The sequence below is a fragment of the Culex quinquefasciatus genome, chromosome 3 (genome assembly GCF_015732765.1).
Source record: "Culex quinquefasciatus strain JHB chromosome 3, VPISU_Cqui_1.0_pri_paternal, whole genome shotgun sequence".
Classification (NCBI taxonomy): Eukaryota; Metazoa; Arthropoda; class Insecta; order Diptera; family Culicidae; genus Culex; species Culex quinquefasciatus.
In genome coordinates this window covers 186,254,046-186,682,696 of record NC_051863.1, presented here as the reverse complement: position 1 = coordinate 186,682,696, position 428,651 = coordinate 186,254,046, and the positions used below count along the sequence as shown (strand labels likewise).

The following is a 428,651-nucleotide window of genomic DNA, read 5'->3' as shown; positions in this document are numbered from 1 at the left end:
TGCTCGACCCAGAATCCCCGGATGTCCCAAGAACCGGTAAATTATGGACCTTCATATCTAGATTGTGAATCCAGACCAGATCCGATACTACAATAATTGAAATTAAAAAGTTATGTATTAAGGATCAAACAAATCTGTGTTTGTTGTGGAATTGTGGTCAGAGACATCAAAAACATACATTTTGATCCATTTTGAGGATTGTCAGGTTAAAATTCACTAGATTATAACGAAAATTTAGTGTTTCTAAATATACGTCAGAACTTGCAGAAAACACTACATTCGCCCCTTGTGATTGAATGAAAACACAAGGGCGGAAACTCAATTTGGTTTGTTTTGATTGATGTTGTTGATTAGCCCTTTTGTTTTTTGCTTGTAAAACTACGTATTTTCGGAATTTTGTGATTATGGAGAGTGTTTTAGAATCAGTTTTGTTCACTTTATATGATTCTGACAAAAACTCAGTTTGTTTACATCTGAGGGTTTCGCCCTATTGAAAAGTTGTTACAGAACTTATACGAACTGAACCGGCGGTCTATCCTAAATGTCAGCGTGTCTTTCGATAAATGATTCTATAGAAATATTTTTCAACGTGCAAATTCAATACATTATTTAGATTGTATCAATTTACTGGTACAGTTGACAAACTAACGAAACGACAACAAAATGATCAAGAACGCGTATACATAATTATTTAATAATGACCCTATAACAATTATTTTCAATGAGATATGATTTGGATTTATCGACCGATTCTGTAGATTTTACGCGGTTTTAAATATTTATTTTGCTGAAAAAAAAGAACAAATACACTCATTCACACTCTCATACACGCATAAACTAATTTCATTTGCGAGAAATCTGAGAGTCATAAAGCCATAAAACTAATTTGGAATTATAGATAACAAAAAAAGCAAAAACCCGAAACTAATTGAAATTCATACTACTTATAGAAAAGTTATTTAAAACCGTACACATAACCGCGCGTGATCAAATGTGACTAACTGCAACCTTTAGCATTTTTAAAACACATTTCTGTTTAATTCTAAAAAGTCTGCAGCCGGGTTGCATTTTCGCCATATGGCAACACTTCTGTGGAACGTTTAGGATCCACATGATCCACAAATGTCAAACACTGCCGAAGCTTCTTCCGTTCATTCCAATCTCACTCACACAGTCCCACTCACTAAACAAACAACATGAAACGAACTCACCAAGTTCAGCTTCGGTTTATTCCGATGGATGCTGGCCTCCTCGTTGGAATCGGCCAACAAGCAGGAAAACAAATCCAGCCCTCCTGATTTCCAGTGACATCTAAATCACTTCCGCACTACTCCCAGTCCACACATGAAAGCTCTCTGAAGCACGCGGTAGCAGGATTACAGATAAAGTGATCTCCACGATGTTGGCAGCCGGTTTTCTCAAAATTATGCTTAACTCCAAAAATCATGCGCGCGAAACCCGTTTATTTTCACAGTTACTGATTTTTCCTTTTCACAAGCCAAAAAGATGGCTCAAACTAGTTTTTTTCTACTGGCAAACCTTGAGCAGAGCAAGTCGTGCACTCAATCTTTTTTTCTTCAAAACTATGCCCCTACAAAATTCACTACTAATCAAATTTTGCAAACAAAAACAAAAACAAAAACAAAAACAAAAACAAAAACAAAAACAAAAACAAAAACAAAAACAAAAACAAAAACAAAAACAAAAACAAAAACAAAAACAAAAACAAAAACAAAAACAAAAACAAAAACAAAAACAAAAACAAAAACAAAACAAAAACAAAACAAAAACAAAAACAAAAACAAAAACAAAAACAAAAACAAAAACAAAAACAAAAACAAAAACAAAAACAAAAACAAAAACAAAAACAAAAACAAAAACAAAAACAAAAACAAAAACAAAAACAAAAACAAAAACAAAAACAAAAACAAAAACAAAAACAAAAACAAAAACAAAACAAAAACAAAAACAAAAACAAAAACAAAAACAAAAACAAAAACAAAAACAAAAACAAAACAAAAACAAAAACAAAAACAAAAACAAAAACAAAAACAAAAACAAAAACAAAAACAAAAACAAAAACAAAAACAAAACAAAAACAAAAACAAAAACAAAAACAAAAACAAAAACAAAAACAAAAACAAAAACAAAACAAAAACAAAAACAAAAACAAAAACAAAAACAAAAACAAAAACAAAAACAAAAACAAAAACAAAAACAAAAACAAAAACAAAAACAAAAACAAAAACAAAAACAAAAACAAAAACAAAAACAAAAACAAAAACAAAAACAAAAACAAAAACAAAAACAAAAACAAAAACAAAAACAAAAACAAAAACAAAAACAAAACAAAAACAAAAACAAAAACAAAAACAAAAACAAAAACAAAACAAAAACAAAAACAAAAACAAAAACAAAAACAAAAACAAAAACAAAAACAAAAACAAAAACAAAAACAAAAACAAAAACAAAACAAAAACAAAAACAAAAACAAAAACAAAACAAAAACAAAAACAAAAACAAAAACAAAAACAAAACAAAAACAAAACAAAAACAAAAACAAAAACAAAAACAAAAACAAAAACAAAAACAAAAACAAAAACAAAAACAAAAACAAAAACAAAAACAAAAACAAAAACAAAAACAAAAACAAAAACAAAAACAAAAACAAAAACAAAAACAAAAACAAAAACAAAAACAAAAACAAAAACAAAACAAAAACAAAAACCCAAACCCAAACCCAAACCCAAACCCAAACCCAAACCCAAACCCAAACCCAAACCCAAACCCAAACCCAAACCCAAACCCAAACCCAAACCCAAACCCAAACCCAAACCCAAACCCAAACCCAAACCCAAACCCAAACCCAAACCCAAACCCAAACCCAAACCCAAACCCAAACCCAAACCCAAACCCAAACCCAAACCCAAACCCAAACCCAAACCCAAACCCAAACCCAAACCCAAACCCAAACCCAAACCCAAACCCAAACCCAAACCCAAACCCAAACCCAAACCCAAACCCAAACCCAAACCCAAACCCAAACCCAAACCCAAACCCAAACCCAAACCCAAACCCAAACCCAAACCCAAACCCAAACCCAAACCCAAACCCAAACCCAAACCCAAACCCAAACCCAAACCCAAACCCAAACCCAAACCCAAACCCAAACCCAAACCCAAACCCAAACCCAAACCCAAACCCAAACCCAAACCCAAACCCAAACCCAAACCCAAACCCAAACCCAAACCCAAACCCAAACCCAAACCCAAACCCAAACCCAAACCCAAACCCAAACCCAAACCCAAACCCAAACCCAAACCCAAACCCAAACCCAAACCCAAACCCAAACCCAAACCCAAACCCAAACCCAAACCCAAACCCAAACCCAAACCCAAACCCAAACCCAAACCCAAACCCAAACCCAAACCCAAACCCAAACCCAAACCCAAACCCAAACCCAAACCCAAACCCAAACCCAAACCCAAACCCAAACCCAAACCCAAACCCAAACCCAAACCCAAACCCAAACCCAAACCCAAACCCAAACCCAAACCCAAACCCAAACCCAAACCCAAACCCAAACCCAAACCCAAACCCAAACCCAAACCCAAACCCAAACCCAAACCCAAACCCAAACCCAAACCCAAACCCAAACCCAAACCCAAACCCAAACCCAAACCCAAACCCAAACCCAAACCCAAACCCAAACCCAAACCCAAACCCAAACCCAAACCCAAACCCAAACCCAAACCCAAACCCAAACCCAAACCCAAACCCAAACCCAAACCCAAACCCAAACCCAAACCCAAACCCAAACCCAAACCCAAACCCAAACCCAAACCCAAACCCAAACCCAAACCCAAACCCAAACCCAAACCCAAACCCAAACCCAAACCCAAACCCAAACCCAAACCCAAACCCAAACCCAAACCCAAACCCAAACCCAAACCCAAACCCAAACCCAAACCCAAACCCAAACCCAAACCCAAACCCAAACCCAAACCCAAACCCAAACCCAAACCCAAACCCAAACCCAAACCCAAACCCAAACCCAAACCCAAACCCAAACCCAAACCCAAACCCAAACCCAAACCCAAACCCAAACCCAAACCCAAACCCAAACCCAAACCCAAACCCAAACCCAAACCCAAACCCAAACCCAAACCCAAACCCAAACCCAAACCCAAACCCAAACCCAAACCCAAACCCAAACCCAAACCCAAACCCAAACCCAAACCCAAACCCAAACCCAAACCCAAACCCAAACCCAAACCCAAACCCAAACCACAATTTTGGACGCCATCTTGGATACAAAGTTTTTAGTCGCTCTAGTGGGTCGTAGTGAAGCTCAACAATCAAAATTTAGACAATGATTTTTTTAACTTGATTACAGTACTAGTCCGGTACCTGGGCTGTAGCCCAGTTGAAAAGCAGACAGACGTCAAAAAACAAAAACAATACAAAATAATCGAGGGGTCAGTGGATTTAAAAATCAAAAACAACAAAAAAAACATTTTTAAGCTTTCCTTATACATTTCTACAAACGATAAAACGCGACCCTTAACCCTTAACCGATTTGGCTCAAAATTTGCACAGTTTAGTGATTTTTCCTGAAAAGTTACTTCATGCGATGTGAAATTTTTCCAAGCTATCCGAACAATCGAGTCTGGACTGTGCTTCAAAAACGCAGATGCGGGACAGGATTTCTTCATAACAATTGAAAGACAGAGACTTTTTTTTTCAATTTTCCTTTATTCGTTTTCATTTTGTATTTTAAATACATTAATTAAAAATAAGATGATGTTATCTGCAATTTTATACAAGTATTCTCCATCGTTCTCAAATATATATTTAAAATATATACGCGTGTGTTTTATCCATCCTATACGATTTTTGTTGTGTTTTTCATCTTCTTCTGTATGTGTTTTTTTGTTGTGTATTTGTATAGACTACGATCATGATTCTACCATTTTGTTTTCACTTTTGTTATCATTTCTCCGATTTGTGTGTGTGTGTGTGTTTTTTTGTGTGGGTGTGAGTGTGTGCTTGTAATTATTTTCAACTTGTTTGCTCTTTTATTTCATCTTCTTTCGAATCTGCTACCAAAGGAGAACTTATCACTAAACTTAGGCAATATAAAAAAATGTACATTAATAACGGTTTTTTTCTGTTTACTCTCTTATATTTTAACTCTGCATTCACACAATTTCACGTTTTCTCTCTCTCTCTCTCTTTCGCTCTCTCTTACGCTGTGCCCTGTGGTAAAATTAGCCATAACAAGTTGCGATTAAAATTTTTAGTTAAACCTCTCTGGAAACGCAAAAAAATATATTTATAAATTTTCAACAGCTGATTTAATCCTGATACTTTCTCTCTTTATCTCTCTCTCTATCTCTGTCTGTGACTCACTTTTTTGTTATCTCCTCTTAACATGTGTGCATGTTTCTGTTTTGTTTTTCTGTGTTTAAATAACTTATAGCGCACGTCGATTATTCTTACAACTGTTTCTTTTATTTTTCGCTGCTCGTTTTTTTTTTATTTGTTAAAGCAGCTTTATAACACATCGAGTTCCGCTTCCGTTCCTGCGTACCGCACTTAGACCTAGTGATACTTTTTGAAAGTATTGGTAATTTTACAGCTTGTGTTGGGTTGTGGGTTGTTTTGTGTGTGTGTCGTCGTCACTTTTTTGTTAAACACTAAACGATTTAGTTTTCTTTTTTACTTTTCTTTTCGTTCCAAGGAATATGCTAAAGCTTTGCTTGTTTTGTTTTTAGTGGTAGATTTTTCGTTTGATTTTGCTTTTTTTTAAGAAAGAAAAAAAAGTTAAGTAATATCCTAAGCGAACGTTGATTTCTCGTTTACATGGTCGGGCCAAACAAACTTCTAACAAATTTCGACGCAATATAACTAAACAGACAGCTATACTCACTAAGACGAACAACTTAAACGCGTAAAAAGGTTTTGAAAACACATTAAGGTAAGGTACCCCATTTTTTTGTTTTGTTTTTTTACTTCTGTTTTTTTATGTTTCTTTAATATCATTTACATATTTTGCTTAGTTGTGTGTGATGCATCTTTTTCTTCTTAATCTGGAGAAGGTGTGTTGTGTGTGTGTGTGTGTGATTTGGAAACCAGTGGCGAGTTTTTCTCATTTTGTAAGGTTTTATTACATCGTATTTTTTTTTCTTCTATAACTATGGAAAAGCTTGTTTTGTTTTCGCTCTCTTTCTCTCTCGATTTTTTGCTGGTTAGGAAATTATGGCATGTGGAGAGGCGTGACGCGAACCTGTCGTGCCGATCGCAGCAGGCGTGTCACGGCTACAGTTGGCTGAATGGCAAAGAGGTTCGTGTCCATGGTGGAAAGAAAAACAAAACGTACTAGAATCGTACACGGAAAGAAAGTGGTTGGTAATTCTGGCGAAAATGAACAAAACAGCACCTTGTTTGTTCGAAATAAGATTGCATTTTTTTGGGACAGGGAGAATCAAGCCAAAACTGTTTTGCTTTGAACACCATCACCATTGTAAAATTTCCATCCTTGCTAACTAATCCTAACCCTTAACGTTGCTGATCACTCGATTTCCTGGTGATTCTTTTTTGCTGCTTGCTTGCCTTTTTGTTACTAAGCTTCTACGGACATTGCTACCAACCGATCAATACTTTATAAATTAAGTTTGTTTTGCTTCATTAAATCTATATCACTGTGGCAAATTATTTCGCTTAATATTTCCACATTATAGTGTTTTCTTTGTTGTTGTTGTATTTCGATGCAGCTTTCGCTAGTGTTTTTACTTTTCTGTGAGTTTGATAAATCTTTTAAATCTGCCCTCCTCTGGAATGTTTCTTTTTCTCTATCTCTCTGTCGCAAACATACAACAACAAACAACTTTGCCTCGTTCTCGAGTGCGCTCCCGAGTTCCGTTCATTCTCGGTGGGAAACGAGCGATTGCTCCTAACTTTTCCGCTTCCCTTCCTATTTGCCCCTAGCTAAACATGCCCACACACCACGCTTGAACACTTTCTGCAGTTTTTAATTTTTTGAGTGTGTGCCGTTTAAAAAATTAATTACACCTCTAACTACACTACGGAAACAAACAAACAACCTAAAGCTAGCGTTTCTTTCTTGTTTTGTGTGTGGTTTTCCCATTTTTTTTTTCATTTGTTAAAAAATATTCATGTCACAGCATTTGGTTACACTTATTTCGCTCCCATTCGAATACCCTCTCCCCCCACACTCTTTTTGCTTGCCTACCTAAAACGCGTTGTTGTTGTTGCTGCGATGCCCATTTGCGAATCCCAACCCCACAAAAAAAAAATTAAACCGTCCTGATGTTCTGAGGTTCTGCGAGGGGCTTCCGGAAGTCAGAACTTGGATGGAACACTCGCGCTTGCGCGCGACCGACTAAAAGCACAAGTTTTTGCGTCTTTTAAAACGATATTTACAGATTCTTTTTTTCCCTCCTAGCTGGTGGCGCTCTCTATCGGGGTGCAACACTACCTTTGGGAGTCGTAAAAATCTACACAAGTGTACATAACGTTGCTTTCTCTCTCTCTGTTTTAAATTGTGTGTTTGTGTGGACATGTGTGTAAGTGTCTAACGTGTAAGTGTGTAACTTTCTTGTTTGTACTTTTGAAAAGGCATTGAATTGCTACATCTCCCTTTTTTCGGTGAAGGTTTACGGGTCGCTCTAAATACCTCCGGATTCCGGCTCGATTTGAGATTTTGGTATGTGTTGGACGAAACCCCAACTCGGTGCGACCTCAGCAGAACACTTGCGCGGGCGCCCAAACGAGCAATTGTCGAGAAATGGTTTTTTCATGTACGGAAAGGAGTTTCGTTGAAAAATTTGCAAATCCAAATAAGCTGTCTTTAATGCTGTGAAACTACCAATGTTTTTGTTTGATTAAATAAAATTTTGACAGAATTTATCACTTTGAAAGCATTTAAATTGATTCTTTGTTCATCTGATTTTTTGGTCTTCTTTGCCAGATCCGAAGCAACAAGAAAATAAATTTCTACTTTGCAGCAGTTATTAAATTCGCTAAATTGTAATAAATTGTCCTAAATTGAGGGATTTCGTGGTAAGAAAAAAATAACACATTTTGAACATGTGAGCTTTGTGGCCTACGTTAGTATAACCGGAAAATTAGTTATAATTAAAAAAATGTTTACAAAAATTTAAAACTAATAATGTAAACAGGAAACTAGCAAGTCCAATCATAACTATCAGAAGTGTTGTCGTTTTACGATTATTACATTGGCGAGATTGCATTTTTCAACAGAAAATTTAAAAAAATAGCAAAAACAATTAGAAAATTTGCCAGACTTTACATTAAGCTTTGAAACAATTATGAAATAACAAGAATTAAGCAGAAAAAAACTAAAACAACGAAAACAAATTAACACTTAAAAAATTAAAAACTGTTTGTTATCAAATCCTTAAAGTATAATCGGTGCTCACATAGCTCCAAAAAAGTTATGACATGAGATTTTTTTTGTATTTTCAAATCTCTTACAAATCCAGAAACATACGGATTTTCTGTCAAAAAAATTGAAGCTTGAAAAAAGCAAATTTTCTCAGGATTTTCAAGCTGTTTTGTTGCCAATTTTGAGGTTATGTTATTCTTCCATGTGGCTTCTGTAATCTTTATTTATGTTTTCAAGTAAAAAGCTCAAAAACTTTATCATTTGACTTTGCAAAAATCGTTCAAAGAACTTCTTTCCGTGCAAATTTTGACAACCAACCCAGTGAGAAAAATCGAGTAGCTTACTGAAAAGGGCCAAACGTTGGCCTCCTTTCCGGCAAAAACCTGTCACCTGTTTTTCACAACTTCACGTTTGGGTGCAGTGCGGAGTTGGGCAAAATTGGAAAATCCTGGAGAGTATTGCAGACGATCTTTACGCCTTCGCCTTCTACTAAGATAAAAGTGGCATCAAAAAATATATATTTATGTCCTCTCTCTTTTTTGTGTGTGTATGTTTTGTGTGTGTGTGTGTCTGTTGCTAGAGCCTTTCTTTGACATCTTTTGTTTGGTTGTTTTATAAGAGTCTCTCTCTGTACTACAAGTTTCCGCTATTTACACAATCACTTTTGCGTGTTTTTTTTTTCAACTTGATTTTTTTTCTACACCGAGGCTGGCGCTCAATTTCGATCCTTACTAGGTAATAAAAATAAATAAAACTATTCGATAATACTTTCATTTTCCCTTCCTGCTTCCGCTTTCCGCAACAGACGGTTCGACGGTTCGATTTCCTGCGGGGACCGGAAATTGTTACAAATATACAGCGTTTTTCCTCCGCTTCCCCTTCTCCCAACGACGACTATTTCCTTTCTATCAACTTTGTATCTTGTTTCCTCGTATAGAACACATTGTTAGCATCACATTGGTTTGTTTTTAGGTGTCAACAGGTGGCGCGCGGAGCGCGAGGGTTCCTCCGTCCGACGTTTCGGCCCACTTCAAAAACCAATCAACTCACCTCACCCCACAAACTCAACACTTCCTCCCCAGAGGTCACAAACAGAACTCACCCCACTAGCGCCGCGGCCAAACCCGCTCCACAGTTCACCACCGATTACCGTGCCCGGTCAGCGTTGCGTCTTACAGACTAATCCTCCCCTTGTGTCATCGCAAAACGGGGCGCCACAGCGCCGCCTGTCGGTTCGATCGTGCCAGATTGGACCTCTCCTTGGGAGCACAAGATTCCAAAAAAGGTTATTTTTTGGAGTCGAAATTCCTCACGGGGGCGTCAACTGACACTGTCGTAAGCCGCGCGCGAGCGCGGGCACCCCCCTAGAAGGACCCTTTAGGGGGCGCAACTGGAAAGTTGCGCCCTTCCCTGGTCCAGCATCACTAAGAGTTCCCCCACTTGCACGATTTCATCATTTTTCGTTTTTTTTTGGTTCATTTCACTTATTCGCTAGAGATAGAGATAGAGCAGTCCTTGGAAGGGTGTGTTTGTTTTTCTTTGTTCGAAAACGGGATAGAGTGTGATTTTCGCTGCGTGTGTTTTTGGTTTTATATATATTTACAGAGTTGCACGCTATGGGACTCGCGGGAAGATCTCCGGTGGAGGTGGAACGGTAGCCGGTTCTGCCCAGGGGGGTGAGTTTGCACCCGATTCTGGTGCGAAGGAAGCGTGAGGTTCGCTGGGGAAGGGGGGTTCGACTGGTCGTTTTTGGGGCCTTGTTGACAGGTTGATTTGGATTGAACGTGTTGATTTGAACCAGTGTGTTGGAAATTGAAGGATTAAATCAGTGTTTTCGAAGATTTCAAGAAAGGTAAGACATAAGTCGATAGAAGAAATTAACGAAACAGAATCGTTAAGTTATATTTATAGAAAGCATGAAGAAATTTAAACCAGTGTATAGTGAAAAGATTGAAGGTTTTGGAAATAGAAAAAAGATTTTTTTAGAAAGATGGATAAATATTGGGAGTCAGATTAGAGAAAAAGGATTAAATTTATGTAAGAAGTTGAGGTTATTGAGGCCACACTGAAACAAATCAACATGTGCAATCCACGATAAAAATACAGTGAAATATTCTGACCCACTTTCCTCCGGAAGCCCCTCGTTTTCGACACTCCCTCTGCTTCTAGTTTTCCCCACCTCCTGCAAACAACAAATTGCCGCTAAACTAAAACAACAACAAGCACTACAATTTGCGATTTCTGTTTTTTTTTTGCTCGAGTCGGTGAAATCTAGCTCTGACACATCGATTTTTAAACGTTCGCTGGTTTTGTTGATTTTTTTCTTCTTCTGTTTGTGTAAACTGTGTGAGTGGCTTTAATCGGTAACATTTAGTATACAGCTTTGTGTGGTATTTTGTTTTTTTGTAAGTTTGCTTCAACAAGTAAGAGCTTTTAAACAACTTTGATTTGAGTTATTTCCCTTATTTTTATCGGTAATATTTCCGTCAAGAGTGCCGTTTTTTGTGGGTTTCTATATATATTTTTTTCTGTTGTATAAGTAGAGCTGGTGTGTTTGGACAAAAAGGAATATTTCTTACTTGGGGGGTGCGGCGATCAAAAATGGGTTTCTGCTGCTGCTGCAATTTTGTTGATGAGGGATGAGAAATGCCATTCGTTTGCTGCATCTACGGTTGCTTAATATTGAGGACACATTGAGAAATGAGTTTCGTGTGGGTTTTTTGTTGTTTTTGTTGTGGTTGGTTTTATATTTGTATTGCACTAACGTTTCCGAAACAAATGAAGATAACAAAATAAGTTTGACAAATTACTAATAAGAGTTATTGTTTTAAGGAGAATTCGTTAACAGCTTGATTTAACATTTATTGAACACTTAGTTTTAGATCCTTTGTATTACGTTTGTTTTTGTTTTGTTTTGTGTGTTTGCGGTTTTGGATTTATCTGGTATAACTTCCGTTTCTGCTCCACGATCACGGACTGTCCTTCAGTTTTTTCTCTTTCTTGGATGGGTTTTGGATGTGGCTGTCGCGATCCGGAATTGTTGCATCTGTTTCAAACCTAACAAGCTAGATTCTCTCGGCAATTTGGCGGCAGCATCTCTGTTTGTTTCACTTCCTTCTTTTCAAGAAATCCCGTTACACAACTAAAGTTTACTTCGCTGAGATGAGAAAAAAATGGTAACCTCTTAATCTGGGGTTTCCCCCCGCTCTCTTTTCCGGTTTCGCCTTCTTAAACTTAATCCTGGGTGGGTGGTGGTGGGGCAGGCAACGCAAAGTACATAGAATCCACGTGGAACGAAAATGCCGCCTCCTTCCGCCGCCGCGAGCTGCCACCGTTACTGTGCCGGCGGACTCATTTCCGCTTGGCGTGCAGCATCTCCATCAGCAGCGTCTGGCTGGGGGCGCTGCCGGCGCAGTGCTTGATGTACAGGTGCTCCTCGCCCCGGGACGCGATCACGTGAATCTCCGGAATAATACTGAGCAACTTGGCGAACTTGTCCTGAGAATGTTGAGAGGGGCAGGTTGAACATTGTTATTTACTGAGTAATTTCTATCCAAACAAAGTGTCATTCATTTTAATACTTCGAAAAAAAAAAATAATAATAATAAATTTCAAGATTGTTTTTTAAAAAACATTAAAATTTCTAAAAATTAACTAAAATTTTCTTTTCCGTGCATGCTCAATCTTAGCCAAGACACCAACCAACTTTGATTGGCTCTAATAAAATGTAGTACTAGAATAGAGATGGACACTCAAAATAATTAACATGCTTAGTTCTTTACACACAGTTGTTATTTAGCAAGATAAAATATTTAAAAAATATATATATTTGGACACATTGATACTTACGGGCACCGACGGATAACAGGTGAGGGTGTAATCCAGCAGCGCCGCTTGCACGTTTTCATAGCCTTCGATGACCGTCTTTCGGTTGGTGATCCCCCGAACATCTGCTAAAAAAAATAGTTTTTTTTCAACACAAAATTCTTCAAATCAAAGCCCTCCCCTCCAACTCACCACCCTTGCCGGGGTTGAGCAGCAGCAGGAACTTCATGCAGATGTAGTCGCCGACGTCGAACTTGAGCTCCTGCAGCTTGTTCTGCAGCTCGTTGAAGTGCTCGGCCAAGCTCGGGACGCCCAGCAGCCCTAACCCTAAGAGATCAAACTTTTGCCCGTTGTGGAGCGTCGTGTCGTCCGGCAGCGCGTTGTGCAACCGCTGGTGGATGTGGTCGAGCACCAGCATGTCCGACCAGCTGTTCTGCAGCAGCTTCATCTGGTCGTCCACCTGTGTTTTGCAAGGAATGGAATGGAGATAGGAGACACTTTGTTAGTTCTGAACGTAAAGTTGTATCATAATGTCTGTGATGGTAAGTATTTGACAAGTTATAAAAATATGCTTTTTTAATAGAAATATTTGGAAAAAATATTTCTACTTAATATAAAAAAATATTGGAGTTGCGATTGAAAAAAAAACCGCTTTAATAAATGTATCAGCATCAATGTAATTAACTTTGTTAGGTCAGAGCGGGCTTTATGAAAGAAATAACGTCATGATTCGAATTCCCGGACGCTTCGAAATCCGGACACTTCAACTTGTTTTATCAATAATTTGGATATAAGTTCGCATTATGAATGTCAAAACTGTGTTATTTGATGAATTCTAACATCAACTTTCATTTCAAGTTTGTTTGAACGCTGTAGTTAATGTCAAAACAATAAAATAAAATAAAATTATAAGATTACCAAAAATGCGAAACATTTCACGTGAAATATTTCATAGGCGTCCGAAGCCACGGGAAGGCAAAGCAGACATTTATGGTTTTGATTTCCTTAAATTCAAGCAATTTTTTTTTAAATATCGATTGTTTTGATGTTAACAGCTTATTTGAGACCTAAAGAATGCCATTCACTAACATTTCAGTTCAAATTTGTGCGATTCATAAGGGTAATTCTCTACCAACTCACACGAAATCGGGAAAAGTTGCCCCGACCCCTCTTCGATTTGCGTGAAACTTTGTCCTAAGGGGTAACTTTTGTCCCTGATCACGAATCCGAGGTCCGTTTTTTGATATCTCGTGACGGAGGGCGGTACGACCCTTCCATTTTGAACATGCGAAAAAGAGTGTTTTTCAATAATTTGCAGCCTGAAACGGTGATGAGATAGAAATTTGGCATCAAAGGGACTTTTATGTAAAATTAGACGCCCGATTTGATGACGTACTCAGAATTCCGAAAAAACGTATTTTCATCGAAAAACAATAAAAAGTTTTAAAATTCTCCCATTTTCCGTTACTCGACTGTAAAAATTTTGGAACATGTCATTTTATGGGAAATTTAATGTACTTTTCGAATCTACATTGTCCCAGAAGGGTCATTTTTCATTTAGAACAAAATTTTTCATTTTAAAATTTCGTGTTTTTCTAACTTTGCAGGGTTATTTTTAGAGTGTAACAATGTTCTACAAAGTTGTAGAGCAGACAATTACAAAAATTTTGATATATAGACATTAGGGTTTGCTTATAAACATCACAAGTTATCGCGATTTTACGAAAAAAGTTTTGAAAAAGTTACTTTTTGCGTTTCTCTTTGTTTCGTCGTCCGTGTCTGTCGCGGGTGACCATGAACGGCCATGATCGATGACGACCAACTTTTTTAAAACTTTTTTTCGTAAAATCGTGATAACTTGTGATGTTTATAAGCAAACCCCTTATGTATATATATCAAAATTTTTGTAATTGTCTGCTCTACAACTTTGTAGAACATTGTTACACTCTAAAAATAACCCTGCAAAGTTAGAAAAACACGAAATTTTAAAATGAAAAATTTTGTTCAAATGAAAAATGACCCTTCTGGGACAATGTAGATTCGAAAAGTACATTAAATTTCCCATAAAATGACATGTTCCAAAATTTTTACAGTCGAGTAACGGAAAATGGGAGAATTTTAAAACTTTTAGTGTTTTTTCGATGAAAATACGTTTTTCGGAATTCTGATTACGCCATCAAATCGGGCGTCTAATTTTACATAAAAGTCCCTTTGACACCAAATTTCTATCTCATCACCGTTTCAGGCTGCAAATTGTTGAAAAACACCTCTTTTTCGCATGTTCAAAATGGAAGGTCGTACCGCCCTCCGTCACGAGATATCAAAAAACGGACCTCGGATTCGTGATCAGGGACAAAAGTTACCCCTTAGGACAAAGTTTCACGCAAATCGAAGAGGGGTCGGGGCAACTGCTGTGTGAGTTGGCGGAGAATTACCCATAAGCAAAATCGAGTGTCCGGAATTCGAAGCAAAAGTGTCCGGATTTCGAATCAACTTTTATCAGTGTCCGGGATTCGAAGCACAACAAGTCATTTTGATTTTCAAATTCTGATGAAAAATTGTTAGAAAAGACATATTTTGCATGCATTATCTTAAAACTGACTGTTTATACTACGTCCTGATGATATTTCTACATTTCCAACGTATTATATGATATTTTGCCAGCTATAACAAAAATGATATGCTACTAAGTGTCCGGATTAGCTATATTTTAACTAATGTCTTACTAATGTCTTACTTACTGACTGTCAATATGATATTTCTTCATTTCCATTTTATTACATGTTTTTTTGTCAGCTATAACTAAGGCTACCAACTCTTTCTGAGCAAAAATCCGTATACTTTACCGACATGACACCATGGTATAACAAAAAATGTCAAGGAATTATTTAGATAATTTTGGAATTTGGGAATTAGACATATTTTTGTTAAACGTTTAAAAGTTAACGAAATATCAAGTTTTTTCTAGAGTTTTTATTGGAAAGGTCCTATAAATACAAGCACATCACAAGGTTTTTACAAGCTTTAGAAAGCCTTTTGATCTTTTATTTGATAAATATGTTTAGTAAGGAATTTGAAAAGAACAATTATTGACAATCAAGTTTGAACTGAGGAAAACCGCAAACTGACAGTTAAATAAAAATATCTAATTAGCAAAAGCTTTGACCCAATCAAAAAAGCAATGGAAGTTGTTAAAATTCCGTACAAATCCGTACTATGCGAAAAATTCCGTACAAAAATTCCGGCCTGTTTAAAATCCGCGGAGAGGGTCGAAAATCCGTACGGTAAGGAAAAAATCCGTACAGTTGGTAGCCTTAGCTATAACAAAAATTCTATGCTACTAATTGTCAGGATTTCGAATCATAGAGGTTTATGCAAAAAAATGCAAACTGATGATTTTTTCAGCACAGGTCGTACATTTTTCCAATGAGGTCCTGCTGAAATGTTTAACAGAAAAAGTACGTATTTCAAAAACGAAATTTCAAATAAAAATATCCTAATTCATTCTGAGAATACTTTTAACAAGAAAACAGTTCAGAGAATTCTCATAGAATTGCAACAATATTTTTTTTGTGCTAAGACAGAAATTTCATTGAAAAAAACTTGTACAACCGTTTGTCAGCTAGGAAAAATCATTTTTTGATTTTCGCTTTTCAACAACATATTTGGCAAAACTCTTGAGAGAAATTAAATTATGTATTTTAGAACCACCGATCGGAAAATTAAGAAAAACCTGACAAAAAAAAGGTCATGCTCCTTAAAGCTTTGTATATTTTTGACGGTAACTAACTGCAAAAATGTTTTTTTTTAAATATTTTTATAGTGCTTTAAGATTTTGAATATTTTGCAAAACTTTGTAATTCAAAATTTGTAATAATCTTAGTTGTTGTTGAATAACCCTAGTTTGTACTAATAAAAAATTTCTGAAAAAAAATTGGATTAAAAATGTTGTTACATTTTCACATTGCAAAAAATAAATAGCAAGCCATAGCCTCAACAATTGAATGCAAAAAGTGTTTTAAAATACATTTTACACTAGTTAAGTTGTTTTGAAATCATTAGTTTTCAAAAAAAGGAAGATTTGACGAAAACAAAAAAAAAATGCAAAACAAAAACTTTTTGCGATACTAAACATCGAAAATCTTCAAAAATTCAAAAGATGTTTAAACCAACCCAAACATGCTAAAAATAATTTAAAACGCAGGAGAATGCATTTAAAATTAATATCATCTGATTACACTTAAATTTCAATTGAAATTTTGAAATTTATTGATTTTTTTTGTCCCCTGATTTTTGGGCCAACTTTGAAGGGGGTACTTAGATTAGGAGGGTACCAGCCTTAACCATTTATTTTAGACATAGAGGAATTCGATAAAAAATAATCATAAAACTTGATGAAACTTTTTCAAATCTGCTTGAAAATAAACAAAAATTTGGGACTTTTTTCATCCTTTTTCATTTTGAATAAACCCTACAAAGTTACAAAAAAAAAGATATTTTGCATTATGCTTGATGAAAAAATAAGCATTCTGGATTATACAATAACATTTCATTTAAAATGTTGTGTTTTTTGTAACTTTGCACGGTTTATTTGATATGAAAAAAGGATGAAAAAAGTAATAATTTACAATTTTGTTATTCGAAATGTAGAAATTAAGAATCGAAATGTAGAATTAGAAATTAAGTAACGAAAAATGACATAGGTTTTGAGTTATTCTTATATTTTTTCGATGAAAAAAAAGTTTCTGCATTCATTTTTTTTCGAATTTTCATATACAAACTTCAACGATCAGCGACTCCTTAACCTTAACCGAATTGGTTCAAAATTGGTTCAGTTTATGCCTAAGGAATCAAATCAGGGGGTACCGTAAACCGCGGTGACTTTGATAGGATTTCAATTTGCTTTTGGAATATTTTCCAACAGGTTAGGTTATTCTCAAGATTATTATTTTTAAAACATGTACTGGGGTTCGCCACACCAAGTCCATGCACTCTTTTGGAAAAAAAAGTTTTTTCAATAGTGTTTAGAAAAATAGTTACGTTAAAAATTCTTAGTTTGAATTCCGGGGTGACTTTGATAGTCATAGTTTTTCTTGTTAAAATCATATTTAAGATGTTCAAACTTTATTTGTACGTTGAATGTACCATCGCTGAAGTAACTGATATAGTATTTTAAAAAAAAATTATGTTTTTGTTTAGTTATTTAACAAAATACTTATAAATTTTAGATAAAAAGTCGGAATTTTGCCTGAAATTTGTGATTGTGTTTCAAAAACACATATTATTTATTATTTACAAACTTATTCAACCTGCTCCTAGTGGAAAATTGTTCAAAGAATCCGAAAATGCATTCCGTTTTCCGATTCAAAATCATGTTCTTTGAGTAAATCATGAAACTTTGAGATGTTTAAAATAATGCAATTTTATGAAAAGTTCTTTCTGAGGTACTTTGAACACTTCTCTACCACGGTCAGTATGATTCTAAACCATTCCGTACGTATTTTAATTGCACTCTTCATTTTGCGGAAAAATCGCAAACCTATCAAAGTCACCCCGTTTTATGGTATCCCTGTCTATTTTTTATAGTCACCCTAGTGATCAGGGACCAAAATTGCCTTGTAAGACAAAGTTACACGCAAATTGAAGAGGGGCCAGGGCAACTTTTTGACCCTCATACACTATTCATTATCACTATAATGTTATTATTATCACATCCCTATAATGTTAAATCACCTGCACTAGATTGTATAGTAAAACAAATCTATTCAAAATTAAACCGGGATAAAATTATTTAGATTTTTAATAAACGAAAGAAAAAATAATAAATTTGAGTAAAATATCAGCTGAGTGAAATTTCCACAAGAGCACTCACAATCATTTTAACACATTAAAAACAATTTGGCAGAATTTGTTCTGAAGGATGATATTTAAGAATTGGTTTAATATGTTCTAGTTAACTGCAAACGAGAACATTTAATATTTCAGAACATGTTGATTAAATTAAAATCAATTTACTGTTACATTTCCATGTTTTTTTTTCAAGAAATTTTGTTTGAAAAATGTAATATCAGCCAAATTTGTTTCAAGTTTGCTTCACATATTAATATTTATACGCTCGTCATAATTTCCAAATCTGTTCTGCAATTCAAAAAAGGTTCACACAACCGGCAGAGGTTTGAAGCCAGGCAGCAGCTCAGGTCATTAGGCACATTTTATTCTCTACCAACGAAAACAAATAGTAAACAATAACTGTCACACACGCACTCACATTTTTTTGTTGTTGTTGTACCCTGGCGCTTCAAATTACCATAACCCTCCTCGAGCAGCTGGACTACTAGCGAGGTGCAGTCAGTTAGTCAGTCACTAAGTTAGTAAGTCGCAGGCTTTGGCTGGCTGAACCAACTGTCTGAGTTTGTGTAAACGCCAAATGCAACACGATTTCCGAATGCACCCCCCCGTGCAGACACACACGAAAAAAAAAAACTGCCGGCTCAAGTTGTACACGCATTTTAAGTTCTTTTTTTGCCTTCTATTAAGCCGTTTAGTTTAAGTACACAAACATGGAAATAAAGGCCAATTAAACCTTCTACTTGCGGTTTTCTGGTGTGCCCTGAACCACATTAAATTGTTTCAAGTTGTGCGAAATAGTTTATGATTGCAAATCATGAATCAAGCAAAACACACAGGTTATTGTTTCAAAATCCGGCTTGCAGTTTTTCTCGTGTTGAAATTATTCTTATCACGCACTTTAAAGGAGTTTGTTGCGTAGAGTCAGTTTTTTTTAATTTGTTGCGATTTTTTTTTTGCGTAACCCACTTCCGGTGCCTCAACACAAGTCTGCACTTGGCAATTGGTCCACAACGCACAAACACACACACATTTACAGTTGGCATCAGCCGGTGTTCCCATTATGTAATTGGATCGATTGCGAGAGAATGTGTGTGTGCGGGATGTGTTTGTGTGTCTGTTTAACCTAATTCTTTTTGGTTCGTTATTTAATCGGCTTTTTGATGGTGATGATTTATGGCAGGACTTCTTTTTTCTCGAATTATTCAGCCAATCAACGTGTTTGAATTTGAATCTTTATAATGCAAACAATTATCAAAATTTGTTTTTTTTTGTTTTGATAAAAAATATTAATTTGTACGAAAATTTGTAGCAAATTTAATTAGGAGTCTGAATAATTTTTAAACCAGAGTAAATTAAAATTGTCTCTTAAAAGTTGTCACGATTGGAATGAAGAACATCATATAACGATGAGTGAGTAATATTTAGCTGTAAATCATAATTAAAATTTGTGTCAATCAACTCAAGTGCTTATTTCCCACACTGAAAATTTATTTCACAGTCTGTACATATGTATAAAGTATCAAACAAATTTGAAATAAATTGCAATTAATAAACCAAACATTGTATTAAACAAAAACATGAAAGATTAGATAGATGATATTAGGCTTAGTGATTTTTCACGCTCGAAAATTGCAAATTTCACGGGAACCTCAATTAAAAAAAAAAACAAATTTCACGCAAAATTCGCGGAACGTGAACAATGTTAAAATAACTCTGAAAATATTATGTTTAAATCACAGAAACAACTTAGGCTGGTACAAATATTTTTTAAAAGTTTTTGTCACTCCCCCCCCCTCTTCAAAATTTGCCCGAAAAATCAGGGGGCAAAAAAAATATTTTTACAATAAACTTCAAAATTTCAATGAAAATTCAAGTGCAACCAGCTAAAATCAAATTAAAATACATTCTTCTGCGTTTAAAATCATTTTTAGCATGTTTGGGTTTTTTAAAAAATCTTAAGATTTTTTGAAAATTTTCGAAGCAAAATCTTTTTTTTCGATACAATTTTTGTTTTTGTCAGATCTTAGATTTTTTGAAAACTAATGATTGCAAAACAACTGAACTAGTGTAAAATGCATTTTAAAACACTTTTTTCATTTAAATGTGAAGGCAATGCCCCCCCCCCCTTGACCACGGCCAGGGCCGAGGGACAAACACTTTTTTAAATATTTGCATCGGCCTTATTATGCTTCACTATATATTATTCTTCAATAAACTTCAATAAATCTCACTAAATTTGAACCTGACACAAACAAATTTCTTCTGATTTTCAAAACAGTTTCCACCTAGTTTATGAGCGCGCCTGAAACAAAAAGTGGGGCATGAGTACTCTCATTTATTGAACTGCCTTTTTTTACTACTCGACTAATAAACCTGAAAAGTTTTCGCTGATTTGCTTCTGCTTTATCATTTCACATTTTATAGAATTTCATGTCAAAGCAAGATTGAACAACTTTGTCCAGCAATGAGTAAATTATTTAAATTTTCTGCGTCATTTACCACATTAATTTTTTAAGGTTTTCATCTCCCTTTCAAAATTTAAATTAAAAATCAATATGCAAAAATAATATAATTTGAAATTTTTATTCAAAATGAGAACAGAAAACAAAAAAATGTAGTACATTTTTTTTTACTTTCACGGGAATAATCCACCCAAAAAAAATCAAATAACGTTAAAATTAAACAGGACTCAAAATCTAAAATGTTTTAAAAAGTTGATTTCAAAGAAAAAGAATACTCTTTATTTTATTTTTATAAAACAAAGCTTGATTCTTTTGATTTCTTTTGAAACTATACCTTTCAAAAAAAAAAAAAAATACCAGTAAAATCAAATGAAAATTTTACTGAATTTAGTCAGTTTATAAAAATTGAAAAATCTGATCAAATCTACAAATGGTTCATGCTTTTCAATTGATAACTAATAAAATTTACTTAAATATTCTCTATGGATGGAATATTTATTATGTTGTTATTTAAAAACAAAATAATTTGAGAAATTGATAAAATTCACGAATTTTGCGCCATCTACGAAACCGTCCAAAATTACTAACCCTATATTAGCAATTAAATAAAGGTATTTACTCGCTTAATTCTACAGTAGTTCATAACATTATTTTTATTTTGATTTGATAAATTATTTTGAAAAAAATTGTTACAGTTTCACACAAACATAAATTTCCAAAATTCGCGGAATTCGCGCTGTCCGCGAAATCGTGAAATTTCACAAACCCTAATGACATTGCATGTTTTTCAAAAAAAATATGGCTGTTGCGAATATTTTTCAAAGTTTTTGTCTTCCCCTTTAAATTCGAGCCAGAGTTCAGGGGTCATATTTTTCAAAATACTTTGAATTTCAACAAAATGTTGAGCGCAATCAGATTAAAACAATTTAAAATGCCTTTCCCTACGTTTATGATTATTGTTAACACTTCTAAGTTCGTTTTAAAATGTTTTCAATTTTAGTGATTTTTCGATGTACTGCAAAAAGCGTATTTTTTTGCCATTAAAAATTTTCGTCGAAACATAGATTTTTTGAAACTTAATGATTCCAAATGAACTGTAATATAATGTGTAATGTATTCACCAACTACTTTTTCATTGAAATGTTGAAATCCTGGCATTTTATTTAATTTTTTACGTTTTCAATTTTTTTTAAATATTTTCTCTTCCTTGAACATTTTTATTATCAGCAGTAATAAACAAAAACTTCAATTAAAATTTGAATTGGTCTCGTACCCAAACAAATTGTTTAATGTTTCTAGCCCATATTTTTTTAAAGAAATTAAAATATAAAGTAAAATTTACTAAGCAAGCGAATCCAATAGAGAAAAAAATCGCAAATTTGTGTTGGGTTGGAAGCATGATAATTTAATTATAAAAACCTAAATTGTTCAACGTTTATTTTTCCATTGTCGGTCAAATAGATTTTTTAGACATTTTTGAAATTTCGAACATTTAGATCGGACAAAGTCAAAATGCAAGCCAATTTTTCACATTTTCAAAGTTATGTCCATTTTTTTACCGAATATGTATAAACCCTCTACAACCATCAAATTTTGGAAACAAAGTCTTAATATTCAATTGAAAATATTTGGTTTGATGATTTGACTGACTTTACCAATGTCTGGAAAATGTATTTTTTAAGGATTGTAGAGGGTTACAATTTTGATATAATATTTGCCTCGGTGTTTCGGATATTCGGCTCGATTTTATTTTATTTGTCGCAAACAATTGTAAAATCTTTTAGAGACGCAACCTTGAATAGATTAAACACTAGAAAAAGATATGTCTAGCAATCATCTCTGTACTTGATTCTTGAGTTGTTAATTAATTTTATCAATTGTGTTAATTTTTTCTTGCTTTTAAAAAAGTAAATGAAGAATCACCGGCATCCGACAGCAGTAATGTAACCTTGACATGTTTGTCTGAGCCAAGATTTATGCGATCTTGCGCCGCCTGGAAATGTGTGGTGAGTGCAAATCTGGGACTTATGATGATGACATTATTGGCCCCATTAGTTGCAAAGAATGATGTTCTTTCTGCTTTTTTATTTATAAACCAGGACAACAAGCGACGAGACCGGGACATCCGATTGCAGATCTGGTCGATATGGGTGGCAATTAGAAGAGTTTTATTTTCTTTATGAAATGTTCAACAAACATAGGTAAAATTTAAAAGATATGTAAAATTAATCGTCGTGTAAATGCCAAAAGTGTCGTAGTGCATTATCATGCTCAATCTGTTTAAATCAAAATGAGACACAAAATACCTCAGTCAACGATTTTAATGAGGCAAAAATAACATAACCATTGTCTAAACATGTCAAAGAAATCATACTATTTATGTACTGGCACGCAACTCCAAGCCCTAAAATTAAGCCAAATTTCAACCAGCATATGACAACAACAAAAAGTGCCACAAGCGTTACCATATTGGATCATTGAAACAAAAAACAATATTTTGTTCCATCACAATTCGTAGTATTTCTCGCTGGAAAGGCCTAAAGAGCGTGTTCATTAACGCGTGTGCACAAATATAGCTTCAACCGAGGAGGCAAAAAAAATACCAACCCGATGACGAACACGAATGAAAGACAACTCTAGCAAACAGCAACAACAACAACAACCAAGATCTGGTCCAAATCTGGGCCATGGTCAAGTGATTGATGTAAATTAAGCATGATTTGTTCGCACGCCGCCGCCGCCGCCGCCGCCACGCCGAACCAACCCCAACAACGACACGAGAGTGTGAGAAGAAAAAGAAGATGGAAAAGAGGGAGAAGCAGAAAAACAACCCCCTTTCAGTCAGACGTCAGACAGCTTCTTCTTTGTGAGACTAAAGGTAAGAAGAGGGTGGCAGATAACCCTTGAGTAACTTTTAATAAAAGTGAAAAAAAACAAACCCTCACAAAAATAAGAGAAAATTTCAAAATTTCAAGATTAAATAAAAAAAGTTAATAAAAGGTTGATAGAAGTAATTTTAAGGGCGAAAACGCGATCAAAATAAGCTGATTTTGTTTGTTCGACGATGTTCTTTGTTGGTGCCCGTCTCTTTATTCCATTCCATGGATCCACCCTCCCTCAACTTACCACCCCTTCCCCGCTTTTTATGACTGAAGTGTGAATTAGTGTTTCAAGTACGCATCATTCTACTGTATGTGTTTGTGATCGAATTCGTTTTCTTTTCTCATTATTGTTGCTTGTTCTTCTTTGGGCTCGCCATCATCGTCAGTGCACATCATAGTAGGCACCTCCTCTCTCGAAGGACTTTTCCAGTTCGGTCTCGAACGAAACGTGACTGAAGGGCTTTTTTTGCGTTGCAGCCTCTCTGTTGTTTGTGATTCTTGAAAGCTTTGCTAGAAAAGAATCGATTGCAATTGAACTACTGAGATTTTGATATAGGGTTTCTCTGCTTTAATTTTTTTTTCATTTAAAAACAATTACATTTTTAATGAATATCGTTTTGAAATAAACATACAAACCAAAATATTTTTAAATAAATTTACTTATAAATGTCAAATATGCTAAACAAGTCAGTTTTAAAATCAAAATTTATTCAGCAAGATTTAAATTAAAAAAATAGATTAGAAAGATAAAAATAATTTTGATAACTGATATCTACTCCACAAGTTTTGATTTATTTCAATGTTAACCCACTGCTACTCAATGTGAATGTGCGTGTGCTGCTATTTTGTATCATTGGTTCACCCATACAAGTCTCCATACAATTTTGGCTGCTGTCCATACAAAAATGGTACGTAAATATTCAAACAGCTGCAACTTTTGAGTGAATTTGCTGATCAATTTGGTGTCTTGGGCAAAGTTGTAGGTATTGTTGAGGATTATTGAGAAAAAATAGGTATACGGAACAAAAATGGCGGATTTTTTTTATCAACTTTTTTTTTACAAAAACTCAATTTCCCAAAATACATATTTTTTTGATTTTCGAGATTTTTTTATATGTTTTAGGGGAAAAAATCCGCAACTTTTGAGCCAAAGAGAAACTTGGTCAAAAAATCAGCTGCCGAGCTATATTTTTTTTTTGAAAAAATAGTGATTTTTGGAAAAAAATGAAATTTCATGCAAAAACAAATTTGACGTTATTTTTTAATGTCAAATTGAATTTCCAATCGAAAAGAACTTATCAGATTTTTTGATAAAGGGCTCTGTTTTCATGATATAGCCACCGAAAGTTTGATTTTAGAGCAATATTTGCAGTTTTTTGATTGTTCAAAATAGTGACCATGAGTTACTCTGATTGCTTTCTAAATTTTTTTTTTGAAAGGTTCAGAAAATTTTCTATGAAATTGTCTAAAAGACATTGAAGATTGGACCTCTGATTGCTGAGATAAAGCGGCTTTAAGAAAAAGAAACATGAAAATTGAAGTTTTCTAAGCCTCACCCAAACAACCCACCATTTTCTAATGTCGATTTTCAATGTTAAAATATAAAACATTTGTGAAATTTTCCGATCTTATCGCAAAAAATATCTTGAAAAAAAAAAATAATCAATACTAGCATTTTAAATGGGCGTAATATTCAATGTTTGGCCCATCGAAAAATGAAGAAAAATTAATGAAAAATTTTTACGACCAATATTTCGATTTTTTGAAAAAATCTGTATTGTTACAAAAAATCATAATTCCGTCAAAGATTTTTTGCCCATTTTGGAAATTTCTGAAAAGTTGGCATTTGATGTCCCCTAAAACATATCAGAAAATTAAAAAAAAATAAAAATAATGTTTTTTGCAAATCTAGTTTGTCACTACAAAAAGTGAAATTAAAAATTACCATTTTTTTAAACTTGTATCATTTTTTTCAGTGTATTCCATATCAACTTTGCCGAAGACACCAAATCGATCAAAAAATGCCTTCAAAAGATACAGATTTTTGAATTTTCACATATCATTTTTGTATGGACAGCTGCCAAATTTGTATGGAAAATTATATGAACGAACTAATGATACAAAATTGCTTCTTTGGGCATACCAAAGGCACTAAAGAAGTTTCAGCCGAATCAAAGCATAAACAAATCGAAATTAAAGAAAAAATACCGATTCCGTAGAGAACTGCTCAATACCTTTTCAATGCACTTTTTTTAATGTCGATTTTTGCGTTTGTTACATGCAGGAACAGTTTGAAAAGATAATTGAATATTGAATAAAATAACATTAAATATGCTAATGAAAAATGATTGAACATATGCTATAAGTATTTGTATTGTTGCGAGCAAATATAAAAAATACGTTGCTTAAAATGTAATCATTCTACCATCATTAAACATTAATGAGGAGGAATGAAGTTCGTGGATATCAGCCAAGGAGAGAATGTTTCGAAAAAGATTGTGAAGTACTGCTCAATAATTAACTTGCATCTTTTTTTATTATTTTATTTTTGTTTACTTTTGGCGATACAAAATAAGAATATTTACCTTACACACCTGGATTTTTACCGAATTCGATGGTTGAATAATTTTTATAGTTTAAACCATCTGTCAAAATGAACAAAATTTTACCGAATTTTGGAAGTACGATGAGCAATAATGAATTGCATTACCAAATTTCGGTTATTTTTATTACCGAATTTGATAATTTTCATTTTACCAAACTGTTCAGCAGTTCAAAATTCGGTGAACTTAACCGATTTCGGTAAAAAAAAGTCTAAGTGTGTATGTATTGAAAATCTGGCTTGATCCCAAATAAATTTATATTTTGAAAAATTTTAAACATAAAAAAGTACTCTGAGGAGTGTACATTTCACCATGTTTCTTATGTTTTAAAATTATTTTTTAATATTTTATAAATTCTGTAAGATATTAGATTCCATTAAAAAACTTAAAGTAAGATATGAAACTGAAAATTGAGCAAAAAAGCAGCTTCAAAAATGTTCAATAGTTTAGAAAGAGTCCATGACACATTATAAGAGCATGTCTGCTTAGATTTGCAGAATGTTTTTTTTTGCTGTTTTCTGGTCAATCGCTATAATTAAATTCTTTTCGATCACAGCATCAATAATATATTTGCCAAAAATTGATGAAATCTGAAGTTTTTATTGGCCTTATCAAGCTTAACAAGAATTAAATTTAAACGATTGTTTTTTTTTTAATTTTAAAAGCAAAATATCTATAAATCAGAATGCTATAAACTTTATTTTATTTTTTCAAGAGAAAAAAAAAATTGTCCCATTTGTTGCCACAGTAATTTTTATTAGAATCGATAAGATTCGAATAAGATCAATATGCAACCTTCCATCGGATGAGGAAGTAAAATGTCGGTCCCGGCCTTGGTTGTTAGGCCGTTAAGTCATTCCAGGTGTAGGAGTTGTCCCCATGCCATAAGTACAAACAACACACCAAACCAAGCCTACTCCGGTGGAATCGCTGGCGGCGGTTGGACTCGCAATCCAAAGGTCGTCAGTTCAAACACTGGGGTGGAAGGTTCCTTGGAGTAAAAAGAGGTTTGGGTGTTCTCCCCATTCAAGCCTTCGGACTCCTAGGTTCGAGCAGAAACTTGCAAAAGAGACCACAAAAGACCCGGGGTCGTTAATGTGGATGGTTTGATTTTTGAATGTTTTCAGTAAAACTTATTATTTTTAGTGATAATGTATTAGCATTTCCCCCTATGATTAAATGACACTAATTAAAGGGAGGGGATGAGACAAAAATATTGAAAAAATGTGTGGGCCACAAATCTATTTAATCTTCTGTAATGAACATAACACACACATTTAAATATCATTGTAATATTTCAACAGGGATTGTAAACAGAGTTTATGTCATTTTTAACATATGTAAATTTTATTTTTTTCGTGTCTAATTTTTACATGTTCAGATTTACATCGGCAAAAAGGTATTCAACCTATGATTTTTTCATCCTTGCAGAATAACACTTTCTTTAACTGTGCACTCCTTAATAGTTTACAGTTGATTGTGCAAGTTTATTCCTTGTAAAATAATATTTTTAGCAGTATTTTTTTGCCTTCAGATTTTCTCAGATTTTTAAAGAAGAGGGAGTTGCCACAACTTCAAATAAAATTTGCATTGACATTTCATCATCGCCATTTTGGCTACCAACTTTGATCTAAAAATTCTATATCATTTTCGTAGTTTAAGGGTAATACTCAAACTCGACAATCAAAAATAAGACAACGAAGATCTTCGGAAAGTTGAGTCTGGACTGTATTCATGCACATATTTTCTCAGAACATTTTATAGTTCGGTTGAATGCTATGTGGAGAATTTATACTCTGGTTTAATCCAGGCTCGGTTCAGTCTTGTGACACCTAACCTCATAATTCCTGCCGTTTTCCATTATCTTAACACGTGTTCATTCATTCATTCGCAACATTGCGCGCCCCACCGCCGTCATGGCGCAAAACATTACAGAGAAAAAAATAAAACAAAGTGCAACACTCATAAACTTTATAAACTTTATTTTTCTCCCATACACGGCGAACCAAACCCTACAACACTTCAAAGAGGTTTTGGATGTGGGTGCGCGCGCTCGCAAACCCCAAAACTGACCACACCAAAACATTCCAATCGCGTTTAAATTACAAATTGCATTGCGCTGACCACCAACACACAGAGATGGCAGCAAATTACAAACTTCCACTTGAAAAGTTCTCAGCGTCACTCAGCGTGCGCTAGAATGAATGAATGTCGGGTGAAAAAAAAAAGATTCAAACTCCAAACAGAAACAAGAACAAAAAAAAAAGTGTAAACTGAACAACAACAACAACAACACACACACACACACACTGACCAGCGCCAGAGGCCGGCCACTCTCGATTTCAATTGCTGACCTACTTGCCAAGTTGAGCCGAACCGAGCGCGCAGCCGGGCTGAGTCGAAGTTTTTGAGTCGGCAGTGCAATCTGGCCGCACACTCATTGGCAGTGAATAACGAACGAAAAAAATGACGCGATTTGAGCCGAAAGTGGAAATAATATACACTCAAACTCATACACGGTCAGGGCCTGCAATTTATGCGATGTTGGGAAGTGGATTGGAAAAAAAGGGTGCAAGTAACTACACGTCTACACCACACGTCATAATGTTTTGCGGGGTGTCGAAGGAAATTTGCAATTTGTTTTGAGTATAAGTTTGATTTGTTTATGATAATTAGGGCTAGTGAATTTTCACGATTTCGCGGACAGCGTGAAATTCGTGAAATTTAAAGATTTACGTGAAATCCCGTGAAATTTATCAATTTTCTCAAATTAACTCTTTAAAATAACAACATAATGAATATTACATTCACAAATACTTTTAAAGCAAATTTTATTAGTTTTCAATTGGAAAGCGTGATATGAATCATTTCAAGGATTGTTAGCAAAACATACAAAACTTAAATGATGTTAACAAAAAAATCAATCAAGGAAAAGCAATATTCTCGGGATATATTTTTAATAATTTTTTTTTCAATAAAAAATTGTAAAAATTGACTATATTGTGATATTTTTTTAAAGATTGCACAGATTTTTTTCTGGATGCTCTAGATAATAGTTTGTGAATTATTCTTAGGAAACTAACTAAATTTAGCAATATTTTCATTCGCTGTAATAACAATTAAAATATTATTTAATTTGAAATTTGAAATTTGAAAGGTATAACTTTTAAAGAAATTAAAAGATAAACCCCTAATAGTGTTCAGATATATAACACCATTTGACCAGAGTTTAAATGTCCGTGTGTTTAGCTAATTCAGCGTTTAATTTATTGAAAATTATTAATTTTCGATACAACTGCTAAAAAGTTCATCTTTTAAGCACCCATTTCTGTGCTGAAAAGCTTAACTTTTAGCTTTTCGTCAAATATTATTTTTTTAGCTATCCGTCAAATATCAATTGTCTAATTTTCTACAAATTTTGAATTTGAACATAAATCTCGTGTTACTTGATTTTACTTATTTTTAAATAAAGGATATTCAGGGGTCAACTTTGGCAATATTTTAAGCAAATATGCCTTACATTTTATGTCGAAACGACTTAAATGCTAGTGATTGAAATATTTATTTGAAAATTAACAATTTTTAAGTTTAACAATTTTGAATGACAGCATAACAAATTAATAATTTTGAAAAAATAGCTTGTATGCAAAAGACACCGATTTGAGAAAATAGAATAAGCCTGAAACTACGAATAGAAAACAATAACTAAACATATTAAAAGAACACATTAAAAATATTTAATTTAAAATACGAAACAGGTGAATTTGATATCACTTTCTGTAGATTTTAACATTCAAACACATTTTTAAAGATAAAATTACTCAAAAATGAAATAATATTCAAATGCAATAAAAATTTTAACCGTCCAAAATTCAACTTTTTTTATACTGTGAAGTTTAGCTTAGCTACACTAAAAAGAACACTTAAAACAAGAGAACTAAAGTTTTTCGTCGGAAAAAAATACCTCCTCAACACAGGAAAAACAAGAAATTTAAAAAAAGTTACCCATTTTTTATGTATATGGGATTACAGTCATGCTCCGGTTTAGCACCGCATATGGGAGGTGGAAAACCGAGGCGTGTATAACTGAGACACAGAGCTTATGGGATTTTGGCTATATGGAAGACATTGCCTATAATCCTATGGAAAATCACCCAAACTTTTAAAAAATTATAGTATTTTGGAATCGGGATGATGTCAGGTCACCATTTCAATTATAATTACATGATTTCATTTCGAAAGAAAAATCACAAAATTATTGTTTTTGTTGTATGGGTATCAAATGATCGGGATTTTTTCATACATTTATAATAAACATTTTTGAAAATATTTAAAATTTTCACAAAACTACCTATTTTTGGAAAAAAATAGTTATTTACAATATGGGCATCAAATAATTGGGATTTTTTCATGCATTCGAAAGTAAAACCCTAGTGCTTTTGTCCTACCAGAAAAAAAAATAAATACTGCAGAAAAAAATATAGCTGCAAAAAAAGAAAAGAACTATCGAGCCTAACCTCAATACCTTGAGGTAGGTGAAAAATTCCAGTATAGTAAGCTGTGAAATTGCGTAATTCGATCTTTTCAAAAAAAAAAAAAAAACACAAATTTTTGAAAATACTAAAAATTTTCACAAAACTACGTATTTTCGAAAAAAATAAAAAAAATTTAAGTATTTTACAACATGGGTATCAAATGATCGGAAATTTTCAAACATTTCGATAGCATTAATTTTTTTTAAATGCTTATTTTGTTTTACAAAACTAAGTATTTTCGAAATTGAAATACTCAAAATTTAAATAATTTACAATATGGCCACAAATGATCGGAAATTTCTTTAACATTTGGATGGTAACAATATTTTCTCGTGGAATTCTTTTTTTTTACAAAACTACGTATTTTCAAAAAAACAAAATACGCAAAACTTCAGAACTTTACAATATGGGTATCAAAGTTACAAAACACCGTCTTTTCGAAAAAATACTTAAATTGTGTTTCCTTTTCGAAAGCAGTACAAAAAACTCATTTTTTTACAGAACTACGTTCTTTAAAAAAATACTAAAAATTTCAGTATTAATCATTTTGTAAAAAAAACTTAAATTATTATTTTTTAAATACATAGTTTTGTGAAAATTTCGAGTGTTTTCAATTATGTGTGATTTTTTTTCAAATATTTTAGATTTTGAAAAAAAAACTGAATCTTTAGTTTTTGTTTCAAAAATACGTAGTTTTGTGACTTTTTTTTAGGTTTTCAAACATTTGTGTTGTTGCTTTCGAAATGTTTGAAAAAACCCGATCGTTTGATACCCATATTGTAAAAAACTTAAATTTGTAGTGTTTCTTCGAAAATAAATATTTCTGTGAAAATTTTGAATATTGTACAAAAAATATTTTTAACAATCGAAATTTATGAAAAAATCTCGATTATTTGATACCCATATTGCAAAAAAAACTTAAATTTATAGTATTTTTTTCGAAAACACGTAGTTTTGGGAAATATTGAGTATTTTCAAAAATATGAGTAATGGGTAATTCTCTACCAACTCACACGAAATCGGGAAAAGTCCCCGACCCCTCTTCAATTTGAGTGAAACTTTTGGGGTAACTTTTGTACTTGATCACGAATCCGAGGTACGTTTTTTGATATCTCATGACGGAGGGGCAGGACGACCCCTTCAATTTTTGAACATGCGAAATAAGAGGTGTTTTTAATAATTTGCAGCCTGAAACGGTGTTGACATAGAAATTTGGTATCTGAGGGACTTTTATGTAAAATTAGACGCCCGATTTGATGGCGTTCTCAGAATTCCGAAAAATACGTATTTTTTTATCGAAAAAAAAACACTAAAAAATTATTAAAAGCTCTGCCATTTTCCGTTACTCGATTGTAAAAAATTTTGGAACATGTAATTTAAAGGGAAATATTATGTATTTTTCGAATCTACATTGACCCAGAAGGGTCATTTTTCATTTAGAACAAAATTTTTCATTTTAAAATTTCGTGTTTTTTTCTAACTTTTCAGGGTTATTTTTTAGAGTGTAACAATGTTCTATATAGTTGTAGAGCAGACAATAAAATAAATGTTGATATATAAACATAAGGGGTTTGCTTATAGACATCACGAGTTATTGCGATTTTACGAAAAAAAATATAAGCATAAGGGATCGGGGCATTTTTGGATAGAATTTGATCACATTTTGAAGAACCTTTTAATACCAATGTTTTGAAAATTTCCTGAAAGAATTGTATTTTAATGAACATAGTAAAACTTTTCAAGACCAAATTTAGCGTAAGATAGGTAATTTATAATTATTTCGTGAGTAACCCTAGGACCAACCGGCTATGAAATTAAGAAAAAAAAATCAGTCGAATGAGTAAAAAAGTGTACCAAATGTTTTTAAATAACTTGTTGATGATAAGTTCCATTGAACACTGTTTTTCGGATTAAACAAAATGCCAAAAGAATACAAAACGCGTTTTCAATATTTTAGTTCAAAAATTAAAAAAAAGCAATCCAAATCATTTTTTGTCAAACACCCATTTTTTCTATAAAACCCCCCCAACCTACCTTCAAATCCTTGAAGAATATCGTGTTCCGCGCCCAGTCGACCTGCGAGAACAGATTCTGGTCCAGCACCTTGCACATCAGCTCGAACAGGTCGACCTCGCACTGGTTGTACGACTGGTTCTGCAACAGCGAAAACAGGGACGCCGTCCACTCCCGGTCGTCCCCGTCGATGGACTGCACAAAGTCGCGTATCATCGGCGAGACCCTAGATATGACAGAACCCACGGAACCGGAACGCGGACGCGCGATAAATTTTGCAGGGATGGAGAGTTTTGCCAAATGTGCGACGATTTTGGGGGAGGGGGAGGAAAGGTTGGGATGAAAGTAAAGAGAAAAAAAGAGAAAGAACAGAGAAAAATTATTAAAAGAAGTTCGTTGCGGGTCAGGGGAGATCGGTTGGTCATGGTTCGGAAGACTAGCCTTAACGTGTCCGCTGGGTTGTCGGCGGTGCTGGTGGGGTTGGTGCCGCTGTCGAAGCTGAACGTTTTGGGACTTAGCGAGTGTGGTGAGGCGGTCGTCGAGTTGGCGCTCATCCATAGCTTCGACTCGGACAGTTGGCTCTGGATGGCGGCGGACGTCGAGTTGGAGCCGCCGTTGGTGCCCGCACCGCCGGAACCTGCCCCACCATTGCCCGCACCGCCGCCCGTTCCTCCTCCACCGCCGACGCCGCCACTGCTGCCACCTCCGCCGCTGCTCCCGTTGCCACCGACGCCACTGCTCAACGAGATCGTCGTCTGCGGGTTGACCTGGCCAAGCGCGATCGCGATCGGACTCGGCGAACTGTCCGGCGAGGACGTCAACGAGGACACCTGCAACGGGGAAGGATCAAGAAAACAGAACACGCGAACACAGACGGTGTGACGAAAAATTTATGTTTTGAGGTTAGGATCACGCGTCGTGTCACGTTGTTTGTTCCCGCGGCCAGTAACACCGGAAGGACGTCAAAAGTGACAGGTGTGCGTGAGTGTGTGTTTGGGTTTGTGTAATATTTTGATGGTTGGTGAGAGGAACGGACACAAGAAGTAAAAAGAGAAAAGAAAGTGCGATTAAATGTAAACTTTCGGTCCGAAAGTCGGGCACCGAAATCGACGGAGTCATGGTCACCGGGGAACGAACCTGCGGTATTTGGATTTCCTGCTTGATGTGCATACTCGAGTACGGCGACTGGTGGTAGTCGAGACCCTGGAGACCTGCCGCGGCCGCTGCCGCCGCCGCCGCCGGTGACGATCCGTCTGCTGCCGTGCCGAGCTGGCCGATGCCGACGCCGCCACCTATCGACCCCCGAAGTGCCTGGATGGCGAGCTGCCGCTGGCGCATGATTTGAAGCTTCCGCGCCCGGTCGCGCTTGTACATGGGGCCGAACTTGTTCCGGCCGCCGCGCATCCGGTCGGCGCGGACCGCTATGTTTTTGAGAGGGGAGAGAAAGAAGAGAAAAATACAAATAAATAAATTTTACAACGATTCTTTACCCGAATATCACACACACTTGCCCAAATTTCTGGATTTTAAAATCTATGGCGCCCAAAAAAGTCAAATATTTGTTTTTTATCAAAATTCCGAAATTTTAAAAAGTTGACGTGTTATCAACTGAAAAAAAAATAAAAATAATTTTCCAGTTGTGATAAACATTTTTACCAAATATTACAATTTTGTCGGTATCTCCATTCATTCATTTTATTCGTATATGCTTTGATTTTGAAAATTAATAATTGTTAAACAACTGTACCAGTAGATAATTCATATAACAACCTTTTATTCATTGATTCGTTGAAAGCATGGTCAAGAAATAAAAATTTGATGGCAAATGAAATTTTGTGTAAAATTACGCGCCCGACTCAAAATTCAAAAAAAAAAATGTATTTTCATCCAAAAAGTAAAAAATGTTTTTTAAACCGCTGCCATTTCTCGTTACTCAACTGTCAAAAATCAAGAAATATGTCATTTAATGGGGAATTTAATGAGCTTTTCAAATATGCAATAACAAAGCAGGAGGAATTTTCGTTCTAATTTACTTGTTTAATACTTTTATACTTTCAAGAGTGTAACTATGTTTAAGAGTGTACCAATGTTCTACAAAGTTGTGGATCAGACAAAAACCAAAATTTTGATGTATAAACATAACTTTTTTGCTTGTAATATTCACTAATTCTCAGAATTTCGCGAAAAAAGTTTTTTGAAAAATAAATTATTGTCCATGATGCATGAAAATTCAAAAATTTATATCTTTTGAAGGAATTTTTTGATCGATTTGGTGTCTCGGGTAAAATTGTAGGTATGGAGGATATGGACTATACAGAAAAAAATGATATACTGTAAAATTTTTTTGGTGATGTTTAATTTCACTTTTTGTCACTAAAACTTGATTTGTAAAAAAAACACATTATTTTTATTTATTTTTGTTGATGACATCAAATGCCAACTTTTCAGAAATTTCCAGAATGGGCCCAAAATTTTTGGCCGAGTTATGATTTTTGATTCAATACTATTTTTTTTCAAAAAATCTAAATATTGGTCGCAAAAAAATTTCAACTTCAAAAAAAATTTCAACTTCAAAAAAAATTTCAACTTTTAAAAAATATGTAAAATCAAATTTGCAATTAAAAAGTACTTTAGTGAAATTTTGGTAAAGTGCACCGGTTTAATGTTATAGCCATTTTTGGTAACTTTGTTGAAAATAGTCGCAGTTATTCATTTTTGCCTTCCTCACCTCACTGAGGCAAGGCTATAAAATCACTCAAAAATTGAACTTTTTAAATAAGCCTCCCAGATATACCTTTACGTATACATATCGACTCAGAATCAAATTCTGAGCAAATGTCTGTGCGTGTGGATGGACGTAGAATTTTTTTTCTCACTCACTTTTCTCGGAACTGGCTCGACCGATTTTGTCCGGATCTATGTTTTTGGATTTGCCTTCAGGTTCTTTAAGTCTTTTTAAATATCATCCGGCTTGGTGCAGTACTTTAAAAGATATGTTCGAAAAACTGTTTTGGTTGATACTAAAAGGGTCATTATTTACATAATTTGAAAGCTCCGGCGGATAGCTGTCGGAACTTTACGCTCAGTGCACGCACACAAACACTGCAGTGCTTTCAAATGGTTCATTAAATTTATCATACCTAGATGGCAGCACTCAGATGTATAGTGTCTTTACTAAGTAAGCGTTAGCCAAAGCTTTCGTAGTGTGTGGTTGCAAGGCTTTTAAGAGGAAGGCAGCAACCACCTTCCGGTGGATTAAGTAACGTTTTTTAAATAAGTGCCCATGTTTGCCCACCTTGGAAAAAAAAAAATTAAAGGGCTGAGAAAATTCTTTATATTTTGCTTTTTTGAACTTTGTTAATTGTTAATGCCATGTAAAGATTAAAAACAGGAAAATTGATGTTTTCTAAGTCTCACCCAAACAACCCACCATTTACTAATGACGATATCTCAGCAACTTATGGTCCGATTTTCAATGTAAAAATATGAAACATTCGTGTAATTTTACGATCTTGTCGAAAACAAAATTTTATTTTTTTAATCAAGACTAGCATTTTAGATGGGCGTAGTATTGCATGTTTGGCCCTTTTGAAATTTTATTATAGAGCAATTCTCTACGAAATCGGTCTTTTTTCTTCAATTTTAATTTTTGTATTTTTTAATCCGGCTGAAACTTTTTTGGTGCCTTCGGTATGCCCAAAGAAGCCATTTTGCATCATTAGTTTGTCCATATAATTTTCCATACAAATTCGGCAGCTGTCCATACAAAAATGATGTATGAAAATTCAAAAATCTGTATCTTTTGAAGGAATTTTTGATCGATTTGGTGTCTTCGGCAAAGTTGTAGGTATGGATACGGACTACACTGGAAAAATAATACACGGTAAAAAAATTTGGTGATTTTTTATTTAACTTTATCACTAAAACTTGATTTACAAAAAACACTATTTTTAATTTTTTTATTTTTGATATGTTTTAGAAGACATAAAATGCCAACTTTTCAGAAATTTCCAGGTTGTGCAAAAATCACTGACCGAGTTATGAATTTTTAATCAATACTGATTTTTCAAAAATCGAAATTTTGGTCGTAAAATTTTCAACTTCATTTTCGATGTAAAATCAAATTTGCAATCAAAAGTACTTTACTAAAATTTTGATAAAGTGCACCGTTTTCAAGTTATAGCCATATTTAAGTGACTTTTTGAAAATAGTCGCAGTTTTCATTTTTAAATTAGTGCACATGTTTGCCCAGTTTTGAAAAAATATTTTTGAAAAGCTGAGAAAATTCTCTATATTTTGCTTATTCGGACTATGTTGATACGACCTTTAGTTGCTGAGATATTGCAATGCAAAGGTTTAAAAACAGGAAAATTGATGTTTTCTAAGTTTCACCCAAACAACCCACCATTTTCTATCGTCAATATCTCAGCAACTAATGGTCCGATTTTCAATGTTAATATATGAAACAATTGTGAAATTTTCCGATCTCTTCGAAAAAATATTTTGGAATTTTCAAATCAAGACAAACATTTTAAAAGGGCGTAATATTGAATGTTTGGCCTTTGTGAAATGTTAGTCTTGATTTGAAAATTCCAAAAATATTTTTTCGAAGAGATCGGAAAATTTCACAAATGTTTCATATATTAACATTGAAAATCGGACCATTAGTTGCTGAGATATTGACGATAGAAAATGGTGGGTTGTTTGGGTGAAACTTAGAAAACATCAATTTTCCTGTTTTTAAACCTTTGCATTGCAATATCTCAGCAACTAAAGGTCGTATCAACAAAGTCCAAATAAGCAAAATATAGAGAATTTTCTCAGCTTTTCAAAAATATTTTTTTCAAAACTGGGCAAACATGTGCACTAATTTAAAAAAATGAAAAACTGCGACTATTTTCAAAAAGTCACTTAAATATGGCTATAACTTGAAAACGGTGCACTTTATCAAAATTTCAGTAAAGTACTTTTTGATTGCAAATTTGATTTTACATCGAAAATGAAGTTGAAAAATTTTACGACCAAAATTTCGATTTTTGAAAAATCAGTATTGATTAAAAATTCATAACTCGGTCAGTGATTTTTTGCACAACCTGGAAATTTCTGAAAAGTTGGCATTTTATGCCTTCTAAAACAAATCAAAAAATAAAAAAAATTAAAAATAGTGTTTTTTTGTAAATCAAGTTTTAGTGATAAAAAGTGAAATAAAAAATCACCAAATTTTTTTTACCGTATATTATTTTTTTCCAGTGTAGTCCGTATCCATACCTACAACTTTGCCGAAGACACCAAATCGATCAAAAAATTCCTTCAAAAGATACAGATTTTTGAATTTTCATACATCATTTTTGTATGGACAGCTGCCGAATTTGTATGGAAAATTATATGGACAAACTAATGATGCAAAATGGCTTCTTTGGGCATACCGAAGGCACCAAAAAAGTTTCAGTCGGATTAAAAAATACAAAAAAAATCGAATGACCGAAATCCTAGAGAACTGCTCTATAGTTTAAAAAAAAATTCAAAAATGAATAACTGCTACTGTTTTTAAAAAGTTACCTAAACATGAAAACGGTGCACTTTATCAAAATTTCACGAAAGTTTTTTTTGATTGCTTGAAAAATTTTAGCGTCCAATATTTCGGTTTTTTTGAAAAAATATGTATTAATTCAAAAAATCATAACTCAGTCAATGATTTTTTGACCGTTCTGGTTTTTTTTGAAAAGTTGTTATTTGATGTCCCCTAAAATATATATAAAAAAATACAAACATAAATAAAAAGATTTTTTACAGTGTATCATTGTAACCAAAAAAGTTTCAGCCGGATCAAAAAATACAAAAATTAAAATTTGTAAAAATAGACCGATTTCGTAGAGAATTGCTCATATTGCATGTCCTAAAGTATGTTATAATCCTACGTACTTTGATTCTAAATTTCATCATTTCGTTCTTGTGTGCTATCTTGTGACGCGTCTGCAGATAAAAAAATCGACGTGTTCAAACGGATAGAAACAAGAGAATTCATGTTTAAATCATGCTAAGACATAACAGAACTCATAGTTTTTGCTGATACGCGTCGAATTAAGTCAATTTTATGAATGATTTTAGAAATAATAAAAATACAATTTTTTATACATTTTTACCCAAAATGCTCCAACTTCATTAGCTTGTTACTTTTGAACCCCGGGGTCTAGAGAGTTGGTCATGTCTCGGCGAGATCTTTCGAAAAAAGTTGGTCTCGTTCGTGTACATCCTTGGACCAAATTCGCCCATTCTTCTTTAAAATTAAGTTTATTATTTAGTTCAAAAATCATTTGAGGCATTTGTAAAAGGGTAAACACTTAAATATAAAAACTGATCGTAATAACGACAAGCCTGTTTTTTTGTATGCACTTTTTAAATTTTGATTCTCTTTTCAGTTTATGTAAGGACATTTTTGAAACAATAAAAAATGATTATAGTTTTTGCTTAAGCACAACTTACGCAACACAGTATTTTAAATTCAAAAGACATTTAATTCTTATAAGTTAAAAGTTGAATCTACTATTAAAAAGCACTTTAAAGAAAAATAACAAAAGTAACTAAAGTTACGCGTGATAAATACTTTTAAAGAAGTTTTGCATGATCTGTAGTCCCGGATACATACATGTAAATCGACAAAATTGTAAGAGGTTGGTTTGAGCACACACTAAAACTTTTTTTAAATCTGTTTTAAGGGCATTGAAATATATTTTTTCAACTATTATCAAAATAAATTTGAAGATATTTGGTTGATTCATTGCCGAGATATGGCCATTTTAAGTTAGCAGTTTCAAAAAACGGGTGCCACGATATCTCAACACTGCGTTGACCAAATCGGCTCAAAATTTTGGTGAAGACTCGTTAAACCGGTTCCGTGTGCATGACGAAGCCCGATTTACAAAACCTAAAAAAAAGATAAAAATATTTTTCTGTTTTTCATATAAAAAATCGTCAGTTTTTGATTTTTGTATTTTTTGAAAATTAAAAATTTAAAAATCGGGCTTCGTCATGCACACGGGATATGTCTTAGGAGTCTTCACCCAAAATTTCAGCCAATTTGATCCGTCCCATCTCGAGATATCGTGGCACCCGTAAATCAACTCGGTGTTTGGAGAAAAACGCTCACAAAGTTTGACACTTCGCTTTACGCATGGCAAAACTTTTAGCGTAAATAGTCTCTTACTCAGTTTAATCATGAAATATCATCATGAAACTTTCAGGAGTGATTGAAAATCATGTTTTAAGTGAATTTATTAAATTTTCTGAAATATGAAATTTTTGATTTTCTACATGTATGTAACCCCTTAAGTGAAATTGGTTTCACCCAACTCTTCTTTGATGGCTCTTACAAAAAAGTGAATTTTCCCCATCTACCGGAAATTCCGCGCCAAAAAGGAAAGCTGACGTCCTGTCTATGGCACATCTTGCCAACGACAATTATCCTCCCTGCTCGATATGCATCGTTCATCTTTTTCTTATAATTATGTCCAGACCAACTTACTGACCGACTAACTGACAATTCGATCCCTTTTCCAGCTGCCCTGAAGGCAACCTGTTGATTGCACAACTATTTCATCTCCCTCTCTTTCTCGTCACCCCTTATTGCGTGAGACATTACTCTTATGCTTCGAAAGCAGCATAAAGAACACGCAACATTGCAACAAGTGAAATTGGTGGCTACCGGTGTTTCGAGATAGTTCTTCTCAGTGTTTTTTTTTCTCAGAACATGACATGACCTCCGTCTTTCACTTATTGATGGCTCACGATACGTCAGATAGTGTGAAGCCAAAAGGTGGACAGGTGGGTTTATTGAGGAAAAAAGAAACGGGTGAAATACCGGGACACGTGCGCCGGTAATGAAGAGTAAGCAAGTAGCATAATTGGACATAATTTGAGCATCGTCGAGGACGAGTTGCCTCTTTGGTGCCGCCCAGAATAAGGAGAAAAATAATGTTTTTCTGTTTCTGAAGCTACAGAAATTAATGTTGAAGTCAACGAATTAAGCTTTCGATTTAAACATTCAATCTACTTTTAATACTTTAGACAGAAGAAAAAAAGAAAAAAAAAAACAAAACCCGATATCGAAAATTTACAAAAAAAAAAACAAAGATACAAATTTTCCCTAATCACTGAACAATCCACCAAGCCGCACCACTTCAGCGAACGCACGCAGTTGTACGACTTCTGGTACGGGCCGTGATATCCCACCCGTGTTGAAATTAGGTCATTTCGGGCCCTTTTTCGGTGGCCACAATCGAGCCGAAATCCGACACTTGGGCAAACCGCCGTGATTTCACTTTCGATTCAAGCGCTACCACACCTCCTGTCTTTACTTTTTTTTTTGCGTATTTTTCCTCTTCTTTAATCGATATTAGATGAAACCATTTTTTTCAGCGGAAGCAAATCTGAAATCTGAGCAAGAACCTTCTTGGAAGCGAGCTTTTTTTCTGGCATCCTGAGTTAGAATCAAGCTTTGTTTTTTTTGCTGCTGCTGATGTTGATGATGATGGCTCAAATTAGGTCGTTTGGTCACCGAAAACGGTCAAAAGTCATCCGGGTTGGATTCTGTGAAGGGCTTTAGGTGGCGTTTGGTGAAGACGATGTTCGAATTGATTATTTGAAATTTGAATTTTTTTGTTAGCTTCGAAAAAGCTTTAAGAGAATATTTTAAATTATGAATTACAAATGTGATATAAAATATCAAGTGTTCCATAAATTTAATTCAAAATAAATTTGTAATATTTTTTTAAATTATGGTTTGTATTTTTGTAAAGAAAGAGACATTTTTGAAAAAAAAAATATTATTTTTTCTCATATTAGTAGCCCGGTCTTAAACAATAAAAAATCTTTTTTTTATTTTTAATCATTTTTTTAGCTATGTGATATAAGCCAAGCTTATTTTAAAATTTGGCATTTAAAACATAACTCTCTTAGACCCAACCTAGTCTCTAAACATCTAAAATTTATCTAAAATTCGCCTAAAATCAATTTCTAAACACATTTTGAATCTTCAAAAAAAAAATAGTTTAAATCTTTAACACCTGAACTCCCAAGCTCGGGAAAAAGGGGAAATTTTCATTTAAATTCCCCCTTGTTCTTGAGCATGGGAGTTTAGGTGCTAAGTTAATGTTTTTTCATGGAAAAAATAATTTAGAGGCAACTTTGACCATGTTTAAAATAAATTTAACTTATACTTTTTATGTCAAAATAAGTTTTTAGTATGTCCCAAATTATTTTTTAACGATATTTGTTGTTAGGTACTTAAAACCTATTCATTTTATTTAATGGGAAAATATGAGAACAAAGCTAACAAAAATAATGAAAAATGTGATTCGAAAAATATGAACAGACCTGAAACCAGAAAAAAAGTAAAACTTATAAGCTAAATGCACATAACATATAACATATAACAAATGAATGTTTTTCTTCATTCAAACGTGAAAGTACACATTTTCGAAACACAAACTGACATCCAGAACACGAAAAAAAAAATCTAGACTAAAGTGGGCAGAAGAGGGTAAATCGTCTCTAACCTGCCCTAAGTAACCAAGTTGCTCCATTTATCTTTTTATTTTTTTTTTGAAAATCAGACAAATAATTTACTTAGTTAGATACATTCCTAGATAAAAAAATGAAAAAAAAATCGAATAATTTTCCCATTGAAAATGAATGAAAACTTTTTACTCAAATTTATGTTGGAAAAATTTCTTTAGAATATGACATGATGCTTACACAAATGTTTAAAATTATGTTTAATCCTTCAATTTTTTTTTTTTTTAGAATAATTTTTCGTTTGGGGTATAATTATGAATATTTTTATTTTTTGCTTACGAAATTTCATAAAAATAATTTGACAACTATGCAAAAATACAAAAATTGAAGAAAAATCAATCGATTTGCTCGTGTTTTTCGAGACCCAAAATTTCCTGCTTACCTTCGAATTGAGTATTCGCAGAAATTTTGCTGATCAATGTTATGAATTTAAAATGTGCTAAATCCAAAAATAAACAATTTTACCTGAAAATCAAAAAAAATCGTAATTTTGTGCTACAAAATCGACAAATTTGCAAAGATTTAGAGAATTTTTCACAATGCCTACTTTGATTGAAAATTTAAAACTCGATCAAAAATTATCCAAAAAAAATGAGAATGGCACACAAATATTAAAAGATTTTTTTTTCTCTCGGTTGCCTAAAAATTCCCTTTGTCAAATATGCCAATTAAGCAGTAAAAGGCCCCTCACTCTCTTTTGTCGTACAGTGAAATTTACTTTTAACATCTTTGGCTTTTTTAAATACAAATTACAAAAATGTTTACTGCTGAACAGTTTTGAAATTATAGGAAATTTCAATATAGTACAACAGATCCTTAAAAAACACACATTTTCGTTATTTTTTAAGGTTTTAGAGCTCAAATATAACTGAATGATTGTGATATGGAAATAGTTAATCCAAAATGGCGGCCAATATGGCGGAGATGGAGTATTGAGATCATTTAATTTGGCAATCAACCACTCGCATTCGACTAATTTTGGAGCTCTGAACTCAAATTTAACTTTAAAGCATGAAATTTTCAAACACGAATTAAAAACTTTATATCAGTTTAAATAAATTAAATACATATGTATAAAATCAATATGATACCAAATATAGTGTGTCGTTCAGTTACATACGATTTTTGGAGCAACTATGTCACAATTACCTGGAAAGAGAAAAAAAAGTTAGTTGTTGAATCAATAAGCTAATTCTAAGAAATTTAAAAAGATTCGAGCATATAATTTCATCCTGTTCTTTATGTTAATAAATTTAGCGTCCATCCATTAGTTTTTTTTTTCATAAATTTCATTGTTTCACCGTCATTTCATTTTAACATTAGCCCACAAATTCAACAAGTCAATTAGTGACCATTGTGTGTGAGTGCCCAAAACGGTAAGACAAAACCGCCTTAACCAGTGGCGAACAAAGGGTCCACTTTATCTATGTTGTTCATAGACAAACTGCATTCGCAACATCAAACGGTGGTGCAATGAGAACAAAAAAAAGGAGCGGGAGGAAATTCTGCTACAATCACAGCGTGATGAAAGAGCCATGGGAGATTTTGCCGTTCTTTTCCTTTGTCAAGTACGGGGGTTGGTTGCGTAAGTTGCTTCCGGCTGTAAATTTGATCTTGTTTAAATTTAGTTTAATTTGTATGAATTTGCATGATTATGATTTTATTGCTGAATTTAGTAAAGAAAACAATCTATAAGTAGAACAATTTTACAACTGCTAATTTTCTGTTCTGCTTCTTGAGCAGCAAACATCAGCCAACAAAAAAAAAAACTCAAAAAGCGCATGAACCAGGATGGATACCGCAACTGGAGCGTTAATTCCGTGTAAATTTCTCAGAACAAACTCGGGAGGGAAGACAGCGAAAAAAAAAACCCGAGAGAAACTTTCTTTTTTTCGGTTCGCTTCCTTGCACTTTACCCTCTCTCCTCTCCCCTGCTGAAATTCGCTCTGGCTGACGGATCTGCGACTTCCTGTCTGAAGCGAAGGCAGACAGACAATGGTGGGCCCAAAATTGGAGCATATTCTTGCAGCGCCCGACCGTGGTGATCGTGGAAATTGAGAAGAAGTTAAAAAATCATGCAATAAAAGGAAGAAGAACAAAGAACTGAGCCGACCTGCGAAAGTTTCCGAGCGCGTGCAGCAACATTTGGCAGACAGTTTAGAAAAATATAAGTATTGAAATCTGACTTTAAAAACTCTGAAATAAATTAGGCAGACAGTTTAGAAAAATATAAGTATTGAAATCTGACTTTAAAAACTCTGAAATAAATTCTGGAGTTTTTTTTGAAAATGTCCAATAAACCAAATTTTCAGTTTTTGCTTTTTGGGTGTTTTTTAATACCCATGACTCAAGGCGGATTGAAAAAAACCCAAAAAGCAAAAACTGGAAATTTGGTTTATTGGACCTTTTTTTTAAAAAAAACTCCAGAATTGTGCTTTAAGTGTATTATTGTTAATATATTTTACAATAAATTTTACAATATTTTTTAAATAATTTTTAACGCAATGCTCTTTTGATTTTTTTTGGAATGAATGATTATAAATTAATTCCAAATCAGAAAATAAATCCACAAATAACAAATAATTCGATTAGAAAATCTTCAATGGGACAAATAGCCAAATTAAACAACTGTAAATGTATGCTGTGAAAATATCTAGATTTCGAAATATCATTATTTGATCATTTTTTATACAATTTTTGAAGGATTTTTATGAAACAACAACATTTTGGATTGTGTTCAAATTAAAAAAAAATTACTTTGGTTGTTTCAAATAATGAATTATTTATTAATAATAATTATAATTATGTTCAAGTAAGGCCGTTGCAACTATTTTTCAAAGTTTATGTCGCCCCCCCTTCAAAATTGGTCCGAAAAATCAGGGGGCAAAAAAATATCAAAATTTCAATGGAAATAGAAGTCTAATCAACTGAGAACAATCTTAAATGTCTTTTTCTGAATTGATAATCATATTTAATATGTTTGGACTCATTTAAAAATATTTTGAACTTTTATTAAATTAGAATTTACAGCACCGCAAAAACTTTTTTTTTATCGCAAAAATAAAATTTTCGTCAGTATTTAGAAATCTTGGAAATCAAACTTTTTTTCATGTTGACTCCGTGGCCTGAAATTTAAATTTTTAGCTTTTTTTTGCCCCCTCCTCTCGATTTAGATCAGAGTCGAGGGACATAATCCGGCTCTGTGCTTACTTGAAATTTCAATCCAAACCTTATCATAAAAAAAAAAATTTTGAAAATTAAAGAAAATTGTAAGAGGTTAGATTTATAAATTAAGGTTCAGTGTTGAGAATTCTCCAATCTAAGAAATTATGACATTACTGAAATTCAACAATTAACTTGTAGCCGGAATTTTTTTCTTAAATAGAATATTATAATTTGTGCCAATTAATTTATTTGTCATTATTTAAAAATTAAAAAATATATTTTTATAGATTAAAAAAGGAATTTGCCGAATTTTCTGGAAAACTAATTTACAGACAAGTATTTCACTTAAATTTCGCATGATTTAAAAGATTTTTAATTTGGATGAAACATTCCTCTGTTAATAGATGCCATTTTGCAGCAACAGTTCTTTCATACAAGTCTCATTACAATTTTGAAGGCGGTGAATATTCGTAATTCCGTATTTTGAGAAACGAAATTCTGAACGATTTGGTATCTAATGCAAACTGGTTTGATTAGTAATTTTCAGAAAAAAAAAGTTAATGAAACGGAAAAAGGATTTCACTATTTTTTATTATCCAAAGTAAAAAACTCCCAAAGTGCAAACATTTTTAAATTTCTGATTGTTTTACGATTTAGGAGACCAAAATTACCTCTTTATGCTTGATTTGAGAATAGATTAACCTGGCCATGGTCTTCGTTTTCTACATACACGAATGGTATTCCGGGTCTATAGGACCCAGAAATGTTTTCAGCTGCCAAAATTCGAGATTGTAACCGATTTTGGATGTCTTGACCGCAAATGAAAGGCTAGGATGTCTACTTTCTGAACCCAACCGGCAGAACCGGTTTTGGACACCGTGGCCACCGGGAACCTGCTACAACCGAAAAAGTTCTTTTGAGGCCCCTACTTTGAGGACCTGTATCTCCGAAACGATTGCACATAGCAGGTTGCTTCCGGTTGCATTCGACAGATAATAACCTGAATTTTAAGCCCCAGAAAAATAATTGGTCCATAGTGGCCACCGGTTCCGGTAACCCGGAACTTCCGGACAACTTGATTTTTGCAGTTTTTGACATAAAACCGTCACACAGACCAGTATTTTGAAACGGATTATTTTCCAAATCATTGCAGAAGGATACTACATACTACCCCTGACTGTTTGGTATCGGTTCTGGCCAACTCTGGCCAATCCGGAACCGGTTCCAGGGTACCACTAAAACGGTTCCAATAATTGTCACGCTAGAAACCCGTCATGTTGCATATAAAACTTCATGAAATTGCATGTTATGACCATCTGAGGTCATGCCGATGTCCTCTGACCCATCCTGGTCACTCCGGAACCGGTTACCGGTGGCCACTGGGGACACTATCGGAATATGCAATGAACCCTATCATCCGACGTATCAAACTTCATGAAATTCAAAGTTATGACCATCTGAGGCCATGCCGATGTCCTCTGACCCATCCTGGTCACTCCGGAACCGGTTACCGGTGGCCACTGGGGACACTATCGGAATATGCAATGAACCCTATCATCCGACGTATCAAACTTCATGAAATTGAAAGTTATGACCATTTGAGGCCATGCCGATGTCCTCTGACCCATCCTGGTCACTCCGGAACCGGTTACCGGTGGCCACTGGGGACACTATCGGAATATGCAATGAACCCTATCATCCGACGTATCAAACTTCATGAAATTGAAAGTTATGACCATCTGATGTCATGCCGATGTCCCCTGACCCAACCTGGTCACTCCGGAATCGGTTACCGGAGGCCACTGGGGACACTATCGGAATATCCAATGAACCCTATCATCCGACGTATCAAATTTCCAGAAATTGAAAGTTATGACCATCTGAGGTCATGCCGATGTCCTCTGACCCATCCTGGTCACTCCGGAACCGGTTACCGGTGGCCACTGGGGACACTATCGGAATATGCAATGAACCCTATCATCCGACGTATCAAACTTCATGAAATTGAAAGTTATGACCATCTGAGATCCTGCCGATGTCTTCTGACCTAACCTGGCCCGGAACCGGTTTTCGATGGAACTGGTTACCGGTGGCCACTTGGGGACACTATCGGAATATGCAATGAACCCTATCATCCGACGTGTCAAACTTCATGAAATTGAAAGTTATGATCATCTGGGATCAAGACGATGTCCTCTGACCCAACCTGATCACTCCGGAACCGGTTACCTGTGGCCACTTGGTGACACTCTCTGATTATGTAATAAACCCTATCATCCGACGTATCAAACTTCATGAAATTGAACATTATTACCATCTGAGGTCATGCTAACGTCCTTTGAACTTATCTGGTCACTTCGGAATCGGTTTACGATGGCCACTGCGATTGTCCTCAATTCGTCACTTGTGTTATCTTGTAACACGTCTGCTGTAAAAAGATAGGAGATAGATAGCACACAAGCGACGAATTAGTAATTTCTCGCTTCACGGCACGTTTTGAGATTCCAAGGAACGGCTCGGGATCCACGAATATGTTTGATAGGCCTAGTCTGGCAAGTTCATCAGCCATTTCAATGCCTTCAATACCGCAGTATCCTGGTACCCAAAACAACATGCCGAGTAGCAAGTTCCAAACATGTTTGGATTCGCATTTAGAGGATTTTAACGCCAATAGTGCAGCTTAGCTATCCGAGAAAATACCGATTTTTGCGTGTCTATAATTTCTAAAATATCAAAATCAAAGGTTAGATGAAAGAGTTTCTGCACCCAAATCTCGGCAACACTCGGTTTGAGAGAAAGACGGCCTCATGAAGTTTGATATGTGGGACGATAGGGTTTCTATTCCGCATATTCCACAAGTGTACACCAGTTGCCACCGGTAACCGATTCCAAAAGCCAGATAGAGTTAGGGGATGTTAGCGTAATTACCTTAGATATAATATTGTTCAATTTCATGTTGTTCGATATGCCGTCATTGCATATTACGATAATGTTCCCAAAGCCACTGGTAACCGGTCCCGGAGTGGCCCTCAGTGGCCATAGGTAACCGGTTCCAGATTGATCAGGTAAGGTTAGTTTAGGTCGGCATAACCTTGGATAGAAATAATTTTTCAATTCTATGAAGTTTGATATTTCGGATGATAGGGTTTCTAGCATATTCCACAAGTTTCCCCAAGTGGCCATTGGAAACCGACTCCGAAGTGACCAGATAAGTTCAAAGAACGTTAGCATGACCTCAGATGGTCATAACTTTCAATTTCATGAAGTTTGATACGTCGGATGATAGGGTTTACTACATACTCAGAGAGTGTCACCAAGTGGCCAACGGTAACCGATTCTGGAGTGACCAGATAAGTTCAAAGGACGTTAGCATGACCTCAGATGGTAAGAATGTTCAATTTCATGAAGTTTGATACGTCGGATGATAGGGTTCATTGCATATTTCGATAGTGCCCCATAGTGGCCACCGGCGACCGGTTCCGGAGTGATCAGGTTAGGTAATAAGACATCGGCATGACCTCAGATGGTCATAACTTGCAATTTCATGAAGTTTGATACGTCGGATGATAGGGTTCATTGCATATTTCGATAGTGTCCCTCAGTGGCCAGCGGTAACCGGTTCCGGAGTAACCAGGTTGTGTCATGGGACATCGGCATGACCTCAGATGGTCATAACTTTCAATTTCATGACGTTTGATACGTCGGATGATAGGGTTTATGCATATTCCGATAGTGTCCCCCAGTGGCCACCGGTAACCGGTTCCGGAGTGACCAGGATGGGTCAGAGGACATCGGCATGACCTCAGATGGTCATAACTTTCAATTTCTGGAAATTTGATACGTCGGATGATAGGGTTCATTGCATATTCCGATAGTGTCCCTCAGTGGCCACCGGTAACCGGTTCCGGAGTAACCAGGTTGGGTCAGGGGACATCGGCATGACCTCAGATGGTCATAACTTCAATTTCATGAAGTTTGATACGTCGGATGATAGGGTTCATTGCATATTCCGATAGTGTCCCTCAGTGGCCACCGGTAACCGGTTCCGGAGTGACCAGGATGGGTCAGAGGACATCGGCATGACCTCAGATGGTCATAACTTTCAATTTCATGAAGTTTGATATGTCGGATGATAGGGTTCATTGCATATTCCGATAATGTCCCCCAGTGGCCACCGGTAACTGGTTCCGGAGTGACCAGGATGGGTCAGAGGACATCGGCATGACCTCAGATGGTCATAACTTTCAATTTCATGAAGTTTGATACGTCGGATGATAGGGTTCATTGCATATTCCGATAGTGTCCCCCAGTGGCCACCGGTAACCGGTTCCGGAGTGACCAGGATGGGTCAGAGGACATCGGCATGACCTCAGATGGTCATAACATGCAATTTCATGAAGTTTTATATGCAACATGACGGGTTTCTAGCGTGACAATTATTGGAACCGTTTTAGTGGTACCCTGGAACCGGTTCCGGATTGGCCAGAGTTGGCCAGAACCGATACCAAACAGTCAGGGGTAGTATGTAGTATCCTTCTGCAATGATTTGGAAAATAATCCGTTTCAAAATACTGGTCTGTGTGACGGTTTTATGTCAAAAACTGCAAAAATCAAGTTGTCCGGAAGTTCCGGGTTACCGGAACCGGTGGCCACTATGGACCAATTATTTTTTCTGGGGCTTAAAATTCAGGTTATTATCTGTCGAATGCAACCGGAAGCAACCTGCTATGTGCAATCGTTTCGGAGATACAGGTCCTCAAAGTAGGGGCCTCAAAAAGAACTTTTTCGGTTGTAGCAGGTTCCCGGTGGCCACGGTGTCCAAAACCGGTTCTGCCGGTTGGGTTCAGAAAGTAGACATCCTAGCCTTTCATTTGCGGTCAAGACATCCAAAATCGGTTACAATCTCGAATTTTGGCAGCTGAAAACATTTCTGGGTCCTATAGACCCGGAATACCATTGGTGTCAGTTTTTTTTTGGTGGGCACTTCCGGTGGCCACCGGAAGTTCATTTTTGGCCAGAATGTGTGTCTTAGTAAGATACACAAAGTCACAAAATTTCAGATCTCTAGGTGTTTTTGGTCAAAAGTTACAATTACTTTTATAGTGCTACTGGGTCCTATAGACCCGAAGACCATGCCCGGGTTAAAATTGAATTAAAACTTATTTCGACATATTATTTTAAATTTACAATCGAAAATTATTATAAAGTTATTTTGTTAAACAAAGCATCGATTTCTATTTATATGTATTTTCAAGCTGAAATTTCAAAATGATTACTTTGTTTTCTATTTAAAAATGGCCATGGAGGTAAAAGAATCATGTGAGCAATTCTCTACGAAATCGGAATTTTTTCTTTAATTTTAATTTTTGTATTTTTCAACCAGGCTGAAATTTTTTTGGTGCCTTCAGTATGCCCAAAGAAGCCATTTCGCATCATTAGTTTGTACAAATAATTTTCCATACAAATTTGGCAGCTGTCCGTTAGCGTGGTTCACGTTTCTATGAAAAAGACAAAAGTTGTTATTTTGTCTTGCATCAACCGGAATTTCGTTCTTTTATGTCCCCAGAAGCACTCCTGAAAATTTGAGCCCAGAGCTCCAGTTTTAATTTGAAATTTATATGGGATTTTGATTTATTTTCCATGGGAAACTATTTTTTTACATTGTATTAGATTTTTTATAAATCGATAAAATGACTTGATTCTTATAGTAGGAGATAGGTTTTGAACTGGGAACAACTTTGTAGAACATACCAACATGCTAGGATGTGACCCTTTAAAAATACAGATACTTTTAGATGGTGGCTTTTGAAGGGCTTTACTTCAAAAGCCACCATCTAAAAGTATCTGTATCTTTAAAGGGTCACTTCCTAGCATGTTGGTATGTTCTACAAAGTTGTTCCCCAGTTCAAAACCTAACTCCTACTATAAGAATCAAGTCATTTCATCGATTTATAAAATCCTAATACAATGTAAAAAAAGATAGTTTTCCATGGAAAATAAATCAAAATCCCATATAAATTTCAAATTAAAACTGGAGCTCCAATACCTTACCAAATGGGCTCAAATTTTCAGGAGTGCTTCTGGAGACATAAAAGAACGAAATTCCGGTTGATGCAAGACAAAATAACAACTTTTGTCTTTTTTATAGAAACGTGAACCACGCTACTGTCCATACAAAAATAATAAATGAAAATTCAAAAATCTGTATCTTATGAAGGAATTTTTTGATCGATTTGCTGTCTTCGGCAAAGTTGTAGGTATGGATATGGACTACACTGAAAAAAAATGATACACGGTAAAAAAAAATTTGAGATTTTTTATTTCACTTTTTGTCAACAAATTTTGATTTGAAAAAAAAAAACACTATTTTTATTTTTTTTCCTGATATGTACATCAAATGCCAACTTTTCAGAAATTTCCAGAATGTGCGAAAAATCTTAGACCGAGGCATGAATTTTTGAATCAATACTGATTTAAAAAAACCGAAATAATGGTCCCAACAAATTTTCAACTTCATTTTTCGATGTAAAATCAAATTTGCAATCAAAAAGTACTTTAGTGAAATTTTGATAAAGTGCGCCGTTTTCAAGATAAAGGTTTTTTTTTTGAAAATTGTTGTAGTTATTCCTTTTTCAAAAATAAGTGCCCATGTTTGCCCACTCCTGAAAAAAATATTTTTGAAAAGCTGAAAATTTTTTCTATATTTTTAACTTTTATGTAAAAAAAAAACTTTTATGAAATTTTCTGAGCAAAACACTGAATGAATATAAATTGAAAAAAATAAAACTCCAGACTCAAGGAAAAAGTACTTTTTGATCGTATTTTAATCGATTTTTTATTATAAAATGTGTTTTTTTTTTCAAAAAACAGAAAAAAACATTTTTTATGTGTTGGCATCAGTTTTCAGTTTCGTCAAAATTGAACAGAAATTCGGTTGTAATGTAGTGATATTTTACAAAAAAATGTGTAAAAAATAAAAGCCATTCCATTTTTTCAAGAAATTAAATTGCTCAATGAAAAAATACACATTTTAAAGCAAACCAACCTTTTTTTTCCAAAAACATGAAAATATAAATTCAAAACCAATGGAGAGATGCAAAATATTCAATGCTTTTTTTAAGGATGCACCAAGGAAGTTGATGTATTTTTATTCCAAAATTAATAAATTTACGCATTGACTGAAAATTTAGGCTAAACTACGCTGTAAATAATTTTGCAGACAGTATTTTAGGGGGTTAATAAAAAATTATATAGATAGTTTCAGAAATTTTGAAGAAATTACATTTTATTCAATTAAAATCTTAGGTTATTAAAGGCTTGAAATTTTTGAAAAATGTGAAAAACTGTAAATTAGAACGCTAGATTTGAGTTCATGAAAAAAAAATCATCGTCATTTTCCATTGTTCAGTTTCAAAGTCCTTATTTTTCATTTTTTTCGCATTCTTCAAAGATATTCAAGACTGTATCAAATTGAGGAGCATTAAATTTAATGAATTGACGCCGCCGTTCCACACCGCTCCACAAGTGGGACGACCAAAATGTGGCTTTACTTCTTCTCATTCCATGTATAAAAACCTCAAGAAGACGAGCAGAAACAACCCAGAATGCAATTTGATGTGTGCAAAAAATCGAGTTAAAAATGCACGAAAGCGAAAGTGGAAGGGATTTTCTTCCCTTCAACCGGATCGAAAATGGTTCCAACAGGAAATAATGACCTCCTACTTCGTTTCTTTGACTTAAGTCGGGCATAATTATTGCCGAGCCAGAATTTCTTTCCGCTTTCACGGTGGGATGCACTTTCGAGCGAGCACAAAATGCAGTCTAGTGATTATAAATTTATTTTTTTCCCCTCTCTTCCACACCGTGGAAGTGAAATTTCACTGTAATTGCTCTGCAAATTCTGGGCCCGAGTGGGTGTTTGCGGTCGCATTTCCAGAAGGCAGCACCGTTAGTTGCTGAATGAAAGGCAAATATTTAGAATTGAGCAGTGACGAGAAGGGCTTCATTTTTTTGGGCACAGCGCCAAGGTCTGGATTGTTAAAATCGAGGTTCGTGGTACAGTTCTAAGGGGTGGGAATAAAAACTATCGAATAATTTAGTGCAGTGGGATTTCAGGTTCTTTTTTGCATAATTTAGCTGAGAAGAGGTGCTGGCGTAAATTACTGGCGATTGCATTTTTAATTATGGTGGAACGTTTGGCATATTTAAGGAATTTATATGCGATTTCGTTCTGAGTTAAATTTAATTGCTGTAGAGTTTTCACAGATCAACAGTTAAAAAAACCACAAACTGGATCAAATCAAGACCTAAAAGCATTAGCTCATTTCCGGAACTAATCACCTTCCGGCATGCATTGAAAACAATTTGCACAAATGTTAAAAAAACATTACCTCACTCCACCTGACCAAATCCCAACGATTTCGTGTTAAACTGTTCTAAATCGTAAACCACCCCACTAATCTAATCTGCATAATTTGATACCATTCATCGCGGTGCTGGCCGCCCCTCAATTAGCATATTACCATAACAAACAACCGGCAGCAGCAGCAGCTATTTTCACTTTCTTTCGCGCCGAGCGTGCTGCTAGTGGCGGTGGAAAACTGGCTCTCTTGGCCATGGTCAGTAGCTTAACTGTGTAGTAATAGTTGGAGTAGACTTAATGGTGAAGAAGGAAGGGGACGAAATCTGAAACCCATTGCACAACTGAATAAAAATGTTGAAGTAAAAACAGAATTTGTTTTTTTTTAATGAGAATTTTCGAACTAAGAAATTCCACATTTCCACATTTCCACATTTTTGTTTCAAAACAACCGTGTATTCTTATAAATTAGAAAATTTGGCTGGGTACACCCGAGTCAACAATTACTCCTACTACCACCTCTGACCAAGGGGACCAATTAGAAGCTCTTAATGGAGTTTTTAATTTTGAAAATATTTTTTGAATTTCAAACCAAATATAAAAAGCAAAAATACCAGATGCTCTAGATTATAACTATAGTTAGTGAATTTCCACGATTTCGCAGGCAGCGTAAAATTCGGGAAATTTGAAGATTTCCGTGAAATTTGGCAAAATTTATCAATTGAATTCCATTAGAGAAGAGAAATGCAATTTAGAGTATCAATAATAGCTTGAGCAGTTTTTCTTCTTCTCTTTCTGAATTTAGTATTTTCTTTAGCTGTAATAACGATTTGACTACTACTTGTTTTTAGAGGGTATTATTTTAAAAGAAATTGAAAGATTAAAGCTTGATTCATTCAATAATAAATGAATAGTATTTTTGATCTTTAGAATCATTTTTTAAAGAAAATTTCAGATTTTCTTCTGGGTCTTAAAAAATTTTCATGATATTTGATTATTTGGGTGAATGGTTTCCGTGGAAGTTAAAAAAATAGCACTTTTTAATGTTTACGTTCTCATTTTGATAAAGATTTCGTTACAGATCAAATAATTTTTGCCAACGCATTTGTGATTTTGTTTTTGAAAAGTGAGACGCAGCGATGGAATGATCATCATCAAAAGAAAATCATTGGATGTTCATCAAGAGAAAAAATCCGAAGGGAGCATGCTCTCCTCTCTCGCGCACGAAAGATCGCTAAAAAGAATCTAAAAAAATCATCATCTTGATTATTCGGCGGAACATCTCTTTCACTACTACACTTGCAAATGTAACGTTACACGTCGGAAATTGGCCTGTAACATTTTGTAGATGGGCAATGTGTGTAAACAAAGTGAAAAAATTATTTTGAGTGGTGCTGACAAGGAAATTCACAAAAAATCATCAGCAGATTGATTTTCTGAGAGAATTTCGGGAGCGATTTTCTTTTGCGTGATTTGCCTCCTCTCTCTTTCGCGGGTGAAAAAAGTTCGCAAGCGAAATTGATTTTTTCGCGATTATTCCATCCCTGGTGAGACGTAAACATTAAACACTCTTTACTGGGCAAAATGTCGCAGAAAATTCAAGTTATTTTAAACATTTTGGCTAGCTAAGATTGTTAAATCTTGCTATGCTAAAAATAAATTTCATAAAATTACATAGAAGCAAATCAGCAAAAACTTTTTAGTCATATTAGTCGAATATTAAAATAAGCAGTTCAATAAATTAGCATGCCCTACAGTTTGTATATAGAGCTAATCAATAAACTGCGTAGAAACTTTTTTGGAAATTAGTAGAGGAACAGCATCTAATTCCAGCGTGCCTCTTATGTTGCCATATCAGCATTTTGACATTCGAGTACAGCTCATTAAAAGCGTTTTCAACTGAAATCGAGTGATACATGACTCAATAAGAAGTGAGCAGGCAAGTTTCTATCAAAAGGTGTGCAAAATTAGTTGTTTTAATAGTGAAAATCAGCAAATTGGGTGGAGTTTGGAGAGAGTGCTTAACCTGCCAAACATATGAGAATTTCCCCTAATTTTTTGTTTATTGTCACGTTCAAATTAAGAAAAGATTTAATGACAGTTGATTTGAAGAAAATATATAATGGAGCATAAAAAGTATTTTTTTTTATTATTTCACCATTTTTCATGTTCCTCCATAGTTAAAATTTGGGATTATTTTGACGCTTCGAAATTGTCATGATTTTTCAATGAAAATAAGTTAGAATTGAAAAACGAACTGTATTATCGGATTTTCTTAACAATTTTTCACTGAGAACAAATCTAGAGTTTTGTTTTAAAAAGGTTCATTTTACAAAAGTCTATTTTTTTCCTTTTTGAGTATTTTCGAACAATTTTGACTCAAGGCGGTTAAAAAAACCAATAAGCAACAAAAATAAGTTTTGTTAATTGGACCTTTTTATAAAATAAAAATCAGAAATACTATTAGTTTTAAGATTCAAAATCAGTTTAGATGGCAATAAAAATTGATATTTCAGTGAATATTTCTTTTTTCATTTATTTTTTATCACATGTTTGAATTCCTGTTAAACTTAACCTCAAATTTATATGGATTTAATTAGAAGGTAATAAACAAATGAAACATTTGAAACAACCATACTGATTAACCAATTGATATAATCAAAATAATCCTTATTTTTTTAAGAATTATAATTGCAGCACATGAACTTTGTGTGGCCTATATGCTTTAAAAATATAAAATTTGAGACAAGCCTTATCATAGAACTTGGGACAAGCATTTTAAGGCTTAAAATATCTGAAAAATGATTTAAAATAATTTTTTTTTAAATTTATATTTATTCAGATTTTCTCTCCCATGTACATTCCTTTAGTTAAAATATTATTGAGTGTCCAATCACAATCGATGACTTTTCACCTCAATTTTAAATGCTAGCAACTTTCATTTATTCATGAAATATTGTAGCTTTTGCTATTCAGTGATTTCAAATGTAGGAGGTCCTACATGTACAAAAGGGAAAAGGGATTAAAAAATAAATTAGATAATGGTGCCGTAACTTATTTGTATTTGTTGCTTATTCTTTTCAATGATTTGCGATTTCACTAGTTCGGAAGGAATCTACTGCCTGTAAATAGATGTTTCAATTACAATAACTTCTATCACTTTTATAACTTATTGCATTCTTTGTTTTACTGTTAACTCCTTAATTTTTTTTTTTCAAAAATCCAGAAACAAACATGTTGTTATATCATAGCTTAGATAACGGTAAATTGTTTGAATAAAATTTCTAATATAAATATTTCAAATGATTGCAAAAAAAAATGTGATAGAACACTCATATTTCTTTTATTTTATGACACTTTTCATTTACCTAATCCTCAAATTTGGTTTGTAGAGAGATTCTTATTTTTTAGTCCTCCATCTCGTAAATAAATCATAATTTGTATGATCAGGACTGATATTTAAAACTTTAATTTAAATTTCCCGCACTCAAATTTGATTAAATGAGATTCATTTGATGTCTGCATCTGATGTATGTTTAAGTGTTTTAATGGACCTGTAATTGGAAGTATCATGCATTAAAAAAATTTTTTTTGGAAGGTTGAAAATTTTGATGGTTGAATATTATCTCTTTTTTTAATATTACCTAATTTATTCTATAACTTTGAAAATATGTGAAAAATTTCACATAAAAAGATTAAAATTCTATTTTCTGAGTTCTTTTCTGCACATTTATTGTGACACAAATTATTTTGTGCAAAAAGTAAAAAAAAGAAATGTTTGGATTTAAGACGGCTCGAACATTAAATTCAAAATTTAGTAGAGATGATCTTGTTTGATCCTGCCATTTTATGCTTTAAATTTCTCCGTCAAACATTCAATAATTCACAAGAAACAGGATACCATTAAAAATAAAACTGTTATTTATTGTTTACTTTTTATTTTCAAAAACAAGGTAAATCTGTTAACAGGTAAGATACAGACATGAAAATTGATTTTTTTTCAGGAGGACAGTTTAGTTTAACGTTTTGAAAAGTTGGCTTATTGTCTGCTCACTGCTGAGGCAGTTTTGTTTATTTTCGAATCTATAAAATTTGTAGCAAGCAAATAATACAAATAACAGAATTCTATCTAATTTGATCAAGTAACTACGAAAATTAACAGAATTCTGTCCAATTTGGTCAAGTAACCACAAAAAAAAAAACAAACAAATGAAATTAAAAAGCTTGCTCTGTGAAGGAAATTGATGCAAATGATTTAAGTCGTACAAAACTATTAAATTTCGAATGTTGAAATCCACGACAACAAATTTTGTTTTGATAATAAAAAATCAATCAATCGGGAATCCTCTCAAACCAAAACAAAAAAAAAACATAGAAAAAGTGTTTCGTCTCCCCAGCGCCTTAATTGGAGAAAAGAAAGAGAAAAAAAACAACAACAAACAACCAGCTAGAGCCAATTAATAGTCACGACGATACCATGCTGGTGTTAGGCAATCTCGGTGAAGCAATCGAGGCGCCCGTTTCGTTGCGAGAGGGGGCTTCCCCCCCATGTTAAATCTGGGTCAATGTCAAGGCTTTGGCGGCTCAACACTATTACTTTTTTTTTGCTCTTTCCCTTCTTCGTCTAATGCTTCGTGGCGGACGCGCGCGAGCGCAACTCGTTTGAATTGCGCACTCTCTCTTTCTTTCTCTTTCTCTCTTTCTCTGTTTGAGGCAGTCGGTTGGAGTCGGTGCAGCATAAATACTTTTCACCCGACTAGTTTTGTTGCTTTTGGGGGGTGCGGGAAGAGAGCGAGAGAGGGTGGATTAACGGGGAGGGAGCCCAGACTGTTACCACATCGCGCGGGCTTGCTGAGCCGGTTGTGTTACCGAAGAGATGATGATGATGGTGGTGGTGTTGCATGCAGCAATTGAAGGCCAGTGGCGTGAGAAAAAATAGATAGAGAGATGCAGTTTGTGTCGTTCGATTTGATGCTGTAAATTTATTTTATATTTTTTTCAACAAAATACTCACAAAATATGTTGAATTTACAGACTTTTCCAAGTAAATTTACAAATTTTAACGCAAAAGCAGTTTTTTAACACAAAATCAAGTTTTTGCCCCAAGAAGACAGAAGAAATTGACTAAATTTAATTTTCATTGAAAAAACTTTCATGTTTTTCTTTCTCCTCATTAGTGCCTTAGTTAAAGAAATAGTTGTCCCAAAATGGATTATGATGCAACACTCAGCCGAAAGGAACTCAAAAACTCTGTAGTGTACTGCGAAGGAACTCATAGCATCTAGATTTTTCACTAGAGCAACTCTCTACGAAATCAGCCGATTTCGGCCATTTTTATTTTTTGTATTTTTTGATTTGGCTCAAACTGGGTGGGAGCCTTTCCTATAACCAAATAAGCTATTTTGTGTCATTTGTTCACCCATAAAAGTCTCCATACAATTTTGGCTGCTGTGCATACAAAAATGGAACGTAACAGCTGTAACTTTTGAGTGAATTTGAAAGAAGAAGAAAAAATAGGTACACGGAAAAAAATTGAAGATTTTTTATAAACCTTTTTCCACAAAAACTCAATTTCCCTAAATACGTATTTTTTGATTTTCGAGATTTTTTGATATGTTTTAGGGGACAAACACGCAAGTTTTGAGCCACGCAAGCTTAGAAACATGGTCAAAAAATCTGCCGCCGAGTTATGTATTTTTGAAAAAATAGTGATTTTTGTAAAAAAAATCGAAATTTCATGCAAAAACAAATTTGACGTTTTTGTTATGTAAAATTGAATTTCCAATCGAAAAGTACTTTACAGATTTTTCGATAAAGGGCTCTGTTTTCAAGATATAGCCACCGAAAGTTTGATTTAAGCGAAACATTTCCCCACTAAGTTTGAGCCAAATCAAAAAATTCAAATAAAACCCATTTCCGGTTTTGGTAGAGAATTGCTCACCCACAAAACCGAATTGAATTGAATTAAATTGCAGTTTAAATAAAATAAAATCTCTTTAATCTTCTCTTCAATTTTGAGTTTTGGTACCACAGAACGATACAATACGTAATAGTTCAGATTTTTTTTTCATAAGTTCATTGATAATTTTATAATATTCCATTTTTTTTATTTAAAATTAGAGGACAATGATAAAATAATTGCCAAAAAAATGTTATAAAAATTTAACAAAATTTTTGCAATCGATTAATTTTTTTTGAATGGTTAAAGTTTTTTTTAAATTTATTATCGAAAAGGTTTTTTTCTGTAAAAAAATGGTCTGAATTCAGGATCTGAAAAACACGGTAAACCATTAAAATTTAAGTTTCCATAATTTCATAAACCATTTAGAAAAAAAAGTTCACACAGCTGAAATAATGTATAGAAAATTTATATTATTTTTTGTTTATTATTCTTTTTTAATGTTGTACACAGTAGAATAACAGTGACAATGTTTGTTTGAAAATTTTAAAAATATACATGAGACTTCTAAAAAGAATAGTTTCAAAGTTTGCTTGTTGAATGTTAAATAAAATATGAAATTTTCTCGAAAATATTTTTATTAAAGTCCCAACTGTGTTTACAAAAAAATTAAACTCTTTTTATCTTTAAAAATACGTAACTAAGCATTGTTCAATGTATTCTGAATAGTTTACAATCGATTTTTAAAGTTTTTTCAATAAAAATTTTAATTCATGTTTTGCCTCCTGATTTTTAAGGGAAATTTTTGAAAAAAATATAATGTTCAATGGTCTACAGAATCTGATCATTCGATGATGCTTTGTTATTATTATTCTAAGTTTTAAAATTTTGAAAAAAAATTTTGTATAAAGAATTTGATGCAGATGATAAATTAAAAGCTTTTTGAAGTTAATACATCTATTATTTTTTAAATTTTATTTACCCTTTATCGAACATAATCATGAATGAAAAATGAGTTTATTTTCACAAAACTCCAACAGTTCCAGCTGATTGTCATAAATCAACAACTGTGATCTCTTGAAGATATTGTTGGAAACTACCTTTTTCCAAGTGAATATGACAGAAAGCTTGCGCTATTGATTTTGTAAGGTATCGATTTATTTTTTTATTTTTCATAGTACTCTGCAATTTTAAAATATTGATTGAATAAAGCACCCACGCATGACTTCACCGACAGTCGTCTGAATGTCGCTTTTCCCTTCCAAAGAATTCGCTCACGTCCGCCAAACTAATCCACCCGGAATCCCCCATTTGCACATCGTAACTGCAGAAAAATGCAATTTTCCCAGCCACCATTACCATTGGAAATGGCGCTAAACTTTCTTAGATAACTTCACATACTGATGCAGTTGCACTGTCTCGTATGATGCCACACGACACTGAACTTCTGTCTGCAATGCCAATACCATCACCACTAGTTGCTGCACGTTTGCACGCCGACATGGGAATTACCCACGTGGAGGGGGAACCGGCTCTGCCATTTTTCTTCTATCAACTACTCTGCTAAGCCGACAGAGTTGAGGAGGTTCAGTTTATAGTGCAGACTCCCTCGTTTGAACACGGAAAAGAAAATCGTTTTTCAGAAATTTAAATTTGGTGTTTCTGAAGCTTTGTTACGTTTAACAAAGTTCCACAAAGTTCAGGTTGTTCTGAATTGCGGAATTAAAAAAAATACGAAACGTCATTTTTCCGTGTACGAGCATAGATTTGCTCTTTCACTTTCCAACTATCGCCTGAACTCCACAGAAAGGATAGAGAAAGAAGACAGTTTAGTCGACTGTTGAACGTAAGCGCTACGTTGGGACAATACACGCTTATTTAAATTAACATACTTCTTGAAAATTTCTACTTATTTTTTTTTAAATGTAAAAACATTCTCCAATAAATTAAGTAAATTGCAAAGAAAAAATAACAATACAAAAGAACTCGAAGAGTTGAGTTAACTTGAAAAAAAATCTACTTAGTTCAAAATAAGTGTGAACAGTGCATTTAACCGTAACATAACCTCAGTACAGTGTAGTATCGTATTGCATGGCCTGAGTGGGGAAAGAGTAAGTGAGCCAACCAGCGCAGAGGTTGAGTCAAGGGCACTACCACCATCATCAGACCAGACCAGACCAGACCGACAAACCAGTTATGCTGGCCGTGTTGACTGGATGAGGTTGGACGATTATGTTGGCTTGCAGTATGAAGTAATAATTGAGGGAAATTGAATTGGCAAGAAACTGTATCGTAATTTTTTGATAAAATTTACCTAACTAATTATCAAAAAGATTAAAAAAGTTTTATTAGGTAAAATTTAAAAGTTTAAAATTCTTAGTTCAATTTCAAATCAAATTTAAAGAAACATTAAAGTTTAACAATTCTATTAAAAGACACGAAAGTAACCAAAAAGAAGAAAAAACTTGCATAAATGAGATTATGCAACACAAAACAATCGCACTCACACGCACAATCCACCTGGATGAGTCACACCGACTGCTCTGTCTGTGCTTTCCCTATCCATCCACCCACTTTTCACTCTCCCAACCACCTCGCACCCGTCGATCCGTCGTTCGCGTGCCAAGTTCAACGGTGGTGGTTGGTGCTTTAATAGTTTGTTTGTCTAGGTCAGAGTCTCTCTATCGTGGTTGCCTGCTATTGCTAGTAGTGTGCATGCAGCTACAGAGGCAACAAATGGGCCCAAGGCTCTTTCTCTCTCTCTCTCGCTCGGCGCTGCGCTAGCGAGGCGAAAGCAGTGAAATGAAGGACGGTGCAAAAATAGAAAAAAAAAATGAGTGAGAGAAAAATGTTGGGTTAGACTTTTGCCGGGGAAAAAGCTTTGGGCAAGTGCTTGATTATTGCTACATAGTAAGATATTTTTTAATTTCTGAATTCTAGCGTTATTTTTTTGAAAAGGTACAATAAACCAAATTTCCAGTTTTTGCTTTTTGCGGTGTTTTTGAATCCGCCTTGAGTCAGCGGTATTAAAAAACTCCAAAAAAGAAATAACTGAAATTTTGGTTTATTGGCCCCAAAAAAAAAAAAAAAAAGAAAAAAAACTCCAGAATTGAAACATTTAGAAATTTGTTATTTGGCAATTTTGGAATATTTTCCAAATTTCTTGATTCTTAATAAAATATCATGTTTTCTTTGCGGCATGATCATTGAGCAAAATGAAATTTAATAGTTCTTTTTAGTTTGATTGAATTTTTCATCATTTTTTTTAAACTGCACGACTTTTGTTAAGATTTTTCTTAAAATATAAGGATCTATTCATTTCTCTTACATGTTTTAAAATTGTGTTAGAAGTAAAACCCCTGACAAATCTGTAAATCTGTACTTTTGCCTGAATTCTGTAATTTGTTATCGTTTTTTTAAGTTGAGCTTCAACATTTTAAATAGTTTGTCAAGTTTAGGCAAAAAAAAACGACAAGAACAACTTGAAATGAGGTATTGCTAAGAAGCTATAATAACATAAATATATATTGTAATATTTTATATTTCTCAAATAGAATCCAGTTTGTACTGAATAAAATGCAATGCCTATAAACAAGTAAGTTAAATCTTCTGCTTTTCACATTTTTTCCTGTCAGAAATACAAATAAAAATATGAGAGGATAAAATTTCAAAATTGATGAAATTTTTTGAAATCAGTAAATTTTGAATGAATTTTCAAGTCGTTTGGTTGGGTTGAACAGTTTTCTAACAAATTTATATTATCCTATTCCTAAACTTGTTGTTTTCCTTAACTATTCAAAACGGATTTCTCTTTTTAAACTAAATTGATTCTGAATAAATTTCTAATGACCAAATATTTGTAATATTTGTTCTCATAATGAGGTGCTTAAATGAAGTATTTTTGTATTGAGCAATTCACTAGGTTTTCGCATATTTTTACGCGAATTCAAATTTAGCTTTTCAAAGTGGATGAAACATTGTAAATCGAATCCATGTGTCCAAATAGGGCATTCTTCATCATTGGTTTTCCTTTACAAGTCTCTTACAAATATAAAAGTATTATGAGAATATTAGAAAACCCATAGTTTGAGGTGGGATTTTCTGATCGATTTTTTTCTTCCAAAATATAATAAAGTATAAACACAACATTATAAATAGGATTATGAAAAAAAAAAATTTTTTTCGGCAAGATTTTTTTTTTTGATAATTTAGCAAATTTTAATTATGAAAACATTAGTTTTTTTATGATTTACTCCATGCTATACAACTTTCTATATGAGTATTTAACAACGTGGTAATGAGAATCGATTTTCACCGTTTCACAATTTAAAGTGTTTTAATCACATTTTTTACTTATTGCGTAATTTTATAATATTCATGTTCCAAAATATTCAATGTGAGTATAAACGACGCGATATTTTTTTACTTAAATACAATTTTAAGAGTTCAAAAGTCATCATTCTATATACAAAATACCGTGTTTTATAAAAATACTCAATATGACTGGTCCTCTTGATATTTGTAATGATTTCATTAAATTACAGTTTTTGAAATTCAATGCTAAAATTTTTACAAAATGCATTTTTCTTTGAAAATACTCAAATAAAAAGCGTCCAATTTCCCGTCCCGGAAAAAAAATTCCCGGGATTTCCCGAAGAAAAAAAAGTTCCCGTTTCCGGGGAAACATGTAAATTTCCCGGGAATTCCAGAAATTTAAGCGGAAGTATATATTTTTAATTTTTTTGAATCATTTTTTTAAATGCTTTGAAAATAATAATAAACTATAATAAATGAAGAAACTTACCATAATTTTGTTGAATTCAAAGGGTCCTACCGAAGCAAAATTTAGATGAAGAAACTTACCATAATTTTGTTGAATTCAAAGGGTCCTACCGAAGCAAAATTTAGATTTTTTACGTTTTAACGTTTGGAATAAAAGAATTATTGTACATGTATTGGTGCTAGAGGGTTAAATAAGAAAAATAAAATAAAATAAACACTAATTGTGGAATAATGTTCTATGATTTCAATCATGTTTATGAACTGCCGGGACCCGTGGTGCAGGGGTAAGCGTGGTTGCCTCTCACCCAGTCGACCTGGGTTTGATCCCAGAAGGTCCCGGTGGCATTTTTCGAGACGTGATTTGTCTGATCACGCCTTCCGTCGGACGGGAAGTAAATGTTGGCCCCGGACTAACCTAAAAAAGGTTAGGTCGTTAGCTCAGTCCAGGTGCAGGAGTCGTCTCCCTGGGTCCTGTCTCGGTGGAGTCGCTGATAAGCAGTTGGACTAACAATCCAAAGGTCGTCAGTTCGAATCCCGGGGTGGATGGAAGCTAAGGTGTAAAAAGAGGTTTGCAATTGCCTCAACAATCAAGCCTTCGAACACTTAGTTTCGAGTAGGAATCTCTCAATCGAGAACGCCAAGGCAACCCGAGCAGACGGAAATAACTTGGGAATAACGTTTTTTGATATTTGAAAATACTAGGCCAATAACATTTTATGTTATTTATAACAGGGTTTGTTATTCGTCGTTATGATTTTTTTGTTATTGGATTGTTATTGCAATAACAGACTAATAACATTTCTAGTTATTCTTCGAACAAATCTTTGTTGTTATTTTTTGTTATTTTAACAACTAATCCGATCATCCCAATAACAGTTGGAGGTATTCGTCCATAACAAAAAACGTTATTCCAAAGTTGTTTTGGCTTTAAACCAATATCAGACCAATAACAAATTTTGTTATGATAACATAAACTGTTATTCAACTCTTATGCAAAAATTGATTTTGCAAGAATTTTCCATAACACTTTTTGTTATTTTAACAGTATTTGTTATTGAAATGGCATGAATTTAGTTATTAGCGTCTGTTCGGGAATGCTGTAGAGCGAATAATTTGATTTTTTTTTATTTTTTTATGAACTGTTTAAACCAAGTGGCATAATGAAATTGTTGAATTGAATTGTTTTAGAAAAAAATATTTGTCATGAAAAACATAAAGCATTTTTTTATTCATTTCAACTTTATGTGTCAAACCACAATTTAGCAAACTGGTCACAGAGGCAAATTTAAAAAAAAAGTTTTATGATATCTAAACAATATGGTACAAAAATCTCAACAAAAAATACCAAAGATTTTCTGTTGATTTAAAGTACGATTTGAGCTTCACATGCAGTCAAGCTGTTTATTGATATTCACCCTTATTTCAACCATTAAAATTTCTCTTTACTTGCATAATATATATCAGAACCAAGATTAGAACATTTTACTATAAATTTGAAATTTCTCGGAATTTGCCGGGAATTTGGCTGAAAATTTTTCGTTTCGCGGGAAATTTGTAACCCTTGGAAATTGGACGCTCTGATTTTCATAGATTTTCACTGAATTTAATTTTTTTACAAAATACCGTGGTTTTTTACAAATACACAAATTTTCATAATTTGGAAAAGAGGACACGAAACATAATAATTTGTTAATTTAATAATTTACCATGCTTCTTGAAAATCAGTCAGCATAAAATTTATTAAAACAAACAAATACATTTTTAACAGACATAAGATTTGATTGAAGAGCCTACTTCCAAAATACGAACTTTCAAAAAGTTTAAGTTATTTTAGTTGTTTTAAGGGAAAAAAGCAGTGTAAATTTCATAAAACTCTTTAAATATGAAATATTCGAGTTCAGAGAAACATTCCTTCCATCAATGTTTGCATTTTGTTCAAGTTTCGCATTCCAGTTTTCAATTTCTACTCACGGTTACGACCAGATAATTTTGCAATTGACCAAAGACATACCTGCAACGAGATAAAAAAAGAAGACAAACATTAGTCAAGAGATTGTGATAATCATAAAACAACAAACAGAGCAGCGCAAAAAACACCCAACCGAGGATTGATTTGACATTAAGGGGCGCACGATCTTCATATTTGTCGTGTCATTTTACTAAAGAGGGTCTCTCAGCTTAGTAGCTATGCAACTTGCAACACCATCGAACCGTGCACCACACTCTTGGTGGTAGCGTAGATGATTACTAAACTTCCCCAGCCGTCAATTAGCACCTCTCTAACTTACACCATCTTTCTGACTTGCAAATGACATCTCTTAGCGCGTGGTGGTTTCATGAAGAAGAAGTCAACGCTTCGCGCGTTATGATTTATTTGCCTCAGTTTGGCGGCAGTGTGTTGTGACAAGTGGTTGACAAACTCGCACACAAACTTGAGCACTAAATGTGCAAATCTCCTCCGGTGACAAAAAAAAAGTGTTGAGCGAAATTGCATAACGCGATCGACGAGAAGACACCGCCAAGACACGACACACACACACTGCTGTGTGGAGTATTTTGGAGGGAGTTTAAACAAATTGTAAATAAACAATGATTCGTAACGTGGATTTCCGAACGTGACGAGAGTGCTAATTGGTTTGCGGTAACCAATGTTGGCGGAGACTGCCAGGGCGAATGAGTCGAGAAGGGTAATATGAGCATTGAAGGGAGATGCTAAGAGAGAAGGAAAAGTTAAGCAAATTTAACATTATTAAGGTATCTGTTTTGCTATACCTTTGAATTTAAACATCACTTTTAAAGTAGAAAAAATAGCAATTTTTAAGTTTTTCTAATCTATAGCAATCACTTTTTATTTAAAATCATTGCTTCGAAGTTAAAAAAAAACTACAATTTTTTTAAAGGTTTTTTGGAAGTTACAAATTTATTTTTTTTTCAATAAAAACACATTTTTAATATGAATTTGAAATTATCTGCAAATACTGTTTTAAGATAATGTCTTTTGCTTCTGTATAAGATAAAAAAAACATAAATTAAATGTCAATTGATATTGTTATTTGAAGGTGAGGCCGTTGCATATGTTTTAAATTTTATCTCCCTCGACTCTTACCAAAGTCGACCCATCCCTCTTGTAAAAATTGAAACTGGCCACAATTTAAATATTTGAATCGGTCTATTGGGAAAAGTACACGAAAATTGTACACGTAAAATTAGCTCCTTTCTTTACATCCCATTATTTTTGAAAAAGTAGTGGAAAATATATTTTTTTATATGACAAAAAAGCTTATATGCAAAGTAAATTAAATAAGTTTGTTGAATGTTAAATAAAAAAGTTATTTTGAATGATGCAAGAAATCTACAAGTTTTTTTTGCATGAAATTGAAGTTTTCAATATTATCTCCTCTTCAAACTCGAAAAGAGTAGAAGAACATTAATTTTAAATTGCCCAATTTAAATTTCAAAAGATGTCATTTTTCTAAAATTTAAAGCAAAAGTTTGTATGAAATTTGATCACATTTGTAAAAAAATATTTAAGAAATCGAGAAAATGTTTATTGAATCAAAATCTATGTAAGTTTAATATAATATAGCTATAAATAAGCTATAATACAACCTCTTAAAAAGAAAAAATATGGAATAATAAAATGTTCTGTATGTAAACATAATAACGGCAATGCATGATAAGTTTTGAGCAACTTTTTCCTACATGTTTGCTACGAAAATAGTTTTTTTTTTATAAAATATTCCTTGCAAAATATTTTGTCAAATATTTCCAAATAAACACATCTTTCGTTCTGAGAATGTCATAAGAAAAAAGTTCTTCCATTCAAAGGAGTTTAGGAGCTTTTTTTACAAATCAAAATATGTCTAAAACATTTTTTTAAATCATTGATTGAAGAAATTTTAATGTCTAAATCGTTATTAAAAATTAAGCAAAAATTATTCTCTATTTGAAAAAATATATTTTTTTTTCATTTAAATTTATCTGTATTTAAGACAATAACAAACAATTTTATAAAGAAATCAAGTTTAATATAAACCATTCTTTTAAAGTAGGAGTGCCAAACCTTTTGGGCCTGCGGACCGGGTAAAAGTTTTTAAAAAATCATTAAATGTATTTTATAATTTTGTTTTAAGTTAAAAATATAAATAAACTGATGTTGCAAATAATACTCATAATTCTTGTTTTAAAGAAGAAAGACAATGATAACTTTCAAAGATGTATTTATATGAATTAAATTTATTTTGCTTTGGTTAAAATTGTATTGTAATTATACCTTGATATCATTAACTAAAAAACATTCCAATTTCGTCGCAGCATTTTTTTTAAATTGAAAAATCTACGAGACAAGATCAAATTCATTGAAACGAAATTTGGATTCAAATTTTCTTTAAGGAAATCCGTTTTTGCGTTGTTGTGCATCTTTTTTCAAATATTTTACAAAACATTTCAAAATGATTTTAAACACACGAAATAAAAAAAATCGTATAATATAGATCTGATAGTTTTTAATTCGTCATTCTTAAAATTTCTTAGAACTATTGAAATTAAAAAAGTACATTGTTTTTTTTTTATTTTTACTCATTGTGAAACATTTTTTAATATTTTAGAAATATTTTCAGCTATCTTTATTTTCAATATGATTAATTTGATTTTTAAGTTTTTTTTTTCCAGCAAAATGTATCATTGAAAAGTTGTTCATTTTTGCTAACTAATTTATGAAAAATCTATTCCAGTTAAAATCTTCAAAAAATAAACATTTCAAATAGAAGTAAATATAGCAAAAACTTGAAGAAAAAAAATATATTTTTTTCTTTGCAATCTTTTTGCAGATTTTACATTATGAATATATCAATACAGAAATGATAAAAAAGAACATAAAGAATGTTTAAATGTGAAATAAAATCATTTAAAAAATACAAAGGCAAAATTTAAACAATTAGAAACATTTTATGTCAAAAGTAAAAAAAAAACAAATTAATGTGTTGCTATAATACCTGAAAATTTGATCTCAAAATATTTTTTTTTTCAATTTTTACACTCTATTTATTGAGTATTTCATGAACAGCCTTTAGGGCCGGTCACAGAACTTTTTTGAAAAGTTTTCGCGGGCCGGATAAAATGGCCCACGGGCCGGACGTTGGGCAGGCCTGATTTCAAGTTTAAAGGAAATTTTAAAGTGCTTTCTAAAATGTAAGTAATGAACAAAAATATTATAATGAATTCTACAAAATTTTCAGAAACGAAAACATCGTTTTAAGGTTTAACTTCTTTCCATGCACAAAAAATTACTCGATTTTCGAATTGATTTCAATTTACAAAAATTTCTCGGATTTCTTAATAATGAACTTTTTTCGATGATACCGTCAGTGGGGATGACTATGGGTCAAAAAACGATACACCTCTCGTAATTTCTTAATAACAAAAACAATTTAAACAACATCGAAAATCTTTCAACGTAGATTTGTTCTTAGATAGTTTACTGACATTTTCCCAAAATATGGTGGATTTTGATGAACACTACCTTGAATGCCAATAGTTTGAAAATTGACCCAATCTCACCCCTTAGAAGGGGTGACATTAGGTCAAATGAAACTTAAATGATGCTCAAATACAACGATATGGTAAAAACAAGTCATCCAACAGTGTTTCTTGTTCGAGGGAATCTTATTGACATGCTACAATGTTTGAAGTGGAGATTTTCAAACATTTGGGTAGTTTTCGAGCAATTCTAACAAAAGTATTAGAAAAATGATTTTTCGAGAGGTCATTTTTGGCCAAAAACGTACCTCAACTTTAGACAGCTGCCAAAATAACAGGATTTGTTTTAGGAACGAGATTTTTTCAGCGAAGTCATCTTAAGATGTCCCCTACACAACCCTTTTAACAGAATTCAGTTTCAATAAGAAGAACCTGAGAAATAGTAAAATCCGTAAAAAATCACTTTGACCCAGAGGCGACTCGTCCACCTGTTCAACCTGTTCATTGAACAGTTAGCCGATTTCAAGCGAATAATTTTTATTTAAATATCGCAGAGCTTCTTGTTTGAATAAAAACTCACGTTAACAAAATTAACGCCCTATGTTCAGCAGCGCTACATGCACCGAAAAAGCTTTGGCCCGCCACCCTTTACTCTTTTCAACCCACCAAAACTAAAGCAAAAAACGCGAGCAGCCCTGCGGGCCACGCGCAAATGCTCGTCGCGTTCAACACCGACCCTCTGAACGTCGGGGAAAAATCTCCATACAAAAAAACTTCAACACATGTAAAGAGCTTCCTATTCATACGCAGCGGCGGTATCGATGTGTTGGTAAATCTGGTTCAACCTGAGAGCGTGAACTGACAGCATTTTTTGGGAGAGAGCGAAATGCCACCCCCAGACCCCTCCCGACTCAGCTGACTCAGCTCAGCAGGGAGTTGCTTGCAAAAGGTAAACAAGCCAGCGCGGTGACAGCACATTGAGAGCGTGAATAAATGAGAGAGCGCGAGAGCACGACAGATATTGCTCTATATTTGGCGCACTTTTAGGCATCAGGCTGTTTTGCGCAGACTGGCGATGGCTCGTTTAAAACTGGAATGTTCAACTGTGCGCGTTGCACGTCTTCGTTCTTCTTGGTTACTAGTAGATTCCTGCTCTACTGGAAAGTGATGTAATGTTAAGTTTAGATAGTGTGATTGATAGATTAAATTGAAACAATTGAAACAAAAACGTTGGATGCTTTTTCCAACATTACTGTCATCTGGGGAGAATCGGGACACATGTGAAGAATTATGGCTGTAGAGTGTAGATTCAAACATGATTTTGATCGTTCTTTTTTTATGGTTTTATTTAAAGTGGATGCAGACCTGAAAAAATGTGTAAATTCGTTTATGATTTGGTGCTATTCAATGCTTCAAAAACGACTGTGTTTATCCAGACTGTAGTCCCGGTTCACTCTAGTTGAATATATATTGTAGCATGAATTTGCTCTGAAATCATTTTTTTCACTGATGCTAAAAACATTATCTCGAATTCAGATCAATATAATTTTATTTTTCACGTCAAAAGCCCTTCTTTTTATTCGGAAATTGAATTCCGAAAACATGAGGAAATTACAGGCAGTGGAAATTCTCTTTGGCAGGATAGTGAGTAAATTCAATTCTTTAATAAATTGACAAAGGACCAAAAGCGATACGACCTGGTTCTAAAAAGTAAAAAGTAAAATGAGATTAAAAAATCATTTCCGAATGCAAATTAAATTTTTAAATATCTTTACCCTCATGTTACCAAGTTAACTCAAAATTATTTGGGCTTAAAAAAGCCCAACAAACACATTTCTTTTCTGAAGGATGTGGAATTCAATAAATTCCCTTGAATTGAAGGAAGCAATCCCCACGCTAATGATTATGTCTTATAAATACATTTTAACGAGAAAAAAAGTTTTATTCTTAATTTTAATATATTATTTGCATAAACAGAAAATTATAATAATATAAAAATATTAAAACGTGAAAATAAAAGCAATAGGAAAAAACAAACTTTAAAAATATTTTTCAACATTGAACCTGTGCTTCATTCGGGCACGAGTCGCCTCTGCTTTGACCCAATCTCACCCCCCAGACCCAATGTCACCCTCACTGACGGTACTTGATTTTCATGAAAAAATACATTTTGTAAATTGAAAACAATTCGAAAGTTGTTTATTTAAGCACGGAAAAAAGGTTTATTTTTAAACGAAATTAAAAAAAGTATATTTTTTCCTGTTTTATTATAAATTAAATTGCTAATGAAATTCCCTTGTCAATGAGGTAAATAAATAATTTTTATTTTCGAGTTCAAATTATTACTTTGATCAGTTGAATAAATATTTTTTTTATTTTTGAGCTCGAACTATTATTTTAAAGGGATCGGAACAAAAAAAACTGATTAGAAGTTGGAAATGTTTTTATTTTTTTTTTTAATTGGTAACAAGATGTTGAAGGGTTACGTCAAACAAACTCTAACTCGACAACGCATTCAAAAATACAGTTGTGTTAACTACAATAAAAGTTGCATCGTTTGTTTTTTAATTCAATCAAAGAGAGAGATAAAATGAAATAATACCCATTGTTTCCTAATTTTGAGGCAAAAACTGTTCCAAAATGCTTGTTACATTTTTGTTATAATCTACTGTGAAACATTTGCAAAATATCATCTTATCAAAATGTGCATTGGACTATTTGAGCTCTGTTGAAATTTTCAAAATGACCTAGACGTGTTTTTTTTTATTTTATTGTCTTTTTGTAACTGATAGATAGGTAAAATATAATCAATCCTAACAACAATTACAACAATTACCCATGATGCAAACAAAAACTACAATAAAATCAAAGCCAACCTTTTAACTTCATTGTCAAACCCCCTCTTATTTTCGACTCATCATCCTGCACAATTCATTCAAGTGCAATTGCACCATCAACCTTGCCGGGCTTCGGCTTAATTTAATGACGCTCTCTTTCCCAACTCCCCCCAAAGAGCAGAGAGCCCATTAATGGTCAGGCCGTTAATGGCAGTGCAAAACTGCAACATTTTATTAGTCTCTTTTTTGTTTAGTTTTTTGTTTCGGTCCCATCTCCAACCATGTTGAATTTCGACAACCCCACACTGTTAGAGCAAATGTCGCTGAGTTTTTTTTCTCGCGCGGGTTGACCTCCAAATTTCGGCTCGGTGTGTGTCGAAATCGAGCAGTCATTAAAACATTTTCTTGCCGCAGCGAGAGTGACCACACCAAGGTTGCCCACAGAGCTGAGCTGAAGTTTTTTTTTTTCGGTGAAACTCTAATTTGGTGTTGCAACCCTACTGGCTGTGGCTGTGGCATTGGTTTTTGTGTGGTTTGGCTATTCAACGAGCGGGAGAGGGAAAGAGACGGACGATAGAAGAGAGCTCTATGCTAGCGCAGATGACGAGAGTCTAGGGGCCGATTTCGAGAGGGAAATTTCGTAAGATTTTCTCGCGTCATCGTGTGACATTGAAATTTGTGGTGTGGTGTGGTGATTTTTGTTTTTGTGCGTGTGAATGTTTGTTTTTGTTGGTAGAACAATAAAGTTGCGAAATTTACTCAACTTGATTTTTGTAAGATGTGTTTAGTTGTAATCAATTTTTTTTTGCGAAGAATTGTACAAAGATTAAAAAAAATTACAACAAATCGTTGTTTTTAATATTTTTCTCGAGAAAATTGGACAACAAATTCTGGCATTTTTTTTATCATGCATTTTTCTTGTCATAGCGATTGTAATTTGATGCCTTGTTTATTTTTTCATTTTTATTCTCTTAAGTACCGACTAGAGCTTGGAGCTTGGCATTTCATGTTTTGCATAAAAATTGTGTGTTTTATATTAATCGACAAAAAATATTTCTTTCTAATCTTTTTTATTGAAATTCACCCAATAAACGAAAACTATTCTCAATTTATTTGACACTGCCAATATACAATTTTGCCTGGCTCTGGTAATGTTCGACATTTTTTTAGGTTACTGTTAAACTAGCAAAATTATATAATATCTTTCGCTTTACTTGAAATGCATTGGAAAATGTGAGAATTTTTTTAAATTTTGTATGGAAATAACAAACGAATGCAAATATTTCACACATTATCAGGCTGATCAAAACTTCCACTATACAGTCCATGAAGAAATATCAAATTTCTCGAAACAAAAATATCACAAAGGCTTTATACATCATTACAGATATTCTTTAAAAAATATATCAACGAAATTATGTGAATATTTGTCCCCAAAGATTTTATGTCTTATTCAATCGATGGTCCCAAAATTCAAATATAAAAGTTAGATAAGTCCATATTATCATTGAATTGATGCAAAATTAACGTTACGCAATGTTTTCAAAATATTTTACAATGAATTTAGTATTTGCAATAGCCTAATCAAAAAAAGGGTTTTTTTCTTATTTTTGAAGTCAATTTCGAATTCAGTAACCCTGACTCAGTCAAATTTGAGTAGATACAGTCATGCCTCGGTTTAGCACCACATATGATGGATGCAAAACCGAGGTGTGCATAACCGAGGCACAGAGCTTATGGGAGACATTGGTTATAATCGAATGAAAAATCATGCAAACATCAAAAAATTATACCGTTTTGGAATCGAGGTGATGATCAATCCATTGTTATTATAGTTACATGAAAATTTTCACAAAATTTTGTGTTTTTGTCATACATTTCAAATGTCATGCATTTTTTTGAGAATGCTGAAAATTTTCCCACAACTACGTATTTTCGAAAAAAAAAAAATACTCAAAATTTTAGTTTTTTTTTTTTTGCAATATTGGTATCGAATGATTGGAATTTTTTCATACTTTTCGAATGTAATAACAACAGGAAATTCTCAAAAATTTTACAAAACTACTTTTTTTTTAAATACTCAAAATATCAGTTTTTTTGCAATATTTGTATCAAATGAGTGGCAGTGCGTGGCCGAATGGTTACGCTGTCCGCTTTGTAAGCGGATGATTCTGGGTTCGATTCCCATCTGCTGCTACCTTCCATCGGATGAGGAAGTAAAATGTCGGTCCCGGCCTTGTTAGGCCGTTAAGTCATTCCAGGTGCAGGAGTCGTCTCCATGCCATAAGTACAAACAACACACCAAACCAAGCCTACTCCGGTGGAATCGCTGGCGGCGGTTGGACTCGCAATCCAAAGGTCGTCAGTTCAAACACTGGAGTGGAAGGTTCCTTGGAGTAAAAAGAGGTTTGGGTGTTCTCCCCATTCAAGCCTTCGGACTCCTAGGTTCGAGCAGAAACTTGCAATAGAGACCACAAAAGACCCGGGGGTCGTTAATGTGGATGGTTTGATTTTTTTTTGATTTTTGATCGGGGCATTTCCATACATTTGGAATGTTATAACAACCGGTTTTGAAAGTACTCAAAATTTAAACAAAACAACGTATTTTCGAAAAAAGAAAAACACTAAAAATTTCAATTGGGTAACAAATGATCGGGATTTTTTTAAATATTTCGAATGTAATAAATTTGAAAACTTTGAAATTTAGAGTATTTTTTTGAAAATACGAAGTTTTGTGAAAATTTTGAATATTAAAAAAAATGTTATAGCTTTCGAAATTTATTGAAATATCTTAATTATTTGATAACTGAAATTTCGAGCATGTGTTACAATTTTCGAAATGCATGAAAAAAACCCGATAGTTTGATATCCCCATTGTAAAAAACTGAAATTTTTAGTACTTTTTACGAAAATATGTAGTTTTGTGAAAAATTTGAGTATTTTCAAAAAAATATACTATATTCGAATTGTATGAAAAAATCCAAATCATTTGATACCCGTTTTGTGGAAAAATGAAATTTGCAGTTTTTTTTAAATACGTAGTTTTGTGAAAAATTTAAGTATTTTCAAAAAATTGTGTTATAACTTCAGAAATGTATGAAAAAATCTTGATCGTTTGATATTTGGCAACAAACTAGAATTTTGAGTATTTTTTTTTCAAAAATACGTAGTTTTGTGATATTACAATTATCACATTCGAAATGTATCAAAAAAATCCGATCACCATGTTGCAATAACAATAATATTGAGTATTTTTTCGAGAAACATTGCATTTTCAAAATACAGCAAAATTAGGTTATTTTGTGATTTTTTTTATGTAATTCTAATTGTAATCGATAGTTGCCATCATCCCGATTCCAAAACACCATATTTTTTTTAATGTTAGTATGATCTCTCATAGTATTATAGCCAATGTCTCCACTTTTGCCAAAATCTCTGTGCTCTGTGCTTCAGTTAAGCACTTGGCCGGGCTTAAGGGTCTACTTACATGTAAATCGGTATTAATTTCAGAGGTTGGTTTGAGCACACGCTTAAACTTTTTTTTTCAAATCTGTTTTCCGGGCATTAAAATATACATTTTCATCTATCTATGAAATATATTTGAACACATTTGGTTGTGTCTTCGCCGAGATATAGCTATTTGAAAATTTCAGTTTATAAAAACGGGCGCCACGATATCTCAACACTGCTTTGACCAAATCGACTCAAAATTTTGGTGAAGACTCGTTAAACTGGTTCCGTGTGCATGACGAAGGCCGATTTTCAAAAAGTTTATTTTTAAACAGATAAAAATATTTTTATGTTTTTCATATAAAAAATCGTTAGTTTTTGATTTCTGTATTTAAAAAAAAAGCAAAATTTCAATATCGGGCTTCGTCATGCACATGGGATATATCTTGAGGGTCTTCACCCGAAATTTCAGCCAATTTTGTTCATCTCATCTCGAGATATCGTGGCACCCATAAATCAACTCGGTGTTTGGAGAAAAACGCTCACAAAGTTTGACACTTCGCTTTACGCATGGCAAAACTTTGAGCGTAAATCGTCTCTTACTCAGTTTAATCATGAAATATCATCATGAAACTTTCAGGAGTGTTTGGAATCATTATTTAAGTGGATTTAATAAATTTTCTGTAATATGACATTTTGTGATTTTCTACATGTATGTAGCCCCTTAACTGAGGCAGCTGAACGCATCGGGGCAGTGCAAAACCGGGACATGTCTGTAATTGCTTGCTTTATTTTCAAATTAATATCGTTTATAGTCCAGTGCTGCCATATTGGAAGCTTATTTTGTTACAAGTTTTCGAACCATTTTTCATAATTTTTAGAGTCATACCCAAAATAAGACAACGATAAAACTGTTTTATTCGTGATTCGATTATCCGAAGTAAAACTTTTGCGAGGACTCCAAATAATGGAATCTGGACTGTATTTATAAAAATTTGAACTAATTCAAAAAATTTCTAAATTTGAATAAAAAAATCAAAGCTGAGATTTGAAAAATAGTAATAAAATTATTGTGAAATAACAGTTGTTTTTAAAGGGAATTTTAAAAATGTTGGTTGATTTTCACTTTTCTCATTTTGTGTTTTAACATTAATATTTTTATTTCATCGTAATAGACCAATTTTAGGGTTGCATCCAATGCTCCAGATTTCCATTTCCCAGGTCATTCCCAACTCCCCAGAAGATATCAATCTTTGAAATATTTATTTTAAATTTTCAAGTTTATGGAAAAGCAGACTAGATCTTCATAAAAAATTTCATTAAATGATAGTAAAACCGCAAAATTTTTTGGGAAAACATTATTGGAAATTGTGAATTTTTGGGTATGATCTTTCTTGCTGTTTTTTGCCACATTTTTCACAAAAAAATGCTTAAAATTGAAAAAAAAATCTTTCAATTTAAAACATCATGCTTAGTTTAATATCATGAAGTTTCTCTGAATGATCTGCAAATAAGAAGTAATAAAATTAATACAAAAGTTACATTATCTGAAAAATATCTGTAGCATTATTTTATAGGCTTAGAACATATAATTTTTAATCCATTTTATAAAATTTTATTATTTGTTCTGTAACACACGTTTTTGCAATAATTAAAAATTTTATTAGATAAAAGTTTTTAATCAATAAGATCCCGCCATAAATTTAAATCAAAGTTTCTGGTAAACATATTTTTTTAATTTGAACTGAATTTGAAAAAAAATACCCAAAACCACCCTCCGCAAGGTGTATCAGTTTTCATTTTCATTCAGTGCCGATGACGAGCGCATTTCGTCGTGGTCGCTCGATTGCTCGCCGACACCACCACCACCAGTGTGACGAAGCCATTCGGTGGTGAAGCAAGTGGCACGAAGCGGTGGGCAGGGAGGGGAAGCTGACACGCGAGTCGCACCGAATTTGGGTCAAGGTGGACCGAATCAATAAATTCGTGCATGCAACCACGACGACGACAACGATGACGACGATGAGTTGGTATTAAAATATACTGGTGAGGTGCTGGTGACGATGCTGGCTGGTGGGTTGTGTTTGTGGTGAAGAAACAACATTCAAAAAAAAAAAAAAACCAAGTAGCGGCTCCACGGGAGATGGAACTTGGTGATGAATAAAAAATATGTAATTAACGAATTAAACTTGTTTTGTTTTTTTTTTCTGTGTTTGAGGCGAGACTGCGCTGGAAGGGACGTTTATTTAACCATTGCCAGCATAATTCTTGAGCATGAGGATGGGTTGATTGAAAAAAAAAATCAAATTGATGATGAATTTGATCGGCTTTGATTTCTGCTTATAAATTTAATCAAAAAGTGCTTTCCAAATTTTGAAAATAGTGTTAATAGTGTTAATTGATGTCCATTTCTTAAACACTTTTTAGAAAGGCTTACAAAATTCTCTATGATTCTATTTTGAGATGCTAAAAACCTTTGATAGATTTAAATAAACAGAGGTAATCATGATTAACATTTTAACAGAACTGATTGAATTTTTATAAAATCTATTTCAATATTTAGCTGGATTTTTCAAAAACTAAGTTTTTGCTAATGATGAATGTCCGTTGATTGTTTATAATATGACAATTAAAAATTGTATTTCAAGTTGTTGTTCGTTGATACTGGCCTGAATGTCAAATTTCCAGCTAAATTAGGCCGTTGAAAATATTTTTAAAAGTTTATGTGCCCCCCCCCCCCTCTCCCCCCCATCAAAAATCGGTCCGAAAAATCTTTTAAATTTTAATGGAAAAAAATATTGAACTGAAATTGTTTTAAACAAACTTTTAATGAAAAAATCAAATGGAAAATAATTTGAAATGCATTTTCCTGCGTTTGAAATTATATTAAGCATGTGTGAGATCGATCGAAAATATTTATTTTTTTTTGTGAAATTCCGCTGTACAAAAAGCAAAGCGTTATTTTTCTGCGAAAAAAAATATTTCGTCAATACTTAGATATTTTGAAAACTAAACATCCGGGCAGGTTTAAAATTCAGTTTAAAACAGCCCGCATCGACTTTGATCAGAGTCGAGGGACATAAACATCAAAAAAAAAATTGTTACGGCCTCATTTATGAGCAAAAACGATTCTCAGAGTTTACAAAATATCTAATAATTTATGATTGTATTTCCCATAATATGTCCGCAATCCAAAATTATACAAAAAGGTCTTTAATTGTCTTTATTTACTAAACAAAATAAAAACATAACTTTTGGAAATTAATTTTAAAAAGTTATCAATTGGGTAGTTAAGGGTTTCTAATTGGTTCTTCAATTGCATTTAAAAAAAAAGATACTTCGTGGCCTTCCTTAACATAAAGTATCTTACTTGACAGCTCGTAACAAGTTCTTGACAATATTGTTTTGCATTGAAATCAATAAATGTGATCAGAAATGGGTTTTAAGACCCCGTTGAAAGAAAAATTAAAAAAAAAATCCTTATTAAGTAAATTTTTGGATATTTTGTTTGATTTGAAAAGGATGGAGACAAAACATGTTTGAATATTTGAAATAATGTTATTTCAGTTCGTTTATTTTGATTTCATTCAACTCATTTAATTTATTTAGTTAAAAACACCTTTTTCTTTTTTTTATAAAAAAACTGAAGAAGAAAAGAATAGCTTAAATAATAATAATTTATTCAAAATACCATACAAGAATAACACTTAAAATAATAACCCTCTTCATCATTCATTTTTAGTAATAAAATAATAAAAACAAATATTTCCGAAATGTAATATTTTGAAGAGTCTGCTATTGATTGCAAACCAAATAAAACTATTTTCTCAACATTTCTATATCAATTTGCAAACAAATTATTTATCGGTTTGAAAATATTGCAAATTTGAATTTGAGATCTAAAAGTAAAATGAAACCAATTTTTAATAATATATTTTAAGAAAACCTAAAATATTTTTGATTTTTTTGCAGTAGTAAACAGTTGAAATTAAATCAAAACTTCATACCAAATTTATAATAGACTTTACATAAGCCAAAATAAGAAAAAGTCCATGACGAATGGATATTGGACATTCTTCCAACAATAACTATGAAGAACCTAAAATAAGCAATGTGACCAGAGATTTCCTGCGCAAAAAAAAACAATTTCTAAGGAAACCAAAATTAAAAAACGTCTTTCAATTACAAAATATTTGATACCCAAGCATCTATAGGTCATCGCTGAAATTTTAAAGTTATCGCAGTTTTAGTGAAAAAAGTGGATTTTTTGCCGATTTCGTCATTTTCCCGTTTTTGATCGTGGCGCGTCGAAAAACTCAGTTTTTATTTTCAAAATATCATACTCCGAAAACAGTTCGACATCACCAATTTTTTGATATGTCATGTGAAATTTTCCGAGGAATCCGATAATAATATTTTCAGACATAGGCTCTTTGGTCCAGACACGGTCAAAACGCCATTTTAAGTTTTCATGCGACTTATTCAAATGGTAAGCTAGATTTTTGAAACTTCTTACTATTTTTCCCAAATAGCCAAACTCATCACCTTTCTTTTGCGTCAAAGACAGCTAAAATCGGATGAAATGGCGCGGAGATATGATTTTACGAAAAAAGAGGTTTGACGAAAATTGCCATTTTTCAGACCACCCTAACACGGCGTAGGTCACCCTAATGGCCAAACAAAAAAATACGGGTCTAATTATTTTGGCCAAGGAACCTCCAGAAAAATTTTGAGCCCGATCGGAGAACTTTTTTTTTGGTTTAGGCTCTTTCCAAATGGAATTGCTGTATACGTATATATTCGGAACATGAAAATGTCAAAATATTCTTGAAGAAAATTGTCTTCATTCAACTTTTAAACATTTTTTAACAAGAAACTAATCCAAAGTCAAGCATGATTTTAAAAATTTAAGATCAGATAATTTTAAAAAAATGAGTTAGAGCAAGGACTTAGAAAAAATGGTGTAGCTTTAGTCTTGTTGAATGAAAATTTTAAAGCATAAATCTAAACAGTTACAGTTTACAGCATTTTCACCAAAATTCTGCCTCTTTAGCTTAAAGTTTTTTTTACAGTCGACTCTCTGGTTGTCAATATCCAAGTCCAATAACCGTCGAGGGAGAGAATCATCAGTTTACAGAACGATGCAAAATGAAGACTCGATTGATTTTTTTTTTCTTGATACCCAGCTATGGGAGAGAATCATGGCAACGTCCATCAAACAAAAACAAATTTAAGTCAAACACCCTTCAAAGCTTCGTTTCGCCAAGAAAAATGTCTATGCAAGCCATGAGGAATTGAAATTATTGACAACCGGAAGGGATTTTTAAAGCAAACAGAATCCAAGGGACCGTCGAGGAAGAGATCCTTTAAGCAAGGGAAAATATCGACGAATGAAGATAATTGAAGGGAAGGGACTGAAGAATTCATCGATGGATTGAGAATTATTTATATCGTGAAGATCGACAGCCAGAGAGTCGACATAAACATAAATAAAATCTTGAAAATTTCATGAGCAAACCTTCTACAAAAGCTTTTAAACTTGAAACAGATGTTGACATTTTTAATTTTTTTTTTATTTTAGCAGAGATCGAAACAACACAAAATATTTGACAGAATTTCACCGATTAAATGAAAATAAATAAATAACAAAAAGTTTATGCGAACTTTTTGTTTTCAATATTTTTACATTAATTTTGTGATATAATAGATAAAGTTTTGAGATCCCTTTCCTTCATTCAACAAAAAAAAAATCCCTCCACTCTCATCAAATTGAGTGTTGGAAGCAAAGAAAAAAGTGCGTAAATAACACTCACAATTTGTACACCACACCACCGTATCTACACCCCACACTGCAGCCAACTGTCACCCGCACAGACACAGTGCACAGTGGGGCCAAACCCGGTGCTAATCCCATGAAATTGATTACGAGAAAGGCCGCAGGTTTTTTGACCTCAAAAATAGTGTTCTATACGTAAAAAAGCCTGATAAATCGAATGGTGATGACCCCATCCACCGGAGACCACGGGAACAGGTCCATTTTGCCCCTTTTTCCCCTAAAAATCAATTTTCTCAAACTATTTGACCTGTACAGAAATTGGCCGCAGGTTTTTTGACCTCAAAAATAGTGTTCTTTACGTAAAAAAGCCTGATAAATCGAATGGTGACGACCCCATCCACCGGAGACCACGGGAACAGGTCCATTTTGCCCCTTTTCCCCTAAAAATCAATTTTCTCAAACTATTTGACCTGTACAGAAAAAGGCCGCAGGTTTTTTGACCTCAAAAATAGTGTTCTATACGTAAAAAAGTCCGATAAATCGAATGGTGATGACCCCATCCACCAGAGACCACGGGAACAGGTCCATTTTGCCCCTTTTCCCCTAAAAATCAATTTTCTCAAACTATTTGACCTGTACAGAAAAAGGCCGCAGGTTTTTTGACCTCAAAAATAGTGTTCTATACGTAAAGAAGTCCGATAAATCGAATGGTGATGACCCCATCCACCGGAGACCACGGGAACAGGTCCATTTTGCCCCTTTTCCCCTAAAAATAATGTTTCTTATACTATTTGATCTGTTCAGAAAAAGGCCGCAAGTTTTTTGGCCTCAAAAATAGTGTTCTATACGTAAAAAAGCCTGATGAATCGAATGGTGATGACCCCATCCACCGGAGACCACGGGAACAGGTCCATTTTGCCCCTTTTCCCCTAAAAATCAATTTTCTCAAACTATTTGACCTGTACAGAAAAAGGCCGCAGGTTTTTTGACCTCAAAAATAGTGTTCTATACGTAAAGAAGTCCGATAAATCGAATGGTGATGACCCCATCCACCGGAGACCACGGGAACAGGTCCATTTTGCCCCTTTTCCCCTAAAAATAATGTTTCTTATACTATTTGATCTGTTCAGAAAAAGGCCGCAAGTTTTTTGGCCTCAAAAATAGTGTTCTATACGTAAAAAAGCCTGATGAATCGAATGGTGATAAACCCATCCACCGGAGACCACGGGAACAGGTCCATTTTTCCCCTTTTCCCCTAAAAATCAATTTTCTCAAACTATTTGACCTGTACAGAAAAAGGCCGCAGGTTTTTTGACCTCAAAAATAGTGTTCTATACGTAAAAAAGTCCGATAAATCGAATGGTGATGACCCCATCCACCGGAGACCACGGGAACAGGTCCATTTTGCCCCTTTTTCCCCTAAAAATCAATTTTCTCAAACTATTTGATCTGTTCAGAAAAAGGCCGCAAGTTTTTTGGCCTCAAAAATAGTGTTCTATACGTAAAAAAGCCTGATGAATCGAATGGTGATGACCCCATCCACCGGAGACCACGGGAACAGGTACATTTTGCCCCTTTTTCCCCTAAAAATCAATTTTCTCAAACTATTTGACCTGTACAGAAAAAGGCCGCAGGTTTTTTGACCTAAAAAATAGTGTTCTATACGTAAAAAAGTCCGATAAATCGAATGGTGATGACCCCATCCACCGGAGACCACGGGAACAGGTCCATTTTGCCCCTTTTTCCCCTAAAAATCAATTTTCTCAAACTATTTGACCTGTACAGAAAAAGGCCGCAGGTTTTTTGACCTCAAAAATAGTGTTCTATACGTAAAAAAGTCCGATAAATCGAATGGTGATGACCCCATCCACCAGAGACCACGGGAACAGGTCCATTTTGCCCCTTTTCCCCCTAAAAATCAATTTTCTCAAACTATTTGACCTGTACAGAAAAAGGCCGCAGGTTTTTTGACCTCAAAAATAGTGTTCTATACGTAAAAAAGCCTGATAAATCGAATGGTGATGACCCCATCCACCGGAGACCACGGGAACAGGTCCATTTTGCCCCTTTTCCCCTAAAAATAATGTTTCTTATACTATTTGATCTGTTCAGAAAAAGGCCGCAAGTTTTTTGGCCTCAAAAATAGTGTTCTATACGTAAAAAAGCCTGATGAATCGAATGGTGATAAACCCATCCACCGGAGACCACGGGAACAGGTCCATTTTCCCCTTTTCCCTAAAAATCAATTTTCTCAAACTATTTGACCTGTACAGAAACAGGCCGCAGGTTTTTGACCTCAAAATAGTGTTCTATACGTAAAAAGTCCGATAAATCGAATGGTGATGACCCCATCCACCGGAGACCACGGGAACAGGTCCATTTTGCCCCTTTTCCCTAAAAATCAATTTTCTCAAACTATTTGACCTGTACAGAAAAAGGCCGCAGGTTTTTGACCTCAAAAATAGTGTTCTATACGTAAAGAAGTCCGATAAATCGAATGGTGATGACCCCATCCACCGGAGACCACGGGAACAGGTCCATTTTGCCCCTTTTCCCTAAAAATAATGTTTCTTATACTATTTGATCTGTTCAGAAAAAGGCCGCAAGTTTTTTGGCCTCAAAAATAGTGTTCTATACGTAAAAAAGCCTGATGAATCGAATGGTGATGAACCCATCCACCGGAGACCACGGGAACAGGTCCATTTTGCCCCTTTTCCCCTAAAAATCAATTTTCTCAAACTATTTGACCTGTACAGAAAAAGGCCGCAGGTTTTTTGACCTCAAAAATAGTGTTCTATACGTAAAAAAGTCCGATAAATCGAATGGTGAGGACTCCATCCACCGGAGACCACGGGAACAGGTCCATTTTGCCCCTTTTCCCCTAAAAATCAATTTTCTCAAACTATTTGACCTGTACAGAAAAAGGCCGCAGGGTTCTTGACCTCAAAAATACGAAAAATAAGAATTTAGGAATTTAAAAACTTAAGAATTCAAAAATTTAAGAATTTAAGAATTTAAGAATTTAAGAATTTAAGAATTTAAGAATTTAAGAATTTAAGAATTTAAGAATTTAAGAATTTAAGAATTTAAGAATTTAAGAATTTAAGAATTTAAGAATTTAAGAATTTAAGAATTTAAGAATTTAAGAATTTAAGAATTTAAGAATTTAAGAATTTAAGAATTTAAGAATTTAAGAATTTAAGAATTTAAGAATTTAAGAATTTAAGAATTTAAGAATTTAAGAATTTAAGAATTTAAGAATTTAAGAATTTAAGAATTTAAGAATTTAAGAATTTAAGAATTTAAGAATTTAAGAATTTAAGAATTTAAGAATTTAAGAATTTAAGAATTTAAGAATTTAAGAATTTAAGAATTTAAGAATTTAAGAATTTAAGAATTTAAGAATTTAAGAATTTAAGAATTTAAGAATTTAATTTAAGAATTTAAGAATTTAAGAATTTAAGAATTTAAGAATTTAAGAATTTAAGAATTTAAGAATTTAAGAATTTAAGAATTTAAGAATTTAAGAATTTAAGAATTTAAGAATTTAAGAATTTAAGAATTTAAGAATTTAAGAATTTAAGAATTTAAGAATTTAAGAATTTAAGAATTTAAGAATTTAAGAATTTAAGAATTTAAGAATTTAAGAATTTAAGAATTTAAGAATTTAAGAATTTAAGAATTTAAGAATTTAAGAATTTAAGAATTTAAGAATTTAAGAATTTAAGAATTTAAGAATTTAAGAATTTAAGAATTTAAGAATTTAAGAATTTAAGAATTTAAGAATTTAAGAATTTAAGAATTTAAGAATTTAAGAATTTAAGAATTTAAGAATTTAAGAATTTAAGAATTTAAGAATTTAAGAATTTAAGAATTTAAGAATTTAAGAATTTAAGAATTTAAGAATTTAAGAATTTAAGAATTTAAGAATTTAAGAATTTAAGAATTTAAGAATTTAAGAATTTAAGAATTTAAGAATTTAAGAATTTAAGAATTTAAGAATTTAAGAATTTAAGAATTTAAGAATTTAAGAATTTAAGAATTTAAGAATTTAAGAATTTAAGAATTTAAGAATTTAAGAATTTAAGAATTTAAGAATTTAAGAATTTAAGAATTTAAGAATTTAAGAATTTAAGAATTTAAGAATTTAAGAATTTAAGAATTTAAGAATTTAAGAATTTAAGAATTTAAGAATTTAAGAATTTAAGAATTTAAGAATTTAAGAATTTAAGAATTTAAGAATTTAAGAATTTAAGAATTTAAGAATTTAAGAATTTAAGAATTTAAGAATTTAAGAATTTAAGAATTTAAGAATTTAAGAATTTAAGAATTTAAGAATTTAAGAATTTAAGAATTTAAGAATTTAAGAATTTAAGAATTTAAGAATTTAAGAATTTAAGAATTTAAGAATTTAAGAATTTAAGAATTTAAGAATTTAAGAATTTAAGAATTTAAGAATTTAAGAATTTAAGAATTTAAGAATTTAAGAATTTAAGAATTTAAGAATTTAAGAATTTAAGAATTTAAGAATTTAAGAATTTAAGAATTTAAGAATTTAAGAATTTAAGAATTTAAGAATTTAAAATTTAAGAATTTAAGAATTTAAGAATTTAAGAATTTAAGAATTTAAGAATTTAAGAATTTAAGAATTTAAGAATTTAAGAATTTAAGAATTTAAGAATTTAAAATTTAAGAATTTAAGAATTTAAGAATTTAAGAATTTAAGAATTTAAGAATTTAAGAATTTAAATTTAAGAATTTAAGAATTTAAGAATTTAAGAATTTAAGAATTTAAGAATTTAAGAATTTAAGAATTTAAGAATTTAAGAATTTAAGAATTTAAGAATTTAAGAATTTAAGAATTTAAGAATTTAAGAATTTAAGAATTTAAGAATTTAAGAATTTAAGAATTTAAGAATTTAAGAATTTAAGAATTTAAGAATTTAAGAATTTAAGAATTTAAGAATTTAAGAATTTAAGAATTTAAGAATTTAAATTTAAGAATTTAAGAATTTAAGAATTTAAGAATTTAAGAATTTAAGAATTTAAGAATTTAAGAATTTAAGAATTTAAGAATTTAAGAATTTAAGAATTTAAGAATTTAAGAATTTAAAATTTAAGAATTTAAGAATTTAAGAATTTAAAATTTAAGAATTTAAATTTAAGAATTTAAGAATTTAAGAATTTAAGAATTTAAGAATTTAAGAATTTAAGAATTTAAGAATTTAAGAATTTAAGAATTTAAGAATTTAAGAATTTAAGAATTTAAGAATTTAAGAATTTAAGAATTTAAGAATTTAAGAATTTAAGAATTTAGAATTTAAGAATTTAAGAATTTAAGAATTTAAGAATTTAAGAATTTAAGAATTTAAGAATTTAAGAATTTAAGAATTTAAGAATTTAAGAATTTAAGAATTTTAGAATTTTAGAATTTTGAGGCCTTTTTCTGTACAGGTCAAATAGTTTGAGAAAATTGATTTAAAAGGGGCAAAATGGACCTGTTCCCGTGGTCTCCGGTGGATGGGGTCATCACCATTCGATTTATCGGACTTTTTACGTATAGAACACTATTTTTAGGTCAAAAACCTGCGGCCTTTTTCTGTACAGGTCAAATAGTTTGAGAAAATTGATTTTTAGGGGAAAAAGGGGCAAAATGGACCTGTTCCCGTGATCTCCGGTGGATGGGGTCATCACCATTCGATTTATCAGGCTTTTTTACGTATAGAACACTATTTTTGAGGTCAAAAAACCTGCGGCCTTTTTCTGTACAGGTCAAATAGTTTGAGAAAATTGATTTTTAGGGGAAAAGGGGCAAAATGGACCTGTTCCCGTGGTCTCCGGTGGATGGGGTCATCACCATTCGATTTATCGGACTTTTTTACGTATAGAACACTATTTTTTAGGTCAAAAAACCTGCGGCCTTTTTCTGTACAGGTCAAATAGTTTGAGAAAATTGATTTTTAGGGGAAAAAGGGGCAAAATGGACCTGTTCCCGTGATCTCCGGTGGATGGGGTCATCACCATTCGATTTATCAGGCTTTTTTACGTATAGAACACTATTTTTGAGGTCAAAAAACCTGCGGCCTTTTTCTGTACAGGTCAAATAGTTTGAGAAAATTGATTTTTAGGGGAAAAAGGGGCAAAATGGACCTGTTCCCGTGGTCTCCGGTGGATGGGGTCATCACCATTCGATTTATCAGGCTTTTTTACGTATAGAACACTATTTTTGAGGTCAAAAAACCTGCGGCCTTTCTCGTAATCAATTTCATGGGATTAGCACCGGGTTTGGCCCCACTGTGCAGTGGCAGACTTGAAGAAGCCGGCAATGATAAGATTATCAGCGCGTCGTATTCTGCTGTTATTCTGATTGCGTGTGTGCGTGGCGTGACCTACTTTCCGACCGCGGGATGCCGGCTCCAAAAGACAGACAATTTCTACGCGTTTGCGTGAGTGTGCGTGTAATTGATTGATGTTATTTTTAAGCATTGTTGTTTTTTTTGTTGCCATGCGTGCCAATGCGTAATAGTTTTATTTTCATGGAATATTAATTAGTAAATTAAAAAACGCATCCAAGGTTTACGACAAACTATATGTCAGATTTTTATCACTCGCTTAGCACCCAATTTCGAAACAGAAGCAAAAAGCAGTAAAAAAGTGATAAATGGTAACGAAGCAAAAAAAAAGAGTTGCTCAATTCACCTGCCGAACAACAGCAGCGACAACAACGAAAAAAAAAACTAAAATAAAATAAAAATAAAACTCTCGAAGACCTTCACGCGTGCCCAACTATTATGAAATCGTCGAGAGTCGAGAGAGTCCACACTATTTGGAAATCACAACAGCTGAGAAAAAAATAAACACAAAAACAAAAACAAGAAAAACAACCAATCAGCGAAAATGAAACCGGCTTTGGCGGGTTATTACTTTTATCAACTTTGAGCTTCGCTTTTTTCGGGCTGTTGGTGAAAGGAATACGAAAAAAGACGTTAATCACACAATTGGAACACACACACGTGGTGGTTAAGGTGATAAAAGAAGTAACAGTTTGTGTTGTCTCTCTTTTTTTCTGTACCAGTAGGTCAAGGTCGGCAGTCCCGCAGGAGAAGGAGGAGCGGGAGGAAGAGCATTTGAAGCACACATAAAGTGCGATTTATTGCGGTGTTGTAGATGATTAAGACGTTATAGGGACGGCTATGACGTAGTTTGTTGGCCGTGAAAGAGTTGCAACACAGCCACACACAGGGAGGGAGCGCTGCGTGCGTGTGTTGGCGAAATAAGATGGTAACAGGATCTCTGTTTGCTTGTTGCCGAGATGCTGTGTGATGTGTTGCCTGGAAGTGTGGTGAAATTCTTTTGGGAAATTAAGTGGGACACGGATCGGGGGTATTTTCTGAGCAATGATTAAGGTGACCCAGATTAGGTCCGGTGCGAGTCAGCTGAATAGGAAGTATTGTTTCCCAATTAAGAAAAAGAAATAACATTTGAAGACAAATTTAGAAAAATAAATCAATCTTAAGATTAACCAAGTTACTTACAAATTCGTAGAGAGTAGTTTATTCTCATGTAAAGTAAAGATCTTTGGTGAAACGTACCTGAAAGCAGAGAGAAGAAAAGGTAAACATTAGTTTTGATGCAAAAGTTTGGTTATCGAAAAGATTTAGAGTGTTTAGACTCGATTATTCGAAGTAATCGCCAAAAAATCATTTCGCATCAGAGGCGCCGACTAGTCCAAAAAGTTTGGTGGGGCACAGTTGTTTTCCGAAATAGATAGGTAAGAGTGACGATGATTTATTAAAACGTGATTGAGAATGTTAATTGGGGAGACTTTTATATATGTTTGAAAGGCGAATTCCTTCTAGTTGGCATATTCTCATTTATTTTTAGAAGTAACAGTCAATAATTAAAATAATCAGATATTTAGAAATACGCCAATACAAATATTCTAAAAATAAAAACAAAAGTAAAAAACAAACATTTAGAACTTCAGAAATTTAAAAATATACATACACATTTAAAAAAATATAAATCAGCAATTTTTCAAAAAAATAAAAACTCACAGGTTGATAATTTTAAGAAATCAAAATTAGAAATTCAGCAATAAAGAAATTACAATAAAGGTAGAGAGTATAACGTCATGATTCGAATTCCCGGACGCTTCGAAACCCGGACACTTTAACTTGTTTTATCAATTATTTTGATATAAGTTCGCATTATGAATGTCAAAAGTGTGTTATTTGATGAATTCTAACATCAACTTTCATTTAAAGTTTGTTTGAACGCTGTAGTTAATGCCAAAACAATTAAATAAAATAAAATTATAAGTTTACCAAAAATGCGAAACATTTCAACGGAAATATTTCATAAGCGTCCGAAGCACCGGGAAGGCAAAGCAGAAATTTATGTTTTTGATTTTCTTAAATTCTAGCCATTTTTTATATAAACTATCGATTGTTTTGATGTTAACAGCTTATTTGAGACCTAAAGAATGCCATTCACTAACATTTCAGTCCAAATTTGTGCGATTTATAAGCAAAATCGAGTGTCCGGATTTCGAATCGGCTTTTAACAATGTCCGGGATTCGAAGCACAACAAGTCATTTTAATTTTCAAATTCTGATGAAAAACTGTTAGAAAAAACATATTTTGCATGCATTCTCTTAAAACTGACTGTTTATACTAAATCCTGATGATATTTCTACATTTCCAACTTATTACGTGATTTTTTGCCAGCTATAACAAAAATAATATGGTACTAAGTGTCCGGATTTCGAATCATGACGTTATCTCAGCAACTTTTGGTCCGATTTACAATGTTAAAATATGAAACATTCGTGAAATTTTGAAAATATTTTTCTCGAGAGATCGGAAAATTTTACGTATGTTTCATATTTTAACATTGGAAATCGGATCAATAGTTGCTGAGATATTGAGAAAATGGTGGGTTGTTTGGGTGAGACTTGCAAAACATAAATTTTCATGTTTTTGAACCTTTGCATGGCAATATCTCAGCAACTTAGGGTCGTATCAACAAAGTTCAAAAAAGCAAAATATAGAGAATTTTCTCAGCTCTTCAAAAATATTTTTTTCAAAAGTGAGCAAACATGTGCACTAATTTAAAAAAAATGGAAAACTGCGACTATTTTCAAAAAAGTTACTTAAAAATTAAAATGGCGACCAATCTTTCGATTTTTTGAACAAAAAATCAGTATTGATTCAAAAATTCATAACTCGAACGATGATTTTTTGCACAACCTGGAAATTTTTGAAAAGTTGGCATTTGATGTCTCCTAAAACATATCAGAAAATGAAAAAAAAAAAATAAAAATAGTGGTTTTTTTTTGCAAATCAAGTTTTAGTGACAAAAAGTTAAATAAAAAATGACCAACTTTTTTTGCCGTGTATCATTTTTTTGCAGTGTAGTTCGTATCCATACCTACAACTTTGCCCAAGACACCAAATCGATCGAAAAATTCCTTCCAAAGATACAGATTTTTGAATTTTCATACATCATTTTTGTATGGACAGCTGCCAAATTTGTATGGAAAATTATATGGACAATTTAATTTATACAATATGGCTTCTTTGGGCATACCGAAGGCACCAAAAAAGTTTCAGTCGGATTAAAAAATACAAAAAAATCGAATGACCGACATTTCAGAGAACTGCTCAATAGCACCTCTTGTCGGTATAATTTTACCTCTTTTTTGTAGAAAATGTGCAGGTAAAAATTATGTAAATTTACAAAAAAATTAAGGCAGATTACAAAATTTTTGGCAAAAATTGAACTTGGGTCTGATTAGATTAGATTAGATTATATTAGAAAATTGGCTGAAATGTACGAAAAAATACTTTCAAAAAAACACGAATAAATTTAAGGGATGAAAAATGTAAAACCCGATCAAAAATTGTTAAAAACATCACCTTTAAAAAAAATCGTAAAATTCTGATAACTTGTGAGGAGTATATCCAAATCACTAATGTTTATGTATCAAAATTTATCTTTTTGTATGCTCTACAACTTTGTTTATTATTCTTACACTCTGAAAAGTAGCCCCCCCGCAAGGTTACAAAATAGATTTAATTCAAAAATGAAAATGTTATCACAAATTCGAAAAGTATATTGAATTTCCCAGTAAATGACATGTCCCTCAATTTTTGACAATTGAGTAACGGGAAATGGCGATTTTGAAACTTTTTTTTTCATGAAATTTTCGGAATTTAGAGTACGCCATCAAATTGAGCATGACTACCAAAAAAAATCTAAGAATTTAAGAAAATATTTGGATCCAAAAGGTATACGTCAATTTCTGATCTGGGGTCCAAAAGTTTAATATATCCTAAATTCGACAAAGTGTTTTAAAAAATAGAAGAAATTTAATTTTAAAATGCAATCTGTACCGTTAAAAATTGTTTGTATGAAATTTTTCAATGAAAGTTTAAGCGATATTTTTTTTCTGATCTTGAAAAAAATATGTTTCAAATTAAATTATCAATTATTTTCAAAGAGAAAAACCACCACCTGAATTGAAATTTAACTTGAAAGTAATTCTAACAAGAATGAGGAAAATTTTTGGAACTTTAATTTTTATATTTTTTTTTTATTTTGATGAAATTTTGTGTGCATTTTTTTATGACCAGAGAAGTCAAAGAAGTTGATAATTATTTTGTTCATACAAATCTCCATACAGTTTTGGCAGCCGGTAAAATATGCGTAAATCTGTATCTTGAAAATGGATTTTCTGTCTTCGTAAAAGTTGAAGGTATAGCTTAGGACATCTAAGAAAAAAAAAACCGCTACAATTAAACAAAAAATACAATTTTTTGTAACACGGAATTGAACACAAAAAACAGCTTGTTTTTAAAAATCTTTCAGATTACATAAAAATGAAAAATTTGAGCTTTAGTTTTTGAGTAGATAAAATTTCGGAAATGTCATAGCTTCGATATTTTCAAACATTATTTGTAAGTCATAATTAAAATTAGCAATCGAAAAAAAAAAAACGAAAAAAATATCAATTTCAATACTTTTTCAAATTTGCGGGTGCTTATGTTTGTTCAATTTTTTTTTTTCAAATTTTAAAGCCGCTGAAAAACGTTTTTTTTTATAACGTGACTTTTTTACTCTCTACACATATTTTTTTTAGAAAAGATCAGAAAATTTCATGGAAATTCGCTCTTTCAATAATGACATCACGAACATAAATGTTTTGAAGCCTTTTCAAATGTTGGGGTTGATTTAAAAATTTTGAAGAAAAAAATATGAACATTTCACGATGCTTTGAAGTTTTTGACATTGAAAATCAGACGTCCCATCAATATTATCTCTGAAGCAAATTTATATTTTTTTTTACAGATGGCTTGGTAACAAAAAGTCACGTTATCAACAAAAAAAACTTGATAGCTATAACTTCAAACCTGTGCGTTACCGTTATCAAAATTTATGTAAAGTTGCGATTGCAAATTTGACTTTACATCTAAAAATAATGTTTGAATTTTTTTTTAGCTTTTTCCCGTTAAAAAAAATAAATGTTTTTTTTTAATTGGCAACATTGCCAAATGAATGTTGACCAACTTGTGCCATAACTCTAAAGATGTCATTTTTGTTATCTTAAACATATCCAAGAATGAAAATGTTTTAAAATGGTTATTTTGCAATCCAATTTTTTGTGTGAGATGTCAAACAAAAAAATTGGTACATTTCAGTGTATTTTTTATTCTTAATATTTTATTTGTTTTAGTCAATAGAAATTATCAGCAAAAGCGGGCCCACAATTTGGAACATAACGATTATTTTGATACCACTTATGGTATTGACATTTTTCGTTAAATTAAATAGAATATTAAAATTATCGTATAGCTAGACCAAAAAAAGCCTAAATGATTATCAACGCAGAAAGCGGAATTTCAATGTTTTTTAGTTGATTGCAGTGTTCTGTCTTAGTTTTATTAAAAACCAACCTCTAACTAACCATCAAACTTAAAGATTGCTATTGTAAATTGCAAATAAACTCCACAAAATCCGCAACCAAGTTTGCACTATTCCGAACAGGTTCGTTCTAAATACCTTCGATTTCAAACCGGTGAAAATTTATTTCCCCTTCTGTGTAAAAATGGCTTCTGGCGTGGCGGCGCAGTACCTATTACCGGTGTGAGTATGTGTGTCTGTTCGCAGCCAAGCCAAAGTGGTTTGACTCACCCCAAGTTATAGAGCTGCTCCGTGTCAAAAGGTGGTATGTTCTCCAAAGATTTCACTTCTTCACATGCCACACAGCCAACTCCACACCATCGTCGTCGGCTAATGCACTTGCAAGCCCAGAACCGGTACTCGCATGTAGTGCCGGAGGGGGCAGGGTTTCCCCTTAAGCAGAACGCCGCCGCCGCGTGTTGAGAGCTGGAAGCCTAGTGGAAGTACTGCTTAGTAGTTCCAAGCGGAGCTACCAGCTGAAGCAACGTTCTTGTGTTTGTGTGTGGAAGTTAGCTCGATTGAGCAACTTCTTCCTCAGCTCAGTAACCGGTACTAAAGATAGCTTAACCGACCAACTTGCGAGCCTTAAGAGAAGAGGTTTTGAACTTTTGGTTCTGCGTTCTGCGAACCGGCTTCCATTATGTGTGTGCGCGGCACAAGTTGAGAATTCGTTAGGGGGTTATGAAATGCTGCTGTGGTGCAGCAATTCTTGGGGTGCACCTGTGCTGGTGCCTTAAGTCGGAAGGGTTCTTGGCGGGTTGCTGCAAGAACTGGTTCATCTAGATTGGATGCGGTTGGAAGTTGCTGACTACCAGAGATAGATCGCGGTGATCTAGATTGGAAGTGCGCATGATGGTGGCTTAGAACTTGATAGTATCATTTGGGAGAATCGTCAAAGATTTTTTTTCATGTTTTTTTTAATTATATAAAGGAAAAACAGAAATTCAATTTTATCGTTGTATGTTGCTAAGTTCAAAAATAGTTTTGTTTTTTAATTGAAAAAGATTAAATCTTAATATAGTAAGTAATTTAAAAACAAAATGTGTTAAATTTGTGAAAGAGGTTGATGCTTTAAAGGTTTATACTATTTTCAAATAAATTTTCATATAGAAGTATTTTAGGGTAAAAAGCAGGGTAAAGAGCGGCTATTTCTCGAAATTTTGAGAGGTGATTTGTCAAATTTCGTTTGGAGATCTACTGCAACTTTTTTAAATACATTGAAAGACTCTAAAAACGAAAAAAAAAGTCTGTAGGGCCGATGCAAATATTTTTCAAAGTTTTTGTCCCTCGGCTCTGGCAGGGATCGGGACAACAGAATAAAAAAAATATAAATATGGAAATAACAAGCCATAGTTTCAATATTTGCAAAAAAAATGAATTCAGCTGATTGCAAATTTTCAATTTTTTTTCGAAAGGGATGGGGGGGAGGGGAGGTTGGCAAAAACTTTAAAAAATATTTGTACCAGCCTAAATAGAAAATATAAAATCTTTAAAAATATCGCAACATTTTTCAAAATAGCCGTTTCTTCAAAATTCTGCAAAAGAGCAAAAGAGCCATTAAATTTAATGAGCTAGCGAAAATGAACGGCTCCTAAAAAAGAGCGATTTTGCTCACCTCTGCTCTGAAACCACATTAAAAATGAGGATCCTAATATCTTTCTAGGAACTAGAAATTATTGTATAAATATAAAAAAAATAAAAAAATATAAAAATTTAAATAACAAGCCATAGTCTTCACAATTAAATGAAAAAAAGTGTTTTAAAATGCATTTTACACTAGTTCAGTTGTTTTGCAATCATTAGTTTTCAAAAAATCTAAGACCTGACAAAAACAAAAATTGTATCGAAAAAAAAGATTTTGCATCGAAAATTTTCAAAAAATCTTAAGATTTTTTAATAAACCCAAACATGCTAAAAATGATTTTAAATGCAGAAGAATGTATTTTAATTTGATTTTAGTTGGTTGCACTTCAATTTTCATTGAAATTTTGAAGTTTATTGTAAAATATTTTTGCCCCCTGATTTTTCGGGCCAATTTTGAAGGGGGGTGACAAAAACTTTTAAAAATATTTGTACCAGCCTAATAGAAATTAGAAGAAAAAAACAACATTTATTTTTACTTTTATTTGCCCACATTTCATCAAATATTGACATTTTCAGACAGTTTTTTTTAATTAAAGCTTCAGACTAAGATGTGAAAAGGACTTCAAGATACTGAATAAATTTCTCTGACTTTTGACAGAAACATAACTGTGATTATTTCTGAAGCCTTTTTACAATAGTTTTTACATTAAAAATTGTAATAATGGGCTGGAAATTTTATTTTTTTGTGAATGTAACACATTTTAAAAATATCTTCCTTTGAATCAAACACGTTGAAACCATATTTGTTAAAAAAAACTTAAAACAGAATTGATCACAAAAATTGTTCTTAGAAAATCAAGGTAGCTATAAAATAAATTTCCTGAATTCAATCAATTTATGTAAGAAAATTTTGCACTTTGTCAGAGTAAATTTATTATTTTGCTTTTAATATTTTTTACAGTTTATTTCTTCAGAACTTAAAAAATTGCATTGGTACAATTTTGTTGCTTTTTTTATATTAATACAAAGGTAAACATCAAAATTCAGAATTTATATTTCAACATCGATGCATAAACATAACCTAAAATAAGAAATAATTTTGTGCATTGAAAAAATGAAAATTGCTGAAAACTGAATGCTCAAAACATCAACTACATCAACACAATCAACAACTTATCAGTTTTGTAGAAACCTATGGTGCTTTATTTTTTCTGAAATTTCTTAATATCTGAAAAAGTAGGTTATTTGCGGAAAATTAACGAGAAGATTTTGATTTTGCAAATTGTGATTTTTTCAATGAAAATTGTTGAAAAACGCCTTCTTTTGGCATAGTCCATCTTTAATTTCAATAAAAAAAGATTTTTTTTTTCAGAAGAAACTTGGAAAAAAAAGAAGTTTTGGTTTCGATCATGCTATTATTCTGAAGAAATGCATTCATAACTTTTTGTGAAAATAATAAAGGGTTTTTTTTCTAAAAGTTTTCGCAAATTTTTAAGTAAGAAATTGATATTTACAAAAAATCCTGACTTTGAAGATCATTCAAGAAAAAATCAAGAGATTTATGGTTCTAAATAAATCCGCTATTTCACGTTGAGAAAAAATAGCTTGAAAATATTTTGAGAAAAATGTTTGCTAGTATTCAAAAAGTTGAGGTTTCCAGAAAATAAAGTTTTAAATTAAGTATCAACTGGCTGGAAAAAAACATTTGTAACAAACTCCTTTCCGAATTCCCACAGCATCCCCACCCAAAGCCCATTTGCCCCAACCATAATTTATTCCGTCTTTTGGTTTCTCAAGATCTCAAATCTTGTAATGCATTTTTCGAGATTATTTTACCCTTACCAACGACCGCATGGACTGACCTGACTGAAACGCGAATGCTAATCTTGAAAATCTTACTTCCACAACGAAAAAAAAAAAAAACAGACAAAACCGGTTTTCGGTCTAGAACGCGAAAGTGTCCAATGACCGAGTGTGGTAACCTAACCTCAAAAGATTGAATGGAGATTTGCACAGTTGAAAATTTGAAGAAAATATTGAAACTCATTTGACAGTCCAAGATTTTCATTGGATTCAAACATTACAATTTGATTCAATTTAAAAAAAAAAAAACAAGAAATTTCTAAAAACAAATTTTTAATTGTGACTCTCTTAGAACACAACCTCCGGCCAAATCGAGTTAGTCTCGCAACACTTTCAGAACCTCCCCACCCCTCCTCACCCTGTTCTAACAGTGAGTCTCACCAGCTGAGCATAGAACTCTGCTGCGAGTGAAGCAATGTTTAGAAACTCTAAACATGAAGAAAATTGCAAGACCCCCCCCCCCTCCTTCCCTACGTTCTTGCTTGGTTCAGAACTTGCGCGCGCGCGCGGAAGAATTGGTAATTGCAGTTTGCAAACCAGTTTTGCGATAGATTTTTTTTTTTTTTGCTGTTGTTGTTTTGGTTTCCTTTTCTAGGTGCACACACACACACACGTATTCGTACTTGTTCCGTCTCGTTTCCGCAAACTGACGAAATGTGTTGGTTTGATTGGTCTGAAAATGTTGCATGTAACCGCAACGACGAACGGAACAGTTTAAAAGCCTACCGTACTGCCCGGTTTGGTTTTGAACGAATAGGGTGGTACTTTTCAAGTTTAGTAAAGTTGTTATTAAAAGGCAGACCTTTCAAATGCATCTAAGAGAGTTGGAATTGATGAAATGCGAGCAGTTTTAAGATTTTTGTATTTTTTTTGGACCTTAAACTTCAATGCCCGTTTTACCCCACTTCCCTTTGTCGTACAGGGCTCATATTTGGCATGATTTCATCTCATGTATAGACAAACAAACGCTGAAAGCTTCGTCCAAATCGGAGCACCTCGATACGATCTGTTACACATATTGGTGAAAAACTCGCTCTTAAAATTGAAGAATTTATAAAAAGAAAATTTATTTTTTTATCATACAACAAAAATTGTAAAAAAAAAACTTATCTTAACGTGAAAAACTTAATAGTAGTTTATGCAACAAGTTGCAGAAAGAGGATTTTTTCAGCACGAGTCGTACATTTATCCAACGAGGTTAAAAAAAATCAAGTTTTGCAACGAGTTCCATACAACATTTTTTGCAATTCCAAAAAACACACACTGAGTGAAATTTTAAGTCAAATTTTCATGTATTTTGTCAATAAATCGTTTAAATCAAAAAATGTTGAAAACTGTTACTTTTCGAAACAAGTGTTGAAAAGTTCAACTTTTCAGCACCCATTTGAGTGCTGGAAAGTAGAGCTTTTCAGCATTTATTTTGAAAAGTGTTGCTATTCGATTCTGTTATTTTTGGTACAGAAAAGTAGGCTATTTCGTCGTTCAAGAATGACAGGAAAAGTAAGTAGTTTCACGACGGAATTGCAAAAAGTATATTTAACAAACTACCCTAGCGAACCATCTCCTTCAGATGTACTAGTGTGTTAGAAACACATATTTTAGAACCCTGGTCGCGATATGTGATGTTAAAAGTGGTGCTGAGGGTTAGCGGAGTGTGGAAATGGAGCGTTTAACATTCTCAACTATGCTGTTTGAGAGACTTTTTTTCCTTAGAAATTCTTTTTACAATGTTCTTTCGTGGTGAAATACCGGTTAAAAATTAAATGACTGTTCGTTTGTGATAGTTTAACTTTTTAATCAATCTTTTTAGAGATATGAAAGCATGACTTTAAACTTGATGAAATTGATTTTGAAACATGTTTTGCCTTTTTTACTTTTTTCTAATCAGTGTTTACAAACATAACCTTAAAAAATAGAAATGGTTTACACAATTATTTTTTAATCAATTGAAAAATAATGCAAAATATAAATTATTAGAATATTCAGTCATTTTATGAAAGTAATGTTAAAATTGGTTTATTCATTATTCAATACAAGTATGATTAATATATACTTTTGAGAATATTCAACTTTATTTTGGCCCTTCTGTTGTTAGGTGAATGAAAATTTAATTTATTTCCCCCTCTCTTGAAAATTTCCTCAAAAAATTTGGGTGCAGAAAATGCTAGAAGTATCAATGTTTATTAAAAAAAACTTGGTCAATCGATTATTCAGGATCCATTATTTATTTTTTAATAAATTTTCAATTAAATAAAGACTATGATTTTTTTACATTTTTTTAATTTGGGAAAACAGATCGAAAAAAAGCAAAACTAAGTGACTATTCAGCACTTTTTTTAAGTTATCATGAAAAGTTGCAATATGAATAAGAACGATTTGCTTTAAAAGTAAGATAAGAAAAATCAATTTTTCAATTCCAGATAAACATTTTTCTGATTTTTTTCTTTATTTTTATTTCGAAACACAGCAGAAGAAAATAATTAGAAGATAGTTGAAAATTACATCTTATCTTTGTAATTTTACATGAATTTCTGTGGAAAAATAAACACATAAAAATGAAACAATTTTAGAGATATCACACACTTTTATGACACCAAATCTGTTAACAATCTCCAATTTAATGTTATCATTATGTTTTTTACTTTGTTGGAAACTAGTTTTATTTTCTAATCGAAAACATTATTTATAGGTGTTCTTATTTTTTGTTTAACAGAAGTAAGAGATTTTTTTAAGAAGGTCTTATAAACTATTGTCTTTCATATGTTTATAGGACTTATTAATAAAATAACTCTAGATTTCTTTTCTATGCACAGTCGAATTTTTTTTTATTTGAGTACACCTTTCAAATAAAAAAACCGACTGTGTATAAATCATTAATCAACTGATTTTACTTCAATTTAGACTGGCCATTCCAATAGTAATTTTACCATGCTTTTTTTACTGTGTATGTAAATTCTTTTCTTATGCACAGTAAAAAAATCATGGTAATAATACATCAAAATTTACATTATGATGTGTAATTTAACCTGTGAATATATGTAGTGTTATTTCTTTTCTGGTGTAATGTCAACTTTTCATTCTAAATTGAGATAAAATTATATCATAAACAAGGTAATATTCAACCTTTCAAAATTAGGCCTTTCCAATTTAGACATATTTTCCAATTTTTGTTTGTTTAATAACTAAAATTTTGTTTGCAACGTCTAAAGATACATGATGATTCGATTTATTAAAAACTAAACTATTATATTTAAATTTGTTTATCAGTCACCTTCCCTCAACGTTAATTAGTACCTTAGATATAGAGTTTGATTGTGATTTGTGATAAAAAATAAGCACATTTTTATCTTTTATCTTTAGCGGAAATGAACTGTAAAATGAATTGCATAATTACAATGCAACTGTTTAAATGTTTACGCAGCAAAAAATCATGAAAAAAAATCATATCACATCAGGAGAATTACCTTTAAAAATGTGTAAATGTACATCTTTGTATGTGTACTTTCACTTATTCACAAAATGTGAGGTAAATAAATGTATAGAAAAAGAGTTACCTTTCAACCATCAAACTATCAACCTTCAAAAATCTTACTTTGTTTACTGTGTAGCTGAAAATTTGTAAAATGAAGAATTTTCACTGAAGGTAGACACTATATTATATCGTTAAAATAGACTTAACGAAAAAGTTGAATAGTTGGAAGGTTGACAAATTTAATGATTGAATATTACCTCTTCTAAGGTGTAATTTAACTTCAATATTTGTAGAATAAGTAAAACTATACATAAGTAGGTGTAAATTTACACATACAGTCCAGGCTCGATTATCCGAAGGCCTTGAAAAAAATTCACTTGGGATAGTCCAATCTACGAATAATCGAATCATGAAAAACAAAATTTCGATGTCTTTGTTTGTCGAGCTTTGAAGCAAACAAAAAAAATATGACCTCTAAACTATTCTGGTGCGATTAAGAATTTAAATCAAAGTTGGCGCTCAATATGACGAATTTTACTAAAATGGTTTCGCAGATATCGAATTTGATGTTTGAAGTAAGTTATCGAGCCGAATGCTAGCAAAAATGATTATTTATTTTGCAGGTTTTGAAAAAATAATTAAAAAGATCTAAGGCCGTTGTAGATGTTTTTCAAAGTTTATGTCACCCCCCCCCCCCCCCCCTTCAAAATTTACCTGAATAAACAGGGGGCGAAAATTTTTTTTTCGAGAAACTTCAAAATTTTAATGAAAATTGAAGTTTAATCAACTGAAAACCAGTTAAAATGCATTTTCTTATTCAGCTTTTTGAACTCCTTTGAAAATATTTCAAATTTTCATGAAATACCAATGTAAAGTCCCACGAAAGTTTTTTTTTGCGAAAAAAAATTCCGTCAATACTTTGATATTTTTCAAAACTAATGATTGGAAAGCAACTGTACGCCTGTTAAATGCATCTTAAAACACTTTTTTCATCCAAATGTTGAAACCTAGGCCTGTAATTTCAATTTTTGCAACGGCCTAACTCAAAAATAAAATCATTTGATTTCAATTATGTGAAGTATCTTTGAAATGAGTTTCACTATAGTCATTTCTGGCATTTTTCTTCTCGTTTTTTTGTGAAATACTTACAACTTAATAATGAAAAAATAGTCTTGTCTTACCTGGAATAAATGAAAAGATAATATAAATTATTAGTTGATTGCATCAATAAGTCTAGGGTATATTTTATTTCTAAAATGAAATGATCTCTGAGTGCTAATTCAATTTCAGCAAAAACATAAAATCACGTCCACGATACCAAGCAATTGCGACGATATAATTTCAGTTCAATTCCAAACCCCTCAATCTAATACTCCGTGCAGTTGCAATCGCCGAGAACTTTGAGTAAATTATGGTTCGCGCTCAATCAAATCGAAAATTACAAACAAATTCTTTGCATCAGAGCACCAAGCCGCCACACGGGGTGATAAAAATAAGTTCTGCAAATTTCCCAAACAATGCCTCCCTCCTGCCGCACCGTGAAGTTCTACGCGAAAATAACAAAAATCGGCAACAAAAACAAAGTCACGTCAGAGCGCTACCACCAAGAACTCCCTCTCGAGAACACACTCGCCAAAACATTCGCGAAATGCGCGCCGCTCCTCACCTCACAGCTCACTCACCGCAAAACCCCTCGCGATGGCTCACGCGCTCTCTCTCTCTCTTGCTTCCTTCCGTTCGACCGTGGTGCCGTCTCTTGCGCTCATGACCTACTTGCGCGCCGTGCCGTGCCGAGCGCGTTCAAGCACAAACACGACTCTTTAATCAATGCAATGAATTTGACGTTTTTTTTTTCCTTCTCTCCGTACTTCTTCTGCTGAGAGAGTTCCTCGCGGTCACTCAAACAAAAAAAAAAGCCATTCCTATGGTGAGGCATTACTTCATCGCGCGCGATTCGTCCGCGATTGAGAGTGAGAGTGATGTTACAACATAAACACAAACATGTGCGCGCGCGATCGTCGGCTGGCCACGTGAGTTGGGGGGTGCTCGCGCTCTCGCCGGCAATCGCCGCGTGAGTGAGCGGGCGGCTTTAAATCCGGTCACTCTCGCGAGCGCGAGCGTCTTGTGTTGTTTGCTATTATGTAAACAAAGGTAAACATCGAACGGGTGCACCCCCGCGCGCAGTTTAAACGCGTTTCTTTTATTTTTGTTGAAAAATTACAAAATTATTGACAAATTTAATTTGAAATTTTTGACCACGGTTTTTCACCGCTTCTCAAGAATAAAAAAATATCATAAAAAAAAAACAAAAAATTGGGCAGCATCTCACTTTTCTAACCCGCACCAACACAGGTGAAAAAAGGGCCGCTTTGATTGTGTTAGTACACTTTTTTTATGTTACCATGACCGGTTTTTCGCCGCTTTGCATTGTCTGTGACAGCGGCGGCGTTGTCGTTGACGACTCTTTGCCAGCTCAGCAGTGATGGCCATGGGCCCAAAATAGGGTCGGCCCCCTATAATAAACGCGTAAATAATTTGGGCAAACACGCCGTGAAAAGAATTGGGCCGCCACCGTGAGGAGTGTGTGTTTGTGTGTTTGAGTTGGTGAGAAAAGAAGGGCAGCATAATAGGTATTTATGCACGAGGTTGTAAATTATTGGTATGTGGGAATGGAAGAATTTCCTGACAGTTTTGGGGTGTTAAAACATCCAGATTAAAAAAAAATTTTCAAACTCTTTTTGTATTTTCAAGAGCAAAAGATTTCAGCAGTTAAAAAGTGGAACATGCAAAAAAACAAAAGGATTTTGTTGAAAAAAAGAAAAAAAAGATTATTTGCTAAAGGGATTAAAAAATTTTGAAATCCAAAATGGCTGCCAATATGGCGGTGATGAAATAAAAGCTATTTAAATTTGACTAAAATGGGGTCGGAGAACTCGAATTTAATGTAAAAAAAAAACAAGAAAAAGAAAAAATTAAAAAAATGTTCTTGATTCGAAGTTCTATTTAAACCTTTGGATAATCGAACTTCGGATAATCGAAACTTCAGATAATCGAGGCTTCAACTAATCGAGTCTGGACTGTATTCATAAACATTTCTGGATTTTTTGAAAATGTCCAATAAACCAATTCACAGTTTTTGCTTTTTAAGTGTTTTTGAAACCGCCTTTAGTCAGGGGTATTAAAAATCACCCAAAATGCAAAAACTTAAAATTTGGTACAAAAATCCAGATTGGAATAGTTGAACTCTTGAACAAAAACAAATTCAAATGTTGGCTAAAATACAATTTAGGGTTAACTTTTTTTTCATTTAAAATTACAATACTATTTGTTCCAAGATATGTTCAGTTAAATCTATTCATAATCTGGAATGGATTGGTTTAGCAAAAAGTATCGTACAATACTTGAACATTATTTTTTATGAAAGTTAGGTCGTTGCAAATATTTTTCAAAGTTTAAGTCGCAATCCATTAAAAAATGCAAGCAGATTAAAAAGTTTTTCTTTGATTGAAATTGCATAAATGAACGATAAACAATGTTTTCTAAATATGTAGTTTACAATCGATTAAAAAAGTTGATGCAATGAAAATTTAAATTATTAACAAATACTATTTTGACTGCCCCCTGATTTTTTGAGGAAAATTTGAAGGGAGATGAAATTTTTAATTAAACTTGAATTGAACTAAACTAAAGATTTTATTAAAAAAAACACGACTTTCTGAGGGGTGAGATTGGGTCATACAAAAATGGTGAAATTTGTATGACCCAATCTCACCCCAGACCTATTGTCACCCCTGTTGATTATAATAGAATTAAAATGAAAAATGTATTTACTAAATAACTTTGAAATTTAGGTAATTTTGAAAAAAAAATACAAAAAGACGGAATAACCAACCATAAATTTGTATCTTCAAGGATATTTAGTTTTTACGTACAATTTTATATTTTCGATATTTGTTGTGAATTTTCTAAAGTGTTATCTCTGATTTTTTTTCTATTCTTCAAAAATAGTATTTGTAATATTTTGAAATAGCAATTCTTAATTCTTAATTTTGTAAGTTTCTTTTAGAGGATTTTCCTTTTTTAAGCAACTTTTAATTTTTTTGTCTGATTGTTTTTACATTCTTTCAGATATTAAATCTTTGAATGGTTTAATGAGAAAAAGTGGGACGCCAAACAAATTTGAACTTTTTTATTTTTCTAGAATTGAGCAGACTGTTTTTGTATTGAGATAAAATCTAATTGTCTACAACTTTTTTAAAGTTTTCTTCTTTTAAGATATGTTATCATTTGTGGAAGTTTTTTAACCTTCAATTTAACCTCAAACAATTTTCGTTGATATTTTATTCTTTCAAACATGATCAGTTTTTAATGAGAAAAAAATTGGATTTTACACATATTTAAGCGTTTTTCTTTCTAAGAAATCTATTCTATTTCCTGGATTTTGTTTTTTCGAGATTTTCTTTTTTCTTAAAATAAAGCTTCAAAAAGTTTGATTTTTTAAATACAATTGTTAGTTTAAGATTCTTTGAACTAAATAAAATTAACAAAAAATCTGTAATATGTTGGTGAGTTCTCTTTGTTTTAAAACAAACAGATATGTTTGTGAGCGGTTCCATTCTTTTAAACAAACCGCATAATTTTGGGGAAAAAACCCTGCTGTCAAACATTCCTGTTCTTTTATTTGAAATATTTTTTGTATGTTCTTCCATTCATTTCAACATGATCAAATTATTAGATTTTTTAAAGGAATATTTGACTTCTTGATTTGTGATTTTTCAATTTTTTTATTTTTTTTTTGAATAAATGTGCAATTTAAAAATCATGTTTTTTTAAAGGTTTTAGTAGAAAATATTTAACTTTATCCATAATTCTGCGATTTTTTTTACTTCAAATTGGTTTGTTTGATTTTTGTGAGTTTGTCACTTCCACACCAATCGCTACTGAGCACTCTCTCTCTCTTTGCTCTCCTTCTCACTCGAATCGGATAGTACAGCGAATGGTTCAGAGAGACCAATTTCGTTTAGTCGCTCAAAGCTGACTGAAAATAGTTTGCGATTGGCTTTGATCATTTGAGAAAATGCTTAAAATCAATGATATCAATAATATTTTGCAGTTTTGTTGTTTACACAACATCAAAGACACATCTGGCTGCAATTTGCACCATACCAAATTCTATTTGACGGCAAACTGCGGTAGTGCAGGCAAAATGAGCACCGCGCTAGTATTTTTTTGGCTCTCTCCTCTCTGCGATTATTCGTGTACGACTCGGGTTGACGGACGGAGCAGGAAAAGAAATTCCAGAAGTATTTGTTTCGCTAGGTGAAGCGATTGACCAAGACGCTGGCTGTCGTGTTCGCTCGCGAATGGTTGCGAATGGTCCAGTCGGCAAAGATTCGTTCGGTAGAGTGTAGGTGATTTCTGATAAGGCTGGTACAAATATTTTTAAAAGTTTTTGTCACCCCCCCCCCCCCCTTCAAAATTGGCCCGAAAAATCAGGGGGCAAAAAAAAAATTTTTACAATAAACTTCAAAATTTCAATGAAAATTCAAGTGCAACCAGCTGAAATCAAATTAAAATACATTCTTCTGCGTTTAAAATCATTTTTAGCATGTTTGGGTTTATTAAAAAATCTTAAGATTTTTTGAAAATTTTCGATGCAAAATCTTTTTTTTCGATGCAATTTTTGTTTTTGTCAGATCTTGGATTTTTTGAAAACTAATGATTGCAAAACAACTGAACTAGTGTAAAATGGCTTTTAAAACACTTTTTTCATTTAAATGTGAAGACTATGGCTTGTTATTTAAATTTTTATATTTTTTTATTTTTTTGCCCCCCCCCCCCTTGACCTCGGCCAGGGCCGAGGGACAAAAACTTTTTTAAATATTTGCATCGGCCTAATTGAACTGAAAATCAGGACCCTTGATACTAGCTACATCTGAATAATGGAAGTAATACACTTTTTTGTCAAATTTATGTGAGTTTTTCCATTTTTCCAAAGCGACATATGCGGAAGAAAAACTCAAAATAAATTTTATAAAAAACAATTCTTAAAAAAATGTTGAATACGAAAACATACAACATATTTTTCGATGATTATGCGATCTTCTTCTTTTTTTCAAAGAATTAAGCAAAATGGAGTTTTAAAGGTTATTTTATTATTTAATAAAAAAAAGTATAAATAAATAAATGATAAAGCAATCAACACTTTGACAACTCCCTCACCTTAATTTCCCACCCAAAAATGTTTAAGGCCACTCAGTCACTGGGGCCGAGATGCGGTTATAAATTTGAAACGTGCGCTCTGGCTCTGGCTTGGCCGAGTTTCACTTTCGTTTTCATGTCGCGACGCGTCGTGTCGCGCCCATTCGCGACGCGCGAAATTAATTTCAAACAAAACGACACGAGGGAGGGGGTTGGTGTGAGTGCGGTTATGGTGTAATAGAAGAAGGTGGTGGTGAAGGACGGTGATGGAGGTGGGGGACTCTGTTTGTTCAATTTAAGAGTGTTTGCCTTTGTTTTTATTGGCAGCCAAACAACAAACACAGCAGGTCTGGCGGTCCTCGGTTCGGCTGTGGGAGGTGGTAAATTTAGGAGGTTTATTAGAAATTATGAGACGGTTTTTTTGCCTTGATGATTTAGGAAAAAGTGTTGTCATTAAATGAATTTGGTTTTATTTTTAGAACCTGTTTTCATTTTTTTAAAGAAAATCTAATAAAATTAATCTTATTTTTTACAACTAAAAAATCATTACGCGATAAAATAATCAATGAATAACTAAATTTAATAAGAAACTCAAATGCCCCTCGTTGCCAGTAAACACTTTCAAACGTGACATAAATACGTTCCATTCAGGTGAATTACGACTTCAACCGGCGGTGAGCAAATGATTACAAAGAATTTCAAATGAGATTTCCTTCCCAAACTCAAAACAGGACTCATCCCGCATCTAACGGTATACCTGTTGCCCTCTTGTTTTGGAGAGTCCCCCCGCTTTTTTTCATGCTGGATGACACATTTCATCGTTTGTTCCCAAAAAGAAACCAACACCACCAAACGCGACTTTAACCGTGTCAAGAACGGAAATCTCACTCGTGAGAGTGAATGAAAAAAAAAAATCAGAATCTAGGTCACTCAAACAGACGCGCGCGCGCGCGCTCTTAGGGAAACACAACTTTGTCTAGATGTGTTGGTGAGTTCCCGCATATCCTTTTCAATCGCAAAACTGGTGAGTGATTCGCGTGACATACTTTGACTCAGTCGCGAGTTGTTTCTTCAGATTGCATTCGAGTGTGGAAAATTAAAAAAAAAATGAAAAGTCATAAAATTCATGCTTTGAGAAATAAAACTGAGGGGGAGCTCTCACTGGGCACTCACCCAAGCGAGTGCGCTCACGTGTTAGAACGGCAAGGATGAGAGAACGAAGTGGAGGAAGGAACAGAATGCGGGAGAAGGGGGGAGAAATGGCGACGCTTGGTGGAATGTGTTGTCTCTTTATTCGTTGCGCGATTCGCGTTAGGGAAGAGCATAGTTTGAATAACAACACAGGCAGAAGAGAGAGAAGAAAAAAAAGTAGAAAAAAAAAACATTGAGAATACAACAAGAAACGGAAGAATCGAGCACGGATGTTCGGGTTCTCTACAACCGGTACCGTATTCTTTGAATTTGCTTGTTTTATTCCTTTTGTTCGCTCGGTATTTTGCTCTTTTTGTTTGGCGATTTTTTTCTGCTTGTAGTAGTTGAAGAGTTTTTGCAGCTCATTTCGAGAGGGACTTGTCATTGTAAGAAGTTCTTAATAAGGTGGGAAAGGATTTCGCGCCACAGATAAACCGACAAGAACAGCGAAAATTCCGATGGAATTCGAGAACCCGCGAAGAGGACTGCGCCCTAGCCCGCACGGCTATCAGACCGGTTTTTGATAAACGTCAATATGAGCTCGGAATCTTTGTCAAATAAGTTTTATTTTGCATCAAATTCTATAAAAAAAAATTTCTTCGACAATATTACATTTACAGCAGTCGACATGTTACAAATTTTTTCAACTGATTTTTTTTTAAACATGCTGAATTGATGGTCAAATGTTATGAAGGCTTGCTCAATATGATTTAATACTTTTTCTAAGCATAGTTGAACACGTAAAACACTTTGTGACTAGCTTAAGTCCATTGGCTGATGTAAAACTTATCTTTGAAATTTAGAGAAACTCGAAATTAGTTTTAAAAACGTGTATTTACATTAAAATAATTCTATTGGCAACTTTTAAACATGAGTTCAAACATAGAAATGAGATTATTCTGCAACAACAATAAATCTCAACTTTAAAATGATTTATATCTCCCGTGAAAGCTGGAGCCTTGAAGCCAACAGACTGTCTCCACCCAACAATCCACAACGGTCCAGCAAACGGCCATCGCAGTTTTCCCTATAGTTTTGCCCCCTCGCAAGAGGATTCGATCCTTTGTTTCAACTAATTACACCCTCCCACTAGTTGATAATTTTATTACCTTCCTGTTTCCTCGGTCCAATCGGCGTCCCTTGTCCCAAGTCACCCAAATTTATCGCAATCCCCGGCGGAGAAACTCCGGCATTCGCACTTGAAAAATATCCCAATAAATTTAACCCCCCCCCCCCCCCTCCTCCCAAAATCCCAAAAGCGCCCCCAAATGTATGCTCTCCAGACATGGAGGCGCTCGGTCGGCCAGCAACAAACTTCCGGCTGACCTTGTCCCAGTTTTGGCCGGGGCGTGTGTTTTCGGTTTGGCACGAGCCAGTAATTTGGGCACCCTGCCGCGCGCCGCCTGGCCACACTGCTACCCGCCGAAAAAGCCCTGCTTCGCTTGGCAGCAATCTAGGCGCTTTCCGGTATTGATTTTTGCGATGCGTCCCCGTCGCTTGCCCCGGTTGCAAGTTGACGTCACGCGGAAAATGGGGAAAAGAATTGGAAAACTTCCTCTTTTTTTTTCGTCAGACTTGTTTGCGAACATTGTGCAAAATAACAGAAAATGTTGATCCTCACGGGGCCCGGAGGGTCGTTTTTTTTGCTTCAAACCTGGTAAACCCTTGAAATTGCAAATGATGATGGCATAACCCACTAACGATGACGATGACGGCGGTGCTAATGATGGCAAGAACGCCGATTGTGCTTCGAGCGGAGCGTCACAGTAAATAAGCTTAAAAAAATTAAAGTTCCAAAAGCAGACGTTCAAACGAATCAAGTACGAAGAGCGACACAAAAGAGAATGACAAAAAATAACGAAACAACAAACTTGGCAAGCGTTCGCGCCGACTTTCCCGTTTGACTTGGCGACTTTTCGACTCATTTTTCAAAAATGGTTGCTTAACGTAATATTCACCGCGAAAAGAAACTAAACATTCCACGCTCATTTTCGCCGTGTCCTCTCCACCATTTTTATTGCATTTTTCAAGCAAGCAAACTGCATCCATCGACCAACTCCGGCCCCTCCCGCCTTCCGGCGAGTGCATACCGGCGACCTAGTTTCGCTCCGTCCAAACAGTGTTTCTTTCGTGGTGGAGGTTGCCAATGTTCTTGGCTGTGCACACCGACCGACACGTTCGCAGTGTATTCTTGCTCACAGATACACTTTCAAAATGTGAGTTTTTTTTTCTAACTTCTAGAGTGGATTTAATGAGAAGAGGGGTGGGCGACAAACAAAAACACTGGAAAAAGTGACGGAAAAGCGACTCTTTTGACTTTGGAGAGAGAGAGAGAGAGTTGCATCCTTTTTAATACCTTTTTTTTGCTCTAATGTCCACGCTTAGTTAAGGGGGAAAGGAGAACATGGTCGATTTAGTCGTGGAGTGGTATTTTGTGTGGCGATTATGGGTTTGTTTATTCTGGGACACGACACACATAAAGACTGGCACAAACAAACATTGCGAATTGGGGCTGGTCGAGCTTTCAGTGATGCTGTGGTCACTTGTGCAACGAAAAAAAAAACGTAATTTTGCCGAAATGTAGACGTTTTAAAACTTTTTTAATGTTTTTTTTCAGATTTCAAAAATAATTAAGTGTTTAATTATCCGAAGAAAAGGTGTTAAAATCATTTTGAGTAATATTGAGCAACGTCTAATGAAAAATAGACTATCGATTCCGATTTTTTTTATTTTCAATTTCAAAGATAAGTTTCAGATCAGTCTTTGAACTTTTGCAAGTCTCAAAACGCTTAACGTGTTCAATTATGCTTAAAATAGGTATTGAAATCATGTTGATGAATATTGAGCAATGTGTAAATAAAATTAGACAATCAATCATGTTTGTTTTTAATTTATTTTAAAGATAAGTTTCAGATCAGCCTTTGAGCTTTGGCAAGTCTAAACGAGTTTTACGTGTTTAACTATCCGAAGAAAAGGTATTAATCCGAAGAAAAGGTATTAATCCGAAGAAAAGGTATGAAAAATAGACAATCAATTCAGATTTTTTTTTATTTAAATTTGAAAGATAAGTTTTACATTAGTCTTTGAACTTCCACAAGTCCAAAATCATTCCAGGTCTACTGAGTACACATTTAGACTCGACCTTCACCGATTTGGACCAAACTTGGAGGGACGTTCATCTATCGATAGTTAACAGAAATCCCAAGTTTGGTGCTGATTAGACCATCCCTCTATTTTTGGCACCGCTCTAATTTTTGACGATTTTCTATTTTTTTTCTTTTAATCATAACTTTGCAAATACTCAAGCAAAAGGCTTTCTACAGGTTGAATTTTATAAAAAAAATGTCCAAGAAATTCGATAAAAATAAAATTTAAACCCTTAATTGCCCACGAATATTATATTTAAACGTTGTAAGTATTAAAAATCTGTTTTGACCAATTCCTTATATTTTTATTTGTTTTATTTTATCACCATCGTGTTTTCCGGACAATTTTACATAATAATCAATGTAGACCTCAAACTAAAATGAACGATTGACGAGATACAGCGATTTTACTGAAACAAGTTTGATTGAACGCAGCACTCGGAAGTACATGGTGTACTTTTCAACACAAAGGGATGAATCCCGCATAGTTCGGTTTTTATATGTGAGAAACTTATTTCGGATTTGAATTCATAGGGCAGAGTGCAGCGCAAAATCAAACTTTTTTTTAGTAAAATCGCTGTATCTCACCAATCGTTCATTTTAGTTTGAGGTCTACATTGATTATTATGTAAAATTGTCCGGTGAACACGATGGTGAAAAAATAAAACAAATAAAAATATAAGGAATTGGTCAAAACTGAATTTTAATACTAAAAACGTTAAAATATAATTTTAAAGGGCAGTTAAGGGTTAAAATTTTATTTTTATCGAATTCCTTGGACAATTTTCTACAAGATGCGACCTGTAGAAAGTTATGATTAAAAGAAAAAAAGTTTTTCAGAAAATCGTCAAAAAAGAGGGCAGTGCCAAAAAAGAGGGATGGTCAGTTCAGCACCAAACTTGGGATTTCTGTTATTTATCGATAGAGTTTGGTCCAAATCGGTGAAGGTCGAGTCCAAAAGTGTACTCAGTTGAGATGGAATGACCCATAGGTATTAAAATTATTTTGATAAATATTGAGCAATATCCAAATAAGGTTAGACAATGAAATCAGTTTTTTTTCAATTTCAAAGATAAGTTTCAGATCCGCATTCAAACTTTTGCAAGTCAAAAAATATTTTACGTGTTTAATTATGCGTCAAACTGGTATTGAAAACATGTAGAATAACATTGAGCAATGCTTAAATAAAATTGATCTATATATTCAGTATTGAAAAAAATCAATTGATGAAGTCGGAACATGCTATGCGCTGCAAATAAAATTTAAAATAAATTAAATAATCGCAAGATACAATTCAAGATCAACTCTCTCATAAGCATAACTGATCGCAAAGAACATGCCAACAGTCTGTGTGGGAAAAATGAAAATTTATTCCTGCTCGCAAGAGACAATAATTTATTCTCAAGTATCCTGCGTCCCCAGCCCAAAGTTTCCCACCACCCAGTATTACTCATCGCGTTTGGCTCTCGCAACAGAAGAAATTTTCCTCTTTTTTTCTGTTTTGCTCGACTCATAAGAGAAATGCCATCCGGAAAAGCGGGAAAAATTGCATTAGCTCAGCCAGTATGTCCCGGAAATGCCATGCATGAAAAATTCTCAAATGACGACGACGACGACGCCGATTGTCTCCACGATGGCGCCAGCAGAATTTAACTGGGAAAAGTGTTGAACCTTTTTTTTTTGCGAGCAAATCGTAAAATCACCAGAACTTTCCCTGACCTACCTTTAGCCCCTAATTGAAAGACGACTCTCTGCCTTTTTTTTTCTTCTTAAATTAATTCACGTTTCAATTTCGCAAATGGTGCCAATTGAGAGGGAAATTTAAATTCTGCAATGCACTTCGTCGTCATTCACATTCGTCGTCGTTTTGCGTTCAGTTACACAAATTTGAGCCGCGTTCGTCCTGGCTTGTTTCGAGTCGGTTAATAATGACCCAATTTCGAGCGCGGTCTCCTTTCCCGTAGTGGGCCGTATGTGATTTTTATTTCTTGTACATGTGTGTGGTACATAACGTCGTCATCACCATCATCATCGCCATCATTATTTCGTTGAGAAGTGAAACACAAAAAAAAACTAAATCTCAGAATGAGAGCACCCTTTGAAAAAAGGAAGAAAAAAAAGTTGGCAAGAAGTACATCATTTTGATGCAACTTTTACATGCATTCATGTGTGTGTCACCTCGTTTTGCGTTTTTTTTTTTTTTTTGAGAATATGATGAGGTGTCAAGCTTGATGTGCTACTCCCGGAGGAGGTTAGGCAGGGATTGATGGTGTCCTCTGTGAGAGGGGAGAGAAATTGGAACAAATTTGAAATGTTTATTTTGCACTAAGGAGGTGACGGAAATAATTCAAAAGAGAAGTTTTTGATTGTGTAATGTAGGTCACATTACGTTTTTTTTCGAAGATTGATTTTCTGAAAAAGAGTAAAAAAGTCGACAAAACAGTTATGTTAAGAGTTAAGAGTAATTCTCTTATGAAATCCACTCCGTAACACCTGATACAAATCTACTCCAAAACAGTGAAAACTTAATCACCTTAAAGCTCACTCAAATCGCATGTAATAATAATCGCAATTTAATCTCCAACTGTCACATTTCAACTTTCAAAAATGCATACAACCTGTAAGAAGTGCGTCGCGTTGTTGGTTGACATCCGCCGAAAAACTGTTTTTGGGGCCCCCAGAAAAGGGAAAGGGACAACAGACGGTGCGTGATTACAAAACAAACCTGTTCGCGGTCAACATTCGGCGCGGGCCAGCTGGACTGGAAACCGCATTTTAACTGTAATGATAAGGGCATGCACAGACCTCTTAAAAAGGGTCCATCCGAAATTTGAGGAAAATTTGGTCAAAAGTCGATTTGGTCGACTTTGTCGACGAAGCGCCACCCACCCCAAATTTGGGTCGCTGCTGGTTAATGTGGGTGTTAATTGACGAGGGTGCAAGACTGTGTGTGTGTGCCTTCAGTATAAGGTTTCACTTTCGATTTCGTTCGTCCAACGCAAGTCAACGCGACGCGCGTGATCAGACAGCTTGAAAGACAGGTTTTTCGGCACATTTTTTCGGTAGGTCGGTCGGTCAGTTTGGACTGTCTGTTGGTTTGTGTGAGTGTGTTGGGGTCCGAAAAGTGACCATATGATGGACCAGGGGGCGACTGTGCGTGGTGGTTACTTTGGGCATCGAAGCTTAAGCATATGATCCTGAATTTTCAGAATATTGTATGAATATTTATTTCTACACAGTAAAAAAAAACTTTTTGATAACACATCTGGAACAGGGTACATCTTTTATGTCAGAAAAAAAAATGTAATTTTACAACAGAAAATGTTTAATTTTACCACTTTTCATGTGTAATACCACTAATTTAGTCTAGATTGAAGTAAAATTACATCATAATCGAGGTAAAACTCAACCTTCCAAATTTACACAATTTTTTGCTATGATAACCATATTACACAGCTAAAAAAGTAGTAATCCAGCTGCGTGTAAAAGGCCTGGGTGCAAAATAAATATTGCATTATTTTATGCAATTTTATGTGATTTTACGCTCTGAAATATGTAGCCCATCAGTACGGGGGAAACCTACTTGACCGAAATGTCGCATATATGAGCGTTTATCCTTCCAGATTTTCATCGGTCTGATGGCCGATGGGCTAAGGCGCCAGTCCTTACTGTTGGTGCTAGGTTTGAATCCCGTCGGTTGCAACTTTTTTTTTGTGTGTTGCAAAAATTATACATGCAGTGTGTAATATTAAGTGTTTATTTTAACGAAGGTGATGTGCATGCTTTTGCATGCAATTTTACCATCGGATTTTTTGCTGTGTAGAAAAATCAGATATATTCCCTTAAATTAGCATATTAAATTCAACTTAAAAAAAGTTCAATTTTGGAACGTTGAAAATTTGGTAGGTTAAATATTACCTCTTTTTATAAGTAATTTTACATAAAAATGTAAACCTGATGAAAATTCGCCAAAATCTGATAAAAATTCACCATTCCCTGATGCATTTTTTCGACACAAAATTTGATAAATATTAGCATCATTTTATTTTTTCTCTGTAATTTACCAAAATTGTAAATACTTAAATTGCATATTCTATCTTTGAATGCAATTAAGGCCATTACAATTTCTTTTCATATTGTTTGTCCTATATTTACAATTCAATACAAAAAAAAAATACTTTACATTTCCTGTAAGGTGTTTTGTTTTTTTGCAATCTAGAGTCTAATTATTCAAGATTTTTGAAAAATGCCTTTAATTGTTGAAGAATGGAAAAATTAACATTATAAAATGATTTCTGAATAGTGAACAATCCTTCAATATTTTAGTTTATTTCTCTTCATATTTTTGTAGTTTTTTTTCCAAGGAAAGGGTAACAATAACTTTAAATAAAATTTGTTTTTGCCGAGTTTCTGTTTTTATCCACCCTTTGCTTAATTTTCGTGATAATACAAATAATTATTGCCAAAAATAAATCTATAATGAAAAAACTTTTACATATTTTTGTACACTATTAAAAATACAGTGAATAATGTGTTTATTTAGCATTTTTAGCCGCTCATCAAATTCTTAATTTTGGGACCCCGCATCAAAAGTTCACGCAAACTTTAAAATCAATATTTTCATAAATTTATAAACATTTTTTGTTTCTTTTTGTGTGAAAAAAATCTTCTTTTTCGACGTAAGAAGAATTTAAATAAAAATAAATCCTGGAGAATGTTGACAGAATCTGCGTCAAAAAATAAAAATGTAAGTTTACAGCTTATTGTGTGTAACTTTAAATATTACACATAAATTGAGGTAGGATTTCAAAACATTTTTTTTATTTGTATGAAAAAATCTAGATTTCCAAGGTAGGTTCTTCAAACGCTTATAAATATTAAATTTTATTTTATTTGAATTATGCTTCAACTTTCAAATATTTTTTGGGGCAACCAAGTTATTATTTCGTCAGACTGGGGTTTTGCCTTAAAATATTGGTGCATTTTTTTGAAATTGGTAAAGCAACTGCTTTTTTTCAACAAATAGTTTTACTTTTGGCTAAAAATAATAAATTGATTTTTAATCGTGAAATCTTCAAACCTCAAATTAAATTAAAAGCATAATTTCTGCAGATAATGTTTGAACGTTTAAATATAAGGTTACACACCCATTGACAGCACACTACACAGCGAAAAAAGTTAAATTTTTAAAATGTTGGAAAATTTGATGGTTGATGACCCCTTTTTCAATGTAATTTTACCTCAATTCGTGTAAAAAAGTTGACGTTTTACACTAAAAGAATGAGTGCAATATTACACATTTTTTCTGACACAAAGTTCCGATAAAATTTCTGGCAATTCTGGCAAGCAAAACAGATTTAAGGTGAGCAGTGCAAGGTGACAATTTAGCTTAAATTTTTTTTTAACATATTTTTTTTCTCGTTTTGTATAACTTAGTTTACCATTTAAAAATATTGAACATTTTAAAAATTATAACCTTTAAAAAAGAATTTTGTTGGCACGTTAATTTTGTCAACATAAAAATAAAATGGAACGGAAACTAAATATTATGAATTTTGTCGAAATTTGAAGTTGAACATGACCTTTGGGAACTTGACAAACCTGGCTTTTCCAAATTTACGTGGCAACCTGGCAACCCTGTTCCCAGATTTAGATAATATTTCCATGAGTTTTTTATTGGATAGACGAGCCACAGTTCAAATCACTTTTACAGATTTCTACAAATTAAAAACAACTGTTTCGATGAATTTACAAGAGAATTTTGACTTTGCAAACTTTTGTTCGGAATATTTATTATTTAGACAATTTTGGAATGCTGTAATTTAAAGTTTAGTGGCTTAGAGGCCAAATTAGAATTATGATGCTTCAAAAAAATATTTCCAGAAATTGTCAAACAGGGTGTTAATTATATCCATTGAATTATTAAATCATCAATTAGATGAATTTGGGTTGAAAACTTAGAACGTTTTCAAAAAAACTCACCATTTTTTTAAATAAAATTCTTACTTTCATCTAAGGACGATTTAAGTCTCAAACCACCCCCATTGAACGGTTCTCTTCCCTCCTCCTCCACCTCCCCAAAAGATATCGCGTCCGCGATCGCCCGATGAAGTAAGCGATTGAGTAAGTCGCCGGAGTCGACTCGTCGAAATAAAGAAAAATTCGGGTGAATGGAGCAGCGCAGAAAGAAATTCTGCGACTGGAGAGTTGGCGAAAAACGGGTCTCGCCCTGGTTCGTTACTTTTTGGCAATCTGTCTCTGTTTCGGGAGAACCGAAGTCGACGACGTCGGCCCACATGTGGGCCCGCGCTTTTCGGCCAACCTTTCTCTTTCGTGGAGCGCTGGAGATTGCAAGCGTTTTTTTTTTTTGGAGGTCTTCGGCGGGGTCTTTCGACAGAGACAGACTATTTCGGCGCGGTGCGTTTTGTCTGGTCTGTTTTGTTATGTGTAGAGACACGCTGGAATGCTTTTTTTGGGCAGGGATGATGATGGGGAGGTTGGTTAGGTTAGGTTAGAGGCGCGCGCGATGGTTGCACAGATGTTGCAATATGCTGCTGCTGCCTAGTTTCGGTCGGTTTTGGGACGGCGAGCCGAGGAGATACTAGGAATTTTTGGGGCCAACTGACGGTGCTGCTAGTTTTTTTTATGCTGGATGGAGTTTAAAATTAGCAGATTCGACGAATCATTTGATAATTTATTGCACTAAAGTCGAGTTAAGCTCTTCAAAAGAACTGAAGCTCAAAAGAAGACTGCTTTTTTCTATTTTATTTTTAGTTTGTAATCACTTTATAATATACCAAATATTTTATAGCCATTATCAAGAAAATAAGTGTTAGATCTAATTTTACATTTCTGTGCAATACAATAATTTTTTTTTTTGGCAAAATACCTTCTTTTCATTTATTATTTAAATTTTAAAATCGAGGATGCTGAGAGGGAACTCTACGGAAATTGTTTCTTCTAGGTTTCGTATCGACGCTATTATTCAATTAGGCTGGTACACATTTATTTAAAGTTTTTGTCACCTCCCTTCAACGTCGGCCTGAAAAATCAAGGGGTATTTTTTTTTCCAAAAAAGTTTACCCTTTTAATGCACTTTTAAGTGCAACCAACTCAAATAGATTCAAAATGCATTTCCTTTTTTTTCAAAAATTATGATTGCAGTTCTAGTAATTTCCTTCCACCACGACCTCTACCAGAGACGAGGACAAAAACTTTCAAAAATATTAGCATCGGCTTTGTTATTTATATAAAACTTTGACATTTTTTAAAAAGTGTATGACCGCCAATTGTGAATTTTTTAACAATAAGACTGGTGTGAAATGCATGTTGAAACTCCTTTATTCGTTCAAATTTAGCCCTATTGTAGTCCCAATTTTTGTTTTAATTCAAGACTCTTAACGTTTATGAGAATTTGCCAATTATTGTTCTAGTTTGACATCTATAAATCTACATGGAAATATTGGGCAACTCAAATTTTAGTATTAAACGACCCTTCAAAATTTTCTCATGAAATTAGAAGATGAAAATATTATTGCTGAAAATAATATTTCACCTTATAAAGACTTAAACAATCCGTTGTTACCAATTTAGAATAACTCTGTAGATTCTTATTTTATTTTATTTTTGGGCCACAGGTCGACAAAAAATATTAAACCTTAGAAAAAAAATCATAAATTAATTAATATATTGCAAATTATTGACTGCAGTTTAACTGAACCAATGATTGAAATAATGTTTTGATTCAATTTAGTTTTATTAGTGTATAATAAATTTACAATTTGTAAGTTTTTCGTTAATAATGTAGTTTTGGCAGTCCTTTCAGCTATGTTTTGATTAAAATTTACATTCAATTTTTACATCTAATAGATTTTTTTAAATGGTGTAAAAAAGAAAAAAAAATATTTTAAACATTTCAAACTAATTTCTGCTTTAAATTTCCGTGAGGAAAAAGGGTCAAACTTTGAGTTTCTACAATTTCCAAAAATATAAACATAAAATCTGCACTTTTATGAAAAAGTTTAAAAGTGATCTTAAATTTTCAAATATGAAGGTTCAGACCAGTTTCAAACATGTTCTGAAAAGTAGACTATTATTTTACACGAAAAAATAAAAATTAGCTAAACTAGTTAAAAATGGTTAAGTTACACATAAAAAAAAATCATGGTAATATTACGTCTGGGAAGGGGTACATCTAGAGCGTCCAATTTCCCGGGGTTACATAATTCCCGGGAAACGGGAAATTTTCAACAAATTTCCCGGGAAATCCCGGGAATTCCCGGGGAATTTGAAATTTAACGAAAATTATTCAGATCCTGTTTCTGTTTCTGCAACAAAATTGTATAGAACAGTAACTTTAATGGTCAAAATGAGTGTGAGGGTCATTTAATGGCTTGATTGCTTGTAAAAAATCAAGCAACTTTGAGAAAATATATAAAAATTATAATTGTTAATGCTGCCTTTCAAATCGTATCAAGTAAAAAAAAATTTTAAAAGTATTTTTTAAATCAAAGTGGACAGTGAAAATCTATGCTCTACAACCATAAAATTGCTTTTAAATTTGTCTCAGTGACCATAAAGCTGAAAAGAAAAAAAAAACAATCACAACTCAAAATTTACAGATATTTGAAGCGAGTTCTTGAAATTTGGTTGCATTCTTTGATATATTTCATTTTCGTTTTTTTATGATTTTTCATGGTTTCATTTATTGTATGATTTTAGGTAAATGGTTGTATGGCCTAATAAATTAATTAGAGTAAAATAATTTACAAAGTGTAAAAGTGGTTGACATTAAACGACATTTTTTTTTTCATAATAAACCCTCTAACGTCCTTGGACGATCACGTGCATCATTAATTTATAACTTCAAATTATAATTTCTCGAAATATTTTAAACAAATTCTTCTAGCATAACCCTTTTTGAAAAATTGTATTATATCAATTCAGCTTTCATCCAATTTGGTCAAGGTAAACAAAAATGCTGAACAAATTTCAATTTTGATCTTGGCCGGAAGAGGTAAATATCTTATTTTCAAATGATATAACAAAAAAAATCGTTTAAATAGGTTGGGCGTCATCCATACTATTCATACTTTATAGATGAAACCTTGTCAAAATAATAGCGAAATTGTTGTTGCCCAACGGCCAACATATAAGCAAACAATATTCCTAGTTATGAATGCTTCAAAAATAAATACTATCTGCATTCAACCTTGATATGAAATTAACAGACAAACTGATTAGTTCAATATGAACAGCAGATTGAAGTGAATAAAATCAAATCAGGTTATGTAATTATAATTTTTTATATGAACTTTCAAAACATTGGTGCCAAAAAAGGCAGGAAAATGTATACTTCCGCATGTATTTCGGGAATTCCCGGGAAATTTACATATTTCCCGGGAAACGGGAAATATTTTTATCCGGGAAATCCCGGGAATTCCCGGGAATCTTTTTCCCGGGACGGGAAATTGGACGCTCTAGGTACATCTTTTATGTCAGAAAAAAGGTGTAATTTTACCTCTGGAAATGTGTAATTTTTCCACTTTTCTGGTGTAATGTCACTTTTTCAGTCTAAATTGAGGTAAAATTACGTCATAAAAGAGGTAATATTCAACCTTCCAAAATTAAAGCTTCCAAATTTACATTTTTTTTTTCTGTGTATCTCAAAGGTGAAAGGATTAATTTCACCAATTATGTAGTTTATTTAAGATTTTTGGGCTTCGAAGCAAGTAAGTATAAAAAAATGTCCCATAAACAAAGTTTGTTCTGTAAAAAAAAAAAACATAACAAAGATCCTTCAACAATTTCATTGCGTAGGGAAGTTGTTCCTCACAACTTTGTAGAAAATATGTTGGGTCTTCTCACCCTTCAATAATAAGTTTAAAAAGTAAAGCAAATCTTTCAGTGTCGAAATTATTTTTTTGGTTTACAACGAGTTGTAAATTTAAAGAATATGGTTTAAATAAAACTTGAAAATTATTTATTCAAAAAATAAAAACTATTTAATTGCCATTTTTAAAAATCAATTGCATGTATTCAATCAGAATTATTTTATTTACTTTACTTTGAAATAATTTCACCCGAAAAGTTCAACAATTTTGGGATAGTTTAAACTTGAGATTTTAAACACCAAACAAATCTAATATACAACAAGTTCTTGTGAACCCGGAATTCTGTCCCTTTGATTGATCTTAAAATTGAAAAATTATTTTGATGTTTTGTAAGAATTAAAAAGAAAAGAATTTTAATTTTTTATCGATAATTCTTTAAAATGTACATTGAACATTAATCTACTGTACATAAGCCAGTTTTAGTAACAATCATCTTTTTTTCTGTAACAGTTTAAATCATGAATAATACCTAAAATAACTTAAGTAAGAAAAATTAAATCTATTTTTTTAAAATCGTTAATAAGTTTCTAAAACTCTTTGTAATTTTTTACAAACAAACACGTTGATAACCTTGATATATTTGCATGAAATATATCTTAATATTTCAAATCAAATTTGTTTCGATTTATGAAGGTGGTAATATTGGACGGGCTCTCAGACAAGATTCTTCACAGAAAAAAAAATCATGGTAATATTACATCTGGGAAGGGGTACATCTTTTATGTCAGAAAAAAGGTGTAATTTTACCTCTAGAAATGTGTAATTTTACCACTTTTCTGGTGTAATGCAACTTTTTCAGTCTAAATTGAGGTAAAATTACATCATAAAAGAGGTAATATTCAACCTACCCAAATTACAGCTTCCAAATTTTCATTATTTTTTACTGTGTTGGTAAAGAAAAAACCGAAAACCATTTGTTTCAACTCCGTCGTAAAACCACTGACCTTTGTCATTTTCATGTCATTTTCGAATATAAAAGAGCCTATTTTTCGGTACCAAAAATATCAGAATCATATAGTAACTCTTTTCATAATAAATGCTGAAAAGTTCTACTTTTCAGCATTGAAATGGATGCTGGAAAGTTGAACTGGTACTTGTTTAGAAAAGTAATACGAGTCATTCCAGGTCAACTGAGTACACTTTTGGACTCGATCTTCACCGATCTGGACCAAACTTGGAGGGAACGTTCATCTATTGATAGTTAACAGAAATCCCAAGTTTGGTGCTAATTTGACCCTCCCTCTATTTTTGACGATTTTCTGAAAAACTTTTTTTTCTTTAAATCATAACTTTGCAACTATTTGAGCAAAAGACTTTCTACAGGTTGCATTTTATAGAAAATTGTCCAAGGAATTCGATAAAAATAAAATTTTAACCCTTAAAGGCTCATTAATATTAAATTTTAACGATTTAAGTATTAAAATTCAGTTTTGACCTGTTTCTTATATTTTTATTTGTTTTATTTTATCACCATCGTGTTCCCCGGACAATTTTACATAATAATCAATGTAGACCTCAAACTAAAATGAACTATTGGCAAGATATAGCGATTTTACTGAAAAAAGTATGATTTTACGCAGCAAATCTGAAATAAGTTTCTCACATATAAAAACCGAACTATGTGGGATTCATCCCTTTTCGATGAAAAGTACACCATGTACTTCCGAGTGCTGCGCAAAATCATACTTTGGTGTGGAAATTTCAGAGAAACAAAGTTTGAGAACATTTAAATTAGGTACATGCTTGAAATTATCAGTTTTAGCTCAAAATAAAACTGAGAAATGTAACGATAGCAAGTTTAGAGGGAAAAAAAACGAAAATTCCAGCGTTTCGACTCACATTGGTTCGCCCTTCGTCAGGGTTAGTAAACTAAATTTAAGTAATAAATTAATCGTTTTGGAAGTCCTGCAGACGTTTCGGCCCACTTCGGATTCGCCTTCCTCGAGGCACCCAGAGATCATTTCCTCTAACCAAAAAAAAAAGTTTACATCTACCCATGGGCCACCTACCTTCTAGCTTCATGCCGACCTCGAGACACTTCTGGAAGCGGCAGTACGGGCACCGCTTGCGCTGCGTCTTGTCGATGTGGCACTGCCGCTCGGCGACGCACGTGTACACCTTCTTGTTCTGGACGGTACGCTTGAAGAAGCCCTTGCACGACTCGCACGTCAGCAGTCCGTAGTGGTAGCCTGAAACTTTGTCACCGCACACGGGGCACAGTTCTTCAATAAAATATTTAAAATCAGTTTGGTGGCGAGGGTGGTGGTCCTGGTGGCCGCCGACGGCTTGTCGGATCGCGTGGTGGACGTTGAGCCCGAACGCGTCAATGCCGACGCCGCCGCCGCCGCCGCCGCTCGAGCTGGAGTTGCTCGAGCTGTGGTTGGAGGACTGAGAGGAGGTATGAAGGTGGTGGGTTGTACCTGACGGGGGGATCGCCGCTAGATAGTTGGACTGCGTCTGGGAGATGTTCTCGTGGTAGCCACCTGCGGAAAACATGTAAGGAGAGTCGAAGTTGTACAGCGAGTAGTTGTTGGCGGCGGCCTGCTGGAGGCTTTGCTGTTGTTGTTGTTGCTGCTGCTGTTGCTGGGTTGTCCCGAGCAGGTTGAGGGACACGCCGGAACCGCTGTTTTGGTTCTGGTGGTGATGATTGTTGTTGTTGTTGGTTGTGTTGTTGTTGTTGTTGTGCGACGGAATTGGCGATTGCGACGTTAGGCTGTTGGCCGTGTTGTTGTTGATGCTGGAGCTGTTGTTGTTGTTGTTGTTGTTGAGGTGTCCGGCGATCGCGCCGAGCGATCCGGATACGCCGGTGGTGGTCATGTTGTATCCGGTGTACTGGGGCGGTGGCATTGCGTTCGCGCCGGATAGCCCGTTGCTGCCGTTGCTGTTCTGGCTGGTGAGCGAGAGCAGCTGGGTGGCCGTGTTGCCGGCGACTCCGCCGACGCCCCCACCGTGCGGCGGTGGACTCGTCGAGTCGTTCATCATCGAGTACTGGCTCATGTTGAGCGACATAAACACTGCCGAATTCTGGTGATCCATGTCTAATAACATTTCTTCCGCGGTTTTCAAGTTTGCACACAGGAGAGAGATAGAGAGGTACTTGCGCTTGCGCTAGGACGGATTCTTGCCGGGTTTGTGTCTTCACTGCACACACTTTGCTTCTGCTTTGTTTTGTTTACTTAAACCACTAGGCTTCTCTTAACATAGATTCTTCACTTAAACCCCTGCTAAATGACCATACACCCTTAACGATACTATAGATATAAACTCTAGATAGAATAACAACTCTTTCCTTCTCTTCTAGGGATTCTTCCGCTGTTTCTCCAGCTAAACTCTTGTATCTGTCGCACTGACACCAGGCTCTTCCGCCGCTTCAGACACCGGTCGTCGAAGTCGTCGATTTCAGTGTGTGAGTTGCTGTGCCACTTGTCTTCGCAACCTCGTGTTTCAAGTCGTGTTTTGCGGATCTCTTCAGGCTACACTAGAGCACTAAGCTTCACTACACTTGTCTTCTATGTTGACGTTGTTCTTCTAGCTGCTACTGAATCGACGACTCCAGTGATGATCACGTGCCGTTGCGGTCAGCTTGACGAAGAGGTTGATGCTGCTGCTGCTGTTGGTTCTGCTTCCACCGATCCATCGATGGGACATTTTTCCTAACACTTAATTTCACACAATTTGTTTTGTTGTATCCTTTTTGCACTAATTGTATTGTAAGATTTAATCACGTAACACACACAGTTGCTGAAGTTGTTTCTTCAGCGAACTCCACAAAATTTGGGTTAATCCGTTTGCGCAGGATCCTGGATCACTTAGCACCGTTTGCCGTTACGACGGGGGTATTCCACACTCAGGTAGAGTTCTCCTAGAACTCTAGCTTCTTCCGATTCAGTACACTATCACAATTTTTTTTGAGGGGGGTTATGTATTTGTTTTGAACAAGTTTGGATAACTTCAGCACTGTTGGTAACTTTTGGGTTGTTTGATTTGCGTTGCTTCGACAGCTCCTGTCAGAACCTGGTAACTTAAGGTTTGTTGTATAGAACACTCCCCGAACCGTAAAATCCAGATCGTTCCGAAGGAAAGACACTTGGTGAGCAAAAACTTGAAAATTGAAAACCGAAACCGAACCGAAAAACTACGTATCTCCGGAACTCCGGCAGGCAGGCAGAACTTGGCGCTAGAACCTGTGCTGCCGATTCCTTCCTCCTGCCTAGTCCACTCTACGGCTGGTGACTCGAAGAAGCTCGCGGGTATGCTGGCGCGCGCACGATCGACCGAGAATTACGACTTACGGCAAACATGGGCTACGGTATACTAACTCCAACTACTTGACAAAATAATAATATAAAATCCGCCGCTTTGGCCCGAGAATCCGTCCGAAAACATCGGCGACTGTTTTTCGTGTGGCCGCACTCCGACCGCCTTGCCTTCTTGCACCGAAACGAGCAGCACCCTACGACACTCTCCGCTCTCTTGCTCTCAATCAGCACTCACTCTCTCGCGCGAGTGCCATCGGCCGCCGCATGGAGTTGCATTCGCGCGACGTGACACAGAAACGCCGCCGCACACACTCTCGCTCTCGTTGGCCCACTTTTCGAGGGGGGCCACGCACACACTCACACCGCGGTGGCGTAGCCTGAATTCCACGCGCGGGGAACTCAGCGCGATTTGTGGGGTGACTTTGGAAAAGTCTCAATCGACTGAGGAAAGACTCGCAATTCTGAAACTCGAAGAAATTTTCGAAAACGTCAAAATCCCGACCCCAAAAAACGCCACATTCGAAGCTAGCGCTAAGCCCCCTCTCTCCAGCGGCCGCGTCAGGAGTGACCCACTTTGGCCAATCAATCAATCGCGAGCACACCGAGAATCAAACATGAAAAAAAAGTCCGAAACGCGCTCAGCCGCACTTGATTAAATGTTGAGGCAGGGAAGGAGCGCGTGAGCGGCCAACCTCACTTTCGGTTTCGTTTCGTGAGAGCCCTCCCCCCTTCGAAAGCAACATAAACTCGCTCGCGATCGGCTTATGTTCGGCGTGAGTGACTCGCGAGAGAGCGAACGAACGAAGCAACAGAAGAAGCTAAAAAATCGAGAGTGGTTGGTCGGGGCATTAAAAGCGAAGGTATGAGGTAATACTAACAAGATTGCTGTAATTTACCACTACTACGGTGTGTGGTGGAGCGCCGTGGATGGTGGAACAGAGAAGAAAGAAAGAAAAAAAAATAACGAAGAGAGAACTGTTCTCTCTCGCGTCGGTATCCATAGGAAGGTGAGAAAAAGGGCACAAGGCAAGAGGAGCGTTGGTGATCAACGAATACGAGCGCGAGCATGAATGATGGAGAAGCGGTGGAGGCTGGAGAAGAGGATGAAGAAGAGTGGGATAGGAGGAAGATAAATTAAAATTAACTGATGGAAAGGATGAGTGCGAGATAATGATGGTAGAACGGAACGGAAGGGATTGATAGGGTTATTTCTAAATTTAGGAAGCTTGGAGTCAGATTAGTACTAAGACTATTACAGTCCAGACTTGATTATCCAAAGTCCTCAGTAAATTTCACTTCGGATAATCGAATCTTCAATTATTCGAAGAAGCAAAAATGCTCTCTACTTGATTCGGGTGTAATTAGTTACGTCTCCTTTCTGAAGCATATATTTTTCATATCATTGTAAATTTTGTCTTGAAACAAAATATTCAACCTTCCATAAACCAACGATTCAATAATTGATGTTTCACCAACAAATCCTAACTCTCCGCAATAAAACCCACAGTCGAAGGCAAAAGTTATAAAAACTATCCGTACAATCTCCAATTCTTCCATTATTGTGTACTTCTCCGTTAGAAAATGATCTGTTGCAGGGTTTGTGTATTTGTGTGTGAGTTAAATATTCAAAAGTCAGATTTAGCCCCAAAACCGAAACCCAAGAAGGTGATACGGCAACATTTTCCTACTGTGGGATCCTGGCTGTGGACCGCCGAAAACCCGTAAAAACCAAACTCCTGACCCGAGAGGATCCACGGAAGAATGACACGGCAATAAAGCCGATCCGAAATTACAGACCGGAGAGAGCATAGCTATGCAAGATTCATTCCTTCCACTCGCTCGTGTATATGTTTTATGCTCTCCGTTCCATGTTCTAGCTGGCATCATTAGCTATGCTGACGAAGAAAAGAAAGCCAACTCACGCCGAGAGCGAAGAGATAAATTCATCAATAAACACACTTTTATTGGTTTATTACCGAGGCTGCTTCGAACTGTTGGTTGGTAATCCTTCGTAAACCTTCGGGAGATTCTTCCGAAAAGAAGGGATTCCACCGGTTGTGGATCTGGTTTTCTACCTCAACATAATTATCCTTTCTCCTCTTTGCATACCTCAACACAATCAAACGCGATCGCTCTCACGATCTCCGCTGTGTGGATCAATTAGTGAGTTCTAGAATTATGTAAATATGCAGACTAGGAGTTCCAGGACAGCACTTCTGACACTTGGTAAAGTCAGGTACACCAAAGGCACAACTTTGCCAGGCAGAATCTGAAGTCCGGTGGCGGTGAGTGGGTAAATATTTTGGGTGTCACTGTTTTTGTTTTTGTTTTGCTTGTTTTCGGAAGCTCAACAACGGAAAACAAACACCGGGGAGTGTGATTGAGTTAACAGGATTTTCGGCAACATTGTGGTAGGAGGATAAGGCAAGTATGACGCGTTGTGAATGTCATAATGAGTTCTAGAGTCGATTTTCACTTCAACCTATCTGCATAGTAAACACGTTGCAGATAGGTCCTTGAGCTGTCAAACATACAAGCTTATTGGAGTCGGATAGCTCGGATAGACCATCAATATCTTCTTCTTCTTGATTTTGGTACAACTATTTTGGCTCTCTTTTTCTTTATTTTTATATTTTTCTTGGTTTTCTTTCGGTCCAGCTGTGTTAATAATAAAGCATGTACCATATTAAACACATTCTGGAATAGAAAGTAAAAGATATATAATGCAAATCAAAAATATAAATTATTCTGTTGAACAAATAAGGATTGGTCTTCAGAAGAAAGTATAGCCAGTTTTTGAAATCATACAGTCCAGACTCGATTATCCGAAGGCCTCGGAAAACAATCACTTCGGATAATCGAATTACGATTTTTTCAGTTGCCTTGTTTTTGATTTTCGAGCTTAAGCATGACCTCTAAACTACGCTGAAGTGATTTATAATGTTTAAATTCAAGATGGCGGCTAACATGGCGGCGACAAAATATGGAAAAATGCATTTTATTATTTAATAGGATATCAATTTTTGAAATTTGACTCAGATTGGGCCGTAGAACTCGAATTTGGTATTTAAAACAAGAAAAAGAAATAAAGCAAAAGTCCATACAAACTTTCGGATAATCGAACTTCGGATAAGCGAGGTTTCGGATAATCGAGTCTGGCCTGTTTTTATTTTTGAAGTGTTATGTTGAAATAGCATAAAGAATATTGATTTGGTTGTAATCACCGTGGAATTTTTAATTCGTTAAATTCGCTTGGTTTTGTTCGGTGACAAGGAAAACACTATTTTCTTTTCTTGCGACGTTTCGACTTACTATTCTTCGGTCATCTTCAGACGCAAAATGCAACACAGCTTTCTTCTGTTGCTGCTTGCTCACGACAGCAAGCAGCAACAGAAGAAAGCTGCGTTGCATTTTGCGTCTGAAGATGACCGAAGAATAGTAGGTCGAAACGTCGCAAGAAAAGAAAATAGTGTTTTCCTTGTCACCGAACAAAACCAAGCGAATTTAAACAATTAGCAAAAAGAATATTTTTAACAAACATTACCAAAAAAAAAATATAAAAAAAATGTATAAAATTGAAATTACGAGCCATGGTTTCAACATCTTAATGAAAAAAGTGTTTTAAAATGCATTATACACCTATCCAGATGTTTTGCCATCATTAGTTTCCAAAATATCTAATCATTGACGAAATTTTTTTTTGCGAAAAATAAAATTTTTGCGCTGCTGTACATTGGAATTTCATAAAAAATCAAAACATTTTTAAACAAGCCCAAACATGCTGAATATGATTATCAGCGCAGAAAAATGCATTTTAGGTTGTTTTGAGTTGATTAGACTTCTATTTTCATGGGAATTCTGAATTTTCTTGGAAAACATTTTCCCCCCTGATTTTTCAGACCAATTTTGAAGGGGGAGGGGTGACATAAACTTTGAAAAATATTTGCAACGGCCTAAAGTTTTTTTTCTTAAAAAATAGCGAAAACGCATTATTTTTTATTAATCATGTTGGACTTACTTATAAACTTAACTTCATTTTAAAATTTCAGAATTTTTTTTCTTTTGAAAATAAAAAAAAACGTTTTAATAATTGAAAATTGGATCAATAGTTACCGATAGTCTAAAAATTAACACTCACATTATATTCCGATTATAAATTTGTCCGATTTTTAATTATAATTTCACAAATTCAAAAATATCATTTTTACCTGAAATTATTTTTCAAATAGCTTAAAAAGAGGAATTTTACAGGACCAATTTTTTTATTTTTTTTTATCTCAAATTTGACTAAACTTTTTTTGCCCCCTGATTTTTCGGGCCAACTTTGAAGGGTGGTGGGAGACAACAAATTTAAACAAAGTTTGGACCAGCCTTATTAGAACATATTAAAAATGAAAAAAAAAATGCGTGGAAGATGTTGATGATTTTTTGTAAAAAAAAAATGATATAGAACTCTTATTTATTTAAAACAAAAAAAAACTAAAATTGATATTTGTTTAATTTAAATGATTAAGTTGCTGGAGAAAATCAAAACAATACATTTTCAATAATGACAGTGTAAATAATTTTGTCACGTTTTCACCTGTCTTACACCATTGCCGTCCAAAATTACTGTAAGAACTTGATAATGAAATCCACCACCGCCACAAGATTACCGCAGCTAAATTTCCCAACACTGCCGAAAATTACCACCCGATTCCTCAAAGCCTCCCCCCTCTAATTATCACACTTGCCATTGACAATGCCCCAAAACACAATCACACACAAGCACAGCAAAAATGTGTGCCCGAGTGCGTGTGTTGCAATTTTTCAATTTTCTTTTCAATTTTCAAGACTCTCAGTCGGCGGCGTCTTTTTCACCCTTTTGTTCCTCCCCTTCTTCTTCTCCTTCGGCTCCAATTCATTTGTTTGCCGATCGTCGTCGTCGTCGTCGCCAACTGCGCGATCGTCGTCGTTTGTCCACACACGCGTGAATCCGCGCGTGGTCTTCGTCGTCGAATTCTTTTTTTTTTCTTTTCGTGTGTATGTTTTGTTTTATTTCGTCGCTCATGTAATAAGTGAAAGTGTGGCGGCGACCTACTTTTTCGGCGATTTTTTTTTTGCGCCGGGCTCACCACCACCACGATTTGGCGTCGTTTTGATTGTGTGATGTTTTTTTCGGCGCTGCAGCGCGCGTTCTCTCTGGCATTGTATATTGTGAGTTTCTTCGAAACTGATTTTGAACGAGCGCGTCGGGACAATGCCTACTGTGGAGGTTTGTGTGCGCGGGAATTGAGCGATCTTTCGCGATCGTGAGTGTTTTTTTTAAGAGTTTGGCTAAGGATTTTTAAATGTATGATTTTTTTAAGGATTCATTTTCTTTATTTTTAATGAAATATTCAGTATCGACCACCTTAAACGATCGATTGTCCTGGGTTCCAACCGAAAAGAAGGTGATGTCTGCCGCCGTCGGGTCGCGAAACGCTCGCGTCGCCGCCTGCTTCGCGTCGCGATCCGATCTGATTGAATTTGATTGTCATTGTGAAGGGGTGAGGGAGGGTGATTAAGCCGAGGGAAGGGGGGTTTCACAAAGAAATGCATTGTCTTGAGAGCGGTTTATGTGAGTGAGCGCGATCGAGCTGGCCTGCGCGCGATTGTGTGTGTGTGTGAGTGTGAGAGATGGCGAATTGTCTTGTCGCGGTGGATAAGCAACCGAAATTGGCCGCACCGCGTCGTGACGTGAATGATGATGAGTCTGGCGGCTGAACTTTTATTGCCGCTGTTGCGTTGCGTCTGTCCGTCTGGCTGACTTCATCATCGTCGTCGTTGGTCAGCATCGTGCGATTCGTTGTACTGGGGAGGGTACTGTAACTGACCAGACGCAATGTTTAATTTTTTGATCGCGAAGGAATTGCATCAAGGTGGGATTTTTGGAGCAGCGCTACGATCTGGTTAAAATTTGATAAGGCTGTTGAGAATATTTTCAAAAAAATATAATCTGAAGTCCTCGCAAAAATGTCACTTCAGATAATGATATATTGGTTTTTTAGGGGTTTTTTTAAGTTCTATAAACTATTGTTCTTCAAATGTTTGTAGGACCTTTTCAAAAAAAAAAAACCTCAAGATATACAGTAGATACTCGATTATCTGAACTTTTGGAAAAGGACTTCCGATAATCAAATCTTGAACAAAAAGATTTTTTTTTGTATTTTTTTTATTTCGTTCCTTCTAACATCAAATCCAAGTTCTGCGACCCAATTTTAATAAAATTGAATAGTTGATTGCCTGTGAAATACCAAAATGCATTGATTAAATATTTTGTTGACGCCATTTCGGCCGCCATTTTGGATTTAATATTTTGAATCACATTAGAGTAGTTTTGGGGTCATACCCAATAAGGCAAAAAAAAAAAATTTTTCGGAGTTTCGGATAATCAAGTCTAAACTGTTTAATCAAAAAGTACTTTCAATTTTTTTTTGTATTAGACAAATGCAAAATGTTTATTCAAGTTTATGTCTCCCTCCCCCTTTAAAAATGGCTCAAAAAATCAGGGGAAATTTTTTTTTTCTGGAAATATAAATACCTTTTATAATATTTTACACAATTGATTGAAAACTATAGTGGACTCTCTCTGTGTCGATATTGAAGGGACTGACCGGAACGGGAGGTATGCAATTATTGAACCATAGAACGTTAATTTTTTGTATTCACAAATCGAAAAGACATAACTTTAGGAATACAATAGTTTCCTCATGTTATTGATATTTTGCAAATTTTCGGTAGAAGTATAACTGTAATCATGTATAAAGCATTCTGTGAAACTTTTTGTTTAAAATCTGAATATTGGACTTTTTAGTTCTACTAAGTCGGTAATTTTCATACTTTTTATATGGTTTAACTTTAATTGGCATTTTTTTTTTGCAAAACACAAGGCATGGATGGGAAAATTAGCTTTCACCAATCTTGATAATTAAATTAAATCAGCTTTGAAATCTAGGATACAAAATGCTAGTGCGTCCAATCGGGAATTCCCGCGACAAAATTCCCGAGATTTTTCGAAAACCGGGACTTTTCATGTTTTATTCCGGGAATTCCCGTAATTGAGAAAAAAATATTTTGGTCTGGAATTTCTGATTGGGATGTAGAAATAGATGAACATTTGAATACTTAATAATCGATAATAATTATAAAGCATTTGAAATTTGTACTCGACATATATCAGCATTTATTTGGCATATTATGGAATTTTTTAAAGCTTTTTCAAGTTATGTCAAATAAATAAAAATAAATAAAATATATTTAAAGCGACTTATTTAATTGAAATCACATTGGTTAATTTTAAAAGTTTAATTTAACATTCAAGGCATAACAAAGAACGAATATAAAATCAATTATTAATTTCTTTTTGCCATCTAAAACTGCTGTCCTAGTTAAGATTGATGGTAGATTTTCACCAACTAATAGTTATGAGTTAATTCTTTGATTTTAAGCATAAAAACAACAACATATTAAACAAAAACATTGATTTTGGGACACTTTAAAAAATCCCGGGATCCCTGGAATTCCCGGGATTCAAAAAATAAGTTTCCCGTTTCCCGAGAAATTCAAAACCTGGGAAAATTAGACGCCCTACAAAATTGCAATAAGATTTAAAAGTTTAAAAAAAATTATGAGTGTAAAAAAAATTCAAAAGGTTTCAAGTTACACCACTTTTTTTCGCTCTAAAATCTTTCTTTGCGAAATAACATTTATTTTGTAAAGTCGTATTTATGTGATAAACATTTTTGCATCCGAATTATGAATTTTATATGACATTAACCAAATAATTCTTATTAACTCGAAATAGTCCAAAACAATTTTAAAATCCTATACGTCCTCTTTCTTCCTTTCATTTTTTCCCAATTCAAACTCAATTGCTCCCACACTTCTAAAACTGTTGTTACTTTCCGTTTCGTTTTCGCACCGAGTGCACTTCGATCAAACGAATCGCTGTGGGATGTTAAAAATCGGAAGCCCCCGTTCGGCTAGCGAGGAAGTGAGAGAGGGTGAGGAGAGGTGGTGGATTAGTGTATTGGTTCGCATTGCTGCTATTACAACATCGACGGCTAACGAAGGAAGGCAGAGATAGTTTGGACAGAGAGCCGATATGAGTGTGGAGACGCGTGGTCAAGAGAATTGCAGAGTGAGAGAGAATGAGAGGGTGTCTGGAGACGCATGGTTGCTGGTGCACTCAAAGCCTACTACATATCTGAGAGAGTACTAAACGAAGAAGGTGGGGGAGGGCTGACCAGCGAGTGAGCACTAACGAACGCGTGTGAGAGACACAAAAGAGCAAGAGCAAAATGTGAGTCGGGCCTAACCTAGGCTAGAAGAGGTGTACTACGAGTGTCCTACTAACCTACTTTCGGCTTCCACTACCGAGGCGGCTGTACTCAGAAAAGAAGTACACAAGACGAGGGAGAAATAAAAAAAAATGTGAAAAAAGGCAAAACGCTTGTCGGCTCGTTGCCGTGTGCCCATCAAATTGACGCACACACAGAAAGTCACATTTTTTGATTTCATTTTCGACATAGGACACACACACACACTAAATGATTGAGATTCCCGCGATATTTGGTGTGACGATGATGATGATGATTGTCGGATAGAATCTCCGCACAGTTTGTAAAGGTGTCAAGTAGCTTGGGAAGTATGCAAGAACTACCACCAACTTGGGGCGCATAGAATGATGACGCCGTGATTGGCTCTGCCAAGATTAAGTGGCGTTCTATTTTTGAAACCTCTTGGGGGCACGTGATACCGAGAAAAGGAGAATTTCTCTTTTTTTTTGTTTGCGTGTAATTAGAACGTTGTGATAGGGCAGGGACAACACGTCGATGACGATGAGTTAAATTTGAAATATATCTTTAGGTTAAAAATAGTTTCGACAGTTTTTAAAGTGTTACGTCCACAGAAAATATGTATGTATCAAATTAATTCAGAGTATTTTTTGTGTGTATTCTGGAATAGTAAGTTTAAAGAAACAAAAATAAAATAAAAAATATCAATCATTTTTGATAAAACAATTTGAATTGGTTTTCAGAATATATTCCATCCATTGTTTGAAAATTAAAGGTTATAATTATTTAAAATAACATTTTAGTAAGGTATCAGATACTTGAGGGATTAAAACGTTTTTTAATAACAATATTTTAACAAAGATTGCATTTATTACCATCGATCAACGTAAATTTTTTCAAGTTTTTATTCCCCTCGCCCTCAAACTTTTGTTGTGAAGCTGAGTGGGCAAAAATATAATTGAAAAAGGCAATTAAAATTTTTTTTTTGTAAGTTTTATCATCCTTCTGACAAATAATAATTTGACCTAGACTGTAAAGCACTTTTAACGGACAGCTCCCAAACTTTGTTTGGAGACTTGTATGGAGAGATTAATAAAAATACACCGTATCAAAAAAAAAAAAAAAAAAAACAACATATGGACAAATTTATACCAAATTAAATTATTCAAAAAATATTTACGAGCATCTTAGAACTGCCCAATATAGGTTAATTGTGCACCCAATATAAGTGGATATGTGAAATTTTTTAAATTTTTATTTATTAATTTTATTGCTTCACAAAAAGTGAGGAAAATAAATTAAAAATTCTAGAATTTCATGCAATTTAATACAGTGAGACGAAGGACATTTTGAGAAAGATACAAAAATCAATGATAAAATTAAAAACCTAAGCCATGCAGATTAACATTTAAGAAAAATTTCAGCCTCAAATGAAAAAAAAAAAAAAAAAAAAAACAAAAAACTGAATAAATCCGATAAAGTCACGAAAGAAAATAAATACTACTTGATAAGCTTCACATGAAAAAAGCTAAAAAACCGTATGGTTTGACATTACCTCTTTTTCCATGCAATTTTGCCTCGATGGATGTGGATAAGTAAGATTAAATAGAAAAAGATTTAATATTACACATCCACAAAATCTTTCAACAATTACCGTACACAATAAAAATAGTGTAAATTTCACGGTTTTGTATGACATATTTTATGATGCAATTGTACTTAACTCCTCTACTGCCCAAATATTTTTTTCGATTTGTTTTGTTTTTCCCGTGTTCAGGAGGTAGAGCGTCCAATTTCCCGCCCCGGTTATTCCCGGAAATAATATTTCCCATTTCCCGGGAAATTTGTAAATTTCGCGGAAATTTCCAAAACTCGAGCTGAAGTATACATTTTCCTAACTTGTTGGCACATTTTTTTAAGTTTATGTTATTCAATTTAATTTACTGTTCTTATAACATTTCAGTTCGTCTGAAAATGTCATATCAAAGTATATTTTCTCTCAAACTGTTTACAAAGCCATATTTAATAGCAATTTTACAGTTTTGAAGCATGGATTCATTTTACTCGCAGTTCAATACAATTAATACAGCAATTCCCCACGAAAACAGCATGGAAAAAAACAAAAGTCCTCGGATCGGGCTCAAAATTTTTCTGGGGGTTCCCTGGCCGAAATAATTAAACCCGTATTTTTTTGTTTGGCCATTAGGGTGACCTACGCCGTGTTAGGGTGGTCTGAAAATGGCCATTTTCGTCGATTTTCGCAAAAACCACTTTTTTCGAAAAATCATAACTCCTCGCCATTTTAACCGATTTTAATTGTCTTATACGCAAATGAAAGGTGATAAGTTGACCTTTCAAAGAAAAATAGTAAGAAGTTTCAAAAATCTAGTCTAACATATGAAAAGGGCTTATGAAACTTTAAAATGCCGTTTTGACGGTGTCTGGACCAAAGAGCCTATATCTGGAAATATTTTTATCAGATTCCCCGGACATTTTTACATAACATATTAAAAAATGGGAGGAGTTCATTAACAGGATTCCGGGATATGATTTTTTGAAAATAAAATCCGTGTTTTTTGACGCGCCGCGCGCAAAAACCGGAGAATGACGAAATTGGCAAAAAATCAACATTTTTCACTAAAACTGCGATAACTTCAAATTTTTAGCGATGACCTATACATGTCTGGGTACCAAAAGTTGCGTCTCTTAATTACGAAAATTTTGGCACCCAAACATCTATAGGTCATCGCTGAAATTTTAAAGTTATCGCAGTTTTAGTGAAAAATGTTGATTTTTTGCCAATTTCGTCGTTCTCCGGTTTTTGCGCGCGGCGCGTCAAAAAACACGGATTTTATTTTCAAAAAATTATATCTCTGAATCCTTTTAAAGAACTCCTCCAATTTTGTAGTATGTTATGTAAAAATGTCCGGGGAATCCGATAAAAATATTTCCAGATATAGGCTCTTTGGTTCAGACACAGTCAAAACGGCATTTTAAAGTTTCATAAGCCCTTTTCATATGTTAGACTAGATTTATGAAACTTCTTACTATTTTTCTTTGAAAGGTCAACTTATCACCTTTCATTTGCGTATAAGACAATTGAAATCGGTTAAAATGGCGAGGAGTTATGATTTTTCGAAAAAAGTTGTTTTTTGCGAAAATCAACGAAAATGGCCATTTTTTAGACCACCCTAACACGGCGTAGATCACCCTAATGGCCAAACAAAAAAATACGAGTTTAATTATTTCGGCCAGGGAACCCCCAGAAAAATTTTGAGCCCGATCCGAGCACTTTAGTTTTTTTCCATGCTGTTTTCGTGGGGAATTGCTGAATATATTTTCTTGAAAATGTTAAATTGACCCTCGCGCTTATTTTGATCATTGAAGTTGCTATTTTATACAATTTTGTTTTGAAGCATGGATTCATTTTACTCGCTGTTCAAACACTATGATTAGAAAAATAATACTGCAAAAAATACTAATAAATTTAGAAATAGCCTATACATTTGGAATATTATAATATTTTTTTGAAAATGTTAAATTGACCCCCGCGCTTATTTTGATCATTAAAGTTACTATTTTATACAATTTTGTTGATGAATATTATTTGGAACCAATATCAGAAATTTTTTGGATAAATTTAATATTTCCTGGGATTTCCCGGGATATTTGTTGAAAATTTCCCGTTTCCCGGGAATTTTGTAAACTCTAGAAATTTGATGCTCTATTAGGAGGTCATTTTGAGCAACTTTTGTTCTACGACAAAATTAACTTCTCTTATTTTATGTTTTTCTTGTTTTATTTTTAGAACTTTAAATTTTCATTTATTTTGTGAATGTTATCATTATTTTTGATATTATTTGGCCTATTCTATCACTTCCTTTCATTACATTCTGGCGATCTAATGTTTCATGTTTTTTCAGTCACTTTTTCAATTTTTGCATTTTTTCACATTTTTTTCCTTTAGAATGGCATTATTATTATTTAAATTCTAAAAAAGTGTAGAGGCATAGTCTGGAACAGTACAAAAATAACAGCATACTTCTTTTACTTCAAATATTGGAAATGTTAGTAAAAACACAGCCAAAGTTGACCCCTCAAAAAATAAATTTTTAAATCATTGGCAAAGTCACATAAAAGAAGTTTAACTTCTTACCCTAACATTTTCTAAAATTTCAAGATTTTTTCTTTCCAATGCTTTTTAAAGATTAAAAATTGATTCAAAATGGATTTTTGGCGATTTTTTAGTTCGACGCCCGGGTTGGGTTGTAGAAGGCTAAATAAAGGTTCAAAAAGTGGCATTACATCGGTAATTTTGCAATTTTTCGCAATTTTTAATGAAAAAAATCTTTAGGGACCTCGCAAAAAAGGGTAAGCATAATCGCACCGTCTGTTGTTGTGTCAATTACGTGCACACCGTTCCGCTGGGGTCTGAAATTAAATCACAGGTCACTTTCCTCAAGCTGCTGCGGGAAACTGCCAATTACGGACCCTTAAGGGAATTGAAGTCCTGAAAGTGAGTGGAACAACCGCTTCGTCCCCGCCAGTAACGACCACTTTTACCATCAGCTGAGTCTGCAAGTCCTGTTTGTTTTTTTTTTCGGGGGGTCTTACGAAAAGTTATGCAATTTTTTTGATATTTTAGGCCGAGTTGTGTGTGCTTCGAACCGGTTTCGGTTTCTCCCGCATGGTCTGTCAATTTTTCCAGTTCAGAGGTCTTGCAGCTCATTTCAAAATATCACCGTCGGGTGATCTTGTTCGGTGCAAGCCTCAAGAATTTTCTGCGAAATGTTTTTCCCACGACAGCTCTAGAATGCGCCAATTCCCATAAGGCGACGCGGATCAGAAGAAGATTCTGGCCCAGAATCATTTCCTCACGACCTCACGACCACGGTGTCTGCGATCTTTTCGGACCGTATTGGGAAATTTGGTGCCGCACTGGAAAAAAAAGATCGACAATCAATCGTAGATTGACGAAAGCGGCGATTTGAAACTTCTAATAATTGTTGCAAAATTGGCTCCGACCACTCATTATGATTTCATCGCGGCGGATGAGTCAATCGAAAAGTGCAGAAAAGAACTGCTGCTGCGGCTATAATGGAGGGTGGTTTCGGCAAATTCAATTAGATCGATGCTCGAAATCGATAATGGGATGTGAATGTAGAAATTTTTAGATTGGATGGCTTGGTTCAGCAATGGACTTGTGGGAAATTTACATTAAAATTGGGAACAGTTTTTCACTTTATGTTTTTTGGACTTAAACTTTAATGTAAATGAATTTAATAATAAAAAATGAAAATTAAATTTTTATAACTAGTTATTTCATTTATGGTTATACTGAAAAGCTCCTTTCAAGGCAACTTAATCACTTTGGAGCAATTCTCTACGAAATCGGTCTTTTTTTTTTTAATTTTAATTTTGTATTTTTTAATCCGACTGAAACTTTTTTGGTGCCTTCGGTATGCCCAAAGAAGCCATTTTGCATCATTAGTGTATGGAGATTGACTACACTGAAAAAAATGTTGCACGGTAAAAATTTTTTTTTGTGATTTTTTATTTAACTTTTTGTCATTAAAACTTGATTTGCAAAAAACACTATTTTTAATTTTTTTTATTTTTGATATGTTTTAGAAGACATCAAATGCCAACTTTTCAGAAATTTCCAGGTTGTGCAAAAAATCTTTGAGCGAGTTATGAATTTTTGAATCAATACTGATTTTTTCAAATAATCGAAAAAATGGTCGCAAAAATTTTTCAACTTCATTTTTCGATGTAAAATCAAATTTGCAATCAAAAAGTACTTCAGTAAATTTTGATAAAGTGCACCGTTTTCAAGTTAAATCCATTTTTAAGTGATTTTTTTTTATATAGTCGCATTTTTTTTAATTTTTTAAAATAAGTGCACGTTTGCCCACTTTTGAAAAAAATATTTTTTAAAAAGCTGAGAAAATTGTCTATATTTTGCATTTTTGAACTTTGTTGATACGACCCTTTAACTAAGTTAGTTGCTGAGATATTGTCATGCAAAGGTTTAAACAGAAAAATTGATGTTTTCTAAGTCCCACCCAAACAGCACACCATTTTCCAATTTCGATATCTCAGCAACTAATGGTCCGATTTTCTATGTTAAAATATGAAAAAGTCTTGAAATTTTCCGATCTTTTCGAAAAAAATATTTTCAAAATTTTTCAACCAAGACTAACATTTTTAAAGGGCGTAATATTAAATGTTTGGCCCTTTTGAAATGTTAATCTAGGTTTAAATTTTTTTTATAAAATATTTTTTTTGAAGAGATCGGAAAATTTCACGTATGTTTCATATTTCAACATTGTAAATCGGACCATTAGTTGCTGAGATATCGACATTAGTAAATGGTGTGTTGTTTGGGTGAGACTTAGAAAACATAAATTTTCCTGTTTTTAAACCTTTGCATGGCAATATCTCAGCAACTAAGGGTCGTATCAACAAAATTCAAAAAATGCAAAATATAGAGAATTTTCTCAGCTTTTCAATTTTTTTTTCAAAAGTGGGCAAACATGTGCACTAATTTTAAAAATGAAAAACAGCGATTTTTTTCAAAAAAAAAGTCACCTAAAAATGGATTTAACTTGAAAACGGTGCACTTTATCAAAATTTTACCAAAGTACTGTTGGATTGCAAATTTGATTTTACATCGAAAAATGAAGTTGAAAAATTGTTGCGACCATTTCTTCGATTTTTTGAAAAAAATCAGTATTGATTCAAAAATTCATAACTCGCTCAAAGAACTTTGCACAACTTGGAAATATCTGAAAAGTTGGCCTTTAATGTCTTCTAAAACATAAAAAATAGTTTTTTTTGAAAATCAATTTTTAGTGACAAAAAGATAAATAAAAAATCACCAAATTTTTTTTTACCTTGCATCATTTTTTTTCAGTGTAGTCCATATCCATACCTACAACTTTGCCGAAGACACCAAATCGATCAGAAAATTCCTTCAAAAGATACAGATTTTTGAATTTTCATACATCATTTTTGTATGGCCAGCTGCCAAATTTGTATGGAAAATTATATGGACAAACTAATGATGCAAAATGGCTTCTTTGGGCATACCGAAGGCACCAAAAAAGTTTCAGACGGATTAAAAAATACAAAAAAAAAATCGAATGACCGAAATCTGAGAGAATTGCTCTTTGGGTAAAAAAGGGATATACCTCAGTTAAGGCTTTCTTTGTCCCACGAAACCTTTCGCGATGTCTTACCTCCTGAACTGTCGCCGTCACGCGGTTGCACAATATAGTCCTTGCTCGAAAAAAAAAAAACCAGTCAGACTGAGGAATGAGGCTGAGGATTCTTGAGATATTTGTACATTTTAAAGTGGAATTAAATAAGGATTTTACGAATTACATGTAAAAATTAAAAAAATATAGAAATAAGCATGAATTTCAAGCTTTTTTAGTCGAAACGACCCCAATCTTCGCTACAACTCTCAGCCCAGCGATTAACACAGATATCCACCGCCAGAAAAAAAGAGAGTGAAACTCAAGATCCCGGGTCTGAAAAAGATCATCCATGGTTCCCAGACCCTCGAATCCGTAAGGGACGATCCCACTGTTTAGCACAAAAAAAACACTTCATCGATTGCGAAACTCGGGGTCCCTTTTTCCCAACCCACAACACAGGAGCAAAACGGTGCCCAAAATCCACGTAAAACAAAGTGGTTCAGACGGGCGGAGGACGTTGCTGCCGACTTTGGTCTTTTTCTGATTTTTTTTTTCGTGGTGGGACCAACTGTTGAAGGTATTATTCGATTTAGCTTGAAAAATCGTGCAAAGAGAAAGTGGGTCTTGTGTAATCATACGGATTCGGGATCAACCCCACGGACGGAGATCGATTTGTGCTGGGCTGGGGTCTGTTTTTTTTCGAAAGGGGTCCTTTTACTAAAGTTTTTTTTGTGCTCTCGATAGGTTGCTTTCCGCGAAAGGATCTGTGCGGAGTCTAGCCAAAAGAGGTAGTCGTGGGAAGTGTTTGAGATCAAGCAGCAAAGAAAGCTAAAATTACATAAAAAAACATTTTTAAAAATCATACCATTAGTTTTATTTAAAATTCGAAATGATTTTAAAGTGTTTTTAATTGATATAAAATATCACCTTCGCATCGTAAAGTTGACCCAATCAAATCGGTAATTGCATTACACAATCCATATCTCTCAGTTTAAAACAAAATCCGAAAAAATAAAAATATGACGCATCCAGTTTATTTTGTTGGTCCTCGTTTTGGGGTCTGCCTGTGACCAGTGTCCGTGGCTGCCCATTTGGAGGGTATGCTGCTCCTTTCCTCAGCTATGTTTTTGGGTCAGCCCAGTAATTGAATGTTGACTTCACAACAAAACTCCCGCGCGAGTGCACCACAATATGCATCGAATCGAATTATGTACCGGTTTTCTTCTTCCTTTATTTTTAGTTTCTTCATTTCCCTTCAACCCTTTAATGGTCTTTCAATCATTTTTGCTTTAAAATTAATGTTCAATTTTAGTTGTTCATTGCATCGGGGTAATTCTCTACCAACTCACACGAAATCGGGAAATGTTGCCCCGATCCCTCTTCGATTTGCGTGAAACTTTGTCCCTAGGGGTAACTTTTGTCCCTGATCACGAAACCGAGGTCCGTTTTTTGATATCTCGTGACGGAGGGGCGGTACGACCCCTTCCATTTTTGAACATGCGAAAAAAGAGGTGTTTTTCAACAATTTGCAGCCTGAAACGGTGATGAGATAGAAATTTGGTGTCAAAGGGACTTTTATGTAAAATTAGACGCCCGATTTGATAGCGTACTTAGAATTCCGAAAAGACGTATTTTTCATCAAAAAAAACTAAAAAAGTTTTAAAAATTCTCCCATTTTCCGTTACTTGACTGTAAAAAAATTTGGAACATGTCATTTTATGGGAAATTTAATGTACTTTTTGAATCTTTTTCATTTAGAACAAAAAGTTTCATTTTAAAATTTCATGTTTTTTTCTAACTTTGCAGGGTTATTTTTTAGAGTGTAACAATGTTCTACAAAGTTGTAGAGCTGACAATTATAAAAATTTTGACATGTAAACATAAGGGGTTTTCTAATAAACATCACGAGTTATCGTGTTTTTACGAAAGAAAAGTTTTGAAAAAGTTGGTCGTCGTCGATCATGGCTGATCATCGTCATCCGTGATAGACACGAACGACGAAACAAAGAGAAACGCAAAAAGTAACTTTTTCAAAACTTTTTTTTTCGTAATACCGCGATAACTCATGATGTTTATTAGCAAACCCCTTATGTCTGTATATCAAAATTTTTGTGATTGTCTGCTCTACAACTTTATAGAACATTATTACACTATAAAAAATAACCCTGCAAAGTTAGAAAAATCACGAAATTTTAAAATGAAAATTTTTGTTCTAAATGAAATAAAGACCAATGTAGATTCGAAAAGGACATTAAATTTCCCATAAAATGACATGTTCCAAATTTTTGTACAGTCAAGTAACGGAAAATGGGAGAATTTTTAAAACTTTTTTAGTGTTTTTTTCAATGAAAAATACGTTTTTTCGGAATTCTGAGTACGCCATCAAATCGGGCGTCTAATTTTACATAAAAGTCCCTTTGACACCAAATTTCTATCTCATCACCGTTTCAGGCTGCAAATTATTGAAAAACACCTCTTTTTTTGCATGCTCAAAAATGAAAGGGGTCGTACCGCCCCTCCGTCACGAGATATCAAAAAACGGACCTCGGATTCGTGATCAGGGACAAAAGTTAACCCTAAGGACAATGTTTCACGCAAATTGAAGAGGGGTTGGGGCAACTGCTGTGTGTTTTTTTCGCAAATAATACATCTTCTTCAATACTTAGATATTACAGATAGATATAACAATTTCATCATTGCTTGTTATAGTAGGTTTTTTTAAAAAAAAAAATTTATTGTTTGCCCCTCCTCGAGATTTGGCCATAGTCGAGGGACCTAAACTTTAAAAAAATATTTGGCCTTAAAAAAGGTTTGCTTAACGTTCAACAAATCAGATAAAAGGAACTTCACTCGTTTTTATAACTATGGATCAAGAGGATTTGCGACAAAAAGAATAAATATGGTTTAAATTGAACAAAAGGTCGAATAGCATAGCATAGCATTGGTGTCTACCCGTAGCTGCTACTTCGTTATTGACCAGGACCCCCAAACATTGCTCCGTGGACCACAGATGAAAAGTAGGAACCAATCATCACCCCTTCGCAATTTTCAAAGGTCCCTATCATGCTGATCAATACCGACGCCGGCCACGACCAGAGGTAAGACACGGGGAAGTGAATGGGAATGTTAGTCCGATACTTGAGTGATGAGACCGCCAAATCGACTGCGTCTCCGACAAAGTATCACATGAGTTTTGAGGGGTTAGTAAGATGGGTATGAGGTCAGGATTCACTGTGGTAGGTGATGCGACCATAAGCAATTTGTTTATCGGTTGAAATTTTAAAAATCTTAGGTAGCCGGCTGCGGAAAGATAGCTATCTAGGGATTTAAATATAGTATTAATTCGATCGCGATTCTCCAGAAATTCTCCGTCGGCGTGCCTTCCGATCAACGGTGATGTAGGAAGGGCTTCATTTATTGAAATGATTTTCTATCATAAACCTTAAAAATATTCGACGGCGTGCCTTCCAATCATCAATGATATAGAAAGAGCTTAATCCAGCAATACGACTTGCTAGTCTCATAAAAACAGGTACGTTTTTATAGAAAACTATAAATAGAAAACAACACAAAAAAACTCATCGGCCAACGAACGCGAGTGAAAAAAAACAATGAAAAAAAGAAGGTAAAAAAACAGAACTGCGCGTCCCGAAAAGCCACACTACTGATGCCATTATTTAATTATAATAGCCAATCACACCATCGTTTAAATTGAACAAAAGGTCGAATAAATAAAAAGTCGAAAGGAAACAATGTCGAAAATTGAATCTTGTTTTGATTTTTTATTCGAGCAGTCCTTTAGTTAGTTTAAACCAATTGAAACAGAAAGTGAACATAGAGGCTTCAAGCATATTATCCTGAATTTCTACTCCAACAAAAATAGCTTTCAACTGGCTCAGTTTTATTTCCTAAAAATGTACACGAAAAAAATGCTTATTTTTTGAATAATGTTATTTAACATTATTTTTAATCTCAACTTTTGCCTAAAAGACATTGAAGATTGGACCTCTGGTTGCTTAAATGCAGTACCTTTCGATTTCAAATTTTATTTTACATTCAAAACTGAAATCAACAAATAGTTTCGAGCAAAATTTCTATTAAATAAAAATAATAGAAAACTCTTATAACAGCTGCCTGAGTTTTCAATGGATAAAAAGTCGTGGTTTATTATCCCATAAGGCCATTGCAAATATTTTTCAAAGTTTAGGTCGAGGAAAAAAACATTCCGTCAATACCTCGATATTTTCAATACTAATGTTTGAAAAGCAACTGTACGCCTGTGAAAAGCAATTTAAAACACTTTTTTCATCCAAATGTTGAAATCGAGGCTTGTAATTTCAATTTTTATTTTTTTTTAATTTTTTTGTCCCCCCCCCCTCGACTTTGGACAGAGCCGAGGGACAAAAACTTTGAAAAATATTTGCAACGGCCTAAAACAAATAAAAAATGTAAAATTCAAAAATATGGATTTCGGGAAATTGTACAGTTACGCAGAACAATTTTCCTGAACTGTCCTTATTAATACAACCTACAACTTTGCCGAAGATACAAACCGATCAGAAAATGTCTTAAAAAGATATAGATTTTCGAAAATTTACGTTTCATTTTTGTATTGGTGAAGCTATAACTCAAAATGGTTTTTTTGCTAAAAGGGAAATTAAAAAAGAGCGAGTTGTGGCGCTATAACCACGGCAAATAGTGTCCAGGGCATTCGTGGAAATACAATGTCCCATCCCAGAGGGTCCCGGAGTATCAAACCTTCTTAGCATGGTGCTCCCAACGAATACAACCAAATCTCGGAGCGTATGGTGGTATGTCCCCACGCTTCTTCCTCCCCTGTCGATTCAGAATTGTGTTGTTGTTCGAACACTCAGTGCTCAAACTCAACCCAATTACGAGTCATCTCTGCGATACGGCTTTACGCAGTAGGCCTGGCCGCTTTAACGCTTGTGATGTTTCAATGCATTTCAATGCAATGGCGCACTACAAATGTTAATAAATGACAAGAAGAGTGCTAGGCGTCATCTAACCTAAGGCACTCTCCAGGATCCTTTCGAAAGATTGGCTGCGCTAGGGTCTGATTAGATTAGATTAGATTAGAAAAGGGAGCCAAATTTAAAAAAAATACATAAATTAAAAATGCACGGAATCGGTCGAAACATGGATGCCATTCCTAAGTTTTGCGATATCTTGAAAAAGGATCTCAGGTAAGATAAGCTTGAATTTTAAATTGTTAGAAATGCTTAAAATTTTGTGATTAAAGTCTTGAATAAACAAACGTTGTGATATCAGAATCCTGATTTAATGAAATATACAATATGATTTCAGTTATATTAAATTTCATTTCCGATTTTTTATAATTTGATCTCTATCAGACTTTAAAACTAAACTTTTTTTTGAAGTGGGCCAAAACATGCGAAGTTTAAAAATAAATATTCTTTTTTTAAATGAGCAATTAATTTTACGGTTGTTTTTTTTCGACACCCAAAAAAAATGTATATCTATTTTAATCTATTTTAGTTAAGTTTCCTATGTTTAATTAGTTAAGAACTGTGTCTTTATTATTTATTATGTTAAGAATTGTGTGTCATAATCTATTCTATTATGCTTTTTTGAAAATCATAACCTTTACAAAAAACTTAAATGCCTATTTTGAAAGCTTTGTTTAGCAATGTTTAAAAAAAATCTTAAAATTAGGTTTGATCCCATTTTATTTTTAATGTTTTTTAAATTATTATTTGAAATTTATTAATGATAGTTATCATTAAACAATATTCTTTTTGAGCTAGTTTACTTAAAAAGCAATAAGTTTTTTTTCGTTTTTATTTTCATTTCTCATTTCTTCACTTTTATTTTGACACGACAGTCACAGGGTCACAGTCCTTATTTCCCAGAACGAGTGTGGCGGTGAACCTTACGAGCTGTCTGGGGGTCTTCTGCACGGTTCCCCTCCAACTCGTGATGGAGAAGAAGACCACAGCCAAAAACAGAAACAGAAGAAGCAAGAACCATCTTAAGCCAGCGCGAAATGAAACTGAAAGTTGCTGCCGCAGGGCTTGATTAAAATTTCGCCCTTTTCCCTCAAATGCACCCACTGCACTGGCAAAAGGGACTCTTGCAGGAGTCCGCGAAGCCGATTGCATAACCGAAACGTCTCGTTTTCTTTGTTTGGTCCGGCTTCAAGACAAGAGCCTAGGTTCTCTCGGTGGATTGGAAAGTTGTGGGGCCGAGATGTCCTTGGAGGTGGCTCCTTTTCACGATGGTTTTCTTCGTTTTATTTTTTTCGCTCTCAAGTCAGACTGGTAACTGGTTTCGCACGCGAAGAGGCATATGCTTCAGCTTGTCGATGAAATAGTGGTGTGTTCTGTAGTTTCCACAGTCTTTCGATCATATTTTTGGAGTTGTGGCCCGGGACGTTAATTACAGACTGACTTGGCCAATACTCGTTTTGGCTGCCGTAATTGAAACCGAACCAGCCTACCCCCGAAAATACTACACTTGTGCATTAGGGTGTAATATGAAAATCGATTTTCCAGCACAGCAATTTTTCAGTTCCTTTTGGGGTCCTAAACAACTCCCCAAAGTTTGAGAACGATTGGTTCAGTCCTCACATTGCGCAAAGCGATTCAATTTTCCATATAAATTTGTATGGGAAAACCCATTTTTTTGGATTTTGATATTTATAAAATCCACCTTTCACGCTGTACTAAAACCGGATTCATATTCGGATGCTCTGAAATGTGCTCTACAACTTTCCCGAAGAGAGTATGGTGCTAGCTTGTCGCTGAAAGAAGATACAGCGTCCTCAAAACTCGTCTAAAACGTGATTTTCGATCAAAAAACACGTTTTAGACGAGTTTTGAGGACGCTGTATCTTCTTTCAGCGACAAGCTAGCACTCTCTTCGGGAAAGTAGAGCACATTTCAGAGCATCCGAATATGAATCCGGTTTTAGTACAGCGTGAAACGTGGATTTTATAAATATCAAAATCCAAAAAAATTGTTTTTCCCATACAAATTTATATGGAAAATTGAATCGCTTTGCGCAATGTGAGGACTAAACCAATCGTTCCCAAACTTTGGGGAGTTGTTTAGGACCCCAAAAGGAACTGAAAAATTGCTGTGCTCGCTAAATTTGGACAACTTTATTTTTTTCCATACAACCATATTACACCCTATTGTGCATGCATTTACTAGTATAGTAGGACATGTGGAATGGAGGCAGGTTTCAGCTCGATCGAGATCGCTGGCTGGCTGGAGATCGCAAGCTGCCCATTTTTGGCAGTTGTCACGAAATGTGCGACGTAATAGGTTGTACTTTTGGCGATCGCATCACTGGGTATGATGAAAAGAGATGGTGGTGGTTAAGGAGGTTTGGAAATGTTGAATATTTATACTTTATTAAGATGTTTTTTGGCCCCGAGCGATTAATTTTAGTGACTGGAAAAAAAAAACAATTTGTACATTTTTCAATTAAATATTGTTCATTTGGACCAAGAAAACAACTGTATTTGAGCAACTCTCTACGAAATCGGCCGATTTCGACCATTTTTTTGTTTTTGTTGATTTGACTTAAACTTTGTGGGGGCCTTCCCTATGACCAAATAAGCTATTTTGCGTCATTGGTTCACCCATACAAGTCTCCATACAATTTTGGCTGCTGTCCATACAAAAATGGTATGTAAATATTCAAACAGCTGTAACTTTTGAGTGAATTTTCTGATCAATTTGGTGTCTTCGGCAAAGTTGTAGGTATTGATGAGGACTTTTGAGAAAAAAATAGGTACACGAAAAAATTTTTTGCAGATTTCTTATCAACATTTTTTTTCACTAAAACTCAATTTCCCAAAATACGTTTTTTTTTTATTTTCGAGATTTTTTGATATGTTTTAGGGGACAAAAATCCGCAACTTTTGAGCCATAACATGGTAAAAAAATCTGCCGCCGAGTTATGCATTTTTGAAAAAAAAACTGTGATTTTTGGAAAAAATCGAAGTTTCATGCTAAAACAAGTTTGACATTATTTTTTAATGCAAAATTGAATTTGCAATCGAAAAGTACTTTACAGATTTTTTGATTAAGGGCTCCGTTTTCAAGATATAGCCACCGAAAGTTTGATTTTAGCGAAATATTTGCAGTTTTTCAATTTTTAAAAATAGTGACCATAAGTGACCATTTCTAAAAATATTTTTTTTTAGAAGTTCAAAAATTTTGCTATAAAATTGTTTATGAGACATTGAAGATTGGACATCGGGTTGCTGAGATAGAGCCACTTTAAGAAAAGAAACTCGAAAATTGAAGTTTTCTTAATCTCACCAAAACAACCTCATCTCAGAAACTAATGGTCCGATTATCAATGTTAATATATGAAACATTCGTGAAATTTTTCGATCTATTCGAAAAAAATATTTTGAAAATTTTTAAATCAAGACAAACTTTTTAAAAGGGCCAAACATTGAATATTACGCCTAAAGTAGCTGAAAAACATATTTTTCATACAAAAATGGCTTTTTTTAAATCAGTAATGACTTTTCAGGACCAAGTTTTACGGCTTTGGTATGTTCTACAAAGTTGTAGATCATTAAATTTCCAATGGAAACCTCACTTTTGGGAATATTTTGATGGAAGTAGCGCACCCTGCAGACCAAACCGTAAGAAAATGGAATTTTCCATACATTTTTTCGATTTTTCCCATACAAACTTCACCTTCGAGTATCAATGCCCAAGTAACATTTTTTTCCAGGAGCTCTACAAGAGCTCTTCAAGATAGCTACAGCTAGGGCGTTCAATTTTCCCGGGTTTTGAATTTCCCGGGAAACGGGAAAAATATTTTTGGAATCCCGGAAATTCCCGGGATCCCGGGAAATTTTTGAATCAGTAATAAAATCTATGTTTCATTATATTTGTTATGTTTTCAAGCTTAAAATCATTGAATTAGCTTAATAATATCAAATGGTTATAATCCTCACTTCAATCTAAACAAAGACGACAGTTTTAAAATAGCCTAAAAGATTTCTTTTTGTCTTTGTGGTGTTTAGGATTTTATATCAACTACTATTTTTAATTCCAGTATGATTAATCATTTTTTTATTTGCGAATCAAATTACATAATTCTTTTTTTTAAAGGTCCAATAAGCTTTTGTTTTCCATATGTTTATAGGACCTATTCAAAAAAACTTTGGAATTCTTTCATATTTTTTTTTCTTTTATATATATTTTATATGACATGACTAAAACAGCTAGAAAACAAACAACGACAATAAATAAAATGATACCAGTCAATGTAAAATTTTAGATAAGTTTTGAATTCATTGTTTTATATAAAACATATTTTACAAATTATCTTCAAGTTACTACCGCCAACCGAGGGAAAATCAGAACTACATTCTAAATAGGTACAGGAGATTTTAGAGCAATACATTTGGAAGTACAAATTGTTTTGTTCTGTTACTGTTTCAACCGAAGTAATCCAAAACGTCATGCAAATATTTTTTGCTTTAATAGCTGTATTTATTCGATACATTTGTACGTATTTGCCCTTGATGCCGGTGTTTGATTATTAATAATTTGATATGAGATTGTTTTTTTTTTATTTAAAATCGAAAATATACGTAAATATATCCAGTTTTTCAAAAAAATAAAATAATAGAGAAAAAAATGTAAAGCACTAGACATTTTGCGGACCTGGTAATTCAAATTATAATATTTTTTCCTTAAATGCCAATTTAATGCTGAGATTTGCTGAATACAAATTTTAATTAATTTTATTGTTCTACTATTTTCACAACCAAATCTGAATTTCCAGACCAAAATATGATTTTTTTTTCAATTTCGAGAATTCCCGGGACAAATTATAGAAAATCCCGGGATTCGGGAATTCCCGGTTTAGGAAAAATCCCGGGATTTTTGTCCCGGGAATTCCCGGGATGGACGCACTAGCTACAGCATAGCAGTTTGGACCGCGGTAGGATAAAACTCTCTTCAAGTACTCTTCCAAACTCTTAAAGAAGTTTTGAAGAAAATTGTATCCTACCGCGGTCCAAACTGCTATGCTGTAGCTATCTTGAAGAGCTCTTGTAGAGCTCCTGGAAAAAAATGTAACTTGGGCATTGATACTCAAAGGTGAAGTTTGTATGGGAAAAATCGAAAAAATGTATGGAAAATTCAAAAAAAAAAAAACATTCGTGAAATTTTCCGATCATTTCGAAAAAAATATTTTGAAAAAAAAATCAAGACTGACATTTTAAATGGGCGTAATATTCATTGTTTGGCCCTTTTAAAATGTTTGTCTTGATTTATTTATTTTCAAAATATTTTTTTCGAAAAGATCGGAAAATTTTACGAATGTTTCATGTATTAACATTGAAAATCGGACCATTAGTTGCTGAGATATCGACATTAGAAAATGTTGGGTTGTTTTGGTGAGACTTAGAAAACTTCAATTTTCGTGTTTCTTTTTCTTAAAGCGGCTGTATCTCAGCAACCCGAGGTCCAATCTTTAATGTCTCTTAGACAATTTTATAGCAAATTTTCTGAACTTTTCAAAAAAAATATTTCAAGAAATGGTCGCTCATGGTCACTATTTTTCAAAATCGAAAAACTGCACATATTTTGCTAAAATCAAACTTTCGGTGGCTATATCTTGAAAACGAAGCCCTTTATCAAAAAAATTATAGAGTAGTTTTCGATTGCAAATTCAATTTTGCATTAAAAAATAACTTCAAATTTTGCTTCAAATTTTGTTTTTGCATGAAATTTGGATTTTTTTCCAAAAATCACTATTTTTCAAAAATTCATAACTTGGCGGCAGGTTTTTTGACCATGTTTCTCGATAGCTCAAAAGTTGCGGATTTTAGTCCCCTAAAACATATCAAAAAATCTCGAAAATCAAAAAATACGTATTTTGGGAAATTGAGTTTTAGTGAAAAAAAAGTTGATAAAAAAATCTGCAATTTTTTTTCCGTGTACCTATTTTTTTCTCAATTGTCCTCAATAATACCTACAACTTTGCCGAAGACACCAAATTGATCAGAAAATTCACTCAAAAGTTACAGCTGTTTGAATATTTACATACCATTTTTGTATGGACAGCAGCCAAAATTGTATGGAGACTTGTATGGGTGAACCAATGACACAAAATAGCTGTTCAGGAGGTCATTATGAACAACTTTTATTCTTCAAAAATCTGTATTCTCTCAATTTCGATTTTATATCATAAATTTTTAGATTTTTTTATTCATTTGTCGTGCAGTTATCAAAATATATCATAAATTCGATACCAAAAGTAATTTAGTTTTAAAATGCTATTTTTTTTCTCAAAAGTACGTTTTTTCGATGAAATCCTAAAATTTCAATGTTTTGCAATATGGGTATCAAATGATCGGGAATAACATGTCGGTGGTAATTTTTTTTTGAATTCTCGAAAATTTTCAACAAACTACGCATTTTCAAAATAGGGAAATCAAATGATCGGGAATATTTCTAAGATTATGGAAGGAACAGAATTTCATTTTTGAAAATGTTTATAATTTTCATAAAACTACGCATCATCGAAAAAAAAAAATTGGTGATATCTCCTAGATATCCGTAAAACTTAAAAAAATAATCTGAAATTTTCGATCATTTGTGTGATGAAAAGTGATGAATCTTTCTTTATTGATTAGCATAACTACCATCTGAATCGAAATTCACTGCCATCAACCGTTTTAAAATCCTAAAATTTGACAAACTGGCGCTACGTGTCACTTCTCCACACAAACCAAACAAAAAACCCACCTCAACAAAAATAGTCACGCGGGACGCCAAGTCAAACATTGCAAAATAATTGATGAAATAGAGAGGATAGAAAGAAAAACGCGCTCTCCTCTATTTCTAGTTTTGAATGTCAAGAGAAACGCGACCGTCGATTTCCTCTCCCTCCTCCGCCCTCTCTTTCTAAAACTTTGACTTTGAGAGTGTGTGGGCAGATTTATGCACACACGCACACAGGCTGTAGATTGCAGCATCGCCACCAGACGACGACGACGACGACGACAACGCATATTAACAACCATTTAGAAATAATAAAAAACGCACCAGTTTTTTTCCAGCCAGACAAATTAAAGAGGAGAAACACACAGCTCGAAACTTACGCACTTTCGGGTGTAGGGTAAACATTGACTTAAATTAGCAAGTTTTTAAAAAAATATGATTTTTTAGTTTTTTTAATTCTTGAAAAGTTGAAGAATTTTTATGAAATTTTTCAATTGAGATATTGAAAAACCCTGATTTTATTATTTTAAAATAACTGTCCCACAAGTCAGACTTCAAATAAACCATAGTAATAAAACTAAACGAGTGCGAAACAGTGAAATACCTGTCGTCGTCGTGCTAATCAGCGCATAAAGTCAACTCTTTTAAGTCGCAGCAGTGAACTTCCCACCAATCAACCCCCAAACCCCACCACCGCTTATAAACACGTGTCAATCCGTCACTCTCGTCGTCAGGGTCCAAAGTCAGGTCCAGCAGAAAGACTGGTTTTGTCGCGCTTTTTTAAAGCTGCTCTTGGTCGGTTGGACGGTCGATCTTACATAATCGACGACTTGGGCTGATGGTTGACGAGATTCATAAAATAACGCAATCCCCGACGACGACGACGACGGTGAGTTTTGGGTATAGTGGCGCAGAGGTCTGCGCGAGGTTTGGTCAGACCCTCATCGAGCTAAAGGTGGACAGTTGGTACCGGTCGGGAGAGGGGATGTAGGTGAGGGAGAATTCAATAATTCTATTTTTTTTAACAAAAAAAAAACTATGAAGTCGATTAGTTTAACAAATGACAAAAATAATTTAAAAATTGCAAAAAAATAAAGCAAAAGTGACTTGAAAATTAAAACAACAAATAAATAATAATAATAAAAAAAAAGTAATTTATGAAATTACACGGTGATTATTATCACCAATAAATTGTAATAATTTTAAAATTTTGAATAACAAGCATGTTATTTGAGTACACAAATGACATATGACTCACAGTTCTATATCAAACGATTCACAGGATTGTTTTTTTACAGAAAATTTAGGCCAATGCAAATTTTATTTATAGTTTTTGCCAAAACGAAATTTTTACAAAAAATCATCATGCTAAAAAAAAACTAATGCCAATAATTTAAATTTTCATTGACACCAACTAGTAAAATCGATTGTAAACTTTTTTTATGCATTTTTTAATCAAACTAAGGCTTTATTTTTTTTTAAATTGATATTGTTTTGGTTATCAATGTTTAAAAAAATTACTATTAAGAAATTTGAATTTTGTTCAGTAAGGTCAATGCAACTTTCATAACTCTGAAAAATCAGAGGGCAAAACATAATTATTGCCTGAAATTTACACTTTCATTTAAAAACATGAAAAAAACCGAAAGAAAACTATTTAGGATAAATTGCATAATGCCTATGTATTTTGCCTTCCTCACTGAGGTAAGGCTATAATCCTGCTCTAAAAATGAACTTCGAATAAAACCGTCGTAGACCCACCTTCATGTATACATATCGACTCAGAATCGAAAACTGAACAAATGTCTGTGTGTATGTGTGTGTGTATGTGTGTGTGTATGTATGGATGTGACCAACAAACTAGCTCATGTTTCTCGGCACTGGCTGAACCGATTTGACCCGAACCTGTTGCATTTGACTTGGTTTAGGGTCCCATAGATCGAGTTTTATACAGATTGAAGTTTCGATAAGTTGTTCAAAAGTTATGTATAAAAATGTGTTTTCACATATATTTGGATCTCACTTAACTGTATGTAAACTATTTCCGGGTCCATCATCCGACCCATTGTTGGTTAGGTTATCAAAAGACCTTTCCAACGAGTCCAAAACATTGAAGATCTGGCAACCCTGTCTCGAGATATGGCCACTTAAGTGATATTGATATACTTTTTTGAAGCCGGATCTCACTTAAATGTATGTAAACTATGTCCGGGTCCATCATCCGACCCATTGTTGGTTAGGTTATCAAAAGACCTTTCCAACGAGTCCAAAACATTGAAGATCTGGCAACCCTGTCTCATGTTATGACCACTTAAGTGATATTTATGTACTTTTTTGAAGCCGGATCTCACTTAAATGTATGTAAACTATATCCGGATCCATCATCCGACCCATCGTTGGTTAGGTTATCAAAAGACCTTTCCAATGAGCCCAAAACATTGAGGATCTGGCAACCCTGTCTCGAGATATGACCACTTAAGTTATATTTATGTACTTGTTTAAAGCTGGATCTCACTTAAATGTATGTAAACTATGTCCGGATCCATCATCAAACCCATCGTTGGTTAGGTTATTAAAAAACCTTTCCAATGAGTCCAAAACATTGAAGATCTGGCAACCCTGTCTCAAATTATGACCACTTAAGTGATATTTATGTACTTTTTTGAAGCCGGATCTCACTTAAATGTTTGTAAACTATGTCCGGATCCATCATCCGACCCATCGTTGGTTAGGTTTGAAGATCTGGCAACACTCAGTCTCAAGTTATGACCGCTTAAGTGACATTTGTGTATTTCTTTATTGAGAAATAGATGGAATTGGTGTCCAAACCCATCGTATCACCAAATGTTGGTAAAAAGTGAGGAAGGCGCCAACCACATATGTGGATTAAGTTAGTTTTTAATCAAATAAAGACATTTAAATCTTTTTTTTACAAATGTCGATTTCGATTTTAAAAAATATGTTTATAAATTCCTTGAAATTTTGTAAATTTTTGATAGTAGCTGTGATGATTTAAAAAACCTTTTTGTGATACTTTTCGTAATTATTTTCTGAAAATCATTTCAAAATTTCAAATTCAGTATTTAGCTTCTCCGTTGGATTTTTTCGGCTGAGGGCGAGGAGAAAAACTTTAAATAAAATTTCAACAATTCAAAACATCATTATTTCCTGATTATTACCCAATGTTCTAAATCACCAATTAATTATGGAAATATTTGAACTCAAAAGAAGACAAGTATTTTAGATTTTAACATTTAAAAATCAAACCAAACCAAGACTAGTTAAAAAACACAATTATTTTTTAAGTGGCTGTTCATCAACTAGATGTCTGATACACAAAGTTAAAAAAGATATTTAAAGGTAATTCGTCCAGCTTTCTGAATACGTTTTATTTTTCTTTCAAAATTATTTTAAAATTATACGAAAATTTTAACTCAATTTTTCACCATCCAAATCTCTGACTTATAAAATGCTATTTTAAATCCTCTAAGCAATATAAAAAAATCAAATATCAAACATCTTTTAACTGTGCAATAAAAAGAAGCAAATTTCAAAAACATTTTAATTTAGGAGTACTTTTCCTTATTATTTTTTAAAATTGCTTTTCCGTGATATTAAAAAAATTTACCTTAAAGGTCTTTAAATTTTGTAATATTGCTGAAATAATTGATAAAACAATTCAATTTCTTGCAAAAAAAAGTGATTTTCTGAATAAAAATTTGTATGCTCAAAAATATTTGTTTTGCTACTTTTAATTCTTAACATTTTCCATCAATAAAACATTACAAGTAATTGCTAGGAATTTTGAGGAATTGGAAAAAAATACCTCAAGATTTTATTTAATAGGACCTATTAAAAAAAAACTCAAGAATTTTATTATTACTATTTCCTTGAAAAATTGAGAAAAAAATCCTTAGGTATCGCTATACTTTGCACCTAATAAATATTTTTATATTTTGTCAACTTTTGGAAATTGATATCTGAACATTTGTGAACATTTTGCCTTGAATTCTTAAAAAATGGTGGAGTACTTGAAAAATACTATTTTTGCCTTTCTTTGGAAAAATGTGATATTCTTAATGTTTTGTACTGATATTTTTTGTACTAAAATAAACAAGAATGCTTCCCAACTTTTGGAAATTGATTCCATGAAATTCAATGCATTTTTTTTTTTGGAAAATGTGATTTTTCCATTTTTTTGCACTGCATAAATATTTGTATGCACCAAAACTTTTTTAAACATTTCCCATTGAAAAAAAAAAATAAAAAGTTGGATTCCCTTGAAAAACTTGATTTTTCCAATATTTAGCACTGAATAAGTATATTGGATTAAGGCCGTTGCAAATATTTATCAAAGTTTATGTCACCCCCCCTTCAAAATTAATCCAAAAAATCAGGGGGCAAAACAATATTTCATCAAAAAATTTCAAAATTTTAATGAAAATAGAAGTTAAATCAACTGAAAACATTTTATAATTATATTTAGCATGTTTGGGCTGGATTAAAAATATTTTAAATTTTCATAAAATTCCAATGCACAGCACCGCAATTTTTTTTTTTTCGCAAAAAATACAATTTTCGTCAATACTTAGATATTTTGAACAGGTGTATAATACATTTTAAAACACTTTTGTCATTCAAATGTTTAAAACATGGCTCGGAAATTCAATTTTTATTTTTTTTTTATTTTTTGCCCCCGAATGACCTTTCGTTTACAAGAGAAACAACATCGCTTTAATTTTTTTTGAAATTCGTAGTTTTGTGATTTTTGAATTTGATTTATGTTCCTTTCAAGAAAAAAATTGCTTTTGCTATTTAACTGGAAGTGAAATTTCCGTTCATTTGATACCCATATTAACAAAACATAAAATTCTAATATATTTTTCGAAAACACATAGTTTTGTGAAAACTAAGAGTTATGAGGATCCGAGCATTCTTGTTTTGGTTTGTGCTCTTTTGAAATGGAACTGCTGATAAATATCTTTCAAATGTGATAAAAATTGTGGTATTACTAAAATATGCTAAAATATGATAATTATAACATTTCAATTGTGTGACACACTGAAGTATTTTAGTCTGACTGATTTTGGTAGTATCCTGAATGATTTACAAAGTACAACTTTTTACAAACTTTTTATTCTATATTTTATTTACTTTAAATATAAATCTAGAGTTTTTTAAATGATCAATAAAGAAAATTTTAAATTTTAGCTTTTCTGGTGTTCTAAAATTTGCCTTGAGCATTGGGTCAGGGTTATTAAAAACACTAAAAATGCATTTTTTTGTTTGCTTGACCTTTTTAAAAAACTACTCCAGAATGGATCATTTGATTTCCCTTGTACACTTTTTTATCTTTTAAAATAAATCTTGGAATTTCATTGACTTTTGAATCCCTTGTACATTTCAATAAAAATAAACCTTCCAACATCCCTGCACCATTCCCCAACCATCAACCTAAAACCATCTCCAAAATAAGCTCGTCAGCAACTTCAGCAGCATCAGCAGCGCTGCTGCTTCTGATTGCATGCCTTCCAAGATCCATCGGGGGGGCAGGCAAACTCGAACTTTGTCTCGACGAGGGTCTGACACTGACTCTTGATACAGTCACCAGCACCATGTGATCACCCCACGATCACGAGTGTGCTTAACCGGGCTCTTGAAAGGTATCTCTCTAGCTAGTTTAAGGGTAGGTTGGACTTGGACTTGTGATTTTTTATTCTTTTTTTTCTGTTTTTTTTCCCAACACATGGCCACGATGATCGACGAGCGGATCGAGATTTGCCTCTGATTTTGGGCCTAACCGATCGGCTAATGGATTGGATTAGTGCACAACTCGCGTGACCTAGATTTGCGGCGAGCATGGTTGATGTGGCGCGTTGAGGGCTTGTTCCGATGGTCTGGTAGAGTTCTAGTTTGATTCTAATTTGATGAGTACTAGTCCTGTTCAAATCTGTGTGTGTGTGTGTGTGCAACCAACCAAACGGGACCACGCGGTCGCTTCTTACAAATTGAGTTGTTTCCATGTATTTTTTTTAGCTCTCATTCTATACATGCAAATAACTCGCATAGGCATTTGGAAGGTGTTAGCTCTGCCGAGCTTCGGTGACCCATTTCTACGCTGGCTAGCCGAGCGCGAGGTACTTCAGCTTTTGTCGACAAGCCCCGCCCTGAAGAACGTTTGGACCAATCGGATTCAAACGTTATTTAGAACTTCCGAACCCTTGTCAAATGGACAAGGACCCAGCGCGTATATAGTAGATGGTGATAACAGTATTCCTAATTCCAGTCATAGCTCACCAAGTCGCGATGGCCTAGTGGTTAGCATTTTTGCTTACCAATCCAAAGGACGGGGGATCGAACCCCGACTCGAGCGACTTTGATTTTTCGTACATGTTCAGAGTTTCAAGATTTATATTTCCTATACTTTCTCGTTGGGAGCAGATGGGAATCGAACCCAGGACCATTCGCTTACAAAGCGAACATCGTAACCAGTCAGCCACGGCCGCTCCCTAAGTACTAGTCCTGTTCAAATCTGATCCAAAAATTGTGTTTACTGTTGAGCGTCATAACTTTTGGAGATTGCATCACATCGACCTAACTGAATTACCTACGAAAATTCAACCATCGCGATTATCTCGTCTCGAAAATCGATAAACCATTTTCTGAAAAAAGCACATCATTAATCAGCACCCAACCATCATCACTCTGCATCAGTCCAAAGTACACGCGCCATTATAGACTGGCAGACACTTTTTTTTGATGGATTTGAGTGGCGAGTTGCAGCACCAGCAGCTTCAATACACAAATCCGAGCCCATAAATGCAAAATAAGCAACTGAACTGGCTTTGGCCAGACGGAGCGCCCCCCGAAAAAGTAGGTTAATTACACCTGTGCAGAGCAGTTCAGAAGCGCAGTTCAGCGTGGTTCAGCAGAAGCGATGCCATCTGAATGGTGACGAGTCCCTTAGCTAAGGTTGAATCGTCATTTTCGATACAAGTGCTGAAAAGTTTAACTTTTCAGTACTATTTCGGGGTTTTTCTTTAGTATTACTTATGACCCCTTTCGGGGTTTTCAAAAATTGCCGTAGCGGACGGTATTTCACGTCCCCATGGCGGGGTATTGGTATTAGTTTTCAACTAGCAATAATCGCACCTCGGATGTACCTCATTGGTTACGATATCGCCACTGCGCAAAGCTGACTTGACCGGGGCCCCGGCCAACGGCATCATCCCGGAACGACTCGATACGCTAGCGATGCTTAATACCAAGTTTATAGGAGGTAGATGATTCTGGTAGTCAAAGGATGCTGGAAACCGGATTCTTGTCCTGCCTGCCATGTTAGAAGGGTTAATAAACTGCATCCCTTTTTTCGAAGGGGGATTTTTGCAAATAGCAGCTGACCGGCCGTTTGCTACCTCCTTTTTGGCGAGATAATTTGCAAACACGAGGGGACATTTAAATTAACTGGTTTCAGAAATAGAAAAGGGAGCCACGTCTAAATCGTTAGGGATTGCAGATTCTATCTGGTTGTGTTTTCAAGAAGGGTTGAGCTAATTTGCAAAACAGGTTTCTGCAATTTCCCCCATGTTGCAGATTTTAAAAATTCATCCCTTCAAGGTAGAAACGGTAGAAACATTTGTAAGGTTCATCATAGTCTAACAGGAAAGTGGAAAAGCATTTCAATATTTGTGGTTGAAAAATAGTCAATTATGTAGCTAAATATTCTGAGTAAAAGTCTAAATCCAATATTTTTAAGTATAATTTTTATGCTTTCCTGTATTCGTGTATTTGGCTTGCAAATTAAACGAACTTTTTAGAATAATCTATAAATACTGAACTATGTATTCTAACTATTTCACACTGCTATACTCTTGTAAACCTCTTTCCAATTTGTTCATAAAGTTTAATAGAGACAAATTCGCATATGAAATTTGTTCCTTATTAGATTTTAAAAAGTAAGGAATCCAAATTATCCAGTTAGTAAAAGAGCCATTCTCTTTTGCTTCGGACCACGATTTTTGTTTTTTTGTATTTGAATGAAACTTTGTGTTAGTACCTTTTCTATGACCAAAGAAGATATTTTGCATCATTCATCCTTCCATACAATTTTGTGGGCTGTCCTTACAAAAAGATAGTAAAATATTTAAAAATCAGAATCTTGAGAACGGATTTTTTAATCAATTTTATGACTTGGTGAAGTTGTACATTTTGCTTGAGACTTCTTAGAAAAATATAGTTACACCCTATTAAAACATCCCCTTTTTTAATTTAAATTCTAATACCACAAAGAATCATCGCACAAAATAACCATTTTTGAAAATCTCATTTTATAATGCATTTTAGATGATCTTCTGAGCCATGGTAAAAGTTGGTCAAAATTCATTTGGCAGTGTTCCCAGTTTTTCTATAAAATCATGATTGTTGAAAAACGCGGATCGAAAGTTTAAAAAATATTTCAGCTTTATTTTATGATAATGACGAATTAGTAGTGACGATAACTTAACATAAAGAAAATTTCCCAAATAAAAAATATAATTAACCCAAAAACAGTTATTTTCAACCATTTGAAATGTTAGCTATAATTTGGAAATTTTAAAAATATTTTTATACGAATACTCATAAATTGACCGAAAATCGATCGAAAAACGGGACAAAAAGGTCGAAAGCCATGAAAATATTTTTCAAAGTTTTCAAAGTACAGAAGGTCAAAACGACAAAAAGTTGAATGTGTGAAAAAAAATGATGTCACAATTCAAATATATTGAAGAGAAATTCATCCGTTTTTCTATGCAATTTTTGTAAGTATAAAAATGAGCAGATATTTTAAAAGTTTTCTTAAAGCTCTTAAGGGGTTATATACATGTATACCGACAAAAAAGTCAGAGGTTAGTATGAGCACACACATCAACTTATTTTTATTTATTTTTTTCATGGCATTAAAATATACATTTTCACCTACTTTCAAAACAAATTTGAAGATATTTGGTTGCATCTTTGCATGATATAGCAATTTCAAGTGAGAAGTTTCAGAAAGCGGGTGCCACGATATCTCAACATTATCTTGACCAAACGGCTAAAAATATTGGTGAAGACTCGTTGAACCGACTCCGTGTGCATGACGAATTTTCAAAAAGTTTATCTTAAAAAAAGATAAAAATATTTTTGTGTTTTTCATATAAAAAACCGATTTAATCCCACCAGGGGTGAGATAGAGCCTTTCTTACTAAAGAATATAACTTCTCTCAATTCATAACATCGACTTGATACAAAAAATCTTATGATGAAAACAAGGTATTATTAATGATGTGTTTTCTAAAAGAAATTGAAAACGCAATTTTCACCTATCGAATATTTTTAATCGTACAAATTCTTAGCTTCCAATGCGCAAGTGACGACACACACCGCGGTTTTGGTTTTCTAGTTTTGGTACGAGCCCAAAAACCGAACAAAGCAGGCGCAAAGCAAAACCGAGTTAACCGCACAGTGGGAAGCTTGCCATTCAGCGTCTACGAAAGTGAGAGAGTCAGAGATAGATATTTTTACAACCGTACCACTACACACTCAATCGCATTACCTTAGGTAGATAGCCATTGGCGTCGCGAGCATTGAAAACTTTGAAAACGATATAAAGCTTATAAGCTTCGAAAGCTCCTATTGGAATCCAATAAACTCTGTTAAACACGCAGAAAAAAGTTTTGTAGAATCAGCCTGTACGAGGTTTGAATCAACAAAATTTTTGTTGAATATAATCAACGCCGATTTTGCGTTGAAACAAACCTTGATTTTCTTGATTCCACAAAAGTCTTTTGTTGTTTTGAAAAAGCTGCTTTGACGTTTAGCGTTGATTCGACAAAAAATATGATTTTCAAATCAACAAAACGTTTTGTTGATTCAAATATGCCTTATTTTTCTGCGTGAATAAAACGACACGACAAATGAAGCCTACTTAAAGGCGATTTTAGGAGCACACGGGAAACAAATTGATTGTACCCGGATGAATGTCCTATGTCAAAAAAGTTTTTGCATTAACATTGGACAGTTATGCAAAAACGAACAGAGCAAAAGAAACCGAAAAGCTACGATATCTTACATGTTGAAGGAAACATCGGTAGACAAGCTACTACGAACGAGTATAAGTCGAACCAACACATATGTGCGCCAGCATTCTAGCGCCAGTATTCGAAGCTCAACTTGACGTCGAAGCGTCGAAAATCAATGCAGTGTGATTTTTTGACGATTTTTCGGATTAAAATTCATGCTGAATCGACATATTAACGAAGCTGGAAATGACGTCCTGGCTTAAAGTAAAACCTATACCTTTCTTTAGTAAGAAAGGCAAAAAGTAAATCGTTCTAAAAATTGATCGGGATTGCCGATCGATGTCGAATTTGTTTCAGATGCTCACTCATGGTCTGTACTATGAATGTAGCAAGAAATTTCGAATAAAATCAGAAAAGAAAAATGTTGGCGAAGGTCACCAGGTGGGCTTTTACCTTTTTTTAGGGATTTTGTTTCTTATGGTAGGTCAATCAAACGGCTCTAACTCCAGAACCATATTATGAATCTGGATGAAAATTTGGGAGGTTGTAGGGCTCAAAAAATGCAATTTTTGAGATAAATAAAAGGTATGAAAATGAAAAATTTTGACCATATTTTCATTTGAAAACTGTGTATTTTCTGGAAAAGTCTAGACACATCCGAAAACAGATGGGTATTTCGAAATTTGCGCGGCAACTCGCCCAGGTTCAGCACACTAGCTTTCATCTGCATTTAGGAGAATTGAAATCGGATTTATGGGAGCTGAGAACGGCGCGACACAAAATTTTGCAAAATTTTACCACATACGAACATCACTCGACCTCCACGGAATTTATTTTCTCAAAATTCGAGGGTTCGAGATAGACGAGTTCTATCAAGGTGAATCGATAGAGCGTCGAAAATCGATGCAGTGTGATTTTTTAGCGATTTTTCGGTTTAAAATTCATGCTGAATCGACATATTTACGAAGCTGGAAATGACGTCCTGGCTTAAAGTAAAACCTATACCTTTCTTTAGTAAGAAAGGCAAAAACCGTCAGTTTTTGATTTTTGTATTTTTTAAAAAAGCTAATTTAAAAAATTGGGCTTCGTCATGCACACGGAATACATCTTGAGAGTCTTCACCTCAAATTTCAGCCAATTTGTTCCATCCCATCTCGAGATATCGTGGCACCCGTAAATCAAATCGTTCCCAAAGTTTGACAGTCCGCTTTGCGCATGGCAAAATTTTGAACTTAAATCGTCACTTACTTAGTTTAATCATGAAATATCTTCTTAAAACTTTCAGGAATGATAAATAATTATCTTCTGAGTGGATTTATCAAATATTCTGTAATATAAAATTTTGTGATATTCTACATGTATGTAACCCCTTATCGATAACATCTTCGTTTTTAATAGTTTGAACATGTTTCAGTAATCTTTATTCTGTGCGTTTTTTTTTATCTTTCAAACATGATCAATTCTTTAACAACTATAAATGCTCAGTTAAAACATATTTTAAAGAATTTATTATTTTAAATACAGTTCAGACTCAATTATTTAAAGTAACGATTCTCCGAAATTCGATTATCCGAAGATTGAATGACATTTCAAATAATCAAATTATGAACAAAAACATTTTTTTAACGTGTATTATTTTTTTTTACTTTTAACATGAAATTTAAGTTCTGTTTCCCCATTTCAGTCAACTATGAACAAAAAACGTAAAATGCAAAAAAATGAAAATAAAAAAAATCATGTGCATTTTTTTGTCAAGGTTGTTAACGATAAAAATGTCGAGGTTCGATAACGATAACGATATTTCTTTCGTTGATTACTGGTTTTTTTTTTCGATTATACCCAAATTTATATAAGGCTGGTGCAAATTTTATACAAAGTTTTTGTCTTTTCAAAGTTGGCCCGAAAAAACAGGGGGCAAAAATCATACTTATCAAAAAACTACAAATTTCAATGGAAATTTGAGTGCAATTGATTTTAAAATCATGTTTAACATGTTTGGCTTGATCTTTTGATTTTTTGAAAATTATAGATGTTTAGAATCGCAAAAAGTTTTTTTTCGCTAATTTGTTTGTTTTCGATAATCTTACTTTCTTTGAAAACATATAATTGCAAAACAACTTAACTAGTGTAAAATGCAAATAAAACACTTTTTGCATTCAAATGTTGAGAATTTGGCTTGCTATTTCAGTTTTTGATTTTTCGAAATTTTCGGGATTTTGTTGAACTAAAATAATCGTGAACACCGCTCTTTTGAAAATACTCCTATTCAATAATTCGTTGTATGGGTTTGATACCCAAACTTTGAATGCATTTCCACTTCATCAGAGTATTTATTTTGTGAAATAGTAAAATTTTCACAAAATATCTGATTTTTACGAAAATTCTTAAAAAAACATAATCTGCAATATGAGTATCAAACTAAAAAACTTTATAAGGGTTTTTTTGTAAAATAGTAAAATTTTCACCAAATATTGCATTTTTTCGAAAATACTGTTGCATTATGTGTATTGCATCAACAAACCTTTTTTTCATTTAATTTAATTAAAAATACAAACGATTTCATAATTTACCGTATAATTTCGAATATACTCGAATTTACATAATTTGCAACATGGGTTTCAACCAAACGAAGTAATGTTTTATATGATTTTTTCCTATATTAGAAATAAGTTTGTAAATACTCATATTTTTTCCAAATAACTTTGAATTTTAAAAAATATAGTTTTTCGTGCAAATTTAAGAAATTAACTTAAAAAACTTGAATTATTTGAAAATTTTCATTTAGAACACAATTTTTCATTTTAAAATTACGTGTTTTTCTAACTTTGCAAGGTTACATTTTAGAGTGTTACAATGTTCTACAAAGTTGAAGAGCAGACAAAAACAAAAAAAAATGATGCATAGACATAAGGGGTTTGCATGTATTCTTCACGAGTTATCAGAATTTTACAAAAAAGTTTTTTGGAAAAGTTATGATTTTAATCATTTTTGACCAGTTTTTAGAATTTTTAGCCCCATAAAACTCAATCGTGTGCTTTTGAAAGTATTTTTTTTGGAAAGCTCAGCTTATTTTGCATAAGAATTATAACATTGTTGCACTCTATAATGTAACCCTACAAAGTTAGAAAAAACACGTAATTTTAAAAAGGTAAAATTTTGTTCTAAATGAAAAAATGACCCTTCTGGATTATTTCAGATTCAAAAATTACATAAAATGACATGTCTCACGATTTTTGACACTTGATTAACGGGAAATGGCAGCAATTTTAAAACTATTTTTTTACTTTTTTTTATGAAAAATACGTTTTTTCGGAATTTTGAGTTCGCCATCATATCGGGCGTCTTATTTTTCTTTTCAAATTTCTATCTCTTAGCGGTTGCGAGCTACAAATCACTGAAAAACGTGTCTTAGTAAAAAACCAGAAAAATGAATGGGGTCGTACCGCCCCACCGTTATGAGATATCGAAAAATGGACCTCGGATTCGTTTTAGGGACCAAATTTACCCCTAAGAGCAAAGTTTCACGAAAATCGAAGAGTGGTCGGGGCAACTTTTTCCGATTTCGTGTGAGTTGGTGGAGAATTACCCAAATACATGATTTTGTTTTGCTTCATTTGATACCCACATTGCAAATTATAAAAGTTGTAATGTTTTCGAAAACATGCGATTTTTTGTAAAAAAATGAGTATTGAAATAGTAGTTTATGCAATAAGTTGCAAAAAGAGGATTTTTTCAGCACGAGTCGTACATTTAAAGTAGAACTTTTCAGAATTTATTTTGAAAAGTGTTGCTATTCGATTCTGTTATTTTTGGTACAGAAAAGTAGCCTTTTTCATCGTCCAAGAATGACAGGAAAAGTAAGTAGTTTCACGACAAAATTGCAAAAAAATATATTATTATTTGAGTAGTGTTTTCGGAAAAAAACGGTTTGGAGTATTTATATTTTGAAACTTGTCCAGCCTTAATTTTTTTCGAATTTTCATCACCGCCATTTTGGATTTAAAAGTTCTAAATTACTGTCAAGTAGTTAAGTTAAGTCATAAACTTGACAATCAAAAATAAGGCAATAAAAAAAAAAAAAACAAAAAATAAATATTCGATTATCTAAAGTGAACATTTTTCAACCAAGTTTGGTAAAAACTTATTGAAATTCGGTAGTGAAGTTCATTTTTTGTTCATCGATCCGCCAATATTCGGTCAAATTTTGTTCGTTTTGAAAGATGGTTTTCCGATCTAAACTTTAGCGATTTTCAAACTACCAAATTCAGAAAAAAAATATCTAAGGGTTAATTTTTGTTAGTATGGCAATTTTTTTAAAACAAAAAAAGTTCTTTTAGTTAGGTAATTTGAAATAAGTTTGTATTGAAACATATTTCAAAGACTTGATTTTTTTTAGATTAATTTATTCTCATTGGTCGTCTTTAATTTTCAACAACGATAATCCTTTGTCCAAACCTGAGACCCCCAACCGATCTCCTATTCGATCGCTCTGCTTCTAGAACCTTCCTCTCATTCTGTTTGTTGTAAAGCTTGCAATTATTTTCGCCAATTCGTTCTCTTCATCGGTTGGAGAATAAACGGCTGCGTCCGTTTTACCTATTCCGCTTGCCGACGACCACCGTCCGATAATGATGAAGCCAGCAGAGTTTCCGCTCCCTTCTCACTCTCTCCTACCTCCTCGATCAACAACCACTCTCATAGTCCAACTTCACAGACTCACAGCTACAGCAACACACACTCTATGCTGCTGCTGCTGCTGCGTTCGCTTGGTCCTCGTCGGTGGTGTGCGACCCACTTTCGACTCTACCCTCAAGCCCCAACTCGACTGTGTGATGGTAGTGGCGGCGGCGGCGGATGGTGGTCTGGCGGCTGCTCGCTGTCCTACTGCACTTGGCCAATTTTCACTCTCTATAGAGATTGCGCAATCGCCGTGTTGCCGCCGCCGCCGTCACTTCTTCACTCTACCGCCGTCTGCCCAGTTCAGCTCAGCTCTACTGCTATTTCAGGTTGCGTTTCTCACACACCGAACCGAGCAGAAGTAGTGTGTGCTGTGTGTGGTAGAGTGGAGCTACCTCTGCTCTAGTAGACTTGGGCCAGATAGACCGAAAATAGACAAAGCGGCGATTTGGTAGGGTAGGCCGGTTGAGTGTTGAACTTGTTTTGAAACTTGAGTGTACTCTTTTGTATTTCTAGAGTATTCTTTTATAAAAGGTCCTACGAATGTAAGAATACTCGTAGATTATAAGCCATTTAAAAATAACTATAGATTTTTTTAATGACTTAAAAATACATATTCTGCAAATTGTTCGTTTTTTGTTGTTGTGGAACAATCCAGACTGAATTGTTTAGTATGGGATAACATATCATTCAAGCTAACAATACTTAAAACTTTATGTGCGTTTTTCAAAGAATTTTAACACTTTTTAGGTTAGTTTGAAACTCCCAAGCTCGAAAAATGGGGGAATTTTCATATAAATTCCCCATATTTTCGAGCTTGTAAAATTACGTGTTCATAAAATTAACAAGTCTTTAATAATTGAATAATTGACACTAAATTGATTTTTTAATTACTCTACCTGAAAATAAATTATAACAAAGCCGAATCCTGAAAAACAGAACAGAATTCAAAATGCAATAACTCACAGATTAAAATAGTAGTTTTTGCAACAAGTTGCAAAAAGAGGATTTTTTCAGCACGAGTCGTACATCCAACGAGATTTACCGAGTTGGATAAATACGAAGAGTGCTGAAAAAATCAAGTTTTGCAACGAGTTCCATACAACATTTTTTGCAATTCCAAAAAACACACACTGAGTGAAATTTTAAGTCAACTTTTCATGTATTTTGTCAATAAATCGTTTAAATCAAAAAAATGTTGAAAAGTGTTACTTTTCGAAACAAGTGCTGAAAAGTAGAACTTTTCAGCATTTATTTTGAAAAGTGTTGCTATTCGATTATGTTATTTTTGGTACAGAAAAGTAGGCTATTTCGTCGTTCAAGAATGACAGGAAAAGGAAGTAATTTCACAACGGAATTGCAAAAAAAATCTTTTTGCAATTCCACTGTGAAACTGTCAACTTTTCCTGCCCTTTTGGAGAAACGAAACGGCCTATTTTTCCCTACCAAAAATAACAGAATGGAAAATTAATACCTAAAGCAGGGTTGTTACGGAAAAGTCGAAAAAAAATCCGCGCCAGATCCGCGCCGACCCCAAGACCCAATCCGCGCGAAATCCGCGCCATATAAAAATCGCGACAAACATAGAAGAGAGTAACATAATGAATAAAATTTTAAACGAAAAAAGAATAATACAGAAAGCATTACTGATCCGTTGATCAGTTGTGGATTCATATCCCACCTGCACCAAGTGGAACCTTTTCTGCCATTTCTGAAACAATATTAGCATTTTTGCAACACTTTAAATATCTTTGCTTTAAAAACAAACTCAGGAAAAAAATTTAATTCAAAAATTTAAAAAATATAAAACCCTAAAATAAATCACCAAATTCTAAAATCTAGGGATTAATAATTTAATAATTTATTGATTTAATAATTTATAAAATTAATAATTTAATAATTTAATAATTTAATAATTTAAAAATTTAATAATTTAATAATTTAATAATTTAATAATTTAATAATTTAATAATTTAATAACTTAATAATTTAATAATTTAATAATTTAATAATTTAATAATTTAATAATTTAATAATTTAATAATTTAATAATTTAATAATTTAATAATTTAATAATTTAATAATTTAATAATTTAATAATTTAATAATTTAATAATTTAATAATTTAATAATTTAATAATTTAATAATTTAATAATTTAATAATTTAATAATTTAATAATTTAATAATTTAATAATTTAATAATTTAATAATTTAATAATTTAATAATTTAATAATTTAATAATTTAATAATTTAATAATTTAATAATTTAATAATTTAATAATTTAATAATTTAATAATTTAATAATTTAATAATTTAATAATTTAAAAATTTAATAATTTAATAATTTAATAATTTAATAATTTAATGATTTAATAATTTAATAATTTAATAATTTAATAATTTAATAATTTAATAATTTAATAATTTAATAATTTAATAATTTAATAATTTAATAATTTAATAATTTAATAATTTAATAATTTAATAATTTAATAATTTAATAATTTAATAATTTAATAATTTAATAATTTAATAATTTAATAATTTAATAATTAAAAAATTTAATAATTTAATAATTTAATAATTCAATAATTTAATAATTTAATAATTTAATAATTTAATAATTTAATAATTTAATAATTTAATAATTTAATAATTTAATAATTTAATAATTTAATAATTTAATAATTTAATAATTTAATAATTTAATAATTTAATAATTTAATAATTTAATAATTTAATAATTTAATAATTTAATAATTTAATAATTTAATAATTTAATAATTTAATAAATTAATAATTTAATAATTTAATAATTTAATAATTTAATAATATAATAATTTAATAATTTAATAATTTAATAATTTAACAATTTAATTATTTAATAATTTAATAATTTCATAATTTAATAGTTTCATAATTTAATAATTTTATAATTCAATAACTTAAGAACTTTCTTAAAAAATTAAAATTTATGAATTAAAAAAATCTATGTTAATTTTTCTTGTAATTTTGAATGTGAGAATTCATATTTCTCTTTGCGTTTTTGAGTCTGCAAGTTTTGGCAATTTAAATTTATGAATTCTATTTATTTATTTTTTTGTTTAATTGAATATGTAATTTCTGAAATTTTCAATTTTAGACGGAGATTTTAGCAGATTGCTAAGTGGATTTCGTCATGTTTTGATAATTGGGAGTAGAACCAATTCTACTTAAATCAGAGTGGCAACAGAATCTTTCAATTTTTAATAAACCACAAATTTCAAAATTTAAATTTAAGAATGAAAAAACTTAAAAAATCTAAAAAGATCTGAAGCTTTTTGAAATTCTGTAATTAATATGCTCGCTCAATATTTATTGTTTCCTATATTAAAAAATGCCTTGGAAACTTTGGAACCCTGTACCGATCTTAAAAAAAATCTAAGGGTTCCAATCCGGAACATACCCTAAGAATCATTTATGTACATCCTTATGTTTAAATCTTTGGAAAATGTTTAAAATATGAGTCAGAAGATAAAAATTAAATGTATCATGTGAATAATTATAGAAAAATATTTAAACCAGGTAAGCAAATGTTAACAAAAATAATGAGTTTTAATGTTATGTAAAACGATGTCGACATAAGAAATCTCAATACATTTTTAAAAATAAACGCTCCTTGAAGATTATTTTTAAGATTCGTATTAAGAAAAAAAACAATGAATAATTTTCAGAAGAAAATTTTCTTCATTAACAACTTCTTAGAAATAGATATTTTTGCACGCATAGAAAAAGATTGAATTTATTTAATTGCTTATAATATTTTCCTTCGTAACTTGAAAGAAATTCTATCGTTCTCAATTATTTTATTTATGAAAATTGCTATCCGCGCGAAATCCGCGCCTGAACAAAATTAGCCAGCAAATCCGCGCCAGATCCGCGCGATACGCGCCATCCGCGCCATCCGCGCGATCCGCGCCGTCCGTAACAACCCTGCTAAAGTTGAACTTTTCAGCACTAGTACGAAAAGAAACATTTTTCAATATTGTTTTGTTTTGAACGATGAATTTACTAAACACATGAATGTTTGACATAAAATTCCATTAAATAAGCGTTTTTTGGAATTGCAAAAAATATTGTAAGCAACTCGTTGCAAAACTTGATTTTTTCAGCACTCGTCGTATTTATCCAACACGGTAAACCTCGTTGGATAAATGTACAACTCGTGCTAAAAAAATCTTTTTTTTTTTGCAACTTGTTGCATAAACTACTATTTCGAATTGTCTTCAGCCAAAGCTCCACTGAATCTTTACTTTAATTTTATATTTCTCGAAAACTTTCAAAAGAAACGATCTAATTCTAATGGTTTTCTCTGCTGGAATGCAGTTTTTTTTTTTGTTTTTTCACACTCCTGTGCTAAAAAAGGCCAAGTTTAAAATCGCATTATTCTCAGGTTGGGAGTAAAATCACTCACATTTTTTTTTTACATTTACTGTAGAATTCACATTTTTAAAAGTGTTCAAAATTCATCGAAATAAATGAAAAAGAGAGTTTGGAACCAATTACGATTAAAAAAATAAAAAAACACTTCACATTTTTTTTACACATTTCTAATGTTTTAATGAATGTAAAACTCACTTATAATTTTTGAATAATTTTCATTTGTAAGAGAGCAAAACTTTAAAGAAATATGAATAAACAATTCAAATAAAGGCTTTTTATTCTTCTCATTAATTTGAATTTTTGAATCAACGATAGATATAAAAAACACGAGGATTTTGTTTCATTAAATAATTGATATTTTGCGAATTTGTGTCTGAAAAAATGCTTCAACTCCCAGACAACTTGTTCTGATATTTTTTTTTATTTACTTAAAATGTTCAACAAATGTAATATCTCTAAATTCATATTCAAAAAGTTTTCGCTACACGCTTGTCCAGAACTATTGATATTTTTTTTTTATTTTTATTTGCAAAATTAATATTTAAAAGGGAATTTTACTTTATACTTCAATGAGCTGCGTTTAATTGAATGAATTATCTTAGAAAAAAACTTTTTGTTTTTCGAATGTTTATTTTGGAAATAACGTAAGTAACAAGTAGTAGTAAGTCAGTTCGCCTACAAAGCATTGCTTTTGTTTAAAATTAAAACTCAAAGAAATCCATTCCAAAATTTAAACTTCAAATACTATAATTATGCTAGAACTTTTCAAGAAACAGCTCATAATTTGAGCAAAGCCAATAAACTTTCAAAATTTAAAGAAAAAAATTGCTCTTGATAATCTTCCAAAGAGCAGCTCTCACACCACCTACAGAAAATATGTTTTGATCAAAGATGTTCTTATTTTGTTTTCAGAGAACATCTTATTCATGCCTGTGAAATTTTGTTTGAGTAATTTTAATTTTTTTTTCTAAAATTCATTCCATTTTTAATAAAAAAAATTATTAAATTTTTCAACATCAGACAGAAAGAAGTTTGTTAATTTTATTTTAAAACGTTTTTCAGACTGATTTAGGATTTCTCAAAATTTTGTAATTTAATTTAATTGAAATTAAGCTTGATTACACCAAAAAACACACACTGAACTATCACAACGCAATTAAATATTTTTATAAATTTCATTAAAATTTAGGCCTTTATATAAAATTCTACGAAAATAATTTAAAATCTGTATTTTAAGGAAGGATTTTCAGATTGATTTGATTGGTAACTTGGTCAAAGTTGAAGGTTATTATCAAGACTTAGAAAAAAAAAGATTACAGAATAAAAAAATACCACTTTTTAACAAATTTTTCGTCATTGACAAACTTTTTTCCTATTTTTCTTATTTTATTTAATTTATATACATTTTTTGGGCAAAAATATATTTTTGGTCAAATTTTGCATTTAAAAAAGTGATTTTTGGGAAGTATCCAAAAATACTCTCAAATTAATTTCCTAGTTTTTTTAGTTTTAAAGTTTATATAGCAATCGATTTACTTTGTAAAATATTGATAAAATATAATGCAATTTGTAAAATTATTTAAAAACAATGTTTTTTCTCCCCATTTAATATGAAAGAGAGTTTTGCCTCTTCCATTATTTAAAAAGGTTCAAACATTTGAAAAAAGCTTTCTATAATTTTAATTTTAAAACTCTTGTTCCGACCTATGGCGACCTGAGGCGATATTTAGAAATTATCAATGTAATTCTAAATGTCGAACAAATTAACCCCTGCGAAAATATTTTTTTGCAATTTCGTCTTGAAACTCCTTACTTTTCTTGTCATTCTAGAACGACGGAACAGCCTACTTTTCTCATCTAAAAATAACATTATCGAATAGAAACACTTTTAAAAATAAATGCTGAAAAGGGTTACTTTTCATCACTGAAATGGATGCTGAAAAGTTGATAAATTACTATTTTGCAATTCCGTTTTGCATTTTTTTTTCTTGCCATTCAATAGTGTCGCCAAAGTGTGGCCAAAAACCAAAAATAAAAGTGCTGAAAAGTTCATTATGAAACTCAGTGATGAAAAGTTTTACATTTAAGTATTGTTTTGGTTTTTGAATAGACATAAACACATTGACGACAAACTAAACAGAAAAAAAAAATGTTTCTCTTAAAAAATCAATTTTATTTTTTTTCTGGAATTGCGAATCGTTTCAAAACTCGACTTTATTCAAAATTTCAAAGTGAAAGAAATATTCCAAGAGTATTATACAATGGGATTTTCACCCTTTTATAAATAAACCAAATTCCAGTTTTTTGCTTTTAGGGTGTTTTGGAACCCGCCTTGAGTCAGGGTTATTAAAAAACACCCAAAAATGCAAAAAAAAAAAAATTGGCTTATTGGACCTTTAAAAAAAAACTCCAGATTTTAAAATTCCGTTTTTTATTTGCAAAGGATTCCATTCTGAATTTGAATATGGATTACAACTTTCTTTTATTTTTGTAGAAGTTTCGTGAATAATCGTGGAAAAAAACCTACTGGAACAATAAAATGGTCTACCCTACCCATAAAGCCAGCTATGGAAGTACCTCCAACTCACTTTGGGAGTGTTTCCTAAGGTCTCTGCAAAGCGCATCGTCACTCAACTCGGCCCGCTGAGACCTCGCTTGCTCAACTTCCAGCTGTTCCACCACCACCTTCGTGTCGTCGTCTTGGTCGAGAGCAACTCTCCGTGGGACACTCATTACGATCGGTGGGGCACCAAACCAGACCCATGTCGCGACCCAGGTCCGGATCCGTTTTTTCTTACTTGCTGGTTGGCACTTCTTTGTGGTTTTTTCAGACCCCACCAAGACCAAGAGACTTAAACCAAGACGAGCGCGCGCGCTCGCGATGACGTGAGCCACGTAATAGCGTGTGTAATAGGTTTTAGCTTAGTCGGTTGTACTAGGTGGAAATCAAGAGTGAAATCCGCTTGGCTGGTTGGTGGTGATGCGGTTTGGTTTTTTTTTCCTTCTTTCAAAAGTAGCACAATTCCGTTTTGGAAGAGCCAAGGCAGTTGCGCAGTTGTGCTGTGTGGAGTTGGTGGTTGGTTTGAGGTTTACTGACTAAAACGGATGCACATTTGTCGGATGGTTCGGAATTGGTGGGCTAGAATAATGCTAGGGAATTGAAACAAATAGCTATTTATCCAAACACTTGATGGAGAGTAAAATACTAAAAAAACGTTTATTTTTTATTCTTTAAAAACATTTATTTTTATTTTTTTAAATGATTTTGTAAATTCTTTAAAATAAAACTAAAAACAAATCAGTAAATGTAAGGAAGTCTAATTAAACATACGTTTTTGAAACCCCCCAAAAAGCACCCAAATTACATAACCACCCATCGCCCAACAACGTAAAAAACGTTCAGATAAGCCCTTTTTTCGAAGCTCCACGATGCGACGGATGCTCAACAAAAATGTTTTCGTTCCGACCTCAGACAAAAAGCACCCAAAAATTTACATCATGATGATGATGGTGGGCTTTAACGATTGTGGAAGGGGGCGACATAAAATTATTTAAATCTCCCGCCGAAATGTTAATTTGGAGACAAAGGCTAAATATGCCCTATCGCAACATTACTACGTTACACTGTTGGTGGCATCAATTTGGGATTACTATGTGAATATAGGTATGTTTTTTACCTGAATTTTATAAAAAAAAATACTTGAGAATTACATGCTTCATCCCTGAAAGGTAAAATGTTTGCCCTTTTCTCAGCAAACACACAAGCCAACCACTTATCAAACAATTTGCCCACTTTCTGAAAGCTTGGCAAAAACAACCCTTGTTCCTTGCTCCTCCACCAAACCAACCCACCCACCCATTGAATCAAAGTGCGTTTCGCTAGCTGACTCACGCCGTGCGCTCGTATCGCCGCCGATCTAGGCCCTAACCTCGGGCTCAAATTCTAAGTAGGTCTAGTGTACGAGGGCAGCCGCTTAAGCCGGGTTAGGGGCCCCTGCCGCGAAGCTTGCATACTTGCACTCGATTTGCAAACAACACCACCCTTTTGATAGTGTGTGTGTGTGTGTGTATTCTCGAAGGAAACTACCCCCTCACTCTGCTTAGTACTGGCTCAAATTGAGACACGCCAGAATCGTAAATACTATGCCCATTTGCCTTCAATTGGTTGCTATTTATTTTGCTGCTCTGCTGTCACGACGACGAAGACGATGAGTGCATGTGCATTTTGCACGATCGCAGCTGCTCAGTACATCGTTTGGGCCTTAGAATGCCACTGCTACGCACTGCGAGCAGCGACAAGGCACGGAAAAATAGTAGTTTTCACATATGTTTTTTTTCAATTTTGTTTAATTATTATTTCTGATTGTCTTTTGTTTACACCACCTGTTATTTTCTGTTTAACGGTGTAAGTTGAAAATGATCAGCAACGGTAATTATTGATTTTAAGCATGTTTTTTATAGATTTAAAATTAGCCAGTTTTTAATGCACTGGGTTGTTTTTACAGCAAGTGTGGTGATTTTAGACCACCCCCGCACCCGTAACGCCCCTCTCTTTTTTTATTTTTGAAATCCTCATTTTCTTAAATCTTAATTTCTTAAAGAAATCAACAAAAAGTCAACTTCTGGGTAAGAAAATTTGAAGAATGTTTGACGTTGAATCCAATGGCGTATTTGTTTGTTGTTTTGTTCAACAACTGTTTTATTTACTAATACATCAATTTTTTCCACTATATTGCGTTAGAGCACAGTAGGCCTTGAAATTTAAAGAAATCATTTATTTTAATTTCGAAAAAAAATACGTAAAAATAAAAAAATGACAAAAAAAATTTACATATTTTTTTATATGGACTACTAAACGAAGACTGTGATAGAAAACAATTATGAGCAGTTCTCTAGGATTTCGGTCATTCGATTTTTTTGTATTTTTTAATCCGACTGAAACTTTTTTGGTGCCTTCGGTATGCCCAAAGAAGCCATTTGGTATCATTAGTTTGTCCATATAATTTTCCATACAAATTTGGCAGCTGTCCATACAAAAATATGAAAATTCTAAAATCTGTATCTTTTGAAGGAATTTTTTAATCGATTTAGTGTCTTCGGCAAAGGTGTAGCTATTAATACGGACTACACTGGAAAAAATGATACACGGTAAAAAAATTTGGTGATTTTTTATTTAACTTTTTATCACTAAAACTTGATTTGCAAAAAAACACTATTTTTATTTTTTTTAAATTTTTGATATGTTTAGAGGACATAAAATGCCAACTTTTCAGAAATTTCCAGGTTGTGCAAAAATCTTTGACCGAGTTATGCATTTTTTAATCAATACTGATTTTTTTCCCGACGCACCACCTATTCATCGATTTCAAAGCCGCGTACGACTCGGTCGATCGCGAAGAGCTATGGAAGATCATGTACGAGAACGGCTTTCCCGGGAAGCTGATCAGACTGGTGAAATCGACGATGGACGGGGCGCGGTGCAGCGTGAAGATTTCGGGAGCGATGTCCGACCCGATCGAATCGCGCAAGGGACTGCGACAAGGCGACGGTATCTCCGGCCTCTGTTTCAACATTGGGCTTGAAGGTGTTATGAGGCGGGCGGGCTTCAACATGCGGGGCACGATTATCAACCGATCCAGCCAGTTCATCTGCTATGCCGACGACATGGACATTGTCGGCAGAACGTTCGAGGAGGTGGCCAGGCGGTACACCGAATTGAAGCGGGAAGCGGATAAGGTTGGATTGAAGGTGAACGTTGCGAAGACGAAGTATCTGCTGGCAGGAGGAACCGAGTCCCTTAGGACTCGCATAGGACCGAGCGTGACGATCGACGGCGACGAGTTCGAGGTTGTGGAGGAGTTTGTGTACCTCGGATCGTTGGTTACGTCGGACAACAACTGCAGCAGAGAAATTCGGAGGCGCATCATCACCGGTAGTCGTGCCTACTACGGACTCCACAAGACCTTACGGTCTGGTCACCTTTCCCGGCGTACAAAGTGTACCATGTACGAAACGCTGATAAGACCCGTCGTCCTCTACGGGCACGAGACGTGGACGATGCTCGAGGAGGACCTGCAAGCGCTTGAAGTTTTCGAGCGACGAGTGCTTAGGACGATCTTTGGCGGCGTGCGTGAGAACACTGTATGGAGGAGAAGGATGAACCACGAGCTGGCGCAACTCTACGGCAAGCCAAGTATTCGGAAGGTCGCCAAGGCTGGCCGAATCCGGTGGGCCGGACACGTCGCAAGAATGCCGGACGCGCTGGATGCGCGCCAACCGAACCAGACTATCAATCCGGTGAAGTTGGTGTTTAATTCGGAGCCGGCTGGAACGCGGCGGAGGGGGGCGCAACGTGCACGGTGGTTGAACCAAGTGGAGGAAGATCTGGAAAGTGTGGGAGTTCCGCAGCGGAATTGGAGAGTAGCAGCCCAGGACCGAGTCCAGTGGCAGCGCATCTGGAGACAGCTCATGACCCGGAGGTTGTACGAGCAGTAAAAGTAAAGTAAGTGATTTTTTCAAAAAATCGAAATATAAAATCAAATTTGCAATCAAAAAGTATTTTAGTGAAATTTTCATAAAGTGCACCGTTTTCATGTTAAATCCATGTTTAGGTGACTTTTTGAAAATAGTCGCAGTTTTTTTAATTAGTGCACATGTTTGCACACTTTTGTAAAAATATTTTTGAAAAGCTGAGAAAATTCTCTATATTTTGCTTCTTCGGAATTTGTTGATACGACCATTAGTTACTGAGATATTGCAATGCAAAGGTTTAAAAACAGGAAAATTGATGTTTTCTAAGTCTCACCCAAACAGCCCACTATTTTTTAATGTCGATATCTCAGCAACTTATGGTCCGATTTTCAATGTTAAAATATGAAACATTTGTGAAATTCTCGGATCTTTTCGAAAAAAATATTTTCAAAATTATTAAACCAAGACTAACATTTAAAAAGGGCGAAACATTGAATGTATAAGGCTACCAACTCTTGCTGAGCAAAAATCTGTATACTTTTGGTTTAACAAAAACTGTCAAGGAATTATTTAGATAAATTTGGAATTTGGGAATTAAAAATATTTTTGTTAAACGTTTAAAAGTTTACGAAATGTCAAGTTTGCTTTTACATACACAACACAAGGTTTTCACAAGCTTTAGAAAGCCTTTTTATGTTTTATTTGATAAATGTGTTTTGTAAGGAATTTGAAAAGAATAATTCTGGAGTATTTTTGAATAGGTCTAATAAACCAAATGTTCAGTTTTTGCTTTTTTGGTGTTTTTTAATTATCACATATATTCTTTATATTTCCGTACCTCCTGCATTGAATACGCTCGTGCGTACTCGTTTAAATTTAAACTCCTTGCAAGTGCAGGCAAAAGTCCGTGTTTACATGAAACTGCACGACTTGCAAGCTCTTGGCCCTGATGGCAAACCCCTTTGCACTATGGGCCAACTCCATACAAACAGGCGCCCAAATTATTTTTTTGCTTTTTAAATGTTTTTTCATACAAATTTGGGTAATTGTATGGTATTGAAATGATATACGTCGATTTTTATGACTTTTCATGTTTTTCAATAGTGGATTGTTTATAATAAATAGTCTTTTTAAACATTTGCAAGTGCAAAAGAATTGCGTATATATTTTATTGCAAGTTTATATTATTAAATTATGGATAAGCTAATACATCCCCACTTTAAGGACACAACCCCTCACTCCACTTTTTTCACCCCCTCCTCCTCCCCACCAACAAAATTTTGTTAAGCGTAATAAATCCATTTTAAGTCAAATATTTATTATTTACTGCTGTGTGTTTCTTTTTGTGAGTCCATGCCATATAACTTGAGACCCACCGCCCCCACCCTTACGGGCATAATTGCGAAAATTTTAATTGTTAAATCAAATAACAGAAAAATTAATTTTATTCAAAATATTAATTATGAATTAAAACGATAAAATACGAAACATATTCTTACTAATCCTAATGTTCTTGTTCATGAAAATTCATTTGATTATAGAGTTTCTGACGGCTTCAGGATATGTTAAAGGTACTTTTATGATGTTTTGTACTAACCAACATAGAACTTAAATGTGGATCAGTTTCATGGATTGATCGCAGAAATTCATCATGCTAAGTGAATATTTTGCTGAATACATTTTTCGGTATCAAACTGAGATTCTCCAGTTTCGCTTGAGGTACCTTATTTTGACTAAAGTACTCAATTTTAAATGTAGGCAACAGAAAATTCTAATAAAGTCATTTCGAACTTCTTGAAACCAGGTATTGATTTTTGAAGCGACGATGCCCACGAAGTAGGTAGCAAAGCAAGTGAAATAAACGGGCGCATATGTAGATTGCAGCAAATTTTGATAAAACGTAAATGTTCAAAATGGCATATCTCCGAAAACGCAAAAAATCGCAGGCTGGAAATTTCAGCAATGTTAGATTATGATCCAATCTTTCAAGTGATCTTAGTTTCATGTTTACCATCGGTTAGCAAAAAAAGTACTTGATTAACAAACACAAAAAAATAAGTTTTGTCAAAAAAATGCTCCAGTTATTCGATGAAAACTTCAGTTCTTGGTTTGGAAACAACATTTTATCTATTAATAGTTTCAAAGCTTATCTCATTACCTTTCCAACGATGTATAATTGTCCTAATAAAATATTTAAAATGGCTGAGCTATGTTAAAATTAAACAATCAGCCTTTTTTACGAAAAACGCTAGTTTTTTACTCCATTTTTGACTTTCAGCTTGCGTATCTCCGTAATGAACAAACTTAGAGCTTTGAAAATTTGGATTTTTCTTAGTTAGAATGTTTACTTTCGAGAAAAAATACCAAAAATATTTGGAGAAGGTCACTTTTTGAAACTTGGCCACCTAATATACCATAGTGCTTTGCAGGCAGCAGTTTAGATTAATTTAATATAATAAACGATTCTTTTTCACGCGCAAACACACACACACACATCATTTGAAGATACTTGACCTAAAAATCACTGCCATTTACCCCTTCTCCACTCCCCCTCCCCCTTCGCATCACTACACCTTCCCATGCACAATTTTACGTTGAATTTAATGCACTAAAGTTTGTTTACGTGCGCGCGCGCTGGTTGCTGGTTCAATTGCATGCTCTTGTCGGTGATGCACTGATATCCGCAGCAAAACACACACACACACACAGTTTAACACACACGTCATTTGCACATCCATTTGGTGATGTTGCCATTGCACAATACGACAAGTCAGTGTGTGTGTATGTGCACTAGTGTACTCAACCCTTAAAAATGTCTGAATTGCTGTTCTAATTATCTTGTATTTTGTTTTATTTAATTTTTTCTCAGTTTTTTTGCATTTTTTTTTTTAGAAAATTTATCATCAAGGGTTAAAAAACCCTCTTCTCCCCTTTCCTCACCATTACACTTTTCCTTTCAAAGCAGTTGGTGTTGTTTTTTGCCTTCTTTTCTTTTCTCTAATCGTGCTGCTGCACTTTGAGGTTGCAGTTTGCAGTTGCAGCAGCAGAAGGAGGAGAAGGAGGAGGCAAAGTGCTGACATTGACCGGTTTTCCAAACTGACTTTGAGCTAGAAACTATTTTGCTATTCGTGCTGTGCGAGGGGGGTGGTGGTGGTTGGTGAGGAGGGAGGGAGGGAGAGAGAGAAAAAAGTTGCAACTCGGTCAATGTTGACCGTCAAATTGTCGAGGGAAGGGTTGGGGAGGGGTGGTGAGTAATGGTGGTGAATTAAGTGGAAATTGCACGATGAAGTAATCTGTCTGCATTGAGTGTGGAAAATTGTTGGCGAAACACGAGAAGAGAAAGAGGCGAAAGAAGAAAAGGCAAATAAGTGCTTGCAAATTTTCACGGACGTTGCGATTGCGTTAGAAGTTGCATAAATCGGACCTTTTAAGCGAATTTGATAATGAGCGTGAGATATTATCAACATTTCATTCATGGAATGACACATTTATAAAAAGCTTAAAAAAATTATTGAAGTTTTAAATTTTTACATTCTTTAAATGAAATGAAAAAAAAAAAAAAACACATTCACCAAAATTTGCATCGCTTTTAACCATACTGCACGCATTCACCCCGACAATTAACTTCCCCCACCCACCAATCAAAGATTCGGTTTGAACCGTGTATGTCGAAAATGCCACGCCGCCGCCGGGGGCTTCCAAGGCCTCGTGGGCTTTTGTGTGGTGAGCTTCAACATAATAAAACACCCGAAAACCCATAATAAACCACTTCTCTTCGGCCAGACTGCCAAAAAAAAAAAAAACGCAGCAAAAATAATGAGTCGATTTTTCGGTTTTACTGAATATTCATGTAAAAACTCTTTTTTTTTTGCTGGTTGGTTGAAGCCCGCGTGGTCGAGTGGGTGCACCAGCAACAAACGACGACGACGACGACTGTCAGTGTGACAGCCAAAGGGGGTGGTGGTAGGCCCCCAAAATCGTGCAAAAGTAGGTCAGCGGTATAAATTTTATAGCCACACTCGTGGTGAAGCTGCTGCTGGTCCGACGGTATTGTTATGGTTCTTGGGCTGACTTTTGGTAAACCACCGCAGGACCAACCAGCTCCAGCTTTTGTCGAATGTCGATGGTGCTGGGTTTGGGTAGAATGTATGCAAAAAGAGGTGATTTTTTTGTGATCTGAATTATTGAATTCATGTTCGTGGAGATTTATGTAGTATTCTTTCAAGCTATGTTATGGCCTAACAATTGCAAAAATCGAAACGGAATTTTTTCAATTATATTTCGTTAGTTTCACCTGCGGAATGTTTCAAATGTTATACATTTTTTTAATTATTTTTAAGAATCGCTTTAATTTTTAAGCTTATTTTTACCAAATAGAAGTATATGAATTTCATTCTTCATATTATTATTAACAGATATTATAAATCTCTATCACTTTGAACCATTAATTGTTGATAATAAACTGCATTGAGCAACTCTCTACCAAGACCAGAAATGGGTTTATTTAATTTTTTTTATTTGGCTCAAACTTTGTGGGGGCCTTCTCAAAGACTAAAGAAGCTATTTTGTGTCATTGGTTCACCCATACAAATCTCCATACAATTTTTGCTGCTGTCCATACAAAAACGGTACGTAAATTTTTAAACAGCTCGACGCTGTCGCGCTATCTTGTCGCACCCGCCATTTCGACGTTCCGAGAAAAACGTGTTTTAATGTTTGACCTTGAATAAACAAAAACGAGAGCATGCAATGTAAACAATAACAAACACGTTTTGTTTGGCTGACCATTCTGTGCATTGTCCCGAAGTTTGGTTGAAGTTCGTTGCTGGAGTCCCGGGTTATAATTACAAATGTTTACGGTAGTCTAACTTGTACGTGCGTCAAACGCATCCTGACCTGAAATCCCTTTGGCCAGTTGTCGCACTTACATCAATTTTCAGGGAGTGACAAGATAGCACGACAAGATTGAAACTACTTTCATATGAAAAGTGACAAAAAATTTCGAAGCATTTTTGGTTTTCATTGAATATCTTAGGATTGAAATCAAATTTTGGGGCCCTGTGAAGGTCAAAAGATGTGGCATTGTGAGATGCACAAAATGGCGTTCTTAACTCAATTTGGTCCAAAATTCACGTACGACAAGTTAGCACGACGGCGACGAGCTGTAACTTTTGACTAAACTTTCTGATCAATTTGGTGTCTTCGGCAAAGTTGTAGGTATTGTTGAGGACTATTAAGAGAAAAATAGGTACATGGATTTTTGCCGATTTTTTCATTATCATTTTTCACAAAAACTCAATTTCCGTAAAATAAATATTTTTTAATTTCAAGATTTATTGATATGTTTTAGGGCACAAAAACCAGCAACTTTTGTGCTATAGAGAGGAATTGTAAAAAAAATTTGCCACCTGGTTATGAATTTTTGAAAAAAAATGATTTTTGGAAAAAAAAACTTTGATTACTGATTATTGATTACTCTTTTAAAAAAATTTAAAAGTTCGAAAATTTCCTATGAAAAATTATCTAAGAAACATTGAAGATTGGAACTCTAACTGCTGAGATACAGCTGCTTAAAGAAAAAAAAATGAAAATTAAAGTATTCTAAGTTTCACCCAAACAACCCACTATTTTCTAATGTCGAAATCTCAGTAACTTATGGTCCGATTTTCAATGTTTAAAAAATGAAACATTCGTGAAATTTCCCGATCTTTTCGAAAACAACATTTTGATTTTTTTCGAATCAAGACTAACATTTGAAAAGGGCTTAGCATTCAATTTTACGCCCTTTTGAAATGTTAGTTTTCAAATAACTTTATTTGAATAAATTTTTTATTAACAAAAATGAACTTGTTAATGATAAAAACCCTTGTAGTAACTAAAAATTAAAATAGTTTAGCAACGTTCTAGAAAAAATAGAACCAAAAATTATTAATAAGCTTAGCTTAGTTTGATTGACCGCACTCTAGCCGAGCATAAAGCTCGCAAAAGCTAGGTTGGTGAATAGAACCAAAAATTATCAATTGTCATTAAATTCTCGTCAAATTTCCTAGATCCCACAATAAAGTGGAAGATTTCTGGGTCCTCTGCCCTATAAAAATGAAGTGTTTGCGTGTGTTACTCACGAGTTATTATAATAGACCATTTTTGACGAGTTTTTCAAAGTTTTAACCCCTAAATTTAAACGGGAGCTTTGTGTTGGCCCTTTAGACGTTTGTTTTTTTTTGTGGATTTTTGCATTCAAAATTCATAAAATTAAGTTTAATTTTATAACTCCTATTTATGCATTTTTAAACAAGTATAAACGTTTCAACATTTTTAAAAATTTTGAATTTCGGGACTCAAATCGGTAAAAGACGTAAGACGTAATATGCACCCCTAAGGGAAAACTGTGATTTCTCAACCATAACAGCATTTCTGTGAAAGAATTTCGTTAGATGTTCATAAATAACTATTATTCAACGTCATCCAAGTGAAAAAAGTCTTTAAAAACCTCAAAATTGTTTAAAAATAATAGAATTCTAAAAATATTTTTGATTCATTTCAAACAACAACGCGGGGCAATATGCACCGCAACATTGGGGCAAAATGCACCGGCTAAAAGCAGTTTTCACTAGTCACCACTAGATGACACCGCTGTTTTTCCGAAGGAGCTTCACAGCGGTGCATTTTGCCCCGACCACGCTTTTTGCAGAAAATTTAATTAAAAATGCATTTTTTTATGTTTTTGGACTCATCTATCTAAACAATAATGAAAATTATGGCAAAACTATATACCTCAACACTTACAATAACAATAATTGCTTTTTATATTGTCCAAAAATTATAACGAAAGTTCAATGAAAATTAGATTAAAAACAACATTTTAAAGTTTTGCAAATAACTTAAGCTGTTTTTATGCCACGAAGCTCATTTTTTCCAGCATTGTTTAGCAGTATTAAGCCTCCAATTTCTATGATTTTTCCCCCGGAAAATTCTTCCAAATATCGAGAAAAGCAGGGGATGCATTTTGTCCCGGGGGTGCATATTACCCCTTCTCCCCCTAATGAATATTTTCACAAATATATTGATATTCTGCAAACATTTCGACGTCGTCGTGCTATCTTGTCGCACCCACCATTTCGACGTTCCGAGAAAAACGCGTTTTAATGTTTAACCATGAATAAAGGTAGCATGACAAGATTGAAACTACTTTCTAATCTAATCAGACCCTAGCGTAGCCAATCTTTAGAAGGGATCCTGGAGAGTGCCTTAGGTTAGATGACGCCTAGCACTCTTCTTGTCATTTATTAACATTTGTAGTGCGCCATTGCATCGGAATGCATTGAAACATCACAAGCTTCAAAGCGGCCAGGCCTACTGCGTAAAGCCGTATCGCAGAGACATGATTCGTTTGAAGTGGGTTGAGTTTGAGCACAACAACACAATTCTGAATCGACAGGGGAGGAAGAAGCGTGGGGACACACCACCATACGCTCCGAGATTTTGTTTGTATTCGTTGGGAGCACCATGCTATGAAGGTTTGGTACTCCGGGACCTTCTGGGATGGGACATAGGGACGTGGCGTTACATCGTGCTGCCATCTGGTTTTTTTTAAGTGCAAGAGTGGAAAAGTGCTGAGTCATCGTCTAAAAATAGATGGTAGTCGGTTTCGATGGAGAAAAAGTGGAAAACGTGGTCTAAAAATAGCGACGCCATCCTCCTATTGTATTTCCACAAATGCCCTGGACACTTTTTACCGTAGTTAAAGCGCCACAACTCGCTCTCTGTAACAGTATTCCTAATTCCAATTCAAGCTCACTATATGTCGTCATGGCCTGGTGGTTAGCATTTTTGCTTACCAACCCAAAGGACGGGGGATCGAACCCCGCCTCGAGCGACTTTGGTTTTTCGTTCATATTTGTAATTTCAAATTTCTGAGTTCTTAACTTTCTCGTTGGGAGCAGATGGGCATCGAACCCAGAACCATTCGCTTACAAAGCGAACACCGTAGCCATTCAGACACGGCCGCTCCCAGACAAGATTGAAACTACTTTCATATGAAAAGTGACAAAAATGCACGGAATTTTATCGGATTTCGTTGAATGAATATCTCAGGATTGAAATCGAATTTTGGGGATCTGTGAAGGTCAAAAGGTGAGGCAGCTGCACAAAATGACGTTCTTATCTCAATTTGGCCCAAAATGCACGTATGACAAGTTAGCACGACGGCGACGATTTGATAGTAGTGTAACTTAAATGATGCATTTTGCGATATATTTTTTTTAATTTCGAATAAAATGCTTGAATTTTGATATTTATTTTCCCTGCTAAGGAACAAAGACTTTAAATTTACAGTTTTGTAAAAAAAATAGTTGATCATGTTTGAAAATGCTTATAGTATAAGAAAAAAAGTGTGAAAACAAAACTTATAAAAAAACAAAGTTTGACTTGTTCAAATGATCATCATTGCTGATTTAGATTCATAAATTAAAAAAACAAGCACGGCATTTCAAAACATCCAAAATCAACTTTTTTGGTCCGTTCAATAAGTTACTCTTGATTCTAAAATGTCAAAATTATAATTAAAATAAAAGCATAAAATTCCTCAAAAAATCGTTTTATTGAGAGTGAAAATCAATAGTTGCAGAGTTATTGCGAGTAAAGAAATTACCTCATTTTTCTCAAAAGTAAAAATTGTTTTCAAGGATGCTTTAAAAAAAAAACGCAATTGCAAATTTAATTTAACATCTTGAAAAGATTTTTGAAATCTTGAATTTTTCTAAAAATTAACATTTTATCAAAAAAATATTTCTTCTGTTTCAGATTTTAAACTTTCCTAAACTATAGCACAAAAAACTCATTAAACATAAAAATGAGTATTTTGAAAATGAAACTTTTTGTGATAAAAAAAATAAAACAAATGGATTTTTTTCCGTTTTCCATTTTTGCATTTTTTTCGTCAATTTTCGAACAAAAATCTTTTCCTAAGATACAGATTTTGCAAGTAAATTGAGGCTTATATGAAGGGAATCATGGATAAGCAAGGTTGAAAAAAAAATCACTTCGAGCGAAGCCATACTATAACACGTAGCAAAATAAAGCAAATCAATTTAAACATTAATTATGCTTAAAAAATATCTTAAAAACTGATTGATACGGTTTTTTCTTACTTCATTAAAAAAATAATTAATTTTGATCAATTTGATAAAAAAAACTTATTTCAAAAATTGCACTGCTTACAAATTTGATTAAACTGAAAAAGTTTAGGAAATTACAATTCCTGAAAATTAGTCACACTTATGCAGTAGAACTTTCCTTTCCTCAACATTTGTTTATTTCTCGAAATGTTGCCAAACACAACCTTCGCAAACATCGCCACAGCCGGAAACAAAAGTTCCAAAAACAAGGAAAATAAAAGAAATGCTTTCACCACTGCTCATTTCCTATCCAGCTGGGCCAAGTTTGCCCTGCTCATCACTTTCCGGATAGAATTTGCTCACTTGTTTATTTTGAAGCAGTTTAACTCGCTTCTGGGTTTGCGTTCAGCACCAACCAACCAACAGTGACTCGCCGGCGAAGGTTTGTAAATAATTTTGGAAAAGTTTCAATTTGCACTGGCGTTGTTTTCAGTGTTAGCGAAAAAAAAAAAATAAACAAATAAATTAAAAGCGGAAAGAAACTCGAACTTTCTCGTTTCGCAACTTTTCTCCTTGTTTTGGAAAGGGGCAAACAAAACAAAAAAGAAAGCACATTACTCATAGGGAGCCCCGGCTGTTTGCTCAACTTTGCTCAAAACAGCAGAAAATAAAACAACTCCTAGAACACTTCTGGTTGAGCTTTCGCCTAGCTGAGACAGTGAATGCGAGCTTCCCAGAAAGAAAGTGTGGCGAAAGTTGTCGACATGATGACGAGTCAGAATGTTAAGGAAGTCAAAGCTTTGCACAAGTCTTTTCCTGATATGATTTTGCTGATTGTTGGCTAAATTTGCGCAAAATTGTTTCAGTTGGTTACGTTGGTTGCTACCGGGTTCAAAATGTTTTCATAAGCTTACAAATAACAAAACCTTATATATCAATAAAAATAAAGAATTTGAAATAAGCTAAAATTCAACCAACAATACCGCAAACCGCTCAATATCGAGATCCATGTCCACGTGTGAAGGTCAACCGTTTCGCAACAGTTCTTTAGCCCGCAAAAAAAAAAAACAAACCTCTTCCAAACTTGCATTAAAACCGTTGCTGGCTCAAGTGCCTCTTTTTACTGCTTACTTTTGCGCCGTCCACGGTCAAGCTGCAAGATCTTAGTGTAGAGTTGCGGCTGCCTTTTTTTTGGCAAATTGGGCAACATTTCTATTTCTAAAGCCCCACTCTCCGAGACACGCTCCGAAAAGGGGGTCTCAACAAACTCTACGGGGTTGACTGGCTGTGGGGATTGCCAAATCTCGTTGGCCATGTGGCCATCGTTGCTGGTTGGAGCAAAAAAAAAAAAAAACTAAATGCTGGCTATGCTTTGTCCACAGTAATGATGGAGTAGACTACAACGGATTGAAAGAGGTTTTTGTTTTGGTAAACTGAATGCTTTACCTGAAGATTTAAAGTCCTAAGTATTCTTTTTTTCAAATATCCAGAAAAACCAACTTTCCGTGTATTAAAAACTTAAAACTTGCATCAACAGCTTCAAATGTTTCTGTTTTGGAAGTGCTGCATGTTGCAAACGCTTCCCTTGTTCAAGCCGTCCAAGGTCCTGCTGCCCGAAAAGGTTAAACGATCGCGGATTCTGGGGAAATTGCTGCTGAATATGAAAACATCACTTTCGTGAGAATAACGGGGACCGGTGTGGTTGCTGCTAGCGATGTAACGGTAGCTCGAACAAGGTATTAGAAAAGTATCATGTTTCAAAACAACACCATAAAACCGTTGAGTTTGGGTGGTCCGCAAAGAAGATAAATGATGAAAATATATAGCATTTTAAAAGCACTGATTATACAGATAGAGAACAAAAGATTTCTAAACTCTTTCATTCAAATAATTCAGCACTCAAGTATTTCTGAAGTCAAATTTACAAAAGTTTCCATGCATTCAAGAAGTTCATAAAGCTTATGAGTAAATAGGAACTGAGATTTTGAACATATAACATTCTAATATGAAGTTGTGAAGTTTGTTCAGATATAAGGTCTAAACCAACTTGGATTTTTACCAACACAGCAGTCCTTTCAGAAAATTTTCTGAAACATTTTCAAAAAACACCGTTTTTGCAGTTGAAAAAAAAAACAACTTTTCAAATATGCAAAATGGATATCAAACGACGCGAAATTATACATTAAAGTGTTTAGTGAAAAATATTTAAATTTTCAAAAAAAATACCGTCATTACCAAAAAGACTAAAAATTTTATGATTTTCAATAAAAGTATCAAACAACAAAAATAGTAAGGATGTTAAGTATAATAGAGTTTGAAGTGTGAAAAACAAGAAAAAATATTTATAAAATTGCAACTTTGCCTCACGCGACAAATCTTTTATAGATTTTTAATACACTTTCACTTCAAATAAAAATATTTCAATATCAACAAAACATTTTTTAACTAACATTTAAAAAAATATTTATCATTGGTTTCAAACGACTCTACATTTGGAATAGTTTTGAACTGTTTAAATGTAAAATGCGTGATTGAAAAATCGTTTTTTTAATGCTAAAAATTTTGCCATTTTGTATAATTTTTCGTTTTTTCAATATAAACATTTTGAAATTTTAAATATTTTTTTACTTGATTTAAATTCCTAGTATGGATTTTTTTTTTACAATTTTGTGTTAATGTAGCACTGAAAATTATGAAATTTCGACTATTTTCAACAAAATACGGTGTTGTGAAATTATTAGTTTTTTACACTATAAACTTTCATACAGTGCTTAAATAAAAAAAATGAGTTTTTTTAAATGATCTTTTTTGAGCTTTTGACATTGAAAACTAAGAAAATTTTAGTTTTGTTAGAAAAACGGTATCTTCTCGTTTTTTGAATATACGTAAACGTTTACAAAGCTCATGCCTGCACATAAAGTACATAAAGAACTGGTGGAATTTTCATCTCTTTCTGTTGAATTTTATATTTTAAACATTTTTTAGGTAAACTTACTCAAAAAGGGGTAATAATGAACCGTCAAAATTTTCAGCCATCCAAAGTTCAGAAACTGTTCATCTTTTCTTGTGCGTTTTTGAATTTTGCATTTTGAAGAGATTTCTTCCTCGTTCATTTTTTAGTGCACCAGACGTAATTATTTTTTTACAATTTTGTCTTTCAATTTGTGAATTGTTAGTTTTGAAGGTTTCTGAATTTCTTATATCAAGATAAAAATTTTTAAATTATGTTCAAAACAAGGGTCCTGATTGCTCAAAAAAGACTCATTCACTCGCGATCACAAATCGAACGCGACGAAAAACGTTGCCTACCGTTTGTCACTTCCACACCAATCGCTACCGAATACTCTTTCTTTGCTCTCCCGCTCACTCTATTCGGGTAGTACAGCGAATGGCTCAGAGAGGCTGATTGCGTTATGTCGCTCAAACCGGACTGAAAATAGTCTGCAATGGAGCATTTCCATTCGAGCAGTTTTTGCTTTTTTCTACAATGTATTTCTTATGGAGCGAACTGTCAAAAACTGCTCGACTGCGGGTGCTCCATTGCACAGTGGGCGAAATGGAACCCAAAATCGGACTTAATTGAACGCGGCTGGTTCCCTGGTATGAATAATAGTGTTTCTTATGTAAAAAAATCCGGGGAATCGATTGGTGATGGTTTCATCTACCGCACGAAACGGCAAAGGGTCCATTTTGCCCCAATTCCCCATTTTTTCACATTTTTTCTTGAAAATCGGTCTGTATTTAGAGCGGAGGCTTTATGCGGCCTTCCAAAATGCACTTAACTTATGTGATAATGTCCCAGGAATCCAGTAAAAATAACCACTTGCACCGCAAAAATCATCTAGGGTCCATTTAACCCCAATTCCGCTATAAAAGCATTTTTGGCCGTTTTCAAATGTTAGGTCAGATTTTAAAAATCTGAAAATATTTTTATCGTAAAGATCAGACAAATTTACATAAGAAAGACGATTTACACTTGAAAGTTGGACACATTTATGTTGATATAGAAAGTAAACTAAATAAAAAGATTGAAGAATCACTTTTGGGCCAATTTTCCCAAACGCAGAATAAACTGCCTTTCACATACATTTTATTTTTATCAACATGAATGTGTCAAACTATCAAGTGCAAATCGTCTTTCTTATGTAAAATTGTCTGATCTTTACGATAAAAATATTTTCAGATTTTTAAAATCTGACCTAACATTTGAAAACGGCCAAAAATGCTTTTATAGCGGAATTGGGGTTTAATGGACCCTAGATGATTTTTGCGGTGCAAGTAGTTATTTTTACTGGATTCCTGGGACATTTTCACATAAGTTAAGTGCATTTTGGAAGGCCGCATAAAGCCTCCGCTCTAAATACAGACCGATTTTCAAGAAAAAATGTGAAAAAATGGGGAATTGGGGCAAAATGGACCCTTTGCCGTTTCGTGCGGTGGATGAAACCATCACCAATCGATTTTCCGGATTTTTTTACATAAGAAACACTATTATTCATACCAGGGAACCAGCCGCGTTCTATTAAGTCCGATTTTGGGTTCCATTTCGCCCACTGTGCATTGGCTATGCTTTGATCATTTAAGAAATCGCTTAAAATCCTTGTTCAAATTAATGTTACCAAGCATGTTTTGAAATTTTGTTGATAACATAACATCAAACACACATTTGACAGCAATTTCCACCATGCCAAATATAAATTGACGGCCAACTGTGGTAGTGCAGTACAAAGTATTTTGTTAGATTCTCTCCTTTCTGGGCGTATTCGTGTGTGACTCGGGTCGACAAAAAAGTTCACGAAGTACATGTTTCGCTGTGTAAAGCGAATGGCTGTGGCGTTGGCAGCTAGCCGGTCGTGTTCGCTCGCGAATCATTGCGCGCTCCAGTCGGCAAAGATTCTTTACGCGATGAGTGAGTGATTTCTGATCTTTGAACTTGAAATTCAGGACCCTTGGTTCTAAGATTGTTGGGCATTATTAAATGTATTAAATTATTTTCATTTTTTTTTTATCTTTAAGCAATTCTTTGAAAATATAGTTTAATTTTTTTTTATTAGATGAAATTTTTCAAATTGTATTTTTGAAGAACTGCTCGGAATTGAATGTTAATATTTCTTATAATTTTCTGCATAATTTAAAATCAGTCTATATGAAAACATGCTTTCACATATTATTGAGAAGATAAATTTTGGTGAATCATTTTCCTTTTTAATTCTGTACACACATGCTTTTAAGACCATTCGTTTATGAAACATGACTAAAAAATCAATCGACAAGTTTTAGCTGATTACGAAAAAATATCATGTTGTGCAAATCAAACTAAGTTTTTAAAAAAAATATGTAACATTTTAACATCATTCGCAATGAGATCAACGATATTTTGGCTGATTGTAAAATTCTGAACTTTAGTAATTTTTGTTGTTAAGAGTAATTTGAATGTAATTTTTTAAGTGAGCATTTGAACTTGTAGTAAATATAAGATTTTTTCTTTTGCTTTGCATTTACGGATACACAACTAATAAACAATACTCGCTTAAAATATGAGATTCTTAAAATTTTTTGGTTTTATTTTCGTGAGTTACATTCCATCAATTTTGAAATAAAATTTCCTAAATAGAACAGAACACAAGTGAATGATTTTAAATTGTTTTCAAAACAAAAATACAAAAAAAATATATTACTTTCGAAATTACTTTACTTATTTTTTGGATGTCTTCTTCATATTTTTTAAAATAATTTTATATACATCAATCTTGATTAGTTTAAATTTTGTATTGGTAGTGTTAAGCTTGTTCTTATTTTTCAATATTTTTTATGTTTTGATTGTGTTTCATATTTTTGCCATAGAAAGCTGCAATAAACTGTTCACATAAATGTTAGAGGATATAACTTTTAAAAACGGTCAAAGATGACCCTAACAAAATATATATATTTTTTAATATTGGCAAAGTCAAGACTCAAGACTCAAGATCTTCTCAACAAATCTTTTCCCAACATTCAAAAATCGTTAAAAAAAATAGATTTTTGGGTAATTTTTTTATCGAAGCCTGTCCAAAGGTAGGGTCGGATCGAAGAGGTTAAATGTTCTAATATTCGAGCTCATGCCGTTTAGACTCCATATTAGGCAACTCCCAATCTCAGCTGTTCCACACCTCCCACAAAGGTGTGAAAAACAAAAACCCCATTCAAGTCGTGAAAAAAATTACATACCTCTCGCAAAAAAAACCCACGAACCGTGTCAAGGCCACATCCGTCGAACTTTTAGGACCCAAAATTACACCCGTTGACACGGTCTCGTGTGGTGTTCTGCCTAATTGGTCAACCGCTAATGGCCTGCTCGAGAGAGGTCCTTCCATTTCACCGCGAGTGCGTCGTCTCCTCCAACAACACTGCTCTCAGAGATTAGCATTTTACGTGCGGTCCAGCCGAGTCACGATTCTTGCCTCCGCGGCCGGTTATCGGCGGTGATCGCGACCTGCATTCAAGCGTCCCGAACTAGGCCAAGGACATCCTAGGCAAGGCACTGCTAGTATTGTACCGAGCCACCCGGTGTGTTTGTTGCACTAGAATCGCGCTGTACACTCACTGGCGGGCGGCGAGATGGAATTTGAAGGATTTGTGGACCTTGTTGGGAGAACTGTGGGTAGTTTGTGTAACGTGGAAAGTCCGTTCCGTCTGTATCGATGGGTTCTAAAAGGAGTTGCTGTGAGTGGTGAGGTGATTAGTTGGAATTCCAGCTAATGGCAATGACATTGGCGCACACTCTTAATGACTGGGAGTTGTTTTCAGTACAAGGATTTGTGCGATAACTAGTAAATTCATTGAAATATTAGTAGATGATTTAAAGGATCAATACATATGATGTTTGTGGTCAACTTGACAGGCAACTGTCGAAAGTATCTCAATTGAGCTATTGAAAATCATTTTAGAGCAGTTCTCTAGGATTTCGGTCATTCGATTTTTTTTGTATTTTTTAATCCGACTGAAACTTTTTTGGTGCCTTCGGTATGCCCAAAGAAGCCATTTTGCATCATTAGTTTGTCCATATAATTTTCCATACAAATTCGGCAGCTGTCCATACAAAAATGATGTATGAAAATTCAAAAATCTGTATCTTTTGAAGGAATTTTTGATCGATTTGGTGTCTTCGGCAAAGTTGTAGGTATGGATACGGACTACACTGGAAAAAATAATACACGGTAAAAAAATTTGGTGATTTTTTATTTAACTTTTATCACTAAAACTTGATTTACAAAAACACTATTTTTAATTTTTTTATTTTTGATATGTTTTAGAAGGCATAAAATGCCAACTTTTCAGAAATTTCAGGTTGTGCAAAAATTATTGACCGAGTTATGATTTTTTAATCAATACTGATTTTTCAAAAATCGAAATTTTGTCGTAAAATTTTCAACTTTTTTTCGATGTAAAATCAAATTTGCAATCAAAAAGTACTTTACTGAAATTTTGATAAAGTGCACCGTTTTCAAGTTATAGCCATATTTAAGTGACTTTTTGAAAATAGTCGCAGTTTTCATTTTTAAATTAGTGCACATGTTTGCCCAGTTTTGAAAAAATATTTTGAAAAGCTGAGAAAATTCTCTATATTTTGCTTATTTGGACTTTGTTGATACGACCTTTAGTTGCTGAGATATTGCAATGCAAAGGTTTAAAAACAGGAAAATTGATGTTTTCTAAGTTTCACCCAAACAACCCACCATTTTCTATCGTCAATATCTCAGCAACTAATGGTCCGATTTTCAATGTTAATATATGAAACATTTGTGAAATTTTTCGATCTCTTCGAAAAAAATATTTTTGGAATTTTCAAATCAAGACTAACATTTCACAAAGGCCAAACATTCAATATTACGCCCTTTTAAAATGTTTGTCTTGATTTGAAAATTCCAAAATATTTTTTCGAAAAGATCGGAAAATTTCACAATTGATTCATATATTAACATTGAAAATCGGACCATTAGTTGCTGAGATATTGACGATAGAAAATGGTGGGTTGTTTGGGTGAAACTTAGAAAACATCAATTTTCCTGTTTTTAAACCTTTGCATTGCAATATCTCAGCAACTAAAGGTCGTATCAACATAGTCCGAATAAGCAAAATATAGAGAATTTTCTCAGCTTTTCAAAAATATTTTTTTCAAAACTGGGCAAACATGTGCACTAATTTAAAAAAATGAAAAACTGCGACTATTTTCAAAAAGTCACTTAAATATGGCTATAACTTGAAAACGGTGCACTTTATCAAAATTTTAGTAAAGTACTTTTGATTGCAAATTTGATTTTACATCGAAAAATGAAGTTGAAAATTTTTACGACCAAAATTTCGATTTTTGAAAAATCAGTATTGATTAAAAATTCATAACTCGGTCAGTGATTTTTGCACAACCTGGAAATTTCTGAAAAGTTGGCATTTTATGTCTTCTAAAACATATCAAAAAATAAAAAAATTAAAAATAGTGTTTTTTGTAAATCAAGTTTTAGTGATAAAGTTAAATAAAAAATCACCAAATTTTTTTACCGTGTATTATTTTTCCAGTGTAGTCCGTATCCATACCTACAACTTTGCCGAAGACACCAAATCGATCAAAAATTCCTTCAAAAGATACAGATTTTTGAATTTTCATACATCATTTTTGTATGGACAGCTGCCGAATTTGTATGGAAAATTATATGGACAAACTAATGATGCAAAATGGCTTCTTTGGGCATACCGAAGGCACCAAAAAAGTTTCAGCCGGATTAAAAAATACAAAAATTAAAATTGAAGAAAAAAGACCGATTTCGTAGAGAATTGCTCTTTAGCCAAAAAATCATCTCTCAGACATCTAATGAATGCACGCACAAATTGCAATTGGTCAACATCTTCACTCTTTTTTTTCGTCACAAGCATTAGAGGAGACTTGTTTCGTCCACTCACTTCGAATTTGGCCACATTATGTTGCATACCGGGTATTACTACACACGCCAATTTTCGGCTCTAAGATCAACGACGCGACCTCTTCAAGGAATCTGCCCGCGAGGCAATCGCTGAACACTGATTTCGGCAACTTTACGGTTACTTGTTTGAACCGGCCGAACTTTGGGGATTGTTTGGTCAATTTGGCACAGCGAGAAATTTTTTTTGTACATAATCAAAGAATCTACACATTTAAAAAAAATATAATTTCAAATAAAATGTATTACATTTCTTCAAAATTAATTGTAACATGATTCTCACCTTAAACCTTAAAACAAATGAAGCCTTTGAAACTAACAAAAACCTGTCTTACAAACAATACAAATAACAACATCACACCGCTACCGACGGCAATAAAAGAAACCCTGCACACTAGTGCTAGTGTGGTAGTAGACAGCAGCGGCTGCCGCCGCCGTGTTGCATAATTTAGAAATACTTAATGTTTTAATTGAGCTTGACCTCAATTTTGCCTTTTTTTCTGCGAGCGCTGGCTCACCGTGAAACGCACACACAGACAGACTCACTTCTCGTGGTTTTTTTATGCGATTTGCTCGTTTTGTCAGTGCATTTAAGGGCTAAGAGAACCAGCTGGGAGTTTTTTCAGTAAAATTGAAATATCTCGAAAACGATACATTTTCTCAACAAACCGACCCGACATTTTGTAGCCAACATTCTTACGCACCTACTGGTTAAATATGAGCTTGATTGGTTAAGTCTAGCCTGAGTGGTTATCTTTTTAGTAAAAGGTACTAAAACACCTTGAAAATTGCCTCATTTTCCTCCCAACTTTTATAAAAAATAAAAGCGTTTTTGAAAAATCTAAGCTCGACAGTTTGTAGTCGAGACAATTACCTGCATTTTGATACATATAAAGTCATACTTTAGTTGTAAAATAATTGAGTGGTTATCTTTTTCCCAAAAAATATCGAAAACATAAACAAATTCGCGCAGAATTGTACTCTCTCATTTTGTCTCGAGCTCGCGTGCTGACAGTTCGTTTGCAGTGGTGCCAGAATGTTTTCTGTATATTTTTCAAAGACTTTTTAAAACTTTATAATTTTTTTATGAAGTTAGAAATATCAGGTAGGTTTTTTTTCTGAGGTTACAGTGAGTTGGTGGTTTACGGTCTGTTGAGAAGTTCTAGGACATCTACCAACTCTACGGAGTTCAGATATGAAGGTCAACCTGATCAATGGCTGCTTATATCAATAACTATGAAGTTGGAACATCTTCAGGTAGCTTCAGTGAGTTACAGTGGGTAGATCCATGGTCTGTTGAATAGCTCTAGGACATCTACCAACTCTACGGAGTTCAGATATGAAGGTCAACCTGATCAATGGCTGCTTATATCAATAACTATGAAGTTGGAACACCTTCAGGTAGCTTCAGTGAGCTACACTGGGTAGATTTATGGTCTATTGAGAAGTTCTAGGACATCTACCAACTCTACGGAGTTCAGATATGAAGTTCAACCTGATCAATGGCTACTTATATCAATTACTATGAAGTTGGAACATCTTCAGGTAGCTTCAGTGAGTTACAGTGGGTAGATCCATGGTCTGTTGAATAGCTCTAGGACATCTACCAACTCTACGGAGTTCAGATATGAAGGTCAACCTGATCAATGGCTGCTTATATCAATAACTATGAAGTTGGAACACCTTCAGGTAGCTTCAGTGAGCTACACTGGGTAGATTTATGGTCTATTGAGAAGTTCTAGGACATCTACCAACTCTACGGAGTTCAGATATGAAGTTCAACCTGATCAATGGCTACTTATATCAATTACTATGAAGTTGGAACATCTTCAGGTAGCTTCAGTGAGTTACAGTGGGTAGATCCATGGTCTGTTGAATAGCTCTAGGACATCTACCAACTCTACAGAGTTCAGATATGAAGTTCAATCTGATCAATGGCTACTTATATCAATTACTATGAAGTTGGAACATCTTCAGGTAGCTTCAGTGAGTTACAGTGGGTAGATCCATGGTCTGTTGAATAGCTCTAGGACATCTACCAACTCTACAGAGTTCAGATATGAAGGTCAACCTGATCAATGGCTGCTTATATCAATAACTATGAAGTTGGAACACCTTCAGGTAGCTTCAGTGAGCTACACTGGGTAGATTTATGGTCTATTGAGAAGTTCTAGGACATCTACCAACTCTACGGAGTTCAGATATGAAGGTCAACCTGATCAATGGCTGCTTATATCAATAACTATGAAGTTGGAACATCTTCAGGTAGCTTCAGTGAGTTACAGTGGGTAGATCCATGGTCTGTTGAATAGCTTTAGGACATCTACCAACTCTACAGAGTTCAGATATGAAGGTCAACCTGATCAATGGCTGCTTATATCAATAACTATGAAGTTGGAACATCTTCAGGTAGCTTCAGTGAGTTACAGTGGGTAGATCCATGGTCTGTTGAATAGTTCTAGGACATCTACCAACTCTACGGAGTTCAGATATGAAGGTCAACCTGATCAATGGCTACTTATATCAATTACTATGAAGTTGGAACATCTTCAGGTAGCTTCAGTGAGTTACAGTGGGTAGATCCATGGTCTGTTGAATAGCTTTAGGACATCTACCAACTCTACAGAGTTCAGATATGAAGGTCAACCTGATCAATGGCTGCTTATATCAATAACTATGAAGTTGGAACATCTTCAGGTAGCTTCAGTGAGTTACAGTGGGTAGATCCATGGTCTGTTGAATAGTTCTAGGACATCTACCAACTCTACGGAGTTCAGATATGAAGGTCAACCTGATCAATGGCTACTTATATCAATTACTATGAAGTTGGAGCATCTTCAGGTAGCTTCAGTGAGTTACAGTGAGTAGATCCATGGTCTGTTGAATAGCTTTAGGACATCTACCAACTCTACAGAGTTCAGATATGAAGGTCAACCTGATCAATGGCTGCTTATATCAATAACTATGAAGTTGGAACACCTTCAGGTAGCTTCAGTGAGCTACACTGGGTAGATTTATGGTCTATTGAGAAGTTCTAGGACATCTACCAACTCTACGGAGTTCAGATGTTGGATACGGATATTATAAAGTAGTGATTTTTTTTGACAAAGAACTTTGTCCTAAGGTTTCTATACGTGGTGTCAATCCAAAATTTTCGCGAAGCGAAAACGTTACGTGACGAATTCCCCTCTCGGCAAATTTCCCCTCTAAAGTACACGCTGGTTGGTCGAACAAACGTTTCCCAATCAGTCAATCGAGAGACGTGAGATTGATGTATCTAAAATTACCCCCACTCCACCTCATAATTTTCGGATCGTCGACGGGGCAACAAAACTAAACCTAAACCAACAAAATTCGGCTCGGTTGGTCCCGAAAATTCATTCTGTTGCTGGACTTCGACGAGTCAACATCAGGAGCAGATGGTCTGGGGCCCGGGAGCAGAGACATGCCAGCCGGCATTAGAAGGAGTCGATAATTGGAATTGGCCACCACCTGGAGTGGCCGGAGGCCCGGGGATGTTCCGATGGGGGACATTTGCCGAACCATAAGAGTAGGGGAATATGGGTATCAAACTTTATGGTTTTTGATACTGGATATGAAATTTGACATTTCGGCAGTAGTGCCCACAATACGGAGTGGCCGGAGGCCCCGGGGATGTTCCGATGGGGGGACATTTGCCGAACCATAAGAGTAGGGGCAATATGGGTATCAAACTTTATGATTTTTGATACTGGATATGAAATTTGACATTTCGGCAGTAGTGGCCACAGTCCGGAGTGGCCGGAGGTCCCGGGGATGTTCCGATGGGGGGACATTTGCCGAACCATAAGAGTAGGGGCAATATGGGTATCAAACTTTATGGTTTTTGATACTGGATATGAAATTTGACATTTCGGCAGTAGGGGCAATATGGGTATCAAACTTTATGGTTTTTGATACTGGATATGAAATTTGACATTTCGGCAGTAGTGGCCACAATCCGGAGTGGCCGGAGGCCCCGCGGATGTTCCGATGGGGGGACATTTGCCGAACCATAAGAGTAGGGGCAATATGGGTATCAAACTTTATGGTTATTAAGAATCTAGTGAATCTTGGGAAAATTTGGACCGGACAACGTAATCGAAAATTTCAACAACCATCTTGCAAAGTTCTTTGTCATACTGGTCATGTGTAACATAACCACCTGCACCTTTTTTTGTATTGACTGAACATTGCGAGGATTTGATCAAAAAGGCATTTTGTATCTTATTAGGCCGTTGCAAATATTTTTTGAAGTTTATGTCCCTCGACTCTGGCCAAAGTCGGGGCAAACAAATAAAAAAATTGAAAAAAATAAATTACAAGCCATGGTTAAAACATTTGAATAAAAAAAGTGTTTTAAAATGCATTCTATGCCTGCCCGTATGTTTTGCAATCTTTAGTTTTCATAATATCATAGCATTAGCGATTTTATTGTCGACAGTTTTGTTTTTTTTTAAATAATGATTTTATGTAAGTTAAGTATTTATTTTTGAGTTTTACGATTTAACTATACTCTCTTTTTTATAACTTACTACTTTGCTTGAGACTTTAGATGATTTAAACAATTCCTTCCGAGATAGGCAGAAAATGACCAAGAAGGTTAAAATTACCTAAAAAAAACCAACAAACAACGACATCCTTTCCAAGATACAAATTTTCAAATATATACATACCATTTTTGAACGGACAATTCATGCAAAATGCTTTCGATTTTGAGAAATTCTCTACCAAAACCGGAAATGGATTTTATTTTCATTTTTTGATTTGGCTCAAACTTTGTGGGGACTTTCCTTGTGACCAAAGATGCTATTTTGGGTCATTGGTTCACCCATACAAGTCTCCATAGAATTTTGGCAGCGTCCATACAGAAACGGTACGTAAATATTAAAAAATCTGTAACTTTTGAGTGAATTTTCAGATCAATTTTGTGTCTTCGGCAAAGTTGTAGGAGTTGTTGAGGACTACCTATTGAAGAAAAAATAGTTACATGAAAAATTAAAAATCGGCATTTTTTTTTATTTGTTTTTTCACAAAAACTCAACTTCCCAAATAATATATTTTTTGATTTTAGAGAATTTTTGATATGTTTCAGGGGACAAAAACCGCAACTTCTTAGCTATAACGAAGCATGGTCACAAAATCTGCCACTGAGTTATGAATTTTTGAAAAAATGATTTTTGGAAAAATCGCAATTCTTGAATTTTTTTATCAATTGCAAAAAAATATTTATAAATTTTTTTAATCAACTTTAAAGTTTTAAAAGAGCCATCAATGTTTTTGAAAAGATCGGAAAATGTCACGAATGTTTCATGTTTTAACATTGAAAATCGGAATGAATTATTTAGATTTTCCCGATATTTCACTGATATTATCGAGAAATTTGAAAAAAAAAAACTTTTATTTCTTAATATGTTGTTCGATATATATCTTTGATCTCTAATATAGCCCACAATAATAAATAGTTGAAAAATATGTTTATACCTCAGTGAGTTAAACTTTATAGAAAAGAATAAAAAAAATCTTTATTTGGGAAATACGTTGCAAACATTTAAAAAAAAATATTCCAACCAAAAACTGTGGAGTTAATTACGATAAAAATCGAGATCTTGAACAATGTTTGGTCTTTTACTGTATTTTCGTATTTTTGGAACAATTTATAGTACTGGAATATCGCGATAAAAATTGAGTTCTGGAACAATGTTTTGTAATAAATTATAGTACTGGAACACAAAACTCACAGTTTTTTTTCAGAAATATGTATCTAATACTTGCTGACACATTTTGCAACTAAAAACTGTGGGGGTCGTCACCATAAAAGATGAATTCTAGAACAATGTTTGATTTTTGTTGTATTTTATGTATTTTTGCAATATTTTTTATTATTTGATTACTTTAATAATGTGTTTCCAACACTTGTTGAAACATTTTGTAATCAAAAACGTTGGTGGTCATTGCTTTAAAAATCAGGTTCTCGAACAATGTACGATTTTCACTGTATTTACGTATTTTTTTAATATTTTGTAGTACTTGAATACAAAACTTTTCAGAATATTTTAGAAATATGTAGCAAACATTTGAAAAATAAGCTCCTATAAAAAAATGTGGAGATTATTACATTTTTGTAATTTTTTGTAATATTTTGTAGTACTTGATTACAAAAGTCTTCAGATTTTTTTAAATATGATGCCCACATTTGAAGAAACATATTACAATTAAAGATCATTGCAATAAAAATTTAGTACTAGAACAATTTCGGATTTTTATGTATTTTACGTATTTTTGTTATAATTTAAAGTATTTCAGTACAAAACTCTTCAGATTTTTTTAGAAATATGTTTCCAACACTTGATGAAACATTTTGGAACCAAAAACTGTTGGGCTTATAAAGATAAATTCGAGTTCTAGATCAATTTCTGATTTTTAACTCTATTTTACGTTTTTTTTTGTAATATTTTGTTGAACTTGATTACAACACTCTTCAATTTATTTTAGGAATATGCTTCTAACACTTGAGGAAACATTTTGAATCCAAAAACATAGTCATTGCCATAAATATCAGGTTTTCGAACAATGTACGAATTTACTGTATTTACGTATTTTTGTAATATTTTGTAGTACTTGATTACAAAACTATTCAGATTATTTTAGAAATATGTTGCAAACATTTGAAGAAACATGCTCGAATAAAAAAATGTGGAAATCATCGCGATAAAAATTGGGTTCTAGAAAACTGTTTTGTAATGATTTATAGTACTTGAATAAAAAACTCATCAGTTTTTTTAGAAATATGTATCTAATACTTGATGAAACATTTTGCAACTAAAAGCTATGGGGGTCGTCACGTTAAAAGTCGAATTCTAGAACAATGTTTAATTTTTATTATATTTTACGTATTTTTGTAATGTTTTGTAGTATTTGAATACAAAACAGATTGCTTTTGAAATATGTTTCCAACACTTGATGAAACATTAGGCAACCAAAAACTTTGGGGGTCATTGCTATAAAAATCAATCACACACACAGTACGTACTTTAGGATTTTCACTGTATTTACGTATTTTTGTAAAATTTTGCCGGGACAGTGGTGTAGGGATAAGCGTGGTTGCCTCTCACCCAGTCGGCCTGGGTTCGATCCCAGATGGCATCTCGGTCACGCCTTCCGTTGGACGGGGAAGTAAATGTTGGCCCCGGTCTAACTTGGAGGTAAGGTCGTTAGCTCAGTCCAGGTGTAAAATTCGTCTCCGTGGGTCCTGTCTCGATGGAGTCGCTGGTAGGCTGTTGAACTCATAATACAAAGGTAGTAAGTTCGAATTCCGGGGTGGATGGAAGCTAAGGTGTAAAAAGCGGTTTGCAATTGCCTCAACAACCAAGCCTTTAGACACCTAGTTTCGAGTAGGGGATCTCGCAATCGAGAACGCCAAGACAATGTGAGGAGCGAACAATTTATTTATTTTTGTAAAATTTTGTAGTGCTTGAATACAAAACTTTTCAGATTATTTTACAAATATGTTTCTTACACTTGAGAAAATATTTTTCATACAAAAACATTGGGGGTCATTACTATAAAAATCAGGTTCTCGAACAATGTACATTTTTTTAACTGTATTTACGTATTTTTGTACAATTTGGTAGTACTTGAATACAAAACTCTTCAGATTATTTCAGAAATATGTATCTAATACTTGAGGAAACATATTGCCACTAGAAACTGTGGGGGCCGTCACGATAAGAGTTGAATTTTAGAACAATGTTTGAATTTTACTGTATTTTACGTATTTTTGTAATATTTTGTAGTATTTGAATACAAAACTCTTAAGATTGCTCCAACGCTTGATGAAACATTACGCAAACAAAAACTTTGGGGGTCATTGCTATAAAAATCAGGTTCGTGAACAATGTACGTTTTTTACTGTATTTACGTATTTTTGTAAAATGTTGTTGTACTTGAATACAAAACTCTTCAGATTATTTCAGAAATATGTATTTAATACTTGAGGAATCATTTTGCCATTAGAAACTGTGGGGGCCGTCACGATAACAGTTGAATTCTAGAACAATGTTTGAATTTTACTGTATTTTACGTATTTTTGTAATATTTTGTAGTATTTGAATACAAAACTCTTAAGATTGCTCCAACGCTTGATGAAACATTACGCAAACAAAAACTTTGGGGGTCATTGCTATTAAAATCAAGTTCTCGAACAATGTACGATTTTTTGAAGTGTTTACATATTTTTGTAATAATTTATAGTACCGGAATACAAAAATCTTCACAATGTTCTTGAAATAATAATTGATGATTTTTACATCCGAAGTAATATGGCTTCAACGGCATAATTATTGGTATCACGTTCATGCGGCACAAAAATATGCCTAACGCCATGCTGGCAGCACGGTGCAGACGGCGAGAGAGAATAGAGAGAGAGAGCAGCGCGCGGGGAGAGCGAAATGTAGCAAGCACAAAACGACAAAAATCGGAGCTCGGTCTTTCACTTAGCCCTTAATGAATTTAATGGAAATGGAGTTTAAGCTCGGTGGTGGATTTTTTTCGCCACACGCGCGTATGCACCTTAACTGGTCAGACGTGGGGGCACACTAAAAAAATATTTTTTAAAAAATGATGAGAAAATTGTAAAACTGATTTCTACTTAATTTCATTCCAAGAAAATGTGGTATTTTTTAGCCGACATTGCAACACTAATTTTTACAGTACTCTTTCGAAATCACGTGGACTGAGAATGTAACATGGTTTTTAAACAAATCGGAACATTTTTGTTTCAGTGTGCATGGTATGAAGGAGACGTAAAGTTTGCCTATGGTAAAACCATCTGGAACATTTTGTGCAAATTTCACTCGTAATATTAAATAACACATAGTTAATAGCTTATAATAAGATACAAAAATTAATACGGTTTTCCTAATTTTATATAACGAAATTAGAGTAATTTTTTGTGAAAATTGATTTAAAATGTGATTTGATGAAATTTTATCAATGCATTTCCTTCGTAAAATAAATACTTGCTGTTGATACATAATGGACATGTGAATATTCAAAAATCTGTGTTTAAAGTAGGGATTCAGATTGATTAGGTTTCTTCAGCTCAAATGTAGAGAAAATCTTTTTGACAAAATGGCGTCGTATGGTAGGTGGCGAATTTGAGTTAAGTTTTAATTTGAATTTTGTGAAAATTTTAGTAGTTTAGAATAAAAATTTGATTGAGATTACAATTTGCACTCAAAAATCTAATGTATTGGAAGTTTTCTTAAAATATAGAGTAGTTTAAATTAAAAAAATGGAGAAAAACTGTATTTTTTCGAGAAACTTAAAAATTTCAATGGAAATTTATGTGCCATCAGAAGAAATTAACGTTAAATGCATTCTTCTACGTTTGGATTTTTTTTTAGCATGTTCGGGTTTTATTAGAAGTAATACAATAATCCCCTACAACCCAACCCCGCCTTTAGGCGGGCTTCGATTTAAAAAGATCGCCAAAAACCAATTTTTCAACCAATTATTGATCTTTCAAAAGCATTGGATGGAAGAACTCTTAAAATTTTAGAAAATTTCAGGGTTGGAAGTTGTTTTATGTGGCTTTGCCAATGTTTTTAAAAATGTCATTTTTTAGAGGACAACTTTGGCTAAGATTTTTACTAACATTTTCTATATTTTAAGTAAAAGAATTATGCAGTAATTTTTGTAGTGTCCCTGACTATGTCTGTACGCATTTTTTACAATTTAAATGATACAGATGCCATTTTATAGCAGAAAATGTGAAAACAAGCAAAAAATCGAAAAAGTGACTGTAAAAACATGAACAAATGAGAAAGGCTAAATGTAATGATAGGAGGTGGTAGAATAGGCCAAATACTACCAAAAACATACATAAACTAAACAAGATAAATTCAAATTAAAATACTAAAAATGAAACTAGAAAAAAACCTAAAACAAGAGAAGTACAGTTTTTCGTAGAACAAAAGTTGTTCGAAATGACCTCCTGAACATGGGAAAAATAAAAAAAAAACAAAAAAAAAAATGGGCAGCAGAGGGTTAAATGTTCTTCGACTTATCATATACAGTTTTTAAAATTATGATCGCAAATCAGCTTAAAAACGAGAGTATAAATAATGCATTTACTATAATTTTCTTTATTTGCTAAGTTGAAATTCTGGCATGTAATATTTTTTTATCTTTTTTGCCATCTTTGCCTTCGATTTCTTACATCAAAGTAAGTAATTTTGCCGGATTGGGTTTCCCATTAATGTCTCTTGAGAACTGGCTTTTTGATTGATTTGGTATCTTCGGCAAAGTTGTGGGTTTTGCACGGAGAAAGTTTTTTTTTATTCTTTCAGGCCGTTACAAATCGAAGGGGGTTGAGCAAAAAATGAAAAAAAAATATAAAAATTTGAATTACAAGCCTAGGTTTCAACATTTGGATGAAAACAGTGAAACAAAATTGCAACGGCCTTATCTAAAAAAAAATTAGTTCCCAAAATTCGCACCTTTAATTTTCGAAAAAAAAAAATGTTATAGAGAACCTTTTTTGCGATAGAGTTTATGTTGGTGCAAAATCTAATATCAGAAATGCGCATTTTTGAAAAAAAAATGAGAGCTAATTGAAAATTATTTTAAACAAAATTTCAAATCATTTAAAAAAAATATCAAATTTGCAATTGACAACAGCTGTGCTATTTCTTTTTTTTTTTTTGATAAGGGAATCGTTTCCGAATTATAGATAGTTTTGAGACCTTTTTGAAAGGTGCTATATTTGAGTAGTGCGGTGCCTGTGTGGACGCGCAGTCCTGTTTTTTTTCGTTTTTTTTTTCGTCTCTTTTGTGTCGCTATTTGTGTACATGGGGTGATTGGATTTCTTCTTCTTCTTCTTTTCATTTATTTTTTGTTCGCGCGTTTGTTGGCCGATGAATTTTATTTTTGTTCTCTTTATATAGTTTTCGATAGAAACGATCCGATTTTTGTTTTTTGAGACAAGCAAGTCGTATTGCTGGATTAAGTCCTTTCCATATCATCGAGGATCGGAAGGCACGTCGACGGATATGTTTTAAGGCTTATGATATAAAATAATTTTAATGAATGAAGCCCTTCCTACATCACCGTTGATCGGAAGGCACGCCGACGGAGAATTTCTGGAGAATCGCGGTCGAATTAATACTATATTTAAATCCCTAGATAGGTATCTTTCCGCAGCCGACTGCCTAAGATTTTTAAAATTTCAACCGATAAACAAATTGCTCATGGTCGCATCACCTACCACAGTGAATCCTGACCTTATACCCATCTTACTAACCCCTCAAAACTCATGTGATACTTTGTCGGAGACGCAGTCGATTTGGCGGTCCCATCACTCAAGTATCGGACTAACATTCCCATCCACTTCCTCGTGTCTTACCACTGGTCGTGGCCGGCGTCGGTATTGATCAGCACGATAGGGACCTTTGAAAATTGCGAAGGGGTGATGATTGGTTCCTACTTTTCATATGTGGTCCACGGAGCAATGTTTGGGGGTCCTGGTCAATAACGAAGTAGCAGCTACGGGTAGACACCAATGCTATGCTATGCTATGCTTTTTGAAAGGTGCTATATTTATCAAAGGTAAAGTACATCTGATAAATAGGTAAAGCCAGAGGTTTACTTTTTTGATTTTGTTTATCAGACTAACAAAATAAGATACAGCTTAGCTTCTTAAAGTTTAAGTTTTTTGAAAAAAAAAAGATTTTTCAGTGTGACTTACTCAACTCGTGAAATACTTTTGGATCGATTTTCAATGCTAAGAATTAAACTTTTGTGTTTTCTGCTCAATTGTATAAAAATCGTTTCGGAAATTTATAAATCAAGAACTACATTTTATAATGTCCAAAATAAATGTGTAAAGCCCATTCCAAAAGTAGCACTTTGTTCTATATTTCGTGAAAAAAATTCAATTATTTGAAAAGAGAAAAAAAATCCACAAAAGTGCTATTTTATAACATTGAAAATCGAACGAAAAGTTAATAAGATATTGTCAGCTGAAAAATTAGGTCTTATTTAGTAACATTGAGAAAAAAAAACTATACAAATTTAAACTTAAAGAGGCTGTATCTCAACAGCCTGCAGTTTGAAAAACTAAGTCTGAAAAAGAAAAAAAACACATCGAGAAACAATAATGAATTGCACAAAATTTAACTTTTATTTAGTTTCAATCTGAAAATGACTATAACTAAAGCACGGTACGTTTTGTAAAAATGAAGGCAATTTTGATCGCATACTGAATATTCATACAGATTTTTTTTTTAAATTTTGTAAGACCATATGTTTCCTATTTGAGGAAAAAAAATATTTTTTCCAAAAAGCAAAACTTTGGTTCCAGATTTTGCAAATTTGTGCGAATTCGGTTCTTTTGATATTGGGATTTCAAATTCTTAATTGATGAAAAAAAAACGAAAACGTAGAAAATAACTCATTACTTTTTATTCGAAAAATTTACATATCTTTTAAATTTGAAAATCGTTTATAAGCATACCTTCAGTATATTGTTCAATTTTTTTGATTTGACAACTGGTTTCAAGGATTCAGCCTTTTCACGATTGAAAAACTAGATTCCAAAATGACAAAAAAAAAATAACTTGGAACAGTCCGAAATGTAAGACTTGAATTCGTAATTTTGTTTTCGTTAATTTACGACGTTAACAAAAAGTCGAAATCAATAATAGTTAACTCTTCGTGTGTAAATATCAAATGAAACATCGAGTAAAATTCTTTTAGTCGAGGAAATCTCTTACAATTTTGTTGATATTCTCGTAGTTATAAATAATGTTTGCTAGAAGCATCATTAAAGTAATGTCCAAACAAATAGAAGCCATGAACATTTCCTCCAAAAAACCCATAACCAATTTGAATTAAATGACATTTACGCGAGTCACGACTCTATTCTGCACCCAGTCTCAAATTAACCCATTTCTCTGTGTCAACCGAAAAAAAAACCCGTCGATAAAACCTGCCCAAAACTTCAAACAGGTATTTCCAAAAATTACATAACCGCACTGCCCAAGTCACCCGACGTTTCACCCCCTCCCTCTTCCCCAAGCTAAATTTTGTGTTTTGTAAAAAAAAAACGCCAGGTATTATCGAATGAATGATCACGCTCTTTGGCGACAACGACGACAACTCCGACGAAAAAAGAGTTTCACTTTCGTTTCGACAGCCGCGATTGTTTGGCCCATATACATGTGTGTGTGTGTGCAATTTGTGCGGGGCTTCAAATAGTGTTGGTTCCCGGATGAGTTTTGTCAGCTGAAATAGTTGAGTCAACAAAAATGTCTGCGCCGAAAAAAAAGTGAAATTTCGCTGGAGCAGTCATTTGAAGGGGGGCTAAATGTGATTGTGTGAGTGCCATTTTGGTCGCGATCGTGCGTGCCTGATCGTTATCACATGAGTTAGAGTTTCGGGGGGTATTGTCATCGGTGTGTGTGTGTGTGTGTGTTGGTCTCTCGATTACCTGACCCAGTGACGACACCTGGTTTCAGCTGCTGTTTTGGGGTCGGTTTTTATTACAGGTCTGGTTGATTTTGGGGTCTCGTGTGGGAGATTGAATTTCTCAATATACCTAGTAATGATGTTTTGTCAATTGTACTAATATTTTGTAATTTATCGATTTATTCTCTAGCAAAATATTTGAATTGAATTAGCATTTAATCACAAAAATGTCAAATTCAACTGTCAGCATTTAATGTTTATGTTACCTAATCAAAACACGATGTATAAATGTTGTGATTCCATCGCAATCACGAACCCTCGGTAGTGCCGGAAACGTCATCCATTAGCGGTGCCCTACGCAAGAGAGACACATTTCCACGCGAGACCCTTAATTACGGGTCCCAAATGTGCACGACCATTTGCGCGGGGATCAACTTGTGTCCACACACACGACGGGGGTCTTTGTCATCAAACTCACTCACCAAACCCAGCGATCAAACTGCAATCAAACCGTTGAGGCTCTTTTTGCAGTCTGAGAAAAACCCTTTGCCTGAACCAGATGGTCAACTCTGCGTGCGAGGAAAACAATAAAAGTTCACCAGCTTTCGGGGAGCTTTGGCCAACTTGGCGGTGTTACGTCATCGTCGTCCCAAAACACACACTCACACACCTCTGAATAGTCTGTCTGTCTGGGGTTCGTGTCTTTTTTTTTTGTGAGACCGAAACCGATTTCACATCATGCGTATTAAAAGATCATCTGACCAACAACAACAGCAACAAGCCGAAAAAAAGCACGTGGTGGAAGAGCTTTTCGGCAGCTTATTTTATAATAGTGGCCGCTTGTGGTCGCGGAGCTTGATGATTGGTTGATCGTGGTGGCCTAGTGTTACAGGTAAATCAGGTTTCAAGTCACACACACGTTGTTCGGTACCGATTATTGTCGATGGGGGTGAAATGAATTTCAATGTTCAATTTAAATTTGTTTTTTAATTTAAAAAAAAACTCAGTTTTTAATCGAGTAAAATAATAAGCTTTTTTTTCAAAATACAAAAAAGCTAAATTTTAGCAGTATTAATTAATAATGTTTGAAAAAATTAAATCAATTTCAGCGAAAAAAAAGTATTTCTGCTAGTTTGAGATTTTTTATTAAGAACATTTTCCTACAAATAAAATTTATAAAACGTATTTCATTTGTAAGAATATTATTTCGATATCATTGGAGCCTATGTGCACTTTTTATTTTTAAACCAGATAGAAATCCCAGCAAGCTAAGAACAAGTGAGCACAGTGTTATCAATTTTTCCACGATTTTGAATCCTGTCCAAAACAATTGAAAATTTAGCTAGAAAATGCAAATTGTAAGAATATGAAGACCAGGATATTTCCTCAAAAACTACATCTGATGATTTTAATGGTTAGAATGTTTTATTATTTTTATTTTTTTAGCTGGATATATCCATTCCATTTTTTGAATTTAATTGTTTTATGAACAAAAAAAATTTCAGTTGATCAAAGAACGAATTAGACCCTTCTATATTTAAAGGTGTTTTATTATTTAATTATCTCGGACGATTTTGTTTGTGACACAATATGTTGACTTGTCATGAAAGCTAAAATATTTTTTTTAATACTCTATGTATAAAGCAAAACAAACAAAATAAATTTTATCACCCACATGAAATGTTTGCCAAAACTGACCAAAGTCAAGAGTTAGGCAAAGAATAAAAAAGTTAAAAAAATAATTACAGGCAACGGTTTCAACATTTCAAAGAGAAAATGTTTAAAATGCATTTTACACCTGTCCAATTGAATTTAAATCCAAAGTTTCCAAAATTTTGTATTGACGAAATGTTTGGTTTTTGCGAAAAAAAATGTTATTTCATAAAATTTTTAAATATTTTTAAACTAACCCCGAAAATGCTGAATATAATTATCAATGAAGAAATTGTAGTGTATGCAACAAGCTGTAAAAAAATATTTTTTTTGCAATTCCGTCGTGAAACTACTTACTTTTCCTGTCATTCTTGAACGACGAAATAGTCTACTTTTCTGTACCAAAAATAATAGAATCAAATAGCAACACTTTTCAAAATAAATGCTGAAAAGTTCTACTTTTCAGCACTCAAATGGGTGCTGAAAAGTTGAACTTTTCAGCACTTGTTTTGAAAAGTAACACTTTTCAACATTTTTTTGATTTAAACGATTCATTGACAAAAAAAAAAATGAAAATTTGACATAAAATTTCACTTAGTGTGTGTTTTTTTAGAATTGCAAAAAATGTTGTATGGAACTAAATACTAATTGTGGAATCTTTGATCAAACTTTTCAAAAGGTATTATCCAGTTGAAAAAAAAAAAATGAATAATTTTTTAATTTTCATTGCTTTTTTAATTGTTTTGAAGTTTTTTTCTATACAAAAAAATCCTCTTTATTTTGAATAGTCATTTTTATAACAAAAAAATATGATATGGAACAACAACTATTTCACAGTTCATTTGTTAATTCAAAAAAGTTAACATATGACCTATAATACATGACGGATGAACTGTTTTTAAGCAAGTTATCAATTTATTATTGAAAAATTATGATTTTTGAAAACTTCAGTGAATTATTAATTCATTTCATTTAATCATTTTTTAAGATATTTTATTAAAGTTTTTTTCAAACTTTGAAAATAGTATCCATTATCGTCCATCAAAGAGAGCAAATCTATCGAAGAAACCAGACCTCTGGTTGCAATTTTAAAATTTAAGATCAATCACTTTATCATCAAGGATAGAAATCCTGTAAACTAATTCGGTAACTGTAAGCTGTCGAATTTGTAAACTTTGAAATGTTTCAAACTTCATAAAAAAAATCGATTTCGCTGTAAATATTTTCAAAATCGACAACATTTTTGTTTAAAATCGGGAAAAATGTTGACGATTTTTAAAAGAATTAAAGCGAAATCGAAAAAAATGCCGATTTTTTTTAAACATTTCAACAACAAAAAGTTACCAGATAGGCTTTCCAAATTTTTGTCTGCAGAATGCCACTCAAATAGTCCAAAATTTTCATTCGAGTCAAATAATGAAAAAAAAAAATGATTTTTTTTTTTCATTTTTATGATCACGAAATCAGACAAATATTTTTTTAAAAGACTTTGAACATATAATTTCGTTATGTCTTATTTTTTTTTTGTTAAAAACTGTAAAATAGTTTTGAAGTGTTTTTTTTTTTATTAAGAATAATCCTGGCCATTACACAAAAATTCTGCCGAAGACACCAAATCGATCAGACAATGCCTTCTAGAGATAAAGGAAATTATAAACATGCTATTGGTGCATGGTAAGGACAGTCCCAACATTTTAATGGACTTGGTCATGGAGGCTTGGATAAAGATTCGTTGGCCATAAATACAAACTCTCGTAATGTTAAGGAACTAATCTACTTTATTTCATTGAATTATCGATTTTAAACTGTGATTGGTCAGTAATAGAACATGAATTAAATTGTATGTATTTAATGAACAAATTAAAAAAAACATGAAAGTTTTTATTCAATAAACAAGTTGAAAAAATACATCACATTTTTTTATGATGTTTAAATGATTAAAACTCATAATTAATACAAATTTTTTATGAAGTTTTAGTCATCCAAATCGAATCGAATCCAGATCGAAAAGCAGAAAATAATTACTGTGAAAAGAAAAAAAACAAATAAACACACAATGTACAATAAATTGTAATAATGAATGGAACAATTAGGTACTTTTTTTGCATTTTTTTTTCAAAGTGGGCATTTTTACGTTTTTTTACAGGTTTTGAATTTTGAAGCGCAGAGAGGGAAAAATAATGTCATGATCATTAAAAAATAACAACCGGGTCATATTTTGTAAACTTTGGTGATCATCTTGCAGAGAAATTTTCAAAATATCAACAAATGGGAGTATCTAATTTTGATACCCAATTCCGGAAACTCTCACTTTTCAAAAACAAAAGAATTACATCACAATTTCCGCCCCCAAAAAAAAAAAACCTCCTCAACTTCCAAAGCCCTCAGAGCTCATCATCACCGGCGCGGCGAGCACTTGTACACCTATACGGGGCTACGATTACAAACACCCGCCAGAACTAGCGAGTACCTCAACCAACACACCACCCAACGAACGCGTTGTTGTAGTAGGTAGGGGAGCTATACCCTTTTTCAGCCTATTTCTATTATCGGCCTATCAGCACTTTGTTCATGAATTACGGCTTTCAAAAAGTGTTTTTGACTGTTCCAAAGTTATAAATAGCTCGAATTAAAGTGAGCAAGCAACTCTCCATTGTTGAAATATCTGTAAATGTTGATTTAATAGCGGAAAATGGCAAAGTGATGAGAATTGGTCGAACGGCTTAGAGTGATTAAAATGGGTATATTTCCCCTATACAGCATTATTTCAAAAGAAAGTGAAAACGGTGTCACTGCCAGCAGGTTAGTGGGACAACTCCAACAACTCTGCTCCGACCAAGTGACGATTACAAACGAAACCATCGAAAAAATGAGCAGACACACACACACTCACACTAGCACGCTCAATTACCGACGACAGCTTATTATTAGCATATTAGTTAGCACTTGGTGTGCTGTAACCCTAATCAAATCACACACATACACTTGCCAGAATAATGTCATCACTTTCGCTTTCGCGCTAATAATAGAGGGATCGTATTATAAATATAAAAAGAAAATAACAATAAAACTACGTGTGTTTGAAAAATGAAGAACCAAAAATAATTTAGTAAACAGTCAGTGGTGTAGATGGTTTCTGTGTTTCCTTTGGCATGCCGCCCTCAACACGATAGCGCTAGTTAGAGTTTGGAATCGATCAGTTATGCAATGTATGTTTCACACGTGCCTCCGCCTTCACAAACTGCTTCATGTGGGGGTGTGTGAGCCAAGATAAATGGTTTCGGAACTCTTGTGCGTGCACGCGGAAATTGAGTTGAAACACGCAACACGAAAAAATAATCGATGGAAGTGGTTTGATTTAGGAAAGAATATCATAACAAATTGATTTTTTTCGAAATTTATTAACTTGCTTAACTTGAAATAATAAAAGAAAAATCAAAATTTCAAATTACAAACCCAACTTCTAAAAGCATTGAGCAAAAAGTATCACAAAATGCTTTATACATTATTACAGTTGTTCTTCAGTCGTAAATTGGAAGAAAATATTTTTTCCTAAATTATTGCAACATATGGTTTGAAATATCGATCTATTTTATTCAACTCCTCTTTCTCGAACTCAATCAAATTTACATCGCCAATGCACAAAATGCATCTTTTCCCTCGAGTTGAGCCTGAGCCATCATTTTAGCAATTTTTGTATTTTTCAAATTATTTTATGACATTTTTTTAATTTTTTAAGCATAATAAAACATTTTTTTGATATTTGAAAATACTAGGCCAATAACATTTTGTTATTCGTCGTTATGATTTTTTTGTAATCGGATTGTTATTGTAATAACAGACTAATATTTTTTTTAGTTATTCTTCATACAAATCTCCGTTATTATTTTTTGTTTTTTTAATCCGGGCAGACGGTAATAACATAATTCATGCCATTTCAATAACAAATACTGTTAAAATAACAAAAAGTGTTATGGAATCTTCTTGAGTAATCAGTTTTTGAATAAGAGTTTAACAACTGTTTATGTTATCATAACAAAATTTGTTATTGGTCTGATATTGATTGAAATCCAAAACAACTTTGGAATAACATTTTTTGTTATGGAAGAATACCTCCAACTGTTATTGGGGTGATTGGATTAGTTGTTAAAATAACAAAAAATAATAACAAAGATTTCTTCGAAGACTAACTAAAAGTGTTATAAATCTGTTATTACAATAACAATTCAATAACAAAAAAATCATAACGACGAATAACAAATCATGTTATAAATAACATAAAATGTTATTGGCCTAGTATTTTCAAATATCAAAAAATGTTATTCCAAAGTTATTTCCGTCTGCTCGGGAACAACTAATCCGATCATCCCAATAACAGTGGAGGTATTCTTCCATAACAAAAAAATGTTATTCTAAAGTTGTTTTTGCTTTCAACCAATATCAGACCAAGAACAAATTTTGTTATGAAAACATAAACTGTTATTGAACTCTTATGCAAAAATGGATTTTTCAAGAATATTCCATAACACTGTTTGTTATTTTAACAGAATTTGTATTGAAATGGCATGAATTTTGTTATTACCGTCTGTTCGGGATGCCTGATTTTTTCATTCCAGTTTAAATTTTTTTAGAATGAAAATTACAGAGATTGATATTTAACAACAAATTTAACACGTTGCAAAAATATATATAAAAAAGTTGAATAATTTAGAATAAATCCTTGAAAAATGAGATGAATGCTAAAGTATTTCCATATAAATATTCAGTAAATTTCAAAAATGAAAATTTTAAATTTTGTTTTTGCTTTAGAAAAATATTTGCAAAGACCTATTTTTCTGATTTTTTCGATGTTAGTAACGATAAAATTATTGAGACTATTGTTATCGTTGTTTCGATAATTCCATCGGCGATAAAATTATCGTCGATAACGGACAATAACTCATTTTTAAAATCTTTCTAAAACTTACTTAATTCATCTTTATCATATTAAAATTTTAATGCTTTCACTATATTTTTGAAATATGTTTTTTGTAAATCGATTAAGTTTCAAAGTAAAATATGCACTAAAATTGTGTACTAAATATCGTATTTTTCGAAAATACTAAAATTGTCAAAAATTTACAATATAGGTTTTAAACGAAGCGAAATTTGGTTAGCTTTTTCACGTTAAAAGAGTACTAAAATTTTCACAAATTACTGTATGTTTTAATTTTTTAATTTGAGCTTTTAAATACGTAATTTTTGAAAAATGTGGTATTTATCAAAAACTTTTTAATGTGAAAAACAAACTAAATTTTGCTTCTTTTGATACCCATATTGCAAATTTTGACAATTTTAGAATTTTCGAAAAATACGGTATTTGTGAAAATTTTACTATTTTACAAAAAACAAACATTAATAAAGTGATAGAAACATACAAAATTTCACTTCGTGTGATACCCATATGCAAATTAAGAAAATGTTAGTATTTTAGAAAAATAGGGAATTTTGTGAATAATTATTATGATAACATATTTATGCTAAGAATCATACTACATTTTCAAAAAGTATATTCCTTGTGAAAGCATTGCAAATTTAACCATATCATGCTGAACAAATCAATTTTAAAAATGAGTTATCTTTCATTATCACCATTACCACTAAAGAATAAAAATTAACTAATGGAAGACAAACATTTTAAAAGGTCAAATATTCAATATTTTTTGAAATGATAGCGTTTTTTTTAGATATTCACTCTAGAAAGTTAAAGACTGTTTGGATACTTAGACTGATTTTTTTTCTTTTTTCATGTTTTTTTTTGTATTTGTTGTATTTTAGCAACCAAGGGCCCAATCTTTAATGTCTCTTAGGCAATTTTATTGGATTTTTTCAACTTTTAAAATTAAACAAACATCTGTAAAGTACTTTTCGATTACAAATATGATTTTCCTTTCAAAACTGAAGAGTAAAAAAAAATCGACCGATTTCGTAGAGAGTTGCTCAGATGGACAAAAACTTTGAAAAATGGAATAAATTCATTTCAATCATATAATAACAATTTCTTAAATAATGGTCGTATACTATTTATGTGTTTTTTTTTTCTATGCGGGAGTAAATCTTAATTCCCTTTTTGGTTAATTTATTTATATTTAAACCATCTATTAATAATTTGCAATCAGTAATCACGGCTAAAGCTATTTGTTGTGGTCCATTTTTTTTATTATGCCGCGAGATGGAAAATTATTTTTCAAAGGGATTTTTTATATTTGCGTTCCTTTTTATTTTCAACGATCTTTAATACCAGAATAAGAAAAAATAATGCCAAAATTACACATAATAAGTTAAAAAATACAAATTTCCGAACACTGACAAAAAATAAATAAAAAGCTTTTTAAAACTCCAACGCAAAACTAAAGGCAACCAATTTCGAAGTCTGACTGAACCAAGATCTGACAATAGCTTTTTTGGGCCACCCACGACAAACCACTTTCGCTTTTGTTTGAATTCATTCACATTTGTTCACGTATATGCGTGACTTTAGGTAAATCGTCCTATTAAACTTTGATGTGGATATGGGCAGTTGGCACGAGTAACCATTCTTTCAAATGGCCAGAAATAATGATCATTTGAATGGTGCTCTAAAAAATAATAGGGTTGTTCAGATTAGAAACAAACTTCCGAAAAGTTAAAGAATAAAAAAAAACTTCAAAGATAATAAAATATACAAAATGTTCCAAGCAGCTTAAAAAAAATCTCCGTTTACAAAATACTAAAATTAAAGTAAGCAATGACGTCTTTCAAACTAACACGCACAAAAAACTGATCTCCCGATGACCACCGTCAGCGTGAAATTTACTCCTCCGGTGATCTTTTGCCGTCCACGTAAGAAAATAACGCACACACTTTTTTTTTAATGTTAGTTCTTATTATTCCATCCCCCTCCCCTCCTCTCCCCCTTCCCACACAAAACCTCACGCAACGCGCGTAGTATGCGTGAGCAGAACTTCGCAGCGGCCTACTAGACCACTACTGCCACCTCCACCACTCTCACCCTCTCACCACAACTTCTCAGCTTGGCTGCTGCTGCTGCGGAATGTGTGTTAGTAGGCCAAGGACGGCAGTCATTTTATTTTCGTGCCTCTTTTTTCGTTCTCGCTCTCCCTCCCAACTCTCCACTCTCGGGTTTCTCTTCTTTCGTTTACTATGCTTTTCCACTTCATTATCTTGGGTTCTTTTTTCGACCCGTCTTCTTCTTCTTCTTCTTTTTAAGCATATTCTGATTTGACAGACAGTGTGTGCGTTTTCTTAGTGGTGCGTTTACGCGTCTTTGAGGTTTTTTTTCGTAGCTCTCTTTTGCGTAGTGATGGCATCTCGCGAGTTTTTTTTTGCTTGTGTCTCGGTGATCATCTGCTAATGGTTTACGTATTGGTGGTTGCGGTTTTGGTTATCGCATTTGCGCCAGACGAGAATATTCCGTAATAAATGCTAATCGGATGTTGTTTTTCTTTAAAAACGTATCAATTAATACACGCGCGACCAAAATTGATGATGAAGTAAACTTCTATTTTCAAACAAATTGGTTTTTTTTATGAGAAATGAAATTACGAGTCATCATTGCAACATTTAATGAAAAAGGTGTTTTGAAATGCACCTGTCCAGTTCTTTTGCAATTGTAAGTTTTCTAAATTTCAAAGTTTAGGCGAGTCAAAACATTTGCACAAATTTGTTTTTGCGGTGTTGTACATCGGAATTCATAAAAAAAAAACATTTTTTTTAAAGAGCCTAAACATGCAAAATATGATTATAATTACAGAAAGATGCATTTTTGGTTGTTTGCAGTAGATTACAATTCTACCTTCATTAAAATTTTGAAGTTTTATGAATATAATTTTTGCCTCCTGATTTTTCAACCGTCTTTGAAGGGGGCGACATAAACTTTGAAAAATATTTGCAACGACATTAAAAGGAGTCAAAAAGTCAAATACTAATATTTTTACAGAAATGCAATATTAATGTGTATTTCTATGCGGTGATTTTAACCAACATTTGATCATCCGTTATCGAAAAAATATATTCTTATATTAACAGATTTCGTTTCCAACTTAAAATTATTATAGCCCAGCTTAAAAAAAATAATATTAAATTTTCTATATAAACATTTCAGCGTGTAAACAACATGGATTGCAAGGCTACCAACCCAGAACTAAGTCCTCTAGATCCTCTCAATTTTCTATAAATTCCAGGTAACTTTACACTCAAGCAAAAATTTAGTTCGCAACGTTTTTTCGAAAAAAAAAATCGCATTTTTCCTTTATTTTTAAAGAAAAGTTTGATAAACTGCAAAAAGTACACAAATATTCCCTTTTCAGTTATTAACAATGTAATTTAGCTTATATCTGTAAGCCCTTACATCCTATCGAAATGCTGTCAAAGGCAAACTTATGGGAAATTGGACGAGCTTTCCGGTAAAAATATTTACGAGACTGAAAAACCAAGTCTGTCATATAGAAATTGCCAAAAACCATCAAAAAACCCATTTTTTCATTACTATTGGCTCCATGTAGACGAAAATGGCTTATATAGGCCTAGGATAACATGTCTAAAAAGTTTCATTGAAATCGGAGAGGGTCGGGTACAAAAGTACCAGGAAAATTCCTGATTTGAGCTGGAATTGCTCTATACTTAAAAAAAAAAGATTATTTCTCTCAAAATTCGACAGCTTCATGGCAAAGTTAAATACAAAAAAATCCAATAAGGCTGGTACTTATCTTATTTAAGGTTTTTGTACCTCCCTTCAAAGTTGGCCCAAAAATTAGGGGGTATTTTTTTCAAAAAAACATCAAAATTTCAATGGAAATTTAAGTGCAATCAGCTGAAATTGATTAAAAATGCATTCCACTGCTTTGCAAATCATTTTTAGCATGTTTGGGTTGACTTAAACATCTTTTTATTTTTTGAAAATTCTCAATGTTTAGTATCGCAAAAAGTTTTTTTTGCGCATTTTTTTTTTTGTTTTCGTCAAATAATTTTTTTAAACTAATGATTGCAAAACAACTGAACTAGTGTAAAATGCATTTTAAAACGAATCGAATGTTGAGACTGTGGCTAGTTATTTATTTTTATTTTTTTATTTTTTTGCCCCAAAAATAACAAAAACTTTAAAAAATATTTACATTGCCCTTATTTTATATATTTCATGTTAGCATTTTCATTATTTTCACCAAAGAGAATTTATTGAAGGTTTTTCAACCCTCCAAATGTTATGAATAATTTTGATGATAATCACACAGTTATTCAAAGATGATAGATGTCGCTTTCGAAAAAAAAAACTTTAGGTACTGTATAATAATACATTTTCGGGAATATTTTTGGGCCTCAAACATGGTCCGATTAAAATTTGGCAAACCCTGTCTGAAATACTTGCCTGTTAGAAGAAAATTGTTAATTTTAACAATAAAAATTTCACATTACATAATTGCTGAGGATTTCATTACATTTCCCTGAAAGATAATTAACTTTGAAAATATGGCAACGCTTTACTGTGAAAATTCGATTTTGGTAAAAATAAAATTTGTTGATTTCTGATTTTTTTTGATTTTATGATTTATAATAAAATTTCAAATTCTAGACATTTTTATTGTATGTTGTGGAAAATCAATAAATTTCCTTCTATTTGCAATTTGCACCGTGTTTTATAAAATTTCATTGATAGTTCCTTTCCTTTAACTATCCCACATCTATTAGCTATTTTCGTGTCAAAAAAAAAAATGAAAAAAGGTATAAAAATTGTAATAGAAGCCATGCTTTCAAAATTTTAATGAAAAATGTGTTTTAAAATGCATTACAGTCCAGACTCGATTATCCGAAGGCATCGGAAAAAATTCTGTTCGGATAATCGAATCACGAAAAAAAGTTTTTTTTTCGATTTCTTATTGTCAACCTTAAGTTTGACCCCTAAACTACGCTAAAGTGATTTACATTTTTTTAATCCAAGATGGTGGCCAATATGGCAGTGACGAAATATTGAAAAAATGATATTCAAATTTGACTAAAATGGGGTCGCAGAACTCGAATTTAATGTTTAAAACAAGAAAAAGAAAAAAAAAAACGTAAAAAAAATTGTTCGTGGTTCGATTATTCGAAGTCCCTTACAAACCTTCGGATAATCGAAATTTTGGATAATCGAGTCTGGACTGTATGCACCTGTTCAGTTGTTTTGCAATCATTAGTTTCCAGAACATCAAAGTATTGACAATATTTTTATTTTGTCTGTTTTGTATACATCAAAAGCTTATAAAAATCCAAACATTTTTAAAATTTAAAAGTTTTTTCATAAAATAATTTTTGAACTCTGATTTTTCGGATCAATTTTGGGGGTGGTGCGACAAGAATTTTGGAAAATATTTGCAATGGCCTTTATATTGTTGAGTGAAAAACAATGTTCCATTAATATTTACGTCAATTTACAACACAAGTTTTTGAATTTTTTTTTCTGCCAAAAATCAAACAATATTCCAGGTCGTAAAATTAGGTTGAAATTTGGTTTTCCCGAAAAATGTACATATTTTAGAGTAATGTCAGTTGTTACAAATACCTTCAACGACTTATTTTGTCAGAGCAAACCCTCATTAAGGTGAAGCCGTTGACCATTTTTCGAAGAAAATTGATCATCACTATAAAATATTCTGTATAAATTTCAATTCAACGAATATCTGCACCAAAATGAATCAGCAAGTGCAGGTTGTTGCCTTCTTGAAGCCAATGAAAATTTTTTTGCTCTAAATCAAATGTGTTTCAAAATTTATATAATTTTGTGGAACAATCATTGACGCCCAAGTTCGCAATCATTAATTAATGACGATTTCCATAACTCTACAAAGAATGGGATAATCGTTACCAAAAGGAATCAGCATGTGTAGGGCACTATTCTAAACAACTTGTTGAAGGATTTTTGTCAAAATATTGAAAACGACGCAAAATTTATATCTTTGAAGGAAAAATCATGACAATGATGAAAGTCTTCACGTTAATCAGTTTCGGAAAGTGGCAATTCAGAGTAAAGTTTTAAAGAAAAGTGATGCTTGGAGCACTTTCAGAGCTCCAAAAATAAACATTTTCGTTTTTTGGAAAATTGATTTGGACTTTAGCGTCAATTGAATTAACTATTCCATTTTTATGTTAAAAATATGCAATTATAAAATTCAAAAATCACGAAAAGCAAATGCCAAATTTTATCTGGTAGACAAATGCTGAAAAAAGTCAGGTATTTTTCTTAAAACTTGAGATTCTTCATTTCAAAAAAAAAAAAATGATTCAAAGTGAAAGGGATCGACCTAATGAAAATTGGCCAAATATATGTTTTTCCATGTGATTTTATCCGCTGAATAATTGAAATTTGTGATAATTGAAAATTATTGAAACGATCGTTTACATAGAAAAGGTTCATCTAACACATTGGCAACATTATATACAAATCATTTAAGGATCCATATCTTAACTTAAATTTTATGCAACCACCTGCGACTAATTCCCAGCATCACCCAAATCAAAATGAAGATGTAAAATACAACAAAAACAATCCCACAATGAGAAAAAGCACCGAGCAAACTAAAACAACAACAAAAAAGAGTAGAAATAATGCAATTTATTCACTCGGTACATTGTTGACCATGACATAAATTCAGCACAGTGTGTGTAATGCTGTTCGCTGCAGATGTACACCAACACACACACACATACAGACTGACAGACAGCCACACTGCACCTTTAGGGGTGCACCAGCAACAAATAACTCCGCTTACAACACCTTCAAAGTGTCTAGGGGATGTTCTTGTTCATTATTTTGCTTCAATATTAAATTATTTTAACTTTCTTTGTAGATCTTTGTAAGTTCAATTCTTTTTAAATGATTTTTCAGATTCATTCCGATTTTCTTTATGAATGTGCACCGTGTTCACTGCCAACCTGGCATGTGACTCTACACAACCCAAAGCAGACAAAGTAAGTGCATAAATTTTAATACATCCGGCCATTCGGGACCAATAAAAGGTGCATTCATGTGTGTGCAAGAGAGAAGCTCGCATATTCATGTACGTGTTTGCATTTTGCAGACACCGGGTCGGGCGGGATGTGCCACTGCTGCTGCTGGTTCTTGTTCCGTTTCCCCTCTACCACCCCGTTGGGAGTTGCGGATCTGACCAGTTGCTGAGGGGTGAGGGGAGGATGTTCCAGACCTAGCACACTCGGAAATGTTGTGGCCCTGAGATTCTTCAGCGTTTGGTACATGGCACACATGAAATACGATCGGGTTGTTTGTTGAGAAGAGGTTTTTTGTAGTTGAATTAGGAATCAAGCGATTTACACAGTATTCTATGAAATTATTCATTAATCTTTAAACAGAAGTTGAACGCTGAATCGATTCCAGATGATACCATCGCAGTAGTCTGTCTCGAACAAGTTTCAAGGGACGACAACGGTCCCTGATGTAATTTGGCCTAATTAAGAAACACGTGTGTGAAGACACGAACTCATGATTGAGAAAATAATCAAATTATCACTTGTTATGCCACCGTCCGATGGAAATACCAAAAGTTGCTGCTGCTGCTCACGCTACAGTTATTTCAAAGTCAAGCCAAAGTGACTAACCGTTGCGGGGACTAGCTGATTTTCAGCAAAGTCCTTCGATCGAGCCTGCGTAGAGCACGTGTAAGCTCTATACGTCAAGCGTACTTAAAAACACGCCGATTTCGAGCTTAGTACACACCTCCCCCCCAACAACAAAACAGATGGCCGCTGTTCTGAGCAGAAAACATGAGGCTCGAACGTCATCCGAAAAAAAGTGGTCGACATTGACACCAAAACCCACTAACCCTGGCACAGACTTAAACTTAGCTTGCGCGACGACGACGACGACGACGCCGTATGTGAACGGGGGTATTCTACGCTGTTTACCTTTTTCCAGACCCACAGACCTCAGGCCGCGTCTGGTCGGTGTTTCTGAGCAGAAATGCCCCACGTCGAGCCGATACCCAATCGGCATGATGTCTTAACTGAATGTTTAATTTTCTCTTAAAATTGTAGAATAAAACAATTAATTAAATCAGTCACAATTTTGGACAAAAAATCATATTACCTTCATGAAAAAGATTTCTTTGACTTTCAGTGGAACATTGCTTTCAATTCACCCGGATTGAGAAGAACTCTGTGGAAGGAGTTGAAGTTTCAACGTCAACAGCACAACACTCAGCTCAACGCTGCTTTGGGTACAACACTCACATGTGGCATTTACATAGACGATCGGAAAGTGCCGAAAAAGTGCGCAAAATTTGGCAAAAAAAAAGTTCATTTGGTTGGCAATTTGTGCAATTTACAGAGAAGAATAACTCTAGAAAGAAGTAATTGTACTGGTTGAAAAACTCTGCAATAAAAAAAGAATTCAATCAAAGTGGAAAACCGATGCTAAAATTGCTCAAAAAATAGAAATTCGTCATGGCCAAAAACGTTGACACACTCAAAAATACCTATATATTTTTTATGTTTGTCTATCAATTAAAAAACTCATGGAAACCTAACAGCATTTTTCATTTATGGACATATTAGAAAAGGTTTTACAAAGCTTAGAACAAATTGGTGTTTGTGTTTGTATTTTTGTTACTTTAATTTCAGATAATCTTAAAATATGTATTACTTAAGGACTATTTGATGTTTAATTAATATTTATTTTCATACTCTTCATGAAAAAAAAAACTTTTCAAGATTAAAAGTCTGATAAATTGTAACCTAATACCTAATAGATATTTATTTGCCAATGTTATGAAAGCTAATGATTTTTAACATAAAATGATAAAAATAATCAAAACTTATTTTTTTTTTCCTTTTTGTAATCTCATTTTGAAAACTGACTTTTTATTTTAAAGAAATTAAATATCATAGAATTGAAAAAAAAAATTCTTGCACTTGAATTTGACACAAAAGTATTCGATTAAAATGTTGAGTTTGTTTCGTTTTGCTTACTATTCATGGCTTTTTGCAATTTATTAAAATGTTACTCCATCATTTCAAAAATAAAGTTTTTATTTGATTTTATAAAAAAAATATGCTCTTTTGTTTTCATATACTGTCAAAAGATCAGTCCTGGCTCGATTGTCTGAAGGAACTGGAAAAAATCCCTTCCAATAATCGAATCACGAAAAAAAAAATTAGTTGTTTTATTTACCCTTAAACTACTCTGAAGGGGTTTGACTAATTCAAATTCGACTAAAATTGGGTTGCAGAACTCGAATTTGATAATTATTTTTTTTTTAAGTTTAATTTTTAGATCGATTGCAATTTTTTTGATAATTTCTGTTTGATTTTAGATGGCAACCAGTAATTATTTTTAAAGTATTACTACATCACTTTACTTCAGTTCAATTTTCAGACACAAATCGGAAAAGCTAAAAACATTTGAGATTTTCTTTTTCTTAAAACCATCGATATTTTGTTTTTGTTTGACAGTAAGGGACCATCCACAAACCACGTGGACACTTTTTTGGAAATCTCTCCCCCTTTGTGGACAATTGTCCATACAAAAAAAACTTTTTTTGTATGGAGTGTGGACAATCGCCATATATTTTGAAAACAAAAACTTGACTGAATCTATAAACCCGAGTAGACGGAAATAACTTGGGAATAACATTTTTTGATATTTGAAAATACTAGTCCAATTACATTTTATGTTATTTATAACAAGATTTGTTATTCGTCGTTATGAATTTTTTGTTATAGGATCGTTATTGTAATAACAGATTAATAACATTTTGGGTTATTCTTCGAACAAATCTTTGTTATTATTTTTTGTTATTTTAACAACTAATCCGATCATACCAATAATGGTTGGAGATATTCTTCCATAACAAAAAATTTTATTCCAAAGTTGTTTTGGTCTTTAGTCAATATCAAACCAAAAACAAATTTTGTTATGATAACATAAACTGTTATTCTACACTTATGCAAAAATTTATTTTTCAAAACAAACCATAACAATTTTTGTTATTTTAACAGTATTTGTTATTGAAATGGTATGAATTTAGTTATTACCGTATGTTCGGGAGTAAATGTTTGACTAGTTTAACAAAAATACAAATTTTAATTTTTCATCAATAAGAACTTGCTAGCTTATCCCTATACGGCCCAGTTATTGAAAGCTTTTTTAAATGTCTAATATTCTGGAAATTATTTTGAGATTTATTTAACAAAAACTTTTTATGGTTTGTTTTTTTAATTACCGTAGACCGGGGTGACATTGATAGGATTTAAATTTGTTTTTGGATTTGTTTCCAACAGTTAAGGTTTTTCTTAAGATTATTATTTTCAAAACATCTACTGTGTTAGGACAAACAAGGTCCATGCACTATTTAAGAAAAAAAGTTTTTTGAATAGTGCTAAAAAAAATAGTTGCATTAAAAATTATATTTTTTTAATTCCGGGCCGACTTTGATAGTCATACTTTTTCTTGTTAAAATCAGATTAAAGTTGTTCAAAATTTATTTTTAAAGTCAATTATGTCATCGCTATGGTTGCTTATATAGTTCCAAAGAAAAAAGTCAATGTTTATATTTAGTTAACTTAGTTTAAAAGCTTTTAATAAAACATATATAAATTTAAGGTTAAAATGTTTAAAAGTCACAATTTTACCTGAAATGTGTTAAAACTTGTTTTGTTTATAAAATTATGGGTTCTTATTGCAATTGAAATTGGATTCGAAGCACAAATCGAAATTTTTTACATATTATTTTATATTTGAATATGCCTATAAATTTGAAGTTTTTTGCCTTCCTCACGTTACTGAGAAAAGGCTATAAAATCACTCGAAAAATGAACATCTCAATTAGACCTCCTAGACCCACCTTCATGTATACCTATCGACACAGAATCAAATTCTGAGCAAATTTCTGTGTGTTGATCAAAAATTTGTCACTCGATTATCTCGACATTGGCTGAACCGATTTTGTACGTTTTGGCGTCATTCGATCCGTCTTCGGGTCCCATAAGTCGCTATTAAAAATTATGCAGTTAAGTTAAGTACTTCAAAAGTTATGCTAAAAAAAGATTTTAACAAATGTCGGGAAGATTGTAAAAAGGGTGGTTTTTGTAAGAAAACCCGTCATGGTATACATTTTTAGAAAGGTATTTAAAAGACCTTTCCAACGCGTCCAAGACATTGTAGATCTGACAAATCTCTCAAAAGTTATAAGCACTTAAGTGTTATTTATTCGCTTTTGGAGGCCGGATCTCAGATATGTTGATAAAAACGTTGTCCGGATCTCTCATGTGACCTATCATTGGATAGGTATCCAAAAGAGCTTTCCAATGCGTCCAAAACATTGAAGATTTGACAACCCTATCAAAAGTTATAAGCACTTTAGTATAATTTACGCCCTTTTTCGAGGCCGGATCTTAGATATTTTGATGAAAATGCTGTCCGGATCTCTCATGCAACCTATCGTAGGATGGGTATTCAAAAGACCTTTCTAACGCGTCCAAAACATTGAAGATCTGACAACCCTAGAAAAAGTTATAAGCACTTAAGTGTTATTTACGCACTTTTTGCATTTTGGATAGCACCCTTTAAATGTGAGGAAGGCGCCAACCACCTAAGGATGGATTAAGTAACGTTTTTTAATTATATTTAAAAAAAACGCATAATATTGTTATTCACAAACTAATTTACCTTCTCCTAGTGTAAAATTGTTCAAAGAATCCAAAAATGCATTTCTAAAAATATTTTGTTCAGTTCAGAAAATTTTCTATAAAATTGTCTAAGAGACGATTGGAACTCTGATTACTGAGATACAGAGAACTATGGTCAAAAAATCTACCGCCACGTTATGAATGTTTGAAAAAATATTGATTTTTGGAATCTAAATTTTATGCAAAAACGAATTTGACCTAATTTTTTTTTATGTAAAATTGAATTTGCAACCGAAAAGTTCTTTACACAGTTTTTGATAAGAACTTCAACCCACCATTTTCTTATGTCGATATCTATGCAACTTATGGTCAGATTTTCAATTTTAAAACAAGAAACATCCGTGAAATTTTGCGATCTTTTCGAAATCAATATTTTGATTTTTTCAAATCAAGCCTAACAATTCAAAAGGGCGAAAAATTGAATGAGTTTTTTTTTTATTTGGCCGCGTTCAATACTTTTTTAAGAGCTCATGGTTTTAAGTATACATACATGTTTTTTGCATTTTTTTAAAGAAGCATGCAATAAAACCGTTTGGCAGGACACTGCCATTGGGGTTTCAAGACTCTTTTAAAACTTTCATGAAACATTATTGAAAGGCATAACACCCTCATAAAACCTTTAGATCAGCCCATGCTTATTGGTTGCTGTGAATGCCAACATAAAACTTATAAGCAATTAAGATGCTAACATAAAACCTCAATAAAACTAGGTGGAGGCTGGTTGGTTTTCGTGTATTATATTTAAATAAATTTAAATTACTATATTATGAGTTCTTAAGATTTTTTGTAAGATTGTGGAAGTGTTTGCAACAAAAGCCAGTTGATTTTTTTTTTCAAAAATTGTAAAGCCACTTGAAACGAGTAAAATCACCTGTATAAAATTATTAAGAAAATTAAATATTATTACCCTATTACGGTGACTCAAAAAATGCAATTTTCGTTGATTTTCGCAAAGCCAAATTTTTAAAACAATCATAACTCCGCACCATTTCAACCGATTTCAGCTGTTTGAACGCAAATGGATAGGTGATTATTTGGCCTTTCAAAAACAACATAGTAAGAAGTTTCAAAATTTTAGTCTAATATTTCATTAGGTTACATGAAAAATATTTTTATCGGATTTCTCGGGAAATTTTAAATTATTTATCAAAAATGTTCGAGTTGTAATAAAGGATTTAAAGCTACTATTTTAGAAAAAAACTGGGTTTTCCAACGCATCGCGCACAAAAACTGAAAAATGACGAAAACGAGAAAAAACAGCTTTTTTCACTGATACTGCGATATCTTTGAATGTTGGAGACGCAATATCCGGAAATTTCAGTACTGGTTAATGTTTTAAAGCATATTGATAATAAATCTCTTGAATTTAACTGATTTTTCGAAGCAGCAAATTCATTCACCAAACTCTTAACCTCGTTTCTTACAATTTTCCCCCAAAAAGTAGAGTAAAACATGAAAAAGTAGTCCAAGACGTCCCCAATATTGGTTCAGTTGTTCCTATAGGGTAGGCCCCTCCACTAAACCACCATTAATGTAAATGTATGCCCAAGTGATTCGTGGTTTATGTTACAACGTTACTTGTGGGGGTGGCAGCATTTTTGACGTAGTCGTCGTCACCTTTCGTCATCAATGAGGGCGACGCCAGAATGAAATTGGGCATATCAATGGAGTGTCGGCAAATTGTGGACCACTTTTCCGTTTGTGGGTTACGTTTTAAGGGGAAGTTCCTGTAACCTCAAATCCTTGATTTGAAAAGATGTGTGATTGTGTGGGGTAAATTTAGTTTAAAGATTGTTTTTCTTAGTATCTTTGATGGAAATTGATTTTTTAGCCTTTTTCAACTTCTTTAAACATTAAAATTTTCTTAAATCTTAATTGGTACAAACTACCCAAAATTAATACAATTTAAACTTTCTAATAATTTCAAAACAAATGCGTGATACTTGCGAGTTCCTGTAACCTCAAATCCTTGATTTGAAAAGATGTGTGATTTTGTGGGGTAGATTTTGTTTAAAGATTGTTTTTCTTAGTATCTTTGATGGAAATTGATTTTTTAGCCTTTTTCAACTTCTTTAAACTTTAAAATTTTCTTAAATCTTAATTGGTACAAACTACCCAAAATTAATACAATTTAAACTTTCTAATAATTTCAAAACAAATGCGTGATACTTCCACCACCAACCACCACACCCTTCTTCACCCACAATTCACCAAAATAGAACAATCAATAAAGTGCATCCTCACAGCTTCGAGGGGTGGTGGTGTGATGGCAAACGAAGAGTGTAACGCAACAAAATACCACCATTACCAACACTACTGACAGCTAGTCAGGACCAAACAAACACACGAAAACACACACACGCACAAGTACAGCCACACAACGACGATTGCAACCATGACCTAGTTCTAGAAAGCCCTCTCGTGAACACAAGCACTGAAAAGTAGTGTAGTGGAAAATCGCTGTTGACCAAGTGAGTTACTCACTCGGTGAGTGAGTGACTTGGGCAATCTCACTCTCCCTCTCTCGTGCGAGAGAGCGGTGAGAAAATTCGCGCTCACTTGGCACGTGCTCTTTGGGGCGCTCATTTTCACACGATTCGGTGAGTTCTCACCCGTGAGTTCCTCTCTGTTTTCCCCGAAGAGACTAGCACAAGTGTTTTCGATTTGAAGCTTGGTGGGTGGAAAAACCATGTCTCGACCCCCCTCCTCATTCACCCCCCAAAGTAGTACAAAATGAAAAAAATGAAACCGTGGTGTGTTTATCACAGACACGAAAGCAGCGGATCGTAATTGGAACACGGGACATGCGCCCTGGGGGATGTTTATTTTGCTTCCAGAGAGCGGCCGGCCCTTTGGAAGAAGAAAAGGGAAAAAGGTTAGCACAGCTGAGTGGTGGGTGGCCGGGCGGCTCCTCACAGGAAGAAGGGAACTGGGAGAGGGGGGGGGGGATGTTACGAGAAAAATTGAGGAAGTTTCAATTGGTAGGCGATGGTGGTCGGTCTTCATTAGGGCAATGATTGGAAAAGTTGCAATGATGGAGGGGGGTTTTCTTGTGATGGGAAATTCTGGAGGCATGAGAACAAATGAAATTTTTTTTGTGTTTTTTTTTCTTTTTTAAGGTGCATGTACACTATGTCTCACTTCAAACAAATTTCATTTCATGTAACAAAAAGAAATATCCATACAGTTTGTAACAAAGAGCCCGTTCAAAAATCATATGGACACTTTGTTTCGAAGTCAATTTTCGAAATACAAAGGTTCAAAAAAAAATATACCTTAGGAATACTAAAGGCTTCTTACAAAGTCGGAACTCACTTTTTATTTTAAATTTGAATTTTGTGTAAATAATTAACCGCACCTGTGTCTTTCTTTAAAGACAATTATGAATCGAAAAGAAATTTCGTGATTTTTACGATCTTTTCTCAAATCTGATTTTTTTAAAGGGTGTTATGGGTGTTATGTTTGGAAGTTGCAAAACAAGCTATGCTAGATAGGTGCTGATAAAAATTCGTTAAAATACCGTAAAGCGGTTTTACACTGGTAGGTTCAAGTTTTTTTTTTGCAAAATTAAAAATATGAATGGAATTAAAATTGAAGTAGCACTCTACAAATTTTATAACGATCTATCAAAACGTAGATAAATATGGTTCTATAAAACTGTCATAATTTTTTAAATTAAAATTGTTCAAATCGGAAAATTCGGAATTTAGGAAAATTTTCACCAAAAATAAATAAGTTTTAATTAATTATTGAGGAATTCAAACATAACTTCCCGTTAAGGGACCATCCACAAATCACGTGGATAATTTTTTGGAAATGTCAGCCCCCCTCCCCCCATCGTGGACAATTTCCATACAAATGAAATATTTCGTGTATGGAGTGGGGACAATCGCCAACCCTCCTCCCTTCCCCCTATGGTGCCTACGTGGTTTATGGACGGTCCCTTATATGTATTTTATGTAAAATGCATTTGCAATTCAATCAGATTTAAAAATTCTGGCATAGTTTTTTTTTTATAAAAAAAAACTAACTTAATCCACCTATGTGGTTGAAGTCTTCTTCACTTATTATCAACAATGGCTGATATGATGGAATTATACAAAAATTTCATCTATTTTTTAGATCCGGAATAAAAAAGTACATAAATATCACTTAAGTGGCCATATCTCGAGACAGGGTAGCCAGATCTTCAATGTTTTTAACTAGTTGGAAAGGTCTTTTGATAACCAATCCAACGATGGGTCGGATGATGGACCCGGACATAGTTTACATACATTTAAGTGAATTCCGGATATATGTGAAAACACTTTTTTATACATAACTTTTGAGCTACTTATCGAAACTTTAATCTGTATAAAATTCGATCTATGGGACCCTAAACTAAGTCGAATACAACAGGTTCGGGTCAAATCGGTTCAGCCAGTGCCGAGAAACATGAGCTAGTTTGTTGGTCACATACATACATACACACACACATACACATATACATTTGTTCAGTTTTCGATTCTGAGTCTATATGTATACATGAAGGTGAGTCTACGACTTTTTTGTACAAAGTTCATTTTTAAAGCAGAATTATAGCCTTACCTCAGTGAGGAAGGCAAAAGATTGTGCAAAGTGTAAGTTTTCATGAACTAATTCTGTACATGAATGTTTATAAAATAAAAATATAAAATTAGTTAAACAAACATTTTAATAAGTTTATTACAAATTAGACCATTAAAAAAATTCTTACTGATGGTAAAAAATGTGAAATTTTGTTTATTTTTCTAACCATTAGTAAGATTTTTATAATGCTTCTGTTCAAAACTCATTGAACTGCTTCCCACCATTTTGTCCACCAAAAACATGACCTGCACCCATAGTGCAGTGTCTGGATTTCTGCTGCTGGACTCAACCAGCTGATCGTCGTCGGATTAGGCAAAGACAATAGTTTGCCTGTCCGAGCCTTTCTACGCTAATTCGCATCGATCAGCTGGTCTTGTACAGCAGCAGAATCAGAACAGTTAGACCGTCGTTGCGAACACTTCGCGTTCTGCCACTCCTCGCACCCTCGTCCACAGACTGGACTTGGTGCAGTGATATTTGTTTGTATTTTTTGTGAAGAATAAAAGTAATGTGTTTTCGTTATCCTGCGTGTTTCACTGCATCGGCCAGCATCCGTGATTAACAGCTTCATTTGAAAAAAATCTTACTAAAATGTTTGTTTTTGAAATTCCGTCGTGAAGATACAGTTTACTTTTCTCTACCAAAAATAGCAGGATCGAATAGTGACACTTTTCAAAACAAATGCTGAAAAGTTCTTCTTTTCAGCACTGAAATAGATGCTGAAAAGATAAACTTTTCAGCACTCATGTGGAAAAGCAAAACTTTTCAACATTTTTTGATTCAAACGACTCATTGACTAGGACTCGTGTTGAAAAAAAATATTTTTTTTGCAACTTGCAGCTGAGCAGTTCTCTACGGAATAGGTCATTTTTCTTTAATTTTAATTTTTGTATTTTTTAATCCGCCTGAAATTTTTTTGGTGCCTTCGGTATGCCCAAAGAAGCCATTTTGCATCATTGGTTTGTTCATATAATTTTCCATACAAATTTGGCAGCTGTCCATACAAAAATGATGTATGAAAATTCAAAAATCTGTATCTTTTGAAGGAATTTTCTGATCGAATTGGTGTCTTCGGCAAAGTTGTAGGTATGGATAAGGACTACACTGAAAAAAATGATACACGGTAAAAAAATTTGGTGATTTTTTATTTAACTTTTTGTCACTAAAACTTGATTTGTAAAAAAAAACTATTTTTAATTTTTTTTGTATGTTTTAGAGGACATCAAATGCCAACTTTTCAGAAATTTCCAGAATGGGCAAAAAATCTTTGACCGAGTTATGATTTTTTGAATCAATACAACTTATTTTCAAAAAATCGAAAAATTGGTCGCAAAAATTTTTCAATTTCATTTTTCGATGTAAAATTGAAATTGCAATCAGAAAGTACTTAATGAAATTTTGATAAAGTGCACAGTTTTCAAGTTATAGCCATTTTTATGTAACTTTTTTCAAAATAGTCGCAGTTATTGATTTTTTTTTAAAATAGTGCCCATGTTTGCCCACTTTTGAAAAAAATATTTTTGAAAAGCTGAGAAAATTCTCTATATTTTGCTTTTTCGGACTTTGTTGATACGACCCTTAGTTGCTGAGATATTGCCTTGCAAAGGTTTAAAAACAAAAAAAAAATGATGTTTTCTAAGTCTCACCCAAACCACCAACCATTTTCCAATGTTGATATCTCAGCAACTAATGGCCCGATTAACAATGTTAAAATATGAAACATTCGTGAAATTTTCCGATCTCTTCGAAAAAAATATTTTACATTTTATATCAAGACTAACATTCCAAATAGACCAAACATTCAATATTTCACCGTTTTGATATGTTTGTCTTGATTAAAAATTTTTGAAAATATTTTTTTCGAAAAGATCGGAAAATTTCAAGAATGTTTCATATTTTGACAATGTTCAGCACAGAGCGAACGGTGCCGGGATCGAAGGGCTTTCCTTGCTACACCTTGTGTAGCACCGGTTAAGCACACGCACACACACACGGTCTATCCACGGTGACCGAGGGCTTGGGTCGCCACAAGCCCTTCTTCGTCCGCAGACCACAAATCTTCAGCGCTGGCCGCTCTTGCCACCTTTCGCCAGGTCGGTCAAGATGCGCCACAATCCCCAAGAGCAAAGCGATTTGCCTCCAAATCGGCTAAGTCCCGATTTCTAGGGCACTTAGCGAATTCACGCGCGATCGAACCGTTCGGACACAGCAAAGAAAAAAGTGTTGCGGGTCAACAAACTTTATTCCGAGAGAGAACGCGGCGTGTAAGGGCACAAACTGGTGTGTACGCGGTGATCGTTTATTCCGAACTGATACTCTAAGTACAATTCTTCTCCCTATAGAGCTTCGAGCTGTACAGCGATCTGCTGTACGATGTGTGTATTGCATGTGTGTGATCGGCTTTAGATCACTTTCAGATCGTGTTGGCACAAATTTACATTTATGTTTAGGTTATTAGGTAGATATTTACAAATTCTAAATTAACTAATTTTAAGTAACCCAATGTTCCCCTTAACCGTACTATTTACAATTCTTAAGTTACATCTTCAACATTCCGGCCACCTTGAAATGTGGCAGCATTTCAACTAAAACTACTTAATTTCTAATCACACTTCCCTACTCTAGCATTTTCCCTAATTCAAAATTGCACTGTTTCGTTGGTGCAGCAAACAGGTGTGGGATGCTCCGATGCAGGTGAAGTGCAGCAAGGCTCGTTCAGCCTCAGCGTTTGTCCTCGCCACCGAGAAAGACAGAAAGACCAGGTAGATCAAACTTGCGAGTGTGGGTTATTGGAACCGCAATTACCTGTACACTGCGCAGGTGCGCATCGAGCAAGTTCTCCCAAGTGGGTTGCTCTACCTGGATTTGGTGCGAGTTGTCTCGCTCTGCCTCGACTGCTCATCCTCGCCAAACCGGAAAAAGAAAGACCAGGTAGATCGAACGGGTTGATGTGGATTATTGGAAACATAATTACCTGGACTATGCGCAGGTGCGCATCGAGCAAGATCTCCCACAATGGGTTGCTCTACCTGGACGTTGATGATGATCATTGGCTTGGAGTTGGCAGGAGAGCGATGCGGGCGACAGCACGTACGACTTCCTTGGCCGCTGCTGTCTTCAGGGTCACGACCCGAACGATGCCGTCTTTTCCCGGGTGCAGCTTCACGATTTTCCGAGGGCCAGCTTGCAGGCGGAACGTTGTCTTCCTTGATGATGACGACTCTGCCGACCTCGACGGCGACAGGTGGGTTGCAACCTTTCGTCGCACGTGACTGCAGCTGCTGCAGATACTCGGGTACCAGCGTGCCCAGATTTGCTGGACTCGTTTCTGCGTCAGCTCCCAGTTGTTCAGGCGGTTGTCTGGAATCTCCTTCAGGTCCATTTCCGGAACGGCTTGGAGGTTGCTCCCGACGAGAAAATGTCCCGGGTCAGGACTTCAGCGTCTGCCGGGTCGTCCGGCATGGGCGTGAGTGGGCGAGAGTTGAGGCACATCTCTATCTGCGCCAGCAGTGTGAGCATGTCCTCGTAGTTGGCACTAGTGGTGCCCATCGTCTTGAGTAGGTGTGTTTTGGCGGATTTGACCGCCGCCTCCCACAGTCCGCCGAAGTGCGGCGCGCGTGGTGGGATGAATTTCCAGCGAATCCCGTTCTCTGCGCACCAGGTGAAAATCTCATTCCGATCGACTTGTTCGACCTTCAGCATCTGGTACACACGGTGCAGTGCATTCGCAGCACCCTTGAAGGCGGTCGCGTTGTCAGAATTCAACTCGACAACCTGTCCTCTGCGGGCGACCAGTCGACGTAGAGCTGCGATGAATGCTGGTGTGGATAAATCGCTCACCAGCTCGATGTGGACCGCCTTGGTCGAAAAGCAAACGAAAATGGCCACGCGTTCACCTCCAGAGAGGTCAGAAATCTCCTCAGCGTAGTGTTCTTGCTGCGCTAGGCGCACCAGCGAGAATTCAGCGTGTTGGAGTTCGTGCGTAGAGAGCGGCGTAACCGATAGAGGGGTTGTTACTTTTCCAACAGTAAGCAGGGCGTACTGTTCAGGTGCATCGCGCCGTTGCACCGAGCGTTCACGAAGCTTGGAAAGAAAGCGCTGGCAGAATGCGATGTCGCGACGGAGCTTAGGAAAGCTCGAGGTCAAGCTGAAAACACGGTTGCTGAAATCAGCCTCGACGGTGGTCATCGCAACGATCGGCACCTTGCGTTCTTCCTTGGTTACAGCTGAAGCGTCTGCGGCTGTCAACACAGTTTTTGGCCAGTAGTCCGGGTTTTGCTTCAGCCAAAGGGGCCCAAACCACCAACACAGACAATCGAGCAGTTCCAGCGGGCTCAGTCCTCGAGAGATGTAGTCGGCGGGATTGTCGACGCCGGGTACGTGTCCCCAGACATGGCGGCTAGTGCACAGCTGGATTTGGGACACCCTATTCGCGACGTACGTCTTCCAACGGCTGGGCAGAGAGTTCAACCAGTGAAGAACCGTAAGCGAATCTGTCCAGAAGAAGACTGGAACGGCATCAGACAGGTTCAGGGCTTTCTTGACTTTCTTGTACAGCTGCGTAGAGAGCCGGCCACCATTTAGCTCCAATTTGTTGATCGAGTCATGGGACGACAGCGACGCGACCTTGGACTTCGAGGACAGCAGACGAGTGGTAACTCCGTTGGCGGCCGCAGCTCGGACGTAACAGCAGGCGCCGTAAGCCTTTTCCGACGCGTCGGAGAAAAATGCAACTGGATAGTGGCGCCAGGCGTAGAGACGAACCGCGGAACCTTGACCTGGCTGAGCATGTGCAGCAGCATGTGGAACTCCTTCCATTCCAGCTGGATCTTGAGTGGGAGCGGGTGTCCCACGCGCAGGCTTCTCCTTTGTGTTTGAGCGCCCACAAGCGCTGCATAAACAGCTTCGCCTTCAATGTTGTTGGACCAACCAGTCCAAACGGGTCCCAAATCTGTGCGATGTAAGACATCACTTTGCGCTTTGAGAGCACCGACGCAGGGGGTGGTAGTTGGACCCGGAAACAGAGGGTGTCTGTCTGTGGGTCCCAAACGATGCCGAGTGTGGTTACAGTTTGACCATCTTGCAGGTCGTAAACCGGCAGAAGTGCAAGATCCTCGGGTGGAATGTCTCGTAGCACTTCAGGGGCGTTAGACGCCCACTTCTTGAGCGGAAAACCAGCAGCAGCAAGCATCGTAGATATCTCGCGGCGCAGTTTGATCGCCGTTTCCACGTCCGGCGCACCAGAGATCAAGTCGTCGACGTAGAAATCTCGTGCAACAGCTTCAGCAGCGTCCGGGTGGAGTTCTTTGTTGTCTTGCGCGATCTGAGCGAGCGTTCTGGTTGCCAGAAAGGGAGCGCTTGCCGTGCCGTAGGTGACCGTCCGCAATTCGTAGGTCGAGATGGGATCCGTCGGGTTGAATCGCCAAACAATCCGCTGCAGAGGCCGATCGTCAGGATGCACGAGCACTTGACGGTACATCTTTTCGACGTCCGCCACCAGTGCGACCGCTTGAAACCGGAACTTCAGCAGCGTCGACAGCAGGTCCGGTTGAACGACCGGTCCAACGAGCATCTTTTCATTCACCGAGTAGCCGGACGACGTCTTGCACGACGCGTCGAAGACGACCCTGACCTTCGTCGTTGTGCTTGATTGTTTGAAGACAGGGTGGTGCGGCAAGTAGCAGTGTGGCCTCCGGTAGTCCACAGGTCCGTCCACCAACTCCATGTGGCCCAGCGACAGATACTCGTGCATAAACTTGTGGTAGGCCTCCTTCGTCGCAGGATCTCGATCCAATCGACGTTCCAGGCCGAGAAAGCGGCGCTCTGCGATGGTCTTGGAATCCCCCAGGACGATTTCAGGGTTATCGGTCAGGGAAGACGAACCACGTACCTTCCTGTAGCGTCACGGGTGGTCGTCTTGGCGAAGAACTCCTCGCAGCGATTCTCGTCGACAGAGTGAGCGGGGCCTTCCGGGATCGTCTCAACTTCCCAGAATCTCTGGATTGCAGCCTCCAGACGATCGTTCACAGCTGAAAGCTGACAGATGCGGGGATGCAGGTAGTTTCAGCGGATGCGGTGCCAGATACCGCCCAACCAAAGTGCGTTTCAACTACCCATGGAAGACCTGCTCCAAGCGAGATCTTCCGCCCAGTGTGCAGTTCCCAGAACGATTCACTGCCGATCACCAGGTCGATCGGTTCAGGTACGTTGAAGCGTTGATCTGCCAGCACAATATCCGGAAGTTTCCATGTCGACACGTCTATCGGCACGGTTGGCAGCTCTGCAGAAGGCTGCCTCAGGATCAGGAACTCCAGCTTCGTAGAAAACGTTGTGTTCCTGGACTCGATCGCGGCCGTGATTGCGCTGCGAACTCGTTGCGTTGAAACTCCAATCCCAGCTACTGCGACGTCCACCTTGATCGGCCGATTGTAGAGGTTCTTTGCCAGCTGACCCGACATGAAGTTTGACATCGAAGCTGAGTCCAGCAACGCTCGCGCCTTGTGCTTCTTGCCGTGATCGTCAACCACATTCACCACAACCGTCTCCAGCAGAACCGTGTTGCATGCAGTTTGCACTGCCATGCTGACTTGTGGAGTGGTAGAACTTGAGCCTACCGGGGCCGCGTTCGCCGACGCGGTGTTGGACGGTTGATCAATTGTGACGGAAGTCACAGCAGGAGTCGATGAAACCCTCGTCGGAGACGAGACGTGCACAAGTGAATGGTGTTTCTGCTTACAAGTTTGGCACGAGAACTTGGACCCACACTTCCTGGCCGGGTGGCCAGCCGAGAGACAGTTCCAGCACAGCCGTTTCTGCGCAACCAGGTCTCGGCGTTGCTGCACATCCTTCCCAAGAAACACTGGACATCTGCGTAGATGATGGTTCTCCGAACACCCAAGCAAGCACGAACCGTTCGAGCTGGAGGAAGAGGCAGCGTTGGCAACGAACCTCGGCCGAGATTGTTTCGATGAGGAACCGGCCACCTTTGCCGATGCCGACTGCTTGGACTCCGATCCGCTAGCTTCCAAAACGCGTACCCGTTGGTACAAGAACTCGATCATGTCGTCGTACTTAACGTCGGCCTTCTCGCTATTCTTCTCCTCCCACGCTCGCAACGTCGCTTGATCCAACTTGTACGACAGCATGTTTACCAGCGGCGTGTCCCAATGCTGCACAAGTTCGTCCAACTTCTCGAGCGCCTTCACGTGGCGTTGGAAGTCATCAGCCAAGTTGTGGATCGCAGACGCACACTCCTCTGGCACTGCTGGCAAATCGTACAAACCTCTGAACAGCTGTCGCTTCAGGTGACGCTTGTCGTCGTACCGCTTGAGTATCGCTGACCACGTCGTGAAGTAGTTGTCAGCCTTGATATCGACGGATTCGTAAGGCTTCTTGGCTGTCGGTCCCAACGACTGCAGCAGGTACTGCAGCTTGGCTACAGTTGGTATGTCCGAGTTGGCATGGATCATCGACACAAAAGTGTCCCGGAAGGACAACCAGCGTGAGTAGTCTCCGTCGAACTGCGGCAATTCGATCTTCGGGAGACGCAGGTGGAAATTGTGCGAGTGCGAGTGAGACATCGTAGACATCTCCAATGTTTGGTTGAGATCGACAGGTCGCTTGGAGAGCAAAAATCCCTTGATGTCACAGTAGCGCTGCTCGAAGTCGACCCGCTGAGCAATGTTCGCGTCCAGATTGTTCGGCTCATCCAACTTCTCGATGTTGTTCTGCACGTCCAGGAAGTCGTTCTTCAGCTGATCCAGGGAATCGAGTCGCACTGACACTTGGCACATGTCCAGCTCGCCGTTGAACTTGCTCACAAACTTCTCGATGTTGTCACGCAGCGCGAGAACCTTGCGCTTGGCCAACCGCTCGGCCAGAACTTTGGTCGCTTCCTTAGGCGGCATCTCGACGACTTGAACAGCTCCCAGCAAAGATGTCCTCTCCCGCGACGATCTCGTTCCAGCAAACGACGCTTACAGGTCAATCACCCGCAGCGCAGGTCAAGCACCTCTTCAACAGCAGCAACACCACCACAGATACTGCTCAGCAACAGCAGAACGACCTGTAACACTCGCGCGCGACCTGGTATTTCTACCACAACGACACTGGCACGCGTGACTGTAATTCCACGCGCGCGCGCGCGCACGATACCGCGTACGGTATGTCCCACACACGACGAACGAGGTGTACCCGTCTTGGTACAACCTCCCAGCGCGATGGCGCCGATCCCGATCCCGATCCGCGGGACAGTAGCTCGGACGGCCGCGTGGCCCGTAATCACCCAATGCGCGCACTTCCCGGTCCGTATGGCCTTCGATCCGGCTCGAAGGACCACTAATGTTCAGCACAGAGCGAACGGTGCCGGGATCGAAGGGCTTTCCTTGCTACACCTTGTGTAGCACCGGTTAAGCACACGCACACACACGGTCTATCCACGGTGACCGAGGGCTTGGGTCGCCACAAGCCCTTCTTCGTCCGCAGACCACAAATCTTCAGCGCTGGCCGCTCTTGCCACCTTTCGCCAGGTCGGTCAAGATGCGCCACAATCCCCAAGAGCAAAGCGATTTGCCTCCAAATCGGCTAAGTCCCGATTTCTAGGGCACTTAGCGAATTCACGCGCGATCGAACCGTTCGGACACAGCAAAGAAAAAAGTGTTGCGGGTCAACAAACTTTATTCCGAGAGAGAACGCGGCGTGTAAGGGCACAAACTGGTGTGTACGCGGTGATCGTTTATTCCGAACTGATACTCTAAGTACAATTCTTCTCCCTATAGAGCTTCGAGCTGTACAGCGATCTGCTGTACGATGTGTGTATTGCATGTGTGTGATCGGCTTTAGATCACTTTCAGATCGTGTTGGCACAAATTTACATTTATGTTTAGGTTATTAGGTAGATATTTACAAATTCTAAATTAACTAATTTTAAGTAACCCAATGTTCCCCTTAACCGTACTATTTACAATTCTTAAGTTACATCTTCAACATTCCGGCCACCTTGAAATGTGGCAGCATTTCAACTAAAACTACTTAATTTCTAATCACACTTCCCTACTCTAGCATTTTCCTAATTCAAAATTGCACTGTTTCGTTGGTGCAGCAAACAGGTGTGGGATGCTCCGATGCAGGTGAAGTGCAGCAAGGCTCGTTCAGCCTCAGCGTTTGTCCTCGCCACCGAGAAAGACAGAAAGACCAGGTAGATCAAACTTGCGAGTGTGGGTTATTGGAACCGCAATTACCTGTACACTGCGCAGGTGCGCATCGAGCAAGTTCTCCCAAGTGGGTTGCTCTACCTGGATTTGGTGCGAGTTGTCTCGCTCTGCCTCGACTGCTCATCCTCGCCAAACCGGAAAAAGAAAGACCAGGTAGATCGAACGGGTTGATGTGGATTATTGGAAACAGACAATGTAAATCGGACCATTAGTTGCTGAGATATCGACATTAAAAAATGGAGGGTTGTTTGGGTGAGACTTAGAAAACATCATTTTTTTTTTGTTTTTAAACCTATGCATGGCAATATCTCAGCAACTAAGGCTCGTATCAACAAAATCCGAAAAAGCAAAATATAGAGAATTTTCTCAGCTTTTCAAAATTATTGTTTTCGAAAGAAGGGCAAACATGGGCACTTTTTTCTAAAACATTAATAACTGCGACTATTTTGAAAAAAGTTATATAAAAATGGCAATAACTTCAAAATTTCACTAAAGTAATTGCAAATTCAATTTTAAATCGAAAAATGGAATTTGAAAAAAAATTGCGACCAATATTTCGATTTTTTGAAAAAAATGTATTGATTCAAAAAATCATAACTCGGTCAAAGATTTTTTGCTCATCCTGGAATTTTCTGAAAAGTTGGCATTTGATGTCCTCTAAAACATATCAAAAAATAAAAAAAAAATAAAAATAGTTTTCTTTACAAATCAAGTTTTAGTGACAAAAAGTGAAATAAAAAATCACCATTTTTTTACCGTGTATCATTTTTTTCAGTGTAGTCCATATCCATATCTACAACTTTGCCGAAGACACCAAATCGATCAAAAAATTCCTTCAAAAGATACAGATTTTTGAATTTTCATACATCATTTTTGTATGGACAGCTGCCATATTTCTATGGAAAATTGTATGGACAAACTAATGATTCAGGCTTCTTTGGGCATACCGAAGGTACCAAAAAAGTTTCAGCCGGATTAAAAAATACAGAAAAAATGGAATGACCGAAATCTCAGAGAATTGCTGAACTATTAACAAATTTCATGCTGCTAACAAAAATTTATAGAACATCAAAAAACTGATGAAATTGTAGTTTATGAAACAAGTTGCAAAAAGAAGATTTTTTCAGCACGAGTCATACATTTATCCAACGAGATTTACCGAGTTGTAAAATACGACGAGTGCTGAAAAAATCAAGTTTTGCATCGAGTTGCTTATAACATTTTTTGCAATTCCGAAATAAGCTTTTTCATTTAATGTCAAACTATCATGTGTTAAATAAACGAAGCATTCGAAACAAAAAATATTGAAAAATGTTACTTTTCGATACCAGTGCTGAAAAGTACAACTTTTCAGCACTGGTATTGAAAGGTATTAATTTTCCATTCTGTTATTTTGGGTAGAGAAAAGTAGGCCGTTTCGTCGCTTGAGAATGACAGGAAAAGTATGAAGTTTCATGACGGAATTGCAAAAAATATATTTTTTGCAATTCCACTGTGAAACCGTCAACTTTTTCTGTCCTTCTGGAGAAACGAAACGGCCTACTTTTCCCTACCAAAAATAACAAAATGAAAAATTGACACCTTTCACCCATTACATTGCTGAAAAGTTGAGCTTTTCAACACTAGTATCGAAGGGAAACATTTCTTAATATTTGTCTGTTTTGAACGGTGAATTTACTAAATACATAAATTTGTGAAATAAAATTGACATAATATTTGCATTGGCTTAAGGATAGAACAGATTGTATTTAATATTTCTGTCTCTAGGCAAAAAAGAAAAACAAAATTAAATTCCATGCCTTATTTCCAATATTCGGAAACAAAAAGTATTACTAAATGTGATGCTATCGTCAAAAATTTTAAAATAAATTCATGGAATAAGTAGTTCTGATCTAAAAATTCACAATTTGTAGAAGGTTCAGTGCTTTTTATCAATAACAAATATTTTGCTAACTGTAATTAGTTTTTGTCCCTGAGTTTTGGAAACCTTAAATGAAATTTTCGCTGACCTGATAGTTTGTTTCTACAAAGTTTCACGGAGATTTGCTTAAGTTTTCTTAATCAAACGTGAATAGAGAATGTCAGAAATCAGATTTGTGATCAGATAATTCACATTTTTATTATGGAATTTGATTTTTCCCCTTCTTAGAGATGTTTGGTCGAAATACATACATGATACTAATCATATATTCCATCTACAACCGGATTCAAACTATCTAGAACGGTTTACCTTGCTCACTTGTACCTACTGCAAAAGCAAAACAAAAATTAAACTGCAAACACCTTTTGCTGCACTTTGAGACTGCAGTTTGTTCTAGCATGCAAACCTTGCTCCAAAAGCATCGTTAATAAGCTTCTTTTTTTTCAAGAAACGCAGTAGCAGCAGCAGCTAAATGGCTCGATTCCGATGCAGGTCAAGTGACTCTAATTATAGGATGGATGAGGCACTAATTGAAACGCGTGGCCAAATTTGCATCCAAACTACATTCAATTGTAATCAGCGATGGAATAATCATCATCAAAAGAAAATCATTGGATGTTCATCAAGAGAAAAAATCCGAAGGGAGCATGCTCTCCTCTCTCGCGCACGAAAGATCGGTAAAAAGAATCTTAAAAAATCATCATCTTGATTATTCGGCGGATCATCTCTTTCACTACTACACTTGCAAGTGTAACATTACACGTCGGAAATTGGCCTGTAACATTTTGTAGATGGGCAATGTGCGTAAACAAAAAGAAAAAAAAATAATTTTGAGTGGTGCTAACAAGGAAATTCACAAAAAATCATCAGCAGATTGATTTTCTGGGAGAATTTCGGGAGCGATTTTCTTTTGCGTGATTTGCCTCCTTTCTTTTTCGCGGGTGAAAAAAAATTCGCAAGCGAAATTGATTTTTTCGCGATTATCCCATCCCTGATTGTAATACAAGTCCGCTTAAAAATCTATGTCAATTGCCTGCTACCGAAATTCTCAGCTTGAATTTTAGGTGAAAAAGATCTTTAATTCAAAGAGTGGAGATCGAAGTAGGTCGCGTGGCGGGTCGGACGCAAATTGTTGTGCTCCTGTCATTTTCATGGAGTCTTGATTTTTTTAATGTTTGAGGCAAAATTTAAATGTCTTTAAAGTTATTTCAACGGTTTGCGAATGTTCTAAAACTTGTGCTCCTAGTGAAGAAGGAAACTGTTTGGTCCGCGCCGGAAGTGAAAGTGAGAAGGAGACCATCATATTGCCAAGGGACCCAAGAGAGTTACTGAATTCGCGTTACGGACAGCTTTATACCGGACGGTGCTGGGTGGCGTTAGTCATCAAATTCTGGCCCGAAGAGGATTACTAGAATTTGGCCAACTACGTGGAGCTGAAAGTCTGAATTTTTGGATCCGTCAGGATCGCCGCCTGTGGCCGTAATTTGGATGTGTGCTTCTTCCGGCATAGAACGGCTGTTCAAGATCATGTTGTTCAAACCCGGTGAGGAATTTCCTTTTTGCATCTTATTTAATTTCAAGCGTTGAAGGAGTGGCCGTGGCTGAATGGTTACGGTGTTCGCTTTATAAGCGAATGGTCCTGGGTTCGATTCCCATCTGCTCCCAACGAGAAAGTTAAAGAAATATTAATTCGTGAAACTCCTGAACATGAACGAAAAATCAAAGTTGCTCGAGGCGGGGTTCGATCCCCCGTCCAGGTTGATAAACAAAAAGGCTGACCACTAGTCCATCGTGGCTTGATGAGCTATGACTGGAATTAGGAATACTGTTACTGCTAACTATATACGCGCTGGGTCTTTGTCCGTTTGACAAAGGTTCGGAAGTTCTAAATAACGTTTGAATCTGATTGATGCAAACGTTCTTCAGGGCGGGGCTTGTCGATAAAGCTGAGGTACCTCGCGCTCGGCTAGCCAGCGTAGAAATGGGTCACTGAAGCTCGGCAGAGCTAACACCTTTCAAATGCCTATGCGAGTTATTTGCATGTATAGAATGTCAAATTCTAAAATACATGGAAACAACTCAATTTGTAAGAAGCGGCCGCGTGGTCCCGTTTGATTGGTTGCACACACACACACAAAAAGATCTTTATTTCAAAGAGCTTTTTCCTGTTTTTCAGCTTTTCTTCCCAAAGAGAGACGAAACAAAAACCACGTTTCATTATGCATTTAACTAAAAGCATATCCTAGTTATACTCCCAAGTCGTTTTCCCGTTGTAGTGTGGTGTGAAAATTTAAATCAATGCTAATAAATCCTGCTATGACCCACAAACATGACCATTTTTTTCCTCCTTCTCAAAAGCTCTTTCCAGCAGCACGCAGGATTCAGCTTCAGCTGAAATCCTGCGAGGCTCAACGCGAGAGAGAACGGGCGACTCCGCTGTTCGTGTTGGGGGGCATCTATGTTAGTGGGTCACCTGGTAACCGTGAACTAGTATCGGAAGGGCCGGAGCCTAGTACAACACACTACAATCGTGCCTCAACAGTACACAAAACGGACCTAAACTAGAGCATCAACGGAAAAGAGCGGAAAAAACGTGAGGAATTATTGCCTCCTGCTGCCGGTGGGGTTGTTTTTACGTGGAAATCCTGGTCTCCACGCCCCGGACGAGGATTATGTTGAGGAAGGATTAGGAAGGGCCTGGGTTAATAGGGGGAGGGGATGTCGTCGTATGTTGAAAACATTGACGGGGCTGTAAATTATGGCAATTTTAGCATATTTATACTGTGTGAGGGGAAACGTGGTGGCAGCCAGCAGCAGCGCGGTTAGGATTCATTTTATGACAGCAGGTTTCAGTAACTGATCGTTTCTGGTGCTGAAGTTTAAGCAAATTGGGTCATCAGCTGAACGGTTATAACAGGGCTGGTGAGAACTTAATGATACTTTATAAGTTGTAATTTACAAGTAATCTACATATCTGAATTGAACCTTCGAAAAAAAATCTCAGTTTTTTGGTTTAGGAATTTCTAAGCATTCTTGATTTTGGTTTAAATTTATGATATTTTCATGCTTTTTCCTCCAGTATATTTATGAACGAAATTTGATCAACATAGTTAAAATCTGGAGTTGTTTTGAAAAGGTCAAATAAAACAAATTTTCAGTTTTTGCTTTTTGGGTGTTTATGAAACCGCCTTGAGCCAGGGATATTTAATAACACTTAAAAAGCAAAAACTGAAATTTTGGTTTATTGGACCTTTCCAAAAAAAAAAAAAAACTTCCAGAAATGTAACTTATAGTTCAAGCAAGAGGTTGCATGAAAACAAACTTAATTTAAAAAATAATAAAAAGTATTTTTATCATATTTTTGATTTCCTTTAACCTTTTCAGGACCTTGCCTATGACAAAAGAAGCAATTTTAAGTCATTGGTTAATCCATACAAGTATCTATACAAATTTTAAATGGGTCATTCGACCTGAACCTTGCACAAAAAAGTGCAAAATAGAAATCAGCATTTTTAGATTTAGCTCAAATTTGGTGAGGCTGTTAATACCATCAAATCAACCAAGAATTTCAATTTTCGCCAATTTCTTACAATCAAAATTCAATACTTCGTTAATTTGAATTCAACATTCAACATTGAATCCAAATGGAAAACTTATGAAACATTTTCTCTGGAAAACGATGGTGATGTCAAACATTATATAAAATATGCTCTCGGTGTGAGAATTAAGCAACAATTTTTCTATTTTTAAGTGCAGCATGCACTGAAATAGTAGTTTATGCAACAAGTTGCAAAAAAGAGGATTTTTTCAGCACGAGTCGTACATTTATCCAACGAGCTTCACCGAGTCAATTTTTGCAACGAGTTCCATACAATTTTTTTTGCAATTCCAAAAAACACACACTGAGTGAAATTTTATGTCAAATTTTCATGTATTTTGTCAATAAATCGTTTAAATAAAAAAAAAAATGTTGAAAAGTGTTACTTTTCGAAACAAGTGCTGAAAAGTTCAACAGAAATTAGAAATTTTCAGCATTTATTTTGAAAAGTGTTGCTATTCGATTCTGTTATTTTTGGTACAGAAAAGTAGGCTATTTCGTCGTTCAAGAATGACAGGAAAAGTAAGTAGTTTCACGCCGGAATTGCATAAACAATTTTTAATTGGTTAATTAATTACACCAATCGAGTGCTGTGTTTGTTTGAGGTATTTAAAATAAATTTATAATTCCTTTTACACTCATTTTTTGCTAAAAAGGGTAAATTTATCGAAAAACTGAACTTTGTCAAAATTTCTGCAAAGTATTTTCATTAATTTTACATCTAATTTTGCAACCATTGATTTTTTTCGACTGTTTGTCAAAGTTTTAAATTATTATTTTTTGAAGTTGAAAATACTTTCAAAAAAGTTTTGCACTAATTAATAATTGATAATTTTTTGCAATTTTTATTATCACAAATTGATTTTTTGTGTTTAGTGTTTAATTTTGCCGAAGACAACAATTTTATCAGATATTTCAACTGTCAAATTAAAATAACTAAAAATTCAGTTTTTAATTCGATCAAAAATTTCCCTTTTCTACTAAAAATAATAATATCTTTTTCAAAGAGCTGACATTGATTTTAATAAGTTTAAAAAATGTTTTTTCAATTAAAGTAATAAAACTTTTTAAATATTTGTAATAGGAATACACAAAAGGCACAAAACAATATAGATTTGGTTTTAAAACGTTCAAAATAATGATTGATGTTTTAAAAAAGATATAAAAAAATGGAAATGTCCAAAATTTAAAAAAAAAATCGCAGAGATCACAAAAAATTACTAATATTCCATTAATTTCTGAGATATTGGCAGCAGAAAATAAAAGGCTGTTTGGATGAGACTTAAAAACATATTTTTTTTGTTTCTTTTTCTTTTTAATACTGTATTTCTGCAACCTAAGCTCATTGGAAAAATCTCAACTGTTCGAAAAAATATTTTCGGGAATGCAAAATTATGAACACCAATTATTCAATTCAATTCAATTAGTGTTTATTAGATTTTACCAGTTCTGCTCCAGGATGTTACATTTGCAATTCAGAGATTTCGAGAACCTTTCAACTGAGATCAATTCATAAGCCTTTACAAGGAGGGTACATGTTACTAAGTTAAGATTTTGCTAGCTGCGTGCTCTTTTAGAGAAAATATTTTTGAGAAAAAAACCTAGATCTAAGCTAAACATCAATTAAAAATATCAAAAACAGCCATTTTTCAATTAAAGAAAAGTGGCTATATTTTGAAAACGGTGCATTTTTTCAAAAATAAAATAAAATAAAAAAGTACTTATTGATTGCAAATTTAATGGTACAATACATATTTAAGTCAAACAATTTATCGAGTAAAACATTTATTTAAAAACAACATTATTTGAAATCATACTCGGTGGCAAATTTCATGTCCATACTTTTCTATAGCTCAAAAGATTTTTGTTCCCTAAAACATTACATTAAAAATTAAAATAATTTAAAAATACGAATTTTGGGAAATAGTTTTTTTGTAAAAAAACTTCATAAAAAAACATCCAAAAAAATTTCGCGTGCCATTCTTTCTCTGAAAAGTCCTCATAAATACCTGCAACTTTGTCAAAAACTCCAAACCGATTAGAAAAATTCTTCGAAAATTCAGTTCTTAACGTGCCATTTATCTATGGAAAGAGCAAATTTCACTTCGGGTGATCGAATTTTTTCAAAGATTTTTTTTTGTTGTTGTCTTAATTTCGATTGTCGAGATTAGGTTCAATTCCTAAACTACTCTAAAGGATGTTTAGCCTTTTCTAAAAAATAAAATGGTGGTGATGAAATGATCAATTCAAATTTGGCTGAAATTTAATCGCTAAACTTTTTTTATGTTAAATAAAGAAAATAGAAAAATACGAAAACAATTTTATTTTGTTCATGATTCGTTTATCCAAAATTCCTCACAAACCATCGGATAATCGAATCTTCTGATATTCAAGGCTTCGGATAACCCAGTCTGGTATTTATTATGCTTATTTTGGACATTACTATTTCATAAATACTTGAAATACAATTTTTATCGGAACGATTTTTTGAACGCGATTTTTAAATATCAAGCCTTAATAATAATTTATTTTAAATCATTTAATCAAGATCAAAACAATTTTATCGAGCCTTTCCATTTTACCAAGTTTTTTTTCAAGCAATAAAGCCACGAAGAAACAAGGTTCGAACAATTTAATCAGCCAATCTTCATGATTATTAACCCTCTACTGCCCATTTATTATGATTTTTTAAAGTTTTTCTTGGTCAGGAAGTCATTCTGAGCAACTTTTTTTTTGTAACTTCTATTGATTCATGCTTTTACGTTTTTCCTAGTATTTGTATTCAAATTTAACTTGCTTGATTTTTGTGTTTTTTTTTTATTTTCAGTTTTATTTGAACATATGTTTTAAAATTATTTTTTTGCATCGCAAGAAGTATGTTAAAACCTTAACTGAGACAAAACAAAAATCACTGCATATTCATTGTGTCATTAAATTTAGGGGATATTCGTAAAAATTAGTATAACAACAGTGGTCCTCAGATTTTTTTAAAGTATTGACGAATCACAATGTAAATTCAATAGATCAAAATTAAAAATTGGTTTTAAATTTTGTTTTAGGAAATATTTTAGATAAAAGCTCGACTAGAGTTGCACAGAACTTAAAAATCCATTGCTGCAACAATTTGATTGCAAAATTTGTCAAACATTTTTGTGTTGTAAATCATTTGGTAGACAGTAATTTAAGGAATGAATGTAAACGAATATCGAAAATAATCGATTTAAAAAAACTAAAATTTGTGTAGCAATAACCTGGGTGTACTGGTTGGTTGGTTGGTGCCTGGTTGATGCCCACCGTTGAATAACGAAAAATACTTAGATTTTCAAAGCATTTCTTCAAAAATTTAGAACGTTATGATTAATAGTCATGATCAGTAAAAGAACCTCAGATCAACCTATGCCACCCCACTAATCCACTACTCAACACCGCCACCCAAATCAGTACCACTAGCACCATCTGTGAGAAACTATCGGAACCGAGCGTGTGCCAGCCAGCAACAGCAACTGTCCCAAGAGTGTTGTTTCGCTGTAATTTAGTGGCGGCGAGCAGCTCTCCACAAAGCTACCAACCACCAGGCGTTTCCACCTACCCCCTGAATGTCTTGCTACTACCACTACTACCCCAACCCCAACTGCTGAATAAATCAACACCAACAACAACTGCCATAGCTGGTGGGGGTTGGCTTCTGGTTGAAATATTTCTAAACAACAAACATCTACACCGGCTTTGGCTCGAGTGGCAGCATTAAAAGTGGGTGATTCATTCAACTAGTGACATTTGCTGGAATTTGTTTTTTCAAGAAATACTTACGTAACAATTATTATCCAATTACATCATTCTGATGAAAGCTAACAACGCCATGAATGAAATATTGAGGGAAATTCAATACTCGAAAAAACGACAACAACAAAAACGCTCAAAACAACTCTTGTTTTCAACCACCATCACCACACCAGCCAGCAAACATCATCGTCATTGATTTGTTTTGAAACTTCGTTCGGTACACCTCATACCAGCACACACCGTCGTCGTCGTCTTTTCTGGTACTCGTGAACACTTGCCTGAATACTAAAAAAAGCCAAGCGGCTGTGCTAATTCAATAATAAATAAAATGTTGACTCACAAATACAGGGGGAACAGAACAGTGTTTCGTGTTCACTAAGACCGATCCGGATCGATTCGATACAGGCTGGGTAAATGAAGCAATATTGGTCTAAAGAAAGTAAGGAAAAAATATTGAAAATCTGGCAACCCTGTCGAAAGTGGTGAGCACTTAAGTAACTTTAGAACTATTGTTTTGTATAACGTTAGCTATAAATGATTAAGTATTTTAGTTTGGGGATCTGGCAACCCTGTTATAATATATCGATACTTAAGTGAAACTATGATGAAAATTTATTCTTAGCCTTTTTTGTGTAGATTCAGTTTTTTTTTGTTCGTTGAAAAAGTTATTTCGAGCTGTCTTAAAATATATGAGCTGGCAACACTGTCTTGAAAGAGTATTACCTAATTTGAAATGGTGAAGTTAAAACCATGTTTAAAAACATTGAATCTTTAATTCTTAAAATTGACAACCTTCCCCTAACCTCACTCAAGCTGGCAACCCTGCCGCGACTACTTAGCGGGTTGCAACCGGCGCGTGGCGTAGTGTGAACACATTGCTTCCGACACTCACACAAAATACCCCGACCTGGGGGCGGTGTTCTGCTGCAGTATGTGCAGCATACAAATACAAGGAGCGAAAAAGGTGAAGAAAAAAGTGAACCACTCGAGACGCCGGCAGTGAAAAGCTCACTTTTTTCTTTCTACTAGCGAGCGAAAGAAACTGCGACTAGTTCACCTTGAAAAAAAAACGAGTGCCGGCTTCGGTGGGGACCCGGCATCAGCTCGAGAGTTGAGACTTTTGCAAGAAGTTGGATGCAAATTGCGAAAGTTGCGGAACCGTGTTCTGGACCGTTGGATTGAGTTGGCGAGCCCGTAGAAGTAGAAAGCATTTAAGCTTGTCTTATTATCTTCTTATTTTTTAAAAAACTTCATTCTTCCCTTGAATTTTGAACAATCTTATAACAAATAATGAATGTTTATAATTAGATTGAGGTCTTCACAAAAAAATAATAATAATATAATTATAAAAGTATAATTTGAGCAACTTTGGCAAAAGAAATAGAAATCAACTGTTCATATTTGTTTTGTTGTCATAAGTATGCAAAATCGCTTCAAATATTTTAACGATAAGTTTAATGATGAAATAACTGTCCCTATTTGAAAGAACGCAAATTCCCAGGGTGGCCATTTTTTTAAATACATTGATCAATTTCAACCTATTGATACTTTTGTAATGAATCGAAATCAGAAACCTGACAGTTTCGATTTTTTAAGAAAAGTTCTAATAGTTCAGATAAAATAATTTTGCTCCTAAAATGTAACGAAGAAAGAGAATAGCAAATAGTTTAACAAATTAAACATTAAATTTTATTTATTTATGAAGGACAAATGAAAACGCTTGAAACATGTTGCAATTATTATCATTCTTATTTTTTTTCAAATATTCAAGAAAATATGTTAAAAATATGTTTCTATCAAATTTTTTATTTGGTTGACACAGTTGAATTACTCAACTTAAGGTAAGAATATTTTTAATTTTAAACATGAAAAATCAACATTAAAATATCGAGTGAACTGTATTTTAATGTAAAACAAATGATTTTATTTTTTTGAAGAGAAAATCGTATTTATGAAAATGTTTTGTTTTATCCTCTCAGTTTATAGCGATTTTTTAAGTGGCAAAAGTTTAATAAAGGAAAATTTATTAAAAATTGCCTAAAAAGTGTTTCAATTATGTTACATTTTCAATTAAATTCTTTAAGATTTACTTGAAATCCATAGTAAAGTGTATCTGATAAATAAATTATGCTTTACCTTCATTTCAAAATACTGTCAAAAAATGTAAGGTGATCCAGCAAAAAAAAAAAACAAGGTTTGCAATTGCTTAATTAATTTACATTTTAAAATATTAAATACAAAAAAAATATTGCAAAATTTATTTCAAATTGTTTTTCAAAAAATAGCAATGTAATGAATTTAAACAAAACTTTAATTTTCGACTTCTTCCCGATTTTCCCGATTTCCAGACTTGGGTGGCCACCATGTATACTCATGGTTTTATGAAATTATTAGAATATTCAACAAAATTGTTCTTTAGGTAATCCTGACTTCTAACTGATCTAATTGAAAAAATAAATAAATCTAAAATCTAACTGTTCAGGTTTGAAAGACCTTGGCATTCTCCTAATTATAATTTAATCACAAACACTAGTACTTTAAAAAATCCGAGGACCTTTTTAGTTTTGGTTCACTGTTAAAATGACATCAAATAATATAGAAAATATTTTAAAAAAAATACCTAAAGAATAACGTAACTTACAAAAACATAAAAAATCCAGATTTTTTAACTTTCTTTCGAAGGTGGGTAATTCTCCGCCAACTCACACAGCAGTTGCCCCGACCCCTCTTCGATTTGCGTGAAACTTTGTCCTAAGAGGTAACTTTTGTCCCTGATCACGAATCCGAGGTACGTTTTTTGATATCTCGTGACGGAGGGGCGGTACGACCCCTTCCATTTTTGAACATGCGAAAAAAGAGGTGTTTTTCAATAATTTGCAGCCTGAAACGGTGATGAGATAGAAATTTGGTGTCAAAGGGACTTTTATGTAAAATTAGACGCCCGATTTGACGGCGTACTCAGAATTCAGAAAAAAACGAATTTTTCATCAAAAAAAAAAAAAACACTAAAAAAGTTTTAAAAATTCTCCCATTTTCCGTTACTCGACTGCAAAATTTTTTGGAACATGTCATTTTATGGGAAATTTAATGTAATTTTTGGATCTACATTGACCCAGAAGGGGCATTTTTTCATTTAGAACAAAATTTTTCATTTTAAAATTTCGTGTTTTTTTCTAACTTTGCAGGGTTATTTTTTAGAGTGTAACAATGTTCTACAAAGTTGTAGAGCAGACAATTAAAAAAAATTTGATATATAGACATAAGGTGTTTGCTTATAAACGTCACGAGTTATCGCGATTTTACGAAAAAAAGTTTTGGGTCCCTTTTGGGTCAATATAGATTCGAAAATAACATTAAATTTCCCATAAAATGACATGTTCCAAAATTTTTTACAGCCGGAACGGAAAATGAGAGAATTTTTAAAACTTTTTCAGTGTTTTTTTCGATGAAAAATTCTTTTTTTCGGAATTCTGAGTACGCCGTCAAATCGGGCGTCTAATTTTACATAAAAGTTCCTTTGACACCAAATTTCTATCTCATCACCGTTTCAGGCTGCAAATTATTAAAAAACACCTCTTTTTTCGCAAGTTCAAAAATGGAAGGGGTCGTACCGCCCCTCCGTCACGAGATATCAAAAAACGGACCCCGGATTCGTGATCAGGGACAAAAGTTACCCCTAAGGACAAAGTTTCACGCAAATCGAAAAGGGGTCGGGGCAACTTTTCCCGATTTCGTGTGAGTTGGTAGAGAATTACCCAAGTGAGAACTGTTAGTTTTTGGTAAATTACAACAATAATCCTTTTAATTTAAAGATAATTGTTTAAAATTCCCTCGTGGCAGTGCGTGGCCGAATGGTTACGCTGTCCGCTTTGTAAGCGGATGATTCTGGGTTCGATTCCTATCTGCTCCAACCTTCCATCGGATGAGGAAGTAAAACGTCGGTTCCGGCCTTGGTTGTTAGGTCGTTAAGTCATTCCAGGTGTAGGAGTCGTCTCCATGCCATAAGTACAAACAACACACCAAACCAAGCCTACTCCGGTGGAATCGCTGGCGGCGGTTGGACTCACAATCCAAAGGTCGTCAGTTCAAACACTGGGGTGGAAGGTTCCTTGGAGTAAAAAGAGGTTGGGGTGTTCTCCCCATTCAAGCCTTCGGACTCCTAGGTTCGAGCAGAAACTTGCAATAGAGACCACAAAAGACCCGGGGGTCGTCAATGTGGATGGTTTGATTTTGATTTGATTTTTTTGTTTAAAATTCATCTCTCTTTAAATATTTGAAGAAAACAGAATATGAATAAATAAAATAAGCTATTGTTGGAAATAGGACCATATCTGAAAAAAAGCATTTTGAGTACTGTGTTTCCAAATTTGATAGTATCAAAAAAGTTGCAGATATTAATTTATTTATTTATCGCTAGCTCAATCAAAGGCATTGGATATCTATTGCATCCTCACTCCTCCCCAAAAATAGTCAAATTGCTCTAGGGGGGGCATTCCTCACCGGTTTAGCAACACTGCACCAAATCATAGATATTATAATTTCAATCGTCAATCCATACTGAATCTTGAAAATCGGGAAAACATTTGGTTTACCTTTAATCGCTTTGATCTTGGGCCAAGTCTGTTGTTAAAAATAAATATTTTGTATGTTTCGAGCTGTATTCTTATAATACTAACTCACTACTGATAAATGTTTAAGGATTACAGAATCAATGTTGATACCATAAGGATTTTAATCATTGATTGAACCTTTTGAAAAAGTAAACGAGAAATTCAAACTCACGGATTGATACCAGTGCTCAATACTGAGTTCAACTTCTCGGATACCATTTCTTATAAAAACTAAAGTTTAATCAGGGACACCAATTTTTCACTGTTTTCAAACTTAGGACCAATATTATATTTAAGTTCCTTTATTGCATATTCTGGAATTCTCTGCATCAATTATTACAACTTTATTTTTACTGAGGAAACCCAACATAACATTTCATGCGGTCTTCGGGGAATCATTAAAAATCGTCATAATTAATGTTTTTAATTACAATTAACAAATGTATCTACAAATATTAAGCAGCCAATATTCAACCATTAAAACTCATACTAGATCTTCATAACCCTTCACAAACCACACCAAGTCCCTCGATCTGCTCCGTTGGTGTTCTCTGCCCGGGCAGACGGTAATAACAAAATTCATGCCATTTCAATAACAAATTGTGTTAAAATAACAAAAAGTGTTATGAAATCTTCCTGAAAAATCCATTTCTGCATAATGGTTTAATAACGGTTTATGTTATCATAACAAAATTTGTTATTGGTCTGGTATTGTTTGAAAGCCAAAACAACTTTGGAATAACATTTTTTGTTATGGAAGAATAACTCCAACTGTTATTCAGATGATCGGATTAGTTGTTAAAATAACAAAAATTAATAACAAAGATTTGTTCGAAGAAAAACTAAAAATGTTATTAGTCTGTTATTACAATAACATTCCAATAACAAAAAAATCATAACGACGAATAACAAATCTTGTTATAAATAACGTAAAATGTTATTGGCCTAGTATTTTCAAATATCAAAAAATGTTATTCCCAAGTTATTTCCGTCTGCTCGGGTGCCTGCCTGCTCCCCCTTCAGTGCTGCGGATCAGCTCCAGCGTTGCATGACGCCGAGTCTCCGCGGAAACCCATACCTACACCGTAATAAATCAAAAAGTTTCTCCCAATGTTCTGTGCGCCGAGGCATACCTACCTCCTGGCCACGGCAGAAATCCACATTTCCCAGAAGAGTCTACCCGGACTCGTGGTACCACGACGAAATTGGAGAAAGTTTTGTCGGGGCAGAATTTGTAATTTTTGCACCACCATGGACGCGGTTTGGAACAATTCAATTTTTGTGTTTTATGACTTTTCAGGTTGTTTTTTTGTGTGCGGTTACGGTTGAGGACGATGGAGTGGAGCATGTTCTGTTTTGGAAGGGAATTTTGAAGGGAAAATACAGTGCTGTTTGAAGTTGTTGGGATATCTTTGTAAATGTTTTTACGATATTGTTATCTCAGAAATCTTCAAATCTTCGAATAGTTTACTGTCCCAACTAATTCTTCCAGCACTGTACGAGAATGATTCCTCCAGCAAGGTTCGGAATCGGCTGACCCAGTTTGGTGCCCAGGCGTGAACGGATATTCCACGTGGTTTAATTGGTGCAATTGTGGTGTTTTTTGCTGATGGACCGAATGGTGCTAATTGATTCCTCTCACCGATTCGTCTGTCTGACTTTGAAGGGATTCGAAGTAAGTTTTTTGCTTTTATTGGAAAAAGTTTTGTATTGATTCTTTGAATTACTTTGAGATATATGGTTCAAAGTTTTCACTTCGATTCACTTGACCAATAACAGAATAACTTTTAAGATTCTTCCCAAATTGAAACTTGTTCAACGCTTGACCATCTAAAGCACTTCTAAAGGATACAATTCAGCGTTGCTTCCTTTAAGGAATCCAAAAACCGCTTCCAACTCGCTTCAATTAAAAACTATGACTAGTTTCAAATCCCCCTTTTTCGGATCTCTCTGTTTTGCTACACAGCTTCCTTCACCACCTCAAAACGGAACGCGATGTTCAGACATTGTAAAATTAACGTAAATCTCATGATCCGGACTATTCTAGACCATACGAAAGGAGAAAAAAGAAGAAGACCACTAGAACAGGCTAGGCGCAGAACCTGGGAGCAAAACAAAATTTGAATACCGAGTGCCAAACCGGTTCCCGAGCATGAAACTGTGTTAAACCTTTGCGTTGATTCCTCAAAGCAGGGAATTCCTCGTTCTTCCTGAAGACGGGGAGAAGACGCCAATCAGGAAGCAAGAGTCATTCTTAGTTTCAACTCTTTTTCTTCTCGGTTTGCTCGGCTTGACCGGTTCTAGCTTTTTTATGTTTTGTTTATGTTCTATGTTCTTCGAGCGAAGAGATTTGTTGATGATGGTGTTGGCGTTGATTCATAGAGTTTGTACCGTTTGTTAGACATGCTGCGGCACTTGTTTTGATGGTGGGGTGTCATTCATAGCCGTCGAGTTTTGTTTACGGAAGCACTTACGATTTGTTGTTTTGGTTGGTGAGTGAGTAATCTCTTATTTTGAGAAAAGTTAAATTGTGTTCAACCTTGTTAAATTACACTTCCAAAAAATAATGTTTCAATTTATCCTGCAAGGTAATTCAAAAGAGAAGCTGCCGCACATAAACCAGATCCCCCTACATTCACGCAACCTGCACAGCATGCTCCAATCAGCTTGCTCCGGAAACTTCCCCCTTCTACGGAAACAGGGCCAAAACACCGGGCAGACCCCGCACAGCACACATACCAGACCGGAGTCAGCCCCTTCCAACTGGGTCAAGTCCGTGCCAAAAAGCCGAAAAGCTCCAACGCTTGCAACTGGTCCTAGGTCAACCTGCCACCGCCAGTTCCGGTGGCGCTGCTGCACAAAAGTTGTGTGTCCTAGGGGCGGAGCTTTAACGGAGCAGGAAGTTGCACAGCAAAATGAAATAAATTTGCGGAAAATGGCAATCACATGCACCAGGGGACACACACAACTGGGACTTGGTCGACGTTGGCGTCGTCGGGCGGGATGTTTGGAATGGGGTTTTGAAATGGATCTGGGGGAAAGGAGTTGTAATTACTGGGGAAAATTGCTGTGATTTAGGATTTCTGGACCTTATTATTTTTTTCATTTTGGTAATTTTGGTCATTTTGGTAATTTTGGTCATTTAGGTCATTTTGGTCATTTTGGTCATTTTGGTAATTTTGGTCATGTTGGTCATTTTGGTCATTTTGGTCATTTTGGTCATTTAGGTCATTTTGGTCATTTTGGTCATTTTGGTCATTTTGGTCATTTTGGTCATTTTGGTCATTTTGGTCATTTTATTCATTTTGTTCATTTTGTTCATTTTGATCATTTTGGTCATTTTGGTCATTTAGGTCATTTTGGTCATTTAGGTCATTTTGGTCATTTTGGTCATTTTGGTCATTTTGGTCATTTTGGTCATTTTGGTCATTTTGGTCATTTTGGTCATTTTTGGTCATTTTTGGTCATTTTGGCATTTTGGCATTTTGGCGTTTTGGTAATTTTGGTAATTTTGGTAATTTTGGTCATTTTGGTCATTTTGGTCATTTTGGTCATTTTGTTCATTTTGGTCATTTTTGTCATTTTGTTCATTTTGGTCATTTTGGTCAATTTGATCATTTTGGTCATTTAGGTCATTTAAGTCATTTGGGTCATTTTAGTCATTTTAGTCATTTTAGTCATTTTATTCATTTATGTCTGCCTGTGTGGATCAATCGGACCGCGCACTGGACTCACAATCCAGAGGTCGCCGGTTCGAATCCCGGGGCGGACGCAAAAAATTCTAAGTGTAAATATAGGTATTCGGTGCCCTCTCCCCGTGCCCATACCTTCACACTTAGGAGACCCGGGAGGCGGAGTCTTGTCGCAAAAAGAACGATACACACCTGTGGATCCGTTGACGAAACCGCAAGGTTTAAGAGGGCCACATTATAAGGTGTTACGTCGATTCCGTTTTTTTTTTTTATTCATTTAGGTCATTAAGGTCATTTTGGTCAATTTGGTCATTTTGGTCATGTTGGTCATTTTGGTCATTTAGGTCAATTTTGTCAATTTTGTCAATTTTATCAATTTTGTCAATTTTATCAATTTTGTCAATTTTGTCAATTTTGTCAATTTTGTCAATTTTGTCAATTTTGTCAATTTTGTCAATTTTGTCAATTTTGTCAATTTTGTCAATTTTGTCAATTTTGTCAATTTTGTCAATTTTGTCAATTTTGTCAATTTTGTCAATTTTGTCAATTTTGTCAATTTTGTCAATTTTGTCAATTTTGTCAATTTTGTCAATTTTGTCAATTTTGTCAATTTTGTCAATTTTGTCAATTTTGTCAATTTTGTCAATTTTGTCAATTTTGTCAATTTTGTCAATTTTGTCAATTTTGTCGATTTTGTCAATTTTGTCCCTTTTTTCAAATTTGTAAATTTTGACAATTTTGACAATTTTGTCCATTTTGTCCATTTTGTCAATTTTGTCAATTTTGTCAATTTTGTCAATTTTGTCAATTTTGTCAATTTTGTCAATTTTGTCAATTTTGTCAATTTTGTCAATTTTGTCAATTTTGTCAATTTTGTCAATTTTGTCAATTTTGTCAATTTTGTCAATTTTGTCAATTTTGTCAATTTTGTCAATTTTGTCAATTTTGATAATTTTGTCCATTTTGTCCCTTTTTTCAATTTTGTAAATTTTGACAATTTTGACAATTTTGTCCATTTTGTCAATTTTAGCATAAGCATAAGCATAAGCATAGGTGAATTTTGTCCATTTTGTCAATTTTGTCAATTTTGTCAATTTTGTCAATTTTGTCAATTTTGACAATTTTGACATTTTTTACAATTTTTACAATTTTTACAATTTTTACAATTTTTACAATTTTTACAATTTTTACAATTATTACAATTTTTACAATTTTTACAATTTTTACAATTTTTACAATTTTCACAATTTTTACAATTTTGACAATTTTGATTATTTTGTCATTTGACGTTTTGACTTTTTTGAGTTTTTCAACTTTTTTTTAACTTTTATGACATTCTTTTACTTTTTTAATTTTATTCTGCTTTTTTGATTTTTTATAGGTTTTTCAACATTTTCTGTTTATTGGCCTTTTTACCTTTTTTTTTTTTTGCTATTTTGCCTTTAGCCTTTATTTACAATTTCAGACGTTTTTTTTTTCATTTTTATCATATTTGTTATTTGGATTTTTTAGAGTTTTTCTACTGTTTTTGACATTTTAATTTTTTGTTTTTTGGGTTTGATTTTATTTTTCTAGAAGTTTTTAGACTTTTTTTCACAAAAAAAAAAAGCAGAAAAAGGAAAAAAAATGCAAATAAGAAAAATTATTACAAAAACAGTAAAAATGTCACAAAATTTCTAGAATGTCCAAAAAAATCAAAACATAAAAAATGGCAGAAAACCAGTCTTTTTTTAACATTTTTGACTTTTTGACGTTTAAGGCTTTCATTGCTTTTTTTTCTTTTTGACTTTTTTGATTTTTTTAACATTTATATTTTTGCATTACATAGGCTTTTGTAAGTTTTTTTGAAGTTTTTTTACTTTTTGATCTTTTTGTTGCCTCTTTACCTTTTTGTCTATTCGATTTTTTTTAATTTTGTGACATTGTTAACTTCTTTAACTTTTTGATTTTGATTTTTTTTGTTACTTTTTTTGACTGTTTTGAAATTTTAGATATTTTGTTTATGACTTTTTTTTATCTTTTTTTGGTTTTTTTATGCTATTAAGACTTTTTGGAATTTTGTCTTTTTCACTCTTTTTCGACTTTTTAGACTTTTCAGATTTTGTAATTTTTTTAGACTTTTTAGACTATTAAGACTTCTTAGACTTTTTAGACTTTTTTAAATTGTGAAGGGGTGATGATTGGTTCCTACTTTTCATCTGTGGTCCACGGAGCAATTTCTGGGGGTCCCGGTCAATAACGCAGTAGCAGCTACGGGTAGACACCAATGCTATGCTATGCTATGCTATTAAGACTTTTTAGACTTTTTAGACTTTTTGGACTTTTTAGACTTTTTAGACTTTTTTAGACTTTTTAGACTTTTTAGGCTTTTTAGACTTTTTATACTTTTTAGACTTTTTAGACTTTTTAGACTTTTTAGACTTTTTAGACTTTTTAGACTTTTTAGACTTTTTAGACTTTTTAGACTTTTTAGACTTTTTAGACATTTGAGACTTTTTAGACTTTTTAGACATTTGAGACTTTTTAGACTTTTCAATTTTTTTGACTTTTTAGAGCTTTTTGAATTTTTAGAGTTTTTAGACTTTTTGAACTTTTTATACTTTTCAGATTTTTTAAAATTTTTAGACTTTTTAGACTTTTTGGACTTTTTGGACTTTTTAGACTTTTTAGACTTTTTTAGACTTTTTAGACTTTTTAGGCTTTTTAGACTTTTTAGACTTTTTAGACTTTTTAGACTTTTTAGACTTTTTAGACTTTTTAGACTTTTTAGACTTTTTAGACTTTTTAGACTTTTTAGACTTTTTAGACTTTTTAGACTTTTTAGACTTTTTAGACTTTTTAGACATTTGAGACTTTTTAGACTTTTTAGACATTTGAGACTTTTTAGACTTTTCAATTTTTTTGACTTTTTAGAGCTTTTTGAATTTTTAGAGTTTTTAGACTTTTTGAACTTTTTATACTTTTCAGATTTTTTAAAATTTTTAGACTTTTTAGACTTTTTGGACTTTTTGGACTTTTTAGACTTTTTAGACTTTTTTAGACTTTTTAGACTTTTTAGGCTTTTTAGACTTTTTATACTTTTTAGACTTTTTAGACTTTTTAGACTTTTTAGACTTTTTAGACTTTTTAGACTTTTTAGACTTTTTAGACTTTTTAGACTTTTTAGACATTTGAGACTTTTTAGACTTTTTAGACATTTGAGACTTTTTAGACTTTTCAATTTTTTTGACTTTTTAGAGCTTTTTGAATTTTTAGAGTTTTTAGACTTTTTGAACTTTTTATACTTTTCAGATTTTTTAAAATTTTTAGACTTTTTAGACTTTTTGGACTTTTTGGACTTTTTAGACTTTTTAGACTTTTTTAGACTTTTTAGACTTTTTAGGCTTTTTAGACTTTTTAGACTTTTAAGACTTTTTAGACTTTTTAGACTTTTTAGACTTTTTAGACTTTTTAGACTTTTTAGACTTTTTAGACTTTTTAGACTTTTTAGACTTTTTAGACTTTTTAGACTTTTTAGACTTTTTAGACTTTTTAGACTTTTTAGACTTTTTAGACTTTTTAGACTTTTTAGACTTTTTAGACTTTTTAGACTTTTTAGACTTTTTAGACTTTTTAGACTTTTTAGACTTTTTAGACTTTTTAGACTTTTTAGACTTTTTATACTTTTTAGACTTTTTAGATTTTTTTGACTTTTTACACTTTTTAGACTTTTTTGACTTTTTAGACTTTTTAGACTTTTTAGACTTTTTAGACTTTTTAGACTTTTTAGACTTTTTAGACTTTTTAGACTTTTTAGACTTTTTAGACTTTTTAGACTTTTTAGACTTTTTAGACTTTTTAGACTTTTTAGACTGCTCAGACTCTTTAGATTTTTTTGATTTTTTAAACTCTTCAGAATTTTTAGACTTTTTAGACTTTTAATACTTTTTAGAGTTTTTTAGAGTTCTTAGAGTTTTTAGAGAATTTAGACTTTTTAAACTTTTTAGACTTTTTGGATTTTGGAGACTTTGCAAACTTTTTGGACATTTCTTTACTTTTAATACTTTTTAGAGTTTTTTAGAGTTCTTAGAGTTTTTAGAGAATTTAGACTTTTTAGACTTTTTAGACTTTTTAGACTTTTTAGACTTTTTAGACTTTTTAGACTTTTTAGACTTTTTAGACTTTTTTGACTTTTTAGACTTTTTTGACTTTTTAGACTTTTTAGAATTCTTAGACTCTTTAGATATTTTTGACTTTTTAAACTCTTCAGAATTTTCAGATTTTTGAGACTGCTCAGACTCTTTAGATTTTTTTGATTTTTTAAACTCTTCAGAATTTTTAGACTTTTTAGACTTTTAATACTTTTTAGAGTTTTTTAGAGTTCTTAGAGTTTTTAGAGAATTTAGACTTTTTAAACTTTTTAGACTTTTTGGATTTTGGAGACTTTGCAAACTTTTTGGACATTTCTTTACTTTTTAGACTTTTGCAATTGCCGAAAAAATGTAGAAATTAATGGCTTTCAAGAATGACAGCATTTTTTCAGCTTGAAGATAGCAAAAAATCAACTGACTTTTTAGCTAGCTTTTACAGTGACAAAAAACTGGCTAAAAATGTCAAATTTACGTTTTTCTTTTGTTTGAACTCTTAAAAAAAAGAAACTACGAGTTTTTTTTCTCAAAATGCGGAATATCTCTTAAGTAGATACCATTCACACATTAGTTCCACTCCATTTACAACCCCCTCCAGCAAAAAAGGACCTCTTCTGTACATGAACCATACAAAAAAGGCTTCCAACCAACACAGCGACACCATTTATCACAAATACTTCCAAATCAACCCCATCGTACGTACTCGTACTTCCATTCCAGAGTCTCCGCAGGACTCTGAGCCGTCCCAGCCGGCGACGGCTCGTCGAAACCAGGCCACGTGTATACCTCAACCTGGCATGTTAGGACGAGTTTTACATTGTCGTACGATTCCCTCAATGTAATAACCCTGCTGCTGCAATGTATTGGTATGTTGGCCGACGAGCATGCGCATTTCCAGGTTACCAGGTCGGTTACAATAATGTGTCCCCCCCGACGACGACCGTCCTCGTCCTTTGCGGAACATGTTGGTTAAGGTCAAGAGGGGGTCTGTTCTGCAGCAGCGATTCGAAAGGGGGACAAGTTCATGGGGTGTTTTGGTTGGAACGATATTTTACGAGAATTTTTGAGTTGGTGAATGGAACCAGATGGCGGCAAATTTGTCATTTTTTTCGAACGAAATTTCTTAAATTTTGCAGAAAAACTATTTTTTACATAAGTTCTCAAAATATTTGGCAGGATTGCCAGTCTTTCAAAATTGTTACAAATATTTTCTGAATTCGATCTTTACCAAAATTACTCAAGTCTTTATATCGCACTACAGTGTTGCCTGATTACATTTTCACTTGAGTGTTCAAAACATTTGACAGGGTTGCCAGTTTTTTTTTAAATTTAAAGTAGACAAACGAAGTTAATCAATAAGTTGGATTTCTTCGAATAACTAAATCATCTAAATACAGTCACAAATCTCTCCAGTAACCACATTTGCATACTACCACAGTGACTTTTCCGGGGAAAAACCCACATTTCCATCGTGGAATGAGCCTCTGAAATCGGTAAACACACAGCTCTCCGAGTAACGCCAACGCAATTCTACCAACCAAACTCTTCAGGATAGGTCAGGGTGCCACGTGGGTTGGAGGGTGGAAAAGGGGGGAGGTGGAGGTTGACCTACTTTCGTGAAGCAACACCACGGTTAGTAACAAACGGCAGGAATGCGGTGGAAGCCCCACAATGTGACTTTTTTCAAATCCTCCCCTTTGGGAATTTTGTGTGAAGTATGCGACACGGATACATTGAAACGAGGGAAAAGCACACGTGGAAAAAGTGTGTGAGTTTTTCTTCTGGAACGCACACAAGCCAAGAATTACACTGTTTTTGGGAGGAAATTATCGTTTTTAAAGCTTGTAAAATTACAACAAATCAATTGAATCGTATTCAATATTGCATGCAAGTTTCTCAAATTGCATGCAACTTTGTCAAATTTTGTTTACAAAAGGTAAATATTTTGCTGAAAATTCTTAGGATTTTCACAAATTTCCAGTGTAATTTCCCAACTCAATTGTGTTAGTGTCACTCCGTTAGAGGTTTCTCACAACTACTCTCTCCCAAAATCAAACACAAACAACACTGTCGTGTCGGGCTGGAAAAGAGGGTCAAGCTTCGCATAGACCATTTCGTGTCAAGTTCAGCTGGTCCTGTGGCGCGTGCTCCTGGCCGAATCGAGGTTAGGGTTTCGGGGGCAGTGTCAATGGGACACTCTTACACCAACACACGCTTACATGATTCCTCTTCTTTTTTTTAGGCGTTGTTGTTGTTTTTTTTACAGCAGTACGGAAGTATTGATTTGGAGGCCGTCCTTTCTCCCTTCCCCTTAGGGCATTGGAAATTTGGACGCAATTGTGTGTCACTTGACCATTTTTTCTCCCTTCACTTTTTTTTCTTTTCTTCAATTTGAGAGTGATTTGCTGGGCGGATTGGACGGCATATCGATTGGAAAAGGGTTTTTTTTTGGGTTGGAGCTTGGTTCAACCGGGCTTTTTTTCCAACGGCGGCTCCTTTGGAATGTTGCTATCGTGTAATAATATTGATTGGGGGTATTTTTAGAGTGCTGATGGAATAACATGCCACGGTATGAACCGAGGGAAATTGCCACCCAAGTGGTTTCAATCTTTGTAATTTGTAAATAATTCAAACTATGATCTACATCAAGCAAATTTGTCAAGCTATTTGATTTGAATAAAGAACAAAAACAACATTTGAGTAACATTACATTTTTTTGTACCATCAAATTTGATTGATTTCACAAAGCTATTGCCTACATTGCCCGTCTACGAAAAATAGCAAAACATTAAACAGCTAATGATTCACCTTATAATATATGTAGTAGCATTCAAGGTGACCACTCAAATCCCATTTTTGAATTTTTGACATTTTTTGACTTTTCTAGAACCTGAAATAAAAGGCATTTCTTACCCAAATAATGATTGCAAATTCAAAACTGCAAATGAAATATCAATATTCCATTAATAATATAAAAAAATGAAAAAAAAAAAACAAAATAAGAAAATTACAGAACACCCGAGCAGACGAAAATAAATTTGTAATAACATTTTATGATATCTTTCAATACCTGATGTATAACATTTTATGTTATTCATAACAAGTTATGTTATTCGTCGCTATGATTTTTTGTTATTAGATTGTTATTGCAGTAACTGAATAATAATATTTTAAGTTATTCTTTGAACAAATTTTTGTTATTATTTAAAAAAAACATAAATAAAAACTTTTCTTCAAGTTCACTTTGTTAAAAAAGGAGATGTAAAAAAGCTTAGGAACATTAAAATGTATATTGCTTAGAAAAAACAAACATAAATCATGACTAAATTTGTTATTTTTTCAAAGTATTTTTAAATATCTACAAATTCAAGCAAAAATATGCTCAAACAGAATTTTGTAATAAATTTTGTAATAATCGTAAAAATTGAATTTGTAGATTCTTATACAGTCTTCACCCGATTATCCAAAGCCTCGATTATCCAAAGTTTCGACTATCCGTTTCAGATAATCGAACATGAACAAAAAATAAATCGCTTTTTATTTTTCTAATTTTGACCGTAAAACCGAACCGGACTCTGCTACCCCGAGCAGAAGTTAAGAAGAAAAAAAATACCCCTAGCAGACGGAAATAACTTGGAATAACCTATTTTGATATTTGAAAATACTAGGCCAAAACCTTATTATGTTATTGATAACAAAATTTGTTATTCATCGTTTTGATTTTTCTGTTATTGGATTGTTATTGTAATAACAGACTAATAACAATTTTAAATATTCTTCGAAAAAATCTTTGTAATTTTTATTGTTATTATAACAACTAATCAGATCATCCCAATAACAGTTGTTGGTATTCTTTCATAAAAAAATGTTGTTCCCATGATGTTTTCTGTTATTTTAACAATATTTGTTATTGAAATGGAATGAATTTTGTTATTACCGTTTGCCCGGGACGCCATTTTAGTCGATATTGAGCTGTTGATTTGAAATACATTTTTCAGTATTTGAGCCACGCCATTTTGGCCGCCATCTTGGATTTATATCACTTTTGAGTATGTTTGCGGACATATTCAAGCTTAACAATCAAAAACAAGACAACCAAAAAAAAATGTTTTCGTGGTTCGATTATTCCGAGATTTGATTATCCGAAGTAAAATTTTTCCGAGGCTATCGGATAACGAGTCTGGAGTGAATTCAATTTAAAAACTAATTTTGATCAATCAAAATATCAGTATTTTAATGTCTTATTGTTTTATTCAATAGAAAACCCAGTTTAAAACAATGTATGCTATATTTCAGTTCATTCCATTTGTTTAAAAAAGGCAAACCCTACAAATATATTTATAACGAATAATAGAAAATATCTTCAATTGATATTGTATTTTTTACAATTTAAAAAATTTTAGACCATCGCAAAAAAAATTTCTAGATTTTGCCCCAAAGTTCCGTCAAAAATGCGGGGCTGAATTTCCTTAAAAAAAAAGCTTGTAAAATCCATTAAAATTAATTCGTTTAGTTATTCTTTTTCAATCCATTAAAAACTTTCCAACTCTTTTACAAATTTTGAATTTTTGAGCCACAGATCAGTGAAAAAAAGTAAAAATTTGGGAAAAAATAAGGCTTGTAAACCTCGACCTTGACCAGACCCGAGGGACAGAAACTTCAAATAAAGTTTGAACAAGCCTTACCATATTTTCAACTAAAATTTTTTAGACACTTTAAGCGAAAAAAGTTTGGTATCATTTGGAAGTTTAGTTTTTTCAATGAAAATAAAAAAAAATGTTGCCCAACTCAAGTTGGGATCATTTTTCAAATAAATAAGCAATGTGACAACATGAACGAGAACAATAACTTTAAGCTAGTCATAATCGTTGAACTTGAAATAGGCCACTTCAAATTTTATTTGTTGTCTCCCTGTTGTCTTGTTCAAAATTGCCTCAAAAATCAAGGAGCAAAAAAAATATTGAAATTTTCATTTAAAAAGTTTGTACAATCGATTGATAACTGTTTCGGAAAAAGAGTAAATGATTTATTATGCATTTTTATTGAAATTAGAGGCCACAAAATATTTGAAGCTCTTCTAAAGTTTTCTACACCCTGTAAAACAAAAAAATTCAAATTAAAAAAAAACACGACTTGCATTTCAAAAGTGCTAAATAATTTGAAATAGGACTTTTTAAAAATCAGGTTGTGACATAAAAAAAAAATTTGTTTATGGGTTGAAAAAAATTCACACGATTCAACATTAGAAATTGGATTATCGTTGAAAATTTACGCACGTATGGGAAGCACTTACAAAAACTATTCTTTCTTAATTTTTATTAATTGCAACCAAAGGTTGGATCAACAATGTCTATCAATAAAAATTGTTTTTTTTTCAGTTTTTAAATATTTATTTTCAGAAATGGACGAGAATGGACACTATATTATAATAAATAAAAAAGACTATTTTGCTGAAATATCAAACTAAAGATGGCTTAAACTCGATAACGGTACAGTTTTATCAAATATTCAACTAGTTCTTGATTCAAAATTTTATTATCATCCAAAAATAATTTTGGAAGCATTTTTTTTTTGTAAATTTTTAATACTTAAAAAAACACACATTTTTTAATCATAAATCGGGTTAATTTTTTAAAGTTTCTAAAAAATAAAAAATTTTTTAAAGAAAGATCAAAATTTTAATTGAAATTTAAGTTAAATTAACTGAAATAAATTCAAACTGCACTCCCCTGCGTTTAGAATAATTTTAAGCATGTTTTAGTTAATTCAAAAATATGTTGAATTTTAAAGAATTTTCGATGCAAAAAGTTATTTATTCACTAAAAAATTAGTTTTTGTCTAATCTTTCATTTTTTTTAAACTAATGTTTGCGTATCAACTCTACGAGTGTATAAAGCATTTTACAAAGGATTTTTCCATTGAACTCATGAAAACTTTGCAAAAAACAAAACGTTCGCAATACCCTTTAGCTTAAAAGTTGACACTTTTTGTCCAGTAAAACTTAAAAAATGATAATAATTGAAAGGGATTTTGATTTCCAAACGTATTTATTAAAAATAAGGAAAATTATTAAATATTATTATTATTTTTTTCAAATAATGCTTGAATTCCTTCATCAAACATTTTTCAGGAATTTTATGTCCAAAATAGCATTTTCAGAGTTACAAATTATTTTTAAAGCAAGTTTGCTCGGGACTCCGGACTTTTTGACAAAAAAAAACACTAATTAAAAAAAAATATTGACCAATTCCCGACTTCCCGATATCCCGACTGGAGTTGGCACCCTGTTCTGAAATTCTCCCGAATATCAGAAAAAATATCCGCGTTTCACATATACCGGTATAAGCTAATAGTTCAAGAATGACATTTTGATATATCCCATCATGCCACCATCGTTGAATAAATATGAAACTAATCAACAGTTTGAACACAGAATATTTTCATTGAGTAAGACAATTGAGTACCAGAAATTTTTGAGATTTTTTTTTGGTTCGAAATGTAAATATTGTCCATATATTTTTTTTCGACGTTCGCATAAGAATACTTTATGTATGGATACCCTGCTAGTTAAAAATGATTTAATTTCTTTTGAAATTATATGATGTTGAAACAAACCGAATCATTTGAACTTTAACTGTTTCGTGTTCATTTTGTAGGATTTTTTTTCTCTCTTTTGCTGATAAATAAATCTAGGTCATTCAACACTTGATTTGGTAGAGGCCAGCACCTTCAGATCATTATTTTTTAGAACATCTACATAATTTAGCAGATTTCGATGTTATTAAACATTGCTTATATACATTATAAGATATGTTGTATTAAACTTTATTTTATCAAACTTAGTCACTACACAAACTTAACCTAAATCTCTCTTATGTCTACCTGACATTAGTAATCCCGGTCATCAAAAATCAGGTCACATTACCAGCTCCAAATCTCTCCTTGAAGAATTACAACAACAACAGCAATCATCACCACCTGTTAAAATTAGGTCACATTTCGGAACTAAACTCAGCAACAGCGCAACAATGTTTAAACTATTTCGCAAAATCTGTACTCACCATCGGACGACCCTTCCGCATACGAGGACCCATCGTCGGCGGAGGTCGCTGCAGCCGCCGCCACCCCCGAACCCGGAATCTTGATCTCAATAGGTTCGAGCGGTCCGACCGCTTCCTCCAGCGAACTGCACCCACTGCCCGAGCTGCTGGTGGCCGTGGCCAGCTCCGGAATCACCGCCGCCGACGAGGACGACGACGACGGATGCAGGTCGATGAGGGCGGCCGCGGCCGCCACCGCATCGCTGGTGGAGTCGTCCAGATTGGCGGCGGCCGCCAGTTCGTGCAGGTCGGCGGAACTGGCCACGACGTTGAACTCGTCTTCGACGAGTGGGTTCGGGGCGGTCGTGGTGGAGATGAGGGAGTTGTTGGACAGGACGAGCTTGGAGGTCATGGGATTGTGGTGGTGCAGGTTGTGATGGTGGTTCATGGGGGCGGCCGGTTGGTGGATCAGCTCGTACAGGGACGAGGAGTTGGGGTCGGGAAGTTGGGAGGTGGTGATTAGGAGATTGCCGTGGAAGGGAGCGGAACCGTAGATGATGTTCTTGGACGAGGACGACGATGATGACGGTGCCGTGGAGGAACTGGCCGCAGTTGAGGACGCTTCTTCGTGCATTTTGGCTGGTTTAGCTTCTTCCGGTTTGTATTTTTTTAACCTACTACTCTTGGGATTTCGCGAGGGGGGTTTGGAACTTGAACACTTTGTAACTTTGTACTTGAGGGACGATTCTTCGAGACGTAGACGCGCGCGTTAGCCCGATTCCATCAGGTAGCACTGGACTGAATGGCGCTTGCAGATTCACCAACCTGAACCCGGACCATCATTCGGGTGTCGGGGTTGGACACTTCCTGGTCGTCGTCACCCACCCACATACATAGACATTTATGTACGACGCACACTCACACTCACAGGGCGGGAGACGATTCCCGAATCACCACTGAAAACGCACTCTCTTCCCGGGATTGTCGTGCGGGAGATGCAACAACTTGCACCAAAGAGTATATAGTTCAAGGTCAGACCTGGTGTAACACCAAGGAACTGCACCGCCGTAGGTAGGTCGGGGTCGGGGTCAGATTTTGCAGCAGCAGCAGCTGTGGCCTCATTCCGGGGACACAAACACTAGCAGAATGGGTGGCGCCTCCATCACCCAATTTGGCCACACCAGGAACTACTATTTCAATACCCCGTCCGCTCCCGCAATCCCGCACAACCTTTCCGCACAAAATTCGCCAATCGAAATCCAAACCCCGTTTTCGCGTGTACACACATGCACGCACGCACACCAACACACAAAGCTGACCGACTGCCGCCGCGCGCGATTCTACAAATTCGCAATAATAATCGCGAATTTCATTCTTCACCGCCTGGCTCTAAAATGCACAATACAAACACACGCGCCGCGCAACTGCGCACTTACACAACCGCGCGCGCGAACTCCCTTCCGCGTATGTGTAAATGTTTGTGTGCGTGTTTGTCCCCTTCCTCTAATTCGGAAACCTGCTTAGCTTTTAGCGAAAAGAACTTTTCAAAGTCGCAATCCAGAAAAAAACACGCGAAATTTGCGCAGCTTTTGACAGTTATAGCGCGCTTCCACCGATTGCACTTTCACTATCACGCACGCAGGAAAACAAATCGAAATCTTGAACGCGCGATAATTTCGGGAATAATCACACCGAACTTGACAGAACAGAACCCACCGTCGAATATAGGTCTTTAGGCCACACTCTCGACACACAGTTCTTAATTGTGGGGCCTGGTGTTGGTGGTTTGTCGTCGTTTTTTCCTTCCCCAACTCTGCCGCCGCCGCTCTGACTGGTTTCACTCTCACTCACTGCTGCTGCTGCACAGAACGGGATGGAACAGGGAGCAGAAAACTAATACAGGCGTGCGATAAGGGGGAGCGATTCTCTGAGAAACGATAATTTGCAAATTTTGATATTTTGGATTGCATCCAAAAGTTACAAAAATATGTTTTTAAAATGCCTATTTATAAAGGATTATTTTTTGACACTCCTCACTATCTTTAAAATAACACGAAAAATGAAAAAAAAAAAATGAATTAGACTTTTCCGATGGATGCAACAATTTTGTGATCTAGCAACCAGGGTTGTAAAAATATCAAACTTCAGAAATATCATCTCCCAATTTTCACTGCCATTCTTTCCGTCGCAAAATTTTCAGCAAAAAGAATCAAAAAAGTATTAAAATTATTATTACGAGCCACGGTTTCTACATTTTAATGAAAAAAGTGTTTTAAAATACATTATGCACCTGTCCAGTTGTTTTGTCATCATTAATTTCCAAAATATCTAAGTATTGACGATCACTTTATTTTTCAAATCAAAATCTGACGAAAATTTTATTTTTTTTTAATTCAAAACATTTTTAAACAGGCCCAAACATGCTAAATCATATTTGCAGAATGAAAAAAAAGGCATTTAAAATCGTTCTCAGTTGATTAGACTTAAAAAAATGTTTGCAACGGCCTTAAGTAAAATAAAAAAAATAATTTAAGAAAACTAATTGTTCAACAATACAAAATTTAAAAAAAAACATTGCATAGGGTGAAAAATTCTAGTAAAATTATTTACCTAATTGTAAAATGTATAACTAAATAGGTTTTAATTTGGCCTTTAAGTGGCATTGCAGTAGATATTTTTGTGTGGACAAATTACAAGACATTTATTTCAAGTAAGGATGGATAAACATGAACATTATTCTTCCAGGCTTGTTTCAAACGGAATGAATTTCAAAAAGATCAGAACATATCCATACAAAAATGAATTAGTTTTTATATAATTCCAAACCATTTATTAAACAAATCCATGATTTATAAAGATCAAAAACGCTTTAAAATTTATGTTGAAATTTTACACAGATTTAAATTTAAATACTATCATCTAGACATTTCAGTTTAACTTTTCGCCATTTTGTCCGTATTTGGGCACAATGTCTAAAAATATATTTAAAAAAAATGGGAAAATATTAATTTTTGTAAAGAGTTGTTCAGGAAATTATTGAGAAGCAGGTTTTTATCTATTTAAAGATACAAATGAAATTAAAGAAGAAAAGTGAAATTAAATTGTTAATTATTTCAAAAATCAAAAGGCATAATTTCAGATACAATACTGCTTAAAATCTCTCAAAATATCTTAAAATTCTAGAAAACAAATCATGAAATTTTCTGACTTTTTCGGTCAATTTTAAAAAAGGTTCAAAATTTCATAAATGTTTTGCGATCAAGAAAAAAATAAAAAAAATAATCATTTGCTGGAATGATCCAACACTTCTGAAGAATTCATGCTTTCATGTACTGCTGTTGATTTTTAAAAAGGTATATTTTTATGGGAATAATTAAATTCATAAAGATTTACTCTGTTTTTTGGTGTCTTCAAATCATTCTGGGTTTTGCATATTGTATAAAAACGTCAATTCTTTTAAAATTTTATCCTTTTTTAAATCATAATATCTAGGTAACTGAAACGGTGATGATATATTAATTTGGTGTCAAAGGGACTTTTATGTAAAATTAGACGCCCGGTTTGATGGCGTACTCAGAATTCCGAAAAAACGTATTTTTCATCAAAAAAAAAAAACACTAAAAAAGTTTTGAAAACTCTCCCATTTTCCGTTACTTGACTGTAAATTTTTGAAACATATCATTTTATGAAAAATTTAATGTTCTTTTCGAATCTACATTGACCCAGAAGGGTCGTTTTTTTTCATTTCGAACAATTTTTTTTTATTTTAAATTTTCGTGTTTTTTTCTAACTTTGCAGTGTTATTTTTTAGAGTGTAAGAATGTTCTACAAAGTTGTATAGCATACAATTACAATTTTTTTTTGATATGTATACCTAAGGGGCTTGCTTAAAAACATCACGAGCTATCGCGATTTTACAAAAAAAAAGTTTTGAAAAAGTTGGTCGTCGTTGATCATGGCCGTTCATCGTCATCCGCGACAGACACAGAACTTTTTTTTTGTAAAATCGCGATAACTCGTATTATTTATAAGCAAACCCCTTATGTAATTATATTAATATTTTTTGTAATTGTCTGTTCTACAACTTTGTAGAACATTATTACACTCTATAAATAACCCTGCAAAGTTAGAAAAAACACGAAATTTTAAAATGATTTTTTTTTTCTGGATGAAAAAAATGACCCTTCTGGGTCAATGTAGATTCGAAAAGCACATTAAATGCCATAAAATGACATGTCTATGAAAAAAAGTTTTTTTTCAGAATTCTGAGTACGCTATCAAATCGGGCGTCTTATTTTACATAAAAGTCCCTTTGACACCAAATTTCTATCTCATCACCGTTTCATGCTGCAAATTATTGAAAACACCTCTTATTTCGCATGCTCAAAAACGAAAGGGGTCGTACCGGCCCTCCGTCACGAAATATCAAAAAAACGGATCTCGGATTCGTAATCAGGGACAACTTAGCACAAAGTTTCACGCAAATCGAAGAGGGGTCGGGGCAACTTTTCCCGATTTCGTGTGAGTTGGTAGAGAATTACTTACCTTCAAATCTCTAACTTATATTAAAATATTAAAGTCTTAAAAAAAGAAAGCAGACGTTATAATTTACGTTTCTTATGTAAAACATCATCGAAACACGTTTCTGGGAAATAATTCATTTTGGGGAATGTGGCTCTGGGGAATGGTCCACTAAAGCTCGACAATTAAAAATAAGGCAGCGAAAAAAATATATTTTTCGCGATTCCATTATCTGAACTGAAATTTGTCCGAGGCCTTTGGGTAATCGAGTCTGGATTATAAATGTTTTTTTAATATAGTTTGCAATTAACTGCTATTTCTTTTAAAAATTTCAAGTTTCCAAAAAAAATAATTATTTGTGCCCCTTATTTCAACATAAACTTTGAAAAATACTTCTAACGGCCTTATTAACGAGTATTTCAAGTGGTTAAAATTTTGGTGATTCAAAAAAAAAAAGTAATTCTAGACTACTTTTTCGAAACAACCAGTGTGCCATGGACTTGCTTTGTTCATAGGACCTTTTGAAAAAGCTAGCGAGAATTTATCATCAATCAGAAAAAAACTCTTTTTGATCAGATTTGTGGTGACTTCGCAAGCTTGTTAGCTTAATTGTCGCATTTCGACTACCAAAATCACCATGGCTCATTTATAACAAATAGAAAAAAAAATTATAAAAATATATATGAAATGAATTTCCAGATGTCCAAAATACAAATCCACAAGCATATATTTCAAATAGAACGCAAATCATTTAAAATTGTGTTCTGTAGATCATAGGTTCTGAAAATGTCTAAAAAAAACTTCATTTTTCCGCTTCTCCAGAGAATCACTCCCCAAGTCATGCCTGCCATCGGACAAGGTTTGCAAACACCACCACGAGAGTGGGGAGGGGGCGGCAGCTCCACCAAGACCATCAAGGACTCCCCTCGCAGCAGCAGCACACAAGTTCATGAACGAACGACGACGCCGAAAGACTTCCACCGACCGGGCGGCTGCGGCTTAGAACTCTGACTCAGTCGCATCGGGCGGCCGTCTTCGCTCTCACACATGCTCGCCGCCTAAACACACGATTGGGGCGGCATGGTTTCCACCACGATCGCAAAACAAAAACACAAACCCCGAAAAAAGGTACACGAACACACACACACTCACACGTCGTCGTTACATCAACAGAGCTTCTCTGCTGACATTGAATTCATAATCGAGCAACCTTCAACCGATTCTTCCGCGGTTCTTCGCGGACGCTTTTTCACGTGGACTTGCACTTTTGAAGTTCTGTGTGTACACCTTACAGACTTGCACTAGCGCACCAAGTCAAAGTCAACGCATAGTAGGCAGCGACGACGACGACGATGTAAACATTCTCACTTTCTTTGGGAGAGACAAAAAAATCGAGCCGCGCGCGTGGATGCAAACTCTATTACTAAACAGGAGGAGAGAACTTTGTGATTCTTTTTGGCCGCCGTCGCGAATCAGCCGCCGCACCAACACCAACTCATGATTTTGCGATATATTCACGGCCAACGATGCGCGAAATGGAACAGAGTGGGGTAGGGTTGGGTTGGGGTGGGAAGGGAGAGAGAATGTTCTTCCCGTTCTGATGGTGGTGACTATCCCTATTATACAGGTTAGGCGCGGTTTGGGGATGTGTGTGTTTATTATGGAGTGAAGAAATTCTCGGAGCAGAACACCTCTGGATGTGTGCCAGTAGAGCATCCAATTTCTTAGAAAGTATTAGTATCAAAGACATTAGGGTAAGGGGAGTATATGGTAGAACTTTTCCCATTTGACGTTCTACGTAATATTTTGAAATATAACCACTAAATCATAGCATTCTTTGACAGAAGATTGTGTTGCGGCCCTCGCCATCGAGATTTGAGCAGACGACCATTGGATTAAGATATAACGGTGGCCATAAATATTTTCAGAAATGAAAAAAGTGCAATGGTTTTGATTAAAAAAAAAAAAAGTCCTATAACCTATTGAATTACCTATGTTTATATGAACTGTTAAAAAAACACATGGTTTTGGAAATTTCGGTGAAATTAAGTCCTTCTTCTTTTTTTAATTAAGGCCATTGCAAATATTTTTTTAAGTTCATGTCACTCTCATTGTAAAAAATGAAATTGCGTCATTACTTTTCAATATAAGTCCCTATACAATTTTGGGGTCATATAAAATGGTTATGTAGATTTATGAAATTCTGTATCTTGAGAAAAGATTTCTGAACGATTTGTAGGTTATGACTAAGACTTTTCGGAAAATAAAGGTGCACGGAAAACATCCGAATTTTTTATTAAACTTTATTTCACAAACAGATAAATTCCTAAAAAACGTTTTATGTTTGGGGTCCAAAAAAAGACCTCGCCTAAGCCATAGTTTGTAATGATGCAAAATCTGGAATGAAATATACATTTATGGAAAAAAATAATGTTTTTGTTAAAATATCGAATACCTCGCAAAAAAAAAAACATTTTTTTTAAATCAAATTTGCCATCGAAAAGTACTTAACAATTTGTTTTATGAAATCTAGAGTTTTTCTTTAAAAGGTTCACCCAACTGGCAGTCGCATGATTGTGATGCATGGCGGCATGAAAGTATATCAGAATCTGCATGAAATCTGTCCTCATGCATTTTTTGCGATATAGGAGTATGACATTTTTGCCCGCTACCGACAATTATCGACATTACCGACGACTTTTTGGTTGTATTTCACAAAAAAAAAAACACTTAGCAGAACGAGGATTGAACCACCAACTTCTTGGTTATTGATCCGACACGCTACCACCGCGCCATGGACGCTTGATGGAAAGTGAGTGAAAGAGCACCAACATATGCTTCTCTTTGGAGTGTTGCTCGGGCCCGTCCCCGCTTTATATGTGTTGGTGAGAACTGCAGATCGCTGAAATTTTTACACGCGGGCAAAAATGATCTACGGGCTTGCTGCAAAAAATGTTATAAAATATGACATTTTCTGCAGCAAATCCAATGTTGCAGATTTTGAGATATATTTTTCCTTTGGGTGTATAAACATATGTACCGTAAACCGGGGTGACTTTGATAGGATTTCAATTTGTTTTCGAAATATTTTCCAACAGGTAAGATTTTTCTCAAGATTATTATTTTAAAAACATGTACTGGGGTAGGCCACACAAAGTCCTTGAACTAATTGGAAAAAAAAGTTTTTTCAATAGTGTTTAGAAAAATAGTTACGTTAAAAAGTCTTAGTTTAAATTTCGGGGTGATTTTGATAGTCATAGTTTTTCTTGTTAAAATCATATTTAAGATGTTCAAACTTTATTTGTACGTTTGAAGTTTAAAATCAATTTTTATATTTAGTTAACTAAGTTTATAAGCTTTTTAAAAAAACATACAAATTTTAGGTAAAATTGTTAAAAAGTCAGAATTTCGCCTGAAATTTGTTAAAACTAGTTTTGTTTATAAAATTATCGATTTATATTGCATTTTATACACCCAACTGGCAGTCGCATGATTGTGATGCATGGCGGCATGAAAGTATATCAGAATCTGCATGAAATCTGTCCTCATGCATTTTTTGCGATATAGGAGTATGACATTTTTGCCCGTTACCGACAATTATCGACATTACCGACGACTTTTTGGTTGTATTTCACAAAAAAACACTTAGCAGAACGAGGATTGAACCACCAACTTCTTGGTTATTGATCCGACACGCTACCACCGCGCCATGGACGCTTGATGGAAAGTGAGTGAAAGAGCACCAACATATGCTTCTCTTTGGAGTGTTGCTCGGGCCCGTCCCCGCTTTATATGTGTTGGTGAGAACTGCAGATCGCTGAAATTTTTACACGCGGGCAAAAATGATCTACGGGCTTGCTGCAAAAAATGTTATAAAATATGACATTTTCTGCAGCAAATCCAATGTTGCAGATTTTGAGATATATTTTTCCTTTGGGTGTACTGAATTCGAAGCATGAATCACAAGTTTTCGTATTTTACATGAAATTTGTTGAACTGAAACTGCCTATAAATTTGGATTTTTTTGATTATGTTTAGAAAACACATATTATGTATTATTTACAAACTTACTTAACCTTATTCTAGTGGAAAATTGTCCAAAGAATTGGTAAATACATTCCGTTTTCCGATTCAAAATCATGTTCATTGAGAAAATCATTAAACTTTCAAAAGTTTAAAATGATGACTTTCATCCACATTTTTTTTTACTATTGTTAACTAACTGCTTAAACTTTTCAAAATTTTATGAAAAGTTCTTTTTGAGGAACTTTGAACACTTCCCTACCTCGGTCAGTATGATTCTAAACCATTTCGTACGTATTTTAAGTGTACTCTGCATTTTACGGAAAATCGCAAACCTATCAAAATCACTCCGGCTATCAAAGTCACCCTGTTTTACGGTACCGTTTTCTAGTTAAAGCTTCTTTTAGGAATACATATTCGATTTCTCTTCCTTTTTCTTCGCTTTTTAAAAAATATTTTTTTAAATGAAAAGCACATTTGAATCAATATTTTTCAAAGCTGAGAAAATGTCCTACATGAAACTTTGAAAATTATTTTGCCATTTAGTTTCATAGATACATGATTTTTTTTTCTTAATCTCTGGCCTTTGGTTACACGGCCTAGCAAATAATAAAATTTTGAAAAATTGGTTCGGCAATTAATTTTAAATCTTGCAAACTATTCAATCTTTAACATTTAAAAGTGAAATTTGTTGGAAATTATATATAAAAGTTTTGAACTTATTTTCTGGAATAGTCCCTAGGAGTTTTGAAAAATTTTGGTTCAAAATTTTTTCGCCCTTCTTCACAATTATCCTTAAAATAAAAAAGGCAAACACATTTTTATGACTATTTTTTAATTTGCATCGCTTTTTTTTTTATTAAATATTCTAACTTATTTTGAATCCTGTAACGGAAAGAGACGTATAAGCTCAAGGAAAAAACGTTCATGAATTCATTGATTAGTTGTTATTTTTCGATGTTAGCATATCGGTAATTATGTTAAAAGCATTTTGTGAAAATTTTAGCCTTAAAAAATACCCTCATTTATTGACTTTGACCAGAGTCAAATGGACATAAAAAGAAATTCAAAAACACCTTAATCGCCAAATGTTGCCAAATGTCAAATTTCTACTTAATGTTGCGATCTGGACCACTGTATTGTTAACTTATTAACGATTAAATTTAAATTCAAATTAAATATCAAGAGTTGTCATAACAAATTTGAATTACGATATACATCACTCAGAATCGCTAAAAAAACATTTCAGAACTAGTTTTTTAATGTTAGTTTTTAGTAATCTGAATTTCATTAAAAGCCAAATATTTTTTCAAGTGGTTCTACCATGTTCAATCATAAAAGGATGAAAAAATGGTTTTCAGTTATTGCAATGTACTTTCATTGTAATTGTGATGTTTGTTTTAAAAATTTCGTTTGCAATAAAGAATTGACAAGTTGTCGAGGGGGACACGTATTTTTTAAATTTATATTTATGTTTCATTCAGACTCGATTATCCGAAGTATGGGACTTCGGGTAATCAAACCATGAAAAAAATTCTCGGATTTTTTTTGTTTTATTGCTTTTAACATCAAATTCGAGTTCTGCGATACGTTATCGAAAGACCTTGCCTATGAAATAGAAATATTGAAGAACCGAAAACCCTAGCAAAAAATACTAATTAAAAATTTACTCTAACTATATCAGCTTCCAACACCATCGTCATCTTTATTCTAAAACGGCCCAAAAGTGTCTGCCGGGTCGGTCTTTCTGTCTGTCAGTCGTCGTTTGTCACGGTCGTTCATTCGCGAGACCAACCGCGAGGAGGTTGCGTTTCCGCGTTTCGCGTAGCATGTGAATGTATGCGTTTTCCTCCATTCAACCACCAACATTCTCATTGATCGCTGGAACCCCTCTCGTGGGGAGTTGTGTGTGAGCACTGCTGGACTGCGTATTTATTTTTTATATTTTATGCGCATTTTACAACGGAACAAAAAAAAAGCAAAGCAATGAATCATGAAATTTTATTTCTCAAAAAAATAATGTGTTTTGGTAAAATGTATGAATTACATATTTAAAGCTAAGCTTAACTTTATAAAACTCTATTAAAATATTTAAAAAATAATTTAATTATTATTACGTGAAAGCTGTCACTCTAAACCGACAGTGACTGCACTTGAACCCTCGTGTCTGTCTTCACATGTCGTGCGGGGCTTAGTCAGTGGCTGGCAGACTATCGTCGTCGTCGTCGTTGAAAGATTGATTTCCGAAGGTGTGCGGGAACACGCGCGCGTGCAACACAAACATCGCAACGGTTCTGGCAGTACGCGTCGTCGGCAGTATTGGAGCGCGTGTGCGACTTAGAACGCATATTACGAAATGCTGGAAATTTTAGAAATACATGTCGGCATCGTGCCCTGTTTGAAGATGTGTGGCTATGTGTGTAATGTGATTTGCGAAAAAATAAGTGTGGTGGTAAACTTAATACATTTATGCGCAGTAATTGTAGGTTACGGGAGCAGCTAAGAAATGGTTTTTTTGTGCCAAAAAAGATTAATTCAGCTTAAAGATTACAGCATTTCAGTCTTCCATAATTTATATTGTTTTATTAGAAAACATATGTGAACTATATTCTTTATCGCAACTTGTTAGTCATTTTTTCAATAGCAGCATAATTTTTCGAAACAAAAATAAAAGGGTTCTCCACCACCTCCAAGAGTGTATAGAACAGAAAAGAAAGAGGGGTGGAAACTTTATAAAAACGCAAAAAATTAGAGAAAAAAGAAGCAACAGGCTGCATGCGAAATGATGATCGCAAAATGAAAGAAGGGGGGAGAATGATGAATAAACAGGAAGAGTATAAAAGTGAAACTATAAACATCATCGCTAACATCACTAACAAGAACGAGAATCGCCCGTCAATGGGACAGACACGATTGGGATTGGGGTTTGTGTGCTGTGAAGTTGTGTTGGAAAAAGTTTTAAGAAGGGGAGTTTGATTAAGTGGTTGTATGAGCGTTTTCTCTTGACTTAATTTCTCGTTATTTTGAGTTTTGTTTTTTTAAGTTAAATATAACTAAGTTTGTATTGAAAGATTTTTTTTCTCCAATAAACTCAATAAAGATAATAATTTGTCAAAAGTAGTTTTACTTCATGTTTTACTTATTGAAGGTAGTTATAATTATATAAAAATTTACGAAACGAAACGAAACTATTGGCACTACGCCCCCCGGGGCATGGCCTTCCTCTAACGTGGGATTTCTGCTCCAGCGCCTCTGACGAGACAGGAGAAACCGGGACCGACGTTTTACTTCACCATCCGATAGAAGCTCAGTGGATAAGGCGGGAATCGAACCCGCGTCTCATAGCATCATCGGGATCGGCAGCCGAAGCCGCTACCCCTGCGCCACGAGACCCCCATAAAAATTTACATTAAGTTTAAATAAAATGTTGTTTTTTTAGTGATTATTAACTAATAAAACTTTTTTCGTAGAATCGAAATAACTCGTGATGGTTACAAGCAAACCCCTTATGCTTATAAAACGTTTTTTTGTAATGGTCTGCTCTACAACTTTGTAGAACATTGCTACACTCTAAAAAAAATCCTGCAAAGCTAAAAACACGAAATTTTAAAATAAAAAAAAATGTTCTGAATGAAAAAATAACCCTTTAGGGTAATTGCGTATTCGAAATGTACATTAAATTTCAGTTCCAAAAATTTTACATTTTGTTGCTCTCGTGCTAACTTGTGGTATGTCGATTTTGAGCTGAATTGAGTTCAGAACGCCATTTTGTGCAGCTCACAATGCCTCACCTTTTGACCATTACAAATCCTTAAAAAAACGATTTCAATCGTGAATTTGTGTAACATTAAAATGATTATCTTATGATCAGTTAATGACAAACATAACAGTTTGTTGCAGTAATAATAACGTTGCAAACAATCAAAACTATGGTAATAAACGATGTAAATTTTCAATCGCTTTAAGGCCGTTGCAAATATTTTTCAAAGTTTTTTCGTTCAATTTCCAAAGAATATTTTTTTGTGAAAGTAGAAAAAAAATCACACAAGCACACTTTTTGACACTGCGATCAATGGTTTGCATTGATTGGAAATTGAAGGTCTATGCAACCTAAGGTCGGATCAAAAATGGCAAAAAGCCTAGTTGTAGAGAATTTCATCAAATCGGGTGTTCAATTTCACATAAAAGTCTCTTTGACCCCAAATTTCCAAACCATCACAATTTCAGGCTGCAAATTATTGAAAAAAACCGTCTCTGCGTCACGAAATATCAAAATTTCTTAATCTTTCTTATTATGTTTGCCATCTTTTTTTTTAAATTTTGGCTTGATATAATGTTACATGATACCAGTGTTGCGTTCCTCACGCGTTCACGCGCTCGTGAGCGCTCACTTTTCGCTCATTCGTGAGGAGGAGCGCTGTGCGAGCTAGCTCTCGTTTGCCCGCGCTCACGTTTGCTCCGATTTTTTCAGCTCGCGTTTGCTCCACGCTCGCGCTCGCGCTCATATTTCGCTCACGGAGCGCTCATTTTAGACGTGTCGCTAATCATTTAACGTTTTTGAGAAAGTTTTTATTTCAATTCTAGATGGATTTTTTGCGTAAGGTGCAGTAGGGCTGTGGAAATATGACTTTGTGAACAAATTTTATGATATATGAATTGGAATAGCTTATTTTCATCAATCATGTTTTTAAATAAAAGGTTGGATTCGCAAGGTTCAAATAGTTTTTTTTGGCATACAGTCGAATGTAAAAATATTTTACAATTTAAAGGCCTTATTGTAGCAGAGAGGGCGGAGGGGGGAGGGGTATAGACGCCTAAATAAAAGGGCCTGTAAACCTTAGAGTAGGAGTAGGAATCTCGTAATCGAGAACGCCAAGGCAATGCTGTAGAACGAATAATTTGTTGTTTTTTTTTGAAACCTTAGAAAAACTTACAAAACAATGAATTGATTCAAGAGGATTTATGCTTTGGTAAGTTCGAATCAAGGTTAAATACTTGGTTGATTAAAATATAACATTAAACTGTTTTTATGTACCTAATCAGTGTTTTAACTACATTTCCAGATTGCGGGTCAAAATTAGCTACCATTTAAAAAAGTTATTCCGTTTATTAAATCTTTCAGTGATTCAGTGATTAGAAACGGCTAATCATTTCTATAAGGTTAGTCTTTATTTGGCAAACATTCTAGCAAAAAGGGTAACATTTTTGAAACAGTTCTATTTTTAAATATATGCCTCAAAATTCCTAAGGGTTGAAATAACCACGAAAAGGTTGGCTCTTCTTCCAACAAGTGGATTTTATTCAACAATTTCGCAACCAAACCTCTGAAAACATTCAATTACAAGTTGTATATGATTTTTTGAACATGGATGATTGTAACTGTTTAAAAAATTATTTAAAAATAAATAAAATATACATAAATTATAAATATTTTTGTACATAACAACAATGGTCCAATATGGATTTGATTTGTGAAAAAACAGTCCATCTCTTCACGTCAATGAATGTTTACATTATGAATTTAGTTTTTGTTCCTTGTTCGTGGGTCTCGTGGCGCAGGGGTAGCGGCTTCGGCTACCGATCCCGATGATGCTATGAGACGCGGGTTCGATTCTCGCCTTATCCACTGAGCTTCTATCGGATGGTGAAGTAAAACGTCGGTCCCGGTTTCTCCTGTCTCGTTAGAGGCGCTGGAGCAGAAATCCCACGTTAGAGGAAGGCCATGCCCCGGGGGGCGTAGTGCCAATAGTTTCGTTTTCCTTGTTCGAAAAACTCACGCTCCAGCTGGAGCGAGCAAGCCTTCCGTGAGCGCTCGCTCATTCGCAACCCTGCATGATAACAGACATTCAGGTACATAATTCAGTTGATTAGAGTTATTATTCCAGTTTTGCTTGGTCGGATCAAAAATGTCAAAAAAGCCTAATTGTAGAGAATTTTCTCAGTTTTCGAACATATTTTTTTCATAGATGTTCAGGGATGGACACTATTTTTAAAAATTAAATAAAGACACTTTTGTTGAATAATTCAACCTACAAACGGCAAGCATTCAGAAAACTGGGGATTTTTTTTTAATATTGCCAAAGTACTTCGATTCAGAATTAAATTTAACATCTTATAATGCTTTTTTAAAATTTGTTCTATGTTTTTTCGATATATTCTAAAAAAAACAACAGCAAAAAATAATATCTTGGCAAAAATTACACGTCCGTCATATCCTACAGCCCAAAATTGACACTTTTTGTCAACTAAAATTATGTTGGTCAAAATCAAGATTTAGTGATAAAAAGTTTTTTTAAAAAAATATTTTTTTTGGGTGTAACTATTTTTCTCAATAGTCCTAAACCCAAAAAAGAGTCCTAATAAAAAATCCCTTTTCGAGGTACAAATTGTCGAATGTTTTCATAGCACTTTTCTATGGTCAGCCTCAAATTTGTATAGAGACTTGTATGAAGAAACTAGTGATGATAAATGAACAAAGTTTCATTAAAATCAAAAATTAAATCAGGATTTTTTTATGCGAAATTCCTTGAGAACCGTTCTATGGAATGAAATGTGGGACTGGACTGTATAATAAAAAGATAGGAATGAAAGAGCAGGGGAGTTGCCCGTTTGCGAAAAAAAAACACATTGGCACATATTCAGTGTTTAACTGTAAATAAGGGAAAAGAATTAGTATTAATTCCAAAAATGTTACTAGAATTTGTCAAAGATTAAATGATATGATTTAAACAATTTTTTTTTAATTTATTTAAGACTCGGATTATTCCAATAAGAAAATTAAACCAAGCAGAACAGTTTCCCACATGTATGCGTGCGCTTCCTAATAAGAATGTAACCCACACGTAACTCAGAGTAAGTCATATGAAAGCGCCCAGATGTCGGCAACCACGTTTCGAAGAGCAGAAGTAACAAGTTCGAACATTTTAGTACGAAATAGATTGGTATGAATGCTTTATTGCAAATATAATATGGTTTCCTCACTTACGACAGTTTTCCCTACAAACAAAACACACTAAAAAGAAGTATAATTAGAATTATCGCTGCCCAGCACCCTCGTTTAGGCCTTGCCCTTGGCCGCATCGATCATATTCCTCGAGATGATCAGCCGCTGGATCTGGGACGTTCCCTCGTAGATCTGGTAGATCTTGGCGTCGCGCATCAGCTTCTCCACCGGGTACTCAGTGTTAAAGCCATTTCCGCCGAAGACCTGCACCGCGTCCGACGCGACCTTGTTGGCCATATCGGCTGCGTAGCACTTGGCGATCGACGCGTAGTAGCTATTCCTTCGGCCCTGGTCGACCTCCCAGGCGGACTTCATCGTAATCAGGCGGGCCGTTTCCACTCCGATGGCCATGTCGGCCAGCATAAAGGACACGGCCTGGTGGGCCGCAATCGGAACGCCGAACGCCTTGCGTTCCAGCGCGTACTTCATGGCCTCGTCCAGGCATCGCTGGGCCAGCCCGACGGCACCGGCCGCCACCGGAGGGCGCGTCTTGTCGAACGTACCCATGGCAATCTTAAACCCAGCTCCCTCCCCAATCAGCACGTTCTCCTTTGGCACGCGAACGTCCTCGAAGGTGATTCCACGCGTATCCGACGCTCGCTGGCCCATGTTCTGCTCCTTGCGGCCAGGCGTCAGCCCAGGAGTCTCGCGCTCCACAATGAACCCGGTGAAGGCCTTCGAGGCCGGGCACTTCGGGTCCGGGTTGGTTCGGGCCAGCACAAAGTACCAGTTGGCGACGCCGCCGTTGGTGATCCACATCTTCTGCCCGTTGATGACCCACTCGTCGCCCTTCTTCTCGGCGCGCGTTCGCACTCCGTTGACGTCCGATCCTGCGCCGGGCTCGGTGACGCAGTACGCCGCAACCAGAGGTTCCTCTATCAGACGGCCAAGGTACTTTTTCTTCTGCGCTTCGTTACCGGCGATGATGACGGGGGTTTGCTGAAATAAAGGAAGTTTTTGTTAGATATCTGAAGGAAACTGAGATTTCGCAGGTGAAACTTACTCCGAGGCCACTCGCCTCCAAGGCGGTCATGATTCCGGTGCAGCCGTAGGCCAGCTCCTCCGCGATCAGGCAGCTGGTCATGATGGACATGTCGGTGCCACCTGAAATTAAAACGAGAAAATGATTGATTGTTGTAAATATTGTCGACCTTATGAAAAAATATTAATCTTGTTAATTACAAGTTGAGGAACTCATCAAAAACGTGATGTCACTTACACGAGCTTGACGGAAAAAATATTTAAAATGACCTATCAAAACAATTGCCGTAGAGTTGGTCTTATCAGTGATTGCAAGTGTACTACTCAGCAGAGGAAAAGCGTGATCAACTATTATGCAATTCAAACTAGGAATCATGAGTATTCCGAGCAAACTTTGTTGTTTATTAGTAAACAATTTATTTAGGTTTGATTTGGGAATAGAAGTCGATTCATTTTGATTTTTTTAGGATTTTTCTTCAGAAAAGTGTATGAAAATCGATAGGTTGATGTAGCAATCCATCAAATTTCTTATGAATATTTAATATGCCTCAAGCAAGTCTGGATAACATATTAAACCTCTAATAAAAAGTATCCGAACCACTATCAGATTTCTAGCATTCTTTGAAATAATCCCAAAATCCAACCTCAATACGACCGAATAAAAATCTTTTCTTTGAACAATTTGTTAAGCAGCTATTACACTACGCAAACAAACTCGCACTTTTTGACAGTTTGCCGGTTTTCCTGCTATGTTGGTTTGCCTGGATCTGTACATTTTGCCTGGTTTGTTTGTTTGTTTGTTTGTTTGTTTGCGGTAGTGTAATAGCTTCTTTATGAACACACAGCAAAAAAAACGCCCGAATACAAATTCGAGCATAAAACACACAAATACCTAAATTTCCATGAAAAAAACATCAATTTTGGTTCAATACAAGCAGAGATATACTCAATTTCGGGAAATAAAATTTGACTATCTCCAAAATTTCTGGATTTAATTCCTATTCAAACGAAGTTTTATCTAATAAGCAATCTTGGAAACTATTGTATTGGTGTTCAAAGTTAAAAATTGCTCCTCTGCTCCTAATAATAATAATAATAAGTTGATATTATCAACAGCTACCTTTCGAAAGGGCTAAAACCACTTATTTTGGATGATTGTTTTTTTTATTTGCCTTTGTAAAGTTTTTTTTAAATTGCGAAAAAAATAATTTTTAGAAAATTTTACCTTATTAAAGCCGTTGCAAATATTTTTTAAAGTTTATGTAGGCCCCCCCCTTCAAAATCGCTTGGAATTTTTTTTAACTTAATTTTGTTTACACTTAAAAAATGTAATAGAAATAGAAGTCTTATCAACTGGAAACAATAAGAAATGCATTTTCCTGCGTTTAAAATCATCCTTAGCTTACTTGAAGCATTTTTTGTAGAATTCCAGCCCCTCAAAAAGTTTTCTTTTCAGTGAAAAAAACTCTTTTTAATTCAAATGTTGAGACCATTGCATGTTATTTCATTTTTCAGGCAAAAAAGGTGCAGGTGGTTATGTTACACATGACCAGTATGACAAAGAACTTTGCAAGATGGTTGTTGAAATTTTCGATTACATTGTCTGGTCCAAATTTCCCAAGATTCACTAGATTCATAATTACCATAAAAATTGATACCCATTTTGCCCCTACTCTTATGGTTCGGCAAATGTCCCCCCATCGGAACATCACCGTGGCCTCCGGCCACTTCGGATTGTGGCCACTTCTGCTGAAATGTCAAATTTCATATCTAGTATCAAAAATCATAAAGTTTGATACCCATATTGCCTCAACTCTTATGGTTCGGCAAATGTCCCCCCGCCCCTCGGAACATCCCCGGGCCTCCGGCCACTCCTGATTGTGGCCACTACTGCCGAAATGTCAAATTTCATATCCAGTATCAAAAACCATAAAGTTTGATACCCATATTGCCCCTACTCTTATGGTTCGGCATATGTCCTCCCATCGGAACATCCGCGGGGCCTCCGGCCACTCCTGATTGTGGCCACTACTGCCGAAATGTCAAATTTCATGTCCAATATCAAAAACCATAAAGTTTGATACCCATATTGCCCCAACTCTTACGGTCCGGCAAATGTCCCCCCATCGGAACATCCCCGGGGCCTCCGGTCACTCCGGATTGTGGCCACTACTGCCGAAATGTCAAATTTCATGTCCAGTATCAAAAACCATAAAGTTTGATACCCATATTGCCCCAACTCTTACGGTCCGGAAAATGTCCCCCCCATCGGAACATCCCCGGGGCCTCCGGCACTCCGGATTGTGGCCACTACTGCCGAAATGTCAAATTGCATTTCCAGTATCAAAAACCATAATGTTTGATACCCATATTACCCCAACTCTTATAGTCCGCCAAATGTCCCCCCATCGGAACATCCCCGGGGCCTCCGGCCACTCCGGATTGTGACCACTACTGCCGAAATGTCAAATTTCACATTCAGTATCAAAAACCATATAGTTTGATACCCATATTGCCCCAACTCTTACGGTCTGGAAAATGTCCCCAATCGGAACATCCGCGGGCCTCCGGCCACTCCGGATTGTGGGCACTACTGCCGAAATGTCAAATTTCATATCCAGTATCAAAAACCATAATGTTTGATACCCATATTGCCCCTACTCTGATGGTTCGGCAAATGTCCCCCCATCGGAACATCCCCGGGGCCTCCGGCCACTCCGGTTTATGGCCACTACTGCCGAAATGGCAAATTACATATTCAGTATCAAAAACCATAAAGTTTGATACCCATATTGCCCCTACTCTTATGGTTCGGCATATGTCCTCCCATCAGAACATCCTCGGCCTCCGGCCACTCCGGATTGTGGCCACTACTGCCGAAATGTCAAATTTCATGTCCAGTATCAAAAACCATAAGGTTTGATACCCATATTACCCCAACTCTTATAGTCCGGCAAATGTCCCCCCATCGGAACATCCGCGGGGCCTCCGGCCACTCCGGATTGTGGCCACTACTGCCGAAATGTCAAATTTCATATCCAGTATCAAAAACCATAAAGTTTGACACCCATATTGCTCCTACTCTTATGGTTCGGCAAATGTCCCCCCATCGGAACATCCCCGGGGCCTCCGGCCACTCCAGATTGTGACCACTACTGCCGAAATGTCAAATTTCATATCCAGTATCAAAAACCATAAAGTTTGACACCCATATTGCCTCAACTCTTACGGTCCGGAAAATGTCCCCCCATCGGAACATCTGAGGGGCCTCCGGCCACTCCGGATTGTGGCCACTACTGCCGAAATGTCAAATTTCATATCCAGTATCAAATACCATAATGTTTGATACCCATATTGCCCCTACTCTGATGGTTCGGCAAATGTCCCCCCATCGGAACATCCCCGGGGCCTCCGGCCACTCCGGTTTATGGCCACTACTGCCGAAATGGCAAATTTCATGTCCAGTATCAAAAACCATAAAGTTTGATACCCATATTGCCCCAACTCTTACGGTCCGACAAATGTCCCCCCATCGGAACATCCGCGGGGCTTCCGGCCACTCCGGATTGTGGCCACTACTGCCGAAATGTCAAATTTCATGTTCAGTAGCAAAAACCATAAAGTTTGATACCCATATTGCCCCAACTCTTACGGTCTGGAAAATGTCCCCCCATCGGAACATCCCTGGGGCCTCCGGCCACTCCAGTCCAGGTGGTGGCCAGTTCCAATGATCGACTCCCGCGACTACCATGTCTTAGCTGGTCCTTGCCTCCAAGCCATCTGCTCCCAGACCTCCAGGCCGTCTGCTACCGGGCCACCAGGCCATCTGCTTCTGATGTGTTCTCGTCGACGTCCAGCAATAGAATGACTTTTCAGGACCGACCGAGCCGAGTTTTGTTGGCTCGTCGACGATCCGAAAATTATGTATGTGTGAGCATTTAAACAACCAACGCGAGGTCCGCTTCGGATGAAACCTCGGTAGGCACTGAATTTGTCTGAGGCTAAGTGCTAACTTAAATAGTATCGCACGGCATGTTGCAACCATGGTGCTACATTCTCGCGTGACAGTTCCACGGAAGGAGGAGGCAAGGCAAAATTTGCTAAGTGCTAGATACTTGAATCTGATTAATGTGTTCGGGAAAGGTTGCGCTTGACCAATCAGCGTTCGCTATTCTTTAGTAGTTTTATGTTAACTTTTAAGTACTTAAATAAATAAGTACTGTAATAAACATGTTTTAAGATCATTAAGTAAGTCTTCCCTTTCGTTTGATGGGTAAAACGTTCAAATTGGTCGAGAGGGAAAAAAGATACAATCGTTTGAAATCTTGCACTTTTTTCGAAAATTTGCTTCTACGCGTTACATTTCGCTTCGCGAAAAATCTGGATTGCTACCCTTGTATAGAGCCCTAAGACAAAGTTCTTTGTCAAAACGTATGGTAATTTTCGATTTTTTATTGAAAATATTTTTTTGGATTTGTATCAAACAAAATTAATTTCAATGAAATTTTCCGAAAAAGTTTGACCATTGCTTAAGTCGCTCGAGGCGGGGTTCGATCCTCCGTCCTTTGGATTGGTAAGCAAAAATGCTAGCCACTAGGCCATGACGACTTGGTGAACTTGGACTGGAATTAGGAATACAGAGAGCGGGTTGTGGCGCAATAACCACGGCAAATAGTGTCCAGGGCATTCGTGGAAATACAATGTCCCATCCCAGAGGGTCCCTGAGTACCAAACATTCTTAGCATGGTGCTCCCAACGAATACAACCAAAAGTCTCGGAGCGCATGGTGGTGCCCAAGTAACATTTTTTTCCAGGAGTTCTACACGAGCTCTTCAAGATATCTACAGCATAGCAGTTTGGACCACGGTAGGATAAAATTCTCTTCAAAACTTCTTCAGGAGTTTGGAAGAGTACTTGAAGAGAGTTTTATCCTACCGCGGTCCAAACTGCTATGCTGTAGCTATCTTGAAGAGCTCTTGTAGAACTCCTGGAAAAAAAATGTTACCTGGGTGTGTTCCCACGCTTCTTCCTCCCCTGTCGATTCAGAATTGTGTTGTTGTTCGAACACTTTGTGCACAACGAACGGAATCGACGCAACACCTTATAATGTGGCCCTCTTAAACCTTGCGGTTTCGTCAACGGATCCACAGGCGTGTATCGTTCTTTTTGCGACAAGACTCCGCCTCCCGGGTCTCCTAAGTGTGAAGGTATGGGCACGGGGAGAGGGCACCGAATACCTATATTTACACATAGAATTTTTTGCGTCCGCCCCGGGATTCGAACCGGCGACCTCTGGATTGTGAGTCCAGTGCGCGGTCCGATTGATCCACACAGGCAGACAACTTTGTGCACAAACTCAACCCAATTACGAGTCATCTCTGCGATACGGCTTTACGCAGTAGGCCTGGCCGCTTTAACGCTTGTGATGTTTCAATGCATTCCGATGCAATGGCGCACTACAAATGTTAATAAATGAGAAGAAGAGTGCTAGGCGTCATCTAACCTAAGGCACTCTCCAGGATCCCTTCGAAAGATTGGCTGCGCTAGGGTCTGATTAGATTAGATTAGATTAGACAAAAAAATAATTTTTTCAAACTTCATCGCAACAGTGCTCATTTAACTCCACAACATAAGCATAAGCATAAGCATAGGTGCCCACCCGCAGTTGCTACTCCGTTATTGACCAGGACCTCCAGAAGTTACATCCACGAGCCGTGGAAGATGAGTGGGCGCTATCTTTCCTCGCTTCGCAACTTCTCAAAGGCCCCTATCATGCTGATCAATACCGGCGCCGGCTACGACCAGTGGTAGGGTCACGGGGAAGTGGATGGGAATGTTAGTCCGATACTTGAGTGATAGAGACCGCCCAATCGACTGCTTCTCCGACAAAGTATCACATGAGTTTTGAGGGGTTAGTAGATGGGTATGAGGTCAGGATTCACGAGTGGCAGTGATGTGACCATGAGCATTTTGTTTATCTTTTGAAATTTTAAATCTTAGGCAGCCGGCTGCGGAAAGATAAATAATTGATTATTTAAAAGTTTGTTTTAATCGAACGCGTGCCAACCGAGCGGTAGTGCTATGGGCTGGACTTATCAGTATATTTTTACTGTTGGTACAATTAAGATAACGCGAGCAAATGTCAAAAATAGTAGATGAGTTAATACTAAAGCTGCCAGTTGGAATAAATTATTACGATCAACGAATATAAACGAAAAGAAAACAGGACACCACGTAACCGATTGTAATGAAATTAAAACAATAACTTAAACGAACTTAACCGGCGGCGTGCCTTCCTATCAACGATGATAAAAGAAGGACTTATAAATTTAAAATATAAAAAGACTCCAAAAATACGTTGCATAGTAACCGCGAAGTCCCGCTACTCACAATCGAATCCGAAAAATAGCTATCTAGAATTTTAAATATAGTATTAATTCGACCGCGATCCTCCAGAAATTCTTCGTCGGCGTGCCTTCCGATCAACGGTGATGTAAGAAGGGCTTTATTCATTAAAATGATTTTATATCATAAGCCTTAAAACATATTCGTCGGCGTGCCTTCCGATCATCGATGATATAGAAAGGACTTAATCCAGCAATACGACTTGCTTGTCTCGAAAAAAAAAGAATTCGGATCGTTTCTATCTAAAACTATGTAAAGAGAACAAAAATAAACTCATTGGCCAACGAACGCGCGAACTAAAAATAAAGAAAAAAGAAGAAGAAGAAGAAGAAGACCAATCACCCCATGCACACAAACAACGACACAAAAAAGATGAAAACAACACGAATCAGAAGAAATCCAATCACCCCATGTACACAAATAGCGACACAAAAGAGATGGAAAATAACCCGAAAAAAAACAGGACTGCGCGTCCACACAGGCACCGCACTACTCGCACTCAAACAGCGACACAAAAGAGACGAAAAATAACACGAAAAAACAGGACTGCGCGTCCACACAGGCACCGCACTACTGATGCCATTATTTAATTATCGCTCATTTAACTCCACAACATATAAAAATACTTGGAAAATTAGAAAAAAAAAACGTATTTTAAAAATACAACTTTTTGTGATAAAATGTCAATTAGAAAATAACGGGAAGGATTTTCCTTGCACCTTATTTTAATGAACTAATCACACCAGATCGAACAGGAAATTCCTTCTCAAAAACTAATATTGAATTTTAGTTTTTAGTTTTCAGTTTTTAGTTTTCAGTTTTCAGTTTTCAGTTTTTAGTTTTCAGCTTTCAGTTTTTAGTTTTTAGTTTTTAGTTTTTAGTTTTTAGTTTTTAGTTTTTACTTTTTAGTTTTTAGTTTTTAGTTTTTAGTTTTTAATTTTTAGTTTTTAGTTTTTCACGGCGTGTTTTCTGGGCAACCTTAAGGAGAAAAAATAGTCATCCATACTTTCAAAAGTGTCTTATAGGAAATTTTCTCAGCTTTCCAATGCTTCTTAGAGCGAAATGTTTCATCGGGAAAATTCTGAGATATCTCTATTTTAAGTTTTTTGTTTTAATATCCTTGATCATTTATTTGAAACTTTTAAATAACAGTCCAGGAAACTTGTCAAATGATGTGTTTCATGTGTATTTTACTGACCAAAATGTGCAAAATAAGACAAGAAACAACTTTTTAGAAGGTTGCAAACCGCTAAACATTTTGAAAATTAAGTTTTATCCGAACTTTTGAATATGTGGGATTTATTCAAATAATAAAATAATAAAACCGTATTGAAATATTATTTTAACAAGAACAAATAGATTATTACATAATTGTTGTGTACAAATAACACCAGTCTGCTCTGATTCAGCTTGGAATTAGCTGATACAACCGAAATTTCTACAGGATTGAGATTGATAGGGTATTACAAGATTTTTATGAATAAATATCATATTTCCTTAATAAAACACTAACTAGTTGCATGGATACAAAACATGTTTTATACTCGAAATTATACTGCAAATTACTGTTGCTAGTTTTAGGAGAAATACTTTTCAATAGTATGAAATGATTGTTTCAGTTTTTTTTTGTATTGAATGATCAAGGAATTAGCAATATTTTAGAAGTTTATAAGACTCTCATCTTAAAAAAATATATATGTCTTGATTTTTGTTCAAATAGTTTGGAAAGAAAGTTTCTGTTAGATTTTTTTTTTGTAAAAATACAATTTAATTTTTGTTCAAACAAAAATAAATGTTTGTGACGGTGTTTTCAGAATTCTGAATTGGAAGACTCGAGTTTTATTGTTACTTTTAAGTGCATTTTCTACAGAAAACATTTTATAAATATATTTTTTTATTTTATACTCATGAAAATATGACTTTTGAAGCTTGCTTCAGTAATATGTAGTACATTTTTGATTTCAAATCATATTTGTATTTATGTTCCTGGTTAATGTTTGCTTAAGAAAATATCAAATTTATTCATTAAAATTCAATAATACCATTCACAATCACAAACCTGCCAAAGTTTCGGTTGAACAAGCTAAATCAGAGTAGACACGTGATATTTGTACACAAAGCATATGTAATTATCAAATAATTCTTGTAAAAAATACATTTTTACACTGTTTTACGATTTTAATTTCTGAATAAATCCCATGAATGTATTCAAAAACATAGACAAAACATAATTTTCAAAATGTTTAGCGGTTTGCAACCTTCTACAAAGTTGTTTCTTGTCTTACTCATCAAAATGTGCAAACATTTTGATGAGTAAATGACTCATGAAACACATCATTTGATAAGTTTTTTGAATTGTTAGTATAAAGCTTCCAATAAATAATAAATGAATTTAAAACCAAAAAACTTAAAAAAGAGATATCTCAAAAATTTCCCGATGAAACATTTTGCTTTTAGAAGCATTGGAAAGCTGAAAAAATTTCCTATAAGACACATTTGAAAGTAGCGATGACTATTTTTTCTTGATAAGGTTGTTCTAGAAAACACGCCGTGTTTTAGTTTTTATCAAACTCATTTGCAATTATATGATCTAAATTTCCAAATCCTCTAATCTAATTCATACATCATTATACAACAATCAACACCTACTGTCACCTCAATTAGCTTAGCCATTATTCTTCGTTTGACAAGCGCCACTTACTTCAATCAACTCCCCTTCAACAGGTGTTTAGCTTAACATACCCGCCCTAGACTATTAAGCCATTGAACCCCATTATTTCCAGCATGAGCAAATCGCGTCTTTACGACAAAACTTAGTCACACTACTAATGCACCTAAACACCCGACTTAAGGCAGCCAGTAATCACAGCCGAGCGCTTTTTCTTAGTCGCGTGAGCAACGAACGGTACTTAACGGTACCTGATAAATGCCAATAGCGGAATTCTTCACTGACCATCTCAACAAGTTAATGCGTTTCGAGTTGATAATGAAGGTGTGTGCACTTCATGTAAAAAGAAGTATTAAAAGGCAACAATTGGCGATGCCACCCTAGCGGGGTCACAAGTCAATTGCGCCTTAACTTAAGACCGCCTCTTCACCTTAAGATGAGCTGTCAAACTGTTTAACTCACCGATCTCGGCCGGCACGTGGTTGTTCATCAGGCCCAGTTCCCACGCCTTGCGGATGATTGGCCACGGGTATTCGCCAGTTTTGTCGTACTGGGCCGCCACCGGGATGATCTCCTCGCGCACGAACTTCTTGGTCATGTCGACGATCTCGGTCTGCTCGTCGGTCAGGGCAAAGCTGGGCCCCAGGCCGGAACCCTCAACGGTTCCGGGGGCAGCCTTGGTGGACAGGGCGCGCCGCAGCGTGGGCCGGACGGCCGATTTGATGAGCTGGAGAGAAGAGAAGGTTATCAGTTGCCGGTGGAACGATCTGGAACAATGTTGTTCGGGGGAAGATGACGAGCGAATTTCAGACGCTTATCAGGTTGGTTTGCGGAATCTACAGTCCGAAGTATCAATCGTAGATAAGACCCCCGGGTGGTGGCTTAAAGTAGGACAGCGCCAAAAAAATGGTACAACGTATTTTGATAGCGGACTTGGGATTTACGGAATTACTGGCAATCGCTGCCTGATAGAACCCTTTCAAGTTATTCGGATAAGGAATTCTATTTAAAATTCATTTGGTTTATTGTAAGTTGTTTCAGTAGTTCTTTAAGATCCATCGGCCAAACTGCTTTTTGCGAAAATTTGATCTATGCACCATAATTGAGCAATAATATCATTAGTCAAAACAACCTTTCGGCGAAATGACCATAAAGAGATCAACATCAAAATGCACAACCAGCGAAACTAGCCGGCACAGATCGTTCGCGAAGAAACAACTTGTTTACGGAACGTCTCGTCTAAGTCGAGAGTCCAAAGTCCAAAGTTCGACGCTACAATACAGTGAAAGACCATCGTCATCGTCCAAAGAGGACTTGAAAATGGCTACGTCGGCATTGCCAAAATCTCAAAATAAGCCCAAAACTACTTTCACCACTTACCTGCGAAATGGCGGCCATCTTGCACCGAGTGTTACGAAAAAACGAAAATTCAACAGAAATAAAGTTAAAAAAAAATTAACACTTCCAACCAACTACGTAGCTCGCGGCGAACGAAATTCAACTATACGTGCAATTGGCTCTACCGCAACGTTATCAATGAGAGCGTAGAGTTGTACAACCCACTCGAGGGTCGACGATGAGGCTGATGTTGCAACTGGCGACGACACTGACCGACGAAGGTGTGCAACATCAAATTGGACGGTATAAGTTGGAATGAGAGAGGAGATATGAGTAGAGCGTAGAGAGTAGAGAGAATAAATTTACTAAAGGGGAATTAAGAGTGTGACATAAGTTGAACTTATGACACAGAGATGGCGGTAGTGGGAGTTGTTTCGCAATCTTTTGAAATATTTTTATTTTATTTTTTAATGTTCAGTAATTTTAAAGATCTGAAGATCAACTAGGTATCTGACAACTAAAAAAAAACTTCTGGAAAAAACGTACTTCTAATCCAACGAAAAGATAAATCCGCTCTATCTTTTTTACCTACACACCTAGATTTCTTTACCGAATTTGGTAAAGTTTACCGAATTTTCAACTGCTTAACAGTTCAGTAAACTGAAAACTACCGAATTCGGTAATATCGTATCGAAATTCGTTAATGAATTTCAGTATTGCTCATCGTACAATCGATTTTCCGTAAAAATTGTTCATATTGACAGATGGTTTACCGGTCTTTGCGTTACCGATTTTTCAACTACCGAATTCGGTAAAAAAATGTCAGTGCGTATAGAGTTAAATATATGTGCAATTCTCTCAAGAATTAAATATTTTAAATTTTTTTTTACTTGAATCAAATTTTTCTGTACTTTTTCTATGCCAAAGAACTCATTTTGCATAATTTGTTCGTCCATTCAAGTCTCCATACAATTTCGGCAATCATCCATACAGAAAGGTTATTAAAATACAGTACAGACTCGACTGTTCGATTGTTCGAAGGTCCGCCATCTTGAATTCAGAAAATATAAATAACATTAGCGTGGTTTGGGTGTCATACTTATGCTCGACAATCAAAAATAAGACGATGAATTTTTTTTTCGTGATTTGATTATCTGAAGTGAAATTTTTCCAAGGTTTTCGGATAATAGAGTCTGAACTGTATTCTAAAATTATTATCTTGAGAAGGGATTTTTGAATCAAAGTTAGCTTAGAACTTTTTCGAAAAATAAAAAATAAAAATAGTAGCTTTTTTGTAATTTGAACATTCACTCATATAATGAAAAAAATTGAGCAAAATAATTATTTTAAAATTCTTCTTTTTAGATTTGATTTAGAAATTCAAATGCAATTTTTGAGATATGGAGATATGGTCAAAAATCATTTTGCAGTGATGCCAAATTTGCGAAATAGTCATGACTTTGAATAAAGATTAAATTTTTTTATCCTTGAGTATTAGATAAAAATCAAAAATTTTATGAAGTTTTCTCTGTATCACCGAAGGAGTGTCAAATTTTTAAGAACTCAGCAATTTTACGTCCAATTTTTCGATGATAAAAAATGAAAGTATCGTGAAACATTCCGAAAAATAAAATTTTTCAAAATTTTGAAATCATCTTCAACACTTATTAATCAATTATTTTTGACTACAAGGTCGGGGATGATTCGAAAGTTTTGAAAAAAAATCCTAATTTGACAATAATTTCATAAATAAAGAAATGTGCCTGAAACATAGGCCCTTAAAAAATAACGGTTCCTTTTCTCGATGGCAAATTTAAATTTGGATGTGAAAATAATGCCATTTAAATTTCAACTTTTTCCTTGTTAATTTTTAAACTTATTTTTTATTTATATTGACAATATTACCAATTGAATTTTGACCAACTTGTTCCATAGCTGAAAATTATCTAAAAAATGCCATCTTGAACATCCAAGAATAAGTTTGTTATCTTAATTGATATTTTGCGCCTTTTAATAAAATATTGAACAGTGGAATGAAAAACGAGTTTTTATTAAAATAAATAAAAAAAAACCTCATTTGAAATTTATTTGAATATTTTTATTAATTATTTATACTTCTGTTTTGAATGCAAATTTTGGATCAAATCTTTTAATTTGTAATTTTTCTCTTATATTCTATAACTTTCAAGTTTTTCTCTAGAATTTCGAATAAATAAGAAATCTAATTGAATTTATGAATTTTTTTGATAAGACCAAAAAGTTTATTTTGCGCATAGGTTTTATATCGTGCAGACTAGGTACATATGCTGAGTTTTTTTTGAAAAATAATAAAATACCAAATGAATTTCAGAAAATATGAACCATATCTGGAACAACATTTGGAAAGGGTGCATAATTTGCATCAAGCACAATAGGCTGACCTCTCCAGCAACCTTTCAATACTGCGGGTTGGGCTAAATAATTACCCGTTGTCTCATAATTTTTAAAACAGTTCCAGCTAACAAAATGTCATGCGCCCTTTTCAAAAATTTGAAAAGGGCGTTAAAGTTAATTTTTAATACAAAGTCAAATTTGACTTTAATACAGATTTTCAATATGAATTGTGTCGTTTTTAAGTAAAAGGCATTCTCAGGTAAAAATTAAAAAAAAAATCAATCAAGGGACCATTAATAAACCACGTGGGCACTTTGGGGAGAATTTACAAAAAATGTCCAAATGTCCACGCTTTGTACAAAAAAGATTGTCCACGAGGGGGCGAGGTTAAGATTTCCAAAAAAGTGTCCACGTGGTTTATGGATGGTCCCTAAAGAATATTTTATGCATTTGTCAGTGTAGGTAAGGGACCATCCATAAACCACGTGGACACTTTTTTGGGAATCTGTTACTCTTCTCCCCCTCGTGGACAATTGTCTATACAAAAAAAAAATTGTATGGATCGTGGACAATCGCCATAACCAAAGACCGATTTTCAAATAGTTTATTAAAAAAAGGTAAAAATATTTCTATGTTTTTCATATAAAAAAATCGTAAGTTATTGATTTTTGTTTTTTTAAAAGCAAATTTTTTTATTTGGACTTCGTCATGCACACGGGATATGTCTTAAGAGTCTTCATCTCAAATTTCAGCTTATTTGGTCCATCCCTTCTCGAGATATCGTAGCACCCGTAAATCAATTAGGTGTTTAGAGAAAAACGCTCAGAAAATTTGACACCCCGCTTCAGGGTTGTTAAAATATCAAAATATCAGCGCTCAGCAACTACAATTATCTCGCCTGAATATTCATGCCTCAAATACAACTGCTCTTCTCTCTTCATTGAAACTCTCAGCGCCGAACATAGCCGAACACGTTTTCGTGTTTACCCACTCGCGATTGACATTTTCCTTTTCTCACTCATTCCCGCTTCCACGATCATCCTACCGCGACAGCGTTTAACCACAAAAGCCGCCACAAAACCAATTTCGCAGACGCAGTTTAACGGGACGTCATGCGTGGCCAGCTCCAAATCGCCATCTCGCGTTCTCTTATTGCAGTTTTCGGAGAGATTGAGAGACTCAGCGGTGAGAGCGCAGAGTCGAGGAAAAAGGGAGGAGTGATAAAGCGAGAGAATGACATCGCTGGGAATCACGAGACACAAGAAGAGATCTCACAGGCTATAGTGACGGCCGCTATACTCTCGGATATTTTTGGTGCAGAGATAATCTATTGATAGCTTTTTTATCACTCATTTGCAACACTGCCCCGCTTTGTGCATGGCAAAATTTAGAGCTTAATCCGTCTCTTACTCAGTTTTTTCATGATATATCTTCTTAAAACCTTCAGGAGTGATTAAAAATCATCTTTTTAGTTGATTCGTAAATTATCTGTAGGGTAGAGTAGTCATCAATGAGACACGGGGAACAATGATAAAATGGCTCTCACAAGTCGTAGTTTCAACCAATCAGGCTCATATTTGGGGGAAAGGTGTATCTACTGGATACACGTCTGCTATAATAGTGACTTTGGTTATGGACGCTCCCTTGAAAAGTTATTCATCATTGTTATCCGAGGATTCGTTGGTGAAGGTTGTCTGAATCAACATGACTCGTCGCGTCCCGGCGCAAAACGCCGGCAATATTGCCCTACCTGCGGCTCAAGCAGGCAAAAAAGTGGGAATTTCCAAAAGGAAGGTTGAGGCCTCAACTGATGGCCAAAAACCGGGGATTTCCAAAAGGAAGGTGCTTTTGGAAGTGACATCGAACAGCAAAAAGACGAAAAAGAGCGACGGTACTGTACCGATGGATGAGGAGGAGGAGAACTCTTCGTCGCACGAGGAGCAGCTATTGAAGAACAACAAGTTCGCTGGACTGCCTGACGAGGACCAGGTAGCGGAAGCAAAGGAGAATGAAGTGAAACAGCGAAAGGAGAAACTGCCTCCTTTTTATGTGAGGCAATCAGCAGCAACGATCGACTTTCGAGCGGGGCTGGTTGAACTCATCAAGTCTGGGAAAGTCCTAGGCAACATTCGTCTGTGTCAGGACGGATTTAAGGTGCTGGTGCAATCCAGGCAGCACTATCAACTGGTCAAGGACTACTTGACCGAAAACGAGGCGGAGTACTTTACCCATGATGTCGTCATGGATAAGCCGTACAAAATCGTCGTCAGAGGTCTGTACGACATGCCAGTGGAGGAATTAGCTGCCGAGCTAAAAGTTTTGAAACTGGATGTGTTGGCCGTGCACAAAATGAGCCGACGCAACAAAGACATCAAGTACCGTGACCAGCTCTACCTGCTGCATTTGGCTAAGGGATCGACGACGCTTCCTGAGCTGAAGGCAATCCGAGCGGTTTTCAACATTATCGTGTCGTGGGAGCGATACCGACCAGTGCACCGTGACGTCACACAATGCTTCAACTGCCTGGGCTTCGGGCACGGAGGTAAGAACTGCCACCTGAAGCGTCGTTGCGCCAAATGTGGTACCGATGCGCACATCACATCCCAGTGCATCCAAGATTCGCTGGTGAAGTGCCTCAACTGCAACGGTGAGCACTCGTCAACCGACCGAAAGTGCCCCAAGAGAGCTGAGTTCGTGAAAATTCGGCAGCAAGCATCGACGAAGAATCAGCCTCAGCGTCGTAGAACTCCTCCAGCCCTGGTGGAGCAAAATTTCCACCTCTTCAACCGCGACGCCAGGTCCCGAACTTGGCACCGTTGCCGTTGGATCCCAGGAAGAGAGCTGAGATGAATCATCCACGGCCGGGTTCCAGCCAGGAGCCGAGACCGCCACCACCGGGCTTCAGCCAGGAGCCAAGACCAACCCAAGAACCAGCAGTTGAGGAAAATGGTAATGATCTTTACACCTCAACCGAACTCCTCAATATTTTCAAACAGATGTCCGCTGCACTGCGTGGATGCAAAACCAAGACCCAGCAGATTGAAGTGCTGACCTCGTTCGTCATCCAGTATGGATCGTAGGTCCCTCAAGCTGCTGAATTGGAACGCTTGCTCCATTAGGAGGAAGAATTTAGAGCTGGTGGATTTTCTTCGCGAGAAGGAGATCGACGTAGCTGCCATCACGGAAACTCATCTGAAGCCCGGTGAAAAAGTTTATCTGCAAAACTACAAGATCGCGACGCAGCTCGACAGGACCACCTCTGGAGGAGGAGGTGTGCTTGTCGCTGTTCATCGTGATCTCAAGCCACGCCGGCTGCCACACTTTAAGCTGGACATCATCGAGGCCGTTGGGGTGGAAATTCCCACTTCGGTTGGCCCAGTACTCTTCATTGCTGCATACTGCCCACGTCAGGTGAATGCCAGAGATGGTTCAGCAGCAAAACTGAAGAGCGATATCCAGAAGCTGACACGGCGGAGCGCAAAGTACATCATCGCTGGTGACCTCAACGCGAAGCATGAAGTTTGGGGCAACAGCAGGAGGAATCGGAACGGAGTGATTCTGCACAACGATCTGCAAAACGGATACTACAACGTTGTGAGTCCGGATCGTCCAACGAGGGTGGCTCGGTCTGGGAATCACTCAATCATCGACTTCTTCATTACCAATATGGCTGAGAACGTGGCTCATCCTGAGGTGTTTGAAGAGTTGAGTTCTGATCACTATCCGGTGGTTGTGGAGGTTGGAGCTTCCGTTACTCCGCAGCGGCAACCAACCCGGAAAGATTACCACAACGTTGACTGGCAGCAGTTTCAGCAAGTGGTAGACAGCAACATCGACTATGATCAACACCCGGAAACTTCTGCCGATATTGATCGTTCGCTGGAGGTGATCCAGCAGGCTATCAACCAAGCAGAGGCTGCCAACGTTCGGGAGGTTCCTGTTAATTTTAAGGTAACTGATATTGACGTAGATACTAAACACTTGATTAGACTTAGGAATGTTTATAGGAGACAATATCAACGGACTGGGGACTATGACAAAAGATTTCAGTGAACAATTTGAACAAAATCATACAAGACCGACTTGACAATATCAGAAATCAAGAATTTTCAAAACATGTAAGCCAGCTTGGGAATTATTCAAAACCATTTTGGAAACTTTCAAAAGTTCTTAAAAACAAACCAAAGCCTATTCCTCCTCTTATTGTTGAGGATTCTCCTTTGATTACATCCGAGGAAAAGGCAAATGCACTTGGGCTTCATTTTGTTAGTTCACATAATCTTGGCGCTTCCATGACCAGCCGTAAAGAAACATCAGTTGCCAATAGTATTTCAACAATTAATAACTCTACCTTTGAATTTCCTGCAGATTCCCATGTTTCTGGTGAGGAAGTCAAAGTTGCAGTAAACAAATGAAAAATATGAAAGCTCCTGGCTTTGATAACATTTTAATCTGGTGTTGAAAAAACAGAGTGATCAGTTCTTTCAACATCTAGCCAATATTTTCAATAAATGTTTGCAACTTGGTTACTTCCCTACCAATTGGAAGCTGGGCAAAGTCATACCAATTTTGAAGCCTCAAAAGATCCAACATCGCCAACAAGTTATCGTCCCATTAGTCTTTTGAGTAGTCTGTCCAAACTCTTTGAGAAGGTCATCTATTCAAGGCTTTTGGATTTTACCAACGATAATAATATAATTTTGAATGAGCAGTTTGGCTTCCGAAAGGGACATAATACTGCTCATCAGCTTACGAGAGTAACTAAAATCATCAAGCAGAACAAGCTTGAGTCTAAATCAACTGCTATGGCTTTGTTGGATGTTGAGAAGGCTTTTGACAATGTTTGGCATGATGGTTTGATACATAAACTGTATTTATACGGTTTTCCAATGTATCTTATCAAAATTATCCAGCACTATCTTTCGGAGAGATCGTTCAGGGTTTTTCTGAATGGGATTGCTTCTGGATTATTCAACATTGATGCTGGGGTTCCCCAAGGAAGTATTCTTGGCCCACTTCTGTACAATATTTTTACATCTGATTTGCCTACTCTTCCTGGTAATGGTGTGTTGTCACTTTTTGCTGATGACACTGCCGTTATTTATAAGGGTAAAATAACCAGATATTTAGTTGGCCGTCTTCAGAAGGGTCTTGACGTTCTTTCCGAATACTTTGGCGACTGGAAAATTCGCATAAATGCAGCCAAAACTCAAACCATCATTTTTCCACTTTCCAAATCGGCCAGATTTGCCCCAAAGGATGATGTTTTGATTAAAATGAATGATGTTTCGATACCCTGGTCAAAGGAAGTTGTCTATTTAGGTCTCATACTTGACTCGAAACTTTTGTTTCGGCAGCATGTAGACAAAATATTGAACAAGTGCAGCATTCTCATCAGGTGTTTGTATCCTTTAATTAACAGAAAATCAAAGCTTTCTTTGAAAAATAAGTTAGCAGTTTACAAACAAATAATTTACCCCGTTATTGAGTATGCAGTACCTGTTTGGGAGTGTTGCGCTAGAACTCATAAATTGAAGCTCCAGCGTGTCCAAAACAAGGTACTCAAAATGGTTTTGAATGTTCCTGGCTGGACAAGATCAAGTGAGGTTCATGAATTAGCAGAAGTAAAAACGTTGGATCAGAAGATTCAAGAGAAATGTTTGAAATTCAGGGAAAAATGTGCTATTTCTGAATACCCCTTGATTCAAGGATTGGTTTAGTTTATGGTAAGTTTAAGTTAGTTTAAGGTTAGGTTATGTTTTCTTGACATTTTTTTTTTCCTCATTGTACCTAGTGTTACAAAAATTATAAATCATATACTTTTAAAGTTATGAAAATAAACAGTGTTTAAATCACGAAAAGCAAACTAAAGCTGAAGAGCCACAGCTGACCACTTATTATGTAAACCAAATGTAATTATTATAAGAAAGATTCAATAAAGTATATTTAATTCAAAAAAAAAAAAAAAAGAAAAGTTATTCATAAATGTTTGATTCTGGAGTGTAAAAGTAAATTATGGACAAAAACTACTTTTTCGCTCGTAGGCTGCCATTTACACCAAAACTAATATTCCTTCAAATTTCTTTCGACGTTCCATAGGGATTAAGTTGGGTTACAATGTTCTTTCATTAGGTTTGACCAAAATTTAGAATATACCCAGAATCCAGGGCTGTATCATTGTTCCCCACTCATTTTAGTCCATGGGTAACAATGAGACACTTTGATTTTTCTTCATTAAACATTTCAAAATCCATGTAAATCTTTCAAAACATGAATTGGAAGTGATTTTTGGCATATTTATAGGGTTTTAACTTCATTTAACCAAACATACAAAGTTATTTGGTATAAATATATGGATATTACAAAATTTAAATACTTTTTAGTACAACTTTTGTTAAGTAAAGTTTCATGTTGGCATAATTGCTCTAAAATGTTCAAGGCAAGTCACCTGCAAAGGAACAATACAAAAACATGATGTTTTACTAGAAAAAAATTGATTTTCGTAGAGTGTCTCATTGTTCCCCAGCTGTCTCATTGTTCCTGCCAAGTGCGTCTACAATGAGACAGTTGAGTAACTTTGGCTGTATATGTCGGATCGATCTCATATTTTATTCAATGTTAGAACACACTAAAAGAAAAATAATGTAATAAAAAGCTCATCAAAACATGCTGATGAAAAAATTAGAAAAATCGTTAAATGTTGATGACTACCCTACCCTAATATGAAAATTAGGGATTTTTTACATGTATGTAACCCCTTAATAATATTTAATATAAAGTTATTGAAATACTTTAAATTAGACATTGTATATCTCTTTTTTTAAAGCACTACACTTAAAATTATATGAGAATATTTGTTGTGTCTATTTGCTTGAAACGTAACATTAATTCTCTAGTTTTAACATTTAAATCGTACTTTGCAGTCTTTTAGTTCCAATCACTATTTCCCCTTCCAAGATTCCCTTTCAGGACTGAACACACGACGCTCACGTCATAGGACGGAATTCAATCTAATTACACCACCGTGTTGTCGTGACGCTCGATGGCATCCATCCGATCGACGTACCGCTGCACTCCATCGACCACCCACAGCTCGACGCCGGCAACAACTGAAACGAGACAACAACAACAACAAAAATATTGATCAGTATTTCCCGCATGGTATGAATTTATTCATCGCGGGATTTCCCGATCCCAGCACTAACTCGAAATGCTCAGCAGCAGTGCACTGGACAGCTGGAGGAGTTGCTGCGTCTCGGGCGACCGATCTCCGCTGAGCTGCTGGATCATCAGCTGGACCACCTCGTACGTCAGCTGGATCGTGAAGACGATGTTTCGCATCAGGATGAACACGCGGTAGGTTGCGACGTGATCTGGGACAGTCTGTTGGGTTGGGGTATTTGTGAAAATCTTGAATATGGAGTAGTCGTAGATTTGCACTTACATCTTCGATTCCAACTTTGATGAATACTGAGAAAATCGCTGACAGTGTCAGCAGTAAGATCTGTAATACCAGTGAAATGAGAGCTGCGTCAGATCCTGCGAATTGAACGAAGAACTATTACACTGTAAGTTTGAAGATTCGAACTCCAGATCACCCCGTACTAACCGTTTCCACACTCCAGGTGACCACAATAGAACTCCTGCTGGATCAGCAACTTGAAGCCAGCAATGACTCCATAGCAAGAGCAGAAAAAGCACAGCACCGCGTACACTAATCCGACCGTCCGGAATGACTTAAGACCCATTTCGAGAGAGAGACTAATTGAGGCAAGAGTCACAAGTGAACCGTACTAGCGCCACGCGGTGAATGAATCTTTGTTTAGTGCTTAGTTCTAAGTGCAGCTTCTCGCAAAAGGGCGGGAAAGCCCCCCATTCAGCAACTTCCAGCTGACACTTGATAGCGATCTCTCGGTACTCGGCGGCGTGGGTTTTCAATAATGAGTGGGAATATGCTTAGGGAATACTAGCCTTTTTTGGAAACAGAAAGGGGAGATGAGTTCATTTCGTAAAGGTGAATAAAACAACGCCACCAAACTTAAGAACTGGACAAAAGTTAGTTTTTCTTTATTGCTTATCGGAAACGCTTTTAAACTCTTCTATTAAAAAATTGCGTGTTTTATGTGTATGTGTGTGTTTGTGCCATTTTTACTAACATTCAGTTAAGTGCGCTTAGATCGATGCCTTCGATGTATTTTCGATTTATTTCTGTTGGTTTCGATTATGTGCTAGGTTTTGGTGTCTTCACTTGGGGGCAGTAGCAGCGCGGACGACTTTGGCTAGACTTGGGTCACCGACGGCACCTTCACGATCTCCGTCTCCGGCTGCTCGACGTAGCGCTTGATGCCCTCCAGGACCCACAGCTCGAAGGCGAACACGGCTGGGGAGGGATGAGATGTAGAGGTTATGCATTGTTCAATGGAGCACCCGCAGTCGAGCAGTTTTTGACAGTTCGCTCCATAAGAAATACATTGTAGAAAAAAGCAAAAACTGCTCGAATGGAAATGCTCCATTCGTAGTGATCTGATGATATTGGTAATGTTATTGGGAAGAACATCTGTGCGCAAATAACGTTCAATCAGAAATGAAACTACTGAACTCGTAGTATGAACAGTTTATAATAACAATAGTATTATTCATACTTATGGTATCATGACTATAACATACAAGAATCTTGTTTCTTATTCATATCTAACATTTAAAACAATGTTTATGGGCGCTTAAAAAATGCTGCTTTTTTTTAGGTAAGTAGGGTCTATTTTAGTTGAAACACTTTAAATGATTGTCAATTTTCTCATTAGATTCAAAAGGTTAAAAAGAAAAAAGCTGTATAAAGAGTTTTTTTTTTGAAGATCATACTATGTGTTTTTGGAAAGGTATTTGAAAGACTATTAAATTACTGAAAACCCAACATTTCCGTTATAACTCTTCAAACTTGTGGTCTCAGATATTCTGATAAAAAAACAGTATTTGAATTGGTTTATCCTTTCCATTTACCCAAAAAGCTAGGAAGTCTGATAAGGCCGTTGCTAATATTTTTATGTTGCCCCCCACCCCCCTTCAAAATTGATCCAAAAAATCAGGGGCAATTTTTTTTCCTACATTTTCCAACATTCATAACACTACTCGACAAAACAAAACTTGTGTCAAGGGATTGACGATATCTCATCCGTTCCTGAGAGAAAAGGCATCCCCGAATCCGATGCAATCGACAGAATTTGATTTTATGTCCACGCGGACTGATGCGAATCTGGTAAATTTTTTAACATAAAAAATCGAACAATTTAAAAAAAAACTTGCGTCTCCTCCCAATTATATGAGCCATCTACAAGAATATGGAAGCGCCTGGTGCATAGCCATTTCCTTTAAGCACAACGGAAACAACCAATACAAATGTATAAAAAAGTTGTCAAGTTCTCGAGGGGTCCACAGCTAGCATTTTTTGTACGATTATAAAAAATAAATATTAAAAAATAAATATTAAAGATGTCCATGGTCATCCAAGGACTGCCTGGAGTTAAGATCTACGAGTCTACCGCCGTAACAAGCAAGAGGTCGTCGGATTTTGACCCCGGATCTTGTGCGTATAGCATCAGTGCATATGGTAGACTACTTTATGATTGTGTTGGGATGTCCATGGTCATCCAAGGACTGCCTGGAGTTAAGATCTACGAGTCTACCGCCGTAACAAGCAAGAGGTCGTCGGATTTTGACCCCGGATCATGTGCGTATAGCATCAGTGCATATGGTAGACTACTATATGAATGTGTTGGGATGTTCATGGTCATCCGAGGACTCTCTGGAGTTAAGATCTACGAGTCTACCGCCGTAACAAGCAAGAGGTCGTCGGATTTTGACCCCGGATCATGTGCGTATAGCATCAGTGCATATGGTAGACTACTATATGAATGTGTTGGGATGTTCATGGTCATCCGAGGACTCTCTGGAGTTAAGATCTACGAGTCTACCGCCGTAACAAGCAAGAGGTCGTCGGATTTTGACCCCGGATCATGTGCGTATAGCATCAGTGCATATGGTAGACTACTATATGAATGTGTTGGGATGTCCATGGTCATCCGAGGACTCCCTGGAGTTAAGATCTACGAGTCTACCGCCGTAACAAGCAAGAGGTCGTCGGATTTTGACCCCGGATCATGTGCGTATAGCATCAGTGCATATGGTAGACTACTATATGAATGTGTTGGGATGTTCATGGTCATCCGAGGACTCTCTGGGGTTAAGATCTACGAGTCTACCGCCGTAACAAGCAAGAGGTCGTCGGATTTTGACCCCGGATCATGTGCGTATAGCATCAGTGCATATGGTAGACTACTATATGAATGTGTTGGGATGTCCATGGTCATCCGAGGACTCCCTGGAGTTAAGATCTACGAGTCTACCGCCGTAACAAGCAAGAGGTCGTCGGATTTTGACCCCGGATCATGTGTGTATAGCATCAGTGCATATGGTAGACTACTATATGAATGTGTTGTGATGTTCATGGTCATCCGAGGACTCTCTGGAGTTAAGATCTACGAGTCTACCGCCGTAACAAGCAAGAGGTCGTCGGATTTTGACCCCGGATCATGTGCGTATAGCATCAGTGCATATGGTAGACTACTATATGAATGTGTTGTGATGTTCATGGTCATCCGAGGACTCTCTGGAGTTAAGATCTACGAGTCTACCGCCGTAACAAGCAAGAGGTCGTCGGATTTTGACCCCGGATCATGTGCGTATAGCATCAGTGCATATGGTAGACTACTATATGAATGTGTTGTGATGTTCATGGTCATCCGAGGACTCTCTGGAGTTAAGATCTACGAGTCTACCGCCGTAACAAGCAAGAGGTCGTCGGATTTTGACCCCGGATCATGTGCGTATAGCATCAGTGGATATGGTAGACTACTATATGAATGTAATGGTAGACTACTATATTCATATAGTAGTCTACCATATGCACTGATTCTAAACACACAAGATTTTGGGTCAAAATCCGACAACCTCTTGCTTGTTACGGCGGTAGACTCGTAGATCTTAACTCCAGGGAGTCCTCGGATGACCATGGACATCCCAACACATTCATATAGTAGTCTACCATATGCACTGATGCTATACGCACATGATCCGGGGTCAAAATCCGACGACCTCTTGCTTGTTACGGCGGTAGACTCGTAGATCTTAACTCCAGAGAGTCCTCGGATGACCATGAACATCACAACACATTCATATAGTAGTCTACCATATGCACTGATGCTATACGCACATGATCCGGGGTCCGACGACCTCTTGCTTGTTACGGCGGTAGACTCGTAGATCTTAACTCCAGAGAGTCCTCGGATGACCATGAACATCACAACACATTCATATAGTAGTCTACCATATGCACTGATGCTATACGCACATGATCCGGGGTCAAAATCCGACGACCTCTTGCTTGTTACGGCGGTAGACTCGTAGATCTTAACTCCAGAGAGTCCTCGGATGACCATGAACATCCCAACACATTCATATAGTAGTCTACCATATGCACTGATGCTATACGCACATGATCCGGGGTCAGATCCGACGACCTCTTGCTTGTTACGGCGGTAGACTCGTAGATCTTAACTCCAGAGAGTCCTCGGATGACCATGAACATCCCAACACATTCATATAGTAGTCTACCATATGCACTGATGCTATACGCACAAGATCCGGGGTCAAAATCCGACGACCTCTTGCTTGTTACGGCGGTAGACTCGTAGATCTTAACTCCAGAGAGTCCTCGGATGACCATGAACATCCCAACACATTCATATAGTAGTCTACCATATGCACTGATGCTATACGCACATGATCCGGGGTCAAAATCCGACGACCTCTTGCTTGTTACGGCGGTAGACTCGTAGATCTTAACTCCAGGGAGTCCTCGGATGACCATGGACATCACAACACATTCATATAGTAGTCTACCATATGCACTGATGCTATACGCACAAGATCCGGGGTCAAAATCCGACGACCTCTTGCTTGTTACGGCGGTAGACTCGTAGATCTTAACTCCAGGCAGTCCTTGGATGACCATGGACATCCCGAAGTACCCATAGACCTTTGAGATACATAAAATTTTAGTAAACAAATAAATCAACAAATATGTTTTTTAAATAAATTAATTTTAAACTTTTAATATTTATTTTTTATAATCGTACAAAAAATGCTAGCTGTGGACCCCCCGAGAACTTGACAACTTTTTTATACATTTGTATTGGTTTGTATTGGTAGCACTGCAAAAACTTTTTTTTGCAAAAATATAAATTTTCGTCGATACTAAGGTATTTTGGAAACTAATGATTGCAAAACAACTGGGCAGGTGTAAAATGCATTTTTAAATACTTTGTTCATTCAAATGTTAAAATTGAAACCATGGCTCGTAAATTCAATGTTTAAACTTTTTTATTTTTTTGCCGACTTTGGTCAGAGTCAAGGGACATAAACTGCAAAAAATATTTGCAACGGCCTAGCTCTACCTAAAGATTTGAGAATTTTAGTGAAATTTATAGATGATCGGGGATTTTAGTATAGTATTTTGGAATACACTTTTGGTATGTTGTGAGGAAGGCTCTAACCACTTCTTGGTGGATTATACAGCTTTAATAATACATTCATTGAATTTGATCCATGTAAAAGATTTAATTTGTAAAAAAGATCAAAATATTTTTAACAAATTTGGAGAAATTTACATTACTTGCAAAATTGATTGTCTTAAAGAAATTTTCAGTAAAGTTTGTTTCATTTTCCAGTAAAATTTTAAATTTTGATGCTTTTTTATTGTCAATTCTAGAGTAAATTTTCAAAATAACCTATGAGTCATGGGCTCTCTATGTAAATAGGACCTTTTAATAAATTAATCTAGAACTATCCAGCTCTTCAGTTTTATTGGAAAATAATTATAACATAAACGGTTACATCTGTTTTATATTACTCTTATAATTTGGATCACGGTTTATTTCACTTACAAACAACCCAAGTTACATTTTTTTCCAGGAGTTCTACAAGAGCTCTTCAAGATAGCTACAGCATAGCAGTTTGGACCACGGTAGGATAAAATTCTCTTCAAAACTTCTTCAGGAGTTTGGAAGAGTACTTGAAGAGAGTTTTATCCTACCGCGGTCCAAATTGCTATGCTGTAGCTATCTTGAAGAGCTCTTGTAGAACTCCTGGAAAAAATGTTACTTGGGAAGTTACCTGAACAAGATTCTGATTTGGACAGGATTTTTTTTAATTCAAGCAATTGATCATTAGAGTTGAATTTTGGAAGGTTGAACATTTGGTAGGTTGAATATTACCTCTTTTTGAGTAATAATATATAAAAATTTGAACCTGATGGAAATTTATTACAAAGTGATGAATATTCACCAATTCCTGATGTAATATTACACTTTTTTTTGACACAAAAACTCTCACCATTTCCTGATGAATTTTTCCATGTTTTTTTTTCAGTATAATTATTCTGGATTACAGGGTTTTTTTTAAATATTGTGTAAGTTACATATATTTGACAGAATTTTTCATCGCGAGAACTGTGATTGGTATGTAAAATACCAAAGTTTTCACAAAATAGTGCATTGTTTTCACAAAAAAATAATAATTTTTAAGTATGATTGTCACGACATCATAGATTTAAATTTCAGTATAGTTTTTGGCGTTAAAAACAAAAAAATTCGCAAAATGCCGTATTTTTAGAAATACTTAAATTTCTATAATAAGCAGTATGAGTATCCATCGACACAATTTTATGTAGATTTTCATATCATTCGAATGTTTAGAAAAAAAAATAAATATTTTTTCAATGAACATTTTCAGATTCTTTGGATAATTTTCGAGTAAGAAAAGGTATGATGAGTTTTTAGATAATAAATATTTTGTTGTTTCAAAACAAAATTATAATAAAAATAAACCTTAAAGGTATTTTCAGTAAAACTAAGTTCCTTTAAAATGTGAAACTTTTGATTCTTGGTTTGAATTCAGTTTAAAATGCAGTAGCAATCGAAACAGACTTATTAACAATTTTACCTAAAATTTATTTGAATTTTATGAAAAATCTTATAAACTTAGTAAACTAAATATAAAAATAGCTTTTTTTCTTAAAAACATATTCAGCAACCTAAGTGATGGTACATTTGACGTCAAAATACAATTTGAACACTTTAAATCTGATTTTAACAAGAAAATCTATGACGCCGGAATTCAATGTGAAAATTTTCAACACCACTTTTTTTTAAACACTATTGAACAAACATTTTCCATAAAAAGTAATAAGTTTCATACAAACCTTACCAGTTGGAAAATATTCCAAAAATAAATAAAAATCATAACATTATCACCCCGGTTTACGGTATTCAAAATTACGGTATTTTTCTGAAAAATAGAGATATTTTATAATTAAATGTTATCTAGTGAAATTGCGTACTAAATTTGACGTTGTTAGAAATTATAAAATTTTTAGTATTTTCAAAAGCAATAACGGATTTGTGAGAAAGAATTGGCATGTTATGCTATAAATTCTAATGTAGTGAAAAATCCACACACAATTTTGGTTAATAAAAAAAACTTAGCTTCAAATTACAAGCCAAATTTTCAATTCTGAAAAAAAAAAATGGTTTCACAAAAACCTTCATTGATTGCAACAGTCCTGCTACCATCAAAATACTAAATATATCACTTTAGTCATGAAAATATTGTTTTGCTTAAGTTTCTTTTTTCAATGTTTGGTTCCAAAATTCAAAATCTTTACAGTGCTCTATTTGACGAAAAATAAAAAAAAAAATAAAAGAAATTCAAAGTATCAGTCTACAGTTTTTTTCAATTAAAATTAAAATTTAAATAACGGGCAATTAATTTTTCGAATAATATGGAGGGGGGAGGATGATATTTAATAAAATTTTAACATATTTTGAACAAATATTTTTCCGTTCACATAAAAAAGAATTGTTCAAATTAATTTTAATTTTGGACTTATGGAAAATTGGAAGAGCTTTCCGGTAAAACTATTTTCTAGACTGAAAAATCCAGTTCTACGTAAAAGAAGTCAAAACCACCGAAAAAAATCCAAAAGACCTGTTTTTTCAACATTTTTTTTAAATTTTTTTTACAAATAATCAATATGGAGACTATTTTGTAAATTTGTCTTAAGAATCGATTTCCTTGATTGGGTTTTAAAAATGTTGTTGTTTAAACCACTTTTCAGCAAAGAGTTTCTCCATCCTGCACTTTGCATGAAGCTTTTGGCAAAATTTATGGAAATTTCCACACAAAAAATCAAAAGAACAAAAATCGTAGGCTCACCTTCAAATTTGACTTTTAAACCAACGAATTATAAAATTAATTTTGGAAGTGACGTGTTTTTAACTGTCGTGTAATTATTTTTCTTAAGAAATCCCATCAAATTTTCTAAAACTTTGTTTATGATAACTTTTTGATATGATACAACGGTTTGGAGAAACAGCAATATTGTAATAACGAAATATAAATTTTTTTTAAATAGCTTCCGCCGTTCCCAAATCCCATTCTTGAGTGCAACTGGCTCCATATTCACAAGAATGGGGTTTGAGTCATTCCACGTCAACTGAGTACATTTTTGGACTCGACCTACACCGATTTGGACCAAACTTGGAGGGAACGTTCATCTATTGATAGTTAATAGAAATCCCAAGTGTGGTGCTGATTGGACCATCCCTCTATTTTTGGCACCGCCCTTTTTTTACGAATTTCTAAAAAACTTCTAATCATAACTTAGCAACTATTTGAGCAAAAGACTTTCTACAGAATGCATTTTATAGAAAATTGTTCAAGGAATTCGATAAAAATAAAATTTTAACCCTTTAATGTTCACTAATGTTATATTTTAACGTTTTAGGTATTAAAATTCAGTTTTGACCAATTCCTTACATTTTTATTTGTTTTATTTTATCACCATCGTGTTCCCCGGATAATTTTACATAATAATCAATGTAGACCTCAAACTAAAATGAACTATTGGCGAGATACAGCGATTTTACTGAAAAAAGTTTGATTTTGCGCAGCACTTGGGAGTACATGGTGTACTTTTCAACAAAAAGGAATGAATCCCGCATAGTTCGGTTTTTATATGTGGGTAATTCTCCGCCAACTCACACAGCAGTTGCCCCGACCCCTCTTCGATTTGCGTGAAACTTTGTCCTAAGGGGTAACTTTTGTCCCTAATCACGAATCCGAGGTCCATTTTTTGATATCTCGTGACGGAGGGGTGGTACGACCCCTTCCATTTTTGAACACGCGAAAAAAGAGGTATTTTTCAATAATTTGCAGCCTGAAACGGTGATGAGATAGAAATTTGATGTAAAAGGGACTTTTATGTAAAATTATACGCCCGATTTGATGGCGTACTCAGAATTCCGAATAAACGTATTTTTCATCGAAAAAAACACTAAAAAAGTTTGAAAAATTCTCCCATTTTCCGTTACTTGACTGTAAAAAATTTTGAAACATGTCATTTTATGGGAAATTTAATGTACTTTTCGAATCTACATTGTCCCAGAAGGGTCATTTTTTCATTTAGAACAAAATTTTTCATTTTAAAATTTCGTGTTTTTTCTAACTTTGCAGGGTTATTTTTTAGAGTGTAACAATGTTCCACAAAGTTGTAGAGCAGACAATTACAAAAATTTTTATATATAGACATAAGGGGTTTGCTTATAAACATCACGAGTTATTGCGATTTTACGAAAAAAAGTTTTGAAAAAGTTGGTCGTCATCGATCATGGCCATTCATGGTCACCCGCGACAGACACGGACGACGAAACAAAGAGAAACGCAAAAAGTAACTTTTTCAAAACTTTTTTTTCGTAAAATCGCGATAACTCGTGATGTTTATCAGCAAACCCCTTATGTCTATATATCAAAATTTTTGTAATTGTCTGCTCTACAACTTTGTAGAACATTGTTACACTCTAAAAAATAACCCTGCAAAGTTAGAAAAAAAACAAAAAATTTTAAAATGAAGAATTTTGTTCTAAATGAAAAAATGACCCTTCTGGGACAATGTAGATTCGAAAAGTACATTAAATTTCCCATAAAATGACATGTTCCAAAATTTTTTACAGTCGAGTAACGGAAAATGGGAGAATTTTTAAAACTTTTTAGTGTTTTTCGATGAAAATACATTTATTCGAAATTCTGAGTACGCCATCAAATCGGGCGTCTAATTTTACATAAAAGTCCCTTTGACACCAAATTTCTATCTCAACACCGTTTCAGGCTGCAAATTGTTGAAAAACACCTCTTTTTCGCATGTTCAAAAATGGAAGGGGTCGTACCGCCTCTCCGTCACGAGATATCAAAAAACGGACCTCGTATTCGTGATCAGGGACAAAAGTTACCCCTAAGGACAAAGTTTCACGCAAATCGAAGAGGGGTCGGGGCAACTTTTCCCGATTTCGTGTGAGTTGGTAGAGAATTACCCATGTGAGAAACGTATTTCGGATTTCAATTCATAGGACAGAGTACAGCGCAAAATCAAACTTTTTTTCAAATTCCTTGGACAATTTTCTATAAAATGCATTATGTAGAAAGTCTTTTGCTCAAATAGTTGCAAAGTTATGATTAAAAGAAAAAAAAGTTTTTTAGAAATTCGTCAAAAAGAGGGCGGTGCCAAAAATAGGGGGATGGTCCATTCAGCACCAAACTTTAGATTTCTGTTAACTATCGATATATGAACGTTCCCTCCAAGTTTGGTCCAAATCGGTGAAGGTCGAGTCCAAAAGTGTACTCAGTTGACCTGGAATGACCCTTATATTAGCCTAGGATAAGATGTTTTCAAAGTTTCATTGGTATCAGAGAGGGTCGGGTAATAATTAACTTAATAGAAAATAAGCAAGAATGTTTTCATTTGATTGCAAATTGATTGCATCATACGGACGAAAAGATGGAAAACGACAAAATCCAGCCACAGAAACGTGCTTTCCCCACTATCATCTGATTAAAAATACCACAAAGTTCATTCTGAATGGAAAGTTTTTTGACCCTCCCCCTTTTTCCCGCACAGGCTGTGCAAGTTCTCACGTACTGCACACGCCAATTTCCCTCTACTCTGTCACTCCTGTTCGTGCGAATTGGGCATAGTTTTGTGCCGTGTGCCTTAATTTCACCCCTCTCCCCTTCCCCCACCGAGCGCGCAATAGGTTCTAGAACAATTTCCAGCCAACCCCCCTCCCCCTCCCCCCAGGTTATCGATTCAACTGCGGCTCCAGACCGTCGTCGTTTGCATTTCGTACACAGCCAGGACCATGGCAATTATTATCGGCGGTGTACTTACACAACAGCAGGACAATGGCCAGCGCCAGCAGGAACACCCCGAGCAGGACCTTCCCGGTGGACGGGTCGTTTCCGTTGTCCACGATCAGGATGAGCGAGTTGATGACCATGTACACGAGGCCACAAATGCTGCGGAAGATGACGAATATCCGATACACGATGATGTACTCGATTTTCTCCTGAAATGAAGAAGGGTTGGGGGTTGGTTGAGGTTTGTTTGATTTGTTGAGGGGTTTATTGGCACTTATGCAGTAGTGTGGTCCAACTTTGAATCGTTTCTAATATGTTTAATTTGTTAAACCAATTTAATTTATCAAATCATCCTAAAATATTTAATTTTATTGAACCCATTCAGAAATGTACTTTTTTTTGCAATTTCGTTAAAAAACTTACTCTTGCTGTATTTTTTTTAGTGACAAAATGGTCTACTTATCATCACTACAATTACCATTTCTAAAAAGTAATTTGTAGCACAAAGTTGATCATTTCATTGTTTGCATCAGAAAGGAATACTTAACGACAATGTTTAAGTACGCGAGGAAACGAACGTTTAACTGAAAAAATAATTTATTAAATCCTATTGGTTGCAACTCGTTGCAAAAATCTATTTTTTTTAGCACTCGTCCTATTTATCCAACGTACGACTTGTGCTGAAAAAATATTATTATGCAATTTGTTGTTTACTATTTTATTAAAGACCATATAAAAATGCTTTTTGATATATGGTTCCTATTGAAAAATCATTAAAGTTTTACAGAATTTAACCATTACATGGAAAAAAAATAAAACAGTTTGACTTTTTTTCAGAAAAATCAGAAATAATTGTATTGAACATTATTTTTTTTCAACAAATGTTCTGAAAAACTAATTTAATTAAAATATTAATATTTTCATAAAATCATTTGTTTTTAATCCTAACTACTACTATTCATTCTTTGATTTATCTCAAAATTTGCCGTGGTTATTTGGAATTACATACTCTGTGTAATTTTTTCAAAATTTCAAAACCTTCTGAAATTGTATTTTGAATATTTCATAAAATATAGTTTTAATCTTAATACCTAAAACTTAGAGACACAAAAAAACTTTGATTGAGGTTAGCAGGATGTTTGTTTGAATATTTTGTTTTCAATAATTTTGAAAAAAATTGAAAGTACAATTATATTTTAAAGAATGTTTCAAGTAGTTAATTTTGTTAGTTGAAAAATCGGTAATGTTTGGAACAGCCCTTTGTTTTTTGCTCAATTTTACTGAAATGCTACATGATTGATAACGATTTTCTACAAAAAAAGATTAATAGCAAAAATCTTAATTTTAGATTAAGTAAATTTACCGAATTATTAAAAAAAACATTGATGTTTTTGGTGGAAGGATGATTTGATTTTTTTCCTATTTCACTTAAAATTTTAAAATTAACTTATATGTTTTTAAAACATTTTTTCCATCACAACCTTTATCAGAGTGATTCTTAATTTTTGGACAGTTTAAAGAGAAAATTATTTATTCACAAAAAGGTAAAAAACAAATGAATAATAATGTTGATTTTAAATATTTAACGTTCTTAGTTGCTTTTTAAGCTTTTTTTTTAACAATTGTTGTATTTCAGTATTTTTGGTGTAAATTTTATGTGTTTTCCATTCCAAAGTCACATTTATGTATTGTTTTTTTTTTTACAGAAAACAGGGGTGACAATGACAATATTTAAAAAAAAATCTAACTTTATTTAACTGGCAAAACGTAAGACAAAAATTATATTTTTGTAAAATATTCTCTGGGGCTAGCCACACAATGTGCGTTTTTTTTCTCGATTGCGTTTTAGACATACTTTTAATCGCCATGTTTCTTACAAATTAAAAGGTATTAAATTGAATTGGACTGAATATCAATGAAATAGATCATTATTAAGGTTTCTTACAATTTTTAATTTGAAAAAATGAAATGAAGTGGTTGTTTAACTAAGTCCATTAACTAACAGTAAAAAGATAAACAAAAGTAAAATTAAGTAAATCCAAAGTTACAAATATGCTGAAAAATAATTTGAATTAGATTTTCCATATTTTTTGTTGTGTGTGTGTGTGCCTAGCGTCTCAGATCACCAATCCAAAGGTGTGAGTTCGAATCCCAAGTAACATTTTTTCCCAGGAGTTCTACAAGAGCTCTTTAAGATAGCTACAGTATAGCAGTTTGGACCGCGGTAGGATAAAATTGTCTTCAAGTACTCTTCCAAACTCCTGAAGAAGTTTTGAAGAGAATTTTATCCTACCGCGGTCCAAACTGCTATGCTGTAGCTATCTTGAAGAGCTCTTGTAGAACTCCTGGAAAAAATGTTACTTGGGATCCCACCTGGTTCATTTAAGTTTTTATTTATGTTCAAACAAACCACAATTCAATTTTCTGATTCCAAATTTCAAAAGGTACCGATCGGGATTTGATCCCTGAACCTTCTGCTTCTGAGACAGAAGCCGCAACCATTGAACTACGGAGCCGGTATTTTACATTTTTTGTTGCCACTAAAACAATAACTAGCAATTATGTTGTTTTACTCAAGTTGTAAATAAATTTCAAGATTATTGAAACTCTGTTTCATTAACACTCAAAATTTGTAATTTTGAAATTATTCTAAAGAATCCGATAATGTTGCCCGATTTCCGATCAGAACTTTTTCATTGGCAAAATGACAATTTGAAATTTCAAAATAATCCTATTTAACAATGTTTTAATTATTATAGTTAAACACTTTCCAAACTTTGTGAAAAACTTGTTTTAAGTATCCAAAATTCTATTGTACAATTATCACCTATGGTGTTGGACCACACTAGTACGCCTTTTCAGCTTGTTAGCTCAGCTGAGCTGCTGCTGCTCGTGTACTCACCCTTTTGATGCCAATCACCAGCATAATTGCAAACGCAAAACAAAACAGCGCAAAGATCGACTTGAGCGCAAGGACGGTGTTATTTTCATACTCTGGCCCACACGAAGCAGGAGAAGAAGCAAGAAAATGCAAGATTTTTCATGAAAAGAAAGAAAATTTAGCCTCCCGACCTCCCACTGCTTGAACTCACCACTTCCGAACGACCCCAGGCAGATGATGGCCTCGGTGATGGACATGATGATGTTCAGGGCTGCGTACACGTAACCGACGACTCGGAACGTCTTAACCTGCACCATGATTTTATCTTTTTGTTGTGGAATATTGCACGTGGAAGCTGGTTACGGAACTACGGTTGAGCAACTTTTGCAGGAAAAAAAACTTTGAAGATTCGACTCGCTCCCTTCGCCGAGATTCTTTTTTTTTCACACCATCGAAAAGAACACAGCACCACTTCTTGAATTCTTGTTGGTCACCTTGTCACGGTCTGCCAATTGCAACAACTGACAGCCAGCAAATCCGAGAATCTGCCATCGGAGATACTGCTCAGAGCAAAGGGACCGACGACGACTTGTTGATGATCGCCTCGCGGATGAGGAGGATGCTACGCGGAAGCACTAGAACCAGCATCAGCTTCATGGCGCTGAGCACCCGTCGAGGAGGAGCTCAAAACCGCTCAGTTTAGACTGACTCGCAGTTAGTAATCGGGAGAAGTGCTCACCGGGTGGTGCACACTTGAAGTAGTAGTCGATTGCCCTGCCGGCGTTTTGAGCTTCAGGTAAACACTGTGAACGGGGTTATTTTCTTGGTGGGAAAAGAAACGAGCAGTGTTCCTTCTTTGTTTATTTCTTGAAGGATTCGGAAAAACTGAGAGAATGAGAATTGAAGCGGTGGAGTGCGCAGACGCGAATTTTGACGACTCTCATGGTGGTGGAAAATTGCTAGGGTGGTTGATAGCTTTATCTTGGATGTTATGTTCTCACAATAATAAAACCAATTGAGCATTAGCATTAGCACCGACCAATAAAATTTCTGCGCAGACTCAACTCGAGGGAAAGCATAAAGTTTGGGGTCCCCAGAAACACAAGTATTTTTCAAAAATATTTAGACAAAGCCGAATGGTTTTCCTCCAAAGTTTGTATGGAGAATTAGTCTACTCCCACATATTGCATGCAATTTTTGGATTGTATACAACAGTGACGAACCACCCTAATCCTCCATACAAACTTTGAAGAAAAATCGTTCATTTCAGACAAACTATTTTTGAAAAATTCAAAATGTACGTGATTCAAGCTTCCCCTCGAGTGGAGTCAGCGCAGAAATTTTGTTGGTCGGTATACTCCAACATGTGCACACCAAACGTTCAAAAGGTCATTATCATCCGTGAAAACTTCGAAAAACTGGACAAAAACGGTCAAAATCATTACTTTTTAATAAAACTTTTTCGTAAAATTCAGCTGACTTTTGATGAATTCATGAAAACCCCTTATGTTTGTACATCAAAACTTGTCTTCTCTACAACTTTGTAGAACATTAGACTCACTAAAAAAGTAGCCCTGATAGTTTAAATAACATAACACAAAATCAAAATCAAATTATTCGCTCTACAGCATTGCCTTGGCGTTCTCGATTGCGAGATTCCAACTCGAAACTAGAGTTGCATTGTTAATTTGAATTGCAATTTGAAATGCCACCGGGACCTTCTGGGATCGAACCCAGGCCGACTGCGTATAGGCAACCACGCTTACCCCTACACCTCTAGTCCCGGCAAAGACTGTTGAAAGTTTAAAATTTCAAGTAATTTCATGATGAAATATTTAGTTCTAAATGAAAAAAATATTCAAAAAGTACATAAAATTTTCCATAAAATTACATTTCTCTCGAGTTTTGACAGATAATTAAGGGAAAATGGCACCGTTTTCAAAACTATTATTTAAACTTTTTTGATGAATGATACGTTTTTCTGGAACTTTGAGCAGGCCATCGAATCGGGCGTACAAATTTACAGAAAAGTCCTTTTGATATCACGGTTTAGAGCTTCAAATCATTGAAACATCCCAAGTAACATTTTTCCAGGAGTTCTAGAGCTCTTCAAGATAGCTACAGCATAGCAGTTTGGACCGCGGTAGGATAAAATTCTCTTCAAAACTTCTTCAGGAGTTTTGAAGAGAGTTTTATCCTACCGCGGTCCAAACTGCTATGCTGTAGCTATCTTGAAGAGCTCTTGTAGAACTCCTGGAAAAAAATGTTACTTGGGATGTGTCTTAGTAAAAATCCACAATAAATCGAAAAATGGACTTCGGATTCGTAATCAAGGCCCAAAATTACCCCTTATAGCAAAGTTTCACGAAAATCGAGATCGGAGCAACTTCATTCGATTTCTTGTGAGTTGATGGAGAATGTCCCCATAGTCAAAACTTATTATTTTGTCAGGACATTTTTTTAATAAAATTCCTGCGTTTTTAAGATTTTTAAAAATTAAACTGTTTATGAGAACTGTCAGAAATTCACACTAATTTGTTTTTTGAAAAGAAATATCAAAATTTTGAAATCTAAATATACCTTGATCCGTAAACTCTGATGGATATCGATAGTAGTAGTATTTTTTAAATACTTATAATTTTTACAAAACTACGTTCTTTTGAAACGAATTTACTCAAATTCTGAAGTTTTGCATTTCAAATGAACAAGATTTTCTTATAGATTTCAATAGTACTAGGCATTATTTTAAAATTGTTAAAATTTTCACAAAACTATAACTTTTTGATAAAAATATAAAATTTGTTGCGGATATCAAACCATCGGAATTACATCGAGGGCATTTTTTTATTTCGAGAAAAAGTTAGCAAAAGATATTTAACAGAATTTTTTAAGGATAACATTGTTACTCAGACTGTTGCAAAAAATATAACATAAAATATTCTAAAGTTACTCAAAATGTATCGAAAAAATAGTCCAATTTAAATTTTTTGTAACATAGGTACCAAAGAATCGTGATTTTTTCATGGAATACTCAAGTTAGTTGTTTTTTATAATATGGGTGTCAAACGAACTGTGATTTCAAATATGGGTCATTCCATCTGAAGCGGAACAGCATTTGAAAATTACCATCTCCGATTCTGCTCAAATTTGGCAGAGCTGTTGAGACTATCAAAACATGCAAAAATCCCGAATTTCATCCAAATCGGACCTCCCCCTCCATTTTTGTACCCTCCCAAAAAATCGACTTTTTGGCGATTTTTGTACGAAACCCCTATCTTCAAACGACGATTGCTCAGGAACCACAAATCTTAGACGGTCGGTCTTAGACTCAATATTGAAGGAAATTGGACGTAGAATCCATTTCCGTGGTCAAAATTTGGATTGAAATATTTTTTCTGCCTGTATTGCGCAATTGAAAACTTTAAATGGCCGTATCTCAAAACAGCCCTATTTATTTTTTGAATTTGACCTCACCATCTTGTTCCCCGTCCAATTTTACATAAGCATCACTTATCGACAGAAAGGAATATGTTTCGTTCCAGAGATATCGAATTTTAAAGTTTTGAGTATTTGAAATTACCTAAATTAGCTACACTCGCCGCATATGCTAGAAGCACTCAGTCGTGCTGATCAATAATTACTACCTGGTGTTCTGTAAGATGAATTATTTTTATAATTTTATACGATTTTGAGATAATCAATACCTTGAAAAAAGCATGATCATATTTAACCGATTTTTATAATGTGAGCCAGTTTCATCTGAATAATTGATGATTTTTTTTCAATTCTGGTACATTTAATTTCAAAAACGAAACCATATACTTCTGATATCTGCGGACAGCAGCTGTATCGTCTTCCAAGATTTCGAAATGATTGAAAAAAAAGATAATTGTTCAGACGATGTCGAAATCACCACCACTTAATTTTATCTTAATCAGATAATAAAAGTCGATTTTTTGGGAGGGTGCAAAAATGGAGGGGGTGGTCCGATTTGAATGAAATTCTGGATTTTTGCATGTTTTGATAATCTTAACAGCTCTGCCAAATTTGAGCAGAATCGGAGATGGTTATTTTCAAATTTGCATTTTTTCTTGCACACTTCAGGTGGAATGACCCATATACAGTAGGGTGCCCAGAATATGGAACTTTTCCTCAAAACCTCGCTCCACAAGCTGAATATTGTTCCTTGGGCTATTTTAGAACTCTGGGCCAAATATGAGCAAAATCGGTCAACATTTACCCATTGATACTCGGAGGTGAAGTTTGTATGGGATAAATCGAAAAAATGTATGGAAAACCCAATTTTCTTACAGTTTGGTCTGCACGGTGCGCTACTTCAATCCAAATATTCCCAAACGTGAGATTCTTATTGAAAATTTAATGCTTTACAATTTTGTAGAAGACAACAAAGCTGTAAAACTCGATCCCGAAAAGTTATTAGCGATTTAAAAAAGTCATTTTTGTATGAAAAACATTTTTTTCATCAACTGTAGGCTCGGGTATCAATGGGTTAATCTCAACCAATTTCACTAAAAATTTGCACAGATGCTTAAAATAACCCAAAAAACCAATTTTTGCTTGTGGAGCAGGGGGTCATTTTTTCTGGGCACCCTAATATACAGCCAAGACTAGATTATCCGAAGCCTCGATCATCCGAAGTTTCGATTATCCGAAGGTTTGTCTGGGACTTCGGATAATCGAATCAAGATTTTTTGTTATTTTCTTGCTTTTTACATCAAATTCGAGTTCTGCGACCCAATATTAGTTAAATTTGAATGGTTGAGAAATGTATTTTCCAATTAATTCATGGCCACCATTTGGATTTAAAAAATCTGAATCAGTTTTTTGATTATCCCAAGTGAAATTTTGCCAAAGCCTCCGGGTAATTGAGTCTTTACTGTAGTTTGATAGTAACAGCTGATATTTTTTTTGGAAAATGAACATAACAAATAAAAAAACCTATTTTTAAAAAATAATCATATTTTAAGTAATTGCAAAATCAGTATGAAACGATCTGGAAATCTTGGACCTTTTTAACTCACATTGGAAAAAAGTCTGTGGTTTTCGGCATCTTATTTTAAAAATTGAAAGTTTTTTTTTGTGAAAAAATTGAGCAAATCAAATTGAAAGGTTTAATCACAGAATAAATTTAGGCTTTTTTGTTTCTCCTTTTTTATTGATGGTTCTGGAATTAATATGCATTTTCTATGAGTAAAAAATTTGCTTATTTGGTGAATAGATTTTCGCTTCAAAATTGAATGTGCACGATAAGTTTCTATGCAAATCACAATGCTCAACATAAAGTAACTATTTAATTTGGGTTAAACCCGAAAAAGAAGCAAAATAAAAAATTGGCGCCTTCCTGTCTCCAAACGGGAACATTTCAGCGTCTGCGTATTTTTGTCAGTATCTTATATCCTTAGTCGACAAGCAAACCTTCTGTTGCAGATTCGTTGATTTACCTGCAGGATAAAACTTTGCGACGGTGCCGAAAATGGCTTCCAACGAATCGTTTCGAATTTTGGGCTTTGTGTACGGCATTCTGAGTGTTGTGGGGAGTCTTTTTGAGGTGTTAAAATGTGCAGTAAGATTGAGTGTTGGTCAAGTTAAGTGTCATTCGAGATGTTTAAATTCAGACGGTAATAGTATGGTTAGTTACTGCACCTTATCACTTCCATTTTGTGCGTTGTGGTTGATGTTTTCAATATTTTTAGTTGTTGGAATCAAGCAGGTATTTGGAGGTTATTTTAGTGATTATTTAGTGAGACTAATGATTCGTTCTGTTTTAGAGAAACATAGTTCTAGTGAAAGCCCACCGATGGTTCCTGATAATCAGCTATGCCATAATTTTGTCCGTTTTGGGAATCTCAAATTTACTGCTTAGGATGTATTACAAGGGTGACGACATAAAACTGATTCAAATGAGTGTCTTTCTCGTACTAATCATCATGTTGGGTATGCTTGAATCAGCTTTTGCTGTTGAAATTTTGTAGTAACACATGGATATTTTTAGTTTGTTACATCGTTTCATTGTGGATAGTCAACGGAGTAATTGGATATGTCGTAACAAACAGTTCCCAGAACAATACGGAAGTGGTTGTGTTCTATCCGGAAGCTCAGAAAAACGTCTACGGAAATTATTACGCTGCTGTTTAAAACTTTTAGTAAAATCATTTCTTAAATTTAACCACTACAAATTAAGAAGCATGAATATCTCAGCCATATGATAATCACCAAAAGAGTCTAGACTGATTAAGAGAAAGAGCATCCTATGCGGAAAGGGGTTGCTCCCAACTGGCGTCAAACTGTCCCGATCTTTAAATTTTGGCGTCTGCGTGCTCGATAGTAATCTTCACCATTCAGTTACGCTTTCACTGTGATGTCTCACTCGAGTGTGCAGTCCTTCCCGTAGTAGTTGCGAGGAAAATCTCTGCCCAAAAATGGTTTCCGTTGAAACATTTCGCGTGCTGGGCTACGTATATGGCATTTTGGGCATAGCGGGAAGTACCTTTGAGATGACCAAGTGCATTCTGCGGATTGCTATTGGGCACATCGAGCACCACCAACGGCACTTCAATTCGGAACATTTTCGACAGGCTCAGGATGTTAGTACGGTGTTTGCGCTGCCGCTGTGTGCCTTGTGGATGGTGTTTTTCGTCATTTTGATACTGGGAATTAAGCAGGTGATTTGTGTTAAAACTGGTAAACTTATTGAGAAAGTTAATTCGTTTGTGTTTCAGAAAAATCTTATTCTAGTGAGGGCCCACAAAATGTTTCTGATAATCAGCAACGCCATTGGGTTCATCATTCTGGGCATTGGAATCCTCGTGCTGACAATTTTCTACAACGAAAAGGATGCAAAGTTGGCAAGGGTCATCCTGGTCATTGTACTTGTTATTGGATTAGGTATCTTAATGTAGCATTAAAATTCTGTTTCAGTAATTACTATGCTAAAAATTGATGAAAATTTATAACTTTTGGCAGCGTCCTACCTGTTGGCCCTGTGGATCGTCAACGGGGTGATCCGGTACATCGAAACGGACCGGATCATCAACAATACCGAGGTGGTCATTTTTCATCCGGACGTGCAGCATCACGTTCAGTTCGAGTATGATTACACTCCAGTTTAGGAAGGGGCAGCAATACTATGATAATGTACGTAAAAATTTAGTGAACTAAACTACTCGCCGTTTGTTATGAACTACTCAGGTAATAAAAATGTGTTTCAAATTGAGCTACAGTACTGAACATTGATGATTAATAAAGATTTACAATTAATCGATAGCAAACTATTTAATTATTGTTAGTTTTTGAAGTTTGAAAATCCACTTTCAATGGGTTACATCACACCTTATATTGCATTCATAAGTCAAGTCAAACAATCTCAAAGAAGTTCATTCATTACCATCCAAACATAATTAATTACCCACCCCTCTCAATGGAATGCCTCGCAACTTGGGTGAATCTGCCTAATTCAAGATCAGTTGTTTCTCGGTTCACTTCGGCGTGAGTTTGTCCCACCGATGATGGCAAATCTGGAAAAGTTTGCACTTTTTGGAAAAGTCTACGCATATCTCAACATCATTGCAGCGATTTACGAGAGTGCTCACCTGATGCTGACAATTGGTGATTTGCTTTTGGAGGAAGAAGTTTCGATTTTTAATTTAGATCTCTTTGATAGCTAGTGGAAATCAACTCATGGAGTCAATCATCAACTTGGTATTGGCCCTTTTGTGGATTATTATGAGTGTGATTCTCATTGTTGGAATAAATAAGGTTGACACAAAATGAATTCAGTCGAATTTTGCCATTTTTAATAAAAGTAAATATTTTTCAGCAAAACATCAAACTAGTCAAGGTGCACCGGACGTTCTTTTTGGTAAACGTCATCGTCGCTATGACATGGGGAACGCTCAAACAACTTTATGCAATGTTAGTAAATCGTCAAATGCGAACTGAAATGCTAGTGATTGTACTTGTTGTCGCTTTTCTAATGTTGGGTAAGTTGAAGAAAAAGTTTTAGTTTCTAAATAATGCTTCATGTTGCTTTCAGTGCTATGTTTATTCATTCTGTGGATTCTAAATGGCACAATTAAACTTATTCAATGTAATGACAAAATTGCAAGAGTTGAACCAATTGATGTGACTTCTGTTGAGCTAATCAAACAAGAAACTAATTCGAGTAAATAAAAATCAATGACAGTAGGAATTCAATTAGTTTAATAATTATTTTCTTTTTGTATAAAATTATTTAAAGAATCATTCATGCTACATTTTCATTTTCAATGAACTTGATTACACCATGAATAATCCAAACGATTGGTATAGATACAACTGCAAAGAAAAGCAACTACTTTATCGTAAGAGAAGCCAAATTAAAAAAAAAAACTATGAATGAAACACAGAAAGAAGCCAACATACCGTACACAACCCCAACCACGATTCCCGTCAGGGACCACACGATCCGTTTGTCGGTGAGATCTTCCCCTGCCCGGATGTGGTAGAAGATCAATCCCCCCAGCAGGGTGGCAGTGACGCCCACGTAAAAAAACGTTTTGTACACTTTTGCGTAAAGAAGGTTTTTCTGCTTTGAGATAAAATATCTATTTTTGTAACAAGATGTTATTTTTGATGTAAATTATGTACTTCTCGAATTGCAGCCATCAAAACACCCGTCATAACCATCCAAATGAAAGATACCACAAGACCTGCAATTGCGATGTCGTTTCCATCAACTGCAATGGAGTGAAATCATTGAGTTTTAAAAATGACGTACTCACTTTAGTAACCCTACTTATTTCCGTAATCAAAGTTACGCTCAAATAACTGAGTGTTACTGCGGCTAACAATGCATAAATGTATCCCAAAATGGCAAACACTTTAAGCGGTATCATTCCGAGCAATGCAAAAATCGAGAGTCACTTTCACTCAAGTTTTCAGCTGTTGGTAACACAGCGCAGTCATGATGTGTTTGGTGTAATGAAACTACCTTTTACTATTTTCACTTTTTTATTATTTATCGCTGGGCAAACCAATCCAATCCTTCGCTTGCCATCTATTAATACAGATAAATGAAAAGGGGTCGTACCGCTGCACCGTCACGAGATATCGAACAATGGGCCTAAATGCATTATCATCAGTGTTGTAAATGAGTGATAAACAAAATTATCATTTAATGATTTTTCACCAAACTATCAGTATGTATAGCAACTGTCACTATAGCTTGTGAGTTCTCTTCTTTTATTTCGTGATTGCCAGCATGAACTTTCAATTTACGTTCTCCATTAGTGGACCCCTTTCCTATAGTGAACCCGGAACGGAATCGACGTAACACCTTATAATGTGGCCCTCTTAAACCTTTCGTTTCGTCAACGGATCCACAGGTGTGTATCGTTCTTTTTGCGACAAGACTCCGCCTCCCGGGTCTCCTAAGTGTGAAGGTATGGCACGGGGAGAGGGCACCGAATACCTATATTTTACACTTAGAATTTTTTGCGTCCGCCTCGGGAACCCTCTGAAGGTTTTTTGATGAAAAATTCAATAAAATCACTATTAAAAGTGTGTTTTTGTCTACTGATCTTTTATTTGGCATGTTCAGCACCATTTAAAACAACCTTTCTGCAAAAATAAGGCTTTTGAGTTCGACAACTTAAATCAGCAATTAAAACAAAAAATATTTCTATATTTTGACTGAATTAACTATCCAATCATTTTTTCACTGATTATTTCAGATCAGATCAAAGCTTGAATTAATTGTACTTTACTGAAGCATCGTAATTGAAGTTTGAAATGATATGTTGTAATAATAAATCAATGACAAAACATTCTATTGAAAATAAACATGCGTGGTTTCATCAGCAACTATAAACAAATCTAAAATTTGCATCAAAATAATTTTTTTAATCTTTTATATGTTTACAGTGGTTATTGACACGCTTTCTTTGTTATTTTTCGAAAATCATTGAGTTTAAAAATATGTTAAGTTTTTATGTTGTTTCAAGTTATATCTATTATCCAATTTATTTGTTTACAGTGAATAGTAAGCAAATGCCCACTTTTATTCTTTATATCTATTAATAGACCCCCACCAAGCATCAAAACATCAAATATCGGTTAAATTTGATATATAAACTGCAGTATTCCTATAGTGGACCTGGGTCCACAATCGGATTATGGACCCGGGTCCACTGTATAGGAAAAGGGGGTCCATAACTGGCAAAAAACACTTTTTTTCAAATGACTATTTTTCTGCACAAAAGCAAAGAACTGATGAAACAAATAGTCACAATTGTTCAAGAAGACTTCTGATTTCATTTTGTTTTACAAAGGGTTATGAAATCGTGCTCAAAATATTGAATAATTGGGTCCTAAAATGAAGCTTAGATTGCTGATATTATTGTTTACAGCGATAAAGCTTATTTTTCTGAGTACAATGACCCTTTGTACGACCACAAAGAGTTTAAAATGGATTTTAAAATCAATTTAGAAAAATTTACCTCGCGGTCCTTCTTGACAGAAAAGCTCCTACTTGACAGCTCGTTCCAAGGGGACCATAGTTGATGCATCGAAAAAATGTTGTCTTGTCAATATTTTTTTGCATTAAAATGAAAAAAAAAAACTGATCAGAAATGGTTTTTAATCGCGTTTTTACCGTCATTGTTATCCGAGCATTCGTTGGTGAAGGTTGTCTGAATCAACATGACTCGTCGCGTCCCGGCGCAAAACGCCGGCAATATTGCCCTACCTGCGGCTCAAGCAGGCAAAAAAGTGGGAATTTCCAAAAGGAAGGTTGAGGCCTCAACTGATGGCCAAAAACCGGGGATTTCCAAAAGGAAGGTGCTTTTGGAAGTGACATCGAACAGCAAAAAGACGAAAAAGAGCGACGGTACTGTACCGATGGAGGAGGAGGAGGAGAACTCTTCGTCCCACGAGGAGCAGCTATTGAAGAACAACAAGTTTGCTGGACTGCCTGACGAGGACCAGGTAGCGGAAGCAAAGGAGAATGAACTGCCGTTTTACGGCGATATGATGTATACGCCATTGAGGTGATTTTGCTGTAGACACGATTTTCTGTTTTTGTTCATTTTTTCAATTTAAAATGACTAATTTGAGGTCTGCTCTGTAGAAACTGTTAAAAAGTACAATAAAAATGTGGCCCCTACGAAATTTCTTGTTTTTTCCTATTCTCTACGATTTTAAACCACAAACATCATTTGGCCGTAAAAATAGCAATAAAAAATCACTACTTTTCCTGCCCAATGATGTATGTATACATTGCTCGATCAAAGCTGGCTTTATTTTTTGTGCCAGCTATTTTGATAGCTGAGTGGATCCCGTAATGCATTGTCCACGTGGATACTTTAAGGGGGGGGCGGGGTATTAGGGAGCGTTCTTTTATTACGTAACGCATTTGGGGGGAGGGGGTCGGAGGCCGTGTTACGCTCCATATAAAAATTTTAAAATTTGTATGGAAATTTTGTTACGAGGGGGGGTCTAAAAATCCGATTTTTTGCGTTACGTAATAAAATAACGCTCCCTTAGCGATTGCCTATGCTCCATAAAAACATTTTCAACAATTGTCAGCAAGGGAGGTGGGTGGGTCTAGAATTTTCAAAAAAGTGTCTACGTGGATGTGGATAAGGTGTCATCCATTAAGTACGTCACATTAAAATCAGCCAAAATTTACTCCACCCCCCCCCCCCCTTGTCACGATTTCCCTATGCTTTAAACACGCAATTTCACGCTTTCTCAAAAACCCCCCTCTCCCTCAGAGCGTGACGTACTTTATGGATGATGCCTAATGGACGTCCGCTTAAGAATTAAATCGAAATAATGTAATAAAATATTGCCCAATCTTGATTTGGTCCCAAAACCTCAAATCAACATTCAACAGTACTGAATTTGACTTCTATCAATTCTCAATGTATACATACATCATGATGAGTAAAATTGGCGTATACATCATTGTTTGTTTGCTTAATAAAATGGGCCCCAGAGCAGTTTTTTGAAAAATTCTTTCGTCAAGAGGTAGCTTTTAAGATTCTTTATCAGACTGTACAATAAAATTGAAAATGTCCAAAATGGCGTATACATCATATCGCCGTAAAACGGCAGTGAAGTGAAACAGCGAAAGGAGAAACTGCCTCCTTTTTATGTGCGACAATCAGCAGCAACGATCGACTTTCGAGCGGGGCTGGTTGAACTCATCAAGTCTGGGAAAGTCCTAGGCAACATTCGTCTGTGTCAGGACGGATTTAAGGTGCTGGTGCAATCCAGGCAGCACTATCAACTGGTCAAGGATTACTTGACCGAAAACGAGGCGGAGTACTTTACCCATGATGTCGCCATGGATAAGCCGTACAAAATCGTCGTCAGAGGTCTGTACGACATGCCAGTGGAGGAATTAGCTGCCGAGCTAAAAGTTTTGAAACTGGATGTGTTGGCCGTGCACAAAATGAGCCGACGCAACAAAGACATCAAGTACCGTGACCAGCTCTACCTGCTGCATTTGGCTAAGGGATCGACGACGCTTCCTGAGCTGAAGGCAATTCGAGCGGTTTTCAACATTATCGTGTCGTGGGAGCGATACCGACCAGTGCATCGTGACGTCACACAATGCTTCAACTGCCTGGGTTTCGGGCACGGAGGTAAGAACTGCCACCTGAAGCGTCGTTGCGCCAAATGTGGTACCGATGCGCACATCACATCCCAGTGCATCCAAGATTCGCTGGTGAAGTGCCTCAACTGCAACGGTGAGCACTCGTCAACCGACCGAAAGTGCCCCAAGAGAGCTGAGTTCGTGAAAATTCGGCAGCAAGCATCGACGAAGAATCAGCCTCAGCGTCGTAGAACTCCTCCAGCCCTGGTGGAGGAAAATTTTCCACCTCTTCAACCGCGACGCCAGGTCCCAAACTTGGCACCGTTGCCGTTGGATCCCAGGAAGAGAGCTGAGATGAATCATCCACGGCCGGGTTCCAGCCAGGAGCCGAGACCGCCACCACCGGGCTTCAGCCAGGAGCCAAGACCAACCCAAGAACCAGCAGTTGAGGAAAATGGTAATGATCTTTACACCTCAACCGAACTCCTCAATATTTTCAAACAGATGTCCGCTGCACTGCGTGGATGCAAAACCAAGACCCAGCAGATTGAAGTGCTGACCTCGTTCGTCATCCAGTATGGATCGTAGGTCCCTCAAGCTGCTGAATTGGAACGCTTGCTCCATTAGGAGGAAGAATTTAGAGCTGGTGGATTTTCTTCGCGAGAAGGAGATCGACGTAGCTGCCATCACGGAAACTCATCTGAAGCCCGGTGAAAAAGTTTATCTGCAAAACTACAAGATCGCGACGCAGCTCGATAGGACCACCTCTGGAGGAGGAGGTGTGCTTGTCGCTGTTCATCGTGATCTCAAGCCACGCCGGCTGCCACACTTTAAGCTGGACATCATCGAGGCCGTTGGAGTGGAAATTCCCACTTCGGTTGGCCCAGTACTCTTCATTGCTGCATACTGTCCACGTCAGGTGAATGCCAGAGATGGTTCAGCAGCAAAACTGAAGAGCGATATCCAGAAGCTGACACGGCGGAGCGCAAAGTACATCATCGCTGGTGACCTCAACGCGAAGCATGAAGTTTGGGGCAACAGCAGGAGGAATCGGAACGGAGTGATTCTGCACAACGATCTGCAAAACGGATACTACAACGTTGTGAGTCCGGATCGTCCAACGAGGGTGGCTCGGTCTGGGAATCACTCAATCATCGACTTCTTCATTACCAATATGGCTGAGAACGTGGCTCATCCTGAGGTGTTTGAAGAGTTGAGTTCTGATCACTATCCGGTGGTTGTGGAGGTTGGAGCTTCCGTTACTCCGCAGCGGCAACCAACCCGGAAAGATTACCACAACGTTGACTGGCAGCAGTTTCAGCAAGTGGTCGACAGCAACATCGACTATGATCAACACCCGGAAACTTCTGCCGATATTGATCGTTCGCTGGAGGTGATCCAGCAGGCTATCAACCAAGCAGAGGCTGCCAACGTTCGAGAGGTTCCTGTTAATTTTAAGGTAACTGATATTGACGTAGATACTAAACACTTGATTAGACTTAGGAATGTTTATAGGAGACAATATCAACGGACTGGGGACTATGACAAAAGATTTCAGTGAACAATTTGAACAAAATCATACAAGACCGACTTGACAATATCAGAAATCAAGAATTTTCAAAACATGTAAGCCAGCTTGGGAATTATTCAAAACCATTTTGGAAACTTTCAAAAGTTCTTAAAAACAAACCAAAGCCTATTCCTCCTCTTATTGTTGAGGATTCTCCTTTGATTACATCCGAGGAAAAGGCAAATGCACTTGGGCTTCATTTTGTTAGTTCACATAATCTTGGCGCTTCCATGACCAGCCGTAAAGAAACATCAGTTGCCAATAGTATTTCAACAATCAATGACTCTACCTTTGAATTTCCTGCAGATTCCCATGTTTCTGGTGAGGAAGTCAAAGTTGCAGTTAAACAAATGAAAAATATGAAAGCTCCAGGCTTTGATAACATTTTAATCTAGTGTTGAAAAAACAGAGTGATCAGTTCTTTCAACATCTAGCCAATATTTTCAATAAATGTTTGCAACTTGGTTACTTCCCCACCAATTGGAAACTGGGCAAAGTCATACCAATTTTGAAGCCTCAAAAGATCCAACATCGCCAACAAGTTATCGTCCCATTAGTCTTTTGAGTAGTCTGTCCAAACTCTTTGAGAAGGTCATCTATTCAAGGCTTTTGGATTTTACCAACGATAATAATATAATTTTGAACGAGCAGTTTGGCTTCCGAAAGGGACATAATACTGCTCATCAGCTTACGAGAGTAACTAAAATCATCAAGCAGAACAAGCTTGAGTCTAAATCAACTGCTATGGCTTTGTTGGATGTTGAGAAGGCTTTTGACAATGTTTGGCATGATGGTTTGATACATAAACTGTATTTATACGGTTTTCCAATGTATCTTATCAAAATTATCCAGCACTATCTTTCGGAGAGATCGTTCAAGGTTTTTCTGAATGGGATTGCTTCTGGATTATTCAACATTGATGCTGGGGTTCCCCAAGGAAGTATTCTTGGCCCACTTCTGTACAATATTTTTACATCTGATTTGCCTACTCTTCCTGGTAATGGTGTGTTGTCACTTTTTGCTGATGACACTGCCGTTATTTATAAGGGTAAAATAACCAGATATTTAGTTGGCCGTCTTCAGAAGGGTCTTGACGTTCTTTCCGAATACTTTGGCGACTGGAAAATTCGCATAAATGCAGCCAAAACTCAAACCATCATTTTTCCACTTTCCAAATCGGCCAGATTTGTCCCAAAGGATGATGTTTTGATTAAAATGAATGATGTTTCGATACCCTGGTCAAAGGAAGTTGTCTATTTAGGTCTCATACTTGACTCGAAACTTTTGTTTCGGCAGCATGTAGATAAAATATTGAACAAGTGCAGCATTCTCATCAGGTGTTTGTATCCTTTAATTAACAGAAAATCAAAGCTATCTTTGAAAAATAAGTTAGCAGTTTACAAACAAATAATTTACCCCGTTATTGAGTATGCAGTACCTGTTTGGGAGTGTTGCGCTAGAACTCATAAATTGAAGCTCCAGCGTGTCCAAAACAAGGTACTCAAAATGGTTTTGAATGTTCCTGGCTGGACAAGATCAAGTGAGGTTCATGAATTAGCAGAAGTTAAAATGTTGGATCAGAAGATTCAAGAAAAATGTTTGAAATTCAGGGAAAAATGTGCTATATCTGAATACCCCTTGATTCAAGGATTGGTTTAGTTTATGGTAAGATTAAGTTAGTTTTAGGTTAGGTTATGTTTTCTTAACATTTTTTTTTCCTCATTGTACCTAGTGTTACAAAAATGATAAATCATATACTTTTAAAGTTATAAAAATGAACAGTGTTTAAATCACGAAAAGCAAACTAAAGCTGAAGAGCCACAGCTGACCACTTATTATGTAAACCAAATGTAATTATTATAAGAAAGATTCAATAAAGTATATTTAATTCAAAAAAAAAAAAAAAAAATATCGCGTTTTTACCGTTGTACATAAAAATTTACATAGGGCTTTAGTACCCAATTGTGTAAAATGCTCGTTGACTCTACTAGGGATCGATATGAAAGAACGGGAGAGGAATGTTAGGAACTGAACACGGATTACGTCGAATTAAACTGCGTTAAACTGCGTTGAAAAGTGTTGTTTTGTAGTGGCTTTTGTGGCTACGCTCTTTTAAGCGAGAATGATGGTAAAATAGAGAGAATAAGAGAATGTTACACGTGTATAGACGACATAGAGATTGGCATTTTTTTGCAGAGGATTTCATGGCGGAAAGAAGGGCAGTTAAAGTTTGGAGATGAGATTCAGGGACCAAAATTACCCCTTGGAGCAAAGTTTCATGGAAATCGAAAAAGTGTCGGGCATTTTTTTCGATTTCGTGTGAGTTAGCAAAGAATAACCCAATAGCAAAAATCAACTTAATAAAAGGCTGAAAGAATCTATGATATTTCAATATAGTGTGAACCAAAAAATAAAACACACTTTTGGGTTGACTTTCCACTTTATTATGTTTATTATGCCCTGATCTAAGGCAGTGTTAACATCAATATAGTCCCATAGAGTGCATTGATTATTTATATTTGTTTTACATATCACATTGAAAAAACAACATGATTTTATTACAACGAGGGTTGTTCGCAGATTTTGTGTCAGAAAAACATGGTTATTACTTCTTAAATGTGTAAAATTTACCTTTTCATGAGTCATGTTCTTTATTCGGGGTGAGATTGATATGGTTTCAATTTATTTCTGAAATATAATTAAAACGGTAAGCCTTATCTTAAGCATCATATTTTTAAAACATGCACTGGACTAGGACTCACAATGTCCATGCACGTATTTTGAAAAATAAAAAATATAAATATCAACAGTGCTTCAAAAAATAGTTTAGTTGAAACTTGATATTTTACAAACTGGGGTGACATTGACAGTAAATGTGTTTTTTTAAATATCAGCCTAAAAGTACGTAAATCGAGTGTATCACGTCAAATTGGTCATTAATAAGATGTCTTTTGATGTTTAAATTGTAAAATTTACAATTGAATGTTTGTTCAACGAAATCTACGAACTTTTAATAACATGTTTATAAATTTGAGGTAAAGAGTTCCAAGTTTGATTAAAATTCGTTGAAAATTCATTATTTACAACACAAATTTTGTAGCATGAATTATATATTTTCAAAATTTACTGAGAATCTTGTTCTACAAAAATGCCTGTAAATCTGAAGATATTTTTAAATTCTGTTTCAATGACACTTATTTTTTTTTACTCAGAAACTAATTTCAACTGTTCTAAGTGTAAAATTTTCCAAAGAATCCGATATTGCCGTCCATTTTCCCATTCGTACTTTTTTGCTTTGAGAATTTTTTTTACAGATATAATCCTATTTATCAATGCTTTCATTATTCTAGTTAAAAAATAAAAAAAAATGGTTGAAAACTACTTCCTGAAGTATTTTGAATACTTCTTTACTAAGCTCATCATGGTTCGAAAAAAAAAATCAATCATAAATATTATCAACCTTTCAAATTTTCATCCTTTTTCAACTGTGTACCGTCGAGTGAAAAGTTCGGGACTGCGGTTTGGTGTCTGTTCTAACCGAACACTAAATAAAATCATGGTAATGTTACATCTAGAAAGGGGTGCACTAAAAATGATAACAATGGTAATATTACCTCTGGGAATGGCTACATCTATTCCATGAGAAAAAAAAATTACCTCTAAAAATGCGTAAATTCATCACTTTTACAGTGCTATGCAACTTTTTCAGTCAAAGCAGAGAAGTTTTTTTTTTCAAACTCACTTTGAAAAGTTTTGAAGGACATTCTCAAATAGACGGCATTGGCTTGCTTTAATTGGTTTAGTAAAAAATGATATGTTAAAAATAAGGTTATCCCAGACAAATTTCCAAAATAAATAATAAGTCACACATTATTTTCTCCCACAAAATCTCTCAAAATTCCTCGCAAGGGTCCTGATTTTCGGTTCAAACATCAGAAATCACTCACTCATCGCCGAGCGAACCTTTGGCGACTGGAGCTCGCAACCAGTCGCGAGCGAACAGTACACTCAGGCTGCCAGCGACTTGCTCAATCGCTTCTCCCAGCGACACAAATACTTCGTGAATTGCTTTGCCCGCTCCGTCCGTTAACCCGAGTCACACACGAATACGTTCAAAGAGGAGAGAATCCAACAAAACACTTTGCCGTAAATTTGTATTTGGCATGATGGAAATTGCTTGTATATTTGTCTGTGATGTTGTGTTATCAACAAAATTGCAAAACATTTTTGATAAAATAGATCTTAAGCAGTTAAAAAACTGAGTAAAACAAAGCCGATCGCAAACTATTTCGACTCAGAGACTGAGCGACATAACGCAATCGGTCTCTCTGAACCATTCGCTGTACTACCCGATTGAAGTGAGAGGGAGAGCAAAGAGAGAGTATTCTGTAACGATTGGTGTGGAAGCGACGAACGGTAGGAAACGGTCAGAGCAGTTTTTTGTCGCTTTCAATTTGTGGTCGCGAGTCGTTTAGGAGCAATCAGAACCCTCGAATCCTCGACGTCCTTGAGTAAAATTTGCCTCTAAATTAACTTTGGAAATGTCAGCGCACTCTTTCCCTTTCCCATACGGGAAGCTGGCAATGGTTCACTTACTATAAAATTCAAAACTTTAACAAGTTTTGAACACATACTTAATCAATGTAAATTTCTGACTGCAAAATGCAGATTCAATGGCAATAACACAATTTTCACTTTGTTTTGATGATAGAGCAATTTAACGTTTATGGTTTCATACAGAAATCGGTTACACTAAGAACACTTAAGTTTTTTTTTCTTATTTCCTTGTCATTTCAATGAGCTCCGTTTGCATTCCCTGGGCATTTTAAGCGACCATTTGTTGGGCTTCCTTTTCAGTTTCTATGTACCGAATCACGCCATTCAGAATCCAAATGCCAAGAGCTAGCATGGCTGTAATGCAAATTATGTTATTTTCATATTTTTTTAACATTCATCTAAACGCACCCAATGCAAGAACTGCAACGATGAGGGTTGTCACCCACACACTTGTTGAAACACCATCCAAATGAACGTGAGAATCATCCTCGATGTGAAGCGAAATAATGTACAGTACTATGCCAACGACGTTGCACACGATGAAAAAAATGTAGTAGATTTTGGCAAATTGCAAATTTTTCTGAAATAAATATTCATGAAGGTTAAACTTTCAAAACGATCTAGAACCTTGTACCTTCTTGATGCTCATGATGCAACCAAACGTCATGCAAATCCATGCAAGGTTAAATCCCATGCCAATGAGCCCAACGAGGACATCACTTCTAGGGCCCTTCGCTGCGGAGAAAAAGCTTTTCAACTAAACCATGTCTCGTTTTGCAATCCAAATGCCTTACCGAGCTGCGGCACTGCTTTCGAAAATTGAAACGCCCCGGTCACAATGATCAAATAGGCAAAGGCTTGCCCAATCGTGGTCAATGTTTTGGGGGAAACCATTCTTTTTTTTTCCGCGAAACAGACCCACCCACAACTGGTGCGAAAATGCGACTTGATGTGTGGAAATTTGTGCAAACAAGCATGATTCGTCACCATCCGGTCGGTATCTGTGATGGTGTTGTCTCCTTTGAGACAACAGTTCGACGCTGTCGTGTTGTCTTGCCGTACGTAGCTTTTCGACGTTCCGAGAGAAACTCGTTTTAATGTTTGACCTTGAATAAACAAAAACGAAAACACGCAATGTAAACAATAACAAACACGCTTTGTTTAGTTGACCATTACGTGCATTGTCCCGAAGTTTGGTTGAATTTGGTCGGCGGAGTCCCGAGATAGAGTTGTTGAGTTGGGCTTGCACGTGTGTCAAACGCGTTCTGACCTGAAATCCCTTTGGACAGTTGTTGCACTTTCAGCAATTTCCATGGAGTGACAAGATATCAGGACAAGATTGAAATTACTTTCATATGCAAAGTGACGAAAATGCATATAGTTTTTATGATTTCGTTTGATATCTCAGGATTGAAATCAATTCTTGGAGATCTGTGAAGGTCAAAAGGAGATGCATAGTTAGCTGCACAAAATGACGTTCTTAACTCAATTTGGCGCAAAATGCCCCTGCGACAAGTTAGCACAACAGCGACGAGTCGTTTATTTACTTTTTTGTTTTGATTCACTCAATATTGGAACGCATCCAAACAAATGAAACTTGCGCAACAGGTTGGTGCATTTCTAATGTTATTTTGTCATGGTATTGGTTTGCATTAGTTCATCCAAAGATGGCGAATGAACGTGTGGTTGTTAACTTCAGTGAGATTCATTTTATGATCAAGAAGACCTTAAATGAAAAAAGAGAACATTTTAGAATCACCGCCCATTTTTGCGAAATAATGATAATGAGCAATTCTCTGAGATTTCGGTCATTCGATTTTTTTTTGTATTTTTCAATCCGCCTGAAACTTTTTTGGTGCCTTCGGTATGCCCAAAGAAGCCATTTTGCCATTTTGCATTGTCACTAAAACTTGATTTGCAAAAAAAACTCTATTTTTATTTTTTTTTTATTTTTTGATATGTTTTAGAGGACATAAAATGCCAACTTTTCAGAAATTTCCAGAATGGGCAAAAAATCTTTCACCGAGTTATGATTTTTTTAATCAATACTGATTTTTTCAAAAAGTCGAAATATTGGTCGCAAAAATTTTTCAACTTCATTTTTCGATGTAAAATCGAATTTGCAATCAAAAAGTACTTTAGTAAATTTTTGATAAAGTGCACCGTTTTCAAGTTATAACCATTTTTAGGTAACTTTTTTGGAAATAGACGCAGTTTTCAATTTTTTAAAATAAGTGCCCATGTTTGCCCACCTTTGAAAAAAATATTTTTGAAAATTCTCTATATTTTGCTTTGTTGAACTTTGTTGATACGACCCATAGTTGTTGAGATATTGCCATGCAAAGGTTTAAAAACAGGAAAATTGATGTTTTCTAAGTCTCACCCAAACAGCCCACCATTTTCTAATGTCGATATCTCAGCAACTATGAATCCGATTTACAATGTTAAAACATGAAACATTCGTGAAATTTTCCGATCCTTTCGAAAAAATTTTTAAATCAAGACTAACATTTCAAATGGGCGTAATATTGAATGTTTGGCTCGTTCGAAATGTTAGTCTTGATTAAAAAATTTAGAAAGTATTTTTTTCTAAAAGATCGGAAAAATTCACGAATGTTTCATGTTTTAACATTGTAAATCGGATTTAAAGTTGCTGAGATATCGACATTAAAAAATGGTGGGTTGTTTGGGTGAGACTTAGAAAACATCAATTTTCCTGTTTTTTAACATTTGCATGGCAATATCTCAGCAACTATGGGTCGTAGAGAATTTTCTCAGCTTTTCAAAAATATTTTTTTTCAAAGGTGGGCAAACATGGGCACTAATTTAAAAAAATGAAAAACTGCGACTATTTTCAAAAAAGTTACCTAAAAATGGTTATAACTTGAAAACGGTGCACTTTATCACAAATTCACTGAAGTACTTTTTGATTGCAAATTCGATTTTACATCGAAAAATGAAGTTGAAAAATTTTTGCGACCAATATTTCGACTTTTTGAAAAAATCTGTATTGATTCAAAAAATCATAACTCGGTGAAAGATTTTTTGCCCATTCTGGAAATTTCTGAAAAGTTGGCATTTTATGTCCTCTAAAACATATCAAAAAATAAAAAAAATTAAAAATAGTGTTTTTTTTTTGCAAATCCAGTTTTAGTGACAAAAAGTTAAAAAATAACCAAAATTTTTTTTACCTTGTATCATTTTTTTTTAGTGTAGTCCATATCCATACCTACAACTTTGTCGAAGACACCAAATCGATCAAAAAATTCCTTCAAAAGATACAGATTTTTGAATTTTCACATATCATTTTTGTATGGACAGTAGAGTGTAACAAAAATGACTTTTTGGCGGGCATTCAAGGGTTTGTTCCGGTGGGCATACTAAGCCCAAATCCAAAATATGAGCTTGATTGGACGTAACAGGAGCTGGCGCTCCGCCCTTCAATTTTAAATGGGATTTAACCCGTAAAAAAATATTTTTTCAAAAATGTCACTTTTTGAGGCATTTCGGCCACTAAAGCGTTTATTTTCAACATCATTGGCGTGTTGGCCAGATCCTTGCGCATCTTTTGGTATATATAACATTGAAATTTGGAGCACCCTGGAGCTCGGTACAGGCCTTCAAACTTTGGCATTTTTTCGAAAAATCGGTCCCGGCAAAAAAGATATGCGTCGCGCCTCGCGACGCCCTAGACGCCATTTGATTTTGCCGGGGCCGATTTTTCGAAAAAATGCCAAAGTTTGAAGGCCTGTACCGAGCTCCAGGGTGCTCCAAATTTCAATGTTATATATACCAAAAGATGCGCAAGGATCTGGCCAACACGCCAATGATGTTGAAAATAAACGCTTCAGTGGCCAAAATGCCTCAAAAAGTGACATTTTTGAAAAAATATTTTTACGGGTTAAATCCCATTTAAAATTGAAGGGCGGAGCGCCAGCTCCTGTTACGTCCAATCAAGCTCATATTTTGGATTTGGGCTTAGTATGCCCACCGGAACAAACCCTTGAATGCCCGCCAAAAAGTCATTTTTGTTACACTCTAATGGACAGCATCCAAATTTGTATGGAAAATTATATGGACAAACTAATGATGCAAAATGGCTTCTTTGGGCATACCGAATGCATTAAAAAAGTTTCAGCCGGATTAAAAAATACAAAAATTAAAATTAAAGAAAAAAGACCGATTCCGTAGAGAACTGCTCTAATATGTTTTAAATTAATAAACTACACTCGTAAATAGCCAGACGTCTGATTGGTTTTTATTGTCAGTTTTATTTGGACTGATTTTAAGATCAGTAGTGCGGTGCCTGTGTGGACGCTCAGTCCTGTTTTTTCGTGTTATTTTCAGTCTCTTTTGTGTCGCTATTTGTGTACATGGGGTGATTGGATTTCTTCTGATTCGTGTTGTTTTCATCTCTTTTGTGACGCTGTTTGTGTGCATGGGGTGATTGGTCTTCTTCTTCTTCTTCTTCTTTTTTCTTTATTTTTAGTTCGCGCGTTCGTTGGCCAATGAGTTTATTTTTGTTCTCTTTACGTAGTTTTCGATAGAAACGATCCGAATTCTTTTTTTTTTCGAGACAAGCAAGTCGTATTGCTGGATTAAGTCCTTTCTATATCATCGATGATTGGAAGGCACGCCGACGAATATGTTTTAAGGCTTATGATATAAAATCATTTTAATGAATAAAGCCCTTCTTACATCACCGTTGATCGGAAGGCACGCCGACGAAGAATTTCTGGAGGATCGCGGTCGAATTAATACTATATTTAAAATTCTAGATAGCTATCTTTCGGATTCGATTGTGAGTAGCGGGACTTCGCGGTTACTATGCAACGTGTTTTTTGGAGTTTTTTTATATTTTAAATTTAGAAGCCCTTCTTTTATCATCGTTGATAGGAAGGCACGCCGACGGTTAAGTTCGTTTAAGCTATTGTTTTAATTTCATTACAATCGGTTACGTGGTGTCCTGTTTTCTTTTCGTTTATATTCGTTGATCGTAATAATTTATTCCAACTGGCAGCTTTAGTATTAACTCATCTACTATTTTTGACATTTGCTCGCGTTATCTTAATTGTACCAACAGTAAAAATATACTGATAAGTCCAGCCCATAGCACTACCGCTCGGTTGGCACGCGTTCGATTAAAACAAACTTTTTAAATAATCAATTATTTATCTTTCCGCAGCCGGCTGCCTAAGATTTAAAATTTCAACCGATAAACAAAATGCTCATGGTCACATCACTGCCACTCGTGAATCCTGACCTCATACCCATCTACTAACCCCCTCAAAACTCATGTGATACTTTGTCGGAGAAGCAGTCGATTGGGCGGTCTCTATCACTCAAGTATCGGACTAACATTCCCATCCACTTCCCCGTGACCCTACCACTGGTCGTGGCCGGCGCCGGTATTGATCAGCATGATAGGGGCCTTTAAGAAGTTGCGAAGCGAGGAAAGATAGCACCCACTTATCTTCCACGGCTCGTGGATGTAACTTCTGGAGGTCCTGGTCAATAACGGAGTAGCAACTGCGGGTGGGCACCTATGCTTATGCTTATGCTTATGCTTAGTTTTATTTGGACTCATTTTAAACATTTTCCAGCATATTATTATTGTCAACCAACCAATTATTATTGTATTGGTTTAAAAATTTCAGTTGCCTCTCCTGTCTCATTTTCACTTTCAATGTATCGAATTACTTGAGCGATGATCCACAAAGTGGCTGCAAATATGACTAGAGAAAAAAAAAATCAATTAACTATCAATTAATTTTATGATATTCATACCCAATGCTACTCCAATCACAATCACCGTAACAGTCCACACGTTCACTGTAGTACCGTAAATCTGCACCTGATTTTCAGCTTCAACATGTATTAGAATCACCTCGAGCATAACAGTGCCTATGAAGCTGGTGATAAAAAACTTTTTGTAAAGTCAAAGGCAAGCTTAAGGTTTTTCTGGAAAAATAAATTTAATTTAACTCACTCCACGAACCAAACCCACTAGATTTACCTTTTTAATGCTGACGATGAAAGCGAAAGTCATCAACACCCAAGCAAGATTCACCGGCATACCAATAAATCCAATGTTGTCACCATTGACTGAAAACATTTATTTTAAATTTTTGTTTTCATAAACCTCCTTCTCCTGAATATTTACCAATTTTCGTAACATTCTCGATGGCGTAATAAATGCTACAAACAAAAATGAAGTAGCCGCCGGTAAGTCCAATCAAAGCGAATGATTTGAGAGAAGCCATTTTCACAGCAAAGCTTTGACACCTCAACTTGGTGGAAAACTGCGTCACATTGAGCGGTGATCCTTTGGGAAGTTCACGCATCGTGTCCTTGAAATGAGCATGATAACTTTTTATCACCGGCTATGCACTTGCGTGCATTTCATATAAACAGTCTGGTTACAAGTGTGAAATTTGTTCAGAGTGTTAGAGGCTGCTTCATTTTAGCAAATGGTTCATGAAGGAATCCAGCTATCAGTTTGGCGTGAAGTTCACGATTTTTTACTTTTATTAACATGAATTAAATTGATTCCAGAACATTGTATTCAAAATTATTGAAATTAAGTTAGATAAGCAAGAAACAGTTATTTTTGCATCCATGAAAACCATTTTGAATAATATTGTTGCTTATGTTTTGAATTTTCCGCAAACAAGTCTGCGAGTATGGTTAACTGTCAAACTCGAAAAGGGTGAGTTTGTTTGTTTGTTTGTTTGTTTGTTTGGTATAGTCTAATACCTTCTTGAGGTTGACTTTGGGCCAAAAATTATATACCCGTAAAAAGCAAAGCAATCCACATTAACGACCCCCGGGTCTTTTGTGGGCTCTGTTGCAAGTTTCTGCTCATTTCTAGGCGTCCGAAAGTTATGTGTGGTGAGTCACCCAAAACCTATTTTACGCAAATGGACCGACGTTTTACTTCCCCATCCGATAGAAGGCCAGGAGAATAGGGCGGGAATCGATCCCGCGTCCCATTGCAACTTAGGGATCGGCAGCCGAAGCCGCTAACCACCGCGCCACGAGGCCCGTTGTAACGTTTGAATAAAAATTTAATCGATATAGAAAAAATCGAATTCTTTGTGAAGGTGTATCTCTGAAACTGATTTTCCGATTTTCGAAGTCTCAAAAAAAAATCGCAGGAAATTTTCTTAGCCTTTCATTAATATTTTTTGAGGTACTTTTTTCAAATTTTTATTTTTAATTTCAATAACCGAACAACGTTTGGCTGTAAGGCTGTTGCAAATATTTCTCAATGTTTTCAAAGTCCCGAAAAATCAGGAGGAAAACAAAAAATTTAACAAAAAAGTTCAAAATTTCAGTGAAAATTCAAGTGCAATCAGCTAAATTATTTTACATTGCATTCCTCTGCGTTTAGAATCATCCAAAAATTGTTTGAGTTTTAGTACCATTACAGTACCACAAAAAGTTATTTTTTTGCTAATCATACAATTTCTAATGTGTTGAATGCTTGTAATTCCAATTTAAATATTTTTTTGCTCACCCTCCTTCCTTGACTTCGGCCAGAGTCTATGGGCATTTTTTTCTATATATTTGTATCGGCCTTATTTAGAGATAAAAAATCATCAAAAAATGTTTAGTTAAAAAATTTGCAAATTCGATTTAATATTAAAAAATAAGCTTTTAATTTTTTTGTTCTTTTTTTCAAACATATATGTATTACACATTTTTTACAAAAAAATCAAACTGTGGCGCTAAAAGATTTCTTTTTTTAGTTCCATAATTAATTATGCAAATTTGCTTTTTTTACACTGGAAATGTAAGTACAATTTAGCCTGAACAAAGCATTTTTGGTAAGAAGCAAAATTTCTGAATTTTAGACAGTTAGAAAAATGAGAGCTCTAGTAAAACTGAGAAATGCAACTGAAAAAAAAAACATTTTCACATTTTTGAAGGATAATTCTTTTGCGTCATCACATACTTTTAAGATTAAAAAACATTTTTTGTTGAAAATGTTAAAATTCAATTCCATTTACATGAGAACGGTGCATATTATCCAAAACTAAAAAAAAATCATTCGTATTTTTGATGTTACATACAATAAGCATATCAACTGTCCGAGTGTACAATGCATTTTTAAATGGTTTTTTCATTCAGGTACTAAAATTTTGAAAATCAGATTAAAACAAAATATGTTTTACTTTTCATGATGAAAATCAAATAAAAAAATATCAGAATGCCAGCAAAGTTGTATGTAGATCTTGATGTAGATTTCAATAGAATAGAAATTTTTTGTCGCAAAATGGCTTCTTTTGACAAAGTGTCATTGAAATAAAAAATCACAAAGAAAAAAAAATTGCGATAACGTTGAATATATCCCTAATAAGGAATTAAAAAAATGCGATTAGGAACTCAATAATATACATAAATAAAGTTAAAAAAAGAAGTCAAACATATTCTAAAACGAAGTTCTAAAAATTGCTTGCCATCAATGTCGTTATAAGTAGGTGATCCAAACAATATAATTGCTATCAACTGATACTGCTATGCCGTTAGAAAAAAAATATTATGATTTAAATATGTTCCAATCGATATTGTTAAAACTTTTAATTAAATCAAATAAGACAAAATGATTAAAAGATACAATTAAAAAAACGTTTTATATTTTATGATGAGCTATCTCAAGATATAATAAATTTAGATGAAATCATTAAAAATATAAACACTAAAACAACTCAAAATAAAAATAAAACAGCAACTCAAAGCCCGAGAGTGCCAAAACCAAAACCTTTCCGAATGCTGTCCTTCGCGAGATTTAGCTCAACTTTAGCCAAAAACTTCAATCTTCCCCTCAAGTTGAGTTCGGATCAACGATTAAAAAAAGCAACTCGACCGGTTCTCCAGCGCGATCCACAACAGGTTGCCCGACCAGGCAGCAGTGCGTCAACACGCTGGCACACTGGTTAAAGATGGTGGGAGTTCGATCTTTCCGTTTTTGATTATTGATTTGATTGAATACTGAAGGGTTTGACAAGTTAGAAGTTTAACAAAAGTTTACTTCTCTTTTTCAAACATTATGACGAAACAATTTTTTTTAAAGAAAAAATAATTGAATATTATTAAAATATTGACATCATATTCACTGTGCGAATCAGTGATTTGGATAGTTGATAAAAAAGCTCCACCACTTGGACTCTTTTTCAGTATAGAGTTCTTCTTTAATTCTTGGCTTTTTCGTTATTTTTTATTAGTTGATATGCTAACCCTTTACCGGCCATATATCATTAAAAAATATTTAAAGAAAATATCCATTATTGACTGAAAACAATATTAAAATCAAATGACCTTCAAAAGTTCAATTTTTTTTCAATAGATTATTGCATATTTTTTTGAATTCCAACTGTTTTAGCAAAGGGTTAAAACCAACAAAAAAGCATGTAGAAGAATTTGCAGGTTGTTTTAATTTCACTTGTCACGCTGTATGCGTGTTTTACGTTCCAATCACAAAATTAGTTCTCTTCAGATGATCGGTTAGGAAGGATCAAGCAGGTTGTTCTAGTTGTTTGGAAACAGTTGAATGTTTGCATGTGTTGTATGTGTTTTGATTGCTTGATTTAAAGTACACTCGGTGAGATTTGTTTGCTTCCAATTATGGATGATAACTTTCCCTTTGCCGGCTACGGTTTGGTTGCGGTTGGAGTTTTGCTCACCGTTTGCAAGGCAGAATCCGGTAAGTACCACCTTTTTTTGTTTCAAATTCAATCGATTTGTTATCACTTTAATTTTTTAGGAGAGCATGCAATGGCAGTAGTTACATATCTAATCATGCACATTGTTCTTTTCTTTGGAGTTCTGCAAGTGAGCAGTTAATCTATCAGGTTTAAAAAAGAATTAAAAATACTTTTTTCTTCAGAGAAATTGCAGTGCAGTTCAAGCGTACGCCAAGTTTGCAATGTTGGTGTTTATCATTCACGTGGCAGCGATTGTGATAAAGACGTGCGAGGAAGTGCTCAAATTGAAGCCACTGCTGTCGTTTGAGGTGCTAAATTTGGTTTTCATTCGAGCCGTTGAAGTTTTGTTCATGTGTAAGTTATTGAAAGTCATTAAGGATTGTTTTGTTTTATAAATAAAAATGTTAATTTTTCAGATGCATTGCTGCAGCTTGTGATAAAAATAACCGGAGATTTTGTTGAAAAAGTAGGCAAAGAGCAAGGAATTGACGATACATCACCATCGAAAGGGGAAATCTCCAAGAAAGAAGAAAATGGTATGTATTTGATTAAAATTTGAGTGATTTAACCCTACTCTAATTATTTAATTTAAATGTTTACTAGGTTTACCTACTGGTATCAAAATAAATTGTAATAATCAAAGTATTAGTGCCAAAAGCGAAAATGGAATTGGGTGAGTAACTACTATTGCATTCAAATGTCTAGCTGTTTACCAAATACTAGAACAAAATCACAATTTTGAATAGACTGTTAGACTATCGTTAAAAAAATTACTTCTTTTGATTTTTTTATTTCTTTTAAAACAGATATGGTAAATAAGGATTCAATCGATAAATTGTATCGTTTCAGATCCACCGATATTGTCATTGACGTCTCTGATAACACTATTGGAATCGCAACTGAGCCTCTTTTGCCGAATTCTGCCCCCGAAAAATAAAGGCAGGGAAATATATTTTGAAATGACCAAAAGTTGCTTAATTTACTGACATTATGCCGTAAAACCATCTTTGTGAATTTAAGTTTTTTTAAAATAAAATGTTTGTTTGAAGTTCATATTAAAAAACATTTAGTTTTAACTAAAACTCCCCATGTCTTCGAATGTATCATTCAAGCCAAAAACAGTAGCGTTAAAAGACATAATCGACTCGAAAAATTAAGGATATCATGTGAGTTGCTGTTTTATACAAATAATTTTTACATCATACACCGAAAAAAAAAGTTCTACGAACGGGCTCAGAATTTGTCTGAGGGTTCCTTGGCCAAAATAATTAGACCCGTATTTTTTTTGTTTGGCCATTAGGGTGGTCCCAAAAATTGTCATTTTCGTATGTTTTCGCAAAACCGCATAACTCCACGCCATTCCAACCATCAGTTTCGATGAATATTCATCAGGTTCACATTTTTACACATTTTTTAGGTAAAATTACTCAATAAAATTACCTCTTTTTTGAGTTACTTTTTAAATTCAACGAACCAAATTTTCAACCTTCCCAAATTCAACTTTTTTTTGCTGTGTACTCAAAAATAGGAGGAGTTCATTAACAGGATTTCCAGATATGATTTTTTTGAAAAAAAATAAATAAATAATCCGGGTTTTTCAACGCGACGCGCGCAAAAACGGAAAATTGACGAAAACGGGATAAAATGACGTTTTTTTTTACCGAAACTGTGTAACTTTTCTTAAATGCTTTTCGTTACCAAAAGTTGGGTCCATTAATTCAAGTATTGATCATCGCTGAAATTTTAAAGTCATCGCAATTTTAGTGCTAAAAGGTTGATTTTTTACCGTTTTCTTCGCTATTCCGTTTTTGCGCGTGGCGCGCCCTAAAACCCAGTTTTTGTTTCAAAAAATCGTATCTTGGAATCTTGTTAATAGGATCTTCCTATTTATGAGTATGTTACGTAAAATTGTCCGAGGTATCCGATATTTTGAGACAAAGGCTCTTTGATCCACACACCGTCAAAAAGTCATTTTAAAGATAAATACGGCCTTTTCAAAACTTAGACTCGATTTATGAGACTCGAAACCATTTTTCTTTGAAAGGCCAACTATCACCTTTGATTTGCGCGCAAGACAGCTAGAAATGGCGTAAAGTTACGATTTTTTGAAAAAAAATAGTTTTTTACAAAACAAAAAATGCCAATTTTGGGACCACCCGAATGGTCAAACAAAAAATGAGCGAAATCGGTCTTTTTTCTACAATTTTAATTTTTGTATTTTTTTATCCGACTGAAACTTTTTTGGTACATTCGGTATGCCCAAAGAAGCCATTTTGCATCATTAGTTTGTCCATATAATTTTCCATACAAATTTGGCAGCTGTCCATACAAAAATGATGTATGAATATTCAAAAATCTGTATCTTTTGAAGGAATTTTTTGATCGATTTGGTGTCTTCAGGAAAGTTGTAAATATGGATATGGACTAAACACGAAAAAAATAATACACGGTAAAAAAAATTTGGTGATTTTTTTATTTAACTTTTTATCACTAAAACTTCATTTGCAAAAATACACTATTTTTATTATTTTTTATTTTTTGATATGTTTTAGAGGACATAAAATGCCAACTTTGTGCAAAAAATCATTGATCGAGTTATGAATTTTTTAATCAATACTGATTTTTTCTAAAAATCGAAATTTTGGTCTTAAAAATTTTTCATCTTCATTTTTCGATGTAAAATCAAATTTGCAATCAAAAAACACCTCAGTGAAATTTTGATAAAGTGCACCGTTTTCAAGTTAAAGCCATTTTTATGTAACTTTTTCAAAATAGTCGCAGTTTTTCATTTTTTTTTTAATTAGTGCACATGTTTGCCCACTTTTGAAAAACAGATTTTTGGAAAGCTGAGAAAATTCTCTATATTTTGACTTTGTTGATACGACCTTTAGTTGCTGAGATATTGCAATGCAAAGGTTTAAAAACAAGAAAATTGATGTTTTCTAACCCAAACAACCCACTGTTATCTAATGTCGATATCTCCGCAACTAATGGTCCGATTTTCAATGTTAAAATATGAATCATTTGTGAAATTTTCCGATCTTTTCGAAAACAATATTTTCAAAATTTTCAAATCAAGACTAACATTTCAAAAAGGCCGAACATTCAGTTATCGCGATTTTACGAAAAAAAGTTTTGAAAAAGTTGGTTTTGATGGATCATGGCCGTTCATGGTAACCCGCGACAGACACGGACGACGAAACAAAGAGAAACGCAAAAAGTAACTTTTTCAAAAAAATTTTTCGTAAAATCGCGATAACTCGTGATGATTGTAAGCAAACCCCTTATGTCTGTATATCAAAATTTTTTTAATTTTCTGTTCTACAACTTTGTAGAACATTAATACACTCTAAAAAATAACCCTGCAAAGTTAGAAAAAACGTGAAATTTTAAAATGAAAAATTTTGTTCTAAATGAAAAAATGACCTTTCTGTTTCAATGAAGATTCGAAAAGTACATTAAATTTCCCATAAAATGACATGTTCGAAAAAAATTTACAGTCGAGTAACGGAAAATGGGAGAATTTTTAAAACTTTTTAGTGTTTTTTGATGAAAAATACGTTTTTTCGGAATTCTGAGTACGCCATCAAATCGGGCGTCTAATTTTACATAAAAGTCCCTTTTACATCAAATTTCTATCTCATCACCGTTTCAGGCTGCAAATTATAGAAAACACCTCTTTTTTCGCATGGTCAAAAATGGAAGGGGTCGTACCACCCCTCCGTCACGAGATATCAAAAAACGGACCTCGGATTCGTGATCAGGGACAAAAGTTACCCCTTAGGACAAAGTTTCACGCAAATCGAAGAGGGGTCGGGGCAACTGCTGTGTGATTTGGCGGAGAATTACCCTCATATTTTTCTATGCTTTTGACAAATCTTTGCCAGTCATTACCTTTAATTGTAACAAAATAGTGAAGTTATTAAGTTTGGCTTTTTTTATAATTTATGAAACTAGTAGTAGAAATTGTACACTGCTTTATGTTTTTTTTTTGTTTGATTGCCATGAGTCCACTGCGACCATTTATTTGATCTATTGTCGACCTGCTGATCTACTTTTTAGATCTGCAGAGGCTGCCAATTTGCTGTTCTTGGGCATTTGGGGAACAAAGTACACGCGCTATTGTTGAGCAAGTGTGTTGATCTGTCCACACGCCGTAACATTTTTCCTTTCCTCTGTGCTGTTGTACTTTCCATATGTGTCGCTAGAACTGAAGTGCACTTTTTTTTTATTACGCTTCTTAGGATGTGTTCCCAGTGAAATCCCAAAAGCCCGGGACTCTTGCTAAGCAGTTTTTTTTTGTCCCTCCAAGCACATTTTGCGGTTGGGCCCAGCGCACTCCGCAGATGCAAATATACAGAGCACAGCCGGTCCTCGAAACATGTGAAAAGTACGAGGAAAGGTGGTGCCAAGCCATGTGGGTTTCAAACCACGACCTTCCGTTTATCAAACGAAACCTGTAACCAATAGACCACAGGAGCTCGGCCTGCTTTATGTTAAAAAATTTGATAGATTTGGTTAAAATGCAAGTGAATGTCTGAAAATTTTGACCATTACTGTAGTGACAATTATTTCGCATGTTTTCCTGGATTATCATTTATTGAATAATTAACAGCATTTACACATTATTAAGAATTCCAGCAGTTTTTACAGCAGAGTCTGGCTAACTTAAGTATAACTCTCCTTTCAACGTTTCAACTAGGTATTCAAACAGTTCTTTGTGCATTTGTAATCTAAAGCGCGCAAAACTAGTGCAACTTAATACTCATTTGTAAGGATTAATCTAAGGTGAGTGCAAATTAATTTAAATATCCTGATCCAAATCGTTGGTTGCGTATCGTATCAACCCGTTCAGCACCCAGAGTACAAACCCGAAAATGCCTAAAATCGTAACAAACAAAATCTCGTAAGAACTTCCTCTTAAAAATCAATCAAAATCAAACTCACTCAACACCACCGTCACCATCAGCAGGAACGTCAGCGTCATCTCGACGTTCCACTGGACGACACTGCCCTTCACCGAGGTGCACGCCAGTATCACGTACATCAGGTTGACCGTGGTGGCCACAAACAGAAATATCCGGTGCGCCTCCAGGTAGCTCACGTTGTCCTGGAACGGAGGTCCAATTAGTGTCACACTCACTCACTTGGCACAAGACGCTTACCGTTTTGATTCCGACGAACAGAATTATGCTAAAAATAACCCACGAAATGGCCACCAGAAATCCAATGCTCGAACTGGAATCGCGTTCATCAACTGCTAATTAGAGGTAAGAAGAAAAAAATAACTCACTAAACTGACACGTTTGACGGTGTCAACCACCAGGTCTGCAAGGTCATTTCATCGAAAGTTTGTAACTTGATTTTTTTCCACTTATTTTGATGGATTTCGGAAAAGTATCCATTTCTGCGTAACTATGACGTCTATAAAACGCTCCAATCAGCCTTTTCGATGAAACGTCCCATTCGCCGAAACGGCCCAAACACTTGAGCTTCACCTGACTTGACCAGGCAGCTTCCGGCCTGGATGGTTGATCCGATCGCGGCTATGATGGAGTAGATGTACCCCATCAGCCGGAACATCCCCTGGGACACCATGGTGGGACAACCTCAACGCGGTCTCTTCCTTTAAAATCACACACACACAATAATAAACTGAACACAAAAATCCCGATCGCGCGTTCCGACTTCCACTTGGGACGGCGGCGGCCCTTCGATTGACCAACCAACCGCCGCGGTCAATCGACGACCGTGTCATCGGACTCTGTTGGCACTTGTCCGGCGCAAAGGACGCCACATTGGAGGAACATTAATAACCTGAGAAGGAGAACGAGAAGGGGGGGGGGGGGGGAGGATCGTCTCTTTTCCACTTGTGGCACTTCATAAGAAGGCGAACCTTGCCACCGACGGCGACGATGACGACCGTCTCAATCCATCCAGAGTTGAGTTGAGATTTTATTTTGCGCCAGGCCAAGACAAGAATATTGGCCGCAAATTATTGGCGACTCACGCAGGCGCCGAGACCCGAGCCAAGTTCGCGGCGGCTAGGGTGGTCGTAACCGGATATTCGAGAGGCGGTTATGGGTGAGATATGAGACAAATGGAGACGGTAAGGCCAACTGGGACAATAAACCACCGATTGTTGGAACCAACAACTGTCTCAAATGCATCTGCTTTTTCACAAAAAAATTTGCGCTCATTTAAACATTTTTAGGCTTGAATAGGGGAACGATACCCTTTCTCAGCCTATTTCCATTATTGACCTATCAGCACTTTGATCATGAATTACAGTTTAAATAAAGCGTTTTTGACTGCTCCAAAGTACACCCTTACCAAAAATCATGATTTTTGAGTTCCAAATCCCACTTTTTATACGAATTTTTCAGTTCAACCCATATAACCATTTTTATGGTTGTAGTACCTGAACTGAAAAATTCGTATGGAAAGTGGGATTTGGAACTCAAAAAATCATGATTTTTGGTAAGGGTGTAATAAATAGCTTAAATAAAAGTGAGCAACCAACTTATCATTGTTGATACATCTGCAAATGGCAAAAGTGATGAGAATTGGTCGAACGGCTTAGGGTGATTAAAATGGGTATATTTCCCCTAAGTCTTCCAAGAATGAGCATTTTTTTTTTGCAAATTTAATGTTTGTATGTTTTTATTTGGTTGAAACTTTTTGTCTATCGTTTCTTTTATCAAACAAGACATTTGGCATCTTTAATTCGTCCTTACTTGTCTCTATACAATTTTGGTAGCTGTCCATACCAAAAGACCATTAGGCCGATGGAAATATTTTTCAAAATTTTTGTCCCTCGGCTCTAACCTGAATATTGAAATAACAAGCCAAACTTTGAACATTTGCATAGAAAAAGTGTTTTAAAATGCATTTTACACTAGTTGTTTTGTTACCATTCGTTTTCAAAAAAAAATTGAAGAAACAGCTTAAATTAAGTATTTTTGACTGTTCCAAAGTAATAAATAGCTCAAAAAGTAAGTGAGCAAGCAACTCTTCATTGTTGATACATATGAAAATGTTGATTTAATAGCGGAAAACGGCAAAAGTGTTGAGAATTGGTCGAACGGCTAAGTGTGATGAAAATAGGCATATTTCCCCTAAACATCGAACATTTTCAACAATTCAAGAGATTTTCAAATCAACCCAAACATGCTAAAAATGATTCTAAAGGCAGGGGAATGAATTTTAAATTGATTTCAACTGATTGCACTAAAATTATCATTGAAATATTGAAGTTTTTTGAAATAAAAATGTACCAGCCTTATAATTTAATAAAAATCTATAACTGAAATATCTGGTCAATCAAACCAAACAACAAGTCTTTGGCAAAGTTTAGGTATTGTTTAGAGCTTCTCAGAAAATAGTGACACTCTACAAACAATTATCTGTTTTATAGTTCAACTTTTCACACAAAATATTAAATTGTGCAAAATAACCATTGAAAAAAATATTAGTTGGATATGTTTTAAATTTTTTTAAAACAAAAATAAAAGTCAAATAGGCTTTATTTAGATAAGAAATCAAAAAAACAAAAAAACATGACTTTTATACCTGTACAAGTTATGACCAAAAATAACCATCCATGCAAATCTTTTTGAAATAAAAATTAAAACTATCATGGAAACTTTAAAAAAGCGACTTTAAAAAATAAGTTACCTTTTAACGGCTATAACTTGAAAAACATGTTCTTTATAAATTTTCACTAAAATACTGTTAGATTGAAAATTGAATTTTTCATAAAAAAAGCTTGAACTTAAATATTTGTTGATTTTTTCACAAAAAAAAATTATTATACTGCAATTCTATTTGTAAAGGACACAAACCGAAAAAATTTATACGATCGGGCTCAAAATTTTAGTGGGGTTCCTTGGCCAAAATATTTTGACCTGTATTTTTTTGTTTGGCCATTAGGTGGTCCCAAAAGTGACCATTTTAGTAAATTTTCGCAAAAACACATTTTTCAAATATTCATAACTCCGCTCTAATTCAACAGATTTTAGCTGTCCTAGATGAATTTGAAAGGTGCTTAGTTGACATACCCAAAAACTAAAGCAGTTTTTTTTCAGGATTCTGAGATATGATTTTTAAAATAAAAAGTGGGATTTTCGGCACCACGCGCAAAATCAAGAAAATGACGAAAAAATCATCTTTTTTCACTAAAACTGCGAAAACTTTAAAATTTCAACGATGACCTATACATGTTTAGGTACCAAAAGTTGCGTCTTCAAATTACGAAAAATTTTCAAACTTTTTGAAAATTTACAGTTTTATTCCAAATTGGCAGAATTGCCAAATAGATTTCATTCGAAAAGTTATTTATTAAAAAAAATAACAATAAAAAACTATCCCCTTTTCTTAAAAATCGATCGAAAATTAAAAAGTTTTTTTTTTCTTCGATATTTAAATATAATAAGGAGAATAATTAACTGAACACAATTTTAAATGCATTTTCCTGCATTGATTCTCATATTAACCATATTTGGGCTCATTTAACAATACTTTAAGTTTTTGTTTAACTCTGATGTACGGCAAATAGTCCTTTTTTGTGGAAATTTTATTTTCTCTGATGCTTAGTTATTTTGATATGATAATTTCAAAATAACTCAAATTTGTCCAGATTAGAGGGGAATAAAATTCGAAAAATATTTGGCATTAGGAAAATAAGAAAAGTGATAAAAATGGAATACAAATTTTAAAATTCAGGAGTTTTTTTTTTGAAAAGGTTCAATAAACCAAATTTCCAGTTTTTGCTTTTTGGGTGCCTTGAATTAGGGGTATTTAAAAATACCCAAAAAGCAAAACTTGAAAATTTGGTTTACTGGACATTTGAAAAAAAAAACTCCACAAATGTATTTTTAATATCAAGAAAAAATGCAGCACTGCTAAATATTGTTGGTAACCAGGCCATGTTGCGAAATGTATTCTTTTTGTTTCTATTGGGATGGTATTAACTAAATTTAAAGTCCCTCAGCTTTGGTTGAGGTCGGAAAAAAACTAAAATATCTTACCTAATTTTCGAAATTAAGAAACATAAGTTATCACTAGATGATTTAAGTATTATTTCAGTTATGCCTCTATAAAATAACATGCAAAATATCAATGAATGTATGAACATATATTTTTCCCAAAAAAAAAACATTTAGTACTGATCTGTCATTCCATAATTGAGCAATTCTCTGAGATTTCGGTTATTCGATTTTTTTTTTTAGTTTTTAATCCGGCTAAAACTTATTTGGTGCCTTCGGTATGCCCAAAGAAACCATTGTGCATCATTAGTTTGTCCATATAATTTTCCATACATATTTGGCAGCTGTCAATACAAAAATGATGTATGAAAATTCAAAAATCTGTAATGCAAAAAATCTTTGACCGAGTTATGAATCTTCGAATCAACACTAGTTTTTTAAAAAAATCGAAATATTGGTCGAAAAAAATTTTCAACTTCATTTTTCGATGTAAAATCAAATTTGCAATCAAAAATTACTTCAGTGAAATTTTGATAAAGTGCACCGTTTTCAAGTTATAGCCATTTTTGGTAACTTTTTCGAAAATAGTCGCAGTTAAATTTTTAAATAAGTGCACATATTTGCCCACTTTTGAAAAGCTGAGAAAATTCTCTATATTTTGCTTGCTCAGACTTTGTTGATACGATGTTTAGCAGAGATATTGCCATGCAAAGGTTTTAAAAGCAGGAAAATTGATGTTTTCTAAGTCCCACCCAAACAACACACCATTTTCTAATGTCGACATCTCAGCAACTAATGGTCCGATTTTCAATGATAAAATATAAAACATTCGTGAAATTTTCCGTTATAGTCAATAACCAAAATTTCAGTTACAGTCAATAATATTTTTTTCGATGCATTTAATTTACTATGTTCAAGTATTTTTTCACAATTTTACTATTTAAAAAATTTAAAATCAAAAGAAAAAAAAATAAAATCGATACATAACGTTGCGTTACATAAAAAACTAATAAAATTCTAGAACCACCACAAAACTCACTGGAGTATTTTTCCCACACATAAATTAATCCCCCAAGCCGACAGATGAGCATCACCAGGAAAATTCCGACCATTGGCCATCTCTATGCACAAATGGCACTGCCCTTAAGAAAAATACTATCATCCAAATTGATCACAAATCTTCCGGCGGCAATAAATTACAATTTTGAGTGGGTGAGAGTGGCGCAGGTTTGCTAAAAATAGTTTTGCTTAAAATATGTAAAAGTTGCTATCTTCCTGAATCGCAAGACACGACAAATTAGCTAGACACCATAAATCAAAATTTTATTAACAACTTGGTCTTTTGCGATTTTTAAAATTATTTTTCTATGATTTTTCAAATTCTGAATATTGAACAAATCTAGTCTTTGCAACACGCGACAGAACACTAAAACGCCACTTTATTGTCATAAATTTATGATATTAGCAAAACCTTTTGACTTGAACTACCAATAAACTCCACCCACAACAACCCAATTATTACAGTTTTTGTTCCACCGGCTCCCCCTCCCTCCCCCCCCCATGCGGTCAGATCAAACGGCAGCAGCTGCCGCAAGAGCCGCTCGGTACCACCCTGAGGTGTTCTCGTAAATCTTTTCCCAACATGACACACATTTAATATATTTCACCAGCCAGCCAGCAGAGTGGTAAGACGGATCACACCGCAACTGTACCTTTCAATTAGAAGGAAATTCTAGGGGAAGGTGTGGTTTAAATGGAAAACATTTACATTAAATTAACAACAATTTTGACTGAGATATGAGATATGTAATTAAGTAAGTTGAGCAGAGAAACTATTAAATAAAGATATGTCTTTGAATCTCGAAATTTACGTGATTTTTACTAGAAAGAAAGTATAGATGTAAAGAACGACGCTAAAAGTTCATTCATGCATTTTATACAAATCCTCAAATTCAAGTAGAAATTAAGTTCATTATTGTTAATTTTTTTTTATTCAATATTTGCTGAAATTTTTGAAACAATACATTCGAAAATCCAAAAAAGGTAAACTAGCCAAAATTATAAGTAAATCTTTCCCAGTTCCTGAGGGGAACACCCTTGAAGAGTATCGGGGCCGGCATTTACAAAGCGGATTCAGTGGCAGTTTCATTCTCAACTTAATGTTAACATGTTAGGGTTAATGATAACATTCCATAGGTCGCCTCCCTAAGGTGTCGTGATAAGGTCCAGTTTGTGACGATACACTACCTTCCCTTTACTAAGCAATCGATTCCAGAAGGGAAAAGATCACCAGTTGTGTTGGTCCGAGCCGGGATTTGAACCCCGATCTACCGCTTACGAGGCGGAAGCGTTACCACTGGGCTACGTGGCTCGGTAGCCAAAATTATGTCATTAAAAAAATTTCAATTTTAATTCGATTAGACTAGACTAGACTAGACTAGACTAGACTAGAATAGAATAGATTAGATTAGATTAAATTAGATTAGATTAGATTAGATTAGATTAGATTAGATTAGATTAGATTAGATTAGATTAGATTAGATTAGATTAAAATTGTAAAATCCACAATTAGGGACTTTTCATAACTCGACCTCAACCTCCCCTAAACACTGGGAAAATCTCGCCCAAAGTATCGCTTGGAACGTGGTTTGACAAAAATTCAAATCCGAAAAATATAAATCGCAAGCCGAACCGAACCGTTTGGTGTTGGTGTGTCATAGGTTGAACCGGCGGTGACGCTCGTTCTGCAGCCCCTAGCCGAACAGAATTGATTAATAGAGGCAATAGGAAGCATATTTTGCGCGATTTTTGTTTTGCTAAGTTTAGCATCGTCGGGACATCGCGGCCAGATCTGTGTGAAAACTGTGAAAAATACGGGGTGTAAATTTAACACCGGTAAACTTTCTTGCCGTGATTGGATTAGTTGGAGGGACGGTCGACGTTCGATGAGTTGTGAAATGCGCAATTTGAATTAATTAAAAAACGAAGCTGACAAAGGAAAATAGTTTGGTTTATAAATAAAAATAGTTTGCCCACTGGCCAATTGTGATTTCTAGTGAATTCTGCGAATATTTTGGTTGCGAGACCAAAGGCACCAAATGTGAGACTTTCTACGCATCGAATGCTCACCAAATTGTGCGTGGGAGTGCGACTTAAGCGTGTTTGAATGGATGTCACGCACGTTGAGTGTCACCTGTGATTTGGCGTGTGATAAATTGAGACACTGTTTGTGTTTTTGACACTTTACGAGAAACATTCATTATGAATTGTTTCGGTCATTACAATGATTTGATGGGGGTCGTTTCTCATGTTGGTTGTTGTTCTGGGAAGATGCTGGAAGGGCTTTAGTATGTTCAACGCGATTTTGGCGAACTTAACGTGTTAGTTAAGTAATAGCAACAATTATCTTTTTTTATCTCATATTCGACGTCGTCGTGCTATCTTGTCGCACCCGCCATTCTGACGTTCCTAGAAAAATGCGCCATGAATAAACAAAAACTAGAGCACGCAATGTATTCAATAACAAACACGTTTTGTTTGGCTGACCATTATGTGAATTGTCCCGAAGCTTGGTTGAAGTTGGTTGCTGGATTCCCGAGTTATAATTACAAATGTTAACGGTAGTCTAACTTATACGTGCGTCAAACGCGTTCTGACCTGAAATCCCTGTGGCCAGTTGTCGTACTTATATCAATTTTTAGGGAGTGACAAGATAGCACGACAAGATTGAAACTACTTTCATATGTAAAGTAACAAAAATGCACGGAGTTTTTTCGGGTTTTATAGAATACCTCAGGATTGAAATCGAATTTTGAGGATCTGTGAAGGTCAAAAGGTGAGGCATTGTGAGCTGCACAAAATGGTATTCCTAACTCAAATTGGCCAAATCAAAAACCAAGCTAAATATTACGACCCAATTAGAATAAACTGGAGTTATTCTCTATACATTTGCATTTTTTTCATGGATTTTTTTCCTTTCCGAAATTTATTTTGCATCATACGTTTTTCCATAAATTGTTGCGGGCTGGTCACCAAAGTTAGCATGTGAGTTCTCAAAAATCTGTAAATTAAGAATGGATTTACTGATAGATTAAGTGTCTTTGGCAATATTGTAGATTGGGATTAGGAGAAAAAAAAAATACACAAAAAATGAAAATTAAAAAAAAATTTTCGCAAAACATTTCTTTAAGAAAAAAAAACCCCGCAACAAATATTTATGATATGTAGGCGATTCGATTTTCATTGTTAGAAATGAAAATTTTGTTTTTCAAATTTTTTCTCTTAAAAAAATAATTTCAGCATTTCAAAAAATGTCAAAATAAGTGATTTAAGTCTTTTCAAAAGGTTAATCTTGATTCACAAAAATTTAAAATTGTTCCTATATTTTTTTAATAAAAATCATGCCAATAGTTTTCCATACATCGCAAGTTGTTTGAAATAATTTTTATATTCAATTCTTTTTCGATTCTTAACCCGATTTAGTTTTTTACTTATATATTTTCAGAAATCATAATTCGGTGAAAATATATATTGACAGAACTTTTTTTAAAAAATCGTAACCAAAATAAAGAATTTCAAGAAATTGATTTTGTTGTGAAAATTATGTGATTTTGTTTTATTCGGGAAACCTATTTCTTCTGAAAAGTCTGCATACATCAATGTTTGCACATTAAGGTACCATTTTCAGCAGCCAAAATTGTAAGGAGACTTGAACCAACCACAAAAAATGGCCTATTTGGTCATAGAGAAGGGCCTCAAAAAGAATGATCCAAAAACAAATCAAATTTAATCCATTTCGGGAATTCGGGGAGAACTTTTCAGTTATTGGTTTGATTTTGATCGTTAAAAAAACGAAATTTTGTGAAATTTTCTGCATTTTTCCATAACACATTATTTCCTCGCTAGTCATAAAACTTTTTTTTTGGCCTTTTTAAAAATTTAATTTTGATTCCTAAAAATTTGAAATTATTCATAAGGAAAAGAATAGAAAAGTGTTTTTAAATAAAAATCAAGCCAATGATTATTGATTTATCGCTAGTTGTGTAAAGTTATTTTTACTTTCAATATTGACAAACTTTTCTAAACATCTTAATTATAACTCAAGCACAGCCCAGACTAGATTATCCGATGTCTTATTTTTGATTAACTACTCTAAACTGATTGAGAATTTTTAGATCCAAGATGGTGGTCAAAATGTCCTTTGGTTTTAAAAGCACTCAAAAATAAAAACAAAATTTGAGTTATTGGATTTGTTTTAAACTGTAGGGCATAAATGCGTTAAGAAGGCAATCAACCATTCGATATTGACTTAAATTTGTCGGAAAACTCAGATTTTATCAAAACAAACCACAACTTTGCCGGAGATACCTAATCGATCAGGTAATCCCTTTTCAAGGATACAGATTTTCGATTATTCATGGATATTTTGCCCTTTTGAAATGTTAGTCTTGGTTCCAAAATTTTACAAGAATTTTCTTTTCGTAAATATCAGTAAATTGAAAATATATTTGATTTTTAACTTTGAAAACTGAACCATTAGATCATATATTGGCATTTGAAAATTGGAGGCTGTCTAGTGAGATTTGAAAACATTTGTTTTCCTGTGTGCTTTTGTTTAACATTTTTTGTGAAATTTTCTAATCTTTCTGAAGAAAAACTATATTCTAAATAGTCAATCATAAGCACTTTTTTGGTAACATTGGATAACTTAAATTGTCATATCTCGAAAACTTTGCACTTATCAAAATTATCTATCAAGTACTTACATTTTTTTCTGAGATTTCTTTTGTTTTACTTTTGTTTCAAAAATCATAACTCGGCGAAAATATTTGTGGCTGGATTTCCCCAAAAAATCATAAACAAAAAGTACGGAATTTTGATCGATTGGTTTTTCGTGAAAAAAAGTTCATTGATTTTTTTATTCTGAAGACATATTTTTTTTAAATGTCTGCCCAAATACCAAATTCAGTAGAAAGCTACTTCAAACGATACAGCTGTTTGAATATTTACGTACCATTTTTGTATGGACAGCTGTCAAAATTTCAAGGAGACTTAAATCAATCACACAAAATGGCTTCTTTGGTCATAGATAAGGCCCCCAAAAAGATTAAACAAATAAAAAAAAATTAATCAATTTCTGGAATTCGGGAAGAATTTTTCAGAAGGAATTCATTGCCAAAATTTCATACAAAACATAAATAAAAAGAAAACTCGGTTTGCGAAAATGTATAGCATTATTCATTGATTTATTCCTCACACATGAATTTCTTTTTCTCTCTCAATGTAACGAATCACTCCGTTGATGATCCAAAGCTCCAGTGCAAATAAGGCTAAAAAATATAGCATTTATTATTTGAAAAAAATATATATGTCTGCAATGTCAATTATATTTGGCTAACCAATCACTCCCAAACTTCCAACGACGAGGGACACCCAAATTTGTTGACTCCAATTCGTAATCTGTCCATCACCATCGGTACCAATTAGAAGCAGCAACGTTAGAGCATTTCCAGCAAAAAGAAAAACTCGATAGGCTTTCACGTGCCAAGCATTTTTCTGTGTGAGCAAATGTTCTAGTCAAGATATTTTGAATACACACTTTTTTCTAAATTGTGATAACCTGCTTGATTCCAACGATCAAAACGATACTAAAAATAACCCAAACAATCGCCACAACCACCGCAAAGCACGTAAAGGAGTTTATTTCGTGAACTAGAAGTGAAATTTCAGTTAATTTATTTCTACAGAGTAATGCTCAACTGAACGTTAATTGATACCAATTCTGAACACGCAAAGTGCACATTCCAAAGCGGCTAGCGTAAGACTGATAACTGCGTAGATCCAGCCTAATTTGCGAGCTGTGCTCGCCGAAACCATACCGAATGAGGACGATACACTACGCTGCCTTTCGAGTTGATACTTCAAGCCAGACTAAACGACTAGAGTGAACCAGATGTTGAGCAGCAGGATTGTGCGAAGATGAATGAATTAACAGCTGTGTTTATTACGAAAGTGTCATCGTTTTGTTTGCTTGCATGATTTTTTGAAGTTCGGATGGTTTTAACAACAAAAATTAATAGTTCAAGTTGGAAACACTAAACTTTTATTGTTTTTCGAAGTGAACGAACTGCACTTGTTGATTCACGTTCATGGTCGATGTACCTGAGCACTCCACTTACAATCCAGATGCAGCAAAGGTAAAGAGCTTAAAAAATAATTTATGCTTAAAAATTTAATTTAAAAAAATATAGAGAAAACCATTACCTGAAGCAATACCACAGACTATAAGCGATATAATAACCATAGTACTTTTATCTGAAGATTCATCGACAAACAACACTCCGACGATTCCAAGCAGCCAAACCATGAAGATGAGAGCACTTGAAACGATCAGGTATATTTGGTGGGCTATCACTAAGAGTCTACTTTTCTACGAAAATAAAAAAAAAACCAAGTCCATTAAACACTATATCTTAAATTGCAATTCTTTTTCAACCTACTTGACTTATTCCAATCAGTAAAATAGTATAAAATACTATATTTAGTAAACTGCATGCCAGCACAATGTAAAATTGATGGTTTTCATCCTTAGAAGCTGAAGAAATTTTAACAGGTCTAAAATCTAAATTAATTTATTACACTTCATCGAATCTCACCAATCAAAATTCCACTCGAAAATGCACTAAAAAACGACAGCACAGTACCGATAATGGCGTACACATAACCTAAAACGCGAAAGCCAGCGCGAGAAACCATTTTGAAAATGAAAATAACTCGACCCGTTCAGCGAGGATGCTTTGGAGGAACTGTCGCGATGGTGTTCTTGAAGAAGCCACCGGAAAGCCAAACCTCGATGATTAAATTATGCAAAACAACATCAAAACCACCAGCTGGGAAGGTTGAATCATAACGAATCGTTCGTTGAACTAGTTTTGGCAAACCTTACATCGCAAGGTAGGCTCTTCAACTTGGTTGCTTGAAAATTGTTAATAAAGCAAAAGCAAAAGCAAAAGCAAAAGCAAAAGCAAAAGCAAAAGCAAAAGCAAAAGCAAAAGCAAAAGCAAAAGCAAAAGCAAAAGCAAAAGCAAAAGCAAAAGCAAAAGCAAAAGCAAAAGCAAAAGCAAAAGCAAAAGCAAAAGCAAAAGCAAAAGCAAAAGCAAAAGCAAAAGCAAAAGCAAAAGCAAAAGCAAAAGCAAAAGCAAAAGCAAAAGCAAAAGCAAAAGCAAAAGCAAAAGCAAAAGCAAAAGCAAAAGCAAAAGCAAAAGCAAAAGCAAAAGCAAAAGCAAAAGCAAAAGCAAAAGCAAAAGCAAAAGCAAAAGCAAAAGCAAAAGCAAAAGCAAAAGCAAAAGCAAAAGCAAAAGCAAAAGCAAAAGCAAAAGCAAAAGCAAAAGCAAAAGCAAAAGCAAAAGCAAAAGCAAAAGCAAAAGCAAAAGCAAAAGCAAAAGCAAAAGCAAGAGCAAAAGCAAAAGTAAAAGCAAAAGCAAAAACAAAAGCAAAAGCAAAAGCAAAAGCAAAAGCAAAAGCAAAAGCAAAAGCAAAAGCAAAAGCAAAAGCAAAAGCAAAAGCAAAAGCAAAAGCAAAAGCAAAAGCAAAAGCAAAAGCAAAAGCAAAGCAAAAGCAAAAGCAAAAGCAAAAGCAAAAGCAAAAGCAAAAGCAAAAGCAAAAGCAAAAGCAAAAGCAAAAGCAAAAGCAAAAGCAAAAGCAAAAGCAAAAGCAAAAGCAAAAGCAAAAGCAAAAGCAAAAGCAAAAGCAAAAGCAAAAGCAAAAGCAAAAGCAAAAGCAAAAGCAAAAGCAAAAGCAAAAGCAAAAGCAAAAGCAAAAGCAAAAGCAAAAGCAAAAGCAAAAGCAAAAGCAAAAGCAAAAGCAAAAGCAAAAGCAAAAGCAAAAGCAAAAGCAAAAACAGCAAAAACAGCAAAAACAGCAAAAACAGCAAAAACAGCAAAAACAGCAAAAACAGCAAAAACAGCAAAAACAGCAAAAACAGCAAAAACAGCAAAAACAGCAAAAACAGCAAAAACAGCAAAAACAGCAAAAACAGCAAAAACAGCAAAAACAGCAAAAACAGCAAAAACAGCAAAAACAGCAAAAACAGCAAAAACAGCAAAAACAGCAAAAACAGCAAAAACAGCAAAAACAGCAAAAACAGCAAAACAGCAAAAACAGCAAAACAGCAAAAACAGCAAAAACAGCAAAAACAGCAAAAACAGCAAAAACAGCAAAAACAGCAAAAACAGCAAAAACAGCAAAAACAGCAAAAACAGCAAAAACAGCAAAAACAGCAAAAACAGCAAAAACAGCAAAAACAGCAAAACAGCAAAAACAGCAAAAACAGCAAAAACAGCAAAAACAGCAAAAACAGCAAAAACAGCAAAAACAGCAAAAACAGCAAAAACAGCAAAAACAGCAAAAACAGCAAAAACAGCAAAAACAGAAAAAACCGAAAAAAACCGAAAAAACAGCAAAAACAGCAAAAACAGCAAAAAACAAAAACAACAAAAAACAAAAAACAGCAAAAAGAGCAAAAAAAAAGCAAAAACAGCAAAAAACAGCAAAAATAGCAAAAACAGCAAAAACAGCAAAAACGACAAAAAACAGCAAAAATAGCAAAAACAGCAAAAAAAACAGCAAGAACAGCAAAAACAATAAAAACAGCAAAAACAGCAAAAACAGCAAAAACAGCGAAAACAGCAAAAACATCAAAAACAGCAAAAAACAGCAAAAACAGCAAAAACAGCAAAAAAGGAAAAAAATATCAAAACTTTGTCCAGTTCACAGAGAAATCTAAGTAAAGCATTCCAGACTTGCTTCTCTCTAAGAATGTGGTGTATCAATCAGGTACATTGTTTTAAAAACGGGCGTTTTTCTTCGCTCGTAATAAATCCCATCAGGAAATAAAACGATTCAGCATGATATTGAACCGGTTTCCCAGATTGTAAAATTTAGTCAACATTCAAACTCTGCGTGGATTAGTTTCCCACCGAAAAGTGGTCAAACAACCTTAGTCGTTGGTGGCATCTTCACGCGGTGAAACTTTCATCCAGCTTCCTCAGTGTCATCTTGACCATCAAAATGAACCAACCTCGAAGGTTCCATCCGGTTGGTTCTATTTGTGGCGGTTTTGCTGCAGTTGTTGTTACCATTGGTGCTATAGTGAAATGTTGGTTGAAGTTTTCAGTGGTTTCAGGGTAGTTTGTAAAGCTTTGCTAAACTGATTGTAGACGACGATGCTGTTCGAAGTCCGGTTTTGGTTGCACTTTTGATCATGTGGCTAATGTTCTCGATTCTTCTAATTGCTGGTATCAAAAAGGTTAGTTGGAATGTGGTTTACAATTTAAAAGAATAAATGTTGCTTCTTTTTTTTAGAAGAACCCATCGTACCTGCTAGCTAGTCGTATGTTGCTGATTGCATTCAGTTGGATAAGCTTGACTGTCATAATTGGCATAATGGTTCAAGTTGTAGGCAATCACAAAAACCACAAGTTTGGCCTGAAAGTGCGTCTTCTTTTAGCATTTCTAGTGAATTGTTCTTTTGGAGGTATCTTGAATGAAATAATGTAATGTTTTTTATATAACTTTTTGTTTCTATCTTTTGAAGGAATCTTCGCCTTAAGTCTGTGGATAGTCAACGTTGTTATAGCATATATTGTAGACCTGCAACCAAAACCATTGAGTCAACAACCATTGATGTTGAAAAACGAGGTCGTTTTTCCTCAAAGGAAGTATTAAGTTTATTATATTTTTCGATGCTTTTCGAATAATCTTAATTTTAATGAATAAAACTGTTCCATCTCTGAATATCCCTTAATTCAATTGGCATTTATTAATAATAAGATAAAAATTACTTCAATTTACTTAAAGGTGAAATCCAACAACAAATGGTAAATTCTCTACCCATATGCTAGGAAATCGATAAGTAAGTTGAATTAAAAGTAATTATATTGTTATTTTGACTTTTTAATATCCTTACCCGGGCAGACGGTAATAACATAATTCATGCCATTTCAATAACAAATACTGTTAAAATAACAGAAAGTGTTATGGAATCTTCTTGAAAAATACATTTTTGCATAAGAGTTCAATAACAAATTATGTTATCATAACGAAATTTGTTATTGGTCTGATATTGGTTAAAAGCCAAAACAACTCGGGAATAACATTTTTTGTTATGGAAGAATACCGCCAACTGTTATTGGGATGATCGGATTAGTTGTTAAAATAACAAAAAATAATAACAAAGATTTGTTCGAAGAATAACTAAAAGTGTTATTAGTCTGTTATTACAATAACAATCCAATCACAAAAAAATCATAACGACGAATAACAAATCTTGTTATAAATATCATAAAATGTTATTGGCTTAGTATTTTTAAATATCAAAAAATGTTATTCTCAAGTTATTTCCGTCTGCTCGGGTATGTTTATATTTAGAGTATTTTGTAGAAACATAAAACACAGGAAAAAACTATCATTTTAAGCTTTAACCATCAATTTATATACAGTCCCTGAAATAAGGTAAGATTTTCTGAAAAAAAATAGTTTTCAAATAAAAACTCAATCAAAAGCATTCAGTAAACAACTTATGTACCGTACTTAACTATGCCTATATTTGCTTTGACTTCTTAAAACGATTTCGAAAAAAAAATATTACATCACATAAATCATAAAAGCTAAAGCTCACCTAGTAAAATTTCTTCTTACTATCCTTGATAAATTTCAATCAAAATTTCAACAACAGCATACAAGTAGCCTTGAAGAGAACCCATTTAAAAAAAGGAAAATAAAACTGCACGTTATTGCTTAAATGCAAGTAAATAAATCTCAAACGGTTGACACAAAGCGTACGCCGACGCGCCGTTAAATTTGCTGTTCGATGCGATGAACACTGTTGACACGTCGTGAACTGTCTTTGCATCATAAACACTGTAGCGTGTCCCAAAAAAAAGAAGTCGTGGGAAAAAATGGGCTCATTTTTCAAATGATGGACAAACATAAGGGTTAGTTAATTAGGGTTATTGAATTTTCACTATTTCACGGGCTGCATGTAGTTGACCGTTGACCGAGCCACGTAGCCCAGTGATAACGCTTCCGCCTCGTAAGCGGTAGATCGGGGTTCAAATCCCGGCTCGGACCAACACAACTGGTGATCTTTTCCCTTCTGGAATCGATTGCTTAGTAAAGGGAAGGTAGTGTATCGTCACAAACTGGACCTTATCACGACACCTTAGGGAGGCGACCTATGGAATGTTAACATTAACCTTAACATGTTAACATTAAGTTGAAAATAAAACTGCCACTGAATCCGCTTTGTAAATGCCGGCCCCGATACTCTTCAAGGGTGTTCCCCTCAGGAACTGGGAAAGATTTACTTTTTTATGTAATTCGTAAAATCTGCTAATTTCCGCGAAATCTTGTGAAATAATAATAATAAAAAACCAATAATTTAATTAACTAAGTTCAACAAATATTTCAACCAAAAGCCATTTTATGTAAAATACTTAAGTTGAAAAGCGTGGAATTAACCATTGAAGGAAAAGAACATTTAAACAAAACTGTACCAAAATTTACACTGAATAACTTGATGCAGTTGAAAAAAGTTCTTTTTCTTAAGATTCGTTGTTAAACAGTAGATGAAATTAAGCATTCAGAGGTCGTGATTTGGAGCATTTCTGTAACATTTTTGAACTACGATTGCAATGGCAACCTTGGTTTATTCAAGAAATATTTCAATGTCTTGAAATCTTGTCCATTAAGAATAATTCAGATATTTTCTGAGTCGCCTGAAATTTTCACGAAATAAGATGATTTTGTTAAATGGAAATTTAAAAATTAATTTTCATAGAAATTTTTAAAGATTTGTCATAGATTAAGTTTGTGCATTTAGCTTTTTATAGGGGAGTGTGGGGTAATTTGGACACCCTAAGGAAATTGCTCTGTTACGGGCTGTATGGATATTTTAAAGGAATGTGGATGACAACAGAGGATAAAAGAGACCATATTTGAATGGAAAAATGTCATTCATTTCGATAAATTTTGATGAAAACCCCATTTTCATCGCAAAAGTTAAAAGGTGTCCAAATTACCCCCCACATTTTTGTGTGGGGGGTAATATGAACACCCCTATGGGGTAATTTGGACATGCCTTGTGGGGTAATTTGGACATGCCTTGTGGGGTAATATGAACACCTTTTGTGGGGTAATTTGGACACATGTTGAAGAATAAGTTTAACATTTGATTTTTTGAGCATGTTTTTTATCCTTCAACCTGGTTTTGTAATTGCTTTATATTTTGAAGTGTTGCTCACAATATTTCATCAATGGTTTAAATAATGATTTTGTGATAGAACTATAATTCAATAGGAAGATAACAAATAGTTCAGTGTAGTATACATAATTTAATCATTAATACTGAAATGATTTAAACATTGATGCTGGAGCAGGCACACTATACTTGTTTTTAGTGATTAAGGTATCATTTATGTTTATATAAATCAATCTTCATATAGAATTTATTAGCCTGAAAATATCATTTTTTTAATTTTTACATTCTGTAGCCCTTCAAATTTAAATATTTTTGTAAACCAGCATAGAAATTAGAAATGTAAAAGAAGTTAATTAAAAGCAATCAACATTAGAATCTTGTTGAACGCCAAATGTACAGTAATCAGATTTTCATCAATTCGAATATTGGAATAAATTTATCTAAATGAAAAAATAGGGGTTTTGTGAAAGTTCTCATTGTTCACATTCATTTTTGATTGTTTTGACATATTAAATCCCACTAAATTTATCTAAATCTCTTTAAACACTCATCCAACCATGAAAGTTACTTTTTGTTGCCTGACAGGTAGACTTTCAGGTATGTCCAAATTACCTCATAAGCCATGTCCAAATTACCCCCATAGCATATTCTATCATAAATTGCGATTTTTGATGATAAAAATGGATAAAATGCACAATTTTTATGCGTACATATCTCAGGCATCGTCCAAGCAACCCCCTTAAACAAAAATGTCCACTTTTTTGCCATATAACCCTGCAAAACCTTATTTCCTAACCTTCAAATATTAGAATTTAAGGCAGTGCCAACCGGCCTTTGGAAACTTTTACACATTATACCAAAACTACTTAACCTATTCCAACTTTTTTGGTTTGTCCATACTCCTAGACCATTACTAGTACTAGCCTTATCACTTAAATTGCCGTTTTCACTTTATATCCGAAGAAAACGTGATTTTTAAAGGGGTGTCCAAATTACCCCCACTGTCCATATTACCCCAAACTCCCCTAAGTGAATCTTTTGAAGGGAGAGAACTTGTTTTGCAGAGCTTATGATAAGTGTGTTCACTCCAAATGTTCGCTTTATTTGGTAGATAATCTCTGTTTGGTATATAATTCCATCTTACAACTTATGGAAATAATTGCGAAGAAAATGTACAGCGTATAGAACAAAATTATTAATTGAAGTAAAAATAGAGTGAAAAAAGTTGTGCAAAAATGACTCATACTCAATGTAGAAAACAAAGAAAAAAATTAAAAAAATGTTTGGATTGAAGTTGGATTTAGGTACACATTTTTAAAAAAAAAGTACTGCAAAAACATCCAAGAGATCTTTTTTTTTGTTTTGATATGTAAAGAAAACACTTAAAATTTATTCAAAAAATATAATTAATGCGTGATTTGTTTGATAAACTTATTAACTACAAAACAATTACGCATTTGTTGTGGTTTGTGGTTTGGTTGAGCGTTTTAGCAGTATGCATTACTATGAATATCAACTCGTCTCTTTGTATTCACAGTACTTACGCATGTGACGTTAAATTTATCGTCACACGGAGAAAAGAGAAGTGAATAAGCGTTCATGAAAATGGGAACCACGAACAAAGTGTTCAAATCCCATGGTACGATTTTGGAAAACGTACCATGGCATTTGAACACTTTGTTCGTGGTTCCCATTTTCATGAACGCTTGTTCACGATTTTGGGAACTCTTTTTTCTCCATGCTTACAATGTTTACAATCAGTTGTTCAAAAAAGTGCGTTTATGGAGACTTGATCCCTGCATTCTTATAGTCATCAGCCTTAAGCTTAATTAATTGGTTTGATTTTTCGTACATGGTTTCCTTCAGTATAGTTGTAAATGACTTACTGCATTTTTCAAATGTTTTGTAAACAAAAATTACCAGCCTTTGGAAACACGCTCAATATTTTAAGTTTTTAAATATTTTACATACTAAACATGTTATATTTTGAACACAAACGTATAGCTTTTATAAGGAATAGCTGTAACTGATAGAAATCAAAAGTTTGAATGAGTAAGAAAAAAAAAATGCTTAAAATTTCTTCAAATTGTTGAAAGGGGGATCTAGTTACCCCTAACATTTTAAAAAATGCTTGTTTAGTTTTTTTTCAAGCGCTTGGCATGATTCGAAGAGTTCTTATGATCAAATGCCCTTATCAGCCAAACATACACCCAAAACTGGCAGCGCTAGTCCGAGAGAATGATTGTTTCGAGTCGAGAGAATAGTGGTACCATTTATGGACGCAGAGAACACAGCTCGAAATGGGCGATAGAACTATTCTCTCGAGGTTCATTTGCAAAAAAAGTTCATCCGTCAAACAAAAAACCAAAAGTGTCGACAACGGGAATCGAACCAGAGACCTTTGACAAACCAATCCAATGACTTAGCTGCCTCGGCCACCACAGCTTGGTGACCAAGGAGAAGTCAGAAGTCGATGTATGACACTTGTTGGAGATTTATTGATTCAACTAACGAATGAACTCATTTGTTATGATGGTGTGAGTTGGTACCATTATTCTATCGATTTTGGCACTGAGCCCTCAATAAATTTTGAGAGAACGATTTTCTCGACTCTGAATTTTGGGTGTAGTTGAATGTTCAAGCTTTCAATTCATGTTAATAGTTTTGTGAGAAATTGACAGAGTTAGGTGCGATACAAAAAATCGAAGTCCCCCCACTCTCCCCTACTCTCAATAATTTTAACAAACGATCTTCAAGGTTATTTTAACAACAAACGTGCATCGATTGGCTTTAATGCAAAAATCTCTAAACATGATTTATTTACTGAAACCTATTGATCTCTAAACATGATTTATTTACTGAAAGCTATTGATTGATTTAGCACGTAGTGTGCTATGAGCAAAAACACCCTGGTGGCTTAAGTATTAGAAGATGAGCTTATTATATTAAAAAAATAGAAAATAAATTGAAATGAGGCTATACTTCATCTCAATAAGTCTTAAGTTTCCCTTTATATTGTATGCCAATGATGAATAAATGAGAAAATTTGTGTATTCAATAACGAGGGAAAATATTGAAAAAAGTACCTACCGGAAAAGTGAAATCAAGGTTTTAAACGGCCATCATTTCATGGCTGAGCACATTTATTTCCTCGACTTCGTGTTTTTTTGGGACACGATAATGAACAGTTTGTTTTCAAATCACAAGCACACGCGATGAACTGATTCGCCAGTTGAAAAAAGAAGAAGTTAGTCTCAATCGACACATGCTCGTGCGTCGTGCGAAATTTTACAAAAATGTGCACCAGGCAAAAAGTTCATTCTTCTTGTTACACGAAAGGAAGAACTGAAATTTTTGAATGCTTAAGAGGTTTTAATGAATAAGTGGAAAAGGGAATTTATGATTTTTATGTTATATTTCATTGTTTTTATTTTAATGAATTACACTCAATCCCCGATGGTTTGACACCAACTGTTGTCAAACGAACGGGGTCACATTTTAGTTTGACACCCCTTTTACACGGAGTTCACACACACTATCAAACGTTTGTTTTGATAGTGCAAATGAGCGCCGTGTAAACAGTGACAGCTCGTCACTTTTTAGTTTGACTTTGACCAACCAACGGGGTTCAAACTAAAAAAGAGCCACACGAAAAAGTGACCAACCACCGGGGGTTGAGTGTATTTTTATTTGAGACATATAAAATCAAACTGAACATTGAACAGATCAAGGAAATAGGGTTTCCTCGAACTGATTCAATTGAAACATTGTTCTGAATGCTTCAAATAAAAAAAAATCGGAAACGTTGCATTCTCAAATATGTTTTCCATTTCAAGGCAACCAGAGATTATTGACGTTTTGGTGCAGATCACAAAATTAAGTGGTTGTTGCAAATGGAAAGCAGATTTTTTTGGCTTTGTTGAAATTTAGTTGAAAATCAAACTTTAAGGATTTTTTCTTCTTCTAGAATTTTTTTGGGAGTTGGGGTAGAGAAAAGTGATGTTCATCGCTCTTGCCTACAACTTAAAAATTGCATGAAATATGTAGGAGATTGAAACCGCACTTATTCTCCATACAAACCTTGGAGAAAAACCATTCGGCACTGTCTAAATATTTTTAGAAAAAATTCAAAGAGCACGTGTTTCTGGGGAAAAATAAATAAATTTGAATTGTTTTCCAAACCAGATCCTTATTCATAATTAAACTAACTTAGTTTATTTGGTGGAATATCCATATTTATTTTACGTACGAAATGTTGCGAAAATTGTTTTAAGTAACGTAGCAATTAATGTTAATAAGTTATTCTCTTTTATGATTTACCAAAAGGTAATGTAGATAACATGTTATTCTAGAGGTATTTAATCAATGTGCTTGGTGGTACTAGGGGTACCATTCGTTTTTTATGAGTATACTAGACTGTTTAAACAACTTTAGCAGATAAAATAAGTCTAGATTTCAAATGTTTAACTGTAGAAAAATGCACCAAAAGTGCCAGCTGATCTGTTCTTTGTTTTTTGTTCAATGTAATCTAATTTTTGGCATAGGATGTGCAGTTTAAATATCTCAATTCGAAAGTCTACAGTACATTGTTTAGAAGCTACAATATGGTAATGGAAATAAGTATGATTATAATTTGCGTATCCATTGAAGCTGTATCTTAATTTTAATTTCCTTTTCAAATAATTGAAAAAAAAATATATATAAATGCTATTTTGAAATGGACGTCTACGTTAAATGTAATAAAGCATTCCAAAAACACAGTTTACGACAGTGATAGGAGCTCTTCACTTTGATGGCACACATGGAAGCTAAATTTAAACCGGAGCGTAGTATGGGTTGTTCGGTTTGACGTTAACATCGGGCTTATAGAGCACGGCTCCGTTCGTTCCCGTTCTCTCATTCTGAATGGCTGCAATAACGCCATTCACAATCCATAGAAAGAGCAAATAGAGACCTAAAATGGAAGAAAGTTCGTTGAGTGTTGATTCATCGATAATCTCCATCGCATTTGAAACAAACCTATTAAAACTGCCAGTAGTACTAGAAGTCCAAACACTGCGAGGCCACCCAGTTCCATTTGCTCGTCGGTAAATATCATCAGCCCTATTAGCACTACTAAACCAATGCAAATACAGCATATTGCTGCCACGTTGGTGACTATTAGGAAAACACGGTATATTTTCACCAAAGTAAGATGGCTCTGTAAAATATGCAAATTTTTAATGATTCAAATTAATCAGACAACAAAAACAGACCTGCCAAATTCCAACCAGCAAAATGACGAAAAACACCAACGCAATCAGACTCCCTGGCAGTGAAGCGTACTGAACGGTTTCGTTTACATGTTCCGCACCTTAAAATCGCAACAGAAATAAACATAGAGTTTTGAAATTCCATCCGATTCCGCATCAAACCTGCACCACCTTACCAATCACTAGCGCGCCCTGAATCGCCTCAAAAAAGGAGCCCAACGTGCCCAAGATGGCGTACACGTAGCCAAGAATGCGAAATCCTTCATGGGAAACCATTTTGGTAGTTAAATTAATAGAGAAGAAGCAACCCAAAATTCCACACACGCTGCTTTCACCAATCCGAACCGAACTGATTCACTAATCGCACTGAATACTACGCACCAGAAACCCAGGTTACTAAAACAGAATGAAAGAACGCAGACGCCGAAAGTGTTCACGCGATGATCGGGGTTTTGTTTCTATGTTTGTCAACAAAAGAGAGCGTCACGTTGATGATGTCACTAAGGCCGGCGTCTGTGCAACATGTGCGAGTATTGATTGATGATGCTGCTGGATTGTTGTTATTCTAGTTGTTGGTAGTGGTAACACATTTTTTCAGAAGGATTTTGAAGTTTTAACGCATCGCGTATCACTCAAAAAATTGGTACATGATAAAAAAAATTTGGTGATTTTTTATTTAACTTTTTGTCACTAAAACTTGATTTGCAAAAAAACACTATTTATATTTATTTTTTTTATATTTTTATATGTTTAAGAGGACATCAACTTTTCAAAAAATTTCCAGGTTGTGCAAAAAATCTTTGACCGAGTTATGAATTTTTTAATCAATACTGTTTTTTTTTTGAAAAAATCGAAATATTGGTCGGCAAAAAAGTTTCAACTTTATTTTTCGATGTGAAATCAAATTTGCAACCAAAAAGTACTTTAGTGAATCTCGATAGCCATTTATAGGTAATTTGTTTGAAAATAGTCGCAGTTTTTCATTTTTTTTAAGGCCGATGCAATTTTTAAAAAAAGTTTTTGTCCCTCGGCCCTGACCGAGGTCAAGGGGGCAAAAATAAAAAAATATAAAAATTTAAATAACAAGCCATAGTATTCACAATTAAATGAAAAAAGTGTTTTAAAATGCATTTTACACTAGTTCAGTTGTTTTGCAATCATTAGTTTTCAAAAAATCTAAGACCTGACAAAAACAAAAATTGTATCGAAAAATAAGATTTTGCATCGAAAATTTTCAAAAAATCTTAAGATTTTTTAATAAACCCGAACATGCTAAAAATGATTTTGAATGCAGAAGAATGTATTTTAATTTGATTTCAGTTGGTTGCACTTGAATTTTCATTGAAATTTTGAAGTTTATTGTAAATTTTTTTTTGCCCCCTGATTTTTCGGGCCAATTTTGAAGGGGGTGACAAAAACTTTTAAAAATATTTGTACCAGCCTAATTAGTGCACATGATTGCCCACTTTAAAAAAATATTTTTGAAGAGCTTTATATTTTGATTATTTGAACCTTAACTTAAAGTTTTTAGTTTTTAGTTTTTAGTTTTTAGTTTTTAGTTTTTAGTTTTTAGTTTTTAGTTTTTAGTTTTTAGTTTTTAGTTTTTAGTTTTTAGTTTTTAGTTTTTAGTTTTTAGTTTTTAGTTTTTAGTTTTTAGTTTTTAGTTTTTAGTTTTTAGTTTTTAGTTTTTAGTTTTTAGTTTTTAGTTTTAGTTTTTAGTTTTAGTTTTTAGTTTTTAGTTTTTAGTTTTAGTTTTTAGTTTTTAGTTTTAGTTTTTAGTTTTAGTTTTTAGTTTTTAGTTTTTAGTTTTTAGTTTTTTTTTAGTTTTTAGTTTTTAGTTTTTAGTTTTTAGTTTTTAGTTTTTAGTTTTTAGTTTTTAGTTTTTAGTTTTTAGTTTTTAGTTTTTAGTTTTTAGTTTTTAGTTTTTAGTTTTAGTTTTTAGTTTTTAGTTTTTAGTTTTTAGTTTTTAGTTTTTAGTTTTTAGTTTTTAGTTTTAGTTTTTAGTTTTTAGTTTTTAGTTTTTAGTTTTTAGTTTTTAGTTTTTAGTTTTTAGTTTTTAGTTTTTAGTTTTTTTTTAGTTTTTAGTTTTTAGTTTTTAGTTTTTAGTTTTAGTTTTTAGTTTTTAGTTTTTAGTTTTTAGTTTTTAGTTTTTTTTTAGTTTTTAGTTTTTAGTTTTTAGTTTTTAGTTTTTAGTTTTTAGTTTTTAGTTTTTAGTTTTTAGTTTTTAGTTTTTAGTTTTTAGTTTTTAGTTTTTAGTTTTTAGTTTTTAGTTTTAGTTTTTAGTTTTTTTTTAGTTTTTAGTTTTTAGTTTTTAGTTTTTAGTTTTTAGTTTTTAGTTTTTAGTTTTTAGTTTTTAGTTTTTTTTTAGTTTTTAGTTTTTAGTTTTAGTTTTTAGTTTTTAGTTTTTAGTTTTTAGTTTTTAGTTTTTAGTTTTTAGTTTTAGTTTTTAGTTTTTAGTTTTTAGTTTTTAGTTTTTAGTTTTTAGTTTTAGTTTTTAGTTTTTAGTTTTTAGTTTTTAGTTTTTAGTTTTTTTTAGTTTTTAGTTTTAGTTTTTAGTTTTTAGTTTTTAGTTTTTTTTAGTTTTTAGTTTTTAGTTTTTAGTTTTTAGTTTTTAGTTTTTTTTTAGTTTTTAGTTTTTAGTTTTTTTTAGTTTTTAGTTTTTAGTTTTTAGTTTTTAGTTTTAGTTTTTAGTTTTTAGTTTTTAGTTTTTAGTTTTTAGTTTTTTTTTAGTTTTTAGTTTTTAGTTTTTAGTTTTTAGTTTTTAGTTTTTAGTTTTTAGTTTTTAGTTTTTAGTTTTTAGTTTTTAGTTTTTAGTTTTTAGTTTTTAGTTTTTAGTTTTTAGTTTTTAGTTTTTAGTTTTTAGTTTTAGTTTTTAGTTTTTAGTTTTTAGTTTTAGTTTTTAGTTTTTAGTTTTTAGTTTTTAGTTTTAGTTTTTAGTTTTTAGTTTTTAGTTTTTAGTTTTTAGTTTTTAGTTTTTAGTTTTAGTTTTTAGTTTTTAGTTTTTTTTTAGTTTTTAGTTTTTAGTTTTAGTTTTTAGTTTTTAGTTTTTAGTTTTTAGTTTTTAGTTTTTTTTTAGTTTTTAGTTTTTAGTTTTTAGTTTTTTTTTAGTTTTTTTTTAGTTTTTAGTTTTTAGTTTTTAGTTTTTTTTTAGTTTTTAGTTTTAGTTTTTAGTTTTTAGTTTTTAGTTTTTAGTTTTTAGTTTTTAGTTTTTAGTTTTTAGTTTTAGTTTTTAGTTTTTAGTTTTAGTTTTAGTTTTTAGTTTTTAGTTTTTAGTTTTTTTTTAGTTTTTAGTTTTTAGTTTTTAGTTTTTAGTTTTTAGTTTTTAGTTTTTAGTTTTAGTTTTTAGTTTTTAGTTTTTAGTTTTTAGTTTTTAGTTTTTAGTTTTTAGTTTTTAGTTTTTAGTTTTTAGTTTTTAGTTTTTAGTTTTTTTTTAGTTTTTAGTTTTTAGTTTTTAGTTTTTAGTTTTTAGTTTTTAGTTTTTAGTTTTTAGTTTTTAGTTTTTAGTTTTTAGTTTTTAGTTTTTAGTTTTTAGTTTTTAGTTTTTAGTTTTTAGTTTTTAGTTTTTAGTTTTTAGTTTTTAGTTAAAAATGAGTTGATTAACTCTATTCTTAGCCCTGCCATGAATTTTGCTCAAACCAACAAAAAACAGATCTTTGATAGTGTTTCAAGGCAGTGAGAACTAAAAAAGGGAAGTTCAGATGCCTATTGTCTATTTCAAGCAGAGTTTATGCGTTTTGTATTGTGTTGTTGTGTATATTTTGAAACAATTTTTATTTCCCTGGATTTGCCCAGGAGTGGGAGTTTAAGTAGCGTTGTATTTTTTTACCAGTCATAATGATAACAATTTCACCTAAATATTTTCGAATTCTTGGCTACGTTTATGGCTATTTTGGGGCAATATGCACTTTTTTCGATGTTGTGGATAGAATTTATTACAATTGTAAGTACTTTTACAAATTTTAAAATTAACTCAACTAATAGTTGTCTTTTTCAGATAAAGCTAACACACACGACATTTTATATTATATCTCACCATCAATAAGTTTCGTTATTTTAATTTTCTTTATAATTTTACTGGTTGGAATTCGTAAGGTTTGTAGAATTCATTGGTTGATCGGTCAAAACATAAGTCTTTTTTTCCATTTTTTCGCAGAACAATCTTATCCTGGTAAAAATACATCAAGCGTTTCATCATGTTATATATCTGCTTGCTATAGCATGTTTAACATTTGGCACAATATATGGTGTATTATTCAAATTGCTTACGGATGAAAAAGTATCTAACGATTTCATACAGCTCCTTGCCACGGCACTTGTGATGTTCATCGGTTAGATTAGCTAAAATTGAGGTTTTGTCTTTTGCTCTCATCAAAATTCCATTTTTTTATTTCAGGCATCTATCTTCTCTGCTTGTGGATCATCAAAGGAGTAATTGGAGCCATACAGCATGAAGAGAGTTCAAATGAAACAGTGTTTTATCACTTAGAAGCTAGTAACAAGCAAGAGATTTGATCGTACAAAAAATGTTAACTATTTTTTTAAATTTTTGGTTGTGAGGGGGTGACTTTATAAATCCAAAAATAAAATCACTAAAACCTAGTCAAAACAGCTTCGTATTTAACCCTCATCTGCTGATCATCTTCGTATTTTAGTCTCGGTTCAGAATCTTTCAGTTTTACTCCATGCTCAATGTACCCAATCACACCGTTTACAATCCACATTTAAACATCAGGAAGAGCCCTTAAAGGTAGAAAAGGGTGTAGTTTAATTGTGTGATAAGACTGTAGCCAAAATAAGAATCGAAATTTACCTGTAAATACGGCGAGCCCTGCAATCAATTCAAGTAGGAACGGTGCACTGGTTTCTGTTTTTTGTTCGTAGAAAATCGTGAGACCAATATGTGCAACGATTACAAGTTGGATCAAAATACTTGAAATGATGAGAAACACTTTGTATATTTTGACAAAAATGATGTTTTCTGAAAGAACAAAGAAAAAAAATCATTGGCAAATTTTGGCATTAATTTGAGAAAATTACATGATAAATTCCAGCAATAAGAATAAGAAAAAATACGAGCGTAACCAAACTTGTTGGAATATCCTGATAATAATTCCAGTTTGAAGGTTTATTGACAGTATTCATTGCTGAAATAATAATAATATATTAGTTAAGAATAAAGAAACTCAAATTGTTACCCTTTTCACCAATAAGCACGCCAGATGACACCACTCGCAGAATTGATCCTAAAATTCCCAAAATTGCGTAGAAATATCCTAAAGTTTTAAATGTTTCGTGGGAAACCATCTTTAACTGAGTTTCAGAAATTTAATTTGAACAAGGTTTTTTCAATCTCAACTGAATCGATGCAATGCTCAGAGGAAACTAATCGAGCATTTCTAGAAGCTTGCTCGCCACCAGAGACAGTACTGCAAGTGCAAGTATTTATCACTTCTCTTATCTTGCAATTGGGTTTAGAGGAGCACAAATTGGATATCTATTAATTTGTATCATTTAAAATATCTATGTCTTTAGTTCTTTTTGGGAGCATTGTATGAGAAATAAATGGAAATTTAATTAACGAATTTATTAAATTTCGTAAAGTTTCATTTTTGTTAAATCTAGTTTGGAATTGATTTCACTATCAGAACAACCAATGGTTTTGTTTTGACCTCTCAACTGTTTTTTTTTTCATTTTTTTTAATTGATTTACACTAAGCTTGTTCGTTTAGTGAGCTAAACGTTTCACTGTCAATGTATTTTATCACGCCGTTTATAACACTACTCGACAAAACAAAACTTGTGTCAAGGGATTGACGATATCTCATCCGTTCCTGAGAGAAAAGGCATCCCCGAATCCGATGCAATCGACAGAATTTGATTTTATGTCCACGCGGACTGATGCGAATCTGGTAAATTTTTTAACATAAAAAATCGAACAATTTAAAAAAACCATGTGTCTCCTCCCAATTATATGAGCCATCTACAAGAATATGGAAGCGCCTGGTGCATAGCCATTTCCTTTAAGCACAACGGAAACAACCAATACAAATGTATAAAAAGTTGTCAAGTTCTCGGGGGTCCACAGCTAGCATTTTTGTACGATTATAAAAATAAATATTAAAAGTTTAAAATTAATTTATTTTAAAAACATATTTTTGATTTATTTGTTTACTAAAATTTTATGTATCTCAAAGGTCTATGGGTACTTCGGGATGTCCATGGTCACCCAAGGACTCCCTGGAGTTAAGATCTACGAGTCTACCGCCGTAACAAGCACAAGGTCGTGAGATTTTGACCCCGGATCATGTGCGTATAGCATCAATGGATATGGTAGACTACTATATGAATGTGTTGGGATGTTCATGGTCATCCAAGGACTCCCTGGAGTTAAGATCTACGAGTCTACCGCCGTAACATGCAAGAGGTCGTCGGATTTTGACCCCGGATCATGTGCGTATAGCATCAGTGGATATGGTAGACTACTGTATGAATGTGTTGGGATGTTCATGGTCATCCAAGGACTCCCTGGAGTTAAGATCTACGAGTCTACCGCCGTAACAAGCAAGAGGTCGTCGGATTTTGACCCCGGATCATGTGCGTATAGCATCAGTGGATATGGTAGACTACTATATGAATGTGTTGGGATGTTCATGGTCATCCAAGGACTCTCTGGAGTTAAGATCTACGAGTCTACCGCCGTAACAAGCAAGAGGTCGTCGGATTTTGACCCCGGATCTTGTGCGTATAGCATCAGTGCATATGGTAGACTACTATATGAATGTGTTGGGATGTCCATGGTCATCCAAGGACTCCCTGGAGTTAAGATCTACGAGTCTACCGCCGTAACAAGCAAGAGGTCGTCTTATTTTGACCCCGGATCTTGTGCGTATAGCATCAGTGGATATGGTAGACTACTGTATGAATGTGTTGGGATGTCCATGGTCATCCGAGGACTCCCTGGTGTTAAGATCTACGAGTCTACCGCCGTAACAAGCAAAAGGTCGTGAGATTTTGACCCCGGATCATGTGCGTATAGCATCAATGGATATGGTAGACTACTATATGAATGTGTTGGGATGTTCATGGTCATCCAAGGACTCCCTGGAGTTAAGATCTACGAGTCTACCGCCGTAACAAGCAAGAGGTCGTCGGATTTTGACCCCGGATCATGTGCGTATAGCATCAGTGGATATGGTAGACTACTGTATGAATGTGTTGGGATGTTCATGGTCATCCAAGGACTCCCTGGAGTTAAGATCTACGAGTCTACCGCCGTAACAAGCAAGAGGTCGTCGGATTTTGACCCCGGATCATGTGCGTATAGCATCAGTGGATATGGTAGACTACTATATGAATGTGTTGGGATGTTCATGGTCATCCAAGGACACTCTGGAGTTAAGATCTACGAGTCTACCGCCGTAACAAGCAAGAGGTCGTCGGATTTTGACCCCGGATCTTGTGCGTATAGCATCAGTGCATATGGTAGACTACTATATGAATGTGTTGGGATGTCCATGGTCATCCAAGGACTCCCTGGAGTTAAGATCTACGAGTCTACCGCCGTAACAAGCAAGAGGTCGTCTTATTTTGACCCCGGATCTTGTGCGTATAGCATCAGTGGATATGGTAGACTACTGTATGAATGTGTTGGGATGTCCATGGTCATCCAAGGACCCTTAAGATCTACGAGTCTACCGCCGTAAGCAAGAGGTCGTCTTATTTTGACCCCGGATCATGTGTGTATGGCATCAGATATGGTAGACTACTATATGAATGTGTTGGGATGTTCATGGTTATCCAAGGACTCCCTGGAGTTAAGATCTACGAGTCTACCGCCGTAACAAGCAAAAGGTCGTGAGATTTTGACCCCGGTTCATGTGCGTATAGCATCAATGGATATGGTAGACTACTATATGAATGTGTTGGGATGTCCATGGTCATCCGAGGACTCCCTGGAGTTAAGATCTACGAGTCTACCACCGTATCAAGCAAGAGGTTGTCTTATTTTGACCCCGGATCTTGTGCGTATATCCTTGCTTACCACTTAAGCCAAACGGCGACCTATTGTTTGTTACGGCGGTAGACTCGTAGACTCCAGGGACTCCTTGGATGACCATGGACATCCCAACACATTCATATAGTAGTCTACCATATCCATTGATACTATACGCACATGATCCGGGGTCAAAATCTCACGACCTTTGCTTGTTACGGCGGTAGACTCGTAGATCTTAACTCCAGGGAGTCCTTGGATGACCATGGACATCCCAACACATTCATATAGTAGTCTACCATATGCACTGATAATATACGCACATGATCCGGGGTCAAAATAAGACGACCTCTTGCTTGCTACGGCGGTAGACTCGTAGATCTTAACACCAGGGAGTCCTCGGATGACCATGGACATCCCAACACATTCATACAGTAGTCTACCATATCCACTGATGCTATACGCACAAGATCCGGGGTCAAAATAAGACGACCTCTTGCTTGTTACGGCGGTAGACTCGTAGATCTTAACTCCAGGGAGTCCTTGGATGACCATGGACATCCCAACACATTCATATAGTAGTCTATCATATGCACTGATGCTATACGCACAAGATCCGGGGTCAAAATCCGACGACCTCTTGCTTGTTACGGCGGTAGACTCGTAGATCTTAACTCCAGGGAGTCCTTGGATGACCATGAACATCCCAACACATTCATATAGTAGTCTACCATATCCACTGATGCTATACGTACATGATCCGGGGTCAAAATCCGACGACCTCTTGCTTGTTACGGCGGTAGACTCGTAGATCTTAACTCCAGGGAGTCCTTGGATGACCATGAACATCCCAACACATTCATACAGTAGTCTACCATATCCACTGATGCTATACGCACATGATCCGGGGTCAAAATCCGACGACCTCTTGCTTGTTACGGCGGTAGACTCGTAGATCTTAACTCCAGGGAGTCCTTGGATGACCATGAACATCCCAACACATTCATATAGTATTCTACCATATCCATTGATGCTATACGCACATGACCCGGGGTCAAAATCTCACGACCTTTTGCTTGTTACGGCGGTAGACTCGTAGATCTTAACTCCAGGGAGTCCTTGGATGACCATGGACATCCCGAAGTACCCATAGACCTTTGAGATACATAAAATTTTAGTAAACAAATAAATCAAAAAATATGTTTTTTAAATAAATTAATTTTAAACTTTTAATATTTATTTTTAAAATCGTACAAAAAATGCTAGCTGTGGACCCCCGAGAACTTGACAACTTTTTATACATTTGTATTGGTTGTTTCCGTTGTGCTTAAAGGAAATGGCTATGCACCAGGCGCTTCCATATTCTTGTAGATGGCTCATAAAATTGGGAGGAGACACATGTTTTTTTTTAAATTGTTCGATTTTTTATGTTAAAAAATTTACCAGATTCGCATCAGTCCGCGTGGACATAAAATCAAATTCTGTCGATTGCATCGGATTCGGGGATGCCTTTTCTCTCAGGAACGGATGAGATATCGTCAATCCCTTGACACAAGTTTTGTTTTGTCGAGTAGTGTAATCCATCTACCTAGAAAGAAAATGGCTGAAAACGAAACAAAAAGTTAAGAAATTGACAAATTAGCCATAATATTTTAACATTACCGATGTCAACGCCCAAAAGTATCATCAATTCATATAAAATTGCAACACCCAGCGCTTTGCTCGAAGATGTCAAAAAGCCAACCACCACAAGAAGTCCGATGGTTAGTAAAATGAAAAGCAGTATCGAGGTTATGATGTGAAATGCTTTGTAGATTTTCACCAGGGCAGTGTTTTTCTAAAACAGAGGAAATTGCTTGTAAGAATACTGTTTTTCCCAAGACTTTTTTTCTTACCTTGTGAACTCCAACAAAAAGTATGATGAAGAATGTTAACGTCACTAACATCGAAGAAAGTTCTGCAGATGGATGGTACTCAATCGTGTAATTCGTATCGGTGCTGTTATCGGGGCCATTTGAAGTCTTTGTACCTAAAATTATGTAATGCAGTCACGTTTATCGTAAATACTAAAAACAATAAGCCTTACCGATGTACAGCGAACTTCCAATCACACGATAAATCGAAACTACAATCCCAAAAATGGCGTAAATGTAGCCATATGTGAGAAATTCGCCGTGGGATACCATGTTGTTCCAGTAAAATGGAGAAACTAGCCGATGCCAACATTAACTGCCCTTATTTATATTCAGAGCAAATCGACTCAAGTGAAAGTTCATGCAAAGTCACTTTTCCAGTTACTAATTATTGTCGCTATCGGGTTCTCCAGCTGCAAGGTTTACTGTAAGGTTAGGTGCAAGGATATTCGTCTGTTCTGGAACTTATCAAGATCTTACTGTTGAACAACGAGCTTAGTAACCAAAATGTAAGATTTGACAAAAATTAAAGTTTTGACAAAAACGTTTTTTTTTTGAGAAAAAAATCTTTTTTTTTTCAAAATGTTTGCAACAGCCATAGCATAACGTTCAATTTTTGCGATCAAAATTGGGGATCTAAGAATTACTTTTTCTTTCAAATATTCCAATACCGTTTTTAAAAGATTCCTTCCTAAAACAAGACATTTAAGCTTGGTTGCGACAGAACCTGGCCCTTGGACTTTGAAGTTTAAATGGGATTTAACGCGCAAAATCGGTGCGTTTTGGCTCTGAGTCCCTTAGCTATTTTTGCATTTTTCAAAAACCTCATAGTTCGTGTTCTAGCGAACAACCGATTGGTTGCATGAGCGTCACGACGCCTACTCTTCATCTTTTCTGCAGTAGCAACAAGTGCTGCCAGAAGAGCTTGAAGAAAAATTGGGTAATTCTCCGCCAACTCACACAGCAGTTGCGCCGACCCCTCTTCGATTTGCGTGAAAATTGGTCATAAGGGGCAACTTTTGTCCCTGATCTCTTTGTTTTTTTTTTTTGATATCTTGAGACGGAGGGGCGGAGGTTTTTTGAACATGCGAAAAAAAAATACTTTTCAATAATTTGCAGCCTGAAATGGAAAATGCAGGATTTGATGACGTACTCATAATTCCGTGTTTCAAAATTCCTCAACAAATAAAAAGTTTCAAAAACTGTGCCATTTTCCATTACTCAATTGTATTTTTTTTATAATTTTGGATCTTTTTTTTCTTTTGTCAAATTAGTTAATTTGTTCATGCTGAAAAAAAAAACAAATGATTTTCGAATTGCTGATTTTGTTTTCACACACACACACTCACTTATCTTATCAAATTTGGAAAAGTATTTTTGAATTTAGATTTTTTTTTTCACTTTAAATTTTGCCGCTTGTTGAAAATCCGGGTAACGCTGCTCCTTTGTCCTCTTCATCACCAGGTGTTGAATTCCACGTCGTGCTGCGCTCCTGAACTCAGATCCGAGTTTTTCGCGATGTGCACACGATGGTATCACGCCTCCTGTCGATGTATCCAGCGGATAACGTTGGTTCATCTTCTTCGGTCGGTGGCTGCTTCACCAGGCAATTTCCTTGGCTGCTTCACTCCTGATCTCCAGAGCCGTTGGCGACGAATTTCTGCTCCTAAACTACTGCCGCGTTTATCGCATTAACTTGCACTATCGGTCTCTCTACCGAGTTTTTCGCGAACGACCACTTGAATCACTGGGCACAGCCACCTTCCGGCGAAGAATCGACTGCGCCAGTTATAAAGGTTCCATTATGAAAGGGTAGTTTTCTCTTAATTGATTTCGAAAAGTTTGTAAAGTTTGTTTCATGCTTGTTATTTTTTTTACTTGGCACAGTTTTATTTTCATTTTTTTGGATTGCAGTTGAACCGATACGGATAACGGAAAATAATCATATATTTTATTCAAAATTTCACATGAAATCAGCGATAAAAACTGCTCACATAAATGTTTTAAGGGGTAGATTTTTAATTTAAATCTACTCAAACTTTTTCAAACCCAACATTTATCTGCTCGTTAAACGTTACAGCTTCCTTTCCATCCTCATTGAGATGCTCAATGTAATCAACCAATCCATTGATAATCCACAGCACCAGTTTGAAGAAAGCTGAAACAGAAACGAACTTAAGTAAATCGAAAGCAAAATATAAACTCAATACATTTGTACCTGTATAAATGGCCAGTGCGATAACCAAAATCAGTAGCAAAATTGCACCAAAATTTCTTTGTGAATCTTCTATCACGTTCGCAATTGCGAGTAAAAAACCACAAAATAATACAATGTATCCTAAAACGCCACTTATCACTAAGACCACCTTGAATATTTTGACCAGTGTGATGTTTTTCTGTAAAGCAAGAAAGTAATGCTCATTTATATTTAAGTTTTAGCAACTGAGATGATTTTTTTTGATTGGTAATTTGGAGGGATTCAAATTCACTTAAATCGAACGATGTAAGCGTAATTTGTTACCTGGTAAATTCCGACTATAAGAATGATGAAAAACACTAACGAAAACAGGCCAGAAGATACTTCAACAGACCTTGGCATATGATAAGCTTCATTGATAAGTCCATCTTTTGATTCCATTGCTAAGTTAAAAACAGGGGGAACAATTAGTTTTGGGTAGATTGTTTAAATGATATCCTCAAACCATAGTGCGAATTCATGCCCATCATATGCAAAATGGATGAGATAATTCCAATTGCGGCGTATACATAGCCATAAGTGCAAAATCTTTCCTTTGAACTCATTCTGCTTCCCAAGACACTTTTTAAATTAATTCAACGGTTTACAAAATTCTGACCAACTCGGATCGCAGCTCACGCTACACTGAATTATCGTTGCTCTCGCGGTCTTATCAATCTCAGACATCGGATGTTGTATTTTGCATGAGTAAACAATTCTAGAAATCGATAGTGAGAGTTTTTAAAGGAGTCATTGGCAATGAAAACAAAAAATTTAAATACTTTACATATTACATTGCTTTTTTATTTTATTATCAGACGAACCAGTGCACAACTAAGCAATATTTTGAATGCATTCCCGGGCAGACGGTAATAACAAAATTCGTACTATTTCAATAACAAATACTGTTATGGAATCTTTTTAAAAATCATTTTTTACATAAGGGTTTAATAACAGTTTTTGTTATCATAACAATTTGTTATTGGTCTGATATTGGGTCAAAGCCAAAACAACTTTGGAATAACATTTTTTGATATTGAAAAATAACTCCAACTGTTATTGGGATGATCGGATTAGTTGTTAAAATAACAAAATATAATAACAAAGATTTCTTCGAAAATAACTTAAAATGTAATTAGTCTGTTATAACAATAAGGATTCAATAACAAAAAAATCATAACGACTAATAACAAAAATTGTTATAAATAACATAAAATGTTATTGGTCTAGTATTTTCAAATATCAAAAAATGTTATTCCCAAGTTATTTCCGTCTGCTCGGGTTAACATGGTGTCTAGATTTGTTTTGCTATATTACTCAAACGTTTGTTTTTGTTTTGCGCTATGTGAGGATTTCTCCTGATAATAATATTACATTCAATGGAAAAAAAAAATATGTGGGAATCGAATCATTTAATTAAATTTAATTTATTAAATAAAAGTTGTGCAACTATACTAAACTAAACCAAATAAAGAATTACCACAATCCACAGCTAATGATGCGTTTCAAGTTACTTTGATGGTCACTTTTTCGTTTTCAAACTTTTTAGTTTCTACCCTGACCAATTCTCTACCAAAACCGGAAATGGATTTTACTTGTATTTTTTGATTTGACTCAAACTTCATGGGGGCCTTCTCTATGACCAAAGAAGCTATTTTGTGTCATTGGTTCACCCATACAAGTTTCCATACAATTTTGGCAGCTGTCCATACAAAAATGGTATGTAAATATTCGAATAACTGTAACTTTTGAATGAATTTTCTGATCAATTTAGTGACTTCGGCAAAGTTGTAGGTATTGTTGAGGACTATTGAGAAAAAATAGGTACAAGGAAAAAAATTTGCCGATTTTTTGATTAACATTTTTTTCACAAGAACTCAATTTCCCAAAATACGTATTTTTGATTTTCGAGATTTTTTGATATGTTTTAGGTGACAAAAACCCGCAACTTTTAGGCCATAGAGAAACATGGTCAAAATATCTGCCACCGAGTTATGAATTTTTGAAAAAATAGTGATTTTTGGAAAAAATCGAAATTTTATGCAAAAACAAATTTTACGTAATTTTTAATGTAAAACTGAATTTCCAATCGAAAAGTACTTTACAGATTTTTTGATAAAAGATTCTGTTTTCAAGATATAGCCACTGAAAGTTCGATTTTAGCGAAACATTTGAAGTTTTTCGATTTTCAAAAATAGTGACCATGTGTGACCATTTCTAAAAATATTGTTTTGATGAGTTCAGAAAATGTTCAATAAAATTGTCTAAAAGACAATGAAGATTGGACCTCTGGTTGCTGAGATACAGCGGCTTAAACAAAAAGAAACACGAAAATTGAAGTTTTCTAAGTTTCACCCAAACAGCCAACAAACAGCCCACCATTTTCTAATGTCGATATCTCTGCAACTAATGGTCCGATTTCAATGTTAAAACAAGAAACATTCGTGAAATTTTCCGATCTTTTCGAAAAAGGTATTTTGAAATTTTTTGAATCATGATTTTTTTAACATTTTAAAAAAGGCCAAAAATTGAATATTGCGCCCATTTAAAATGTTAGCCTTGGTTTTAAATTTTTGAAAATATTTTTTTCGAAAAGATCGAAAAATTTCACGAATGTTTCATGTTTATCTAAATCAAGTCATAATTGAAAGCAATTTGTTGGAGTCGAATCATTTTATTGATTTGAATTTTATCAATAAAAGTTATGCAACTATACGTCAATTAAAATAAAGAACTTTTAATAAAAAAAGTAGTCATTTATTAGAATATTGTTACGAAAATAATTTAAAGAATACCTTAAGTACAACCTTAAGTAAATGGTCTTCAACTATCATAATTCACAGCTAATAATACGTTTCAAGTGATGGTGATGGATTAATTTTTCGTTAGTTAGTTTGACAAAGTCAAACTAAATAGTGACCAACTGTCACTTAAACACGGACCTCACCTACACTATCAAAACAAACGTTTGGTAGTGTGTTGTAGTGCCGGGTAAACCCCGATGGTCAACTCATCGAGGTTTCAGTGTATTCCAATTGCTCTAGAAACCGTTTCTTTAAACTCAGCAAAAGTAACAGTTCCGGTACTAATAAACCTGCAACCTGCAAGAACCATTCAGTAAGAACTCAACGAATTTGTGTTAACATTCATACTTATCCGTAAAGTTGCCACAATGGGAGCCGGATTTGAACTTTCAAATTCTGTCGAGAACAGTGCGGCTATGAACATTACGTTGCTAATCACCAGGAAGCATACGTAGGCTAGTACGCTGAAGAAATTTTGCTGTAATCACACAACTATGAGATGACGAATTTATGTTTTTTTTTTTAAATTCGTTTATCAAACTTACATCTCGAACTCCCCACAATAGTATCACACTGAAGGCAAACCAAAGCGCTGCGTACATGACGGCTGTGAGTGTGATGTTTTCTGGGAAACGAACTGAAATGAAAATAAAACACTGATAAGTTACAGCAAATTTTAAAGTTATTTTTGAAATTACCTGCAAACACGATGCAAACTATGGTAGCGACTGAAGATACTGATATGTTTAAAACAGCATAAATTGAAGCAATTTTGATCAACATAACTAACTAATTTTAAACTAAACTCTCAATATTAAAATGAACTAATACTCAATCATGCACTCTGGTCAATGTCCAGGAAAGAATGAGCGACTTATTCGATCTTACTACCGTGAGTTACGTGACGCATTTGGCGGTATAAAAAAAACCCTTAAAAGTTCTATCATTGTACTCACACGTACGATAAGACTCCCGTGAAGGGATACAAGTCTCCCACAGAATCGACCGATTCGCGATGATTCATAAGTTATTTATGTTTATTTGCATTACCCGCTCCGTTGGCACTGGTCAGTTGTGTGGAGATTTCTCAAATCGAAGAAATTCCAAATAAACTGGGTTAAAGTTACATGCCATTTTATCGTGATTTTTTCGCTATACGATAACGATTAATCGTCGCGATCGTGCTATGCTGGGGTAAATTTAGTAAAGGGCGTTTTTTCTCTGAACGTAAAATAGCAACGTTCCGGTCAACTTAATCGAAATTCTAAAACGGAATTCAATTCAAATTGTTCACGTATTTCGTTTGAAACGTAATTCGTAAATGATTTGAATTGAATTCCTTTTCAAAATTCCGATTGAGTTGACTGGGGTGCGACCAGATAGCACGGTCACGTCAAAGTGATGATCTATGATGCCTTATGGATAGAGCAAACACTGATTTCAATTCAAATTTTAATTTTATAAGTAAGATTTTTATTGATTTACTGCAAGTATCCATCAAGTGTTTTCTTTTTCCATTAAGTTACCATAAAAATAGTGATGAGTTTCAACAACTTAACAGCCAGAACATTGTTACCCTCTAAAAAATAGCCCTTCAAAGTTAAAAATATCACGAAATTTTAAAATGATTTTTTTTGTTCTAAGTGAAAAAATGACCCTTCTGGGTCAATGTAGATTCAAAAAGAATATTAAATTTCCCTTAAAAATACATGTTTCAAATATTTTTAAAGTCGAGTAACGGAAAATGGCAAAAAAACTTATTTAGTGTTTTTTTCGATGAAAAATACATTTTTTTTCGGAATTCTGAGTACGCCATCAAATCGGGCGTCTAATTTTACATAAAAGTATTTTTGACACCAAATTTCTATCTCATCACCGTTTCAGGCTGCAAATTATTGAAAACACCTCTTTTTTCGCATGTTCAAAAATGGAAGGGGTCGTACCGCTCCTCCGTCACGATTTATCAAAAAACGGACCTCGGATTCGTGATCAGGGACAAAAGTTACCCCTAAGGACAAAGTTTAACGCAAATCGAAGAGGGGTTGGGGCAACTGCTGTGTGAGTTGGCGGAGAATTACCTATTTTTCAAATTAACACTTGTAGCCCCAAGGGGGTAAAAAAAGTTGGAAATGCAACTTGACCGGCTCATACAACCCTTGGAAAAAAGTTGGAAATGCCTTTTTTGATTATAACTTAAGGTAAACGCATCTGCGATTGGCTGCATTAAAAAAAAATGTTCTGGTTTGATTTGAACATTTTTTTATTATTTTCAATATAAAGACGAGCCAGTCTATGAATATGTACATTCAATTTTGTTAAATTAATATTATTTTAAGGAAAAAGGTCATTCATAAACTACGTAGACACTATTCTGCTAAAATCAGACCACAATCTTTTTTGATTCGAACCACCCTTAAGGATCCACGTAGTTTATAGATGGCCCTAAACCATAAAAAAGGAAAATTTTCAGTTGAATGCCACGCCAGATAAGCCGCACCGATGACCATTTTTCAATGCCATTTTCGTTCAACCGTTCATCATGTTAACGACGTGCGCCACCGTGAAAATCCGTTTCAAGGTCCACTAATCTGTTTGGTCAAATCCAACGCTAGAGGTGTAAGCTAATATCACGCTTAAGTCTACTAGAAGAAGTCCGCCCCTCGAGAATGAGTACACTGAGCTGAGTCAGGGTCAACCGACTATTTTCAACAGACGCCGGTGTCGGTGTCCCTTAAAAGGGGGCCACCCCACCGTTTGCCTCAAATCTGTCATACGAGCAGAAAAAAGAGGGGGGGGGGGGAGAAAACCACTTCCCGGACGGACAGGGTCATTTTCCCAAAATAGCGCGGAAAATGTTTTGCCATATTTGAGGAAAAACGACACTCGCAATGATGACGATTTCTCGGGGCAGAGCAGACACGATCGTCGCCATACGTCGGTGATTATTCATGAGTTTTATATTTATTTTTGCTGCAGGAAAAATAATTGCATGCCGACGTAACCTGTGTCACGCAAATTGTTGGCACAGCATTTTGTTTCATAATAAATTAGACTGTATGTACTTCACAAGAGAGATTTTCTTTGAAAAATTTGTATCTACTTCCTTAAAATGACTTGGATGATAGTAAAACTTTACCCAGTTTTCCAGATCATTAAAGGAGCGTGCTCAAGCAAACAAGTCCGTCCCTAAAAATCCCACAACCAACCCCGTTTGCAGTGGATCCTAACTTTGAATGAATTTTCGAAACCACCGACTTGAAACACTAAACAAATCTTTACGACGCGCTCACCTCGTCACCGAATGTCAGTTCTTCGAAGGGAAAACAAGCATGTCACCACGTGTTTGTGGGTGTGTGTGAGTGTGGAGATTTTGACTCAAACCCAAATTCCTGCGATTATTTCATGCATTGAGTCGTTCCGTCGTCCCATAACACTTAAGGAGAAGGGGCGACACAACCTGCAATTATATTTACGATTCGTGCGTCCTGTCGTGCGCAGCTTAATGACCCTGAAGTATCCGTTGCTGATATTCTGATAAAAATTAAAATGTTATTAGCTTGTGAAACTATTTAGCAAAAATAAAACATATGTATTTATAAAATAAAATAAAAATAAAATCTTTTTAAAATTTTACCTAGGTAAATTAAAACAAAAAAAAATTTCAGCCAATTTTTTTTTAAAGAGCTTTGGTGGAAAATTTAACCAACGGCGGTTAACTTCGATTCTTTTGATTTGTGATTTTCTTTCTTCATTTCTTGTTTTGTAGTGTGCATTTGATCATTTGTTTGGTTTATTTTGGTATACTTTGGACCTACAATCTAAGTTTTATTGATTATTTTTCTCAGTTTTTGCTATAAATAAGTATTGTATTTTATTTTTTTAAATAATTTTATGAAAAATAAATGTATTGTACTTTTTTTTTGTTTTTGGTATAAAAAATCACTAATTACGGAAACTTAAAAGTACTTCTTTCAAATGGTTTTTGAAAAATAGCTATGCACTTTTACCAAAAAAATATTTTTGAATATTTATAAACCGATTATAAAAATTAATTCTTGTTTATGGCTTAAGAGCGAGTTTTTCACCAGTGTGTAACAGGTCGTATTGAGGTGTTCCGATTTGGATGAAACTTTCAACGTTTCGTCGCCATCGTGCTAACTTGTCGTACGTGCATTTTGGGCCAAATTGAGTTAAGAACGCCATTTTGTGCAGCTCACAATGCCTCATCTTTTGACCTTCACAGATCCCCAAAATTCGATTTCAATCCTGAGATATTCAATGAAAACCAAAAAAGCTCCGAAATTTTTTGTCACTCTACATATAAAAGTAGTTTCAATCCTGTCGGGCTATCTTGTCACTCCCTGAAAATTGATGTAAGTGCGACAAAGGGCAAAGGGATTTCAAGTCAGGATGCGTTTGACGCACGTACAAGTTAGACTACCGTAAACATTTTTAATTATAACTCGGGACTCCAGCAACCAACTTCAACCAAACTTCGGGACAATGCACAGAATGGTCAGTCAAACAAAACGTGTTTGTTATTGTTTACATTGCGTGCTTTCGTTTTTGTTTATTCAAGGTCAAACATTAAAACGCGTTTTTCTCGGAACGTCAAAATGGCGGGTGCGACATGATAGCACGACGACGTCGGTTTGTTGGCTATACATGAGATGAACTCATTCTATATATGAGCTTTCTATGACAAAGGGAAGTGGGGTAAAACGGGCATTGAAGTTTGAGGTCCAAAAAACATTAAAAATCTTAAAAATGCTCCCATTTGCGTAAAACTTTACCAATTCCTCCAAAATCCATACTCCTATGTTATCCATCCTCCAAAATCCATACTCCAAAAGTTAGAGAATTTCATGAACTACAAGACTACGGAATTAACTTTTTGGCCAATCGCAGTTTTTCTCATAAATTTACGATTTTTCTACAACCAACATTGTGTAGCGTTAACTTTTGCCCTGTAGCCCAAGAAGAATGGACTTTTGGAGCTCGATTTTTATGTACTCGGATTTCTCAGGAAATTTCACATAGTTTTGAATTATTCTAGCCGTAATTTGATTTTAAAAAATAATCAAATAAAAAAATTCTGAAAAAAGTTAGATTTGGTTTACCCTGTGATCAGTACATCAAATGCTGTATCAAGTTTGTAGGCGATTATCTGTTTAACCCCTTATCTGACAAAATGTTAAAAATTATTTTAATTCATTCTAAATAGATTTTTTTTCAATCATTTTTTTTCAACTTTATACTTACGTGAAATTTCCCGAGGCATCCGAATATATAAAAAATCAGTCCCAAAAGTGCCGTCTTCTTGGGCTACAGGGCAAAAGTTAACGCTATAAAATCTCTGTTGTAGAAAAATCGTAAATCTATGAGAAAAACTGCGATTGGCCAAAAAGTTAATTCCGTAGGCTTATAGTCCACGAAATTCCCTAACTTTTGACCCATAGGAGTATGGGTGTTGGAGGCTGTTGCAAAAAGATATTAAGGTTTTAAAAAATCCAATTTTAGCAGTAATTTTAAAAAGCTATGAGATAAATACAAACCAATCCTGGATGTCTATGGTACACTTTGAAGTGCTTCAAAAGACCTTTCGAATGCATCTAAGAGAGTTGGAATTGATAAAGTTTAACGGAAATGCGAGCAATTTCAAGATTTTTTAGGTTTTTTGGACCTCAAACATCGAATCCCGTTTTACGCTGAAAGTTTCATCCAAATCGGAGCACCTCGGTACTACCTCTAGAACAAACCGAGCATAATCTACAAATACTGATTGAATTTCTTAAGCCAAATCACGTTTTTTTTTAAAATCCAGCTAAAAGTGAATTTACTTGAAAAGCATTGAAAATTGCACTAATGATTGCTGAGAGATAACTGAGAAAATTAAGTTTCTTCAATCAGTAATGTTCAGAAAAGTTTGTTTCAAATCTAATAAGATGGCATTTTTTGTCACCTTAAAAATATCCAAAAAATGTGTTATAATGTGACACATTTCTCACTATTATCACACATTTACCTACAGCTTTGACCAAATCGATACCAAAATGTTTCAACAATGCAAAGATTTTTGAAAAATCTGGTAATAAAAAATTCAAATTGCAAGGCTTTTTTCATTTTTTTTAATCATTTACAGCAATTTCATATGAAGGTTAATGAGAAAAAATTAAAGTTCTTGGAGACAGCTCAAAATTTGGCCAAAATAATCAGACCCGATTTTTTTGTTTGGCCATTAGGGTGACCTACGCCAGTCCAAAAAATTTCAATTTTTGCCGATTTTCACAAAACCACTTTTTACAAAAAGTAATTTAAGGACCGACAAATCTAGCCAAGCATTTGAAAAAGTCATATGAAAACTTAATATGCCGTTTTGACGGTGTCTGGACCAAAGAGCGGATTCCTCGGACAATTTTACATACTATAGAGCAATTCTCTACAAAATCGGTCTTTATTCTTCATTTTTGTTTGTTTGTTTTAATCCAGCTGAAACTTTTTTTTTTGTGCCTTCGGTATGCCAAATGAAGCCATTTTGCATCATTAGTTTGTCCATATAATTTTCCATACAAATTTGGCAGCTGTCCATACTATAATGATGTATGAAAATTCAAAGATCTGAATCTTTTAAAGGAATTTTTTGATCGATTCAGTGTCTTCTGCAAAGTTGTTGGTATGGTACGGACTACACTGAAAAAAAAAATGATACGCGGTAAAAAATTTTTTGGTGATTTTTTATTTAACTTTTTGTCACTAAAACATGAGTTGCAAAAAAACACTATTTTTTTTATATATGTTTAAGATGACATCAAATGCCAACTTTTCTGAAATTTCCAGGTTGTGCAAAAATTTTTTACCGAGCTATGAATTTTTTAATCAAAACTGATTTTTTTCAAAAAATCGAAATATTGGTCGCAAAAATTTTTCAACTTCATTTTTCGATGTAAAATCAAATTTGCAATCAAAGAGTACTTCAGTGAAATTTTTATAAAGTGCACTGTTTTCAAGTTAAATGCATTTTTAGGTCATTTTTTGAAAAAGTCGCAGTTTTTTTTTAATGAGTGCACATGTTTGCCCTCTTTTGAAAAAAAATATATTTGAAAAGCTGAGAAAATTCTCTATATTTTGTGTTTTTTTTTTGCAGATCAAGTTTTTTAGACAAAAAGTGAAATGAAAAATCACCATAATTTGTTTTACCGTGTATCATTTTTTTCAGTGTAGCCCTTATCCATACCTACAACTTTGCCGAAGACACCAAATCAATCAAAAAAATCCTTCAAAAGATACAGATTTTTGAATTTTCATACATCATTTTTGTATGGACAGCTGCCAAATTTGTATGGAAAATTATATCGACAAACTAATGATACAATATGGCTTTTTTGGGCATACCGAAGGTACCAAAAATGTTTCGGCTGGTTGAAAAAACACATAAATTAAAATTGAAGGAAAAAGATCGTTTTCTTAGAGAATTACTCAATAACTATTTTTTTGTCTCTTAATTTTTGAGGATATTTTAAAAGTGGGAATGGAACAAAATTTTGAAAAAATTGCAATGGCTAATTTAGAAGGATGACAAAATTAAAACAATAATGACACTATCGCAAATATTGAATTGTTGATATCAAAATATTTGAATAATCAAGCGATTGTTTGTTAACATGTTAACATGCGAGTATAATTTATATTTTTTTCCAATTTGTCTTAATTTGTTATAGATTAGAAAAATTATGTGAAAACCATAACTTTTTATCGAAAAATTGTTTATAATTTAATTTTTTCATAATTACAGTCGTTCTAAGGTTATTTTGCAATTTTTTTCCTTCTCTGTCCAATTCGTTCTCCTTAGTAAGTAAAACTCTCTCTCCATTAAGAACTAATCAGCTGTTGAAAGGTAGTCCATATCTCAGCTCAGGATAACAATTGCACCAATGTATTTGTTAAAGCAACCAAATAAATGAAATGAAATGAAATGAAATAATTACAGTCGAACAATTGATGAAATATTAAATACAAATTATAAGAGTTTTCTGAAGCTTACTGTTAACATATCTGTCATAATTGCATCGTGTTTGTTGAAGATTTATTTAGTTACAAACGTTTGTTGGGAAACTATTTACGAGAATTTTGGTTGAAAAAACTTTTTTTCTAAAATGATTCATTCCCAATTTTTTACCAAGAAAATTTGAAAGCCCATAATTGAATATAATTTTGTAATTTTTTCAAGCTTCTTGAGAAACATCTTCAATTCACCCCTGCTTTACACACACCAAAAACCCTCAAACCGTACGATCACTCTCACCTGAAACCAACCCATCGTAGTATTGATGAAACAACTCTGCAAACCACCACTACCACTATTCAACGAGTTTTCCACTCTGGCACGCAGTCTCCCCGGCAGGCAGCCTAAGCCACTTGATTCATAAAACCGACGGCCGGTGGAAAACTCACGCTCAGTAGTGACCGAAGCGCCCAGTCCGGAGGACCGAAAAAAAGTGACTTTCGAGGAAAATTGATTCGCTCAGTCGCCTTTTTTCCATCAGTTGTTGCGAGGTTCGTGTTGAAACTAGGTAGGTTCAGAGTTTTTTTTTGCGTGTGGGAAAAATTTTCTCGAAAACCATGCGTCTCCATCATCGTCGTTGGAGGAAAATACTGGTGCTGGCTGATTAATGGACTCGTAAACACATTGTGGATTTTCCGGACAATAAAGTTGGTGTGTGACAGTTAAAAGTTGAAAATGTTTAGACATTAGCTGTACGTTGTTGGAGGAGAAAAATTACGATCGTTAGAAGTGACTTTTCGCGCGTTGGCCAAAAGTGAGTGAGAGTGACTTCCGATTGCGTAATTTGTGGAAATTGTTTAATTTTTCCGGCAATTTCCCAAACACATCCCCGCCAACGCTAGAAGTGGGGGGGCAGGAAAATGTATAACTTAGTGTTTATAATTCAAGCGAAAATCCGTCGAGTGAATCCATCATATCGTGAAAATTGGGAAAGGAAAAAGAGTTGAAAAACGTTCGACAGCTGTAAAAATATTTTCCGAGCTTCCGATTTCCACCGAATTTCCACCGTCGAGGGAGCTAATAAATACACTAAACTGAAGGAAAAAAAGCACAAATTTGTTCTCGGAATGTGACGTGTGTGTGTGAGATAATGTCGGTCGGTCGTGGCCCCGGATCTTTTAAGGCTGCCAAAAATAACGAGCGCACGGAAAATTCTTACCTGGCTGCGGGAAAGACGATGATCGTCACCATCAGCGAAAAGGAAAACGGAAAATTACAGGTCCTGGGAAGTGAACGAAAGAAGCAGGATCGTGATGAAGAGCCAAATTTGGTGGGGTTGAAGAAGACATGAAATGAATTATGGTGGAGACGCATGGTTGATGTGGTGAAGTTCAAAAGTTGTCTTTTTGTATTTGTTACATATAAATACTTCTTTGTGAAACTCAGTTTGCTTTGATTTTTTTTTAAGGTTACACATAATTTTTAAATAAATTTATAGAAAATATCATAAATCATTTAAAACAATTCTGGTTAATAATATCAAAATCAGATTACATTTTTGTTTTTGAAAACTGATGTCAGTACATTTCAACAAAAAAAAAATGAAGAAAGATAAATGTATCCTAATTGTCATTTATACAACCGTCAAATTGTTGATTGGTGAATTTTGAAAGAGATTCACGCATTCAAATCTGTGATTTCATTCTAGTGAAGCATTCTTGAAGTCACAAACCAAATTAACTTTGCCCAGTTTAAGATCTCAATCAAAACATGACTTTTCCTTCACTCTGTTATAAAATAGTCAAGTTTTCCTCTTCAACTCAGTTCCACTCACAAGTCTGCAAAGTGCATCACTCTGTCTCACTTTTCCTTCCCTCTCAAATAATTATTTAGTCGCCATGAGTGACAAGTTTATAAAAACACACACGGAAAAGATGTGAAAGCAATTCAGGAATGCCACCAACCGCAACACAGTACCCAAAGCCGGCGGTGCCAATTTGTCAGCAACTAAAAGCTGGCAACACTTCCTCCAGTTTTTTTGTGTTCTGAAAATGGGGCGGTCACGCGGCACTCTTAATCCACTTTTCATAAGCACTCACCTGAGGCGAAGCTGACTTCTGCCTGACAGATGTCTGGCAGTTGGCCCAAAACTGAGGAGATTTCTGGCCGAGCTAACCGGACCAACAAAGGGCAGGAATGTTGATTACGGGGTGCGGCGATGAAATTGTTTGGTTGAGTTAGGAACGGTTAAGAGATAGAGATTTTTCTTGATAGAAAAATGTTTAACGCACGTAAAGAAGCAATTTTCAACAAATTTAGGAAAAATTCAAAAGTTAGTTCACTACTTAAGACTAAACCCCGTTTTTTTGACTGGCTTTAAGCTAAAAAAATGCCTTGCATTCTTTAGTATACCAATTTTGAATATTCAAAAATTATAAGGAAGAATCTCTTCTATTAAATGCTTAGATTTGTTGATTTTGCCAATGTTTTGAAAAAATATTAAATCGGCTGTTGCTTCTTCAACATAAATATGCAAAACTGTTTTTTATTAATGTCCCAAAAAATTGAAAAGACAACTGGTTGCAGCTAAAAACTTATGGTTTAATTTAATATAAATAAAAAAAAATTACTGGAAAAATTTGAAAAACGCACAATAGGCAACAAAAATTAGCCTTATACTACCAATGAAAACAATGAACAACAACGATGGGTCGGATGGTGGACCCGGACATAGTTTACATACATTTAAGTGAGATCCGGTTTCCAAAAAGTACATACATGTCACTTAAGTGGCCATATCTCGAGACAGGGTTGCCAGATCTCTAATGTTTTGAACTCGTTGGAAAGGTCTTTTGATAACCTTACCAACAATGGGTCAGATGGTGGATCCGGACATAGTTTACATACATTTTGGTGAGATCCGGTTTCCAAAAATACATAAATGTCACTTAAGTGGCCATATCTCGAGACAGGGTTGCCAGATCTTCAATGTTTTGGACTCGTCGGAAAGGTCTTTTGATAACATAAACAACGATGGGTTGGATGGTGGACCCGGACATAGTTTACATACATTTAAGTGAGATCCGGCTTCAAAAAAGTACATAAATATCACTTAAGTGGCCATATCTCGAGACAGGGTTGCCAGATCTTCAATGTTTAGGACTCGTTGGAATGTTCTTTTGATAACCTAACCAACGATGGGTTGGATGGTGGATCCGGACATAGTTTACATACATTTAAGTGAGATCCGGCTTTCAAAAAGTACATCAATATCACTTCAGTGGCCATATCTCGAGACAGGGTTGCCAGATCTTCAATGTTTAGGACTCGTTGGAAAGGTCTTTTGATAACATAAACAACGATGGGTCGGATGGTGGACCCGGACATAGTTTACATACATTTAAGTGAGATCCGGTTTCCAAAAAGTACATAAATGTCACATAAGTGGCCATATCTCGAGACAGGGTTGCCAGATCTTCAATGTTTTGGACTCGTTGGAAAGGTCTTTTGATAACCTAACCAACGGTCGGATGATGGACCCGGACATAGTTTACATACATTTAAGTGAGATCCGCATATATGTGAAAACACATTTTTATACATAACCTTTGAACTACTTATCAAAACTTCAATCTGTATAAAACTCGATCTATGGGACCCTAAACCAAGTCGAATGCAACTGGTTCGGGTCAAATCGGTTCAGCCAGTGCCGAGAAACATGAGCTAGTTTATTGGTCACATACATACATACACACACACATACACACACACATACACACACACATACACACACACATACACATACACACAGACATTCGTTCAGTTTTCGATTCTGAGTCGATATGTATACATGAAGGTGGGTCTACAACGTTTTGATTCAAAGTTCATTTTTAGAGCAGGATTATAGCCTTACCTCAGTGAGGAAGGCAAAAACAAACTTAACATTCTTATCATACTCAAAAAAAAAAGAATAGTAACACAAGGAAAAACATAATTTAGCAGTGGAGAGATAACTTTGCAGTCAAAAATACTAAGTGAGAAAAATTTACAGCTCTAAAAAGTTTCTTTCATTATCAGGAAAAAAAAGTTGAATTAGAAAACGAACTGCACCAACGGATTCTTCAGACAACTTCTTTTGAAAGCAAGTAACATGTGATAATAAATTAGAGGTTTTCAAAGTTACTGAAGCATGAGCTCATCCATTTTGGTTTTTTTTCTGAATAACATTTTATTTTAAAAGGGAAATTTTTGAGATTCTTCGCGTTTTCTATCAATATGAATTATTAATTTTAATAATTTTAAGAGAAATTTGAGGTTAATTTCTAACTTGGAATCCTTCCGAAAAGACCTTCAGGATTTTCATTCCACAAAATTGTTTACTTATATTGTTTAACCAAAAGAAGATTAAAAACTTTTTTTCTTTGAATCATAACTTTGCAATTATTTGAGCAAAAGACTTCCTACAGGTTGCATTTTATACAAAATTGTCCAAGGAATTCTGTAAAAATAAAATTGTAACTCTGCCCCCTAATATTATATTTTAACGTTTCATGTTTAAAAAACCAGTTTTGACCAATTCCTTATATTTTTATTTTATTTATTTTATCACCACCGTGTTCCCCAAACAATGTTACATAATAATCAATGTAAAACTCAAACTAAAATGAACTATTTGCGAGAAACAGCGATTTTACTGAAAAAGGTATTATTTTGCGCAGCACTCTGTCCTATAAATTTAAATCCGAAATAAGTTTCTCACATATAAAAACCAAACTATTCGGGATTCCACCCTTTTCGTTAAAAAGCATACCATGTACTTTCGAGTGCTGCGCAAAATCAAACTTTTTTCAGTAAAATCGGTGTTTCTCGCCAATAGTTCATTTTAGTTTGAGGTTTACATTGATTATTATGTAAAATTGTCCAGGGAACACGATGGTGACAAAGTAAAAATAAATATAAGGAATTGGTCAAAACAGAATGTTTAACTTAAAACGTTTAAATTTAATATTAGGGGCATTTGAGGTTAAAATTTTATGTTTATCGGATTCCTTGGACAATTTTGCATTAAATGCAACCTGTAGAAAGTCTTTTGCTCAAATAGTTGCAAAGTTATGATTCAAAGAATTTTTTTTTTAAGAAAATCGACAAAAAAGAGGGCGTTGCCAAAACTAGAGGAATGGTCCAATCAGCTCACAACTTGGGATTTCTGATAACTATCGAGAGATGAACGTTCCCTCCAAATTTGGTCCAAATCGGTGAAGGTCGAGTCCAAAAGTGTACCCAGTTGACCTGGAATGACCCATAAAAGGGCAAATTTTTAATCAATATTATAATTCTCGTTTAAAATTACCCTGCTTTTTGATTTCTTTAATTCATTTAGTAATTGAAAAAAAGTGATTTTTTTATGGATTGCTGAGATCTTTTAAAGTGTTCTTTATTTTAAACTTCAAAACTTGTTACATAAATAAATCTCTATGTAATGCTTAGTTCTCAAATAAAGGAGCCATTACACTCCCGCAAACAAACAAACAAACTCGCACTTTTTCGTGTTTGTCAGTTAAACTTGCTAACATGATTACGGAATAAAACCCATCGTATATTATCCGTAATTCTACAGTAGTTTTATGAGCAATTCAAAAATTCCATCATCCTTCACCCTTTAAAAATTCCTCAAAAAATCATGGGCTTAAATATTTTTGTTGTTGAAAAATTAAAATTAAACAAAGTTGTACGACAAGTTGTACGATTGATTGAAAACTTTTTAAAATGCATTCTTAAGGTTTATTATGGCTTTTTGAATAAAAAAGAGCTTTTTTTTAATTTTTTTTATTCTGTGGCCACTGATTGGATAAAACACAAAACTTTTGAAAAACAATATTTTCGTATATTCATTTATATTTTGCAAATTATTGGTAGTAGGTCGCGTAATTGTTATCATTTATAAGCATTTTGTGATACATTTTGTATCAACATTTTGAAAATTGGGCTTGAAAATTATAATTGAATCAGAACCGAGGGACAAAAACTAGAATAGTAGTTTATGCAACAAGTTGCAAAAAGAGGATTTTTCAGCATGAGTCGTACATTTATCCAACGAGGTTCACCGAGTTGGATAAATGCGAAGAGTGCTGAAAAAATCAAGTTTTGCAACGAGTTCCATACAACATTTTTTGCAATTCCAAAAAACACACCCTGAGTGAAATTTTATGTCAAATTTTCATGTATTTTGTCAATAAATCGTTTAAATCAAAAAAAAAATTGAAAAGTGTTACTTTTCGAAACAAGTGCTGAAAAGTTCAACTTTTCAGCATCCATTTGAGTGCTGAAAAGTAGAACTTTTCAGCATTTATTTGAAAAGGGTTGCTATTCGATTCTGTTATTTTTGGTACAGAAAAGTAGGCTATTTCGTCGTTCAAGAATGACAGGATGAGTAAGTAGTTTCACGTCGGAATTGCAAAAATAAAATTTGTATCATCCTTAGCAAAAAAAAAAAAAAGAATCTCATGCTGTTTTTTAATGCTCAAAAGGAACAAATTGGATGGAGGAGCGGCCGTGGCTGACTGGTTACGGTGTTCGCTTTATAAGCGAACGGTTCTGGGTTCGATGCCCATCTGCTCCCAACGAGAAAGATTAGAACACAGAAATTAGTAATGATAAATATGAACGAAAAATCAAAGTCGTTCGAGGCGGGGTTCGAACCCCCGTCCTTTGGATTGGTAAGCAAAATTGCTAACCACTAGGCCATGACGACTTGGTGAACTTGGACTGGAATTAGGAATACTGTTACAGAGAGCGAGTTGTGGCGCTATAACCACGGCAAATAGTGTCCTGGGCATTCGTGGAAATACAATGTCCCATCCCAGAGGGTCCCGGAGTTCCAAACCTTCTTAGCATGGTGCTCCCAACGAATACAACCAAAATCTCGGAGCGTATGGTGGTGTGTCCCCACGCTTCTTCCTCCTGTCGATTCAGAATTGTGTTGTTGTTCGAACACTCAGTGCTCAAACTCAACCCAATTACGAGTCATCTCTGCGATACGGCTTTACGCAGTAGGCCTGGCCGCTTTAACGCTTGTGATGTTTCAATGCATTCCGATGCAATGGCACACTACAAATGTTAATAAATGACAAGAAGAGTGCTAGGCGTCATCTAACCTAAGGCACTCTCCAGGATCCCTTCGAAAGATTGGCTGCGCTAGGGTCTGATTAGATTAGATTAGATTAGATCAAAAGGAACAAATTGGATGGTGTTTGTGTGATTTGATATAGGATTTTTTTTAAGGTTTATCAATTTACGAATCAAATTATTTCTTTACAGTTTCAAATCAATAGGACAAGCTGTTGCATTTAAATGGTTTTGCTTGTCGAAGTATTTAAGCTCTTTCATTTTCGATCATTTTCCAAAGAAAAGGTTGGCATAGTCTTTTGAATTTTATTCTATCAATTATTACCATTATTAATATTTTATCACAAGGTGCTAAATCAACTCTTCAAACAGTCTTGATGACCTAGGCCACCAACTCTCGAATGTAAAATTTCGAACCCATTCTGTACTAGGTGAACAATTTGATCCTTTCCATTTTCGAAATGATTGATGAGCACTGGACAAATGAATATGAAATCAATTTCAATTTTTTATAGTGCATTTAAGAAAAATATGTTTGCCTTTTTAAATTCGATTGAAATTACTGGGAATTTTATTATTAAAAAAAATGTTTTGCAAATAAATTTTATTTTTACTATTTTTTTGAAGATTATTTTATGACAAATTTGGCAATGAAATCGTACGGAATTCCTGCAGGTCTTAAAATTCAAACCACAGGTTAAAACAAGGTGGTTACAGCTGATGACGCATGAAAAAGGTCACCACAAATTCAAACAATGGCTAGCTTCGTCTAAACATAACCTCAATGCCACTCATCATCACTAATAGGTGATAAGACGTATGTCACCTCTCTCCCGACGAAAATAAAGATGAATCTCTGTGCCAGCATCTTTCTCGAAGGTGATTCACTGCCATAACCGCTCAACCGGTCGACTCACTCCTCTGAAACCTTGACTCACATCACATGCCAGACGACAGAACAACCGGGGAGGGTGACAGCGATAAAACGAGAAAAAATTACCTCAAAGTCAACGCGCGCGGCTTTTCACGTACTTTATTTATTTTTGTTGAGTTTTCCCTCTCCCTCCCATCGCCTTATGAGCACGGGAACGCAATTGTGAAAATAGATAACTCGTGATTTTGGCGGTGGTTTCCCCTCCCCCTTTAAGCGTGACACACACTTTAACTCGACATCTCGAAGGAATTTGAACTATATTTTCAAAAGCGTTTTTTGAGTCAAATTTATTTCTAGCTGATACCGGTTGGTTGCATTTTTCAGCGGAATTAGAGTGGAATTCATTGTGTAACCACATTCGCAGCGAGTGTCAAAGTGGCCGGCCATTATGTCTTTGACAAGCCCTGCCCTGCCTGCGGCGGTCTTGATGAGTCCCAACGGGGGCCACGTTGGGATAGTTTTTCCGACCGGCCGACCAACCGGCGTGAGAGGAAAAACTATTCTTAGCTTTTTGGGGTGTTGTGCATCACACACGTAATAAGTAAAATTCTACCGAGTCAAGTGCTGAATCGCAAAAAAAATCGCACTGAAGTGGACTGACCCGTTTCTAGTTGGTATATAGTAAACTTTACTAACTTGATGAATGAGCGATCGCGAGGTGGTCTTTTCGCATGGGGAATGATGGGGGACGTTCGGGACGTGGCGCCTTGAAGAATGTTGGTTGCAACAAGTCGAAATAACGCGCGATGACATTCAACGTTGATGAGCGATGGTGATAGGTCTCTTTGGACTAATAAGCTTCAAGCAAATTTGTGATAATTTATGATCTACAAATTATGATGGAATTTCTTGCAACCAAGGAATTTGAAAATAAATTATTTAATAAAAAAAATCATCTATAAATTTACTTCTTATGAAAACTTTACGTTAATTATTCAGTTTCAGATTTTCAAAGCTCGCCGCTTGAACAACGCGTCAGTAGCTTTTGTAGACAAAATTTGGATTGATTCAAAATAAATGTTCCATTTTAAATTTTTCAAAAGTCCGGATAATAGTTGCACCATAATTGACTGTTATTTCTTGTTGATCATCACTAGTTGATTCTGTTTTACTAAGAAAAATGATGAGGGTGTAGAGCTTGCACTTCCAATCGTGTTTTTGAAATTGGCGTATGTAAACTTTGACAAAAATCAAGTAATTAATAGCTAACCAGAAAGTTATAAAGCAACTTTTTGCAATTCCGTCGTGAAACTACTTAATTTTCCTGTCATTCTTGAACGACGAAATTGCCTACTTTTCTGTACCAAAAATAACAGAATTGAATAGCAACACTTTTCAAAATCACTTAATTTTTTCAGCACTCTTCGTATTTTTCCAACTCAGTGAACCTCGTTGGATAAATGTACGTCTCGTGCTGAAAAAATCATCTTTTTGCAACTTGTTGCATAAACTACTATTTGCAAAATAAACTGTAAATATAGTAAAATTGACATATTTGATAGAATTAAAACCAATTTAAAAATATAAATAAAAATATTGCCTTAGGATTTCTAAGCGGTATTTTTTGCGATTTCTTGTTTTTTTCAATTATTGATTAGCTTCAGTAGTTATATTTTGTAATTTTTCACCCACGAAAAGAAAATAGGCATCAAGTTTTGATATCAATTACTGAAAAATAAACGTTAGAGGAATATTATTTGCAATTATATAATCAAGTTTCCATGGCTTTTTCCCAGTCCAGCTCCGAAATTTAGAAGAATATTTTTCAATGTGCCAAAAACAGTTTGTTTGCGGGATAGAATTTTAGTTAGGGTAAGTGAATTTTCTTGATTTCGCGAACAGCGTAAAAATACTGAAATTTCATAATTTCCGTGAAATTCCGTGGAATCCAAAGATTTTTGGAAATCAATGCATAAAAAACAAATTTAACAAACATTTTATCCACAAACGTTTTAAGTGTAAATTTGGTAACTTTTCAAGTAAAATATGCTTAAAACATACATTTTCATTAAAATAAAAACGAATACAATCGTTTGTAAACATTTTATTTTGTCAATAACAACGTTTTAAATTAACATTGGCACTTTTCAGCTTTTCACAAGTTTGAAGATTTGGAATCACAGATTAGAAATACCCAGAGCAGCTTTATGTAAAGTCTTTTTTCAGCAATTCCCCACGAAAACAGCATGGAAAAAAACAAAAGTGCTCGGATCGGGCTCAAAATTTTTGTGGGAGTTCCCTGGCCGAAATAATTAGACCCGTATTTTTTTGTTTGGCCATTAGGGTGACCTACGCCGTGTTAGGGTGGTCTGAAAAATGGCCATTTTCGTCGATTTTCGCAAAAACCACTTTTTTCGAAAAATCATAACTCCTCGCCATTTTAACCGATTTCAATTGTCTTATAGGCAAATGAAAGATGATAAGTTGGCCTTTCAAAGAAAAATAATAAGAAGTTTCAAAAATCTAGCCTAACATATGAAAAGGGCGTATGCAACTTTAATATGCCGTTTTGACGGTGTCTGGACCAAAGAGCCTATGTCTGGAAATAATTTTATCGGATTCCCCGGACATTTTTATATAACATACTAAAAAATGGGAGGAGTTCATTAACAGGATTCCGAGATATGATTTTTTGAAAATAAAATCCGTGTTTTTTGACGCGCCGCGCGCAAAAACCGGAGGATGACGAAATTGGCAAAAAATCAACTTTTTTCACAAAAACTGCGATAACTTAAAAATTTCAGCGATGACCTATACATGTTTGGGTACCAAAAGTTACGAATTACGAAAATTTTGGTACCCAGACATCTATAGGTCATCTATAGGTGAAATTTTAAAGTTATCGCAGTTTTAGTGAAAAAAGTTGATTTTTTGCCAATTTCGTCATTTTCCGGTTTTTGCGCGCGTCAAAAAACACGGATTTTATTTTCAAAAAATCATATCTCGGAATCCTGTTGATGAACTCCTTCCATTTTTTAGTATGTTATGTAAAAATGTCCGGAGAATCCGATAAAAATATTTCCAGACATAGGCTCTTTGGTCCAGACACTGTCAAAACGACATTTTAAAGTTTCATACGCCCTTTTCATATGTTAGGCTAGATTTTTGAAACTTCTTATTATTTTTCTTTGAAAGGCCAACTTATCATCTTTCATTTGCGTATAAGACAATTGAAATCGGTTAAAATGGCGTGGAGTTATGATTTTTCGAAAAAAGTGGTTTTTGCGAAAATCGACGAAAATTTTTCAGACCACCCTAACACGGCGTAGGTCACCCTAATGGCCAAACAAAAAATACGGGTCTAATTATTTCGGCCAGGGAACCCCAGAAAAATTTTGAGCCCGATCCGAGCACTTTTGTTTTTCCATGCTGTTTTCGTGGGGAATTGCTGTATTGATAGTTTATTCTTTTTTCCACAGTACCATGTAACTGAAAGAATTCAAGAAGCATTAAAATTTTTGCCCTTAATAAAAAAAAATATTTTAAGTTTTTAATTTCCATTGTCAAAACAAAACTTTGTCTGATTTATTTGAAATATAAAGTGAAAATAGAAGTGCAATCAACTGTGAGCAAATGCATTTCCCTGCATTTATTGTCACTTTCAGCAAAATTGGGTTCATTCAAAAACATTTTGAATATTCGTGAAATTTTCAAGTACAGTTCGGCAAAGGGTTCTTATCGTCGTATTTTTCGTGAAAACTCATTTTTTTTGAAAATTAATGATAGTGTTTCGTGTATTGGGTAAATTTCTTGGAATAGCAATTTGACTACCATTTCATTTTTTTAAATAAAATTCTAGAATAAATAAAAAGGTTTCAAGTTCGGTTTATTCCAGTGCTTTAAAATATAATTCAGGTCTTAAAATGAACCCTTCTGGGTCATTTTATTTAAGTTTTTCAAGTCTCGGGAAATTTACACTTGATTAAATGATTTGATTTGATGGTCTCCGTGAAAGCTGAAAATTTTCAGCTTGAAATATCACTCAGCTTGGATACCAAATATATAATTAAGTATATTTAAATCTAAATGGTTGTTTAGCAATATATTTCACGGGTTATTTGAACATTTTTCACGATCCGTAAAATTTGAGTTTTCGGATAACGGCCCCGTGATAATTGCATTGCGTGCGTAAAAAATCGCAAAGCCTTTAAAATTTTAAATATTTTTTTATTGTGATTATTCAAAAAAAAAAAGTTTTTTATCATCTTTTCTTCATAAAATTTTATTTAGCTTCTCCATCAGCTAAACATCTTTTCACATAACTGATTTATTACTGATGAACTGCCAAAGTATCTGTTTTTTAGATGATTTTTCAAAGGAACCGGAACCTTGACCAAGTTGTTTATATATTTCACTAATATAAATCAACTACGGCAATATATCTGAATCATTTTTGTTAACCACAATTAAGATGTAATTATAACCGTGTAGATCGGTTGTGATGAATCTTCATCTTAGATAAGTTCACTAAATCAACTTATTGTTGTAAAATAAAATGTTTAAAATATTAGAGAGATATTTCAAATACTTATAAATTTTCGATGAACAGTAACGCATAAAGTTTTTTTGCATCTTCAATTTTGGAAATTTGAGCTAAAGCTTGACCAAATATGTGGGTCGTGGAACTGGATTAAAATGTGTAAAATGTGCACCGAACAAAACCAAGCGAATTTAACCAATTAAAAATTCCACGGTGATTACAACCAAATCAATATAAACACACATTTTTATTATGCAATTATCGGCAATAAGAAACCTTTTTATAATCAAACTGAGCAATGCTACACGAAATCAGCCATTTCATCATTGGTTTGCCCATACAAGTCTCCATACAATTTTGGCAGTTTTCCAGCTATCGAGATATGACGTTTTTAAAGAAATAATAATTCTTGCCTAAAAAATCTTTTTTGACTGAAATTTTGTTGCCTGATTTAGTATTTTTTTTAAAAAGGTGCATCATTTTTTACTATAGCCTTAATGATTGATGAATGATTCTTGTTGACATTCAAATCGTATCCATGATTGCCCATTTCCAACAATATTGTTTTCATATACCTGAGAAAATTCCTCATAAAATCGTTTAAGAAACAAATAAAAATATGATCTTTTTGTTTTTGAGATACAACCTCTCAAAAATAAAGAAATAATAACATTGAAGTTTTCTATGTCAGCAATCAATTTCCGAATGCTGGGGAATGCTATAGGTTCCGATTTCAATGTCACAAAAAATCATTCATAAAATTTTCTGATCGCTTCAAAAATATAATATTATGAACATTTTGAAATTAAGGCTATTATTTCAAATTAACTTTGAATCCTTTCAAAATTGAATTTTAACATTTCCAATATATTTTTTTAAGAGATCTCTAAAAATAATGTCAAAGAATTTCGAAAATCTCAAAATACGGATTAACTCTAAGTGTTTAAAATTTTATTAAACATATGAGTATTTTTTAAAATTTTTAATTAATCATCGACTTTGTCGAAGACACCAACATGGTCAGAAAATCATTCTCAAGACACCGATTTTCGAATAATTACATAATTACCATTTCTGTATTGATAGCTAGAATGTTGAATAGACTTGTATGGGCAAATGATGCAAAGTGGCTTCTTTAGTCATAAGGAAGCAGCCTGGAGAGATTTGGTTTAATCCAAAAATACAAATGAAAACTTTTTTGGGGACATTTGCTCAACTTTGTATAAAATAGCAAAAAAAAAAAAAAACTAAATATATTCAAATTTATCTTTGAAAATGTAAAACAAAGAAAAAACTTGACAAATAATTCTAATTACAAAAAGTCTCTTCTCTCATTTCAGCTAACTAACCCCCTCTTCCAGCTTGCATCTGAGTTTTAACCCCTCCCTCAAATCAACCGTTAAAAGACACACACACACACAAAGCCAAGATGAGCCGCCGTCCTGGACTTCGCACCCGCGTGTACGCCTCCAACCTGGGCATGGTGGAGCAAAACTACAAGCAGGCCATGGAACGGCTCGAGAAGAGCCGCCGCCCGGCGTAAGTAACCTTTCTTCTAGTACATAGTTAGCCTGTTAGTTGGTGGGGCACACATTATGCGTAAACAAACGACCCAGTTTGGAACCATCTGGTCAACGAAACAGGCCGAAACTGTGGTCGGCATGTTTATGTAAATAATTCACCTTCAATATTTTATTTTTTTGGAGATTGGGTTTGAAGAAAACGGAGGATAACAAATGAGCGCCAAGGTTCATGTCAGTGGTTAGGTTGGCATGCTGGGTGTCACGATTGGATAAACAATTCCAGTTGAACTTGATTAAATTCTTTTGACTTTGATCACAGTTTTTTTCAAAATCGGACTCGAACTCAAACGAGAAAAATAAAAACTTTGCAAACCGACTTGAGACTAGATATGTAGTACAGTAAAGACGATTTGCCCTTTGAAACAAATTTTCGTCTTATCTGATGATTTTTTTTTTCATCTGGACTGCAAATGCTTCTTCCCACTTCCAGCGTTGATTTATGACCGGACTGTCTGCCAAACCCTAGACGCACAGCTGGAAAGTCAATTTTTCAATCCACACTCTGTTTGCAGCTCTGCCGACCGCGAGCGGGCCAGCCTCGGCCGTGCCGTTTCCCCCCGGCCCCTGTACGACTTCAACGGGTGCGAGTTTGACGAGGAGCTGGCCGCGGCCCGTTCCCGCGCCTCCAAGGTCATCCACGAGCGGTCGGTCATCGACCAGCGCGCCGAGGCCCTGCGCAGCTCCAGCCTGGTTCCGGTGTCCAGCGATCTCGACTTTGACGATCAGGTGAGAGCCCACATTCGGCGCCGGTATCTTCTCCGCCGGTCCGACGTCAACCGGGACAACTCGATCTTTTACGTGATTCCCCTGCCGAGCGATTCGCACTATATGCCGCGGTCCTACTACGACTACTACAATTACTTCAACTCGGTCAACTACGGTGGCTGCGGTTGTGGATGTTCCTAAATTGCGTCCCCAAAGCCCCCCTTCAACCCCCCCCCCCCCCCCCTCACCTACTACAACGAAAACTAATCGAAATTCGACCCTTTTTATATTCTCGCAACTAAGAAACCTGCACGAAGGAGATGAAATCTTGCATGCAAGTTCTTGAAAGTTCATCTTGATCAGCGTGAGATTTCATTTCCTTCCAATTCCCTAACTTACAAAACACCTCTACGTCTACGTTTTGATTAAAATATGTTTCCAAATTTTCAAAGTTTACAAACAACAGCAACTATAACCACATTTTTACATAATTATATACAAAATAAGCAAAATGTCAAATGTCGCGCCATCTCGCACTGTATTTAGAGCAGCAACAGCAGCATGTATTGAGCTGAGCACATTACGCACACAGGCGGAATACTAGCCCTCGACTATCTGCCAGGAATGTTGATCTGTTTTGTGTATTCCTTTAAGTAGTTAATCTAACTCACTGAGCTCTCTCTATCCCTCCACTAGTTGTGAACAGTTACGTAAACAAACACGCGCGATAGTATTTACTTTTATGTATACATGAAAAACGAACGAAAATTTATACCCAAAAAACCTTCTTCGAAGGGCATTCGACTAAACATAAGTGTAGAAACAAGCGCTTGTTACTGCCTGTTAAGTATACTTGTTAAATATTTTTAATAGTATTTATACCTTTTTTAACCCAAATCAAAACCAACAAACACTCAAACAAACACTCACTTGCAAGTGTATGTGATTATAATGCAAAAACAAACGAAACGAACAATTGTATAGGCTTAAACAAATTATATACCAATTTTACTATTGCACCCATAATCAATCCTATTTAATCTTCTTAGAATTAAAACAATGCAGAAATAAACCTCACTTATACATTTGTAGAATACCCTAAACAAAACCAAACAGAAATATGATGATGATAATAAAATGTGATACATTGAACCGCACAATGTCGCAGTGAAAACCTTGTGTTTGATTTTAAAAAAATCATTCATCTAAGTTCATTCTCCAGGCACTTGGTTAAGAAGCTCATGCTTGCTTGTAAGCTGGTAAAAAGAAAGGTTTGAACAAACAAAAAAAAACTCATGGAAACATATTTGATCAAAATTGACAGCTCCTTCCTGTAGTTCCCACCACCATCATTGTTGTATTGCTAGAAGTCAAGCTGATGCAAGTAAATTTTGATGCGATACTCACCAGAATGCCTAACCCATACGTCATATGTTCGATTAATCATTACTAACGAGATATTGAAAAGAAATTACATCGATGACATTGTGCAGCGGTCCAGATCGCAAAATTAAGTGGAAAATGGATTTTCCGAAAAATGGTGAAGTTTTTGAGCTTTGATGTCTTCGGAAGAGTTGTAGAAAGGGGCAATTTTAGGTTTGATTGAAAATTAGGGTGGTTCACGATTAGGATGATTTTGATAATCTACACTTTTATTTTGTACAAGACAATTTGGACTTAAGAGTTAAAAGTTACATCCATTTTATGGTGAAAGGAATATAAATAAAAAAAAATAATTTAGAAATCAAATTTCTCGAAAAAGCGCAAGCCACATTTTAAGCACCAGGAGGCATTCTTCAAGAGAGCTCCAGCACTACAAACGCTGAAATAATCTCAGGAGCAGGGATGGAATAATCGCAAAACAATCAATATCGCTATCGAACTTTCTTCACCCGCGAAATAAAGAGAAGGCAAATCACGCAAAAGAAATTCTTTCCCGAACTTCTCCAAGAAAATCATTCTGTTGATGATTTTATGTGAATTTCCTTGTTAGCACCACTTACAATTATTTATTTTGCTTTGTTTACACATATTGCCCATCTACTAAAAATGACAAGTCATTTTTCGACTTGTGACGTTACACTTGCAAGTGTAGGAGTGAAAAAGATGTTCCGCCGAATAATCAAGATGATGATATTTTAAGATTCTTTTTATCGATCTTTCGTGCGCGAGATAGGAGAGCATGCTCCTTCGGATTTTTCTCTTGATGAACATCTAATGATTTTCTTTTGATGATGATTATTCCATCGCTGCTCAGGAGTATACAAATATCTGGTGTTTTTTTTTGAACAGGTCCAATAATCAAAATTTTTAGATTTTGCTTTTTCGGTGTTTTTTAATACCCCTGACTCAAGGCGGTTTCAAAAACACCTAAAAAACTGGAAATTTGGTTTATTGGACCTTTTAAAAAAACTCCAGATATGCACTTTATCATTTAAATGTATTTCAATATGCAATCGGAAAGTACTTTTGAGCAAACATATTTTTTTCAGAAAAAAATATTTTTTGATTAATGATTTTTTTTTATTTGTTGCAGGGGACAAACAACGAAGGGCAACTTCTAAGCCATAGAAAAGTATAGACAAAAATGTTGCCACCTATTTATGATTTTTTGAAATATTGAGTTTTTTTTGGAAAAATAGTAATTTTACTCGAAAAAATGATTCACATTAGTGTTTAATATAAAATCAAATTTGCAATCGAAATTATCAGAAAATTTTAGGAATGTTTTTTTTACGCTATTTTGAAAATACTACCATTAGTTTCTTAAATATTCTTACTGGCAAATTAAACGACGTTTAGATGATTCTTGTTTCATTTACTTTTATTCACTTTATTTCATCAACCAGAGGACAAATATTCAATGTCTTTTAAGTAATTTTATGAGAATTTTTTTCAACTTTTCAAAAATAAAATATATATATTAAGGAATGGACAATCATGTTCACTATGTTAAAAAAACCGAAAAACTGGAAATCAAATGGCATTTTTCAAAGATTTTCGGAAAAAGCACATTTTTTAAACGAATTTTAGAGCGCCACATTTTAGAAGAAAGGTTATTAGTTGGGCTTTTAAGGAAAAATATATGGAGATTCGAAAAACCTAGCTAAATATTTGAAAAGGTCCTATGAAAATTTCATTTGCTTATTTGATGGTCTCGGGACCAAAGAGCTCATATCTGAAAATATGTTTCCCTGATTTCTTGAAATATTTTACATGACATATCCATAAATTGCGAATATCCATTTACACGATTCGGAGATATGAATTTTTGAACATAAAAACTGAGTTTTCCGACACCGCCGCGCGCAAAAGGGAAAATGACGAAAACGGGTAAAAATCAACCTTTTTCACTAAAACTGCGATATTTTAAAATTCAATGATGACCTGTACAAAAAACAGTTTTTATGTTCAAAGTTCATGTTTTCGAATCGTGTAAATGGATATTCTAAATGTTTTGATATGTTATGTAAAATATAACAATGAATCATGGAAAAATATTGTCAGATATGAGCCCTTGTCCCCGAGACCTTCAAATAAGCAAATGAAATTTTCATAAGACCTTTTGAAATATTCAGCTAGGTTTTCGAACCTCCACCTATTTCTCCTTAAAAGTCCAACTAATAACCTTTCTTTTGAAACGCGCTTCAATTTTTAACCACCCTATTTTGGATAAGAGCACCTTAATTGCTAAACAAAAAAAATACGGGTTTAATTATTTGGGTCAAAGACTCCAAATTTGAGCCAAATCCAGTTTTGATTTGGAGACTTCCTGTTTGAAAAAATCATTTCCTTGCAAAGGATCGGATCAAATTTTCACCTAAATCCTTTCAAGCAGTTTAAAGCACTTTAGAAAATGCATATCTTTTTATATACACTTTAGAAAATGCATATCTTTTTATTAGAGGTGGGCATAAATAGAGCGAGCCGCTCAAAGAGCCGATTCACTGAAAAGAGCAAAAGAACCGGGCTCACAAAAAAAGAACCGCAGTTCTTTTTCAAACTTCGGTCTTTTGAAAGAACCGGCTCAACATGGCATGATTTTTGTTATAAATATAATTTATTGAAATTCCAAAAAATGTAATACAAAATTTGTTTTTGAGAATTAAAAATGTAATTTCAAATATTTGCCTATAAAAAACCAAAAACATGATTTTTTCAAACAACATGAAAATATGTTTCACTTTACAACTGATTATAAATTGAAGTATCACTGGAATACAAATTTGAGCAATTCAAATTGCATAATATTATCAAAAATCTTCTGAATAGTTTAGAGATTTTGGGTAAAAAATCCTTCTGTCCAAATCAACTTTAGCATTTATAGACATTAACGATTAAATCAGAATGTAGAAAAGAGAAGAAACAAATATCAGCATTTGTTCAATTCTTGCAGAAATAAACGCAATTTTGAAATTAATAGCAATTTTTGCAATCCTAGATTTATGTTTGGATGCCATCAATTACTCGAATGTTTAGGTTCGAGTAGAAATCTTGACATAGAGACCGCCAAGACCTATTGTTTTCAAGGACATCTTCTCGTTTTCAGTTTTATTTTTTTAATCAAATAATTTGTAAAAGTCCAGTGTGAAATAACTTTTAAAATCACACGATTCTTAAAAAAAAACAATTTCATCAAAATTTTGTAAAAGAGCGAAAGAGCCGTTCAAAAGAGCGGCTCTTTTTGATGAGCGAACGAAAATGCTCCTAAAAAAGAGTGGTTTTGCCCACCTCTACTTTTTATATTGGCCCATTAGGACAAAAAGAGTTACGGTGGTTTTAATTTGATAATGGTCCACTTAATCGAAATTTTACATGAGTACTTTTTAATTGCAATTAAAATTTAATTTTGAAATTACTTTGAGTTTTCTTTTCAAAAAAATCTTAGTTTTTCATAATTTGAGAGTAAAAAAAACAGACCGCATTGCTCTATAACTCAATCGTTGGCATATTTAATCCATAAAAAATAGAAAATGTAACTTTTTAAAGATTTTTTTCCAAAACTTTGACATTTAAATCAATTTCAATTCAGCTAACCTAGATTAGTCATAGTCGAGAGTCGAGAAGTTTATTTATTGGCTGTTATCTTATAAAACATTTTCATGGATCCTTTGACTATTCTAGCAATCATTTATCCAATGTGAATTATTTTTGAGGACTTCTTAAAATTGATTCTTGACTGTTATAAAATAGTGAATGTAAGTATGCGATGGTTGTTTTTGCACTTTTTAAATGATATTATTTTTTTAATGAATGCTTAAGAGGCAGTATTTGTAAATATTGCTCGGTTTGTTCTAGAGGTCGTATCGAGGTGCTCCGATTTGGATGAAACTTTCAGCGTTTGTTTGTCTATACATGAGATGAACTCATGCCAAATATGAGCCCTCTACGACAAAGGAAGTGGGGCAAAACGGGCTTTGAAGTTTGAGGTCAAAAACCAGAAAAATCTTAAAATTGCTCGCATTTCCGTAAAACTTCATCAATTCCAACTCTCTTAGATGAATTCGAAAGGTCTTTTGAAGCCCTTTAAAATGTGCCATAGACATCCAGGATTGGTTCGACTTTTTCTCCTAGCTTTTGCAAATTACTGTCAAAAATTGATTTTTTTAAAACCTTAATATCTTTTTGCAGCAGCCTCCAACACCCATACTCCCAAAGGTCAAAAGATAGGTAATTACATGGACTATAAGCCTACGGTGTTAACTTTTTGGCCAATCGCAGTTTTTCTCATAGTTTTTCGATTTTTCTAGAACAAACATTTTACAACGTTAGTTTTTGTCCTGTAGGCCGCCATAACGGCACTTTTTGGTCTCAATTTTGTCATATTCGGAATCCTCGAACAATTTCACGTAAGTTCGAAGTATTGGAGTTGTAAATTTGATTTAAAAATAATTAAATAAAACATTTTTGAAAAAAGAAATAGATCTTATTTACCCTATGATCAATACGTCAAATGCTGTATCAAGTAGGCGAAAACCTATTTTACCCCTAATCCAACAAATCGTTAAAAAATATTTTAATTCATTCTAAATGGCATTTTTTCCAATCAAAATTACAACTCCAATACTTCTTACTTACGTGAAATTGTCCGAGGATTCCGAATATGACAAAATTGAGACCAAAAAGTGCCGTTATGGCGGCCTACAGGGCAAAAACTAACGTTGTAAAATGTTTGTTCTAGAAAAATCGAAAAGCTATGAGAAAAACTGCGATTGGCCAAAAAGTTAACACCGTAGGCTTATAGTCCATGTAATTACCTATCTTTTGACCTATGGGAGTATGGGTGTTGGAGGCTGCTGCAAAAAGATATTAAGGTTTTAAAAAAATCCATTTTTGACAGTAATTTGCAAAAGCTAAGAGAAAAGTCGAACCAATCCTGGATGTCTATGGCACATTTTTAAGGGCTTCAAAGACCTTTCGAATTCATCTAAGAGAGTTGGAATTGATGAAGTTTTACGGAAATGCGAGCAATTTTAAGATTTTCTGGTTTTGGACCTCAAACTTCAAAGCCCGTTTTGCCCCACTCCCTTTGTCGTAGAGGGCTCATATTTGGCATGAGTTCATCTCATGTATAGACAAACAAACGCTGAAAGTTTCATCCAAATCGGAGCACCTCGATACGACCTGTTACACATTGGTGAAAAACTCGCTCTTAACATTCGTCATCTCAAGTTAAGTTTATTATTTTTTTCCTAATAAATGCATTGGATTGCAATTTAATGATCTCTGCTCTTATTTGAAATAGGAAACTAAAAAACTGAAGTGCGACAAAATTAATAAATAAAGTTGCCTTGAACCGCAATAGACAAATATGGTGCTCTTGCATCAAATTGTAATTAATTTAAAAATCAGTGTCTTTAGAAAAAAATACATATTTTTTAATTCATCAATGAATTGAATTTTCGAAAAAATAAATCATCGATTACTTTTTTTAAATGATAATAATTGCCATTTATCTTTCGGCGAAAGTGTTTATTTCCTGTCTCTATATTTGCTATTCAGTCGTCACAGTTTTTTTTATGTCACGGTGTTAAGCCAGTCTAAAATTGCTCGTAAAATACCATTCTCACTGATGGTTGATGTTACCGCCTTCCCCACATCGAATCACATTCCTGCCGAGTTCAATCACTTTTCCTCAGCGTCGTCATCGTCGTCGCCGCCAGTCTCGTGAAATCAGTGAAAATGGCTTTCTATTTTAAAAATCCCCCACGCTCGATCTCTACTCAGCTGATCATACAAAAAAAACGGCATTTTTCGAGGCTTTTACCAAATTTGAACCCGATGTTTTTTTTTCGATCTACAGGTCCAGGCCACCCTGAACCGCATCCGCGCCAGCAAGGACATTCTCAGCCAGCTCAAGTCGGACGACACGCTGGAGCAGGTTCGCACCGACACGAGGGCCAAGCTGGCGGAAAACACCAGCCGAAAGATGGCGGAAAAGCTCGCCAGCGTTGAGGACGACTTCAACTCCTCCTCCGAGAAGCGATCGGTGAGGAAAACGCTGAAGGTAGGTTGAACGGTTTCGAAAAGTGAGACTAACTGTTGCGTTGATGATCAAGAAGGAGTGGTTCCAAGAAATGGAATCTCAACTAACCTACAAAACTCTGCAAGCCACATAACCGAAAGCTAATCTTGTACCTATTTTGCTTCTGCTTACCTGCCACTTAACACAACACTTCAGGCAAAGTACCAAACCGTACTACAGAACCTTCAAAGTTCAACTCCAGAACCGTACTAAGACCCACTCTGTATTTCCTCCAAACCGTCCCGAAACACCCCCCAAAAAAACCTACCTACAATCCAAAAAAACCCCGTCCCCCATGTAGATTAGAGCCACCGCAGACAGTGCCAGCTCAGACGCGGCCCTCCGCTGGAAGGACGAAACGGCGGAATCGTTCGCGGCCAAGCGGGCCAACGCCACCAAGGCCCGGCTGGCCGACCTGGACGTCGAGCTGGAGGACTTTGAGGCCAAACAGGCGGCCCGGGCACGCCGCTCGGCCCAGCTGAAGAAGCTGCTGGCGGAGACGGAGGAGCTGATTCCGGCCACCACGACGGAACACGCCGGCACCAAGGTCACCACCGGAATGGTCAAGCTCAAAACCAAGAAGGTCGTCTCGTTCTAGAAAACGTCACACAGTGCGTGTGAGAGTGCTTTGCTCCTAGGTGTATAATCAATCGCTCTTAGAATCTCCTGTTTTGTAACTATTTTTTAAATAAAATAAAATAAATATGATTAAATATTCTCAAGAAAAAAAAGTAATTGACATTTCTAGCATGTAAGATGTTCACAGAAAATAAAACTTTCTTTCAACTGGCACTGTATCGTGTAAAACATGTTTTCTTTTTTTTTTTTTGGTATCCTCAGATGAAAACGCCTCAGAAATTTTAACAAAACATGCGAAAACAATTGTGTAAAAATAAAACATAATCCGTCAGTGACTCACAGCCACTCAAAGGACAATAGAAATGTAGCATTACGAATAATTATAAAAAGATCTTCTTTCACACTGAAGTAACAAATAATAAAAAAAAAACAGCTGAAAACAGACAAACGTGGATGATGAATAAATCACGAATCTCGTGTACAAGTTATATTCAACTCAAAATAATCGTCCGCGAAACAAAGTGATGATAAAAATTAAACAAGTTGCCCGCGGGTGTGTTTATGTGACGATTTTTTTTTGTATCAGGTAATGTTCAAAGATTTATTTTTATAGCGCAGAGCACACACCGTAGAGCAATGAGCGAATCTATTGTTAGAAAAAAAATAAAGCAACCGGGATTCTCGAGGAAGGTGAGTAATCTTCATTGAGATTTTGTTGCTTTGGGATAAGGATTATACATAGATGTAACAAATGGTTGCGACAGTAGCTGGCCATTCGACTTTGAATTTTAAATTGGATTATACCCGTTGACTAGGTGATTGCTGAGAACCTTACTGATTTTTAGATTTTCCAAAAACTTTATTAGTTTATAGAGCAATTTCCTGAGATTGCGGTCATTCGTATTTTTTGTATTTTTTTAATCCGTCTGAACGGTATTCCCAAAGAAACCATTTTGCCATTTTTTTTTGTTTGTCCATATAATTTTTCATATAAATTTGGCATCTGTCCATACAAAAATGATATATGAAAATTGGAAAATCTCTATCTTTTGAAGGAATTTTTTGATTGATTTGGTGTCCCAGGCAAAGTTGAAGATTTTCCTGTTTTTAAATCTTTGCATGGCAACATCTCAGCAACCACCGTTTCAAAAAAGTTCAAAAAACCAAATTATAGAGAATTATCGCAGCTTTTCAAAAATATTTTTTTCAAAAGTGGTCAAATATGTGCACTAATTATAAATATTGGATAACAGTGACTATTTTCAAAAAAAAGTTAGCTAAAACTGGCTTTAATTTTAAAACGGTGCACTTTATCAAAATTTTACTGAAATACTTTTTGATTGAACATTCGATTTAACATCGAAAAAGGAAGTTGAAAAATTTGTGCGACCAATATTTCGATTTTTTTGAATCAGTATAAATTAAAACATTCAACATCAGAAAATTAAAAAAAAATAAAAATAGTTATTTTTTGTAAATCAAGTAAGTAAATTAAAACGTCAAATTAAAAATCCTCATTTTTGTGCCTTGCATTTTTTTCAAAGCAGCTTTTATACATACAATTACAATTTTACCAAAGACACCAAATCGATCAAAAAAATATATGGACAAAGTGGATGCAAAATGGCTTCTTAGGCATACCGAATGCACAAAAAAAAATCAGCTGAATAAAAAAAATCAAAACCTAAAATTAATAAAAAAAAAATGCCGATTTCGTAGAGAATTAATTTACAGTCTTATTTTTTCTGGGCAAAACTAAGCTTAACAGAGCGAAGTTATTTATCTACTCTGAATGATTCATAGAATTTATAACCTCGCCTCCCAACCGCAAACTTTTCTTGTAAGCTCTTCTGGCGGCCCTTTTGTGGTCTCTATTGCAAGTTTCTGCTCGAACCTAGGAGTCCGATGGCTTGAATGGGGAGAGCACCCAAACCTCTTTTTACTCCAAGGAACCTTCCACCCCAGTGTTTGAACTGACGACCTTTGGATTGCGAGTTCAACCGCCGCCAGTGATTCCACCGGAGTAGGCTTGGTTTGGTGTGTTGTTTGTACTTATGGCATGGAGACGACTCCTACACCTGGAATGACTTAACGGCCTAACAACCAAGGCCGGGACCGACATTTTACTTCCTCATCCGATGGAAGGTTGCAGCAGATGGGAATCGAACCCAGAATCATCCGCTTACAAAGCGGACAGCGTAACCATTCGGCCACGCACTGCCACTTCTGGCGGCTCTATTAGTTTCGATAAATGATTTTGCTATTACACCCTGATGAGCATTAAGATGCGTGAGATTCTTGTATAAAATTTACATCACTACAGCTTTGTAGAAGGGTGCAAAACAATTCATGTTGATCCCGATTTTTGATGATTTTTTGGCAAAAACATTTCTTTCATACTCTTTTATACACGAAAAAAAATGGCCAAAGTCATCAGCTCGAACATATGTAGTTTTAGATGTTTTAAAACAACTCTTATTCTGTGTCATCCATGTGAAAAAAAGTCTTGGAAACCCTCAAAATTGGTAAAAATAGCAAATTTCAAAAAAAAAAAAAAATGGTTGATTAACACAATAACAGTCGAACCTATTTTTATGCGGTGCGTTCCGTTTTGCCTTGCTCACCTCACTGAGGCTAGGCTATTAAAATCGTTCGAAAAATTAACTTCTTAAATACACCTCCTAGGTATACCTTCACGTATACCTATCGACTCAGAATCAAATTCTGATTTCTGATCACTTCATTTTAATGCAAAAAAAAAAAATTACTAGACAATTTTTTTTCGATGGATCAACTATGGACCCCTTAGAACGATCTGTCAAGTAGGTTAATTTTCCAAAATTAATTTAAAAATACATTTTAATCTCTTTTTGGTCGTACAAAGGGTCATTGTACTCAGAAAAATAAGCTTTATCGCTGTAAACAATAATATCAGCAATCTAAGCTTCATTTTAGGACCAAATTACAGCCCCCCCTTTCTCCTTTATTTTGGAGAGTTGGTCAAAAAAGAATTGAAAATTGCTGTTCTGGTAAAAACAATAATCATAAAATAATAAAATAAATAAAAATAAATTTAAAATAAAACTCTTAAATTGATTTGTAAATACAACATAAATATGAGGCAGGCACCAATCACCTTAAGGTGGATTAAGTAACGTTTTTTTAATTTGTAGATTTCTCTTGAATCAGGCAACATTTTTGCAATCTTTTTAAAGCAATTTTTAGGTTTTGTGCAGATCATCAAAACGCTTTTTGAAGCTTGCAAAAATGTCGTATGGTTTAAGAGAAATCGACGAAAAAAAAGCGTAATGCCACCGCGTAAAAAGAGGTTTCTCTGTACACGGGGTAATATGCACCACTTGTTGGGCAAAATGCACAGCGTAAAGGCAGTTTTCACTAGTCACCACTAGATGACACCACTGTTTATACAAAGAAGCATCACAGCGGTACATTTTGGCCCGACCACGCTTTTTGCATAAAATTCAATTGAAAATACATTTTTTAAATGTTATTGGACTCATCTATCTGTAAAATAATGAAGATTATGGCAAAAACTTTATAATATGTTTAGTGAAAAATTGATCAAAACAAAACATTTAGAGATTTGCAAATAACTGTTTTTATCCTCAAACAATGTTAAGCTTCCAATTTTTATGGAAAATTCTTAACAATACCGAAAAAGCAGGGTGCAATTTGCGTCTTACGATTTTTGACAGTTGAGTAACGAGAAAGGGTAGTGATTTTTAAACTATTTTAAACTTTTTTGATGATTTTGAGTATGCCATTAAATCGGACGTCCAATTTTTAACGAAAAGTCCTTTTGACACCAAATGGCTTTTTTTTAAGGTTTCGAGCTACAACTCAATGAAAAACGTTTCTTCGTAAAAATCCAGAAAAATTAAAGGGTCGTACCGCACCACCGTCACGAGATCATACATTTTTGCGATTAATCCTATATAAATTTCAGTGCGTCAACAGTGACCCTCAAACCACAGACAATTTTATGGATTATTTAAAAATTAATTTGTATGTTAAGTCTGTTTGTCTGTACCTAAAAATTTTCCAATTTGGCTCAAAATTGACAATCATATTTATTTTTGTCTAAGGAATAGAGCAAAAAGGTGTCACCTAGGTTTTCCAAAAATTATCAATTGTTCTTGTCACCCTAGTCCGCACATTTATTTTTATTTTTTTTTCATAAAATTATTTTTATTATGTCCTTTTCGGTACTGGGACCTGGGTAGAACCGAGTCGGCTTTTGTAATTACATTTTACTTAAAGCTAAGAGTAATTACAGAGGATCTTGTGACACATTTATTTATATTGTGATTTTTGTAGTAGGGTCATGAAGTAAAAAAAAAGCCAGCATTACACTATGGAACGAGGAGCTGTCAAGGAAAATACTTTCTGACAATAAAGTTAATTTTTCAAAATTTATTTAAAACTAATTTTTAAACCCTTTGTGGTTGTACAAAGGGTCTTTGTATTCAGAAAAATTTGCTTCATCGTTATCAATAATAATATCAGCAATTCACGTTAAATTTTGTAGTACCCAATTCATATTATGAACTAAATTTTCAATCCAACACAAAAGCGTTAAAACTGTGAAAATTCTCTGCAACTTTTCCAACAAAGTCTGGCTCAAAATTTGTTTTTTTTTTGTATTTTAGACCAGTTTTAAGTACGCTTTACCTTCAAATGAGCAAGATAACAACTAATTTATTATTGGGAAAATCATCTAAATCTCAAATTCTTTGGTTGATAAAGTCAGAGCGGAAATGTTATTAAATAAAAAAAACTAAATGTAAAAAAAGAAGTCACTCTAATACGTATTTCCATTTCTTACTTTAAATGTTTAAAGTAATTTTCCAAAATAGAACTAAACTCGTCGAGGGTGAAAATTTCCTTATCTTACCTTTTTGATTGTATTATAAATATAATTGTTATGTTGTTTAAACTTAGTATAGCCAACAACTTTCAAGTTCCAATTCCCTAAAGTTTGGAAACGATTGGTTAAGTTGCGCAAAGCCATTTGTTTGTCTTAAAATCCAAACACGTATCCCGCAGAAAATGCTTAATGTTGTGTTACGGATTATTTAGAAGATCCCTGTAAATTTGTTGCTTCTCAATAAAAAAAAAGTTCAGGGGATTTATAGTTATTTTTCATTGTAAATAGTTGCATTACAGAAAAGCATGAAAAAAAAATCTTCGAAATGATGATCCAATTGTCTATGCTTTAAGCTATAACTTTGAACACTTGTTGCCTACTAAAAGGCGTTAAAGCATTTCTACACTACCAGCATAGTATTTGACAGCATTCCGATTATATTTTGGTGTGGTTTGGTTGTATGAGATAACTTATGCTTGAAAGCAGTCGATTTCTTGTTTTATTTTTAAGTCTGATTTTAAATATTTTTCTTTACGTTTACATTGAAATTATTTTTTTTTAAGAGCAAAATT

The 428,651-nt window shown here is 34.6% G+C and overlaps 12 protein-coding genes, 5 long non-coding RNA genes and 1 other non-coding gene across 22 annotated transcripts; 6 read left to right on the top strand and 12 right to left on the bottom strand.

Moving 5' to 3' along the window:
* Positions 1-4,927: 4,927 nt before the first annotated feature.
* Positions 4,928-276,836, bottom strand: LOC6048059 (nuclear hormone receptor FTZ-F1). 4 transcript variants are annotated; one of them, XM_038263049.1, is made up of 10 exons: positions 276,526-276,836; positions 270,909-272,746; positions 123,656-123,718; positions 123,245-123,457; positions 33,739-34,022; positions 33,043-33,431; positions 32,623-32,827; positions 12,449-12,716; positions 12,281-12,381; positions 4,928-11,929 (listed from the first exon to the last, which is right to left on the bottom strand). In XM_038263049.1, exons 2-10 carry the CDS (start codon positions 271,519-271,521, stop codon positions 11,783-11,785), a joined length of 2,283 nt encoding a protein of 760 aa, XP_038118977.1. In that variant the 5' UTR covers positions 271,522-272,746; positions 276,526-276,836; the 3' UTR covers positions 4,928-11,782. The 4 variants fall into 4 exon arrangements, with proteins under 4 accessions (XP_038118977.1, XP_038118974.1, XP_038118975.1 ...); XM_038263046.1 differs by having other exon boundaries at positions 12,281-12,384; positions 276,526-276,835; XM_038263047.1 differs by having other exon boundaries at positions 12,281-12,384; positions 276,561-276,835.
* LOC119770884 lies at positions 159,821-159,961 on the bottom strand. Its single transcript, XR_005279043.1, has one exon. It is a non-coding gene; the product is annotated as a U4 spliceosomal RNA (small nuclear RNA).
* A 9,516-nt stretch (positions 276,837-286,352) lies between the features above and the next one.
* LOC6040104 (probable medium-chain specific acyl-CoA dehydrogenase, mitochondrial) lies at positions 286,353-298,097 on the bottom strand. The gene is made up of 4 exons (XM_001849518.2): positions 297,869-298,097; positions 296,951-297,215; positions 287,438-287,538; positions 286,353-287,373 (listed from the first exon to the last, which is right to left on the bottom strand). The coding sequence occupies exons 1-4, from the start codon at positions 297,884-297,886 to the stop codon at positions 286,489-286,491; spliced, it is 1,269 nt and encodes a 422-aa protein (XP_001849570.2). The 5' UTR covers positions 297,887-298,097; the 3' UTR covers positions 286,353-286,488.
* An 8,862-nt stretch (positions 298,098-306,959) lies between these two features.
* LOC119770338 lies at positions 306,960-307,947 on the bottom strand. The gene is made up of 4 exons (XM_038265017.1): positions 307,809-307,947; positions 307,644-307,738; positions 307,405-307,582; positions 306,960-307,308 (listed from the first exon to the last, which is right to left on the bottom strand). Exons 1-4 carry the CDS (start codon positions 307,945-307,947, stop codon positions 307,214-307,216), a joined length of 507 nt encoding a protein of 168 aa, XP_038120945.1. The 3' UTR covers positions 306,960-307,213.
* LOC119770339 lies at positions 307,573-308,249 on the top strand. Its single transcript, XR_005278785.1, has 2 exons — positions 307,573-307,767; positions 307,825-308,249. It is a non-coding gene; the product is annotated as an uncharacterized LOC119770339 (long non-coding RNA).
* LOC6040105 lies at positions 308,238-322,268 on the bottom strand. Its single transcript, XM_001849519.2, has 4 exons — positions 321,595-322,268; positions 321,405-321,496; positions 318,534-318,711; positions 308,238-308,579 (listed from the first exon to the last, which is right to left on the bottom strand). Exons 1-4 carry the CDS (start codon positions 321,698-321,700, stop codon positions 308,479-308,481), a joined length of 477 nt encoding a protein of 158 aa, XP_001849571.1. The 5' UTR covers positions 321,701-322,268; the 3' UTR covers positions 308,238-308,478.
* Positions 322,269-326,604: 4,336 nt separating this feature from the next.
* LOC119769831 lies at positions 326,605-328,672 on the top strand. Its single transcript, XM_038263523.1, has 5 exons — positions 326,605-327,114; positions 327,173-327,338; positions 327,397-328,066; positions 328,124-328,289; positions 328,368-328,672. Exons 3-5 carry the CDS (start codon positions 327,824-327,826, stop codon positions 328,511-328,513), a joined length of 555 nt encoding a protein of 184 aa, XP_038119451.1. The 5' UTR covers positions 326,605-327,114; positions 327,173-327,338; positions 327,397-327,823; the 3' UTR covers positions 328,514-328,672.
* Positions 328,673-337,972: 9,300 nt separating this feature from the next.
* LOC119770637 lies at positions 337,973-341,105 on the bottom strand. Its single transcript, XM_038265897.1, has 4 exons — positions 340,903-341,105; positions 340,743-340,843; positions 340,517-340,688; positions 337,973-340,462 (listed from the first exon to the last, which is right to left on the bottom strand). The coding sequence occupies exons 1-4, from the start codon at positions 341,096-341,098 to the stop codon at positions 340,377-340,379; spliced, it is 555 nt and encodes a 184-aa protein (XP_038121825.1). The 5' UTR covers positions 341,099-341,105; the 3' UTR covers positions 337,973-340,376.
* A 4,495-nt stretch (positions 341,106-345,600) lies between these two features.
* On the bottom strand, positions 345,601-346,413 carry LOC119770525. Its single transcript, XR_005278872.1, has 4 exons — positions 346,272-346,413; positions 346,125-346,213; positions 345,896-346,069; positions 345,601-345,843 (listed from the first exon to the last, which is right to left on the bottom strand). It is a non-coding gene; the product is annotated as an uncharacterized LOC119770525 (long non-coding RNA).
* A 3,160-nt stretch (positions 346,414-349,573) lies between these two features.
* On the top strand, positions 349,574-350,815 carry LOC119770008. Its single transcript, XM_038264032.1, has 6 exons — positions 349,574-349,814; positions 349,875-349,942; positions 349,998-350,169; positions 350,232-350,351; positions 350,419-350,488; positions 350,665-350,815. Exons 1-6 carry the CDS (start codon positions 349,736-349,738, stop codon positions 350,750-350,752), a joined length of 597 nt encoding a protein of 198 aa, XP_038119960.1. The 5' UTR covers positions 349,574-349,735; the 3' UTR covers positions 350,753-350,815.
* A 2,994-nt stretch (positions 350,816-353,809) lies between these two features.
* LOC119770818 lies at positions 353,810-355,610 on the bottom strand. 2 transcript variants are annotated; one of them, XM_038266354.1, is made up of 4 exons: positions 355,314-355,610; positions 354,981-355,072; positions 354,763-354,925; positions 353,810-354,696 (listed from the first exon to the last, which is right to left on the bottom strand). In XM_038266354.1, the coding sequence occupies exons 1-4, from the start codon at positions 355,411-355,413 to the stop codon at positions 354,620-354,622; spliced, it is 432 nt and encodes a 143-aa protein (XP_038122282.1). In that variant the 5' UTR covers positions 355,414-355,610; the 3' UTR covers positions 353,810-354,619. The 2 variants fall into 2 exon arrangements, with proteins under 2 accessions (XP_038122282.1, XP_038122281.1); XM_038266353.1 differs by having other exon boundaries at positions 354,981-355,075; positions 355,314-355,608.
* Positions 355,611-365,016: 9,406 nt separating this feature from the next.
* LOC119769418 lies at positions 365,017-366,787 on the bottom strand. Its single transcript, XR_005278334.1, has 7 exons — positions 366,458-366,787; positions 366,302-366,396; positions 366,066-366,231; positions 365,579-366,006; positions 365,422-365,513; positions 365,201-365,357; positions 365,017-365,131 (listed from the first exon to the last, which is right to left on the bottom strand). It is a non-coding gene; the product is annotated as an uncharacterized LOC119769418 (long non-coding RNA).
* Positions 366,788-368,794: 2,007 nt separating this feature from the next.
* LOC119769417 lies at positions 368,795-369,745 on the top strand. The gene is made up of 4 exons (XM_038261773.1): positions 368,795-368,958; positions 369,020-369,108; positions 369,165-369,336; positions 369,397-369,745. Exons 1-4 carry the CDS (start codon positions 368,871-368,873, stop codon positions 369,525-369,527), a joined length of 480 nt encoding a protein of 159 aa, XP_038117701.1. The 5' UTR covers positions 368,795-368,870; the 3' UTR covers positions 369,528-369,745.
* A 7,031-nt stretch (positions 369,746-376,776) lies between these two features.
* Positions 376,777-377,751, bottom strand: LOC119769416. The gene is made up of 4 exons (XM_038261772.1): positions 377,489-377,751; positions 377,316-377,413; positions 377,080-377,260; positions 376,777-377,014 (listed from the first exon to the last, which is right to left on the bottom strand). The coding sequence occupies exons 1-4, from the start codon at positions 377,586-377,588 to the stop codon at positions 376,875-376,877; spliced, it is 519 nt and encodes a 172-aa protein (XP_038117700.1). The 5' UTR covers positions 377,589-377,751; the 3' UTR covers positions 376,777-376,874.
* A 3,254-nt stretch (positions 377,752-381,005) lies between these two features.
* On the top strand, positions 381,006-381,879 carry LOC119769419. The gene is made up of 4 exons (XR_005278335.1): positions 381,006-381,252; positions 381,307-381,404; positions 381,466-381,640; positions 381,706-381,879. It is a non-coding gene; the product is annotated as an uncharacterized LOC119769419 (long non-coding RNA).
* A 4,948-nt stretch (positions 381,880-386,827) lies between these two features.
* Positions 386,828-387,478, bottom strand: LOC119769420. The gene is made up of 4 exons (XR_005278336.1): positions 387,392-387,478; positions 387,201-387,334; positions 386,968-387,142; positions 386,828-386,908 (listed from the first exon to the last, which is right to left on the bottom strand). It is a non-coding gene; the product is annotated as an uncharacterized LOC119769420 (long non-coding RNA).
* Positions 387,479-389,068: 1,590 nt separating this feature from the next.
* Positions 389,069-390,112, bottom strand: LOC119769415. Its single transcript, XM_038261771.1, has 4 exons — positions 389,921-390,112; positions 389,740-389,858; positions 389,437-389,614; positions 389,069-389,376 (listed from the first exon to the last, which is right to left on the bottom strand). The coding sequence occupies exons 1-4, from the start codon at positions 390,018-390,020 to the stop codon at positions 389,252-389,254; spliced, it is 522 nt and encodes a 173-aa protein (XP_038117699.1). The 5' UTR covers positions 390,021-390,112; the 3' UTR covers positions 389,069-389,251.
* A 10,561-nt stretch (positions 390,113-400,673) lies between these two features.
* On the top strand, positions 400,674-423,419 carry LOC6040107. The gene is made up of 5 exons (XM_038261770.1): positions 400,674-400,828; positions 414,140-414,338; positions 414,895-415,108; positions 422,391-422,594; positions 422,914-423,419. The coding sequence occupies exons 2-5, from the start codon at positions 414,229-414,231 to the stop codon at positions 423,208-423,210; spliced, it is 825 nt and encodes a 274-aa protein (XP_038117698.1). The 5' UTR covers positions 400,674-400,828; positions 414,140-414,228; the 3' UTR covers positions 423,211-423,419.
* Positions 423,420-428,651: the final 5,232 nt, after the last annotated feature.

Bases quoted from the DNA above. Each gene is read 5' to 3' on its own strand.
- LOC119770637 (XM_038265897.1), bottom strand. From the start codon at position 341,098: ATGGTGACGAATCATGCTTGTTTGCACAAATTTCCACACATCAAGTCG. The intron at 340,844-340,902 runs GTAAGGCATTTG...TTTTCTCCGCAG, and splicing joins GAAAGCAGTGCCGCAGCTCG to CGAAGGGCCCTAGAAGTGAT. The intron at 340,689-340,742 runs GTACAAGGTTCT...TATTTATTTCAG, and splicing joins GCATCATGAGCATCAAGAAG to AAAAATTTGCAATTTGCCAA.
- LOC119769831 (XM_038263523.1), top strand. From the start codon at position 327,824: ATGGTTTCCGTTGAAACATTTCGCGTGCTGGGCTACGTATATGGCATT. The intron at 328,067-328,123 runs GTGATTTGTGTT...TTTGTGTTTCAG, and splicing joins TGATACTGGGAATTAAGCAG to AAAAATCTTATTCTAGTGAG. The intron at 328,290-328,367 runs GTATCTTAATGT...AACTTTTGGCAG, and splicing joins TGTACTTGTTATTGGATTAG to CGTCCTACCTGTTGGCCCTG.
- LOC6048059 (XM_038263046.1), bottom strand. From the start codon at position 271,521: ATGCACGAAGAAGCGTCCTCAACTGCGGCCAGTTCCTCCACGGCACCG. The intron at 123,719-270,908 runs GTGAGTACAGAT...TGTTTTCCGCAG, and splicing joins TGCGGAAGGGTCGTCCGATG to GTGGCTACCACGAGAACATC. The intron at 11,930-12,280 runs GTAAGTATCAAT...CAACATTCTCAG, and splicing joins CCTGTTATCCGTCGGTGCCC to GACAAGTTCGCCAAGTTGCT.
- LOC119769417 (XM_038261773.1), top strand. From the start codon at position 368,871: ATGAACCAACCTCGAAGGTTCCATCCGGTTGGTTCTATTTGTGGCGGT. The intron at 368,959-369,019 runs GTTGGTTGAAGT...AACTGATTGTAG, and splicing joins CATTGGTGCTATAGTGAAAT to ACGACGATGCTGTTCGAAGT. The intron at 369,337-369,396 runs GTATCTTGAATG...TATCTTTTGAAG, and splicing joins AGTGAATTGTTCTTTTGGAG to GAATCTTCGCCTTAAGTCTG.
- LOC119770338 (XM_038265017.1), bottom strand. From the start codon at position 307,947: ATGGGTCTTAAGTCATTCCGGACGGTCGGATTAGTGTACGCGGTGCTG. The intron at 307,739-307,808 runs GTTAGTACGGGG...TTCAATTCGCAG, and splicing joins TCACCTGGAGTGTGGAAACG to GATCTGACGCAGCTCTCATT. The intron at 307,583-307,643 runs GTAAGTGCAAAT...CCAACCCAACAG, and splicing joins TCAAAGTTGGAATCGAAGAT to ACTGTCCCAGATCACGTCGC.
- LOC119770818 (XM_038266353.1), bottom strand. From the start codon at position 355,413: ATGGTGTCCCAGGGGATGTTCCGGCTGATGGGGTACATCTACTCCATC. The intron at 354,926-354,980 runs GTAAGCGTCTTG...CCTCCGTTCCAG, and splicing joins TGTTCGTCGGAATCAAAACG to GACAACGTGAGCTACCTGGA. The intron at 354,697-354,762 runs GTGAGTTTGATT...TTACGATTTTAG, and splicing joins GATGGTGACGGTGGTGTTGA to GCATTTTCGGGTTTGTACTC.
- LOC6040107 (XM_038261770.1), top strand. From the start codon at position 414,229: ATGAGCCGCCGTCCTGGACTTCGCACCCGCGTGTACGCCTCCAACCTG. The intron at 415,109-422,390 runs GTGAGAGCCCAC...TTCGATCTACAG, and splicing joins ATCTCGACTTTGACGATCAG to GTCCAGGCCACCCTGAACCG. The intron at 422,595-422,913 runs GTAGGTTGAACG...TCCCCCATGTAG, and splicing joins CGGTGAGGAAAACGCTGAAG to ATTAGAGCCACCGCAGACAG.
- LOC6040104 (XM_001849518.2), bottom strand. The intron at 287,539-296,950 runs GTGAGTTAAACA...TTTTAATTTCAG, and splicing joins CCACGTGCCGGCCGAGATCG to GTGGCACCGACATGTCCATC. The intron at 287,374-287,437 runs GTAAGTTTCACC...CCTTTATTTCAG, and splicing joins TGGAGGCGAGTGGCCTCGGA to CAAACCCCCGTCATCATCGC.
- LOC119770008 (XM_038264032.1), top strand. From the start codon at position 349,736: ATGGATGATAACTTTCCCTTTGCCGGCTACGGTTTGGTTGCGGTTGGA. The intron at 350,352-350,418 runs GTATGTATTTGA...AATGTTTACTAG, and splicing joins CTCCAAGAAAGAAGAAAATG to GTTTACCTACTGGTATCAAA. The intron at 350,489-350,664 runs GTGAGTAACTAC...GTATCGTTTCAG, and splicing joins AAAAGCGAAAATGGAATTGG to ATCCACCGATATTGTCATTG.
- LOC6040105 (XM_001849519.2), bottom strand. From the start codon at position 321,700: ATGGTGCAGGTTAAGACGTTCCGAGTCGTCGGTTACGTGTACGCAGCC. The intron at 321,497-321,594 runs GTGAGTTCAAGC...CGTGTGGGCCAG, and splicing joins CCTGGGGTCGTTCGGAAGTG to AGTATGAAAATAACACCGTC. The intron at 308,580-318,533 runs GTAAGTACACCG...ATCCCTCCCCAG, and splicing joins GGCCATTGTCCTGCTGTTGT to CCGTGTTCGCCTTCGAGCTG.
- LOC119769416 (XM_038261772.1), bottom strand. From the start codon at position 377,588: ATGGTTTCCCATGAAGGATTTCGCATTCTTGGCTACGTGTACGCCATC. The intron at 377,414-377,488 runs GTAAGGTGGTGC...TGCGATTTTAAG, and splicing joins TCAGGGCGCGCTAGTGATTG to GTGCGGAACATGTAAACGAA. The intron at 377,261-377,315 runs GTCTGTTTTTGT...CATATTTTACAG, and splicing joins TGCTGGTTGGAATTTGGCAG to AGCCATCTTACTTTGGTGAA.
- LOC119769415 (XM_038261771.1), bottom strand. From the start codon at position 390,020: ATGAGTTCAAAGGAAAGATTTTGCACTTATGGCTATGTATACGCCGCA. The intron at 389,615-389,739 runs GTAACAAATTAC...CTTGCTTTACAG, and splicing joins TTATAGTCGGAATTTACCAG to AAAAACATCACACTGGTCAA. The intron at 389,377-389,436 runs GTACAAATGTAT...TTTCTGTTTCAG, and splicing joins CGCACTGGCCATTTATACAG to CTTTCTTCAAACTGGTGCTG.